At 39.3% G+C, this 431235-nt stretch overlaps 7 protein-coding genes across 14 annotated transcripts; 5 read left to right on the forward strand and 2 right to left on the reverse strand.

The window, feature by feature from the left end:
* Positions 1–14667: 14667 nt before the first annotated feature.
* Positions 14668–15574, forward strand: LOC140190722 (hydroxycarboxylic acid receptor 1-like). The gene is given in 2 exon segments (XM_072247536.1): positions 14668–14943; positions 14945–15574. Coding segments are annotated over 2 exon segments (906 nt in total).
* A 616-nt stretch (positions 15575–16190) lies between these two features.
* kntc1 (kinetochore associated 1) lies at positions 16191–145311 on the reverse strand. Of its 2 annotated transcripts, none has more exons than XM_072247626.1 (64): positions 145206–145311; positions 142754–142894; positions 141715–141835; positions 140228–140343; positions 139778–139850; positions 133944–134021; positions 132651–132685; positions 132451–132561; positions 130959–131049; positions 129662–129714; positions 129444–129556; positions 127982–128036; positions 127667–127765; positions 126992–127035; positions 126760–126834; positions 123618–123693; positions 122848–122970; positions 122665–122754; positions 122526–122591; positions 122375–122436; positions 118390–118501; positions 117656–117799; positions 117509–117565; positions 116452–116553; positions 114338–114457; positions 113707–113850; positions 112884–112982; positions 105763–105866; positions 104802–104904; positions 104280–104414; positions 103072–103188; positions 102224–102296; positions 102079–102146; positions 101096–101382; positions 98723–98895; positions 94772–94869; positions 93292–93436; positions 90129–90185; positions 86317–86480; positions 82160–82264; positions 79804–79932; positions 71910–72026; positions 69961–70070; positions 69251–69455; positions 66407–66496; positions 65842–66013; positions 59410–59468; positions 57337–57553; positions 56810–56883; positions 55366–55576; positions 54615–54724; positions 50510–50565; positions 47643–47721; positions 46834–46952; positions 45566–45701; positions 42490–42585; positions 39413–39469; positions 37188–37242; positions 36339–36402; positions 31145–31274; positions 30666–30755; positions 28807–28952; positions 18280–18367; positions 16191–17447 (listed from the first exon to the last, which is right to left on the reverse strand). In XM_072247626.1, the coding sequence occupies exons 2-64, from the start codon at positions 142883–142885 to the stop codon at positions 17424–17426; spliced, it is 6654 nt and encodes a 2217-aa protein (XP_072103727.1). In that variant the 5' UTR covers positions 142886–142894; positions 145206–145311; the 3' UTR covers positions 16191–17423. The 2 variants fall into 2 exon arrangements, with proteins under 2 accessions (XP_072103727.1, XP_072103726.1); XM_072247625.1 differs by having other exon boundaries at positions 142754–142897.
* A 2112-nt stretch (positions 145312–147423) lies between these two features.
* rsrc2 (arginine/serine-rich coiled-coil 2) lies at positions 147424–185690 on the forward strand. 2 transcript variants are annotated; one of them, XM_072247822.1, is made up of 11 exons: positions 147424–147530; positions 155186–155360; positions 157442–157488; positions 160281–160471; positions 160780–161403; positions 167126–167233; positions 170555–170637; positions 180082–180123; positions 181724–181947; positions 183316–183405; positions 183716–185690. In XM_072247822.1, the coding sequence occupies exons 1-11, from the start codon at positions 147525–147527 to the stop codon at positions 183896–183898; spliced, it is 1773 nt and encodes a 590-aa protein (XP_072103923.1). In that variant the 5' UTR covers positions 147424–147524; the 3' UTR covers positions 183899–185690. The 2 variants fall into 2 exon arrangements, with proteins under 2 accessions (XP_072103923.1, XP_072103924.1); XM_072247823.1 differs by lacking the exon at positions 180082–180123.
* Positions 185486–191534, reverse strand: LOC140190887 (uncharacterized). Its single transcript, XM_072247824.1, has 4 exons — positions 191056–191534; positions 187851–187980; positions 187352–187485; positions 185486–186976 (listed from the first exon to the last, which is right to left on the reverse strand). Exons 1-4 carry the CDS (start codon positions 191176–191178, stop codon positions 186101–186103), a joined length of 1263 nt encoding a protein of 420 aa, XP_072103925.1. The 5' UTR covers positions 191179–191534; the 3' UTR covers positions 185486–186100.
* Positions 191535–191580: 46 nt separating this feature from the next.
* On the forward strand, positions 191581–211074 carry zcchc8 (zinc finger, CCHC domain containing 8). 3 transcript variants are annotated; one of them, XM_072247937.1, is made up of 14 exons: positions 191581–191772; positions 195988–196030; positions 196434–196508; positions 196618–196723; positions 196812–196889; positions 199231–199334; positions 200199–200264; positions 200392–200452; positions 201646–201776; positions 202092–202234; positions 202801–202925; positions 203888–203974; positions 207084–207198; positions 207615–211074. In XM_072247937.1, the coding sequence occupies exons 1-14, from the start codon at positions 191598–191600 to the stop codon at positions 208481–208483; spliced, it is 2178 nt and encodes a 725-aa protein (XP_072104038.1). In that variant the 5' UTR covers positions 191581–191597; the 3' UTR covers positions 208484–211074. The 3 variants fall into 3 exon arrangements, with proteins under 3 accessions (XP_072104038.1, XP_072104039.1, XP_072104040.1); XM_072247938.1 differs by having other exon boundaries at positions 191750–191772; positions 195993–196030; XM_072247939.1 differs by lacking the exons at positions 191581–191772; positions 195988–196030 and adding an exon at positions 191833–192182.
* Positions 211075–219284: 8210 nt separating this feature from the next.
* Positions 219285–367737, forward strand: clip1a (CAP-GLY domain containing linker protein 1a). Of its 4 annotated transcripts, XM_072247818.1 has the most exons (26): positions 219285–219718; positions 253899–254090; positions 260828–261387; positions 281113–281237; positions 286811–287027; positions 288162–288359; positions 289811–289914; positions 291834–291894; positions 297588–297692; positions 301525–302466; positions 305886–306002; positions 306515–306572; positions 307651–307734; positions 309775–309931; positions 310803–310968; positions 313565–313780; positions 316877–319162; positions 320797–320934; positions 326726–326832; positions 338843–338963; positions 342436–342488; positions 352158–352275; positions 354220–354379; positions 359311–359363; positions 366245–366372; positions 366975–367737. In XM_072247818.1, the coding sequence occupies exons 2-26, from the start codon at positions 253997–253999 to the stop codon at positions 367201–367203; spliced, it is 6597 nt and encodes a 2198-aa protein (XP_072103919.1). In that variant the 5' UTR covers positions 219285–219718; positions 253899–253996; the 3' UTR covers positions 367204–367737. The 4 variants fall into 4 exon arrangements, with proteins under 4 accessions (XP_072103919.1, XP_072103921.1, XP_072103920.1 ...); XM_072247820.1 differs by lacking the exon at positions 305886–306002; XM_072247819.1 differs by lacking the exon at positions 297588–297692 and having other exon boundaries at positions 219286–219718.
* Positions 367738–383976: 16239 nt separating this feature from the next.
* Positions 383977–413570, forward strand: vps33a (VPS33A core subunit of CORVET and HOPS complexes). The gene is made up of 13 exons (XM_072247602.1): positions 383977–384101; positions 387139–387204; positions 389331–389458; positions 392596–392785; positions 394099–394215; positions 395088–395262; positions 398895–399088; positions 402748–402874; positions 403932–403999; positions 405339–405476; positions 407599–407736; positions 410056–410224; positions 411052–413570. The coding sequence occupies exons 1-13, from the start codon at positions 384000–384002 to the stop codon at positions 411243–411245; spliced, it is 1806 nt and encodes a 601-aa protein (XP_072103703.1). The 5' UTR covers positions 383977–383999; the 3' UTR covers positions 411246–413570.
* Positions 413571–431235: the final 17665 nt, after the last annotated feature.

Below are 431235 nucleotides of genomic sequence, written 5' to 3' on the forward strand. Positions count from 1 at the left end.
TGGCACATGCCTATCCTGCTCACTATCACCAATCATACCATCTGAATCATTAATGTGTATAAAGAACAGCAAGGATCCCAACACTGATCCCTGTGGTTCGGCACTAGTCAGAGGATTCCAAGAACAAAAATAACTCTCTGCCCATCCTCTGCCTCCCATCACCAAACCAACTTGTCCTCGATCACGCGTGCCTTCCCAAGTGCCGATTAGTCCTGCTTCACAGATAGTTTTCCACTGAGTTCCCTAAAAACTGATGTTTGACTCACTGGCCTCTTAATTACTTGGCGTATTCCTGTGGCCCGTTTTGAATATGTAATACCTGTGTTCGACAGAAAGAGCTGCAGTATCCCCAAGTCTCAGATTTCCTTCATTGATTACTTTATAACTGATGTGTTTGATGCCTGGGATGTGTTTGCTGACCTGCCCAATCTGATGCAACACCTGGGGACAAACTTCAAGTACTGGAAGTAACTGGATGAGCAGAACCTGTCTTCCATCCGTCCTCCCCCTGAGCAATGATTGGACTAAGCGCTACCACAGTTGTTGCTATTCTGCTCCGTGACGTGATGACATGACTAGACTGGGTCCTGCTAGTGGGATCGGGGGAGCAGTGCTGCCACTGTGTGAAGCTCTGAACAAGAACAGAAATGCGGTGCACCTTTACAAGGCTCAGCCCTCCCTGTGCTGGCTACTTCTGCATTTGCCTCGACCTTTTGGGTCTAAAGTTGTCTGCACAAGAGTTGCTCATAAAACAAGCCCATGCCACTGAGAAGTGCAACTTGTCATCAAAGAAATGGTAGGGAATGTATTGTGCTTGTTTTTCCAATCTGTAAGAAGAAGCACTCCCTCATCTCCTGAGCACTACTGATTACCAATTTATAGTTTGTAAAGGAAAGAGAAAATATATATATCTAAATGTTTAAAAATTTTTCTCAAATGTGATCATTATTATAATTTAGATAATCTGTTTATTTATTTTGTTAGATGTTTAATATTTTCTTTGAATTTATATAAATACTTAAAAACCAAAGCAAACTTTCAAATAATAACATAAATTGGCCTGAAAAAAAAGAATATCATATTTGTTATCCGCAAGTCATCTGGTGCTGCACTGTGTCATCTGTGATCAAAAGTCTCTGGACCCCAGCAATCTCCTCACTTGACCAGCAGCCTGGGATGCATCTCATCACACCCTTAACATTTATCCATCTTTAAGCCCATTAAGACATCCAGTGACTTCTCATAGAGTACAGCACCCGAACAGGTCCCTTGGCCCATAATGTTGCACCAAGCCAATTAAATTAGTAACCAAATGGCCAACTAAACTAACGTCTTCTGCTTTCACAATGTCCCTATCCATTCCCTTACATTCATGTGCCTATTTAAACCTTGAAATTTTCCAGTGTTTCTGCCTCTACTGCCAACCCAGGTAGTGTATTCCAGGCACCCACTACTCACCGTGTAAAAAAAACTCACCCCCCCCCCCACCACAGCTCCTTTAAAATTAACCCTGCTTACCTTAAATGTATGCCCTCTGATATTAGACATTTCAGTCCTGAGGAAAAGATGCTGTCTGACTACTCGACCTATATCTCTCATAATCATACAAACCTCCATCAGACCTCCGCTCAGACTCCGCCACTTCTGAAAAAACAACGCAAGTTATAGCACATGCCAACTAATCCATGCAGCATCCTGGTAAACCTCTTCTGCATCCTCTCTAAAGCCTCGACATCCTTTCCATAATGTGCCCACAAGAACTGTATGCAATACTCCAGATGTGGCCTAACCAGTTTTATCATTTTGTCTTTTATAATGATAGCATGTTCTAGATTTCACCCTCCCTGAATTCTCCAACTATTCTTCTTTGGTGCATACAGTTAAAAAGCATCTATTTCACACTTTGTTTTGACCCTCTGGCTTTATTGTATCATTATATAGTGCATGGGAGACATTGTCCAAGATGGCATGCAACTTGGACAGCATCCTCTTTTCAGACACCACCGTCAGAGAATCCAGTTCCGTCCCCACAACATCACTGGCCTTACGAATGAGTTTGCTGATTCTGTTGGTGTCTGCTACCCTCAGCCTGCTGCCCCAGCACACAACAGCAAACATGATCGCACTGGCCAGCACAGGCTCGTAGAACATCCTCAGCATCGTCCGGCAGACGTTAAAGGACCTCAGTCTCTTCAGGAAATAGAGACGGCTCTGACCCTTCTTGTAGACAGCTTCAGTGTTCTTTGACCAGTCCAGTTTATTGTCAATTTGTATCCCCAGGTATTTGTAATCCTCCACCATGTCCACACTGACCCCCTGGATGGAAATGGGTCACCGGTGCCTTAGCCCTCCTCAGGTCTACCACCAGCTCCTTAGTCTTTTTCACATTAAGCTGCAGATAATTCTGCTCACACCATGTGATAAAGTTTCCTACCGTAGCCCTGTAATCAGCCTCATCTCCCTTGCTGATGCCTCCAACTATGGCAGCATCATCAGAAAACTTCTGAAGATGACAAGACTCTGTGCAGTAGTTGAAGTCTGAGGCGTAAATGGCGAAGAGAAAGGGAGACAAGACAGTCCCCTGTGGAGCTTCAAACTGAAGAAAGCAAAGGCTCATGCTGCAACCCCATCGGATCAATCTTGTGAACTGTTACTGCTCTTCCTCTATTGCAAGTACTGGACAGGAAAACCAAATCTGTATTCATCATTCCAGATGCAGTCTCACCTGGACCCTGAATAATTGAAGAAAGACATTTCTACTATCGGACTCAAATCATTTTGCAATAAAGGCAAAAAAAAATTGTCTTCCCAATTGTTTGGTGTACCTGCCAGTTAATATTCAGTGATTCATGTACAAGGACACCTGACCCTTCTGAACAGTAATACCCTTCAGTCTCTCCCATTTAAGAAATACTTCACTTTTCTATGATGGATTCTATCTGCCAAGTCCTTACCTATTCCCTTTGCTTGTCTATCCTACATGAAACCTTTCCACAGCGCACTTCTGTGTTATCAGCAAACTTAGGTAGGTCGCACTTGACCCCCCTCAGAGTTCAAAGTAAATTTATTATCAAAGTACATCTATTTCAGCATATAATATCTATTTTCTTGCGGGCATTATCAATTTGCAATTTGCAAAAGAGGACAAATTTACAAATAATAAATAAAAAAGTAAATAAATAATACTGAAAACATGAGTTGTAGAGTCTTTGAAAATGAGTCTATAGGTTGTGGAGTCAGTTCAATGTGAGGTGAGTGAAGTTGTCCACATTGGTTCAGGAACTTGATGGTTTAGGATAATAACTGTCCCTGAATTTGGTGACGTGGGACATAAGGCTTCTGAACCTCCGGCCCAAAAGTAGTAGTGAGAAGGGAGCATGGCCTGGTTACTGGGTAACTTGATGGTGGATGCTGCTTTCTTGTGGCAGCGCTCCTTGTACATGTGCTCATTGATTGGGAGGTGTTTGCTTGTGATGGACCATATTGCGTCCACTACTGTTTGTATACTTTTCCGTACCAGAGCATGATGCAACCAGTCAAGATACTCTCCACCAAGCATCGATAGGAGTTTGACCAAGTTTAAGATGACATTTCGAATCTATGCAAACTTCTAAAACGGTGGAGGTGCTCCTTGGTAGTCTTATCCAACTCGTCAATAACTGGCTGAACAGCTGGGGCTCACTAGTCACAACTTCGAACCTGAAAATGACCCAATTCTTCCTACTCCCTGCTTTCTATCCATCAATCAATCCTCTATGCAGGGAAGCATATTATTCTGGGCTCCAATTCATTTGTTTTTTACAATCACTTATCTGGCATCCTATTAAAGACCATCTGAAGGTCCAAATACATCACATCAACTAGTGCTCCCTTATCTGTTCTGCTCATTACAACCTTAAAAATCTCTAACAGATATGTCAAGCCTGATTTTTCTTTCAGAAATCCACATTGATTCAGCCCGATATAATTATTTTTTCTAATCGCGCCCCCCCACCGAGAAGAGACACAAGCACTTTCAGCAGTACTCTTGCTCCCTCACCCCAGTCTTCACATTACCACAGAGGAATCAATTTGTTCTCTGTCAAATTAATCTCCCTTTGGAATACTGCCGTCTTATTCTTCTGTTGTTCTACCTTTCAGCAGACCTGTCCCATTCACTGTGGCCATGTCTATTTATTGTGGTGTGGAACATCTGCATTCAGGGCAGAATCAACTAATTCTCCAAATATTTTCACCTCTTCCACATTGTTCACAGTTGGTGCCAAAGCAACATTTGATGAACCATGCACTATGTTTAGCTTCCTGTTGGATTCCCAATCAATCTGCACAATCTTCTCCAGAACATATGCATTTAAGCAAAAGAAAGACACATGGAATAAAAAAAGCAAACCATCAACTCAAGTGCACCATGATCTTAATAACGCACCCGCTCTCACACATAACCCACATTCAATATTTTTCTATACCTTAGATTACTAATTTATTGACATTTGATATCAATGAGTGAATCAACAGTGGACATAATATTTCCTGATGCAGTAAGAAAAAAATAGACTTATCTGTTCCCTTTGTCCTTGCCTACCACCCACAAGCCTCCCTATCCAGTGCATCATCCTCCATAACTTCCTTCTTCTACAATGGGCTTCTGCCATTAAGCACATCTTCCTGCCCCTCACACCACCCTTTCTCTGTGCTTTCTGTAAAGATTACTCTCTATGTGACTCCCTTGTCTCACCATCCCTCCCCACTTCTCTCTCCCTAGAACTTATTCCTGCAAGGTGCCCCAACACCACCTCTCTCACCATCAGTCAGGATCCATAACTGTTCTTCCAGATGAGGCACACTTATCAACTTGTTTGCCATCCCTCCCCCCACGTTCTTATTCCAGCTTCTGCCACCTTCCTTTCCAATCCTAATGAAGGGTCATTGCCTTTCATAGATGCTGTCTGATTTGCTGAATTCCAGCACTTAGTGTGCGTTACTCAAGATTTCCAGCATCCGCAGAATCTCATGTTTATGACTGATTTGTTTATGTGGTAGTATAAACTTAACCATTTAATGTTATTTCAGACTATGGTTCACAGCTGCTTCAGATCTAAATTAACTTCCTTGTCAATTATTCAGCATTTATAACTAATGTTAAATGATTCTGCCTATTATTATTTTTAATCTGAAGGGGCTAAGGACTCTTTCTGGCTGAAAGATCTAATTGGGCTTGAATGGAAAATGCAGGATATAACAATCAGAATGGATAAAAGGGACCTGTAGATGCCGTGTTTTTGTGTTTCCTGAAACCATTCAATAAAGTAGCACATAAAAGCTTACAGCACTAAATAAAAGAGCTCTAGTTTGGCATAATCAAGGCAGGATGTGAAAATGGAACTGTCAGGATAAGTGGGCCATTTTCAGACTGTAATCAGTAACTTCTCGAGCCCCACACATATCAGTGATGGATGCTAGTATGTGAAACAAAATGTTAAGGTATAGGTACAGCAAGTAATTAGGAAAGTTAACAGATTGCTTTCTTTTATTGTGAGGAACAGGGAGCACAAAAATAGGGATATTTTGATGCAACTTTACAGTGGTACTGTAAACAATTTAGGTCTCTATGTTGAAGGATAGATGTGTCTGTTATGTATTGAGCGGAGTCCACTACTCTGCAAAACAGATATATTTACCTCAGAGACAGCGCAGAGAAGGCATACTTGATTAATTTCCCAGATAAAAAGATAGAGGTTGAGCAGGTTGGAGGTTAGAGAGATTTTCAGAACCTTTTCCCCAAATGGGGACATCTAGAACTAGGAACAGATTTAAAAATATAGGGACCAATTAGAAGGAATTCCTTCTCTGTGCATTGTGGTCTTTTAGTTTTATTATTATAGAGGCTTGCTTGTGGTTATGAAACAGTAAGAACATTAGCATGCAACATCAGCATTGAACAAAAGAGTCTAGCTTTATTTCCATTTGTAAGTTGCCATTCAATACACTGGAGATACACAACAAATCCTGTCTCCACAAATCCTTCCAATGCAGTGCTCAGGTCAGTGAATATTATTGCTGTTCCATATGAGTATCCACTCTTCTTAATCCGGCAGAAACGGTTGGGCCATTGGCAAGCGCCCAGTGAGGTTGCTCATTACAGCTTGAATCCTTTTAAATACTAGTTGCACCTCTTAAATACTTCCAACCACAAGCCATCTTATTACTAGTAGATAATAGTTCAGTGCAGGCCACATACACGTGAGTTTGAGGCAAAGTATCTTTGCCTTTACTGACGATCCCTTGTTTTCCAAAATTATATAATGTTCTGTTTGTACTCTGGTCTGTAGCCAAGAAAGTTAGCAATAAAAACTTTGGCAACTATCTTTCCATGTGCAATTGTGTACAAGTTTCAGTTTCCCTTACTGCCAGTTGCCTGAAGGACTGCTTGATACCTTCACCTGCATTCAGGGTGCCAAACAAAAAATGCCCACTTTTCCAAGCATCTTTGCTCCATCCACAAAAAGCAGGATTTCCCAGTGACCGACTATTTTAATTCCAATCCCTACTGCTATTCCAACATCACAGTCTATGACCTTTTCTTCTGTCACAATGAGGCCACTCACAGGTTGGAGGAGTAACACCTCATGTTCCGTCTAGATAGCCTCCAATCTGATGACATGATCATTGATTCCTCAAGCTTCTAGTAATTTCTTCCCCCTCCCCTTCCCTCTTCTTCAATTCCCTGTAATGTCCTAGTTAAGATTCCTGTTGCTATGCTGTGAAATATTACATTTTAGTAGTTTTCTGTGAAAGCAGCGTGTCCTGCTGGTAGAATGTTTTGGTTTTGGCAAAAGGTAAGGGGCATGTTGTTCAACTTAGGATTGTTAAGTCAGCCAATCAGGCTGGTGGGATCAGAAGGCTCTAGAGAGAGCTGGGTGGAGAGAGATTTGTGGCAGTGGTAGGGTTCTTGGTCTTTTGGCGGGAGATGCAATGAAGAGAAGATCGGGAGAGACGATGTTGGGTAATGAACTGGATTTGATAAGGGAACTCGAGGTAAAGGAGCCATTAGGAGGTAGTGACCATAATATGATAAGTTTTAAACTACAATTTGAGAGGAAGAAGGGAAAATCGGAAGCGTCAGTATTGCAGTTGAACAAAGGGGACTGTGGAGCCATGAGGGAGGAGCTGGCCAAAGTTGACTGGAAAGATACCCTAGTAGGGATGACAGTGGAACAAGAATGGCAGGTATTTCTGAGAATAATACAGAAGGTGCAGGATCAATTCATTCCAAGGAGGAAGAAAGATTCTAAGGGGAGAAAGGGGTGACCGTGGCTGACAAGGGAAGTCAAGGATAGTATAAAAATAAAAGAGAAGTATAACATAGCAAAGATGAGCAGGAAGCCAGAGGATTGGGAAACTTTTAAAGAGCAACAGAGGATAACTAAAAAGGCAATATGGGGAGAAAAGATGAGATACAAAGGCAAGCTAGCCAAGAATATAAAGGAGGCTAGTAAAAGCTTCTTTAGGTATGTGAAGAGGAAAAAATTAGTTACGACCAAAGTTGGACCCTTGAAGACAGAAACGGGTGAATTTATTATGGGGAACAAGGAAACTGGCAGATGAGTTGAACAGGTACTTTTGATCTGTCTTCACGAGGGAAGACACAAACAATCTCCCAGATGTAATAGTGGCTGGAGGACCTAGGGTAACGGAGGAACTGAAGGAGATTCGCATTAGACAGAAAATGGTGTTGGATAGACTGATGGGACTGAAGGCTGATAAATCCCCAGGGCCTGATGGTCTGCATCCCAGGTTACTTAAGGGGGTGGCTCTAGAAATCGTGGACGCATTGGTAATTATTTTCCAATGTTCTATAGATTCAGGATCAGTTTCTGAGGACTAGAGGATAGCTACTGTATCCCACTTTTTAAGAAAGGAGGGAGAGAGAAAACAGGGAATTAGAGACCAGTTAGCCTGACATCAGTGGTGGGGAAGATGCTGGAGTCAATTATAAAGGATGAAATAGCGGCACATTTGGATAGCAATAACAGGATCGGTCTGAGTCAGCATGGATTTACAAAGGGAAAATCATGCTTGACTAATCTTCTGTAATTTTTTGAGTATGTAACTATGAAAATGGACAAGGGAGAGCCAGTGGATGTAGTGTACCTGTTCTTTCAGAAAGCCTTTGATAAGGTCCCACATAGGAGATTAGTGGGCAAAATTAGAGCACATGGTATTGGGGGTAGGGTACTGACATGGATCGTAAATTGGTTCATAGTCATACTTTATTGATCCCGGGGGAAATTGGTCTTCGTTACAGTTGCACCATAAATAATAAATAGTAATAGAAATAGTAATAGTAATACTACTATTAGTAGTAGTAACAAAGAGTAGGGATTAACAGGTCCCTTTCAGAATGGCAGGCGGTGACTAGTGGGGTAACGCAAGGCTCGGTGTTGGGACCGCAGCTATTTACAATATACATTAATGATTTAGATGAAGGGATTAAAAGTAACATTAGCAAATTTACAGATGACACAAAGCTGGGTGGCAGTGTGAAATGTGCGGAGGATGTTGAGATAATGTAGGATGACTCGGACAGGTTGGGTGGGTGGGCAGATGCATGGCAGATGCAGTTTAATGTGGATAAATGTGAGGTTATCCACTTTGGTGGCAAGAACAGGAAGGCAGATTACTATTTGAATAGTGTCAAGTTAGGAAAAGGGGAAGTACAACAAGAGCTAGTTGTCCTTGTTCATCAGTCACTGAAAGTAAGCATGCAGGTACAGCAGGCAGTGAAGAAAGCTAATGGCATGTTGGCCTTCATAACAAGGGGAGTTGAGTATAGGAGCAAAGAGGTCCTTCTGCAGTTGTACAGGGCCCTGGTGAGACCACACCTGGAGTATTGTGTACAGTTTTAGTCTCCAAATTTGAGGAAGGACATTCTTGCTATTGAGGGAGTGCAGCATAGGTTCACAAGGTTAATTCCCGGGATGGCAGGACTGATATATGTTGAAAGATTGGAGTGACTGGGCTTGTATACACTGGAATTTAGAAGGATGAGAGGGGATCTGGTTGAAACATATAAGATTATTAAAGGATTGGACATGCTAGAGGCAGGAAACATGTTCCCGATGTTTGGGGAGTCCAGAACCAGAGGCCACAATTTGAGAATAAGGGGTAGGCCATTTAGAACGAAGTTGAGGAAAAACTTTTTCACCCAGAGTTGTGGATCTGTGGAATGCTCTGCCTCAGAAGGCAGTGGAGGCCAATTCTCTGGATGCTTTCAAGAAAGAGTTAGATAGAGCTCTTAATGATAGTGGAGTCAAGGGATATGGGGAGAAGGCAGGAACAGGGTACTGATTGTGGATGATCAGCCATGATCACAGTGAATGGCAGTGCTGGTTCAAAGGGCCGAATGGCCTACTCCTGCACCTATTGTCTATTGCCTGTAGGATTCGATCCAACGGGAAGACACAATTGCAAAGAGTGCTTCACAAGATGAAGGAGCTCAAGGTGAGCTCTACCAGTGATTGGTGAGAATTCAGCACTGTGAGTAATGGTTATACCCAGCTTTTGGAATAGATGAGCTCCAGCAATCACGTGCACACTTAGACTGGTCTAACTGTAATGGGCCCTTTTATTTTCTTTCTTTCTCTTAATAAAGAAAAGGTACGTCGCATCCAGAGTTTCTCTGGTTAGTAGACGATTTCCCTCCACGCCTCCCCGACGTAGTGGGGAACTGCGTACAAGGCAAGTTACAGCAGTGGTTTGCCATTGCCTTCTGCTGGGTGAGTTTCCAAAGAAATCACCAGCTCATAACCCAGCACGGATGGAAAGCATAAAGGGGAGCCGGCTGGCTGGCTGGATTTGAACTCAGGACCTTTCGTCCCAAAGTCCGGCGCTGATGCCACTATGCCACCAGCCGGGTCTTTCTCTTAATAACTGTTTGAAAAAACTGTAATTGGTAAATATATTTTCTTTATAATTTTATGCTGCTATATAATTTGTTATTTCTTGTCAACTGATAATTCTGTATGGGCAGTACTTAAACAGCATTTGCTCAAATCAAGGTTCTGTTAATCAGAACATCCCAACTTTCCTGTTTGGTTGAACCTCAAATCATACCGACCCTAGACATATATTGTTATAAAGGTGGCCTTCTCACCGCTGGGTCACGTAGCTATTAGCACAGTTAAATACTGAGCCAAGTTTGCCTACGAGCCTGGTGAGAGGGTTACATCCCCACTCTAGTCTCTTAAGTCTTTTCCTCACCTACCTGTCACTCCCCTAGGTGCCCCTCCTCCTTCCCTTTCACCAGTCTCCTCTCCTGATTCCTTTTTCTCCAGCCCTCTAACTTTTCCAATCACTTCCCAGCATCTTACTTCATCCCCCCCCCTCCCACCCGCCTGGTTTCACCTGTTACCTTCTAGCTTGTACTCCCTCCTCCCCCCCCAACCTTCTTATTCTGTCATCTTTCCCCTTCCTTTCCAGTGCTGATGAAGGGTCTCAGCCCAAAATGGCAACTGTTTATTCATTTCCATTGATGCTACCTGAAATGCTGAGTTCCATCAGCATAAACAGCTGGGTCAATACTACAAAGTCTTCTTCATGACTATCTGTGGTCTTGTACCTGAACGTGAAGATCTAAACCAGATAACAAAACAACAGCCTAACACCAACACAATTGTTTTGAAAAGAATCTATAGATTTTAAGATGCAGATCATTAAGTTCTAGAAATATATTGCCTTACATTTCCATTCTCCACCAATAGCCTTTAATTAAACTCTTTGAATCCCTCAATAGACTTTCATTCAATACTTCCAGATTTTGCAAGCCCATGAAGCCAGATCCAAGACACTTGTTTAATTTCCCATTTTCTCAGTTTAAGTTATCTCACTTCAATGCGTACATTTTCACATATGCACATAATAGCCTATTCTCTTATTCTGCCTTCTCTTTCCTTATTAATGCATTGATCTCCCTTTGCTGAATTCTGCCAATGTTATAAACCATCCCCTATATATGCTATGCAGTTTCTAGATTAGGTTACACAACATTGTGGGCTGAAGGGCCTGTAATGTGCTGTAGATTTCTATGTTCTATGAGCACAATATCACAGAAACAGACCCTTTGGCTTATCTAGTCCATGCCAAACTGTAATTGTCTAGACCCATTGATGCATACCCAGAACATGGACCTCCGTATCCATGTACTCATCCAAACTTCATCTAAATATTGCAATCAAGTACGCATCACTGGGAGCTCTTTCCACGCTCACACCATCCTGAGTAAAGAAGTCCACCCCACTGATTTATGAAAACCAATGTACCATAAGCTGTTTGGACCCTTATCAATTGTGACACCACTTTCAAGGAGCTATGGCTCTGTATTCTCAAATTCCTCTGTTCTACCAGATTCCACAGAGCCCTTTGGTTCACTTGGTTAGTCCTACTCTGGTTTGACCTCCCCAAAGTACGGCACCTCACACTCATCTGCATTAAATTCTACTTGTCATTTTTCAACCCATTTTTCCCCCAACAGGTCCAGATCCCGCTGCAAGCTCTGATGATCTTCCTTGTTGTTCACTAGGCCCCAATCTTGTTGTCATTCTCAAATTTGCTGATCTAGTTTACCACATTATTGTCCAGATTATTGATATACTGTAGATGACAAATAACAATGGGCCCAGAACTTAAAGTTAATATTAGCTCTAATAAATGATCTTTAACTTCAGTCAACTGCCAAGACTGTACCATTCTTCCTGTACGATATACATAACTTTTTAATGTTAATAACCTTTTATTTTTGCATTTTCCTAACCCATGTCTTTGTAGATCATGTCTATCATGGCAAAGAAGCCACAAAAAAGTCTTCTAATTTACTATTGATAATACCAAAAGAAATCCAACAGGTTCAAATAGCTGCAATCTTTTTGAGGTAAATAAATAAAACAAAGTTATGGATTTCATCATCACAGATATCCTATTACATAGCTGCATTCCCTTAACCCTTTCTGTTCTCCTTTCAATGCCCTTGTGATAAGATGTTTCCTTTTTCTTTGGACTATCAGCGAAATATATCATCTTTAACACATCTTGAAAATAGACCAGTTAGCTGTATTTAAGTGGTAAAGAAAAACAAATCATGACATTTCTAGTGGAAATTGCTTCCAGCCTCCTAGCCACAAGCTGATTACTGTGTTTCTCCTATTTTCTTGCTGAAAGGATACAATTCAAATCAGACTTCTCTGCTTCCAAAATTATCACTTTATTCTACATATTGTCACTGTTTCCAAAAGTGATGATACTTGGTCTAGGGTTACCAAAATCTCTTATCTGCTTAGGACTAATTAACCCAAATAAATACCTTTGTGGATAGCTTTTTCATGCACAATTTAGTGCCACATGATCCTTGCTGAAACATATAATTGGTTTGTTATTGTCATGAAATACTACAGCTGACGTCTGATGTACTTGGTATAAGTGATCCTAATTCAGAAGGAACATTGGAACCATACCAAATTTGATCCATGAGAAAGCAAATAAAAAATTGAGATTACAAATTAAGATAAACAATTTCAGCAAAAATTATCTCCATGCCCACAGTGGAAATGGCCATTATGAGAAGGTATAATTCTATGGCAATTGGAGGAGAGTATTGGGGGGGGGGGGGGGGGTGGAGAAGAGATGGGCGGAGGAGATGCCAGAGGTAGTTGTGTTTGTTAAAAGATGGTGCATGGAACGCAATACCAAGGGTGTTTGTAGAGGCAGATACATTACAGTTGGGACATTTATGAAATTCTTAGATAGGTACATGGATGAAATGGGCGAAATGAGTGGAGGGCTTTGTGAGAGAGCAACATTACATTGATCTTGGAGCAGGCTAAAAGTCAACACAACATGTCTACTTCCATTTAAAAGTTATGAAAATCTTTGAAAAGGTAAATAATGAATAATCAGTAAATAGGTCAAATGTATAGAAGTAACCTGCAACTAACATGTGGGCAGAATTACATGAATAAATAACTACAAAAATTTGCTTTCCCACGAGACTAGTTTAAACTAAGAACCATTACATCAGCATGAGAATGGAGTCAATTTACTCTTGCCATTGGTTTACTTCCCATTAAAGTCAAGTTTGTTATTTAACTATACTGTATACATATAAACTGTCAAATAAAACATCTCTCCATGCCAGAGTATAAAGCACACTAGTACACATCACATAACACAGGAAAGTAAGAATGAGTGCTACAAATGAATTATGCATAAATAAAGTACATAAATTAAATATTGTAACGCACAGAACAAATTAACCGGTGACACATCAAATGCAATAGGGAGTTTAGAAGTCAAATAGCCTGGGGGAAGACACTGTTTTCTACCCTGACTGTTCTTGTCTGAACACATTAGTTTTATGCCTGAGGATAGAAAGTCGAGGAGGATGCTGGATGGATGGGTGGGATCCTTGGTAGTACTAAAGACCCTGGGAATGCAGCACTCCTGACGAATGTCCCCCATGGATGGTAGTGAGATCCCTATAATCTTCTCAGCCATTCTCACAGTCCTTTGTAAGGACTTCTGGACTGATGCTCTGCTGCTTCCACACCAAATAGAAATGCAGCTCATCAGGACGCTCTCAATGGTACTCTTGTAAAATTCTGTTAAGATCGGGGGGGGGGGGGGGACTGAGAACCTCGCTTGCCTCAATCTCTTCAAGAAGTGGAGGCACTGCTATGCCTTCTTATTCAGGGAGGTGATATTGAGGGACCAGGTTGTCGTACTCGATCAGACCTGATGCAATAGCAATTGTACCACAAGTACACTAACGCACGTAATTCTTTTCAAACCTTTATTCTCTACCCATAGCATGCTATGGGGGAAGTTACAGACTGATCTCCCAAAAGAGCCAGTCCAGAAACTGCCCCCGAATTACACAGTTCTCCACAATTTATAGCATTGATCAGGTAGTAGGAAATCTTACGATTACAAGTTTAGACAATATTAGAGTCATTTCAAACACATGCTAAGATACAATTAGGTGTAAGATAATCATTGGTTAGTTAGTTATAATTATCTTAAGCCAAAGCTAGCTCATCAGTTCCTCATTTGGACCCTTCCCTTTTCTCCAGAACATTCTAGCCGTTACCTCATCCCTCACATATTTAGCTACACCTTGAGCTGCTTCTGCAAGATATAGTTCCTTATTTGAGCCTTTGCCAATCTTTAGAGAACAATGACTAGTACATCACCAGTTGCTGGGTAATGCTTCTTTCTGACTTGTCCAAAGCAGTAAGCTAAGGTGCTTACAAGGTGATTGATTATAAGCTAATCATTGTCTTCTGTTTTTCTCCCTATTTACCTATCCCTTCATTTCATCAAGGTGAGGTCATCCATGATGTGTACTCCTAGGAACTTAGCACACTTAACTCTCTTTATGGAGGAGCCATGTATGTGCAGAGGGTGATGGTTCATTTGCACCTGGCTTTAGTCCACAATTATTTCCCTGGTCTTCTCCACGTTCAGGTTTAGGTTGTTGTTCTCACAGCAGTCCACCAGCTGCTCCACTTCCTCTCTAAAGAGGAACTATTTGATTAGCGGGTTCAAATATAAACCAATCTTGTGCAAAATTCAGACTATTTCTTCCAGCAAGAACTGTGCGGCAAAGACTGGGCAACAATGAATGCCACTAATAAACCTGATGAAACAAAACTGTTGAAGATTGCAGTACCACTGCTGTTGGTGGAATTTATTCTGGGCTCAATTGGTAATGCAGTTGCTTTGTGGATCTTCTGCTTTCGGGTGAAACCTTCAAAACCAAGTATCATTTATTTGTTTAATCTGACTCTAGCTGATTTCCTTTTGATGTGTTGCTTACCATTTCGACTGGTTTACTATGTGAACAAAAAGAACTGGATTTTTGGGGATGATGCCTGTCGTGTGTTCTTATTGATGGGTGTCTTTGAATCGGGCAGGAAGCATTGCTTTTCTCACGCTTGTGGCGTTAGATCGCTATTTTAAAGTGGTTCATCCCCATCATAAAATAAACTCTGTACCACAAAAATATGCAGTTATGGGAGTAATCTTTACCTGGGCTATAACGATAGGAATGACCTCATACCTTCTCTTTGAAAGCCATGTCTTTGAACAAAATAACCTTCTATTCTGTGAAAGCTTCCATTTGTATAATCCTTCAAATGCGGGTGCAACATGGCATGATGTTCTATTTGTTGTTGAATTTGTAGCACCACTGTGTATTATTCTCTACTGTACTTATTCAATTATTTCAAGACTTCAGCAGAAGAAAAATGAAATCAGAAGAAAATTCATGAAGGCTAAACGTGTTGTGACAGCTGTTGCCATAGTGTTCATACTCAGCTTCTTGCCCAGCAATATTGGCAGATTTGTTGTGCTGATGTTGCAATCAAACACAACAAAAGCTAACAAGGCATACTGGGCAGCAGTTGAGGGATTTTACATTACACTTTGTCTAACTTACATTAGTAGCATGCTTGATCCAATTGTCTATTATTTCTCCAGTTCAAAATTTAAAATCATTTTACATCAAAAGTGTTCGAACAAGTGAGATGAAAAATTATCAAAACTCATCTGCAATCATTTTCCAGCAACAGCAACTAGCTTACTATTCAGTATGGATAACAAACTTGCATTTAAACCAAGCTCCACAGTTAAAAAAAGACATAATGCTAACCTCTGGAGGGCTTATTCTCGCAACAAGACGACAGCAGAGTGCCACGCACCAATGAGCCAATACTGGAAATGCAAATGAATATGCCAAACATTCAACAATAGGAGTGAATGGAGTACAACTGAACTGTATCAGAGAGTGAGAGTCATCTTTCAAAACCTACGATTCACCTGCTTCTCTTCAGCTTATTATTGATTACTATCTCTGTTTTACAGATTAATAGGTGCTCAGGGAGGTTCCAGAACCTTAACCTATTGTTCTTGTGACGTAATATGTCCCTCATCTTCTTTGGACATAACAAACTCCTCAAATGTTTGCATTTAAAAACATGTCAAATTTGTAGTACTGATTGATTTGTGATATGCTTTCATTCAAGTATATGTGCATATTTGGTTAATAAAGTAGAAAATGAAGATCCCAAACTAAAGTTAACAATCTTAAAGCTTTTATATACAAGTTTAATTTTTCACGATTCTGCTATGACATTTAAACAATATTAATAATTGATTGTTAACTTATTGCTACTGCAAAGTTCAAACAGTGTAAGCAGTAAAAGTGGATTTTAATTCCTGCATGTTAAACATTTTATGAAGCTTGACACCAAAAAGTTTATTTACAAAAATGCTTATCAAAAACAGTAACATATTCATTTTACTAATATGTGTAATCAGCTTTAACAATGCAAATAGCATGACTGCAACTCAGCAATAAATACAGTAAAGTTGAATATTTCTGTTGTTATGTCCTTAGTGTATGAAGGGGTACGAACGGGCTGCTAGAAATTATTTACGAGGATAACCATCTTTTAAATAATGTGCAGAGAAAAAAATGTTTTGTGTCTAATTATGACACTAGTTATTTTCCACATACCAAATAGTGTATTTGGCAAATATTACACATGGATAGTTACATAATTTGTCAAATTAACTGTTTTTTCCCCACATACTAGATAGTGTATCTGACAAATATTGCACATACTTTTGTCATTAGCTGCAATTATACATCAACAGAAATTCACATTACAAATTGCTTACTGAAAATATTGGTAGATATGAAAACATTAATTTATAATATAAATTCTGATCTAATGAAATACTTCAATCTGAGTTAATGAAATACAAGCACGTTAATCCAGATGCTTATTTGCTAAATCCCAAATTCTGGGAATCAATCCTGGCTCTGTGACCACATAAAGCAGGCAAACATTCCACATCCTTCAGGCAGTTTCTCTTGATTCTAATCAGAAATAAGAATCTTGTTTGATGTTCCTCTTCTTACTGTGGGAAAGAGGTTGTTACGTAGAAAAAAAAAAGTTATTCTCTAAAGGAACAAGTTGTAGGTCATCAGATAGTGCATAAAGTTATGCACTACTGGCACAAACGCCCAGCTAGAAATATTAAAATCCATAGAATAAGAGTACATTTCTGACCTACACATTCTGAATAACTCACCATCATATTAGTCAGTGCATTTAACTACCTATTGTCAGCATACTTCCTTGGATATCACTTGATAGCCCTCTTCATGTATGTTTTAATATCTTCTATCCTGAAATGAAGCTACTTCAGGAAACATATAATTGCCAAGCACAACATGTACAAAAACGACACTGTGTGCAAAAAACACTAGGTTAAAATTACTAGCAACGTGTGTTAGCCCCACATGAAAGTCATGCAAGCTATTCTTATTAGAAAATACCACCGGACTGTTGATGATGCTGGTTATTCTACTTCTGATCATCAAGAAACTCCTGGAGGAATGAAAAAAAAAATTAGAAGTTATAATTGCTCATTAAAAAAAGACATGATTGCTTCTTTTTAAGAGAGTTTCTGATACACAGGCAAATGATAGCCAGTGATCTAGTACCAGTGTGTAGATCTAACTAGGCCAGAGAAGGCATCACTAAGACATCTGATCCCATGCTGACATTTTGAACTTGCATGTACTCATGTACAGATAAAGTCACTCATTGATCTGAATTCAGAAATCAGGAATAAACTTTTGTACTAGCCCACCGTAACCCATTAATCTGCATTCGTCTACCCCCATACAGATCAGGACAACGCTTGGCCATGGTTCAACTGTGTATAACTCAATTAGTATACAGCACATTGGAAAAAAAAAGCTCTCCTAAACAATTTCCTATATCATGCTTTGTAATATCCAACACCCTATGCCAAGAAGTGATGTGTCCAAAACAAAACGCTGCAACTAACACACAGTTTTTTGAGGAAATGGCTTGTCTTCAATTAGTCCCTCTTATAATAAAGATAAGATCAAAAATCTTAACATATTTTCAATGAAAATGAAGGTACATTAGTTTTTTGCCACCACCTTGTTTTTATGTTCTGTTGACTCCTGCTGAATTACTCTCTTTCTTAAAACACTTAACTTCATGATTTAATTATTGCAAATTTTGCCACTGATTAATGTGGGCAATGTTTACATTACATGCTTCATGTGAGAAAGAACTTTGTTGTAATGGTACTTATTTCATAATTCAAGAATGGTATCATTGGAAGTGGCACATACATATTTAAGAAACAGTCATGAAACAGGCTTCTTTTGGGGAAAAAACATACCTTTAAAAAATCAAGAGAAATAGCTGATTTGATGGGTCTTCCTTCTTGCTTTAAGTAGTCAGTTACCACAGAGATGGCTTCATCAAGGCTGTAGGAATAAAACTGGATTAGTACAAGCATCTTGGAATAATCACTTTTAGAGTACATGAATACAGGTCGACCTTCACTAATCCGACTACCTGTAATCCGGTTCCTTCAATAATCTGTCACTGATTATGCTTAATGTGTAATTATCCTTCCTGTAATTCGGCATTTTCACTAATCCGGCACTCCTCAGGTCCCAGTGGTGCCGGATTAGTGAAGGTCGACTTGTATGGAAGTAAACTCATCATATCAGTTCTACTATAGGCAGGCACTGCACTTGCTCTATAATTCAATAATAAGGTCATGGCTGTTCTTTTATCATTGTGTCATATTTTAGTTATCCCCACATATATTGATTTCTGGCTTGAATATATTCAGAAAGTGAACCTCCACAGCCACCTAGGTATAGGATTCTAAAGATTCACTACATTTTGCAAGGTATTTCTTCTCATCCCAATTCTGAATGGCAGAACATTAATGCTGAGATTGTGTCTGGTTCAATGTCAGGGAAAGCATCATTCCTGCACATATTGCATCAAGCCTACAAAACTTTTGCCTGTCAATGAGGTCACCTTTCTTCTTCAAACATAAAAGACATCTAGGCCCAAACTGCTTAATCTTTTTCGAAGGATAATTTCTTACCACATGAACTAATCTGGCAAACCTTTGTTCAGCTTCCTATATTTAAAGAATATCATTGCTTAGGGAGGAAGACCAGACTTGCACACAATATTTCTGGTATGACTTCACCAGAACCAGTGATAATTTCAGTAAGACTCTTGTAATCAAAACTTCTTGCAATAAAAGCCAAAGGATCAATGGTTACATTAATTGCTTTCTATACTACACAGCAATACTGAGTGATTTGCATACAAAATACTTCCCCTTTTGAATTGAATTGTCTTTATTTCTTACATCCTTCATATACACGAGTAAAAATCTTTATGTTACATCTTCTAAATGTGCAATGTGCAATTTATAGTAACTTATAATAAATAGTATGTACAACAGGATAGTCAATATAACATAGAAATACAGTTGTGTCAGCTTGAAATAAGCAGTCTGATGGCCTGGTGGAACAAGCTGTTCTGGAGCCTGTTGGTCCTGACTTTTATGCTGTGGTACCATTTCCCTGATGGTAGCAGCTGGAATAGTTTGTGGTTGGGGTAACTTGGGTCCCCAATGATCCTTCAGGTCTTTTTTTAATACACCTGTCTTTGTAAATGTCCTGAATAGTGGGAAGTTCACAACTACAGATGCACTAGGCTGTCTGCACCACTCTCTGCAGAGTCCTGTGACTGAGGGAAGTACAGTTCCCATACCAGGCAGTGATGCAGCCAGTCAGGATGCTCTCAATTGTGCCGCTGTGGAAAGTTCTTAGGAATTGGGGTCCACACCAAACTTCTTCAATCATACGAGGTGAAAGAGGCGATGCTGTGTCTTTTTCACCACACAGCCGGTATGTACAGACCATGTGAGATCCTCAGTGATGATTATGCCAAGGAACTTAAAGCTGTTCATCCTCTCAACCCCAAACCGATGGATGTCAATAGGGGTTAGCCTGTATCCGTTCCTCCTGTAGTCCACAACCAGCTCCTTTGTTTTTGCGACATTCAGGGAGAGGTTGTTTTCTTGACAGCACTGTGTCAGGGTGATGACTTCTTCCCTGTAGGCTGCCTCATTATTATTTGAGATTAGGCCAATCAGTGTAGTGTCTTCAGCAAATTTAATTAGCAGATTGGAGCTCTGGGTGGTGACACAGTTATGGGTATACAGAAAGTAAAGGAGGGGGCTTAGTACAGAGCCCTGAGGATGAGAGGGGCAGAGGTGAGGGAGTCCACTCTTACCATCTGCTGGTGATTTGACAGGAAATCCAGGATCCAGCTACACAAGGCAGGGTGAAGGTCGAGGTCTCTGAGCTTCTTGTCGAGCCTGGAGGGAATTATGGCTGAACTGTAGTCCAAGAACAGCATTCGCACATAAGCATTCCTCTTCTCCAAATGTGCAAGTACAGTGTGTAGAGCTGTGGCTATTGCATCATCTGTCAATGGGTTGTGTCAGTAGCGAACTCTAAGGGGTCCAGAGTGGGTGGTAGCAAGCTGCAGATGTGGTCCTTGACCAGCCTCTCAAAGCATTTGCTTATTGAGGTGAGTGCGACAGGACACCAGTCATTCAGATATGTTACATAGAAAACATAGAAAATAGGTGCAGGAGTAGGCCATTCGGCCCTTCGAGCCTGCACCACCATTCAGTATGATCATGGCTGATCATCCAACTCAGAACCCTGTACCTGCCTTCTCTCCATACCCCCTGATCCCTTTAGCCACAAGGGAAATCCAGGATCCAGCTATCCAGTTACCTTGGTCTTTTTAGGTAGCGGAACAATGGTGGATGTTTTGAAGCAGGAGGGCACTCTACACTGGGAGAGGGAGATATTAAAAATCTCTCTCTATCTCTTCTATCAATGTGGATGCTTTCAGATATTTTTATATACCCTTCCTACAGTGCTCTAACTGCCAAAAATTCACCCATTTGTTTTTGCTGGAAATCTGGCCTCATCAACCTCACAACTTGTACTGCCTGAGTTTTGCATCATCATAAATCTTGGATATTATCCAGATTTTAAACAGCTGAACTTCAACACTGACCCTACAGTACACCATACTTGGTCTTCAAAACCAAAAATGACCCATTTATTTCTGTAAACACGAGGAATTCTGCAGATGCTGGAAATTCAAGCAACACACATCAAAGTTGCTGGTGAACGCAGCAGGCCAGACAGCATCTCTAGGAAGAGGTACAGTCGACGTTTCAGGCCGAGACCCTTCGTCAAGACTAACTGAAAGAAGAGCTAGTAAGAGATTTGAAAGTGGGAGGGGGAGGGTGAGATCCAAAATGATGGGAGAAGACAGGAGGGGGAGGGATGGAGCCAAGAGCTGGACAGTTGATTGGCAAAAGGGATATGAGAGGATCATGGGACAGGAGGCCCAGGAGAGAAAGGGGGAGGGGGGTAAAAAACCCATAGTGATAGGGACAGAGGGAGAAAAAGGAGAGAGAGAAAGAAAGAATGAATGTGTGTATGTATGTAAATAAATAAAAGATGAGGTACGAGGGGGAGGTGAGGCATTAGCGGAAGTTTGAGAAGTCAATGTTCATGCCATCAGGTTGGAGACTACCCAGACGGAATATAAGGTGTTGTTCCTCCAACCTGAGTGTGGCTTCATCTTTACAGTAGAGGAGGCCATGGATAGACATATCAGAATGGGAATGGGACGTGGAATTAAAATGTGTGGCCACTGGGAGATCCTGCTTTCTCTGGCGGACAGAGTGTAGGTGTTCAGCGAAACGACTTCCCAGTCTGCGTTGGGTCTCGCCAATATATAGAAGGCCACATCGGGAGCACCGGACACAGTATATCACCCGAGCCGACTCACAGGTGAAGTGTCGCCTCACCTGGAAGGACTGTCTGGGGCCCTGAATGGTGGTGAGGGAGGAAGTGTAAGGGCATGTGTAGCACTTGTTCCGCTTGCAAGGATAAGTGCCAGGAGGGAGATCAGTGGGGAGGGATGGGGGGGGGGACGAATGGACAAGGGAGTCACATAGGGAGCGATCCCTGCGAAATGCAGAGAGACGGGGGGAAGGGAAAGATGTGCTTAGTGGTGGGATCCCGTTGGAGGTGGCGGAAGTTACGGAGAATTATATGTTGTACCCGGAGGCTGATGGGGTGGTAGGTGAGGACAAGGGAAACCCTATTCCTAGTGGAGTGGCGGGAGGATGGAGTGACAGCAGATGTATGTGAAATGGGGGAGATGCGTTTGAGAGCAGAGTTGATGGTGGAGGAAGGGAAGCCCCTTTCTTTAAAAAAGGAGGATATCTCCCTCATCCTGGATTGAAAAGCCTCATCCTGAGAGCAGATGCAGCGGAGACGGAAGAATTGCGAGAAGGGGATGACATTTTTGCAAGAGACAGGGTGAGAAGAGGAATAGTCCAGATAGCTGTGAGAGTCAGTAGGCTTATAGTGGACATCAGTCGATAAGTTGTCTCCAGAGATAGAGACAGAAAGATCTAGAAAGGGGAGGGAGGTGTCGGAAATGGACCAGGTAAACTTGAGGGCAGGGTGAAAGTTGGAGGCAAAGTTAATGAAGTCAACGAGCTCAGCATGCGTGCAGGAAGCAGTACCAGTGCAGTCCTCGATGTAGCGAAGGAAAAGTGGGGGACAGATACCAGAATAGGTTTGGAACATAGATTTATTTCTGTTGTGTTTTCTATCCATTAACCAATTCTCAATATAACCTTCTATTATGTGATCTAATTTTGTTTACTCTCATTAGAATTTAAGGAAGACTTCCTAACTATTACACCATTACATTCACCCAGATACGTACTGGGTCTGCATTTAAAATCTACTTCCGGGGCGCCGTGGGAACAGCAATCTTTTGCAGCACGGCTCGATGGATACGACTAAATATTCCCACTTCAGCCTGATACAGCTGAGAATCACAACTGCTGCCAAGGTCTATACAGTTAATAAAGATGTCTTAATGCAATTGAATAAACTATCACTACTTAAAGCTGTGCTTCTCGTCATATTTTTTGTGGGAAACGTGGCTGCAGGTTAGGAATACAGGTGCGTTTAAGAAAAACGAGCTTTTGACTCCCAGCACCAACCATCTTGCTGGCAAATGTAGTCTCTAGTAAATAAAATCGAAGATCTCAGAGCTAGGGTGCTGTATCAGAAGGACATTAGGACCACATGCACCCTTCGTTTCACAGAATCCTGGTTAACCCCTTCAGTACCAGATGCAGCAATTCAGATTGACAGGTTCACTATACATCGTTAGGATAGGATCATCGAGTCTCTCCAAAGCAAAGGTGGAGGTGCCTCATGATCCACACCTCTTGTTACACTAATGTATCAGTGTTTTCCTAATTCTGTTCAGACCTGGAATATCTCGCAAGTAAAGGCTGTCCATTTCACCTGCCACGGGAGATTTCTGTGATCATTTTGATAGTGGTGCACATTCCATCTCAGGCTAATTTCAAGCAGGTTCTAAATGATCTGAACATGCACAGTGCAGCACACCCTGACACCTTCACCATTTTAGGTGATTTTAACCAGGCCAGCCTGAAAAAGTCACTGGATAATTACCATCAACAAATCACTTGTAGTACCAAAGGAATTCAACACAGTGGACTGCTGTTGCATCACCATGAAGAATGCCTGTTGTGCCATTCCATGCCCTCACTTCAGAAAGACTGATCACCTGGCTGTACTTTTACTCCGCGCATAGGCAGAGACTGAAGACTGCAGCACCAGTAGTGAGGATCAAGAAGGTATGGACAAGGGAAACACAGGAGCGCTTACAGAATTGCTTTGAATGGGTGGACTGGATCTTCGAATCTGGATGAGTGTGCTGCAGCTGTTACCGACTTCATTAAAACTGAATGAATGAGTGTGTGCCTACAAAACTTGCTGTACATTTCCAAACCAAAAGCTGTGGATGAACCAGCAGGTACATCGTCTGCTGAGGGTTAGATCTGTGGCATTTAATTCTGGTGACCCAGGTCTGTACAAGAAAACCAGGTATGACTTGCAGAGGGCTATTTCAAGAGTGAAGAGACAATTCCGAGCGAAGTTGGAGGTGACATCAGATGCACGTCAACCCTGGCAGGGTTTGCAAGACATTATTTTCTACTAAACAAAACCCGATAGCATGAATAGCAATGATGCTTCACTGCCAGATGAGCTCAACACCTTCTACGCCTGCTTTGAAAGGGAGAATATAACTACAGCTGTGAAGATCTCTGCTGACCCTGTGATTTTCGTCTAGGAGGCTGACGTCAGACTGTCTTTAAGGACGATATACCCTTGCAAGGCAGCAGGGCCCAATATACCTGGTAAGGCTCTGAAAACTTGTGCCAACCAACTGGTAGGTGTATTCAAGGTCATTTTCAACCTCTCAAATGCTACGGTCAGAAATTCCCACCCGTTTCAAGAAGGCCTAAGAAGAGTAGTGCAAACTGCCTTAATGACTATCGCCCAGTAGCATTCACATCTATGGTGATTAAGTGCTTTGAGAGGTTGGTCATTGCTAGAATCAACTCCTGCCTCAGCAAGGATCTGGACCACTGCAATTTGCCTATCACCACAATAGAGCTATGGCAGACACGATCTCAATTGCTCTTAACACTGCCTTAAATCATCTGGAGAATACAAACACCCATGTCAGGATGCTGTTCGTTGACTATAGCTCAGCATTTAACACCATAATTCCCACAGTTCTGATCATTAAGTTACTGAACCTGGGCCTCTGTACCTCCCTCTGCAATTGGATTGTTGACTTCCTAACTGGAAGAGTGTGTGGATTGATGATAATATCTCCTCCTTGCTGACAATTAACACTGGTGCACCTCAGGGGTGTGTGCTTCACCCGCTGCTCTACTCCCTCTATACCCATGAATGTGTAGCTAGGTATACTTCAAATACCATCTACAAGTTTGCTGATGATACAACCATTGTTGGTAGAATCTCAGATGGAAACAAGAGGGCATACAGGCGTGAGATATACCAGCAGGTTGAGTGTTGTTACGGCAACGACCATGCACTCAATGTCAGTAACATCAAAAAGCTGATTGTGGACTTCAGGAAGGTCAAGATGAGGGAACACGAACCAATCCTCAGAGGGTTCAGAAGTGGAGAGAGTGAACAATTTCACGTTCCTGGGTGTCACTATCTCTGAGGATCTAACCTGGTCCCAACATATCGATGCAGCCATAAAGAATGCAAGACAACAGCTATATTTCATTAGAAGTTTGCAGAGATTTGTTTTATCAACTAAAACACTCAAAAACTTCTATAGATGTACCATAGACAGCATTCTGACAGACTGCATCATTGTCTGGTATGGGAGCGGGGAGGGGAGAAGGGGCTACTGCACTGGACCGAAAGAAACCACAGAAAGCTGTAAAATTAGTCAGCTCCATCTTGGGTACTAGCCTCCATGTACCCAAGACACCTTCAAGGAGCAGTGCCTCAGAAAGGAGATGTCCGTCATAAGGACCCCCATCAGGCAGGGCATACTCTCCTCGTTACTATCAGAAAGGAGGGTACAGAAGCCTGAGGGCACACGCACAGTGATTCAGGAACAGCTTCTTCCCCTCTGCCATGATTCCTAAATGAACATTGAACCCATGAATGCTACCTTACTTTTTAAAATATAGGTATCTTATTTCTGTTTTTGCACTATTTTTAAATCTATTCTCTCTCATATGTATATTTTATTTTACTGTAATTGATTTATTTTTCTATATCATGTATTGCATCGTACTGCTACTAATATGTTAACAAATTTCGCAACACATGATAATAAACATGGTTCTGATATTGAATTTGCTAATTGTGGAATTTATCACCAGAAACATTTTCTAGAGTTGGTTTAGCAAGATGACTAATTAGATTTTTATTTTATTTTAATGTATGTAAATGTTCACTTATTTACAGATACAGAGCAGAATATGCCCTTCCACCCCATTGAGCCACACCATCCTGCATCACCTAATCATGGGACAATTTACAATGACCTATTAACCTACCAACCGGTATGTCTTTGGACTGTGGGAGGAAATTGGAGGAGGCCCTGGAGAAAACCCATGCATTCCACGGGGAGGACATACAGATGTCTCTGGAGTTGAACTCCAAACTCCGATGCTTTGCACTATGCTACTGTGATGCTTTGTTTAAAGGTTAGTGATAAAAGCAATTCACATTGCAAGGGCATGCCTCTATACAGCAAAAAACAAAGTAGGTAAATATTGATATGACACTATAGATGGGATAAATTAATATCAGGCTGGACTGGGTGCAGACCTTGCTACTGCTTACTACAGAAAGGTGTTAGGAGTCAGTGCGCGAAGGTGGTGTGCAGTCTAACAGTGAGTGTCTTGGACGTTTCTCTTGAAGATCCTATTGAACATTGATAATGTAAAATACTGCAAATCTGTTTCTCTTATTCATTGGCCAGACAGACAGAGGGGAGCTACATGGCCTCAGTTGTAGCAAAGAGTAGGCCTCAAGCCGTGGGCTTGCCTGTTGCAGCAGTTCAAGAGAGGGCATGCTGGAGGCAGTGTAGCATGGCGTTCATGCTGGCTTGGGTGCTAGCCCCTCCTGTTGGTGCTGTCCTCCAGGGTTCGCTTGGTGGAAGACAAGCTGGATCCCTGCATGTGTCCACCTGCAGACTGCTGAGAACTCAAACGACAAGAATTCTGCAGATGCTGGAAATTCAAGCAACACACATAAAAGTTGCTGGTGAACGCAGCAGGCCAGGCAGCATCTCTAGGAAGAGGTGCAGTCGACGTTTCAGGCCGAGATCCTGACGAAGGGTCTCGGCCTGAAACATCGACTGCACCTCTTCCTAGAGATGCTGCCTGGCCTGCTGCGTTCACCAGCAACTTTTATGTGTGTTGACTGCTGAGAACTGCTTGTTCTTACCTTTCACACCCATTCACCATCAATTTACAGAGCATGTCACTCAGGGACTTGAGCTCTATATATATTTTTGGCAGGACTATATGTTTATTGCTATCTTATATGTGCTATATGTGCCTAGTGCCATGTATGACTGTTGGTGCTGTGTTCTGCACCGTAGCCCCAGCAGAACACTGTTTTGCTTGGTTGCATCTAAGGTTAAATAATAATTAAGCTTGAACTTGAAAAAATGTATTACAGGGGAAAGGCTGATAAATATATTAGAAAGCAATCAAAGGTTATATTGACAGAGAAATGAAATAAGGTGGGAGACAGCCAAGTGGAAATGAAATGAAAAAACAGAATGGTTTGAAGTGTTCTTGCACAAAGCAAATTAGCCAACGCAAAAGCATTTTTAATTTAAGCTTAGAAGCAGATCACCAAGTTCCAGAAGATGCAAAATAGAGGTAATTTATTTTTGAAGTTCCCACAGAAAAGTCAAAAACTACTACAGGCTTATAGCAGTTTCAAAGTCATAGGAAGTGTATAGTACAGTAACAAACACCCTAGGATCATCACATCCATGCTGGCTATTACACCTTCTATACTAACCCTATTTATCTGCATTAGGTCCATAGTTTTTTATACCTTAGTCATTCTAGAATGTTCTGAGAGTATCTGCCTGAATTACTTCCTCAGAGAGTGTATACCAGATTCCAACCATTCTCTGTGGAAAAGGCCCATTCAGTTCCCTATAAATCCATACCCTCTCAACTTAAACCCATATCCTCTTTTGACACCTCTATCATGGGAAAAAGATTCTTACTGTTTATTCCCTTCATAATTTTTCTGTAGCTCTATCAGATCACACCTCAGCCTTTCTGCTCTCTCTTTATAACTGAAATGCTCAGTTCATTCTCATGAATCTCTATTCACCAGTGCAATATTCTTCCTATTGTGTGTTTTATAAAACATTTCTGACAAAAGCAAATACATGATACCAATTCTTTGCCTGCACATCACAGATTTCCATCTGTTAGAATACTTCCTCCAGTTTTGAATGCTCTACTTTATGAAAGTCGCAAAAATAAAAAAAGCTCAGATGGGAATCTTGGTCAATGTGGACCAGTTGCCCTGAAGGGCCTGTTTCCTTTCTACATGACCGTGACTTACAAGGGTTTTCTGTCATAAGCGTCAAGACATTCTAGTTACAAGAAATTATCTTTTAAAAAAACAGATTCTTCATTTTCACAGTGAAGATTAAGAGGCTATCAAACAAATACTCAAATTTACACAGACCTTTGATAAGACAACTACAGAATAACTGTTGGTGATTATTACTGAGATTTATAAAGTCAAGAATATTAACAAGTAACAAATGACATGGTTAAGAATATTCTTCAGCAACACACACAGAATGCTAGAGGAACTCAGAACATCAGGCACTATCTAGGGGATGGAATAAACCACCAGCATATTGGGCTGAGACTCTTTATTAGGACCAGAAGGGAAATGGGCAGAAGCCAAAATAAGGTGGTGGGGGGGGGAGGAAAGGAGGATTACAAGTGAAACCAGGTGAGAAAAGGGGGACGAAGTAAGAAGCTGGGAGGTGATAGGTGGAAGAATATTCTTGTATTTATGAATATTCTTTACTCCATTTTTACGGCACAAGACAGAGAATCCATAACGATTTTTAGAAAGGGGAGTTTTAATTTTTATGCATGGAGGAAAAGCAGGAGAACAGTATTACAGGCAGTTCTTCAAAGATGCAGATCTAAGTAAAATGGGGCAAATGATCTCTTCACTGGCTTTTTTTAAAATATAAAAACTCTGCCTGGTAACTGGGGTGACTTAATATAAATTTTACTTCAATCCTTTGACTTAGAATTTTCTCAGCGCTTAGGGGTATTTTGCAAGTGTTTTATGAATGATCTAACTATTAACATCTATTCATATACTCACACTTATTTTATACCTACCAACTCCTATTTACAAGGTAATTCACTAGCTCTTTCAGACGATTGTGTTCAATCATGTATTGCTTCAGAAAGGGAAAGAATTTTGATCCAATGAGCATCTCGTATTGTTTCTTGTCTGCAATGCTGCCCAGTGCCAACTCCTTAATCTTAAAACAAAGCAGAGGATTTATTAGGACTTGTTTTTAAAAAGAGAAGTGCTAACAGTTTTAATCAATGTTTTTCAGAGTACGTCAATACACTTCTTGCCCAGAGCCTGCAAACAATTAAACCAATACTTCTAAGGAATCAAATATGAAAATCAATTAGCATTAACAATTCTGAAGACTGATCAACTTAAAACCACAAAACTGCTTCCATCCCTGCAATGTTGTCTGACTCAGGTCTTTTTCAGCATTATTTTATTTATATTTTGTACTTCTGCCATCTGCACCATTTTATTTCTACAACAATGCTCTAGCCACAAAAGCAGATTGCAAAGAGCATGGTAACAGAACCTTGGAATGGAACAGAACCAGTTTTCAAATAGAAACCATATAAAATTGAAGGTTATACAAGCAATAATAAATGTAATATCATAAACAATATATAAAAATATGTACTTGTATCCACCAGACTAGACTTGTCCATTCAACATCCCTGATGAAGATGGCAGTTTGTCATCAAAATGTCAGTTAAAGTTGATACTTGTACCCAGCTGGAGGCCCAAGAAGAATTTATCCATCACAAACTATAATTTCCTTTACTACTAATCAATTTCCCATGTCAATGACATGAGTTAGGACCAAGAGCAGAACTCTACTCAAGTAGATTTCCAGACTGGCAGGATAACAGGACCAAGGAATAAAGAATGGAAAGCAATACTTGATACCTGGATAAGCTCTTAGTGAATACTTCAATATATTGCATTTTTGAATTGTATCAAGTAGCACTAGTGGGAAATGATGACAGAAAGAAAATACAGAGCTTGGGATCAAATCAGCAAATACAAATTGCACAGTGAGCTTGGCAGTAGCGACTTGATTTTAGATTGGCCAAAATCAGTACGATCTTAAAATCATTCCTATTATTAATATAATACTAAATTACTTTTCACCCATTAGTGCTTATTGATACAATTCAAAAATGCAATGGACTGAAGTATTCACTATGATCTTATCCCTGTATCAGGAATTGTCTTCTATCCTTTATTCTTTGCCTGTCTTTGTCCAGTCATCCTACCTATCTGGAAATCTATTTGAATAGCAAAAGTCCTTACATATCATTTACTCATATCTTTTGAGTTCCTTCAAAGTTTAAAATCAAAATCTTCCAGTGTTAATCATAGTATTGTTTTTTTTAAAGAACTAGCTGTTTTATTTAATTGACCCAAGGCTGATCCCTGCTTACTAAAGACACTGCAGCCTGGCATCTGAGGCAGCTGTGCCAAAGCCCAAGCTGCAATGGACACCCAGTTGCTGCCTGATACATGTAACCAGCAATTTTGTCCCAAATTCTATATTTTCCCAGCCCTATCAAATTGCTCCCGGTTTGTGATACTCGATTGTACTACTGGACCTGGACTTCTGAGATCAAGAGAGTGGAAATGCCCCAGTGCAATGGCTTTTCCACTTTAAAAACTCTTTTACACAGGTCTTCTGTCATTGTCAGACGCTATAGACAATCACCATACCTCCACCAGTTTAACATTAGGATTGTGACAACATACCTGTACTTCTCAAAAAGTGAAATACTGACTAAATATAGATTACTATTGCTCATCCAATTATTCATATTTTTCAGATAACACCCAAACTAATAACATTCTTTCATCTTTAGAGACAACACTTTGAATATCAGCACACTTTAATAGAATATTTTACCTTTGATGCGTATCCTGCAACCTCTCCAGTCATCATGTGATCAACAACTTGCTGCAAAAGGCTCACAGAATCAGTTGACAAAAGAAATCCCTACAACCACAATCAGACAAAAACAAAATTACTTGAACATCACAGGGAAATGTATGAAACTTTTATGTTCATTAATACTTCCAAAGTGGAAGTATGTCCATACACTGGTTCATACATAGATTCGTTTTCTTTTAGTCATCTGCTTGGCAGAAATAATATGACATCCCATTCTATAATATTATCTTACTTGATTACAAACTAAAATAAACTCAACAGCTCCAGTCTAAATTAAATTGCACAATGCACGAAGATACACATACAAAACGCTGGAGGAACTCAAGAGGTCAGCCAGTATCTATGGAAAGGAATAAACAGTTTGTTTCAGGCCAAGACCCTTCTTTGCTAAAAAATTTTAAGTTGCTAATGATTACTGTTTCAAAAGCACATACCTGTATTCGTTTTTTCTTTTCTTCAGAATAAGGGATAAGTAGCAGACAACCTAGAGCAAAGGCTGACAACTCCAGCTGAACGTATTGTTTTGCAATGCCAATCAGATCAAGATCAGTTACAACAGGACACCTTTAGGATCAGAAAATACACATATAAACAGTGTCACCAAACAAGTTATCATCTTAATATGAAAAATGAGTGAATCAAAGCAAAAAGCAAAATACCAAAGCAGAAATATTCTTCCATTTACTTAACCATTTGCCAATTTACATACAATAATAAGGACTTCGTGTAAATACACATTGCCCTGAACTTATTTACACAAAATACATTAACAAAAATTTGTCTGGAATGATAACATTCATGCTGTTAACAAAATACTGCTTCCAGTGGAGATTGCTCCATCGCCCACTCCTGTTTCCACCCCTTCTTTTCTTAACATAAAATAAGAGTTGATAAGCTTCCATTTTCCCACTCCTTCCATGCCAATATCTACATTCAACACATATTCCATAATTTCTATCTTTAAAATGATGTAGCACCATGTGACACATCTCTCTCTCTCTCTCTCTCTCTCTCACCTTCTCTAAAGCATTGCAAATGAAATGTTGCCACCGCTTTCTGACCGTACCAGTCAGGTATGGAGCAAGAGTTGCAAGAGGTTGCAGAGGGTTGTAGACTAGCAGTTCCATCATGGGTAGAACCCTCCCCACCATCAAGAGAGAGGCATCTATCATTAAACACCATCACCATCTGGTTCATGCCTGCTTCATGGTACTACCATTGAGGACGTGACACAGCCTGAAGATGTACACTCAACGTTCTAAGAACAGCTTTTTCCCCTCCACCATCAGATTTCTGAATGATCCACAAACTCATGAACACTACTTGGATATTCGTCTTCTGCACTAGTTATTTGTTTTGTAGCTTATAGCAATTAAGTTTTACACTAACACTGCCACAAAACAATAAACTTCATGACATAGGTAGTGATAATAAGCCTGATTCTTAAGATATACTAAGTGACAGATGACACTTACTGTATTCCACATACATTCTAAAGATGGAGCCAGCCCAACTGCAATTTATTAACATCAGGCTGGGGAAAATGCCGATTATTTCCTATGCCACGTAAACTTGGTGTAAAAAACAATACCCTGTTGAATTCAAGAGTGATTTTAGGCCTGTGGCAGGCAACGACAGCAAGTAATTGTTCCTTAAGAAATGAAACTTATCACGGTTTACAATTAATCTTGTTAATAAAAAATAATTCAAATAATTAAAATCCTTAACAGAAACTTAAAGGGTGTGGATTTTGAAGATATGAAGCTGATGGGCTGGAAAGCAGCAGAAATGAATGAGCACTTGCAAGCATTTTTGCATTTTGACGCTCAAAGTTAAGGTACAAAGAAGTGGAGTGCCAGTTAAGATTTGTCCTCTTTTTCTGCTTCCGGTTAGTGTAGGTATGCATGAACAATAAGTTGTAGACTGGGACCAGCACAATGTGATCCAATATTTGATCACAACAATGACATTTTTGATAATGTAGAACCACTTCAAGAACAGAGTGTAAAATAGGAACAGGAGTAGGCCATCTTGGGCATCAAAATCTTGCCCTACAATTGAATATGATCAGGGATGATCTACCCCAGATCTTAATCACTCAATTCCCAACCTTTCAAAGAAATATCTACTCTCTAAGTATGCCCCAGTAACCTCATCTCTACAACCCTCTGAAGTAGTGCAGATGCTCATCACCATCTATGAGAACTCCTTTGCATATTAATTTTAAGACACAGCCCCTTCATTTTGTAAACAAGAGAAAATCAGCAGATGCTGGAAATCCAAGCAACACACACAAAATGCTGGAGGAGCTCAGCAAGCCAGGAAGCATCTATGGAAAAAAGTACAGTGGATTTTCAGGCCGAGACCCTTGGTGCTCCATCTGTTGTACAAGAAATCATGTTCCTAATCAGAATACCTTTATGCTCAATAAACATTTTGAGCTAGTCATAGATTGATTCTCCGCTGATATTTGTTTTTAATTCTTTTACAAAAGAGAATTTCATTAATAAACTTGTCCATCTTTGAACAACTGTACATATGCCATTAGCAATGCCCCATTCTCTCGCGGTTGACTCATCCAGTTGTATCCCAAACTCTGTGCATAGTTGATATTCAGTGTTCTCACTCATTTCGTCAATATGACGAGCTACAGAATTATTACTCAGAAGAATTGATTTTAAAATACAGGTATCTACATTTCAAGGGCAGTAGTGAGCACTTCTGATACAGCAGGCATTATTAATCTTTCGCCAATTGTATGATATTTTCCTTACTTTGCTATCATTATGGAAAAGTTATAAGAAACAATGAGACCACTATCAAGGTCATTTTTAGCTTTCTTGGCAAATGACTTGAGTGTGCAACGCTTTTCAAATGCTTCTTTCGTCTTCTGAAACTGTAATAACATAAATAGCCTTTTCAGGGTGTCTTTTACAGAAGTGTTCCTGTAATCTTGATGGTTTCATGGCTTCATTAGACAGTACAGTATTACAAATAAGACATGTGGAGTGTCACTGATCTGATAGAAGCGGAATAAAACCATACTCCAGGTATGTAACATTGTATTGACTCACTTTCTGTGGTTACAGTTTCTCAGTGGGAGTAGAATTCATTGCTTCACTGCCTTCACTCAGAGATTGTGCCTTATGTATTTATCGATCATTAACAGGGCTAAATTAATTTTTTTTAAATTAACACAAACTGGGAATGCCTATCGGATGTTGACGACAGCAGCAAGTTGACACAGATGGAACAATGGTAGTGGCGGTCAAAGGAACAGCAAGGTGAAGATGAAGATGATCACAACAATGAAAATTGTGTTGACAAGGATTCAGATTGGAATCTGAATGTTAGTCGGGATAGAGCCGGTGTTCAGCAAGCTACCTTTATACTATTCCAATTAACATGATAGACCAATCACGCAAGATCTCATAATTCCCAAAGATGGTTCTTGACCGCACATTTGAAGCAGAAGCCTCTTTGAAATCCTCAAGAGGAATCCTTGGGGTCGGCGGTTTCACTGATTGGCTCTATTTTACTGTTTGATTCTGGCCAGCACTGTATTGTTCCTTGACCCGTTTTCTGTAGATCTGTAGAGCAAGCTGAGAGGGTGTACTTGACTTAACAACTGTTAAGTTGCATGAACTCATTCCATGCCGCAAGTCAAGGGGAACCATTGGGCACCCTGGTTGCTAATTTATGCATCCCTAACATCTGTTGGTAGGATTGGATCAGATTGCCGAGTTCCAGACATGTGACGATGAATGCTCACCGCCTGCAGAGTTATGGTTCTTCCTGTGCACCAATGCCTCATCCTTTTTTTTTTCCCTGTAAGTGCCTGCTCTACTAACAGTCAGTCCAGTCTCATGCCTCAAGTTAGAGTGCTGCTTACAGCCACCCTCTCCAAAATCCTGAATGCCCCTGGCGACGATCTCCATTTCCCCTAACGCCCCTTTAGGACACGCAACCACCCCTGTTGGGAAATCACTGGCATACCCTACTGCCAGGTCCAAATAATCTCAGTGAAACATGGTCTCCCACGTAGTTCTGCACCTTCATCACATTTGGTCATTTTAATAGCTTGCTCCAAGTCATTAACACAGACAGAAGATAACTGAGAGGCAAGAATTGATCCTGGTGCACACCATTGCAAAAGTTTATGTTAGTCTTTGTGGTATTCATTGTTCACTCCATATTAACATGCTTCTCCCTTTCATGTGGCACCTGATCAAGTGCCTTCTGGAAATCTAAATACACTAAATTTATAGATTCCTTTGCCTTTAGTGTCCTCAAACAATTTAAGGAAATATATCAAACATAAATTTCCCTTCATAAATTTATGTTGACTTGTTTTCAGTGTATTAAGTTTCTCTTAGGAAAGCTCTGTTTCTTCCAGATTCTAGCACCTTCTGAACAACAGTCTGGTCAAGATGGTGCCAGCGTACAACACTCCCTTGGTTGACATCCTCCAGATAACCCATGAAAATGTCTATTTTGCTTTTTTTACATCTGTTTTTCATCTTAAATCCATTTCTGGGACTGTTAGAGCCTGCGATTTACAGTCTGGAATCGATTGAGTGATCCAGCACTTCGCTTTCTCTAAGATGATTCTAGGAAGCGAGCTCATACTCAGATGGTCTTGATGCAAGGAAACTTAGAGACAGGACACAAGCCAACATTCAACTTTATTTTACCGATTAAAGTGTCCATTAATCAACAACTAAATTGTCAAGGAAGACTGAGACATCGTAGCGAATTCAGAATACGAGCAAGAGTTCAGCGCTGACTCCCTACCCTGTCTGTGAGCGGCCTATTGCTGAGTGGCTCATTGTGGCAATCAGGTAGGCCTCTGCGCATGTGTGGTGTCCCTCTTTCAATGAATGTCGGTGATGTCGGAGGATGGTATCGTGGTTCTGTATTTATGGATTATTACATTTATGGACTGTGGACTTTTTCAGACTTATGGTTTTCATCTTCATTTTTTATCCTCCCATTCCTTTGCCGTTTTGTTGTGCAAGGAGAGGGGATCTGTGGTGGATGTAATTGGATCACTTTATAGAGATCTGTTTTCACTTTGACAAAAAAAGTATCTTTTTCTGTTGATCGGTGTCAGAGGAAAAAAAATTAAATCCACTGTGATTCAATGTTGTAAAACAATAAAACATGAAAACTTTTGGGGGCGGGGATACTTTTTATAGGCACTGTAATTACCAACAGTGTACGAGTATCTTTGCTGAAATTCCCAAAAAAGGCAAGAGAGAAGATAGATGTTAATTTTAGATAGCTGACAAGCAAGAAAAAATGCTTCGAGAAAAAAATGTTAGTGAACATCTTTTCCAGGTTGTAATAATAACAAGCCTATCTGTAAATAAAGCCCTTGTTAACATCACTGTAATTAACTGCATCACTAATAGACCTAGAGATATTTGTTTTAAATCTGTTAATTCCAAATAGATTTTTCCCCACTGTATAAGAATGAGCAGGCTCCATAAATACCACATAAACTCCAAAATTTAGTCCAAATCTTTACTTTGATGACAACTTTTTTGCTTAGCCATTAAAATGGGGATCAAAAAAACTTAATTTGTAATGGGGCATAATATATGATTTTTATTTGGTAGCACTTACTTGATCAAGAGTACAAATGAATCATAACAAGCCTTCAGTTGTTTTGAGCTTGGTGGACACGAGGCTGGATAAAGAATTGAAAGTGTATATTTAATTTCAAAGCTGCATATTTTCAGAACAGGAAGTAATCTCAGTTTTAATGGTACTTCTAAAAATTTGAAGGCAAAGTACATTAAGAAAGCCTCTGAAAGATATTTTGTTTATTAAATAGTCATAACACATCATGCAAAGTGATAAACATGGCTGAGATAAGTACAAGTTTATCAGACCAGCCAAGCTGATTGGCTGCCTCGTTCAACTTCCGGATTCTCAGGCCACGCAAAGCATTGAGCCAAATTTAATATGGGACCACTCAGGGAAAGTGCATTCCTTTCTTGTTTTTGGTAATGTCTTACATATTTTTTAGTACAAAGTTACATTTCAGTGTACCATGGTCATGCAAGCTGTCAATATTGGATGCTACAGCATAAAACAAGTGATTTTTGAAAAAAAGTTTCTACCATGGCTTGTCACATTGCCTAAGTCAATAGGAAACACCCAACCCCAACCACCATGTCTACTCCAATGCCTTAAGAGTTTACATAAATCTAAAGAGCTCAGAACAGAGTCTTGTCTTTACCTTAGCTCACAAATGGAGATGAACACTTCTTCATGATTTTACTACACCACTCATAAATACAGCTTCATCTTCACTTACTCAATTTGATTTTGAGAACTAATATATTTTGTATTAAAATTAACACATTAACAACACATTAAAGCCCATGTTCGAGCACCTGTAAAATAACTTCAAAAGGCTGATTCTAACAATTGCATCTCCAATTGTATTTCAAAAGAAAATCTTCTTACCTGAAAGGAAAGGTGCAAGTATTACACTGCGCCATGCTCTGGTAAAATTGGAGATCTGTTCAAAATAAATTTACTTTTCAACAATGGCTGAAAAAAGCAGAACTTTTATTGCTAATCAGAACATTTAAGAGTTTGTAACATAAAGAAAGAAGCTTTCCTTTGAAACTGAAAATAGGAGGCATTGACATTGCCAAGATTCACTCAGAACTGAAAGAATTAACATTTGCCAACATTGCCTGGCAGATTTTCATTAGTAATTTATTGATTCTTCCTTTCACTTTGGATTTTGAGAGAAAACAAAGAGTAAGATGAGCACAAGGGTAAATAAAAGCAGAAAAATAATTGTGCTTGCAAGAGAAAAACCACAGGCTGTTCCAAAAACATGGACAGAAGATTTAACACTTACATGACCATCAGTTGGATAACACAAACAATTATGGTGAGTGAGAATAGATTGAGTTTATATTAGGTGGATGAATAAATGGAACAAATAGAAATAAGTGAGAACAATCTACTTATTGTAAGTGCTAAAGATAGGAACTAAATATGCTAAGATACACAACTTTTAGAAGAGACAGACAAAGTGGATAGAGGAGGAATAGCCACAATATCAGAGCTAGTAGAGAATAAGGATCTGAGCTCATTAAATCAAGAATTAGCCTGATGAGCATAAAAACAAGCATCCAAACAGCAAAGACAATGGTGGGAGGGTGCAGTCATTGTCAAAATACTGTTCACAATCAGTATCAATGATTCAGATGAGGGAACAAGTGTAATGCATCAAGATTTTACATGATACGAAGAACTTCAGGATAATAGATAAAGACAGATGGAATATTATGTGGAAAGTCAAGGAAGGTTGAGTTTTTTTTCTTAAAATGCTGAAAGATTGAATGGCGTTGGTATTTAGAAGTACATGGGTATCTTTGCAGAACTCAGGAGTGGAAGTTGCCCTTTACTACGAGAGGATCAGAATTCAAGAGTAGACACATCTTGATTCTAGAGAATCCTGGTGAATCCACATCTGGAATACTGTGTACAGGTTTGGTCTCTTACCCAAGGAAAGATATACAACAAAGGAAGGGCATGGATTGAAGTTCTTCTGATCAAATTGTAGGATGGCAGTTCTATCATTAGAGGAAAGGTCAAGCACACCAAGCCTATACCCTCAAGTTTAAATAAAAAGATGATCTCATGAAAATGTACAAAAGTCTAATGTGGCTTTACAGTGTGAATGCAGAGTTGAAGTTTCCCCTGACTGTTGAGAACCAGGGTTTATGGTTTCAAGCAGAGGTTAGCCATTCAGGACAAAGGTATGATAGAAATTACTTTACCTGCAAGGTAAGAAATCTTTGGAATTCTCTATCCAAAAGGTCAGTGGATACTGAACAGCTCACAGTACAAATCATGATAGAAATTGATTGATTCTAGGTATTTAAGGAATCAAGGAATATAATGCAAGAAAACTGACTGAAACAAAAGATCAGCGTGATCTTATTTAATGGTGAAGCAGGCACATGTGGCCAAAAGGCTCACTCTTGCTTCCATTTCAGGTGTTCTTAATTGAGCTCAAGTCCCTTTGCAAGCATTCTGTCTTTTCCTCACAGCTTACTTTCACCTTACTTTGCATCACAAGTAACCTTGAATGTGCCCAAAAGCTTATCATCCAGCCATTAATATAAAATCATGGACAGCCAAGATCCAGTGCTAATGTTGGTGGTGTCACCCCACTAGGACCTGTGCTTTAATCATTATTCTCTCATGCCCCAATCTCATATAATGTAACAGTCCTTTGAAGCACCTTATCAAATTTCCTCAGAAACCCAGATATGCCATTTTAGTACCCTTAAACTATACAGTAAAAGCTCTTTAATGAGAATTTTAGTTCGTACTGTCACTAACCCTCAGTTTTCTGCACAGCAGACAGATAAAGATTGTTTTAACATCACAGCCATTTCTTCATTGACCTTAAAAATTTCTCATAATTTTGTTTCTAGGAGTTTTAACAGAGCTAGAACAGAACACAAAAGATGATTGAAAAATTGAAGTCATGGCTTGTGAACATTTGCAACTGCATTACCTTCAATTTATTTTTTCACTTATACATAAATGAATGATCTCATCAGATGCCAGTGAAGAAATCAATTGGATTCTTATTGGTGTTTAATCTTAATGTGGCTAGAGATCATCAAAAATCCACAACGCAAAGCAAAATTCATACGTACCTGCCACAAAGAGTGTAATGCAGTGACTGCCAGTAAAACTTTGCTCAAGTAGTTAGTCTATAACAAACAAATATTGAATTTTAGAACAAAACCTTATATTTTGTTTAAACAAAAGTACATACTTAGTGTTGTAAAGTATATTGTGAAGAGTATGGAAGTAATATAATGACGGTGCCTGAAACCTCCGAACTCAAACTTATTAAAATGTTCCAGAACTTGCTTCAGTACTTTGAAAAAACAATAAATATCGACAACCATGACAGTGGTGGGGCTCATCACCAATAACAAGATGGCCCACAGAAGGGGTGGCAGAGCTTGAGGCCAGGTGCCAGGGAAATAACCTCTTCCTTAATGTCAACAAGACAAAAAAAAAAAAGGGTTATCAACTTCAGGAAGATTTGCGCCACTCACACTCCTCTTTACATTGATGGCACAGCAGTGAAAACTGCAAGCAGTTTCAACCCCTTGGAGTGCACATCTTGCGCAACCTCTCATAGTCCCAGAACACATCCTATACAATCAGGAAAGCTCACTAACACCTCTACTTTCTGAGGAGGCTGAAGAGAACTGTACTAGGCATATCTATACTCACATCCTTCCACAGATGCACAGCAGAGTGCATGCATCCTAACATGCTGCTTCAGGGAAAAAAACCGTAAGTCACTTTCAGGTAGCTGGGTATGAATGAATTTTTGAGGAATATGAAAAGTTTATGCCTGGCTTAAGAGAGAGATCAGGCAAGGAGAAGGTGCAAGGTGCATTTAGTAAGTAGGGTTAACGATAGTCCCAAGAGGTGATTCAGTTATATTAACAGTAAATGGATAACTTGGCAGAGATCAAGTCTTCTTAAAGACCATCAGGACTGCCTGTGTGTGGAACTGCAGGAGATGGCCGAATTTTTTTTTTTTTGTCTATTTCTCCTCAGTGTTTACTAAGGAGAACATGATGGATGCCAAACAAATGGGTTTTGAGGTCTTGAATCATATGCACATTTACAGCTTTGAAGCACATTAAAGTTGGCAAATCCCCAGGGCCTAGCTAAGTGCATCCCTGGGATGCAAAGGAAGAACTCACCGAAGTCCTTGTAGAGTTTTTGTTTCATTGCTAGCCACTAGTAAAGTTCCAGTCCACCAGATGTTGGCTAACGTTCTTCCATTGTTTAAAAAAAGGGTAGCAAGGACAGGCTAAGGAGCTACACACCAATGAGACCGACTCCAGTTTTAGGGAAGTTACTAAAGAAAATACTAGACACAAGATCTACCATCACTTGGATAGTTAAAGCCTGACTGGGAGTAGTCAGCATGGTTTTGTGTGTTGGAGACAGTGTTTGACAAACCATTTGGAGTTCTTTTTTTTGAAGGGGTTAACTAAGGGAATCAATGACTTTTGTAGCAGTGAATTTTGTTTAAAGGGACTTCAGTAAGGCCCATGATAAGGTGTCACATGACAGGCTGATCTGGAAGGTGAAGTTGCACAGGATTAAGGGAAAGTAGCAAAGTAGGTTCAGGACTGGTTTAATGATAAGAAACAGATAGCTGACGAATGATTCTCTGACTGGAGGTCAGTGACTAGTGGGGTGCCCCATCAATCATTGTTTAGATATCTATTATTCATTATTTACGTAAATGGGATGGATGTGAATGTACATGGCATGACTAGCAAATTTACTGATGTGCTAAATTAGTGGATCTTGTTAACAGTGAAGCAGGTTACAATGAATTTCAAAAATATCTTGATGAGTTACAGAGATAGGCTGACAAATGGCAAATGGGTTTCAATTGAGATAAATGTGAGGTGATGCATTCTGGACATTCAAACCAGCATAGAACTTGCACAGTAAATGGCAGGGCATTGATGAGTGTTATGGAACACAGATCTAGGATGACAAGTGCACAGTTTGCTGAAAGTTGTTGTGGAAGTAAATAGAGTGATGAAGGCGGCGGCTAGCATGCTGGCCTTTACCAGTCTGGGCATAAAGTGTAACAGTAGCAAAGTTACGTTGGAGTTTTACAAGTTTTTGTGAGGATGCATTTGGAGTGTTGTGTACAGCTTTAGTCACCCCATTGTAAGGAAACCACTGTAAAGCTGGAGATGGTGCAGGAGAGATTTATGAAGATGCTGCTTCCACTAGAGGGTCTGAGTTACAAGAAGAGGTTGGTCACTCCTGATCTTTATTCCTTGAAGCTTAGGAGAATGAGGGATGACCTCATAGAAGTTTATAACATCATAAGCTATATGGATAAGGTGGACTGTGATAGTCTCCCTCCCAGAGTTGGGGAGTGCAAAATGAAAGGGCACAGATACATGACGAGAGTGGACAGATTTAAAAGAGACCTGAGAGGTAACATTTTTTTTTTTTTTTTTTAAAAACAGTGAGTACCCGGATTGAGCTGCTTGAAGAAGTGGTTGAGACGGATACAATTGCAACATTTCAGAGGCATTTGGATTGATACATGGAGGAGTGGGGCTTAGAGGGTTATGGGCTGAATGCAGGAAACTGGGAGCAGCAAGTAGGATACTGTGGTTGGCTTGAACAGTTGGGCCAAAGGGACTGTTTCAGTGCTTTATTTCTGTATGATTCTATGACCTTTTCTTTGTAAACATTTTCTTCATCTTAATATGTATGTAAATACAAGCTGATATTGAATCCCAAATATTCCCTAAAGTATTTAGATGACCGTTTGAAAAAAGTGAATGTGGGAAATGGGATTAGTATAGACTTCCCACTGCTGTCTATAAGGAGTCTGTATGTTCTCCCTGTAACCGCATGGGTTTCCTCCAGGTGCTACGGTTTCCTCCCACAGTCCAAAGATGCACCGATTGATAGGTTAATTGGTTATTGTAAATTGTCCTGTGATTAGGCTAGGGTTAAATCCGAGGCTGCTGGGCGGTGCAGCTTGAAGGGCCTGAAGGGCCTATTCTGCACTATATCTCAATAAATAAAACAAGAAGGTTCTTAACAGCTAGCATAGACACAGTGGGCAAGAGAACCTATTTTCGTGCTGTGTGACTCCATAAATGCATTTTGCTTTTATTGGCTATGAATGCACACAGACTCAGCTGTATTAGTCACTCACCATATTAAAAGCCAGTAATTTCTGTAGTATTCCATTCCATAGCTGTGGGTCATACACCTTGTACTCCAAGCTCAATTCAGTAATCAATCTAACAGCCTTTGAATAACAAAAAAATGTTGTTTACTATTAGTTTCTGAAGAAGTCAATGCCTAAATATTATTATGATGCTCTTAAAATACCCGTCTAAATAACTAACATACCAACAAGCAAACTTTTATCATAAATAAATACGCATAATTTCCAGGAACTGGGAATTACAACCTCAGGATAAAGCAATGCCCATTTAAGACTAAGGAGGAGCTTCTTTTCTTAGGGATGAGAATCTTTGAAATTTGCCATTAGAGAGCTGAATGTTCAGACACATTGATATACACAGAGTTGAGAAAGACTCTTGAAATTCAGGGGAATCGTGAGGTTCATTGAGGAAGATAGATCGTCATGACTTTAATTAATATCAGAGCAGGTTCAAAAGAGTTCAAAGCTCTCAGTCTTGTTCATGTTTCCTTTACAATGGATTACAATAAAAACATTTTTTTTAAAGTAGTGCAAATATTTAAATAATTAAAAATAAAATCTGTACTTCTACCTAGTACTTTCAAAGGAACATTAAAATTGTCAATTTGGAGAGAAAAGGAGCAAAGCAATATTTTTGACAGATTATTGGGGCTCAGCCGTTGGGCCAGTACTGGTATAATGTCTAGGGAATGAACATAGGTAAGTGAAAAGTGTGGCAGTGGAGGAGTAATATGAAAGCAATTATCATAATTCAGTTGGATGTAATGGAACACTACAGATGCAAAAGTTTTCAATTTGGAAAAGCCCATTTTTACCAGCTTGAAAAAACTAGCAAAAGTGAACTGAAAACAGCTTTTTGAAAGAAAATCACTTTCAGAGAGGAAAGAGATTGAGAAAGTAGGTGCTCAGGCTAAATATGTATACAATAAAAGACAGAAATCCCGTATCTTTATACTGAGGAAGTTTATGGCAAATATTGAAAGTAAAACATTGAAAATGCAAACTATAAAATACATTCAAAAGCAACAAAAACACTTCAACAAGAAGTATTTAGAAAGTAAAAGGTAGCAAATAGAAAATATATTGAAAGGCATAATTAAGGAAAAAAATTAAAATGTGAAAGAAAAGCACAACAAGTCAGTCCTGCTTGAGATCAAAATGATGAAGACAAGATAGTCATTGTTCAAAATTAATACCTTGAATCTGTCTTCATGAAAGAGTGAGAATAACACATACATTTGAAGTACAATAACACATACAAAATGCTGGAGGAACCCAGCATGTCAAGCAGTATCTATACAGAGGAATAAAGAGCTGCCATTTCGTGCCAAGATCCTTCACCAGGACTGGAAAGAAGGGGGCAGAAGCCAGAAAAAGAAGATGGGGGAGTGCAGACTAGAAGATAATGAAACCGGGTGAGGGGTGAAGTAGCAGGTGGGAGAGGAAGGGATGAAGTGAGAAGCTGGGAGGTGAAAAGTGGAAAAGGTAAGGTGCTGGAGAAGGAATCTGATTGGAGAGAAGAATAGACCATGAGAGAAAGGGAAGGTAGAAGGGCACCAGAGGGAGGTGATAGGCAGGCAAGGAGAAGAGAAGACGCAAGAGTGGAGCCAGAATGGGGAATGGAAAAAAAGGAGGGAGAAGGGGAAGAAATTACTGCAAGTTAGAGAAATCGATGATCATGCCGTCAGGTTGGAGGCTACCCAGTCAGAATATGAGCTGTTCCTCCTCCAAGCTGAGAGGGGCCTCAGTAACACAGACATTGATATTAAAGTGGAAGAATGAGGTAATTCATATAATGCACAAGAGGATCTAGTATCTTCAAAAGTGGATAAATCACCAGTGCTAGATAAAATGAATGCCAGATACAAAAACTAAGACAGGAAATATAATAGGTCCATAATTTTTCGAAGGTCTTTGACCAACTTCAAGTACAGCATTGAGTATGCTGTATCCCTGGAAAAGAAAGTGATACAATGTCAGTTGATCTTAATGTTACTGGAAAGGATTCTGAGGAACAACATAAAACAGCATTCTGAGGGGCACATGTTAATCAAGATTCAGTTTTTTTGTTTTTTTGAAGTGAATGATGTGGGGAGAGCTTTCGATGGAGTCTTTGTGGATTTTACTAAGGTATTGACTAAGATTGACAAGGAGGATATTAAACGCCCATTGAAATCCAATGGTGTTCGGCAGACTGGATTAAAAAGTGGTTTAAGGGGAAATGATAATGATAAGTGGGAATTTTAGTGATTGGAAAGGTATGTGAAATTGGGTTCTGTGGTGTTCAATACTGGGCCCACACTTTCTTTGATTTATATGACCTGGACTTGAATTTAAGAGCAATGATTAAAAGGTTTGCCAATACCAAAGTCAGCAGTGTGGTTGATAGATAAAAATGTCTAAACACCATTGATCGGTCAAGTGGGGACAGAATTTGCGATTGAAATTCAATCTAGAAAAGTGCAGGGACGTTGTCCAGAACGGAGAATCATACCTAGCAGCTGACTAGATTTGATGCTTTCTTTACAACGAAGAAAGGGAGAGGTATTGAAATTCAATCTAGAAAAGTGCAGGGATGTTGTCCAGAACGGAGAATCATACCTAGCAGCTGACTAGATTTGATGCTTTCTTTACAACGAAGAAAGGGAGATGTAATTGAAGTACATATAGTCATGAGAGGCTTACCCATACTGCAGAGGTTTACCCATACTGCAGAGGACAGATCTATTTTTCCTGGCAGGGAGCTCAATAATTTGACACTAAGTTAACTGATAAAAAAATTCAGGGAAGTTTGGAAGCAAAATATTTCCACAGAAAGTGGGGGACTGTAATTCACAGCCTAAAAGATTTGAGAATGTACAGAAGGTTTTATGAAGCATCAATTCTTTCCATCATTTGTGCTGGTGCCTGACATGATGCTCTTAGAAAGATCAGGGAACTAAGTATAAATACATCATGTGACAGATAAATAATACAAACCAAAGATATATTTTCTAGGCAGAATATTAGGAGAGATGCTGTATTTTATGTTCATTAAACATGCACGAATATTTGTACTAACTCTTGGCTCGTGGTTGTGGTTCTTCCATAAACCTTTGATCATGCCTTCTTTGGGACTGCTGTGGAACGATTCAACAGTGTATGGTATATTCAAGATTTCAAATTCAGCCAAATAAATGCAATACTTCAAGTAAAGCCTAAAAGAATCAGAAACAGATTTATTCTAACTGACATATGTCATGGATTTTGTTGCTTTGCAGCAGCAGTTAAGTACAAAACAAACATTACTACAAGTTACTAAAATATATACTGTAAAAGACAAATGACGAGGTAGGATTCACGGATCATACAAATCTGATGGCAGAGGAGAAGAAGCTGTTCCTAAAATATTGAGTGAGGGGCTTCCACCCTTGAACCTTCTCCCCAGTGGTGGTAATGCAAGGAGAGCATATCTTAGATGTCGGCGGTCTTTAATAATGAGCAATTTCACACTATATTTATAATATTTAGCTATATGAGATTATTTATTCAACTTGAGAAGACAGTTCAGATGTGAAACATTCTGAATGTCTTAGGTAATATAAAGAATATTTATTTCATTATGATTCTTACTGTATTGCTGCAGATTAATAACATAATTCATTTTTGCTAGAATATTTCTGTACTGCACATGCTACATTAATTGTGATTAAAATCTGAAATTGTCCAAATTAACTTACATATAACCCAAACTATTACAACTATGCAATATTTTCTTTTGCTTAGTAATAAAATGCTGCTTTGCTAATCAACTGCACTCATTAGTTCACCCATGTGAATACCTTGATGTCTACTCCTCAATGTTGTGAACAGACAATTCCACAAGGACCATTACAATCAAGTCTGCTTAAACAGATTCCACACATAGCCCTGTGGTCTGTTTTCCTTTTTTTCCTCCATCTTCCAAACTCAAATGTTTAGGAAGTTTACTGCTTTAGTCCTACCATGGTATAAAACTAATTTCACAAAGATCCAAGCTAAAATATGGGAAGTTTCAAGCTGAAATATTCAAAACAAAAAAGAACATTTACCCATTAAGCCAAATACTTGGTTGCAAGAAGAGGAGGAGAAATTACTTTTCCATTTTCAAAAACAGTAATTTTTGCTTAACTGGCAGCAACAACTCAACATATTTTAGAATTGCAGGCTCTGAACCATACAAAAATGGAAAATGCAAAACATGTAACAACTTGGAAATACATTTTTCTACATTCTATGCAGAGGAATGCTAATTGCTTGAATTGTAAGTTTCATTAATAAGCATTTATCAAGTAGCTCATAGCAACTTACTTGATTTGTTGAATTGATTTCTGACTGACATTTAGTATGGTCTCACTGTCTGCAACATGAAGAAGACACTGCAAAGCACGGCCTCTATGGGCAAATGTTATTTGAGCGCCACTGAAAGGCTAGAAAAATAACAGAAACATGTCTATTCAACAATCATGACATTGAAAACAATATTAACGAAAAATTAGAGGTTATAAGTTAGCTTAAGCTCTTGTGTTTCAATGGACCAGACCATCAGTTGTCAGTAGCAAATCAGCGCCTGTGGATTCCCCATCAATAACATAGCACTACCAACTAGTTCCCAGGGAAAATAAAGAAAACATCAAGTTAAAATTAATATTAGTTCTTAATAAGAAAATATTCTTAGTAATACAATGTCCAGAATACATGCTTTACATTTTCTTTTTCATTTCATTCATTTTTGACTAAAAGAAAATCAACTTTAATATTTCTGTCTTGTGTGCTAATCTCCTGATAGCATTATGACAGGAAAGTCACTGTGCATAAAACTCGAAATAACCCTGAATCACGACCAAATCCTGCACTAAGAGACACTTATAATCTCTTAGTTGCTTTATCCTATAAACAGAACCATTAGTTATTTTTCTTTCAATATAAAGTATTCATAATCTGTTTGCAAAATCTTTTGAGACAATAACATTTACTCATACAAAATAAATGAATTTGTAGAGAAAGGCAACAGTATATGTTGGTTATTTTGATTTTCATTTAAACTCATTTTTAAATCAAGTAGCTCCAAACAACAATGTGATTCTAACTAAGATCCTAAATATTATGGAGACACGTACAGAAGATGGACCCGTAGCAACAGCAAACAGTAACTTTGCACCGTGGTCTACTGGGTATGCTTGAAGTAGGTAGATAGCTCTGCCAAGAAAAAGAAGAAAACACTATTAGAATATTAATGCTAGTAAAACAAATGTTATGAAAAATTTAAAAACTATTATGTCCAATTTAAGAAAATAGTTAATCTAATTTGGCTTGAGACATGAAATAAAGATGCAATGTTGTTCAATGTTAGCCATTGCTTAAATGTGGATAGGGAATCCAGATGCATCCAACTAGATTTTTGAATATGAATAACAGAGCAATTTATGAGCATGTAATCTCAATATATTTATGCAGAGTTTATTGGCGTGGTAAACATTTATAATATTATTGACCTAAGTACAAGTCCTCACCAGGTTATGAATACCTGACATATAAACACTCATATATTTGAATGAGTGTTTGGGTAACTGGTGGGATAGATCTGCCAGCTGCTGCAGAGCTGCAGACACCTTCTGTCAGGTGGGAATGGGAAATTTTACATGCTCATCTCCACACCCACACGCCATCTTGCCCTCACCATTGGGCTGGGCCAAACTGAGCTCAGCAGGCAGTGCCGAGCAGGTTCACTTACTCACTGGGTAAGGCTGGCTGGTGGCTGTTCTGCTTACTCACATGACACAGCTGTTTCTGTGATACTCTCCCACACTTTTTGTGTATTAATAATTCAGGTTACAAGCAGCTCTCAAGAACAGAACCCTGGCATAACCAGGGGACTGCCTTTGCAGGGAAACCCCTCATAACAGAGGGGCGAGGAAAGAGTGGTCACATTCCTAGAAAAATCTCCGTAACACCATTTTGTAAATCACAAAACTGTGTCATCTGTGCATGTTAAGAAACTAGAATTGAAAATAACATTGCTTATATATTTATTTTTTTCACATAAATTCCTCAACGCAAATTTTTGGGAGATGATTTGTAAATTCTGTAGGGCAGGTTTCCATTATGGAAATATGATGCAAGTTTCATTGGTATTTGAGGCTTTTATTCAAACATTAATTCATTAATTTTCTATACCAAGGTGAGACTCAAAAACTTTTAGAATTATAATTTTAAAATGATTTATTATAATCACTGTTGATATGAATTTACAGTTAAAAGCATCACAATTGATGAAATTATATAGCAACGTGCAATTTTTAATGTGTAAAACTGATCTCATCACCTATCTACCCTTGAAAACCATAAGTATTGGGATAAATCATTTGGGCTGAATGATACATTGTTGTGCTGTTAATTCTATTGAATTGAATTGACTTTATTTCTTACATCCTCCACATACATGAGTAAAAATCTTTACATTATGTTTCCATCTAAATGTGCAATGTGATCATAGTAATTTATAATAAATAAAACAGTCAATGTAATGTAGAGTACACACAAATCAGCGTGAGTTATTGAATCTGTTGGCCTGGTGGAAGAAGCTGTCCCAGAGCCTGTTGGTCCTGGCTTTTATACTGCTGTACCGTTTCCCAGAAGGTAGCAGCTGGAGTAGATCGTGGTTGGGGTGACTCAGGTCCCCAATGATCCTACAGGCCCTTTTTACACACCTGTCCTAGCAAACGTCCTGAATCATGGGAAGTTTATAGCTACAGACGCGCTGGGCTGTCCGCACCACTGTCTGCAGAGTCCTGCGATTAAGGGAAGTACAGTTCCCATACCAGGCAGTGATGCAGCCAGTCAGGATGCTCTCAACTGTGCCCCTGTAGAAAGTTCTTAGGATTTGGGGGCCCATACTAAATTTCCTCAACCGTTTGAGGTGAAAGAGGCGCCGTTGTGCCTTTTTCACCACACAGCTGGTGTTTACAGACCACACGAGGTCCTCGGTGATGTGGATGCTGAGGAACTTAAAGCTGTTTACCCTCTCAACCCCAGATCCATTGATGTCAATAGGAGTTAGCCCGTCTCCATTCCTCCTGTAGTCCACAACCAGCTCCTTTGTTTTTGCGACATTGAGGGAGAAGTTGTTTTCTTGACACCACTGTATCAGAGAGATGATTTCTTCCCTGTAGGCCACCTCGTTATCGTTTGAGGTAAGGCCAATCAATATAGTGTCGTTGGCAAATTTAATTAGCAGATTAGAGCTGTGGGTGGCGACATAGTCATGGGTATACAGAGAGTAAAGGAGGGGACTCAGTACACAGCCCTGAGGGGATCTTGTATTTAGAGTCAGAGGGGCGGACTCTTACCACCTGCTGGCGATCTGATACGAAGTTCAGGGTCCAGCTGCACAAGGTAGGGTCAATGCTGAGGTCTCTGAGGTTCTTGTCAAGCCTGGATAGAACTATGGCATTGAATGCTGAACTGTAGTCCAAGAACAGCATTCTCACATGTATTCTATGTAATACATATCTTAAGATCTCCAAGGTCAGTTCTGTCTTTTAATTTTTTTAATTTAAAAAAAAACATCCTAAGTCCCTTTTAAGATTTTCCAATCATGGAGAGGGAGTATGAAAATGTCTTATTAAAATGATCATTTAGCTCAGAGCAGATCATGTTGAATTCCTTTCTTACCCAATCCTTTTTAAAAAGTCAGGTCCTAATCAACTAAGGTCAACCTCAGTAGCATTACCATCAGGGAAAAATGCTTTACAAGAAGAATTTTACTGTAAAGAACGGACCATGCAAAAGTTAAATTGAGCTAAGATATTTTTATTCATTGGACCTGCCCCTAACATCATTTCTAATGGAAAACAACTGTATAAGTAGGATGGAAATATTATATCCCTACATTGCAAAGCTCTACCATTCTGGTTTGAACAAACATGGCCAAATAAAGTAAATTACTCTGTCTAAAGAAATATTAACAGAAGCAAAAGGAAATTACCTCATCAGTGCCAGATCATCTTGTATGTTATTAAATATCTCTTGTGACTTTTTGTCCTAAAATGAGAAAAAAGTCCAATTAACAAAATCTTAAATGTGTTTTACACTAAATAGACTTATGTCAATGATTAAAAATCACACTTCTACTGCAAATGCATTTTTAAAAGATCAAATATGAATGGTTTATATTAAAGATCTTATGATAAAATTCAAAGATAGAATCAAAGAGTCTTATCAAAACACTTCAAAACCACATAAATGTAATTTTATAGGAAAAAGAGAAAGTAGCCATCAATCAATTTTCTGGCAAAGTTAACTACTTTTATTCTTCTCAAAAATTATTGCATTCACTCCTATCTTACTTTGAATATTTTTAATAAGGGACAAAAGGCATTTAGTTTCATTTGAAGCTCCTTTTATCTCCATTATTTTGAAGCAATAAACCTATTGAATTCCATATCTCACTAATAGTGGAGAAGTGGGCAACAGGAACATGCATGGTTCATAACTGACTAGGGATTTTATTTTTCAGTTTTAACAATAAAAAGGGCATGCCTGGGGTTAAAATATGAGTTTTTTTTCCTCCACTATTACAATAACTGCTTGCAATAAATGTCAAGCATTCAAAATTTATATTTCCATTAATTTTGCTTTAAGAATACTGCAAATAGCTTTCTTAACACTTATATGAACCAATTCCATTTGTCTGTGGGATACACTGATCAGTGATGTAGTGGTTTGAGGGGTGAAAAGTGAAAGGAGCTATCGATTACATGAAAGAAAATGAAGATTTTTTTCAAAGAAATTATTAAATCTACAAATCTACACTAGTCTATTATTACTACAAATATAGAGCAGTGGTCCTCAACCAGTAGGCTGTGGACCGGTACCAGGCCGCAAAGCATGTGCTACTGGGCCGCGAGGAAACGATATGATTTGGCGATATGAAATGATATGAGTCAGCTGCACCTTTCCTCATTCCCTGTCACGCACTGTTGAACTTGAACTGTTCAAGTTGCCAACTATCCCGGATTAGCCGGGACATCCCGTATATTGGGCTAAATTGGTTTGTCGCATACAGGACCGCCCTTGTCCCGTATTTCCCCCGTTAAGGTAGAGCATTCCTATGAAACCTTTTGTGCCGAAATGGTGTAAAGCAAAAAAGAAATTACCAATAATTTATATGGGAAAATTTTTTGAACATTCCCAGACCCAAAAAATAACCTACCAAATCACACATAAAACCTAAAATAACACTAACATATAGTAAAAGCAGGAATGACATGATAAATGCACAGCCTATATAAAGTAGAAATAATGTATGTACAGTGTAATTTCACTTAACAAAATCAGGAAGATTAAGCCAAAACCGATTTGTAGGGGGAAAAAAAAAAATCGGCACGTACACGCATGCGCACACCGGTGCAAGGCTTCATGGTCATGGTAGTCTTTCTCAGGGTAAACACAAGTTTGGGAGTGAGAAAGTTGGCAACCCTACTTGAACAACCCCCGCCCCCACCCCCCACCGGTTCGGCCAGTCCGCAAGAATATTGTCAATATTAAACTGGTCTGTGGTGCAAAAAAGGTTGGGGACTCCTGAAATAGAGAATCCAAGTAGCTTCCTTTAAGTTACCAAAATGACAAAAATTTTGCCAAACACTAATAAAACCATAATTGCACTCAAACTGAGCCAAAAATAAAGACAAAAATTATGAAGTCTTATGAATAATTAAATAAGAACAGCATCTATATCTTCAGCAACTTATGAAATGCTACAAAATTTCACTTGAATTTAACATTGAACTTATAAGACTTTTACTAATTGTGGCTCCTGTTTACACCAACAAAGTGGGAATAGAAAAAAATTATAATATGTTTTATTTCAGAATGCATACAAGCATTTAGTATGTTCATACAAATTACTGTTGGGTAAGAATCAACAGCTTACTTGCTCTTATAATCCTATGTAAAACTCGGGGCCAGCATAAACAGGAATTTAAATACAAGAACTTAAAAGAATTTTACAACTTTCAACAGAAATCGGAATTCCTAAAATGTAACTACAGAAAGTGGAGAAAAGTTAAATTAACAATGGCTGGACCATTCAAGCAACTTTAAAATGGTTAAAAGATAAAGATGCCAAAGATTACTCCAAATTCTCTTCCACAATATAAAGCCACTGGTGAACAGCTCACATTTTTAGATAACAACTCTAATGCAAAGTGCATCTTACTGTTTTCTTTAAAGTATGAACTAAATGTATAGGGGAGCTAGAAATATACTGTATTCGTAGTAATGCAAGTCAAAGTGTCAAGTCAAGGCAACTTTTCCATAATCCAAGTGTCACACTCTGCTGGACAACTGGAGGGTTCTGGAATGGTTTCAGAGGACTGGAAAATTGCAAATTTCACTCCACTTTTTAAGAAGGAAAGGAGGCAGAAGAAAGGAAATAATACACCAGTGGTTGGGAAGATGTCGGAATCTATTACTAAAGATGAGGGTTTCAAGGTACGCGGAGGCACTTGATACAATAGGTGAATGTCAGCAGGGTTTCCTTAAGGAGAAATTTTGCTTGATAAATCCATTGTAATTCTTTGAGGAAATAACAGGCAGCATAGACAAAGACAAAATCAATGGAGGATGTTAACTTGGATTTTCAGAAGGCCTTTGAAGGTGCCACACATGAGGCTGTTTAGCAAGGTAAGTGCCCATGGTATCACAGGAAAGATACTAGCATGGATGAAGATTTGCAGACTGCAGGAGGCAAAGAGTGGTAATAAAAGGGTTCTATTCTGGTTGACAGCCGGACTGGAGGTGTTCCGTAGGTGTTGGTATTAGAACTGCTTCTTTTCATGTTAGATGTCAATGATTTGGATGGCGGGATTGATGGCCAAGCTTGCAGATGATACGAAGATATATGGAGGGGTAGGTAGTGTTGAAGAAGCAGGGAGTCTGAGAAAGTACTTACGATGGACTGAGAGAACAGACAATGAAGTGGCAGGTGGAATGCAGTGCAGGGAAGTGAAGTGTATGGTCATGCACATTGGTGTAAGGAATAAAGACAGATCTTTTTCTAAATGGAGAAAATTCAAAAATCAAAGGTGCAAAGGGACTTGTGAGTCCTTGTACAGGATACGCTAAAGGTTAACTTGCAGGTTGAGTCTGTGGCAAGGAAGGCAAATGCATGTTAGCATTCATTTCAACAGGACTAGAATATAAGAGCAAGGATGTAATGCTGAGGCTTTTATAAGGCATTGGTCAGACCACATTTGGAGTATTGTGAGCAGTTTTGGGCTCCTTATCCAAGAAGAGATGTGCCGGTATTGGAGAGGGTTCAGAGGAAGTTCACAAGAATGATTCTGAGAATGAAAGGGTTAACACATGAGGAGCATTTGATGGCTCTGGGCCTGTATTCACTGGAATTTAGAAGAATGGGGGGGGGGGAGAGAAGAGATCTCATTGAAATCTATCATCTATTGAAAGATCTAGATAGGGTAGATGTGGAGAGGATGTTTCCAAGAGTGGGTGCGTGTAGGACCAGAGGGGGCAGCCTCAGAATAGGACGTCCATTTAGAACACTGATGAGGAGGAATTTCTTCAGCCAGAGATTAGTGAATCTTCCAAATTCATTGCCCCAGACGGCTGCAGAGGCCAAGTCATTGGGTATTAGTAAGGGTGTCAAAGGTTACAGAGAGAAGGCAGGAGAATGGGTTGAGAGGGATAATGGATCAGCCATGGTGGAGCAGATCCATTGCGATGAATGGCTTATTCTCCTCCTGTGTCTTATGATTGAGCAGCATCTATGGAAGGAAAGCAATTGTATTTTCAACGCTTCAAGTCAAGAACCTACATCAGTACTGAGTATGGAAAAGTGAGATCAATTTTTCATATTCCCAGCTGTCTCCCCATATTTTTGAAAAACACGGGATTTTTCCCAGCAGATTATTGCCCAGATTCTAGCATCTACAGTCTCTTGTCTCTCTGTTTCTGATTTCATGGCACAACAAAGGATATTACTTCTTCTCACTTAGTTTTAAAAAAAAAAGCAGTACAAGCCAAAAATCTGTGAAGATTATGATTGCATCTTTACACTGATACACACTTACCAAATCTGGGTGAGTGGGAGAACATAAATATTCTTCCAGCAATGCATATCTGATTTTATTTATATCTCTGTTGTTTATTTCTGCCAGTTCACTAGCTGCAGAATGAATATCTGAAAAATAAAAAAATCCCCTCAGTAAACATGTCAAGTAAACTGTAAATAAAATGTTTCATTTTCAAATAGGATTAGCCGAATCAAGTCAAAACTGTATGGGTAATAACAGATATCAAGATGCATGGCTTGGATTTAATTTAACATATTTACATTCAGTAGGATTTTCTTATTCCCAATAAATTTTTTTTGTCTTCTATAAACTAGCATGCTGAACCTGCATGAACAATTCAAAGTCATGCACAGAGGAACTTAAAATATTATCTTTCGGTGGAACAGTCAAATGCCCGATTTAATAAAGTGCAAAAATACAAAGAAATCTCAAAATTTCTCCAGTACTGAGAAAGGAACTAAACTGGTAATAAATATAATATGATTGCTGTCATGCTAAAGGAATATGGGTGTGGCATGAATCTCTGTAACCAAAGTGACTCAAGTTATTTTAATTTATTGTCACTGTTATAAATTATGATATGTAATATGACCTGATGGTAAAGTTGGGTATAAGGAAAGTGAACAAAAGGAATTGGAATTAATCTAAACAAATCTATAGTTTGCATTGACAAGCTTTAAGACACAAGCCCAGCATGTGTTTGTGTATCACTTATTTTATAAAAATTTACTTCAGGAACAGAACTAACCTGGGTAATCTCTGGCAGTAGGGTGCTTTAACCGATCTTCAATGCTGCTGTGCTCATACAATGAGCATATCAGTTTAGCTGGCAGTTTAATTAATCTCAAGTATTCAGGGCAGTTTAAATTGTGGATTCTCAGTAGATTTGCTGTTGCTGAATTCTCATACTCTATTCGTAATTTATTTAGTGAGTCCTCTGCTTTTTGATGAGCATTATCCTAAGAAATGGATTTTAATTTGTTACTAAAATGAACAAAGCAAAAATGCCCTATTTGCTAGCCATCATTCTAAAAATACACAAATAATAATATACATATTAGAAGAATTAATTCTTCATAGCTACTAGAAAGCTAGTTTCATGCAAAACCAAGTTTGGAGAGAGGACTATAACGATGGTCATTCCAGACAGTATTTTCAGTGAGGAAACATGAAATTATCTCCATATTACAACATTACTTAGAGTTTTAACAGAATATGAGTGGAATAGTATTATCAACCCAAAGAAATTGTAAAGACAGAATCAGATCCAACCTCAATTTCTAGTTTTTCCAATCTGTTAACAAGTCAAAGAAAGCTACACACTGCTGAGGATAGGGCAATTGCTGTCAGAAATTATGTGGACTTTGTTATTTCTAATTTGCTTTGTTACTTAACCAAGCTGAGATTCAGAAAAATGAATTTGGTTGTAAACACACAAAAATAAAATGCAATCAAAATTAGTCACGTTTTGTGCTCTCCTGGAAAGTGCATTGGCAGCAGTCAAACACACATGCAGTGTGGGCAGGAAATTATAGTATAACAATGTAATAAACATCTATGCAATGAGATTAGAAAGGGAGAAAAAACGTTTAAAATGATATATCAAACAGAATTTCAACTGAAAATCACCACATAAATCATATAAAAGTGTGGTATGAATCAAATATTTATCTTGTAGAGATGTTTCTCAGCAATTAATCTCCTTTTCTATGTGACACCCTGATGCAATCAGATGCAATTTTTTAACCATGTTAATGCTGTTGAGTGACTGTTTAAGAGGAAACAAATCTGCACAGTACAGCTGAACAGTTGGCAAGTGGTGAAAGCTTGCTTAAATCTAGAAACACTTCAAAGTACCAGACTCCCTGCATACCTTAATCTTTACAAATAAAAAGGGCAGTAAAGGACCTTTAAAGAACACAATAATAAAACAGCTTTAGCTGCAGGCTATACACAACCTTAGTAAGATTACTGGGTTTATGTATTGCTTGCAACTCCTTCTGTTTCTTTGTTCTTGTGTTTATTCAATTTTCATGTTCAATTCTCATAACTCCCAACTCCCCAGTAGTTCAAAAACTTTGCAATCTAGAATATAACAGAACTGAATTGATGAGCCAAATGACTGCTTCCTGTCCAGGAATCTATATTTATGAATTATATAAATGACAAAGAAGTGTAAACTTTAACAATACCCCTGGTGCTGTAGTTTTTAACCAGTTTTCAGACATCTGTAGGCAAAATTTCAAGGCTTGGATTTTATCAGGTCCTATAAGAAGAGCATATAGAGTTTAACCAGGATACAGCTGGACACAGCTTTATGTGTATTGAGAAAGATTAAATCAAGAAATTAAGTTTGACTAACAAACAAGTTCTTTATAAACGTTAAAACTGTAAAAGCTATCATTAATCTGTTATTAAAAATAAACAGTTTATTAAACATACATTATTTTACCTATATGACAATCTGTCTGGGGAAACATGGTAGAATGGAAAGAATAGGAATAAAAAACAGCTTCTATAATGCTCTATATCACTATGCTAAGGGCAGCACTTTACATATCTTGACTAAATCAGCTGGTGATACAACATCAAAAGCATAGAGCCTGAGAACAGGTCCCAATCAATCTTGTTGATTATGACAAAATTAAACAAAACAGTAAATGTGCAACATTAATTCCATAACATATCTTTATAGCACAAAGTGTTTGGTACAATTTACCAGTTGGAAGTTCCTGAACAACTCGATGGGAACTGGCAGTAGCCCATTCAGGATTTGTAATTGCCAAGATGTAAGACTGTATGTTGTGCACTGTCTCAGATATTTCCTTTGATATCAGTGAAACACATCCCTCTTTTGCCAGCTTATGTACTTTAGGTTTCAGAGTTTTTGTCAGCACATGGTTAACAGCTTTCATATACAGTGTATCCAAAGAAACCTAAAGAAAAGCAAATCCTATTAATTGTAGACAGACAAATACAAGGATGAAACATGTGAAGCTTAAGGTCTTTATACCAAATTGTATAACTCAATGTTCACAACTATTTTTCATCTGCTGACTAGAAGAGCAAGACATTTTAATGAAATAAAAGTCTACAATTTGAATTGTCTTAACAATTTCAGATTGTAGTATCACTGAGGTGTGTATGGGGTTGGTTAGTACAGATCAGAATGCTCCAATTAAGTTGAAATTGTGCCTGCAATTTACTTAATGTGTTTTTCTTAGTTCATCATATAAAGTAGATTAATTTAGGACTCACACTACAATTTAACCTGAAATAAAAGCAAAAAACATTGAAACAATCTGAAATGTTTATCTTTCCAAAGGTGCTGCCTGTCTTTCAGCATTTTCTATTTTGATTAGATTTCCACCATCTGGAGAGAACAAAGGGAACATCTGTGATAGGGTAGAAACCAAGATAATTCAATAATAGTGGTGCCTACTAAGAAAGGATGCACAATACTTGTTAATCATAACTGATTTGTCTGGGAGATTTGAAATAAGGACAAGAGGGAGACAGAGAGAGACAGGGAGACATGAAAAAATGGTGGAATTGCAAGATCAAATAGACGGATTTTGGAAATCTGAAATAAAAAAGACTGGAAATTTCTAAAAGGTCAGATAGCATCTATGGGAGGAAAAGTATATTGAATTTACTATACAGACTAATTACCTTTCATCTGAACTTGCTGCTTTTGATACAAATATAAGTTAACTGAAACTGTTGAATTCAACATTGAGCCCAAAGGTCTATAATGAGCCTAGGTTGGAAGAGGAAAGGCTGTTCCACAAGTTTCCTTTGGACATCAAAATAGGATGCCACAGACAAATATGACAGAGTGGGAATGGGATGGAAAATTAAAGTGATAGGCAATTAGGAGCACAGGGTCATTCCTACAAATTGAACAGGTAAATATCAAATCTGTATTTTTTTCACCTCAATGCAGCAAGTCATATGTAAGCATTCAATGCAGTACATGAACCTGAAAGTACAATTGAATTCTTGCTTCACTGGCAGGGAGTTTTAGGATTTCTGCTTGGTAGAGAGGAAGGCCTAAGAAAGGGCAGGTGTTGCACTTCCAGTAATTTCAATTTCTATTTTGGATTTCCAGGATCAGTAGTTATTTGCTTTAATTCCTGCTTTAGTAATTATTTTGCATTTATCTTTTACCGTGAGTGCCCAATGCACAACTTATAGCTTTTGTTTGTTTTACAATTACTGTTTGTAATACGTTTTCCACCTGATCATTACAGCACGTAGGCACCCCTATCCCCTTTTACTTTAAAGTTGTTACGAAATTCCTGGCACAAGGATGTTTTGATTGTAGCAGTGCCCAATAGTGCAAGTACTGATTGAAATAGTTTTACAAAATCTATACACCAGCCTTTATAAAAGGAGAGTATAGAAGTAATTGATTCGTGATTAAGTTATTTCCTTGAAGCATCCCATGTTAACTTCCTCCAAAAACATCCCAACTAAATTATTATTCAAGAACAAGGAAATTATGCAATTGCTGCTGCTTTGATGAGAATATAGCAGGACTATTCTATTATGTTCTAGCTTAAGGCTGACTTTTAGTTAAAAGTTTACTAGACTGATCTCCGTGATGGGAAAACTTGACGTTAGGAATAGTGAACCCATTTACCATGGAGTTTAGAACGATGATATTGAAAAGCAAAGTAGGCTAGGGTAGCAACTTGACCTATTTTTGTTCCTTTCTTATTGTTTACCAATTACTTCTGAAACAACTGCTGTATATCCTGTACATAACTGCTGTATGTATGAAACTTACCTTCATCAGTTTAGATATCAACAGCAATGTCGAAAAAGTCTCCTCACTTAGCTCTGCAGCTGCAAAAAGAACAAAAACTCAAGTTTTCAATCTTTTTAGCTCAAAAAAAAAAGATTTCATTTAGCAAAACTTAAATAGGCATGGTGGAGAGTATATTGACTGGTTACATCACAGCCTGGTATGGAACCACTAATGTCCTTGAACAGTAAAATAAAAAGTAGTGGATACAGCCCAGTCCATCAGGTAAAGCCCTCCCCTCCACTGGGCACATCTACATGGAGCGTAGTCGCAGGAAAGCAGCATCAATCATCAGGGACCCCCACCATCCAGGTTATGCGCTCTTCTCACTGCTGCCATCACGAAGGTACAGGAGTCCCAGGACTCACACTACAATGTTCAGTAACAATTATTACCCCTCAGCAATCAGGCTTTTGAACCAGTGGCGATTATTTCATTCAACTTCAGTTGCCCCATCACTGAACTGCTCCCACAAGCTAGGGACTCACTTTCAAGGACTTTTCATTTCATTTTCTCAATATTTATCATTATTCTTTTCATTTGTATTTACACATTGCTGTCTTTTGCACATTGTTTGTTTGTCTGCCCTGTTGTGTACAATCTGTCATTGATTCTAATTTAGTTCTTGTATTTACTGACTATACCTGCAAGAAAATATATCTCAAGAGTTGTATCTGGTGATATGTATGTAATTTGCCGTCAAGTTCAAAGTAAATTTATTATCAATATAAAAACTTTTAAAATGGTTCATAAAGCCGAAAGCTTATTCTGTGCACGTAAACCTTCACCTGATTTTGGACATGGGACCAAGATGTTAATTTCCAGATAACTTGGTAACAGAGATAAATTGATATGGCAAACATTAAAAGGAAAAAAAAGTCACTAAACTTTTTTTTCCTTTTAATGATATGGATTCAGTATGCCACTTATTCTGTCATTTTCAAAAACAAACTCCTATGCTCCATATCTGAAGCTTTTGCTACTCTCTTTTAAAATGTACCTTTTCAATTCTTCATTCCAAAACTTGAAAAGGTACATTTTAGAAGAGAGTAGCAAAAGCTTCAGATATGGAGCATAGGAGTTTGTTTTTGAAAATGACAGAATAAGTGGCATACTGAATCCATATCTTTGTAAGTAGAGACAAGAACAGAGGTATGGAGTTATGTTAATCTCAACTGTGTTTCATTGTGGGCAGTGGTTCCTACAGGGAACTACCATCCATCCACTTTCCACACCAATTAATCATGGTGCTCGTGTAGTGGAGATCAGCGCGGAGCTAACCATCAAGTCCACTGCAGGGAATGAGCACTAGTCAAATAATGCACAAAAAGTTAGTTGAATAAGACGGAATGTCTTTCGTCAACGTTCAGGTCTTTGAGAGATTCCAAAGGAGCCGAATTACTAGAATGTCTTCAGGAATGAAATATTTCCATTTCCACAAGAGGGCTGAGTAGTGGAATTTTTGTTCTTGGAGCAAAGGAGGCCAATTTAATTGATACATTCAAAATTCTGATAGATTTTTACAAAACAGGAACTATTATCAAGGAACGGAAAGCTAACAACAAAGGACACAAACTTAAGATAACAGACAAAAAAGTGCAGGTAAAGAGGGCATTAATAAACCACCTTTCATTAAAGAAAGCTACACAAAAACAATCACCCGGAATGTCCAACCCAAAGGATAAAAAAAAAAGAGGATTAAACAGTATTTCCAAAGGAGAACCAGATAAGTGTTTGAATGCAACCATTTGCGAGGTTATTAAGTGATGTATAATAGGGTTAATTAAATAATTTTCAAAGAGCCAAAGCATGTACAATGGGGTAAAAGCTTCTTTCTATGTTGTGGAGATGTATGATTTAATGAAATTCAATGATATTTTCTGAAATTCCCTTGTCTAAAACTGCTGGTGATCTATGTGTATGTTTAAAGAGTTACACAGCTACTCTCTGAAATGCAACCATCATTTGAATCATTTTCTCAAGCCTATGATGCAGTATTCAACATTTGCCAATAGATGGAGCAGGGCAGAATTTAGTGCAATCTTACAGCCTCAAAACAAACTCAATTGGAATTAATTAATATAGCCAGCCTTAATCAGGAATTCACCGCTCTAAATGTCCAGATTCATAACCAATAAAGCAATTTTGGATACTTTATCAAGAAGGTAAACTAATCAAAACAAATTGTCTTAAATTTAAACATTACCCACTACTCTGATCCAAATGTTTAATTGGGACATATCACATTAAGTATTGGTGTGATTGACACTTCACTTATTCTTGTATATTATTTTCACAATTAACAATCAGATTTGGGCATTGAAGAGGAATGCTGCAATAAACTAGCAATACCATGGATTCCAGTTACATGGAATACATCAGGACCAATACACTTTGGCCCAATTAAGTGGCTGGTCTAATTAGCTGAAGATTCACAGAAATAGTTAAAAAGATCAAAAAGATAAACTACTGTTTAACAGAATAACAAATCATGCATTTAAATGAAATACAGAACAAATTAGAACACTACAAATACTACCACAGTACTATAAGACTGTATTAGTTCCTAGTAGTTATCGGAGGAATTCAGCATATAATGCCATGTTCTTTTGACTGACTGTAAATGAACAAAATCAGCGCAGACACCTAGTGCAGATATTGGACCACCTTCATCAATGCTATTGACAACTGCATCTCCAAATCTTCATTTACATTGCAATATTCAAGATGATCGTCGCTACCTTCAGATTCTTCATAGTTCCTAATTTGCTGTAGTAGTAAAATAATTTAATTTTCACTCCCGGCTGTTTCTGCCATCCCCAAGACAGAACGCTTGAAACCACAGTGAGCAAAACAATTCTGAATTGTCTTACTACTTATTTCTCACCAACTATCAGTGACAAAATCACTGCTTTTTGAACACAAATGCAAGCAATTGATGTAATTTAAAATCCATTTGCTCTAAGCATGATGTGGCACCCAATGGCTAGTTTGACACTAGTTACAAATTTTTGGCAATAGTCTCTTCTTCCAATTAAGTGGCATAACGCCCCAAGTAAATTGTGTGGCAGTGTGGGGATGCGTCTCTCCCAAAGGAGGTGCAAGGCTCTTCTTCCCTCCACTAGCCTGCAGGTCACCCTTGGAGCAACACACATCAAAGTTGCTGGTGAATGCAGCAGGCCAGGCAGCATCTCTATGAAGAGGTACAGTCGACGTTTCAGGCCGAGACCCTTCGTCAGGACTAACTGAAGGAAGAGTTAGTAAGAGATTTGAAAGTGGGAGGGGGAGGGGGAGATCCAAAATGATAGGAGAAGACAGGAGGGGGAGGGATGGAGCCAAGAGCTGGACAGGTGATTGGCAAAGGGGATATGAGAGGATCATGGGACAGGAGGTCGGGGGAGAAAGACAAGGGGGGGGGACCCAGAGGATGGGCAAGGGGAATGGTCAGAGGGACAGAGGAAGAAAAAGGAGAGTGAGAGAAAGAATGTGTGTATAAAAGTAAGTAATGATGGGGTACGAGGGGGAGGTGGGCATTAGCGGAAGTTAGAGAAGTCGATGTTCATGCCATCAGGTCGGAGGCTACCCAGACCGAATATAAGGTGTTGTTCCTCCAACCTGAGTGTGGCTTCATCTTTACAATAGAGGAGGCCGTGGATAGACATGTCAGAATGGGAATGGGATGTGGAATTAAAATGTGTGGCCACTGGGAGATCCTGCTTTCTCTGGCGGACAGAGCGTAGGTGTTCAGCAAAGCGGTCTCCCAGTCTGCGTCAGGTCTCACCAATATATAGAAGGCCACATCGGGAGCACCGGACGCAGTATATCACCCCAGCCGGCTCACAGGTGAAGTGTTGCCTCACCTGGAAGGACTGTCTGGGGCCCTGAATGATGGTAAGGAAGGAAGTGTAAGGGCATGTGTATCACTTGTTCCGCTTACAAGGATAAGTGCCGGGAGGGAGATCAGTGGGGAGGGATGGGGGGGGGACGAATGGACAAGGGAGTCGTGTAGGGAGCAATCCCTGCGGAATGCAGAGAGACGGGGGGAGGGAAAGATGTGCTTAGTGGTGGGATTCCGTTGGAGGTGGCGGAAGTTACAAAGAATAATATGTTGGACCCGGAGGCTGGTGGGGTGGTAGGTGAGCACCAGGAGGACCCTATTCCTAGTGGGGTGGCGGGAGGATGGAGTGAGAGCAGATGTACGTGAAATGGGGGAGATGCGTTTGAGAGCAGAGTTGATAGTGGAGGAAGGGAAGCCCCTTTAGTGAGAGCAGATGTACGTGAAATGGGGGAGATGCGTTTGAGAGCAGAGTTGATAGTGGAGGAAAGGAAGCCCCTTTCTTTAAAAAAGGAGGACATCTCCCTCGTCCTTCCTCCTGGGGGGGGGGGGTGTTAATTACGACCGGAATATAGGTGATAAGTCAACTATAAGTCACTTATCAGTCACTTATACAGTCAATTTTGTTTCTAAAAGGGTTTATTTAACAAATTTAATATTAAACACACAGCGCATATTTTCCTTCATGAATAGTGGTAAGTCAATTATAAATCATAAGGGGGTTCCTTATGTCCAGTCTATTCCGCAATTTAGTTTTCATTGCAGAAAACTCTGCTTCGCAGAGATATGGTGTTGGAAATGGAAGCAGAGTTTTCAGTGCTTTCGTGGCTATCTCAAGATATTCAGCCTTGACTTTGATCCAGAATGCCAACAGAGATGTTATGTCAAACATACTTTTCAGCCCACCGTTATTTGCAAGCTCGCGGAGTTGATCTTCTTCCCGCGCTGACATTGATGATTCAGCAGGGACATTCACAAATGGGTCATGGACCCATTCCTTTGCACGTCTTGGGTCATTTGCGGTTGGGAAGTAACACTCGAATTCTGTCAACAGTGAAGATAGGTGATCACGCACCAGCCGTGAGAAGGACGGTGCAGCCTCAGTCTCTCCCAAATTCCCAGCTAATGTTGGGAACATGTCAAATATGCCCCTGTCCACTTGCCGTTCCCACAGTTCCAGTTTGGCTGTGAAAGCAGACACTTTATCTGCCAACTTGAAGACAGTTGTCATTCTCCCCTGAAGTGACAAATTGAGTTCATTGAGCAGGTTGAAGATGTCACACAGATAAGCGAGTTTTGCTATCCACTCCTCGTCACTGAAGTGTGCTGCCAGTGGTGACCTTTTTCCTGAAAGAAATCTCTGTAGCGGCTCTCTTAACGCAAAAACCCTGGCCAGGGCTCTCCCCCTTGATAGCCACCTGACTTCAGTGTGTAAGAGAAGGCGTTTCTGCTCTGCATCCATTTCCTCGCAAAGCTGCTCAAATAGACGCAAGTTAAGGGCTTTTGCTTTGATGTGATTGATAACTTCAACAATGTCACTCAATATGCTGTTAAGATCAGGTAACATTTTTCGGCTAGCCAGCATTTCCCAGTGTGTGACACAGTGTGTAGACTGGCATTCAGGAGCAACCTCTTTGACCCGGGTAGTGAAACCAGACCCAAAAGCTGTGCTTCGATGTCCTCCGCTATGTCATCGATTCTCCTTGAAACTGTGGTAGCTGAAAGAGAAACCTGTGCCATCTTGTTAGCTGCAGCTTCTCCCAACAGTTCACGGCACATGTCCTTGGCAGCAGGCAGAATCAATTCTTCACCAACAGTGAAGGGCTTCTTAGCCTTAGCAATACGGGTAGCCACTAAGTACAATGCTCTCGGAGCAGCAGCATTTGTGGGGGTGGTGGCTCTCAGCACTTGCTTCTGTCCCCCTTACTCATGTTTTTTTCCGCTCAAAAAACTCAACGGGTTTGTCTTTAAGTGCAGGGTGCTTGAACTCAAGGTTCCGAAGCAGTTTTGAGGGCTTCATTTCCTCATTAGACAGCTTGTCTCCACCAGTCACAATAAAGCCATATTTTATGTACGACTCGTCGTATTTTCTATTGAAGGAAGCTTTCTTTTTTTTTTTTTTTGCAGTCTCGGCCTCAGCTGTCTCTGCATTATCATCATTAGGTCTTTTACGTCCCCTACCATCTCTTCCAAAGAAACTCTCAAGCGACATTTGTTTTTTTTTTACTCATCGAGTAGTTGTAGGTTAATGACCGACTGATGTCCTCGCGTGGGTAATGACCTTGCATGCGTTCAAGTTCGACAGTGGGCATGACAGGGAATGAGGAAAGGTGCAGTTGACTCATATTGTTTCCTCGCAGCCTGGTAGCAAATGCTTTGCTGACAGCCGATTAAACATTTTCAATCACCATTCTTTCAGTTCATTCACACACCTTACTTTCAGCTAAAAATCCTATTTCCCACTTAATTTATACATTTCCTGTTGTGTCAGCAATCCTTAAGTTAACAGAAGGTATTTCTAGAAAAAGTGTCATTTCTGCATCCCATCCATCATACTTGCCCCAAATTTAAGTACTTACATATCACATTCCAAAACCTTTGATTGTTTTCAAAGAAGAGTATGTGGAAGGGCAGCCTACTCTCCGCCATTGGTGAAAGATCAATTGAATATTTCCGGAGATACTGAAGCTCAAAATCCCCAGGTGGTGAAATTCGTTTGTAGGAGTACAAATGTTGCAAGAGACTTAAAGCCTATTAAAATAAGATTTTATTTCACAAATGAAACTTGTGATAATGAAATGCAATTGTTATTTTGACAATATTGTGTAAAATCTTCCTGAGCTGACAAGATTTTTCAAAATATTAGTTACTCAAAACCCCTAGAATAACTTTCAAATCCTTAGAACTAGCAAAAGACAAATATAAAAGCAATAAATATTCTTACTCAACTTATTCGCAAGCACTCCTATTTCCTTTTTTCTCAAATTCTGTCATTTCATTGAAAGTTCACCAAAATTCCCTCATTCTTCCCCCTCAAAATGTTATTTTTTAAGTTCAGAGCATTAAGCCATTTTTGTTACTATCCATTATACAAACCAGCAGAGTCAACATTTAGTTTTACCCTTTAGATCCATTGTTTCCTACCTGATCCAAGTTGAAATTGATGGTTGTTTCATTTGATAATTTTATAATTTTTAAGGCACTTTCAATGACTTCGTAGTCATATGGATCCATCTTAAAAATGAAGAAAAATACACTTCAGTATTCAGCAAATTATAAACTTTTCTCCTTTAAAAACATACTTCTGGTTATGAGTCCCAAAATGCACTACTGTCACCAACTTTAAGTGTACTGCATAATGATCTGACTTATTTTCATTTTAACCATTAGCATTCCTCAACTTGCTCCGAATGGACAAAAAGGAACCACTGGAGAAAGCGGACTCAGCAATATACAATTGGCTTAGAAATTTCTTCTCACAACTTCTTCTCTCAAAATGGCAGATGGTGTTTAATACTGACAAGTGTGAGGTATTGCACGTTGGAAGGGCAAACCGACGTAGAACATACAGGGTTAATGGTAAGGCACTGAGGAGTGCAGTGGAACAGAGGGATCTGGGAATACAGATACAAAATTCCCTAAAAGTGTCGTCACAGGTAGGTAGGGTCGTAAAGAGAGCTTTTGGTACATTGGCCTTTATTAATTGAAGTATTGAGTATAAGAGCTGGAATGTTATGATGAGGTTGTATAAGGCATTGGTAAGGCCGAATCTGGAGTATTGTGTTCAGTTTTGGTCACCAAATTACAGGAAGGATATAAATAAGGTTGAAAGAGTGCAGAGAAGGTTTACAAGGATGTTGCCGGGACTTGAGAAACTCAGTTACAGAGAAAGGTTGAATAGGTTAGGACTTTATTCCCTGGAGCGTAGAAGAATGAGGGGAGATTTGATAGAGGTATATAAAATTATGATGGGTATAGATAGAGTGAATGCAAGCAGGCTTTTTCCACTGAGGCAAGGGGAGAAAAAAAACAGAGGACATGGGTTAAGGGTGAGGGGGGAAAAAGTTTAAAGGGAACATTAGCGGGGGCTTCTTCACACAGAGTGGTGGGAGTATGGAATGAGCTGCCAGACGAGGTGGTAAATGCGGGTTCTTTTTTAACATTTAAGAATAAATTGGACAGATACATGGATGGGAGGTGTATGGAGGGATATGGTCCGTGTGCAGGTCAGTGGGACTAGGCAGAAAATGGTTCGGCACAGCCAAGAAGGGTCAAAGGGCCTGTTTCTGTGCTGTAGTTTCTATGGTTAACTCTGGGTGAAAATGTGAGCAGTTGAAAATAGGCTTAATCCAGAGTAAGGCAAAAGTCCATCCATTTCTATGCCTCTTCGTCCCGTTAGGGAACTCAACTTGACTTTCTAGTCGGACTTGTTTCACACTCAAAACATGGCTCCGTGCAAAACTCCCCAAAATGATGTTAACTGTGCGAGCTAAATGGTCCTTCTGTGCTATAATCATTCTTTATGGTGAAATGTCTAATTTTTGTTTCCTGTGTAATTTTTTATTTCTTTAGTCTAAAAAGATCAATGGCCTTGCTTAATATGGAATAACCAGCAATTTAAAGAGCCAAAACTCAAAATACATTCTGTTCCAGGAGTCTCAGTGCTCATTCTATACATACTCACATTTCAGACTGAAGCTAACTTGTACTCAAAAACTGATGTCCATTAGTTATTTGCCCACTTCAGGCATTTATTACATGGCATAAAAATGGACCAGGAAAAACATCTAAGGCTGCCAATCAGGACCACGAAAGTAGAGGCAAAGTGAGGCTCATCATCCTTGACCTTATCAACCAGTGCTTATTGGATGCAAGCGCAGCCTTTCAAAGAAGCAATGTCTATGCCAATTCAACAAAAACAGTCCTCAAAGATCTGAGGACATATATGTGTATTTAAGACTACTTTGTCAATGGAGTTAAGGACATGGTCATGTTTAGCTTCCTACTCTAATAACTATTCCATGTTATTGCTGCTCATCCCCTTTTTAACTCGCAAATTTCTCCTTCCAGCTGCATATTTCACTTTTCTTGCAACCCATAGATGCAAGCGGAGCAAGTATAATGCTCTGCATGCTTCTCCCAGACAAAGCATTCATAAACTACAATTATGTAGTATCACTCTTTGGAGACATCCCTGGCGGCTTTCTGCCAGGAGTCCTGAAGATCTCTGATAGCCTCATGCACAAATAAACTACAGGTAAATGTTCTCTGGCAACCTTTCCAACTCACTCTGAGACCTTGCAAGCACTTTTCCTTCTCTCTGCCATCAATTTTGCTTCTAAATGCTGCCCCCCCCCCCCAAGGTCTCAGTTACAACACCAGTTGTAGCAGATCTAAAATAGATCAATATTAAAGCGTGCACTTAAATGGACATAGGGAAACCATACAGTGCCTTCAAACTGGGCACATTAAAGTTAAAGAGTCTGCAATGCTCATTTATCATGATGATGCCTCGTGTTCTGGAGACAGACTTGAGCTACTGCGAATATTTTCATTGATAAAGTTTAGAAGAATTCAGCTGAAGTAATCTACTACTCAAAGATATGGCTAAATTGAAAATCCAGTTTCCCATTCAATCCCACAGCCCTCAGTTCCTTTAATATTTAAAAAAAAAATCAAGCACCATCAATCTTACATGTACACAATAATACAGCACATGCAGCCAATTGCAAGCAAAGAATTTCACAGAATCACAATCTGTTTTTGCAGTATCTGCATGTTTGATTTGATATTCATGTTATCTCCAGTTACTCTTATTCTAATACTTCAATGATTTCTCTCTCCTTTAAAAAAAAATCAACACTTTGCAGAGTAGCAACTGTCCCCACACTCAAACCTGGTGATACATCATCTACCTTTTCTCCTAATTGCTGTTTTTAAGGTATGAAAACTAACATGGTAGACTAGATTGAATTAACGAAGGATTACCTTGTATAAAGCACAACTCAAACTAATAACCAGGTCAGTTTTATTTTTCAATAAAGGCATTACTTCTATGGCTTTTTCCAAATCATTAGCTTGAAATTGCTTTATATCACATGGCTCTCCTTCACCATGATGGCCACTTGTACCACGTAAAAGCAATGTCTCTATATACAACTGCAGTGCAACATCACTGTTCAACCCAAAAGCCCTGAAAGAGAAAAAAATAGACATTCAGCAATCAATCATATTTCTGTTTATGTAGGCAAATAATTGTAATAATATTTTACACGATCCATATTTAAGGTATAACACAGTATCAAGAAGAAGAAGAAGAAGAAAGCCCTTAACTCCGAGTGGAGTCATCAGGACACCGTCATGACAGCGTTTTTTTTTTTTAGCAGGCTTTCTTATTTTTTACAAGGCCAAGTTGCTAGCTCGACGCTCAACCCAGCACGGATGGAAAGCGTGCAAGGGAGCCGGCTGGATTCGAACTCGGGAGCCTTTGCTCTGAAGTCCTGCGCTGATGCCACTATGCCACCAGCCGGCTACAGTACCAAGACTAAACACAAATATTAGTAAAAAGGTGATGAAATGCTTAGAAAGTACTATTTGATTACAGTATATCTAAACTTTTGTACAGATGTTAATTTTCATATTAACTATCTTTATTGTTTTAATTGGTATTTTGAACCGCTTTATGAAATCATTATTACTTGCAGTACTGCATTATTAGTGTGGAGTCCACATTCGGATTTTGCACCAAAATAAGAATACATTCCTTTTTCTTTCCTGGATTCTCCCTAAATGCTGATTGGAACAAGATCTGGAAAGAATAGAAATTAATGTTATTGAAAAATTGTTAATTCACAAAAAAGGCATTTGCATTAACTTTGAAAGGTAATGAAAATGCATGCAAATCCATAGCATGTAATTAAATATCAAAGACAAATTATACCACCATTGCAGCATCTCTGAAAAATTAAATAGCATAAATCTAGACTCACTACTTGTTGAGTAGTCAGCAACAATTAGACTGTTCTCATTAGGTTTCACGGACAATTAGCATTCATCAGTGGAAACTCTTATTCAACATGACAATGGTTTGTTATTTTGAAAAAAATGTTCTACTTTGTTTCCCGAGATAAGGACAAAGGCAATTGTACATAGCCCATTTCTAATTTTGCTGAGGTAGTAGTTTTAGGAAATTTGTTGCTGGGTTTGGAATTCCAGGATTTCAACAGCAACAATAATAAATGCCAAATCAGGATGGTGATTTCTCAACATGAGATGGAAGTAACATTCATAGAAACTGGGAAGTTACTGCCTTTTCCGAAAAGCGGGTGCTTGATTTTACTGTTTAAATGTCTGAATTCTAATTTCAAAAATAGGTTTCTTAGAACATAGAATACTACAGCACGGTTACAGGCCCCTTGGCCCACAATTTTGTGCCAACATTTTAACCTACTCCAAGATCAATCTAACCATTTCCTCTTACATAGCCCTCTATTTTTTCTTTTATCTATGTGCCTGTCCAAGTCTCCAAAATGTTCTTATTATATTTGCCTCTGCCTCTACCACCACCCCTGGCAGTGGGTTCCAAAATGGGTCTGAAATAAAATTTTAAAAAATCTTGTGGTAATTCTATTGCCCTTAAAGGTTAATGTTTTCGTAGGCTTTTTAATGATCTTCTGTCCCTCTCTATGAACAGCTACATCCTTTTTTTTCCCTTCTTTGTCTTTCACCTTTAACAAACTTTTCAAAATTATTTTTCTTAGCTCTGAAGTGGATGACTTCCCATTTCCCAATAAAGAACCTCAGATGCCAGTTTCATGAAGTTAGTTGATCTATATAGGCCCCCAAGTCCAGCTACCATGTGTCTTACAGGTCCTCTCCAGTTTGTGAGCACCTGACTTATGTACAGCAAGTACATATGAACAAGTCGCAGGCATTCTCTGCTATGTTAGAACTTCGATTAAAGTTGCATTTCTGACTTGCAAACTGTTCAAATTACAAATATTGCACAGGAATGGAACTTTGTCATAACCTGGGGTGGTTCTGCACTAATTCAATGTTCCATGTTCCCTTACAACAGGAGATCACTCAGACCATCCATGCCAGTTCTTGGGTCATTCTATCTTTCCCCTCTCCCATTTATTTTCCTGTAACCTATATTTTCTCACATGCCCATCAATTCCCAGTCCGCATGCAACACTCCGACATTAGAGGTAACTTATAGTAGCCAATCAACCTACTAGCCAGAATGTCTTTGGGGCACAAGATTAACAGGGACAATGTGTCAACATCACACAGATTAGCATTTTAGGCCAGGATCAAATCCAGATCATTGAAGCTGTGCAGAAGTTCTAACTTTTATGCTAATGTGTTGCTCGGTTAATTGGATGTTATCTGCAATAAATGTATTTCTTCATCTAAATCTGTAATATTTGACAAGAGGCTGAAAACCCAGTCCATATCCATTGAGAACACAATTTGTAACATTCTGTCAATCAGAAGATATTTTTTTGATCCATCAGCTACTTCTCAACCATATAATTTCTATACATTTTACTCATCTCTCATGGTAAAACATATAGCAGCAGTCACTGACTTAAAATTTCCTCAGTTCTAACTGAAATACTTGATATTTTAAAGAGATACTTACACCAAGCTTACTGAGCTTCAGACCCCACTCTGTATCAACAATCAAGGAATTGAACTTCTGTTTTTGTTCCTCTTCCTGAAGCAAATTAGCCATTTGAGCACCAACAACAGCAACTGCCTGAAATAGCAAGACTTAAAATTGATGAAAGAAGAACAAATTACACAGACATTAAATTATCAGTTCCCATGTGTTTTAACATTCATTCCTCCATCGACCAACTTCCCATAGGGTTCCTGGTGCTCCCTGAAAACCCATCTCAGTATTTCTAGATCTAAATCCAGACTGAGTGTTCTCAAAAGCCAAAACCTGACAAGTTCTTATCCCTATCAATAAACCACTTTTCCAACAAAATTCATAAGGGATCAGGAAGACTGAGCATAGATTTATGGAGGGAAATTTACATTGATAAAAAATATCGTAAGATCATTTTATTTTGAGTTTATGGCTAGCACAGTAAATAAGGAGGGACCAATGGAGGTAATCTATTTGGACTTCCAGAAAATAGAGAGATTATTAAATAAAAATTAAAGCAAGTGGTATTGGGGATAAATATTCCAGCATCAAGGATCTGTGTGTTGGTTAAACAACAGAAAATAGTAGGAATAAACAGGTCATTTCAAAAGTTCAAAGGTTAATTTATTATCATAGTGTGTATGCAGAATAAGGAAAGGTACGTCGCATCCGGAGTTTCTCCGGTTAGCAGACGATTTCCCTCTCTGACTTAGTGGGAACCACGTACGAGACAAGTTACAGCAGTGGTTTGCCATTGCCTTCTGCCAGGTGAGTTTCCAAAGAGATCACCAGCTCGTAACCCAGCACAGATGGAAAATGTGCAGGGGAGCGGCTGGAGCTGGATTCGAACTCGGGACCTTTCGTCCTGAAATCTGACGCTGATGCCACTACGCCATCAGCTGGGTTGTATGCTGAAATTTGTTTTCTCCAGATACCCAAAGAGTACAGAAAACCATGCAAGTAGTTGAAAGAAAAACATCAATCCCCCTGCACGAAAAGAAAAAGAAACAAAAACTCGCAAACCCCAAACACCCCCAACTAACAGATCACCAAACCCCCAACTCGACAATCGGCAACAAGAAGGAATGGGCGCCTCTGAGGGCAGCGACTTGAACCAGCTGCCCCTCCGAGAACCACTCACTCTTCTCCACATTTGCCTCAATGTTTCAATCTTCCTCGATGCTTTAAATCAGCAAGAAATGTAGTCGATCATGGCCCCTCGTCTCGTCTCTGAGTTTCTCCTCATGGTAGATAAAGCTCGTATTCTTCTTCTGGAATTTTCTCAAGGATAGCAGAACACTGGGTCATTTGACCGAACTATAGACTAGGTCACGGGCCCCAACAATTTCAAAAACAAAATTAAGATAAAAAGAATAAGTAGAAGACATAGAAAAGCTGAAATGACTGACTATCTGGAAGATGTTGCCCAAAGTATCATTTGCTGGCATCATCTTGACTGGAAATTAAGCAGTTTTGGTTTGGGATGCTGTAATAAATGAGGTGCTGCACCCCAGGACTCCATAATCTCTATCAAAAAGGAGAAGGAGGAGCAGAGGGATTTGGGGGCACATGTCCACAGATCCATGAAAGTTGCCTCACAGGTAGATAGGGTAGTTAAGAAAGCTTATGGGGTGTTAGCTTTCATACGTCGAGGGATAGAGTTTAAGAGTCGCAAGCTAATGATGCAGCTCTATAAAACTCTGGTTAGGCCACACTTGGAGCACTGTGTGCAGTTCTGGTCGCCCCACTATAGGAAGGATGTGGAAGCATTGAAAAGGGTACAGAGATTTACCAGGATGCTGCCTGGTTTAGAGAGTATGGATTATGACCAGACATTAAGGGAGCTTGGGCTTTACTCTTTGGAGAGAAGGAGGATGAGAGGAGACATGATAGAGGTGTACAAGATAATAAGAGGAATAGATAGAGTGGATAGCCAGCACCTCTTCCCCAGGGTATCACTGCTCAATACAAGGGGACATGGCTTTAAGGTAAGGGGTGGGAAGTTCAAGGGGGATATTAGAGGAAGCTTTTTTACTCAGAGAGCGGTTGGTGCGTGGAATGCACTGCCTGAGTCAGTGGTGGAAGCAAATACACTAGTGAAGTTTAAGAGACTACTAGACAGGCATATGGAGGAATTTAAGGTGGGGGGTGGGTATATAGGAGGCAGGGTTTGAGGGTCGGTACAACATTGTGGGCTGAAGGGCCTGTAATATGCTGTACTATTCTATGTTCTATGTTCTAAAAATTTGGATGACGTGAATAAGTGCATTATAATTGATATATATGAGAAGGATACATAAAGGATTCAGGGGATCCTCGAATCCATCAACAGCCCAATCAGCAACAGGAGCAGGATACAACGTGGAGGTTTCTCGCAGGTTGGTGACGCTTGCTTAAAGGTACAGAAGGGACAAGTGGGGCAGCTATTGTTGGGAGTAGGCCAGTAGTGAAAGGAGTGCCAGCCTTCAGCTTAAAAAGGGCGTAGGCTCTGGGTAAGCTTTCCTTAAGGTTCCCTCTTTTCCCCTCTCTTACTGTACCTAGTGTAGTAAATGGCTATTGTGTGTTCTCCATGTTAGATGTTCGTAGTCCTGGGACAGCGGTCCCCAACCACCGGGCTGCGGACCGGTACCGGGCTGCAAAGCATGTGCTACCGGGTCACGAGAAAACGATATGAGTCAGCTGCACCTTTCCTCATTCCCTGTCACACACTGTTGAACTTGAACATCGGGTTGCCAACTGTTCTGTATTTGCCGGGACATCCCGTATACAGGGCTAAATTGATTTGTCCCATACAGGAACACCCTTGTCTCGTATTTCCCCCGCTAGGGTAGAGTGTTCCTATGAAACCTTTCGTACCAAAATGGCGTAAAGCGAAGAAGCAATTACCATTAATTTATATGGGAAAATTTTTTGAGTGTTCCCAGACCCAAAAAATAACCTACCAAATCATACCAAATAACACATGAAACCTAAAATAACACTAACATATAGTAAAAGCAGGAATAATATGATAACTACACAGCCTATATAAAGTAGAAATAATGTATGTACAGTGTAGTCGGGAAGATTAAACCAAAACCGATCTGTGGAAAAAAAAAATCAGCACGTACGCACATGTGCATGTCACGCTTGCGCGCACAGGTGCCCACACAAGGCTTCATGGTCATGGTAGTCTTTCTCGGGGTAAACACAAGTGAGAATGTTGGCAACCCTAACTGTAAAAGACATGTTGAGGTGAGCTTAGCCCTACTTGAAGACCCCTCCCCCCCCTCGGTCAGCCAGTTCGCAAGAATATTGTCAATATTAAACCAGTCCATGGTGCAAAAAAGGTTGGGGACCCTTGTCCTAGGGGACCCAGAGCCTCCCAGGGAACTACATCTGCGAGAAATGCATCAAGCTCCAACTCCTTGAAGACCGTGTGAGGGATCTGGAGCAGCAGCTGGATGACCATCGGCTTGTATGGAAGAGTGAGGAAATAATCGATCAGAGTTACAGGGAAGTAGTCATCCAAAAGTTGCAGTAGGTGAGTAGCTAGGTGACTGTCAGGAGAAATAGAAATGTGAACAGGCAGTTAGCACAGAGCACCCCTGTGGCCATTCCCCTCAAAAATAAGTATACCGCTTTGGATACTGTTGAGGAATGACCTCTCAGGAGAATGCTATGGAGACCGAGTTACTGGCACTGAGCATAGGTCCGTGGTGCAGAAGGGAAAGGGAAAGAAGAGGGGAACGGTAGTGATAGGGGACTTAATAGTCAGGGGAAGTTCTGTGGTCGTGAATGGGACTCCCAGATGCTACGTTGCCTCCCAAGTGCCAGGATCAGGGATGTCTCGGATCACGTCCACAATATTTTGGAAAGGGAGGAAGAGCACCCAGATATCTTGGTACATATTGGAGCCAATGACATAGGAAGGAAAAGCAAAGAGGTCCTGAAAAGAGAATTGAGAGAGCCAGGTGGAAAGCTGAGAAGCAGGACCTCCCGGGTAGTAATTTCTGGACTGCTGCCTGTGCCATGCTCCAGTGAGGGTAGAAAGAGGGTAATCTGGCAAGTTAATGTGTGGCTGAGAAGCTGGTGGTGCAGGGGTCAGGGCTTCAGATTCTTGGATCACTGGGATCTCTTCTGGGGGAAGTATGACCTGTTCAAAAGTTATGGTTGCACCTGAACTGGAGGGGAACCAATATTCTCAAGAGCAGCTTTGTTAGAGCTGTTGGGGAGGGTTTAAACTAATTTGGCAGGGGGGTGGAAACCAGAGTGAAGGGACTCAGGACAGGACAGATGGTTTTAAAAAAAAAAAAAAAAGCAAAAATAGTGTGCAGACTGTCAGGAAGGGCAGGCAGGTGATAGGACATAATTGCAGCCAGCAGGGTGAGTATCAGTGTATTAGGGATGCAGAATCAAAAAAGGTAGCAAATACAGTACTCTTAAAGGGTTATATCTCAATGCATGGACTATAAGAAATAAGGTGAGTGATCTTGTTGCACTATTACAGATTGTCAGGTATGATGTTGTGGCCATCACTGAATCGTGGCTGAAGGATGGTTGCAGTTGGGAGCTAAATGTCCTAGGTTACACTTTGCATCGGAGGGATAGGAAGATAGGCAGAGGGGGTGGTGTGGTTCTGCTGGTAAAGAATGACATCAAATCAGTAGAAAGGTGTGACTAGGATCAGAAGATGTTGAATCCTTGTGGGTTAAGAAACTGCAAGGGTAAAGGATCCTGATGGTAGTTGTATACAGGCCTCCCAACAGTAGCTGGGATGTGGACCACAGATTACAACAGGAAATAGAAAAGGAGTGTCAAAGAACAATGTTACGATAGTCATGGGAGCTTTCAACATGCAGGTCAATTGGGAAAATCAAGAGAGTGAGTTTGTTGAATGCTTATGAGATCACTTTTTAGAGCAGTTTGTCGTTGAGCTTTCGAGGGGATCAGATTTACTGGACTGGGTGATTAGGGAGCTTAAGGTGAAAGAACCCATTGGAAGTAATGATCATAGTATGATTGGAAGGAGATGCTGGCAGGAATGACAGCAGAGCAGCAATGGTATAAGTTTCTAGGAAAAATTAGGAAGGTGCAGGATAGATGTATTCCAAAAACAAAGAAATACTCAAATGGCAAAATAGTACAACTGTGGCTGAGAAGGGAAGTTAAAGCTAATGTAAAAGCAGAAGAGAGGGCATACAACAAAGCAAAATTTAGTCGGAAGACAGAGGATTGGGAAGCTTTTAAAACCCTATAGAGAGCAACTAAAAGAATCGTTAGGAGGGAAAAGATGATTATGAAAGCAAGCTAGCAAACAATATCAAAGTGGATAGTAAAAGCTTTTTCAATTATGTAAAAAATAAAAGAGATGAGTGGATATAGGAACGCTAGAAAATGAGGCTGGAGAAATAACAACAGAGGCCAAGGTGATGGCAGATGAACTAAATGAGTATTTTGCATCAGTCTTCACTTTGGAAGACACCAGTAGTGTGCCAGATGTTGAAGGGTGTGAGGGAAGAGAAGTGAGTGCAGTTACAATCACAAGACAGAAGGTGCTCAAAAAGCTGAAAGATCCAAGGGTATACAAGTCACCCAGTCAAGATGACCAGCACCCTAGGGTTCTGAAAGAGGTAGTGGTAGAGATTTTGGAGGCATTAGTAATGATCTTTCAAAAATCATTGGACTCTGTCATGGTGCCAGAGGACTGGAAAATTGCAAATGTCACTCCACTCTTTAAGAAAGGAGGAAGGCAGCAGAAAGGTAATTATAAACCAGTTAGCCTGACCTCGGTGGTTGGGAAGATGTTGGAGTCAATTGTTAAGGATGAGGTTATAGAGCACTTGGAGACACAGGACAAGATAGGACAAAGCCAGCATAGTTTCCTCAAGGGAAGATCTTGCCTGATTAACCTATTGGAATACATGTAGGATAAAGGAGATGCAGTAGATTTTGTATATTTGGACTTTCAGAAGGCCTTTAACAAGGTGCCACACATGAGGCTGCTTACCAAGTTAAGAGCCCATGGCATTACAAGGCATGGTTAAAGCATTGGCTGATTGATAGGAGATGGCGAATGGGAATAAAAGGATCCTTTTCTGGTTGGTTGCCAGTGACAGTGTTCTGCAGGGGTTGGTGTTGGAACCACTTATTTTTATGCTGTATATAAATGATTTAGATGATGGAATAGATGGCTTTGTTGCCAAGTTTGCAGATGATATGAAAATTGGTGGAGAGGCAGGTAGTATTAAGGAAACAGGTAGGCTGCAGAAGGATTTAGGCAGATTTGGAGAATGGGCAAGGGAGTGGAAAATGAAAAACAATTTTGGAAAATGCTTGGTCATGCACTTTGATAGTAGAAATAAATGTGCACACTATTTCCTAAATGGGGAGAAAATCCAAAAATCTGAGATGCAAAGGGACTTGGCAGTCCTTGTGCAAAGCCTAAAGGTTAACTTGCAGGTAGAGTCAGTGGTGAGGAAGGCAAATGCAATGATAGCATTCATTTCAAGAGGTCTGCAGTGGTGAGGCCTCATCTTGAGTATTGTGAACAGTTTTGGGCTCCTCATCCAAGAAAAGATGTGATGGCATTGGAGAGGGTTCAGGGGAGGTTCACAAGGATGATTCCAAGAATGAAAGGGTTACCATACAAGGAAGTTTTGATAACTCTTAGTCTGTACTCACTGGAATTTAGAAGGATGAGGGGAGGAATTTCACTGAAACCTTAGGATACTTCCCATGGTGGGGAAGTTTAGGACAAGAGGGCAGAGCCTCAGGATAGAGAGGCATCCATTTAAAACAGAGAAGCGGAAAAATTTCTTTATCCAGGGGGTGGTGAATTTGTGGAGTTTATTACCACAGGCAACTTTGGAGGCCAGGTTGTTGGGTGTATTTAAGGTGGAGCTTGATAGGTTCTTGACTGGACACGGTATCAAAGTTTATGGAGAGAAGGCCAGGGAATGGGGCTAAGGAGGGGAAAAGAGGATCAGCCATGATTGAACAGCGGAGCAGACTCGACAGGCCAAATGGCCTAATTTTTCTCCTTTGTCTTATGGGATATAGACTGGTTAACAGAATGTGCAAAGATGGGGTGAATGGAATACGTAGTTAAAAAAAACCAAAAGAGCAACAAAATTCACTTTGGTAGAAATGAAGCAGAAGATTTTTGTAGAAAGGTGAGATATTATAGGCAGTGTTCAAAAGGAGAAAAGTGTCCTTGCACACAAATCATTGTGGGAAAACTTACAGATTCAATAAATAATTAGAAAGGCAAATGGTATATTGGCCTTCATTGCAAGAAGATTTGTGTGCAAAGCAGAGAGTTGTCTACATCTGGAATATTGTATACAGCTCTGATCTTCCTATCTAGGGAAGAATGTACCTACATTAGAGGCAGTGCAGTGAAGATTCACCACATTTATTTCTGGGCTTGTCACCCAAGGAGAGATTAAGCAGACTGGCCTTATGCTCTCTTGTGTTTAGAAGCATGAAAGGGGATTTCATTAAGGCATATGTAATTTTACAAGGCCTGACAAAGGACCAGAGATCACAGCATTAAAACAGTCATCCATTCAGAATAGAGATGATAAAGCTCCCAAAGAATAGTAATAAAGCTTTGGAATCGTTATACAAGGCAGCTATAGTATAATAATTCAGTTTATTCAAGGTGAGTATCAATAGATATTTATAAATTAGGAGAATCAAGGAATACAAGGTTATTTCAAGAAAGTAGTGCTGAAATAAGATTGGGACATGATCTTATTGAATAGCAAGGTTGATGTAAGGGGGCCAAATTGCTCATTTCTGCTTGTAGATCATACGTCTTTGGTTCTAAATGTTGGTGAGAAATGCTTAGATAGAAATAGAATGTGGTTTAAGATATTTGACAAACCATTGCACATACCAGAATTTTATTATAATTCTGCCACGAGTCGTTGATGATACTCCACAACTTCTCAAACACAATTTGTCTCGGCAATAATGTGCAGTAAGCCAATGCTAAATCAGTGTCAATCACACGGCAGTTAAATACCTAAGAAATGAAAAGATTCACAAGCTTTAGTGCAGAAACAATCTGAATGGAACTGTAAAAGGCAGGAAATTATCCAATGGGCTAAAGATGATAACAAATTGCAAAGGTGTTTATTATTGGTGCACAACTTATTGATCTTGCAAATGAAAATAACAGAATAACAGATTACATCAGTAAAGGAACAAACGTGTCAACAATCCCAGTTAATATGCACTTCTTTATTGGGGAACAATTTTATCAAGACCAGCTTCTTCTTTGAGCACAATAACATTGTTCTTTCAGTGATGATTGCTCTATATTCCTTAATTCATTATGAAAGAAGGTTGTAGAGGGTTGTAGACTCAGCCAATTCCATCATGAGCACAATCCTCACCATCACCATTTGGGCCATACCCTTTTGTGGATAGTAACATCTGAGGGAGAGAGGGAGGGAGGGAGAGGGAGGGAGAGGGAGGGGGAGGGAGGGGGAGGGAGGGGGAGGGAGGGGGAGGGAGGGGGAGGGAGGGGGAGGGAGGGGGAGGGAGGGGGAGGGGGGGGAGGGGGGGGAGGGGGGGGAGGGGGGGGAGGGGGGGGAGGGGGGGGGGGGGGGGAGGGGGGGGGAGGGGGGGAGGGGGGGGGAGGGGGGGAGGGGGAGAGGGGGAGAGGGGGAGAGGGGGAGAGGGGGAGAGGGGGAGAGGGGGAGAGGGGGAGAGGGGGAGAGGGGGAGAGAGGGAGAGAGGGAGAGAGGGAGAGAACGAACAAGAGCCTGAGGACCCACACCCAGCCGTTTAGAAACAGCATCTTCTCCTCCACCATCACATTTCTGAATGGTCCATCAACACTAACTTGTTATTTTTTTCCCGTGCATTAGTCATTTATTTTGTAATTAGAGTTATTTTTGTCTTTCTCCTGCAATGCTGTCGCAAAACAAATTTTGTGTCATATATTAGTGATAGTAAACCTGTTTCTGGAAGAAGTGAAGACACTGACACTCACCTTCAGATTATAGCTAAAAACTATGAATGCCACACAATGGTATCCAGTACTCTTCCAATTTTCTGTACAAGGCAGAAATCTCAACTATAAAGACCTCTAATAATCATCATCAAGATGAGGAACAACCTTCGACTTATTCACAATTAAGCTACAAAGTAGGTTTACAAATGGCTTTTGGGCAAGTGACGCCAGGAAAGTTCCCAATACAGTAGATTCAGTTTAAGTGATCCATTGGTTAATCAGAGGAGCTGTGTATTTGATGCAACTCTTAAAGAACAAAAACTAATCAAGAAAGTAGTCAAGATTGCCATCATTTATTTGGGACACTATGCCACTTAACTGGAACAGGAGACAGTTGCTGAACAGTTTCTAACTAGTGTCAGTCTTGTGAACTTGTGCCCATTACAAACTTCATTGTGGTTAGAGAGATTTTTTTGTTTAAAAAATAGCATCAGTTATGCATGTTTGTGTTTAAAAAAAAGTGATTTTTGTCACTGATAGTTGGTGAGAAATAAGCAGCAAGTCAAGTTAGAACTGTTTTGTTCACTGTAGTTTCAAGCATTCAAGCTTGGAGGTGCCAGAAATGACCCATGAGTGAAAATGGAATGATTTTCCTACTTCAAAGTTAGGAACTACAAAGATTTTGAAGGTATTGACAGACACCTTGAATGCTAGAATGAAATTAAAGATTTGGAGGATGCACTGTAAGAAGACAGACTCTTACCTGCACAAGGTGTCTGCACTGATCTTATTTACAGTCAACCAAAAGAACAGGACAGCATACACTGGATAAATTCTTCCGTCATTAATTATTGGGAACTAATAGTTTTATAGTACTGTAGTAGTAGTGTAAGTGTTCTAATTTGTTCTGTATTTTATTTAAATACATCATTTGTTACTCAGTTCAACAGTAGTTTGTCTCTTTTTTTAAATACACCTTTTTAACCATTTCCATGAAACTTCAACTAATTGAAGCAGATGCTTAGTTGGGCAAAAATATACTGGTCCAGGTAGGTCTCAATTAACCAGAATCCACTATACTTTAGTACCAATCACTGGAGGAAAGGGGAATTTGATATGGAGGGCATAAAAGAGCAAAAGTTGAGTATGAAAATGAGAGGACAAACTTTCTGTTTTAAATTGTCATCCAATTAATGTGCTGGAAATGCAAGGGCCAGTAGCAAGTTAAATTGCTGTCAGCATTTACAGTCCATTTTGACAAGTTATTGTAGAATATCTGGTGCAACTTTACCTTGTGCAGCAAAGCTTGAGAATTTTTCATGACAATCGAAAAAGCGGCATTTCCAATATCAACAACAAAATCCTTTACTTCTTTTGAGCATTGGTCCTCATGAAGCTGCATGATAACAAAGAAGGGGGAAAATACATTAATAATCTCATCTATCAGTTACTAGCTTTAGATTCTTATGAAGGAGGCAACTGTTCTGCCCAACGGATCTTTGACCGCTTCCAGGGGAACAATCCCTTTAGTTCAAATCCTCCTTTCAGCCTTTCTTTGCAGCTTCCTCGCTTCTTGTACATTCTAATCAAATTTCCTTTCATTTTTTTTTGTTCTTAACCTACAGTAAAGGGTAACCTACAGTATCCAATTTACCTACAGCATGTCATTGGGATGTGTGAGAAAACCCAGGTGGTTACAGAGAATATTAAGTCTTAGAGAAATATAGCATGAATGCAAATCCTGCAGCCCAGGTCCATGCTCACCACAGTGATAACCCAGCTAATCCCAAAGGTTCTAAAAGGTTCATCAAGCAAGGCTTCCCATGTACAAAACCCTGCTGAGTCCTCCTAATCAGACTCTGTCCTGCCAAATGCTGGTAGATCCTGTTCCTCTGAATTCCCTTCCTAACTTCTGCACTCCCAATATCAAGTAGACCGAGCTGTACTTTCCTGGTTTGTTCTTTCTACCCTTTTTAAACACGGAACAACTGAGGATGCACTCTGTCAGGCCCTGGGGATTTATCCATCTTTGTGTGCTGTCGGGCTGCAAATATCTTTTCCCTAGTAATATTAATGTCCTCCAAGACATCGCCACTTCAAAATTGTTTAATGTAATTTCCTGTACACAACTGTAAAGGAGAAAAAGTAATTGTTTCTCTGGATCTGAAACAGCTCAAAAAAAACATAAGATAAAGAACACAATAATAAAAAGCACAATAAATACATAAGATAGCTTCTACGCATTAATTGTTTGTATGCTCCTTAAGTGATGTTAGGCCGTACATAAGATGACTGAAAAGAAATAATAAAGCAGTGGTGGAGGAGTTGATCAGCCTTCCTTCTTGAGGAAAATAACTGTTTTTGAGTCTGGTGGTCCTGGTGTGGATGCTATGTAGCCTCCTTCCTGATGAGAGTAAGACAAGCAGTCCACAAGCAAGGTGGGGGGGATTCTTCATGACGTTACTGACCCTTTTCTGTATATACACATTGTCCTTGATGGTGGGTAGGCTGTTACCAGTGATGCATTGGGCAGTTTTGACTACCCACTGTAGAGCCTACCTGTCAGCTGCAGGGCAGTTTCCACACCATGTAGTGATGCAGCTTGTCAGGATGCTCTCTACTACACACCTGTAGAGAGACACGAGTAAAGTCCAACTCTCTTCCGCCTCCTCATAAAGTAGAGGTGATAATGAAACTTTTTGACTGTGTAGGATGTGCTCCAAGACATTGAGAGGATGTGCGTGATGTACACTCCCAGTAGTTTTAAGTTACTTGCGGTACTGCCAATGTAAAGTGGGGTGTGAATGGTGCGAGTTTTCCTGAAATTGATAGCCATCTCTTTTGTCTTGTTGACATTAAAGAGGTTATTTGCCTGACATCAGGCCTTGAGCTCTTCCACCACCTCTCAGTAGACTGCCTTATCATTGTTGGTGATGAGTCCCACCACTGTCCTGTCATCAGTGAACTTGACAATGTAATTGCTCCAGGGTATGTTCATTAGGAAATCCAACACCCAATTTCACAGTGGTGTATTTAGACCAGAGTAGGAATTTCTTCACCAGAGTCTGCGGGACAGTAGTGTTGAATGCCAAACTGAAATCTAGAAACAGGATTCTGACATCAGTGTCATTTTCTAGGTGTGTCAGGGTCAGGTGCACGACAGATGCTATGGCATTTGTCATAGAGCTGTTCTGTTAGTTAGCATGTTGGTGAGTGTCTAATGCGGCAAGAATGGAGTTTTTGATATGTGCCATTTTTAGCAATTCAAAGCACTTCGTGATGATTGGTGTCAGTGCCACTGGGCATAGTGTTTGAGTTCTGTTTCCCTTATCTCTTGAGCAAAGGTGAATTCTCTTCGGTTTATATTTGTTAAAAATTCTATTCATCTCCTGTAGCTCAAGACATAGGTTAGCCTACTCTCTCCGTAGCCACCTTTTTACTCTTAATATAACTATAGAGTCTCTTGGGAATTCCCTTAACTTACCTGCCAGATCCATCTCATACCCCCGTTTTGCCCTCGATTTCCCTTTTGAAAGTATTTTTAATCTTTTGATAGTCATCAACGGATTCACTCATTCCTGAAATCCTAAACTCAGTGTCTGCAAACATGCAAACTCTGAACACATTGTATCCAGGGTCATGACTGAAATTTGCTTCTGGACCTTTTAGGCAGTAATGATAATAGCTGCATGACTGAGCTACCTACCCGGTTATAAAGAGTACCAACTATTTTTGTTCCATAATTCCAGAGTGTAGTGTTCAAATGGGTTTTTAAAAAAATCTGACTTTGGAAAACTAGCACATGATTCTCAGAAAACTGTTCGGTAGTTTCCCCTGGTAACAATTCCCTATGAGTAATAATGATAACAGCAAGCTCTTGCCAGCAATAATAGATTTCCAGACTAGATACTACAATTGTGAAGTTAGCTGTTATACATGGTTATCATGTATAACCAGTCACTTTCTGTCAACCAGTTTGACCATAAACTTGAGCAACACACAGAAAATGCTGGAGGAACTCAGCATCTATGGAAGGAAGTAAACGGTTGATGATTTGGGCTGAGACTCGGACTGTCTCCTGCATTCAATGGTTCTGATGTAGACCCACCACATTAGTGAGGCCAAGCTCAGACTAGACAACTGATTTGCAAAGCACCTGCGCTCCATCTGCAATGGCTATTCCAGATTCCCAGTTGCGTGTCATTTCAATTCCACTTCCCCTTCCCATACCAACCTACCAATCTCAACCTTTTCCAATGCTAGGGTGAGGCTTAATGCACACTAGAGGAACAGCACCTCATATTCTGCCTAGATAGTCTGCATTCCAAAGGTATGAACACAGATGACTCTTACACCATCCTTCTCTCTTTTAGATCCTCCTCAGGTCCTGTCATTTTTGTCCCATTTTCCATAAACCTGTCCCAAAGCCCTCTTTCTCCTTCTGCTTCCACCTACTATCACACACCCATTTCCCCCCACCTGATTCTCTTTCATCTACCAATTACCTCTCCCCTGATAGCTCCATTATCACTTTCCTTACTTATCAGCCTCAGCCACTGGTAGTAGTTGTGTTCCCGCTCATCATCCTCTCCTTTCCAGGCTCCACCCGCTTTTTTTTAGTTTGCCATCAGTTTCCATCCAGCTGCCTGTCTCCAAGCTCTTACTCTATCCCTTCCCAAGCAGGCTCAATCTGCCTGTCATCCTTCACTCCTCCTGCATCACTAATTCCTTCTCACCAACTCCCACTCCTCTTTGTACTGACTGTCTTCCCTCTCCACCCTTAGTCTTGAACCAACTCAAAACATTGACAATTCCTTCCCCCTCCCCATAGATGCTATTCAACCAGCTAAGCCCCTCCAGCCAATTGTCTGTGAGAAAATATAATCTGAGTTGACACAATTACAAGCAAGTTCTGTGACTCGAAGAGGAGACAGCAAAATCATCTTCCTGAATTCTTTCAGACTTTCCAGCATCCACAAGGTAATGTCAGGAGTGTAACAGAATGTTTGCCTCTTGCCTGGATGAGTACCATTCCAGCAAAACTCAAGATGCTCATCCACACCCAAAACAAAACAGACTATTTGACCATACCCTAATCTTTCACTCCTTCTATAACCCAAATGTCATGGCAAAAGTGCCTATTACAATGTAATTATTTTATCTTCTAAACCAGTGAAGTCTATAATTCAAACAAAAGATAATAAGATCATTAAAATGTCACCACCATCTACATCCAAGTCCACTGCATTCTGCTTATTATTACTCTTTCATCATCACTGGCCCTGAAGACTGGAATATTGTTCAGGGAACAACTTCTCTAATGGTATTATTAGGATAACAAATGTCTGCCTTGCTAGCAATGTTCACATTATTTTATTGAATAAATAAGATTTAATTGAAATAATTATACACATTTGATAAAATAAACTGTCAATGCCCTACACCTACCTTTTTACTCAGCTCTGAATTCATATTGTTTGAAACAAAATGTTGATGGCAGCTTCCAAAAGAGTTGATGATCAACTGCAGAGCTAGTTGTAACTGGCTATACTCCAGCAAATTTGGTAGTAGGTTGGTCATGGGTGTATGAATCCGCTTCAAAGGGTTCTGGCCTGTATTTAAAAACAAAAATCAATTAAATTTTTTTTTAAAGAATCTTTTTATATTTTTTTTTTAAATACATGTACAGGGGATTCCAGTTAATTCGGCTATCAGTTAATCAGGGTAACTGCTTATTAAGGACAACTCTGAAAGAGCAAAAACAAGTCGGGAAAATAGCCAGGATTCCCTTAGTTAATTAGGGACATTACCTTGCTTAACTGGGACAGGGGATCATTGCTGAACAGTTTCTAACTAGAGTCAGTCGCATGTATTTGTGTGGCCACTAGACACTACACTGTGCTTTGAGCGAACAGTTTTTAAATAGGGTCAGTTTGTGTGCTTGTGTTCAAAAAGTAGTTATTTTTGTCACTGATAATTGACGAGAAAAAAATCAGTAAATGGTTTAGAAAAACATAATATTGTCCTATGCTTTGCAGTGGATTCCATGTTTTCAATACAGAAGTAAAATACTGTACTGCTGATAAGTCTGTTGCTTTCTCTATCATTGCAAGTTTTTTTAACATGGGAAAGCCAACTTAAAAATAGCTGTATCAAAATTAATTTATTTTAACTCAAACATTAAGTATAAATAATCATTAAACATCGTTAATTTTGGCCAAATGTTAAATCATATTCTGGGATCCCCAGAACTGATAAATTATTACAGAATCAGGTTTAGACCAATAGAGACTACAGATGCCTGAATCTTTTCCTCCCACAGAAGTCGCTCATCCCTCGTCCCTCTGAGTTCCTCCTGCATATTGTTTGTTGCTCCAGGTTTAGACTTGGCTGTTATGCAATAATAATAACTAGTTTTACAAGAGGAAACAAATTAGGCAGTGATTACTATGGGGGGAGGGGGAGAGAGCAGGTTCATTGTGATGTATGCCATATGAAAATCATTAGGGTCCTCAATCTCCTGATCATTCCAGTTGCCAAATTGCTCCATGAATTATGACAGAATTATGAAAGGTACTGTGAATATGATCTTTCTCACATGACAACACAAGGAGCAACAACCATTGTACATAGGCTTTTTTTCCAATCTCATTAAAGCTTTCTACACCATCGACAGACAGGGTCAGTGGAATGCCATCATCAGATACAACTGCCACAAATTTGTCACTGCTGTCATGAAGCAAACAAGCCATGACCCTAAGTTCATAATAGAATTTATCTCAATGAAGTCTGGTGTTAACTAAATTGTCACTTGTCTTAAAACTTTCCCCAATCGTTACTGCCACTATTCAGCACCTCACTTCCAACAAGCTTCTGATGGGTGCACTTACTTTCAGAATTTAAAACTGTTCAGCCAATGGTAACTACACATCAATAATCAAGCTGCACATGATGCTTGCATTTACACGCACCTGGAGTACAAGGTCTTAGCCATCAGTGATGCATTCATTGAAGTATGTAAGAGGTGGGACCTTGCCCTCTAAATCTGCATTACAAAGGACCATCACCAACACCTGTAAACAAACACTGCCCTCCAAAACAGAAGACATGGAACCCTTCTCGTATTAGAGTGCCATTTTTCAGTGAAGATAGACATCAATTCCAATACACCACTGACTTTATTTTCTGGGTGGAAACAACTTGCATTTGAGGATTAAAAAGTTTGAAGATCAAGAACTAATACTTAGCAAAACAACCATGGTATCAATGATCTCTGCCTGTCTACTGTATATGTTTCTCAGACCTGAACGACGAACTCAAGCCACTGGTAAGATACCATGAAAACAGTGTCTCTGCAAACTGAGACCAGTGTCTTCCTCCACTGCATCATCCCAACTTTGAAGCCCTAATTATAGTCAGGTGATGGGTTTAGACAAGCCACAACATTCAAGGGCCTGACACCAAGCTTCCAAAACAGACATGTTTTGCCAAGCTCTGTCACAGTAAAAAAATTCCCAAGTGAACAAAGACAGATTATTGATGGGCAGCAATATACTAAGAGCACAAGTGAAAAAAATGCAACTTGTCCACTTGGGATGAAGCATCTTTACCTCCATTTTAGAAATACCTGGCCCACATCTGCTCAAATTGGAAAATGTTTAGGATGATGTTTGGCTCTTTGAGACTCAGAATCAGGTTTATTATCACTGGCATGTGATGAGAAATTTGTTAACTTAGCAGCAGCAGTTCAGTGCAATAAATAATATAGAAGAAAAAATTTTTTAAAAAATTATAGTATACATACATTGAATAGATTTAAAACTGTGCATAAAGCAGAAATAATATATTAAAAAAGTGAGATAGTGTTCACAGTTTCAATGGCCATTTAGGAATCGGATGACAGAGGGGAAGAAGCTGTTCCTGAATCACTGAGTGTGTGCCTTCAGACTTCTGTACCTCCTACCTGATGGTAACAGTGAGAAAGGAGCATGCCCTGGGTGCTGGAGGTCCTTAATGACAGACGCTGCCTTTCTTAGACACCACCCCTTAAAGATGTCCTGGGTACCTTGTAGGCTAGTACCCAAAATGGAGCCGACTAAATTTAAAGCATCTTTTGGTCCTGTGCAGTAGTCCTCCCATACCAGACAGTGATGCAGTCTGTCAGAATGTTCTCCATGGTACAACTATAGAAGTTTTTGTGTGTATTTGTTGACATACCAAATCTCTTCAAAGTCCTAATAAAGTATTGACACTGTCTTGCCTTCTTTACAACTGCATCGATATGTTGGGACCAGGTTAGGTCCTCAGAGATCTTGAAACTGCTCATTCTCTCCACTTCTGATCCCTCTATGAGGATTGGTATGTGCTCCTTCACCTTACCCTTCCTGAAGTCACAATCATCTCTTTCACCTTACTGACATTGAGTGCAAGACTGCTGCTGCAACACCACTCCACTAGTTGGCATATCTCTCTCCTGTATGCCCTCTCGTCACCACCTGAGATTCTACCAACAATGGTTGTATCATCAGCAAATTTATAGATGGTATTTGAGCTATGCCTAGCCACACAGTCATGGGTATCGAGAGAGTAGAGGACTGGGCTAAGCACACACCCTTGAGGTGCACCAGTGTTGATCGTCACAGATTGTAGTCTTCCAGTTAGGAAGCCGAGGATCCAATTGCAGAGGGAGGTACAGAGGCCCAGGTTCTGTAACTTCTCAATCAGGATTGTGGGAATGATGGTGTTAAGTGTTGAGCCACTGATTGTCCAGCAAAAATGATAGAAGGGTACCCACCTACCCATCAGTGAGTTATTTCCTGCCCACCTATGGAAGAGCTTACAAGTCTCACATAAGGGACTGATTAAGACAAAATCTCAAAAGTAGTATGGAGGACCACCTACACACTCAGTGACTATGATCAAACGTGATTGACAGCAATTTGACAAGTGCCACACTCTAATAATACAGTATATCAATAGTTAATAACAATTCAGATGAAGGAAGAAAAATAAATTTAAAATCACTTATCAGAAGAATATTTACTTGTTCCATGAATTACTTTTGCATGACAAATTAATAAAATTTACAAGGTACATTTACCAGACTAATTTATTTACTGCAAACAGAGGAAGTTTCACCTTAATCTACAATGGATCTGAACTCAAGCTGAAACCACCCACTCTATTCTTTTTGTTGAAGTTTACACAATAATGGCATTGAACATCTGATATATGTACATTGACCTTAAGTACACAAATACCTTCCACATCTGGGCTCATCGGCAAGCATACACAATCCAACGGATGCAGTTTTACATCTACATAAAATTTTAAAAAAAGTTTCAGAAAGTGCAAACAAATTAATTAGCTGGACTGTAAATTAAATTTCCTTCACTTCATTTTCTTGACTACGAAAGGCAATCATGTATTATTTCATTTTGACCAAGTCTTAAGCGTCTTTTTATAAAACACAAAGTTGCTAGTCAGCAAGTTTTGCAAATGTATGATGCATAACAGTACTTCATTACACTTAAAGTGTATCAGATAACAATGCAGATATTGTTGCAAGTAGTAATAAGTGCCAAACACACATAAACAAATCTATCTGAAAGATTTAAGCGAGTAAGATCTAAATCTAAGCAGCAAGAATTTGTGTGCAAAAACAGAATAAATTTGCAGAATGTTTCATGCAAATATCATTAATTTGTTGGTCTAAATTTTAATGGAAGATCAAAAGTAGTTAATTCAGATCACTGCAAGAATTATTAATAAATAAGTTGACCAAGACTTAGGTTAATAATTGAATTTTCTCCATCACTTTTCCAACCCCAACAAAACTGAAACTGTCAAGCAGTTTTGGTCATGAAAAAAAAGGATACTTTGTGTAATTTCAAACTTTCCCATATACCCTTATAATTTATTTTTAAGAAATATGTAAATTTTTCAGCTTATATTGTAATGGAGCTTCTTTGTAAATAACTTAATTTCATGCTACTTTAAATTATTACCCTCAAACCCAGGGGAAAAATTTGCAAACAATAATCTGTGAAAGGCATCTGTCACAGACAGCAATTTTGGAATATCACGTTGTATTATACATGCACAGCAATCCCAAAGTTGATTCACACACCTTAATGCCTTGTCACCTTTGCTTCCCTAAAATCTGATTCGTTACCACATCTTAATGTAGTTCTTCAAAGTAATTAGGTAATTAGGAAGCATTCTGGTGTTAACTAGCCCTATTCTGTCAATAAGCCACTTGCATAATCTGTGCCTGATACAAGGAAAGTGAAATTATACAAATTCTATGCCCTGTTTTTCTAAATGAATCCTCACAGCAATGTAATGAATCAGATTTTCCTGCAGCTGAACAAATAATACTGTACACTAATAATTAACCTTGTCAGTAAACACTTCAGCTCAAAATAATTTTGGTCATTGTTGCAGGACATAGAAGATAATAGTGACATTACGGGGATAATTTAACATCCATAACACCAAGGAATCAACTGTGGAATTTCTTAACGAACCAGACTGAAGTATTGATAAATTGCAGAAGGAACTGTAAATCAAGATGTCAATTTAGATTGAAAGTCAAATCAGACCAGAACAAATGGACTGGAGCAAGGGGAAAATGTCACAATTTTTTAAAATATTTGCCATTTGAAAGTAATTTGCATCTAAAGAGTCAGCGGCAGAAAGGTCAAATGTCACTAATTCACAATTATTTCCTAGCATTGAATGCATGTTTCAAACGAGCATCAACTTTGTGACAAGTTTATTCCTGACTTACTACACAGATACAGGTATATGAACTACCTGATATTCAATGAGTGCTGTTTGTTAAGGCAGAATGTAAAAGGCTGCCTTTGTGTAACAGCGAACTAGCTTGGACACTTGTTTTTGGATACTGAGATATATCCAATCTGCTTTGGTTTGACAAGGAAGATATAGAATTGATGTTTTCACAAGATAGGGTGTCAACAACCAGGTGTCAAAGTCTCTAAATTTGGCATTATGTGTTGTCTATCTACACTTAATGTCTATGTTCAAACTTGATTAACAGCAATTTGATAACAACAAGAGACTCGTTCTCATGGTACAGTATGACAAAAATTAATATCAATTCAAAAAGAGGGAAGAAAAAAGATTATAAATCCCTTATCAGAAGTATAACATTTACCTGTCCCTTGAATTATCTTTGCATGAAAAAATAATAAAAATTACAAGGTACATTTATCAGATTTGTTATTTGTATGGCAAATAACAATGTTCACCGATAATTAACCTTGTTGCTTAGCACTTCAGCTCGAAGCAATTTTGTTCACTGTCATTGGACATGAGAGATAATAGTGACATGGAAAAGATCATTTAGCATCTGTAATCCCAAGGAATCAACTGTGGAATTTCTTCATGAATCAGATTGAAACATTGATAAACTGCAGGAAGTATTGTAAGTTAAGATGTAAATTAAGATGGGTAATTTGAAAGTTATATCAGAATAGCAAAAGTAGAGACTGGGACAAGGGGAAAAGCTAGAAAAAAATTATATTTGTAATTTAAAAGGCTTTTTTTTCCTTTAAAAGAGTCAGTGACAGAAGGGTCGATTGTCACAATAATGATTTCCTAGCAGAGAATGTGTGCTTAAAACAACTCTCAACTTTCTAACAACTTTATTCCTCATATACCTCACATATATAGCAACTACCTGATATTCAGTGTGTTCCAATTGTAAAGACAAAGCATGAAAGGCCAACTTCATGTAACAGAGGAATGGCACAACCCAAAGACCTGGTGTGGGTACTGAAATGTATCTACTATCTAGTAGAAACAAGATTGACGTTTCTGTAATGTAGCTTGTTGGGAAGCAGGGAGCAAAGTCTCAAAATTAGACAGGAAGGAGAAGACATTGAACGGTGTGATCTCTCACTAAGAAGGCGTGGAAAATCAGTTACTTAGTTTGTTTAGGACTGAGGTCAGTGTAGTTTTAGATATTAAGGCAATAAAGGATTGTGAGGCTAGTACAGGATGTGATCCGAAATTATCCTTTAAAACAGTGGAGTAGGCCACATGGAGCCAAATGGGGTCTTCGTGCTCATTCTCTTCATAAGAAGTTGCTATATCACTTCCAATGAAGTAATGAACCAACAAAATATATTACAGTAAAAAATAAGCTTACAATCACCCAAGTTATGTACTGTACATTCCTACATATGGACAAGCATTTGTGAGACAGGTGGTATGGATTTTCTGGCCGCTGATGGGCTGCAGGCAGCTGCTGTCATGTAGGAACACTGTTCCCAGAGAACTTTTCAAGTTACAAGCAATTCAAAAGATTGGAACCCTGCCATATTCTGGACAGGACCTATAGATAAATAAAACACCAAATCAGGCATGAAATGTAACCAGCTACAATTGATATACCTGGAGACAATGGTACCAAGGCAGTTGCAAGTTCATACATTACAGGCATTACTGATGCTCGATCGAGCACAATGCCGTCCTCATTGAAGAAATCTTCAAAAGTCCATTCATCATAAGGATCTTTGTTAGTTTCCAAAGATGACACCTTTAAAATTATAATTATTCAGGTTATAAACTTAACAATTTGCATTCAATTTAAACAAAAACTACTTATAATGACTTAAAAATCTTACATATAAAGATATATTTCATAATTCTGCCCCCCAATAAGTGCTGAAATGGTGAACAATTACTTTGTTGTACTGCAGATCACAGTCTCTCTTTTGGGGGCTTTGCTATTGCTTACTTGGTAGGTGGTGATGCTTTTTGCTGTTGTAAGTGGGGGAAGGTTGATGCTTGCTGCTGCTTGTGCATGGGAGGGAGGGGGGGCTTTGGGGTTCTAACGTTTTTACTGTCACACATTCTTTGGGGTACCCTTCTGTTTTGTGGACGTCTGCAAAGAGCAAGAATATCAGGTTGTATATTGTAAACATTCTCTGTTATTAAATGGAACTATTGAACAAACCTCCCCCAAAAAAAATCAAATCTTGAAATCTAAAATTAAACCAAATACTTGAAAAAAAAACTGAACAAATAACGATGTACAGTATCCTTGACAAGAGTTACACCAAGATCTGGCAAGTCTCTAAAACATTACTAGGAAAAGTACCACAGTTGTTATCAGAGGCATACCTGTATCACAAAATAGAAAGAGTAACCTACCAGTTATTTAGTTCCTTCTGCAGCTGTTTTACATATAGGTATTCATTCTCCAAGAGTTTTAAAATTAATTGACTTCAAATAACCATTAATAAAATGATATCATGCAGGTATTTGTACTTATAAGTAACACTGACCAGCACATTACAACTTTTCATACGAGTCAATCGGAAGAATTACAAATAATATTTTTAGAATCATACAGCATCTAAGTAACTACATTTTCTTCATACCCAAATAAGACTTCTATTTACATTAGATTATACAGCACTTATCCCATCTACACAAATTATTTTCAACGTCCGGTGAGCTGAAAGGTTCTTTAATCATTGCTCATCCTTACAGCACAATCCTCCCAAAGAAGCACATTAGGACAAGAGTATTACATCATGATATATGAAAGATTCTTCCTCTGACAAGGTGAAACCATATTGCCTCCAGACCACAGTATGCTACAAGTCAGCAATAGTTGACATCATAGTTTAGTGTTCTCAGTATTGCAGGTTAACCTATTTCATTAAAATGTATGCATGTTGGTCAGTGTTATAAATATTCTAGCATTACCCTAACTGAGCTGAGAGTGAGAGATTTTGGTTTTGCCACGTTTTTCTTTGTAAAATTATAAGTAAATGTGCACTGCAGCAGAAAGATAGGAAACGTGCACAGAAAACATTTTTGCAAATGTAAATAATCCCTTCATGTAAGCAAAGGTCAACCTTACTTTTGTTTCAAATCCATAATCATCAATTACGCATTGTTTGTACACATCCAGAGCAGCGCGTGTGCTTTTACACAACTCTTCACAGTCGAGTATAAGGTCTGTAAAACCAAATATAGAAACACTGCACTTTAATTTTTAATAACATTTCTATCAAAAAAATTACACAGAAGTTGAAGGTAGACTTATAATGCAAACTTTTTTTGTGTAGTAAACACAAGAGGGTTTGATCAAGTTTCATGCATATTATATTTTAAGATGGCTTTGAAATCCTAATTTTGAGCAAACATGAAGAAAAAGACAATTAGGGCTAACACCACTATACAATAGCATACGTTTGTTTAAACTCATATTAGTTACAACACAGGAGGTAGTTATTCAGCCCATCACATTCATGCCAGCTCTCTTCTACAATTCTTTAGCTTCAGCACAAACTTTATTACCATAAGACTATATAGGAGCAGTATTAGGCCATATGGCCCACGGAGTCTGCACTGCCATTTTCATCATGGCTGATCCATTTACCCTCTCAACCCTGTTCTCCTGCCTTCTCTCCATAACCTTTCACACACTAATCAAGAACCATTCAAGCTCTGCCTTATATACCCAAAGACATGGCTTCCACAGCAGCCTGTAGCAACAAATTCCACAGATTCACTAGCTCTGGGTAGAGAAATTCCTCATCTTTGTTCTAAATAGCCGTCTCTCTATTGAGGTTGTGTCCTCTAGTCCTAGGCTCCCCCACTCTAAGAAACACCCTCCGCATCCACTCTATCGAGGCCATTCAACATTTGATAGGTTTCAATGAGATACCCCTCGCTCATTCTTCTAAATTCCAATGAGGACAGGTCTAGAGCCAACAAACGCTCTTCATATGATAACCGTTTCATTCCCAGAATCATCATCATGAATCTCCTCTGAACCCTTTTGAATGTCAACACATCCTTTCATAGATAAGAGGCCCAAAACAGCTCATAATATTCCAAGTGAGGCCTCATTAGTGCCTGAAAAGACTTAGCATTACATCCTTGCTTTTATTTTCTAGTCCTCTTGAAAGGAATGCTAACATTGCATTTGCCTTCCTCATCACCAACTCAACCTGTAAGTCAACCTTTAGGGAATCCTGCACAAGGACTCCAAAGTCCCTTTGCAGCTTGGATTTTTGAATTTCCTGCCCACTTAGAAAATAGCACAGAAGAACATAAGAAATAGGAGCAGGAGTAGGCCATCCGGCCCAGTGAGCCTGTCCCGTCACTCAATAAGATCATGGCTGATCTGTCCGTAAACTCAGCTCCATTTACCTGCCTTTTCCCCATAACCCTTAATTCCCTTACTATGTAAAAACCAATCTGTTTCTTAAATATATTTAGTAAAGAAGCCTCAAAAGTCTACACTTTTGTTCCTTTTATCAAAGTGCCTGACCATACACTTCCCTACACTGTATTCTTTCTGCCACTTCTTTGCTCATTCTCCCTGCTTCCTCAACACTACCCATCCCTCCACCTATCTTTGTATTGTCCACAAACCTGGCCACAAAGCCATTAATTCCATCGTAAAGTGGAAACAGACTACCACAGAACACCACTAGTCACTAGCAGCCAACAAGGAAAGGCCCCCTTTATTCCCACTCTTTGATTCCTGGCATGCTAGTATCTTTCCTATAATACCAGGGATTCCTATCTTGTTAAGCAGCCTCATGAGCAGCACCTTGTCAAAGGCCTTCTGAAAATCCAAATACACAATATCCACCAATTCTCCGTTGTCTATCCTGCTTGTTATTTCCTCAACGAATTTCAATAGATTTGTCAGGCAAGATTTCCTCTTAAGGAAACAATGCTGACTTCAGCATATCTTATCATGTGCCATCAAGTACCCTGAGAACTCACCATGAACAATTGACTCCAACATCTTCCCAACCAATGAGGTTAGACTGACCTATAATTTCCTTTCACTCCTGTTTCAGGTTCCTTCGCACCATCCATATAAATGTGAGTATAATCACTATACTTTTCCATCACATGACAGTTAAATGCATTTACCAAATCTGTTTTATATCTTTCTTTCCTTTTTACCTCTAACAAATGCCAGTCTATGTCAGGCCATACGAAAGAGTGTTGCAGGTACTAGGGTAGGTAATGGAAACAGAAGAGAGGAAATTGTGTGGACTAGGTTAAGGCTGGGGCATTGTGCATTAAACAAAACATTGAAAATGATAGGGAAACACCAGACAGGATTGTGTGAGGAATGTCAGGAAGAGGAGTCAGTAGAACATGTAGTTTTGTGTTGCAGGAAGTATGGGAGACAGAGAGAGATGATGAGAATTAAACTAAGGGAGTTGGGGGTGCAGGAATTCACATTAAAAGGGTTGCTGGGCATGGGTGAGAGAGCACGTCCGGGTATTTTTAGCGTTTTTAAGGGGTACAGGAGTTTTTTATAGGATATGACGGATAAACAGGAATAGGGTACTAGGATGGTCAAAGATGGGAGGGTAAAGTAAGTGTGTGTGTGTGCGTGTGTGTGTGCGCGCGCGTGCGAGATTGGATGAAGGGATTTAGAATTTATGTCTAGTGCACGTTCCGGAGCAGAGGGTGGCGGTAATGCACCATTAAGCTGGATGCCAACCGCCATAAAACAAGATACAGACAGACAGACAGACAGAATTTCCTTTCTTCTGCCTCCCCCCCCCCCCTTTTGAAGAGGAAACTGACATTTGTAATTTTCCAGTCCATGCCAGAATCTAGTGATCCTTGAAAGATCATTACTACAATCTCCCCAACCCTCTTTTTCAGAACTTTGGGGTGCAGTCCATCTGGTCCATTTGTGTAGCCTTCCATTTTTTTCCCTCCTCCATTTTTTAAAATCTAAATCCCTCCTGAAGGTCACAACAGTGCCCATGAAGTCTGCATGCATTCTAGACTCCGATCTCACACTACATTTAAAGAAAATTCTTCATTTCACACTTAATTTTCCCTCCCTTTAATTTATAATTATGACTTCTTTAATCACCCCTCCAGAGAGAACAACTTCAGCCAACCACTGCATCCAGTAGTAAAGCTACCGACTCATTCAACTAGCTTTATTTACCAATTCATTTTTGCTAATGGTATCTTTCAAAGTACAGTCACAATTTGGGTAAAATAATCCCACACATGCTTAAAATAATCTATGTTGAGGTTCACTTTCTAAAGTAATACTGCAATATGAAATAATTCTTTGCTACTTAACAGGGGCAGGATTAATTTTTCTGATATGTCTGGGATAAAATACCACAGAACTTTGCTTGTTTTACATCACTTTACAATTACCCTTGGTGCCAAATAGACACTGAATCTCATTTTTATTTTCAACAGCAGAGGCAGGGAATTTTGTTTCTTCTTCACAATTTCTTAATTTATTTACAACTGGGAATGCTAAAAATATTTAACTAAATACAAAAAAAATACAAATTAAGATGTGGTGGAGATTCTTTGAAAAATGTCCTACCCAGATTAAAATGTCAAAATACATTGACATTAAGGATTGTTTGTACTAAATGGCAAAATATAGTCACTTACAAATGATAAGAAATACAAAATCTCCTCTATATCACAATCATTAAATTATTTCTCTTGTTTGCCTATTAAAATACAGAGGCAGTGGCTTTGAACATTACAAAAAATGAAATAAACTGATTTTTATATCCATAACATCTATTAATAATCCTCCAGTTTTAGTAACATTGTAAGTTTCCATTCCTCAAGTTACACAATAGCAGTATTTGCTACAAAATTTTTAAAAATATTTTCAGACAAAATCAGTTTCATAACTTTCTCTACTAAATCAGAAGAAAAACAATGTATTTAACCCTCATATACCCAGAAAATAAAGCAAAAGAAATTCAAAAGACAAATGCAACTTAAATATTAAAATTAGATCCCAATATAGGTGAAGCTCAACTTTTCAGTAAGAAACTACCTGTGCTGCAAATAGTGACGGCTTGGCAAGCTAATTCATAAATAACAGCAGGCAAGTTCATTCCAGTTGGAACTATCATCGGAACATTTGCTTCCAACATGTGACACATTTTCTGTGCCACATGAAATAATACTTGGCCAGTCTGAACAGATTTGTGCTCTTTATAAAGTTCACTAAAAATAGAAAAGGAAATAAGTGAGAAAATAAAATATTTGCACTGTTAATTACACTTTTCTAACAAAATCATACCTTCTACCAATTCTTCACAAATCCGCCTGACTAAAATTAATGCTTTTCAAAAGTCAACAGATTGTGCAAGCTATTTTTTCAATTCTGGAGGACTGAGAAATACTGATATTCAGAACAATTTTGGATAGTTCTATATATAAATCATAGAGTTAAATATGGCAACAGCATTAAGAAAACCAAAAGAATTGCAGAATAGAAAAATCAGTATTGGTATTCTAATCCAAGGAATAAAGCACTTGCCTGAAATGGAAATATACAAAGCTGATTCCTGGAATGGTGAGGAATCAACCAGCTGAGGAGAGATAGACCAGACTAGGCTATATTCCCAAAATACGCAAAGTATTATGGATGCTGGAAATGTGCAAACAGAGAATTTTGACCTGAAAATTTGTCATCAGAATCAGACTAGTTCTACTGAATGCTACTTGATCTGCTGAATATTTGCCAGTTTAACTTGATTTTCTATATTCCTCTAAATCCCCTAGTTTAGAAGAATGATAAGATGGCCTAATTAATACAAACCATCCTTTAAAGGTATGACAATGTGAATACTGGGATATTTCCCTTGGCTGGTAGGTCGAGAGGTTAATTGTGTTTTAATGAACTTCAGGAAGACTTTTGACAAGGTGCCACATGGTAGGCTGGTCCAAAGTTAGCTTAGTGATACAAGGCAAAGGGTAGAGGCAAAGTGCATATTCCTGGCTGGAAGTCTGTAACAAGTTGCATGCTGCTGGAATCTTGTTTATAATAAGACCAGGTTGGCAGATTACCAAGTCTACCGATGGAACAAAACCTGATGCTGTAGATAGTAGAGAAGGATGTCTAAGGATATAGAGGGATCAATTAGAAAGTTGGGCAGAACAGGCAGATAAAATTTAATCCAGATAAATGTGAACTAATGCAGTTTGGGAAGTTAAGTCCGAGTAGGGCACTGTAGGAGAGTTGATGTACAGAGCGTCAATGACAATGCAAATCCATAGCTTCTTGAAAGTGGTGACACAGGATAAAGACAGCAGCATTTGGCATGCTTTACAGGCTGAGGCACTGAGTGTAAGAATTGGGATGTCATGTTGCAGGCATGCAAAACATTGGTTAAACTGCATTGGTAGCACTGTACAGTATATAGTTACACTACAGTAAAGATGTGGCAGCAATGGAGAGAGTGCAGAAGAGATTGATCAAGATGCTGGTAGGAATAGAAAGTTGTAGCTAAAAGGATTGATCCCAGCCTTCACAGTTTTTCTCAATGGAATGCAGAAATCTGATTTGTGACCTTATAGACATAGGTTTATAAAACCTATATTTATATACCATGGACGTTAAGGTAGCATAGCCATTAAAATGATGCTATTACAGCTCAGGCTATTCTGGAGTTCAGAGTTGAATACCAGCACCATTCCTAAGGAATTTGTACTTTTTCCCAGGTTCCCTCCGAGTGCTTTGATATCCTCCCACAGTCCAAATACATTTCAGTTGATTGGTTAATTGGTCAATGTAAATTCTGTTGTAATTACACTAGTGAGTTGCTGGATTCTGCGACTCATTGGGCTAGAAAGGCCTGTTCTGCACTGTATCTCTAAATAAATATGTTGTGAGGGACATAGATAGGATAAACAGTCAGACTTTTTCCTAGGGCAAGGGAATCCTGAACTAGAGGGCACAGTTTAAGGTACGAGTAGAGACATTTAAAGGAGATCTGGGGGCTAGGTAGATATACACACACTCACGGTGATGGTTATCTTATATGAACTGCCAATGGTGGTAGAGGCAGATATAATTATAACAGGTAAAAGGTATTTGGCCAGGTACTTAAATAGGAAGAGCACAGAAGGATATGGCATAATGTAAAAAATTTGGATCAGCATTGATCGGTATATTTTTATGGATAAGGCAAGCTAAAAGGGCTTATTTCTCTGCTGTATAATTCTATCAAACTACATTTAGTATTTTGTGACTAGACCCAAGTGATTGATGGGAGCTTAATACTAAGATAAATGTACAAAGAGAAGATGAGATAAGCAGCAAACTAGTCAGAGCAGATGCCCAACACCACTCCTATTTCTCGGTAAAATCGATTAGACCAATAAATAAATACATTTTATGTCAAAATTTCCACATTCCTACCTGCAAATTTTTACAGCCTGATTTATATTCCCATCATCAAGAGACCTCAGTGCAAGCTCTGATACCACCTCTTGCTCTGAGCTTTGAAATAGGAGGGACAGTTTATGAAGCTTCATTTCTCTAGAAGTCTTTGTATTGATGCTTGAACTAGTGTCACGATCTACATCTTTTCTTGTATTTGAATTAGACCAAGTACTTGAATAAGCTTGAATTTGTCTATTGAACAACTGTAATAGCATTTTCGGATCTTCGTAATCCTTCAGTGAAATGAATCCCTCAAAATATTCCTGTAAAAAACAATATTCTTTAAAAAAAAATTTAAAGCACTAAAATACACATGTTGTAGCTTCAAGTATGAGTGCTAGACAGTGAGGAAACAACCCATGATACACTAATTCAAAACCTTTAAGAGTTTATAAAAATTGATACCTCAATGCAGCAGTAGAGAAAGCTGCACCATGAGAACTCCGATGATTTGAATAAAAGTACTATGCCAAAAGTCAAAACTCATTTGTTTGGGTGGATATAGCTGTGTTCCCAGCACGTTTCAGTGCTTTTCCCATTTCTTATCCAATAGACTATTCTGACAATTATTATGCTGTTGATAATTTCTTTATTCTTTACACTACACAATTCCCTTCCACTATTAAATATCCTGCTGACGTGAAAGGACATCCTCAGAAACACAATTCCCATCTTCTTTGTTTACTACTATGATTTAGGAACTACTAGAAAGACAAATTACCAATGTGCAAAATACAAGTTCCTGAGTTTGTTAAACAAATCAATTTTCAATATCATGTTTAAATTTCTTCCTGTAGAAGTCAACCAGTGTTTACTGAGTGATATTTGCTGAATTATGGACAGCTTTGTTTGAAAAGCCCATGTGGAATTTAGTAAAGAATTTCAAATACATTTTAATTCCAATATACAAAGTGACAAATATGTAACATATGCCTTCAATATTTTTACTTAATAATTACCTGAAAATTCACAATTGCTTCAAATTTATTTAAAAGGTTTTCAATTTCTTTCCTTTGTAAAGTGTTGTCTGTAAGAACAAAAACAGTATGTTAGCTTCAAGCAAAATGCAATCAGGAATGTCTAGAAATAATTCAAAAAATTTACCCTTTTGATTCCTTTGTAAAAATTTAATAATCTCCACAATTGATTTTGCAACCGACACCAGATGCTTTTTCGACTGAAATATAAATAACATCAACTTATCAACAGAAATTATGTATTATTTTACCCTTAAGTACCTGCTTACAAGAAAAAAGAAGTCAATTTCTTGGTTGTCTACAGTTAATTAAAATTACACATCTTTTCCTCCAATTACCAAAACTTTGATAATTACAACAGCTCCCACTTTTTTGCATTTAAAAAAAAAATTCTGAATGCTTAATTTGAAAAATATTTTAAATGCATTATGTCAGTAAAACGATTATTTCTATTTTACATTCTACAATGGATTTTACGAATACAGACACATTACACATGAAAGGGTGGATCAGAATCAGAGTTGGGGACGTTACAAGCAACTACAGCTTCAATAAAAATCAGCTGTGAGTTAGCCTCTTTATCATTAAATGGCAATCCTTTTCACAGTCATGAAAGTTAAGTGACATCTTCAAAAAGTTAAAATTGTAATCAATTGTTTCATGGTGAAAATTGTTGCTAATGTCTAGCATCAAGGTTCATATTGAAAAATGACCAACTGTGCATGGTTTCAAATGATGTCTATTGCTTAGAAAACTAGATTCCTAACAAGGAGCCAATATTCGCCGGGGGTGGGAGGAGGGGGAAGGGTGAGGGGAGGAGAAGAGGGGGTGAAAAGGGATGGAGGCAAAAGAAAATAAACTAATTTGATTCGGACTTTTTTTCATTACTGTTCTGGCTATAAATAAAATTCATTTAATTTCACCAAGTAAAATCACAAGGTGATGTTTCTGAAGTAAATGCATTCATAATCTTACCTCAGGATTATCAGGATAGTTTTCAATTTCCAACTGTGCCCAAATGCTTAAACGCATTACAGCAGTCTCAGCTTCCTTCAATGCAAGAGACTTCAGCAAATTGAGGCAGTCGTCTGCCTAGAGGAGAAAGAGGTTTTCATTTTTTTTTTAAACTTTAAATTTCAAAAATTAGACTATTGTAGATTAACCTTGTGAGATATAGTCATATAAAGCACAAATATCAAAGTAAACAGAGACAAATTAGATATGGATTTAAAATCTATTTGATACTTAAAAGTTTAAGTGTGCTTAGCCAAGTGAGATAAAGAAATACCTTCATTTAAAATATACACAACATTGCATTTTCTCATTTTTACAAATGGTTAAATCTTTATAGATCATAATATAACCTAAGAATGAACTGGTCAACACCTTACTGTAATAATTATGCCATTCTATCTGAGCCTGCTGCCAACCACCATCCTTGCTTCATGTTTTTCAACATTCATTTCAAACTTTTGTCATCAATCCTGTGTTCATATTTAAGATTCACTCTGGTATTTGGAGGATTTTTTTTTGTTTGTTTTCAAGAAGAACCAAATTTTAGTATCTGAGGCATATTCTTTTTCCATCTCAAAATAAGAAAAGCAGTAAAACTCCATTAATACGGCAAAACTGGGACCTCCAAGATATTGGATTGGATGATTTTCTGACGTATTTGATGTTATCTCCACTAATAACCCAAATGTTTAAACAGATATTACACAGTAAAATGATAACTTTTCAGTGACCTGACACATTAAAGAATACACGTGATCCAGGGCCCCAGCAAATGGATGATGCTTGTGGCAACCAGGATCCCAGTGAGTAGATGAGGAGAGCTGCAATTAACTACAACGATTTCTGAATAGCTGTTTAGCAGATTATTGGAATTTTACTGGACTGCCACGATCTGATAAGAATCAAATTGGCCAATATGTCAAATTAATTGGGAGTTAACAAGTTGTCTTCAGAGGGAATAATTACTCACAATACCCTTATGTAACACAAGATTTCTGAGACAAGTTGAACCATGGCCAAGGAAATTTTAAGTTTTTGTATGAAAACTTCTGTTATTGATTTAATATATCCTGGTAAGATTTAGGGAGAATACACAACTTGTAGATGTTTACAGAACACCCCAACACCTCTTTCAACCTCACTTTATGCAGGTGTTAACAAGTGCCTACCTTGTTGTTCAATATCAGATGCTTTGTGTGAAGGAAGTAAACTTCAACTGGGGTTAGTTTGTGTGCATGAACTACTTTCAATGCATCATCCAACGACGATGGCAAGTCTTGCTTCAAGATGAACTTTATCAACCACTGCTCAAAAAAAATGGTGATTAACACAAATTATATATAGTCAAGGTTATATTTCAAGTAATGTAAAACAAGTACCAAGAACACAACAGTGTGTGACAGCAATTTGTTGTTCTTTGAACAACACACAAGCTAGAACCACAAAAATGTAAGCAAGTTACATAAATAGGAACATACAGAAATTCCAACCGTTCAATATTTGAAGACTGAAGGACTGAAAAATGTTAAATCTTAAGTACATGTTAAGATTCTACAGTAATCTTTATATAAAAGCAGATTAATTGGTCCAGTTGATATTTGATCTTGGAATCCATAACACAATTATAACTTATTTACTGCTACTCTGTGTGCTAATAATATGTAAACAATGTATTAAACTTATTATCCTACCATTATTTTGTGGTTACTAAACATGTCAAAGTTCCGTATTCCATATCCTCTTAATAATTTCTTCATCTCCATAAGCCTGTAGCTTTCTTGCAGCAACTTCACCCTGGTAACAGTATCACAAGTCATTTATTAGCTTTCAAATTTTTCAACTGGAAACTATTTCATGAACTCAATGACTTGAACATGAACTTAAACATGGATTTAATGACAATTAGTTAATAATGAGAGACTGAAATGCCAAAGTTCAAATCAAGTTTGAATGCATACAGGCTTTGACTGAATGAAGTGATTTGAGATATTTCAAAATTATGCTGAAGATTGTTCCAGAATCATCACCGTCAAAACATTTCCTGTTTGCTACAACCATTTTTACTTTCCATAATTGGTTTACTAATAATAAACTCTGGGTTAGCAACATATCATTGTTCGCTTAGTTAAAATTTCCCCAAACTTGCCAAGTGTTTGGTCCTAAATAGAGTTAGCTGATTGCAGTGAAGAGTTCACTAAGACACCATAGATAGCATGGTCTACTTCGGAGTAAATTATTTAGATTCTTTACATTTAAAGTACTTAAAACTGGATAAAGGGAATTATTAGATTTAACATACACAGTTAAACCATACCATTCATAAAACTATATTCTATTCAGGATGGTGGTACAAGTTGAAAAAAAAAATTAGGAAGACATAAGCAAAAAGACAGTGATCAAATTTGAGCTCGCAGTTAAAATTGGGTTCTCCAGAGTAACTGTAGGTAGTGCATTTGGAAAAACATGGAGAGTCAAGATAACACTTATTATACACTCGGGAAGTATGGAAGTACAAGTGAATCATTGCTTTACCTGCAAATTTGAATGTCGGGAAACTAAAAGGTAAAAACATATTTTTCATATCTCGTAGCAAGGGAATTTTACAAGCAACTACTGACTTTAAATTCATTGTTTCATCAAAAGAGTACATACTTGGGATGATTCTTTTCCAAATATTGCTTGACAAGCTGTTCCACAGCATCGCTCCAGGGCACTACCGCTCCATACATTATCTGCAGTACTGCATCAAAAATCAACTAGGAAGGAATATCATTACCACAAAGATTGAAAAATGTGTTATATTTTTAACAAACAAGAATATTTAGCTTTATTCCAACATCCTATCCCTCTCAAAATATTCTGTCTGCTCCCTCCCTCAAAAAAATGCCACCAAGAAGATAGTGGGGCCCACCATTCCCAAGATTTACTGGGGTCACTAGAGGAGGCAGCAATATTAGATATTTAAATACACTAAGTATCCTACTCATCCAGTAAAAAATTTTCATATGGGCTCAAAATCTGACTATACTTTGTGGAGAGCCTCAGGCAAGGAAACTTTCACAAGTCAAAATACAGCATCAATTCACCAAACCCAAGAGTGTAACATAAACAATGAACTAGGGTTAAATTCACTTCTATCAGATCCTGCAGCTTTACACCAGCAGACATTTGTAGCACACCTACATTAATTTTAAATGGGTCACCAAACTGGGCTGAAAGGTGAAGGAGAGACACAGGAGCAGAATAAGGCTCATCGAGTCTACACCACCATTCGATAATGGCTGATTGATTTTCCCTTCTCAACCATATTCTCCTGCCTTCTCCTCCTAACCTTTGATATGGTTATTATACAAGAACCTGTCAACCTCGCTTAAAATATATCCAGTGACTAAAAAATTCCTCCCCATACGTTCTAGAGGGACTTCCTTCTATTCCAGGGGTTCCCAACCTGGGGTCCACAGACCACTCAGTTGATGGCAGAGGTCCATGGCATAAAAAAGGTTGGGATCCTGTTCTACTTGGGTGCTGTTCCCTCTGGTCCTAGACTCTCCCACCAATGGAAACATCCTCACTGCACCCACTCGAACTAGGCCTTTCAATATTCGGTACTTTCCAGAGATTCCATCTAACTCTTTTAAACTCCATCAAGTACAAGCCCAGAGCTATCAAATACTCCTATGTTAACCCTTTCATTCCCAGGATCATTCTCATTAACCTCCTCTGGACCCTCTTCAATGTCAGCACATCCTTTCCTAAAAAGGGGCCCCAAAATGTTCACAATACACAAAATGTAGTCTGACCAATGTCCAATGCCTTATAAAGTCTCAGCATTATATCCTTGCTTGTTAACATTACATATGCCTTCAGTATTATTGACTCAACCTGCAAGTTAACATTTGGGGAATCTTGCATGAGGACTCCCAAGTTCTTATGCACGTCTAATTTCTGAATTTACTCCCTGTTTAAAAATAGCCTACGCCTTTATTCCCTCTACCAAAGAGCATGACCATATACTGTATTCCATCTGCAACTTCTTTGCCCATTCTCTTGAGTCTGAGCCTCTCTACAGACTCCATTTTCTCATCACCATCTGCCCCTCCCCCTATCTTTATATCATCTGCAAAACTTGGCCACAAAGCCACCAATTCCATCATCCAGATTACTAATACACTATATAACATGAAAAGTAGCAGACCTAACACTTTGGGCTCTTATCTTATCATGGATCTTGTCAAAGGCCTTCTGAAAATCCAAATATGCAACATCTGTTGACTCTCCATTGTCTAGCCTGCCTGACATTTCCTTAAATAATTCCAACAGATTTGACAGGCAAGTTTTTCCTCTTAAGGAAATTATGCTGACTTTGGCCTGCTTTATCATGCACCTCCAGGTAAGCTGAAACCTCATCCTTAAAAATGGACTCCAACATCCTGCCAACCACTGAAGTCAGGCTAACTGGTCCAACATTTCCCTTCTTGTTTCCCTCCCTTCTTAAAGAGTGCACTGGCATTTGCAATTTTCCTCCTCCAAAGTCATTCTTGAATCTAGTGATTCTTCAAAGATCGTTACTAATGACTCCACAGTCTCTTCAGTTAGCTCTTTCAGAAAACTGGGATGTAGTCCATATGGTCCATATGACTTATCTACCTACAGACCTTTCAGCTTCCCAAGGACCTTCTACTTAGTAATAGTGGCAACACTTACTTCTGCCTCCTGACACTCTTGAATATTTTGCATGCTGCTTTTGTTTTTCACAGTGAAGATTGAGACAAAATGCATTCCATTCACCTGTTTTTTCTTTGTTCCCCATTACAACCTCTCCTGCATCAATTTCCAGCAGTCCAATGTCTGCTCTTGCCACTTTTACTCTTTACATATCTGAAAAAAACCTTTGGTATCTTCTTTTATATTATAGGCTAGCCTACCTTCATATTTCATCTTTTCTCTCCTCATTGCTTTTTAGTTTGCTTCTGTTGGTTTTTAAAAGCTTCCCCATCCTCTAGCTTCCAACTAACTTTTGCTATATTGTATGGCCCCTTCTTTGCTTTTATACTTTATTGTTGCCAAACAATTGATACTAGAGCGTACAATCATCACAGCGATATTTGATTCTGCGCTTCGCGCTCCCTGGAGTACAAATCGATAATAAATATTAAAAATTTAAATTATAAATCATATATAGAAAATAGAAAAGGAAAAGTAAGGTAGTGCAAAAGAAAATCCGAGAGGCAGGTCCGGATAGTTGGAGGGTACGGCCCAGATCTGGGTCAGAATCTGTTTAGCAGTCTTATCACAGTTGGAAAGAAGCTGTTCCCAAATCTGCCCGTACGAGTCTTCAAGCTCCTGAGCCTTCTCCCGGAGGGAAGAGGGATGAAAAGTGTGTTGGCTGGGTGGGTCGTGTCCCTGATTATCCTGGCAGCACTGCTCCGACAGCGTGCGGTGTAAAGTGAGTCCAAGGACGGAAGATTGGTTTGTGTGATGTGCTGGGCTGTGTTCACGATCTTCTGCAGCTTCTTCTGGTCTTGGACAGTACAACTTCCATACCAGGTTGTGATGCACCCTACGGTGCATCTATAAAAATTAGTGAGGGTTTTAGGGGACAGGCCAAATTTCTTTAGCTTTCTCAGGAAGTAAAGGCACCGGTGGGCCTTCTCGGACCAAGTCAGCTCATTTGTGATATTGACTCCGAGACACTTAAAGCTTCTGACCTGTTCCACTTGCACTCCACCGATGTAAATGGGGTCGTGCGGTCCGCTACTCCTTCTGAAGTCAACAACCAATTCCTTCGACTTGCTGACGTTGAGGGATAGGTTATTGTCTTCGCACCATGCCACCAGGTTCTTAATTTCCTCTCTGCACTCAAACTCATCATTACCCGAGATACTGCCTACAATTGTTGTGCCATCAGCAAACTTATATATTGAGTTCGATGGAAACTTGACTACACAATCATGGGTGTACAGTGAGTACAGCAGGGGGCTGAGTACACAGCCTTGTGGGGCACCAGTGCTCAGAGTAACTGTAGAGGAGAGCTTGTCCCCTATTTTTACAGCCTGGGTCCTGTCTGTGAGGAAGTTGAAGATCCAGCTGCAGATCTGAGTGCTAAGGCCCAGGTTCCGGAGCTTAGGAATCAGTTTATTTGGAATGATGGTAATAAAGGCAGAGCTGTAGTCAATGAAAAGGAGCCTTACGTATGCGTCTTTATTCTCCAGGAGTTCTAAGGAGGAATGTAGGGCCAGAGAGATGGCATCTGCCGTTGACCTGTTGCTCCAGTAGGCGAATTGCAAAGTGTCAAGGTTGACCGGTAGGCTGTGGTTGATGTGTGTCATAACCAATCGCTCGAAGAACTTCATAGCAATTGATGTCAGAGCCACAGGTCGATAGTCAATCAGGCATGCCACCTTGCTCTTCTTCGGCACTGGGATTATCGTTGCCTTCTTAAAACACGAGGGGATCTTAGACTGAAGCAAGGAGCAGTTGAAGATGTCAGCAAACACTCCAGCTAGTTCGCTTGCACAGGCCCGGAGAACTCGTCCCGGGACGCCATCTGGGCCTGTCGCCTTCCTTGGATTTATCTTCAGGAAGGCCCTTCTAACGTCCTCCTCGGTGACAATGAATCTCGATGGCATCAGGCCTGGTTCATCCTGAGGGAGTGGGATGCTCCTCTTCTGTTCAAATCTTGCATAGAATACGTTAAGTTCGTCAGGAAGAGCAGCACCACAGTTATTGATATTCCCAGCCTTTTCTTTGCGCCCAGTGATCTCATTTAGACCCTGCCATAGACTACCAGCATCCTTCTGGTTAGCCTGGGCTTCCAGCTTGGCTCAGTTTTGCCTCTTGGCGCCCTTAATGGCTTTCCGGAGTTCACACCTTGATTCAGTGTAGCGACTGGTATCCCCGGACCTAAAAGCCGCAGCTCTAGCCTTCAAAAGGGACTTGACCTCATAATTCATCCAAGGCTTCCGGTTAGAGAATACCCAGATCGTCTTGCGAGACACACAGTCCTCTGTGCATTTCCAGATAAAGTCCGTGACAGCTGAGGCATACTCATTGAGGTTAGCTGCCGAGTCCTTGAATACTAACCCGTCCACCGATTCAAAGCAGTCACGGAGGACCTCCTCCGTTTCCTCCGTCCAACGCGACACTACTTTTGACACCGTGACCTCCAGCTTCAGTTTCTGTTTGTAAGCCAGGAGGAGGAGTACGGCCCGATGGTCCGATTTTCCGAAGTGAGGTTGTGGGACGGAGCGGTCGGCATCCTTGACTGCTGTGTAGCAGTGGTCAAGTATATTCGGGCCTCTAGTGGGACAGGAGACATGTTGGTATAACTTTGGCACTACCTTTCTGAGGTTAGCCTGGTTAAAGTCCCTGGCTGTAATGAGCAAAGCCTCCGGATACCTGGTCTCAAGTTCACTGATGTTGGCATACAGTATGTTCAAAGCACACTCCACATCTGCCTGGGGGGGGGGGGGGGGCGGAGGGGCGGAATGTAGACCACTGTCAGTATGACCAAGATGAATTCCCGTGGCAGATTTTAGGGACGTCACTTCACCGACGGGTGTTCCAGATCCGGCTGCAGGAGCTTGTCAGTGCCACTGTGTCCGAGCACCACGCAGTGTTGATCAGTAGGCACACACCAGCTCCCCTCATCTTGCCCAAAAACGCCGTGCGGCCCATCCGATGGATCAAAAATCTCTCCGATCGGATGGCACAGTCGGGGGTGGCAGGGGAGAGCCAGGTCTCAGTGAAACAGAATACACAGCAGTTCTGCATCTCCCTGCAGTAGGTGAGTCTCCCTTTAAGATCATCCACCTTGTTCTCTATGGCTTGCACATTAGCTAGTAGGATGGTGGACATAGGGACCCCGAAGCCCCTCAGCTTCAATCTGACCAGCAGCCCAGCTCTTTTCCCACGCTTCCTCGGTAAATAATGCATCTTTCCAGGTTTCCATCGACGCAGTGTTGTTGTTGTCAGCTCTTTGAGGTTGGTGGACGCGTCGGGGATCGATCGGCGGGTCACGTCGTCGGGCACTCCAGGTCGGGCCAAGTGACGGGGGAGGATCCGCTGCCAATTCCAGCTGCCGGGGCCCCGGGTTGTCGATTGGGTCTGGCCCCGAAGCCGACAATTAATCCCGGTGGGCCGGGCTCGATTTCCAAGGTCGGCGGCGGAGGCCTCACTTCCGGCAGCTGTGGATGTCCACCAACTGGGCTTTACGGTGGTCACTCTGGGGAAGCGTCTGGGGCACCTTGAGGTCTCCGACAGCACTTCTTTTTGGTTGTCTGCTCTGGAGTGGTGCTGGTTGGAATGGGCTGCATCTCCAAGCGCTTCGGCACGGTAGCAGGCCGTGGGTCTCCAGGAACGTGGTGGGCCTCGGACCAGGCCTCGCTGGTCGGGTCCAGATGCGGTCCGGAGTTGAAGAAGCAATTCTAGCGTAGTGATCTCCAGCTGGGTCAGTAGCTTCGCCAAGGCGTTGTTGATCTTGCTAGATGCAGCAGATTGGAGGTTTAGAAGGGTTTCTCGAGTATAGGATAGTGTACAGGGCAGTTTGCTCGGGAAAGCACGCGCAATCGCCAGATACCGACGCCATCTTGAAAAAAAGATTTTTATGCTTTCTTTAATTTCTCTCAGCAGTCATTCTTCCTTTAAAATATTTCTATTTCCTTGGGGTGAACCAACCTTGCATTTTCTGAATCACTGCCAAAACCTCCAGCCATTGCTGCAATACCAATGTCCCCGTCTAATCAACTTTGGCCAGATCTTCTCTTGTCTTTACTCCACTAAGTACCGATACATCCAATTTTACCTTCTCTCAAACTGCAGAATGAATTCTATATTTGCCTCCTAAAGGCTCCTTTCCCATAAATTCCCTAATCGAATCTGAGTCATTGCACAATGCCCAATATAGAAATGCCTTTTCTCTAACTGGGCTCAACAACATACTGCTATAAAAAGCCATCTATAAGGCACTCTACAAATTCCTTCTCTGGGAATCTAGCACCAAAATGGTTTTCCCAATCTAACCACATATTGAAATCCACAATAACATTGTCCTATTTACATGCCTTTCTTAGCTCCCGTAGTAATTTGTACTCCACATCCTCTCTACTGTTCAGAGGTCTCTATACAACTCTCATCAGGGTCCTTGCACTTTCTTAACTCTACCCATAAGGAATCCACAATTTCTGATCCTATGTCACTTCTAAGGATTTGACTTCATTTTCATTTTACCAACAAAGCCACACCACCCCATTCTGCCCACCTGCCTGTCCTTTCGATACGATGTATATCCTTGGATGGTAAGCTTCCTTCTGTGATCTTCTTTTAACTACAGTGATGCCCAGACTTAGTTATTTTACTTAATGTCAATTAAAAATTATTTACACTTACTACATGTTAATGCATCATCTGTATTTAAAATATTTCAATCCTTTTTAGCTATTTTAAACAGATCTTATCAAACACCATCAAAATCAGTTAAAAGGGCATTTGACAACAGTGAGATATCAAAAGACCATCGTAGCACTTCAGTTAAGAGGTCCATGACCTATTCCCTACATGTGGACTTTCCTGATTTGTGAAATCTCCATGGCCATCAGGATAAGTTGGATCACACCAAGTAACTGCAGCCTTTGGATTAACAAAAGGGTGAACTTGATCTGGTCCACGAACATATCTCATTCCTTTTTTCTCCAATAGTCAAAAGGTGGTCAATAAATTTTACTCAAGAAAGATCATTATTGGATTTAACACAAGGATAGATATGTAATACTTACATCAGTGTCTGTCATACACCCAAGTACAGCTATAGCCTTGGCCTCCCACGCAGTTTCAAAAAGTGAAGCTGATCGTGAACTACATCGCTCCAGTAAATCCTATTCAAGCAAGAGAGAAAAATAATTATACACATTTAGTCATTAGTTTTAATGGAGTTTTTAGACTGTAGGATACTAGTTATAGATGGAAAAATATTACATAAACACACAAGGACATTTACCCCAACTGTGTACACTGATATTATAACTGTGTTGATGTGACCTGAGTGTGATTCTCACTTCCAGTGCAATCTGTGATAAGACTGTACCTTATCTGACTGTGCACGTCTTGTACTGCACTGTGAGTGTTTTGCAGGAGTGCTCCAGTTTCCTCCCATGTCCTAAAGATATGCTGCTGGTGGGTTTCTGATTACTTTTGGTAGATGGCAGAATAATCAGAAAGGGAATAGTGATCAAGTAGACGAGATCAAATAGCCTCCTTTTACATTAAATATGAAAATAAGATTTTAGGGTTTAAGAATTTATTTTTCCACCTTTAAACTTTCAATAAACATGTCACTTCTACTTTTGCTAATTTTCTATATTTTGTTTTAAGAATTTTGGCGAATGAAATACTATTACAGAATTAATATTTTTAAGAACTCAGAAATATATCGTATCCATCTTAGAATGACAGCTTAATTATTTTTTAAACAATACTATTTTTATACTTAAGTATATCTCTCAGGCTAAATGGTTTACAACATATCTCACCATTCAGCTCTTGTATTAACTACTGGGCGGAGATTGATTTTAGACAACACTTAAAATAGAGCAACACCACCTTTATGTAATGCAGCAGCAATTCTTCCTTCTGTAAATTATGCTTAGTTATGTAAGGCTGTATAATCTTTTCAAGAGTGAATGGAATGAGCTCTGGAGCCAGAACTCTATCCAACATCCGAAATACAATTGTTGCTGTAGTTTCCTGATAAATAAAGCAGAAATATAGAGTAATATGCAAGGGACAAATCCTCAAAACACATTTATCTAAATTAATTCAGATTACTGAAATCAGATTTTAAAATACAATTTTAAAGAAATGTTAAAAAAGATATTATACATCTCTTGACTGAATGGTTACCGGCTTTTGAATAACCAAATTACGAAATAAGATTTAAACATTTATGCAGAGGTAATGGCTCAGGTTCAATTCTATGCGATTTTGTAAACTGCTAATAAACAAAATGTTTCTGGATTTGGACTTCTGATTTAATAAGGCACATTCATTACACTATTAACCCATATATTGAAGATATCAGCGGCCACTCTACAATAATCGACAGCATTAATTCCACACAGCATGGAACATCTTTCGGTTTCCTTGTTATGTAATTGCTCTAAAGCACTAATCTAGATCTACAAAACTCACTCTCCATTTTCCTAGTCTATTATTGATATAAAATATTACCTACCTTTTCAAACTCTGAGAGCGCCAGTATACAGTTGTACTTTCTGTGGAGGTCAACTAGTTCTTGCAAATGATTGACCAATGTCTTTAATTGATGCACCTCCTCACAATCAATATTTTCCTTCTGCATTTAAGAAAAGTGTTTTAAAAAATTATAGATCCCCTTTAGAGAACTCAAAAATCCAGTAACATTGTTTTTTATTTTTTTTTTTTTGAAATGTTTAGTCATTAGCTTCACCCTCCTCACCCACTGAGGAAGTTGCTACATTACAGCATCCAATTTGACAACTGCTGTTCAGAATTAGTCCAATGGTTTATTGCCTGGAAGAGACCAGCTGTAATATATCTACAGCTACTTTACAAGATCTGCCAAATTCTAAGCAGAACAGTTGAATGAATCAGGACACTTCCTGGGCTTTAAGGCTAGCATGTTGAGTTCCCAATTAAAGCATTGTGTAATAAACTGTGCCTACCATCGCAAGGTTCTTCTCAACTTCCATCGAGCTTTAACTCATGAATCCCTGCACAATCTTTTTCCCATGAATCCAATCCTCAAATCTGTTCCTTTCCCTGAAATCCTCTCTTCCTGCAACCTTTCCAAATCTACAAGCCTTGCTTATCGGAGAAAAAGAACAAAGCAACACTGCACATTGATGCATCTGTTCATATGTCCTTGGACTGGAAGGGATACAGCCAATGAGGTATTCATTCACACGAGTCTTGGGAGGGGGAGGGAGAGAGAGGGGTGGACAAGTCTATTGTTAGCTGTTGGCAATCAGTTGTTAAATAATGGTGGTGAGTAACTTTGTCATCGCCAATAAAATGACTTCACAACCCCATCTATAATATGGAGAAGAGGGGGTTTCATTTCACAGAAAATCGTAATACGGCTGTTTTTCTACGAACAGAACTCCCCCCTAACGTAGGGAGTGGGGTCACCTGTAAACTGCATGTATTCAAGCTATGAGATGTATCCCTACTCAATCAATTTGCATTAGTTTTTCAAAAAAAAAATCATAATAGATAATTTTGTTGTTTCAACTACGATTGAGCTTCAACTAAGAAAATAACACTACCATGGGTGACATTCACCAGATGGTTCACAAAGCTGTTTCTTTCACTTCTTATACATCTCCTTTTTCTTTTAAATGTGGTTCTGGTACTTTTTGGAGCCTGTGATCTACAGTTTGATGTTAAGTTTTCAGGCTAATTGAGCAATCTGGTGCTTTGCTGTTTCTGAGAAGGTTCCGAGAGGCGAGCATTTCATGCTGATCTAAGCGTCGAGGAAGACTGAAAACATCATGGCGGAAGGTGAGTGAGTGTTCAGCACCGTCTACCAGCCTCTCGCTCGCTGCTGCCAGAGGAAGGTGTCTGCATGTGAAGATCTCCCTCACACTGCTGCCATGGGAAAGCCCCTGCATTCAAATGGTCTCCCTCGTCCTCAATGATGGTACCAAAATTCTCTGTCCGCAGTTTGTGGATTGGACCGTAGTTCCTGGGTGGCATAGGGTATTAATTGCTTTTTCTTTGAACTGGTTCCACAGTTTTCGTTGTTACGTGGCTGACTGTAGAGAAGACGAATCTGTATACTGCATACATACTTAAATAATAAATGTACTTTGAATCCTTTGAATTTTCATTTATTCCCTCTTCAACATTACCTACTTAAATCCCATAAATAAAACTCCTTTCTAATTCTTTCTCAAATGCAGTTTTAGATTAAAAAAAAAGTCTCCCATACATTAAGTAAACTGAAATTTAATTGCAATCAACATACTCAGTGCCTATCACTCATGGTCGCTATCCCATTTCTTAATTTTCCATTTACATTAATGTCATGTGTCACTACAAACTTCCTCACAGCTATCAGACACTAATACAACTGTAAACAATTCTTTTAAAATTGACAATACTTCCTTTCTATTTTCACCTGAACCATCAACATCTGGAACTTTGGTTCCCAATTCCTTCCTTGTTATGTTTTCAATTGCCCTTAAATACCATCCTATTTTCATCTGAACCATCAACATTTGGAAATCCACGCTCCCATTTCTTTCTTTGTCACGGTTCCAAATGTCCTCAAATTCAGATAAACTAAAGAAAAAGATGAAGCCATACTAAAGGAATCCAAAGTCCAGCTGTGACAAGTCCTACTTCATTTGGTTTCTTCACTTCAAAGTACAGCTCTGCCATTTGCAATCCATTTTCTGGCCAGTTTGCCTGTAAATATATGAAAATTTTAAAAACTTAATATACACAAATAATGAATATCACTATCTCTTAAAATTTGAAATAAAGAAAATACAGGCGTCTTTAACAAACAAATTCAAAGTTACTAAAAAAAATTTCTACATTTTATCCCTGCAGAATACCATGTTCATGATGGACATTAATACATTAAAATGTCAAAGAATGTTCACAAGAACATTAACAGATAAAACCCAGAATTCAAGCTACAGAAGTCGAGGTAATATCTGGCTTAAAGTTAACAGGAGGGGAAAACTAGAAACACAATGGGAGGGGATTGGTGGAGAAATAGCTTGTCAACTGAACAAAAGCTAGGGTGAACTCAAGTATGCAGATGGGAGCACTGAGTATAAAAATAGTTTACACAGGTAACAATGATAGGTTCAACATTTCAGTAGATGACCCAGGAAGAGAATGGGAAACCATACAGAGTAGGAAACAGACAATTCTGCTGAGAGGATTTGAGGTGAATAACTCAGGGCAAGTTAAGTAGAATCTTCAAGATTGTGAGCAATCTGGTTCAAGCTCAGATCTTGGTCAAGGGAAGGGATAGAGTCAATTATCTGGAAATCCAATATGGAATCTGTAAAGAACAGATCTTGCAAATTGAATTTCTAAGAAATTCCCTCCTATCCAATAGTGCATGATGAACAAATAAGACAAATCAATGGGAAGATTGAGCAGGATGGTAAATGGCTATGGATTTCTCCTTTCAACTTTTGGATAAAGTAGAATAGCCAGCCTTCATTTATTTCTTATTTTTGTTTAAGGTAAATAGCATTTTTTAATATTTCTTTTTTTACCAAACTTCTTTTAGCAGGTTGGAATAAGAACTTAACTTTTATAATTAGTCACCTGGACTTCTTAAAAGAACCTTAGAACCATCTAATTCTCAGAAGTACCACAATGTAATCGCTGTCCTCATTACCTTCTCAGTTAGCTCAAGACTGCGGGCTCTATGTTCCAACCATCTTACCAGAATTTTCTATAAAAGTTCAAACAAAAAAAAAAAATCATTTTGCATTGTCCAAAAGAAAAATCATATGCCTTTACATACTTCATCAAGCATCCTTACCTTGCCTTCAGGAACAATCCTTAAAACAAAGGGAATGATGATGTTACCCAGCCAGAGGCACAGCTCTTCTGAAGGGGCGCTTGCAGGAATAGAATCAAGCAAACTCTCCAGTCTTTTCAAATCAAACTTGTTTTCAAACTCCACCTGACAATGAAAAATTATGATCGTTAACAACCATGCACTATTCATTAGCAACAGAAAGTGCTAGAGAATTTCAGTGAATCAGGTAGCATCTATGGAGGGTAACAGATAATCAAAATTTTAGGTCAAGACCCTTCATTTGAACTGCTACCTCTTTTCATTAAATAACTGCAAAGCTCCAGAAAAAACCTCAGACTGCGCCTAGTAACAGACAATTACAATTTTTAACTAAAATCATGAGTATGGCTTGTTAACTGCTCATTAGTGATCTAAACATAATTTACGACATCAGCAGGAAACGGCTAAATGGAATTGCCAGAAAATTTGTACAATTTGCAGTCAGGTCTCCCTGGAGGTACAGACAATGTTCTTTATCAATAAGCAAATCAAATAACCTTGCAGCAGGAGGCAGTGGTCAGGACAATTGTGTAGCTGCACACAAGACATTAACGTTGTGAGTCACATGCATCAAGTTGTAGTATATTACTCCTCCGGGTTTGGCATTAACACTGATCTATTCACTATTCTTGAATGAGAAGGTGAAGAAACATTTCATGATATGCAACAAAGATAAAACATTCAGTTAATATCACCTGGTGTCTTAACCAAATATGCTCTGCACATTTCTGGTTTCCCTCTTGCAGCTGCAACAGTACATCATTAAAAAGATCTTCATTGTTTACAAACTTGTTCCAAGCAATGCCACTGCAAAAGAAATTAAATATTAGTCATGTTTCACATGCCTAAAAACTGAATACAGGGATTACACAAAGTTTTAAAACTTAAGTCTTATTACAACCCACATTTAGTGTTTAATACAGCCATAACACAGGAAAAGGCCCTCGGAGTAAATTCGGGTCTAAGTTCATCTCAGAACTGTCTTCACCCTTACCATACTACAAGAGGCCAAAAAGAAAATCTTTCTTCTTTTTTTTTTTATTTATTAAAGAAGTTTAAGGAATTTGGGGGGGGGGGTGTTGAGGTTGTCACTTTAATTTTAAAATCACATTCCTTTCACTGGCTTTTCATTATCACTATGTCAAGAAAATTTTCATGAAAACTGCAGGTGTTAAGGTATGTGAATTCCCACAGCAGTGACTATATAGGATTGACTGTGAAAGAATAGTGGTATACTTCAAAGTCAGCATGGTGAAACATGGAGGGGGAACTCATAGCCAGTGGCTTCACTTGCACAAGGTACCCCTCATCTTCTGGATAATACAAGTCATGGGTTTGGGGTGTCACCTTAAGGTGGCCTGGCAAGTTGCTGCAATGTGTTTTATATAATAGTAAAGAATGTGTAATGGCAAGGAGCAACTCTAGGATTGTCAGATTAGTGGCAATCAAGCAAATTGCTTTCTCCTGCGTGGCGTTCAATTTCTTGGGTGTTTGTGCAGCTTCAGTCATTCAAGAAAGTGGGAAGTATTTTTGTTTTCCTTACAGAAGAGAGCACAAAGTCATCTGATGCAGGAAATCCAGCCTCAAAGCAATTAGCAGGATTGGCACAGGTAAGTTTCTGATCAATTGTGAACACAAAAATATTGGTGATAGAAGCTTAGGAAATTTCTAGAGGATATCCATTGTTAGGTATGGTCTTTGTATCAATAAGGCCCAATTGTTTCCTATTGCATAACAACCCTCTTCTCAGTCCTGTATTTTTCACCTCTTCCCTACAATGGCTGTCATGCTGCCTACCTCAAAAGCCCTTTTGCATCGAATTCCATTCTCCAAAAAAATACTATATCTCACAGGTCCATTTTAACTTGACTGCCACATTTATTCGCAGATGAAAGACTTGCCTTTACCAACTCATTACAGCAAATTCTTTAATGTTTTGAGAAGCTTCAGCTGTTAACATCATAACATCCTCCGGCCAGGAAGAGGCTAGGGTCCCAGTATCTCAAATTTTCATCACTGCTTAATATCAAACTGGCAAATCTATGCTGCAGACACTCAATATCTTAATATCTTCTGTACTAGACAAACCCAAATTGACAATGCTAACAGAATAAAAAATCAATTATCAGTTCTTCTTTCTTACTTTCCATGCACACAAATCTTAATGAACATTTAGTAACTTTTCAATGGCCTTATCTAAAAATGATGTAAAAAGAATGATACCTATGTGCAAACATTGAAGTCTATTCCTACCAAGTCCCCAATGTTCTTCCATGCAGTGGAACCTACTCCTTGCTCTTCCTTCTCAACATTAATTTCAATTACATCTCTTCACATTAATTTCACACATCAGTTATTTAACTAATCTGCTAATCTATTTAATAATCAAACTTGATAATGCGAAATCAAAATCTGACAATGCAAATGTCTTCAAATAAACATATTCATTTGGAAAATAAAAAGTTGACCTTGGCCCTAGTGTACATTCAAGGCCAACTGAACAATGTTCATTAATAACATAATTTTGTTGCCAATCTACAAACTTTGTAAAATGCTGCCAAAATCCCTTTTGTACAGACACATTGACTGGTTGCAGCACCCCATTCAACCTATTTTTATTGAATGCAAAGTAAAACCATGTAAACGAAATATATTTGTGCTAAAAGGAATGGGTCTTCTTTACCCAGGTGGTGGTGAATCCATAGAACTCATTGCCACAGACAGCTATGGAGGCCAAGTCATTGGGTATATAGTACCTATAAAAAGTATTCTCCTCCCTTGGAAGTTTTCACATTTTGTTCTTTTACAACATTGAATCACAGTGGATTTAATTCGTTTTCTTTCTAGACACTGATCAAAAGAAAAAGACTCTTTCGTGTCAAAGTGAAAACAGATCTCCATGAAGTGATCTAAATTAATTACAAATATAAAACACAAAATAATTGATTGCACTAGTATTCACCCCCTTCAAGTCAGTATTTAGTAGATGCACCTTGGGCAGCAATCACAGCCTTGAGTCTGTGTGGGTAGATCTCTGCCAGCTTTGCACATTTGGACACTGCAATTTTTCCCCATTCTTTACAAAACTGCTCAGGCTCTGTCAGATTGCATGGGGATCATGAGTGAACAGCTCTTTTCAAGTCCAGCCACAAATTCTCAATTGGATTGAGATCTGGACTCTGACTTGGCCACTCCAGGACATTTAAACTACTCCTGTGTAACTTTGGCATTATGCTTGTGGTCATTGTCTTGCTGGAAAGTAAATCTTTTCCCAAGTCACAGGTTTTCCTCCAGGATTTCCCTGTATTTTGCTGCATTCATTTTACCCTCCACCTTTACAAGCCTTCCAGGACCTGCTGCAGTGAAGCATCCCCACAGCATGATGCAGCCACCACCATGCTTCACGGTAGGGAAGGTGTGTTTTTGATGATGTGTGGTGTTTGGCTTACACCAAACATAGCGTTTAGCCTGATAGCCAAAAAGCTCAATTTTGGTTCCATCAGACCATAGAACCTTCTGCCAGCTGACTTCAGAATCTCCCACATGCCTTCTGGCAAATTCTAGCTGGAATTTCATGCGCGTCTCTCCCCCCCCAACAGGGGCGTTCTCTTTTGCCATTCTCCCATAGTTACAACTGGTAAAGCACCCGGGCAACAGTTGTATGCGCAGTCTCTCCCATCTCAGCCACTGAAGCTTGTAACTCCTCCAGAGTTATCATAGGTCTCTTGGTGGCCTCCCTCCCTAGTCCCCTTCTTGCACAACTACTCAGTGTTTGAGGACTGCTTGCTCTAGGCAAATTTACAGTTGTACAATATTTTTTCTATTTCTTGCTGATTGACCTAACTGTACTCCAATGACTTTGAAATTTTCTTGTATCCATCTTGACTTGTGCTTTTCAATAACCTTTTCGCAGAGTTGCTTGGAGCGTTCTTTTGTCTTCATGGTATAGTTTTTGCTAGGAAACTGACTCACCAGCAGTTGGATCTTCCAGATACATGTGTATTTTCACTACAATCAACTGAAACACCTTGACTGCACACAGGTGAACTCCATTTAGCTAATTAAGTGGTTTCTAAAAACCAATTGACTGCACCAGTGATGATTTGGTGTGGCATATTAAATATAAATCAACTATTTTGTGTTTTATATATTAATTTAGATCACTTTGTTGAGATCTGTTTTCACATTGACACAAGAGACTTTTTCTGTTGATCAGTGTCAAAAAATGCCACACAAAATCTACTGTGATCCAATGTTGTAAAACAATAAAACATGAAAACCTCCACAGAGGGGAAATACTTCTTACAGGCACCGTAAAGCATAGATTGATAGGTTCTTGATAGTCAGGGCATGAAAGGTTATTGGGAGAAGACAAGATGAATGGGATTGGGGTGAATGAAGAATATCCAGAATACAACTTCCACACATTTTAGCTACTCTCAGCCCAACTCAATACGACCTGTACCGTGGACTCCATTGTCTCTCATCTACAGTAACCTCTCATTAGTTTTTAAAAGATTTCTCAAAATCTTCTTCAACCCAGATTTTGGTCATTTTTTCTAACTCCCGGTATTTGTTCATTCACACAATTCTAATTTTCTGTCATAAATGCCTTGAATATTTTTATTAATGCTGAAGAGAGAAAAGCAACACAGAAAAAAGGGTAAAAAAAAATCAAACCTGAACTTCTCAGGTCCAAATGCTGCATGAAAAGTAGTAAGCCTTGCTTCTGCTCTCAAAACCTAGAATTTTTAGTTAAATGGATAAAATTAATAATGACCAATTCATATTTTCAGTGACCAAAAAAATAAAAAAGTTGTTTTGTTATTACCTCCACCAGCCACATAGCTTGCTCCCCAGTCAAATGGACAGATTTGTTATCTTCTTTCTTTAGACTCTACAAAACATAGTTTGCGAGTTAATAATTTTTATACATTAAACCATATAAAACAAGACAATGCAAAACTTACCCGTTTTTTGGCATAATTTAACATTTCCAATGTGGTTTCGAAAGATGGCCAAGGAACATCCATACAATATTTCACAACAAATTGATCATCCTGGGGAGGCAAAAAAATTAAACACAGCCAATAAGAGGAAAAAAGAAATCACAAAATATAATCCAGCTTTACTTAGGTAGTTTAGCTTAGTACCTGTATTTTGTGTATATCTGCTTTTGCCTCTTCAACAATGTTCTGCCATAATGATGGATTGGGATCTTCTGAAGTCGATGCTAGGTTCTCCAGAGTTATATTAAGCCTGACTTTGTACACAAGCTGAAAAAACCCATATATTCACTGTATTTTTTTTCCACATTAGAACTTATAAGTTCACTAAAGTAGGACCTCTGCATAAATGTATTACTATCTACATTCCTTGCATTAATATATTCGGCTTACTCACAACAAAAAAATTCCAGCACTGGTTTTAGTTAGATAAATCTATCAGGTGCTCAGAAACAATAGTTTCACGACTTCAAATAAAAACGGAGTGAATTTCTCACTTATGTACTTGAAATTTCAAAAGTACAAGTCCTCCAATTTCTGAAGGCGCTTCCTGTATCCCTGAGAAAAATGTGTCTTGTCTTTCAATACATATGACACCATGGTTTAAATTTTAAGGCTGTGAAAGGCTTTCTAAAGTTAGCATACTAATCATCAAAATGACTTTTTCAATTTTCCGATCAATTTGGATTCTCTGGAGATCATTTTTGCTATTTGTCCTCAGGATAATCACACATATATGATCTGACATGCTATAACTTACAAGATATTACATACTAACCTTAAACCCTGCTTTCCTCTATAACCATCAATACTAATTCCACATTCAACTTCCCTTCTCAGTTGTTCTTCCTCTTTCCCAGCCAATTTATTCTTTTAAATGTACTTATGCAGCTCCAATTTCTAGCAGTTAGACTTACTTCGACATCCAAACCAAACTGTAGAGCAAATTTCTCCGCTTCCTCGAACTTATGCTTGTAAAGCAGGCGACTGAATCTAAAAACACAGATTATGAAAGACATTAAAACCACAACCACAGTCTAATTAACAAAAAAAAAGGGAAAGAAAAAGGTTGGTAGGATACAAAAGATGCTGATAGAATAGTGAGTTGAACTAAAAGGATACTCTGGATAAAGCTGGGATCATTCTCATTGGAATATATGAATCTAAGCGGTGACCTTATAGATATGTATAGGTTTATAAAATCTATGTTTATATACTGTGGCGCCAGAATAGCGTAGCAGATTAGTACAACACTTTTACAGCTCAGGGCATCAGAGGTCGAGGTTTAATCCTCTGTAATAAATTTGTATGTCCTTCCAAGGTTGTCAAGCCGAGGAGTGGTAGAGGGGACAAGCTCCCAATACCTAAAAGTGCTCCTCATGGCATGTGCCTCAAATAGCCTCTGACAAGCAAGTCCAACTCCTGGCCTTCTCGTGTGGCTTAGCCTCTAAGCCTGGTGGAACTGTTTCTACTGACAGGAGAAGGGGCTCCTTAAAACCAGTGCTTCGGGTAGATGGAGCTCGTCAGCCTGGGAAGGCAGTCCATCTAAGAGAGGGAAAACTCTGATTTCAAACCTCCGCTGCCTTGCGGCCATACCCACTTATGGGAAAGGCTTTGGCAGTAAACCCTGAGGACAAATCCGGAGCTGGAGTCCCTAAGGCAGTCCGACGTTGCTTTCAAACTCGCTCTGGCAACTCCTGCGACGTCACTGGTGCCAAGGTGTAACGGCCCTTGCCCTTCCCTTAGACAACATCGGTGTCATGGAGAGGAGAGACTTGCTGCTTGGGCAACTGCCGGTCTTCCATAAAACCTTGCCCAGGCCTGCGCCCTAGAGAGACTGAAGCAAGACTTTCCAGGCGCAGATCCATGGTCTCGCAAGACTAACAGATGCCATCCCTCCCAATGGAATGCATGGATTTATACCAGGTGCTCCAGTTTTCTCCCACAGTCCAAAAGTATACCAATTGGTGGGTTTATTGGTCATCGTAAATTGTCCTGTGACTAGGCTAGGGTTAATTCGGGATTTTGGCAGCAAGGCTCAAAAGGGCCAGAAGAGCTGAATGCTGTACCTCTAAATAAATAAATAAATAAATAAATAGATAAATAAATAAAATCAACAGAATCTAGTGCTTACACTGTATCATGTCACATCCAAAATAAAAATTGAAAACATAAATGCTAAGGATCAGATAAACATAGACAGCAGTGGACAAAAAACACCTAAAATCTCCACTGCATTGACAGCTGGAAGACACAAGAGAATCTATCAAATGATCAAAAGTACTGAAAAAAAATTAAGGAAGGGGGCAAGTTACTAGTTAAATTAGTGAAAGGCCTAAGAAAAATGGCAAGAAATTCAAACACTAGAGGCGGGTAAAATGCAAGTCAAGGCCAAACTGCAGACAAACAAGTGTTATGTAATAGAGTTCCAATGAATCCACCAAATACGAACACAACAAACGAGCAGGGGTAGGCTCCAACATGTGAACCAACAGCCAGATCACAACATCAACAATGTATTGTATCTTAAATTCTCATCTGTCACCTAGAATGGGCGATGTGAGCACATTACCCTTACCACCCCATCACATCAAATCCACTCATGACCATTACTGTTATTTTCACACCTGCTTCCAAAATGCACTCTTCTCAGTTGTCTTTCTTCTATTGATTTTATGCAATCATACTATGAAATACCAATCCAACTTGGCATCATCATCCTTTACTAGTTCCCTCCCCAGACTCCTCATTTATCCGGTAGTTTGAATATCTGTCATCTTAAATATATTCAATTTCTCCTCTACCGCTCGTTGAGATAAAAGAAAAATTCCAGAGACCCACAACTCTCAAAGAAGAAAATCTTCCTTGATTTCATTATGTGTTGAGTTCTTTTTGTACATATTCTTCCAACATGCCAAGGGTCACGGGTTAATTGCTAACAATAACTTGTCCCAAATGCAGGTTAGATAGGAGAGCAGGTTTATAGGAAAAATTAATACGAGTAACATATAAAATGCTGGAGGAACATGTAAGGTTAGGCAGCATCTATGGAGAGGAATAAAGAGCCAACGTTTCAGATCAAAACCCTTCAGCAGTATTGCTGTAGACTTGACAATTGAACTAGTCTTACTATGTTAAATGAAAATACATAGGAAAGCTAAAATTCTACTAGACTTTCTTGCTGTATCTTTATAAACTACTTGTTTTGTGCTTCATGCACACTCTCATCATTTTTTGTATCACATTTTGTGATGTTCTTCCTGGAAAGCCCGAGGGAGGATACAAATCCAGAGGGAGACAGACAAACTGTAAGCAACAGAAGAAATTTTGCTTTTACATTTTTCTTTAATGAGGAAATATGATGAGGGAAACTGTGGTAACCCCACAGTTCCCCTCATTACACTCCATCAGTCATCTCACTTAACCCATCTATATCATTTTGCAGGCTGTGTATCATGCTCATAATTTGTTAAGCTACCATCTTTGTATCATCACCCAAAATCCAATCACATATCCTATCAATGAAATACCCAAGCTGAACAGAAAATCTCATTGATTTCATAAAGTAATTCAGCATGCAAGTGAAACAAATAAATTCTATATTTCCTGTCATCACACAAAATATATCAGAGAAAGGGAAGATGGAGTGGTAGAACTAGTCAATGTAAAACAGTTATCCTAGCATGCTTTCACAATTAATTGAGGGTAGTAAGCCTACCCTCCAGTTGGTTCTAGAAGATGGTGGCGGGGGGGGGGGGGGTGAGTGCAGAGGCAGAGAAAGGTTAGAATGAGGGAAGGGGAGTAGATCAAGCACAGAGGAAAGGCAAGAGGTGATTTGGGCAATGATCAGAGCAAGACTTAATAGCAGCATAAGGTTAGTTACAAAAGTAATGAAGCGGTCAAAAGATAAGGGCCAAGTAGGACAGAGATAAAGGAGTGTTTAACACATCAAAAGCAAAAGACTAGCATGTTTTTTTTCTACTTTATATTGATGTTTTGATTATCAACGTAGTTTTTTTTAAGAAAACAATGATGCTTTGTACCATACTTTGTTCTTACCTGTTTTCTGGCAATGCTTCTGTTAAACATCTCATAGCAATTGTAGAAATGACTCCTTTGGGTGAACTACAGCTTCTGAAAGTATGAAATAACTATACATAAATGACTATTTTTCATTAGCTTTGACAGTTCTGTAAAATAGTTACATACAATAACAAAAAACGAATATAGCCTATTTATAAAATGCAAACATAAAAGAACTTCTGTATTTTACTGGTGAATATTTTCCTACCTTTTCTGATTTTCATGAAGTCCTTCCAAAATGTATATAGTGTCCTATATCAAAAACGGTACAAACAAATCAATTATCAGTGCTTCAGCTTATCCAGTTTTACCCAACAAATCATGTCAACTCTAATGCAGCAATGGAGTGGCAAGGTACAAATCAGATTTTCTAAATCCACTTGATCTTATATCTGTGTTGGCTCAAATAATTGGAACGTATGCATTTGGAAAAGTTAGTTGGGGAATGGTATTGCATAGATTTGACAGTTCAACTAGTTTCCAAATATGTCATAAGTAAATATAGAAAGGCCAAAATTGTACATTGAAATTAGAAAATCAAAAATAATAACTATGGTAGCATGACTTGGGGCTTATTATTTGAAAATAATGCAGTTATAAAAATATTGTTAATAAACAAATTACATTTGTATAATAAAGTAACTATTCATGCAATTGATTGTTGACTGCTTATGCAGTTTATTGCTGACTGCAGATATGCAAAATCAGTTCAAGTGTGTGATAATTTAATTGCAAACAAATTCATTATATAATCATTCATTTGTAGGCACAAAACTACAGTTTTCCCTTCAACATGTGTAATTTACAATCATTCTTTTGTGACTTATTTCAAAGTGAAAACATATTTCCAAATCACCTGGGATATATTATGATCAGCTCTTACCTGACCAATATCTGTTTGAACCAGAGCTGAAACATTTGCCACTTCCAAGGAGTACAGGAGTTTCATCGTAGGAAAAGAATATACCAAGAGATTTCTCATCTGCAAATAATCGTATACCCAAATTTGTTTTCAGTTTTGGGTACAAAACACAAGATCTTCGCCAAAATTAGCTCTAGTTTAAAACAATGACTTTCAGAATAGACTTTTTCTAGAAAACAATTCAAGAAGAGTAAAGTTGATGTTCAACAAAAATAAAATTTCACAAAAGCAACAAATATCCATTAATAACATTGGGAAAAATAAATAAAATGTTACCTCATTGTTCACTGGGACTGTCAAAGCCACAAGTTTCAAGTTAGCAATGCCTTGCCTATTAAAGATGAGACTAAATTAGAAATCATTCAGTAGCAATAGCTACTTGCATGTATAGCGCCACCTTTAACACTGAAGATTTGTCCCAATAAACACTAGGAGTACAAGGAAAAGTAATGAGCTCAAAGGAGGTATTGAGAGATATAACTAGTTGTTTGTTCAAGGTGTGGGATTTTAAAGGCAGAAGAAAGTAAAAGGATACAAGTAAGGAATTCCAGAGCTTGTGGCCTACATGGATAATGATGTATCTAATATTAAGATGATGAAAAGAGATAGAGTTTTACAAATGACCAGAGTCAGAACACAACAACTATAAACACACACACACAAAAAAAACAGCATACCCTTACAGAATTGCACAAAGTAAAGCAGTAGATATGCCATTTTGCCAAAAAAGTATGATGAAAATGGTCTGTAATTATGTTTACAGGATTTGTAAGCAATATGCATACTTCAATAGCATTGACAACCTACATCATCTATTCCTTAAAAAAAAAACCATGGGTAATGCTTTATGAATGCGATGTAATGATGCAACTCCATAAAACTCTGGTTAGGCCACTCTTGGGAGTATTGTGTCCAGTTCTGGTCACCTCACTATAGGAAGGATGTGGAAGCATCGGAAAGAGTACAGAGGAGATTTACCAGGATGCTGCCTGGTTTAGAAAGTATGCATTATGATCAGAGATTAAGGGAGCTAGGGCTTTACTCTTTGGAGAGAAGGAGGATGAGAGGAGACATGATAGAGGTGTACAAGATAATAAGAGGAATAGATAGAGTGGATAGCCAGCGCCTCTTCCCCAGGGCACCACTGCTCAAAACAAGAGGACATGGCTTTAAGGTAAGGGGTGGAAGTTCAAGGGGGATATCAGAGGAAGGTTTTTTGACTCAGAGTGGTTGGTGCGTGGAATGCACTGCCTGAGTCAGTGGTGGAGGCAGATACACTAGTGAAGTTTAAGAGACTACTAGACAGGTATATGGAGGAATCTAAGGTGGGGGCTTATATGAGAGGCAGGGTTTGAGGGTCGGCACAACATTGTGGGCCAAAGGGCCTGTACTGTGCTGTACTATTCCATGTTCTATGTAATACTTCATGAAGATATTACTTTATTTTAATCTGCTTGTCCTTTTCAACTCTCCTTTAAAATTTCCCAGCAAAACTTGCCAAATGAATTCTTTATAAAATAACTGGAGCAAATATTTTCTTACAATATCATAGCAAAATGGAGTATGATTTATGCCAGTAGAAGTAAACAAATCATGTTTATGATTCTACAAATAATTCAAATTATCTGCTACATTCTGGAGGAAAAGAAACATATTCCATGCAACAAAATTAATTAAACAATGGAAAAAAAAAATCACTAAAGGAAGCCCATATTACTACACAGCATATTTTTCTTACTTGGAAATGGAAGAAGAATCACCCTCTGCAGACACCAAAAAATCCTGAATTTCAACCAAGGGCCAGTACCAGACCATAACAAGAGCATAAGCATCCCATGTGCTGAGGAAATACTGAACCAAACAAACAGAAAATTAGAATTTAAAAGGAAAAGGTGGGGGGAGGGGGAAGATCAAATATTACCAAATAAAATGTAAAATACGTTGAATTAAACTTACAGTATCATCCAGGATAAATATTGTATTCCCAATAATTTGACACTTCTTAACACCTAAATTTATAAAATAGAATTTGTTACAAATTTTGTCTGAAAAAGTATGAAGGAGAATTATAAACCAGTATGAAATCTTCCTTCCTTTCCTGTTCCAACCAACAAAGCTACATAATAAGATAAATCATTTCAAAACTATCCTCCTGGTTATGGAAAATACTTTTCAATTTCCACCCATTTGATTTCAGTTCTTACAAACTTTGAAATCTTCCACCTGTGATAACTTCAATCTGAATTGGATTAGAAGCAAAATGTGCCAAGAAATTGATGCATTTTTGTTTAACAATTAGCACAGTACATACAGGACGAACATTCATAACCATTTTCTACAAATAAATCTCTAAGTCAGCCATGAATATTTTTCCAAATACTAAATGCACTAGGAGGTACGACCCAGTACTACACAGTAAAACAGGTCTGTGCCATTTTGCAAAGCACACAATCTGATATACAGTATTTGCACTCTTTGCTGCACAAAAATTCCACAAAGATGTTGGTCTTTAAAAGGCATATCCACTAGCAAGTACAGAGAGAAGTTGCATAGAATGACAACCAAGGAAGAGCCTGCAGGGTAGATGGAACGTTCCCAATTTGCTGTGCAGGACTTAGAATTGTTCATTAATGCAAAAGGTTTGAAGTGCGAGGTCTTGTATTGGGAGGGAAGGTGGGAGAAAACAGCAGGACAGTCTCAGGTGATATAGTTAAGAGAGCTTAGGAGGAAGTAATTGAGGTGGTGTCAGGCCACAGCAATAATGCCTATGCATTTGCAAAAGGTTTTTTCAAGTTAAGAAAACATGTCATGATGAAATGGGTACAATCATACTGTCAAAAAAGGAAAACACATACAAGCAAACACGCACCAACAAATTCTTATAGAGATTTATTCAAATGACAACACATGGCATGTACTGATGTCCTTAATCTTACCACTTAAGTGAAAGTTGACAGAAAACTAAAGAAGCATTGTGCACAGAACGATGGATACACTAATGGGGTATTGATTAGAAAACATCAATAAGTAGTTGACCAGATGAGTCACAGGGCAGCAGACTACCGTGAAAGCAGACAGGATAGGTAGGACACATCAGGTTTGTGCTCGAACGTTTCATTCTGATGGCAAAATATAATTAAGGTACCATTGGGAGTTATGCTAATAACACACATAAAAACAGTAAATATTTTAACAAAATGTTATTACAATAAACACTTTCTAGTGCTTCAAGATGTTCAAATTTTATGTTTACCTTTCACTATGGATGAATCAACTACATTACTGGCCTCCAGTTCCTTGATGTCATTCACATTCCATGTTGATAATACACTGTCACCTATACCCTAAAACACAATGCTATATTAACAAAGGAAAATAAATCCATAAAGTTTGCTTTTGTGAATAGGAAAGTAATGAAACTTCAGAGATTATTTGCACATTTTATGCAATTGCCTTTTGCATATCCTGATGCTGACACGTCAATGCCTTTGTAAACAGATGAGAGGAAGGTTTAGTCTAGGCAAGTAACTGTGGTGCATTTTGTAGTTTTTAATGCCAGTTGTGGGGGGGGAGGGGGGGGAATCAAACATTTTGCATAATGCATGGTTTGCCCATAGAACAGTCTGTTGGGTTTCAGAAGAGCAAATGAAATTTCTTTTTGGTAATGAATACCTTACTAACATAGCAGCTGGCTGCAAACTGAGGTATGCCAAACGAAAATCAGCAGGAACAGCCCAGAATGATCCCAATGCCAGAAATTTAAGAGTAACTGTAATCTTGATCATAGTTTTTAGCGAGGAAAAAGAATGCAGTTTAAGTTTTCGTCCCTTAAGTAGCAGGAGAATTGGGGATAGCAAAAAACGATTGATACCTCTAATCTCCTTGCACGGTAGGTTATTTTTGGGTTTTTTTTCTGGGTTTTTTTTTCCTCATTCTATTGATATATATGGAAAATTAGTAAACAACTATATTACCTCGTTATTTTATAACTAACTTACATTGTTTGCATTTTTTTGTATTAATATTACTTGTATATTTATATCTTAACAACCTATTCATTGTTATATCTTTTACCTTTTGTGTACTAATTCAATAAAAAGATTTAAAAAGAAAGGAAGATACCTCTAATCTCCAAGCACTTTTCAGACCACCAGTTGAAGTTTGCACCAATAATTAATTCTGCTTGTTGCAGTATTTTGATGTCATGTGAAACTGGTCATTATGCCAGAAAACAGAAATTTTTGCAAATAAAAATAACCCACCAAAAAGTTGGGTATCAAATTTCCTACCATTCTGACAAGGATTCCCACCAGATTAAACTGACATGCAACATTAAAGCACTCATTTCCCAAGGAAGATGCATGTAGGAATTTCTGGTTTACTGTCCCTAACTTTTCACAAGTTTTTTTTGTGTTTTGATTATTATTAAAAAACATATACTACTTTATACAAGACAATCTTCTCAGACACAAAAACCCACTCTTTATATTTGTGGAGGTTCGCCCTTCTGCAAATGGAACAAAAATGCTGAGGTACAAAGGAAAGAGCAAGTCAGACCTTCATCCCTGCCAAAATTCAAACTGCCATTGATTTCACACTGGGCTCAAATTTGAATTCTGAAGTGCTTAAGTGATCTCGATTTCTTCAAGAACTGGAGATTTTACATCGGAAACTGAGAATTTAGGTCACTGTTACAGATAAATGTCAAATGACTAATGCCCAATGTAAAGAAGGAATTCACTTACCCCAACAAGCAGTTTAGTGTTACTTTGCAAACCAGCGATCACTGCATGGTTACAGCCAGCTGTGTGTTTATCTTCAGTCTGCACAAATCTGATCTTCATCTGTTCTTTCAGCTAATAAAGAGAAAAACATATTTCAAAATTAACTGCAATATATTTCTGGAAGTATTATGAGATAACCATTAAAAATCTAGCAGTCTTACAGTTTTTATCGTATTGAAGTCCTTTGTTTCAATTGCTGTAAAATAAAATGAAAACCATCAGAAATAAATAGTACTGAAGTTTTAAAATCTCTATAAATTAATTTCTCTGTACCATTCTTCAAAGGTTAGTCCAAGAAGTTTGATGCCATTCAATAAGAAGATTGGAATCTAAAGATGGGTCTCAGCCACCAACAGTAATGAGAAGGAGGTGATATACAAGGGGTGATTGATAAGTTCGTGGCCTAAGGTAGAAGAACTAGCACATTTATTTTTCAACATAGTCCCCTCCTACATTTACACACTTAGTCCAGCGGTCGTGAAGCATACAGATCTTGAACCTCCAGAAAGTGTCCACAGCAGGGGTGATTGATAAGTTCGTGGCCTAAGGTAGGAGACTAGTTATTAACTTCAAACTTTCTGCATAATCACTCAAAGAGTTGAACTGCTTTTGCATGTAACGAGAGTTGTATAACTCATCTCCTTCTACTTTAGGCCATGAACTTATCAATCACCCCTGCTGTGGACATTTTCTGGAGGTCCAAGATCCGTATGCTCCATGACCACTGGACTAAGTGTGTAAATGTAGGAAGGGGCTATGTTGAAAATTAAATGTGCTAGGTTTTCTAAAATGGACTCCTCCTACTTTAGGCCACAAACTTATCAACCACCCCTCGTGCATAAAGGAAACAGCAACAAATAGAGCAGGAGAGTTCCTTTTGTCCTATTTGTCTGTGTTTGGCCCATTCCTATCTATGAACTTGTCCAAATGTCTTTTAAACATTTGTACCAGCCTCAACAACTTGCTCTGACAGCTCAACCTATATACCCTGTGACACTTAGGTCCTCTTTAAATCTTTCCCCTCTCAGTTTAAACCTAGCCCTCCAGCTTTAGACTCCCCTATAATGGGAAGAAAACTATGACCATCCACTTAACTATGCCCCTCATGAATTCTTTTATAAAAATTTCAGCCTCCTTCATTTCAGAGAAAACAGTCCTAGCATATCCAGTCGCTCCTTGTAACTTAAGCACTCCTATCCCAGAGATATCCTCATGAAACTTTTCTGCATGTCTCTAGCTTAATCACAAGCTTCTTATAACATAGCAATAGAACTGTGCGCAATATGCTAGGTGTGGGATCACCAATTTCTCATACAGCAGTAATATAGCATCCCAACTATTGTACTCAATGCTCATATGATGAAGACAAGATGCTATATGTTTACTTCATCACGTTGACTAAACTCTACCCTTACAGCCTTGTGCTTTACCATTAAAGGCAATACAAGTCTTACCTTTCTGAAGTCTAGCAAGCTGAAGACATGAAACCCAGAAGAAACCACTGTTGGTTAGCAGAACCACATAGTAGGTGCCTAAAAATGGGGGGAAAATAAAGTTTTAAAAGCACCATAACCTTACTGTAAAGGATGAGATTCCTATCACAAATTGATGATTAAAATGTTCAATTTATTCCAGGAGCTAACTATCAGTTACAGTTGAAAGGTGAGGTTGAATGCACAGAAGTAGCAATCTTAAGGGAAAAAAAACACAAAAGGAAAAGATTGAAGGTGTTATACTCTTCTCTCTGCCTGTGAAAAAGTAAAATGAAGCAAAACACACAAAAAGAAAAAAAAATACATTTACATTGCCACAAAACAAGCTGGAAAATTTTATCTAAATTGAACTTGAAAATTGCCATTAGGACAACTGCTTACAGATAGGCCTTGTCAAATAGGGAAACATCCTAATGAAGCACAGAGCAGATGTACCAAGCCAACAATTTACAAGTGACAACAAGATATTTAAGATGATTGCAAAGATCTTGATTAGCAACTTTATGGATTATGTTAAAAGATAGTGACAGACAGTAGAAACATGAAAAAAAGGACTTCCTGAGTTACAAATGAACTGACTAATGGAAATCTGACTTTACAAATGCATGAGAGAAGTTTTTTAAAAAAAAAGGTATTTCTGAAGCTAGTAAAAATAAATAGCTTCATGGCATACATTAATAGCTGGATATTGTATATATTCATATCATTAGTTTAATTATAGGAATTATTAGAATGAATATTCAATGAAATAAAATTATAGCATCTGAATATGGCTTATTATTGTGTCATGTCAGTCCATGTCACAATGAGGTCACACTCAGGTTGGAGGAGCAACACCTTATGTTCCGACTGGGTAGCGTCCAAGTTGATGGCATGAACATCGATTTCTCGAACTTCCAGTAATGCCCCCACCCCCCTTCACCATTCCCCATTCACTTTTCCTTCTCTTATCTCCTTACCTGCCCATCGCTGGTGCTCCTCCCCATTTTCTTTGTTCCATGGCCTTCTGTCCTCTCCCATCAGATTTCCCCTTGTCCAGCTGTGTACCTCTTTCGCCAATCAACTTCCCACTTTTTACTTCACCCCTGCTCCCCTTCCAGGTTTCACCTATCACCTTGCATTTCTTCCTCCTCTCCTCCCACCTTCCAACTCTGATTTTTTTTTCTACAGTCCTGATGAAGGGCTTGGTCCAAAACATCAACTGTTTACTCTTTTCTATGGAAGCTGCCTGGCCTGCTGAGTTCCTCCAGCATTTTGTGTGTGTTGCTTGGATTTCCAGCAACTGCAGATTTTCTCCTTTGTAAATGGCTTATTATCACTGTTTCATAATGTAAACTTCGTTGCTTTGCAGCAATACAGTTCAAACAAATAAAATTATTACAAATTTCAAAATAAATAATGCAAAATTTAAACAGTATTATGGACTGTTCAGAAACCTGATGACAGAGGGGAAGAAGCAGTTTCTGAATTGCTGAGTGAGGAACTTCAGACTCCTGTTCTGCCCTGATCGGAATAAAGAGAAGGGAGCATTTCCTGGATGATGAAGGCCTTTAATGATGATGTGATATTTTTGAGGCCCCACCTTTTGAAAATATCTTCAGTGGTGGGGAGGGTGCCATGATGGAGCAAGTGTATATAGTGATATCACATGGGTTAAACTTCTGTTCCTAGGAACAATCTAAGGCTCTTTACACAACCTGGGTACTGTCTGTATTAGAGATGTATACAACAAAAAAGAGAGAAAAAGATGTGAAGCCATAAATGGCTTTGATCTCTATGAAAATTGAATTTGAATCAATGTCAACACAATCCAGTGGCTGCTGAGTGAATAGGACTATATACAAGTTATGATATTGGCAGGACTTTGGATACGCTGATGTTCACAGCCTTGCAAGCCAGTTAACGTTCCAGGTATTAGCAGAGTACTGGCAGAAGTTTTCAAAGCACTTGAAGTAAAAGGGGTTACTCAAAATAACACATTACAGAGTTGTAAATGGAAGGTTGGGTTTGACCAATCTTGAATGTAAAATAGGTTAAATTAAAAAAAAATAGAAAAACTTGAGAGAAACCTCAGAAACTTAGCCAACATCTGTGGAGAAAAGAAAAACAGGGAGACAGCTTCAGTTTTCGTAGATGCTGGTCTGATTACTCACTATTATCAACAATCCCCATTTTCAGCTTTGTACAGGTAAATTGATGCATCTCATCTGGGAGCTGTAAAAGGACCTTTAAAGTACAGAGGCCCAAGCAAATTAACTGCAAGGGAATGTGGCCAAATGGATAGACATTTACAAGAATGAACAAGGTGATAGTAAAAGCCATTCTACAGATTGGAAAATGGAAGTTGGGGCATGGGATTTGACCAAAAGTATATCTCTTTCAACAGATGCTGCCTAACTTAAAATTTTGTAAACACTCTATGCTTGTGCTTCAGATGCCCAGCATCTGCAATTTTTATGATTTACGAATTATTCCTTGCCGTTTTAAAATGACCATTGTTACACTTACTGTATATTCAAATTACCTAGATTTAACTAACTGATCAGCAAAGGCAAAACTAAATCCGCAGATGATTCCAATTTAAGCATTACAATAAACCATAGAAAGATCAATACAATGAGAGTACAGAAAAGAATATGAAATAATATATTAAGTAACAATAGATAAGTAAATACACCTTTAATGTTAAGATTTTAAAGCTGTGAGTAAAGAAGTCTCGATGTGCAGACAGATATTTGCTATATTGGTTTATATCAAAATATATATAAAATACAAAACTAAAGCTGAACTTGCACATTGCTTCAATTAGTCTGCAGGTGGAGTAGTGTGTCCAGTTATGAGCACCAACTATGCCAAACAGCACAGAGCAATAATTCACCAGGTACTGAGGGAAGTAAATTACGACTGTACCTAATCAAAAGGCAACAGGCAGTAAAAGTAAATTCCTGTAGAATCCACATGGGAAAAACTAGTGACTTTGAACCTTAAATTTGTAGCTGAGGAAGAGGAAAGAATTGGCTGAACTCTACATCAACAACATAGCCAAAATCAGTTTAAATTAGAACTTTCTGCTTCAGTAAGGAAAAGTCCCAGTGTTTCAGACCACAAGACACAGGAGCAGAATTATTCCATTCGGCTCATCAAGTCTGCTCTGCCAGTCCATCGTGCCTGATTTATTATCACTCTCAATCCCATTCCTCCTGTCTTGCCCCCATAACCTTTAATGCCCTGATTAATCAAAAACCTATCAACCTCCGCTTTAAGCATACTCAATGCTCAATGACTTGGCTTCCACAGCAGATTCATCACCCTTTGGCGAAACAAATTCCTCCTCATCTCTGTTCTAAATTGTTGTCCCTCTGTTCTGAGGCTGTGCTCTCTGGTCCTAGACTCCCCCACTAAACATGCTCTCCACAGCCACTCTATCTGGCCTTTCAATATTCAATAGGTTTCAATGAGATTCCCCCTTATTCTTCTAAACTCCAGCAAGTATAGGCCCAGTCATCGAATGCTCATGTTAACCCTTTCATTCCTGGGATCATTGCCATGAACTTCCCCTGGCCAGCACATCTTTTCTTAATAAAGCCCAAACTGCTCACAATACTCCAACAGCAGTCTGACAAATGCCTTATAAAGCCTCAGCATGATATCCTCGTTTTTGTATTCTAGTCCTTTCAAAATGAATGCTAACATTGCATTTGCCTTCCTTACCACTGACTGAACCTGCAAGTTCAAAGATTCATTTTATTATCAAAGTATGTATGCAGAATACAACTTCTCCAGATAGCCATAAAATACAGAAAACCATAGTAGTTGAAAGAAAGACATCAGTTCCCCCCCTGCACAAAAAGAAACGAAAACGCACAAACCCTCAAACCTCCCAAACTCCTCCCTCACACAAAAACTAACAGATCATCCACATGGACAAACAGTAACAGAAACATCAAACCCCAAACCCACAGCCTGCCAATCGGCAACAAGTAAGAATGGACAAGAACACAAAAAAAAACAGAACTGAAAGGGGCCAATATGAACTACAGTCCGATCCATAAATCTCAGAATTTCGATAACATCTCCGAGAGCATCAGGACCCAGCAGGCCCTCCAAGGGCAGCAACATGCACCAGCAGAGCCTCAGAACTTCTCATTCACTTCCACATTTGCCTCAATGTTTCAATCTTTATCAATGCTTTAATCGGTGAGAAATGTAATCAATCATGGCCCCTCATCTCTGAGCTTCTCCTCATGGTAGCTCGTGCTCGCATTTCTCTCCTGGACTTTTCTCGGGAACAACAGAGTACTAGCTCATTCAATCGAACTACAGACTAAGTCACAGGCTCCAACAGTTTCAAAAACACATAAAAAGAATAAGTAGAAGATATAGAAAAACTGAAATGATTGACTATTGAGAAGATGCTGCCTGAGGAATCATTGTTCACTGGCGCCATCTTGACCGAAAGATAATCTTTAAGGAATCTTGCAGAGGGACTCCCAAGTCCCCATGTACCTCTCATTACTGAATAGTCTATGGCTTTATTCCTTCTACCAAAGTGCATGACCCTACACTCTATTCCATCTGCCCATTCTTTCTATCTGTCTAGATTCTTCTGCAGACTCTGTTTCCTCGACACAACCTGCCTCTCCACCTAACTTCATATTTTCTGCAAACTTGGCCACACTACTGTAAATTCTTTCATCAAGTCTCTGACATATAATATGAAAAGAAGTGGTCCCAATACCGACCCATGCAGAACATCACTTGTCATAGGCAGCCAACCAAAAAAGTCTCCCTTTATTCTGACTCCTTGGCTCCTGCCAGTCAATCGATTTTCTATCCATCCTAGTATCTTTCCTTTAATACCACTTATCTTGTTAAGCAACCTTATGTGGCACCTTGTCAAAGGCTGTTTGAAAATCCAAATAAACATCTATTGACTCTCTTTTGTCTATCCTGTCTTATTGCCTCAAAGAATTCTAACAGATTTATCAGGCAAAATTTCTCCACAAGGAAACCATGCTGACTTTGACCTATTTTGTCATGTGCCACCAAGTACATGGAAACCTCATCCTTAATAATAGACTCCAACACCTTCCCAAGTACTGAGGTTAGGCTAACTGGCCTATAATTTCCTTCCTTCTGCCTCCCGTCTTTCTTGAAGACTGGAGTGACATTTGCATTCTTCCAGTCCTCCAGAACCATTCCAGAATCTAGTGATTTTTAGAGGATCAGTGCTAATGCTTCCACAATCTCTTTACCGATCTCTTTCAGAACCCTAGGGTGTGGTCCACCTGTTAGCTACCTCAAGACTTTTTAGCTTCCTAAGCACCTTCTCCTTTGTAGTGGCAATGACACTCACTTTTATCCCCTGACTCTTGCTTTTCTGGCATTCTGCTAGTGTCTTTCACAGTGAAAGCTGATTCAAAATACTTAATCAAGTTTGTCCGCCTTTTCTTTGTTCCTGTTCCTGCCTCTCCAACGTCATTTTCCAGTGTTCCGATGTCTACACTCGTCTATCTTTTACTCTTTATATATCTGGAAAAAAACTTTTTGTATCCTCTTTTGTATTATTGGCTAACTTTTGTAAAACTGTAAAGTTAGTTAACCTTATAAAAATTCCTTAACACTAAGACACCTGGCTTGATAGGGAATTTAAGGAAAAAATATCAGCTACAATATCAGTAACAACATTCGGCTTCCAATGTCAAAATATGGTAAAAATAAACAAGGGAAAATGTTATTTCTTGAGCCTATTTTTTGATAAACAAAAACAATTGCTGAACCATAAAAAAGGGCACCTGCTTGAGAGACTTCCTCCTCCAAAGTAAGGCTTAGGTAAGTCTTCCCTTTTGAAGAATTCTTCATCAATGACTGCCAAGAAAGATAAGGAGCTATAAAAGAACATGTTATTTATGGCACAATTAAATACTAACTTCTAAAATAATTGATTACAGAACTCCAACAGCAGCAACAATGCTAATTAATAATATTAGCAGATGCAACAACATAGTATGTGGCTAATGTCACATTCCTCAAAAAGTAACAAATGCTTAGTCCTGGAAATAATTTACATTTGATATCAACTTGTCTGACCATTCAAATTCACAAAACAAAATTACCATGAAAGTTTAAAAGATCAGGAACCTTGGAAGTCACAAAGAATCACTGCTGAGAAAAGCACTTTTTGGAATGTTTTGATAACAAGATTGTTTAATTAATCCCATCTACCAAAATAAATGTCAACTTACATTAGTTAGTAAGGTTTGCCTGGACTTTACATGCAGTAGATGAAGATTTCCATTTCTTTCTCCAACCATCAGAAACTGTCCTTCCTGACAAAGTGCCACCACATCCACTTCAGTATCTACAGTTGACACAGCAGAAAATTAAAATATATTAGGACCACCCGAAGGCAGGCTTTCCTACAATTCATTACCTTAAAGTGCTCTGGAATGGAGGAAACACTTCAGATATAATCGGTATGCAGAAATTATCTTGTCCAATTACATTAATTTCCAAATGATTTAAAAATCACAATCAAATAATTTTAAAAACTCAACCATTTAGTTCCATGCAAGATCGGTTATTGAAATAAAACTGTATTCCAGCAACTTTCAAGGAACAAGAGGAGGAAAACTAGAACCAGTGTATTTGCCTCAATTTATCAACACACTTAGGAGGAGAGAGAAACTAATTATGTAAGAACCTTTCACCAATCGAATCACTATATTTGAAACCTGCTTAAGTATCTGGCACAATGCTTTATAAATATTTATATTTAAAGTAATGTTGCATATCAGCTGTTTCACATACTCTCATCTCAACTTAAATATTTAATGACAATTGAGCAATATTTCAAGCATATTACAGTTGCCCTGATGGTCTGCCAAATTGTCATTCCCATCACTTGCACACTTTACACTGCTGTTTGAATTGATACAAAAATCACAAAGTGTTCAGTTATTACTGGAACTGCTTTTTTTTTTTTTTTTTTTAAAAAGTACATAGTGATTTTCCTCTCAGTTGTGTTGCTGAGACTTTCGGTATCCCAAGTTAAATACAGTAAGTTTTATTCATGATAGATGCTGGATCTAAATCAGCTATTTTGTGTTTTGCTGTTGCAATCCACAGAAAATAGTTCATACTGCTACTACCAAACCATTTCTTAATTATCATTTAAACTAAACAGCAATAATGACTTTAAGGGAATGGCTTTTGAAATCAAATTATGTTTTCAGTATTCATCACATGTTGACATCTTTCAGATACTGAATTTGCTATTAAGCCCATTTACAGAGCTCTCTGTGGAAAAAGCTCAGAACAGACTTAGGACAGGCAAACTGCCTTGGTATAAAGGCATTTAAGATACCAATCCTGATTCACTAGTTGGAAAGGAAACTGAAAAATTTGCAATTCAATGGAAGCATAGATTACTCTTTCATACCAGGCAATGAAGATATTTCTAAGTAATTTATACAGACATAAAGCTTTAGGACATTCACAGCTTCAGTACAAGCGCAAGTTTGTACTTATTTTTGCATCAACAGGCACCCCCAGCCTGCATTACTATACTTCTTAGGAAGCCTGCCAAAAATTTGAGAACTTTATAATTGCATTGTTAACAATTATCTATTAACTGGTCTTCATAGGTGCAACTAGAAGCTGTTGTGATGGTCTTCTTCAACTCTCTGGAATATTTTGGATTAAAGTAAGCAAATAAGCTAATATTACTCACCAAATTGAAGCTGCAGTACCACTGACTGACAAATCTGGTCCATAATTAATACTGACTGGTCCACAACCACCACACAGCCATCAGAGTTGCTATAGGCATAGAGTTTAGGACTGACTGATACCTAAGTAACAAGTGAATATTATATTTTATATAACTATTAAACTTGTCAGTTAAAAACTAAATAGATGATATTGAAAGTGGAGTATCATATCTGATGTAGAAATAAATTTGGTTTCTCTTAATAAACCATTTGCAAATCTATACAGAATGAAAAATAAATTATCAATATGCATATTTTTAAAACCCAACTTGAAAGTTTGATTCATTCAGTCATGTTGAAACTGGATAGCTCTCCTATAAGCAATGGCCCTGGCTTAAAATAAATTACTGTATTCACTTGATTTTTGCATGACATGTCAATTACCAGATTTTGAGTATTAAAATATTTACTTTTTGCAGTGTGAATATAAAACATGCAGCAAACCAAAGGACCATTGACCAATCAACACATTGTCACGGAGTTGTACAGGCTTCTGACTACAATGTTTAATAAATGGAGATCCAACAGTGATGTACATTACTAAAGTGGTTTTGTGTCTTGAAAGTGACTTCAGATGTTATTTTAATGGCCAAATCATATTAATTATTTGAAGTACAACAATGGCTTACAAGCTATTTAAAATTACACCAAAAAACCTATTTTTTTAAAATTGTTTTTGAGGTGTATTTACACTTAGCAATATAATGCCGATTAGGCCCTTCAAGCCACACAACCCCGATTAACCCTAACCTAATCACGGGACAATTTACAATGAGCAATTAACCTACCTAGTACATATTTGGACTGTGGGAGGAAATCGAAGCACCCAGGGAAACCCCACGTATTCCATACTAAGAAGTACAGAGACTCCTCTCTGAACAGTGCCTGAATTGAACTCTGGTCTTAGGAACATCCCAAGCTGTAATAACACTGAGCGAAACGCTACGCGACCTGTTTTACTTCCTGGTGCCCCCCTGTACATATTTTACAGAAACTTACCGACACTGAAGAGGATATTTTAGCGATAGTATCAACTTGATAAAGAGCTGTACCACTCTCTTTTCTGGCCTCAAAATTTAGCCGACCACTACCCGTGTCGTCATTTGTGAGAAGTTCAACGTCATTCCACATCTTGAACAACTGCTATGATCAAAAATGCACTGGTATTAACAATCAATCAATATTTTTTATTTATATAACACCAAGGCCTTTTCAGAAGGCCTTTGACAAGGTGCCGCACATGAGGCTGCTTAGCAAGATAAGAGCCCATGGAATTACAGGGGAGTTACTAGTGTGGGTGGAGCATTGGCTGGTTGGCAGAAAACAGAGAGTGGGAATAAAGGGATCCTGTTCTGGCTGGCTGCCAATTACCAGTGGAGTTCCACAGGGGTCAGTGTTGGGACCGTTACTTTTTACTATATATGTCAATAATTTGGACTATAGGATTAATGGGTTTGTGGCTAAATTTGCCAACGATACAAAGACAGGTGGAGGAGCGGGTAGTGTTGAAGAAACAGAGAGCCTGAAGAGAGACTTAGATAGTTTAGGAGAATGGGCAAAGAAGTGGCAAATGAAATACAATGTTGGAAAGTGTATGGCCATGCACTTTGGTGGAAGAAATAAATGGGCAGACTATTATTTAGATGGGGAGAGAATTCAAAATGCAGGGATGCAAAGGGACTTGGGAACCCTTGTGTAAGATACCCTAAAAGTTAACCTCCAGGTTGAGTTGGTTGTGTAGAAGGTGAATGTAATGTTGGCATTCATTTCTAGAGGTACAGTATAGAATACAAGAGCTGGGATGTGATGGTGAGGCTCTATAAGGCACTCGTGAGACCACACTTAAAGAGTATCATTTGCAGTTTTGGGCTCCTTATTTTAGAAAGGATATACTGACATTGGAGAGGGTTCAGAGAAGATTTACAAGAATGATTCTGGGAATGAAAGGGTTACTGTATGAGGAACGTCTGTCAGCTCTTGGGCTGTATTCTCTGGAGTTCAGGAGAATGAGGAGGGAATCTCATAGAAACATTCCTAATGTTAAAAAACCCGAACAGATTAGATATGGCAAAGTTATTTCCCATGGTAGGGAATTCTAAGACAAGAGGGCATGACTTCAGGATTGAAGGACGTCCTTTTAGAACTGAGATGTGGAGAAATTACTTTAGTCAGAGGGTGGTAAATCTGTGGAATTTGTTGCCACAAGCTGCTGTGGAGGCCAAGTGATTAGGTGTATTTAAGACAGATATGTTCTTGATTAGCCAGGCTATCAACAGGTATGGGGTGAAAGCAGAGGAGAGGGGATGAATGAATGAAGTGGATCAGCCCATGACTGAATGGTGGAGCAGACTCAATGAGCCGAATGGCCTACGTCTGCTCCTAAATCTTATGGTCACTTTTAACATAGTGAATCACAAAATGCTTCAGACGAACATTATTAAACAAAAAGGTTTGATGTCATAACTAAAAGGCTGTCAAAAAGATTAATTTTAAACATAAAAATACATGGTAGGGAAGGTTATTGAGATGATTTCAGAATGCAGGATTTCAGCAGCTAAGTATATACTAAGGGAAATCAGGAGGCTAAAAAGGGAAAGGAGAATGCAAATATAAGTGTTATTGAGCCGAAGATTTCAGAAATATGCAACAGTGGAGCCCTAGGGAAATCTGCAAAACAAGATGAGAATCTGAAATTATTATGCTATCCAACTAGAAACCCATACTCGGCGGAGCGGTCTCCCAATCCACGTCGGGTCTCACCGATATACCATGAGCACTGAATACAGTAGATGACCCCAACAGACTGACTGGTGAAGTGTCGCCTCACCTGGAAGGACTGTTTGGGGCCCTGAATGGTAAGGAGGGAGGGAGGTGTAGCACTTGTTCCGCTTGCAAGGATAAGTGCCAGGAGGGAGATCGGTGGGGAGGGACGAATAGACAAGGGAGTCGCGTAGGGTGTGTGTGTGTGTAAAAAAGATGTGTTTGGTAGTTGAAGGTGGCGGAAGTTTCGGAGAATTATGCGCTGGACGCGGACGCTGGTGGGGTGGTAGGTGAGGACAGGAGGAACCCTATCCCTGGTAGGGTTGCGGGAGGATGAATGAGGGCAGATGTGCGCGAAATGGAAGAAGTGCGGTTGAGGGCAGAGTTGATAGTGGAGGAAGGGAAGCCCCTTTCTTTGAAAAAGGAGGGCATCTTCTTCGTTCTGGAATGAAAAGCCTCATCCTGAGAGCAGATGCGGCGGAGACAGAGGAATTGAGAGAAGGGGATGGCATTTTTTTTACAAGTAACAGGGTAGGAAGAGGTATAGTCCAGGTAGCTGTGAGAGTCCGGAGGTTTATAATAGACATCAGTCTATAATAATCAGTTTTTAACAGGCCCAAAAGGGCGGCTGCTCTTGGAAGCTGAAATAACGCAAAAAAATAACAAACATAGCGATTGAAAGGACACCTACCGTCAACAACGCAGACGCTGAGTTTTTTTTAAAAAGATATCTAGAACGTCATCCAAAACGATTGGAAAACAGATTTAAAAAACCTCTTGTCAGAAATTAATCTCTCCTCACAAATTTTATTTCAAATTGGCGGGATGGAGCAAACTCCCATCACGTCTCGCGCTTGGAAGCGGACGTGATGTAAGCCCCGCCCACCGGTCCCTGTGGCCACGTGATCTGCCCTATTGGAACGTGGCAAAGCGTCTCAACTAGGTGCCTTCAATAATATCAGCATAATAAACTGCTGGAGGTGTGAAGTATTGCTTTACGTCTGCAACATAGTTACTAATGCCTCTCCAATGCATAATTAATAAAAATAATAATAATACAGAAATGACGGCGAAATATTTTGTGATACTAGATGACAGGATTATACTAAAGAAATAAAATATCTTTTGTAAGCAACTCTCTCAACTTGCTGATGTCCGGGATGAGCAATTCATAATATCAAGCATTTCAAGTTTGTTACGTTAATGGTATTTTACTCTCAATGTTTCGATTTAATTTAATGATTAATTATAACTAAAGACATGAGTTGAGAGAAACATGTTTTTAAAGTCTACGTTGGAATTGTATTTGCATTTCAGGGGCACACACAAAATGCTGGGGGAACTCAGCAGGTCAGGTGGCATCTATGGAAAAAGTGTAAACAGTAAACGTTTCAGGCCGAGACTGGTCTTTTCTGCGGATGCTACCTGACCTGCTGAGTTCCTCCAGCATTTTGTGTGCGTTGCTTGGATTTCCACCAGCTGCAGATTTTCTCGTTTGTATTTCAATTTTGCAATTCCATATGGTGAACTATATACCAAAACTAACCAACATTGTTTTGCATTCGTGATCGTGAGCTTTTATCGTTTTCTTTAAATGTAATTATGTAGAAAAACTTTATTTGGAACGAGATAAAACAAAATCTTTAATGATTATTTTACTTTCTAGCTTTCAGAATTTGAAGCCACCAAGAAAAAAAATGATAATTCAGAAGCCCTTTTGACTGTAGCATATTTACTAATGGCTAGTGTTTGTCAAAGTTAAAATAAAGACAAAAATGCTGGAAATGTTCAGCAGTTCAAGCCACAACTGTGGGTGTTAACATTTCAGGTTGAAGATCCTTCATCAGAGTTGTGAAGGAGAGGAAAAGAATTTGTTCAGCTGAAGCAAAGGGTGAATGTAGGGTTGGGGAATGTCTGTGACCTAGGGATAAGCCTTTGAGCATGTCTTGCTGCTATTCATCTACAGCGGTGTAGTGGTTAGCTCTGGAGTTCAGAGTTCAATTCTGCCGCTATCTGTAAGTACTTTGTACGTTCTCCCTGTGACTGCGTGGGTTTCCTCCTGGTGCTCTAGTTTCCCTCCACAGTCCAAAGGTGTACTGGTTAGTGGGTTAATTGGCCATTGTAAATTGTCCTGTGATTAGGCTCAGGTGAAATCAGGAGTTGCTGGGCACCACAGGTCGAAGGGCCTGTTCTGTGCCGTAGCTTAATAAAAAAATAGAAAATTCATTTTCTTGCAGTCATTCACATCATAATTAATAAATACAATAGAATCAGTGAGTAACCACACACAAAGACTAACAACAATCAATGTGCAAATACGAATAATTAGTACTGAGAACACCTATTGTTGAGTCCATAGGTTGTGGGACCAGTTCACTCATCAACTTTACATGCAGTTTCCTTTAGCTAATATCTCAGTAGTTTGTAATGGCTCCAAAACACAGAACAGGCTTAGATTATGCTGATCAGTGGGAGAACCTTAATTCACCGGTATATGCCAGACCGTTTATTCCCACCCATAGATGCTACCTGACACGCTGCTTGTATTGCACGGTATTTAGCAGTCTCTTCTTAAATTTCTACACCCTTCTCCAAATATTTAACCGACCAACACAAGAGTGTTGGAAACACTCAGCGAGTCCGGCAGCACCAATGGTTCAAGAGCTTCCTCATCAGGACCGGGGAAAGTAGTTCATGGTTCACTGGCCAGTTTTGTTTGGGTCAACCGCGAAGTGCCGTGAGGAAATGTAAGGGGGGCGGGTGGTGTGGAATTTTAGGGGAGGAAAGGAAGATTCACCGTCAGACGGTTTCTGCCGGCGTTATGTTTCATCGGGTGGGTGTCTGCGGATGGGATCGACGCGATAGGCCGGCAGCGGGCCGGTGCGCGCGCACGGAAACGCCGCGCGGGGCGGGTCACGTTCGCCTCAGAGCGCATTGTCGGTCGGGCGCTGTCGAGTGGAGCTGGTTGGCGGCGGGGAGACGGTTCCTTCTCTCAGAAGCGCTTGAGAGGATGGCGGTACGTATTCATCTAAGTCGCGATTGTGTGTGTGTGTTTTTTTTTGCTTTTCAGGTTTTGCTTGGCGGTTCCGATCAATCGGATGGCCTCAAAAGGCTGCAGTTGGTATTGAAGCGGTGAAAGTGGCTCCAGAGAAAATGGCGGCAGGCGCCATGTTGGAAATACTTTGTTTTCTGGAACATTCCCTCAAACCTGATTATTATGAGCCTGCTTAGTTCGAATATGATAGTTATGCAGTTTTGTAAATACTAGCAGATTGATTATGCCTTTTGTTGTTTTGGTTGGTGGGGATTAATTTGGTGTACGAGGATGATCTATTGAGCTTTGTGAGTGGCCGCATTGGGTATTCCGCCAGATGATGGCTGCAGCCAGAAAACTCGCTTTCGTTTCTCGACAATCCTAGACCTATTTAATGAGTATAAATAAATATTTGCCCCTGCCAAATAACAGAGCTGTACAGTTCGCGTGTGAGGGTTTACGTGAACACTATTTTATGTGAAGAATTAGCGATTTGTCGCAGTTTAAAGCTTTACGGCCTGAAACAACGTTCGAATATGCAACCCATTTATTTTAATGACTCTGTAATCGCACTTGTGAAAGGAAACGTCTGGAAGAACAATGGTATAAAGGACTATCAAATTTGGGTTCGATTAACAAAGCCAGTCCAGAATCGCTTGTTTCGATTCCAGTGTAATTTTAAAAAATCCTCACTAATGGGAAGGGTTGAAGATCGCTTATATTTAAGATAATTGGTAAAGGAATCAAAAGTGACATGAAGGAAAACAATGGTTGGTGTTTGTGGTTAGCGTGCGAGTTGTCTTGCCTTACAAAGTGGAAGCTGATTTATTAGTGTCTTTCGATAAGCAATCAGATCAGTATTTTAAAGAGACAATATGGAGGGCTACAAGGAAAGCGTGCGGTTCTCTTGACACAAAATTGAAGGGCTGAATAACTATCTTCTGTGCTGTTGTGTTCTTTAAACGCAATTTTCTGCCAAGATTGATGTTCCCGAAGCCCTGTCAAAATACAGAAATTGTCTCTTAAAAAAAATAGAGTTTCAGGTGGATGTTGTGAATGTTGAATGACAAGAAAGTGTTGAAGCAACTAATGAGTTAAGAAAAAAACATACTCTACATCCAGTTGATTCTGCTGGTATTGTGACAAGTTAACATAGGAATTCCCTGGGACTTATAGTTAATGTTGCTTTCTTCTCTTGGTGGTTTGTGAGTTCATTGCCTCATTCCAAGATTTGTATACCAGAAAAATTATTAGTATTTTGTAGGATAAGTATCCTGTTGACTGAAAGTTAAGTTGAACCTCTATCTGTCTCTTGAGTGAACATGGATATTCCAAGGCACACTTTTTTCGAGCTAAGAGGATTTTCTGAGTTCCTTATCAATATTTTTTGTAATAATTAGGCTTGGTGAAGCCAGGTGGGAGGGAATGTAAAGGGCTGGAGATGAAGGAATCTGATGAGAGGAGAGTGGACTGTAGGAGAAAAGGAAGGAGGAGGGGCACTGGAGAAGGTGATAGGTAGAGAAGGGACAAGATGTCAGAGTGGGAACACTACTTGCTGCACCTTATTAGTACACTGAGAACCACTTCAATTAGAGCTACTTCCCCTTTCTCCTGAGGTGAAGGATTTTCTTTTGTGAATCTTCAAAATCTCATAACCCTGTGAATGAGTTGTTAATTCTGTGTGAGACTAAATGTGGTAAATCCTTTGAACCATAGGGGAAATCAGACAAATTACTAAAATCACTATGATCTTATTGAATGGCAGGACAATCTTGAAAGTGGCCAGCTGGTTTTTGTAAGTGAAAATACTTGCTTGCTATTGAATGTTTAATGTATGCATCTTTAAGAGGAAAAAGTAAACGAGGGCATTCAGCCCATTCCATCTGCTTCGCCTTTCAGATTGATTATAGCTGATGTTCAGCTTCACTTTCCTGTGCTAACTCAACATTCATTGATTCTCTTAATCAACAATATTTATCTAGAATTTGCTCAGCAATTGAGCCTCCACAATGCTTCTGATAGATGCTCCTGATGGGAAATTCCAGATATTTGAAACCTTTTGGGTGAAGAAATTTCTGTTCCTGTCAGTTCTGAATAGCTCTTTATTTTGCACCTTGCACTCCAATGACCTACTCATTCTCTTCTGTTTAGTCCATTAAAAATTTTGAGGTAATTGACATTCTTGACTTGAGAAGAATTAGAAATGTAAGCCTGGTCTGCATAATCTTTCTTTGTATGGCCAGCCTCCATCCTGAAAATCGATCCAATTAACCTTCATTGCACTTGTATATACAGTGAATTCCAGTTAATTGGGCGAGCCACTTATTTGGGACACGATGCTGCTTAATCGGGACAGGAGACTGTTGCCAAACATCTAACTGGCGCCAGTCATGTGCATTGGGTAGCTGATAGGCACTGCACTGTTCTTAAAGCAAACAGTTTTAAATAGCGTCTGTTGTATCTGCTTGTAGCAATTTGTCCATTTGGGCCAATGGACATCAATTCAAAAAAGTAGTAATTTTTGATGATTTTGACGTTTCAGTCTCTACGTATTCTGGTGGTAACAACATTTTTTTTAAAAAGTAAGACTTATCAAACTTGCACAAATCTAACCTTGACTTGACCCATATCTATTAGCATTTTCCAAGTACCCTGCTTCCACCATCTTGGTATGATTTTAAAATATCCCGTCCTATTTGTTGTTTCCGTCCTATTTATGTCAGGGTCATGGTTTGTAGTTCTGTTTTCTCTCTTCCTTCTTAAATAGAACATAGAATAGTATAGCACATTGCAGGCCCTGCGGCCCACAATGTTGTGCCAACCCTCAAACCCTGCCTCCCATATAACCCCCCACCTTAAATTCCTCCATTTACCTGTCTAGTAGTCTCTTAAACTTCACTAGTGTATCTGCCTCCACCACTGACTCAGGCAATGCATTCCACGCACCAACCACTCTCTGAGTAAAAAAGCTTCCTCTAATATCCCCCTTGAACTTCCCACCCCTTACCTTAAAGCCATGTCCCCTTCTATTGAGCAGTGGTGCCCTGGGGAAGAGGCGCTGGCTATCCACTCTATCTGTTCCTCTTAATATCTTGTATACCTCTATCATGTCTCCTCTCATCCTCCTCCTCTCCAAAGAGTAAAGCTCCAGCTCCCTTAATCTTTGATCATAATCCATACTCTAAACCAGGTACATCTCCTCTGTACCCTTTCCAATGCTTCCACATCCTTCCTATAGTGAGGCAACCAGAACTGGACACAGTACTCCAAGTGTGGCCTAACCAGAATTTTATAGAGCTGCATCATTGCATTGCGACTCTTAAACTCTATCCCTCGAGTTATGAAAGCTAACACCCTATAAGCTTTCTTAACTACCCTATCCACCTGTGAGGCAACTTTCAGTGATCTGTGGACATGTACCCCCAGATCCCTCTGCTCCTCCACACTACCAGGTATCCTGCCATTTACTTTATACTCTGCCTTGGAGTTGTCGTTCCAAAGTGTACCACTTCACACTTCTCGGGGTTGGACTGCACCTGCCACTTCTGCATCCTATCAATGTCTCTCTGCAATCTTCGACAATCCTCTACACTATCTACAACACCACCAACCTTTATGTCGTCCGCAAACTTGCCAACCCACCCCTCTACCCCCACATCCAGGTCGTTAATAAAAATCATGAGAAGTAGAGGTCCCAGAACAGATCCTCGTGGGACACCGCTAGTCACAACCCTCCAATCTGAATGTACTCCCTTGACCACGACCCTCTGCCTTCTGCAGGCAAGCCAATTCTGAATCCACCTGGCCAAACTTCCCTGGATCCCATGCCTTCTGACCTTCTGAATAAGCCTACTGTGTGGAACCTTGTCAGACGCCTTATTAAAATCGATGTAGATCGCATCCACTGCACTGCACTCATCTATATGCCTGGTCACCTCCTCAACTCTATCAGGCTTGTTAGACACAATCTGCCCTTCACAAAGCCATGCTGACTGTCCCTGATCATTCCATGATTCTCTAAATGCCCATGGATCTTATCTCTATGAATCTTCCAATAGCTTTCCCACCACAGATGCAAGGCTCACTGGTCTATAATTACCCGGACTATCTCTACTACCTTTTTTGAACAAGGGGACAACATTCGCCTCCCTCCAATCCTCCGGTACCACTCCCGTGGACAACGAGGACATAAACATCCTAGCCAGAGGCTCAGCAATCTTTTCCCTCACTTCGTGGAGCAGGCTGGGGAATATTCCGTCAGGCCCTGGGGACTTATCTGTCCTAATGTATTTTAACAACTCCAACACCTCCTCTCCCTTTATATCTACATGCTCCAGAACATCAGCCTCACTCACATTGTCCTCACCGTCATCAAGTTCCTTCTCATTGGTGAATACCGAAGAAAAGTATTCATTGAGGGCCTCGCTCACTTCCACAGCCTCCAAGCACATCTTCCCACCTTTATCTCTAATCGGTCCTACCTTCACTCCTGTCATCCTTTTGTTCTTCACATAATTGAAGAATACCTTGGGGTTTTCCTTTACCCTACTCACCAAGGCCTTCTCATGTCCCCTTCTTGCTCTTCTCAGCCCCTTCTAAAGCTCCTTTCTTGCTACCCTATATTCCTCAATAGACCCATCTGATCCTTGCTTCCTAAACCTCATGTATGCTGCCTTCTTTCACCTGACTAGATTTTCCACCTCACTTGTCACCCGTGGTTCCTTCGCCCTACCATTCTTTATCTTCCTCACCGGGACAAATTTATCCCTAACATCCTGTAAGAGATTCCTAAACATCGACTACATGTCCATAGTACATTTCCCTGCAAAAACATCATCCCAATTCACACCCGCAAGTTCTAGCCTTATGGCCTCATAATTTAACCTTCCCAAATAAAAATTTTCCTGTCCTTTCTGATACTATCCTTTTCCATGATAATGCTGAGGGCCAGGGAGCAGTGGTCACTGTCCCCCAGATGCTCACCCACTGAGAGATCTGTGACCTGACCTGGTTCATTACCTAATACTAGATCTAGTATGGCATTTCCCCTAGTCGGCCTGTCAACATACTGTGACAGGAATCCGTCCTGGACACACTTAAACTCTGCCCCATCTAAACCCTTGGAACTAATCAGGTGCCAATGAATATTAGGGAAGTTAAAGTCGCCCATGATAACAACCCTGTTATTTTTGCACCTTTCCAACATCTGCCTCCCAATCTGCTCTTCTGTATCTGCTGCTACCAAGGGACCTATAGAATACTCCCAATAGAGCAATATTAAAGGTTCAAATGTTCATTTTATTTTCAAAGTATGCATGTATAATATAACTCTGATATTTGGCTACTCTAGTTAGACATTAAATTCAGAAAGACCATGGGTGTCGATGAAGGAAAAAACATCAACTTTTCCCCAACTAGCACAAAAAAGAAAAAAAAACAAAACTCGCATACCCCAAAATCTCTCCTCACCTGCAGCAAGGAACAGACACAATAACGATTGACACCTACACATAACAATCCCTGGTCCCCTCACTTGTAGAAAAGAAAGGTGACAGTAGCACCAAACCCCGAACAACCCCCCCCCCCCACACACACACAAAGAATGAACAGACCCACCAATCATCCACAAGGAGGAAAACTCTGAAAAACTGAAGGAAACCAATATAAAGTACAGTTCAACAATCACACAAATCTCAGAACACGGTAAATGTCTTCGTCTGCATATGAGGAGGGCAGCCACATGAACTCAGTCCTGTAAAGAGTGAACACCAACCCAGGTTCGAATGGCACCGATCCAGCTGCTGACCGTCTCCTGGGCGCCATCGCTGACCGCTCCGCATTCACCTCGATGCTTCAGTCTTCGTCGCCACTTGGAGATGGAGGCAGTCATGACTCTGTGCCTTGTCTCTGGTTTTTACCGTGAGTCAGCTTGTGTTCGCGGACCTTTTTGGGCACCCCCCCCCCCCCCATCTCTGATCTCCATGAGCCAGCTGTCTGGACACCGCATAGCGCTGAGTCCTTCAATCAAGATTCAAACTATGTCACAGGCTCCAACAGTTTCCATAACACAAATCAAACCAAAAAAACTAGTAGAAAAAGTGAAATAATGGGAAAGATCTGCTATCTGGAAGATGTCTCCTGAGGAATTGTTCCCTGGCACCATCTTGACTGCAATCACCCACTCATAGTATTACATTTTCTTCCTTCCAGTTTGTGGGAACCATTCCAGGACCTAAAATTTTGGGTGTCCTTTTTTTTAGGTTTCCAGTGTCTTGTGACCTTAGACACATTGTATTTGTTTATTAACACTAAGCATTTTCATACTTCCCAATATTTCTTCACTGTAGGGGATGCTTGTTAACTTTAGCTAATCTTTTCCTTTTTAAATATCCATAAAATAGTATTGTCTGTTTTATATTTCTTGCTGCAATATTCATGAACTCTCCTTGTCTTTGGTCTCCTTTCTAAGTTCGAAATTAAATTTATTATCAAAGTACATATATATTGCCGTATACAACCCTGAGATTCACTTTCTTGCAGGCACACTAAGTCTGACAACCAGGATAGAATCAATGAAATACCGCAACCAACAGGGCAGATAAACTACAGATGTGTAAGAGACAACAAACTGAGCAAACACAAAAGAGAGAAAAGTAATAGATATATTTTGAGAACATGAGATGAAGAGTCCTTTGGAAAGTGAGTTCATGGGTTGTGGGACAATTGATGGGGTAAGTGAAGTGAGTGTGAATGATGTTATCCTTACTGGTTCAAGAGCCTGATGGTTGAGGAGTAATAACTGTTCCTGAACTTGATAGTGTGCGTCCTACGGTTCCTGTACCACCTCCATGATGGCAACAGCAAGAAGATATCATGACCTGGGTAGTGAGGTGCCTGATGATAAATGATGCTTTCCTGCAATAGTGCTCCATATAGATGTACTCAATGGAAGGGAGGGTTTTTCCCATGATGGACTGGGCCATAAACACTACTTTTTGTAGGATTTTCCATTCAAGAGCATTGGTTTTTTCATACCAGGCTGTGATGCAACCAGTCAATATATTCACAAATTTTCTAGTCTTCAGACTTGCTGCTCTGTTTTTTTCTGCAACATCATTAGCCCTTTCCTTTCTCTTGTTAGCTACTTTTGCTGCTGGGTTTTTGTGCCTTTAGTATATGTAATTGTTGTAAACCATGTCTTTAAGTATTGAAATGTTATCTATAACCAAGTCATGCCTTATACCTTCTGTAGTTTGTTTTTTCTAGATTTAATTCGCTTTGCTGTTCCGAAAACACTTCATGATAATCTTTCTATAAAAACCCCTAATTTACCCTTTTTTTTTTAAATAATCCTTCCTCATTGCACAGTGATACTTCCAGTATACCCTGTTCTTTTGTTAGGTCTTCACCATATTGGTCTGAAGCCCCATTTTGTCATTATTTCATTGCTAATTTAGTTTACACCATTTATACGTAGATTGAAGTTCCCTGGGTTTATTACTTTGTCTTTGTTTACTGATTTATATTTTCTCTACATTATCATATTGGAGTCCAATAGAAAAATCCCACCAGTGTTTTCTTAATCCTGCTGATTCTCAGTTCCATCTATACTGATTCTGCTTTTAAATCTGTTACAGGGAAGTGAAACTGAGCAGGATGATTCAGTTTTGAAAAAAAGTACTTCTGACACAGAAAAGCAAAGTGAGAGGTCAACATCATCTAAATCTCCCAAAAGCTACAAGCATCATTCATCACGATCCCAGTCTAGGTCAAGGTCGAGATCAAGATCTAGGGAAAAGAAACAAAAGTCTGGTATGTACATTATCTTTAAGGTTCTGTGTTTTACTGGTGAAACATTTTCAAGTTGTATATTGTAAATTAATGAACAGAGTTGTAAGTTTGCAATTTTCTCTCAACTAAATATTTTTGCCTTGAGTGGTTTTGTGGCAATAATTGAAATAACAAGTGATTTCTTATTTTGTAAATACCAGTGCATAATTTTCACACAAGTTTGCACAAAATAACAAATTATATGCATCAATTTGACCTTTTCCTTGGCTACCTGCAGGAATTGGTAGACCAGTGTGTGACCTTTAGTTTCTGGTTGTTATGAATTTTTTTCCCCCTTCATTTTTTGATGTGTAACACTTTTTCAAGAAATAATCAAAAAGCAAACACATTGATTTATGCTTATAAGAAGTCTACTTCTCATGTTCTTACATTCACAAATATGGACAACAATGATTTGCTAAAATGCTGCAACTGTATTAATCATTTTAATGTGCTAGTTTTAAATGTTTTGTGTTGGCGCGTGGCCAAGTGGTTAAAGCTGAAGATCGCTAGTTCGAGCCTTGGCTGAGGCAGCGTGTGTGTCCTTGAACAATGCACTTAACCACACATTGCTCTGTGATGACATCAGTGCCAAGCTGTATAGGTTCTAATGTCCTTCCCTTGGACAACATCGGTGGCATAGAGAGGGGACTTGCAGTATGGGCAACTGCCGTTCTTCCATGCCCAGGCCTGCGCCCTGGAAACTTTCCAAGGCACAAATCCATGGTCTCATGAGACTAATGGATGTGTGTGTGTGTGTGTTTATGTATATGTATGTATGTGTGTATATATATATATATATATATAAAATACGTGTGTGTGTGTGTGTGTACATGTGTATATATGTGTGTGTATAAAAAAAATTTATTTGCAACGGCAGTTAGTTTCTTGCATATGAAGAATCCCACGCGAACACGCCATTTGCTTGAGCTATTTGTTACTTGATGCTTTTTGTGAAAATTGAGGGAACAGCTGTGTCTTTTGTTGCAAGTTGTAATTTGCTCACCAGCCCAAAAGGTTTCTCAACAAAAATAAATAGTGACATTGGATCAGATTTTGTCTTCCCTGCTTTTTTTCCTTTGCTTTCTGTTGTCAAAGAACTTGAATTTTTTTTGCATTTGATGAGAGACCTTTAAAACAAATTTAAATAGATTTGTAGGAAATGTAAGAGAAAATAAGTTTGCAATAACATCTCACTAAAATTAATTAACAATAAATGAAGATAAACCATTTACCTGATACAGGGTTTCAACCCAAAATGTTGACAAGTCCTCCCACAGTGCTGAGTTCCTCCAGCAAAATATTTGTTGCTCCAGATTCCAGCATCTGCAATTTCTTGTTTTTCTAAACCACTTATCTTTTAAGTTGACAGCTATATTTGAATGAACTCCACATAGCCATTAGATACACTAAAATAGTGGTAAAGTACTTTTCTGGTTGATCCCTGGCACAGTGTATTGCGATATGAAGGTGCAAAAGTTAGTGACAAATGAGCCTATGATGGGTGCATTGTAGGTACTTTTACCGGATGGATATACTTTTAATGTGCACAGCTGTCCCCAACCAAATAGAGGGCAGACAGCAGTTCCCTTTGTATCCAGTGGGTGATGAAAAGCATTGCAAGACATAGTCAGTCCATCAACAGGACTGGAGCAAGCATTGCTGGCTTACAGCACTGGCACTCACCATGTTGGCTAGACTGGAACCTTAAACACCACACCTCAGCACAACACTGCTTGCCCCAGCCACTCAGTATTACCCTTCACAGACAACTGTTCTGTATCAGAATCTGGGTTGATTCTTCTATAGTCGTCAGTTGTGAATAAAGTTTGTAAGTCATTATTTTGCCTCTAAGCGTCCTCTTATAATGAAATGACGTTATATCTTGTTACCAGTCCCCCTATTTTTCATAAGTTTAATAGGATATCAGGATACTGGATATCATGTTGCACTAATTTTAAGGAATATATTCTCCCATGTATCTAAGGGTTTGATTGTCAGATTTTTCAATAATGCTTAGATTTTGTTTTACGCTTCTCAGTTGTCAGTTTTTAATTTTTCAGAAAATGAAAACCAGAAACGCAGACTAAGTCGCAGCAGAAGCAAAGAGGTAATTAACAATTTCTATAGCATATTGGTAATTTATGAACTTAATGTAGTTCTGCTCAGAATTATATTAATTGATTACTGACAGTTGGGATGGTAAGTATCAAAAGAAATGGAATATACAAGTAAAATTGTAACTGTCATGACAAAGTACAGTATTCTACCTTAGCATGTGAGTGATATAAATATTTTTCTTCCCTGTTCTAATTAAAACAATATGGTAACTAGGTTAAAATTGACCAGATATTACCAATTTTAATATTTAGTGGTTTGACAATTTAGGAGGCTATCAATGCAGATGTTTGGCATTTTTCTGTATTTGGAAAGTTTACTTTGTATACTTAGATCAAATGATAACATTTCTATAATGAATCGTACTCAGCGTGCTAATGCACGAAGAGACACAGTGAGCGGAAGACGCTGCAGAGTCAAATAGCAAAAAATATAAGCCTACCTCCTGAAAAGGTAAATATCAGCCATTTGCACTCGTATTTGCTTTATAACGTGAAAGAATCAACCCAGCAAATCTGCTTTATTTGTGTTACTCAACTATCAGTTCAATTTGGTTTTTGGGGGAGGGTTGCTTCCCCACAAACTACATTGAATTAGGAAATATCCAAATTTTTCACTGATTCTTTAAAATTAACTAAGAATAATTGGCCAGCCTGTGACAAATGTTGATTTCTAGATTATTTTTATTGTTGCTTATGTATTTTGCTGGGCTTTATCCAAGAACTACCTTTGTTTCATATTGCTGAATGAAATTGTTACAAAACATTCTTACCTTATATGCCAAAATATATTTTCTGGGATCAATGCTGCTAACAGGTTTCGTTCAGTCTTGTTATTATAATATTATCACAGGTCTTTTGTTTACAACAAATTTGTAGTCAATAAAGGAATTGAGATCTCAACAAGGTAAAATGTTCAGAAGTACACTTGCTCTTCTCCCCTTACTGGAGGCTTAGCGTGTAATTGCACAGCAGAATGCCACTCAGTCATTTGCTAGCTGATGATCATCTTATGGTAGGTATCTGTGTGCATGTGAAGTGGATTGATTTAATGCCTTTCTTATTATGAGGACCAGAGGCTTAATTTTTTGGGACTTGTGGAAGGAGTGAGATGATCACTTAAAATCAAATAATTCATTAAGATGTGGTATCACGGTAGTGCGCATGAGTGTCTACCAAATTTAAGATAATTATATTTTGAATTTTAAACAATGATAGGCATTTTATGCAGTGTTAGTGTCAGAAAATCATGTTCAATAATGCTATAAGGAAATGTAGGAACACGTTACATCACATTTCTGGTGCTACAGTAAACATTTGTATTACATTAAGTTAGATATACCTTTTAAAAACAAGCTGAGGCAGCAGATTCCAATTTCTTGTGAATTTCGCAGAATGGGACATAGTATTAGTGAAGTATTACCTAACCTCCGAGATGAATCCTGTATAGTCTTAATCACTGGTCACAACAAAATTTTTTTGTTTTTGAAAATGTTAGCTGCTTCACTTTATCATCAGCATTATTTTAAACGGTAACAGTTAAAGTACCTCTTAGTTTACTTTTACAGTACTCATTCAATTTCAGAATTTAAACATTTATGATTTTAATTTGTAGCTTAATTGAAGTATGTGAGCTTAGATGCAGATAAAACATAGGCATTCGAGTGAACTTTGGTATATTATTGCATTTTGGTACTCCTGTCTAAATGTCAGGTGATGCTTTACTTGGGCCCTTAGCTTCCAGTGGAGCATAGGCTATCGATGACCTCCTCTTTCCATCGTCGTCTGAAGTCGATGTTATGGTTGTTTGTCATCAATGCTCCTGCAATCTATTGTATCCACTGCACAGGGGATTGGCCTATACAGCAGGTGATGCAGTGTGTAAATATCTTTTTAATTGAAAAATATTGAACATGATCACAAGAAAATCATGTGGTTTTGTCATCAAACCTTATTGAATAACTTGGTGTAAAACTGCTTTGCAAACAAAGTTTTAATTTGGTGACATTTCAGTATTTGACCTAAATCAGAAAATTCACAATATCCCCACAGCATTAAAAGCTGTTTGATTAGAAATGGTTTGTGCAGTTCTACAGATTTCACAATTGGTGGGGGCGGGGGGGAAGAGAAGGACTGGTTATAAGTGAATAGTGATTCTGTAAAGACACAGTTTTTAAGTTTAGTAAGTCCAGATCAGATCTTAATGTAATATTCTTTTTGCTGTGTGGAAAATTTGGTTGTCATTTGTAGCTGATATTTTTCAGGGTGGTGTTGCTGGTCTTGTGGGACAATTGAGAAAGATCTGATGAATAGGCTGAGTCTGTGAACTGTATTTAAAGAGAATAGATTTTTTTTCAAGTATGTTGTACCTAATAAATCTTAAGCATAAGCTTATAATTGGAAATTTCATGAATGTGAAAAACAAGTGATATAAGATTGGATTAAGTCAGTTTTATTTGAAATTTGGTTGGAATGTTTTCACAGTGAGAGACAGAGATAGCATATCACATGCACTGAAAATAATTGATATTGCAAGAATAGAAGTTGATTATCAGTCCCTCAAACATGTATCAACATACAAACTTAGTTTTCTGGTTTCTGTTTCTTGGGTTTGGTGTGTTGTGAAAAGCATTGAATGTTAAGAGCACTTTGCTTCACTCCCTCTTAAGACATTCAAAGAATTTTTGCTTTTACAACCCACTATTAAATCTTTGTATTTTAGTATCCATACTAACTCTTTTTGTTGCACTATTTTCCTGAAAGAACCAACTTCTTCTTAAAACAGGAACGAAGACGGGATTTAAAAGAAAAATCTACCACCAAAAAAGCAAAGTCATCTGAGCAACAAAGTGACAAGGAGCAAAACAAATGCAGAGAGCGATTAAGTTCAGCAGAAAATGGAGAAGAGCGGCCAAAACGAAAAGAAAAGAAACCTTCAAAGGCTCATAGTTATTCTAGGTCCAGATCAAGAGAGAGGTAAGTAGAGTTAATGTATTTCTTTTTAACATATTTGAGGCTTGTTTGTCTTTTGCTTGGGATCCTAATTGAAATACTTTTGCCAAATTATGAAGACATTAATTTTCAACATCATAATTATTCGTCTGATTCAAAGCTAGCCTTTAATTTTCTTTAAAAACTTAATGATTTTAAAGGGACACTTTTTATCATTGGAATGTTGTAATTGTACAGTTGATCTAAAGGTTTTCTGTTAACTGATATGTACGTCATTGATATTCCTTTGTGTAAACACAAGTTTATCAATTTCTGTTTGTGTCATGACACAGACGACATCGCAGCCGTGAGAGGAGGAGATCACGTTCAAAGAGCAAAGAGAAAAGATCTCGGAGTCGGGATAGGCGGTCAGGGAGCAGAAACAAGCGCTCAAGGAGCTGGGACAGGCATTCAAGGAGCAAAGACAAGCGCTCCCGGAGTCGGGACAGACGCTTGAGCAAAGATAGGCGATCGCGGAGCAGAGACAAGCGGTCGAGAAGCAAGGACAAGCGATCCCGGAGCAGGGACAGGCATTCGCGGAGCAAGGATAAACGGTCAAGGAGCCGAGATAGATGCTCGAGGAGTAAGGATAAGCGATCTCGGAGCAGGGACAGGCGCTCAAAAAGTAAGGATAAGCGATCTTGCAGTCAGGACAGACGCTCAAGGAGCAAAGATAAGCGATCTCGGAGTCGGGACAGATGCTCAAGGAGTCGCGGGAGGCGCTCAAGGAGTCGCGGGAGGCGCTCAAGAAGTCGCGGGAGGCGTTCAAGGAGCAGGGACAGGCGTTCAAGGAGCAGAGACAGGCATTCAAGAAGCAGAGACAGGCGCTCAAGAACCAGAGAAAAAAAACGGCGACCAAAATCCCGTTCAAGATCACGATCAAGGCACAGGCCTCGCAGGAGTAGAAGTAGAAGCAAGTAAGTTCATTGGTCTGTAATTATAATTATATTTTATCTATAAAATAGCTCCCAAATTGTTTTTGGCCAATAACTCTTTGAAATATATTTGAATAATAACATTTTATCTGTGGGAACATTATTGAGTAAGATTTGGCACTGAGCCATCCAGGCAAGATTCAAAGACATGGTACCAAAAGCTTGGCTGTGTTTTAAGATACCACTTAAAGTGAGTAAAGAAAGGTTCAGAGAAGGAATTCCGGAAGTTGTGGCTTTATTGGATGAACGCACAACCATGAATGACGCATCAATTAAAACTGGAGATGCTGAGGAGATCAGATTTTACAAGAGTGTGGAGATCTTGGAAAGCTCTGTTATGGAGAAACTGAAAGATGAAGTTAGGGAAGTGGGGCGAAGTAACAAATTGATTAGGTTCTTTTCCTAAAATTTAAAATAATCTTTAACGATGAGGCAAAAGTGAATGAGAGCAAGATTGACAAATAAATGGGTAGCAGAGTTTTCTCCCCACAAGGGTGGGCATGCCTTTAATTAAGACCAGTCGGTAGCAGTTAGTTTGGCCAGGGTACTGACGAATAATTGCCCCAATTTCTTGTGCCAGCTGTGATTAATTGCCCAAAGTCCAGGAAATATATTAAAAATAATGTATCAGAGATTTGTGTCATTGCGTAGGTCCTCTGTGCTGCTTTTTTTTTCTATTTTAAATTCACTTCTCCACTTTCAAAATGGAACCTGCCTTTTGTAAGGACCTCTGTTCCATAGATTGTGAGAGATTGCTTCTTTGCCATGTGAATTATTGGCTGTTAGGCAGAAAACAAAGCATTGTACGGAATTAGTCCTTACTCTTAATAATTTCTCCTTTGACTCCTCCCACTTCCTCCAAACTAAAGGTGTAGCTATGGGCACCCATATGGGTCCTAGCTATGCCTGCCTTTTTGTTGGGTTTGTGGAACAATCTATGTTCCATGCCTATTCTGGTATCTGTCCCCCACTTTTCCTTTGCTACGTCGACGACTGCATTGGTGCTGCTTCCTGCACGCATGCAGAACTCGTTGACTTTATTAACTTTGCCTCCAACTTTCACCCTGCCCTCAAGTTTACCTGCTCCATTTCCGACACCTCCTTCCCCTTGCTAGATCCTTCTGTCTCTGTCTCTGGAGACAGCTTATTCACTGATGTCTACTATAAGCCTACTGACTCTCACAGCTATCTGGACTATTCCTCTTCTCACCCTGTCTCTTGCAAAAACGCCATCCCCTTCTCGCAATTCCTCCGTCTCCGCCGCATCTGCTCTCAGGATGAGGCTTTTCATTCTAGGACGAGGGAGATGTCTTCCTTTTTTAAAGAAAGGGGCTTCCCTTCCTCCACTATCAACTCTGCTCTTAAACGCATCTCCCCCATTTCACGTACATCTGCTCTCACTCCATCCTCCCGCCACCCCACTAGGAATAGGGTTCCCCTGGTCCTCACCTACCACCCCACCAGCCTCCGGGTCCAACACATTATTCTCCGTAACTTCCGCCACCTCCAACGGGATCCCACCACTAAGCACATCTCCCCCCCCCCCCCCCTGCATTCCGCAGGGATCGCTCCCTACGCAACTCCCTTGTTCGTTCGTCCCCCCCATCCCTCCCCACTGATCTCCCTCCTGGCACTTACCCGTGTAAGCAGAACAAGTGCTACACATGCCCTTACACTTCCTCCCTTACCACCATTCAGGGCCCCAAACAGTCCTTCCAGGTGAGGCAACACTTCACCTGTGAGTCGACTGGGGTGATATACTGCATCCGGTGCTCCCGATGTGGCCTTTTATATATTGGCGAGACCCGACGCAGACTGGGAGACCGCTTTGCTGAACATCTACGCTCTGTCCGCCAGAGAAAGCAGGATCTCCCAGTGGCCACACATTTTAATTCCGCATCCCATTCCCATTCTGACAGGTCTATCCACGGCCTCCTCTACTGTAAAGATGAAGCCACACTCAGGTTGGAGGAACAACACCTTATATTCCGTCTGGGTAGCCTCCAACCTGATGGCATGAACATCGACTTCTCTAACTTCCGCTAATGCCCCACCTCCCCCTCGTACCCCATCTGTTACTTATTTTTATGCACACATTCTTTCTCTCACTCTCCTTTTTCTCCCTCTGTCCCTCTGAATATACCTCTTGCCCATCCTCTGGGTCCCCCTCCGCCTTGTCTTTCTTCCCAGACCTCCTGTCCCATGATCCTCTTGTATCCCCTTTTGCCTATCACCTGTCCAGCTCTTGGCTCTATTCCTCCCCCTCCTGTCTTCTCCTATCATTTTGGATCTCCCCCTCCCCCTCCCCCTCCAACTTTCAAATCCCTTACTCACTCTTCCTTCAGTTAGTCCTGATGAAGGGTCTCGGCCTGAAATGTCGACTGCACCTCTTCCTACAGATGCTGCCTGGCCTGCTGCGTTCACCAGCAACTTTGATGTGTGTTGCTTGAATTTCCAGCATCTGCAGAATTCCTGTTGTTTGCATTGTACTGAAAGATTATTTTTTAGACAAAAGAAAGACTGCATTGCTTTTCATCAAGAGGTTTGCATTGGAAACTATTACTACTTTGTTGATGTGTACTGTTGATTTGGGAATTGGCGGGAGATTTTATTTCGATGTTTCCGCATGGGAAATTTAATAAACAGTGAATAGGACAGAAACACATACTGGGTTTAACATTTCACTGTTCTATTTAATGCCAAGAATATTGTAGAGAAGAATGGGAGGTATAATTCTGTGTACAAAAATAATCACGGTCACGATTTAAAATAAAGTGGAAATAATAAAGCGATCGGAAAGAGGTGAAACGCCATCGATCATTGGAAAAGCGTTAGGCTACAGTTGGTCAACGATAGGAACAATTTTAAAGGATAAAGTGAGAAAAGCCCTGCCCCGATTAAAACTACAATTATTACTAAGCAACGCAGTGGTTTAGTTTTTGGGTTTTTGATTCTCCACATCAACTCGGCAGCGATGGAGAGCACTGGGGAGTGGTCTGTCACTGGATCGAACTCGGGAATTTCCGTTCCCAAGCCTGGCGCTGAAACATATGTTTCTTAAGTGTTTTATTTGCATAGAAAGGTAAAATATACACTAAGACAAACATTTGACTAAATGACGCTAAATAATACCGGATGTACCTGTTCCGACTTACTTAGTAAGAGAACTTCCGTTTTTTTTCGATCCCGATCCACAATAACCTACGCACATCCTCCCGTATACTTTAAATCATCTCTAGATTACTTATAATACCTAATACAATGTAAATGCTATGTAAAATAGTTGTTATACTGCATTGTTTAGGGAATAATGACAAGGAAAAAAACTCCGTACATGTTCAAACAACAAGTGCTAGAAGAGCACTTACGGGTTTTCTGGATTTGCGGTTGGTTGAATTCGCGCATGCGGAACTCGCGGATAAGGAGGGCCGACTGTATAAATACACCCAATATATACAGAGACCTAAACTACCAAGAACAACAATTGTACACTGCCGGTACATAGCAGGATTGCTTTGGAATCTGATGGCTATCACTTCTGTTGATACTTGTAATATGAAATTTTTTAAGAAATGTAACACACATTTCTAGTCAATTGAAGGAAAGACAATAATTTCTCTCTTCCCACGATACAATTAAAATTATCGTCTGTAGTCTTTGTACCTTTTGGGGTCATTACTAATGAGAGAAAAAAACATCCTGTAGAAAATATATCTCTACGTATTTAATGTTCTTGTCAGGGAAAATCATGGTATGGACAGTTTTCGAGGAAAATAACTCCTTCATAATGCGGGAATGCGCTGTTTTATATCTATTTCTTGTCTATTTCTGGTGTCTGATTGATTCATCAGACTTTTAAGTGTTGCACTCAATTCCCCACATTAGAAATTTTAAATGATTAAAAATACATAATGAAGAAAGAAAGCAAAATTGTGCTGAGAAATTCTGCAAGAAACTCCAGAGTCACATTTCCAGTGTGCGAACCTGTTTTTCTAGTATATTCAAAATAAAACAGCACTAACCACAGCTATTAATACAAAAAAAAACTACTGGAGATCAGAATTAAAATCAGAATTAACCTATTGGAAGCAACCAGCAGGTCATGCAGCCTCTAGGTAAAGAGAAACGGTTATATTTCAACATGAAAAAGCTTGATCAGAGTAAATATATTCTTATTTGCATTACTCTGTGCCCTTAAGTAAGAAAAATACTTCAAATATCTACTTAATTGAGGATTGGAGAAGTAATGGATATTTCTGATGTTCATTTTATTCATAGCGTTGAGTTTAATTTCTTCCTATTCAGATTACGTATTTAAGTATTCTCAACTCTTTATTTTAACTCAATGGGAACCTGGAACTTGTAGTTATTTAAGAACTATGTTTTCTGTTCTATTGTTTCTAGTGATTATACATTCATTGGCCACTTAAATTAGGTACATCTGTATTCCTTGTTAATGCAAATACAGTGGATTCCAGTTAATTGAGCCACTGGTTGATCAGGCAGCCACTTATTTGGGACAACTCTTAATCGAAAATAGTCTGGATTTCCTTAGTTTATTTGGGACTCTATGCTGCTTAATTGGGGCAGGGATCAGTTTCCCTGAAGAATTTGAAGGTATCGACAATCGTCTTGAATGTTATGATGCAAATGAAGGTTTAGAGAATGTAATCACCAAAAATTATATAAAGGCAGTCCATTATCCACAGTAGGTGTCTGTGCTGATTTTGTTCATATATAATCTGTCGAAAGAATATGACAGCGTACTCTAGATCCGTCAATAACTATTAGGAACTAATACACATTTTTGTAGTGTTCTACTTTGTCCTGCATTTCATTTAAATGTATAATTTGTTACTCAGTTAAATGGTAGTTTGCCTATTTTTATATATGCCTTTTTTACTATTTTATGGAACTTCAGCAAATTGGGCTAAAGGTACTGGTCCAAGATGTGTCTCAATTAACTGGAATCCACTGTATCTACTCAGCCAATCATATGGCAGCAACTCAATACATAAAAGCATGCAAGAGCTTGAGAGGTTCAGTTCAGGCCAATCATAAAACTGGGGAATGAAATGTGATGTAAGTGACTTTGACAGTGGAATGATTGTTGGTGTTAGAGGAGGTGATTTGAGTATCTCAGAATCTGCTGCTCTCCTGGGATTTTCACACACATTCTCCAGAGCAGAGGTTCCAAACCTTTTTTAAGCCATGGACTCCTACCATTAACTGAGGGGTCTGTGGTCTCCAGATTGGAAATTCTTGAGTTCTAGAGGTTACAGAGAATGGTACGAAAATCGAAAGACATCCAATGAGTAGTAGTTCTTTGGACAAAAATGCCTTGTTCATGAGAGATATCCGAGAAGAATGGACAGACTGGTTCAAACTGGCAGGAAGGTGACAGTACTCAAATAACCACACGATATAGCAGTGGTGTGTGAAAGAGCATTTCTGAATGCACAACACGTCGAATCTTGAAGTGGATGGGCAACAACAGTAGAAGACTGCGAACATACACTTAGTGACCTCTTTATTAGATACTGGAGGATCCTAATAAAGTAGCCACTGTGTGTATATAAAAATAGTAATTCTATTTGTTGGTGTAGTTTAAATTTATTCATTCTTATTTTTTGTGACAGAAGAAGAAATTAGGAAATGAATTTTCACTATTATTTTTTTTGAATCGTTGAAATTTGTGTTGCAGAGAAAAAAGAAAACGCAAATTTAGCAGAAGCAGAAGCCACAGCCGAACTCCCCCAGCATTCAGGGGCCGCAATGCTGCCATGGATGCCCAAGAAGCATTGGCTCGCAGGTAATTTTTAATAGTTTCTGTTAGTATTCAGTTTTTGTTTGATTTGATGCAACCTTTTGTCATAATAGAGGTTGCTTGCTTTTAATCACTAGGAGCCATGTGTCTGTTTTCTGTCTGTATTGTATTTTGTGTTGCACATTTTATTTTTGGGTACGGTAATTTGTCAGGGTTTGGGTGTGGTAGAAGTAATTTTTTTTACTGCAAAGTTGGCTTATTACACTTGTATTACTAATTCCACAAACTGTTAATATCATTTATTTCATTAACGCTATTTTTGATAGTTTGTCTTTGCTAGTTTCATAATGAAGAATCAAATGTACCTTTTTCCAACTTGGAACTTGGTTATTTGGAAGCGTGCTATGCAATGTTAATTCCCTCACTCAGTCTCTGAGGATTTGGTTTGTTTTCCAATAGCTGCCACACAATAGTTCTACCACTTGATTTACATACTCAAGCTTTTTACAATGGGGCAAATCATCTTTCCACCAACCTCCCATCTCCTTTCCACTTCCTTTAGCTTTCCATCAGCTCATAACAGAGTAACACTAATGTTCCAAATATCTGTTCTTGGTTACCTTTTGGCCAGAGGAGGGGTAAGTAGCCAATCTTCTGAATTACAATCACACATCTGAACAATGATTAACGTTTAGATTTTGAATTTATACTTTTGGTTTTGATCCTGGACATTAACATTTACTGATTGAAGACAGAAGAATCTGGATCAATGTGTTTTCCTGTAAACTGATAATATTGAGTAGAGGTGGTCTCTTGAGTTTTCCACAAAATGTGCATATCAAGTCCTGTAGGCGGTGGTCCCCAAACACTGGGCCGCAAAACATGTGCTACTGGGCCAGGAGGAAACGATATGATTTGGCGATATGAAACGATATGAGTCAGCTGCACCTTCCCTCATTCCTTGTCACGCACTGTTGAACTTGAACCCCCACCCCCACCTCAGCCAGTCCGCGGTGCAAAAAAGGTTGGGGACCCCTGCTGTAGGCAACTGACCAAAAGAATAACTGCCATCCCAGAAAAATAACTGATTTTCTTTAATTCTAAAATTTAAGAAATAAATATTTTAGCATTTCCTAAACCTGGGTCCATGGACCCCTCAATTAATATTAGGTACCTTTGGCTTAAAAAATTCTATTCTCAAATGTCTAAGGGAAAAGTAGATTGATTATGAATTATGGACTTTGTTTCAAAGAATACTATAGTTGTCCTTGTGAGCCATTGCTTGAGGCACTGCGATGTTTCCATCAGTTTTCAGATCAATCTCCCTGGGCAAGCTCAAGGTTCCTTTGAGTTTGGGGATGATTCCACATACATTATTCTGGATTATATGTGACGGGGGTGGGGGGAACAAATGCAGAGGATTCCAGTTACTTGGGATACATCGGGACCAATACATTTTGACCCAATTAAGCGGCTGCCCCCATTGGCTGAAATTTCATGGAAATCATTAAAAGATGTATATAAAAAGACAATCATTTACTGATCAACAATTTGTGTATTTAAATAAAATGCAGATCAAATTAGAACACTACCAATAATTCTACAGTACTATAAAACTGTGTTAGTTCCTAGTAGTTAACAATGGAGGAATTTATCTGCCGTGTTCTTTAGATTGACTGACTGTAAACTAACAAAATCATCTAGTGCAGATAATGGACTGCCTTCAGACAATGCTTTAGATCGGGTTGACAACCTTTTTGCCTCTGTGGGCCGGATCACGTATTAATAAGTGGACTGTGCGCCAGATAAATGCCATAAAAAAAACTTGAAATATGGGAATTATCCATTTAAATACATTTAGTTATGTTTTGCCTCAAATTAATGAGTAACGTGTGCTAGAAAATCATTTGTGCTTAAGGTTGCCTACCCCTGCTTTAGATGATTGCATCCTCCATATCTTCATTTTCATTGTAACATTCAAGATGATTATCGATAGTTTGAGTTTCTTTGTAGTTCCTAACTTCTCGAAGTAGTGAAATCATTTCATTTTCCTTTCCAGCCAATTTTGGCACCTCCAAGCCTGAATGCAAAACAGTTCCGAATTGCCTTACTGCTTATTTCTCATCAACTATCAGTGACAAAAATTACTGCTTTTTGAACATAAACACAAACAACTGACACTACTTAAAATGATTGCTCTAAGCACAGTGCAGTGCCTCATGGCCACACAAGTGTACGCAACTGACACTAGTTAGAAATTGTTTGTCAATAGTCTCCTGTCCCAGTTAAGTGGTATAGAGTCCCAAATAAAGGGCTGCCCTGATGGCCCAATTAACTGGAATCCACTGTACAGTATACCCAAAGACCAAGGAAGTGCATCATACAAGTAGTTATGGCTCACTTGGAGTGGTGCAGCATCTGATCATCAAGGGAATTCAAAGCTAAATTGCATCTATTGTAATGTATCAAGTACTAACTAGTTAAGTTGATCAACGCAAAGCTTTAATTAACACTTTAGCCTATAATATAGTTGCCAAAACTGAGAAGTGGCTGAAGAATGGACAGCACAGGCAACTCAGTATAAGATAATTTTCAGGATTCCCAGGACCAGTCTTTTCCCAGGCTGCTACTAGGTCAAGGGAATAGATTGCCAGAGTTCTAGCTGAGATTTTTAAATCCTCACTTAACACAAGTGAAGTATGAGATGATTAGATGGCAGAAAATGCTGTTCCCCTATCCAAGAAAGTTGAATGGTAATTTAAAAATAACATTAGTTATTAAACCCAGCAACCATTAAACTTTCCCTAACTGAAATGTGAACAAAAGCATGTTGATTAAATTGTAACAGGTTTCAGAGAACATCCCCAATCTTCCAACTGTTCCTTCAAGACTTACAAATATTTAACCAAAATTATGATTCACGCAATAATTCAAGTAAATTGAGAGGCATTGATCGTGTGGATAGTCAGAGGCTTTTTCCCAGGGCTGAAATGGTTGCCACAAGAGGACACAGGTTTAAGGTGCTGGGGAGTAGGTACAGAGGAGATGTCAGGGGTAAGTTTTTTACGCAGAGAGTGGTGAGTGTGTGGAATGGGCTGACGGCAACAGTGGTGGAGGCGGATATAATAGGGTCTTTTAAGAGACTGTGGATAGGTACATGGAGCTTAGAAAAATAGAGGGCTATGGGTAAGCCTAGTAATTTCTAAGGTAGGGACATGTTCGGCACAACTCTGTGGGCCGAAGGGCCTATATTGTGCTGTAGGTTTTCTAGGTTTCTATTTTTTTTAAATAATCGTGTAAGTCCTAAGATATTAGTTATCAAAATTATGACCAAATATCTAATGATTTCCATTGTTTACAACACAGGCTTGAAAGAGCAAAGAAGCTTCAGGAACAAAAAGAAAAAGAACTTCTGGAAAAACAAAAAGTGGAACAAACAGATGTAACAGGTATTTTGTGATACACCCTATCCTCATTATGTGCAGGGGATACGTTCCTCGCGGTCGACACATAATGTGAAGAATTATTTAAATGGAGAAAATTGGGATGCGTTCCAGAGGTCTTCCTAAATATATTTTATCTGTAACTTATTCACATTTTCATACCAATATGACACAAAAGCAGTACCACAAGACAACATTTGTATTATATTTCATCAATTTAAGGTAATATTCAATGTAATAAATCATAGAAAGTTAACATCCAAGGGTGTACAGTACTCGCCAACAGTGGCAGGCGTGTTCGCTCTGGGAGATGAGTGGTTGTGGTGTCGGGCAGCTTTACATGGATAAGGTGGATGGTTGTGGTCATCAGGATCATCTCAAGCACATCAAGGGGTGAGGGAAGTCTCAGAACTCTTAAAACTGCTGGCAGCAGGAGATGACACCAATTTGAAGAAAGTGGTGAGGGTTGCTTGCTTGGCAGCATTTTGTTTTTCAGCATAAATTTGCTTGTAGGGAAGAAGGGTTGATGGCAGGGAACAACTGAAATGCTGACTCTGTTCTAAATTTGGGTCCATGTCCATCGCAATTTGTGCCAAGTGTTCCAACTTCCACCACCATTCCCCCACCATTGGTAAACTCCCGGGATTTTCAAAATCGTCTGTTGCTTGCAGCATCTGAGAGGTAGTTCGCCATATAAAAAAATACATACATCTTGAATGTGGATCACACCTTGATGGAGTGGTTGAATCAGTGATGTTATGTCAGGCGGCAGGAAACGCACTATTAATATTAGGATGAATGCTGTCCAAATATTTAGGATGGGCTAGCACATTGTCAAGCAACAAAAGAACTTTAACATCAGGATTCTGTTCCCGGCAGTAGCGTCCCAGAGCTGTGTTACCTTCAGCTGATGCCATGCTGTTTATAATTTCCAACATTTCTTCAAGTGTTAAAGCGGTTCTCTGCCGCCGGGCTGATGGCCCAGGACATGACATTGGATGCTTAGGAGGCATAGTTAAATATTTCAAGCACAAAATCACTGCACCGTAGGTAAAACCAACAAAAGTTTGAGCACAAGGTCGTGCATCCACACGTTGCCAAAACCAATGTGAGACTGACGGAAGTGAGATTGTGAGGCGCGCGCACCTGACTTGTATTGGCGGGAAAGCAGTGCTCCTCACATAACTGTCAGTTTTGGACGCATATAAGGAGATGTCGGTAGAAATAGGTTCCTCGCATAACTGTGAATCCGCATTGTCTGAAGATGCATATAGTGAGGATAGGGTGTGAATATATTATACAACTGGCAAAACTAATTCAAAGACGAGTGTGAAACACTTTTAATACTCCTGGAACATGCACATCACTGGCAAGAAAAGATTTATTTTGTGCTTGCCCCAAGTTTTCAAGTATTTGCCATGGTTATTTTTGAGAAGGTGGAAATCAGTGGCTTTTATTGAACTCCTAGAAGTCCCTACAGAGACGATGCATACATAGCAGTTACATACGAAGTTTGAGGATTTTGACCCGAGAAATGCTGAATAATTCTTAACTTATTTTCATGTCAAAATCTTGAATATAGCCTGATTACAAAAAAAAGGAACAAATTCAGTTTGGGTAAATATCACCCAGTACCAGCAAAATGATAGTAAGACCCGCCAAGGGCAGGTTTGAATTAGGCTAAGCACTTGGTTTAAGACATCATCATTACCTTGATCCAAATGTAGACCAGGGAGCTGATTCCAGAGTTATAATGAAAGTGACTGTCTTTGACATCAAGGCAGTAGTTGTAGAGCACTGATTAAGTTGACGTAAATGGGTAGCATGGGGAAAAACCCATTCTTATGGTTAATCATATCTTGAGTAAAGGAGACGATTTGTGTCCCAGCCTCAGCCTATTACTGCATGAGTTCTTAGGGGTTGTTCCTATGGCCAGCCATCTTTAGTTGACTCAACCATGATCTTATTTTCATCATACGGTAGGAAATGGAGATGTTCATAAATGATTGGAGAATATTAAATTCTTCCTGCTGCTGCACGATCCAGATAACATTACAAGACACAGAAGTAGAAAGTGCAGTCATCTAGTTTCGTATTCAATGGCGTTGCTGTTGCCTTTTACCTACCATCAACAGCCTGACATTCACCATTGGCACAGGTTAGAAGCTGTGACCCTGCAGCTTGGGGCCTTTCCGTTACGGTTTGTAACTTCAAAACATTAAGTTAATTTGAACGTAGACACAGGAGTCCAAAATGCAGGTCTAACTTTGAGTTTACTTTAAGCGAGGAGTGTGCATATCATGTGGTAATGTGATTATGTATGCAGTACACATATATTTATACATATAACAAATAATGATTTATTTAACTAGAATGATTATTCAATATATATACACACAGAAGATTACTTAAGTATTACTGAGATATTAAATACACAACAGTCCTCCCTTAGCTTTAAACTCCAGCACAATAGAGAATGAATCTCAACTATATACACAACATAATCACTGTGGAGGATTACGTACTCTTGTGGGATAATGTCTTTCCTGACAAGGGAGATCACTCTGCTTGGCATGTGAGACTTGTGGCTGTGAAACAGCACCAGGTTCTGGGGCCTCTGCGTTGAGTTGACTCTGCGACAGCAGGAAGTGGTTCTGACAGCTCTGGATACCTTTCTTCTCCTTTTCTCAGCTTCTCATGTGTGCATCTTGATCTTGAGAAGGTGCACTTAGTTCACTGGAATATTCTCTTACTAATCCTTCTATTGCTCCCTGTACAATCTGATCACAGCTCTTGGTTTCAGCATCCACATTATTTGATGAATCCTCTGTTTTCTTACCTCCCACTTTTACAAGCAGCCTTTTGTCTCCCACTTGTAATAACCTTAATGCACGCAGAGTAGATTCTGGTTCTTTATACTCACAAAAACCAAATGCTTTCAAATTTGTTTAAGCTCATTGATCTATCTTCCAGCTTAAAACTAAGCCATATTTTGCAAGTAACTGATTAATATAGCAGAAGCTTTCTCAGGTATGTTGCCTACAAAAACTGTTGTAGTCAGACCGCTGTTTTTGTCACTTCCACATTCCTCTGAGCAGCATGGTCCTTTCTTGGTCCAATATACTTTCCAATCAGAGGCACGGGTTGGCACCAACACCTGTTTGTCCTCTGTTGGGCAATGGTTCATGGTATGTGGCAAGGAGACAATTGTGGCATCATGTACTACATTTTTAAATTTGCTTTCAGTTGGCTCCATTATAGTGGACGTAGCATGCAAATTGTGGATGGATCGCAATCAAGTTGTACTTGTTTCAGCCACACACGTCCTCACAATGCTGGTCTTCCTGTTTTCACTGCATACAAGCCGAATGTGGCTTGTTGGTTATTGCATTTCACTGTTACAAATATTATTTCCACAGTAGTTTTCTTTTCTCCAGTATAATTTCTTAGTTGGATATCTGCAGGCTTCAGTTTAGAAAATTTGAAATCCTGTTCATACTCATGGAATGACTAAAACAGCCAAGCCAGTGTTCAATTTAATTTTAATTAATTTGCCATTCACTTCTGCTGTAAGCCATATTGCTTGTTTCACATTGTAAATCTCCAGGCCAGCAGTCCTGTATCACTCTCATCATCATCAGATTTTTCATCAACAGCATGCAGATTAGTGCTCTTTATGAAACTAATTTAATTTGGCTTTTTCTCTTCTCTGTGCAGTCAATTTATTTTTATCTGCCCAACATACTCTTGGTATGTGTCCTAGTGGTTCCATTTTCTATGTTTTGCCCTTAAACCTGCACTGGTCTGGTGTATGTGAGCCCCTACCACAACAGTAATGCAATTTGTTTGGCCTGGCTGGTTTCCGTTTAGAAGTTGTAATATTTTTCATGACTGCAACTCGATTGCATCTCTGAAGTTTCGTTGAAACATCAACTTTAGCTGCTCTTTTAAATGTAAGTTGTACTTCAGTTAGGATCTGTTTTTGAATGCCCTCTTGTTAGATTCCACAAACTAGACAATCTCAGTGCATCATTAAGCCCACTGAACTGACACTGCTCAGACAATTTTGTTAATTCAGCCACGTATGCTGCAATGGACCGCTTATGAAATCTGAAGCATTCTGAAATCAACAATAGTTTCAGTTTTAACTGTTCCTGCATCACTTTTACGATTACAGTAAAGCTCATATCTGCTGGTTTGGTTGGAGCAGTCAAACTTCAAAGCAAGCTATGCCTTTAAACCTATTGCTCTTAGCAAAATCAGTATTCATTTCTCATAGGATAATTTATTTGCTTCAAAATATTGTTGAATTAGCTCAGTATACCTACTCTGGTTATCTTTAGTGTAATGAAACATTAATTTTTCCAATGTAGCCAGCCATTTCTGTGTTTTAATTATTTTTATCACCCAGTAATCACTCTTTATGAACCTGTGTTCTAAACTTGATTATGTATTCCTTCCGAAGAATATGTGCTGCACTTTTTTTTTAACTTGTCCATTTCTGCACTTGTTGGGCTGCTTTTTTAAAATTTCAACCATTCCTCACTGCATTTTTTCTGGTTCGACAGTGTTTCAACAGGTGGATAGCTGTCTTGGGTTCATTTTAAAAATACCGCATTGCAAATATTATGTTCTGTGACTTCAAAACATTAAACTAATTCAGAGGAAGACACGGGAATCCCAAATGTGGGTCTAACTTTGGGTTTACTGTAAGTGAGGCGTGCACATATCACTGTATATTGACATATGCAGTTCGTCTATTTATGCATATAACCTGTAATGAATTATTTAAACAAATGAATGCTTAATCAAACATATATACACAAACACACACACGATTACTCAAATACTATTGAAATATTAAATATACGCTTTCCACCATTGGGAAGATAGCAGGCAGAGAGTGATTGAATGACTCCAATTCCTAGGAATGACTGCAGCCTGATAGTCTCCAGGTTCTTGGTATCTTCCAGGACAAAACCCTTCATTTAATTAGCACCCAGTCCACCATCCTGAACATTCATTTCCTCCACCAGTAGCGCACAGTGGCTGTGGTCTGTGCCAACTATCAGATAACTTGCAGTTACTCATTTGGGCTATTCTGAATTTCTGAAATGTAGACTAGCCATTAAAAGGACAAGGAAACCAGATCCTTGGAAATGCTATATCCTGCAGGTTCCCCTACAAGTGTGTGCCTTTGAGAACATACTGGACATACACAAACCAAAGGCATGGATGAACCAGGAGATTTGCAGCTGAGGACGAGGTCTGTGGCATTCAAGACTGGTGATCTAGAATCCTGAGTGTCCAGGTACAGCCTATGGAATGCTATCTTAGAGTGATAAAGCAATTCCAAGTGAAGTTAAAGATGTAAACTATGGCAGGGTCTGCAGGCCTTAACTTCCTACCAGGTGAAACCTAACATTATAAATGGCTGTCACGTCACTCCCCGATGAGCTGAACAGCTTTTATGAATGCTTTGAAAGGAAGAGTAAAACTGTGCAAATCCTGCAGCACCTGCTAACTTTGTGATATCTGTCTCAGATCATCTTTCAAGAGGGTGAACCCTCACAAGGCATCAGGACCAACCAACCACTAGAATGATCAAGGACATCTCTGCTGCAAGTGAAGGTTCACACCTGCTTCAAAAGGGCATTAATTATACCAATGCTTAAGACGAGCAGGGTGAGCTGCCTTAATGAATCACCCAGAAGCACTCATGCCTACTGTGATGAAGTGCTTTGAAAGATTGGTTGTGTCTAGAATTAATTTCTGTGAGCAACAACCTGGACTTGCTGCAATTTGCCTACTACGACAACAGGTCTACAGTGGATGCAATAGTGAATGTAATTTCACTGGCCCTCCTCTTGGCCTTGAACCACCTTGGCATTAACCATACCTATGGTAGTTAGATGAGATAATGAAAAGGCAACGTGACTTCATTGGACATGTGCTTAGGAAAGAGGAGTTAGAATGCACGGTAATTATGGGAAAGATTGAAGGAAAGAAAGCAAGAGGAAGGCAAAGACAAATGATGATGGAGACAGCAGCCAGAGAACTGGAAATGAATACCAATGAATTGATCCACTTGAGCCGAAACAGGAGTATGTGGGCCATGGCAGTCAAAGCTCAAACTGGGCATGGCACCTGATGATGATGGTGGCGGTAGTTGGGTTGCTGTTTATTGATTACAACTCAGATTTCAACACCATCTCTAACAAACTTCAAAACCTTGGCCTATGTTTCCGTTCACACTTCCTCATCAGGAGACCACAATCAGTGCCGATTGGAAGTAACATCTCCTCACTGACGGTCAACACGTGCACTTAAAGATGTGTCCTTAGCCCACAACTCTGCATTCTCTACTGTCATGACTGTGAGGCTCTGCACAGCTCAAGCACCACCTATAACCTCCCCAGTGACACAACTGTTGTTGGCAGAATCTTATAATAATGAGGAGGTGTACAGGAGTGAGATAGATCGGCTGGTTGAATGGTGTTTCAACAGCAACCTTACACTCAGTGTCAGTAAGATCAAGGAATTGATTGTGGAATTCAGGAAGAGGAGTTTCAAACTCCTGGGAATGCACAAGCTCTCATGGTCTCAGAACATATTATACACAAAGGCGGCTGTAAAGAGCTGGGTAGATGCACATCTATGTTCATCAATCTGCAGATGCGCAGTAGAGAGTATGCAAACAAGCCTCATCACTGCGTGATACGGAAAATGCACTGCAGCGGACAGTAAGGCTATAAAATGAGCTGTCAGAATTGCCCAATGCATCACTGGCACCATTCTACCAGCCATCAAGGACATGTATACAGAAAGATGCTGGAAAAGGCCAGTAACACATTGAAATTCCCACCCTCCTCATGGACTGTTTGTCCCATTCCCATCAAGAAGGAGGCTACATAGCTACCACGCCAGGACCACCAGGCTCACTACTTTATCATTTTCTCTCAGTCACCTAATATGCCCAGCGTCATTTTATGGACATACACTCAATCTATGTACATAACCTATCTTGTGTATTTATATGTTTTATGGGTTTTTAAATTGTTTTTGTATCTTTATCTTATTGGGTTTCTTTGTGCTGCATTGCATCTGGAGTAACAATTATTTTGTTCTCCTTTACACTTGTATACTGGAAATGACATTTAACAATCTTGAATCTTGAAATCGGAAGTCGTTGAGGTTTGAGTAGCTTCAAGTTCTTGGATGTCAGTAACTCTGAAGGTCTATCCTGGGCCCAGCATGTTGATGCAATTACAAAGAAGACATTAACCTCCCCACCATCGAGGACATCTTTAAAAGGTGATGCCTCAAGAAGGCAGCATCCATCATTAAGAACTTGCATCATCCAGGACATGCCCTCTTCTCTTCACCATCAGTGAGGAGGTACAGGAGTCTGACAATGCACACTCAACGTTTTGCGAACAGGTTCTTCACCTTCACTATCTGATTTCTGAACTGTCCATGAACCCAGGAATACTACTCCACTTTTGCTTTCATTTTGCACTATTTCTTTATTTTTCTATATATTCCTGTTATTTATAGTAATTTTTATGTATTGCACTGTACTGCTGCCACAAAACAATATATTTCATGGCATATGATAATAGACCTGATTCTAACAATAAAATGAAGGATAGGCAAGGCCATAAGAGTATAGATTGTAGTGAAGTATAATCCTACTGCTGTAGAAAGCCTAACACTTTTCACACTACTTAGTTTTCAACTGTTAAGATTTGTCCTGCATTGCTTGTGTTTATTCCTGTGGTAATGCCATTCAGCATGATAGAATTTTGCCTCCACAGGAATTGTATGGTAGTCATTCCTTGTACTCCCATCATGGGCTAAATATGTCTGCTATAGATTGGTGAGGTCAGATCAGTTTTTCTGCTTATACTGGTCACTCTTGCTAACAGCCTTGTCAGATAGTGATGTACTTTAGACCAATTATGTTGATGAATGTGCCTTCTTGCTAGTGACAGAATGTACTAAGTGATGGAAATATTGTATAGGGCATTGGAAAATCTATGGAACAGACCTTCATATTTTCTGGGAGTGGGGGTTTCTGTGGCATGAGGGCTCTTCTGACTTGACTAGCCTAATTCACTTTTGACATGTTTAGTGCCTGTATTGATACTGGTGTTGTTTTATTATTACTTTCATTGTCATTTGTGAATGTTAGCCTTCATGGCTAAGAAAACTACTCTGAAACCTGAGAATTAAATCCTGTATTGTTAAGGCTTCACATAACTCAGCTGTATGTTTGATTTCCTAGAAAATATGTACCTATCAAGATTTTTTGCACCAACAAACTGATGTATTTTGATTATACTTCCAAGTTACATGATTTTGGAGTTGGGAACATGGAATGTAAGGACAGATACTTTTCCAAAATATTCAAATCTGGCCCTGTTATTCCTACAAAGCTACTATCATTCATGCATTCTTTTAAAATAATGTTTTATGCTAATTGCAAGTATTGATCATTTTCAAAATAATACTTGGATAGAAAAATAGTAATTTTGTGGTAATGTATATTTCACTAGTTTTTCCCCAATCTTGTTAAGTCAGATTTGGAGTTGATTATATAAATTTTCTGAATTCATACGCAGTAGTTTGCTGTAATTTATGAAATATGTTTACCCTGTCCTCAATTTTAAAACTGAGGCATTTATTAAGGAGGTAAAAATCATAACTTTAATGTCTGATTTTTTCAGTTTTCTTCTCACACACACTTTCTGATTAACTCTAGATGTATCTGTTGACGTGGTTTTTTGAGCTGTATCTGTCCAGTACTTTTTAAAAGATTCGCATTTCTAATGAGATTGTGAAGTTTCTATTTTACATGTACAGTCTGCTCATGGATGAAGTATTATATCATTCATTGAATTCCCCAGAATGTAAACAGATGTTTTTCTCATTCAGATTTTCCTCAAAAGTAGATATTAACATTTATATTTATCATATTTTGCAAATTGGATAAAGTTGGTATTTGGTCACCCAGTTTAGAAAGAAACTGAAGTGCATGTAATAAACTTGTTACGAGACACTCTATGTTGTTATATTGGATTTTTTAACCAAGTAGTAGTAGGAAACATTAATCCTTGCCCTATCAACATATTAATATATCATCTTTGTATATTTCCATATCCTTTCTTTCCAAAATGATTTAAAAGTGGAGTGTCAAAGGTTATAACATTTTAAGCATTAAGAACAGTAGTATCAATTTTGAGGCAGTGATGTTCTTTGAGCACTGGGTCTTCAGTAAAAGTTCATGAACATCACCCCAATTTGAACTGATAGTTTGCATAAATGCAGATGTCAGAAACTGTAATGTGCATGGAAAACAGAAACTGCCAAAATGTTTAAGATCTGATTTTGAAATATCATAACTGGACAAATACTGCTTAAAAAGTAAGCACTATTTATTTTCAACAGATACAACTAATGGATCACTTGGGAATGTCAACCAGCCAACAGGTAGGAAAACTTAATATATATTTTTAGCAAACTATTCCTTTACAATCACATCTGTTATTTCATTTCAATCACTCCAAATGCCAACAGTTTGTGATTAGTTTTCACATAATGGAGTGTTTAATAGAATGTAAATCTTAAAATTAAGAGCACTTTCTATTTTTGCTGCTGTAGAAGACTGTTAAAGTAGTCTTTAACCTGTTGGACAAAACTGTTCGTTCAGCTACTCCCTACTGGTCCTATTTTGTGAGTGCTAGTAGTATCTCTGGTCAATGAATTTCTACCTACAGCATCTAGCAGAGTATATGTCCAGACCAAAGCAATAATTTTATTCAGTGGCTAGAGGCAAGTATGTTTATAGGTACTGCATCATGAACGGAGAGCCCGTGAGTATTTTGAAGCAGAAGGGTACTGAGTGATTTGTTAGGAGAAGGAACAAGCGTTCCATATCTGTGCATCAGTTATTTTATCACTGATGGCATCTTATTCCTTGGTAATGTTACTTGTTTAATGATCTCAGTCTTAATCATCATTTGATTCAAAAACACTCATTTTGAGGAATGAATTCCAGGTTTCTCCTCTTGTGGGAGAAAGGCTGCTGTCTAATTTTACTTAGTATTTAGATATTAATCCAAGTTTCCTGATTGAAGAAAATAACTCCTGGCTTGTATCTTGGCATATATTTATATCATTTTGAAAACATAGATTAGATTGCCCTTCAAATTTCTGGAGATATAAATGCAGTTGTCAGTTTATTTACTTTGTGTAATCCTTTGCGTGTTCATTGTATCTGCATCATTTCCTGTCCATGATTTCTTTGCTGCAATTTGGTATAACTGCTTCTTTGGTTTTGCATTCCAATTGTCTAGTTAGAAACTACCATTTCATTAGCCTTTGTGTGCCTGGTTATTAGATCAACATCTAAATCTCTTTTGTTTCTGCACACTACTTGGACATTCCCATTATTAAGAAAATACTAATCTTTTTGTTTGCATGGTAAAAAATCTTTTTTTGGGGGGGGGAGCAGAGTTCATGTTGGATTATTATGTTGGAACTATATAAAATCTATGTTTTTAAACTGAGAATGTTTGAATTTTCTGTGCTGTGCTGGAACTCTTGAACGCTAGTGGGCATGTGAATGCGATGAGATACTTAAATAGGTTATAATTATGAACATTTTTTTAAAAAATTGTGTCACAGGCAAAGTCAGCTGTATCTTCTCATATCATAGTACTCATCCAGTAAAGGTGTAGTTTGACCCTGATTCACAAGTAGCAGTATATGCCTGTCAGGTTGTTGTACTATATATCCTGGCTGTGTTCCATGGCCTCACCACGCTTATCCTTCTAAGTGATGTGTTTGCAAGGTGCCATGGTTGATACTGTGGCAAATAGCAGTCTATTCTGCAGGTAATTCTCACTGCTTTCAAAACTGAGGTCAAGGTTTAGATTTGACAACAGTAACAATCAAGTTGTTCTATTTTCATCTTTGGATGCAGGCGTCTTGAGCACAGTAAATACGTACACGGATATTAAGCAATTAAGAGTTGAATGTTTATTTAAAAAGAAGATGTGGGTGATTAAATCTCTTATGTTCTCAACAGTTAGTAGTGGATCTGTTCTTAATGTTGCTGCACTCCTGGCTTCTGGTACTCAAGTTACACCTCAGATTGCAATGGCTGCACAGATGGCAGCTCTCCAAGCCAAGGCTCTGGCTGAAACTGGCATAGCAGTACCTAGTTACTACAACCCAACTGCTGTTAACCCAATGAAGTTCGCAGAACAGGAGAAGAAACGCAAACTCCTCTGGCAGAACAAGAAGGAAGGGGTGAGTTCTGAGTACAATATATTAGTGTTTTATATATGTATGGCTTTGTCTATCGTAGAAAAAGCCTTCATACAAATATTTACACTTTTAAAAAATTGTTTTCAATCTTGTGTGGTGTAGAGTTTAAATCCTGGGAGATGGAAAATCATAGTAAGTAATGGGCAGGGAAAATAAGTATTTAAAATGAGGGATAGATTTAGGAGGAGGATCAAGATTGGAGTCAGCTGAACAATAAGACTTGACAGATGAAATATTTTTTGTGTGATGGTGTTGACAATAATGGCAGTAAGAAGGAGATGCTAATGAGAAGCAGAGAAGTTAAAGAAGAGTAGTGGATGAAATAGAATCCTTAGACCTTCTGGTAGAGGCCTTGATAACATCAGACACTTAAGCTAGAGTTATTTTCTGTTTAACACTTCTTTCAGTGTTCGGGACCTGTGCTATTGATCAACGTTAAATGCATGGTTGTAAGTTGTTTCATGATGTCAAATATTTGATAATCATTGGGCATGCACATTGTCATTAACAGCTATTTTGTGTTCCAAATTGAAAATAACCTTCCTAACATTTAGATTTTTCCCGTTACTGATATTGATGATTGGATTTGCATGTAGATAGTGTCACCTCAAAGTTACTTAATCACACAGCAAGACTATACACTACAGTATAATTAAACCAAGAAAATGGATAAGTCTGTGACTACCAAACCAAAAAAACTAACTTTATTTACTCCACTAAAATTATTTGCTGTTTTAAAATGAGATTATTGAAGCTCCTAGAAGTGTCTAGGATAATTAAACAAGCTACAGTATGTTTTAACAAAACGTAGTGTTTCATGAAAAGAACAAAGCAAGTTGCAGCAAAGTCGGATAGTAGCATTACAATCCTTTGGGAACCAATCATATTTGACCTGTCATTTATAATGACTTGTTCTAATTTAGCAAAATTACTTGGAGCAAATTGTTGTGGTATTTAAGCTACAATTGTGAAGAAGAAGAAAGCCCTTAACTCCGAGTGGAGTCAGCGGGACGCCGTCATGACGGCATTTTTTTTTAGCAGGCTTTCTTATTCTTACGAGGCCAGGTTGCTAGCTCGACGCTCAACCCAGCACGGATGGAAAGCGTGCAAGGGAGCCAGCTGAATTCGAACTCGGGAGCCTTCGCTCCAAGGAACGGCGCTGATGCCACTACGCCACTAGCCAGCAAGCTACAATTGTGTCACAGTAAATTTTGTGGACTATCTATGGTCACAAATTACTTACAAGCAGAAATAAAAAATTACTTATCTGTCTAATCCAATGTTTTTGTGGAATATTTTCTGTCAGTATGATGTTGTGAATGTTCATGTGCCTTTTATGCTCTGTTCAAGGATAAGTCACAGACTGCAGAATTATGGGAGAAGCTGAATTTTGGTAACAAAGACCAAAATGTAAAATTCCGGAAGTTAATGGGCATCAAGGTGAGTTGTAACAATAGCAAAGGAAGTGTTTCTACTGTAAATGTTTGAGACCTTTATCATAGGAAGACCAAGTCAAAATAGTAAGAGTTACATAATAATATGAATCCAATGGAACAAAATGATAAGATGATTTTTAGGCTGAAGCTATTTGAAAGTTTCATTTCTTTTCTAGTATATGTCATGGTTGTCAACCTGTGTGAAACAAATGCCTTGCTGGATGGAAAATAGCTTAGATAAAACTACGAATTTAAGTAGATTATCAAATGGTGTTGACCGGAATATAATATTTTGTATTTGTTCTATTTTGAAGGACGAGGAAGAGGTGGGAACACCAATCCCAAATCCTGATGAAAGTTTCAAAACTCTAAAGCAACAGGAAGAAGTATTCAGGAACTTGGATGCTCAATATGAGATGGCACGATCACAAACTCATACGCAGAGAGGCATGGGCCTAGGTTTCTCCTCTTCAATGAGAGGAATGGACACAATTTAAGAATGAGCATTGTACTTGTGCTTAAGTACATGATTTTTTTTAATATTGTCTTTGTCCATGTTGGAGGTTTAAAGCTTCATCTTGACTTTTACTTTCCTGTTTACTGAAAAAGCTAGCAATCTAGCTTGCATGGTTGTTGCAATGCAAAATAATTTATTAAAGGGGGTTTTGATTGTAAAGATAACTGGGTGTATCAACAATCATACTGTGATAGTTTTCTTCCTAAGCTTTGGGACTTCATTGAAGAAACATTTGAAAGCATTGTTTTGCAACCAGAGAATGGGGAAGTTCTATCCTTTTTTTCTTATGTATTTGGAGTGATGTATGCTAACGGATTCAAAGCTTAATCTCATTCATATTTTGTTGTACTACTTCATGTTGCTGTATTATGTGATTGCTTTTGTACTAAAACTTGTACAGTTATTTTCACCTTTTGAAATGCAAATGATTGTGTAGTTGTAAATTTGGATTTAGTTTGTTTGTAAGTACTTATTCCAGTCCTAAAAAGCGCTTTATAGTGCATTGTTCATTATCAAGCTTTCTAGACAATAAATTGATGATTTTCAATATGTCATTGTGTATCATAGACATTTGAGATACAGGAAGTAAACTATTAGCCTATCACGTCCAGGCTAGTTAATTGTTCTTACTGCACATCCTTCAAGTCCATTCCGAAGTAGAGGAAGAAACGCTCCGTGCATTTTTAAACTAACACCCCTTCAAAGAGTAACTCAAACTCTCCCGAATGGCTGAAAAACAAAAATTCTCAACTCTTTTCCATGAGAATCTGTTGATCCCTTACAAATTTGTGCATCTCATGTAAATATCTCTTCCTATTTACAAAAGAAAATTCTTCAATCCTGAAGTTATCCAGTCCTCACAATGGCCTTGTAAATCTCCTTTGCACCCTGTTTAGTGAAATAATCTTTCTGAAAAATAAGTCATCTGTGATTTAAGCAGCATTTTAAAGGAAGCATTCTCCTTGCCTTTCTGACAATAAATGCGAAACAAAAATCAGTTTCTCAGGATATGGATATTATTTTTAGCATTAGTGTTTATTGCTCTTGAGAATATGTTGAGCTCCTGGCTTGAAATGCAGCCTCCCACTGTACTTACAGATTTTGGGGGTTTTGAATCCAGGATTTTGACTATAAGGAATAGGTTAACTTTCCAAGAAAGTAGAGTTTACAACTTAGAGGGGAACATGCAGTTGATCATATAATTGGATTCCTTGTCTTTGGTGTTAGATTGAGGGATTGTTGTTGTTGTTGTACTGCAGGTCAGTAACATTTTACGTATCATGAAGAGAATGAACGTTGTGGTTGCTGGATGAGCAACAATCATACAGGCTGCTGTGTAATGTTGAGCTGCTTTAATGCTACTGAAGGTACTTTCATTCATTTAGGCATGTGTGGCTTGCAGATGGTGAAAGGGGATTGCTGCATGATTCCCAGCCTCTGACCTGCTCTTGAAGCTGTAGCACTTTTGGGCATGGTTTAATTGAAGTTATTGTCAATAGTGACCCTACAGCCCAGGATGTTGAAGGTCAGGGAGTCAGCAATGGTAATGTTACTGAATAGCAGGAGTATGTGATTACAAGCTCCAGCCATCCCATTCCCTTTGGGAATCTTTGGGCATACTTTTCAAAGTCCCTCTGTTCATTAGGATACCCTTCTTAATTAATGATTCAAGACTGTTTGTCATCCTTCAACAAAAGAATTTAAAGATTGTTATTCCAGATCCCATACAAAACAATAAGCATAAAGAACACTAACAAAAAAATAAAAACAATCCTATAACATTCTAATTTCTAGTTGTCATTATTTCTCAAACCCCGTGTTGACCAAGTTTGTAAGTCATAACCTGCCATTACCAAAGCATTTTTCCCCTTCACAAAACACTCATTCCAACTATGGTACATTGGTTCAAATGTATCTTACAATGCATAATAAACACTTAGAAGCTGATGCAGTTGAAAATATGACAATAAAGATCTTAACTGCTAAATTCAAGATTGCAGAAAAGCCAGGGAATGGGATGGAAAAGTATCTGCATTAGCCATTTTGGGTGAGTCCATTTCTGATTCACCCAAAGTTCCCATCAAGCAACCAACTGTTTATGATCAGAATAATCTCCATTGGTAAATTCAAAATTATTTTCACTCCAAAAATCCAGTTTAAATAGGCACATTCTTCCACAAATTTATTTACAGATTAAGCTAGAATATAAAACATGTGCAACACCAGTGATTAGATTATGATTAGCAAATTCTAATATGAGCAGCACTATTGGATATTCACTTTGCAGTTTCCACAAGGCAGAACTATCATCAAGCCCCATCCAGCATAACAGCAAAACCTTCATAGCTTCAGGAAATAGTTTATCCACCAGTTCTTCAGCAGGTGGTAAGTCTGTGATTTTATTTATGTGGGTTGTTTTAAACTCCTCTACTTGCCTGCTAATAGAGGCATTAGCAGAATAAAACTGATGTCCTAACCATTTACTTACAGAGTACAGCATGTGATTACAATAAATAGAATTAACCCCTGCTTCAGTGGTTTCTGTCTTGATAATGAAATTTTTAAGATTGGTCAAAAGTTGCAGTATCATGTCAGCCAACTTCTGTGCCGATATAGTTTTACTTATTAGGAGTTCGACAAAATCGAGTAACAGGATAATTGATTTCTCGTGTTCCTTTTGTATTTCCATTGGTAATAATTTAAAGTTCCGATATATTGATCTAAACTTCAGAGACAAAGGATCATTACTCAAAATCTCTGCACGTAGTGAGTTATCTATGCAAGTTTCTTCAGTTTGTTGTAAACTTCTTGCTCCTTGCACACAGTAGTTATGATCACACTCATTGGCAATGCTATTACAGGTACAATCCAAAATTGAAGTAGTTGTGCTACATAAAATATCAGGTTGAATGCTTGGGTGTAGTGCAGAGGAACTTTCGTGGCTCCATTTATCAGGAAGGCAATTTTCAAACTCTTCTTTGCCAAGGAAATTTTGTAGAACCTTAACATCGTATTTTTCATTCAGAACAGGGTCACCTATTCGTGCTTTCCATAAATCCTAACACGAGTGGGGGAAGGGAGATGAAATAACCAAAATATCAGTCATTTGATTAGATACATCTTTAAAAAAATGCCCTAATACTTTTGGCAACAATGCAGGTGAAGATGGACTCTGCAAGTTGGCAAGGCTGGTATCATTGGTCTAAACCCACAATCCTCTACTCTGGTCTCCATGTTTATACTATTCATTATAGTCTCCCAGCAAATGAACACATTCAAAACTAACAAGAGTCAAAATTAAACTACTTGCAAACAAATTACAGATCAATAATACAAACATTTATAAAACATACTGAAGGCTAGAATGTTCTAAATAATGATTTAAGAGTCATCAGCACTTAAATTATGATTGCCATCTTTCATTTAACTGTACCTGCAGGGCAACAAGAACTTCCAGCTGTTGTTCCTTACTGTACATCTCAAAAGCAATTCGAAAAAGCCCCTGAATGCTGTAAAACCACAAACTGTTCACCATGGTTGGCATCTTAAGTCCTTCAAATCGAAGTTCTGAGAACAAATATAAACAAAAATCATAAATATGAGGAGAAAATATAGTAGATAATTCAATCCTTCATGGTCAGTCTGAATGTCAAGGACTTAAAAAGCCCATTTCAATTCTGTACATTTCTAACATACCAAGATATTAAATCAGAGGTTACATGTAAATAGGCATGAGGAGGTCACTGACAAGACAGCAGGAGAAAGGATGATGAATAAGATACATGTGGTTGAAGAATAGTAGGTTACCCATCAGAGGAAGTCAAATCAAATTGCAAAGTAATCTGGCCAGTCTAAGTGTCATACCTTCTACAGAATTACATTTAGTCTGACAGATTCTAGCTTGTGGTTTCAAACAAGAGTTAATGTATTACCTGAACTAAAACTGAGCTTAGTTGCCAATCCTCTCCTTGCAAATTTTGCATGTATTCTTGGATGATTTTCAGTGCGAACACTAGTTTTAGCGATAACATCAGCGCCAAGAAAAAGAGGAGTTAAATTCTCCTAAAGATAAAACAGTTAATTGTAAGAATTTGTTTCCATATAAAAAAACTAAAGCTTAGTCAATATATTTTTTTCTGCAACATCTAATTTTTCTGACATTTAACACTTCAGTAAGGTAGATTGAGAGTTTTCTGACCAACCAAAAAAACCGACTCCAAGATGAGGCTTGGTGGTAGATCAGAAAAATCAGAGAAGTAAGTGGTGGAGTTGAAAAACCATGATTCACTTCTCTACAGACCAGCTCGACACATGCTACACCAAATCCTAAGTTCTGTATATGTAATTAAATACCCAAGGTTAAGATATTTGGCTCTATTCATGAAAGAGTGTGCCACATCAGAAAAATAAAATTTTACTTGTACAATTTTCAGTAATTTTGTTTATCTTAAATACAAACATTTTTTCTTACAGTTCCTACCCACATGACCAAAAAATATTTTCAAAGTAATACAAGCTAAGATCAGGCTAGCTATTCAATTTTCTTCTCCTCCCAAATAATAAATAATAACATTCAAAATTAAATGCCTTCTGATCATGTACATTTTCCTTGCCTGGCATGTTATAGAAAAATACACACAATGCCATATTAGACATCTAAAACAATCCAAAAATCACTACAAGATAAATTTATCCCCCCCAATACACTGGGATGACATTATTAATATAAAGTAACTCATTTGTAAAATGGACTATACAACAATGCAAACAATGGGAGATTTGAGTTTCCTGATAGCCCACAGAAATCTCAGTAACTAGAGAGACAACTATTTTTATTATGACATGACAGTCAGTACAGCAATGGTAAAGGTGACCAAAAATCACAACATGAAGGATTATTGCAGATTGTAAGTGTATTATGTAAATCAGTACATCTTCAATAATTCTCCAAAGGAATTATTTTATCCAAAGTACATTAATAGTGATGTCAGAAAGAAACTCCACAGAAAGGCAAAATTACCAATTGTCCAGACACGATATAGTAACTAGCAAGCTAGTGCATAAAGTATAGTTGAAATTTTACCTGTATCAGGATAATTTTAACACTAAAAGCAAATACAGTGGATTCTGGTTAATTGGGACACACATCGGGACAAGTCCATTTTGGACCAATTAAGTAACAAATTATGTACTTAAATAAAATACAGAACAAATTAGAACACTAACACAACTGCAGTACTATAAAACTGTGTTAGTTCCTAATACTTTTCAATGGAGGAATTCATCTGTGCTGCATTCTCTTAACTAAATTAACAAAATCAGCAGACACCCAATGCAGATAATGGACAGCCTTTGTACAATGCTGTCAACAATTGCATCCTTATTGTAATATGTAAGACAAATTTTGATACCTTCAAATTCTTAATAGTTTCTAACTTGAAGAAGTGAAATCATTTCATTTTCATTCCTGACAGTTCCTGGAATCTCCAAGCCTCAATGTTTAAAACCGCAGTGAACAAAATAGTTTTGAATTGATTTGGTGTTTATCTGTCGCCAACCATGTGTGACAAAATTCACTGCTTTTTGAATGCATGCACACACACACACAAAACGGATGCTATTTAAAAACTTTGCTCAAAGCACAGTGCAATATATAATGGCCACACAAGTGCACACTTAGGACACTAGTTAGAAACATTTTGGCAACAGTCTCCTGTCCCAATTAACCAGCATTGTGTCCCAGATAAAGGAAGGGAATCCCAGCTTTCTCAATTAGTTGTCTTTAAGGGTTGTCCCAAATAAGCAGCTGCCCTGAGTAAATGATGGCCCAATTGGCCAGAATCCACTCTACTTCAAAACAGGCATTTCCTTCTTCAGTTAATCATTAACAATTTTATATATAGCCATTAAATAGCAACAGGATATATTTGACAAAAGGAAAAAATATGAACTGATCAGTGAAGTTTTGTCATAAGCACAAGTACAGTGAAGTGCACGTACAATAATAAATTTGCATGTAGCAGCATTCCAGGCATATACATTCAGTTATTCATAAAATACACAAAATATGAAGAAAAACTGCAAAATATCTCTGACCAATGTATAATACATAAATTAATGCAAAATGGTATATATTTAGCTAGATACTCATAATAAACTTCACAAAATGACTTCTCCCACCATTATTTCCCTTTGAAAATAAACTCAACTATTGGCATTTAACAAATTGTTCTCTTCCAGTGAAACCAAGGTACCAATTTACAAACATACTGCTGTTTTTTTTTAAAATAAGCATGACCACATTTCCCTTCCAAACTACAACATGGAAATCCAGTCCCAATTCAAAGCCGCTCATGTGAAGGTATAGCTAATAATTAGGAAAACAAATGGGATGTCATCCTTTCTTGCAAGAGGGATTGGGCCAGAAATGATGGTAACCTGTAGCTACAACTGCACCGTAATTTGGTGGATGTAATAACACTATTGATTTATCTTAACTTTTTGTCTTTTTTCGAAAAGGAAGCAAAATTATTAAAATATAAGATTTAGGACTGCAATAAGAAAGTTCTTATAAAAGTGCAGAAACCTCTGTGAGAAGAGGTTTACATTTGCCAACATGCTTTCCAGCATACATTGCAAAACATTCTGCGGCATCGAGTACCTGTGAGGGTGATGATTACTTTAAATAACCAGAACAGGAACAAAAATAAACATTTTAAATTTATTAAAAATAAACAGAACGCTAAAGATGAGAATATACATGATTATAATAGAAGTTGAAACTTTAAAAAAGGTTTTTAAATCCTCTATTATGCTCCTAAATCTTCGAAAATGGGAGAATGGTTGGCTAATCAGTTGGTGAGTCTTTTTCCATTATACCCTGCCTTTAATTTGTTCCAGAAGTAACAATTTCCACGTGTTGGTGGTGTTAAATCTCAGGGTATAGAAGGTACTTCCGCCCTAATTTATCCATGCCAAGATAGATTCCGAAATCTGTATATTTCAATCTTTATTCATATAAAATAAGCTACAGTGCCTAAATGTTGCAAATTATATTTTACACTAGTTAGAAAAATACATTTTAGCATAAGAACTTTCACCTGATATAAATATAATAATATTACTTGAAATACCAACCTCTGCCTCAAAGTTCTGGCACAACGTAACTGAATTGGACGAGCTCAGGAAAACAAATCTAAATTTCCTGATACCCACATTCCATTCTGGTAAGCAAACAGGAACTCGTTCAACAGAAACCATGTTCGAATGTTGCACCTTCTATGAAAGGATCTCAGAACGGAAGGGCCACGGTGTCTATTCAGTAAGAAAATAAATCACCTAAGGCGCAACAACTAAATCAGCGGCTGATGCCTTCCCCGCTGAGAACTCCATCAGCATTTGCAGCAGTCCCATTCGCCGATTGGTTGTAAACCTCAATAAATTCGTTTCGATCATTTACTTCAGAATAGCGACAAATATACAACCATCCATCTGCATACGCCTCCAGAAGTTCACACAACAGCTTTACCGAAGCTGCAGAAGGACATTGTATACTGTGAAACCCCGACACTCAAACACCAGCTCCCGATCTCCGGTCTCGTTTGTCCGGGGAACAATCGCGTGAACCCTGAACTTCGCCCTTTGACAGGGCGGGCAACGTCACGCAGCCTGGTGACAAGATGGCTGCTGAGAGGTTGGAACTAGATTTCGGGGACCGTAAATTGTTCGAGGAGTTTGAGGATTCAAAACCTTCTCACATTCGTTTCAACAGTTTTGAGGACGTGGATGATGTGGCGGGTATGAGGAAGAAGCTTCAAGAATGTGAGGAGAGCGTGGACTACCTGAAGGCGGAGAATATCCTACTGTTTAAGGGAAATGTTTTTCGCAAAATCAAACGGGGCGCCTGAGGAGCGATTGGCTCGTGTTGGAGAAGCCGCGCAAAGCAGACGGTGCACAGTGGCCGTTTAACGGCATTCTCTTACCGCAGCCACTCGTTTCCTCGCCGCTCTTACCCTTTTCTCGTCGCCCTGATTGATTGCCATAACTGGCCTCTAACATTTTGATTATGGTTTCGTTTCCTTGTTCGGCTTCACCGGATAGGCCCAGAATGTAGGCCTACAGTGCGTCTCATGTGTGCAGCTTAAATTTTCTCGGGCATCCGACTGTTACACTTTCGTGGAGAATAGTGTTTTTTTTTGTCATCGCCCGTACAGTGGTGGCTGTTGTGTTAATTTATCTAGTGAGGCAAACAATCCATTTTAGGAGTAAGTACATCTGTGACAATGGATGTATCCATTCAGAGAATAGTTATAAATTCCGTGGCACATTTTGTTGAAATATTATAATTTAATTTTAAGATTCCTTATTAAAACTGCAGTATTGATATACTTGTTTTCTGAAATAACATTTGATGTACCTACCTAATACTAATCCATTGGATGTATAAAAGTTGCTTGAATTTCCAGCATCTGCAGAATTCCTGTTGTTTCCATAGAATGTATGACTGGAAATACTTTACCCCAAACTTCCTAACAGTTATTGTGGTGGAGTTTGTTACATTGTTGTTTTGGTATGCTATGGTGTTTGCAGTTACATTGCAAATGTGGCGTCAGTACGAGTGATTATAGATAATTTAAACTTGTACAGATCTTTAGTAGGGCAGAATCTCCCCAGACTTTTCTAAGGGATGTTCTCAAAGAAAACTTGACATGTAGATAATCTAAACCTTGGTCAAAGAGGTAAATCCTTTAGGAGGAAATGAGTGTGAGAGGTTTACAATAGGATTTCCAAAGCAAGGGAACTTGCCAGTTAAATGGTGAGATAATTGTAGAATTGGAGGAAGCCTGATGTCTACAAGGTAGCAAGGCGTGACAAAATGATTGAGAGATGGAGGAGTTAGACAATGGGGAGGGAGGAGATTTAAAAATCATTTTGAAATGTAAGTGATACTAACTGAACGGTGAATGAAAAGAATTTGAAATGAATTACAAAACAATAGATTTTAAATTATCTTGTATTTGCATGAAGTAGAAAAAACGTTGTGGCATCACAGGTACTGTATAGATTTTGGTTTCTGTAGCAGCCTAACCAAGCCTTCTGTGAAGTTTAGTGATATAAAGCAAATGTAGCTAAGCAGTCTTTGTGGTGGCATGAATATATGATTTGGAGATTCTCTGGGTCAGATATGACATCAGGATTGTAAACATACTGAACCAGAAATTGAAGGCTGGGGAATGGAGATTGCATTAGGAGTCAGTGGTGATAGTTTTACTTTAAATAATGTAGAAATAAATTTAGATTCTTTATTCAGTGGTGTATGACAAGACAGCTGTCTTGACAATTAAGAGAGATTGGAGGTGTTTGAAGGGCGAAGTTGATCACAGTTCTTCTACATATGGAAACCAACGTGCTACTCTCAAATGATGGCACATGAGTCTGCAAATCTGAAGCATTGTACAAAATGCCAAAAGAACTCAGCAAGTTGTGCAGCATATATGGAGAGAAATAGACGATTGTTGTTTCTGGTCATGATTCTTGATTGAGTCCAGATTGCCCTTTTTCCCTTTATAGCTGTTGCTCAACCTGCTGAGTTCTTCCAGCATTTTGTGTGTATCCCTCGAGTGATACTTGTAAGTAACAAGAAGAGGTGAAAAATACTGGAGCCAAGCATAGGTTTTTGAGTGATGTTGGACATTCCTACGACTGCCTGTAAGGGGTTTGTACGTTCTCCCAATATCCACGTGGGTTTCCTGTGCTCCAGTTTCCTTCCACAATCCAAAGATGTTCAGGTTGGTAGGTTAATTGGCTACTGTAAATTGTCCTGAGATTAGGTTAGCTTTAAATTGGGGGTTGCTGGGGAGTGTGGCTCAAAGAGCCGGAAGGACCCACTCCATGCTGTATATGAATATTTAAATACATAGATAATTTGGGTACGGGATGAGAAGGTGTCAGTCTGATAGCATTCATTTCAAAAGGACTAGAATATAAAAGCAAGGATGTAACGCTGAGGCTTTGTAAACCATTGGTCAGACTGCATTTGGAGTATTGTGTGTAGTTTTGGGCCCATGTCTAAGAAAGAATGTGCTGGCAGTGGAGCGGGTCCAGAGTAGATTTACGAGAATTATCCCAGGAATAAAAGGGTTCACAAATGAAGAGAAAGTGATGGCTCTGACCCTGTACTCACTGGCGTTGAGAAGAATGAAGAGAGATCTCATTGAAACCTTCTAAAAATTGAAAGGCCTCAGTAGAGTGGATATGGAAAGAATGTTTCCAATACTCAGAAAGTCTTAGACCAGAGGGCACAGCCTCAGAATAGAGGGCTGTCACTTTACAATAGAGATAAGGAGTAATTTCTTCAGCCAGAAGGTGGTGAATGTGTGGAATTCATTGCCACAGAATTCTGTAGAGGCCAAGTCACTGGGTATATCTAAAGCAGAGGTTGATAGGTTCTTGGTTAGTCAGGATGTCAAAGGTTACGTGGAGAAGGCAGGAGAGTGGAGTTGAAAGGGAAATAAATTAGCCATGGTAGAATGGTGGAGCAGACTCAATGGCCCAAATGCTCTTAATGTCTTGCGGTCTTGTTATAATGCACAAGAGTCTCCAATCATGAACAGAGACTTTCCACACCACACTGATGGCTCTGAAGTCACATACAGTCTAGACCTGGGTAAGGACAGCATGTTTTGTTCCCTGAAGAACATTAGTGAGCCAGACGTGTGTTTTTTTTTAAATTTGGGCAATTCAGTAGTTCTGTGATTAATATGAATTTTAATTTCAGATTTAATTAATTGGCAACCCCAGTGAGAATCAGAATTATCTCTGGATGATTTTTCCATTAACTACTAGGCCACTAAATTCTAAATGTTCAGTACATTATTCTGTGGACAGTTCAAAACGATTAGAAGTGATGTTCAGCAAGTTCTGAATTATTTTGATTTCTCGGTAGTGGGCACGGCATGCTAAGCTAAAGGAGTATGAGGTAACCTTGGGTTAATCCCTCATCCTTTACTAAAATATGAAAATTTATCAGTACATGCATTGGTGCTATATAAAGAATGAGTAGTTATGTCTTTTAACAGTGAAGGTTATTTTGCTTTGTTGCTATAATATTCTATGGGAATTTTATATTTCTCCATTGATAGATAAGGGTCACAGGCCCTCCTGTAGTTATTGGCACCTCATTAACAATGAGTATAGGTATCATTAAAATTAAACAAGAACCAGTCTTGAAAAGAATCCTGTTCACATGTAATTACCCTGCAGTGATCAGACACCATGGTTTCTTAAGAAGAGGCTGCTGATTTAACCGCAGGAAATCCCGTGAGAGAGTTGCTTTGGAAATTGCTTCAAATGATATTTGTGCTCTGATAGTTCAAGCCCATTGAAACTAGCAGAAATATGGGACGTTCTGATTCTGGACGATTGTAACATGATTTGAAGACAGTAAATAAATGTTGGTATGAATTAGCCCTATCAACACTGTACATTACTGTGGAGATGCAGTTACTGTATGAAATGATTTTGTTGTTTTCTGACTTGTGGACAAATCTGACTAATAAGTAACACACATCAAAGTTGCTGGTGAATGCAGCAGGCCAGGCAGCGTCTCTAGGAAGAGGTACAGTCAACGTTTCGGGCTGAAACCCTTCGTCAGGACTGGTTTATAAATCAGTTTGGCATGTATTGTAAATGCAAATATTGGCTGCAAACTTAAATTGTATTTTTATATGTTTGTGATTAATTTTGGGAAGGACAGTTGACTCATTGAGGCAGCTATTTGGCCCATCAAATCTGCTTTGGTTTAAATGCCAGTGTAGCTACTAGTGATAAAAGATTTAAAAGAGGTCTACTAACAAAGTAAAGATTTATACTATTATTTAGTAAATGGAATATTACAGCAATTACATATTGTGGCACGTGGCATAGTCACATTGAATACCAAACCACTAGCTATGGGTAAATTTTAACGTACTGCTGTTCCATGATATTCAAGTTTAGTGTAGAGAAAGCAAAATTTAATCTGGAAATCACATTGCCAATGTATTAAGTCTTTTCCTTAAGTCAATTAACATCAGGAACTTAAGAGGAAGTTGAACCTAATAACCCATCCAAGGTAAAATGTATATTGAGTGCACCTAAAATTTTGCTTGTAATGTTAGATAATGTGTTTATAATGTTTTCTGTAATTGTGTAGTAATCAATCATATTACACAAAGATCTTTTCAATTGCTGACAATGCTATCTCCATAAATGAATTAATTTCTTATAAATAATTGGCCAGCTTTATATTCTAAATTTATCTTTGCTATTTAAAGATTTTAGTTTTTTTTACCTTAACCTTTTTGCTTGCCATATTTGTGCAAAGTAATGTGTTACCCAGAATAAATTAAAATAAGTTTAATGACTTGTGTGACTGATGTAAAAAAAAAATTTACATTGTATTTTTGTAAAAGATTACATATTTTCCAAGAATTAAAAGATTTCATCATACTTCTAACTTTTCTCATCTGTGGCAGTAAAATAGTTATGAACGACTCGAAAACAGATGGCCCAATGGTTCAGATCTTATTTATGAATAACAATATTTCAAAGTAAGTTTGCATTTAAGCATCAAAGCTTCAAGTTTTTCTTCTTGCTTTCTATTACAGCATTTCCAGTTTGATACCAGCTGGTCTGATATGTACTCCACTTTAATTTTAGGCAGTTCCATCAAGAAATTGAAGACTTCATCACAGGTTTGGTAGAAAAGTATGAAAAAGAAATAAAAAGTGATCCTGAAAAAACATCATTTAATGTGAAGCCCCAGGTGAATAGACTGGAATAATTTGAGATAGGACAGGTTTTCTTAATTGTTTTTTCTTGAAATATGTATAAAAGAATATATTTCTCTACAGCCATCAAGTATCCTGTTGGAAGAGCAACTGAAGGTACAAAGTTTAAATACAGGAAAGAAAATAAAAGAGGCATTTCATGTAAGTGGCAAATCCCAATTTTATCTGCTTTATTCAGAACTTAAATCATGCTTTCTGAGTCATTTACATTGGAAAACTCAATTTTTGATCATTGGTGTGTCCTGAGTTAACTGATGTTGTCTAAGGTAGCTGTGTTGATATTGGCAACAGTATTTCTTAGTCATATATATTGGGACAAATTGTTTAGTTCCGGCACCTACTTTTCATTAGCAAATGTAAATTGATATTAATGAAGACAGATTATTTTTGGTCAGATGATTATGAAGTTGTTCATATTATTTCCATAATAATGGAGGAAATTCTTTGGCATTTCTTCAGTATAAATATAGTCAAACGTATCTCTGCAAAATCTGGACCTGCAACTTGCATGTTATTTAAAAGTAGTACATGGTTCTTTTAAGTTAGAAACATTTGCACCAATTGACACAAATCCAGTTTTATTCTCCACATACTACCATAACTCTCAACAGATTTTACCACTCACTTATATGTTCTTCCTTTTCAAAAATGGCAACACCCCTTTCACTCTTAACTGTTCCTCTGTCACACCTAAGGCATTGGTATCCCAGGACATTGAACTGCTAGTCCTGTCCTTCTCTCGGCTACATTTCTGTTATATCCCAGTCCCTAAAGGTTCATAGGTTCATTTATTATTATCAAAGCATGTATCCGTATGCATCTCTGAAATTTGTATTCCTCCAGATAGCCACAAAACAAAGAAAGAACATGCAAGTCATTCAGAGAGAAATATCAAACCCACCCATCCTTGTAATCAGCATTCTGATGATCAACTTCCCAAACCCCCCTCCCCTGCACAAAACAGAACAGGAACATTGACGCCCCATAAAATAGTCCTTCCTCCACACAAAAAACTAACAGAACATCAACCCCCAAACACCCTCCCTTCGCACAACAAAATGGAAAAGGAACGGGCAGTAAAAAACACAGAATATAAAAACCATAAGTCTGAAAGTGACCACAGTCCATAAGTGCAATAGTTCAATCCATAAACATAGAACCAGGATACCATCCTCCGATATCTCCAACATTCATCGAAAGAGAGACACCACATAAGGCAAAGAGACCCACCCGCCTGCCACGGGAAGCCACACAGCAATAGGCCGCTCACAGACTCCTTTTCCGGCAGCAATCAAGAGACAGGCAGTCGGTGCTGAAATACTCACTCGCCTTCTACATTTGCCTTAATGTCCCAGTCTTCCTTGACACTTTAATCAGTGATTAATGGACAATTTAAACAATGAAACAGAGTCAAACATCGGCTTGCGCCGTCTCGTAGATTCTTTGCATCGAAGCAGTCTGTGTACATGCTTGCTTCACGGAATCTTCTCGGAGCCAGTAAAGCGCTGGATCACTCAAATGATCTCTAGGTTGTAAATCACAAGCTCTAACAGTCCCAGAAACACATTTAAGGTGAAAAACAGACATAAAAGAAGTAAGAAAGCTATTATCATGAGCTATCTGGTTGGAAGGTGTTAACTGAGGGAGCATTGCACGCTGGCGCCATCTTGACCAGAAAGACAGTCCATTCTCAGTTCATTAAGCTACTGGAATTGAAATAGAGGCAATTTGAAGCAGTGGTCCTATCTATCTTTTTGCTGTGAACATTGCTATCTTGATTGTTAGGTGTGCGTTCTTTGGCTGCTGCATGTGCCAGTCTTCTCACCAACTTTACTCTCTTAAACCCTCCTTTGAGGCGAAAGCAGATTTTCCAGCAAGGGTATTGGTTCCCCTGTTTCAAGTGCAACCTGTCCCTTTTTTTACAGGTCACCTCTACCCCAGAGGAATTCCCAATGACCAAGAACCTGAATCCTTGTACCCTGTACTAGCTCCTTGGCCATGCATTTATCTAGCCTATCTTTCTACTCCTGCACTCACTAGCATGTAGCAGTGGAAGTAATTCAGAGATCACTACCCTTGAGTTTCTGCATTTTAATTTATTATACTATACTCATTATTGCAGGTCCTCATCTCTTGTTCTACCTATGTCGTTTGTACCACTGGTTGTTCGGCCTCCCCCTCAAGAATTTTCTGCAGCCACTCAGAGACCCCCAGAGCGACTTGGAGTTATATAGGTGTCCTTTTTGCAAGAGGAATTCGAGTTCTAAAATTTAATGAATTATAAGAGAAGAGCGATGTCTTTCTTAATGTCAGATCCAATTTGGTGTCTGCAGGTTTTCTGAATGCCTTTGTAGAATAATTGTATTAATATACCAAGTATTGCCATGGCAACTTTATTACTTTTCAACAACATTTTTTATGATGTTACATACACAATGCATGTAAGTATATGAAACTTTTATAAATCTTTGTTTTCACGTAGGTTGTGGGAAGTGTCCAGTACTTCACCAGCTTTTGCCTTGACAAACTTGGGCAGCCGTTGTTAAATGAGAATCCACAGCTGACAAATGGATGGGAAGTACCCAAGTATCCTAAATGTTAAATGAAAAGCTTTTACATAATTTGACTTGTTCAATGCCTATTTGAACATTATCTTCTGAATTGATTTTTAAACATAACCAAATAAGATATTACTAGACATATGGAATATATAAGTAATGTATGATAAGTTGTGCTGGCCAGTGGTGTAGTGGTATCAGCACCAGACTTTGAGGCGAGTGTTGCCGAGTTCAAATCCGGCTGGCGCGCTTTCCATCCGTGCTGGGTTGAGCATCAAGCTAGCAACTCAGCCTCACAAAAAACAGACAAATGCTAAAGAAACGGCAAGGTGGCCGCCTGATGTGCCACACGGCACGGAGAGGAGCCACTTCAAGATAACTCGTAGTAACACGTTTCTCACAGTTGGAAGTTAGATTTACAAAGCAACTATAGCTGTAATTTGAAGATGCAAGTCTCAGATATTTAACTATGTTCCTGATCTTCTGACTAGGTGCATGAAACAGAATTTAAGTGAACTTCATATAATTATATTGATTTTTTCCAAAATTTAAAATTATATCAGGTTGAGATTGATTTGTTTAATTAACATTTTCTTGTGTGTTTTGCAACATTAATGTTCTACAATAAGAATGATAGATTGAAGTGGAGAAATAAAATTGTGAGCAAGCAAATGAGGTAGCCATCAATCCAGATGTATAGGGCCATTTTTTTTTCACGGAAAATTACCAGATTAGGGCTAAGTATTGCAGTTATTTCAGTCTGTCCATACCTTTTATATAACTAATTGACTTCCTGTTCAGTTTGAAAATACCCTGTAATCTAATAACTATAAGTAAGTTTATTTGAAGTACATTTTTCTGGATGTGAATAATTCCTGACTGAATTGCAAAGATATCAGCAAGTTTTTGCTCAAGTTGTATCCTTGGAGGGACAGGAAGTGGAAATGAAAGCTAAGAGGTATGTATGAGTGTGAGGAGTTCATTGTGCTTGTTTTTAATTTGAAGTACAAACGTTTGTACAATAGATAGCAAAGGACCTTGAAACACACGATTAATGCAGCAAAAACATTTTGTGTATCAAATAGGCCAAAACCTTGTTGTTTCAACTGTGGTTCAACAGAACATCAGTTAAAAGATTGTCCAAAGGTAAGATCATTGTGACTTGTAATGAAATCTTGCTTAAAATGATTAGCAGTTACATAAATCAGGGTCATGTATTAGTCAAAATTCTAAATGCTGATTATTTTAATAGTGCTTAATTTACTCTAAGGAGTAATGCTTCTGTGTATCTGTCTAATTTATTTTTCTGTATTAACAATTTAGCTCAATTCCAGCTTACTTAAGCTGTTGTATTTGGTCATATTCGTATTAAGCTTAAGCTGGAAACTTGAGGGTTGAAGCCAATTCCAGAAGTAGAATGCGTAATTTGTAGACTGACAAATCAATGAGGAGATAAACACGAGATTCTGCAGATGCTGGAAATCCAGAGCAACACACACACACACACACACACACACACACACACGCAAAAACCGGAGGAACTCAGCGAGTCAGAAAACATCAATGGAAGGAAATAAACAGTCAACATTTTGGGCCGAGACATCAACTGTTTATTCCCCTCCATCAAAGGCCTGACCTGCTGAGTTCCTCCAGTATTTTTGTGTGTGTTGCTCAATGAGAAGATGCTGCTTGGTTAGACATAATGAGCTTTAGGGTGAAATGTTAAACTACAGCCTATTTACCGTCTTGGGTTGACTTAAAGGGCCTCAAGAACACTAAGAAAGGCAGGGAGTTTTTTCTAAATTCAATTCTCCCTCCACGCATTCTGTTTAATGTGCTTTGTGCAAGTTGGACGTAGAGTGATTTGGGACATTTTGACATGAAAGTATATACCATCTTTTTTTCTTTGTGCTTAAGTTATCGACATTTAAAGTAACACAAACCATGATTTTTCTCTGTGGCCTTCTTCACTAGTTTTTGTGATGAAAGAACTGTATGGTATGGAACAACAGATTGTGACCTTGATCACTAGTTTCAGTCAAGCCAGTGTTTGGCCACGTGTAGGCACCGTACTCTGTGCCAGGTTAATTTATCAGTTCACCCAAATGAAAAATACAGATGTTATTAAAGGGTTTAAGATGTGATCAGTTTGGTTTGAAAATTGTTTCTCATTTTCATCAATCATCCTGCACGTGAGGAATTGATTGTGAGCAAGTTAACCGAGACCTGTTATCATTTCCCAGCATTTGTCAGGACATAAAGGCGTTATAATATTTTGGGAAGAGTTCTTGCATAACAGCATAAAGTAACTCAATCATATCTTTTAATTAACTTTATAGCCACGTGATCTTGCTCGTATTAGTGAGAAAAGAAAAGAGTTCAATGCAATGGCCAGTGATTCACCTCATTCAGGATCTCAACAGCGGTATCACGCAGAGAGGTTTGAAAAGTTCAAACCAGGTATTATCAGGTAAAATGCTTGTAAGTTAGTTCGTAATAGGATCATGGTAGAGGAGGCCACTTGGTGAATTGTGCTTTAGTGGATTTTTTGGTTAAAACTCTCAAAGTAGTCTCATTCCTCTTCTCAATAAATAACTGGCTTTATGAAATGGATTGTCTAAAACCATTTTTTTACTAGCATATCTTGGCATTCTGCTATAATTATAGAAGTCATAAAATTAGCAGCTCAACAATGAACCATTTCTCCTGGAGTTGCTTGTTGCCATGGTACAGCTACTTTTTTATTTTGCATAGCATTGAATAATATGTAACTTACCTTCTGCAGTGCAGAACTCAGAGAAGCTCTTGGCATGTCAGATGAAACACTTCCACCATTTATCTATCGGATGCGTCAGTTGGGTTATCCACCAGGATGGCTGCTAGAGACTCAGCAAGAGAATTCAGGTCTTGCTTTATATGATGGAAAAGGTGAAGTATTGCAAATCTGAACTTTGTAAACAAGTTGATCAAGAGTGGTGTTTGTTGTCTTTGTAGCACTTCCTGATAAATGGCACCATTTCCTTTTCTCATTGCCATATGGTAAATTTATATTTTAAACTTACAATTGTTAAAAAAATTTGGGGGGCGGGGGGAGAAACCTTGGACTGTTTAATGTTCTAAGTCATTCTGTTGGGGGCGGGGGGGTAATGAATGGTATTACCATAGCTTGATTCTTCATTGTTCTATTAAATGTGTTAAATACATATTTGGTATCAGAATTATAATCTAGCATTCTTTATTTAATACATAAGATATGGACAGCAGTGAGGAATACTTATGAAATGAGTCAGCCAGAGAATTGCTTTGATATTATATTGTTGATCCAATTGTCAAACATAAAACCAATGTTTATTGCAGTATTTTGTAACAATAAAGAAAAAATTCTAGCTTCTTAAATCAAGTTTTAAATGGAAGGATCTGTATTGTTTTCTAAATTTAAGGATGGTGCACACAGTTTAGCTTTTTTTTAACTGTCATATTACTTTTATTTATAGATACAAGCGATGGTGAAATGGAACATGACAAACAACATCCAAAAGCTCACTTTCCTTCCTATGACACAAGTAAACTAATAGATTATGCAGGTTTCAACGCTATCATTCCAAAAGGGATCCAAGATGTAAGCATTGCACTTGCAATAGTCCGATTTATGTCCCTCCTTTCACCATATTTAGTCTACTCTGAACTATCCCATATATGCCGAGAAACTAGTTAGATTTAGATTTTTTCAGTATTTAACCAACTATTTTCAGTCAAGACGATGAGTACTGATAGTCATTTTGAATTTGGATTTTCACAATTTTGTCATTGCCTTGTTTTATTTGCAATAGGAAACACATGGATATTATGGAAAGCAAGTTCCTGGTCTGCAGGTCCTGGTTTATATTGTTCTCCGTGTTGCAGGCTTATTTTTGCTTTCTGGTCCCTGTAGCCAGAACCAAACTTAAATGATCTATCATCAACTAAGTTAGTACAGGCCCCTTGGATCAAGGTTTAAGTGGTAGCATCCTTCTACACCTCTCCCATTAACAGTGTTAGAATTAAAATTATTTTTTGTTTTTTATCCTTCGTACTATTTTTAAATTCTGATTTCGCTATTTGTTTCTTTTAATTATCATAATCATTTAGACCCAGAATGACCTACCGGATTGCTTCTGTGCATTAGCTGTCCTTCAGAACAAATTTTCTGCAAAATAACTTGCAGTATAATTTTCTCAGTATCTTCTCTCAACAAAGACACTGGTTTGTAGTCATATCCTTGAACACAGAAATATGAAACACAACCTTTGATGATTGACTGCAAGTGTGAGGGTATCAGCTGTGAAAGTTCTAATCATTTCTGACACTCAGTGAATAAAGTTTAATACAGCTTACAGAAGAAAGTGGTATAATTCAACAGTTTTGATAGCTATCCTCTGGTTGTTTTCCTTCTACTGCATAACTATTTTTCATCACTATTGCAATCCTCCAGTTATAACTGCAATAATAATTGCTTTGTCTCTGGTTAATCTGATTATATGAATGCCAACAAGATATTAGTGATAGTTATTCACTTATTGCTTATTATATCTTTGTCACCAGGAATGGAGACAATACGGTTCAATTCCAATGCAAACTCATCATCTTAAGGAACATTTTGCATATCAATTGAATGCTAATTATTTTGCAGTAAGTGTTAAGATTTCACGTTTTTTCCCTATTTTTTTTACTTTGTCAAACTATTGATGCAGATATTTTTAAGTTTAAAGCCAAAAATTTTAAATTCACAGTAACAAAATATGACCAAGTTGCCATGCAATTGGGATCAAGCTTAATAAAGTTCAGATCTCAGCAGCATCCTCGAAGAAAATTATCAAAAGTGTTAATTCTGGGGTGCCAGATAGTGTAATTTGCACATCTTTGTGGAAAGACGTGGATTAGAGTCCCAGCCAACTCCTAGAAACATTATCTTGATGTATACAGGATTCTATAGCCAGTTTCCTTATCTTCTTGATAAAGCAAATGTTGTACAACATTAGATTTTGTGAATTTGACATCACCATTACACAAGATTTAATATTTCTTCATGAGTGATAAAATTGCTTAGCACTAGTCATTGAAACAGCATTCACTGAATTGTATCAATAAACAATGTTGAATATATTGATAAATAATCTTGAGTAAATTGGGTAAAAATGTTTCATAGAATTTTATAAGTACAGAAGGACACTGTTCATCACAGCTGTGTCAGCACTTAAAGAAGTTTTAACTTAATCCTGTTCTATCCTTTTACCAAATCCTTTCAAATTTTCCTGTTATATACTATTAGGGCCATTATGGATTCTGTTTCCATAACCATTTGTGAGAGCATCCAATAAAAAATTCATAAGACCATAAGACACAGGAGTCTGCTCTGCCATGCCATCATGGCTGATATACTATCCCTTTCAACTCCATTCTCTTGCCTTCTTCCTGTAACCTTTGACACCCTAATTAAGAACCTGTCAATTTCTATTTTAAATATACTCAATGACTTGGCCTCCAGCCATCCATGGCAGTAAATTCCACAGATCCATCACCCTCTAGCTAGAGAAATTCCTCATCTCTGTTCTAAATGGATGTTCCTCTATTCTGTGGCTGGGTCCTCTGGTCCTAGACTCCCCCACTATAGGATACATCCTCTCCATGTCCTCTCCCACATAAATTGAGGTAAATTAAACAAAAATAATATAATAATGAGTGTCTCAAATACTGTCAAATGTTTCTACCTAGGGTAGTATTCTAATTAGTGTAGAATATTTTTCATTATTTCTATACTATAAATTGCAATATTTCTAAAATACTTCCATTTATACTACTGGAAGTGGATTTTCACAAATAAAGAGGTTTATTTCACTTTGACAGAAAACTAAATTGTGAGTGATGGAGAGAGACCAATGAAACTTTGGTTCTCTTCTGCAGGAAAAACTCCCTAATGGGAGTTTTATACAGGCATCCGAACAGTAGCCAGGATGTGGGATATAAATTACAATGAGAAATAGAAAATGCATGTAAAAAGGGCAATGTTATGATAGTCATGAGGGATTTTAATGTGCAGGGGAATTGGGAAAATCAAGTTAATACTGGATCCCAAGAGGGAATTTATAGAATGCGTCTGAGATGGCTTTTTAGAGTAGCTTGTGGCTGAGACAACTAGGGAAAAGGTCATTCTGGATTGGGTGTTGTGTATTGAACCAGATTTAATTAGGGAGCTTAAGGTAAGGAAACCTTTCAGTGATCATAATATGATAGAATTCACCCTGCAGTTTGAGAGGGAGAAGTTAAAGTCAGATATATACCATGGTGTAAAGGGAAGTAGAGGCATGAGGAGGAGCTGGCCAACGTTGATTGGAAGTGGACACTAGCTGGGATGACCGTAGAACAGCAATGGCTGGTGTTTCTAGTGGGAAATTTGGAAGATGCAGGATAGATACATTCTAAAGATGAAGCAGTATTCTAAAAGGAGGATGAGGCAACCACGCCTGACAAGGGAAGCAAAAACAAAATAGAGGGCATATAATATAGCAAATATCAGTAGAAAGAGTATTGGGAAGCTTTTAAAAACCAACTAAAGGCAAATAAAAAGGCCATGAGGAGGGAAAAGATGAAACATGAAGGTAAGATAGCTATAATATAAAAGAGGATACTAAATTTTCTTTTTCAGATATATAGAGGCAAGAGTAAATATTGGACTGCTGGGAAATGACGCTGGCATGGTAGTAACGGGGGACACAGAAATGGCAGACAAACTTAAAAACTATTTTGCATCAGTCTTCACTGTGGAAGACACGAACATGCTACAAATTCGAGTGTCGGGACGGAAGTGAGTGTAGTTGGTATTACCAAGGAGAAGGTGCTTGGGAAGCTGAAAGGTCTGAAGGTAGATAAGTTACTTGGACCAGGTGGAATACAGTCCAGGGTTCTGAAAGAGGTAGCTGAAGAGATTGTGGAGGTATTAGTCATGATCTTTAAAGAATCACTAGATCCTGGAATGGTTCCAGTGGACTGAAAAATTGCAAATGTCACTCAACTCTTTGAGAAGGGACAGAGGCTGAAGAAAGTAAATTAGCCTGGAAGGGAACTTTGGAGTCTTTGTTCAGGATTCCTTAAAGGTTAACTTGCAGGTTGTGTCAGTGGTAAGGGGGGCAAATGAAATGTCAGCATTCATTTCGAGAGAACTAGAATATAAAAGCAAGGATGTGATGCTGAAGCTTTATAGGGCATTGGTCAGGCCACACTTGGAGTATTGTGAGCAGTTCTGGGACCCTTATCTAAGAAAACATAAGGTAACATTGGAGCGGGTCCAGGGAAGGTTCACAAGCCTGATATTCCAGGAATGAAGGAGTTAATGTATAAGGAGTGTTTGATGGTGCTGGGCCTATACTCGCTGAAGTTTAGAAGAACGAGGGAGGATCTTATTGAATTTAAGGTGGGGGCTTGTATGGGAGGCAGGATTTGAGGGTCAGCACAACATTGTGAGCCGAAGGGCCTGTACTGTGCTGTACCATTCTATGTTCTATGAAATCTGTTGAATATTGACTGGGTAGAGTGGTCATAGAGAAGTTGTTTCCTATAGTGGGTGAGTCTAGGAGCAGAAGGCACAGCCTCAAAATAGAGGTACCACATGCTGAGGCGTTACAAACAAGGAGGAAATGTAGCATGGCACAGTGCATTTCTAAAGCTACCAATACATTGAACCATCAACATAAAGTAGAAGCATTTATTTTGTGTATGAACTGGCAATTTTTATTTCTCCTAGACTAACCACAGTTCAAACAAAAGGAGTTCAGATGTAGACACAAACCTTGATAGTATAAAGAAGCGCAAGTCTGAAAAAATAGATACCTATGCTTATGACATGGATATTGATTCAGGTACAGTACTTAAATAACTCACATTTTGTATTGTACTACAAAAACATGATAAAAATGTTTGTTCCTTTTGTTCCAGTTTCTTTCAAACATAACTGAGAAATATAGATTTTTTTTTAAAATTCTGTTCATATATTAGAAATACTTTATATGAAAGCAAAATTCTAGGAAGACTAGCAGTTTGAGCAACATCCATGTTTGGAGAAATAGCTTTATTTCACGTTAATGATCTTTTGTAATTGATCATTAACTGGAATAATCTGAAATCTTAATTTTTTTTGCTTTTCATTTAGAAAGGTATTGTCCATTAATACTGATTGCTTATATGATCTTTAGAATAAAATAGTTACTCTGAAGTATTGTACTGAAGTTGATAATTCAGTTTTTCATCTAAGTACTTTCACTTATTTCTCCCGCAGATTCAGAACCTTCAAAGCCATTATGTCATATTCCACCCATGCCTCCCGAATCCCCAAGTAATTTATCGTCTCCTCCCCAACCCAAAGGAACACCCCCTTCTACACCACCCACATTTGTCCCGCCTGTACCACCTACTCCAACCCGTCCCCCGCTTCCAAAGGACACCCCTCCGTCTACTCCTTCGACTTGTTCTCCAGCGGGACATTCACTACAAGATGGAAATACTCAGTCAGTAACTCCCCAGATTATAGACAAAACTTTGGATGAAGATATCTTGTCATTGGAAGAGCTGGAGGAACAGCAGCGGTTGATCTGGGCTGCACTGGCACAGACTGAAGGTACTGTTAGTGAGACAGAAGGTCCTTGTGATTCTCCTTTAACGAAAAGTTCTACCAGTTCCTCACCAGCAATAGTTCAACCAGACATCTGCATGGAAATTGAGTCGAGTGATAAAATGGGCTCAGTTGAAAATAACTTTGGGAGTCCAGTTGCTGAAGCATCTTCCATTGATTTAAGAGAAGAAAAAATCAATTCATTTAAAGACACTCAGCACAGGGAAGAGAGCATTCAGCCTGAGAACTCTGGAATAGAAACAGAGAGCAGTAGAGTCATTCAGGATTCTACCCCTACTTCTGTAGAATCTCTCAGAAGAAATGGAGTATGTTTAGAGAAAACAGATCAGGCCAGCACCAGTGCTAATGTGCCAGAAGTGCAGGGGAATAGAATTTCTGCAGTGCCTGACATGAGTAAATTTGCTACTGGAATTACTCCCTTTGAATATGACAATCTTTCCGAAGCAACCGGAACTTACCTCAAACTCAGGAACTTGTTGAAGAATACTCCAAGAAACAAAATGAAAAAGAAATAAATATTTTAGAGTACGGAAACTTTCAGATCCAAGGCTTCCTTGTCATGATGTCACCATTTACTGTGATGGAACTTTTTTTTTCCACACAGACCTCACTTCAACATTTTGCAGCAGAGCAGATGTTTTAGTGAACATGTCAAAATGTGGATGTCACTGCTCTTTTTATATTTAAGGCTGGCAGAGTGAAAACATGTCTGGTTTTGAAGAAGGATTTTTATGTGTAATACTCATTTTCAAAGAAGCACTATTGAAATTTGTCCTTTAGGCATGGTCTCAGAATTTCTCTTATGTGGAATTAAGTGTACAGTGAATTTTTCGTCATTTCTTGTACATCATTTTTTGTTTATATAACAATACGTTATATAAACATTACCTACGTAATTTTATATATTACTGCCAGGGATTTTAGTGTACAGTATTTTAAATCCTAATAATTGAATATTGAAATTGTCAGGGATTACTAGGGCTCTTTTCAGGTATTTTATGAATATCTACATATGCTTTAGTTTTTTAAAGCTGCTTCAACCTTTGTAATTCCATTCTTTGCAAGGAGTACATAGCCTTGGATTACAGGAATATAATGAACAATTCTACGATGATGTTTTAGTATTTTGTGACTGCATTAAATGGCATTGAAAGTTGCAGAAAGTATTGTGATTGTGGCCACTCATTTATCATTGTGGCAGAGGTTGTCTTTTGTGAAAATCTGGTAAGCCACGTTTGGGAAAAATTTGTGAAATCCTGGGCACAATATTTGAAACCTGTGGAGTTTTTTGTTTAGTCATGTAATAAACACCACATAAATAGTATTAATTGCCATTTTCCTACATTTCAGAGAAAAGTAAAATTACACAATTTAGAGTTGAAAGTGTTTAGCATTTGCTTGCTTAAGAGTAATGGAATGGATAATTCAGCAAGTGTCAGTGTTGGTGCCAAAACCAAATGGTTGTACTCAAACTCTGTCCTTTTGCAGTTTTATTACTGACTTTGTATTGTGTTGGACAGGACAATCACAACAAGATCTGGTCAAATTTTCCTTTTGCATTCAATGTTTTCATTTTCATAAGTTAAGATGTATAATACATAGCAAAACTTTAAGATTTTTAAATCAGAGCTGGACTTTTTGAGCTACAGTATGTAAATAGGGCATACCTTTCAGCAGATTGTACATTTTCCATGACATACAATGATTGCTCTCCAGGGTCCACACTTTTTTTTTGCAGTACAATATATTGGACCAAAAGTATCTCTTTTCAAAAGTTGTCACAGAAGGAAAAAAATGAATTGGGGTGATGGGGGAAAGGAATGCGAGGAATACTGCTTATTACGGTCTATGTATTGGAAGAAAGACATCAGTAACACTGTCTAAGTTATCCTCTTCCTTACTCCAAATGACGTAATGTACTGTATTGTGTTTACATCAGTTAATTTTAATTTTAATTTTCTCATTCAACGAAAAAGGAAATTGAATACAGATCAGGCCCAAACTCTAATATAGTACACTCCTGATTTCCTGATATAGTTGTGTGATACTGGGGCTTTGGAAAGCATGCTGGAAATGTCAATATATTATTTCTAAACATAAAATTTAGTTATTGTGACGGATAAGAAGAGCTTGTACTTTGTACTTCAGCTTATTCTTTAACAGAATATCTTAAACCAAGAAAAGAAGTTGCATCATTTTGTTTTGATTCAACAGGAGGAATGCAAGGTCACAACTTAGTATTGTGCACAGTCAAGTGTGGATTGAATAACAGCTCTTTTCCAAGAGATTTGTGGATTTTCTGTGAAGTCTGCTGTCCTGGCTATGCATACTAATAGAATTTCTTTAAGCAAGTATTACATCTAATCCTGGTTGTCAGAATTGCCTCTTATAAAATTTAAAGGTTAAAGAAATTGGAGGATTGAAGAGGAATTCTCTATCACTTCCACCCTAAAATAGTCTGGGTTGATTTTTTTTTCGTGCCTTTCCTCTGATCACATCACTGACTTCCACAGATTAAACCACAATAGGACATCTTGTGAGATTGGTCAATACAGAATGAGGCAAAGACCTGTGTGAAATTTCAATAATTGATCACAAACAGTAAACCACCCACCCTCCTCTGTGGAGTAAAAGTGGGGGGGGGGGGGTGGCACTCATTTCAAGGTCCTGGCAATCTAACCAAAAATCAATGTGTAAAGGTTTTTAACAAGCTATTCAAAAATACTCCTGAATCTTGTGCCTGATATTTGTCACAAGTTTAATTTGCTTTATTATATCGATTGACCAGTACATGAAAAACATCACATATGACATACAGTAGACACATTTTCAGCCTTCTGACTGGCTATTAAGAATATTCTTCAATCATTATTAATGCTAAAACCATTACAGATTCATTCAGAAGATTAACCTTTCACTGAAGCATGTAAATAGATCTCTACCGGTGACAATGAAATTAGAGGCCCTCAAAATGCTAACATTTTACTGTTTAAAATAAATAAATAAATAAATAAATTTTCATTGGTTTCTGGAAATGTATTCGACCATCAGCCATCCATTGTGTCTCCATACAAACTGGTTTAAATAAAGTCATTGTCTCAATAGTGATTTGTGCTTAAGAATTGTATTTCTCATAATATTTGCATAGAAATGGACAGTGTCCAGTAGGCTAATAGCTTGACTTGAGAGTCCACTGGAAAAATTTGGTAATTATCAAAGCTTGTGGCATCATGTATTGCTAAACAAAAGGGAGTGAAGAAGTCAAACAAGTCCAGCTGGGAAGGTAGGTGGGGGGTGAAATACAGGTGGAGTGGTATGCAATTGACCACAGGAACTAGTTGAGGTATCAAGGTAGGTGATCGGTAGTAAGTTGAGGCAAGTATCATCTGGGATTAATAGTTGGGTTATGATTAAGGGTAAGCAGAAAACACCAGTAGGCAGATTAGGCCAGTAGATCAGACAGCAAATTAGTGGTCAATAACACACAAAATGTTGGTGGAACACAGCAGGCCAGGCAGCATCCACAGGAAGGAGCACTGTCAACATTTCAGGCAGAAACCCTTTGTCAGGACTAACTGAAAGAAGAGATAGTAAGAGATCTCAGCCTGAAACGTCGACTGCTCCTTCCTGTGGATGCTACCTGGCCTGCTGCGTTCCACCAGCATTTTGTGTGTGTTTCTTGAATTTCCAGCATCTGCAGATTTCCTCGTGTTAATGATCAATAAAGTGTTTTGGCTGCAGATTGGGGGTAGAGTCATTCATCAGGGAACCAGCTAAACTTTGTAAATGAGTGGACTAGGTCAGGATCCAAGGGGGTACTATAGGGATAGTTAAGTATTCAACCTTTGTAGACCTATCTACATATAGAACATAGAATAGTACTGCATAGTACAGGCCCTTCCTACAATGTTGTGCTGACCCTTAAACCCTGCCTCCCATATAACCCCCCACCTTAAATTCCTCCATATACCTGTCTAGTAGTCTCTTAAATCTAACATGGATTTACAGTGCCAGACTTAATGGGTTGGCACAGGTCTCCTAAGTCATACAAAGGTCTGTTTCATTTGTGAGGACGATGCTGTCCATGGACCCCACTGTCATTGTAAATGAAGGAAATAGCACTCACATGCATTTTAGACCTCTGGACTCCCAACGTGTGTTGGGCATAAGGGATCTGGATAGAAAATTGCCAGCCATGCAACCTACAATAACTATGATTTTCACCTGAATATTTTTGAATTGTCCAATAGATTTTAAAAGATGGTACTTTGCAATCCCATTTCTATTCATTGAAATGTTGACTTCCTTTATATTTCTCTAACAGATTCATCGGCAAGGGAAATTACACTTACATTGTCCTCTTAAATTAGATAACTAATTCAATTAACTAAAATTGTGAGGAAAATGTATTCATTTTTTTTGTATCCCTGTTAGATGTGGGTTAGCTTGGACTCAATGTGATGTTTCCCACATTTCAAAAACCCATGCTAATGCCAGGAATGAGTGGTGAAATATGATGAATGACTGTAAAATTTTCAGTTTGTATTTCCTCCACCAATACCCACTCCCTCCAAGAGATGCAACAACTTTCATCTGCTTTCCTGCCAGTCAGGTCCCAATCATGCTTTCCATGTGAGTTCACAGTTCATTATACAAATTTCATTTTGTATTGTTTTTCTCTTACATTGTTGGATGCCAAACCCAAACTGGGCAGCTCTGTACAGATTATGGCAGGTGTGACCCCAACCAACTATCCTTTCATTTCTCCATTCGTTGATCTGCAGCTTCCTACATTTCTCACCAGGTTTAATTCAAGGGTCAACACCACTTGTACCGACCCTTCAGTTCTATAATTTATTTGAGTATATTCTTTCTCGATGTTGGACACTACAATTCAGATAATCTTTCTCTTTATCTCCGGTGATCTTGAATCACAACCTTTTGCTGTTTCGCTCAATTACAAGGTTGGCTCCTCCTCTTGTTTCTATGCGAATTTAAAAACCTGTATCTCCATTTATTTCCAGTTCTGCTGAAAGATAACCTGAACGTTAAGTATTTCTCTGTAGATACCATCTGACTTGCTGTGGTTTATTTTTATTTCAGATTTCCTACACAGCAATATTTTGTTTGATATACAAATGTACATTTCCTTGTAAAAATATTCAGCCCCCAACCCTTTATTCACATAAATGTGTATTACAACCAGGGATTTTGATCAATTTAACTGAGAATTTTTATTTGTGAGTCACATGCCCCCTTTTCACAATAGAGCCCAAAAAACAGGGAAAATTGTAAAGCATGAAAAATTCAAATTCAAAAACTGAAATGTGAATATCTCAAAATTATACATCCCCCTTTGCTCTGAGTTGAACCACAGCTTGCAGCTATTACAGTCAATAGTCTTTTTTGGATAAGTCTCAATTAGCTTTGCACAACATGGAGCAAGATTTGCCTATTCTTCCTTGTAAAATTGCTCAAACTATGCCAGATTAGTTGGGAAGGGGCAGTGGATGGCAATCTTGAGGTCTTGCCAGAAATATTCTATATCCATGGTTGCTCTAGTGGTGTGCTTTTAGGTCTTTGTCATGCTGAAAGACAGACTTCCTCCCCAGTTTAAGCTTTCTGGCAAAAGGCTAGTGGGTTTTTAAACCAGGATCTCTCTATTTAGCAGCATTCATTTTCCATTCAATCCTGACCAATCACATTTCCAGTCCCATTTGCTGAAAAGCATCCCCATAGCATGATACAACCTCCACCATACTTTACATGGATGATGTTATCTGGCTGATGCGCAGTTTTAGATTCACACCATGCGTATCACTTGGTATTGAGGCCAAAAAGTTCCACTTTAGTCTCATCTGACCACAAGACCTTCTTCCACGTCTTTACAGTATTTTCTAAATGACACTTTGTAAAGTCTTAACTTACAAGGATGTGCTTTTCTTTTAAGCCGGGTTTCTTCCTTGCCACTCTTCCATAAATGCCCCTTCTGTGCAAGGCCTTATGAGAATGTGGAGTCATTAATTTCATCTCCAGTTGCAGCCACAGACTTCAGCTCACTCAGAGTGACTGTTAGTATCACAGTAGACTCTTACAAGCGCCATTCTTCTCTGGTTACTCAGTTTAGAGGGGCAGCCTGACCGAGGCAGCATGGCTGTGGTTTCATATTTCCACGTATTCATGAGGGACTCCCCTGAGCTCCAACATATCTTCAATGCCTTTGAGATGGCTTTGTGCTTTTCTATTATCATTTCCCTGTCTTGTCTTGAATGATCTTTTATCTTCATTTTGGTTTGGTCTATTGAATCTACCATACTGCTGGAATCTACAGACAGAGTGGGTATTTATTCTTATGAATTAATTAAAAACAGGTGGTCCTCCAATTTTCAACATCAACAAATTGGATGAGTTGGTAAGATACGAGTACACTGCACCTGAGGAAAGTTAGTGTGGTAATTACAAAAGGGATGAATACTTGTTCACCCTCACAATAATGGTTTTTAATTTTTGGTAAATTGTTAACAGGTTTCAGAATTTTTTTCATTTGACATGATGCATGATAATTAGCTCAAAAATATCCCACTTCAATATTATTTTAAATTTAGAAAATGAGACAGTAAAATGTGAAAACAGGTGTGGGGGCTGAATACTTTTTCAAGGCACTGTATCGTAATTAAACATTATGCTTGGTTGAGGTAATTCAGAGGTTTTCATATGGGTAATAATTCTGAAATTTTCAATGAAAATAGCTATTATAGCTATTAACCAGAAAGAATTACGTACATTTATTTATAATCATAAAAAATTTCAGTTTTAAATTCCATTCAGTTATTATAAATATTGAATTCTTTTTAAAAAGGAAAATTTTGGAAACACTAAGCAGTGGAAAGCAAAACAATTAAGATTTCATGTCCTAGATCCTTTGTCTGAACTACTGAAGTGAGAAAACAAACCTTTTTTTAGTAGCAGGGAAGGTCGAACAAAGGCAATATCTCTGAAAGGGTGGGATCGTATGACTTTCTTCAAGTTAGTGTTTCTGGAATCCTTAACCTGTTGAGTCCTTCCAGCATCTGATATCTTTATTTCGATATTGCAATTTTTTGAATTTCAGTACAAGCATGTGATTTCTTTTTCAAATGTCAATTTCCAGCTTTCAGTAAAAGCGGGGATAGAAATTAATGAGTCATGTAATATCCTTTTGAAACATAATCCTTCATCCGTTGTGAATGTGACTGATTCTTCACTAGCTAACTAAGCAAGCCATTCAATTAAGGACAATAAATATGCCTTAAATCCATGGATTGAGAATTAAAATCTTTTAAAACATACCTATTTCAGCACCACCACCTGTCAAAACTTTAACAATGTGATTTCTTTTTAAAGGAGAAAATTTTTAAATAGATATTTTAAATAAAATTGAACTAAACTAATTTAGCTGTGTTTTTAAAAATTATAAATGATAGAAGCAGTTGTTCATTTGATGCAAAAGAGCCTGATTGTAGTGTGAAAAAGGACGTGTTCATTCTTTGTGGTAGTTAAAGATATTAATTCCTATAATTCTAATCAATAGGAGATGGTTATCTGAAATTCACTCTGGAAGGAATTCCTTCTTGATTAAAGTATGCAAGCTACTCCTAAATTTATAATTTTAAACCACTCACTGAGATTACTTAATACGTAGATATTTATTTTGGATTTTATATTAAAGACTCTTTATGTTTCTAATGAATGTATAAAGACTGAAACTGGCCTTATCATAATACTGAATAACACCTTTAATATTAACCCATTCATTTTTGTTTATGGAAGCCCATTGTAAGAGCAGCGACAATTCCATGGGGAGTTAGAGACACATTCAGATGCATGATAGGGTATATAATACAGCAAGAAATAGTGGGAAGCATTTAAAAACCAACAGAAGCTAGCTAAAAAAAAAATGAGAGAAAAGATAAAATATGAAGGAAAGCTAGTCAATAATATAGAAGAGAATACCAAAAGTTTTTTCAGATATAAAGAGTAAAAGGGAGGCAAGAGTGGACATCTCACTGCTGTACTCTGTACTCATCACTGTGGGGCTAGGCTCAAACACAATCTATAAAATATCGATGACATAACTGTTGTTAGCAAAATTTCAGATGGTGTCAAAAAGGTGTACAGGAGTGAGACAGATCAGATGATTGAGAGGTGGCACAAAAATAACCTTGCACTTAACGTTAGCAAGAGCATAGGGGAAGTTGGAGGAACACACATCAGTCTTCAATGGGTGGAAAGGGTAAGCAGGTTTAAATTCCTGGGTGTCAACATCTCAGATGATCTATCCCAGGCCTAACATGTTGATACAATCATGAAAAAGGCATGCTAGAAGTGAAACTTCATTAGGAGTTTGAGGCGATTTGAAATGTCACCAAAGACTAGCAAATTTCCATAGATGAGCCATAGAGTACATTCTGACTACTTTTTTAGAAGTTTGTAAAAAAAAAAAAAAAGCATGTCATCTAAAATTTTGACAAACAGTTTTAGGTGTGTGGTGGAAAACATTGACTGGTTACATCATGGCCTGGTATGGAAACACCAATGTCCTTGAATACAAAAAGTAGTGGATACAGCCTAGTACATCACAGCTGAAGCCCTGTGATGTACTAAGCTGTATTGAGCAAACTTACATAGACTGCTGTTGTGGGAAATCAGCATCAATCATCAAGGACCCCCATCAACTAGGTCGTGCTCTCTTCTCATAGCTGCCATCAAGGAGGTACAGGAGCTTCTGGACCCACACCACCAGGTTCAGAAACAGATAATAACCCTCAGCCATCAAGCTCTTGAACCAGATAACTTCACTCACCTCAACACAGAACTGTTCCCACAGCCTAAGGGTGGCCTTTCAAGGACACTTCATCTCATGTTCTCAATATTTATTGTTTTCCTTGTATTAACCGTGGATGCCGTAAAAATGAATCACAGAGTTGTTTATGGTGACATAAGTACTTTGATAATAAATGTATTATGAACTTTTGTCAGGTATGGAGGCTCTAATGCACAAGATCAAAAGAGGTTGCACAGGGTTGTAGACGTAACCAACTCCATCACAGGCACTAGCTTTCCCACCATTGAGGACATCTTCAAAAGGCAGTGCCCCATGAAGGTGGCATTCACTAATAAAGACCCCCTGCCATCTGGAACATGTCCTCTTCTTACCACTATCATCAGGGAGGAGATGCAGGAGCGCATGAGGATGCACTCTGAATATTTTAGGAACAGCTTCTTACCCTCTGTCATCAGATTTCTGAACGGTCCATGAACACTGCTTCACTACTCTTCTTTAGCATTATTTATTTATTGTATTTATCATATCTTTCTGTAATGTTTCTAATGCCTTGCACTGTAGGGCTGCCACAAAACAACAATTTTCATGACATATGCTAGTGATAATACTGTAAACCTAATTCTGACTCTGGTTCTCATTCTGAATTGATTTTGTATCTAGGCAGGATAATCTTCCACACCAGCCAGATCAATAATTGACTAATCAGTTTCAAAATCCATTAGAAGAGTTTATTCACAAAAATCATAATGACAGAACATCACAGATGATTAAAGGAGTCATTTCAAAATCATATTTAGATTTTTACTAACAGGTGCTGATCCAGGCCTGAAAAACAGGTTGCATTAGAATAACCAAAATGTTTGCAGCTGGAATGACTGGGCATGTTCTAGACCGTGAAGCATTTCCTTGCAATGAAAAGAGCCCAACATATTCTTGCTGATATTGAACCATGTTATGGATGCACTTGAGGTTAACAGTATATCATAACAGTGCATCCACTCTACATTATTAAACATCGTGGTTGGAGACTCGCTCACTGAGATCTTTCAAAGGACATATCAGTGGATATCAAGAATTATGGGGATAGTGCTGGAAAATTATCCCAAAGAAAATCCATCTCATTATCATGATCTTAATGAATGCCAGAGCAGCCTCAAAAAATAAGATTGCCCACACCTATTTCTTATGTTCAGCTTAGACATTTATTCCCTTGATGTACAGTTATTTGCCTAGGCTACTTTGACAGCACCTTACAAACCATTGAAATCTACTAACAAGAAGCTGAGAGAATCAGGCAAGAAAAGCACCACCACCCGCAAGTTCCTTCCAAATTACACACCACCATGATTTTATCTTGCTTTCTAACATCATTGTGGGAGGATGACAGAAGGACTGCAGTTGTTCAGGGTGGTCATGTGCCTTTACCTTCTCAGGGGCAATTCTATACAAGTAATGAATGCAGGCCTAGCCAAGTAATGGCCAAATCTTGAAAAGTGAATATATATTTTTAATTGCTTTGCTGCTATGCCTTCCTTTCTGTGTCATGCCTCTATTTTTGATAGAGTCTTTGTCAACATATTTTATCTTGTTCCATACACTGCCTTTTCCTCTACTATCATTCGTATGACATGAGCAACCATGGTCTTTCTATAGAAGTGGTTTGCCATTGCCACCTCCTGGGCAGTGTCTTTACAGGACTGGTGACCCCAGCCGTTATCAATACTCCAGAGATTGCCTGCCTGGGGTCAGTGGTCGCATAACCAGGACTTGTGATAAGCACCAGTTGCTCCCATGGCTTCTCGTGATACTAATCAGTGTGGCTAAGCAGGTGCTACACCTTGCCCGAGGGTGACCTGTAGGCTAGGAGGGAAGGAGTGCCTTACACCTCCTTTGGTAGTGACTTATCTCCACCCCGCCACCCAATTCCTCTATTATAGATTTTATACTGTACAGGAATATATATATACACACACACACTCCCCTTGGGTTTATGATCCAAGTCCATGGCATAAAAAAAGGTTGGGAACCTCTACCAGATACACACTGACTGTGTCCACACTGCAAATGACCTTAAACTCACTGTACTGAGAATCTAAGTTCTGTATCAAGTGTCTAATATATACACTATATGTTAGGTGCCTGTTCGACTTATTCACTAACCAGGGTGGACAGGACAATAGGGAACACTTGAGTGCACTAACTCTGAGGCTTTCCAGGACCAATGGATTCCAACGGGGCTGGCGGGGCAACGAAAGTTTTACTTTGAGAATTATGTAAATATCTAAATATTCCGGTAGAACTAATGTAAGTATATAAATATATTTCATTTAAAAATAAACCACGGACACGAAGTGAAGCCTCCTCTGTATTCCTCTGCCAATGGAAGTGAATCAGAATGGGATTGCGTCACTGTTATCCAGCGTAACTCCAAATCTGTTCGTCATCTTCCCACAAATTCTGCCTGACCCGCAGACTATTTCCAGCATTATTTAAATTACCACTGGCTTTTATCATTGCAGACTCACTACACCAGAGAGCTGCCCCGCAGACGAAGCAGTGCCCGGGTTAATTAAAAAAAAGGCAATAAAAAGGCGTTCTCTCGGTGTCATCACAAACCGTACCTGTGCGTATGCACTACGCTCAGTGAGTGTCTAGCCGCCTTGTGCCGGAGCCCAGCCGCGCTTGGCGTTGATCAGTCCAGAGTCCACCCGCTACCGCAGGCCGAGGCGGCCCAGCCCAGCCCGGCCCGGCCCGGCCCGGCCCGGCCCGGCCCCGCTCACCCGCCTCTCCCTCAGACGGCCGCCCGGCTGGAGGCGGGCTCTGACGTCAGTTCACTCACTCACTCACTCTCCCACTCGGTCGGGCCGGGGCTGCTCGCTGTTCGGCTCGGGGACGGGCGCCGGGGACCGAGTTGCTGCAGCCCGAGGTAAGTTTCCCCCTCCCCGAGCCGCGGGCGGCCGAGCCGGCGTGTGATCAGGGCGTCCTGGGTCCGCGGGGAACGAAGCGGGGCCTCGCCTCGCTGTTCGAGGCCTCTCGGGGGAGGGGGGTTGTGACTGGGACATCACGGTGTCGATGGCACCTGGTGCAGGGAGCGGAGTAAGGTGGCTATTGTTTGAATTTTCGACTAAAAAGTCAAAGCGAAATGATGGACGGAGCGGCTTTCTTCCCCACCCCACCCCCTCCACAAAACCCAGGCGCCCAGTCCCATCTGTAAAACGCTACACTGCCCTTAGTCATTTCAGCTTCCTCCGGTTACTTGTAGATAATTGATTCTTCCGATGGAGTTTTTTTTACGTCTATAGTTTTTTCTTTAATTTTCGCTGCTCTGCTTGTCAGATGACCCCATGTGTGCCACCTCACAGACACGCAGTCTGACTTTCGTTGCTGGCAGCTTCTGCTCCCGCACGTTGCCTTTAGAGCTTTGGAAATTCAAAGTATAGTTGTTGCATTTTGAATCCACTGCCGACTGTGTGTCAGAACTATATCGACAGAAAAAGCTATTAAAGTTACAGTATCTGAACCACAGAGATTCAAGCACAACGGCCTCCCGCTGTCCGCTGAATTCCCACACTCTTTTGAAAGTTTAACTTATTTTACTTCTGTTTGCTTTGATGTTTACTTTTGAGATGACATAATATGGAAAGTAAATGGATTAAGAATTTCAAGCATGTGGTCCATGTGATCTAGGCTTTCAATCGGTCTGTTCGCATCTGATTTTGGATTTTCTTTTCCAGTTGGTTACCATAAGAGTAAAATATCCCCTGGAAGCCTATCACTAACCGATTATTGTATTTTTTTCAAATATCTACTTGATTTGAGTTAATTAGATTCTACTCAGTTATTAGGATTCTTTTCTGAAGCAGGTTATCAATTTTTTAAAAAATAACTGCCAACAAAATATGATTTATTTGTCCATCTTAAACTTCAAAAATGAGTTTGAAGAAAAAAAACACTTGCAGTTAGAACAGGCAATTGAATTGTTACGGAATTCCTGAATTGGTGGGTGTATGCAAGCAATCTGCTAAAGGAGGAATGAGAGCTCCTTTTGACAGGAACCAGTTTAATTTGTAATGCCTTTGTACTTACTTGAGGAAGACTGAAAAAACGAATGAATGGCTGCCTTCTCTACTCAGAAGGGTGAAAGTGCAGTAAAGTACCGAAATGAGAAACTAAAGGGAATAGAGGAAATGTTGGAAAAAGAGTGCTTGTTTAGGGGGGGGGGGGGAAATCAGTTTTTTCCAGTAAGCTAAGGCCCTTCATCAGAATGAATGTATAACTTGAATTCGGACTTCGGAGTTAATAAGATGAAAGTTCCACATTAAACAGGAATATGGGTGACGATTTGAAACTTGAGGGCTAATGGTGATGATGTATAGTAAAAGTATTTAAATATAATTGAACCTTTGGACAGATGACCACTGATGGCCAAAGAAAATTAAAGGGAGACAAAACACCACAACCCAAGTGGACTTTTACATAAGGATAAAGAAGGAACACCTGAAATCGGTGACACACATAGGTAGTACCTTGAGAGAATTATTTGAAATGGGAATAATGACAAAGTACTGTACATGAATCAACAAAAGATTCATGGGAATCAGATTAAACCACAAACAAATGATTTTGTTTCGTGGATGTGACCATAAAATAGTTATGAAATATGTGATTATTGTTCATTTGCTTAAGGAAACTAGCCTTTCACTTTGGTGCTACTTTGTGATTATTAACTTAATAACCTGGGCTGTGTGAGAAAACTAGGGTATTCGGGGGAATCCCACCAGTGATTGTGAAAGCTCTGCACAGACAGCAACGGAGGTCAGGTTGCTGGAGCTGAGGCAAAGGCTCTACTATCCTACGGTAAGGAAGGGAGCTGATTAAAGATGGCTTGGAGCATATTGTATGTATTAACTCTAGGAAAGAAGATAACAAAGTGACTCGAGGGGCATGCAGTTAAGGGAACATAGCAGTAAGAAAGCGGAATTTGACTCACTGGCAGGAACCAGAGGGTGCGAGTGGATGGATGTTTTTGTTATATTGCTGGACGCAGTGTATTGGAGTTCCTCAAGGGTTAGATTAGCCACCACAAATATTTGTAATTTTTATCATCCTCATCATCAGGTGCCATGCCCAGTTTGAACTTTGACTGCCATGGCTCACACACTCCTGTTTCGGGTCAAGTGGATCAATTCATTGGTATTCATTTCCAATTCTCTGGCTGCTGTCTCCATCATCATTTGTCTTTGTCTTCCTCTTGCTTTCTTCCCTTCAATCTTTCCCATAATTACCATGCATTCTAACTTCTCTTTCCTAATCACATGTCCAATGAAGTTTTGTTGCCTTTTCATGATCTCATACATTACTTCTCTTCTTATAAATTTTTATAAATGACCTAAATTTGATGTAGAGCCATAGCAGGTTATGCCAGTGATTGGAAAGATAATTGTGGTGATGCAGATAATAAAGTTTTCAGAATGAGATGGACTGCATAGTGAAATGAGGAAAGTAAGTATATTGGTACAATGTAAACACTGCATGTTAACATGGAGACTTGAGTTCCCATTTCTACAAATCCTTAAAAGGTTGCAGGAAAGCTGATTAGTAAACCATATGGGCTACTTGGGCTTATAAATAGAAGTGAAGGGATCATGTTGAATTTTGTCAGCCTCTGGTTTGACTTCAGATGAATCATTGTGTCCTATTCCAGATACAGTACCACATTTCATTAAAAACCTCAAGGCACAAAGAAAGTTAATGATACAATAATGCATTGAACTTTGTGTGATGATAATTGGAAAAAATAGGATTTTTCTCCTTGAAACATAGAAGTTGAACTTCTAGCCATTTTCAAGATGAATGTGTTTTCCTTTTGAAGATAGAAAATCTGTTCATTTGGTGAGTGGGTCATTAACCAGTGGTCATGCCCATGGGTGAAAAATCGACCAGGTGATGAAGGGAAATTTGAACTTTTAGGATCTAAAACGATGCATCTGGGAAGTGGTGATAAATAGTTCCAATAATTTGAAAGAAAATTAGATAGATTCCTGAAGAGCTTGAGGATTATGAACTAGAAGCAGGATTTTAGGATCAAGCACCACTTCTCTTTCTCAGTGAGTCATCAAGAAGTACTGTGGGTTAAAGGTTATGTTTTGTGCTGCAGTTTTCTTTGAAGGCAAAAGAAATTGAATAGGTAGAAAAGTGAAATGAACATCATGATATTTCAAATTTAAAAATGCATGCTAATTAAAAAAGAAAAATAAAAGTATGGTCTAATGCAATTATATGTGCTTGTGCTGCTCTCTATTGCTTGTTCTCAGATATGTAATAACATTGTGATTATTTTAAATGCTAGCATAGTTTATTTGGAAAATAATTTAAGTACTTATCTAAATGAAAATTGTATCTAATGTTATGTTTTTCAAACCAATTTTACAACCAATAACTAGGATCCCTTATAGAAATTATATCATTAAGAAAGCCACCTTAAATATGATGCAAAGCCTAGCACTGATTGCAACATAAGTTCAATGAGTGTTAGTCATATCACATTATACTTCAGCTCTCATCATGAGTGTGGTTTAATTAAAATTTCCTGCAGGTAACTTCCATTAATAGTCTGATGTGCAAAATAATTTGAATGAAGAATGTGGAGCGTATCTTTAGAAAAGATACTGTAATATGAGTTTTTTTGTTTTCAACGTATTACAAGCTCTTCAGTGTTGTAATAGTAACCTTGTGCAACAAAGCAGCAGAAGAAGAGAAGTATGCTCTGGAACGAGATTATTCAGTTCAATTCATGATTACCATTCTTCTTCTGACGTGTGAAAAGTAACATTCCTACCATTATAGTGCCGGTAATGACCTTCTCCAGCAGGAGAGGATCGAGCTACCTACCCTTAAGTTGAGAGTTCATTGACATGTTGGAAATTCTGCCTTTTGGATGAAATGTTAATCCAGGTATATCAGCCTGCTTGGGTAGACATGTAAAAGGTCTTCAGCCACATTTCTTTTTTTGCATGTGCCTGCATGCATGCGAGCTTGTGCATGTGCGTTTGAGTGCGCACGTCCGTGATGATGTCTTTTTCATGGCTTTTACAAGGTGCAGAGCGAGAGAGAGACTGTGTGGCGTGCCACTCCTCACACAGACATTTTTGCAGTGTTTTTCCCTTTGTTTTATTTTACGAGGTTGAGTTGCGATCTCGACACTCAACCCAGCACGGATGGAAAGTGTACACGGGAGTGGACCTGACTGGTTTCGAACCCGGGAACCTCCGCTCCCGGGTCCACTGCCGATGTCATTGCGCCTCCAGCCGGCCCTTCAGCCACATTTCTAAGGTCACAAGAACCTAAGAGTTGGCCCTTCAAGCCTGTTGTGCCATTCAGTATAACCACACTTGATCTCAGTCCTGGACATTTCATTTAGTTATCAAATATCTATCTACCACTCCCTTAGAAGTAGTCAAACATTCTGCTTCGTCATTCTTTAAGGAAAGCGTTTCAAAGCTCCTCAATGCTGTAAGGGGCAGAGGCTGGAAATTGCCTCATTTCTGTTGTAAACTGGTGGCCCCTGATCTTTAAGCAGAGGTCCCCAATTCTACATTCATTTTTTTTTAAAAGGAAACGTTGTCAAGAACCTTCAAGATTGTGTGTGCTTCAATCAAGTTTCTTATAACTTTAGCATAAGCAAATAATCCTGCCCATTCCTCATGGGAACACCCATTCATGCGTATTTATTGTTGCTACTTTATTTTCATAATTAACTCTTGTGGCTTGTGTTGATTTCTACAATTGATAGCTTCCGGAGACGACTTCACAAATCTCTAGGCCAGCAGAAAGGGAGTTGCCTTCATCTTGTTGTATACATTTGCCTTTTTCTAATTTAATGATCCAGATCCAGTGAGACCCAGTGGATCTTGCAGCTGTGCGCTTTTATTTGGCTGACGCTTTTACTCTCCGACTGGAGAAAATTGAGTTTCTTGAGAATTGTATATTTATTAACTAAACCACATGAAGTCCTGCTTAATTTGAAAAGTTTACTTTTTTTTTAAAAAAAGGGTGGTGTGTATTTTTCTCCCATTTAATCTTTTTCCTGTTCGAAACTTGTATTTAGGTGTGGTTCTCCATTACCTCATCCAAATAGCTACAGGTGAGGTATGAACTAATTTTGAAACTGACCCAGAAAGTTATAACATAGGGTGTGTCATGAACAATAACCTTAAGTTGGTTTCCAAAAGTGTTCCACAGCTATACTTTAAATACAGTATAAAATGCGAATTTATTTAAGATATTTTAAAGTAGTTAATAATCAAAAACATTTTGCTTAACCTAAGGATTATATTAATGGGAATATGACAGTCACCACTAGTTTATTCACCAAAAATGAAGGGATGTAGTCAATTTCAAACGCCCTTAATTTTCATCAGTTTTATAAGTGACTTATTGTCATCTGAACTGAAGGTGCATGTTTGACTCCAAACTGCCTTCATCATGATTTAATGAACATATTATCTACAAAAGAGCAGCATAATATTCAGTACAGGATATACCCATCTGAGGCCCTTCAGAATTGTTAATCTGAAACACTGCACCTGTGTAGTTTAGAGATTTCCACTTACTGGAACAGTGAAGACTATGATAAGGAATCCATCACAATTTAACATTACGAATTCATCAACTTGTCTTTTCACTAAGGTATTAAAAATTAATGTGCCAGCTTTCATGCACTTTATAACCACCTAGATCTACATAAACCAAAGTTCACTCCAGCAAATTTTATTCATTTATTCTGTAATTGAATGAAAACTCGATTTAGTTTAAAGACTCATCATTTGGTATAAAACTGCAAAGAGCCCAGTCCCACTTTCTACATTATGAATGATATACTGCCCAAGGCATTTTCAAATTTACTTTGTTTAGAAATGTATTGTTCTAACCGGAATACAGAAAGTGGAAGGGAAGTCAAAGTATGACTGCTCATCACAACTGACAATATGTAATCTATCTAAAATGATAACATTTCCTCTTGAATTGTTGCTGACTTGCTGAGTATCTCCAATAACCTTGAGTTAGCAGCCGTGCTCAAAAATTCCAATAAGAGTCTGGTGTTGTGAAAAGGTAGATCATAGAAAGATCCTGCAACATGTGCAACACTTAATTTGTAAACACAGGTATCAAGCAGTTGGCATTAAACTTATTGTTATAGAAATCTCCATACATTGTCCACTTGTATACATAGTTATATGAAAGTAAACGCAGACATGAGCTTTCTCATTCGCAGTTCATGAAAAAGCTTATTCCCACTATGCTCTGTGATTAGCATGATTGTATTACTAGAATTTTATTGATAAATTTAAACCCTTTTATGAAAGTCAGTTTTAATTTGAATATAGTCTGGGAGAAACAAAACGTGTACTATGCGTAGCAAATTTATTAACATAATAAAATCCACTAAAACTTTAGAATCAAGGAATCTGAATAGTGGTGAATTATTGGGAAATTACAAACTCTAGGAGATATAGAAAGAAGCTTTTGTACAATGCAATGTCAACACAAAAGCATAAAGGGCAAAAGTTCTACTCATACAGCTAAGTAACCTTTGCCACAGAGATAAAAGGACAGCATTATGGAAAAATAAAGGAACTCTGGCAGTCTATAAAATTCTGCAAAACAATACAGAGAAAATGATGAGATTTGAGTTGAAGAGAATTAAGAGGTAAAATACTCTAATATAAAGATGCACATAGGTGGCACAATAAAAGTAAGTCAGTGCATTAAAGAATAAATAGTGGAGATTGTTAAATGTGTAGTGTATTACATAGAGAAGCATATTGACAAAAAGTCAATGTAACTAGGAAATCTAATATAGTTGGCTAAAGCTGCAGATTCTTGTGATTTCAGCGCCTGCATATTTAAGATGTGTGCGTTAGATACCATTTTTTTTCAAGGTGTTCCAAATTTAAGAATTTTGCATTTTCCAGTCCAAAAAGCATATTATTATTTAACAGATGAAAGAGGAAAGGAAAGGAAAAACTTGTCAGTTTAGTTGAGTTATTCAGCTGCTCACATTTAAATTTGGAAGAGAGTGACTGAGATCTTGAATAAATGTGATTAAATTAAAGAGAGTATCAATTTAGTATCTTAGTTATTTTGTTAAATTGAGGCTTGAATATACATCCAACCAGTGACTGTACAGTTATGATTCAATATTATACAAAGTAATCTACTGATTCACTTGATAATTAGGAAACAATTTATTTAACTCTTATACATGCAATAATCCATAGAAGGAAAGGACAGAAGTTAGATAATTTTATAAATCATTTGGATCTGTTGTTTGGTTTGCCAAATACTATAAGGAATTGTACAATTTGAGCAGGATAAATGAGCTATTTATTAAACATACAATTTTGCATAGATTTGGTAAAAAGATTTGAAAGTGGCCTGTTGCCATTTTTGTTTTTTATTGACAACATTTCTGTTTTCTCCCATTAATGCTTGAATTTTTAATTTCAATTCTAGCTTCAGTGTAAAAAATATCACCACTTATTTTAATAAAGTGGCTGCCAACTTTTGAAAAGTTTTTAGTCGGAATGCGTGGGAAGCTAGAAATGCTAATTGTAGTCCAATTTAATTTCCAGAAGGTGATTGATGGGCCATCTTGAATTGCCAAGTTTCCATTTTAGTTTGGATTAGGTTTTAGGTTGATGAGTGGTGAAGAGAATTTGGCATTTATCGAAATTACAGGTGTATTTGATTTGAAAGTATGCGATCTGGCATTGGAGGCACGTGGATCAGGTGAATTATTGTGAGTGATGTGGATCTGTCTCGTTCAACTGCTGGAAATTTTGGCACTTTTCTGTACAAGTACTGTAGGTGGTGGAGAGGTTTTTGGAGTCATGTATCTCATTATCACAGCTCTTGTTGCCAGTGTGTTCTTCTGCTCACAGTGTTTGGTCAGTGTGATCAGCCAGGATGTTGGAGCATCCGTCATTAATTGCAAGGCTAAAGATCAAATTAAGTGACGGTGCTGTGCTGTATTTGGAAGTTTTCATTGCATAAAATTTGTTATTGATGTTGTGCTGTCTCCAGTCCAAACCCGGGTGCTGTACGGATCTGCCTGCAAGGTTCGCTATTGGTGTTAATTTGGAATGCAGTGGATAATACTTTGACTTAATGTAATATCTTGAGGAATTTTTTTTGATATCCTGAGACGAAAAAGATTATCTGGTGCACTCAAGCCTACCCATTGGTGTGTCTAATATGACTGCACCCTCCCAGTAGCTATTTTGGCAAGGCTAATCATTGCCAATGTCAACACTGCTTGATATTGATACTGTTAGTGTTACTTCTCTTGCTGTCAGTATTCATGTTCTGTCAAGATCGTTCCTTGTCTCGGCGATTTAAGACAAACTATTTTCCAATAAAGACTTGGAGGAAGAAGGTAAATTTTGGACTTTTTTTCATGAAACTGGTATTATTGAGAAATTATACAAATTTCATACCATTTTTTTTGCCACGAAATACATATTGCAATCAGTTCAAAAAGATCAGGATGGACGTCAGCAAGATTGTGGGGGGAGGTGTAGTGGACAGCAATGAAGACTATTAGAGTTTGCGGGATCTGGACCAGCTGGAAAATGGCAGAAGAAATTTAATGCAGACAAGTGCGAGGTGTTGCACTCTGGTAGGACCAACCAGGATAGATCTTGCACAGTAAATGGGAGGGCACTGAGGAGTGGGATCTAGGAATACAAGTTCATATTTAATCGAAAGTGGTGTCACAGGTAGTTACGGTCATAAAGAAAGCTTTTGTCACATTGGCCTTCATAAATCAAGGTACTGAGTACAGGAGATCGAATGTTATGTTGAAGTTGTAAAGGACATTGGTGAGGCCTAATTTGGAGTATTGTGTACAGTTGTAGATGCAAGCAGACATTTTGTGTGTATTGCTCTTGATTTCCAGCATCTGTATACTTTCGCATGTTTGTGGTATTCTCCTTGTAGAGAGGTGCCTACAACAATCTAGTGATCTCTGTCTGTCCGCCAGAGAAAGCAGGATCTCCAGTGGCCACGCATTTTAATTCAACACCTCATTCCCATTCTGATATGTCTATCCATGGCCTCCTCTACTGTCAAGATGAAGCCACACTCAGGTTGGAGGAACAACACCTTATATTTTGTCTGGGTAGTCTCCAACCTGATAGCATGAACATTGACTTCTCTAGCTTCCATTAATGCCCCTCCTCCCTCTCGTACCCCATTCGTTATTTATTTATTGTTATATTTTTTTCCTCTCTCCTTTTTCTCCCTCTGTCCCTCTCACTGTACTCCTTGCCCATCCTCTGCGTTTTTCCCCCCTCCCCCTTTCTTTCTCCCTAGGCCTCCCGTCCCATGATCCTCTCATATCCCTTTTGCCAATCAACTGTCCAGCTCTTGGCTCCATCCCTCCCCCTCCTGTCTTCTCCTATCATTTTGGATCTCCCCATCCCCCTCCCACTTTCAAGTCTCTTACTAGCTCTTCTTTCAGGTAGTCCTAACAAAGGATCTCGGCCCAAAACGTCAACTGTACCTCTTCCTAGAGATGCTGCCTGGCCTGCTGTGTTCACCAGCAACTTTGATGTGTGTTACTAATCCTTCCTAGCTCCTTTTGTCGTCAGATGTCAGTTCACCCAGCAAATGAAATGTCATCCTGATAGAGCAATCAATTGCACCAACGATTTTCCTCAGCAGATCATAAAATAAAATTTGTACATGTGTTTTTAAAATATTAAATATTGGATCCTAAACATTATTAAGATACAAGTTATTTAAGTAATTTGAAATACTTAAGGAAGGGAAATATAAATTTCTTAGGCAGAATTTAGTTCAGCTATCTTGTAGCTTAGTAACCTAGCATGTAGGTTGTGCAACAATATTTTTCAGTATTTCATACCATAAGACTATTCACTAAGTACTTTAAATTTGTAACAATTTCGTTGAAATTTCCTTAATTTCATTGGTGACACCTTTACAGGGGGCTGAATTATTCACAGCAATTTAGGGAATTACTGTGTTAAATTAAGTCTATGTCGGAATCCCAAAGTTCCTATTAATTTTATGTTCTAATGATGGTGAACAGGCCCATAATCATATTCACAGTAAAATAAGAAATCTCTCACAGTTGGTACAAATCTTAAAACAAGGGAGCAGTCTAAGGATTATTTAACTGAGTGTGTTTGTTCTGTACCCAAGCAGCCAGACTACCTGAACAGTATTACTCCAAGAGTTGCCTTTAGACGTTTATCTCAGATCAGTGCTCTCTGGGTAACCTGATCAGTCTGTTGCATCCTATTGATGATGCATTTACAAATCCCACTTTGTCTGCTGAAGTTGGGTGCTCTGGATTTTGGAATCTATGTGCCATAGGTTGAGCATTGTGTATTTAGTCCTATAAATTGGTTCCACTCCAGCAGGAACTTTGGAGGTAAAGTGAGGTTTGCAGCAAGAAAAGACGGTCAATGGTGATTATTGTTGCTATCTATATTGGAGTTGTCATGGAGTCCTAAAGGGTCTTTGAGTTTGTGTGTGTGTGTATTGTCATAGAGTTGTCATGCTGTAAGGTCTTGTCCACTGTAGATGAGCAGGTTCTACACTGTTTCAGAGATGAGTTCTTTGACTACTTTGAGGAGGTAGTTGTGAAGACCCTGCCAGTGATTTGCCATTGCTTTCAATGCACCAGCACCACCGCAGTCCAGCTGATCCCAGTTTAAAGCTCGCAACCTTAAACCTGCAAAAAAAAAACAAGTGTTCTGCTGAGCAGCTGTGATCTACTGCCTTCCTATATGATTTCCTTTTTCACTTGTGATGTGTAGCAGACACATTCAAACATATGAGAAACACCATCAAATCTGTCTCTGCAAAATCCTCCAGATCCATGGGGACGGGGGTTGGGGGGGTGGTGGAGGATCCGTTTCATTACATCCTCTTCGGTCAATTTCCGTTCTGAATTGCCCTCAGTCAGCTCCATTGAGTTTGCCATATAATTTGCATGCCTACATCAATCTCCTGAAATACAGGAGCTCCAACATTACAGGCAGGAGGAAAAAAAATCAATAATTTTCTCAGTTTCCTTGAGAGAATTGCAGCATCCCTCACACCGCTGCTCAAAGTGGAGGAAGCACATCTGTTGACATCCAGGAGGTCATAGCAAACAGTGGAAGAAGTGCACCACCCTACAAACTAACCACCCAGCTGCTCCATCAGGGACCTATCCATCTATAGTGGGGTCTGCACCCATATTGGTCTCTTCATTTGGCTACGAATGCATGAAAAAAATACTTGTCAAAAACATCTTGTGTACTTACGCTATTCTAATGTGTTCCAAGTAGTGTTTACATTAAACACTAGCTGCTGGCTGTTGTTTAAATAGTTTATATGCCTTGCACTGAGATTTATTTAGTAGTAATCCATAACATAAGTAATATTACCACATTATATAAACAATCGTATGCAGCACATAAAATTTTTTGCCTGATATAATCACATAAGAATACTTCCATAAGACATAGGAGCAGAATAAGGCCATTTGGCCCATTGAGTCTGCTGCATCATTCACATTAGCTAATTTATTTTCCCTTTCAGCCCTATTCTCCTGCCTTCTCCCCATAACCTTTACTAATCAAGAACTTGTCAATCTCCACTTGAAATATACTCAATGACTTAGCTTCACGGCTGTCTGTGGCAATGAACTCCCCAGATTCCCTACTCTCTGGCTAAAGAAATTCCTTCTCATCGGTTTTCTAAAGGGACACCCTTCTATTCTGAAGCAGTGCTCTGTGATTCTTGACTCTTCTACTATTGGAAACATCCTCTCCACATCCACTCTATCTAGGCCATTAGCTGGTGTGTAGGGCTCTGTGCTGTGTAACTCTGATTAAATTTGTTGTGTTTGTTTAGAACACATTTGTCAGATGGCCAGAATCCTGATTAAAACTTTGTAGCTATGGACCACCTTATTGGTCACATGCTCACGTTACGTGTTTCTGGCACGTGCTGAAGAAATTGTCCTCCCAGTTTAGATAATCCTGAGTTATCAGCTGCAACACACACAAAATGCTGGCAGAACTCAGCAGCATCTATGGGGGAGAAAAAAGAACAGTCGACGTTTTGGGTCGAGACCCTTCGGCAGGACTATAGAAAAAAAGATGAAGAGTAGATTTAAAAGGTGGGGGAGGGAAGAGAGAAACACAAGGTGATCAGTGAAACTGGGACGGGGGCGGCGATGAAGTAAAGAGCTCGGAATTTGATTGGTGAAAGAGATACAGGGCTGGAGAAGTGGGAGGGGGGTCTGATAGAAGAGAACAGAGGCCATGGAAGAAAGAAAAGGGGAAGGAGCACCAGAGGGAGACGATGGACAGGCAAGGAGATTGGGTGAGAGAGAGTAAAGGGAATGGGGAAGGGAGGAGGGGGGGCATTACTGGAAGTTGGAGAAATCGATGTTCGTGCCATCTGGTTGGAGGCTACCCAGACAGAATACAAGGTGTTGTTCCTCCAACCCAGTGGTCCCCAACCACCGGGTCGCGATTGGCGATATGAAACGATATGGGGCAGCTGCACCTTTCCTCATTCCCTGTCACGCACTGTTGAACTTGAACCCCCCCCCCCCCCGCCGCCATCAACCGATCCATGGTGCAAAAAAGGTTGGGGACCCCTGCTCAAACCTGAATGTGGCCTCATCGCGACAGTAGTGGAGACCATGGATTGAGATATCAGAATGAGAAGTGGAATTAAAATGGATGGCCACCGGGAGATCTCGCTTCTTCTGGCGGATGGAGCATAGGTGCCTGGTGAAAGTCTCCCAATCTCGATCAGGTCTCACCAATATACGGGAGGCCACGTCAGGAGCACTGGACACAGTATATGACCCCAACAGACTCACAGGTGAAGTGTCGCCTCACCTGGAAGGACTGTTTGAGCCCTGAATGGTAGTGAGGGAGGAGGTATAGGGGCAGGTGTAGCACATCTTCTTCCCCCACTTTCTGCTTTCCACAGGAATCGCTCCCTATGCAACTTCCTTGTCCATTCATCCTTCCCCACTGATCTCCCTCCTGGCATTTATCCTTGCAAGTGGAACAAGTGCAACATCTATGGGGGAAAAAGTACAGTCGACGTTTCACACCGAGACCCTTTGAAGACCCGAAATGGCGACTGTATTCTATTCCATAGATGCTGCCTGACCTGCTGAGTTCCTCCAGCATTTTGTGTATGTGTTGCTTGGATTTCCCGCGTCTGCAGATTTTTTCTTGTCAGTTACCAGCTGCATTGGGCGTCATGATAGCATAGCAGTTGATGCAATCACTTTACAGCACCTTCCTGCCACTGTCTGCAGGGGACCCAAGCACAGATATGTAAATATAATTAATGTAGGGAATATTCTTACAATGTGTAAAATAGATGTGATTTTTGCAAACTGTAAAGTAACAAATGAAACAAATGCACAACAGAGGCAGAGATGTTAAGTCCTGTAGTCCACCATTTCCTTGCCTGTGGTACGTATCTATAAGGATGCCATTTGTCCACATGAGGCCCTTTATGCCTTTGTGAATCAAATACTTACTCAAAAGCTTCTTAAATGTTGGAATAGAGTCTGCCTCACCACCACCACCACAGACAGTGCATTCCATACTCCAACCGCCCTCAATAGAGAAAACTTCCCTTTAAGCCTCCTCCTTCTCATCTTAAATCTTTCCTCTCTTGTTTTGGATAACCCAACCATGGGGGGAAAAAGATTTTCCCATGTGTCCTATCTATCCCCTTCCATAACTTCATATACCTCTTAGCAGATCACCTCTGAGTCTTCCCTGTCCCAGGGACAACAAATCTGCTCTATTCAGTCTGTCCTTGTAACTGAAATTGTCCAACCCCAGCAACATCCTGTTGAATCTGCTCTGCAGCCTCTCCAGAACTGGGCATTTATGTGCTGAGCCCAGGACAGGTCCTTTGAAATCATAACACCAAGGAATTTAAAGTTGCTGGCCCTCTCCACCTCTGTGGCACCGATGAGGACTACATCATGAACTTCCAGTTTCCTCCTCCTCAGGTCAAAAATCAGCTCCTTGGTTTTGCTGACATTGAGTCAGAGGTTGTTGTTGTGGCACCACTCAGTCAGATTTTCAATCTCCCTCCTTGCTAGTTTGTTTCCACTTGATTCGGCCAATGACAAAGTGGTGTTGTCAGTAAACTTAAATATAGCATTGGAGCTGTGCCTAGCCACTCAGTCATCAGTGTAAAGCAAGTAGAGCAGAGGCTAAGCACACTGCCTTGTGGTACACGTGTGCCGATGGAGATCATGGAGGAGATGTTGCCAGTCTGAAATAACGGGTCTGCAGTGATGAAATCGAGGATCCAATTGTACAAGGAGGCATTGAGATGAAGGTCTTGAAGCTTATTGATTAATTTTGAGGGGGTGATTGTATTGAATGCTGCACTGTATTCAATAAAGAGCATCTCGATGTATTCATCTTTGCTGTCCGGAGGTTCCAGGGTTGACTGAAGAGCCAATGAAATGACACCTGCTGTGGGCCTGTTGTGCTTGTAGGCAAATTGGAACTCTTTTTCCTTCTACCTAATTTAAATATATGACCCTTGGTTTTGACCCCCTCCACTATGAGAGATGTCTTTCTAAGCTCTGTGTAAGTTCATATATATCAAATCTCTGCTTGGTCTCCTCTCTCCCAAAGAAATCAGTCTTGCCTTTTTTCAGTCATCCCTCATTGTTACTTTGTCCAAGACTAAGGGATGTTTTCTTGCATCATCCTTGCATCATTTTCAATGCAACTGCATCTATAAGTGTTGATAGTACTGTGCATGGAACTCAGGCTGTGGCCTAACTAGTTTCTCTACAGTTTTAGAAGAAACTCCTTGCTACTCCATGCTTTGTGAAATTAAAATAAAGCATTTCAACTATCTTTGACTTGCTCCTCTGTGGACTTGTCGAAGAATGGAAGAACTTTCTGTGTACATCTCTCAGTTCCTCCTGTTTATTTGAAATGCTGAAGGAACTCTGCAGGTTAGGCAGCATCTATGGAAAAGAGTAAATAGTCGATGTTTCGGGCTGAGACCCTTCATCGGGGCCGGGAAGAAAAGGTGAGAGGTCAGAGCAAGAAGGTGGGGGAAGGGAGAAGGAGGTACAAGGTGGTAGGTGAAAACAGTGGGGGGGGGTAAAGAGCTGGGAAGTTGATAGGTGAGAGAGATAAAGGGCGAGTGAAGGTGGAATCTGATAGTGTAGAAGACCATGGAAGAAAAGGAAGGGGGAGGTGCACCAGAGGGAGGTGATGGGCAGGTATGGAGATGAGGTGAGAGAGGGAAACAGGAATGGTGAGGGGGCGGTGCAACTACCGTAAGTTTGAGGAATCTTTGTTCATGCCATCAGGCTGGAGGCTAGGATGCTTGCAAGGATGTACCGGGAGAGAGATCAGTGGGGAAGGGCTAATTGACAAGGGAGTTGCGTAGGGAATGATCCCTGTGGAAAGTTGGGAGGAGAGAAAGATATGGTGGGACCCGTTGGAGATGGCAGAAGTTACAGAGAATTATGTGCTTGAAGCGGAGGGTAATGGGGTGGTAGGTGAGCACGAGAGAAATACTGTCCTGGTGGGGTGGCGGTCGTGCATGAAATGGAAGAGATGCGGGTGAGGAAAGTGTTGATAATGAAGGATGGAAAGCCCCCTTTTTTTTTTGAAGAAGGAGGAGAACATCTCATTAGTTCTGCAATGAAAATCCTCATCCTGAGTGCAGATGTGGCGGAGACAGAGGAACTGATAGAAGTGAGTGGCAATCTTTACAAGCAAGGTGGTAGGAAGAGGTGTAGTCCAGGTAGCTATGAGAGTCAGTCGATTTATAAAAGATATCAGTAGATAATCCGTCTCCAGAGTTAGAGACAGAAATCAAGAAAGGGAAGGAAGGTGTCAGAAATGGACCAGATAAATTTGAGGGCAGGGTGGAAGTTGAAGGCAAAGTTGATGAAATCAACATGCTCAGCCTGGGTGCAGGAAGCAGCACCAATGCAGTCATCAGTGTAGCGTAGGAGAAGTTGGGGAGTGATTCTGGTGTCGGCTTGGAACATAGACTGCTTCATGTAGCCAACAAAAAGGCAGGCAGAGCTGGGACCCATGCAAATGTCCATGGCTACAACTTTGGTTTGAAGGAAGTAGGAGTAGCTGAAAGAGAAATTATTAACAGTGAAGACTAGTTCTGCCAGATGGAGGAGAATGGTGTTGGGGGTGGAGGAGGAAACAGGTTGAACATGTTGTCTAGAAAGAAGTGAAGGGTTTTTAGGCCCTCCTGATTGGGGGTGGGGGGGGGATGGAGGCAGGAATGGACTGGACGTTCATAGTGAAAATGAGACAATCGGGGCCAGGGAACTTGAAATAATTGAAAAAGATCCAGAGCAAGTGAATTGTCATAGATGTAGGTAGGAAGGACTGAATGCGGGGGGGCGGGGGGGGGAGATAAAAGAGTTGAGGTATGCAGACCCATTGTTTCTGTTTCTTCTTGCCCCACCAAACTTGTATCTACATACCTCGACTCTGTTTTATTCCCCCAGTTCAGTCACTTCCTACCAGCATCTGTGACTGCAGATTGACCAGGCCAGGGAAAGATGGTAGTGGACCAGTGGATGGGTGGGATCCTTAATAATACTAAGGGCCTTGCGTATGCAGCACTCCTGATAAATGGCCCTGATGGACGGTAGGGACATCCCTATGATCCTTTCAGCTGTTCTCAGTCCTTTGTAGGGACTTCTGGTCGGATGCTCGACAACTTCCGTACCAGATGGAGATGCAACTTGTCAGGACGCTGTCAAGGGTGCTCCTGTAAAACGCAGTTAAGATGGAGGTTGGAGCCTTGCTTGCCTCAATCTTCTTAGGAAGTGGAGGTGCTGCTGTGCTGCCTTGTTTAAGGAGGTGATATTAAGGGACAAAGTAAGGTCGTCTGTGATGTGAACTCCCAGGAACTTGGGGCAGGTAACTCTGTCTGTGGAGGAGCCATGTATTTGCAGAGGGGATGGTTTGTCTGCACCTTCCTGAAGTCCACAATGATTCTCTTTGTCTTCTCCACGTTCAGGCTTAGGTTGTTCTTCTCACACCAATCCACCAGTCACTCCACTTCATATCTATACTCTTGTTTTATCACCGTTCCTGATAAGGTCAACCACTGTTGCATCATCTGCAAAATTAATGACACGGTTTGAGCTGGATCCTGCGACACAGTCATACATCAGCAGTGTGAACAGAAACTAGCTGAGCACACAACCTTGGGATATGCCACTGCTCAGCATAATGGGATGAGAGATGTTGCTGCCCACACGGACTGACTGTGACCTTACCGTTAAGTCCAATATCCAACTGCCGAGGGAAGTGTTGAGACCCAGCCAGGGCAGTTTTCCTGCTAGTTTCTGGGGTATGGTGGTATTGAATGCTGAACCGGTCTCTAAGCAGCACCCCTATGGGGATACGAGACCCCTTTGTCCAAGTGGGACAGGACAGAGGCTACTCCATCTCTGGATCCATATCCTGGCTTATTGCTCAGAAAGGCTTTAATGTGCTCCATGACCAGCACTGAAAGCCCGGCTGGTATATTATCAGGCCCAGCAGCTTTGCGTGGGTTGACTATGGCCAGGGTCTCCCTCACCTCAGCTTCAGCCAGACAGTGTGTCTGCTCCCTTTGGGGGGAGGGGTGCCTTCCTCGCCAGCACACTCAGCCTCTCAGAGTGAAGCATCCTGGTCACTGACTTGTAGTCTGTAATCGTCTGAATTCCCTGCCACACGGACCTCGTGTGTCTGGTATCACAGAAGTGACTGTAAGTTATCTGAAAATGCTCCCATTTCTCCTTCCTGATGGAGTGGGAAAGCACAGTTCTTGCCTCCCTGAGAGCTGTCGCATCTCCCGAGCTAAAAGCAGCATCACAACCCTTTGGCCTGACGCGACCTCTGTAGTAAGCCATGGCTTCTGATTTGCCCTCACCCGGATGTGTTTTGTGATGGTAACATCGACAGTGCACTTCTCTATTTAGCTGATCACAGAATTCACAGATTCCTCAATGTTAGCGTGGTTGCCATAGGTAGCCGCCTCCCCGAACATTCTCCAGTTCACATTTTCAAAGCAGTCCTGCAGTGCAAGGATTGCATTGTCCTGCTAGGTTTTCACCACGTTTAGAACAGGTTTGACCCATTTGATCACTGGTTTGTATGCTGGAATTAACACTGACAGTCCACTGTGGGGTCACGGGACCTTTGTAGGCACCTGATATGTTAATGTAAGCCAGGTCGAGTGTATTTTCACCTCTGGTAGCAAAATCAACGTGCTGGTTGAATTTAGGCAGGACTGTCTTTAGGTTTATATGGTTAAAATTGCCTGCAGTAATGAAAGTCATTGATGGCACTGTCGTTCATGCAGTGCCTCACTGGCACTAGCGGAGGTGGGGGGTGGCGGGTGGCGGGGTATACACAGCTACCAACACAATTGTAGTGAACTCCCTTGGTAGAGAAAGCAGTCTGCACTTCACAAAAATAAACTCAATCATTGGTGAACAATGAGATGCTACTGTTAAAGTACACCAGTCCTTATTTATGGAAATGTATATATACTTGCCTGAGATTGCTGGATTCCTGTCAGCTTGAAACACACACAAACCCTCCAGCAAGATAGCTACATCTAGGATGGATTCATGAAGTCATGATTCCTTGAGAATGAGTGCACAAATGTTTTTCTCTCGCTAGTTCAGTCTCAGGCGCAGGTAGCCCAGTTTATTTTCAAGTGAACTTGCCTTCTCCCTCCTGCCATTTGGCCAAAGGTACAGAAGCATTTGGGCTCTCACGACAAGACTGTGTAATATTTCTTCCCCCAAGCCATTAGACTCCTCAATTCCCAGAGTCTAGTCTGACACCAACACACCAACACACACTGAACACCACTCCACTCCCTTTGCAATTTTTGACATTGTTTACATTTACATCATTTATTATTATATTGTAATTTGTCCTTTACTGTGCCTATTGTTTTATTAATTATTGTACTGTCTTGCACTGTTTTGTGCACTTTATGTAGTCCCGTGTAGGTCTGAAGTCTAATGTAGTTTTGTGTTGTTTCATGTAGCACCATGGTCCTGGAGGAATGTTTTTTTTACTGTACTATACCAGCAGTTATGATTGAAATGACAATAAAAGTGACTTGACTATGCCAGTAGGAACGAGGGGAGAGCCAACCTGAAGGGATTTGACCTGCGTCGTTCCTGGATTCCAGCGAGTTTTCTTTTTTTTTTGTTTCCTTGCGCACGGCTTCCTTCGCCGTCACTTATGGAGTCTGCAGCAGGCAGTACTGTGCACAGTAAGCCCAAGCTGCGGAGCTCCTTGGCAGTCCAACAGTTTACTGGCATGGTGAAATTGCTGTGCACAGTATATTTAATATCTAGCAGTGTTTTCTGATCATAACAAAGACACACAGGGCACAGACAAACTATTACACCCAAAGTCAAAGCGGCCACTGCGTCTGAACGTGCCACCATCTTGGATCAGTTTATAAAGCAAAGGATTTACAACCTGAAGAAAATATTACTAAGTTTTACTTGAATTATTGAAAGGACTGTGTTTGTGCAGTAAGATTTGACTTTAAAACAGTAAATGCCGATGATATATGTGGTTAAGGTAGCCTTTGAGATATGAGTGATGTGTTGGGTTAGAAATAGATTTATCCTAGGATTGAGTTTGTAAGCTTGTATGCCAGGGTCTAAGCAACAGCTCTCTGTTTCTTCAAACCAATCGTATTTGACTATAAGAGTTTCCCAATCTTTCCTGGTCACTTACTGCGATTCAGATTAGTTTGTGAGAGCTATGAATGGAAATCTCCTTTGCATTGTAGGTCAGCAAGGAACATGATTTAAAAAAAATACTGGGTTATGAAATAACTTTAAAAAGGAAAAGAAATATAATTAAACCAATTTTGAAATGCAGCTAAGTTATCTTAGTGATAACATTGAGGGTTTTAAATGTGCATCAAGCTCTTCTATTCTCTGCTCAGCATTTGATAAGTCTGTGGCCATAGTCTGGCCTCCAGTTGATGTGGATATCCTGCTCCCAGAGTTTTGACAGCTTTTTCAGCCAAGCAAGAAAAATATTTCTGTTGGAGATACGAATTGCTGAACTCTGTGTTTGTTCCATGAATATGCATAGGCACCAATCAATGACGAGCTATCTATGATGCTTGCATCTCAGCAAGACTTATCCTAAACAATTTGCAACATCTTGGGTTTGTTGCTGCCATCAAGGCTAACTTAGTCCATTAATTCTTTTTCTGAAGTTTTTGGAAAAGTAATTCCTTAAATTTTCCTACAGCCTGGCCACGTGGTTCAATATGTCAAGTTGTAAAGCTTCTACAGTATAATTACCATTCCCTTTAAGAAAGCCAGAAAGTACAGGGTCAGTCTCCAGGACAGATGTCTGTATGGATAAAGAAATACTCTTGGGCTGTTGCCATCCATACAAACACTAATGAGGAACAAGAGAAGGCTACCTGGTTCCTAATCTTCCACACAATACGATGATGTGGAATCTCTGTTTGTAACCTCAACTCAATGTTCTTGAATAGTTCCAGCAATTTATCTTGCTGCTTATCAAGCATCAATCAATGTTTGCCCGAAAGATAATCGAAGTCTTTTTAATGCACTGGTAGCAAAGGCCCTCAGACTTGCCTCCTGAAGAGAGCATGGACCAGTTGGCTAATATTAGAAGTCTCTTAATGAAATTCATGATTTTATGAAGCATATCCCTCACTGCACCTGTTAAACTGCAATGATTTGAATATCAGACCCTTGCTGCACAAGATGCAGAGATCACTTTTACATCAGGTGCAAGATTTTCAACACAAATGATAAAGCTGACTTGCTACCCATTTTATCCCTAGCACTATCTGTGCAGCCGGCTGGTGGCGTAGTGGCATCAGCACCGGACTTTGGAGTGAAGGCTCCTGAGTTCGAATCCAGCCGGCTCCCTTGCATGCTTTCCATCTGAGCTGGGTTGAGCTTTGAGCTAGCAATTCGGCCTAGTAAAAATAAGAAAGCCTGCTTAAAAAAATGCTGTCATGACGGCGTCCCAATGGCTCCACTCGGAGTTAAGGGCTTTCTTCTTTCTTCTACTGTCTATGCAGCTATTCCTGCACATCAGTCCATTCCAAAGCTAATTGTTCAGGCTTTGAATCCACTTCTATGGAAAATGGCCTTTCTTTTTGTAATGGTTTCCAAGTTGCTCTTGAACATTGAATTGACTTTATTACTTACATTCCTCAGATCCATGAGGAGTAAACCTCCTATATCCTTTAGAAAACCTGCAATACCTAAGGACTTTCCAAACCAGTTTCTCACTTTGCAAGTGCGAGCTTACCTCAAAAGTGTAGCTGAAGGCTACAGTAGAATCTCCTGAAATTATGGAAGCCATTTAAAAAATGCAGGAGCAACACATAAAATGGAGGATCTCAGTGAGCCAGGCATCATCCATGGAGGGAAGTACATAGTTGACGTTTCGGGTCATGGCCCTTCTAAACAGTCCAGATGAAGGATCTCAACCCAAAATGTTGACTGTCTATTTTCCTCCAAAGGTGCTGCTTATGACTAGCTGAGTTCCTACATCACCTTAAAAAGAAAATCTGCAGATGCTGGAAATCCAGGCAACACTCATAAAATGCTGCAGGCCTGAAACATCGACTGTACTTTTTTTCCATAGATGTCTCCTGGCCTGTTGAGTTCCTCCAGCATTTTGTGTGTGTTGCTCCTCCATCTCCTTTGTGCGTTGCTGCATTCCAGCATTTGCAGTTTCTTGTATCTCTATAAATACAGTTTGTTCTTTTTTCTAGGTTTATCAAAGAATTGAATTGACTTTATTTCTTACATCCCTCATATACATGAGGAGTAAAAATCTTTACATCATGTCTCCGTCTAAGTGTGCAATTTGTAGTAAATTATAAATAGTATGTACTACAAGACAATCAATATAACATAGAAATACGGTTGTGTCAGCATGAATTAATCAGTCTGATGGCCTGGTGAAGAAGCTGTCCCAGAGGCTGTTGTGCTGGCTTTTATGCTGCGGTACCGTTTCCCTGATGGTAACAGCTGGAACACTTTGTGGTTGGGATGACTCGGGTCCCCAGTGATTCTTCTGGCCCTTTTTACACACCTGTCTTTGTAAATGGCCTGAATAGTGGAAAGTTCACATCTGCAGATGAGCTGGGCTGTCCACACCACTCCCTGCAGAGTCCTGTGATTGAGTGAAGTACAGTTCCCATACCAGACAGTGATGCAGCCAGTCAGGATGCTCTCAATTGTTTCCCTATAGAAAGTTCTTAGGATATTGGGGGCTCATACCAAACTTCTTCAACCGTACAAGGTGCAAGAGGCACTGTTGTGCCTTTTTCATCACACAGCCATTATGTACAGACCACGTGAGATCCTCGGTGGATGTTTATGTTGAGGAGCTTTGTAAACGTAACTTTGCTGGATCAAATAACGACAGCACAAAAAGATTGTTACTTATCTTTTCACCCATTTATTTCTTCGAGCTCAGCCGGCAAGTGAACTTGGACCTGACATCAGGGAGAGACCCTTTCTCATTTCCCCAGCGGTTCTACAAGTTCACTGCCAGATGTCAGAGTTGTCAGAAGTTATAAGGCCACCGATACAAAAGAACAAATCAGTTTGATAACCATTCCGGTCAAGTCAATGGACTATTGATACAGAGAACCATCAGTTGATAACTATTCGGGTCAAGTCAATGGACTATTGATACAGAAGTACAATCAATTTGTTGGACACTCCAGCCACCTTAATTAAAGAAAAGAATGTCCTACCTGGTTTGCTGGAGCCACAACTTAATTACAAAGAGAGAACATCCGTCAAATATATGCTTTAAGAAAGGAATGTTCTTTCTAATTTCCATCAGGTACAGCTTTTTGCCAAAATCAAAAGGTGTGAAAAGCCCAAAGACATCTTATGTGGATCTGGGTGAATTTTAATCATCTTGCTCCAAAGAAAGCAGCTGTGAGACACTCTTCAAACACACTGCAGTCACGGACATAGTCAGTACTGAATCCATTGTTTACAGGAATCTTGAGCATCACCCATTCCCTTAAACTTTATCGCCTTCACCCTCTCAACCCCAGATCCATTGATGTCAACAGGAGCTAGCCTGTCTCCATTCTTCTTGTAACCCACAATCAGCTCCCTTGTTTTTGCGACGTAGAGACAGAGGTTGTTTTTTTGACACCACTGTCAGGGTGATGACTTATTCCCTGTAGGCAGCCTCATTATTATTTGAGATTAAGCCAATCAGTGTAGTGCCATCAGCAAATTTAATTAGCATATTGGAGCTGTGGGTGATGACACAGCCATAGGTAAACAGGGAGTAAAGGAGGGGCTCAGTACACAGCCCTGTGTTGAGGGGCAGAGGTGAGGGAACCCATTCTTACCACCTGCCGGCAATCTGATGGGAAGTCTAGGATCCAGCTACACAAGGCAGGGTAAAGGCTGAGGTCTCTGAGCTTCATGGCAAGCCTGGAGGGAGTTATGGTGTTGAAGCTGAACTGTAGTTCAAGAACAAGATTCTTAGATAAGCATCCTTCTTCTCCAGATGTGTAAGGGCGGTGTATAGAGCTATGGCTATTGCGTCATCTGTTGATCGATTGTGTCAGTTGGCGAATTGTAGGGGGTCCAGTGTGGGTGGTAGCAAGCTGCAGATGTAGTCCTTGACCAGCCTCTTAAAGCATTTGCTTATTATTGAGGTGAGTGTGACAGGACGCCAGTCATTCAGACATATTACCTCGGTCTTTTTAGGTACCAGAACAATGGTGTATGTTTTGAAGCGGAAAGGCACTCTACACTGGGAGAGGGAGAGATTAAAGATGTCTGTAAGCATACCTGCCAGTTGTGCCGCACACCCCGAGTATCCACCCTGGGATGCTGTCCAGTCCTGCACCCTTGCGACTATCCACTCATTGGAAGCACCTGCGGTACTTTGGCCTCAGAGATGACCAAGCTGCCAGTTGCATCAGCGGCTGTCTTCAGGGGATCAATATTGGTGACATCGAATCGAGCGTAAATAAATAAATAAAGTTTAGCTCATCTGGGAGAGAGGCAGCGATGTTGGAAACTCCACTGCGTTTAGCTTTTAAGTCTGCGATGATGTGCAGAACTTGTCATAAGCTGCGTGTGTTGGTGGAGAGTTGAGTCTGAATCTTGTTCCTGTATTGTTGTTTCACTGCCTTGATGACTTTGCACGGATTGTAGCTGCATTTCTTGAGTTCCTGTTGGTCACCGGCAACGTAAGCTCTGTCTCGTGCGGTAAAAGTGCTGCTTGCACAAAACGGTTGATCCACGGTTTCTGGTTTGGATAGATTCTGGCCAATTTCTGGAGGACAACGTCCTCGATGCACTTCTGGATGAAACTCGTGACCTCACCTGTGAACTCAGAGGCATCCTGATCATGGAACATATTCCAGTGGACGTCATCAAAGCAGTCCTATGGCATGGAGGCCGATTGGTCGGACCAACTGTGGACAGTTTTAACTATGGCCGCCTCTTATTTCAGCTTCTGCCTGTCCCTCAGCAGCAGCAAAATGGAGGAGTGATCTGATTTTCCAAATGGTGGGCAAAGGCGTGCTTTGCATCTCCTTATAAATTTCTAGCACTTACAAATTCCACAGATGTCTGTTGATTAATCCAATAAACAGAAAATACTTTGTATTTCCTCTGTAGCGAGCTTTCAGAATGTCACAACATATTCTGAATCCTTTTTCCAACAGTATCATTTTAGAGGGGCCAGAACCTTACTGCTGCTTTATCTGGAAGAGATTCACAGATGACTTTTACATAAAAGTTGATGAGATCTTTTCCCACAGTATCTTAGTAAGATGCTTTTAGGTCTGGCCTGATCTAGTTGAATGCATGAGATGATAATTTAAGAAATCACAGTATCTTGAGTAATAAAAATGTTATCTTCAGTCCAACATTCAACATGGCTGGTGTTTGGATTGTTAAGAATGAGTCAGTTTAGTTTTACAATTACTGGAAAAACCTTTTGGACTTTTGGATACCAACACAAAATAAAAAGAAACATGGAAATTTATATGAACTTGCGTTTCTGATGTTGAAACATTGCTCCTGGAAGTCTGCTACTGCTCTTGGAGGGGGATGGGTGGATATCACCTAGTTTCCTTCATGTTGTAATGCCTCTTGATGTAACCTCAATTTTTTTTTAGTTTCGAGCTTTTATTTGACAGCAAAGCATATTGCAAAAGTTGATTTAAATAACTTTTTTTTGTGAATCCTCAAGTTCAGAAACTTCTATGATAGTTATGCTTTGTTTTCAGTTCTATGGTGTGAGAGGCTTAAAGAATGATTTGTTTGACTAAGTCCATATATTAATGTTTGACTGGAATCTCCATTTTAAATGGCATGCCAAATTCAGACAGATCAAGGCAAATATCGAGCCTTACAATCCCAATTATTCAATATTATAAGCAGCAGGCTGAGGGTAACAGACACCAACTGAATCAACAAACTCATTCGTACGGCCAGTGATGTTGTGGGGATGGAACTGGACTCTCTGACGGTGGTGTCGGAAAAGAGGATGCTGTCCAAGTTGCATGCCATCTTGGATAATGTCTCCCATCCACTACATAATGTACTGGGTGGGCACAGGAGTACATTCAGCCAGAGACTCATTCCACCGAGATGCAACACTGAGTGTCATAGGAAGTCATTCCTGCCTGTGGCCATCAAACTTTACAACTCCTCCCTTGGAGGGTCAGACACCCTGAGCCAATAGGCTGGTCCTGGACTTATTTCCATCTGGCATAATTTACATATTATCATTTAATTATTTATGGTTTTATATTGCTATATTTATACTCTATTCTTGGTTGGTGCAACTGTAACGAAACCCAATTTCCCTCAGGATCAATAAAGTATGACTATGACTATTATAAATTGAGAATTAATCTGAAATGCAGATTAGCCAATATTAAATATAATTGATGGGGAGAAAGCCCACCAAGCTCTGGGAAAGAGGTGGTTAGAGTTTTGACAGGTAGCATAGAGATCATGGACAGTCTGCTTTATATTGGAAGAAGCTGACAATTTGGTTTGGAAGAGCTGCAGGCGTCTATCAAAAACTGCATGGAGAATAAAGCCAAAATGAAGCAGAAACGGGAATTGTGCCAATTGGATTACGGTAGATGACCTCACCGGGCTAACAGGTTTTAGACCATAAGACATAGAAGCAGAATTAGGCCATTCCACCCATTCAACCTGCTCCACCCTTCCATCATGGCTGATTTATTTCCCTCTCATCCCATGCTTCTGTGTCCTCCCCGTAACCTTTGATAGGCTGACTAATCAGGAACTATCAACCTCAGTTCTGCCCCCTACACTCTTGAATTTCTGGCATTTTGCTAAGGTGAAGACCAATGCATAATACTTATGAGGTTCATCTAACATTTCTTTGACCCCCCCCCCCCCCCCCAATCACTACCTCTCCAGTGCAACCAGTGTCACTTTCCAGCAGTCCGATATCCACTCTATGGAAAAGAATACAGGCAACGTTTTGGGCCAAGACCCAAAACAGTGACTGTATTTTCCATAGACGCTACCTGGCCTGCTGAATTTATCTTGCATTTTGTGTGTATTGCTTGAATTTTCTCTTTGCGATATCCACTCTCACCTCTTTTACTCTTTACATATCGGAAAAAACCGTTGGTATCCTCTTTTATATTACTGGCTAGCTTATCTTTCATATGTTATCCTTTCTCTCCTTGTGGCCTTTTCCGTTGCCTTCTGTTGGTGGTTAGAAGCTTCCCAAGCCTCTGACTTTCCTCTCATTTTTGCTGTATTGCATGCCATTTATTTTGCTTTTATACTGTCTCTGACTTCCCTTGTTATCTATCGTTGTCTCATCCTCCCTTTAGAATACTTCGTCTTTGGGATGTATCTTTCTTGTGCCTTCAGAATTGCTCCTAGAAACTCCAGCCACTGCTGTTCTGCAGTCATTCCTGTCAGTGTTCCCTTTTTAATCAACTTTGGCTAGCTCCTTTCTCATGTCTCTGTAATTCCCATTGCTACACTGCAATACTGATACATCTGACTTTATCTTCATTCCCTCAAAATGCAGGGTGAATTCTATCATTATGATCACTGCCTCCTAAGGGTTCCTTTGTCTTAAAGCTCCTTAATCAAATCTGGTTCAGTTACACAACACCCAATCCAGAATTGCCTTTCCCCTAGTGGGCTCAACCAGAAACTGCTCTAAAAACCCATCTCAAAGGCATTCTACAAGTTCCCTCTCTTGGCATTCAGCACCAATAGTTTTTTCCCAGTCTACCTGCATATTGAATTTGTATTAGTATCCAAAAATTGGTCATGTTTTACCATAACTGTAAAACAAATGCAGAGTAGATGTGGCCCATTCCTTGTACATACAATGGAGAAGCCACTTGAGTGACCTCCATACTTTTTATGAGATGTGGCCACAGTTTAAAATCTTTCCTGATTGATCAGACCCAAACTATTTGCCTGTTCAGGAGATGTGGTAACAAACATGTAAGCACACAAACTTGATCCTAATTTATTATCATAATTAGAAAACATAAACAAACCATGCAAAATACTACATAGCAAGTCACATAGATTTACACAAAGTTTTCAGCGCTCAGGATTCTTTGTCACCATTTGATTGCCATTGTGTTCGGGGGAATTCCAAATTCTGACTCCCTTGTGAAACCACCCCTGGATTAGATTAGATTAGATTATGAGGCCATGCAGTCCTCTTTTATTGTCATTTAGTAATGCATGCATTAAGAAATAATACAATGTTCCTTAAAATGCCAATTATGATTTCCAGCCGTCAGTTGAAGTCCAACAAAACCAGGGAAGGCAGTTTGATATTTATAAGCTTCTGAAGGCAGAGAGACTGCAGAACAGACAAACTCTTTGACCTATTCTCATGCCATTAACTCCACATGGATTCTTTCATTCAAACAAGTGTTCAGCATACCCTCATAAATCTATTAGACACTTTAATGGTCACTCTTATCTATTCGTCCACCAATGTTTTGGACACAATGTTCCTAGGATTTACAAAAGATCATTAATATTGCATATAAGTGATAAACCCAAATCCGAAAAGAATCCATCAAGCCAACTTGACAGACATCTGCATTTTAATACTGTCTGAATCCAACTGCTATCAGCAAACATTCTATAGATATTAACAGTGTTTGCCTTGTACAGAGACTCTGCAAACATTACTCACGAACAGACATGTAGACTGCACATGCTCCAAGGTGTGTTCAGGGTCAACAGCAACCTCTCACTGCTGCATGGAGGTTCCCACCTATTTCAAAAGGGCTTCATTAGCAAGCAGAGAAGGGTGAGGTGCTTCAACTGTGTGGCTGTCCAGAATGTCAGGCTGCTGTTTATTGATTACAGTTGAGTGTTAAACAGCATCATCCCCTCAGTACTAATCAATAAGTTGCAAAACCTGGGCCCTTGTACCTCCCTCTGCAACTGAATACTTGACTTCCTCATCTGGAGACCAGTGAGTGAGGATCGAAAATAACATCTCCCCCTCGCTGATAGTCAACACAGGCACACCTCAAGAATGAGTGCTTAGTCCACTCCTCTACTCTCTCTCTCTACACTCATGACTGTGGGTATGCACAGGTGAAACACCTTCATAAATTCGCCAATGACACAACTGTCATTGGCAGAATCTCAGATGGTGATAAGGCATACAGGAGTGGGATAGATCGACTGGTTGAACAATATATCATGACAAATGTCAGTGATAATAAACCTGATTTTGATCTTGTAGAAGGGCATAGATAGTCTTTTATTTCCCAGGGTTGGGGAATCAGGAACTAGAGAGTATAGGTTAAAGGTGAGAGGGCAGAGATTTAATAGGAACCTGTGGGTCGGCTTTTTCGCCCAGAGAATAGTCTGTATATAAGAGGAAGTGTTTGATGCATGTACTTCAACATCATGTAAAAGACACTTGGACAGACACATGGATATGAATGGTTTAGGGATAAGAGACAAACACAGACAAATTAGACTTGCTTAGATGGACATCTTGTTTGGCATGGATCACATGCACAGAAAGGTTCTTTTTCTGTACCTCATAGTCATAGACTATGACTCTAAATATGAGTAATGCAGTTAGTAATTTCCATTAAATTCATGATGGCATAAAATAAAACCACATTGATATATTTAGATGGCAGCCTTTTTACTTTTCCTCTAGAGCAGAGATTGATGTGTGCGAACACCTTTCTGGTAGGTCACAGATTCATGTGCAGGTGCCTCTGGCTTTACTTGACCACCATCACCTTAACTGAATTACTGTGAGCTCTGCTGCCTATTGCCTGTCGTAAACAATTCAGGTCACAGAAGCATTCTTTAACCATGTTGAATGAAATTCTCCCCCTCTAAATCTCTTTCTTTCTGCTTGTCTCTTGTTCTGGCTCAAAGTTGAAGAACTGCTGCTTCAAAACCTGTGTAACGTCATATGAGAGTTATCAAAGCATATGACTTGAAAGCTTAAGCTTAATGTGATTTTGTTTTGCCCCAGTAATTGAATGAATGTATTGTCTGGAATTTCTTTCTCACACTTGTTGATAATTTTAGATATATTTAGCCATTAAGTGAGCGAGCAGTAAGAACATATAGCTAGCAATGTGGTTAAAAAATAAGTAACTGTAAGGATCAGGATGTGAAACATTTGAAATTGTACTTGCACTTTAGAATGTGTCAGTTCCATAAGCACAGATGCCTTATCATTGTAAATAAGATTTGTAAGTGCCATAGTAGGGCCTTAGTTATAAGTAAGCAAAGGCTTGTTTCTCATCTTTGATGGGACTATATTTGTATCTACAGACTCTCAGTATGGTGGGTGACTCTTAAAATCTTTCTGAAATTTCCTATTAAGAAACTCAGTCTAATGTCATAAGATGCTCAGTTTTGGGATAATTATGATTGACCAATGAGTGCTAGTCTTACTGACAATGTCCAAGCTCTATTAATACATTAAAGCAAGTATGTTTCTTATGGGGCAGATTAGGATGCATTGAATTTACACTGTTTCTTTGAGCTGAGTAATGGTGCAAAGAGTTTTAAAACTGAAATTCATAAATTAACGGTTCGCTCCAGTCATCTTGATTGAAATAATTAAACAGTTTTGCTCTTTTAGAGAGTGGAAACCCCATTATGAAAGTGATCGGTAAAATTTGTGGGGATCAGTTGAAGATTTGCATTCATTTCTAATGCTTGGTGGTTTGCTTTGGAATCTAAATTTTCTCTTGGTAATTTGTAGTTTGTTTATCTTTTGCTCATTGTGGAGTACATTCATCAAATCTTGAATGCAGTACATGAGCAACCCTCTCACTGGACTCATATATAAACCTGGCATGTTAGCCAACTCTGCTAATAGCCACGTGACTCAGCGGTGAGAAGGCCACCTTTCATAAGCTACATACATCTAGGGTCACACATAAAAGTTGCTAGTGAACGCAGCAGGCCAGGCAGCATCTCTAGGAAGAGGTGCAGTCGACGTTTCAGGCCCGTCAGGACTAACGTTAGTCCTGACGAAGGGTCTCGGCCTGAAACGTCGACTGCACCTCTTCCTAGAGATGCTGCCTGGCCTGCTGTGTTCACCAGCAACTTTTATGTGTGTTGCTTGAATTTCCAGCATCTGCAGAATTCCTGTTGTATATATCTAGGGTCGGTATGATTTGGGGTTCAACCAAGCAGGAAAGTTAGGATGTTCCCATCAAGAAACATTAATTGTAGTGAATGCTGTGTAAACACTGCGCTTCTTGCAAAGTTATCATTTGCCAGAAATTTAACAGGTCATACACCAGCATAAAATTACAAAAAAAATATATTTTCAACTTTGACAGTTACAGAAAAGGAAAAAATTAAAGTTTGAGCCCTTTACAGTTAAATCAGTCCAATATGCACATAAACATTGGAGCTTATTTCTGGAGTAATTGGGGGTATCACTTTGCTCACACTGAAACCACATTCTGCGTGAAGGACACCAGCCACAGTTCAAACTTTCCTCGAAGACATTCTCAAACAAACTGGCTCTCTCAGGAGCTTTGGCAATTCCCCCATGCAGCCATTCATCTGCACAAATCACTTCTAACAAAGGGGCCTCTCCTTCGAGCGGCATTCTGCGGCATCTTCCTTTGTGCCCCGCTCAGCAGCTCCCCTTCAAAACCCCAAACCAGGCTACTGTCCTTCAGAAATCTGACCTCGCCCAACTCTCCTGAATCTTCCCCTGGGCAGAAAGTGACAACACATACCAAGACAAGACAATCCTGGTTGGCTGACACAACATTCCTATGTTGGACAACATGGCTCCTTATCTTTAGCTGAAGCCAAAACACTGTTACTAACACGACACACTGCTTTAGCAGAAAACTTCTGAAATAAAACTACCTCAGAGCATAGCTGTAGAAATCTTAACCAGAGCATTACACATAAAACATTGAACAATATATCCAGGAATAGGCCCGTCAGGTCATGATGTCTGTTCTAAACACGATACCATATTGAAATCAATCTCTTGTGCCTGATTTGTATCCTTCCATTCCCTGCATGTTCATGTGTTCATCTAGAAAACTCTTACAACACCACTATTGTATCTGCTTTAGCTTGTAACCATTTGAAAACAAAATCTATATCAACAATGTACTTGGTAATCTGACAAAATCAATGAGATTTTGTGAAAATAAAACTTACTTATTGATGTTATTTAAAGAAGTGATGTGTTGTCAAGAAAGGTGAACCAGTGGAAGCACTATATTTGAATTTCCAAAAGGCATTTGAACATTGCAGCATTAAAAGTTATTGTGAAAAATAAAAAAACTCATAACGTAGGAGGTAACATGGTGAAATTATTTTTTGTGGTGAGAATAAGAGAACCATCATCTAAATGATAGGTGGCTGAAAAATGAAGAGGATCTGAATGACCAAGTGCATGATTTGCAGACTGTTTGTACTTAGTTACAGCAAGTAATTAGGAAAGCTAACAGTGTTACTGTTTATTGCTGGGAGAATGCAAATACCGGGAGTTTATACATCAATTACACCAGGCTAGGACTACATAATACAATACTGTGTACAGTATTGTTCTCTGTAATTAAGGAAGGATAGAAATGCATAGGAAGCAGATTGGAGAAAATTTATTAGGCCCCTACCTAGAATGGCTCACAAGACAGAAGACAAGGTAGACTTGTATCCTGGAGTTTTAAAGAATTATAACACATGGTGTTCAAGGTTCTTAATACAGTACAAAGCAGAGTAAACTTTTACTTGTGGGCGGTATTGTTCAAAAATGAATTGCCTTTTTAAGATAAGAATTGAGGCTTCTTTTTCTCTGAGACTTGTGTCCACTTATCTTGAGGAGTTGATTTGAATGCTTGTAACAATTTTTTTTTCTGTTTGGAACACATTAAGGAATGCAATACAGGAGGAGTTATAATTCTGTAAAAAATGGAAGAAGATTTTTTTTACTATTGTTGACAGATCATTTCAAGGGGGCAGTGATGCAAGAATAACCATGTATCAAAATAATTTAGAAGATATTAGAAGATGAATTTCACTCAGATTTCAGGTGAAAGAATTTGCTTTTGGAAGTTGGAGTTGAGAGAAAATACTAAGCATTCAGAATTCAAGGATATTGCCAGGATTTTTACAAGGATGTTGCCAGAACTTGAGGACCTGAGTTATAGGGAGAGGCTGAACAGGTGTGGACTTTATTCCCTGGAGCGTATGAGAATGAGAGGAGATTTGATAGTTATATAAAATTATGTGCGGTATAGATGAGATAAACGCAAGCAGTTTTTTAATTCCACTGTGCATGGATGAGATTAGAACTAGAGGTCATTTGTTAATGGTGAATGGTGAAATGTTTAAGGGGAACATGTGGGGCAACTTCACTCAGACGGTAGTGAGCTTGTGGGACCAGTTACCAGCAGAAGTGGTGGATGCAGGTTTGATTTTGACATCTAAGAGAAATTTGGAAAAATACATGGATGGGAGGGGTATGGACGGCTATGGTCTGGGTGCAGGTTGATGGGCCAGGTGGCCTGTTTCTGTGCTCTAATGTTCTATGATTTTATGATTCTAAATTAATTGTAAAAGTTAATGAAGGAAAAAAAAAAGACCAGGGAAGAGTTACAGGAACTAGGTTATTTGATGAGGGTGGAAGAAGGCTGTAAACAATGAAATGAATTTGGTTGTTTAGCTTGTTCCTAATAACTGAAATCTAAGGAAGGCATTCCTAATAGTGGATGCAGTAATTGTTAAAGCATTTTAGGAATGTGTTGAATTCATCTACCTGCATGTTGTTAGCTCCCTCCTGTGTTTAGATAATATTTAGTTAGTTCCATTTTGAAAGTGAACACTATTCCATGGTGAGTTGCAAGGGACCTTGTAAAAAATGTGTTGATACACTGAGCAAGAAACACCAACACGTTATTTTCTTTTTTTTGGATGGAATTAATCACTGGCTTCTGTGGTGTATGGTCATTAATAATGCATGAGATTTATAGTTTAATTATATGTTATTGCCTTTGATGTTTAAAAATGTATAATTACATATTGGTAACTGCTTTGTGTTTTAATATAACCATGTCCTTGCATGGTGAGGTAATGTGTAACTGGGAATATAATCAAAGGTCATGTATTTATTTAATAAATAAAAGGACAAAATATTACAAGTGATTATCAAAAATAATTCAGATAGGAAGTGTTCTGTTACAAAACATTGAAACCTTGTTTGACAAATGAGTAAAAATCTTTAAATTGCATGTTTGGGTTCTAAAACAGGAAAAATTATTATTGTTCAAAAAAATACAAGCATAGCATCGGGAAGAACCTCATTGAAGTCATTCATAGGAGCTCAGGCATGTGGAAAAGAGCATTGTGCTTTGTCAGGAGGAAGCTGTTTTATGTACTGCTTCCTGCAACACTTTAAATCCATTTGATGGAGGCTGAAATATATTTTCACTCTCTAATGTTCTGTCTGCAGGTTTTAAATGAGCTTATCTAAAAACAGTGCAGATGATTCGATGATTTGGAAACACTTTAATTGAAACAAAGGCTGGAATAAGGAAGCAGAGAAGAAGGATGAGTCTGCTAAAACCTAGTGGGTTGAAAGCTCCCAGCAAGATTGCCAAGCCAGCAAGTACTGCAGTGAAGCAAGCGGCTACACAATCTGCAAGTAAGTCATTAGAATCTCCTGTCTAGACTTTATGTATGTTGTAAATGAAGTCTAGGTTAACCATTGTGGAAGATTTTGCTTTGCTTTACGTCTTGGAGCAGTGCTTTGTTAAATCTGTTCGATGGAGATGTATATAATGAGATTCATTGCACAATTCTACTGCTGTCTTCTTAAGGTCTGTTGGGCTTTAAGCTTCAACTGAGGTAGCTAAATAGTAAGGTATTGTTTTAGGCTGCATTATTAGTATGAATACTTGCACAGCTTAGGTAGTCAAATTTCAACCTTTTTAATTGCCTTATGATTCAGTTGCTTTCTAGTTAGTTGCATGCTGATTATTTCACACAATGACGAATAGAGGAATATCCAGTTTTATGAGATATAAGCCAACAATATATTTCTGATTTGGCAATTCGTGAGTAGTAAGTTGAAATTTTCAATGCTGTCCCTTTGTACTTCCCATTTACCTTTGTATTCATCTTTTAAATACTGGCACAATTCCAATATAGAACAGACTTTAATACTTAATGTGGCTTTCTGTGGGCTGTTCAACATTTAGTTCATTAATTGAAATTAGATTTAAATGTAACCTTTATGTAGTATGATGGGTGTGGTGAGAGGAAAGAAAAGGAAATAGTAATTCTGTTGTAGGGAAATGACAGTATGCGGTTTTGAGGCTGTAATGAAAGATTAACGACATTGAATCTACAGTGATAAAGCACTAGATATCATTAAATTTGGTGAGTGAGATGGATCCATAATTAACTGCAATAATGTGAGTTAACACTTAAACATGTTTTTTTTCTTTATGGTTTCAGTGTCTCTGCTTTAAATAATTCTGTGTCATAGTTATCCTTAAATGAAATCTTAAATTATTTACAACATTTTAATGATTCTAATTTGTATACCTGTTGCTTCAGTACTATTTCCAAAAGATGTACCTGAAAATAACCTTTAGGGAATCCTGTAAGTTTTAACTTGCAAGTTGAGTCAATGGTGACGATGGCAAATCCAATGTCAGCATTCATTTCAAGGGGTCTAGAATATATGAGCGAAGATGTACTTCATAATACTGAGGCTTTATAAGGCATTGGTCAGACTGCATTTGGAGTATTGTCAGCAGTTTTGGGTCTCTTTTTAAGAAAAGATGCGCTGGAGGGAGTTCAGAGGAGGTCACTGGAATGATTGGGTTAATGTACAATGAGTGTTTGATAGCTCTGGGCCTGAACTCACTGGAGTTCAGAAGAATGGTGGGGGGGGGGGTGGAAATCTCATTGAAACCTATTGAATATTGAAAGCTGAGGTGGAGAGGTTGTATCCTATATTGAAGGAATCTAGCACTAGAAGATAGCCTCAGAATAGAGGGACATCCATTTAAAACAGAGATGAGAAGGGATTTCTTTAGCCGAAGTGCAGTGCATCGGTAGAATTCATTGCCACAGACAGCTGTGGAGGCCAAGTCAATGAGTATATTTAAAGCTGAGTTTGATAGGTTCTTGGTTTGCCGGGGTGTCCAAGGTTATGGAGAGAAGGGAGGAGAATGGGGTTGAGAGGGATAATGAATCATTCATTATGAAATGGTGAAGCAGACTTGATGGGCCAAGTGGCCTAATTCTGCTCCTATGTCTTATAATCTTACTTCACTGCTAAAGCTAAAACTTGATCATGGAAGAAAAGGTAATACTGCAACATTTGTTCATCTGCAATGACAGATAAATTACGTAAGAGATTGCAAAAACTTAAGTAAATGCAAGGAGAATGGTAAAAAGTACATGATATATCCCCTTCATTTTAGGAGACAATGTATGTATTGATTGTAACTGGCATCAATACCTGAAGCTCTTTCCTGTAGTTGTGTATCTCCTATGTAGTAGAGAGCAAAAGCAGACCAAATATTGTAAGATTTTGGATGTTGGAAATCAAAAACATTTTCATGATTATGGGTGTTGTCATCATCCCCATTTGCGCTTGAAAAAGATCTTTTGCCCAAGCAATGAGGAACAATGGCAGGCATCCCTGTCATGATAGTATGTTACATGGAGACAACTCTGAGTTTCACAGCGGATGTCCAACCTTTGACCATTCTTTGGCAATAAATTGCAATTTCATTAACAAAAGTAACAATGTGAAGAAGAGAGAACAATGTAATTTCATTACCAGGAAAATCCAGAACTCTTAATGACAGTGATGTGGAACTGAGTAACAGAGGACCCTGGTTTATAAGTTAGCAGGTCAGATCTAAATTGTGCATGGGGATACCTGAATTGGTCATTTTCAGCTGGTGAATAGGGAAAAATTGATGAAGATTCACATCCTGTTTGAAAATCCAAATGACAAAATCATAGGTAACACAAAATAAGTCCAGCTTGAGATGTCCCAACATTTCAAAAGTTTGCGGATAGTCAATACTTAAAACAAGTGAATATCCTCTTGAATAGGGGACTAGTGGGATTCCTTAGAAAGTTAGGATGAGTAAGCCACCACTTCGAGGAAAATAAAATGGATAAAGAACAAAAACTGAAGCCATTTAGATCCAGCGAATCCAGTATCGTCAATAGAGGAATTTTGAGTATGAAATTATTGGTTTGAGGAAGTTTTCCAAGATGATTATAATTGCATTACATGATTTATGTATAGTAGGGTTCTAGACGTTGATAACTTTGTGTATTGTACGACAGGTTCCAGGCAGTACTGGAAAATGATACAGATGTAGAGGCTGGTTTTATTTAAACCCTCTATAATATAATAACTGATGCCAGTGGGAACTATGCAGGTAATAGCTGTGTGACATTGACAATTATTTTGAAGAATTCTTAATGAGATGCTCAGAATCAAAAGTAGAAAATAACAGTTAAAATTGAAGTAAGGAGAAGAAATAACTGAAGCAAGGGAAGGAAAATAGAGTGAAAGAATGAAAGATGTTGTAATAAACAAGTTATTTTCAAATCTCCCATGATTGAGATTTGAGGAACTGAGACCACTGTTTACAAAGAAAAATTAAGATTTGGAGATTATTTGGGAACAATTAAGCCTTAATTTTTTTTTATTAAATTCAATTACATTTGAACAGACAATCTGTAACTTTGAGTATGCTTATTTGGTATATTGTGGGGAAGAATGCTATTTTAGCAGAGCATCAGAAAAAGCAATGAAATGTAGACATATTCTGAATTTCATTTTTAACTGCAGAAATTGCTGTCATATTTAATGTTTGTGAGCACTAACTCACTGAATTTTTTTACTGCAATGTTTGGGCTACTAAATCAGCTTCTGCAGGATGAATATTTGTACAGTACAGCGCAGAAGTCTTAAAGGACGTGTAATAAATCTGTAAAGTGAAGGTGCTTCCAAAAATAATGAAATAAAAAGTTTCTAAATAAAAAAAAATTACTGTAAAGAGCAGTAAATAGTTTTCTTCATATTCTTCAAATTCCTGAAGAAGGTTAGAAGCATAAAAATGTCATTTTGCCTTCATGGGCAAACCTTGGCTTTGAGTACTAGGTTCAAACCTTGAGTTAGACTTCTGACTTTGAGAAGGTTGCACGTGCTTTGGATTTGAATTCAGGCAGCATGTTCATCTTCTGCTTGTTGGAAATCATAGTCTTCTTTAAAGAGTGGGGGATACTCCCCTGTGCAAAAATTCTCTTCAATGTGAAAGTCAGAATAATATCCTCAACTAAATCAAGTGGCTTTTCCGCTTTGGATTGCTTATGTGATAGAATTGCATCATGATATTTGTTTACATCATATAAAGTAATTTTGTGGAGCTTTTGAAGTATTCTGAAATGTTTGAAAAGTTCTCCCAAGTTAAAATGAGAGTGATCAAACTTAGTTTTGTATTCATCATCAAGTCAAATTTGAAATACAGAACTTAAATCGGGCAAAAATTATTGTTGGCCTAGATAGTCTGAGGAAATGTCAGCAGGTTTGCCTGGAAAGTCCCAAACTTGCTGGTAGTTTTGTTTTAAATTATTTCCCAGCTGTCCTTCGATGTTAGAGACTTTGCCACCCGGAAAGTAAAGTTGTGGAAGTTTTTGGAAAATCCGCCCACAAGTTTAGACCTGGTGCAGGACTGACAATCTCCTTCTGATTCAAATTTCTGATCATCTGGAATATTCAGAAACTTTTGCAACATTTTGAAGGGTTGACAGCTGACTAAATTCGTCAGGCTGGCTAAGCCAGTAGTGATGCTCTCTCTTTTCGTCGCAGCATTTCCTGAATAGAGCTTGTTAGGATAGGGAAGTGACTCCTTGCTGTCTGCATCATTTAGACATATAAGCTGTCCCCAGGTAATGAGCAGGTTTTTTTTATATAGAGGTCTTAAAGTCAACTTGACACTTGTCAGGAAATATATAATCATCACTTGATATGGTAGACATACCTCCACAGTATTGTATCAAAATAATATCAAAAACACATAAAGCTGATTAAAAGTAGAGAGAGTAGATTTACTCCTCTGCTTTTTTTTCTCCAGTCCTGCCGAAGAGTCTCGGCCCGAAATGTCGACTGTACCTTTTTCCATAGATGCTGCCTGGCCTGCTGAGTTCCTCCAGTATTTTGTGTGTGTTGCTCAGATTTCCAGCATTTTCAGGTTTTCTCTTGTTAAAAGTAGAGGGGAAATTTGTTCTGACATTCAGAGAAATGAACGTACACATTTGTTGGACTTTTTAAAATAAAGCAATGGAAGCTTACATGTATGTAAGGATGGGTATCCATACATATCCAGGAATTATGAATGCCTGACTGATGTGTACAGGTCACATAACATGACAGCAAAAGATTGTTAAGAAGCTGAATATGTCAGAAGTGGAAATCTGAAATAAGAACAAAATCTGCTGGAGTTACTCAGCAGGTCAGGTATCACCTCTGCAGAGGGGCAGAATTAATTTTTCAGGTCATTGGCCTTTAACAAATAATTGTAGGGAAATTGTTTATAACATAGTTAAATGCTTTTCAGAAACAGTGAATCAAGCAATTACTTTTTGTTGATTCAGAATGGGTGTTTATTGCCTTTCCAATCTTTAAGAAGCACTGAAGGATTTCAGAATGATGGCACAAATTATGCTTAACAAAATCTTGCAAACAACAGATGAAGTTAATAATTAATTTACGTGGCGTTGGTGCAGGGATAAATCGTACTGAGGAATTGCTGGCTGTTCACAAATTAATTTGCATCTGAATAGATGGATTAAAACTCTATTTAGGATTTGAGAGACTTTGGAATATGTTGCATTTTCTTTACACAGATTTCAGCTTTCTACATTCCATTTTCTAGAATTCTTTGGTGAAACCCAAGTCTAATGCTGCCCAACTGAAAGTGTGCTTTGCTCAGACATTTAGTCATTGCCCCTAACATCACTGTCATTGTCTCTTGTAGCAAATTCTGATTGTCTTCACTGATGCAAAGCAGCTTACCTGTTTTTTTATATGAAGCACGATATAAAAGTAATTTATTGTGAAGCTAAGATCTTAATCTGATCGAGATAATATGATGAAATTTTGTATGTGAAGTTTGAAGCATTAACTTTCTGACTGCAAGCCTGCTGTATTATCAATTGATCAAAGTTGGTGAGGTTGTTGTACAGCAGTCATGATGGAATCTGCTTTTTTAAAAATCTATTGAAAATCCTGTGGAAACTATTGAGCATTGACCTTTCCAGTTGGTTTTCACATCTAGAGAGTCTGCTAAACTCAATGCAATTGCTTTCTCTCCTTTTCCAACTAAATAAATATGATAACCTTAAATCCAGTGAAGATTTTTGATGTGAAAAGATGGTATTTTCTTATGAATGTATGGTGCAACTTTAAATCGGAAAATACATTTATTGTAGTCAGAATCATGGTGCAAACTTTATTTCATCTCAATAGCTCTCGGTTACAAGATAGTTACAACTAAAGGGCACTTTAGTTAAAACAAGTGCATAGAAATTTCTTTTTGCATATGGTGATGAAGCTTTGGGATTCTCTATCCCAGATGATTGTCGAGACTAGCTTTATTGGAAGTATTTAGATGGAGGTAGATAATTTATTGAAAGATTGAAGAATTGAGGACATGAGTAACTGGCACAGAAGAAGAGTTGAAACCAGTGCAGATCAGCCATGATTATGGAGTTGTACAGCATGAAAACAGCTCATCATGCTCATGCCAGCCTTTGTCCATCTACTCAATTCCCGTTTTCCCATACAAGATCCATATGCTTCTATGCCTTGCCTGAGTAAATCTCTCAAAGTGAAGTGATTGTATCTGACTACACCACATCCTCTGACAATAAATTCCAGAAATCAACCATTCGAGTGAAAACAAAACTTTCCCCTCAATTCCCTTTTAAAAATACTCCTCACCTTTAAGGTTTGCTCTTTTTTTTATTGAATAATATCGAACTATAGGCAGTCTTGAGGGACCAGGTAGATTACTCTTGCTCCTATTTTATTGTGTTCCAGTGCCTAAGAACAGGAATATTAGCCAAAATTTCTGGTGCACATCAGTTAAACTCAGGTTTGATCTGCCTGTAATGTCTGTTGGTGTAATAATTTCATTATGCTTACTGTCAACAATCACAAATGAATAACGATATGCATGATTCTGTACAGACATTAATGTTCATGGAGCTGTACTCTGACAAGAAATCATTGTCAGTTAGACTTGAGGGGACATTATCAAAAGGATAAGTAACTTTTCAAAAGAAAATGGCAAGTATGATTTCAAGTAATTGCTATTTTTTTTTTCCTCTGGTATATAGCATCTGTTGCTACCACACAAAAAGCATCATCTGGAGAGAAATCTTCAAGCACATCCACCACGGAGGCTCAGGAAGAACAAGTGTCTGACTTCAGAATTGGAGAACGCATCTGGGTAAATGGCAGTAAACCTGGTTACATCCAGTTCCTTGGGGAGAGTCAGTTTGCCCCTGGCCAGTGGGCTGGAATTGTTTTGGATGAACCAATCGGTAAAAATGATGGTTCAGTTGCTGGCGTTCGATACTTCCAATGTGAACCGTTGCGTGGAATATTTACAAGACCTTCAAAGTTGTCGCGAAGCCCGGTGGTAGATGGTGAAGCCAGTGGTTCACAGACTCGGGCAACATCTGCTTCCAGAGCAACATCACCCACATCTACGTCAGCCAGTGCTGCAGCAGCTCCATCTACATCAACTGCACAAAAAGCTGCGCCAGGTGCAGCTCAGGATTCTGCAGCTATGTCCAATCTCTTAAAAACGGGAAGTGAATCTGTGTCGAATCTCTCGGAAGCTGGTTCTGTTAAGAAAGGGGAACGTGAATTAAAAATTGGAGACAGAGTCTTGGTAAGTTTGCTGTGTATTTAATGTTACTCAAGTAATTTTCATACAACTTGGACAAAGCACAATTTATTGGAATGTTATGCTAATCTCTGCCTCACCACCTAACATTACAAAAAGCATTCCAGAATCTTGCCCCTTCCAACCCCTGGTGCTCACAAACTTCAAACTGCATCCTTGACCCAAAGTAACACTTGCTGAGAAAAATAGAAGCAGAGAATGTTGGAATCATCTAGCGGGTATGGCAGTTCATGTTTCAGGTCAAAGACTGTTCATTTGATACTGCATGAACCTGGTAAATGTTCCCAGCATTTCCTGTTTTTATTTCCGATTTCCAGCTTCTGTTTTTCACCTTGTGGGGACAAAGCTGGATATAGATTTGGGAATCATTTCAAAGTAAGTAAATATATAGAACAAGAGTTATCAAATTACTTTTAATATTCACAACCTAATTTTTTGTCATGATAATAAAGAAACCAGATCTATGTTTCTTCATTGTCCTGATCATATTGAAAAAGCTATCTCCAAACTATCTTCCAACGCATTTACCAACTATTAAAGGCATCTGTTAGTCTTGCGAGACCATGGATCTGCGCCTGGAAAGTCTTCATTCTCCAGGGCGCAGACCTGGGCAAGGTTGTATGGAAGACCAGCAGTTGCCCATGCTGCAAGTCTCCCCTCTCCACGACACCAATGTTGTCCAAGGGAAGGGCATTAGGACCCATACAGCTTGGCACTAGTGTCGTCGCAGAGCAATATGTGATTAAGTGCCTTGCTCAAGGACACAACACGTTGCCTCAGCTGGGGCTCGAGCTCACAACCTTCAAGTCGCTAGTCCAATGCCTTAACCACTTGGCCACGTGATCTATTTACTAACTGCTTGTTAACCTAAGCCTGTAATACACACAAAATGCGAGAGAAACTCAATAAGTTGGTCAGTATCTATGGTGGGGAATAAACAGTCGACATTTGGGGCTGAGGTCCTTCATCAGAACTGGAAAGGAAGGGGCAAAACCCAGAATAAGGAGGGGGGAGGGGAAGGAATACAAGCTGGTAGGTGATAGGTAAGATGGGTTGTGGGGAGGGAGGATGAAGTAAGAAACAGGTGATGGGTGGAAGGTAAAAGAACTAAAGAAGGAGGAATCTAACTGGAGAGAGCAGTGGACCTTGGAAGAAAGAGGAGGAGGAGGAGAATGCCAGGAAAGTGAAGTGTTACCTCAATTGGAAGGACTGTTTTGTGCCTCAAATGGTGGTGAGGGAGGAGTTGTAGGGGCAGGTGTAGCACTTGTCACGCTTGCAGTGATGTGCCAGGAAGGAGATCAGTGGGGAGGGATGACAGGATATGGGAGTCATCTGGAGAGCGGACCCTACAGAAAGTGGAGAGGGAGGGAAAGTGGTAGGATCCTGTTGAAAGTTACAGAAATTATGGAGAATGATATGTTGGATATGGAGGCTAATGGGGTGGTAGGTAAGGACAAGGGGAACCATGTCCCTGTTCTGACACTGGGAGGATGAGGTGAATGCAGATGTGCAGGAAATGGAGGAGATGCAGGTGAGGGCAGCATTGATGGTGGTGGAAGTTCTTGGAAAAGGAGATCATTTCAGGTGTTATGGAATTGAAAGCCTTATCCTGAGAAGGATATGATGGACATAGAGGAACAGAGAGAAAGTTATAGCATTTTTACAAGTGAGAGGGTGGTAAGAGGTGTAGTCAAGATAACTGAGAGTCAGTAGATTTGTAAGAGATGTCAGTGGATAGTCTGTTTCCAGGGATTAAGACTGAGATCAAGAAGGAAGAAGCGAGGTGTCAGCCAGCGATAGACCAACCAAATACGGTGGCAGGGTGGAAGTTGGGGACAAGTTTGAAATTGAAGAGCTCAGCCCTGACTGTCTTTGTCTTTCTGTTAAATTTTCTCCAATGCCTTTGTGTTTATCCTTACCTCTATTTTCACCAGTATTAAAGGATGTTACAGGAATCCAGGCATGAGTTTGTGCTGGAGTATTGTCGTACAATGCTTGGTGTCTAATTGAAATCTCAGTGTCAGTTTTGTCTCAATGCCATGCAGTGATCATTCACCCAAATGCAACACTGGAGTGTTGCCATCTAATGAGTATTGGAGTAAAACATCAACTCTGAACCATACATTTTAAATGTCAAAGTGCTTCCCATTTTGTACCGATCTGACATATTTTGATATCTTGGATACAAACATGAAAACACTGTTAATTTACCTGATTTTGTACGCCATTTTCAAAAAAGGATTCTGATGACAGGTCAAGTTTTTTTTTGAATGGTAGGGTTACTGCTTTTGAAAATTTAACATATTACAGTCAAAAATGATTGTTCTTTCCATTGAAAGAATATTAGCCTGCACAGATGATCTGTGCCCTATTGAATCATTGGCATTTTCTTCTTTGTTTTTCAGTTTATGATATGGTTTTCTCATATGGGTATTTATACTTGTAATGTACTTGTCACTTGCCTTCTGTAACTTTCGTCATTCTTGGCAGTCACCCAACTTTTCACTTCCCTATAATTTTAATCTTGATTTACTTTTTTGTTGGATCTGTGCTTTGTAATTCAACAATTTCTTTCACAGCTGAAGTGAGTTCATTTGCCCTGTCATTTTCCAGTGTCAGACAACGATAGTTGGTAACAGTGCACAGAAGTGATTTTCCTGATTCTGGCCACTATCATGCCTTTTCTGCATGGATATTCCTACACTACACTTGGCTCCTCTGATTAATGGAGACAAGAAATCTTAATATGGCAAGTCCATGGTAAAGTGAGTGTAAATTGCAATTATAGAAATCCTTATCTCAGAAAGAAGCCATCCAGTCCATGCCTGAAGTCACAATTTTTTACCAAGAACCCAGGGAGTGTTGTTTTTCAGTTCACAGCATGAAACTGGATCAAGGGGTTTGTACACACAGTAATTTATACTGCCTTTATCAGCTATGGTCCTAAAATTTAAACTATCGTTGCTCAGCATATTTTCTTTACCAAATATCAGAGGGCACTCTATAATATGCATAACATTATAATGGAATGCAGACCTTTTCTAAAATAAACTATATATTTTTAAATAATTTTGCTTAAAGCATATACCTACATTCCATTGAATTTATATATGTAGTGAAGGCTCCAGAGTCACATTGGTAAAGACAATATGCTGCAAGATGAATGTATAACTTACTCCTTTCATATTTCAGTTAGGAATCATCTATTGATAGAACAGTGTTCTTGGATCCAATTCACTGTATTCAACAATCCATATTGGGTCTTTTGGCAGCAACTTTGGAAGTGTGTGCTGAAGGCTAATAGTGTCTTTATGAGTCAGCCTACTTGACTTTCAGTCATCACTTCTTCATTTGCAGGGCCATCAAAATGGAAAACATTTTTTTTCTCTTTCAAATAAGCATGAAACATTGAATACTAATTGTGATATTAGCAATATTATATTTCGTAGCCAAGGGGGATAAAAGCAGTTTGTTTGTTACTATGTTACAGTAGTAACTGTTGTTTAACATAAAGTAGACTGGCTTGGCTGTGAGATGGCCTGGGGTATCTGGAGGACAAAAAGGCACTACATAAATCCAAACCTTCCTTCCATTTTCTCAAAACTTTCACCTTCCTGATATCCACCCCACCCACACCAATCAATCTACAGGCACAGAATTTGTTAATACTGTGTCCTTAACATTGTGAAAAGTTGTCAAGTTATTCTGAATGCTCTATGTAATTCAGAACTGGACCTTGTAAATTTGAACTGCAAGGTCTGATATAGCAACACATTTCTCTATCTTTGCCAATCTTTAAAATGAATGTAATAGCCTGAGACAAATCTAATCTGTTTTGTGTTGAGAAAATAGTCTCTTTATATTGCCTTGTATTTATTTCAGCTATCACACAGGCTGTTTAATATAGATTCGGCTTGCAGTTAGAAGTTGGAAAGTTAATTGATTTTGCTTTGACTTGGTTAGGGAAACTGATATTGCATTGCAACACCTCTCAGTTTACCTGGGATTTGCAGAGCATAGCAAAAATGAGGAACTGGCATTTCTTACTTGTATACTTTATTACTTTCAGCAATGAGCTATTGAGGGTAATAGTCATACAGCATAGAAATGGCCATTCGGCTAGTCCTATATGTCTGTATTTAACCAATACTCTTCTCCATGTACCAGTCCAAATACAGTACCTTTAAGTGTTGTTAATGTACCTGCTTCAACTACTTCCCCTGGCAGCTCATTCCATATACTGACCACCTTCTGAGTGAAAAAGGTTGCCCATCGGACCCCTATTAAAATCTTTTCCTTCTTATCTTAAACCTATGTTTCTCGTTCTTGATTCAACACCACTGGGAGGATGGGGGAAAAGACTGTGCACATTGAAATCGCACTAATCCTTGGGGTGCACCACTAGTCACAGGCCTCTAGTGCGTTTTTTTAAAAAAAAACTTCCATTGTCACGCTCTGCTTCATGCCATCAAGTCAACTATGTATCTAATTAGCTCAGTCTCCCTAGATTCCATACAATCTAACATTCTATTGCAGCCCACAGTACAGAACCTTATCAAAGGTCTTATTGGTCCATATAGACTACATCTACTGCTCTGCCCTTGTTGATGCACTTGCTAATGAGGTTAGTGAGAAGGATCTAACCTCACTACTTTTCACTGACAAGGTGTGAATATAGCTCTTGCAGATGTCTTGAAATTCCTAATTCCTTGGGGTGTACTTGGCATAAGTTACCATCAGTGCTTCATATAGTAATGCAAATTATGTTGCATGGTGGAGTTATATATGCAATTATATATAATATGAAATCTCTAAAACTGCAAATACTTTTGGGATTTTGCTTTAAAAGTTTTTTTTGCATGAAAGGAAATATAGTTGTATTTGTTTGATGAACTCCATTTCAAGTATTTCAACTGTAAGCCTTAAAAGATGAGGAATATTGTTGGTCATCCATAGCTTATTTTACTATGTGTGTGTGTGTATATATAATGATATCAAAGTAGTGTAGTATTCCAGCAGTTGTCTGGGTAGAATTTGCATAAATGTGCAGAGACTGGGCAAGTTGTTCGGTTTCTCTGGAGTGAAGTTTGATTGCTACTGAATGAGTAAGTGTTCTTAAAATCAATTTGTCATCTATGATCTATTGTATCTAAGAAATTTGTGTTCAGTGGTGAAAAGGAAGTGGTGATATTATAGTAAGATGTGTATTTGTGCAATCAGGCTGTAATATAAACATGAATTAGGGTTCATGTTCATGTGATACTGACTTTTTTGTACTAATGTGCTTGGAACAGTATTATCATAACCTGCAACCTGGAATTATAAGACTGGGTTAACTTGCTGCAAGGCAATATCCTCTATTTAATGAAAATGCAATTCTGTAGCAGTACTTGCTTGTTCTAGACAGATTTGATTCCAAACTGGTCTGAGACCAAATGCCAGGGAGTTAGGATATAGAGAGAATGTACTTGGGTTTCCAGGGTGTGATTAGTGGTGTCCTCCAAGAATCCAGACTGGGATCACAAGTATCCTTTAATTTATTATAACCTGGATCAAGCAATAAGGGGAACCCATTTAAGAACAACTTGCAAACACAAGGAAATCTGCAGATGCTGGAAATTCAAGCAACACATTAAAAAATGCTGGTGAACACAGCAGGCCAGGCAGCATCTATAGGAAGCGGTACAGCTGACATTTCGGGCTGAGACCCTTCGTCAGGACTAACTGAAAGAAGAGATTGTAAGAGATTTGAAAGGGGGAGGGGGAGATCCGAAATGATGGGAGAAGACAGGAGGGGGAGAGTTGGAGCTAAGAGCTGGAAAGTTGATTGGCAAAAGGGATACGAGGCTGGAGAAGGGAGAGGATCATGGGACGGGAGGCCTAGGGAGAAAGAAAGGGGGGGGGGGAGGAGCCCAGAGGATGGGCAAGGAGTTATAATGAGAGGGACAGAGGGAGAAAAAAGAGAGAAGAAAAAGGGAAAGAAAAAAATATATATAATAATAAATAAATAAGGGATGGGGTACAAAGTGGGGGTGGGGTATTAACGAAAGTTTGAGAAGTAGTGTTCATGCCATCAGGTTGGAGGTTACCCAGATGGAATACCAGAACAACTTGCAAGTGTTGAAGCCACTGGATCATCTGGTTTATCTCATCAAACCGGCCCTGGCATTATCCAACCAAGACATATTAATTATAATGGTCTTCAAGGCAATCCAAGTGCTATACATCCTGTTATTCAGGGTTTAAAGTTTGAAGTTACTGTCTACCTTAGGCCACAAACTTATCAATCACCCCTGATGAGTTATTAACTTCAAACTTTCTGCATAATCAATCAGAGTTGAACTGCATGTGCATATAAGGAGAGCTGTATAACTCATCTCCTTCTTCCTTAGGCCACGAACTTATCAGTCACCCCTGCTGTGGACACTTTCTGGAGGTCCAAGATCTGTATGCTCCACGACTGCTGGACTAAGTGTGTAAATGTAGGAGGGGACTATGTTGAAAAATGTATGTGCTAGGTTTTCTAGAATTGACTCCTTCTACCTTGCGCCACGAACTTATCAATCATCCTTCATAGTTGTGCAAAATCTTTGGTTTTGCTTACTGTAACGTTAAAAAAATGCAAAGAATGCAATGCATATTCACCAAAATGTGACCAATACCTTAAACATTGAACAATAAATTGAGATTACATTTGCTAAATTTGTATTCAGTAAAATATTAATATTTAGGGATTGATATGATTGAGATTCTTAGTACCTTGAATGGAATGAAATGAATAGAGAGATTCTTTCTGCTCATTGGAAGATTGGGACAAAAGTATGAAATCAAGAGCTGGCCTTTTAAGGGTGAAGTTTAGAAACACTTCTTCATACAAAGGGTAGTAGAAAGTTTTTTAAAAAAAAAACCACACTGGCCAAAAGAACTCAATCATCTAAATGCCAAAAGTATTAAAAAGTTTACAGAGCTAAAGAGTATACTGTTCATGAAGGTAGTGTGCTTTATTAGGCAGAGTTTGGTGGAATAGCAGAATATTTTAGAGGAGGTGAGTGGCTTACACCTTTCTCTGTATTATAATCTGCTTCAGGTCCCTTATTTTATAATGTTTATTCAGCAACCCAGAATAGAGAAGTTGTCTGATTCTGCACATGACTGAGCCATGATGCAAACAGTTGAGGGAAGCACATAAAATTATGGTTGGGACCCACTGGTTTTGGAAGTGAAGTAAGTGCTCCCTGACAGCTTGGCAGTAAACCAATAAGTCAGCTGAGTGTACACTAATAGTCCAAAATTAACAGGAATGGGTTATGTTATCCTTGCCTTTCAATTTCAAGCCCTTGTGTTCTTCAGATTGCTGAAAATACATGCTGATAATGGTGCAAGTCTGGGACTACGGTGACTGAGCAAATTAGTAGTCTAGCCCAGTAGTTCCAAACTTTTTTGCATTATCGCCCCCTTGGGTCCCAGACCACATCCCCAGAGCCCACCTTTCCCTTTCCAACCATTACATAAAAACTATAAAAGAATTTTAATTTAGCTTGTCCAGTGAAAGAAAATAGGAACTGCAAATTTAAAGCAGTGACAAATAATAGCAAGATTCATTGAAAACTATTTAAAGCTATAAATAAAATCATTTTATTTAATTACAGGAAAAACAATTTTCATCAACAATTTTACAACGTACATTATTGGTCCAACTATTCACTATTTCATTGCTTTTTCACCTTTCAACGTGATGCATGGGCTTGGTGCAGTGATACCAGCTTCTCAACATCAGGTTGAATGTCTCTCAGAAGGAGTCTCAGATTCCTACGTTCAGTAATTTGCAGTTTGTTTCATTGCTTTGAATAAAGTTGGGCGACTGCACTGAAACCACGCTCCACTAAATTAGGTGTTGAAAAGGTAACAAAGAACATCCTTTTTCCCCAATGCAGAAGAGCGTTCAGAAATTTCTTTCTGTAACCAAAAGTCTTGATATGATTTTTTTTTTATGAACCTCTGCTTCAACTCAGAGTCATTTTGCAGCAAAATCAGTTCTTCCTTCATCCTTCCTTGTTAATCCCTTATTCAGGAGAGTTCAGGAATGGATTTATTACCCAATCTGGAACTTGGATTGAGAAGATCCTGAAATCTCTCTGACGTGTCTTTATGCAGCTCACAGGATGGGTACAGGATACTTGAAGATCATCATCTAGTGTTCTTTCTTTCTCTTCCAACTCAGAGAGGCTCAGAAATTGGGGGGAAAAATGCTACATCCAATGTTGTGCTAAAATAGGGCTATCTTGGATAAAATGTGGAGATTGCTGATTTGATTTTGATAAGGTTCACATCATTTTCTTACAATTGAAGATTGATTTCAAAACTTAGTTGTCAGAATTACTCGCAATGTCATGGCTAATATTCTTGAGTTGATTACTGAATAAAGCATTTGAATCTTAAAGGAATTTTATCACAGTTTCAAAAAGCATCTAAAGCAGTTCCCTTTTGAGAGCCATTTGACTTCAGCATACGAACGGTTCTTCATGCTCAATACAAAATAGTCTCACAAAACAATTTCTCAAAATAGTCAAATTGAGAACAATTCATTGGAAGGGACATGATTTTATTTACTGCTGTGATAACAGTATTTAATGATTTATGTAGCTGATCACTTAAGTTTTTTGCGACAAAATGTTGCCTGTGAATTACACCATGAATGTAATTATGTCAGGTACAGCTTTCCACAGTGATGCCCTGTCATTGATGATGCCCCAACTGTTGTACAAGCAAGAATGTTGATGAGCGTAATGGTCTCTTTGTAAAATTACTCAACAACCCAAAATATTGACTTCTTTTCGTATCTGTTTCTAGTCTCCCTTGCAAATGACAACTCTTGAACCATGCTTTCATCTTTCATGAAGCCAACATAGCCAAGAAACAAAGATTCTTTTCCGTTCATTTCAGTTCTGGTCAACTCATTACAGGAAGGATGTGGATACTACAGAGAAAGAGATTTACAAGGATGTTGCCTGGATTGGAGAGCATGCATTATGAGAATAGGTTGAGTGAACTTGGCCTTTTCTCCTTGGAGTGAAGAAGGATGAGAGGTGACCTGATAGATGTGTATAAGATGATGAGAGGCATTGATCACGTGGATAGCCAGAGGCTTTTACCCCTGGGCTGAAGTAGCTAACATGAGGGGGCATAGTTTTGAGGTGCTTGGAAGTAGGTGCAAGAGGGATGTCGGAGGTGAGTTTTTCACACAGAGAGTGGTGGGTGGATGGAATGCACTGCCAGTGAAGGTGGTAGAGGCGGATACAATGGGGTCTTTTACTAGACTCCTAGATAGGTACACAGAGCTTAGAAAAATAGAGGGCTATGCAGTAGGGAAATTCTAGGCAGTTTCTCGAGTAGGTTATTGATCGGCACAAGATTGTAGGCCAAAGGGCTGTAAATGTGCTGTAGATTTCTATGTTCTTTATTCTATTCATTTCCTGGCAAATTTGACTCATCCAACTGCTGAGCAAATCCTGTTGTCCTAAGTATGTTGCACAGTGTGTCTTCCGCATTCTCAAACATTTCATCTATTTGTCTTTTGAACAGAGTTGTTGCAGAGCAGAATCACTTTAATTATTTAGTCTGGTGATTTACACCAAACCATACTCAGAACCTCCCTTACTGGTGGCAAAATCAGTTTTTCTCCAATTGTATTGGGCTTTCCAGATTTAGCAAATGAGCAGTGAAATGTTGTATGAAGCACGCAAGCCATCATTGTTTTGGTGTAAAGTGAAGGTAAGCATGGTTTAAAGTGTTTTCGGTTTCTGAAAATGTTCACAAAGTGACTGAAAATAAGCCAAGTTCTCATTTGCTTTATCAGAGTATATTCTCTCCAAATATTTAAGGAGCCAGGACAGTTTCATTGTCTCATTTGAAAAAATAAATCACGCAGCAGATGCATTGGCTCTTGTTGGTTGCTTGGTGCTGGTATAAATCCATATTTTGGATACTCCACACTGTACTGTCTACACTTTTTCATTTGGTCTGCTTCTACCATTTTCATTATGGATTAACGACCATGGTTGTTACCTATTGTGTAAGTCCAATCTCAAGCACTGCGATCAATAAAGGGAAACGTTATTATACCATCATAGCTCAAGCAAAACCGATATGAAGGTACCTAAAGTGGGGCAGCAATATTTCTGTTTGGTTGTGGGCCTGAGAAATGCTGTCAAGACCATTTGAAAGAGTAGATTCTGAACTTTACCCCATTGAAAGCCATACGTAAAATCACAGGAATTATGTTACTGCATTATCTCCTTCTGCCTGAGAAGTGACTTGGATCCACTCTTAATTTGCCTACCAGAGCATCAGGTGCACAACAGATGCCATCTCACTGGCTTTTCACTCAATTCTGGAACTTCTGGACAGCAATGATTCATATATCAGGATGTTCTTTATCAACTACAGCTCAGCATTCAGTACCATCATCCCCTCAAAAATAACCAATAAGCTTCAAGACCTTCGCCTTAATACCTCCTTGTGCAATTGGATGCTTAATTTCCTGGACATCAGTCAGTTCAGATTGGTAGCAACATCTGCTCCATGATCTCCACCAGCACAGGTGCACCACAAGGCTGTGTACTTAGCCCCCTGCTCTACTCACTTTATACTTAATGACTGTGTAGCCAAGCACAACTCGAATGTCATATTCAAGTTCCTTGACAACATCACTGTCGTAGGCTGAATCAAAGCTGATGCTGAATCAGCATACAGGAGGGAGATTGAAAGTCTGGTTGTGTGATGCCATAACAACAACCTCTTATTGTTATGCAAGACCAAGAAACTGATTATTGACTTCATTAAGAGGCAACCAGAAGTCCATGAACCAGTCCTGATTGGAAGATCAGAGGTAGGAAGGGTTAGCAATTTTAAATTCCTCAGTGTTATAATTTCAGAGGACTCAGCAGGCAAGTACAATAATGAAGAAACATGGCAGTGCCTCCACTTCCTTGGGAGTTTGTGAAGATTTGGCGTGACATCTAAAACTTCGACAAATTTTGTAGAACTGTAGTGGAGAGTATATTGACTACCTGCATCACAGCCTGGTATGGAACGCAAACACCCTTGAAGAAAATCCTACAAAACATAGTAGATACAGCCCAGTCCATCTTGTGTGAAGTACACCCTACCATTGAACATATCTACACAAAGCATTATCGCAAGAAAGCAACGTCCATCATCAGGGACCCCAACCACCTAGAACATGCTTTCTTCTCACTAGGAAGAAGGTACAGGAGCCTCAGGACTCAGACCACCGGGTTCAGGATTGGATATTACTCCTCAACCACTGGGCTCTTGAACTAAAAGGGGATAACTTCATTCAATTTCACTTGCCCCATCATTGATGTGTTCCCAGAAACCTATGGACTCACTTTCAAGGACCCTTCATCTCATGTTTTCTATATTTATTGCTTATTTATTTATTATTATTTCTTTCTTTTTATATTTGCATAGTTTGTTGTCTTTTGCCCAACTGGTTACTATTCTATTATGGATTTATCGAGTAAGCCCACAGGAAAATGAATGTCTTGTGTTCTATATGGTGACATATATGTACTTTGATAATTTACTTTGAACTTTGATTAGAGTATGGGAATCGTACAAGCCAACAAGTAGTGAACAGCAATAATGTGCAGGCTGAGCCAGAGGTAACACAATTTCTTCAGGCCAGATTTCTCATGATATGCCAAATACAGAAGTGTCACATTGCTTTTCAACAACTATAGCACACTTAGAGCAAAGTCTAGGAGAATGGTGGGTTAGCAAGAGATGAGGTGATTACGTGATCATTGTAATCAACTATGAGGCACTGAGGTTCAAATGCTTATAATCAGTAATTCATTTCTTCAATTATGCCTGTTATTTCTCAGCTGCCCAATTTGCTATGAAGCACCCCCTTTAACTTTATCACCCCCCACCCCAGGGGGCTGATATCACCCACTTTGGGAGCCACTGGTCTAGCCTAACTTGTACAATAGAATAAGGATAAATTAAAGTAATACAGAGAAGTTCATGGGGAAAGAAAAATTGGATTAAAAGATACATAAAGGAAATATACAAGAAGCTTTTAAAAATAGAACTTTCTATTTTAAAAGAAACTAAGGACTCATTGCATGCCATTGACTGCTTTCCTCTTCTTGCTCAGAGAAAATGAGTGATATTGCCAGTGTGTAAATGTCATCCTTAAAATGGTCCTTCTGTGTCAAGGTAAGTCGTTTTAATGTTTATGTATTGCTGGCAAATCTATCAATTATTCATCATCCTTAAGTTCCCCTTGAGAAAGTGGTGGTGGTAAGCTGCTTGTTTAAATTACTGCAGTGAAAATCTTCTGTCAATGTGTTGGCAGGTAGTTGCAGGAACTTGATCCAATGAAGATGGAGGAACTAGTTTGGTTACATATGACTCAGTAGTTGCGGCTTGGGGGAGTGGGGTTCAGTGACTTGCTTATAATTATGTTACTGTTCTTGTCCTTTTTGGTGGTAGGAGTCATGGATTTGGGAACTGCTATTTGAAGAATTGCTTCAGTGTATTTTGTTGATGGTACTAAGGATTGCCAGCGTCATTCATGGGGAGTGAATACATAAGCTAGTGGACAGGTTGTCAAATATGAGGGCTTCTTTGTCCAGGATGGCACTCTGCATTGAAGTTTCCTATTTTTGATCTGGTGATGGTTTTGTGGAATGGAAGATATTGATGAAAATGTTTGGTCTAGCATTCTGTCCTTGGGAATCCCAACAGCCTCCATGTGTGATTGACCTTCCTTTTTATGGTTGCTATGAACCCAGCAATTGAAGTGTGTTTCTCATCAACCACATTGACTTCAGCTATGCTCATGTTCCCTGGTTCAATGCTTGTCAGTTGTGGCCTTGATATCAGGGGTAGTCATCCTTGCCACATCTCTGTACTTCAGCTCCATGGTCTATATTGGGACACCAATTCTCTGTTCTGCAAATCACTGACCCAGTCATTACTGATAGCATGGTCAATGTCTTTTTTCATTACACTCAATCAACAAGTTAGACTGACTGGACAGTAATTATCCTGATTGACTTGGGCCTGGTTTATGTGACTGGGACCAGTGTGATATAACCACTAGATGCGTGTGTTATAGCTGTAGTGGAGCAGCTTTGTAAGGGTCATGTTTTGTTCACTTGCTTATCACAATATAACTAAATCGAAATTAATATTAGAGAGGCTTTTGTTTAGTCATTATTTCATGGTATTTGTTCTAAAGTCCACTGGGGAGACCATAGTTTATGGCTTGCTTTAGTTTTCATTTGGCATTGAGGCACATACTAACCATTTGATGTCATCTAGTTCTATCTCAGGATTCTGTTTTGAGCTCATGGTTCCCAGTGCAATAAAACTACATCCATTTTTGTTTTCCCTTTCTTATGGGATGTGGCTTTTGCTGGCAAGACCCTCATTCGTTATTTATCCCTGATTGCCCATGAACCAGTGGTGAGCTATAGTTTAGAGTCATTGCATTCTTTTTGATGAAGTTTCTGCCATTGTCATTGGGAAGGGATTGAGGATTTGTACACAGTGACGATGAGGAATGGGTGATTTATTTCTTAAGCCAGGAGATAATTTTGTGGCATCAACTTCATCTTGTATGTGATGTTGTCCCATGCACCTGCTACGTTTGTCTTTAATTATAGAATTTTCAAGTTTGTGATGTAATCCTAGGGGACTGTGCTGTGCATTGTTTTTATTGTTCTCTAACGTTACCTCTCTCCCCCCCCACCCCGGCTTTTATTGGTACGTTTGCTTAACAACTTCCTGTGCCAGGCACTCTCAGGAATCCCTTTTTCTCAATGCTTGTATGCTTGTACATAGGGGGGTTTACAACATGCAAAACTTGTTGCGAGTGAGGGATAACCAAGAAAAGGCAATAACTTTCCATTTACCTATGGCACTGGGTGTACCCTATCCTTCAGAGCTACAAGTTTAAGGAATCCCCTTCCTCTTGCTACTGTCACGTTTGTAGGTTTTCTGACATCGTGCAAATCTTGAAGATCCATTCTTACAGAAATAACACAGCAATTTGTCAGTAACAACCCTGCCATATTACATTCCCATGAGACTTCCCAACAAAACCATTTTTTATTGCAACATTTATTCATAGAAATAGTCACTAGATTTAATTACACATAAAGATGCTTACAAATATGCAACCAGCTCATAGTAACATGTTTAAGTCTGGCAATATTGAGAGAGATCAGGTAAACCATTTGAGCAAAGCGTTAAAGTGAACATACATCTTCTGCCTCTTTAGTTGCTTGGTGTTTACAGGGACATAATCCTTGGGTTGAAATGAGTTGTTGCAGGAAATTGCTCTGAAGTGCCAGTTTTTGCCCTTGTGGAAATTGCTAACTTATTGGCTAACTTCCACTGGCATTTTTACAGCTGCACTTCACTAATGGGCTCTGTGTAGAGTTTAGAAATGGATGATCAAGGGGCTGTGTTCACAGCTTTGAACTTGGGTTTGTCAGCTGTTTTCTTAGCAGTTTTGAGTCAGCGTTACTGTACTATAGATGTGTATGTAGGCCCCACTGCTGAGTTAGAATTTGGTTGAGTTCAGTTTTCTGAATAATAATCTGGGAAGTGGATGACTACAGCATACTTTCTATGGCAAGTTGCCCTAGAATGTACTGTACTGGAAAATTGTGGAACAGAGTGGATTTTAGCAGCAGTACAAAGGTTATCCTGAGGTTAGAGAGACAATGAAATTGGATAAGCTGCTTGTTTTGCTTGGGCTGCAGTCAGTCACTGAAGAGACCGAGCGTTTCCCACACTGGTGAAGACATTATATTCTGGCAAGATTGAAGGCAGTATATGTTCTGGGATATTCGAGGCACTGTTCCTAAGGAGGAACAGTATTCAAGGTGCAAGATATTACAGACCTGGAGATAGTACAAATAACTAAATAATGGCTGATTTTTATTCTACAGAATGAGGACTTTGGGGCACTTTGTTCTATCAATATAATGCTGAGCTCAGTTCAATTAGCAATTTATATTTTTAGTTATTCACTCTGTCAGAAGGCTTGAAGCTATATTATTGTGTACTCCAATCACAAACAAGAGAAAATCTGCAGATGCTGGATGAAATCAGATGAAATCTGAGCAACACACACACACACACACACACACACACACACACACACACACACACACACACACACACACACACACACACACACACACACACACAAAAAAGGCTGGAGGAACTCAGCAGGCCAGGCAGCATCTAGGAAAAGAGTACAGTCGTAGTTTAGGGCTGAAACCCTTTGACAGGACTTATGGTGTACTGACACTTTTAAGACCACAAGGTTTCATTAATACGTAGATTGAGGTTGCTATGAAACCAGTTGTTTGAAGTCGTCGTTAGGTCGCATCTGGAATTTCCACTTGGCGGACGATTTCCCTCCATGCCGCTCTGACATGTTGGGAAATCATGTTCGTGGCAGGTTACAGCAGTGATTTGCCTTTGCCTTCTGCTGGGTGAGAAAGAGATTACCACCTCTTGTAGTGGATGACCAGGACATCTAAGTGCCTTGTCGTGCTCCTAGCGCTCCACAACGCCTGCTGGCCTGCCTTCTTGACTGTTGGACCATTAATTAGTCTCTTCCGCTCAATCTGCCATGGCCAGACTTAACACGCTGGGATAGGCAGATCCCCTACCTCACCGAGGGTCGAAGACCCATCGACTACCCTCACCTAGTTTGGCCCGTCTGCCGAGACAGTTTACCGGGGTGTGGCCGCTGCGAGTGAACTTTATTTGGCAGTTTCAGACTACAGTGCAACAATTTAGATTTAAAGGTTGTGTTATAACTGTGCCAAACATGATATCGATGCATGGCAGGCATGCAATTACAGACAGCCCTCAGTTTACCAACGCCCAACTTCTAGGCAGCAATGTCTACCAATGAGCTGGCATGATATTATTAATTTCAAAAATCTGACACATATTTGTTCTTACAAATGACAACTCATCCCTCTCTCTTCACTTTTAATAGTTAGTCTTTCTTATTAGCCTAATTTTTTTTGATGGCACTTATTACAATAATGTGGAACTTTTGTTTATTTTCTAACTTGTGTTATTTGGCCCAGTTGTCTATGCCACATTTAAGTTATATGTGAGCTAAAATTTAAGCAGAGCAACACACACACAGTGTTGGAGGAACTTAGCAGGCCAGGCAGCACCTAGGAAAAGCGTATAGTCAAAGTTTCAGGCTGAAACCCTTCGGCAGGATTTCCAGCATCTGCAGACTTTCTCTTGTTTCAAATTTAAGCAGCCTGGTTTTCAGAGCACATTTGAAGCAAACTTTTGGTGAACTTGTTTACAGAAGCACACGTGCACTTTATCATGTACAGTAATACAAAATGGAATATTTAGCTTGGCACCGGGTTAAGAAAGACAGAGGGCAGCTTTATATTTTTTGTACTGTAATTCATCTTTGCTTACTAATGAATTAATCTTTGATCTAATTGTCCATCCTGTCTCATTCAACGTTTGGAATCAATGTAAACTAATGTTAATTATGGACCACACGGATTCAGTCTCTTTAAAGTTCAAAGATCAAAGTAAATTTACTATCAAAGTACGTAAGTGTCACCATTTACAACCCTGAGATTCATTTTCTTTCAGGCATATTCAATGAACCTCTGGAATAATAACAATGAAAGAATCAATGAAAGACCACCTAAGTTGGGTGTTCAGTCAGAATGCAGAAGACAACAAACTCTGCAAATACAAAAAGAAGTAAATAATAAATAAGCAGTAAATATCTAGAGCATGAGATGAAGAGTCCTTGAAAGTGAGTCCATTGGTTCTGGGAACATTTCAATGATGGGACAAGTGAGGTTATCCCGTTTGGTTCAAGAACCTGGTGGTGTGAGTTCTGAGGCTTCTTTACCACCTTCCTGATGGTAGCAATGCGAAGAGAGCATGTCCTGGGTGGTGGGGTTCCCTGATGATGGATGTTGTTTTCCTGCCATAGTGTTTCAAGTAGATGTGCTCACTGGTGGGAAGGGTGTTACTGTGATCAACGAGCCGTATCCACTATGCTTTGCAAAATTTTCCATTCAAGGGCATTGGTGTTTCCATACCAGGCTGTAATGCAGGCAGTCAATGTACTCACCATGTAACAGCTTTAGAAGTTTGTCAAAGTTTTAGATGTCGGGCCATATCTCCGCAAACTCCTCAGGAAGTAGTGTCGCTGCTGTGCTTTCTTCATAATTGCACTTGCGTGCTGGGCCCAGGTCCTCCAAAGTAATAACGCAGAGGAAATTAAAGTCAAATTACTGTTGATTTTTTTTAAACCAAAATTTAACAAGGTTCAATGTGTATGAGCAGGAAATATCTGGGTAGTTCTTATTCTGGGGATCTAGAGAGCTAGACTGAACTTTATAGCTGAACTGGAAGAAAGAAATGGTCCATTTTCACACTGGTATTTTCAACTAATATGTCAGTGAATCTTGTTAATGAGGGAATTTCCAAAAGATACAATTGAAGTGTGCTGATAATTAAATAAGTGTGATTGATGAGAGCTATAGGATAGCCATCTGCTTATTGGTCTTCATTTTGTTTCTTTTTAATACTTGGAGTGCAAAACTTTTCATTACTTGTGATATTTTTGTTCACTCTTGGTCAATTTTATAATTATCTTGGTCTGCATCGTGTTCATTGTCACTTCAGAAATTCAGGGCCTCCTACCTTCTCAACAGCCTTGTATGGCTAAGAGAATAGCATAAATTAGGTAGTCTTTATACATAAACAATTTTCAATCTGCAGGATTTTGGCAGCTGCTGAGAATCAAACAAAACTAACCGTAAAATTCATCATTGTTTAACATCCTTCATTTTATGATCTCTCGACATCTCCAGTTAAGCAGCGTAACCCCTCACTTAGCTTTTGTTTTCTGTTCCTGATCTCTGAGTGTTTTTCTCTCTGTCAAGGAATTTTCAATTGTAAAGGAAATTGATAGCTTGGGGGTAGTGTTGAGCGATGGCAGGCAGATTTTTAATTCTTGTCAGCAGCATCTTTTCTGGAACTCTGGTGTCATTTCAAGTTCTCGTTAATAATATAACAGCCTGAGGCTGTGACAATATATTATAAATAAACATGACTTGCTTTAAGCATCGTGTTTCCTTTTGACACTTCTGTGCCTAAATTTATTTTAGAACATTTATTACAACTGGATTTACATTATTAAGCAATGCATTTTTATTGATTTGGTCATTTAATTTTGATATTGATTACTCTTTGACTTTAAACTTGATCAATTGCCTACACAATATATACCCAACATCCTACCAAAGCAAAATAACATGAAGGCACTCTAACAACTACTGTAGGAAAACTTGCTGTCAAGCATCATTAACTTGACTTTCTGGTCCTGTTGTCTTTCATCTTTCTGTTTTTTTTTAAAATATATATATCAACAACCAAATTGCTTTTCTTTCAGGTTACTGATAAATCATCAACATGGGTCCCAATAAATAAGAATATGCTATTCCATTCCAACATTACCGGCTTTAAAGTTTAATGATGGAACTGGCAAATTATAAATCTTTACTTGATTATTGCTGATCCATTAGACTTGTAACAATGATCAGGGAGGCACAGAGAGAATCTGTATTTGCTAGCAAATAACCTTTATTGTCTCAACTAAAAAGCACGTGGGTTCTCAAACTTAACTACCTGTGTGCACACCCACTGTAATTCCCTGATCCTCCATGAACAGTCAATGAAGAGAAGAGGTATCACCCGGAAAAGGAGTCTATGCTGGCCCAGCGTTCCTCATGGTCCCAAACTCCACGTGTCTATGGGGTCCTCCTCATCTGCAATGGTTGGTCTCTGGTTGCTGGAGAGTTATCGCCATTGTGCACTTGGAGCTCCTGACTCTTATAGCGTTCCTCATCAGGTGAAATGAGAGATCTCCAGCCCATTGGCTTATGGTCACCTGAACCTCCTGGGTCACCTTCTTACTGGCTCTAGTCCAGGGCTACAACCAACATTGTTCTATATTTCAGACCCCAGCCTTGTGTATTTGTTCCTTTCAACTCTGGCTGTCCAAACCAGCAAACTAGGCAATCCAGACACTGAGTCTAATGAGATTATAGATAGCTCCTTTGATAGTCCTGGCACTTTACATAATAAATGGCTACTCATCTAAGAATAGTTTTAGGTTTAGCGGTTAATTACATGAAGCTACTTGTGTCCACATTTAATTGCTCTGATTAGATTAACCCAGAGCAAGAATTAGCCTAGAGTTCACAGAATGGTTGCGGGGAGGGGGCAAAGTCAGTTGGTTTGTCTGCTTCCCCTAGTGGTTTTGCTGGTTAGTCTTAAAATAAAGTTTTAATTTCTGTTAAAGTGACTCCAGTGATGTGCAAATATATGCATGGTTACATATTGGGGTTTTGTCACGTAGAAGGGGAGAATACATCATTACAAAATTTCAAGGAGGCCCTTTTATTTGTAATTCTATTGCAGTAACTTTAGGTCTGAAGTTGAGCTTTAATATTAATAATTTTGGTAGTTATTGCAAATAGTAAAAAGTGCAGATGCTGTATATAACACGGATCTGATCCATCATTAGATTTAACCAAAGGTTTTCCTTGAAAAATACTAACTCTTGATGTTTGTTTGGCATTTCTGTAGGTTGGTGGTACTAAAGCAGGAGTGGTGCGCTTCTTAGGAGAAACTGATTTTGCTAAGGGGGAGTGGTGTGGAGTGGAACTGGATGAACCCCTCGGAAAGAATGATGGAGCTGTGGCTGGAACAAGGTTTGCTTTGTTTAAGACTGAGCTCTTTGAAACCATGTCATTTGTGAAGCATCACACAATTTTCACAATGGAGATTAATAGTTGACAATCTTGAAGGTTATAAATTGAGATGTAGCTACAAGTTTGTTTCGAACTGTATGTTGAAAGAGTAATTCATATCACAGGATATGTTTGCATGTTATGCTTTATTTTCACAATCGATCATATAACAAAAGTATCTCAGATGAGTAAAAATAATGATTCTTGGTTATATAAGCGCTGATGTCAAATAACAGCATGTAAATGAACCATTAAAAGCAAGAGTTTTAATTTCTTGTGCAAATTGAATGAAATCATTGCACAAATGGTATTAGGAGGAATTAGTTCTTATTGGCAAAATGCCAGATGTTTATTCCAAGGCCAGAAAGGGAATACAGTAAAAGTCACTTTATCTGGCGTACCTGGGGCTTTGGAGTTGACAAACTGTTTTTTTTTTTTTTTTGGACTAATAAATGGTATTCCTATCAATGTCGCAGCACTCTTTTAATTCACCTTTTTTTTTAAGAAGTCACATGCTGTATAATAAAATTTCCAGTGAACCTGATGAGTTTTTTGGGAGCCTAGGAACTGGGGCCCCAATTAGTTTCAAGGAATCAGCATCTGGTGAGCTAGATGCCACACTATTATGATTTCCAAATACAGTGGATTCCGGTTAATTGGGACACATCGGGAGTACATTTTGGTCCTGTTAAGCAGCTGCCTCAGTTAGCTGAAGTTTTTAATGGAAGTGGTTGAAAAGGTATAATGAAGACAAACTTCTGTTTAACTGAGTAACAAATTATGTAACAAATGAAATATAGAACAAATTAGAATATTACCAGTGCTACTACAATACTATAAAACTGTATTAGTTCCTAATAGTTATCAACAGAGCAATTCATCCAGGGTGTGCTGTTGTGTATGGGATGTCCAGGGAGGGGTAACATCTCTGGCAGAGGAGCTTGTCGTGACCATTCTGGGGCAGTTCACTCACGTTTGGTCCCCATCGGACACTCAGCTTTCATCCATGGCTGCAAGCAACAGCAGCCACACCCCAGTACCAGGTAGGCCAAACCAGGTGAGGGTAGCCAGTGGGCCTCATATCCTGATGAAATAGGAACTAGCATGTCCTAGCATGTGAAGCCAGATCTGGCGAACTGGGCGGATGAGATCAACAGCAAGATCCAACTGCAAAGAAGGTGTTTCTGCAGCTAGTCGTGAAGACCAAAGGGTCTGATAAGGCACAGATTTTTTTTTTTTACAAAACTGGAAAAGTTTATTTACAACATTTATAGACAAGGTACAGACATTCAATATTTACAAGACAGTAAGTATACGCAGAATAACATATGATTACTACCATCTATAAAACAGTCAATACCCCTGGAGGCCCACCACTCCTGGAAGTCCCCCGCTGTACCCATTGCAACAGCATGCTCCCTCTCCAAGGACGGCCGGGTATGAATGTATCCTCAGAAAAGGGGCAGGCCATTGGCCTGGGCAGCACCCTCCACTTTCCACCGCATTGATCCATGAATGGCCATCTTGGCTAGGCCCAGGAGTAAGCCCACTAGGAGATTCTCTTCACGCCCCATCCCCTTCTAAACTGGATATTTGTATATTAGGAGTGTGGGACTAAAGGGCCGCCAGAACCTCAGCAGCAGCTCCTTGAGAAACTCAGAGGGGGATGAAAATCATGGTTATCCACTGCAACCAACGAGGACCCCAGTTAGTGATGACTACTCATACCACTGGACCCAGACTTCCAAGGACAAGAGTGGAACTGTCCCATTGCAGTGGCTTTTCCACTTTTTAAAAACTCTCCTGCACAGGTTTCACTGTCATCATTGGATACAAAAGACAACCAACATGCAGCCGTCTTCTTTTGATAGGCTGTCAATGAACAAAATCAGCACAGACACCTAGTGTCTAAAATGGACTCTCTTCGTAAAATGCTTTCAGCGATTGCATCCTCCAAGTCTTCAGTTTCGATGTAATGTTCAAGAAGGTTGTCGATACCTTCAAATTCGTCATAGTTTCTAACTTGAAGGAGTGAAATATAGTTTCATTTTCACTCCTAGTCTTTTCTGGCATCTTCAAGCCTAAATGCTTCAAACCACAATGAGCAAAACAGTTCTGAATTGTCTTGCTGCTTATTTCTTACCTATTATCAGTGACAAAAAACACTTTTTTGAATACAAGTGCATGCAAATGACACTATTTTAAAAACTGATCGCTCTAAGCATGGTGGAGTATCTAACGGCCACACAAGTGTATGCGGCTGACACTAGTTAGAAACTGTTTGGCAACAGTTCCCATCCCAATTAAGTAGTGTAGTGTTCCAAATAAATTAAGGGAATCCTGTTTATTTTCTCAGTTAGATTTTATTTTTCAAGAATTGTCCCAAATAAGCAGCTGCCCTGATTATCTGATGGCCCAATTAACAGAAATCCACTGTAATTGAATAGCAGATTGTATTGTATTTTGAATTCTTAATATTAATTTTAGACATTGCTCGTCAGCTAGCTCCAAAGGCCATGCATTCAGGAGCTAAGTGGTCCATGACTTTAGTCTGACCATGTTAATGATAAGTAGTTCGACAAGAGCTGCAGAAGCACAATGGAAACAAGAAGGAAGTACAGAAAACTTACGATATAGAAGAAAGATAGTCAGCTTAGTGTATCCATGCCAGTGGATACACTAATCTGCATTGAGATTTTCCACTTGTTCCTCTTCCAGACCTCCTGCATCCTTTGAGTGCAAACAAAATACTTCTTCATCCCTTCTTTAATCTTTCTACTATTTATCCTAGTTTTGACCATGTCCTGTTTACTGTCTCCTCATGATTTTCTGTGCCTTCCTCTTTTCCAAAGGGTGCAACATAAGCTTATTCCATCTTTCTTCTTGCCAAAATTTTCCCACCTTGGTGGCATACTCTTAAATTTCCTCTGCATCTTGTATCATGGAAGTAAAAAGTGTGCCTATTACCTCAGGCTGTGGTCAGATTAGCATTGTACACAAATCAGCACCTATCTCCCTGTTCTTGTTTTCTGGGCCTCCGCTAATAAAGGAAAAACCTCATAGTCTTTTAACTGTTCTGTTGTATGTAAGGATCTGTGGACATGCACTTGAAGAAGAACACCTTTCTGTTCTTTTTCACCTTTGAATGTTCTCCTGTTTATTGTGTGTTCTTTTGCCTTGTTTTACCTCCCCAAATGCATTACTTCACGTTTCTCTAAATAAAATTCCTTTGGCACTCCTTAACTAAGCCATCTACATCTTACTGCAGACCACAGACTTTGTCCTCAATGTACACCAGATCATCAGTTTGTGGATTAAATGCAAGCTTTATCATGCTCCCTATTTCTATGCAGAGTAAGTTTGGCCTTAAACTAACCTATCAAAAAGAATAACTAAAATTGGTTCTTACTATGTTAAATATAATTGAGCTAAGATTTCTGCCATAAGTTCTTAAGTCTATTAATAATCATTTCACTTGCCTAACCTCTTTCTGTAAAACTAAATCCTCAATTATGTTAGGCTGGTTAGGTAATGGCTTAAAATAAAGTTATCACAAATTCTCTTCATATTGTTAACACTGTCCCACTTAATATTAGGATGGTTAAAATCCCTCATTGTTATTCTCCTAGTATTTTTGCACTTGTCATAAAATTGTTCTTCGATCTGTCTCAGATAGTTTAGGTGTCCACCATAGCCACCTATGAGTGTAGTTGCCCCTTTCCTTGTTCTTTGACTTCATATTAGCCTCATTTGATGATCCTTCAAATATATCATCCTTCCCAATGCTATAATCGTTTCTTCAACCGATTTTTATTTCCTCTGTTGTCTGAAGACCCCATAAACAGGAGTGTTAAGATACCATAAGCCATGCTTCAGAAATAGCTGGAATATCATTTGCCACATTCGCTGCACACCTTACATTTAAATATAAAGCTTTAAACACATTCAGTTTGCTTTTTATATTACTTTCTAAAATTATCTAAATATGACAAGTAACTAGGATTAAGACATTTGGAGAGGAAAGATTTATTTAAATAAGTTTTATCAAGTGGTAAAATACAACTTTAACTGTGTGACTTGCATCCTTCATCATCAGCAAGAGTCTTAAATTTATTTTGAACCAGTTTTCTGGAACATTATGGTAAATTTGCTGCATTATCATGATGGGTTTAGAAAGTCTGTTTGATTTCCATATCCTGAGAACCTCTGAGATGAGAGAAATAAACACTGGGGCTGAATATGCCATAAATGTAAAGGTATCAGCAATTCCTAACCCAAAAGTTTTTAAATCTTTGAATGGACTGAATCCTGATGCTGTTGTGAGTTATAAGTTTTGGATATTTCTCTGGTGAATTAGTGAAGCAATTGAATGAACTACTGAACAGCCAAAAAAAAATCAGAGTTCATTAGTAAACTCTGAAAAGAAAGCTAAGCATTTACAGTATATCATGTATTTTCACAACTGGACCCAAACTACTTCCCACTCATTAAGTTCTTGAAATGTAGTCATTTTGTGTTAGATGATCAATTAAATAATTTTAATTATATTTGTTTGGGAACAGATAATGTCCAGCAGGCATGAGTGGTCTCAACTCTTTCCCAGCAGCATTACATCTTTGTTTTAAATCAAAGATACTGGCATGTTACCTCACATGGGGGGGAAGGGGTGGTAACATTATCTCACTGTATAACACTCCTTTGGTACTGCATTTAAGCCTTGGTCATGTACACTGCTAAATGCTTGGAGAAGGCTTGAACTAATAAGAGAGACCAGTGTGCTACAGCTGAGGAAAGACGTTCTACTTGTTGCTGCATCATTGCCCTAGTGGCCTGGGTTCAGTCTTGGTTATGTTCTTTGTAGAGCATGTAACTTCTCCCATTGGCCATATAGGTTTTCCTCGGGTGCCTCACTTTCTTTCCATTTCCCAATACATGCTGATAGTTCAACTGGCTGCTATAAGTTGCCTTCATGTAGGTTGTTGACTCTAGAACTGGGAGTTAATGGGTTTGTAGAAGGTGGAGGACACAGGAAAATAAGTGGGAATGAGAGCAATGGGAGTGATGTGAGAGCTAGTGTGGAGGCTGTGGTTAAGTATTTTTCTTTGATGTCATAAGAAAAGTGTAATATTTAAAAGTATATTTGTGAATTGCTGATTTTGACCAGAAGGGTTCATCCAGGTTGGTTTTTGAATAAAATGTTCATAAACAAAGAGAATAAGTAATGCAAGTTGCCACTGAATGAAATCTTAAAGCTATAAATATAAATGAGCATAAAAGATGTTATTATGGCAGTAAATATTTGTGTATTTTGTGGCAGAAGTGTTAGGTCATTATACCACTATATAGTGTGAACACTCAGTATCGATGGCTAATTTTACTACTCCATATTTCAACAATACAAATTTTAGAATGGTTTAAAGATTTTATACATTTATTACTAACCCCTCCTCTACTGGCTAACATTAGGTAAGTTTCAAAGTACTGTATACAAATATAAGAAAAAAATAAAAGTATCTGTTTTATTTTTGCTTTAGGTACTTTCAGTGCCAGGCAAAGTATGGTCTTTTTGCACCAGTTCATAAAGTTACCAAAATTGGATTTCCCTCAACGACACCAGCTAAAGCCAAGACAACTGTACGGAAAGTAGTAGCTACCCCATCGAATCTCAAGCGGAGTCCCAGTGCATCATCCATCAGCTCTTTAAGCTCTGTAGCATCTTCCATCGGTGGCAGACCTAGTCGATCAGGATTGGTAAGAAATTCAACTGATGCCAAAAGTTGTTTAATCTATCCTGGGGTGCTTTGCAAGATGTTTAAAGTAAAAATTTCAGAGAAGTGTACAAATTCTTCCTGATCCTCTCATTTTGAAGAATTATTTCTAAGGTGTTTAAAGAGTAGAGAAGAATGAGATGGGAATGCCTTATGCCTTACAAGGCACGGAACGAAGACTGTGTGGCGTGCCACTACTCACGCAGACAGTAGGTGGCCGTTGACTCACAAGGAGTTCATCGGCCCTTTGACAGGTTTTGTTATTAGTCCTGCTGGGTGCCTACACATCCTCCTCCCTGGTTAACCGAAGTGCACCGGGGGTGTGCTGGTTGAGTACCCAGCCCGAGACAGGTAGTACTGGGCTATGTGGTACCAGTAGCAAGGCAAGGCCCTGACCTGACGCCGGCCCCCTAGGCCTGAGTCGACATAGTAGTAGTAGATGGGAAAATTAGCAACAAAAAAGGGGAGAGAGGAGAGAATCAGCGCAAGGCCCTTGGGATGGATAAACAAGAAAGAAAAGGATGGGGATGCAGAAAGATGTGAAAGAGGAGGTGAGAATGTAAAATATGAGGGCAGGAATCGGGAAAGGTGGAAGAGGTGGGAGATTCAGAAAAATGGGTAAAGGTGTGAGAAGAACTGGGGAGTATGGTGCAAAATGGAGGGAAAGAATAAAAAAGGAATGGAATTGGAAGAGAAAAAAGGATACATTGGAAGGGAGCAGGGGAAACTGGAGTTTACAGCAGGAAGGTTGAGGAAGTACATTGATTATCCTCAAGTGTTGGGTTGCAAAACTATTTTAGATTTGACGCTAGGGAACCAATCAATGATTTGAAGAGCAAGGGACATTATTTAGGTGACTAAGGGACATTGGCACATCAGAAATCCATTTTTCTTATCATACCAGTAGATTTTTTCAACTAACTAAATAAGTTATGAGACATTTTAAGTGAGTATTTTTCATTACTGTACTGTGGTAGAGAAAATCACTTTATAGGAGAGAAGACCATTTAAGTGCACAAGGGGGAAATTAAATTTTGCAATCAAAAATAAGTCTGCGGTAATAAATGAACTTAACTATTGTTCTAACAAATGGGGTGCCAATTTTTTTTTCCTTCAGCTAACAGAAACCTCTTCACGTTATGCAAGAAAAATATCAGGCACCACTGCATTACAGGAGGCTTTGAAGGAGAAGCAGCAGCACATTGAGCAGCTGCTGGCTGAACGAGACCTGGAAAGAGCAGAGGTTGCCAAGGCAACGAGCCACGTGGGAGAAATCGAACAGGAGCTCACGTTACTTCGGACAGGTCACGAACAGGTAAAAGCTTAATGAAACCGTAAGCTTAATTGACAAGTAATAATTTCTTGAAGGTACAATAGAAACTGGATTAAAAAGATCTGTAACTACTGTAAAACAGCTAGCATTAAAGACAGAGGCGAGAATAGATTTGAGGTGCAATATGCTATTAGACGAGATTTACCCATGATTTATTTCATTGAGAGTTTACATGTATTTTCCTAGAGTATGTCTGTTTTATTTGGAGGAAAATAATGGCTTCACGTGAGCTAACAGTGTTGGTGTCCAATTCAGTGTAATGGATCTTTGCCCAAATTTATCGAACACTTCCCTCACCTCCAAACCCACCAACCAATTTTCCTTGTCGATTGCCAGAGTGGGAAGATTCGCTCTAGGTAGATGTAGCCACAAGAAGCTGCGGATGCTGGAATTAAGAGCAAAAAAGAAAGGTGTAATTGATAAGGAAGCAATGAAAGAAGTCAAAGCTGTCTTCCTTCTGACGAAATAATTGGAACACAAACATAACTTAACCAACCTATAATTCATCAGAGAAACAATTGGAAGAACTATTGACGACACTCCTGTCCCAAGCACTGATGCCAGCTAATACAGTATGTTCTGGTATCAACAGGAGATTGCAAGTAAATAAGCAGCATTCATCTCAAGGTTGGTGAGGCAATAGTGAATTAACCACCATGTCAATCAATCCAGTGTCTGCTCTCCATCATTCTTGCCCCTTAATATAATGGCAACACAAATGCTAGTGCTGCAAGGAAATTAACACCAAAGGACTCAAAGACCCCACAAATAAAATTTTCAATCAACGGCTCCTGAACAAACAGCTGACTCAATTGCAAGGAACGGCAAAAATTTTCATATTCCCTAAACTACCCTGACATCTACTCTAACTGATACTTGGGAAGAGATTTTTGGCTTTTCTACTGCTGAGAACCAAACCTGGTGTGATGAAATGGACCTGGATATCATTGTGCTCTCCAATCATAATTTAAAAACATTCTTTGACTAGAACTGCTGTCACGCCACAAGGTGGAAGAAAGCAGACTTATGGACATCTGAAGGCAGAGTACCAACAAAAGAACAGACTGTGAATGAAGTTACAGGTGACCCATCAACTAACTGTTAACGCTAGCGTGTATAGATCTTTTAGTTTAGTGAAGATTGTTTTTGCGGCTAAATATTCAAGGATACCTTTTGCTGAGAGCCAAGAATAGAAGTAAGCTTATCAAGAACATTGTAGCACTTAATTGCCTGCTGGAGGGAGGACTTGAATGAGGCATTCGAGTGCTCCCTCAATAGAGGCATTTTCCTGATGCAGGTGTCTTGGACTGGATTCTACAACAGTATTATGCATTTGAAAATCATTTTTTGTCTAGAGTGATGGAAAATATAAGAGCCACTTAATCAATCTTCTGAGCTTTCCTGTAGTGTTAACATTCAATTTCTTAATGCAGAATGTATTGGAGATGGAGGCGAAGATGGACCAGTTACGAGCATTAGTGGAGGCTGCTGACAGAGAGAAGGTGGAGCTTTTAAACCAACTGGAGGAAGAAAAAAGGTACAAAGTGCTAAGATAATGTCTGAAATAAGTTACTGTGTAATATAGATGAAAAATTGTAAAATGAAACCTATGGAGTCACATTGTTATTTTGTAGAAAAGCACAACGTAGTGTCTGCAGACTCAGAAATCAAGTTATTTTTGAGTTGGAATTGGCTTATCATTGTCACATGTACCTGGTGCAATAAAAAGCTTGTCTTGCATTCTGTTCATACAGATTAATTCATTGTACGGTACATTTAAGTAGTACAAGGTAAAACAATAACAAAGAATAACTTTCTCTATAGAGAATGTTTATCTGCATTGCACTATCAGGTGCAAGGTCATAGTGAAATAGAATATGAAGTTACCGGTCCATCTTATTGTACTAGAGATCCATTCAATAGCCTTATAACAGCAGAGTTGAAGCTATCCTCAAGCCTGATAGTACTTGCTTCAAGCTTTTATAGCTTCTACCCAATGGGAGAGGGGAGGAGAAGAAGAGATTGTCTGGGTGGATAGAATATTTGATTATGCCAGTTGCTTTACTGTGGCAGTGAGAATTATAGACTGGTTTCCACGATGTACTGAGGTGAGCCCACAACTCTCATGATTGTTTAATGTCATTTCCAATACACAAGTGTAAAGGAGATCAAAATAATTGTTACTGCATATCCATTGCAGCACAAAGAAAGCACAATGAGATAAAGAACACAATAAATAAATAAATATATATACCTAAGATAGCTTGTAAATATTGATTGTGTCCATAAAATGACTCTAAGCACAAGGTATCAGTATGTAAAGTGACTCTGACAGGAAATGATAAAGTAGTTGTGGTAGGGTGTGTGGAGAGGTGGAGATGTTGATCAGTCTCACTGCTTGGAGAAAGTAACTGTTTTTGAGTCTGGTGTTCTGGTGTGTATTCAATGTAGCGTTCTCCCTGACGGGAGTGCGACAAACAGTCCATGAGCAGGTTGGGTGGGATCCTTCATGATGTTACTGGCACTTTTTTCTGTATATATGTTCTCGATGACAGGTAGGCTGGTGCCAGTGATGCGTTGGACAGTTTTCACTACCCGTTGTAGAGCCTTCCTATCTGCCGCAGTGCAGTTTCCATTCCATGTAATGATGCAGCATGTTAGGGTGCTCTCCACTGCGCATGTCTAGTAGAATGTGAATATAGATTGCATTGTCCAACTGCCTTCAGCCTCTCTGCAGTTTCAGACAGAGGAGTTGCCATACCAAGACATGATGGATACAAATAGGATGCTTTCTATGCTGCGTCGATTAAAAATTGGTAAGGGTTGACAGGAAAATGTCAAAGTTCCTTAACCTCTGGAAGAAGTAAAGGTATTGTTGAGCTTTGTTGGCCGTGGTATCTACATGGTTGGATCAGGGCAAGTTGAATGGTATCTGCCATAGATCTGTTTCAGCAATAGGTGAACTGGAATGGATTGAGGTTGTCTGTGAGGCTGGAATTAATGTGAGCCATGACCAGCTTCTTGAAACACTTCATGGTCGTAATGTCAGAGCCATTAGGTGATAGTCATTAAGGTCTTAGATAGATAGATATACTTTATTGATCCAGAGGGAAATTTGGTTTTGTTACAGCCGCAGCAACCAAGAATAGAGCGTAAATATAGCAATACAAAAAACCCCAACAATCAAACACCAAAATGCAAACTATGCCAGATGGAAAATAAGTCCAGGACCAGTCTATTGGCTCAGGGTATCTGACCCTCTTGAACTTAACCTTATAGTTTTACCGCAGTACCTATGTAATATATTCCATATATAAAATGAGAAAAGTTTGTATTTTAAGCAGAGTTTCTTTTTGCTGTAAATTCTTCCTTTTATTAAAGGCCATCAGCCAGTGACAATTTTCCTGCCTGATAGTATTTCATTTTTCTCAAGAATTGCTTCTATTTTACCAACAGAAAAGTGGAAGATCTTCAGTTCCGTGTAGAGGAAGAGTCCATTACCAAAGGTGACTTAGAGGTAATAATTCCCTGGATTTTCAGAGACCACAAGCAAAAAAAACCATTACCATTCTGTCTGGTAACTTGCATGTAACAAAACATGTTTGCATCTAAATACTTAAAAACCAGGGAATAAGGATACTGAATAAGTTTTTCAACACCTTTTGGTATAAAAGGGATGAGAGGCTGTGAACAGTTCACACTAGTGGCTGAAGGCTGCTGATCAATGGAGAATCTGGGCTTACATCTCTAAGCATTCCAAATTATGATTGGGTGATTTGGTTATTTGGCATGGTGCTTTGGCTATGTGGTTGCAGTGGTGGCAAAAATTTCTTGATTAATTAACAGTTATGACCTTATGCCCACAAATATTTCAATTTTAAATTATTAACATCATTGTGTTCAATTATGGATGAAAGTTTATTCTGTATGTGTTTAACAAGTTCTATTGCTGCTTCAAAATTGCTTTACATTTAATTTGGATATATTCAAATATTTGAGAATCCCATAAATAAGTGAACTATGCATATAAAACTGGCAGTTCTTGGTCTATTGAATCAAAATTAATTCAACTTTAAGTTTTTTAAGTAGTTGTAGCATTTTTTAATCTCACAGTTATTCATTTTGTAATAACCAGTTCATGAAAAAATCACAAATATGAGGGAAGAAGTAAGAGCTTTAGGAAGCCTTTGATCGGAACTTTTACCAAATACTGAAAGACCATTGGAGTTCAAGTTGAGTGCAGCAACTTTCAGGAGTGGATTTAGGTAATAAATTAAGACACATACACAAATAGTCTTGCTTCTTATTCTTTAACTCTTCAAAGCAATAACTATTTAACCAATGAGAGCTACCTAATCGATTTACTTAGATTTAAGGTGTAATATAGTTTTGGTTGCAAATTTCTAAATGTGCAGTACTACACTAGGATGGAGTATTTATAATCAGTTTGAAGAAAACCTTAGTGAGTTAAATGGTATATAGACAAACAAAAGATTTGGTGTTTAAAGATCTATAAGTGTCTGAATCAAAATTTTATTATTTGTTTGCAGTTTAAATTATTTTCCATGTGGTTTAAAGAAAACAAAAATAATATTTGCATGAAGAGGAGACCTGACGTTTAACATTAGACACTTTATTGTATTCAGCATGTCAGCACAAGTCCAGAATGTTTACCAGTTCATTGGAATTTATAGTAGAATGTAAGATTCAGTTCACAGTGCCCTTGTCAGGCAACAGGAAGAGAGTTCTTTAAGCCTGCCCCTACACCATTTCTTCTGGTCTGTAGCCCTGTAGATGGTGGTATTTCAAGTGCTCATTCATTTACTGTTAAATGAGAGAGGTTTTGCCTCCACCTCCTTTTCACATGGAATTCCTTTTTCCTTCACTCTTTAGAAGATTTTTCCACAACCCCCTCTAATCTTCCTATCAGCCCTCTTAAATCTATAGCTCTTGGTTAATGACCTCTCTGTTGTGGAAAATAGATCCTACCTATTCACTGTGTTTCAATTTAAAGTCTCAGCTTTCTCGGCTGAAGAAAACTTTGAACCTGGTAATCCCCTTGTCAATCCGCTGTATATCCTCTCCAGTGTTATCTTCTTATGTGATATACGAAACAATAAAATACTCCTGCTGTGGCCCAACACGGATTTTTCATTGCTCCTGCTCTTAAGTTCTATATCTCGCACAATAATGAATAATATCCATTCTTTCAGGCACCCTCAACACAGATTACCATTTTTGGATTCTAACAGGGCCTATTCTTTCCTTTGTTATCCTTCTGTCTTCTGTATATTTCAGAAACTAATTGGAATGTTTCTTGATTTAACTTGCTAATATTTTTCATGGACATTCTTTACCTCCCTAATTTTGTTTTTAATTTTATCATAGCACACTCTAGCCCTGCTGCAAACCTGAGCTGATGAACTTGTGAAGTGTTTTTTTTTGTTTTTTCCTCCTTTTGTACAATATGCAATTTAACATCCAGGGAAACTTGAATTTAGGCATCTCACTCTTTTCCTTAGTAAGACATATTTACACAAGTTCCTTCCAGCTGACCAGCTGCATTCCTATATAACCCAAGACCAAAGTATACCCTTTAAACCAGCAGTGTGCTAAATGAAACTGAATTTAGTAAGTTCAAATCAAATAACTATCATAGAATTGTTACAAGAAACAGAAATGGGCAAAATGAATCTGAGGAACTCTTTAACCAAATCCTGCCAGTTTTATCTGAAACTTTGGATGTCTTCAAAAATAGTGCTGTTTAAATGCAGTAATTCTAATATAAGGATGCTTCTGCCATTCGGTAGAAATGTGGTGATAGTGATAGTACCTACAAGGTAATGGTCAGAATTTAATTATAAAATATAGAATATATTTGGCAAGCTATGTTAAAGCATAACTAACATATTGCTAATCTAGTACAGGAATTTGGGCAATCCCTGGGGTCTCAAATTCAAATGCAAATGAATTTCATAATTTAGAAACTAATGCATTCCTGTATCATGCAGAAACATGCATTTTACCTCTTCCAATGTCTCTGCTGATTAATCCTACAAGTCCCTGGACAACAACAACCAGTAAAATTCTTGTTTTGATTCACAAACAACGCAGCAATAACTTATCACAGCAGAAGAATAAATTAGTTGCAGCTAACATTTTGCACTTGGCGGATTCACATTTTGGTCTGGTTATCCTCCTAAAATAGACAAAGCGTAAATGATGAGGACTGATACAGGGGTTGAAGTGCTTTTCCCAGTCAGGTTGCAGCTGATGCACATTCTTGTAGGAATCTGAACAATGGAAAACAAATTAGGCACTGGGAATATGCTTCTGGATCCATGTTCTTTAAGGAGGAAATTACTGCAGGAAAGGAAAGAATAAAATCATCAAGAAAACAGTGTGTATTTGTGGGTTACAGTCTTTCTTGAAATGTAGATTAAAGCAAAATGGTTGGTATAGGGGTGATTTCTTTTTAGGCTGGTAGTGTAATCTTCAGAGTGATGCTAAGTGGGGTCAATGTATGCAAGGATTATAGCGACTTTCCTACTGTTTCCTCATTAAAAGGAAGTGGCATGTAGAAGACAGGTGAAGACATCCAATGTTTAAAGTTTCTAATTTGAGTAACCCAAAATTCTGCTTAAAACCAAATACCAGAACTAACTGCAGTAACTGTTTTCTCAGCATTGACTATGCATGTTGCTTTCACAGCTGCGAAGAATGAAATGCATTATCTATGATGACGAGTAACTGCTGTAAACCCCTCTTATTGGTTTATAACTAGTTTTGTTATTACTGTTTGACTGTACTTAAAACGACAGTCTTCCTGAGCAGCAATTGATGAAGGCAGGTTACTCAGTTTCTTGCTTATTTTTAAAAGATAGGTTTCATAGGCATCAAAGGAAAATTATCCATGGCAGTTTAAGTTTTATGCGACACCTTGATTTGACAGATTTTGATTTGTTTACTCACAGTGAAACTTCAAAACACCTTCATGCATTTCATGAGGCCCATCTACATAGTTAATTCTGACACCTGTGAGATTTGATTTAGTGGTCAACAAGTCTTTTCCTGCTAAACCTGCCACTCCACATTTTTGCTATGTTCTAGAAACTGGACAACTGTGGAGAAAGATTATAGCAAAGAGAAAATATTCTGCTGTTTAATCTGAATTTCCTGCATGCATCTATATTTGACCAAATTATTTCATGTAAACAGAGGCTAAAATATCTCTTAAACACCATATTTACTCACCAAATTAACATCACATTTACACAGAAATGTGAATGTTGACTAAGGTCAAATATTATTTAAAGGTTGCAAAATGTTTTATGATTCCCCCATTGTTATTCAAGGTTTTCTTCAAATGTGGGTCTTTTCCCCCTTTATTTGCAGCCAGTAGCTTTCCATTAGGAATTATTCAGAACCCAGATTTTTGTTATATTTATTTAAATTATATAATGTTGATTTTGAAATTAAACTGATAAATTTAATCACTTGTTTGGATTGAGGCCACCATCATTTCAAAATTTGAAATTTTTCCTTAAGCACTTTCTTATACTTCTCAAAATTCACCTGAAGCAGATGTTAATTGTGCTGATTGAATCTACATTGTTTCATTGGCCATTGCTAGTGCTGACTACCTTTTTAGTCTAGTGTTCTGAATTCCTGTTCATATCCAGCAATATCAGGCATCAGCAGACCTTGCATTTTCCCTTTGAGAAAAGCCTAGCATGAAATGATGAATATTTGAATAGCATTCTAAGTGATTGAACATCCTTGAAATTCATTTGCGTTACTTTGTGCTGCCAAAATATATTTAATTAATCAAATTCTCTTGAACCATTTATTTCTTTCATTAACATGCCAATTTAATCTGAACCATCATTTTGATATATCAGATTTTGTAAATACAATAAAGAAAAGTGTGTACAGTGTTTCATTTTGTATGTACATCAGATTATATGGAAAGCTAATGGATTTAAATGTAATGACTCAAAGATTGCTAGACGTAGAACTGATTAAAAGTGAAAAATAATTTCAGACTATTCTGTGAGATTCATTGCACTTTCATGTTGAAAGTGAAGGAGCTGCCACTGTTCTTTTAAAAATCTTGTCACTTGCTCTTGTTCCTTTTGTATTATCATAACCATTGTGGAATTAAGCTACAGTCAAATTATCCTTTTCTCACTAAAAATTAAACTAGCCATCAGCTGTTCATATTGACTTAAGGCCTTTGGATGGGTCCAAGCAAGCCCTTTAAAGATCTAAATATTCAATTTTATCACAGGTACTGTAATTTAGTTCCTTCATAATTGTGCAAAGTAGCCTTGCGTAGTAATCCTTGTATTGATGCTGAAGCATCATTTGAAAGGATGGCTGAAGTAGTTGCTGTTCAAGCCCATCTTGTTTGGTCACTATTGGAATTTTAGTTGTGTATCTTTCAGGCAGTCCCCTTGTGTGCATCTAGACTAAAAGTACAATCATAAATCCCTTTTTCAAAATCTCCCAAAACTAGCTATTTAAAACAAACTAATATGATTTTGTAATGACCCCACAAGTTATGAAAGATTAACGTTTCTCAGTAATACGCATGGAAAATCAACTCCAAACCCAAGTGCAATGAAGACCTATTGCATTTTTTTGAATGCATGATGAGAAATTCACTTTAGTTTATGATACAAGTGAAGTCACAATCAAATTACTTAAAATATACATCAGTACAGGAAACTCCAAGGAAAAAAATATTTTGAGGGATTTTGTGTTTTTCTCTTGATTTACTCTTAGGATATTTTACTGTTTTAAGGTGTAAATCCTGTTTCTGAATAGTTAGACCGATGTTTCAAATACAGAAGTACAAGGGGTTTACAGTAGTAAACTAAAATTTAAATATTAACTGTTCTGATTTGAACAATACTGATATTAAACTGTGCACTGACTGCATGAAACTTTTGAATCTGCCTTTTTAAAACTGTGTTTCTTTTAATTGTTTCTCATTTATCCTTGCCAGTATATACTTCTGATACCATTTTCCATTAAGCATTTCTGTTTGCTTCCAATTTATTTCTCTGTCCATTTGCCCTTTGCTTTCCTAACTATTATAAAAGGCAGAAGGTGCTGGTGCATAAGCCTGCATGTGGCTCCCTCCTGTCGTGCTGGCATGTGATGGTGGCACTGGTGTGTTCTCTTCCTCTCCCTTTTTACTAACAGACGCAGACCAAACTGGAGCATGCCCGCATTAAGGAGCTTGAACAGAGCCTGCTCTTTGAAAAGACCAAAGCTGAAAAACTCCAGAGGGAGTTAGAAGACACTAGGGTAATGGATTTCACAGTTTCAATGAGCTCCATTCAATTATCAGCATGTACCCAAAATGGATATAAGTTGCTAACATTAACATTGTTGTATCACTTTATCCCTGCAAGAGACATTTACCACTTAGCTAAGGACATTTTAAAAATTATTTATATGTATTGTAGAATGAGATTTTGCTATGTGTATCTTTAAAGAATTTTTTGCTTTTCTGGTATGTTACTTGTTGATATCTGCTTACTCCAAGCCCTGCCTTAAATGAGGAGGCTAACTGACTGTCTGCTCACAAACTATCAACAAAGGGAACTTTTTGTGGGAGATCTTCCAGGTTAATATCCTTCAATTTTCTGACTCTTTCTCAGAAAAATGCTTCCACACTGCAACTTCCAGAAGACATAGCTGAACGCAATTGTTAATGGATGCAGTCCCACATTCTACCACAGAGTGGTGCATTATGTCAGAGTATCACTGTGATAAGTGTCATCTTTATAGTTGGTTACATTTGGACAATGATAAATACATATTTTAATTCAGTTCAGGAAATAAAATATATTTTAAAGATTAAGATGACTCTATAAGTCAATACTTTTTTGGAAGATGAGTATCATCTCCAAAGAAATGTGAAGAACTGTTTCCTTGAATTGTGATCTAGTTCCAACAGTTAGTTTCATGTGGTGCACCTACTACCTTATGCTGCACTATTTTCAAACCAGATTGATCTGGCGATGCATTTTTATTTTGTCATGTTTCTTTTTTTTTTAAACCTTCGTCACCTGTTTAACTGGTCACGCCAGGCATTTCACAGTAATAGTAAAAAGCTGACTGATGCCCTGTGGTTTTCTGCAGTTTCGTTCCTCTCCCTGGCCAGTGCTATTAAGCTGAATTAGATTGCTCAAAGGTTCTATAACCTTTCTATTTACATGATCATATCACTTAACTCCATAAACTCAACTTTCTCTGCTCCTGCAAAAGCCTATCTTGTGCTGAAACACTGCACTATACTTCAATAACTCCTACTTCTACTCAGAATCAATTTGGACACCCCAGTAACCCATTACCATAACATAATTCAGGCAAGTCTTGTTACCATCACACTGTGGTTGTTTGCCTATACTTACTTCCATTGCATTGACGCCATGAATAGAAAGTTCTTATCCTTGTTTACATGGTCTTATCTAACCCTATGTAGCCTCAAGCAGTACAACTGTGCTTTGAGAATTTAAGATCTCCCTACTTTGGCGGTTTTTACATTGACCGCTACTTTCCCCCTCGTTATTGGCAGCAATGCCTTCAACTGTCTAGATTGTAAGCTGTGGAAATCTGTTCCAATCACTCCTGTCTGTGTCTCACTCCTCCTTTAATAACCTCTTAAAATCTAGCTCTTTGATTAAAGCCTTCAGTCCAGCCAGCAAAAATCTCTTACTTCAGCTACAATATATTGCAGCTGATAAATGCATTTCTGCTTGGCATTGACACTGCACCAAAACATGGAAAAAAAAAGTTTGAGGGAAAAGGTTTCGGATTTGGTAGAGATTGGCGCACAATTCATCTTGGGTGGAATTTGAATGTGTACAGCTATACAAAATAATATTGTATGAGTTTCATCCATGTTTTGCAATTACTTGACAATATAATCTATAACACTTCGAAGCAGAATTAGCTATCGAAAATGATTAAGTACACAGTTAAGATTTTAAATGTTAGCAGCAATTTCCTTCTCATCCTAATTTTTTTTTACTTTATCAAAGCTGTTTGTTTTCATGGATCCTATTCAAGATGGAAACTCCTGCTTGCAGTTCAACATAAACACTTTCATGCACAAAATGGCTGATTTTGCCTTTTGTGACTTCAGATACGGTGTTTAGCCATTGGTCAAATTGAATTCTCTTTCAAAAGCTACATTATTTAATCCTTTCTGTTTCCATAATTGTTGAGTTGGTGAGTGTTTGCTATTACTGACTTATAATGTACTCCAGGCTGCAAGGAGCTCATCAAAGGAGAGAAATAAAAGTAAGAGTGAACAGGATGTCCAAATTATGAAATGTTTCCAACAGTTTTAAATTTTAAACTGAATTTTGGTGCAGTAGAGTATAAACTCAACATGCTTCTCATAAATCTTGAAATAGATTTGGTATAGGAATTTTCTTCCAACCATGTTAAATGCAAGGAAGCAGTCTTTTTAAGGAGATAAGTAATACTCTGTCACCTGAGTGATCATCAGATATGGAGTGAGTTTGATGATTAAGTGGTTCTGGAGTCATGGCATAGCATACACTGATGAGTTGCAAGTGGGGATGGGGAGTGGATTTGGGTGAAAGTAGTAAGTATGGAGCATTTGAAAGAGCAGCAAAAGGCCATTTCCCCCAAACTGCAAGAAATGTTCAGGCTGTCAACAAAGCCCAGCCACCTTCAGTTGCATTATCAATGATCCTGCTTCTATCATAAGGTCAGGAGTTGCAATCTTCGCTGGTTTTACAATGTTCAATTCAACTTACAATTCAGCAAATGAAGCAGCAACCTATGTCTCCATTTAGCGAAACTTGTTAACATTGATGCATGTGCTATTAAGAGGTTCATAACATTCATGCCAGACATTGACATCCCCCACAAGTAAGAGTCCCGGCTCCCTATATTTGATCTGAGAATACAACACCATTCCTTCATTGTTGCCCCATCACCATGAACAACACGCTTTCAAGATGATGGTTCACACTACCACCTCACAGCACTTAGGGATGAGCTATAAATGCTGGCTTTACACCTGAGGGGAAAAAATAGTAAGAATATACTGCATCGTAATTTGCCTTTATTTCCTCCACCCCCCCCCCGTTCCTCCTGAAAGCACTTTAGATAGGATATAATGGTACTTTATCCAAGTAACAATTTCTCGTCCACATTCTCATGGTGATAATATGTAATCTGGCATACACAAGTTTGCACATATTTCAGCTTTAGCAAAAAAAAAAGCAGGAATACACAGAGCAGCAATTTTGGATTTCTTTATTTTTAATTAACCCCCCTCAAAATTCTGAGGAACAATGGCATGTTCATCTTTACTGCTAGGATCAGTTCGTTCAGCAAAGACTGGGAATATTTTTTTTATTAGTTTAATATGTTTATAGAAAAAATCTTATCATCCCAGTAGAGTAACAAGCTGAGTAAGTTTTTCCATACTGTATATATGGATCTTGTTTTGTTATTTTATGCATTTTAATGTAACCCACACTAGGGCAAATATAGCAAGGGTACCAAAGGGTATCAGTGGCCATGGAATTTCATGGAAACATGAAACACACCACCCACAGCCTCAAACACTCTCCTTTCTCCTGGGGATTGTGAAGCTTGGTTTAATGCAATTCTATAACCATCAATCGCCCTCTGGTACTTTTCCCACATTCCCATTTTTCATGTGTCCCAACTGTGAAGCCCAGATGCCTTTTGGGTATTACATCCAACCCGTTTGTGTTGGCAATCAGATTTTGTATTAGTTTTCACTGCAGAGTGCTCAAAGTGAGGGCCTATCTGAATTTTTGGTCCCAATCAAGCTGCATGCTGTTTGAATTGATATACGGTAGTTCCACATTATTCTTTTTCCACACAACTACTAATTTATGTTCTACATAAAACTTTAAAATGTATTTGTTAAAGCTTATTGAGCCTACTGGCCAATATGAACCTTTGATTATATGGTAAGGCTATTGAATAATGTAGTAATTTGTATAATGAAAATGAATAATATTAAAATGGTTTTAGCTTTTATAATATTGTAAGGGAATTAGGGAATGTATATTTCATTTTGTTAAATTTGTGTTTCATGGTGGGGGGGATTGTACTTCAGGTGGCTACTGTGTCTGAGAAGTCACGGATTATGGAGTTAGAAAGGGATCTAGCATCGCGCACAAAAGAAGTCTCAGAGCTTCAACAAAGACTTGTGAGCATTGATGTTTCTGGTAATGTGGAGAGTGCTCCTTTGTTGGAAGAAATATCTTGTTTGCGAGATAAGCTTGCAACATTGAACAAAGAACATCAAAGTGAACTTAAGACATTGAAAGAAAAACTTGAAAGCTCAGAGGAAGATCACGAAAAGGTACTTCAACAACTGCAGGCTGCAACTGAAAAGGTATCCAAGGAGAACGTGACTCTCAAGTCCAAATTGGATCAAGCCGCTAATGAAAACTCAGAGGTGGTTAGTCTGTGGAAAAGTAAGCTAGAGTCTGCAATAGAGTCTCATCAGCAAGCCATGCAGGAACTCAAGTCTTCTTTCAGTAAAGGAGCAGATTCCCAAACTACAGAGCTTCTGGAGCTGAAGAGTAACTTCGAAAAGCTGAAAGCCGACCATCGATTGGAACTTGAGAATATTAAAATTCAGCAAGATAATGAAAAGTCAACCTACCTAAAAGAAACTGAAGATTTAAAATCTCGGCTATCAGAAATCACTTCAGAAAAGGAAAAAGATATAGATAATCTCAAGTCACAACTGGAATATGCTACAAATCAGCACTTGGTAGAAATGGAAGAAACTTTGACAAAGCTACAGGAAACCAAAGACAAGTTACAAGAATTGCAAATTTTGCAGTCTAAGAGCAATGAACAGGCACAAATTGTTGAGGAATTAACAGCAAAAGTGGCAGCAGCAGAACAAAAGGTGATGGGTTATGAATTGCTACAAGAAGTTGAAGCACAAGAAAGAGAAGAGATCAAAAGACTTGAAGAGAAGCTTGCAGCTGTCGAGTCAGAGTTGAAAATCCGTGAAGCTTTAAAGCTTTCTGAAGAGAGCAAGGTTAGTATATGCTTTTTCCATCTTTTATTCAAAAGTCATCTATGAAATAGAGGGTTAGAATGATTGAAACTTGTAATTTTTTGTTGTATATTTTGTCCATTTAGTGTAGTTGGAAAGACGTTTCCTTAAACATAACAGTTTAAGTGCATATTTTCTTCAAAAGTAAAGACATAATCCAAAAGCTAAGCTTTTGTTCAGTTTGATTTGGGTTTAAAAATTGATGAATCAGGAAAAAACCTAATCTATGATGTTAATGAGCTCTAACTGATATAAAGACTAATTATTCAGGCTTTTGCATGTATACTTATGCTAAATATAAGCAAGTTTAAATTCTGAACTATATTGCATTAATATGGTTTCATTATGCACACATCTGAAGATTTGCTTCCTTTAGTTAATATAATTTTGAGTAATTTGTGTATATTGATTTAGTACAGTTGTTATCAAAAAGAAGATTATGTTAATCAAAGTTCTTATAATAAAAGTAGTAAATGCAGGAAATGCTTGAGCAAATCAGGCAGTATAACAAAATTACCATTTGTTATTGATCTTTTGTTAGAACAAGTTAGAGATTTAAAATACTTCAATGAAGTACAGATGAAAGAAAGAATGGTCTTTGGAAGGCAGGAGAAATTAAAATTAGAACATAGAAACAAGGAGCTGTCGGCCGCTTAGCCCTTCAGACCTGCTCCATGCGTCATTAAGATTGTGATTTTCCTTCCACAATGCCATTTTGTGCCACTTTCCCGACATCCTTCAATTCCCATAATTCCAGAAATGTATTGATTTCTACTCTGAATTAACTCAATTATTTGGCATCCACAGTAATCCAGGTAGGGAATTCCAAAAATTCAGCACTGCTTGCGTGACAAAATTGTTCCTCATTTCAATCCTAAGGACAGTTCCTTATTTGGAGATCATGACCCTGATTCTAGACTCCTTGGCCAGGGGAAAAGTCCACTCTGCATTCACTATACTGAGCCATGCCAGAATGTAATAGGTTTCAATAAGAAAATCCCCTCTTGGAAGCAGGCTAGTGAATCTTTGATGCACTCCCTTTACACGTGGTATATAATTTTTAAATAAAGAAATCAAAAAGTGCAATTTTAAAGTCCCCATATAATTGCAATGAGACGATGTTATTCCTGTATTCAAACCTCTTGTAATAAAGGCCAAAATCCCTTTGCTCTTCCCTAATCACTGATGGATGTAGAGGTCCCTTTGAACATCAACATTCTCTCACCACTTAAAATAAATTGTCTTTGTTTCGTGCACCAAAATGACAAAAAGGAAAGGTACGTCACATCCGGAGTTTTTCTGGTTAGCGGACGATTTCCCTCCACGCTTCTCTGACGTAGTGGGGAATTGCGTACGAGGCAAGTTACAGCAAAATGGAGAAGTGTCAAGAGAGAGGCAACATTGAAATAGACACTTTTGCCTATCCAGTCTATGTTGTTCATCAGCCACCTATTTATACTGATCCTATTGTATTCTCCCTGGGTTTTAATCAACATCCACTCACATTCTGTCACTCGCCGACACACTGGGGGCGGTTCACAGTGACTGATTCATCAGTGTGCAATGTGACAGAAAGCCAGGAGCACCCACAGGAAACAAGCAGTCATGGGGGGAATGTGCAAACTCCACAAAGACATCGCCCAGAGTCAGGATTCAACCTGGTTCTCTGGCAGTATACTAGCTGCATACTAGTGATGTAGACAGTAAAATCTATTTAAAAAAAAAAATACCAGACAGATCAACACTTACAACCTATCTCAATATGATCTGTTTCTGGCTTAAGTTGATTAGGCTGACCTGGTTACTTGTATTGAGTTTTGATCTTGTAACCTCTCATGTTGTACTCCAAGGTTCGGTTCATGCTATTAAACCATCTCTGGATCCCTCTTCATACTCACTTGCTGGTTCTTTGTTCAATTATAATTGTAGGCTCTGTGCTCACATGCACGGACACAGTATTGTTCAATACATAATAACTTTAATCTGTTTTCTTGTGATATTCTGAGTGTTTTCAATGTCCGATCTCAGTCACACATCTCGTCCATAGTTCACACACTACTGATTTGTAATCACTTGTCTAATCAAAGCTGGGGTTTCCACTTGTACTGCCGTCCCTGCCTGTTTCTTGTTTATCGTATTCAGCCCAATGTCCCTCCTATTTGGAGCTGCCTTTGTTCATTCTATTTGTCCCTGTCTGGCCTCAATAACTTGTTCTGCTGTCTCTTGCTACATTTCTTTTGTAATTGTCCCTAATTTGTAATAACAGCATTAGGGAAATATTCATTTCTCATCCTGCTTGATTAACAAAGTTTGCATTCAGGTGACAGCTGAATTCCTATAGACCCCACACGGAAGCAACCTTACTATACGTACTGCAAGGTAATGGGAAACCACACTGGGACAAGACAAAAAAAATGGGTTAAAATTCAGCAGGGAAATGCATCTTTATTGGAGAAATCTTGCCAATTTGAAATTTATGTCTCCACGGATTGTACTTCATCTTCTGCTGATTTGCTGTGCTTTCTGTTTTAGATTTTCAGGGCCAGTTGTATTTTGGTTTTGTATTTGTTCTGGTTAACTCCTTTCTTGTTAGGCGCCAGTCTGTTTGAGAGATAAATGGTTACGGTACTTAGAATGGGTAAACTATTCTAAAGTTATTATGTTTTCTGTAGCTATTTCATATGGGATGGGTAGGGCTGTAGGATGGTAAAATCCAGACCTTTGATCATTTCTGTATTAGCTGTTTATTCACTGGCTCTCCATTATCAAATTGTTTCATGCCACATATTTGCTTGTAATTTATTGATTTATTCAGACTTCTTATTTGCATATGTTCCATTTTTGTAAATTAAAGTTGCAGTATTCAAGATAAAATTTTTGATCTATATTAAGGAAACCGTTTATATAATGTGAAGAATTTTTAAATGAGATTTGGTGAAAATTTTCTTGGATTTTTAGTCAACAATATCGATGTTGACCAGCTTAAAGCATTAACAAATTACATATAATTTAATGTAATAAGGCATTGAATTTTTAAAAATATTATATTTATGTCTGATGCATAAATCTATGGAAAAAGTTGTAATGTTAAAAAGATCAAAAAATTGAGCTGATGGAGGAATTCAGCAGGTCAGGTAGCATTTGTGGATTCCAGCATCTGCAGTCTCTTGTGTCTCAGTTATATAGATCTTTTTCTGCCTGCCATAGGTTCAGTCTCTTCAATGACTCTGACTGGCTTAAAAATTTCAATCTGTTCTTTTGCATATTGCAGCTTTAAATGTTCTTTTGCGTATTACAGTTTTTTTTTGAGAGTTGTTTTCTTTACCTAATGTTTCAATACATTTATTCCTTTTGCTTTTGTTTTTTTTTTTGTTGCAATGAATTTGCGTGCTTGTTACTAGGTTATTGATTTGGCCAAACTGCTGGAGGAACAACATCAGTCAGTTGTTAATCTGAACCAAAGTTTGACTGTAGTGAGCCAGGATAAACAAACTTTAGAGCAACAACTGCAGACCATGGTAAGTGGTTCACTGCACCTCAAGTTATGTAATACAACGTCTGTTTGAGGCAGGATTGAGATACTTTGCATAAGGTCGGTGTAATCTCAATTGTTAACATAATGAAATATGAATAGTTTGCTGCTGACAAATTTTTCTGTTAGTTTAATTTGAACAATGTAGTGTACAACTATATTAAGTTTATTCTGGTATTAGCTCCTAAAATGCTTTTTGTCTGTAGTTTTAAAAAAAGTTAGCAATATGTGCATTTTGACCGTGGAGTATTGGTGAAAATGTTGTACCTAGTTGCTCAAAGCAAAATTGGATCAGGAGTAAAATTTTCCATCTATTTTCAGTGGTTAGAAATAATCAAATCATAAGATCATAGCAGTGTGATTAGATTAAGCATTACTATATAAAGTAACTTTAAAACCTTTGCAATTTGTTTTTCTTTTTAATTTCCTATGATCTTGAACAGTAAAGATTAATTGACTTTTGAAATCTGTTTAAAATGATTTTTCATGCACTTTCAGAAAGAAAAGTTTGATGGAGTATCAGAAGCGCAGTACAAATTGCAGCAAACGTTAGAAGGTAACTTGAAAGTTTAGTAAAGTGAGCCTGTGCAGTAATGAACTTGCTGTGTACCAAATACATAGCATTAGTAAAGGTGCCTGGAATTAATTCAAATGAATATGGCATATGGAGGAAAGCAATAAGATAAAAGTAGCTTTTTCTATATATTTTGGATAGATGTGATAAATGAAGTTCTAGGTGGGATGAGGCTAAATATGAGAGATGAAAGAACACTATACAAGTACCCAGTCTAACAAATCTGGTAGAATTTTAATGTGTAAATGGAGGGACTCTGATAAGCATTCATATGGTATTTAAGTGATGTCAGCATGACAAACAAGGTAACTAAAATGGGGGGGGGGGAGTTTAATATTTAGAACTTATAAATTAATTGTAAAGACAAACTGTCTAAGATTTGCAGGTGACATTGTCATTTTAAAACTCTTTTACAAAAGATCTCAATCTCTAGAGATGGTCCAGACAAAAATCACTGAAATATTAGTGCAGAAAACTATTGACACTTGCCAAATGGGAGATGAGAAAGTAGAGCTTTTTAATAAGGGGGGGGGAAGCACTTTTAAAAGGGATTAGTGATAATTTGGGATTCTGGGCCACAACTTCTGTATTTTTTTTAAACAAAAGATTTAGTTTGGTTTTTAAAAGATGACTATTTTATGGATTTCATAAGCAAGAAGAAAGTAAAATTGGATTTTTCAGTTTTTGCTATATTTATTGTGGTTGTATGCTTCTGTGATCCTACGCTGGGAAGCATTGTTTATTCAGTGATTGCATCCTAAAATGTCCAGCCACTATGGGAAGTTTTGACTCTAATTTTGCAATATAGGATTTGTTGTGGGATAGCATGCTCAACATCATTGTACTTGCTCTCAGATTGAGAAAGTTAGGTTCCGGAAAGTAGAACATCATCCAGTATCACAAATCACCATAATAAGTGTAATATTGGTGTGGCTAAATTGTACTGATTTTGCTCGAAACTTTGAGAAGGGTAATGATTAACCCCCAAATGTTTGGTCTAAAGTAGTATTCTAAAATGTTAATCTGTCATCTTATACATTTAAAATATTTTCTTGATTAGAAACACTCACAAAGCTCCTTACAAAAGAAGAGCAGAACACTTCACTTTCATCTGAGGTAGCAGAGCTCAAATCTCAGCTTTCTGGTAAGTTATTTTCTGAGATGCACTGAGGATTAATTTCTGATGTGTTTATTTTCTTGCAGGTAGTTTGCATCTTTGCTCTGGATTGGGTATTCAACCATGTAGAAAATAGGCAGCCATTTAGAAAGTGGTTTAACCAGTGCCTGGTTAAGATGTGTATGCACTGTAGAAGCACTAGTGGAGCAGGTTCAATTGTTTCTGAAAAGGTGTTAGGACAAGTGGAGTTGTTCTTGGAAGTGGTACAGACTTGATGGGCTATAGCATTCTTCGATTTTCTAAATGAACCAAGGAAAGAATGGTGAATGTTGTTCACATACTATAGTATGATCCCGTATCATTTTAGCAGCTAGAACTTTGAATAGCAAATTAGGTTTCAATTTCCTCTGAACAAAGCTGGAGATATTCTCCTTATGGATTGGTGAAACTTAACCTAGATTGGATATTCTGGTGTAAGAATGAAGAGTTCAGGTGGCAATCAGTTCATAAGTCTTTGAACTTTCCACTGTGTATCAGCTGGATGAACTTGACATCTTCATGGTACTTCTGACCTTTCATCTTTGTTTTCTTTGACTAGTGAAACAAACAGACCTTTGCAACTTTATACTTGATTTTTAAAAATAAAAGACAAATTAGCCTGTGTGATATGCATTGATCACTGGTAAGGTTTTACTAATGTCTAACAATTCTTAATAGGTATAGTGAGCAACCTATTTAAACTGTTGTAGTGAGGGTGCTGCCACCATGCTATTTGAATACGATGTCTAAATGTTTAGAGCCAGTGAGAATCAAGGACCATTTGTATATTTTCAAGTCAGAATTGAAGATGATCATGCAGTTAGTCATGTTCCCTTGTAAGTGATGTACTTACCTTTTTGATTGGAGGAGATCATGGATTTGAATGAAACGCTGAGGAAGAGAGTGGGGAGAGATTCAGAGGCATATTGGATGCTTTTGAAAGGGGTAGATTGGGAGGAGAGAGAAAAAGGACAGAGAGGAGCAATGTGCAAGTAATTGGAGAATTCAGTGATTGTTCCATTTGGCATTATGGTTAGATGTTATTGTAGATGAAGGTGAACTGCTGCTTCACATTGCAAGTAGGTGAATTTACAAATTCTTAAAGGCAAATGGAAATAAATTAAAGAGCTGAGTTATTGGATATGTTGTCACCAGTAATAAAATAACTGGGCCCAGAACACATGCACTCATACGTCTCAAGCACTCTCTTTTATTTTACCTGTGCACGAGGAGAACAGCGTGGGCCTCTGTCACCCACACATTTCTTAAGTCTGAACAGAAACCTGCTATTTTTATGCAAAATAGGCTTATCAGTTATGGATATTGACCATTTGGTAAATTATGTTTGAATTCCTTACTTGCAAGAACAATCGCCACTCATAGTAGAGCTTTTAAAAGTCAAAAGAAACTTCAAGCTGACAACCGATGTTGTTTTGACATTAGTAAAAGCAATTGTCACTAGGTTGTTGGGTATATTTAATATCCTTCCGTTACTCCTGTCCCGTCGGCCTCCAGCATCCCCTATTGTGTAAAGGGACTTTATGTTTTAGGATGACCTTTCTAGAAAAGTCTCACTCGTCTGGCTTGAGTACACACAGCCACAGTCACCCCCTGCCTATCTTGTCTGTAACAAGCAGAGGTGTTCCCAGAGATCTCACTTGACAACAACTGTCCCAGGCTATTCTTGCCCAGATGTTGTCCTACACCCTTGCCCTACTACAGCTTCCAAAGATAGAATATTAAATTTAAAGCACAGTAGATGAATATTCACTCGAATATTGTAGAAACACCTTGTGTTATTGATAGGTGTTTACAATCGTTTAAGAATTGTTCGTTTCTGTGGTGCCATTGAAGAATAAGTATAACTGTTTTTTGGAAGTTTTAATCTCCTAAAATATTTGCAAATTTGGTTGGGTTCTAAAAGTATTTTGATTCTATATATTTGTATATCTTTTTGAATAAACTCAGTTCAAATCAAGTTTATTATTGTTTGCACTTTTGTCCGTGAATGGATTTTTCTTTTGTTAGCTACGGAAAGAAGAATTAAAGCTGAGAAGGAAAAGGCTGAACAGCTAACTGAGGATAAAACCAAACTTGAGAACACCATCTCTGAGATGATGAAATCTTCAGGGGACAACTCTGCCCAGCTTACAAAAATGAATGAAGAGCTGAAACTCAAAGAAAGGTACCTTGAGTGGATGTGATTTCTGTAATATTAATGTCCAACAGAGAATTGTTCTTGACTTGAAAATGCCTTTTAATGTTAAAATGTTTAGGTGTTAATTCATCTCAAAACAAAACTCGTCTGTTTTTTTAATGTATTGAACAGTGGAGAATACAGATTTATATGTGGGTTGTAGTAAATATAAATTTTATATTCTGGTTTGTACATATACAGTACTGTGCAAAAGTGTTAGGTACATGTATATCGGGTGCCTAAGACTTTTGCATAGTATTCTAGTAACTTTATATATTGCACGGAACTGCTGCTGACATATGTGAGTAATAAACCTGATTCTGATATGGGTCTCTATTGTGGACTCAGAGTAAGAAAGGAGCACAGGGAGGGTAATCATGATTAAGGATAGGACAAGGGGTGGGGGGAGCAGGAAGCACCAGAGAAATATTCTGTAATAATCAATAAACCAATTGTTTGGAATCAATTGACTTTGCCTGCTCTCTCAGGCCTGGATCTGCGCACCCCTCCCACCTGACCCTGGCCCTCCTCCTCTGCCACCTGTCTCACATTCCTCCACACCCCAGCACTCCACCCAGCCATTCCCAACACCCTTTGCTTCCACCAGATTTACAAACTCACTCTTCACTCCAAAAACAGTACTGTGCAAAAGTCTTAGGCATCCAATCTGCATATATGTGCTTCCGACTTGTGCACAGTACTGTAGTTAGAACGACAATTAGAGGGGTTAAATTGGCATGTGGATGATCATGATGCCGATGGTACTATTCTGTTTTCAGTAATTTTGTGGATTATCAGTCTTCAGGTATTCTTACTTGATAGTCGTGTTTAATCCACTGAAACTTTTTCCCCATACTAGGAAGCAGAATGAGCTACAGGAACTACTTCGTCAATCCAATGAAAAGGTTGCTTATTTGCAAGAGAATTTGGAGCAAGTCAAAAATAAAACGGAGCAGATGCAGGAAGAGCAGCAACTGAAGCATCAGAATGAGCTTCAATCAATAATGGAGAAAATGACAGGCCTGGTAAATGCTGCTACTTGGGCATTCTTCCAGTACCAGTGTGCCTCCAAAGACTACAATATCCTCTGTAAAGGAATAAAATATGTTACCGCATGAAAAAACACCTCAATTGCTTCATTGGTTGTAATGCTTAACAAGCATCTCAAGCTGTTATACATTTACAATTTACAGTAGATAAGTTAAGGGGTAATACAGTTCTTTTCATGTTGGATATTTTGTTCTGGTTCATATTCCACCTCAAATACACAGCATTATACAGTGTCTATAAAAAGTATTCACCCCCACTTGAAAGATTTCATGTTTTATTGTTTTACAACATTGAATCACAGTGGATTTAATCTGGCTTTTTTCGACACTGATTAACAGAAGGAAGTTTCTCAGGTCAAAGTGAAAGCAGATCTCTACAAAGTGATCTAAACTAATTACAAATATAAAACAAACAAAATAATTGATTGCCTTTCGCCCGCTTTAATATGATAAACCAAATCACCACTGGTGCAGCCAATTGGTTTTGGTGGCATCCGTTAGTCTCACGAGACCATGGATCTGCGCCTGGAAAGTTCTAGGGCACAGGCCTGGGCAAGGTTGCATGGAAGACCGGTAGTTGCCCATGCAGCAAGTCTCCCCTCTCCACGACACCGATGTTGTCCAGGGGAAGGGCAAAGGCCGATACAACTTGGTACCAGTGTTGTTGCAGGAGTTGTCAGAACAAGGTTGAAGGCAACGTCAGACTGCCTTGGGGACCCCAGCTCCAGATTTGTCTTCAGGGTTTACTCCCGAAGCCTTTCCCATGAGTGGGTATGGCCGCAAGGCAGCGGAGGTTTGAAATCAGAGTTTTCCCTCTCTTAAATGGACTGCCTTCCCAGGCTGACGAGCTCCATCTACCCGAAGCACTGGTTTTAAGGCGCCAGGACCTGCCTTCCCACCTTCGCCCCTTCTCCTGTCAGTAGAAACAGTTACACCGGGCTTAGAGGCGAAGCCACACAAGAAGGCCAGGAGTTGGACTTGGTTGTCAGAGGCTATTTAAGGCCAATTGGTTTTAGAAGTCACATAATTAGTTAAATGGAGATCACCTGTGTGCAGTCAAGGTATTTCAATTGATTGTAGTAAAATATACCTGTATCTGGATGGTCCAACTGCTGGTGAGTCAGTATCCTGGCAAAAACTACACCATGAAGGCAAAAGAATGCATCAAGCAACTCCGCGAAATGGTTATTGAAAAGCACAAGTCGGGAGATGGATACAAGAAAATTTCCAAGTCACTGAATATCTCTTGGAGTACAGTTAAGTCAATCATCAAGAAATGGAAAGAATATGGCATGGCTGTAAATCTGCCTAGAGCAGGCAGTCCTCAAAAACTGAATGACCATGCAAGAAGAGGACTAGTGAGGGAGGCCACCAACTTGACAACTTGAAAGAGTTACAAGCTTTGGTGGCTGAGATGGGAGAAATTGCGCATACAACAGCCATTGCCCGGGTGCTTCACAAATTGTAGCTATGTGGGAGAGTGGCAAAGAGAAAGCCTATATTGGGGGGGGGAACTCCCATGAAATCTTGGCTAGAATTTGCCAAAAGGCATGTGGGAGATTCTGAAGTTATCTGGAAGAAGGCTCTATGGTCTGATGAAACCAACACTTAAGTTTTTTAGCTATGAGACTAAATGCTATATTTGGCATAAGCCAAACACTGCACATCATCAAAAACACACCAACCCTATCCTGAAGCATGGTGGTGGCTGCATCATGCTGTGGGGATGCTTCACTGCAGCAGGCCCTGGAAGGCTTGTAAAGGTAGAGGGTAAAATGAATGAAGCAAAATGCAGGGAAATCCTGGAGGAAAACATGTTGCAGCCTGCAAGAGAACTGCAACTTGGGAGAAGATTTGTTTTCCAGCAGGACAACGACCCCAAGCTTGACGTTAAAGCTACATAGGAATGGCTTAAGCACAACAAAGTTAATGTCCTGGAGTAGTTTGGAGAGTCCAGACCTCAACCCAATTGAGAATCTTTGGCTGGACTTGAAAAGGGCTGTTCACTCATGATCCCCATGCAATCTGACAGAGTTTGAGCAGGTTTGTAAAGAAGAATGGGAAAAATTGCAGTGTCCAGACATGCGAAGCTGATAGAGACCTATCCACACAGACTCAATGCTGTAATTGCTGCTAAAGGTGCAATCAATTAATTTATTTAATAATTGTAAAAAAAATTAGACCAATTTGTAGAAATATGTTTTCACTTTGACACGAAAGAGTCTTTTCTGTTGATCAGTATCAAGGCCAAATTAAATCCACGGTGATTCAATGTTGTAATCCAATAAAACATGAAATCTTGCGGGCGGGGGGGGGGAATACCTTTTATTAGCACTGTATATGGCAGAAATTATTTCAGCTGCAAATAATTAGACAAAATTATTCAATAACAATCTAATTATAAAGTAACAAAAATATTCTGAATTGAAATTTTACTTTTAAATCAATAAAAAAGCTTTTAGTTGCATACTATTTAGAGAAGTTATGTTGGATGTCTAGGAAACATAACAAGAAATGTGACAGCTTCTTGAAAATGGAAGTTTCAAAAATTATTCTTTGTTTATTCCCACAGCAAGAGCAGGTGGAAATGCACAGCATGCACACTAAGGAGCTGCAAAGCAACCATGAGAAAGTGGTTTCAGAAATAAATAGGAACAATGATACTTTAGTGAAGGAGCTCAAGACAAATTTACAGGAAACCAAAGAGGCACTGAAGAGCTCTCAGGAGAAAAATAATCAAAGAGAAGAACTCATAGAAGAACTGAAGAGACAGGTGGAACAGGTCCAGGTATTCCTGCACTTATTATATTTGAGTGGTTAATAAAGTGTATTATATTTTTATTGCGGTAGTAGTTGGGGATTGAAATGGTGAAATGAAAAGCCTTTTGTTGCATACTGGGTGTGCTGGGCTCTTTATTGTGGGGGCAGGGTGCTTTCAGTTTAAGGTTTCTTTTCTGATTTGAGACTGCCTGTAGAATGCTATGTATTTTTATATAAAACATATTAATTAAATGTTAAATACATAGAATGAGTTCCATATTCCTTAGTTGGCTTTTTAGGGCAATTTCGATTGTACATTCTAAACTTTAAATCAGTAACAAGTTACTATTATGATGAAGAAAGTTTTGTATCAACTCAAGTGATATTATTTCCTTTTTTGTAATTACCTTAATCATGCAAGTTGGGGAGCCCCATAGGATAGATGATTTCTGAGAATTGGAGTAATGTAACAGGCCACAGTTAATAAATATTTTTGATCATCTCTGTTTTGCCTTTTGTAAATCATGCATTTACATTTGGTATGTTAAGGAAAGTCATAAGTATTTTAATTGTTTTTTTAGTAAGTATAGGTAGATAATGTTAGCTACTTTTTATTGGGTTTAATCTGCTAATTTATGTATAGTTTTAATTTTTGGTAGATTTGCATTTATAACAGCAAAAGCAAGACAGTTCTTATTGGTTAGCTGTTCATCTGCATCCTGTGGTTTTATTTCTTACTTTCATTTTCCATTCATTGTGTTTTATAATAATCCTTGGTGTTTGCTGTGCTCTTGCAGAAAATGAGAAAAACTGTCATTTGACATGAGTAAAGTGTTTGGGTTTCTCAGATGATTTATCAGAAACAATTTCTTTTTGGTAGACTTGCTGTTCTTCATAATGGTATTTTCATAACTTAGAGACACAAAATTACATGGGCTTCAAGCATTTTGAATACAGCAACATGTCAAGAAGTAAAGTCATATTCTAGCCTGATCTGTGTTATTATACCCGTCTTGAATTTTGCAGTTTAGTTCATTTTTTAAAAAAAATACTCAAAGCCCTCTCCTCCCTGCCCCTCACATACACACCCTATAAAACTCTGTTAGCAATAACTGCAAGTACATTTAAAACTTCAATAATTTCACAAGGATGTGCTGTTCAGTGGCCTGCTAAACAATAGTAAATTTAATACATTAATTTGATTTGGAATATTATCATAATCAATTTAAATTTAATTGCTTTGAACAGAGAAAACACAAGATTGCTTTGAGGTTCGTAATGACTCAACCCTGCTGTACCTTACCATCTTTGGCCATTTTGAGCACCTCCAGTTCCTTTAAATTAAGTTCAACGTACACATATGTCACCATATATTCATTTTCCTGTGGGCATTCACAGTAGATGAAAAGAAACACAATAGAATTAATGAAAAACTACACACAAAGACAAACAACCAATGTGCAAAAGATAACAAGTTATGCAAAAAGAGAAACAAAATGATTATAATCAATGAGTAATGAATATGTTATTGAGTCCTTGAAAGTGTGTCCAATAGTTGGAGTGAGTGGAGTTATCCACTCTGTTTCAGGAGCCTGCTGGTTGAGGGATAATAATTGTTCCTCATCCTGGTGGTGTGGCACTTAAGGCTCCTGTACCTTCCTCCCTGATGGCAATAGTGAGAAGAAAGTCCAATGTCCTGGATAGCATTGCCTGCTTGCCTGACATATGTACTGGTTGAACGGAGCTTGCTTTCCACTGAAAATAAGCATGGCTGAAGCTACAGTCTGCAGGTGCTACCACAAGCTATGTTCCATGCTCACTTCAACTCCTTCCCTACCACAGTCTGAACCAGATTGTTCAGACAACATCTGAACCAGATTGGGTGAAACTTGACACATGTACAAAGTAGATTTTGAATAACATATACATCATCCAATAAAACGGTCTATTTTACCTGCTAATTACCCCTTCCTGTAACTCACCTACTTCTAAAGCCTTTATGGCTTTGTTATCTCCAAAATTGACCATACCAGTCACTCGAGCCATGGTAAATCAAAAACCTTCCTAACTCAGCTACCATGTTTGCGTTTTATCAGCACCTGGGTGTTAAGATCATCTCTATTTTAAATTGCCTTTCCCTACACCTGCAATTTCCTCCAGCTTCACATTATTCTGAGATGTCTGCATTTATCCTTTTCAGGCCTCTTGAGCATCTTAAAAAAATTATTTATTAATGGACGTTCCTTTAACTGTCAAGGCCCTACCTGGAAATATCCTCCCAAACTTCCTTGCCTCTCTTTTGTTCCCATTGGAGCATCGTTTAAATCTCTCTGATCAAGCTGGTCATTGTTCCAAGATCCTCATATCATATACCATTGGGTAATACTCATGAAGCCTCTTGTAAGTTCTTGTCACCTCAGAGGTGTTTTGTAACTGTAAATGACTGTTATATAGTTTAACAAGTGATGCATGATATCAGGTATTTTTAGTCCAGAAAAGATTCAAAATATAAGCTTAAATTTTTTTTTAAATAGTGTGTCTATTCTCACACTCATGGCTTGCAAGTACATTGCAAATAAATGCAGTTTTTGGTTTCTGCACTTTTTCCTAGTTTTAAAAACTCCTTATTAAGAGCATTCAAGCTAGTCTTTCCTCCTTTGTGGTGTAATCAGTGATTAACATGCTTAACACTCTTCACAATCTCACTTACATTTTTAAAAAAAACTTTTATACTGGCTGACATTTATAAATCAATAATATCTTAGATTGAAGGATAAACCTCATAAATATTCAAAGCAGAATTAGTGTAAAGTCTGACCTTATTCATTTGGTGTCTTGCATCTGACCTACTTTATTTCAAGTGACAACATTTGGCATAGTTATTAAATAATTTATGATTTTGAAGTACTTAGAAGTTTAGTAGATATATTTAGTTTTACATTAATTACTATGGGTTTATATCCTTCCACAGATCTGAAAAATCCAAACACTGCTCTGTTATGTTTTTCTTTTTTAATGTTTGAGCAGCACACTTTACCTTTGTATTGTCTTTAATCCATGCTGTTTCCATTTGTCTGCTTGACTATGTTTTGTTTTTACCTTTCTCCCCATTTAAATTCTGTAGTCTTTAACCAATGAGCTAGCAACAACCAAATCTCAGTATGAGCAAATAGCAGAGGATGTGAGAGCTTTGAAGGGAGATAAAGAACAGATGATCCAGCAAAATGATGCACTAAAGTCCGAGAAAGAGTCCTTATTTTATGAACTTTCAGAGCTGAAATTACAGTGTACCTCCCTCCAGAAAGAGCAGCAAGTGTTAGAATCAAAGAATGAGAAACTTCAGTTGGAAAGAACAGCATTTTTACAAGAGAGGCAGGATTTTGAGAGTACTCAGCAACAACTCTGTTTGGAAAAAGATGCTTTACTGACTGAAAAGGACCACATCTTCCTGGAAACTAAACATTTGCAGCAGCTCCTTGATAAGTTGACAAAAGAAAATGAGGATCTCCAAGCCTCACAGTCAGCGCTGAGCAACCAGCTGGATAATGTTCAGACAAAAAGCAAAGTGGTTGAACATGAACAAGCCCAGTTGCTTCAAGAAAAGGAAGAGTTATTATTGGGCCACAGGAAAATGATTACAGAAAGAGAGGAACTTACAAAAGAAAAAGATAAAATTACTGAAAATTTTAACAAGCTGCGTGAAGAGACAGCAGTTACTCTTGAGAAGCTGAGGAAAGAAAGAGATGTGCTGGTGGTGGAAAAAGGTTCGTTTCTATCGAAGTGCTCAGAGCTTGAAGCTCAAAATGAGCTTTTAGCAAAGGAGAAAAATCTGCTAAACTCAGTACATGATGAGCTAATATCTAAAAATGAAGCTGTAAATAAGGAGAAGGACCATCTTAGTTCAAGTTTAGAGAAGACTATCCTTGAAAATCAGTCTTTCATTATCTCAAAAGATCAACTACAATGTAGTCATGATCATTTAAAGAATGAGCTAGAAAAATGCTTGAAAGAAAATGCAGAACTTCAGGCCTCAAAATCCAGCCAGGCCAAACTCTTGGATGAGATTAAGAACAGCAGGGAGGTAACAGATTCTGAACGTATTCAGCTGCTCCAGGAGAAAGAAGAGCTAACAACATCTCAGAGACAACTGACCATAGAGAGAGATGAACTAGCTAAAGAAAAAATGGAGCTGACCGCAAAGCTGCAGCAATCCATTGAGGAGGCAGCTATCGTCGCAAGGCAGCTGAATGAAGAAAAAGATGGTCTGCAAACTGAGAAAGATGCACTTTGTCTGAGGTACTCACAGCTGGAAACCCAGTGTGATTTTCTGCAAAAGGAGAAGGAGACCTTGGAATCAAAAAGCAACATGCAAATAGCAGAAAATGAATCTCTCTCGGCTGAGATAGCCGAATTTAAATTGAAGCAAAGGCAGCTAGTCTCTGAAAATGCTGCCATTGTTGCAGAAAGGAATCAGCTCCTCAGCAACACTGAGCTTTTACAGCGAAAGCTTGACGAATTGGCAAAAGCAAATGAGGAGCTCCAAGCCTCGAAATCAAGTTTCTCTACACTTTTGGATGAAATTCAGAATAGCAAAAACATTGTGGATTTAGAAAGGCATTCCCTGTTACAAGCGAAAGAAAGGCTGGTCGCTGAACTTCAGGAGCAGTGCACTGAAAAAGAACATCTTACTTGTCAGAGGGTGGAATTGGAGGAAAAATACAGTAAGCAGAATGAACAAATAAGAGTACTTGAGAACCAACTAACACAGGAAAGAGATGCTGCAAAAATGGAAAGAGAGGCTCTCAGTGTGGCTCATGCAGAACTTGAAAACCATTTCCAGTTATTAACAAATGAAATGGGCGTTCTTAAAGCTAAGCATAATGAAGTGCTTTCAGAAAACTGTGTGCTAATAAAGGAAAATGAGGCATTACATGCTGAACAAAAGAAGTCTGCCTGTGAGAGGGAAAACCTCGCAGCTGAGAAAAATTGGCTGGCATCCACTACAGAAGAGCTGAAGAAGGAGATTGAAATATTAACCAAAGAAAATGTAGAATCCCAGGCTTCAAAATCAAATCTTTTGAAACTCTTAGATGAACTTCGCGGTAGCCAGGAGATATCTGCCCTGGATCGAGTCAAGCTGCAGGAGGAGAAAGATAATTTGCTGGCAACAGTGCTAAACCTTAAGGCAGAAAAAGAAGAGCTGGTAAGAGAGAATAGCAAGCTGGCAAAGTCCCTCTGCCAGTTAGACAAAGAGGCTGCTCTTTCTGCTCAAGACAAGGGAGAAACTGAAGCAAGACTGCAGCAACTGACATGTGACAAGGAAGTATTGCTGAAACGTGAAGAGGACCTTTCTTCCAAATTAAAAGATCTTCAGGTTCATCAGAATATTACTTTATCAGAGAAGATTGAGGTACTAATTATAAGAATTTAGATTAAATTCAGAAAGTTATGGCACATTTGTTTATTAATGAGCGTGTTAGCAGGTTTGGTATTATATCCCTTTAAATCACTATTTTAACAGTGTTGACTATATATATTAGAATACATTAATTCTGGGAAATGATATTTGTGGTTTGTGTCTCTGAAAATTAGTGTGGGAATTATGCATGAGTAATTATATTCTTCTTTAAAAACCCTGTATATTATTTTACCTGAAACAATTAACATTACATGCAGAAAAGGTATTCAAGTTTGTGGATAAAATGGAGGTTTAATTTAACATGTTTTAATCAAATATCTGTTTAATCTTGTTTTGTTTTACCAGTAGGACTATCTTGCAAGTCCCCAAATGAATATTCTCATCTTTTTGTCTGTTTATTCATAACGATAATAGCTTGTGCTTAATATAGTGTATCATTATTTCTAAGATCTTCAAATTTAAAAGAGAAACCATAGTTTACTGCCAACATCTAATATTAACAAAAGCAGCGCAATTTGAATTTTTTGGGCAGCAGTATATGCAAACTGTTGCATGTGTGCCTGTATTATACTTGCAAAGAGAGGAATTTTGATAGTTATGACTAATTTGCTAACCATGGCTGGGTTATGAATAGTGTTGTCTTAATTAGGTAAGGGATGGGAAGAAAACAAAGATTTCATTTACAGAACAGTTAAGAAATAGTTCAGTCTTTCATTCATAAGGAACTGCTGCTGTTCAAAGTAGGGGCATGAGACTTATTTTATTCTTCCTTAAGACACATTGGAATGTTTTGTTATATCCAAAATGCTCCCCGTCAATTAGGTTTTCGAACAACAGAAGGTAAAGATTAGAGGAATATAAGCCCCTTCTCACTTCTAGCTCCTGTTCACTCTTCAGTGACTTCTGCTTCAAGGTGAATGTATTGGAGTGAGTATGAAGAGCAGGATTAGAGACAGGTGTGATCTCTCCTTGTGCCTGTGGTTGGATAGATGTGATGCTTGGCATCTCAGTTCCTAACTGAAAGCTAGCATTTAACAACACACCAGATTGATGCCAGGACCCATGGACAAATGCTACAGCTTGAGTCCCTGTGGTTCTGAAGAAAGCTGATAGATAAGGGATTAAATCCAATCCATTAAAATTTAATAAGTAAAATTACCAGTAAAGTTCTAGATTATATTTTGTATCTAATTTAGGCAGTTATTTTTCTTATTTCACATGAGTTTGCCTGTTGGCAGTTTTTTATGTCTGATTATTATGGTTTCCCTCATATTATTAAAAATCAGTGGCATGTTTAGCATGAAACTGGATCTGGCACATTAGAAATTTGCTAATTTAGCTGTACACATTTCCTGCAGAATTCTAATCAGTACCTAACAGTAAGATCAAATAATATTCAACGTGATCCAATGGAATGTGAAAGCATCATATCGCAAAAAAATTAAATTTCTTAAAATTTTGCATGAAACATTTCCACCTTCTATTTTCTGAAAATGAACATTGTTATGTGCACAATAGAAATTAACTTCACCTGTCCATTTATATTAATTCTAAGAATTTTCCTGGAACATGTTTCACTGAAACTTTAAGCCATTCATTTATAGAGGATAAATTTATATTTTTAGGCTACGAGACAGGCTGAAGAGGCTAAGCAGTCATTAGAGCAAGTAATGAAGGAGAAAAATATATTGGACCAACAGAAGTCTGAAACTTTGGCAGAATTGAAGGAATCCAGACTAAAGAACCAAAAGCTTGAAAATGAGGTAAGAACAAACTCATGGCTGTGTTATCTTGATGGACCCAGAAAGTTAGACTATATCGTTTATAATATATTCCTTTGAAACAGTAAAAGGATGACAAAGGATGGATGAAAATTAGCATAGATGACATTACAGTTATGTGGCTGTAGTCTACTTAGCCTACTCTGCGTGTTCTGCCATTAAATCATGTGTAACCTAACTGTACATCATTTACCTTTTTGCAATTTCCCCTGTATTTTGGATAATCAAAGGAGTTATCAGTCTCAAAATTAAGTTTCCACCTCTTCCCCTGCCTGTTTTAAGAAGTATGTTAAAGGAGAGTAGGGCTGCAAACTAAGGTGGTGGGTAGGTCGTCAGGGTGGGGGAGGGTAAGAGGAGGGGTATGGCATCTTAAGAATAAGAGAAAGCAAAAGTGGTAGGAGGGAGGAAAACAGAGGAGTGATCACCAGGGATTAGAGAAATCAATATTAATGCCGTCAGGATGGAGACTATCCGAGATGAAATACGAGATGTTACTCCTCCAGCCTGCATCTGGCATAAATGTGGTAGACACCTCAGTGTGGGAATGGGAAGTGGAGCTGAACTAGGTGGGCACCTCTTTTATAAACGTACTGACTCCCACAGTTACCTTGACTACACCTCTTCACACCCTGTCACTCGTAAAAATGCTATTCCTTCTCTCAGTTCTTCCTGAATGAGGCTTTCCATTCCAGGACGTCCATTTTTTTTTTCAGAAAACAATGTTTCCCTTCAATTGGCAACTGCATTGGCACTGCTTCCTGCACGCATGCTGAGCTCGTTGGCTGCATTGGCGCTGCTTCCTGCACACATGCTGAGCTCGTTGACTTTATTAACTTTGCCTCCAACTGTCACCCTGCCCTCAAGTTTACCTGGTCCATTTCCAACACCTCCCTCCCCTTTCTAGATCTTTCTGTCTCTGTCTCGGAGACAGTTTATCCACTGATGTCTACTATAAGCCTACTGACTCTCACAGCTATCTGGACTGTTCCTCTTCTCACCCTGTCTTTTGCAAAAACGCCATCCCCTTCTCGCAATTCCTCCGTCTCCACCACATCTGCTCTCAGGATGAGGCTTTTCATTCTAGGATGAGGGAGATGTCCTTTTTTTTAAAGAAAGGGGCTTCCCTTCCTCCACTATCAACTCTGCTCTCAAACGCATCTCCCCCATTTCACGTACATCTGCTCTCACTCCATCCTCCCGCCACCCCACTAGGAATAGGGTTCCCCTGGTCCTCACCTACCACCCCACCAGCCTCCGGGTCCAACATATTATTCTCCGTAACTTCCGCCACCTCCAACGGGATTCCACCACTAAGCATATCTTTCCCTCCCCCCCCCCCGCTTTCCGCAGGGATCGCTCCCTACGCGACTCCCTTGTCCATTCGTCCCCCCCATCCCTCCCCACTGATCTCCCTCCTGGCACTTATCCCTGTAAGCGGAACAAGTGCTACACATGCCCTTACACTTCCTCCCTTACCGCCATTGAGGGCCCCAAACAGTCCTTCCAGGTGAGGCGACACTTCACCTGTGAGTCGGCTGGGGTGATATACTGTGTCCGGTGCTCCCGATGTGGCCTTCTATATATTGGCGAGACCCGACGCAGACTGGGAGACCGCTTTGCTGAACACCTACGCTCTGTCCTCCAGAGAAAGCAGGATCTCCCAGTGGCCACACATTTTAATTCCACATCCCATTCCCATTCTGACATGTCTATCCACGGCCTCCTCTACTGTAAAGATGAAGCCACACTCAGGTTGGAGGAACAACACCTTATATTCCGTCTGGGTAGCCTCCAACCTGATGGCATGAACATCGACTTCTCTAACTTCCGCTAATGCCCCACCTCCCCCTCGTACCCCATCTGTTATTTATTTTTATACACACATTCTTTCTCTCACCCTCCTTTTTCTCCCTCTGTCCCTCTGACTATACCCCTTGCCCATCCTCTGGGCTTTTTTCCCCCCTCCTCCTTTTCCTTCTCCCTGGGCCTCCTGTCCTATGATCCTCTCATATCCCTTTTGCCAATCACCTGTCCAGCGCTTGGCTCCATTCCTCCCCCTCCTGTCTTCTCCTATCATTTTGGATCTCCCCCTCCCCCTCCCACTTTCAAATCTCTTACTAACTCTTCCTTCAGTTAGTCCTGACAAAGGGTCTCGGCCTGAAACGTCGACTGTACCTCTTCCTGGAGATGCTGCCTGGCCTGCTGCGTTCACCAGCAACTTTGATGTGTGTTGCTTGAATTTCCAGCATCTGCAGAATTCCTGTTGTTTTCCTTCAATTATTATCAATGCTCCCCGTCCACCCCTCAAAATAACAGGGATAAGGTTCCTTAAATATTTGTCCTCAAATATATTCCACAAGTTTCCACATCCAACATATCATTCTCTACAACTTCCACTATCTCATAAGATCCCCATAAGGGGGGCGATTGCTTTCTCCATGGCTCCCTTATCTGCTCGACCCTCTCCACCATCACCTTCCAGACACTTATCTGACAATCATGCTAAGTGCTTCATCGGCCCCTGTACCTCTTCCCTCACAGCCGTTCGGGGCCCTAAGCAGTCCTTTCAGGTCAAGCAGCACTTTCCCTGCAAATCTGTCAGGGTCACTTATTGCATCAAATGCTCCCCCCTGTATGGCATTCTTTTCGTCACTAACACTTGACTCAAAATGTGGGGGTGGGGGGGAAACTGCTTTATCAGGCACCACAACAGCCAGGATCTAGCATTCTCCGCCTGTGTCAGCACTGACATGTCTGTCTTTAGCTTCCTCTGCTGCCAGGTTGGAGTGCAACACCTTGGATAGTCTCCAACCTGAGAGCATCAACATCAGTTTCTCTAGGCTGCTGTAACCACTCCCCTCTGTTTTTGTTCCCTATGTCCCACGTTGTTTTACTTAATTCCTGCCCCCTCTTTTCAATCCTACCTATCACAACCCTCTGGTTCCCTGCCTCCATCCCTTCGTTCCACGATCTGCTATCCTCCTTCGGGTCTCTGGCTTTCCCACCCATCATCTCCTAGCTACTCACATCATTCGCTTTTGTTCCCTCTTTGCCACCTATCTGCCTTCCCCCTTTCACCTGGTGTCACCAATTAGCTGCTTGCTTGCGCTCCTCCCCCTGATGTTCTGGCTTCTGCCCAAAATGGAAGAAAAATATTACCAGAAGGAGAAACAAGAGAAAATCTGCAGATGCTGGAAATCCAGAGCAATACACACAAAATGCTGGAGGAACTCAGCAGACCAGGCAGTATCTACGGGGAAAAAAAAAAGCACAGTCGATGTTTTAGGCCGAGACCCTTCGATAGGACTAGAGGAAAAAAAGCTGCAGAGTAGATTTGAAAGGTGGGGGGAGAGGAGAGAGAAGCACCAGGTGATAGGTGAAACTTGGAGGGGGAGCGATGAAGAGAAGAGCTGGGAAGTTGATTGGTGAAAGTCACAGAGGCCATGGAAGAAAGAAAAAGTGGGGGTGGTAGGGCACCAGAGGGAGGCAATGGGTGGGCAAGGAGATGACATGAAAGAGGGAAAAGGGGATGGGGAGTGGTGAAGGGGGGGCAGTACTTTAAGTTCAAAATCGACATTCATGCCATCAGGTTGGAGGCTACCCAAATGGAATATAAGGTGTTGTTCTTCCAACCTAAGTGTGGCCTTATCACAGCAGTTGGGTAGGCCATGGATGGACAAATCAGAATGAGAATTGGATTTAAAATGGGTGGCTTCTGGGGTATTCGGCTTGTTCTGGTGGACAGAACTCGACGAAGCAGTCTCCCAATCTACGTCGGGTCTCACCGATATACAGGAGACTACAGGGGGTATATGACCCCAGTAGACTGACGGGTGAAGTGTCGCCTCACCTGGAAGGACTGGGGCCCTGAATAGTAGTGAGGGAGGAGATGTAGCACTTGTGCTGCTTGCTGTGATAAATGCCAGGAGGGAGTTCAGTGGGGAGGGACAAGTGGACAAAGGAGTCACCTAGGGAGTGATCCCTGTGGAAAGCAGAAAGTTGGGGGGGGGGGAGGGAAAGGTATGTTTGGTGGGATCCAGTTGGTGGTGGCGGAAGTTTCGGAGAATTATGTGCTGGAGGCAGTGGCTGCTGGGGTGGTAGGTGTGGACAGGAGAAACCCTAGCTCCTCTGCTATAGAATGAAAAGCCTCATCCTGAGAGCAGATGTGGTGATGGAGGAATTGAGAGAAGGGGATGGCATTTTTACAAGTAGCAGGGTGCGACGAGGTATTGTCCAGGTAGCTGTGAGAGTCCATTGGTTTATAATCGACATTGGTGGATAAGCTGTCTCTAGAGATGGAGACAGAAGGAGAAATCTTGCTCTTTTATTCCCTGCTCTAACCTTTTACCTTTTTACGTCATCTGCCTACCACCTTTCCCGGTGCTATTCCTTCTTTCCTTTCTCCTATAGTCCACTCTCCTCTCCTATCAGATTCCTTCTTCTCCAGCCTTTACCTTTCCCACCCACCTGGCTTCACCTGTCACCTTCTAGCTCGTACTCTTTACCCTCCCCCATCTTCTTATTCTGGTGTCTTCCCCCTTCCTTACCTGTCCTGATGAAGAGTCTCTGCCTGAAACGTCGACTGTTTATTCATTACCATTGATACTGCCTGACCTGAGTTCTTCCAGAATTTTATGTGTATTACTGTCATTCATAATTTTGGTAATATTGTCACACAGTTCGTAGGCATTTAAAAATGAAACATTGATAATAGACATTTCATTTAAAAATGTCTAATATCAGTTGCTAATGTTGTTTACAGTACAAGAAAGGCAAATTTAATTTGTTAATAAAATACCTGTAATGTCACACCAAAATAAACCATACATGGATAAAACCTAGATGGAGTCTTTAAGTTGTTCAGACAAGCCTTTAAGGGATGTTTGCAGAAACATGCGTTAAGTATTTAGAAATGGTGATGAGAAGTGGAGTCCATGGAGCTTTAGGTGATGTCATTTGTGCATTAAAGCTGATTTGTTGGGAGTGTTGTAGCTGAAGATGCAGGAACCTGTAGCAGTGGGACAGCTGGTGGGAGGCAGTACACCAAAATCTTTGTGTTATGCAACTGAGCACATGACAGATGATGGCAGTGAGCATTCAGGTTCATTATCTAAGAAGGCATATAGTTTATCATACCTTCACAATAATTTTTCGAGGAAGAAATTATTTTAATATCATCAATAATGGATATCAGAGCTTTGCAAGATAATTATTCCCCATATTACTTCTCCGTACAGCTGAAGGTATGATTTTTAAAGAACAGATGATGCTCAGTTTCATTGTTATATAAATAGCCCAGTGAACAGTTAACGTCTACATTGAATGATTTTATTGCAATTAAGAAAAACTGTATATTTACTTGAAGATTTTTATTGGGTTTCTTACATTTGAATGATCCCAAGTTGGGTAGCTTTTGGAATTTTATTTTTAAATAAGTGGGGATACATTTTAAAATTTTGCTGCATTTAGTTTCGGTAACAAGACAACCACTAATTGAGCCTGCATTTAAAGAGGTGTTTATGCAAGGATTCTTGATAAGGATGATTTTGTTTCTTTTCAGTGAGATTCAGTTTTGCAGTTTTGAGGCACAGAATAAATGATTGTCTTCCTCACAGCCTTCTGTTTTTTTTTCTCCCTCGAGTGTTAGAGCGAAACCCATTTCTAACATTCAATGCAGTGTGAGATGTCAGCTATTTTCTATTTATTTTTATTCTGGAAGATTTTTTTAATTTTCCAAAGCAAAAGACATTTATTTTCCCTCTTTTTTTTTCAGCTGGAAGCTCTTAAGGAACAGAACAATAAATGCCAAGAAGACTTGAACCACTCAAAACAGCAGCTGAGCTCAGAGAATAACAGAATAGGAAACCTTTGCAAAGAAATGTAAGTAACTATTTATTGTTTAAAATGACAGTGACATGCTGGCAAAGAGATTTTTATGTGGAAAGGTTGCCATCCTTTAACACTAAAATTAATTTCACTAATAATTAGATTTTTTATCTTCTAATGTCACAGTAGAGAAGAACTAAGGATTTTTTTCTAAATACCTGTACATGAAAAGCTTCCTGTAATAATAGCTAAATGGAGCATTTGCTTTTTCTGCTCTGGTGGTATTCCCCATGTTTAATTTTTCCTCTTGTTAGGTACAGCTTTGCTACTGAATTGTATCCCCCTTTACTAAAATTTGATGTGATTTGGAGTCATTCACCTGTATTGAAGCTAAAAGACATAAAGGCAACATTATCAGAATTGCAGTGTCACTCACTGTGTGAACAGTGGGTTACTATTTTTTCTTCTCCCACCACTTACACCATTTGCACTTTTCCTCCTGCCCCTTCCTTCTATGAAGGCATTAATTTCGTGCTCAGCTACAGTGATTCATTCTGGCCATTCATCGGGAGGTTTCTTCTTTAACTCAATGAATACCTTGTACAGTCATGTTAACGTCACCTAACCTAAGCAGAATTTTCATGACAGTAGTTCCTATCACTAGAAGGGAATTAATAGTACTTAATTTTTCAGCATTCCTTTTGAATACAGGAGAAATAGTGAATAGAGATGCGACAGGGAAGTGGGTCATTTGGCCCACACCTAGTAAGACTAGCAGACATGGGAGCAGAATTGGACCTTTCACCCCATCAAATCTGTTCTGCTATTCAATCATGGCTAATTTGTTTTTTCTCCCAACCCCATTCTCCTGCCTTCTCTCCATAACATTTGGCACCCAATGTAAGAGATTTTTATTTTCTTTGAAGCTTTGATTTGTTCTGTCAAATTTTGAGAATTGAACCCTGGTTCTTTTATGCATAACTCTCCCTGCACAGAATTTCCTTTAAGAAATAGTGATGACGCTTTGTCGTTATATTGTGCTTTTAGCAGAGCTAAACATCCCAATGCTTTTAACAAAACCATTACCGTTAAAAATGCATATGTTTTTGAACCTGAGCCTCAGAAGGATCTACAGCCACAGATGATCAAACGCTTGGGTTTTAAGAAGCATTTTAAGAAAGAGAAAAGAGGTGGAGAAATTTAAAAAGTGAGTTACAGAGCTTAGAAAAAGCAGATGAGATCATCATATCTGGTTGTGTAAGGTACAACGTTTGGAATTAAGCAGAGATCATAGAGGATTTGGAGTTAAACAGTCTTGACTTTTTTCTTAAGGTTTGCTTTCCATCCTGGAAAGTAATAATTGTGTGTTGCTGAGGTTCGATCGTATCCTGAATTCTAAGCTTCCCTTGCTATTAAGAGTCAAATGTGAAATAAGTCTGGACGTTCAGAATTTTGCTCCTTGTAATTGTAAAATTCTTAATAATTCAATCCTAAAGCACCAACATGTAACTATGCTAAAGGATTTTTAATTGGAACAACAAGGTAAAAAATGTAAACAGATTAAACGTTGCTAAAGTTGAGTACAATGGGACTTCTCCCCTGCAGCTGCCGGTGTTATGTTCCCCTAGGAATTGTTTAACGCTAGCACTAAATTTCAGAAATGGAAAATGTTATGTTCCTAACTACAAACAACTTGCAATTAACTAACAATAAAAATTTGCATTTCTGGCACAGATTGAGATCTTTGACAAGTAATTATTAAATCAATTGTTAGTGTTAGCAGATATTTTTGGTGGAAAAAGAGAATTCCTAGTTTTGAAATAAATACATCACTTTTTGTAAAAATAAATGTCAAATAATCAGATTTTTTTTTTTAAGCAGTCTATTTTATAATATTTCATGTTTAAAGAAAAAAATGCATAAATCTTTTGCTGTTTGTTCCAATTACCATTTGTATCTTGGTTATTGGCTGCTCATGAAAGGAGCATGAAGGAATAGGGTGAGGCTCAGGCTTATTTGCAAAGGACAGCTTGAACACACTCCAAATGAGTGTAACATCCTCGTTTGTCTCCTTTGTAAGCAGGGTTTGTATTCTGGGCTCTAAGGATTTTATTCTCAAATTTTCGAAAAGTAAAAAATACAAGAGAGACATCTCAGTATGAAAATCAGTAGAATATTTAGCAGAAACACAATCATGCAGTTGCTTTTGTAGTAGCTCATATCTAATATCACAGTACTTGGTTTTATAAATTTCTTTGTTGGAAATAATTACAGGATATAATTTATTCTGGGTGCAAGAAAAATCCTCTGTTTATAGTCTTGATAAACTGTACTGCTGGGTAATATTTTAGTACATGTATGGTCACACTCTGCTTGATTTCTATTACATCACCTTTCACTGCAACAAAAGTATTTTGCATATTTTAATACTAAATTTTTTCCTACATTATAACATTAACAAACTAAGTGCTGATTTTTGCAGAAAATGCTGCAGATTGTCTGCTTCACTGTTCTGTCACAGCTGAAGATGCTGATTAGTTAGTGGAGGACATTATGTTGTTTGCACTTCCTGTTTAAGTCGTCTTACTGAATTAACCTCATTGTTAAGCCATCAGTTATTTCAAAACTTTTATCATCAAAATGATAAAAGTGAGGGCAATTGCTTTTCTACCTGAAGGGATAATGGGAAACAAATGGGAACATATCCCAGGCCACATTCATTGCACCAGGAATGCAGAGTAATAATAAACAGAGCCAGATGCCAAACAGTTTTCTCTTCTTTAACTGAGCAAGTAAAATAATAGACACGGTGAGATAAGAAGTAAAGGTGTAGAGCTATAAAATGCTTTGTGTAATTTATGAATGAAGCATGATTCAGCAGTGATATACTAAATGATATTATGCAATCCCTCCATCACTCATTTTCTGAGAGATATAAAGTCAGTGTACTGATTTGTTTTTTTGATGAAGATGCTGCAATTTAGGAGTAGAAGTTGGTTTTAGTAAATTTCAAATGGAATACTGTATAAGTGCATAATTTACAACTGTTTTATTGATTATCTTGGTTCTATGTTGGCTGAGATTTCACTAGAACTGGATATCAATTACTATATCTTTTGATTTTTAATTTTTACCCAATGCTGCAGAAGTATGGTGTTTCCTGGTATGGTAAAGTCTGTCCGTCATCATCTGGACAATTTCTGCTCATCAGGATGTGTTTAAAGCACTGCATTAAGAATTAAACACAATTCTTCAGGTTTAAACTGCACTTCTTGAGCGTATTTAAATGAAGCACTTTTTCTCAACTCTGAGCATGCTGGCACTTGTATGTTCATTTGTACACAAAACTGTGTTCATAAACACCAGATGAGGCATCTCGGCTTCATAGGCAGGCGGTGCCAGCAGATTTGCATGTTTGTGTTCATGTAGCTATGTGTTATGAGTTATCGCTAATTTATCAGGCTGAATGTTTTTTTTAAAAAATGAAATAAGCTATATATCTTGTATCAGTTGTTTAAGAATTTAGAAATTGTAGTTTTAATCTTCTTGTGCAGTTTGGATTGTTAAGGCAGCATGGTAGTATAGTTAACTACTGCAGTGTCAGCAACACAAGGTTCTATTACGCCGCCGTCTGTACATTCTCCCCGGGTCCAGGTGCCCTGGTTTCCTCCCACGTTCCAACAACGCACTGGTTAGTAGGTTTAATTGGTTACATCGGTGTAATTAGTTGGCACAGTCTCGTTGGGCCAGAAGGGTCTGTTATCGTACTGTATCTCTAAATCAGGGTTTCCCAACTTTTAATATGCCATGAACCCTTACCATTAACAGGGGTTCGTTTTAAATAATAATAATAAAATTAACATATATTAGATGTGTTACTTAGTAACTAAGTGGCAAGCTTATGGTCAGTTTATACATTAACTATTTGATAGAAAGACATCCATCTTCATCCTCTCTTTATTTGCCCTTGAAACAGCAATATCTTTTGAAAAGTAAGATCTCATTTTAAAAACCCTAAAGGCAGCTTTCGTCTCAGGTTAATTTTTGAAAAAGTGTTTAACTCACTGCACAGCTGTGTACAGATGCACTGAAAAGATGGCAAGTCTTCAAAGGAATTGCCCACGGACAGGAGGTGCGTCTGATTGCCAAAGACAACAATGTCAGCTTATAATCCGAGCAGCGTCAATCGCCATGACGTGGAAGTGAGGTCAGAATGTGGCACATCTTTCGCAGCTTCATGACACTCAAACAAATCCACGAACAGCATAGCTGAAGCAAAACCACGTGCCAGAGATGGAGCGGCAAAATGAAAATGGCTTATACAAAGCACAAAGTTAGATACAGATGAAGAAAATTCGTATAGATGTGAACAGATCACGTGTAGGGGCTACATTAAGTGCACTCAGGGAACAGTGTGAAGCTGAGGCTGCCTCGGTAGAGTCGAAGGTGTATGAAGCAGCAGCAGATTTGGACAGTGGTGAGTCTATGATAGAGTCAATCATGCTTTGCAGTCAACACCCAACGCATCTCACTAAAGAAAATGTCCAAAAGCATTTTGGCTGTAAAAAAAGGAGAAGCTGTTCACACCACACAGCCAACATGCCTTTCACATAGTCTGAGTATCGACAGACAAGGTCTACAGCAGCAAAGACCCACAACTCCCCTTCTGCAATTCCATTACAGCAGAAGTATCAGTCAAGAGTTACAACTGATGTCAATCCCATCTGCGCAGACATGGATAGGCTGAACGTTCATCCATCCTAGGACATATTTGGCAAACCAGCCTCCATTATGCTTTCATTCAGGAGCCTTAGGGCATTAAATTTGGCTTGTTATCTGAGTTGAGACCTAGTCACAGCAGGACTTAAACGTTCGACAAGCAGTCTACCAGTGACCTGAACTGTAAGTAAAACTTTTGCAATGCTGTGGAAGGACTAAGTCTCAAATCTAGCAAAGGGCTAGACCTTCTCCATTAGTGCCTTGGTGGGGAATCAATACAACATTCAAACAGAGATGAAGTAATGTACATTAATAATCCAGCTAAGGGTTTACAAATGCTGTGGCAGAGGCTGGACAAATGCTATAGCTCTCCAGAGGCAATTAAAGAATCTTTCTCCAGTAGACCTGATAATTTTCCAAAGTTCTCACACAAAGAACCATAGAATCTACAAGAACTTGCAGGTCTGCTATTGGAACTGCAAGCCTCAAGGTCACCTAATAGGACTAAGTTTCTTGGCTATAGCAAGAGGGATAAACCTCTAATGATCAATAAGCCAATTGTTTGGAATCAAATGACCGTACCTCGTGAGTCAGGGCTCTGTGTGTCTGCATTCGCACCGACCCCCACCCCTGGCACTCTTCTGTCACCTGTCCTACACCCCTCCCGCAGCACTCCAACATCCTTTGTTCCCGCCAGATTTACAAACTCTTATGTGCCTAAGACTTTTGAATGTACTGTAGTTGCGACCATGTAGCCACTCATGGGCTATTCTGTTTCAAAGAAGTGCCACAACAGCAAAGCCTTTGGAGCCAGGGGGACAATAAGAAGGATGGAGGGCATGGTCAGAGGATAATAGTGGCTCCAGAGCAATCCAGCCCACGGATTCCACTGGCCATCGGGTTGGAGGAATAGGATTTATGCAACCTTGAAGCATGTATCACACTCCGTATTTACACTGCTACAGGAAGTGTATGGGACCATTTCCTTGAGATGTACTACGTCTGATCCCAGGCTCCATTTTACATAATCTTTTTGTTCGTTCAAATTTTCCTTGTGGGCTAGTTACTCTGTACTTTGTATTTTAGCAATTTGTTGTTTTTTATTGCGTTTTTAAAAATATTTCTGAGGAAGGTTTCTTAAACTAGTATTTAGTAGATTTTTCATCCTGTTTTGAGAGAGAGGCCTTTAAAAATAAATTACAAGTTTAGCAAGCTGTGAGAAAAATCATCACTATTTTTGTTTCGCAATTTGACAAGCTAGTATCCTGCATCCTACAATAAATTCACAACACAGGATTCATACTGAGGCAAGATTCTCTATTACCAAAGTAAATTCTTTCTATTTGACAAGTGATAATTCTCACATATTGAAGACAAAATTGATATCATATGTGAATCTACTGCAGCTCTGTCTCAATTTAAATGCAAGTCATGTTTCTGAAATTGCATGTACAGAACCTTATGACTTTCAAACTCTTCATCATGGAGGCCAGATCGTTGTCATTTTAATTGTCTCTTTATATTTAAGATGTGAGAAAATGTGTGAAATCCGTCTGTGCAATCAATAAGCCAAAAGCATTTATGTATTAGAATATATTTCTGTACAGTTTTCATGACTATTCCCTAATTTACCTGAGTACTATATTAGATTGCTCCCACAACTATAAACTTCACATTGAGAGCATTCGTAATAAAGCCTCTACACAATTAACTGCTATCCAACATGATATGGCATACGGATATCAAACCTCTCAGAATAACCATGTTTCCCCAGCATACTTTTGCCTGGTTCAGAATCTATTCCATTATAGAACAGTGCCAACGGTCCAACGAGATTCAGCAAGTTCCATACAGGCCTCTGAACAGTAGCCAGGATGTACAATATGAATTTCAACAGGAAATAGAAAAGCCAAGTAATAAGGGCAATGTTACAATAGTCATGGGGGAATCTCAATATGTAGGTAGATTGGAACAAATGAAGTTATTGCTGGATCCCAAGAGGGGGAGCTTGTAGAATGCCTATGAGGTGGCTTTGTAGAGCAGCTTGTGGTTGAGCCCACTAGGGGAAAGGCAATTCTGGAATGGATGTTGTGTAATGAACCAAATTTGATGAGGGAGCTTGTGCTAAAGGAACCCTTAGGAGATGGTGATCATATTATGATAGAATTCGCCCTGCAGTTTGAGGAGAGAAGATAACGTCAAATGTATCAATATTACGGTGGGGTCAAGGAAATTAGAGACACGAGAGAAGAGCTGGCCAAGGTTGATTGGTAGGAGACCATAGCAAGGATGATGGCAGAACAGCAATGGCTGGAGTTTCTGGGGGCAACTTGGAAGGTGCAGGATAGATACACCTCAGAGATGAGGAAGTATCCTCAAGGAAGGATGAGGCAACTATGGCTGACAAGGAAAGTAAGGGAACATAAAAGGAAAAGGAGGGAGCATATAATATAGCAAAAGTTAGTTGGAAGTTAGGGGATTAGGAAGCTTTTTAAAAAACCAACAGAAGGCAACTAAAAAAGCCATGAGAAGAGAAAAGATGAAATGAAGATAAGCTAGCCAATAATATGAGGATATCAAAAAATGGTTTCATATACTGTATATAAAGAGTAAAAGAGAGGTGAGGGTGGATATTAGACCGCTGGAAAATGATGCTGGAGAGGTAGTAATGGGGGGACACAGAAATGGCAGCCAAACTTAAATATTTTATGAACGAGAAAATCTGCAGATGCTGGAGATCAATAAATAATTTTGCATCAGTCTTCTCAATGGAAGACACTGGCAGTACGCCAGAAATGTGAATGTCGGGGGCAGAAGTGAGTGTAATTGCTATTACTAAGGAGAAGGTGCTTGGGAAGCTAAAAGGTCTGAAGGTAGTTAAGTCACATGGACGAGATGGACTACATCCCATGGATCCAAAGGAGTTAGCTGAAGAGATTGTGGAGGTATTGGTATTAATCTTTCAAGAATCACTAGATGCTGGAATGGTTCAGGAAGAATGGAAAATTACAAATATCACTTCACTCTTTAAGAAGGGAGGAAGGCTAAGAAAGGGAATTATAGCTCAAGTTAGCCTGACTTTGATGGTTGCCAAGATGTTGGAGTTTATTATTAAGGAAGTGGTTTCGGGGTACTGCAAGGCACATAATAAAGTAGGCTAAAGCCAGCATTATTTCCTTGAGAGGAAATCTTGCTTGACAAATCTGTTGGAATTCTTTAAGGAAATAATAGGCAGGATAGACAAAGGTGAGTCAGTTGATGTTGTTTACTTGGATTTTCAGAAGGCCTTTGACAAGGTGCCACAAATGAGGTCAATTAACAAGGTAAGTGCCCATGGTATTACAGGAACAATACTAGAATGGATAGAAGATTGGCTGACTGGCAGGAAACAGAATGGGAATAACGGGGGCCTATTCTGGCTGGCTGCTGGTGATGTGGTGTTCTGCAGGGGAACATTTAGGGACTGCTTTTCATGTTATATGTCAATGATTTGGATGATGGAATTGATGGGTTTGTGATTGGTAAAGGGGCAGGTGTGTTGAGGAAGCAGGGAGGCTGCAGAAGGATTTGGACAGATTAGGGGAATGGGCAAGTAAGTGGCAGATGGGAAAAAAGGTATAGAGAAGTGTATGGTCATGCACTTTGCTAGAAGGAATAAAGGCATAGACTATTTTGTAAACGTGGATAAAATTCAAAAATCAAAGATGCAAAGGGGCTTGAGTCCTAGTGCAGGATTCCCTAAAGTTGAACTTACAGGTTGAGGCAGTGGTAAGGAAGCAGATGTTGTGTTAGCATTCATTTTGAGAGGACTGGAATACAAAAGCAAGGATGTAATGCTGAGGCTTTATAAGGCATTGGTCAGACTGCAGTTTGATTGCTGTGAGCAGTTTTGGGCACTCTATCTCAGAAAAGATGTGCTAGCATTGGAGAGGTTCCAGAGGAAGTTCGTGAGAATGATGGGAATAAAAGGGTTAACATGAGTGTTTGGCTCTGGGCTTCTGGAGTTTAGAAAAATGGGAGAGGAGGGATCTCAGTAAAACCTATTGAATATTGAAAGGTTAGGTAAAGTGGATGTGGAGAGGACGTTTCCCATAGTGGGAGAGTCTAGGACCAGAGGGCGCAACCTCAGAATAGATTTAGAACTGAAATGAGAAAGAACTTTTTTTTTTTTTAGCCAGAAGTAGTGAACCTGTGGAATTCATTACCACAACTGTAGAGGTCAAGTCAATGAGTGTATTTAAAGCAGAGTTTGATAGGTTCCAGGTTAGTCAGGGCGTCAAAGGTTATGGTGAGAAGGCAGGAGAATGGGGTTGGCCTATTTCTGCTTCTATGTCTTGTGGTCTATCTCTCGGGCATCATTTTGAGTAATGTTTGATCACAAATGCAAGGACTGATGGAAGTCACTTCACTATCAACTGATAACTGAAATCTCAAGCATACAGAGAGCTAAGAGTATCAAAGGTTGTGGTTAATAACTTTGGAAGCCTGAACAAAACCCAAGGGTGGTAAATGAGTGGACTGACCCAGTGGGAAAGTTCTGATCTGATGCTGCAGCATTTTGCACTAAATGTTTCTTCAGAGCATCACATAGCCCTATGTAAATGCACTGTCCACCAAGCAGTACAGTGTTTGATTTTTGGATGAGATTAAAAACGCTGATGAGATAGATAATCTTAGATTTAAAATTGATATCTAATGCCAAATAAAACAAAAAGCCATCTCCAGGTAAATGCCCAGTCAGAGTAACCTCTTTGTCATTTAAGGGTTAAATTTCACATCTGTCTTTTTTTTAAAAAGCTCTTTGGGTACTTCTCCCTAGAATCGTCACCTTTGGCTCAGCTGTTGTGCATGGTTTAGAACAATGCAAGTTGATTGTACATAAATAATTTGACAGAATGTTTCTCCCATGTTGAAACTCAGCACAACAAATCTTATCGGAAGATTCAGGTGGTTCTGGAAATGGAACCAGTTTTAACGCCTTGTGTGAATTCAGACTTGTAAGTCCACCTTTCCAGCCAGCAAACCTCTTTGTACTTCGGGCAGCGATCAACTGAGATTCCTTAGTATTTTTCTGAATAAATTTGTTTGCAATTTTTTTAAATTATTTAGAATATATTAGTTTACATAATTTTAATTATTTCATTTCAGTTTTTTTTTCATTGCTTCTAGATGTCAGAAGTATTTCAAACAGCCTGCAAAGCTGGTGTCAGGCCTTAGCCTAATGTAGGAGATTTTCTCAGCAGCTTTCTGACTTGCTCTGTAAACCTATTTGACCAACTTACGTTTCATGAGATGGTAAACTTTGCTATTTCAGTGTAGACACGCTTGGCCAGCAAATTACCTGTTTGAATTTGAATCTGGTGAATACAAAGCAATGAAGAAACTGAGCAACAAGTTCAGCCTATTTGCCTTATTCAGCAAAATTAGGACCATTTTCTTAAACCACATCAGTGAATGTGGTTCATGTTCCTGTATTCATGTTCGAGGTTTTCCTTACACATTGCAAGTGTCGTCCACAATTCCCCTATAATTTCTCTGCCTTTGTACGTGCTGCTCAGGCATACATAAACCCACAAGAAACTTTTCCTCTTCCCATTTTGATGCTTTGCCTCTGCTTGATGACATACAAAGCTTGGGAGTTCTCCATATGCAGAATGAAGATTGTAAATTTCTACCTCTCCTCAGGTTTTTATCTAAGATCAGTTCCCAAACTGGTGTAAGTTGAGCAGGACCATGTTCCCACCTCAGAAGATATAATTGTGTTCCTTTTCACTTCATTCAATGATGGTAATTTAATTTGGTTTCTTGCTTAAAAATTTCTATCTTTTTAATAATGGATTAAAAGCCACCTCAATCTTTCAGTAGAACATTGTTCTTTGCCCATGCCTATACCCTTGCCATGAAATTATCCTTTCTGAGGGCTTTCTGCTCTTTTGTGAACTATCATCTCCTTCTCTGTTGATTATGCTTTCAACTGACTTATTAATTTCCCATTATTACCTGGTTTCTGCTTTTCATTGAGGCTATAAGAAGCACCCACCTTCTTCCTCGGGTTGTATTCATTGGTTTGTCTCAGTATTCCGCACTGAGGTATCTTCCTTTTCCTGAGCTGACATTTTGACATGTGAGTCAGTCTTTTGGTGAAAATTTTGTGTCTCTGTCTCTGCTTCTTAGTTTCAGATTTGCGACCAGTGCGGTTGACTTTTTATTTTCTTACTATTATTTTCATGTTTCTACACTGCTTCCTACCCACACCCCTCCCCCAATGCCCAGCAAATCATGGGTGTCTGCATATTCAAGTGTACGTGTCTGTCTCTGCATCACCTTACAGATCTGGATTTCTATTGAGCATATTGAGGTCACTAAGACTGCTCTATTTGTGGGGTTGTACTGCCCTCTCCACCTTGTTTGCCAAATTCCGGTCTAAGATCACTTATCTGACGCATTCTTTGTTTTACAGTTTTGAACTGTGTGTATTTTTGTATCTGATTTCAGATTTGATTTTTTTCCCCTTTGTATTTTATTCACTATTCGTTCACAGGTAAAATTTAATACTGCCTTTACCATTTTATTTTAACTTTTTTTTTCAGTCTCTGCTCTTTATCATTGCCAAGCAGTGTCAGGCTTTTTGCCAGTGCTCTAAAATGACTGGTCCTCATGCTTTACCATTTCCCACGTCCTTCCTAACTATCTCCCTGCGAAAGCTTTTACTCTCCTCCCACATCTTCTGTCTGAGGTCAGTAAATTACCACATGACGAGCAGTGGGACATGGTACATTATACTTCACCATTTTGTGTCCTGGTGATTCAGTACACATATCTGCTTCTACTACAGGGAGAAAACTGTATCTTTTTAATGGTTTAGTACATTGGAATCATTTTAAAACATAGGTTATGAACTGTGAGATGAATTATTCAAACATGCAGCTTCTCAAAAATATTCTCATTATATTAATGTTAGACAAAATAAATATGCATGTTTTACATGAAAATTGAAATTTATATCAAACGTGCTTTTTTTAAGATGTAATTTGCAGGAATCAGTTACTAATAATGATGAATAAGTAAAGCTTCCAAAATAATTCTAAAAATATTTCTGCTCCTGTTATCATTAATGAGCTGGTAACTCCCTGGACATTTGAGTTTTATGATTCCTAAACTCATGGTTTATTTTTGCATAATTTGGATCCTTAACAATGAAAGCTTATTTTGCACATCTCACGTTAGATTAGCATGTGACCTAGAAACATTTTAAAGATATGATGCTGATCCTCTCCCACTGTTTCTTTGCTTCACTCTCATCAGTGGTTACTATAGTAACCCTGTACTCACTTTGCCTTTGCAGAGAGGAGCTGAAGCTGGCAGCAGCCCAGAAGTCCCAGCAGCTGGCAGCACTACATGAGGAAAACAGCAAACTGGCAAGTGAGCTGGGTAAGAGCAAGGACGAAGTCACCAGCCATCAAAAGGTAAGGAACTTTTATTTCTCTTCCTCACAGCAATTTTTGGAATTTCAAAATTTGTAGTTTTGATACATGTTAAACTCTGATTTATCATTTTTTTTGCATTCTTATTTACCTCAGCAAACCTTTTAAATGTAATAAAGGGAAGCAGTTTTACTAAATACAGAGTGTCAGTTTATACATTTAAATAGTTAATCTAGTCAAAAACTTTATTTTTTGGTAACCTAAGCGCTTTGGAATTAGGATATCCATAACCACAGCCCATACAGGTTGTTGCCCCTAGCAACGTGTATGCATGTGCATCGATTTACATAATTCAGTTTCTACTTTACTGTGTTTACTAATTTCTTGATATTGTAATATCTCCACTGAGAAATATGTTTGTTTTTTTTCCTCTAGTTTTGACCTAGATTAGCTCCTTAAGCAATATCTTGACTTAAATTCTCATCTTCGTTTTTATCTCTCTCCAAGGCCATCATCCTTCTCATTTCTATAATCCCCTATGGCCCTACTACCCTCTAAGATACTTGGCTGCTATTGGCCTCTTGACCAACTATGAACTTAAGACCTTAAGACATGGGAGCAGAATTAGGCCATTCATCCCATCAAATTTGTTGGGCTTAATTGCTACATCTTCAGCAGCCAAGCCCCGAGCTGTGGATTTCTGTTTTGATTTGTTCTGCCCCTTCAATTATTTCAAAGTTTAGAACTCCTTTTTCTAAAAAAAAAAAAAAACCTGTTTGACCAAGCTGAACTAACTACTGAGGCTGGGTTCTCAGATTTGGAAAAATAAAGCTTATGTGAAGTGCATTGAGACAATTTGCTATATTACAAGTTCTATATAAATGCATGTTGTTATTTTCAATTTAGGTTATTAGTACACATTGTTTACATTGACCTACAGAAATATGATTGGTTATGTGTAGGCACATGGTAACTTGCAGCTATCATTGAAGTCCATTTTTTAAAATTTCTACGTTAAAAAATTTTTAACTTTTAAAATAGAAATAAAAGTGCTAATTTTGTTTTATTTCATTGATTTAGGAAACTTTGTAAACTAATGGAATAGAGTCATGTATTTTTGAAGCCAACTTTTAAAATTAGCCATAAATTTATGAGAAACCTCAATATAATAAATAGGAAGCATACATTTCCCTAAATAGCAGGAATAAAAACTGGGGCATAAGGTAAAAAGGAATTGGGAGAGAGAGAAGACGAAGAGCATTCCACTCAGAGGGTGGTGGGGTCTATAACTCACTGCCTGAAATGGTAATGGAGACAGAAATACTCATCATATTTAAACAATATTTGGATGTATACCTGAAGAGCTGAGACCTATAGAGCTACTAACCTCATACTGAAAGAGCTCCTTTTTTTTTTGACTAACACAGATATGGTGAATTGAATGCCCTACTTTTTGGAAGCTGTGAATTTTCTGTGATTCCATGATTTAAGATTCAAGTACATTCACTACCAAAGAATGTATAAACTATAAAATCTTCAGATTTGCTTATCAGCATTTCTCTTGGGCAAAATTTAAGTTGTAGCAAAACATCAGATGAGTCAGGTTAGCACATTGTGTACCATTAGCATAACCCAACTAAGTTACGAATCAAAGTAAAACTCTTATGGGTTTTACCTTGTTAAAGTTAACCATGACGATAGTTATAAAAGTATACCCTGAGTTCCAAATATTTTCTATATCCCAATTGGTGTCACAAGAATGAACATTAAAATATTCAACCATCTTTCATTATTTGGACTTGTTTGCACTAAAATTGATAACAGAAAACCAAAGATAAGTGATTTAAAAATCATGTTTCATTATCTAACCTCAGAATTGCTATGGTTAACTGTCATAATCCAGCATAGAATAGCAGGCAGTGAGTTATTGAAAAATTCAAGCAGTGCAGTTCTCTCCAAGGTTTTGTTTCAATGTTTTTGAGTACCATTAAATTGTACATCACCCTATCATTGCCTGTTTTATTGAAGTCTCTAAGTAGACTTGAACTGTCAAAAGCTTTATTCTTTTGTGGCATGATTACATGAAAAAAATAGAGTACTTTAGAATCTTAAGATGAAAGGTTTATATTTTTGATTCATTGCAATATCTTGTACTTACTCACTGGTTTGATTCAGGTACAGATTTCTCCTGAATGTCACAGCCAATTCTAAAAATTAACAAATTCCCTTTTTTATCACGTGATAGAATTAATATTTTAAGATAGCATTGTATCCTAACTTACTAAAACAATTCTAGTTAAATTGTTCACTTGCAGTGTAACTTGTTATGCTCCTAAGAAAAGGTCCCTTATTTTGTTATCCTGTGTGACCTGTGTATTTATTAGCTGTCCATGCCCCTATCAAAATATATTGTACTTTACCCTGTTAAATTCCAATTACAATTTGACCAACAATTTACCCTAATCATTTGCTAGAGCCTCACCCTGATAATCTCCCCAAATCCTCTGAGCGTCCCTAACCCACCATTATGTAATTTCACTCTAGTCTCGTGCTGTTGTTCCATTACCCAAGATATTGCTTGGGAACCCCTTTATAGTTTCAATTATAGTTACAGAAACCTAGAAAATAGAATCAGAAGTAGTTTACCAACCAGCTTGGGCCTATCAGTTTGAGCATGGAGACCATCCACTTCATTGCCTTGTTTCCATCTTCAGGCTGTGAGCCACCTTATTCTGTTATCAAGTTGTTTTGTTGGCCAACGTTTTCCCTTCAACAAAACGGATCAGTTGATTATCCACGTTATCGTTACTTCATAGATTCTATTCTTTAAATGTTGATTACTACCCTCCAAATATATGAAATGTTTTGAGAAAAGTTGATTTCATAAAATATTACATAATCGTCTTGATTAGTATATTAAATGTAATTGTTTTTGCAATATTATTCAGTTTGTCAGTAACTTGTATCCATTGCCTTATGATATTTGCCATGTGAGCACAGTTTTAATTTCTTGTAGACTTGGCTGAATTCTAGGAAAACTGCATTTGTTGTAGAAATGGTGTACCACTGGGAATCAACCTGACACATTTAGCATATATGCCACTTTATTTGCATCTTTGCGGTTTCATAGGAAGCTAAAGTGCAAGTTATATTTGAACTCGGATTTTTAAAAAAATTATATTTTGGCTTGATATTAGTGCTACTTTCTTTGCTTAACATAAATGTGCCTACTTTGTTCTTTTGCATTTCTCTTACAAGCCTAAATAGCTATATGCAGGAATGAAAACAATATTGTATATGTGTTCCTACTCTTCTGTCTTGTACTTTGCTATTGAAGTACTGCATTTAAGAATTAAGTGATTACTAAGATTATAAACATTATTAAATTACTGGTTTTGGATTTATAATTTTATGTACTCTCCAGAGTTTAGATAATTCAAAACTCTGTGTAGGCTGCTCCCCTTAAAGCTTTGGCAATAAAGTTTCCAGCAATGTTTTTTTTTCCCAATTTCAGCTCGAAGAGGAGCGGTCTGCACTTAATAATCAACTGCTAGAAATGAAAAAGAGGTAAGCTCTCCAAATTCTGTAATACAAAGTATTTCTTTTCTGGTGAAATCGCAGGCTAATCAGATAGGCTGCTGACTAGGGCGGAAGCATTTTAACTGTCAAATCAGCGTGAATGGCTGTCAGCGGAGTAAATTACATTTACAACTCCCCACTAGGTGCATAGTACTTTTTACTTAATAATTTCACATAATTTTATAAATTGGTTAATAAAAAACATTCAATTTTAACTAGAATGAGCTACTTCAGCATTTTTATTTTGAATAAAGGCAGTTAATGGGGCTTTTGGAGTCACTATATGAAGTATGATTTCAAATTGCAGAAATATTAATCAAAAGTTGGTTTTCATTTGCAAGCCTCTGCCTTCATGGGAGGTCTGTTATTACTATTATTAGAATCAGGATGGGCTTGTTGAATTAATGCTTTGGGAGCAGAAAGGATATTACTATTTCCTTGGCGACTGGGCTATTAGGTTTAGCATGATTAAACTATTCACATAGTGTTACTGAAATTAGAGCATCATCACTGCACAGCTTGTATTTTTATGGAAAACAAATTTTCAGTTTTTTCCTGGAGACAGTGTCTGTTAAAGAACCCTATTTTAAATCTAATGTGTGACCTCTTTACCCTTCACGATCTTTCAGTAATTAAGATCATTGTTTAGTTGTTCTTTGCTAAGAAACTGTGAAATAGTTTTTAAAATCTTTATCATGTAAATTGTAGTTGAACTTCCTGATTTTAATATAATTTCCATTTTTCAAATAGCTCATTGTAAAAGTAAATATATGAATTAATTTAGCAAAATAAAATTAAGTTAAACATTCTAATAATTTTAAGCTGAATCACCACTACCAAATGCACATAAACTTTTATAAGATGTTGCCAAGTTGAGGAGACCCAAGCAATTTGATTGTTAACAATTAACTATTAAATGTGGGAAGGATTAGAGAACGTTAGCATCTTTCCAGTAAATTAATTGAAATTACTAGTAAATTTCAAATTTATTGTTAAGTTATTACTTACTGAATAAAATAAGCAGACATATTTGACTGCACACAGCTGTCTTTTGTACTGTATTTGATTATAGAATTGACTTGTTTAAAACAAATCCAAAAACAATTCCTTATGCCATGACCCAGATCTTGCATGAACTGAAATTCAAATTAAAACCTTACTGTAAAAAGAATGCAGGTGCTCCTCAATAATGCAGGTAGTATGAGCTTACATGGCATGTGAATAGTGGATATGTTGAATAATTTCCTTCAATTTTTTAAGGACATAATCTTATAGTAGCTACTTAATTTGGACCTGGACTACATGCAAGTTGCTAATCATAGAAAAGTAGAACAGTCTTATGAGGCTGTTATTGTTTTATCCAGGGTGCATTTTTTGAAGAAGATGGGGGATAAGTGGAGTTCAGTGACAATCTTAGCAAAGCAAGGTCAAATACTAAAGTGTGAATTCTGTTTCCAAAGATTTTTGAGACTGGGTTCAGTCCTATTTTAAAATTGCAGCTGGGTAAATATTGATGACTACTGAAAGCCCTTACAGACTTCTTTTTTCTCTTTGTTGTTGCATTGAAAAGGTCAGCAACAACATTCTTCAGAACAATTTTTTGTCCTAAAATTATACTTTGCATTGAGTCATGCAGTATTGTTTCAGAGCCCAATTAGAAGTAACCCAGAGCAGTAAGACTGTATATGTTCATGGTACTGTCATGAAAAATACAAATTCTACGCCTTTTTATGTTTGCTGAGGAAATGATACACAACCACTCAACTCACATTGTTAAAAGAGAACTTATAAATGTTTAGAAGCACAACGCTTATAGCCTCTGACAGTCAAGAATAAACTTGTAAATGAAAATGTGCCTTTTAAATGAAATTATTTGAATGTTAATCTTTGAAAGCTAAATATTATTTTATTGAACATTGACCTTTGTTTTTGTGCTAACGCAAGCTTGTCAAACAAGTCGCTGTGGCTTGCAAAGTTTCATTGTCTCTTTGCATTACTTACAAAGCCTCATCTCACTCCTCTCTCTCTCCTCCTAATTTTGCTGTCCTTGCTAAATCTGTCTGTCTTTGATGGTAAGACTGAAAAAAGTCTATCCACGTTACAATAAGTAGCCAAAATCAATCAACCCATAATTTTTGTACATACTATGGCTGCAACCTTCCTTTACCATGTCTTGCTTCTGTGTGAATTATTTCAAGCAATTTTTTAACGAAATAAACCATTTAATGCGGAATTATGTAACTTCCTGGATTGTAATTTGCATTTTTTTCTTCCATGTTTCTAACTTGTGCTTCTTGTTATCTTGCATTTTAAAGCTTGCCCAATAACACTTTAAGGTATTTGCTTCATGACTAGACTTTTTTCTTACTTTAACAGTAAGAGGAGAATCTGGGTGATGCAAGGAACCTTTTGAAACAATTTACACAAACAAAAACACTCTGAAATTAGTTTTTAGCTAAGTTTCAAAAGCTAGCCTAAATGTAGCCATTGTTTGGGATTCCTGTGTAGTTGCCATCTTAAGCCATCTAATCAGATCTACATAGCCACAATCATAGAAACCCGTTTAAATTGGTCTAGTATAAAAACTATGCATCATAGCAACATACTTTAACAATAATTTACTATTAGAAGCTTTTAGTGTTTTTTTACATATTGACCTTTGTTAATATAACTTCAGTACATGCTAGTGAAAATTTTCAAAAAGATAGAAATATTCTATTTAATGTAAATATCAAATACCAAAATTATGTAGCTTATCAGATTTCCCTCTTGTAGACAATATAAAGCCAACCTAAGACAGACTCCATCTACCTTTTTAATCATTTGACAGCGAGTCTGGTGAAGCTCTGCTGTAACCAGCAGAGTAAACGAAGCTGCACAGTTTTTTCATGTAAAGTTCATTTTTGAAACATGCCCTGTTATTTTCATATTTTGTCATTGGTATAAAAACCCATCTTGTTTTTGCTCACCCTACGTCAACTGGCCTGTGAGACTCCAAACCCACCAATATGGCTGAGTGTTAACAGTCCTCTGAAATAGTCTATCAAACCACTCTGTTCAGAAGAGAATTATGAATGCCAGTGAACCTGTCTGTAAATATATTTTAAAAAAATACATTCAGCCTTGACTGGGGAGCAGAATCACTGATGAATGCTCAAGGAGTCCTTGAGCAAGCGTGTTTAGACCATCTGTTTAGTTTTGAGGGTGCACAACATAAAATATCAGTGTAATAATAACTTAAGAGACAAATAGTATCATTTGTAAGCTATTTAACCCTTGATTTGCTTGGCAAGTCAGCAAAAAAACTTTGCTTCTGTTGACATTTCTTAGCCCCACATCGAGATTCTGACTTTGCACTATTGACCAGAGCAATTTCTGTTTGGTGTCATCAATCCCAGATAGATCTGATGGAATTGCACCCCATTACCATTAGGAAGTTTAGAATTCCACATATAAGCCTGTGTGCAGATAAAGATCCTGACCTTTCAGGGAAACGTCTTAGTGATTTTCCAGTTGTGCACCAACTTCAGGCTCTTCATAGAGTCCAGTGGCAGTGGACCAACTCGCCCTGTGTCAGATTAGAAATGGTTCAAGTACACAAACTCCATTCATTTCAATAAAGAGGAATGGCTATGGGAGAGAGGGCAAGTTTCAGATAATTTATTATTTTTAATTGAGTTAAATAATTCTTGGGGGTTTTCTAATGCTCTGAAGTGTTAATGTTTATTTTTCTTGCTAATTTTTAACATTGTTAGCCTTGCAACTAATTCTTGAGTTTGACTGTCTGAGCTAGCTCGCAAAATGAAATTTTAGCGCTGTAACAGGAAAGGACGGTTCCTACTGAATATACAGTACTGCTTTCATTGGGTGGTTCTCTTTACAGATAGCCATGAGGTGAGATGCTCAGGTAATGAATCAGCTGCTTTAGGGTTAGTAAATGTTTTTGGGCAGGAATGGTCAAAAGAAAGTAAAGTTAAATCTGTCTTATTCACATTTTCATCTGTAGTTATTCAAGGTGGTATTCTCATACAAATATACTGTTTTTCGTTGATCCATTTTATCAACCATGATTGTAAACCAATGGATGTTAGTTTCTATATAATCTTTTGATCTTTAACACTTTTAAAATATGTTAAATGCCCATGCCAGGATTCCTGTTTTAAAAAAGAATCATTGCTAAAGTTGTACCTGTATGTTCAGTTTTATTTGTTGCTCTGCTTCATTGCTTTCTTAATGATTAAATAATCTCATTAACCAAAGTTATTTATATAAAACACGGTAGCGTAGCAGTTAGTGCAATGCTATTGCAGCTCGGGTTGTCGGAGTTCAGTTCCAACGTCCTCTGTAAGAAAGTTTGTATGTTCTTCACATGTGCGCATGGGTTTCCTCCGGGTGCTCTGATTTCCTCCCACGATCCAAACACTTACTGGTCAGTAGGTTAATTGGTCATTGTAAATTGTCCGGGATTGGGGTCAGGTTAAATCAGTGGGTTGCTGGGCAGTATGTCTCATTGGGCCGGAAAGGCCTGTTCTATACTCTATCTATAAATAATAAAATCTATTAAAATATATTCAGAACATTTCTCCAAACATACAAATCTGTAGCAAACTAGCAGGTATAAAATGCACTACTTGTTTACTTGTGCAGCAATACTAATTCTATTGATAACAATTGACTATCTATAAAATGGCAGCTATAGTTCAGAAAGGATTGACATCTTTGTGAATTAAAACAACAGAACCAAATTATTGATTTACACTAAGTCGTTCCCTGCTTCAACTCATCTGCTTTTGACACCTTTGTTGCACATGAATGCAACCATTCCAAAGCATTTTCGTATCTTCCCCTTACTGAACTTCAGGTCATCAAGAACTCTGGTAGCAATTTCCTAATCCGTGTCAAATTCCTGTTTACCCAGCATTACCATAATTGGATGACCACTGTTAGTTCATTTAAGCAATTCCATTATCAACCTTGTTTTCAAATTCCTCGTAACTTTAACAATTCAGTATTCGCCCCAACTCGTTTAGTTGTGTAACTCTCCAAAATGTCTGGCCTCTCTGAACTAAATTACTTCATTGTCATTAGCCAAATCCCTCCCAGAACTTTTCCATATCTCCATTCCTCTTTCATTTAAGATACTCCAAAAATATATATATATATACTTTAACTACGCTTTTGGTCTTCTACACTAAGTTCTTCTCAGATGGTTTGTCATCAGACTTGGATTTAATACCGTCCCTGATATTTGGACAGATTTGGAAACTTAAAGAACAAACTGTTTTGTTCTTTATTTATAAAAATAAAGGGGGGTTGTAATCCATCAATCTTCCCTTTCTGTATTGTCAATGTTAGATCAGGAAATACTTTGGATCTAAAAAGATACATGGGCAACTTGACCGATTGACTAGACTTATTCCAAGCCTGCGAGGTTTGAGCTTTGAAGAAAGATTGAAAGGATTAAATCTTTTTAGCCTAAGTAGACGTAGAATGAGAGGAGACATGATAGAGGTGTTCAAAACCATCACAGTTATAAGTAAAGTGGATGCCAGCTGCTACTTCAAAATTAATCCATCATCAAGGACACGGGGCCATAGGTGGAGTCTGGTTAAAGGGAGATTTCAGACTAACATCAGGAAGCATTTCTTTACACAGTGAATTGTGGACACATGGAACAAACTGCCGAGTTGTGTAGTTGAGAATAGTACCTTTAGATACTTTCAAATCTAAACTCGATGGTTATTTCAGCACACTATGTGAATAGGAATTTGGCAAGCTTTGTTGGGCCGAATGGCCTGTTCCCGTCAAACGTTTTCTAAAGTTCTTATGATTGAAGATGGGCATGCTGAGGTATTTATTACAAATTAGGGCATTTTAATTTTCACTGAAGCTCTCTCAAAATGCTGTATGAGCTCAACAGGCCAAGCAGCATCTATAGAAAAAAGTAACTGTCGATGTTTCGTGCTGAGACCCTTCATTCTCGGCCCGAAACAGCGACTGTTTACTCTTTTCCATTGAAGCTGCCTGGTCTGCTGAATTCCACTGCTGAATTTTGTGTGTATTGCTATGGATGTCCAGCATCTGCAGATTTTATTGTGCTTGTTAATCTACATTGAGTTTTGTTGCAAGTGTCCTGTTAATCATATTTAAACTCAGCTATGATTATTTTTTCATTAACTTCATCCAGTTGTTTTTGGAATAATATTCTGAAGAAAATCTTTGCTTTTATTTGCATAAATATTCTGACTTTGAGCTGACTTGCCCAGCATGCAGATAATTACATTTTAATTTGGTACCTTATAAGAAGAATGAGTTCAATTTTTGCCATCTTAAAATTAAAACTAACTTTCAGATTTTTAGGAATGCTCTGATATTTTGGCAGTCAGGACTTCAATCTTTCAGCCTTTTTTTCTTTTCCAAGGATTCTATTCTTTAGCAAAGATAAAAATAAACCATCAGCATGTGTGGATTCATTTAATTATAAATGTACTTTGGAATTTTAATACAATTATAGAAAACAAGTATGAGATCAGACAGCAGTCCCAGTACCCCAACAGCAAGTGCTAAACTGGCATAGCTTCAAATGGAATTAAGCTTCCCCACTACATCGTACTGTGAAATTGGTAATTCTTCAAGTTTGCAGAAGGAATTTGCAATCGTATTACCTATTGATATATAAACGTAATACTATAATTTTGTTAAATGCATCCTCCTTTCCTCCCTTGAGTTTATTTCATCCATTCACCAATTCCCTGAAATAAATTGGACAGGCAGACTACAACAGTGAGGTTTTGCTAAAATTATTGGAAGTCAATAATCCCAGCCCCAGGAGTCCCGGAGAGCAGTATGTTAGATCCTACTAACTTCAGCTGCTGCATCCATGTTGTGCCTGCTGAACAAATGTTGAAAGTGGGATTGCATGCTGGTGATTGAAAAATGTTCAGTCCTGTTTGGCATTAGACATTTGTGAGCAGCTAGACATGGTCGATGTTCAGGAATGGACTGATCACAAAAGTACCAGGCAACATCCATCTCCAGCAAGCAAGAGTCTGACCACCTATACTTGATATCCATCACCTAGTCCCCATCTTCCACACTGAGTAAAGACTCTGTTAGAATAGGTATGTGAACTCTTGGCTTTGAGCTAGAAGATGTGTATTCTGCATCAACTCACCAGCCTTTCCACTGTCTACGTGGCAGAAATTAGGAGAAAAGTCAAGTCAAGTCAAATTTATTTATAAAGCACATTTAAAAACAACCCATGTTGACCAAAGTGCTGTACAATCCATAACAGGTAGCTATAATCACAAATACAAGAAACACTGATCTAAACAACAAGGCACACAGCTTATAGGCACAAAATAAACAACACATGAGCCTAAGCACAAGCCAAAAATCAGCCACATCAGGAAGATTCAACACTAGTGAATGAAGGTAAGTTTTGAGCCTGGACTTAAGAGTCAGTGGAGGGGGCAGATCTGATAGGGAGGGGAATGCTGGGGAACAGGGAGAGGAATAATGACATGCACTCCAATTGCCTGGCAGAATGCAGCCCCAACAACACTTGAGAAACTAATTAATGCTTGATTGGCACTCCTTTCCTTTATTGCCTTTATCATCTGCAAAATGCCCTGCCTTTATTTGATGACACTACTCTGACAGCACCTCGTAAACAAGAAGGCAGCAAGCTCGAGGAAACACTGACACTCTCAGGCTCTCAACCTGTCCAAAAAACAGCATTTAGGCTTTTAAATACTTCACTGTGCCTCCTCCATTACTGGATCCAAATCCTGGAATTCCCTGCTCAGTAGCACAGAAGGAATACATTCTCAAGAAGAACTATTGGAGCTCCAAACAGTAGTTCAACACCATGTTCTGGAGGTATATAGGGATAAAAGAGGCCTTTCTAATAATATCCACTTCCAAAGAAAATCAATAAATGACAAAATAATATAAAGCATTACCGCAAGTTGAAGACTGAGATTATGTTAATTCACATCCCATATTTATTTTCATGGGAGAAAACAGTTACTGCTTCCAGAGAACAAACCTGGGAATGAATGAAAAAATTCAAACCATGACTCGAACCCAGTTCAATCTGATCACTGCTTAATGTAGTGAATGGCTCCTCTTGCCACTGAACTTGAACGGTATCAAGCTAATTCCTTGAATGTTGGCTGCACTAGACATTGTGATGTGTAATACAAAATTTGAAACTCAGTGCCTCGTGCTGTACCTGGAACTAACGAGTGGTCAAAGTGGAAAAATATATTCTTCCCCAATATTGATAGTCCTTGCCCTCGAGGATATAAAATGCCAAACATGTCAGCATTTTGTCTGGTTGCATTACCATGTATAATTTTGAAATGCAGTAGTTGAGGAAGGTGGCTCATTTCATTCTCAAGGGCTTCAGAGATGCTCAATAAGTTTTTTTTCCTCTCATTTAATTCACATCCTACATATTATTTTCTAAATTACACTAGTAAAGCATTATTCAATTGATGTAAAAAGAAGCAAATGCTGTAGCCTATCACTACATTGGGACAGTGATTTCACCCACTCTGCATTTCAGACATTGCCAACGATTTTTTCAGTTCCCCCATGAGAAAACTACTTTCTTTTGTTTAACCCCAAGTGCTATAAACATATTTTTATTTTCAAAAGTCGCACTCTTGTAATTCTGCCAGAGTCAGGAGAGAGAGATTGCCATAGGAGCTGGTGTTCTAAAACAGCTTGCCAAATCGCAGGTGATTAACCAGCTTTGCACTGGGGGATAAAAAGAAATGGCAATATAGGCCACTTACAACAAGCATTGTGTTCTTTTTGCTGTAAAACCCAGGTTCTCCACTTAATTTTCTCATTCCTGATAGCATGAAAATCAATTTAGCAGTTTATATTGCCATCTCCGCTCAAAGAATTGGTTTCATTTCGTTTAGCATGTTATGTGTCTCAATGATCCTTCACTTTACCTGCTGAATCTGAATGTTTCCCCTACCAAGCTAAAATTGTGTAAATGTAATTATTCATAGTCCTTGTTGTTTGCAATCCACTGTCGGTGTCATTTGCAAAGAGGGAGCACGCAGATATGAGCTGGATTCACAACGGATACTCATTTGCATGCCCCAATAATTGCAATTGCAGCACTATGCATGCAATCATTGTTGCTTGGCATCATGTCTGTGCCTTTCATGGATGACAGATTATGACATTAAATAAGTGTGCAGTCTGGTGTTAAATTAGCATCTTAACTGTAAGATACACAAACTTTGTTGAATTGAGCAGTGTTGTGCTTCACGAATATTGTGTATATAATCATTGGTATGCAAAACCATGCATGTTCATTTACCTATAAATGGAGTTTGGTGTCAGTGTGGCCAGAACCACTGTGGAATAGTTTTTGTGTCTTGCTGCAGTTCATAAAATGTCACATTATTGACACAACAATCTGAAGATGTAAGTATAAGATTTCCTATTTCTAAAACAAAAAGCACCAAAATATAGTAGTAAATAAAATCTGCATTTTAAATATTAATAGTAATTTGTTCTGCTCAATTTTGGATACTTCCATGATGGTGAATACAAGTGAAAATGAAATCTGAATTTAGTGTTTTTAAATTGTGGTACGATTAGTATTCTGAGATTTTCATTTTTCTGCAGAGAATCCTTATTAAAGAAAGAGTTTGAAGAAGACAAAAACTCTTTACAGAAATCCATTGCAACTACCAGTGCCTTAATCACAGATAAAGACAAAGAGCTGGAGAAACTCAAGAATGAGGTAACCATATCTTTATGCAAATTGGTGGCAAAAGTTGGGAATATGCTAATTGAAAAGCTCTTCCAACACTTAGTTTCATTACAAATAAAAGTAACATTTGTTAACAGAATATTTTTTATAGGTCACCATCAGTATTCACAACCAGAAATCTTAGTAAAAGTCTTCATGGAAACGGGTTGCAATTCAATTGTCTAAATCTTGGTCTGTAATGTTGCTATCTTGGTGTGACAGAGTAGGTCTGCCACATGTGAAAAAGAGGGCTTGCACATGTGTTGTGATAAAGGAAGAGACTATACCTCTCAAAGCCCCCATAGTTGATGGAAATACATTTTATACAATCCAATGTGGTAGTACTATATCTTTTCCTATTACCCATGCAGGCACTGAGGTGTCCATGCCCCCTATTGCCCTTGAACAGTGGTGATGAGTTAGCTTTGTGAATTGCTGTAATCCCCTGCCTCAGATTGTTGCTGCGTACAGAGTTTGTAAGCAACAGCAATATTTTCTAATTTTGATGTGTGATTTGGGCATGGCGGTGGTGCTACCTTGCACCTGCTGACTTTGACCTTCATGTAAATGTTTAAGATTCTGTCAGGAAAGCCTGGGCAGACAACTGTAGTGTATCTTGTAGATGTAGCAAGGTTGCAGTGATGGAGGGAGTGAGCGATTAGGCAGACTTTGGGGTGGCTATCAAACAGGCTGTTTAGTCCAGAACAATGTCTACCTTTTCTTAGTGTCATTGTGAGTATTCCACTACGCTCCTGATTTTTGTCTTATAAATGGTGAGAAAGTTGGTGACAGGAGTCATAAAGTAAGTCATGGCGAGGAACAGTCCTCTCCCCACCAGGTCAGCAGGTCCTCTGTCCATCAACTCTGCAGTGATCATCAACCATCCATTTACATTAGTGCATTTATTTTATTCTTCTCTCATTTTCACTAACTGTCCCACAAATTCTATTAGTCCCCTACACTCCTGGGTCAATTTACAACGACCAATTAACCTGAAAACCTGTACATCTTTGGGATGTGGGAAAAATCCGGAGCAACTGGAGGAAATCACATAGTTAAATGGAGAACATGAGAAGTCTATGCAGATAGCACCCGGTGTTAGGATTGAACCTGGGTCTCTGGAGCCACAAGGCAGTGTCTCTAGCTGCAACATTGTGCCACCCCAAAGAAATAACAACTGACAACTGACCACCCCAAGGCAGTCAGTTGTCCGTGATACTTAGTGGCTTTCCTTGTGCATCCAAAAATGCCCAAGAAACTGAGAAGACCACAATGTTCTCCATCTTTCATTTTGGTCGATATTCAGCTTTTGCTGCAAAGCAGACATCTTTGATATAACTGCCTTGGGAAATTCAGCCTAATTTCAATTTGACATTAAAGTGCAGTTTTTGAGTTCATGATGTTTGATTCCTCCATTGTTACAATGAATCTCAGGGCTGATATCCTACCACAGGCTACCAAATATCCCACAATATCATCAACAAACAATGTCAATTAAGTGAAAGTTCAAATTAATGCTACTGATTATCCAAATATGTTAATAATTTTAACAGTTTGAACTTCTACTTCATTGTTACTAATACAAAGATACTGAATTGTAAGGTTAATGGGTATAATTTAACATGGCCAAGTAAACAAACTGAAATGGATCATAAGAAGCTCATAAGATTAACTGAAATGGATCATAAGAAGCTCATAAGATAATAAGAAACTAATCATAATGAATCAGTGAAGAATTCCTGAGATTTAAAAATTTGCCACAGCATTATCAGACCATTGGTTTTTAAATTTGTTGTAGTTCGATACAGGAAGTTCAATGTATAGTGTGGTGTGTGAGATGCAAACATTTTTTTTAAGGCTTGAAACTAATTACAGATATTCTTAGCGTCCTGCTAAAATGTTGACTGGTAACATGTAATATTGCTTGATTTGCAGATTGCAGTGCTACGGAGTGAGAATGCCATGGCAAAAAATTTACAGTCGGTAGTTCAGTCATTGGAATCTGATAAATCAAAACTTGAACAAAAGGTACAGAGTTTGGAGAAGAAAATCAATGATAACCAAAGGCAGCTTGACAACATCACATCCTCTCCAGGTAATTAGACCTAATATCCAAATCTGTTATATTACTCAGTGCTAGTTTGCAAAATTATTGTCAGATACACTACACCTTTCCAACTACTTTGTAAAATTAGGATTGGATTTGCTGTGAATCTGGTAATTCTGAGATGAGTCTCCTGTAATATTCTTGCAAGCTTTTGTTAGCACTGCTAAATGAATCTTTAAAATCTGCAGTGACTGGTATGTGGCATTCTTCCCTGGTTTTCTCGCCCTGATGTTAAAAATAACTGTATCATACATAATAGGTGGTGACCAATCTATTCTTAGTTTGGTAATTATGCCTGAAATTACTACAGTATTCTTTTAGTAAGAGTGGAGAGTTGTTTGTGGAAATTTTATCTACCAGTGGGGAACCATTCATTTTGCTTAGTTTGCTAACCATGAAGCCAAGGGATTAAGAAATTTGTCAGCATTTGTGCACATTCAAGAAATGTTATAGCGGAGGGTTCCAATGTAGAGTGTGCCATGGTCAGGGAGCTGCTCCTTGAAAGAGCAGAATATACTTTCTTCTGTTGACTCCACCAAGTGCAGGTTTCGAAATACTTGGAGATGTTTGAGTATAAAACACTAGTTTGTCCCATATCTGTGGTGTATTGTGTAGTTGTACTTGCTACTTTACAGAACAGATGTGTGCCACTAACAGTTAAGAGGAGGTTTGCAAGCACGGTAATAGGACTGTAGAATTGGAGGTACATTTGACATGCCATAATCTAGAAAGCTATAAGCTGAAAGTTTAGTATTTTATTTGGCAATAAACCATAGTAACAGACCCTCCAGCTTAACAAGCCCACACTGCCCAATTACACCCATTTGACCAATTAACCTGCTATCTTGTACATCTTTGGAATGTGGGATGAAACTGGAGCACTCAGAGGAAACTCGTGTGGTCACGGAGAGAGCATACAAACTTCTTACAGACAGCGGCAGAATTGAACCTGGGTTGCTGGCACTGTAATAGTGTTACTACACTGCTGTGCTGCCCCTTGAATTGGGTCGTGGGATTTAACTGTATGCCAGTTATTGCCCAGGATTTATCTGAGTCTGTCTAAGAGAGAAGCTGTTCCATAATGGTCATTATGGTATTCTGGTATCTGTCCCCCACTTTTCCTTCGCTACATTGACGACTGCATTGGTGCTGCTTCCTGCACGCATGCAGAGCTTGTTGACTTTATTAACTTTGCCTCCAACTTTCACCCTGCCCTCAAGTTTACCTGCTCCATTTCCGACACCTCCCTCCCCTCTCTAGATCTTCCTGTCTCTGTCTCTGGAGACAGCTTATCCACTGATGTCTACTGTAAGCCTACTGACTCTCATAGCTATCTGGACTATTCCTCTTCTCACCCTGTCTCTTGCAAAAACGCCATCCCCTTCTCGCAATTCCTCTGTCTCCGCTGCATCTGCTCTCAGGATGAGGCTTTTCATTCTAGGATGAGGGAGATGTCTTCTTTTTTTAAAGAAAGGGGCTTCCCTTCCTCCACTATCAACTCTGCTCTTAAACGCATCTCCCCCATTTCACGTACATCTGCTCTCACTCCATCCTCTCGCCACCCCACTAGGAATAGGGTTCCCCTGGTCCTCACCTACCACCCCACCAGCCTCCGGGTCCAACATATTATTCTCCGTAACTTCCGCCACCTCCAACGGGATCCCACCACTAAGCACATTTTTCCCTCCCCCCGTCTCTCTGCATTACGCAGGGATCGCTCCCTACGTGACTCCCTTGTCCATTCATCCCCCCCCATCCCTCCCCACTGATCTCCCTCCTGGCACTTATCCGTGTAAGCGGAACAAGTGCTACACATGCCCTTACACTTCCTCCCTTACCACCATTCAGGGCCCCAAACAGTCCTTCCAGGTGAGGCAACACTTCACCTGTGAGTTGTCTGGGGTGATATACTGCGTCCGGTGCTCCCGATGTGGCCTTTTATATATTGGCGAGACCCGACGCAGACTGGGAGACCGCTTTGCTGAACACCTACGCTCTGTCCGCCAGAGAAAGCAGGATCTCCCAGTGGCCACACATTTTAATTCCACATCCCATTCCCATTCTGACATGTCCATCCACGGCCTCCTCTACTGTAAAGATGAAACCACACTCAGGTTGGAGGAACAACACCTTATATTCCGTCTGGGTAGCCTCCAACCTGATGGCATGAACATCGACTTCTCCAACTTCCGCTAATGCCCCACCTCCCCCTCGTACCCCATCTGTTACTTATTTTTATACACACATTCTTTCTCTCACTCTCCTTTTTCTCCCTCTGTCCCTCTGAATATACCTCTTGCCCATCCTCTGGGTCCCCCCCCCCTTGTCTTTCTTCCCAGACCTCCTGTCCCATGATCCTCTCGTATCCCCTTTTGCCTATCACCTGTCCAGCTCTTGGCTCCATCCCTCCCCCTCCTGTCTTCTCCTATCATTTTGGATCTCCCCCTCCCCCTCCAACTTTCAAATCCCTTACTCACTCTTCCTTCAGTTAGTCCTGACGAAGGGTCTCGGCCTGAAACGTCGACTGCACCTCTTCCTAGAGATGCTGCCTGGCCTGCTGCGTTCACCAGCAACTTTGATGTGTGTTCCATAATGGTCATAAATTATTCAGCAAAGCTGATAGTTATTTGGAGACGTTAATTCCATTTCGCAGGAAATAAAGGGGGGAAAAAAGCAGTGTTGACTTGCACTTAGAAGTGCAAAGTAAAATTTATCAGAGTACAGCTTGTCGCCACGTACAGCTCTGAGATTCTTTTTCCTGCGGGCATACTTAGCTGAGCTAAGAACAACTGTGCAAATGCAAATATAAATAAATAACAAGTATAAAATAACATGAAATGAAAGAGCATGAAATAACGCCCTTGAAGCGAGTCCATCAGTTGTGAGAACACCAGAAATAGAATGAGTGTAGTCACCCCATTTTGTTCAAGACCCTGGAGGTTGAGGAGTAGTAACTGTTCTTGAACTTGGCGCAAGTCCTGAGGCACTTGTACCTTCTACCTGATGGCAGCAGTGAGAAAAGAGCATGGCCTGGGTGGTGAGGATCTTTGATGGATGCTGCTGCTTTCCTGTGGCAATGTTTCATGTGGATGTGCCCGATGTTTGGGAGGTCTTTACCAATAATGTACTGGGCCGAGTCCATTACCTTTTGTAGGATTTCCTGCTCAAAGGCATTGATGTTCCCATACCAGGCCATGATGTGGTCATTCAGCACACTTTCCACCACACATCTGTAGAAATGTTTTTAATGACATGCTGAATCTCCACAAACCCCTGAGGAAATGGAGGCACTGTCGTGTTCTCTTCGCAGTTATATTTATCTGATGGGTCCAGGACAGGTCCTCTGAGACAATGACACCCAAGAATTTAAAGTTACGACCCTCTCCAACTCTGATCCTCTGATGATTACTGGCCCTTGGACCTCTGGTTTCCCTCTTCCTGAGGTCTACAATCAGTTCTCTGGTCTTATGGACATTGAGTGAGAGGTTGTTGTTATTACACCACTTAGCCAAGTTTTCAATCTCCCTCCTGTATGCTGATTCATACAGCCCTTTGATTCAGCCCATAAAAGTGGGGTCATCAGCAAATTTGTATGTGGTGGTGGAGCTGTGCTTGGCCACACAGTCACAGGTGTAAAGCGAGTAGAGCAGGGGGGCTAAGCACACATCCCTATGTGCTCCTGTGCTGATGGAGATTGTGGAGGAGATATTTTTGCCAATCCAAACTGACAGGGGACTGGGTTACTTACAGTGAGTAGTAGTGCCTGTTTTGACCTTGCAATGTCCTTAAAGTGGTTCTTGGCTTTTAAAAAAGAGCCAAGAAGTACTGAGACGTGAGAGACTGCAGATTCTTGAAATCTGGGTCAGCACACACAGAAAGCTGGAGGAATTCAGCATGTCACCCCGCAGCTAAAGAGGGAAATGAACAACCCATGATTCAGACCATTTTGAGTGTGCTTTGAGCCTTGAAGTTCTTGTGAGGGGTAATTGACCTGCAGCATTAGATGTCTTTCACTGTCCACAGATGTTGCCTTATCTGCTGAGTATTCTCAGTTGTTTCTGCTTTTAAATCACTTTTCCAGTATCTGCAGTTTCTTACACTTTTTGGAAAAGCTTTGAACTGCAGGTTATAAATTTGTTTCCATTTTGTTGACTTGTACACTCCTACCGTTCAAAACTTGCCCTGGGATCTTTGCATCTATCTGAGAAAGTGTGGGGGCTGAAAGTAGAATCTCATCTGCACCAGTTAGCATAGATCATGTTTTATCAATCGACTGGAATTTAAAGTGTGAATTGTTGGCTTGTGTGGAAGAATGGAGCTACAGAGCACGGGCTGTAATGTTACTGAATAGATATTACGTGACTACAAAGCAGAGGCACTTTAACGTATGTGCTAACTAGCAAAGGCAACACATGGTAAATGGCCTTTCTAATAAGGTTAGCTTAGTTTGTCACGTGTACATTGAAATGCGTCATTTGCATCCTATCAAATCGGCAAGGACTGCTCGCAAGTATTGCCACGCTTCCAGCACCAGCATAGTATGCACACAACTTAATGACCCTAACTGGTACTTCATCAGATGTGCGAGGATACCGGAGCACCCGTGCATTCACGGGGAGACCATACAAACTCCTTACAGACAGCGATGGGATTTGAATCTGGTCTTGCAGCTGACACTGTTCTAGCATCGTGCTAACCACTATGGTACTGCGCCCTAGTAGTTCTGCAGTTTTTGCAGATATAGTAAATGACTTGCAAATGATGCTGATAATGCCATTTGTTTCTGATGCTTTGAAAGAGAAAAACTGACTCAGTAGTTCATAAAAATATGAATGTGCAATTGTGTTCTCATAAAGGTAGATATTCTTTGTGGTTTTACTCAAAGAATAAGGTTTTTTAATCTTTCGCTTTATTTTTAGGTGAACAAGTTATCGAAGAACAAAGGGAAGAAAATGATTCTGCTGAGAGTCAAGTAAGTCGATTGTTTTACTAATTTCTCAGTATTGATTTAATTAAAATAGATATTTAACCAAAAGGGCAGTAGATTGAAGATATGATAAAGTTAAACTAAATACATGTACATTAAACAACTTGCTTTAGGTAACACAAAATTGACAATATGCATATGGTTAGATTTTTGGGTTGTTAATTAATTTTTAATTAGCTTTGCTTTATCTGTTATTTCTTGATGACTATTTTTCCCCCTGACATCCTGTTTCAATGGTGAGATTAACAACCTCAAAGAGAACTACAAATGAGATGTAGCAAAAGATTGCTGTCATTCTACACTAGTGGAAAAGAGTGACTCTGGTCCCTGCTTCTGCTGGTATAACTTTTTTAAACAGAGTGTAATTGGATAGAACTTTTTGATAAAAGTTGGAATGATGCTTGAAATCTAAATTTCTTATGTTAAAGCTCCAGATACTTGACAGAGTTGTATTGAAAACTATTGGTTCTGATTCAGGGAATAAGAGTAAGTCAGCACAGAATTTGGCCATTTGACCCAATTTGTCCATGCTGTCCAAGGTGCCCACCTCTGCTAGTCCCACTTCCCACATTTGACATGTATCTCTTAAATTTTCCTATCCATACAGAAATAAAATTATCTCCTAAATGCCATTATTGTCCCTGCCTCACTACTTTCCCTGGCAGCTCATTCTATGGTGGCACCAGCCTCTGTGTGAAGTTGTCCCTCAGGTCCCTTTTTAAATCCTTCCACTCTCATTTAAACTATGCTGTCTGGTTTTTGAATCTCTTTCCCTTGGGGGGGGGGGGAAGAGGGGGAAAGACTAAGCATTCACCCTATCTCTGCTCCTAATGGATTTATGCACCACTTTGAGATCACCTCTCAGTCTCCTAGGCATCAAGGTTATCTAGCCTCTCCCTATAAATCAACCAGTCTGAAATGATATGGGAATTGAACAAAGAAAATGTTAAGATACAAGTAATGAAACTGAAATATAATAGGAAGCCAAGTGCTGGCAGAAAGAGACAGGAGCAGAAACCAGAATAATCATGAGCACTTCTAATTGGGTCTCCAAACCAAACAGAATCCAAATTAGGTTTATTATCTCTGACCTATATGGCATGATAGATGTTATGTGGCAACTGCAAACTTCCCAAAGTATAGTGTGTTCTCCAAACATTGACAGTGGATCCAAATCAGCGACAGTGGTGCAGGCTTCAAATTACTTGTATGTGTTTTTGGAAGAAAGTAGTTTACATTTTCAACAGTTATCCACACTCATGTTTAAAGTTTAAACAGGTTGCTAATCAGGATCACTGTGTCCCTTGTGCAATTATGTGTTTGTTTGTTCATGGGGTATGGATGTCACTGACAACCTATCTCTAAAATGCCCCTAAATTAAGGAGGTAGTTCAGTCTTGAGATAAGCTTTTTTAAAAAAAGACATGTATATTGTATATGACTTCTATTATTTAGTCTTGTTTTGGTGAATGAGCCATTTCCATATTATTTACTGTCCCAAACAATTAAATCAGTTTTCCACCTTACTACAATTTATGGCAAAATGGTTCTAATCCCCGGGGAACTCTAACTTTCTCTGCATTAGAATTAATTATTATGAAGCCCAGAACCATCTGCAGATTTTGACTTGGTTTAGTTGTAGCTTTCAACTTCCAGAAGAAATGCAGTTTTTTTTTTCAGATTTTTCCAAATCTGAGAACCGCTTACAATGGTAATGGCTGTCTTTTTATTTTGGATATTGTGGGAAGTTTTAAAACCACTTCAGAGTAGGCAACAGTTTTGTGATATCTCTAAAGGAAACTGGAGACTTTTTTACATATATAAGCTTTTTCCAAAATAAGCTTTTTCCAAAATCCCTGTAGTTTTTACAATGCCTTTTAATTGATAGACTTGATCAGGGGTGGCAAACCTTTTTGAGAATGTGTGCCCTTGGTGATAATTTTCCAAAAAGGTACTCATGTGTCATGGTAATTTTGAGCAAAGATTATCATTAATAAATGAATTATTATCAATAATTGACTTTTTTGAGAAAAAGGATAGATTCTGTTGCATATATGTATTCCTTATTTTACTATTAACAAAAGTATAACAGACAATGAAATAAATGAAGCATTTTTAAAAATGTGTTCAAAGTTAATATTAAACACAATTGAAAACTAACAGTTTCTAAATGGTATTGTTATTGTACCTCATAACATCAGAAATATGAACACGAAATTCTAAACTTTGCATAGAAACAGAAAATAGGTGCAGGAGTAGGCCATTTGGCCCTTCGAGCCTGCACCGCCATTCAGTATGATCATGGCTGATTATCCAACTCAGAACCCTGTACCTGCCTTCTCTCCATACCCCCTGATCCCTTTAGCCACAAGGGCCATATCTAACTCCCTCTTAGCCAGTGAACTGGCCTCAACTGTTTCCTGTGGCAGAGAATTCCACAGATTCACCACTCTTTGTGTGAAGAAGTTTTTCCTCATCTCGGTCCTAAGAGACTTCCTCTTTATCCTCAAACTGTGACCCCTCGTTCTGGACTTCCCCAACATCGGGAACAATCTTCCTGCATCTAGCCTGTCCAATCCCTTTAGAATTTTATACGTATTCATAAAAGATCAATTAAAGGAAAATAAACACACTTTACTCTCAGTGAGACTTCTTTTGTTGCACTACTGATGACAAGTATTTTATATCTGACTTGTATTTGGTTGTTTCGAGAGCTGTGCACACCGCTAGTTTCATCAGTAAGTCGACTATAATTAGAATTCACCAAGTACATCACTGAAAACAATAAATTACAATATATTGATGACAATGACAATAACAATACATTGATGAAAATACTGCTAGTATTGTCATTGTAAGATTTTTCAGACAGTTAAAAGTTTCAGGAATGGAATTCCAGAGTTTCAGAACCTCATTGTCTCGATTTTTATGCTTTGATCCAGTCACAAATCAATCTATTTCAATATTTTATAGTTCAGCTTTCAAGTCGCCAAATTTTTACTTCTATATTGAGCAACACACACAAAATGCTGGAGGAACTCAGCAGGCTAGGCAGCATCTATGGAAAAGAGTAAACAGTCTATATTTCAGACCTCCACATTGAGCTGCTTTGTAAATCAACCAATTGCATTTCAAAATTATCCAAATCAATTCTCAGCATTCCTGTAGCTCTGCGTTATTACAGGATGGAATTGCTAACCCCATGTCCAATCCTCCTTTCACACACAGGCTTGGGACCATCCTTGGTGGAGTTAGTAGTATTGGTGGTGTTCTAATGTGTTCTCTGTTTTATTTAAATACATAATTTGTTGTTCAGTTAAATGTTAGTTTGTCTTTTTTATACTCTAACTATTTCCATGAAACTTTGGCTAATTGGGGTAGCCATTTAATTGGGCTGAAATGTAATGCTCTTGAAATGGCCTAATCTTTGAAACCTCAAAACTAGCAGCAACTAAGTTGGAATTACCTGAAATAAATGTCATCAGAATACTTGACTGCTTTTTTTTTTTGTTGCTGATTTCTTGAGAAATGTGTTCTTTTTGTTCTTGCTCACTTTTATGACCAAGAACAGTTTCATAATGCTGCTTTATGGAGGAAGTCTTGCACACCACTGCTTTGAAACATGAGATGCATAGTGCATTAACTCCTTTTGTTTTAATCATGGCAAATATTTCAGTCTACTACCCTTGAAAATCCCTGCTGCTTCTCCCATCATTTCAATGTTTTTGTTTCTTTGCTGGTATATCTGATATTCTGCAGAAATTTAAAAAGGTAAGCACAACTTTAAACTGTCTCACTGATAAATGAAATAGCATAGTTTTACAAATATAAATAATATACAATTTATTGCAAAAATATTTATGGCACTAAACTACATACAGTATTTACCATTTATTATTGACTGTCCAGTGCTCACTGACAAGTGGCAGAAGGCATAATATAAGCAGAGCAAAGTTGATGCCCAACTGCTTAACTGTTTTGCTATCTGTACACCAGGTCTGAGAGGATTTCCAAACATACCATCCAGTGTCATGTGTTCTTGCAACTGTAAGCTGGCACCAAGCTGGCATAAGACGCTTCCTGTGAAAACATTCCACTGCTCTCATGTTGTAAAAAATCATTTGCTGCTTCATTTGGCAATAAAAATACTCATTATAGGTCTTTTTTCTGATGGGTGGGATTTAAAGAGTTGAGTGGTGGCACTACTTGCCACATGCCAACAATATTTTTGCATGTGCACCTTGGGCACATGTGCTGTGGGTTTGCCACCCTTGGATTTGATGTTAAATATTTCAGCACTATACTAATTGCTTTTCCATTTCCTTTCTTTCCTTGATGCTGACAATACCACTGTCCAAACAGCAAATGGTTTGTTATTGCTTGTTATTTTCTTTTTGTCTGTGTGCTCTGGCTTTCTTCTATCATTTTACAACATTGCTAAGATCATCCTGTTATTTGAATGCACAGACTGATTGCTCAGACAGAAGTCTGCATTTTAAAAAATGGTATTGAATGAGACTCATACCGGATGATCTAAGTACTTTTGAATAACCATCAAATTGTTAGACTGCGACATGTTTATGAATCAATTGCATCTATGTTGAATGCTCTGTTCCTATTTGACACATTTTGCTTTTTGTTGACTGCTATCATATAATAATGATTTTAAAAAACACCTACAAATGTCTATAATGCTTTTCACAGCCTCAAGTGGGCTCAGATGCTTCATACCCCACAAAGTACTTTAGGAGAGCAGTCACTGATGTAATCAGTAATTTGCACACTGCAGGCCACCACAAATAATGTGATAACCAAATAATCAACTGTAGCAGTGCTGTTTAGTGAGGAATACCAGTTCGGAGATTGGAGTAATTTCTTCTACTCTTAGACAAAATGGTACCACTGGATACGGAGAACCAACAAAGTGTTAAACTTTATGCTAAAGATTCTAGACTGAGATTTCAGGAAACCCTACAGTTCAAGAAGTGCTAAATAAATGCAACTTTTTATTTTAAATTGTGCTTTTGAAAATAATTTGAATGAAATGCATTTATCATGACAGTGAAAATTCTTAATTAGCATTAACACAGTAAAATGGTGAAAATATGCAGTCTTTAAAATCTTCTGTCTTTGAAGTGAAACATTAGCACTTTCTCTATCCAAAGGAGACACTGAGTGTTTCTGGCATTTTCTATTTTTATTTTAGATTTTCAGCAACCGCAGTTTCAGCCTTAATTGCTTACAGCAGTAAAACAGTTTCATCCGAAACTCATAAACTTAAACGCATAGGCCAACGGTCAGATTTAAGATGCAGAGATCTATTTCCAGGAACTAATTATACAGTTTTGAATACAATTTTAAAATAAAAACTTGAGAGTAACAAAAATCAGTTTAATTTCTACGCCTGCTATTCCTTCTTTTCACCACTGTCCAAAATGCTCCTTCAATTTGAACTCACTAGCAAGTCACTAATGAGTTAAATCTCACCCCGAATGTTTGGAACTATAGGTTCTCCTCCTTTGCAGTCTCAGACCTGTGCTAATGTTATCCTGAAACCTTCTCGCAGTACAATAAAACCCCAGAGGCTACTACTAACTAACAGCCTGTATGTTTTAAGCTTTTAAAATGAGAAATAAAAATGAGATCACTCATTTTCACTGAGAATAACTTGCTTTAAAGTCATGAAAGTTAATCCCTTGTGCACAGAATTTTAGAATAATATGCACTGAGACGGTTTTGAATTTAAGAGCAATGAACTAGTAATCTTGATTTTCTGCCTTAGGTGATAAAAGTACCTCAATTAATAAGTTTCCTATGATTCCTGTCATGATAAACTTGTTAATATGTTGTAAATATGCTTAAAAACTATTTCTGCCTCACCAATGTTGAGCCTATGTGTTAGTGTACAGTTTTACAGGGTTTCCAGCAAAATGAACACCATCTAAAGCCACAAAAGATGTATTCCAGTAGACACCAACAATTGATGTTAAGCATATTTGTGTTTAGATGAGGTAACTGTACACACATTAGTACAGATGCCTTCATTCAGATTATTTTCACAAATGTGGAAATTTTGTGCTTAAAAACATTTCCTAGAGGCATCTTGTTGGACTGTCCCATGAAAACCCTGCCTGTTGGCCTTTATTAATCACAATAAAATGGATCTTCCTATCCATCATTCCATAAAATATAAATGTACTACAGTGTTGTAAAGAAAACAACAGCTTTGACTTAATTATTATTTTACCTGCATCTAATCAAGTTTGCATGTTGAAATAATTGCATGATTCAATTCTCAACTGAAAAAAAAATGCTATTAATATGTATGTTTAAAACTTGATTATGTTTCTGATATTTAAGGGAATCTAGGTATATGGGCTGGTAAAAGGTTAGCAGTTGTCTTATTGAATGGTGGAGCAGGCACAAGGACCTGAATGGTCTGTTCCTGCTTCTGCTTAATTTCTTAATTTCTATATGTTTGTAACAAACTTGTAAGTTCACCTGCAAACCTTTTTAAAGGCCAATAATTATTTTGTAAATTATTAGTTTTGTTACTTTTTTTACAACATGTACTGTACTGCAATGCAAGCACTAATCATATTTGATGCATGTTTTAGTGTTCATACTTTTTTGTAAGTCTATGAAGTCTGTCTGACCTTTATTGACAGAAAGAGTATAAACTGACAAACCCCAAATGATTAAGTTTAGTATTCTCGGATATTTCTATTCTTGATTCTTGAATACTTTTCTCCTTTAGTTTTGGGGTCCCCTTTTCTAAATTAAGCCTGCACATTCCTGTACTGGCAATAATAATTATCGGAAGTGCATATTCCTTTTTATTCATGCTTTAATTTATTTCATTTCCAGATTGATTTCCTGAACTCTGTGATTGTGGATTTGCAAAGAAAGAATGAACAACTGAAAGTGCAGCTAGAAAAACTAGCTGAGGCATCCCTCAATGGCAATGTTGCTGATGATGTAAACAACTTTGACACGTAAGTTCAAATACTCATTAAATGTCTTATAACTTTAATGGGCACAATACATATTTCACTGGGTGACCCTGATATTAAGCTATTGAAAGATAGAGAGTCAAGAGGTCTGGATAGCTGGATATACCATTACCTGACATATGCTTCAAGAATGGCACATATTTGTGAGAGGTACTTTTCTTTGGAATAGTCTGTGAAGCAGGAACGTAGACCTAAGGGTATGGAAATAAAAGAAAAAGCAGATTTGAGAAGCTTCACAATCAATTATTTGTAAAGCTATCTGCCTGAAAATGCAGTGTGTTGAAGATCCACCTCCACTTTGGTAGGTGCTCAATTTATAATAACTAATTAAAATGGTATAACTTAATTGTACAATTGTGCAGATAGTTTATTAAAATAATAATTAGCATAACTTTAAAGTACCAAGGAAGGTGGGGAGAAAATAAGTACACACTTGTCAAAACAAAAAGATCAAGTCAGCCTTTCATACTTTCGCCATCAACTTGATATTTCCAACTTCAAGCAAGGGGCATGGAGACCTTATTTATGGATTTTCTGAAGAATTAAGGACTGCTTTGATTACCCTGCAAAATATTTTCTTGCAGCTTGGATGGGACACAAACAAAGAAGAAGCCACCACCGCGTCTATTTTGTGACATATGCGATTGCTTTGACCTCCATGAGACTGAGGATTGTCCCAAACAAGCACAGATGTCTGAATTCCCTCCACATTCTACTTACCATGGCAGTAGAAAAGACGAACGCCCTTATTGTGACATCTGTGAGGTATTTGGGCATTGGACGAACAACTGCAATGATGATGAAACCTTCTAATACACCACTCCACCCTAGATATGGTGTATATTTTGTTTGTGTAGAGTTCCAGTTTTTATTTTTCATTTCTGCTTACATACCATCTTTCGCCTTTCGTTATCCTGCACTGCACATCATTCTAACACCATCTGTTACTTTACCACTATAAACTAACTTTAGCTTCTACAGAACGACTAACTTGAATTATGATTCAGTGTACAAAACTGTAGCATTTGAAATTTTCTGCTCCTGACCATCAGAGTTTGTATAAAGAGTGTGAACATTATATTGATTTCTTACTGAATGTAAAATATGTCTGGAGAATTAGGCTTATGAACTTGTATATATCTTTGATTTATTTTTGGCCAAAGTAATTTACTCAGAAATCAACATATGGATATGTTGAATATTTTTCTTTCCTTTCTAAATTTGGGTATTGAAATGAATGTATAGTGTTATAAATTGTCGCAGGGAGAAGGTTATATGTAAAGACAGTATTAACCCAAACACTGTGTGTACTGTGTCAACTTTAATAAATTATTACCTTTCATGTTTTGATTGCCTATATACAATGCAGTTTGTTTAATTCCATATTTCCTTACTATTATATTTGTCACCATCTATAAGAATTTTATTGCTGACTTCTGTATAGTTGGTATGGCTTTCTCCAGAACCTCGTGGCTGCAGATGTCATAACAGCATTCATCCAGAAATAAACCAAAGAGCTTAAAAGCTAACTGCTGTTGACCAAATCTGATATAAAGGGACTCTGGTAAAGCGAAGTCAGTGCCAGCTAATGGTACTTGTGCTTGACACCAAACAGGCAAAGCACCCTAAGTATGCAGACTCACCGCTCCTGTGTGTTCCATCTATAAAAGGTTCTGTCCATACGTGCAGCATAGCTGGTAGAATCACTGTCTCACATTGTCAGAGACCCAGGTTCAATCCCGACCTCGGGTGCTGTTCTTGTGAAGTCTGCCCATCGACCCTGTGACTGTGTTGGTGTCCTCATTTGCTCCGCATGCTCTATATTATCACCATTTACTCCCGGTTCGTATCCTGGAATTTCATATTCAACAGCATTGTTCCTCAAAAAACGCAGCATTCAAAACCTGGAAAATTGGTTTGCCATTATCACATTACCAAGGCACAGCGGAAAAACTTTGCATGCCATCTATAGAAATCATTTCATCACATCAGAACATCAAGGTGGTACGAGTTAAGACAATAACGGAATGCAGAATATTACAGAAGAGGTGCAATGCAGGTAGAAAATAAGGTACGTGGCCATCGTGAGGTAGATTGTGAATCTGAGTCCATTTTATTGTACCAGTGGATTGTCCAACAGCCTTAAAACAATGGGATACAAACTGTCTTTGAGCTGGTGGTACGTGCTTTCTGGCTTTTGAACCTTTGGCCTGATTGGAGGGGGTGAAGTGAGGATGTTTGAGTGGGTGGGCTCTAGGTTATACTGTACTAGCTGCTTTACTGACCAAGTATGAAGTCCATGGAAGGAAGTCTGGTTTCTGTGATGTGCTGAGCTACATGCACAACTCAGCGGTTCCTGACAGTCTCAGTCAGGGCAGCTGACATACCAAGCTGTGATGCATCTGAATAGCAGCACACACAAGATGCTGAAGGAACTCAGCAGGCCAGGCAGCATCCGTGGGGAGTGCGGGGGGGGGGGGAATAAAAAAGTACAGTCCACCTTTGCCTGCCAAAGAGTCTTGGCCTGAAACATCAGCTGTACTTTTTTTGCCTCCAGCATTTTGTGTGTGTTGCTTAGATTTCCAGCATCTGCAAATTTTCTCTTGTTTATGTATCTGAATAGGATGCCTTCCATGGTGCCACTGTTTATTTAAAAAAAAGGTTCAAAATACATTTATTATCAAAGCTTGTATACATTTTACAACCTTAAGATTTGTCTCCTTACAGGGAGCTGCAAAACAGGAAACCCAAAAGAACCCATTTAAAAAAAGACAACACCCAATGTGCAAAGATGATGGGCGGGGGGGGGGAGTTGTGCACACAATAAAAGTAAGCAAACAGCATTTAGAATGCAACCGAGTCCTCAGACACAAAGCCCGGAGCAGGCCCACAGCCGCAGCCTTAGTTCAGCGCAGAGCGGAGTAAACATCGTGAAGTAACAAGCAAAACCAGCCCAAACCTCGCCTCTGGTTCTGACACCCTGCCTTTTTGATCAATCTGGCCTGGTGTTTAAATCGTCCTCTGTCTAAGCCCAGACCCAATGCACTCCAGGCCTGGACCCAACACCACGTTTTGGCCCATACCTGACCTTTCCTAATTGGCCCGGCGCTTGGATCAATCAAATCTCACTCTCAGTTTTGGTGGATGGACCCTGACCCTTGATTCAGCCTCACCTTTGCCTCTTCATTGTTTGCGGTCATTGTTTACCATGATTGTTTTTTTATTATGGAGAAAATGTTATTAATAAAGTATTTAGTTATAGTTCTCGTTTTGGGAACTGCCAGTAAGTTGGTATTCGCCTTCAGCAGTGCCATCTAAAATGGGAATATGAGGTGAGGGTCAAGAAGCAGAGGCACTGGTACACTTTCTTGATCTTGGCATCTACATGGTTGGACTAGGACAAGTTAATTGGTGATGTTCACTCCTGGGAACTTGGAGCTCTCAGCCCTCCTGTGCTCAGTGCTGTTGATGTAAGTAGGAACATGTCCATTGACACCACCCCCCGCCCCTTCCCTATAGTCAATGACCAGCTTTTTGGTTTTGCTAACATTGAGGGAATGTTTGTTGTCATGACAGTACATCACTTGGCTTGCTATCTCCTTCCTAAGGAGGTAGATGTTCTCAAGTGGTATTAAAGATGTGTCCTTGTTAATTATACCTATATTCAACTAAACAAGTAATGTTTGAAGTGTTGTTTAAATTCACAAATATCCATCTCCTCTGGAGACATTAATTTTTTTTTTAATCCCCAATTTCTCTTCAATATTCAGAAGAAATAGTTTATCTGTTGTACATTTCTAAACAGACCACAAACATCCCATCATCCATGTGTTCTAAGTCTATAATATTAATCACAAATGGGGAGTTGCAAATTCTCAAAATTGATCTGTGATTTAGCATAGCTAGTTGGGATTTTAACACCTAATATCCTGAACAAGTTAATTCAGATGAACATTTGTCTTTTTTTTTAATATATACCAACTGGTCCACTTTGAGGGATCAGCTGTGGAAAGGGTGAGCTGTTTCAAGTTCCTGGATGTCAACATCTCTGAGGATTATCCTGGGTCCAACATGTTGATGTAGTTACAAAGAAGACACAACAGTAGCTATATGTCATTAGGAGTTTTAGGAGAATTGGTATGTCACCAACGACACTCAAGTCTCTACATGTTTAACTTGGAGAGCATTCTAACTGGTTACATCACCATCTGGTATGGAGGGGTCACTGAACAGGATCTGGAAAAGCTGCAGAAAGTTGTAAACTCAGCCAGCTCCATCATGGCACTAACCTTCCCAGCATCCACGACAACTTCAAAAGGCAATGCCTCTAAAAGGTGGCAACCATCATTAAGGACCCCCATCAACCAGGACATACACTTCTCATTGTTGACGTCAAGGAGGAGGTACAGGAGCCTGAGGAGACACGCTCAACATTTCAGGAACAACTTCTTCCCTTCTGCCTTCAGATTTCTGAATGGACAATGAACCTATGAAACCTACTCAGTATTATTCCCTCTTGTTGCACTAGTTTAATTTAATTTTGTATATACTTATTATAATTTATAATTTTATTACTATGTATTGCAAAGTTCTGCTGCAAAACAACAAATGTCATGATACATCCATGTGATGTTAAACCTGATTCTGATTATAACTATTTTAATTGGTCTCAATCCACTGTTTATGAGTAACCTTAAATTGCTGAATCTGTCTTGCTTGTTATTTAATATTCAAAAGCTATATTGTCAAACTTTAAAACAAAACTCAATAGCTTTTAAATATCATCCTACACCAAAGACAGCAAACTCTTTAGAGCTGTAAATAAAGCATTTGGCATAAACACTCAAAGGTAATGCATTCATTCTAGAGATGTGAGCTGTTTCATAGGCAAAGCCAACAAGCACATGTTTCTTTTAAGGCTATAGTTATTGCAGAAAATTAAATGATACTGGAATCAGTTTGCACTTGAATCTTGCAGTCTTTTTACAACTACTTTGGCTCAAAAATACCAAAGTACCAGTGCAGCCAAATAGAAATCTTGTCCTGAAAGGTGCTGTGCTTTCTTAATGTTGGATCTGCGTTATGAATGGCAAATATGCTGTAGGTCCGGCAAATATGCTGTAGGTCCAGCAAATGATAAACGTGAATTGTGCTGAATAGTCAGCACATCTGTAGTCTAAATATCCACCGTCTGTGAAGTGTGGAGAGCTTATCAAGGAGAGACTGCTGTGCCCCCGGAGCATCTCAAAAAAAAACTTCTCAACTGTGACTGTGTTCTTAACAGGACTCTACTCCCTATCAAATTATCCAACTGTGCTGCCAACCCAGTCCAGTGAGTTTAAAAAGGCTGTATGCCAATTGAAAAATAACAAGGCCTGTGAGCAAGTGCCATCTTTGTTGAATTTCTAAAGTTCAGTGTAGAGCAGGGGTTCCCATCTCTTTTTATGCCATGGACCCCTACCATTAACAAGGAGTCTGTGGACCCCAGGTTGGGAACCCCTGGTGTAGAGGAATCCTTGCTGCTTCTTATAGGGGAAAATAGAATATAGAAGAGTACAACTCAGTACTGGCCCTTCAGCCCATGAGGTGCCCATCGATATAAATCTACTCCAAGATCAATTTAACCCTTCCCTCCTACCCAGCCCATAACCCTCTTGTAGTGTTCTCGTGCAGTGTGTTGAAACTCTGACTAAACACCAAGTTAAACCGGAGCCAATGAAGACAGAGTCATAGTAAGGTTAACCATTTACTGTTCACTCTTCCACATTAACATCGTATGGTGAAAAGGCGATGCTTCTATAATGTTTCTTTGTGGGTAGACACGGAGCTCTTCACGATCATGCTGCACGCATGGCACCCACCTTTACACCTCCCCGCACTGGAGGTTACACATAAGATGCGGCAAAACCGGAGGTGATGTCATCACATGCCGAGATATACCATAGACAATGAATTTACCTTTGTTATACTGTATCTTAATTATCAACCTTTAACTTTAACTAGAAAATAGTTACAAACAAATCATTTAAAACGCGGACCCAACAAAGTCAAATAAATGCTTTAAGGGCAACACACCTCCACTTTCCCAATATCCACATGTCCACCTAGGAGTAAGAACATGCCATGACCATAACCATCATCAAGGATGGAAACCAATGTGATTGCAATAGCTGTGTGGGACCACCGTGTCCTCTGCTAAAGGGAGTAATATCACTGGGCTTCTTCCCAGTTGCCTCCTCCCAATGGCCAAAGAGCCATTGCAAAGGTATAATGAAAATGTTCTTCACAGTACCAACTCTATGAGAAATACTTCATACGGGGAGCAATAGAAACCACAACACATGGCTGCTTTTTACCACATGAAAGCCTTTGATTCCATCAGTCAGGAGGGACGTTGAAGCATCCTTCTCAAACATACAGTAGCTGCCCACAGCAATCTTCTCACATCTGCTGTGCCACAGCATACAAGCCAGGGTCTTAAACAGACCCATTCTCAATGCAAGGCTGCAATATTATCCAGCTTCCTCGCTTCAATGTCACATTGCACTTCCATCAGGCTACTCAGCAAATGGGGAATTGTTCAGTCTACTCTCCGCTGCACCAGAAGCAAAGTGCAATCTCAGTCACTGAGCTGTAGTGTGCAGATAACATTTCCATATGCACGTCTGGAGTCTGAGCTCCAAGTCACCTCTGACTCCTTTACTGAAGCACTTGAAAGAATGGGCCTTACAGTTAACATCCATGAAACAAAGGCTGCAAATCAACTGCCCACCACTGTAAAATTTCAGCCTCTGAATACAGTGTTTCAAAGTAAAACTATTTCTTATCAGAAGCCATTGCTCAGTGAAATTTTCCAACAACGCTAGTTGGCATCCAAGGAAAAGCATATTCAAAGATTAAGCCCGACTCAAAGCTTATGGTCTACCAGGCCTCAGTAGTATCTGACATCTTGTACATGTCTGAGACATGGGCCACCTGTGCAGGGACTTTAAAGCACTTAATATGTATTAACAATAATGTCTGTAAAATTCTCTGACTTGGTAAGGGGCCCAACTTCAGCTCCAGTGGTCAACCTTAAAACATTCACATGCCCGATACCAGACTTCCAAACAGTCACTTTATTATAGTAAGGCATACAGAGGAAACAATTCAAGGAAACCCTCAAAACCTCATTGAAATTTCCTCTTTTGACCTAGGGAGAAAACCATGGGCCATGGCCATTTGAAATGAAGAAGGAGCCTTTGAGACAGCATTGAGAAACTCACATGTTAGGTAGAGTACACAGGAGACCAGTGTAAACAGTGGAGGAAATACACTACTTCTCAAACTGTGCTTGCACCCAGCTTAGAGTCACAGAACTCTACAGTACAGAAACTCATACCTCAGCTCATCTACTCCATGCCCAGGACGTGAAGCTGCTCACCCTTTCCACTGGTGATCTGCTGATAAGGAATGGCTTGTGTTCCCTCAATTTCCCCTTCCTGAAGTCCACTACCAATTCTTTGATCATACTGACGTTGAGTGCAAGGTGGTTGTTTCGACCCCACAATCTGTGCGGATTGGTAATAACATCTCCTCCTCGCTGATGATCAACACTGGTGCACCTCAGGGGTGTGTGCTTAACCCACTGCTCTACTCTCTCTATACCCATGACTGTGTGGCTAGGCATAGCACAAGTGTCACCTATAAATTTTCTGATGATACAACCATTGTTGGCAGAATATGGGATGAAGATGAGAGGGTGTACGGGAGCGAGACATGCCGGCTAGTGGAGTGGTGTCACAGCAACAACCTTGCACACAGCATCAGTAAGACTGAAGAGCTGATTGTGGACTTCAGAAAGGGTGGGGTGAGGGAACATAAACAAATTCTCATAGAGGATCAGAAGTGGAGAGAGTAAGCAATTTCATGTTTCAGGGAGTCAATATCTCTGAGGTCATAATCTGGTCGCAACATATTGGTGGAGCTACGAATAAGGCAAGACAGCAGCTATATCTTATTAGGAGTTTGAGGAGAGTAGGTATGTCACCTAAAACACTCGAAAACACCTACAGATGTACTGTGGAGATCATTCTGACAGGTTGCATCACTCTCTGGTGGGGGGTGAGGGCTACAACACAGGATCAAAAGAAGGTGCAGAAAGTTGTAAAATTAGTCAGCTCTATCTTGGGTTCTAGCCTCAGTAGTGTCCAAGACATCTTCAAGGAGCAGTGCCTCAGAAAGGTGGCATCCATCATTAAGAACCCCCCACCACCAAGGACATGCCCTCTTCTCATTGTTACCATCAGGAAGGAGGTACAATAGCCTAAAGACACACACTCAACAATTCAGGAACAGCTTCTTCCCCTCTGCCATCCAATTCCTAAATGGACATTGAACCTATGAATACTACCTCACTTTTTCTATTATTTCTGTTTTTGTACACATTTTAATTTAACTATTTAAATGCATATATATACTTACTGTAATTGATTTACTTTTTTTTTCTATATTATTATTGTACTGCTGCCACTAAGTTAAATTTCACGATATATGCCGGTGATATTAAACCTGATTCTGATTCTTGACCAACCTTCTCATCACCTCATGCAATTCTGCCAACAACTGTTGTGTCATTGGCAAATTCATAGTTGGTGTTTGAGCTGTGCCTAGCCACACAGTGGTGGACGTAGAGAGCGTAGAGCAGTGGGCTAAGCACGCATCCTGAGGTGTGCCAGTGATGCTTGTGAGCAATGAGGAGATGCTATTTCTGATCCACACAGACTGTGGTCTCTCAATGAGGAAGGCAAGCATCCAGTTGCAGAGGAAAGTACAAAGGCCCAGGTTTTGGAATTTGTTGATTAGTACTGAGGGAATGATGTGTTGAACACGGAGCTGTAATCAATAAACAGCAGCCTAATGTAGGTATTGCCTCTGCTAATATCCCTGCAACTTCTGCACTAGCCTCTGACAGGTTCCAAGGGAACAGCTTGTCAGACCCTAGGTATTTATCCACCCTGCTTTTCCTCAAGCAAGCAACTCCTCCTCTGTAATCTATATAGGGTCCATAACTTCACTGCTGCTTTTCCTCATTTCTACAGACTCTTGTGCCCATCGTCCGAGTAAACAGATATAAGATTCCATTTAAGATCTCCCCCATCTCTTTCAGCTCCATGCATAGATAACCCCTCTGAACTACCAGTGCACCAGTTGTGTCCCTTGCTATCCTTTTGTTCTTAATACATCTGTAGAAGCCTTGAGGAATCTCCTCCACCCTGTCTGCTGGAGCAATCTCATGCCTTCTTTTAGCCTTCCTGATTTCCATCTTATTAGTTTTCTTGCATTTCATATACTCTTCAAGTACCACATATGCTCCTTTCGACCTACACCCCTCCTTCCTCTTCTTAATCAGAACTTCAATATCTCTTGAAAACCAAGGTTCCCTAAACCTGTCAGCCTTGCTTTTTATTCTGACAGGAACACGCAAACGCTGAATCTCAAAATTTTACTTTTGAAGGCCTATCACTTACCAAGTGCACATTTGCCAGTCTTAATCCAACTTTACAGATGCTTTTTGATACCATCAACGTTGGCCTTTCTCCAACTTAGAATCTCAACCCTATCCTTCTCCACAATTATCTTGAAACTAATGGCATTCTGATCATTAGAAGCAAAGTGTTCCCTATAAAAAATTTCTGCCACCTGCCCCATCTTATTCCCTAATAGGTGATCTAGTATCACACTCTCTCTAGTTGGGACCTCTATGTATTGATGAAGAAAACTTTTCTGAACACATTTGACAAACTCTGCCCCATCCAGCCCTTTTGCAAATTAGGAGTCCCAGTCAATATGTGGAAAATTAAAATCACTTGCTATCACAATCTTATGTTTCTTGCAACACTCTGTGGTCTCTCTATAAAATTGCTCCTCTAAATCTCGGGTTGGGTTGTCTATAGTATAATCCCATTAACATGGTGGCCCCTTTCTTATTCTTCTGTTCCACCCATACGCCCTCAGTAGACGAGCTCTCCAGTCTGTCCTGACTGAGATCTGCCATGACATTTTCCCTGACTAGAAATGCCTTTTAATCCTTCCCACTCTATCATGTCTAAAACAACGGAAAACCAGAATATTCAGCTGCCAGTCCCATCCTCCTGCAACCAAGTCTCAGTAATGGCTACAATGTCAAAATTCCACATGCTGATCCATGCCCTAATCTCATCCATCTTTCCTACAATATTCCTTGCACTGAAATATACACACCTCAGAACATTAGTCCCACCATGATCAACCTTTCGATTTCTGACTTTGTATGTAGGCTTAACAACAGCTTTCCCCACAACAACTCAGGTGCTCTGTTTCCCCAACCCCCTGCAACTGTAGTTTAACCCCACTCCCCTCCTCCCTTTCCCATAAGGATATTGGCCCCCCTCCAGCTCAGCTGAAAACCATCTCTTCTGTACGGGTCCCACCTTCCCTGGAAGAGAGCCCAATGATCTAAAATCTGAAGCTCTCTCCCTCCTGCAGCATCTCCTTAGCCATGTGTTAAACTGTATGGGCTTCCTATTTCTGGCCTCAAAAGCACATGAGATGGGTAGTACTCCTGAGATCACAACCTGGAATTCTTATCCTTTAACTTAGCACCCAACTCCCTGAACTCCCTTTGCAGGACCTTGTCAACCATCATACCACTGACGTGCACCACGATCTCTAGCTGTTCACCCTCTCATTTAAGGATGTTGTGGATTTGATCCAAGAAGTCCCTGACACTGGCACCTTGAAGACAACATACCATCCTGGAATCCCCTTCTCATCCACAGAACAACCCATCTGGTCCCCTAACCGATGAATCTCCTGGAGCTCGCCTCTTCACTTCCCCTCCCGCTTCCCTTCTGAGTCACCGAGCCAGACTGAGCGCTTGAGCCTTGACCACTGTGACATTCCTCTGCTATGCCATCCCTCCCAATACTATCCAAAACGGTATACCTGTTGTTGTGGGGGAACGGCCACAGGGGTACTCTGCTCTGGCTGCCTATTCCCTTTCCCCCTCCTCACGGTCACCCAGTTATCTGGGTCCTACACCTTGGGTGTAACTACCTCCCTGTTTGTCCTGTTGATCAACCCCTCAGCTTCCCAAATGATCCGGAGTATATCCAGTTCTCGTTCCAATTCCTTAACACTGCCTGAAATAAGCTGCATCTGGATGCATCTCTTGTAGGTATAGTCATCAGGGACACTGAATGTCTACCACAAGAGGAGCAATCCACTATCCTGCCTGGTACCCCCATTGCTCTAAACATGCAACAACAAAGGAAGAAGTTTTTAAAGATTAAAAAAAATCTACCTACAACCTCCACCTCTCCTCACTAAAGCCTCTAGGAGTCTGATCTCCCACTTTAACACTGGTCCACTCATACAAAAGCCACTCCTGCAGTGGCTGCTCTGCTTAAATCTAGCTTCTTTTTATTGCCCCTGCCAAGTGCCCGATTTTGTAAAATCCAATGTCTCCCCAGGAACTGTGGCATGCAGAATGTCCCACCCACCCTCGTACTCTTCTTTTGAAACTTCTCTCCTGCTATGCAATCTAACTCCTCCTCGGGAATAGAATGGGAACTATGGTGCACAGGAAAGGAGCTTATGAAACTTCACTTGCCCCTTTCTGTGGTAGAATCTGCATGACCAGTATCGAGTTAATCAGCCTCCTCCCAATGCACAGACCCGGAGTGGAATCTTGACTGCCTGAGGAGGAGGAGGAAGAGAACTTCTCCAAGTGAATGGATGATGTTCCAACATGCTCCTGAACTGCGTCTTCATCAGTTGATCCTTTTCACATGGGCCATGTCCTCTTTTTAGGACACTGACATGAAGTGGCAGCTGTCCGTTTCCCTCCGTGGATACAGTCTGACCTGTTGGCGTCCCCCAGTAGCTCATATTTTTTGCTGGATTTTCCATCATCTGGAGTCTATTCTGCCTCCCATCCACAACATAAGCCTGAACAATAGTGTGGACTAAATTTATAGTTATTGATCATCTAGTGCTTGTGTAGATACCTTACCTGTACTTCACTGTGGCTTTAAAGGGACAGTATAAGATATAAGACACAGGAGCAAAGCTGGCCATTCAGTCCATCGTCTGCTCCACCATTCCATCACGGCTGACTTACTATCCCTCTCAACCCTCTTCTCCTGGCTTTGTTGGCTTTACTAATCAAGAACTTATCAATCATCCTCGGCTTTAGATCTACCCAACGACTTGACCTCCTCAATGACTTGGTCTGTGGCAACAAATACCACAGATTCACCACCGTCTGCCTTAAAAAAATATCTTCCTCATCCCTGTTCTAAAGCGACATTCTTGTATTCTGGGGCTATGCCCCCTTGTCCTAGACTCTCCCACTATAGGAAACATCCTCTCCACATCCACTCAATCTCAGCCTTTCGATATTCAATAGGTTTCAATGAAAGGCCCTCCCCCTCATTTTCTATGCTGACTTTAGCCTACTTATCATGTGCCCCCAAGTACCCCAAAACCTCCTCCTTAATGATGAATCCAACATCTTCCCACCCATTAAAGTCAGGGTCACTAGCCTATAACTTCAAAGAAGAGAAAATCTCCGATGCTGGAAATCCAAACAACACACACAAAATGCTGGAGGAACTCAGCAAGCCAGGCAACATCTGTGGAAAAGAGTAAACAGTCAACGTTTCGGGCCAAGACCCTTCGGCAGGACTGGAGAAAAAAAGCTGAGGAGTAGGTTTAAAAGGTAGGGGGGAGGGGGAGGGAGGGAGAAACACAAGGTGACAGCTGAAACCTGAAGGGGGAGGGGTGAAGTAAAGAGCTGGGAAGTTGATCGGTGAAAGAGATAAAGGGCTGGAGAAGGGGGAATCTGATAGAAGAGGACAGAAAGCCATGGAAGAAAGAAAATGGGGAGGAGCACCAGAGGGAGGCAATGGGCGGGCAAGGAGGTAAGGTGAGAGAGGGACCATAAGGTGAGATTTACAAGGATGTTGCCTGGATTGGAGAGCATGCCTTAAGAGCATAGGTTGAGTGAACTTGGCCTTTTCTCCTTGGACCAACGGAGGATGAAAAGTGACCTGATAGAGGTGTATAAGATGATGAGAGGCATTGATCGTGTGGATAGCCAGAAGCTTGTTCCCAGGGCTGATGTGGCTAACACGAGAGGACATAGTTTAAAGGTGCTTGGAAGTAGGTACAATGGGAATGTCAGGGGTAAGTTTTTCACACAGAGAGTGGTGGATGGGTGGAATGCACTGCCAGCGACGGTGGTGGAGGTGAATACAATAGGGTCTTTTAAGAAACTCTTAGATAGGTACATGGAGCTTAGAAAAATAGAGGGCTATGCGGTAGGGAAATTCTAGGCAGTCTCTAGAGTAGGTTACATGGTCGGCACAACATTGTGGGCCGAAGGGCCTGTGATGAGCTGTAGATTTCTATGTTCTATGAATGAGGTAGTGAGCAAGTGAGTAGGGGAGGGTCTGAATATGAGAGAGATGGGGAAAAGGGGATGGGGAGTGGTGAAGGCCGGGCAGTACTGGAAGTTTGAGAAATCGATGTTCAATGGGTGATTTCAATCTACATGTAGATTGGGTGAACCAAATAGGGAAGGGTGCTGAGGAAAAGGATTTCTTGGAATGTATGCGGGATGGTTTTTTGAACCAACATGTCGAGGAACCAACTAGAGAGCAGGCTATTCTAGACTGGGTATTGAGCAATGAGGAAGGGTTAATTAGCAATCTTGTCGTGAGAGGCCCCTTGGGTAAGAGTGACCATAATATGGTGGAATTCTTCATTAAGATGGAGAGTGACATAGTTAATCCAGAAACAAAGGTTCTGAACTTAAAGAAGGGTAACTTTGAAGGTATGAGACGTGAATTAGCTAAGATAGACTGGCAAATGACACTTAAAGGGTTGACGGTGGATATGCAACGGCAAGCATTTAAAGGTTGCATGGATGAACTACAACAATTGTTCATCCCAGTTTGGCAAAAGAATAAATCAAGGAAGGTAGTGCACCCGTAGCTGACAAGGGAAATTAGGGATAGTATCAATTCCAAAGAAGAAACATACAAATTAGACAGAAAAAGTGGCTCACCTGAGGACTGGGAGAAATTCAGAGTTCAGCAGAGGAGGACAAAGGGCTTAATTAGGAAGGGGAGAAAAGATTATGAGAGAAAACTGGCAGGGAACATAAAAACTGACTGTAAAAGCTTTTATAGATATGTGAAAAGAAAAAGATTGGTTAAGACAAATGTAGGTCCCCTACAGACAGAAACAGGTGAATTGATTATGGGGAGCAAGGACATGGCAGACCAATTGAATAATTACTTTGGTTCTGTCTTCACTAAGGAGGACATAAATAATCTTCCGGAAATAGTAGGGGACAGAGGGTCCAGTGAGATTGAGGAACTGAGGGAAATACATGTTAGTAGGGAAGTGGTGTTAGGTAAATTGAAGGGGTTAAAGGCAGATAAATCCCCAGGGCCAGATGGTCTGCATCCCAGAGTGCTTAAGGAAGTAGCCCAAGAAATAGTGGATGCATTAGTGATAATTTTTCAAAACTCTTTAGATTCTGGACTAGTTCCTGAGGATTGGAGGGTGGCTAATGTAACCCCACTTTTTAAAAAAGGAGGAAGAGAGAAACCAGGGAATTATAGACCGGTTAGCCTAACATTGTGGGGAAACTGCTAGAGTCAGTTATCAAAGATGTGATAACAGCACATTTGGAAAGCGGTGAAATCATCAGACAAAGTCAGCATGGATTTGCGAAAGGAAAAACATGTCTGACGAATCTCATAGAATTTTTTGAGGATGTAACTAGTAGAGTGGATAGGGGAGAACCAGTGGATGTGGTATATTTGGATTTTCAAAAGGCTTTTGACAAGGTCCCACACAGGAGATTAGTGTGCAAACTTAAAGCACACAGTATTGGGGGTAAGGTATTGATGTGGATAGGGAATCGGTTGGCAGACAGGAAGCAAAGAGTGGGAATAAACGGGACCTTTTCAGAATGGCAGGCAGTGACTAGTGGGGTACCGCAAGGCTCAGTGCTGGGACCTCAGTTGTTTACAATATATATTAATGACTTGGATGAGGGAATTAAATGCAGCATCTCCAAGTTTGCGGATGACACGAAGCTGGGCGGCAGTGTTAGCTGTGAGGAGGATGCTAAGAGGATGCAGGGTGACTTGGATAGGTTAGGTGAGTGGGCAAATTCATGGCAGATGCAATTTAATGTGGATAAATGTGAAGTTATCCACTTTGGTGGCAAAAACAGGAAAACAGATTATTATCTGAATGGTGGCCAATTAGGAAAAGGGAAGGTGCAACGAGACCTGGGTGTCATTATACACCAGTCATTGAAAGTGGGCATGCAGGTACAGCAGGCGGTGAAAAAGGCGAATGGTATGCTGGCATTCATAGCGAGAGGATTTGAGTACAGGAGCAGGGAGGTACTACTGCAGTTGTACAAGGCCTTGGTGAGACCACACCTGGAGTATTGTGTACAGTTTTGGTCCCCTAATCTGAGGAAAGACATCCTTGCCATAGAGGGGGTACAAAGAAGGTTCACCAGATTGATTCCTGGGATGGCAGGACTTTCATATGAAGAAAGACTGGATGAACTGGGCTTGTACTCGTTGGAATTTAGAAGATTGAGGGGGGATCTGATTGAAACATATAAAATCCTAAAGGGATTGGACAGGCTAGATGCAGGAAGATTGTTCCTGATGTTGGGGAAGTCCAGAACGAGGGGTCACAGTTTGAGGATAAAGGGGAAGCCTTTTAGGACCGAGATTAGGAAAAACTTCTTCACACAGAGAGTGGTGAATCTGTGGAATTCTCTGCCACAGGAAACAGTTGAGGCCAGTTCATTGGCTATATTTAAGAGGGAGTTAGATATGGCCCTTGTGGCTAAAGGGATCAGGGGGTATGGAGGGAAGGCTGGTGCAGGGTTCTGAGTTGGATGATCAGCCATGGTCATACTGAATGGCGGTGCAGGCTCGAAGGGCCGAATGGCCTACTCCTGCACCTATTTTCTATGTTTCTATGTTTCATGCCATCAGGTTGGAGGCTACCCAGATGGAATATAAGGTGTTGTTCCTCCAACCTGAGTGTGACCTCATCACAACAGTGGAGGAGGCCATGGATAGGTATATCAGAATGGAAACGGGAAATGGAATTAAAATGGGTGGCCACTGGGAGATCCTGCTTCTTCTGGCAGACGAAGTGTAGGTGCTTGGCGAAGTGGTCTCCCAATCTACATCGGGTCTCACCAATATACAGGAGGCCACACCAGGAGCACCAGATACAGTAGATGACCCCAACAGACCACAGTGAAGAGCTGCATCAGCTGGAAGGGCTGTTTGGGCCCCGAATGATAGTGAGAGAGGAGGTGTAGCACTTGTTTAGCTTCTAAGGATAAGTACCAGGAGGAAGAGCAGTGGGGAGTGGCCTATAATTTCCTGTCTTTTGCCTTCCTCCCTTCTTAAAAAGTGGTGTGACATTTGGAACTTTCCTGTCCTCTAGAACTATTTCAGAATCTAGTGATTCTTGAAAGATTACTACTCATGCCTCCACAGTCTCTTCAACAACCTGGTGTGTAGTCCATCTGGTCCAGGTGACTTATCTACCTGCAAACCTTTCAGTTTCCCAAGCACCTTCTCCTTAGTAATAGCAACTACACTCATTTCTGTCCCCTGACACTTTTGAATTTCTGGCATACTGCTGGTGTCTTCCAAAGTGAAGACTGATACAAAATACTTCTTCAGTACGTCTGGCATTTCTTTGTCCCCCATTATAATCACCCCAGGGTCATTTTCCAGCGGTCCAATATCCTCTCTTTCACTCTTTTATATTATTGGTTAGCTTACTTTCATATTTCATCTTTCCTCTCCTTATTGCCTTTTAGTTGTCTTCTATTGGTTTTTAAAAGCTTCCCAATCCTCTAACTTCCCACCATTTTTTGCTATATTATATGCCCTGTCTTTTGCTTTTATGCTGTTTTTGACTTCCCTTGTCAGCCATGATCACCTCATCCTCCCTTTAGAATACTTTTTTTGTTCTTTGGGATGTATCCATCCTAAACCTTCCGAATTTCCCCCAGAAGCTCCAGCCGTTGCTACTCTGCCGTCATCCCTGCAAGTGTCCCATTCCAATCAACTTTGGCCAGCTCCTCTCTCACGCCTCTGCAAGTCCCCTTATTCCCCTGTAATACTGGCACATCTTATTTTAGCTTCTCCCTCTCAAACTTCAAGGTGAATTCTTTCATAATCCCTCTTAAGTATGGAACTTGTTTTCTATGTGTTAATAATGTGATTCTGTTGGACTGTATTTTTGCGCTAATGAGTCTTCAGAAGCATTCCTGCAATTTAGTTCTAAACTGGCCTCGGTCAGTTCATTTTGTTAATATTTTTTCATTGTTGTGCTTACATTTATTAAATTACTCAGAAAGCATGTTCTATAACAATGCCTTCAGTGTGTGCACCAATTGCTTCCAGTATAAAGACAACCACGTTCAGCTCCGGCTCCGAGCGGCTCTCCAGCGTCCCCTAATGGCCAGTTGCAGGTGTCACGTGGGCTGGCGCCCTCCGCGTCATGTGACCGCGTTAAAGATGGCTACCCACCTGAGCTACGGCAGGGTGGTTCTTAACAACCTGCGAGAGGCAGCCCGCAAGGAGCTGCGCGAATTCCTGGACAAGTGTGAAGGCAGCAAGGTCCGCGATGCTACCCAGAGCGGTTTGGTGGAGCAGTGCCCTAGGCAGAGCGGTGCTTCCCGAGAGGCGGAAGAGGGAGAGGAGGGGTTATAGTCCGTAGTAAATAGGGCTGTGCCGGGCTGGAGGGAGGATCGGGCGGGCATTAGCATTAATCTTGGGGCTGAGAGGGAGAGGGCAACTTTAGCAGAAATGTGAGTGGCGAGAGGGAGGGGGATGGTGTTGGAGGGATAGGCGAGAGGGAAATGGGGCTGGTCTGGGAGGTGTGGGAAGAAGGGTGGCAGACTTCAGAGATCGTGAATGAAATCGGGTTTAGTTCCCACCCCCAGTTGCATTAGAATAGTGTTTACAGTATGAATGTGTTATCTGATAAATGCACCTGCAGTTAGTTATGTCTTGGTGATATTGAAATAAGAAACTGACACCCCCTCCATCCCTGCAAAGAATAAGAGATGTGTTTTTTGTGGTATTTGTTATGTCAGTATGCAGTTTAATTAATCCTTGGCATTTATATGTTTCAGACTAATATGTCATTTGGCAAAACTGCTAATTTTGACCTTACAATAACACACTTGTTCCCTTTTCTCCAAAAGACATTGCAAAGTTAGAATGTATAAATATGACAACACTTATTGTTCTGAATCTGTGAATTGCTACAAAATTTGTTACAAAGTTTTACAAGTGGAGGGGAGGGCAAATGATGCTTATAAGTTTGGAGGCAGGAGTGATTTTAGTGATGAGAGGTGAAGAAACAAAATAAAAGTCTGAAACTGCTGGTAATAATCAGCTGATCAAGAACATCTGTGGTTCAAAGAAAGATGGTTATGGAGGACCTGTATCTGGCAGGGTTATGAACTGTGTGTTGATTTTAGTGTTAAAAGTAGATACACCCTGTTTTTGAACCGTAAAATTTATTGCAAGCTCCTGATGTGGGGAAAATTTGAGAAATTAACAAGGAGAAAATTTGTATAATGGTTAATAAAGGCTTCCCTTGCAATTCCATTATTGTGTATGAGGTCAGAATGAATTAGATAGAGAATGTAGAGTAAGAAGCATCTAGAAATCCAGGATGACTCTCAATGAGATGTTCACCAAGTCACTAACCAAATTGCGGGAAGGTCACATTACTGTGCTAAAAGAAAGGAAGAACTGGGCCATAGCATGAATGTATTCTTGGGATCTAAGCACTTGGGAATCTTTTAGATGCAGGGGATGTTGTATATTTGGATTTTCAGAAGGCCTTTGACAAGGTGCCACACGTGAGGCTGCTTACCAAGTTAAGAGCCCGTGCTATTACAGGAAAGTTACCAAAATGATTAGAGCATTGGCTGATTGGAAGAAGGCAGCGAGTGGGAATTTTTCTGGTTGGCTGCCAGTGACTAGTGGTGTTCCACTGAGGTCAGTGTTGGGACTGCTCTTTATGCTGTATATAAATGATTTAGATGATGAAATAGATGGCTTTTTTGCCAAGTTTGCAGATGGGTGGAAGGGCAGGTAGTGTTGAGGAAACAGGGAGGATGCAGAAGAACTTAGACAGATTAGGAGAATGGGCAGGAAAGTGGCAAATGAAATACAATGTTGGAAAATGCATGATCATGCACTTTAGTAGTAGAAATAAATGTGTGAACTATTTTCTAGACAAGAGAAAATCCAAAAATCTGAGATGCAAAGGGACTTGGGAGTCCTTGTGCAGAACACCCTGAAGGTTAACTTGCAGGTTGAGTCGGTGGTGAGGAAGGCAAATGTCATGTTAGCATTTGTTTCAACAGGTCTAGAATACAAGAGCAAAGATATGTTGCTGAGGCTTTATAAGGTACTGGTGAGGCCTCACCTTGAGTATTGTGAACAGTTTTGGGCCCCTCATCTTAGAAATGATGTGCTGGCATTGGAGAGGGTCCCGAGGAGGTTCACAAGGCTGATTCCAGGAATGAAAGCGTTATCATATGAGGTACTTTTGATGGCTCTGGGTCTGTTCTCACTGGAATTTAGAAGGATGGGGGAGGAGGATTTCATTGAAACCTTTCGAATGTTGAAAGGCCTAGACAGAGTAGATGTGGAAAGGATGCTTCCCATGGTGGGAGTATCGAGGACAAGAGGACACAGCCTCGGGATAGAGGGGCGTTCATTCAAAACAGATGCAGATAGCCAGAGGGTGATGAATTTGTGGAGTCTGTTGCCACATGCAGCTGTGGAGGCCAGGCCATTGGGCGTTTTTAAGGCAGAGATTGATAGGTTCTTCATTGGACGTGGCATCAAAGGTTACGGGGAGAAGGCTGGGAACTGGGGTTGAGGAGGAGTTTTAAAAAAAAAAAGATCGGCCATGATTGAATGGTGGAACAGACTCGATGGGCCAAATGGCCTAATTCTGCTCCTACGTCTCGTGGTCTTTTATTGTGTTACAAATGCAGTGTAAATGTGAGATGCCTTCCTCTTAATATTAAGACTGTTTGAATACACTTATTAAGATTAGTTTTGCCAGAGTTTGTATAATGTCAGTTACGCATAAATGGTTGCCTTAATCTGGGTATCAATTTTTCATTTATGCTTTTATCTATCCTTGGCTGTATTTGAAAGAAACAATAGTCCTTTTTGAATTCTCTACATGAGCATAAGATAATATGAAAGCTGAATTTGTTTGCAGTTGGAAATGTACAAAAGCATTCTTTTATCTTGCTTTTTGGTAGTGTACTTTGTAAATGTTCTTCAGCTCTATCTGATATTAAACCTACTGGGTAAGGAACTGTACTGGTTTGAAACCTATCAGTCTGTTCACACCAATGTCACTGATCTTTGAAGGAGTTTTAAAATTACTTTAGGGGTGGTTGGAAAGTACTGGCTATGGTCATGTCATCTCATTTCAAAGGCGAGTTGAGGTTGTGTACTTAACTTTGCTTATAACTTTTTGTTTGAAATTTCATTTGTGTATTCTCAATTGCTGTTGGCTGACTTACTGTTAGTAGTTTTTTTTCTTCCACAAATGTACACTGAAAAGGCATGCCACTGTATTATGACACAATAACTGTCTGGTTTTGTTGCACAGGCGATTGTTTGGGATGAGTACCTTACTGGACCATTTGGATTAATTGCCCAGTATTCCCTGCTAAAGGTAAATAACGATATCTTCAGCCTTGACACTAAAGCAATCACTGTTTCCACGTTGTAGGAAATGTTAGTTCTAATGCTCTCGGTACTGAAGTTATTTATGAGATAGTTGAAGAAATTTAGACATTTCTACTCCATTAATCAAAATTACCATTCTTTGTGCATGTAGGTGGTGTTCTTCAAAAGTTCAACATAAATTTATTAAGTGTATGTGCCATGTTGTACTACCCTGAGATTCACTTTCTTGCAGGCATTCACAGTAACTACAAAGAAACACAATAGAACGATGAAAAGCCACTCACAACAAAGACAGCAAACAGTACAAATAAAAAGAGGGGGAAAATACCGAGAATTTAAGTTATGGAGTCCTTAAAAGTGAGTCCATAGACTGTGGAATCAGTTCAGTGTAGGGGTGAATGAAATTATCCCCTCTGGTTCAACAGCCTGATGATTGAGGAGTAATAACTGTTCCTGAACCTGGTGGTGCGAGTCCTGAGGCTCCTGTACCACCTCCCTGATGGCAGCAGCGAGAAGAGAGCCCGGTGAAAGTCATTGATGATGGATGCTGCTTTCCTGCGACCGTGCTCCTCATCACTGTACTCAGTGGTGGCGAGGGCTTTACCTGTGATGAATTGGGCTGTATCCACAGCTTTTGGTAGTTTATTCGGTTCAAGGGCACTGGTGTTTCCATATCAGGCCGCAATGCCACCAGTTAGTAGAGACTCCACCGTGTATCTAAAGAAGTTTGTCAAAGTTTTCAATGACATGTCAAATGAGTTCAGACTTCTAAGAAAGTAGAGGCATGGCTGTGCTTTCTTCGTAATGGCACTTGCGTGCTGGGCCCAGAACAGGTCCTCTGAAATGTTAACGCCAAGGAATTTGAAGCTGCCAGCACTCTCCACCTCTATCCCCTCATGGACCTCCTGTAGTCAATAATAAGCTCCTTGGTCTTCCTGACATTGCGTGAAAGGATGGTGTTCTGGCACCACTCAGCCAGGTTTTCAACCTCCCTCCTATATGCTGATTCATCACCAACTTTCATTTGGCCTACTATGGTGGTGTCCTCAGCGAACCTTAAATATAGCATTAGACCTGTGCTTAGACTTGAGTGTAAAGTGAGTAGAGTGGTGTGGGGTGGGGAGCTGAGTGCACAGCCTTGTGGTGCACCTATGCTGATGGAGATCATGGAGGAGAAGTTACCAATCCGAACTGACTGGGGTCTGCAAGTGAGGAAATTGAGGATTCAGTTGCACAAGGAAGCATTAAGGCCCAGCTCTTTGAGCTTATTGATTAGCTTTGAGGGGATGATGGTGTTGAATGCAGAGCCGCAGTCAATTGCCTGAACTTAATACTAAAGTAGAATTTGAAGATCTGTAAAACATTATAAACAAGTTTTTTTTTAAATTCAGCAACAATTTGTTAGGCATTTTCTGTTAAAGGAGAGCATGCCTGCGTCTAGTTATAGTCCCAACATGAATTATAAAAAACGCTGGAATTCATTTGTAGTGAGGCTTTGTGTGTCATTGTGTCGGGCCAGGGTAAAGTGAAAGCCATCATAAGGGGCACTGAAACCACGAACAATATATAACATCAGGTTACGTTAGACCCTCAAACTTGCCTGCAGCTTTTACAGACATCTAAAAGTTTTAAGGTGTCTTAAGTACCAGTTGTGTGAGTATCTTGCAGTCAGCCCTTCCATTAAATTTAACGGGAAGCTCTCGTTGTGCCATCCCAGACCGGGCGCAAGATCTTTCATATATGCTTCTTCCTGCAAACTAACCCAACTTGTTCCCTTGTTAAACTCTTGCGTTCAGTACTCCTGAAGCACATCACTGCCTGCAAGTTCCAGATTTGTACATTCGAGCAAACCTGCAGGGAAATGTCAAGGCAGCGGGTAGTTTGGTAAGGAGTTGATTGGTGGGTGGGGAGAGATCTTCATGGAAAGTAATTAGTGATTATGTGTATTTAATATTTTGTCAAGTGTTGGTAAATATTTGTAATTAGGTGTTTAAATTCAATGTTTGATCAAAATGTTTTCAAATAATTTCAAAAACTGCTTATCAAAAGTATTGATAGATTTTCCTGGATGACCATAATACATTCATATGATGTTGTCTTACAATCCTACAGGAGCATGAAGTTGATAAGATGTTTACTCTGAAGGAAGGAAGTTTGCCTGAAGCTGATGTGAAAAACATCATTTTCTTTGTGAGGCCCAAGTTGGAATTGATGGATATCATTGCTGATAATGTTCGGTGGTAAGTACATTTAGTTTTAAACAAGATTGACAGTTTATTTTACACAAAACATCTTTTTATTTATATATTATATATAATATTTTTTCCATATCACTCCATGTGGTTGCTCTAAAGGGCAAGAATTGGGGCCAGAGTTTGATCCTCATCTTGGGTGCTCTCTGTGTGGAGTTTGTACTCTGGCCTTGTGTAGGGTTTCTGCTGGGCGCTCCAATTTCCTTCCACGTCCCGAGAATGTGCTCGTAAATTAATTGAGCTCTGCAATTTACCAGATCGTATAGATGAGTGTCAGGAGAAGCAGAAGTGGGAATGCACAAGATGAAACATTATTGGAGAAATAAAACAAAGGGGTTAGGACTGATGTAGGTGCTCTGCTGGGAGCTGGCAGGGTTCTGATGGGCCGAATGGGTTCCTACTATGCTGTGAAAAGTGCACGAAAAATAACATTGTAATTATAAAATTGATACTGTCCTGCACTCACTGGGCTTTGGACCACCCAGACAACAGCAATATTCCCATTCCCATTCCAACGTGTCAGTCCTCCTTTTGCCAAGACAAGGCCACCTTTAGGGTAGAGGAGCAACACCCTATATTCTATCTGGGTAGTCTCTGACCTAATGGCATGAAAATCCATTTCTCCTTCTGGTTTTTAAAATTTAAAAAAATCACTCTTTTTTCCCCCCCCCCCCCCATTCCCCAACTCTGGTCTCTTCTCACCTGTCTTCTCACCTCCCCTTGGGTCTCTTCCTCCTTCCCTTTCTCCTATGGTCCACTGCCCTCTCCTATTAGATGCCTTCCCTTCCAATTCTTTGTTTCCTATCCACCTGACTTTACCTATTGCCTTCTATCTATCCTCTTTCCCCTCCCCACATTTTAATTCTGGTGCCTTTTCCCCTTTTCAGTCCCGAAGAAGGGTCTCAGCCCAAAATGCAGACTGTTTATTCATTTCCATAGATGCTGTCGGATCTGAGTTCTTCCGGCATTTTGTGTGTGTTTGTTGCCTACTTAGTGATTGCAGCTCGGCATTCAGTGCCCATCCTCTCAGTACTAATCAACAAGCTTCAAAGCCTGGGACTCGATACCGCATTGAGAAATCGCAGTCGGTACAGATTGGAGATGACATCTCCTTGCTGACAGTGAACACAACTGTGCCTCAAGGATATGTGCTTAGCCCACTGCTCTAGCCTCATGACTGTGGTTAGAGAAACTCAAACACCATCTATAAATTCACTGAAGCTATTGTTGGCATAATCTCAGATAGTGATGAGGAGGTGTACAGGAGCGAGAGAGATCAGCTGGTCAAGTGGTGTCACAACGACCACCTTACACTCGGTGTCAATGAAACCAAGGAATTGATTGTGGACTTCGGGAATGGAAAGTCGAGGGAACACACAGCAGTCCTCGTTGAGAGGTCATTGGTGAAAAGGGTGAGCATTGTGAAGTTCCTGGGCATCAGCATCTCAGAGGATATATTGTAGACCCGTCATATCAATTCCATCGCGATAAAAGCGCACTAGCAGCTTTCTTCGCTAGTTAATGAGGATATTTCTCACGTTACCGATTCTTACCAACTTTTTACCAGTGTACACTAGAGAGCATTCTGATTGGTTGCGTCCTGGTCTTGTATGGAGACACCAACGCACAGGATCGAAAGGGGTTTTGAAGGGCTGTAGATTCAACCAGATCCATCACAGGTACAATCCTCCCAGCCATCAATGACAACTTCGAAGGAAGGCGGCATCCCTCATTAAGGACCCTCACTATCCAGGGCATGCCGGCTTCTCATTACCACCAGCAGGGAGGAGGTACAGGATCCGGAAGACCCAAACTCAACATTTCAGGAACAACTGTTTTCCTTCTGCTGTCAGATTTCTGAACAGTCGATGAACGCTACCTTACCGTCCCTCCGTTGAACAATTTAAGTCAATAACAATAAATCTGATTCTGCATTTGTTCTAATTGGCTTACAACCAAATATGATTGTGACAGGTTTTCCGTGTCAGCTGGAGAGAGTTTGTGGCAGACCAAAGAGCTACCAGAGCTTCCTTGTTGATTCCCACCTTCCTTTGTGAATTGCAGGCACAACTTCCTGAAGAGTAACATGCACACAAAGTGCTGGAGGAACTCAGCAGCTCAAGCTGAATAAAGAGTCGAATTTTTGGGTTGAAACCCGTTCTAGCCTTGGTGAAGTGCCTCAGCCTGGAACATACACTCTATTGCTTTCCATAGACGCTGTCTGACTTTGAGTTCCTCCAGCAGTGTGTGTTCGTCTGGATTTCCAGCATCTGCAGAATCTCTTGTGTTCCCGAGGGACAGCCAGCTTCCAGCTGACTGGTGAAGTGCCCCTCTCTGTAATTAGAGGAAGGGATTTCATTGCCCCATCTCCCCTACCCCCCAACTCCTTTATTGCAAACGTTCATGAGCTCCAAGGTGTAATGCTTGTGGGTGACAGTCCTTGCATTTAATTGTGTAAGGGTACCCACTTCCTGGTTAAATTGGACTTCTTGCCTGCATTGTATATTTCCCATAAACATTACCAAATCAACATTAGTTGATTTTTCATATTCCTCATCCTTAAAGGTTGCTGGTACATGTGTCTTCTGTGTAGGTAGGTGCAATGCTATCCGTCACAGCTTGTTATTCACCTCAGGCTGAGTCACAGAGTCAGTCATCAGCAGAGCTCAAATATTCTTGTGAGCTTCAAGTATTTGTAATGGCGATGGAATTGCTTACAGTGGCTAATCCATTGTTATACATAGAGTTTGGGTGTGAAGGTGGTGACAAGAAGGCTGGTTTTTGTTTGTTTTTACACAACTCTCCACATGTAACAAAACTTCCAAGAAACAGTATTTTGTGCATTTGCATGTACCCTAGTAATATACGTCCAGCTGTCATGGATTTATGCTAACACACACAAAATGCTGGAGGAGCTCAGCGGGCCAGACAGCATCTATGGGGGAGAGAAAAAGTACAGTCGACGTTTTAGGGCAAAACCCAATGTTGACTATACTCTTTTCCATAGATGCTGCCTGGCCTGCTGAGTCCCTCCAGCATTTTTGTGTGCGTATGTGTTGCTTGGATTAAAAGCATCTGCAGATTTTCTCTTGGTTATGGGTTTACACTATTTCATTTTCTTGTAGTGAAAGCAGGCGTCATGGTCATCCCAGAGACTTCCATATCCTGTTTCTGCCGCGTCGAAGTCTCCTTTGTGAGCAGCGACTTAAGGAACAAGGGACACTGATCAGCATCACCTACATCGAGGAGTATAATCTGGATTTGATTCCATTTGATAATGATCTGCTATCCATGGAAGCTGAAAATGCATTTAGGGTAACTACTTATTTCCATTCAAAACAAAACTTTCATTTTACTGTCCTGGATTAATTGGGCACATTTTCCAAACAGTATCCTGAAAGCTTTCAGCTGTATTAGCTATGTTCATTTTTGTCATGACTTGTTTTTTTTTTAAGTTGAAATCTTCACCACACACTTGCAATATTCCAGATGCTGGAAATCTGGAGTAATACACACAATATGCTGGAGGAGCTTAGCAGGTCAGGTAGCATCTATGCATTGGAATAAACAGCCGATGTTTCGGGCCAAGACCCTTCATCAGGACTGGGAAGGAAGGGGGAAGAAGTCAGAGTAAGAAGGTGGGGGGAGGGGAGGAAGAAGTACAAGGCGGTAGGTGATTGGTGAAATCAGGAGGGGTGAGCTAAAGAGCTGGGAAGCTGATTGATGAAAGTGACGAAGGGCTGGAGAAGGGGGAATCTGATAGGAGAGGACAGAAGACCATGGAAGAGAGGGAAGGCGGAGGAGCACCAGAGGGAGGTGATGGGCAGGTAAGGACTTAGGTGTGAGAGGGAAACGTGGAGGGGGGAGCTTGCTACATGGGCTTGCCTTCCATATCGTACGCGAGCCAGTACGCAAGCCTGGGCAGTATTGACTGGCAGCATGGCGCCAACAACGTAGACAGCTGGGACACAACATCCACGGTTGACCCTGGCCAATAGAGGGCTTCTTTGTTTGCTATCGTGACCAGTCATGGATTGTAATTGTAGAAGAATTGCAAAACTCTGATTATTCCTGTACATTTAGTAACAAAGCCATTATTTTAAAATATTTATTTTATAAAAGTTTGTGACAGCAACTGCAGATGATGGTCTTGGTCTCTCCTATATTTAATTCAAGGAAATTTCTGCTCCACTGTGGAATGGGAAGGGTAAATTAATTACAGTTAATCTTGTGAAAACTAAGTGGCTCTGGGGCAGGGGGTGGGAAAGAAAGAAACCTCTGGTAAATTTTTGGTCATAACTGAATAGCTGAAAATGGAGTCTTGAGTAGGCTTCTCCAGCAGGATGATAATAGCAAGGCATTTGAGGAGGGTGGGCTGTTCAACTCAGTCAAAGGCTGCAGTTGGGTCATTTGCACACACTTATAACATCACACTGCCTTGGATCTGTTTCACGAATGTATATACATTTTTAGTAAGTTATTGTGCATATAATGCCTGCATTTGCTAGTGGGGGCCATCTTTGCCCTTGTACAAGTTTAAATAAGTTTTGAACTTTTGTCAGGAAACCAGGTGGCTTGGATTTTCGTTCACAAATAATTAACACATTGTGTTGTACATTCGCAAATAGGAATGCTACCTTGAGAATGATCAGACTGTCTTATTCCATGTGGCCAAAGGATTGATGACTCTTCAGGCTTTATACGGAACTATTCCACAAATATTTGGGAAAGGTGAATGTGCTCGGGTAAGTTCATTCTTCCACCACCTTGCTTGTGAGTTTTGTCTTTAATGTCAATAAGATTTTCAAGACACTTTTTATGAACAAAACAAAGGTAATAAATGCAGTTTAATTGGAGCATACACATTTGAACCACTGAACTTGCCAGTTTTTCTTTGGACAGACAGCATTTTGTTTGTATTAGGAGCTCGTAAAGCAGTGTATTTTTAAAATAAGAATTTCATTCTTGCACACTAAGCAAAGACAACCTGATTCTTGTTTGTTATGGGAAGTACTGAAGGTGAATTTTGTTTGCACTGGTCCCAGTAGGTAAGCTGCAGGCTTGGAGCACAGAATCGGGAGTAGGCCTTTCAGCTCTTTGTGCTGAGACTGGCAATCTGTACAATTGTGGCTGATCAATTACCTTGGCACCATTTCCCTTGTGTCCAAAAGTGTATCAGTTTGTCTAGAACATAGTCATGCTTCATTGCAAAGATTTGTCTTGTTCATTTCGTTTTACTTTCCCACATGTAAAAATTTGTTAAAAAAAATACTCTAACAAAGTTCAATGCAAATTTATTATCTACATGAATTTCAAGGTCATTTATGTATTTCCCTGCAGCCATTCACAGTAGAACAGAGATATATGATAGAATCAAAAGTAATCGTCTCTCAGAAGCATTGCCACCTGACAGGGCACTGTGGCAAGTGTATCATCCTGACATTTATTTCCCCTTCTCACCCCCTTGTCCTTCCCAGCTTAAGCTTCCTATTTATCCCTAAACTCTTTTTGTCAGTTGGTGCCTTATCTAACTTTCTGTGGTCCTTCTAAGAAGTGAATCTGAATTTTTTTTTAAACCTCTGGTTGATAATTTTAACCCTGACTATTATCTCCACAGCTTGTGGCAAATATGATGCTAAGAATGAAACGTGAATTTGCTGGAAGTGCGAACCAGATTTTGCCTGTATTTGATAAACTTCTGTTGCTTGATCGTAACGTGGATCTGTTAACGCCTCTGGCAACACAGCTGTCATATGAAGGACTGATTGATGAAATATACGGAATTCAAAACAGTAAGTTCTGACATCTCGCATTTGCTAATGCAAACTACCTGCTGCAAAAAGTTGCAACTAAGATGTAAAGTATTTGAGTTTTGTGGCTCGCTAAATTCCTGGAGTGAAGTGGAATGGTGGAATCGTGTCACTGTGTATTTAATCCAGTCTTCAATTAGGCTGACTTTCCCAGCATGAAAACAATTCAGCTCAACTTTGGAATTTTAGAAGTCTGCATCCTGCTCTTCATTTCCTGGCTCCTGTCTAAATGCTCCTGTGATGTTACAAGTGCTGACATGTACTAACAGATTGGGGATGCCTCCCGCACTCAGTTCTCGTTTGTTCCGAGTTAGCTCATCTCGCCCAGGGTGTAAAGTGTTACCGTGACTCTTGGTGCCCTGAATTGGGGAGGGAAATTAAGTCATGTTTCTATTCCTGACGGTGATAATTGTTCAGAAATTTTCATGAGTGATGCTTGGGCTAGTCTGAGCTGCACTGCTCGCTCCAGTAAATGAAATACTTGCTGACATGCATTCTTTAGGAGACTGTGCTAATGCCTGCAGAACTTTATGATAACATGAAGATCACAACATGAATCAGTTGTGTTTTTTTTTAATTCCCCTTCAATTCCCACCTAGTAAGAATGTTTTTGACCTTGTGCTTGGCTAGGAATAGTTTCAATTCAAATAGTTTGAGGAAAAAATGCTGAATATTTGTGGACAGTAGGGACTTTGGGTGATCCAAAATGAGTTGATTCTTTAATCATCTTGCAAGCACTTTAATTATGTGGCATCAGATTTCTCATCCCATAACCATTGTCCATGTTTGCAGTTTGTTCATATGTTTGCTGACTCCATTGAATACGACATGGAAATCACCTTGCGTTCAATTATGTGAGATTAAATCCAAGTGTTAACTATCCCAGAGCTCAGATGAGAATTTCCAGTAATTTAGCATTGTTAGGTATAATTTAGTTTGTTTTATTAATAACTTGTGCAGATTTCTGCAATTTTTATCCAGTTCAAAGAACCAGAATGTAACATTCTTTTCTGAAATTGTCAAAACAAAATGTGCAAGAAATGCTACTAATTTTAATCTATCGAATGTTGAAAGGCCTTGATAGAGTGGATGTGGAGAGGATGTTTCCTTTGGTGGGAGAGTCTTGGATCAAAGGATACAGCCTCAGGATGGAGGGGTGTCCTTCTGGAACAGAGATGAGGAGGAAATTCCTTGGCCAGAACGGTGACTCTGTGGAGTTCCTTGCCGCAGGAGGCTGTGGAGGCCAAGTCATTGCGCATATTTAAGGCGAAGGTTGATGGACTCTTGATTGGTCAGAGCATGAAGGGATACAGAGGGAAGGCAGGAGACTGGGGCTGAGAGGGAAATGGATGAGACGCAATGGGACAAATGGCCTAATTGTGCTGCTATATCTTGCTCTTATCGTCTTACTTTGATTGAATTGCGCTTAAATCCTCATGGGTGCATTTGGTTGTAAAGTTGGTTGGTACACAATCTTTTTTTATTTCCAAAGCAACAGTAAGGTTTCTTTGAAATTTTTACCATTGGCTCTATCCACTTGAGAGAGGAAACAGACCAAACTGGTTTAACGTTCCATGTGGAGGCTGGCTTCACTCTCAGTATTCCCATCTGTGTCCGCCTGTTTAGTGCAGCAGTCTTTCCTACCAAGAGAGTTGTGACTCGCAGTAAAGTGGAATTTCTTCAGCCTTCTACTGCTATTCAAAGGTCTAATTTACTGTCAGAGAAATGTTTACTATATACATCCTGAAATCCTCTTTCTTCGCAAACATCCATAAAAACAGAGGAGCGCCCCAATAAATGAACAACAGTTAAACGCAAGAACCCCACCAAGTCCCCCCCCAGCTCCCCTCCTTCCCGCACGTAAGCAGCAGCAAGCAACACTCCCCCCCACCTTAATATTTAAAGATATTAAAAATGGAAATGGAGTTGCTTCTGAAGATGTAAGCAAAGTTGCTGTTTAGCGCCATCTTAACTTCACTACGCCTTCCAAAAGTGTACTTGATATTCAATCTTGACATTCTAGAGAACTCTAAACATTTTATTAAAGTTGCCATGCTTTTGGCTGAAACAAAATTCACATTTGTAACAAAAATACGCATGGGAAATTAATACTTTAATCTCCCTAATTGAATTCATTAATTTTGATTTCAAAATTGAGGGTGTGCATGTAATATTTCTTTGAGGATTGTAATAGAGCCTTTCTAAATTGAACAAGATATTAGAGATATGGATGAAAGTAATGCTTCCTTAACTAATCAGAGCTGAAATTCTTTGCAGTATTTTGTTAGAATGATTATTTGAAAGTATCCAGTCTTTAGTAACACAAGAAGAAACCCAATTTATAAGTGCCACTTTGATCAGATTTGAGATTTTCTAGAAATAGCCCATTGCTGTGTGATGTGGAAGTAAGTTTAAGTCTGTTTTCAATTATAATTGCTTCCAATGTTGTTTGCCTTGTATATCAGAAGAAGGTATTGGCAATTCAGATTGGTTATTATACACTAAGAAATCTGGCATGTCCCAATTTTTGACACCCTTCAAAAAGCATCCTACCCAGATGCATCACAGCTTAGCATGGAAATTCCTCTGCCTAAGAATGCAGGAAACCACAAGGTTGTGGACTTCACAGAAACCCTCTCTCCTCCACGGACTCCTGTCTACACTTCTCGCTACCTTGGTACATCCTAGACACACTCTGTCCTTCCTCCACCTATCAGGCATAAGACCCTAAGATATAGAAGCAGAAGTAGGCCATTCAGCCCATTGAGTCTGCTCTGCCATTCAATCATCGGCTGATCCAATTCTTCCAGTCATCCCCACTCCCCTGTTTTCACCCTATACCCTTTGATGTCCTGGCCAATCAAGAACATATCTATTTCTGCTTTAAGTATAAGACCAGAAAATAGAAAAGGTCTGAAAGCACCAAGCTCAAGGGCAGCTTCTGTGTTGCTGTAATATGACCATTGAAAGGCCCCCTAATACAAGATGGACGCTTATCTTCATATTCTAACTTGTTATGACCTCGCACCTTGTTGTCCACCTTCATTCTTCTTTCCCTAAACTGTGACATTATTCTGCACTCTGTTATTGTTTTCCTTTGTAGTATCTCAATACACGGTTTGAATTAATCTATAGAAATGGTATGCAAGATGATTTTCTTTTTCTTCCTCAGTATGTGTGACAGTTTATCAATTTACCAATTTTAATTCTCTTCCACTTAATAAAACTTTCCTTAATTTTCCATATAAATTATTAAAAATTTATGTAGATGGGTAGGTGTAACAATTTTTTTTCAGTCATGTGTCTAAATGTCAATGATATAAAATGCTTATTTTAGATATAGCTCTGTCAGCCTTTGAGGTGCTACTTTTTAAAATTTCATAATGCGCAAAAATACTATCAGGTTAAATTGTATTGTTTTTCTGTTATCTTCTAAGACTGGTAAAGTTTTAAATGGTGGTATGTACTTAATTAAATTAATTGAGTATCTTATTTTCCCTCCTTTTCACTTATCACTTCACACAAAGTAATTGAAAGCACAAAAAAATCATTGAGAAATGTGCTTGATGGGGCTTGCAGCTTAAATTTGTATTTTTCTTGTTTTTTTTCCCCAGCATTTGTAAAGCTACCTCCTGAGAAATTTACACCAAGAAAACAAAATGAAAGTGGTCAAGATCTTCCTACTAAACCGAAAAAACTACAGTTAAATTCTGCAGAGGAGTTGTATGCAGAAATTAGAGATAAAAATTTCAATGCAGTTGGCTCAGTCCTTAGCAAAAAGGCAAAGATCATCTCTGCTGCATTTGAGGTAATGCATCTGGTATTACCAGGTATTTACAGCCCCATAGTCGTACAGGTTGAGTACCCTTTATCTGAAATGAATGGGGCTGGAGGCTTTTCCAAATCTCAGATGTTCTCAGATTTTGGAATATAGAATGAGATAGCTTGACACCACTATCATTTCTGATTCTGAATTTATGTGCTACAGTTAAGCAGTCTTGGTCTTGCATTTCATCATGTGTATACTGATGCAGTTTCACGCGTTTGATTTTCATCAGTGATCTTGGTAAACTAATCAATGAAATATTATAAAGCAGTACACACAAAATGCTGGAGGAACTCAGCAGGTCAGGCAGCATGTATAGAAATGAGTAAACAGTCGACGTTTCAGGCCGAGACCCTTCTTCGGGTCTGCAAAGGAAGGGGGAAGATGCCAGAATAAAAAGGTGGGGGGAGGGGAAGGAAGCGGTTGGGTAGGAAAGGTAAAGGGTTGGAGAGGAAGGAATCTGATGGGAGAGGAAAGTGGACCATAGGAGAAAGAGGAGAGGACCTAGGGTGATGTGATGGGCAGGTGAGAAGAGGCCAGAGAGGGGAATAGAAGGTGGGGGTGGGGGGGGATTTTTTTTTTAAACTGGAAGGAGAAGTTGATATTTGTACCATCAGGTTGGAGGCTACCCAAATGGACTATGAGGTGTTGCTCCTCCACTCTGAGGGTGGCCTCATCTTGACACAAGAGGAGGCCATGGACTGGCATGTCAAAATAGGAATGGGAATTGGAATTAAAACATGTGGCCACTTGGAAGGTCCGCTTTCAGCAGATGGAGCGGAGGTGCTCAATGAAGCGGTCCCAACTTGTGACAGGTCTCAATAGTGTAAAGGAGGCAGCATCTGGAGCACTGGTCACAATAGACAACCCCAGCAGGTTCGCAGGTGAAATGTTGCCTCACCTGGAAGGTCTGTTTGGGGTCCTGAATGGGGGTGAGGGAGGAGGTGTAGGGGCAGGTGTAGCACTTGTTCCGCTTGCAGGGATAAATGCCTGGAGGGAGAATGGACAGGGGGATCACAGACAGAGCAATCCCTGTGGAAAGTGGAGAGAGTGGTGGGGGGGGGGGGAAGAAATATATGGTGTTAGGATCCATTTGGAGATGTTGGAAGTTGTGGTTAATTGTGTGTGGAGACTCCTGGGGTGGTAAGTAAGGACAAGAGGTACTCTATCACTGTTAAAGGTGACGGAAAGATGGGGTGAGTGCAGGATGTTCGGGAAATGGAGGAGATCCGGGTAAGGGCAGCATCAATAGTGGAGGAATGGAAACATTATTCTTTGAAGAAGATCATCTTTGATGTTCTGGAAAGGAAAGTCACATCTTGGGAATAGATGCAGCAGAGATGAAGGAACTGAGAAAGGGGACTAGTGTTTTTTTTTAACAGGAGTCTGGGTGGGAAGAGCTATAGTCAAGATAACCATAGGAATTGGTAGGTTTTCTCTGCTGCTTTGTGATCAACAGGTGCATTATCACCACAAATCTTTAAAAATTTAATGTTGTGCCTTTTATATTTCTGCAATCAGCCTATTAAATATTCACAATTACCTTCAATTTTCAGTTCACGGTGATAGATCTTTGCTTTTTTTATGACCAGCATACCTTAAGGCATATGTTTACCCCGACACTGAATCCACTCTTTCAATACACGATCGAAATCTTCATTGTTTGCTTTATGCAGTGTTTTTCTATTTTTGTTAACTTTTCAATACATGTGGGGTTACCTCTCAGAACTGTGTGGTGTGCAGAGACCTGTGATTCACCTGGGAGCCTTCACTGAGCCTTGTGGTCGTGTATGATGTCCTGTCAGCACTCAAAATACTCTCGGACTTCAGAGGGTTTTGGATAAGGAGCACTCAACCTGTACTAATTATTCCTGATACATGTAGTAGGTAAAGTGTATTAGTCGTGTGAAAGAAAAGTTTCTAACAGTAGCTTCTATGGACACTACTTGTGCTGTATTTTCCAGTAATTTAACAATAATTCCAGTTGTAGTTCAAGAATTTTGTTTGATTGTGAAGGAAGAGATTTTATTTCCTTGTGTGCAAGGGAAGAGACAATATAAAGATTAGCTTTTTGTCACCTGTACATTGAAACAACATGCAACGAAATACAACAAACAAGAAAAAGCCTGCAGATGCTGCAAATCCAAAGACAGACAGACAGATGGAGGAACTCAGCAGGTCAGGCGGCATCCATGGAAACGAGTCGTATAACATTTGTGTCAATGACCAGCACACTCCGAGAATGTGCTGGGGGCATCCTACAAGTGTCACCATACTTCTGGCACGTCCACAACGCACTAACCCTAATCTGTAAATCTTTGAAATGTGGGAGGAAACCCACATGATCATGGGGACTACGTACAAAACTCCTTACAGTGATGGGGAGTGAACCTTAATTTCTCCTGCTATAAAGCGTTGTGCTAACCACCATGCAACCTTGCTGCCTACTTGACTGCATGTCTTGTAGTTGAAACGTACTTCTCCATGATTTCTATCAGCGTTCAAATTGTCTCATTTGCCAATAAATAGGAGATATATTAAGTATCACTTACATATTTTCCATTGTGCACCATTATAACATGACGGTGGTATGAGGAAGTGAAGAAAAATTGTATTTCTAACATTGGGGGTTTGGCATCCTCAATTCCAAAGGTTCATTAGCACTTCTCTTGTTCAGACATGCCCAGTGGCTGCAGTATTCTAACAGGAAAACACCCTGCTACATGTGTATTACTTGAAGTGAAGAACCTTTGTCTTCATTTTATCTTCCTTCTACAATCCTTCACTCCTGACTGCTCAGTTGTAGTAAAGTTATGCTTGATATGTTTTGTTAAATATGTCAAGGTGCTCATACAACAAGGAATTTTAGTTTGGAAATTTAATTTTTTTTAAAATGCCATGGGCCCCTACCATTAACCAAGGGGTCAGTGGTTCCCCAAGATGGGAACTCCTGTTTTAGATAAATGTCCTCCAAATTGACTCAATTAATTTGTTGAAAATACTAGAAATTTGCCAAATTAGGATGTAATTAATACAAAATGTATAAATTTGCATAACCTATCTGTTCATTGGAAACTACAGTCATTGAGTGCTAAAGTTGAGTTCATGTTTGACAAAAGCCTTTAATCCTAGAACAGGATCTTTTGGTGGGATGTAATTCCATTCTGGAATTCTGTGGTACTATTTTCTGGCCACATGAATTTCACTTCTGCGCATATTGTTGAAAGAGGGTGGGAGGAGGAGCTCTTGTTGGGGTTCCTGTAGACAGGTTCTGTACACTGCTTGTCACTTTAGGAGAAGTCTGAATGTATATTTATTGTGAATGACATTTTAGTGTGAGGAGAATTATAAGATCATGGTCTCTTTTGGGGGAAGGGCTTTGCTATTGCTTGTGTGGTGGGAGTTGATGCTTTTGCTGGGTCAAGTGTGTGGGAGGGGGCTTTGGGGTCTTAATGTTTTATGTCATTCCATCGTTTGGGTTTTTTCTATTTTGTGGATGTCTGCAAAGAGCAAGGATTTCAGGTTATCTGCTGTATGCAGTACATTATTAAATTAACCCATATGTTCTTGAATATTTAAAATAGTTTTATTTGAAATAGTTGATTTAAACGTGCTATTATAACAAAAACTGCTTCTTGCAGGGAAGGCATAACGCAAAGACGGTGGGTGAAATCAAACAATTTGTCTCGCAACTTCCACACATGCAGGCAGCAAGAACCTCTCTCGCTAATCATACATCTATTGCTGAACTCATCAAAGACATTACAGGTAAACTTTTTACAAATGGGATGATGTACTTCTCCCATTCTCAGTTTGAATAGAGTAAGTTTTAGAGCAAAATCATGCAGATTAGAGGTACAATATTCATTTGTTATATTTAGTAATCTAGCAATCAGAACTATTGATCTGGGCTCCAATCCTACCAGGAAATTTTCAGTGCTAGAATTTATGGATTATACACTCAGTGGACACTTTAAATACAGGAGTGGAACCCAGGGAGGTTGTCTGCTGCTGTAGCCCATCCACTTCAAGGTTTGACGTGTTGTGCATTTAGAGATGCTCTTCTGCACATCACTGTTGTAATGTGTGGTTACTGGCATCTTTCTGTCAGATTAAACCAGTCTGGCCATTCTCTTCTGCCCTCCTCTCATTAACAAGGTGTGTTTTCACCCTCAGAACTGCCGTTCACTGGAAGTTTTTTGTTATTCTTACCTTTTTCTGTAATCCATAGATCATTGCACGTGGAAATCACAGGAGATCAGCAGTTTCTGAAATACTCAAACCACCTTGCCTGGCACCAACAACCATTCCACGGTCAAAGTCACTTGAATCACATTACTTTCCCATTCTGATGTTGCTCTGAACAACTGAATCTCTTGACCATGCCTGCGTGCTTTTATACATTGAGTTGCTGCCACACGATTGGCTGATTAGATATTTGCATTACCGTGCAGGTAGACAGATGTACCTAATAATGAAGTGGCTGCCGAGTGTATCAGTAATAACGGTCGTGGAATTAAAGTCGGGGTTGGGTTATAGGAAACTTCCTGACTGACAGTTGTCTCCATTCTATTGCCTATGTTACTCCACACCAATAGCAGCATAGTTGGCTCTTTGAAATGCTCTGTTAAAACTGTTAGTACTCCCTGATTTGGCAGTTTGCTTCCTTGCTACTAAGGGCAATTACCGATAACCAGTACATGTAGCCCTAATGGCAGAAATACATCTCATGAATGATTTTGATTTTTCAGTTCTGATCAAGTTATCAAAATTTTTAAATTGGTCTTATTGTAAAGAAAGCCTCTAATGCCTGTTTTTCTTTTAGCGTCTGACACCTTTTTTGACAATCTGACCGTGGAACAAGAGTTCATGTCTGGGATTGACACGGATAAGGTAGTAACAGTATGTCCTTTATAAATGTCTTAATACCATAACTTTAAAGTAACTGTGTAACCTGGTTAATACAAATAGAAAATTGTCAAACACTCAAAACAGGCAGTATCTTTGAGCTGAAACATCTGAGTTTCTCTTTCCACAGATGCCGCCTGCTCTGCTATGCTATTTTCTGTTTCTATTTTAGATTCCCAACATTTACAGTTTTTTTAAGTATGAAGAGCTTAAAATGAATGATGTTCTGGAATACTGATAATGGAATTGTACAAAGGGCATTCTGAGTTGCACACGGTGATGGGCCAAGTGTTGACCTCCCCAAACAGTCCTCCCAGATGACACAACACTTCCCCTGCAATTGTATTGGGGTTGTCTACTGTATCTGGCACTCCAGATGCGGCCTCCACATTAGTGTGACCTGATGTAAATTGGGGGACCGTTTTGTTAAGAGCCTGAGCTCCATCTGCAGAAAGTATTCCCTTGTGACCAACCATTTCCAGTCCTATCCCCATTCTGACATGTCGGTCTATGGCCGCCTCTTTTGCCATGAGGCTACTCTCAGGTTTGAGGAGCAACATCTCAATTTCCATCGAGGTAGCCTTCAATCTGATGGCATGAATATTTGCGTTCTCCAACTTCTAGTAATTTTCTCCCTCACACTTCTCCCCCCTCCTTGCTTCCCTCGTCATTTTCCCCACTCTGACCTCATGCCTCTTCTCACCAGTCAATTACATGCCCCTTCTTTGTTCCCTTTCTCCCGTAGTCCACTCTCCTCTGTCAGATTCATCCTTGTCCAACCCTTTGGTTTTCCCACTTGCTGCCTCCCAGCTTCTTCATCTTCTCTCCCCCCCCCCCCCCCCCCCAGCTACACAGCTGGCTTCACCCATCACCTTTGAGGCTGCCGTCCTCTTCCCCACCATCCTATTCTAGCCACCTTCCTTTTCAGTCCTGATGAAGAGTCTCGGCCTGAAATGTCGACTGTTTATTTATTTCCATAGACGCTGCCTGACCTGCTGAGTTCCTCGCACATTTTGTGTGTGTGTTGGTTTGTATAATTTGGACTGTGACTGTAGGATAATGTGCGGCTCTTCAGTTCTGAAATGAATTTTGTTTTATAGGCTGGTACAGTCGACCTTCACTAATCCGACTACCTGTAATCTGGTTCCTTCGATAATCCAGCACTGATTATGCTTAATGTGATCCTTCTGTAATTCAGCATTTTCACTAATCCAGCACTCCTCAGGTCCCAGTGGTGCCGGATGAGTGAAGGTCGACCTGTATCTAATAGTGACTTTCTTTAAATGGAGCAGCCTAGAGTTCAAATTGCTACCTCTACCTGCAGGTCAACAACTATATTGAAGAAGCTATTGCACAAAAGGAAAAGTTGACAAAGGTTCTGCGACTTGTTTGTATGCAGTCTGTGTGCAACAATGGCCTGAAGCCAAAGGTACTAGACCACTACAAGAGAGAAATTTTGCAGGTTAGACAAATTAATACATTTCTTTCTACAAGTTATCAGCAGTTTATTTGAAAAACGTACAGAATAACGATCAGAAAGACACTTACAATAACTTAAATGAATTGCTGTTTCCTTTTAAGGCACATTGACTCATGTTGAATTAATTTATTAGAGTTGAAAGTTCAGGTTGTCAAAATGTAGGTTTTGAATTGCCATAGTTTGGATAAAAATTATACGGTATAAGACCATAAGAAATGGGAGCAGAATTACGCTATTTGGCCCATCAAGTCCACTCTGCCAATTCATCAGGGCTGATCCATATTCCCTCTCAGCCCCAATCTACTGCCTTTTTCCCCATAGCCCTTCGTGTTCTGACTAATCAAAAATCTATCAACCTCTGCCTTAAGTATATCTAATGTCTTGGCCTCCACAGCTGCCTGAATGCCACAGATTCACCACTATCTTTAAGTTACTAAATTTGATAAATTTAACTTTTACACCAAGCTACAGCATAAGTTAACCCATGCATTTTAATTTGGAAAGATCTCCCATTCTTCAAGCACCTCTCAGCATATCCTTTGCCTTACTATTGACATTGATCCAGGGGCCAACTTTGAGTGAAGACTTAATGATATCTGATGAATCTGAAGAGATATCGGCTTGGTGAAGCTAAAACATAGAAGCAAGAGTGTAAATTTGAAGTGGGACTGCTTTCCTAAACCACATTGGTCCTTTTCTAGTGCGGAGTACAAGTACATCATTTTTGTGTCACAAGCAGATTTCAACGGAACCATTTTTTTCACAATTTGCTTCAGTTTCCCTTTAACACCCTTTTTGTGCCAATATTTAGAGGTGATCGTGAGTTTACAGTTTATGTGAAAGACTATGTGGTGAAGGTTACTGGAATCAATTGAAATCTGTAATACCAACCCTCGCCATACCTGTACTTCCTCCTGATTGATGACAGGATGCTTCCTTTCCTTTGCACGAACTCTTGCTTGCCAGCATTGAGGGAGATTTGCAGTACGGGAGGCAACAAAGGATAGTGCACTGGCTTTTCAGAAACTTTTCCCAGCACCCTTCTGAGTTTCAAGTTGAGAATGACATTCGTCATTTTACGGTGCCGGTTCAGCCCTGGTTTATGGCCTGTGTTTGTGTATCAGAGGGAGATGTATAACATGGAAACAGGTCACTTTGGCTGAACGTTTCCATGCTGTCCAGGTAGTCTGTCCAAGCCAGTTCCGTTGGCCTGCATTTGCCCCATATCCTTCCAAACCTCTTCTGCTGATGAGCCTGTCAAAATGTCTTGCACATCTTAATTCTGCCCACCTGTACAGCTTCCTCTGTCAGCTTGTTTCATTTACTACCACCCTCTGTGTAGGGAGAAAAAGTTCCTCTTGTGTCCCTTCCACTCTCGGCTTACGTGTATGTCCCATTCTCTTAGACTCTATCCTAGGGGGAAAAGGGCAGTGGACATCTTCCTTATCTACCCCCTCATGATTCTGTGTAACTCCATAAGCTCACTTGTCTGCTTCCTGCACTCTGGGGGAGGACGGGTTAGAGAGAGGTCCCTGTCTTTCCTTAATTCAAGCCTGTCAGTCCTGTTAAAAGATCTCTGGAATCATTTCTGCACACTAATTGCATCCTTCCTATAGCTGGGCAACCAGAACTCTGCACACAGCTCCCAAGTGTGGCCTCACCAACAACAGTTGCACCATGATTTCCCAACTCCTGTATTCTATCTATCTAGGCTGTGTAATGATCTTGTGTTTACAAGCTGATCACAAAATCTCAAGAAAATGTTTTATTGCCACCCTGAAGAAAATGTTTTCAGGTGGGCTAATCAATTGATATTTTGCTTCAATTTTCCTTTCAATAATGTGTGGAAGACTGGTTTGCCTTTTAAGATGATGGTGGATATTTCTTCTGGTTGGTGTTGTACTTATAAGTAATTTTTTTGTAATGGAGCAAATGGTGTAGGATTGTGAGCCAGAGCACATCTGTGGCACAAACCTTTGCAGGGGGACTCTGCTGCTATTAAATGACTGACAGATAGATGTTAAGATCTGAACTTGTATTTTAAGGGGCTTGTACAGGACTGGATTTAAACAAGGGTTTATTTTTCATAACTAATATATTTCAGACTTATGGTTACAAACACATTTTAACTCTGAATAATCTAGAGAAGGCTGGATTATTAAAACCTCAGACAAGCACAAGAAATAATTATCCAACAATAAGGAAAACTCTGCGCCTTTGGATGGATGATATCAACGAACAGGTTTGTTGGTTCAAAGATCTTAATTTCTGATGTCATTTTAATAGGTTTAAAACCATGAACATTGACATTTTTGTGGAAAGTATTTTCAGAATTAAAAAATAACTTCATTTTAACACAATGTAAAAATGTTACAGATTTTTAATTTTCACATTCTAAAATGGTTTTGGTCTTCCAAGTCTCAAAATCAGATGGTTAATTCCATTCAGTTAGAAGTTGCCTAATACATCCCTGAAGATCTGGGGAAAAGACACACTTTCAACTGAGGCTTGACACACAACAGTAGAACATTCTTTAGGAATTCAGTCATTGCAACAATGAAAGGATTGTTATTTTTCGCCAAGAAAATGTCTCACTAATCTGCTTGGTATCCCAACTGAAGCATTCAGTGGTTACTTGTTTTGGTGTTAATAAAGAGATCTGTATAACCCCTCATTCATTTGAAGATATAGAATGCATAGATTTTCAATTAAAAATTTCTAGCAGTAGATCAGATGGAAGAGGTGAATTGTAACATTGTTTTCTATTATGTCTCTCTCTGCACTAGATGTCTTTTGCTTGTTCACCAATTAGACTTGTTAAAATGTAAGTGAAGGTTGTTGGTATTTGCCTGGAGGTGACTGGTATAAAATTGCCATATGTTAACAGGTAGCCTAGTCACATTTAATGCTGGTCATGCTTGAGGTAGATACAGAAACAAAGGCATTGATCTGGAGCGTATAGCAAGGTTTAAGAGGTAGGTATCCAGGGTATCTAGAGAAGGAAGGTGTGCAAGCTTCTGACCATAATTGATGGTCTATAGTGACTGTAATTTTATTTTGATGTCTTCAATCATATCTCTTGGGTGTGAAGTAGCTTAAGGCCAGTTAAGGAGAATGGTTCCGGGCTAGGCGACCGAAATGTATCGTGGTGTTAGGATCTGGGTCCTAGATAGAGGCACTACCTGGTGCTTGGACAATTTAAACACCGGCACAGATAGTCTGGAAGCCCAAGTGTCGGGAACAGGGGCAAAAGTCGGACTGATTTTGCTCACTCTTCATTCCTTTCACCGTGGCACCGAGTCTGTGAACTGATCTGGCTGCTCAGCATACTTTCCCCCCTACTCTGAGCTGGAACCAAGTCCTGGGCTTAGCCCAGCTGCTCCGGGAGTGAATCTGGTTCAGAATGCTGTTGGCTTGCTTCTATTATTTGCATAATTTGTTTTTTTTTCTCTTTGTGCAGTGGTTTTTGGTCTGTCTTTTTAAAAATTGGGTTATTTGGGTTTCTTGCATTGTAGCTGCCTGTAAGCAGACAAATCTCAAGGTGTACAATTTGTACATTCTTTGATAATGTGCTTTGAATCCTTAAACATGGGTGTGATCAATAGATCAGAATTGGAGGTGTGCAGAGATTAGAAACCAGTCTACTGTTCTCTGTAGAAATGATGGATGCTGTTGGTATGGGAATGCAGTAGCTGTAACCCAGTGGAGTGGAACATCACTTTAGGTCTCTCACTAACAAGAGAACATCTGCAGATGCTGGAAATCCAGGTGACTGTCTCACTTCTATGGAAAAGGGTACAGTTGACGTTTTGGGCTGAGACCCTTTATGGAGGAAAAAACATGAGTCAGTAAGAAGATGGGGTAGAGGAGGAGGAAACACAAGGAGATGGGTGAAACTGGCAGGGGTGAATTAAAGAGCGAAGAAGTTGATTGGCAAGAGGTACGGGGCTAGAGAAAGGGGAATCTACAGGAGGCCATGTAAGAAAGAAAAGGGGGGAGGAGCACTAGAGGGAGGTGATGGGCAGGTAAGGAGATGAGGTGAGAAGAGGAATGGGATTGATGAGGGAGGGTGGTGGGGCTTCTGTCCTCTCCTGTCAGATTTCCCCACCCTCTTCTCTAGCCCCGTATCTCTTTCACCAGTCAACTTCCCGGCTCTTTACTTCACTGCCCCCCCCCCCCATCCCCAATTTCACCTCTTGCCTTGTGTTTCTTCCTCTCCTCCTCTCCCACCCCCCACCTTCTTACTCTAACCTTTTTTTTCCCCTCCGGTTCTGATTGGAAGGGTCTTGGCCCAAAACGTCGACTGTACTTTTCTCCATAGATGCTGGCTGGCCTGCTGAGTTCCTCCTGCGTTTTGTGTGTTGCTTTGGTCTCTCACTTCCCACTATTGGCTAACTGATTGAGCAAACACTAGTTCAGATTTGATTAGCATCATTTAATTTACCAAAATAGTTGCATCGGGTCCAAGTTCTCAACCAGTGGAATATCAAGTGTATTTTCAAAACTGATTTTGATTGCTTCAATAAGTAATTAAAAGATTTTTATTTTTCTCTAATTACAGAATCCCAATGATATCTCATATGTGTACAGTGGTTATGCTCCTCTGAGTGTTCGATTAACGCAGGTGCTGGCTCGTCCAGGCTGGCGTAGCATAGAGGAGGTATTAAAAATGTTGCCAGGACCTCATTTTGAAGAGCGACAACAACTGCCTTCTGGATTACATAAAAAACGTAAGCATTTGAGAAAGGCTTCTTCATCATAGAACTAGATTAACAAAATTGTGGTTAACCATCTTGTGTGGATGTTTTTTGCTTTTCCACTACACCGTACGGTACCATAGGGTTAGCCTACTGCTTTACAGTGCCAGTGACCTGGGTTCAATTCCTGCAGTTTGTACACTCACCCCCCCCCTCCCCCCGGCACATGACCGCATGGGTTTCCTCCAAGTGCTCCAGTTTCCTCCATGTTCCAAAGACCTGTGGGTTAGTAGGTTAATTGCTTAGTTGGCTATAGGTGGATAGCATGGGTTCATTGGGCTGGAAGGGCCCATTACCATGCTATATCTCTAAATAAAAAAAAAAAAAAAAAAAATGGCATCAATGGTAAAGAAAAACCAGGCCATTTAGCAGTTTAATTTCTTGCACTGCAATTAACAAGTTTTTTTTTTAAATTAATACAACTAATTTCAAAAGGAACAGAAATCTCCTTGCACCAAAGTTGTTCATTTGTTTTTGTGCAGAAAGCAGTCTTCTAGAACAGCGGAGTCATTTCTCGTGCTTCCATTTCACTTCCTGTGCCAAATATTGTTGTAGGAACCAAACAAATTCATTGCAGCAGTATTCGCTGTCGTCTTAAAGTATGTAATAAAAGGAAGAAATTCACTAACATATTTTGCCACATGCCACTTATTCCCATTGAAGTTATCCTATGCTGTTTCAAGTACATTTTTGGATGGTGGGAAGAGATATTGAAAATTATCTGGAATTGCAGAAGTAGACAAAAAGCCATTTAGTAAGCTCGGAACTTAAAATCTGTCTTTTTCTCTCTTGCTTTGTAGGCCAGCAGGGAGAGAACAGAGTCACTTTGGTGTTCTTTCTTGGAGGTGTGACGTACGCTGAAATTGCTGCACTTAGATTCTTGTCCCAGATGGAAGAAGGAGGGACAGAATACGTTATCGCCACCACAAAGTTGATAAATGGAACCACCTGGATTACATCTATGACGGACAAATTGAAGGCATCTCTATTCTGAAAGGACAATGCCTTGGACACTTTTAATCCGGATAAACTTGTTTGGTCCTGATGAAATGGTGATTGATCCCAGTTGCATTTGGGAATGTGATTTATTTCAACCGAGAGGACGGAAATGAGCAAAGTCAGTCATGCAGCAGGTTTCTTTTAGTCTGCATCACTTCTTGTGAGTGCTTAGCTAGTTGGATGTGGGATTTTGTGTTGACTGCAATATACCATAAGGAGCTGGCTCTTGGAAAATGGTATAAAAATTGCCATTAACCTACTTCTTGGTGTAGGTTCATGCTGCCGGTAGAAATTCGAAGCACTAATGCTCATACGATGCATGGTATCATATTGGAGATGTACATGTACTCATGATTTGCTTTTGTAACTCTTCAGCCTGGGTAATGTGTTGTATTTTAACATTGTAAGGAATTTTGCATAATATCCTATATACAGTATGTTAAATGACTATTTGTATTTTGTCCTTTCTTGTATATAAATCTCCACAATGTCACAAAACTACTTTCTTCTGCTGTTGCACTGAGTTCTTGGTAACAGAAGTGCTATTTGCAAAGGTGTGGAGGAAATGTGCATAGTTCCCATATATGCCCAATATGAATTTGTGACAGTGTTTTCTTGTAAAAAGCTTTAAAGTTTTCATTTTATTCTGGTTGAATTTAATCTTGCCTCCTTTTGTGCTTCCTCCAAGCAAGAGTTCAGAAGCTTCTTATCCCCGTAGTTAAACTCCTTAAGTATTTAAAAATACATACTACAGAGGTATCTTGGGCCAGTTACATGCTCATCACAGTGCCGACCCAGATAATCCAAGTTTCCTGTGTTTGACCCATATCCCTGGTGACAAAATTAATCACCCAGATCATGAATGTAATGTGAAAATAACCCTGCAGCGTACCACTAGTCACCGGTAGCCAATCAGAAACAGCCCCCTTTATTCCTATTCTTTGCCTTCTGCTGATCAGCCAATCTCTCATCCATGCTGGTATCTTTCCTGTAATACCATGTGCTCAGTTTCAAGTCAGAGTTCATGAGTGTGTTTTAGGACATGAGAAGGTAACACTGGAACTGCAGCCAATGCACCCAGTAGTTGCAGTGTGCACCATCTGCACAACCCACTGCCTGGATTACTCTGCCCTCTACCAGCAAGCAGGACCAGAGCAGTAAGCACAGTGGAACACGACCTCTCATGTTTCCTGATTTGAAAATGTCACCAATCCTCCTTCATAACTGGGTCAAAATCTGCCCAACCAGCTCTCTGGAAGTTCCTTTGGCAGAAGGCCTACAGCCATTGAAGAAGACAGGTGCTCCAGGGCAAAAGGTGGTGGGCAGCAGCTACTGGCCTTGCCAGCACTGTCTAGGCCAGGGGTGGCCAACCTTTTACATTCCATGCAACAATTTTTTCACTCGAGTTCAGGTGTGCCATACAACTCTTTTACCCCCATTCAGTTCTTGTAAAAATATGTTAATGTAGAATGTGTGTGTGTCACATCTGAACTCATGCGTGAAAAAATTGACGCATGGAATGTAAAAGGTTGGCCACCCCTGGTCGAGGCCCTAGGGCAGTAATAAATGTTTTTTAGTCATTACTGCAGTGGAAGTGAATAGGTTAATCCTATCCCATTCAGTTACACGTTCACATACTGTACATGCAGCATTATCAATGAAGTTCAGTAGAATATCCTACACATGCTACCATCCTGGTGTACCTCAATAGTGAACATAACCATTACCGTCTTAGGTTGCTGTTTTTGCCATATTTTACATTTTAATATTTGTAAATCTCCAGCCTAAGCCTGTAACTCTGATCTTTAATCCCTGGATATCTCGTATTTCAAAGCTTCGTGCTCTTCCTGAAAATAGTAACCAGTCTGGAATGATGCATTATCAATCGACCAACCTTAGTTACCCAGGAGAATCTCATCTCTGGCATTTCAGTTAAAATTTTCATTTTAACTAACCATATTTATTAACACAGTCTTGCAATGTCATGGTTGGATTTTAATATTTAACCTCCTAACTTGCTCCATTATAGTAAGAAACCGTTATAGATTAATCTAAGCTAATCAAGCCACAATCATGAAGGGTTATGTCAACTATCACCTATTCCTAAAAAACATTGTAAGTGCTTAATAGGAGATGATTTACCAACAACAGAATTAAAACAGACAAGCCTGCAATGTTCAAAGTAAAACTTATCAGAGATTATACAGCCCAGAGATTCTTTTTCTACAGGCATACTTAGCAAATCTATAGAACAGCATCTGTAAACATCAGGAACTGTTAACTGTTGCAAATGCTGATGTAAATAAATAGCAATAAATAACGAACATGAAATAACAATGTCAGAATCCTCCAATGAGTGTTCCAGAGCCTGATGGTTGAGGGGTGGTAACTGTTCTTGAACCTGGTAGTGCAAGTCCTGAAGCACTTGTACCTTCTACCTGATGGCAGCAGTGAGAAAAGAGCATGGCCTTGGGTGGTGAGGATCTTTGATGGTGGATGCTGCTTTTCTACAGCAATGTTTCATGTAGATGTGCTCAAAGGTTGGGAGGGTACTGGACCAAATCCGCTACCTTGTAGGATTTTCTGCTCAAAGGGATTAGTGTTCTCATAGCAGACTGTAATGCAGCCAGTCAGTACACTTTCCACCACACGTCCACAGAAGTTTGCCAAGGTTTTCAGTGACGTGCTGAGCCACTGCAGACCCCTGAGGAAGTAGAGGCACTGTCGTGCTTTCTTCGAAAAAAATATTTATGTGATGGGTCCAGGACAGGTCCTCTGAGATAGTGACACCCAGGAATTTAAAGTTACTGACTCTCTCCATCTCTGATCCTCCAATGATTACTGGCTCATGGACCTTTGGTTCCTGTCTCCTGAAGTCTACAAGCAGTTTCTTGGTCTTATTGAGTGAGAGCTTGTTGTTATTACACCACTCAGCCAAGTTTTCAATCTCCCTCCTATATGCTGATTCATCACCACCTTTGATACAGCCCACAACAGTGGTGTCGTCAGCAAACTTGTATATGGTGTCAGAGCTGTACTTGGCCACACAGTCCCAGGTGTAAAGCGAGTAGAGCAGGGGGCTAAGCACACATCCCTGCAGTGCTCCTGTGCTGATGGAGATCGTGGAGGAGATGTTTTCACATTTTTGCTAATCCGAACTGACTGGGGTCTACAAGTGAGGAAATCCAGGATCCAATTGCACAAGGGGGTATTGAGGCCCACCCAGGTCTTGCAGTTTACGGATTAATTTTGAGAGGATGATGGTATTGAATGCTGAGTTGTAATTGATAAAGAGCATGCTGATGTGTGCATCTTTGCTGTCCAGATGCTCCAGGGTTGTGTGAGCAGCCAACGAGATGGCATCTGTTGTAGACCTGTTGATTCGTAGGCAAACTGAAGTGGATCCAAGTCACTAGTCAGACAGTTTCAACACCAGCCTCTCAAAACACTTCATCACTGTGGATGTAAGTGCCACTGGGTGATAGTCATTTAGACAGATTACCATGCTCTTCTTGGGCACCGGTACGATTGAAACCTGCTTGAAGCAGATGGGTTCCACACACTGCCAGAGTGAGAGGTTGCAGATATCTGTGAATACACCAGCCAGTTGGTCGGCACAGGTCTTCAGTACTTGGCCAAGTACTCCCTCCGCAACGAGATGCTTTCCCTGCCTTCACTCTCTCTTGCACATCATCTTCAGATACTGAGACCAAAGGTTCATCAGGAGACATAGGGAAGAACCATCATGCACCCCCGTTCTGGTGATCAGAGTGAGCATAGAAGGCATTGAGCTCATCTGGAAGTGAAACTCTGCTGTCCCCTATGTCACAAGGTTTAGCTTTGTAGGAGGTTATGGCATTCAAACCCTATCACAGCTGTCAAGCATCCCCCACTGATTCCAGTCTAGTCCAGAATCTCCACTTTCTTGAGATGTTCTGGCTTGTCAGTAATAAGAATAATAATATTCATTTGTGGTATGGTTTACCTTTTCATAGAATTTCCTAGATAACTTGTATCTTTTCTTCAAATAATAAACTAATATGCAACACCATTTAAAAATCATGCTTAGTTAGTATCTCTGCTGATGCCCTTGATTATTTTATTCCCTGCTTTAAAATTGTTGTTTAACACTGCAACACTAAAGTTGGCTGCATTTGGGGATTTTATTGCACCACAAAGTATGTAATTGAGACCACGAGATGATTAAGAATACTATTAGGAAGGAAATTGGAGGCAAAGGGAAAGTAAGAGCTGGATCTGGCAGATAAATTCAAAGAAAAGCTCAGGAGGTTCTTTAGCTACCTCTGGAGTAAAAGGGTTGCTAAGGAGAGAGGAGGTGCCCTTTTGAGATCAGCAGGGCTGCCTATACCTTGAGCCATAGGAGATGGGTAGGATTTTTAATGAATATCTCTCCCGTGTTTACTGAGGAGAAAATCATGTTTGCTCAAAAAGATAAGGAAGCTAGTGGAGATGCTTAAGAGGACATTCATGTTTGCAAGGAGGAGCTGTTTACAGTCTTACAGTACACTAATAAATCCTCAGGGCTTCCTTACACTTTGTAGGAGGCTAGGGAGGTAGTTGAGGAGACCCTTGCAGAGATATTTACTTCACCACTCACAACTGGTGAAGTTCACAAAGACTGAGAGGTGACTAATATTGTTCTGTTTTTAACAAAAGGGCACAGGTAAAGGCAGGGAATTGCAGGCTGGCCAGCTGCCTTCAGTAGTGGGGAATTTACTGGAGGGAATTCTGAGGGATCTACCAGTATCTGTATAGGCAAGGTCTGATTATAAGAAGTCTGCATGGTCTTATGTATGTTTAAGTTATTTTTCAAAGAGGTAACCAAAAAAGGGTAGACAAGGATAGGGTGTTGTCTATTTGGACTTGCAGCTAGTCCTTTGACAAAATCTCACGTGATAGGCTGGTCTGGAAAGTTAGGTTGCGTGGAATCCAGAAGAGATGATCTTAGGGAAATATTCAAAACTGATAGGCATAGATAAGGAGGATGGTAAAAGTCATTTCCTCAGGGTAGACGAGACCAAAGCTAAATTTAAGGTGAGAGGGGGAAGATCTAAAAGACCCAAGGGGCAACTTCTTCACACAGAGGGTGGCGAGTATATGGAATGAGCTGCCAGAAGGAGATTTTGAGGCAGGTACAGTGGTTTCATTTGAGAAGCACCTGGACAGGTACAGGGAGGGATGGGGATTGCAGGACATGGGTCAAACACAGGAAACTGGAATTATCTAGGTTGGCACTCTGGTTAGCATAGTCCCATTGGCCCTAGATGCCTCTATATATGCCCTATTGCTCTATGACTTTGTATCAACAATTATAATAGTTACATCTTGTAATAGTTGCATTTAAATGTACAATATAAAATATCCTAAAAAAATTCCACAGAAATGATTATGAAACAAAATCTACCAATGACTGACTTCTGGAAATCAGAAAGACAACCAAAAGCTTGGACAGAGAGGGATTGTCTTGGAAGAGATAAACTTCTGGGAAGAGAATTTGGAGCTTGGGGGAAAAAATTAATTTCCAGTGGTGGGGGGATTAAGGTTTGAGATGTACAGGAGGAGTGCAGAGATCAGACAGCCTAGAGAGATTCGACACAAAGATACTGTATAAATAAATTTGGATACGGGCAATGAAGTTTTGGTTGGGTGCACACTTAGTAGGTGTAAGATGGACTGCAGTCCCAAGGATCTCTGCATAATGGAGACTTAAAATAATTGAGTTGGGTGAAGATTTTAACAGCATATGAGTTGAGACTGTTGTTGTTAATGTTGCATTGTTGGTGATGGAGAGGATATGTAATCAGAAGGGAACAATCACAGTGGATCTAATTCAAGGAAAGAGAGAGAACTACAAGTCAGATGGCTCATTCACAATGGTTGGAGAAAATGCTGGAATCCGTTATTGAGACAATTTAAATGCTGGTCCAGATAGACTGAATAGCCCAAGTGTGGGGACTGGAGGCGAGGGTCAAGCTGATTTCACATGCTTTCCCATGATGTTCAATCCTGCCCACCTCTGTGAGTTTTGCCCCACTATTACGATGAACTGAGATCGAGGCTTGGGACTACTACAGCTTCTCCAGGGAGTGGATCTAAGGACTCAATCTGGTTCGGAATGTTGTTGTTTACTTCTATTGTTTGCGCAATGCGTGTGTGTGTGTGTGTGTGTGTGTGTGTGTGTGTGTGTGTGTGTGTTCTTTTTCACTCTTTCTCAGCACAGTCGTTATAGGTTTTCTTTTTTTAATTGGGTTCTTTGGGTTTCTTGCTTTGTGGCTGCCTGTAAGCGGATGAATCTCAAGGTTGTATAATTTATACATTCTTTGATAATAGATGTACTTTGAATATTTGAGGAAATGGTGACACAAGAGAGTTTGCACGTGTTGGAAATTTGGAGCAACACATTCAAAATGCTGGAGGTTCTCAGCAGGTCAGGCAGCACCTATGGCGTGAAATGAACAGTGGAAGTCTCTGGCTGAGACCCTTTATCAGGACTGGAAAGAAAGAGGGCAGATGCCAGAGTAAAAGGGGCATGAGCTGATGTGTGAGGAGTGAGTCCAGGTGAGATGGGGAAGTGGGAATGATGTGAGAAGCTGGAAGGTGCTAGGTGCAACAGGCGAAGGTCTGAAGAAGATGGAATGTGATCAGAAACGACAATAGACTATAAAAGGAACGGAGCTTCATTTTATGTGTTCCTTCATCCCCATTATTATATGACAAAAGACTATAAAGAGGGAGGGAGGGGGAAGGAAGGGTAATGGAGCCAGAGAAATAAGGGAACTGTTGGCGACAGGACCATGTTTTGTACCATAAATATTATCCATTATATACTCATTATCTTACGTGAACATTGCTAAGAGTTCAAATTGCATTTAGACGCTAAATGATATGAGATATCGGAGAAATTGTCTCATATGTTGGGAAGATGCCAAAGCGAACAAGTCGCCCATTTCACCACCCCACCCCCACACAAACATAAATAATAGAGCAGATTTACTCGTCTATATTAAGGTTTGTATACTGAATACATATTTTGATAATAAATGTACTTTGAAGATGACGGGGGAACAATGGGGGTCGGTGTCTGTAATACAAATAGGTAATCGCACTCAGAACTGCTGCAATTCTGAAGTAAGCGGGATGAGAAGACATTAAACTATGGCAAGCCCTCGGTGAAATCTGGTGGAACGGCGCAAAATTTGGGTGATTTCAGTGGTAATTAATCTGTTCCGTTATCTGGGACAATTCCGTAAAGCGCACTTTCTTTCTGCCTTTTTATCCCATAAAAGAAAGAATGACTTGTTTTTACTAAACAGCAAGAGAGCAGTGAGCCTCGAGTGGACTTTGTCTCCAGAGTAGCAATTACTGCTAATAGCTTTCCTGATCAGCTCGTTAATGGCCTGTTTGCTCTGAAGACAGCAGAGGACGAGGCAATGATTTGATAGCAGGAAATCCTGATTGGATTAGAGGCCCATTTGCTCCTGGTTGGTGGGGGATAATGTGCCTGTTGCCAGAGCAGTTTGATCCAGGATTGATGAAATCGCAATTCGTGCCTGACTACTGTGTTGGCTTGATTTTTTTTCCTTTGCTCTCAAGTTCTCTCTTGTACACAGATAACCGAGAGCTTCCGTGCCACGTAGACTGGTAATTGGCCATCAATGAAAAGACGTTAATTGCCTTGGTTAATAGTGAATCCGGTATTCAAACGATATCGCTGTTTGAGAGTAAATCAGTAATGTGTTCTACAGTAAAATAAAACGACGTGTGCCGATTTGGGAATTTAGTGTAAGCAATTGCGAAAAATATCATTTGAGAGAATACTACATTCTGTTCATGCTGTAACATCGTTTTACTAACTAAACTCGTTTGATCCTGGTGTCCACTTTGCACTTGGAACCAGTGTCATGTCCTGGGCGGGTGTCTGTGGGGAGCTCTGCGCCCTTTGCACGCTACAAATAAATGATTTAGTTCAATGTAACACTAATCCCTTTTGTCAATACAACAACAATCATTTCCAACTTTGTCTTCGTCTCTGGGCACAATTTCCCATTTCACCTGAGATATTGCGGGAGTTTTCTGTTTTATTTTCCCCTCCCCCTTTTTTTTTAATTGACTTGAGCTGGGGGGGGCGGATCTTTCTGATAAATCGACACCTGCACTGGAGAATAATTCGAGAGTGGTGGTTTACGCGACCTATTCTGGCTGTATTTCGTGGTTTTCAGACAGAATGCAATCTTTGTTCCGTGCAGTTACTTCGAAGCCTCGGCCACACCTATTCCCGCAGCTTTGCACAACAAGACTGCGAGTACGAGGCCTCGTCATTTGACTGGCAACTATTAGTTTTCGGAGCCAGATACACTTATTTGTTACATTGAACAGACGATACTGCGCTTAGTTTGACCTTTCCGTTTGGGGGTAAAATAACACAACTTCCTCAGGAGGCGCTGAGAAAGGTAAGGACTTCCAAGCATTTGTTTACACGACAATTTATAAAGTTCTTCATTTACTTGGCAGTGATTTAGAAGGTGTAGCAGAAAATGATAAATCCGTGCATTCACGTGGACTTCATTTAATTCATTAAAAATTTCATGGGCAACAACCAGGGCCTGAATAAATTACTCAGTAACCAGGAGTCTGGTTCGCACCGGAGAAAGGTAACGTGGTAGGCGAGGGAGAAAAGTATCTATAGGCCAAACTATCGTGGCCATTTCAACCTTATCAAAACTCGGCAACGTCGGGGACAAATTACAGCTGAGACGAAGTAAATCGAGTGGTTTGGCGCCATGATATTGATGGGAAACTTAACTTAACCAAACCCTTTTTTTAAACCAACACCTGGTAGTTAGTAAAAAATACACTGTCAAACAGCTAACAGATGTTAACCTTTACTCCTCCAGAAAATTACAATTGTTACAATCACTCACAGGGAATGCTTTTTTTTAAAAGTAAGGTGTTTTATTTGAAAGCCGTCTTTCTAAATGGTAATGGAATTCTCATTTTACCTTGATTTCAATTTCTCTGATCGTTTGTGAATTGCAAGACGGTAATGTGTATTGATATCGTCTCCGTGTCCCATCCAAGAAACTACAGTGTATCTTCCAAATGCAGTGACCAAAGCCGATTTAAATTAGACCGCTGCTCCCCTCAATTTCTAGCCCTGGTTCGGCCGCTTTGCACTTTATTTGTAAAGCCCGAGACTAAAACACGGACCCGAGTTGAAAGCTAACGTGAAGGTAACCTCCACGGTATCAAATGATTATGGTAAAACATCCCGCACCATTTAGAGACAATCTTAATATACATCTGCGAAAGAAGGAATCGCATGCCGTTTCAGTGCCATTAAACTAAAGTCAGTTTGAATATGACTGGGGAGATCTCCTTAAAGTACCATGTGATTTTCTACTTTTTAAAAAAAACCTAGAGATTTGAGGTTTTGTTTTAAATGAGATCAGCTTCTGTTTCCTTCTGTCGTAACATATAATATGTAATGGACAGGTTATTTCACCTCGCATTATGCTTTGGGTTGTTTCCGTACAGCGGGGTGGCCGACTGAAGGTGGGAGAAACGAATACTGGACCCTCTTTACCTCCAGTAACCCACATCTCGAGATCTACGTCCAGCCATGGCTGGCAGAAGGCGGCGGGTAGAGCCGTTCGCTGTCCACTACCTGCGAGTGCTGAAAGAGCTTCTCACTTTCATCCTCTTCAGTTACACGGTTTTACTGGGAGCGTTGGTGGTAGCTGGATGGACAACTTACCTGCTTGTGGTTAAGTAACCTGCATGTCGTCCATAAGAGAGAACCAGTGTTTGGAATGAGCTGTATGCAAACCTTTGTAACAAATGATAAACTCCGTATAATGCCCATGAAATAGAAGATGTGTTTGCAGTGTCCCCAGCTCACGTAATACAGCCAGGAATAAAATTGTGCGTGTATGTAATTATCCACATGGCATATTTATTCAAGTTGATCTTAATTTTTGCTACTGTATCCAGTATTGTAACCATATTCACGTGAAATATGTAACACTGAATAAAAAAAATCGCCAAAGTAAACACACGGCTCTCCGATATGATGTTTACTTGTAAAGATAAGTGCACATTAAGAAAAAGAAGGCAGCTGGGTTCAGTGTCCAAGCTACACATTTTAACATGGGAAATATGAACATTAAATTCTCAAGTATAAACAACAAGTATAGGCCAAAGCCCAAAACATCAAGGAAAGGTAATGAATAAAGTGGATTCTGGAAACAAGTTTAACGCACAAGCGACAGCTGTACTGTAAGAGTCTAATTACTTAAAATAACAAATTCCACGATAATTATTGAAAATTCGTTTGATATATTTTAACAATTCTCTCAACATTCGTATATCCTGATTAAACTTTAAAGATCAATTAATTATAATCACTGCCGTCGGAATTCTGGGATTAATTACTACCATTTTCTCCTAAACGGTAATATTTTCGTGGCAGAAGCCAGGAACTTGATCGTGGATTTTCGATATGAAATCCAGCAAATCGTACAGTAGGCTGCAATTTTAACGAAAAATAGGAAAGTACAAATGTTAGGGTCTCGCGCTAACGATTATGAGGGGAGAAGCAGGCGTCTCTCGCTTTATGGGGATCCATAGTGCCTGTCTACCTAACCACAGCCAGAGAACTGCCCGCCAGCACATGTCTCCCTCCTGCACCATTACGCCGGTGCCCTTCCCACAAGTACTTGGATCCCATCCTGCTTTCTTTTTAATCAATGTGGTGCACATGATCTGAAAACATTGCGTCAACTTTCACTTGCACATTCACGACAGCCGTTTGCACCTCATCGCCGTCCTTATTAAAGCTTCTGCTCTCACTCAGTTGTCAGATTGCTTGTCTGATCTAGCACTGGATGAGAGGCGAAGCATCTATTTATTTGTTTACTTAATTTAGAGATTCCGGCCCAAAGGATTAACTACCTCTAACCCGATTCTGCAGATGCGGGAAATCCAGAGCAACACACACAAAATTCTGAAGGAACTCATCAGGTCAGGCATGTCTGTGGAAATGAATAAACGGTCGTCTCGGGTCAAGATCCCAGTCCTGATGAAGTGTCTCGGCCCGAAACGTCGACTGTTGAGTTTTCCCAGCACTTTGTGTGCCTCCCGAACCTGCACGTCTTCGGGACGTGGGAGGAAACCGAAGCACCCACAGAGTCACCGGGAGAAGCTACAAACTGCTTACAGACAGCGCCGAAATAATGTTCCCATTTTTGTCTCTTTCCCCCCACGTTCACTATCCACTACCCAAGGCTGAACGTAATTCTTCGCATCCTTTGATGATCCTAAAACAATATTGACACTGCTCTTGGGGCTTATTCCCACCTCTGTCACTACTTCTGCTTATCAACTCTGTACATCTACTGTGCAATGCAATCAGACACTAACATATAATGTAGAGAAGAAAATGTTTTTAATGGTAAACAGTTTTTACAAAGTAAATGCAGGGTGTATTTTTGGAAGCTGTATTATGATTTTACACAATAGTTCATTTTTAAGAAAAGCTGAGCCCGGAGTTCAGTCTAGTCACGACCACCTTTTTAACCTGGTACCTTATTCTGCAATATATTTTATTTGCAATAATTAGGGACATTTTACTTTGCATGTGATAGATTTGTCTTTTATTTTGTAAAAAAAACATCAAAATAAACAATGTCATATATAAAGGTTAGTGGCTTTTGATAAGCTCACATTCACTTTAGCTACTGTTATTTTCAGGTATCTCCATTGTTTGCAAGTAGGTCTTTGCTTAGTTAGTCTCCCTGTATGCATTTTATCTTTGTCTTGCTCTGGAGTTGTGTTTTAAAATGTGTACAGTTTCTCTGCACTGCTTCAAGTGACATTTAAATAATGTAAGATAAAGATGCAAACACTTGATAATATAATAATGTGAGCTGCCTTAATGACTATCGCCCAGTAGCATTCACATCTACAGTGATTAAATGCTTTCAGAGGTTGGTCATGACTAGACTGAACTCCGGGCTCAGCAAGGACCCGGACCCTTTGCCATTTGCCTATCGCCACAATAGGTCAATGGCAGATGCAATCTCAATGGCTCTCCACACGGCTTTAGACCACCTGGACAACACGAACACCTACGTCAGGATGCTGTTCATTGACTATAGCTCAGCAGTTAATACCATCATTCCCATAATCTTGATTGAGAAGTTGTGGAACCTGGGCCTCTGTAACTCCCTCTGCAATTGGATCCTTGACTTCCTAACTGAAAGACTACAATCTGTGCAGATTGGTGATAACATCTCCTTGCTGACAATCAACACTGGTACACTGGTACACCTCAGCTCTACTCTCTATATGCCCATGACTGTGTGGCTAGGCATAACTCAAATACCATCTATAAATTTGCTGATGATACAACCATTGTTGGTAGAATCTCAGGTGGTGACGAGAGGGGGTATGGAGTGAGATATGCCAACTAGTGAAGTGGTGCCACAGCAACAAGCTGGCACTCAACGTCAGTAAAACAAAAGAGCTGATTGTGGACTTCAGGAAGGGTAAGACAAAGGAACACATACCAATCCTCATAGAGGGATCAGAAGTAGAGAGAGTGAGCAGTTTCAAGTTCCTGGGTGTCAAGCTCTCTGAAGATCTAACCCGGTCTCAACATATCGATGTAGTTATAAATAAGGCAAGACAGTGGCTATACTTTATTAGGAGTTTGAAGAGATTTGGTATGTCAACAAATACGCTCAAAAAATTCTATAGTTGTACCATGGAGAGCATTCTGACAGGCTGCGTCACTGTCTGGTATGGAGGGGCTACTGCACAGGACTGAAAGAAACTACAGAAGGTTGTAAATCTAGTCAGCTCCATCTTGGGCACTAGCCTACAAAGTACCCAGATCATCTTTAGAAAGCGGTGTCTCAGAAAGGTAGCGTCCATTATTAAAGACCTCCAGCACCCAGGGCATGCACTTTTCTCACTGTTACAATAGACAATAGACAATAGACAATAGGTGCAGGAGTAGGCCATTCAGCCCTTTGAGCCAGCACCACCATTCACTGTGATCATGGCTGATCATCCACAATCAGTACCCTTTTCCTGCCTTCTCCCCATATCCCTTCACTCCGCTATCTTTAAGAGCTCTATCTAACTCTTTCTTGAAAGAATCCAGAGAATTGGCCTCCACTGCCTTCTGAGGCAGAGCATTCCACAGATCCACAACCCTCTGTGTGAAAAAGTTTTTCCTCAACTCCGTTCTAAATTGTCTACCCCTTATTCTTAAACTGTGGCCTCTGGTTCTGGATCCCCCAACATCGGGAACAAGTTTACCATCAGGTTGGAGGTACAGAAGCCTGAAAGCACACACTCAGTGATTCAGGAATGGCTTTTTCTCCTCTGCCATCCAATTCCTAAATGGACTTCGAAGCTTTGGACACTGCCTCACTTTTTTAATATACAGTATTTCTGTTTTTGCACATTTTTAAATAATCTATTCAATATACATAATTGATTTACTTGTTTATTTATTATGTTTTATTTTATTTATTATTTTCTCTCTCTCTCTCTGCTAGATTATGTATTGCATTGAACTGCTGCTGCTAAATTAACAAATCTCACATCACACACCGGTGATTCTGACTGAAAACCTAGGTCAGAGTTCAAAGAACTCAGTTTTAGCCTCATTGATGTCATTCTGCAGGCTGTTTCACTGCGTTGCAACCTATTGATGAATTCCTCTGGTTCAGAGGAAAGCCCCTCTCCAATCACTTCGGAGAATTTCTGTAGGAAGGAATTTCTTCTGTAGATGCTGCAGATGTTGCAATTGCCTAACTGGTGGATATATCTTATGTTTTAAGGCCAAGATATATAGGAACATGTCAAGTGTGCAAACTCTGGATCTTCTGGGTATTGCAGAATATCTGGGCCACAAGGGAGAGAACTTGAACCAAGTGATTATAAGTCCTCTCATGATTTTGGCTAAACACCTTTGGAAATGAGGGGTATTAAAGCGAAACCTGGTTTGTGATTCTCAGCTAATGTGCACTGAATGTTTGACATCAGCATCTATTGAGCAAGGTAATTGACAAAGATATTAAACCTCTTACAGAAAACAGCAATTCAGCATAAAGATCTATAGAACCTTTTAAGTATTGGCAGAAGATTGTTAATGGTTTGACCCTAAAAGTCAGAACAAAATGATATCTGTTTGTCTTTGTTCAGGAAGTTCTGAATAATTCAGATAGCCTTCGAATAGCTTCAATGCTGTAATGCTCAATTAAAGAACAATCAACAATAAATATCAGTAAAAACTTGAAACTACGTTGCATATTTGATGTGAAAATGTAGAGTAATCTTACTAATTATTAACAAACCTGAGGTAATTGCTTATTCCTTTCCATTAATCTTCTGATATTTTGGGCCCACCTTGGAGTTGTGAACACACTGAAAAAAATAGCTCTGTGTAGAAAGCTTTTTGATTATGCAAGTGAAAGATTAAGGGGAAAATACCAATACCACAGAGAAGAACTAAAAACATAATCAAATGTCTTTGTTACATCAAAATCCGCTGTTTTCCAACGTTCTGTCTGCATTAAACTCCAGTGTATCCAGAACGTTGTGATTTGCTGGTTACCCTACATGAATATCATCAATCAGTTCATTGACCTCAATAATTCCTGGTGACACTGAGTTGAAGATAGTCAACTATGTTTTAAGAACCGACCCCCAAACTGAAATTCAAACATAGAACAGTACAGCACAATACAGGCCCTTCAGACCATGATGTTGTGCCAACCCTCTAACCTACTCTAAGATCAACCTAACCCTTTCCTCCCACATAGCCCTCAATTTTTTTCTCATTCATGTGCCTATCTAGGAATTGCCGTACTCTTTGCCTCTGCATTCCCTCCATTCCTCCTGCTGTAACTCCTCATACACTTTGGCGTGTTATGCCCCACCTGCAGTGGCACCCAATTCAGTCATTGGATTCTGGGGCAAGGCATTCCACTTTTATTCTGATGGCCTTAGTTCATTTCTTCAAGTTCCACTTTTTTTCTTACCCTCCCTAGCTTGTCTGCTGCTTAATGGTTCCAACCTTCTTGAAAAGTACTTTGGAATTTTCCCAACGGAAATGATGCTTTTTGTGAAACTATTTCTTCTCCAGTAAATACAAGGCTATTTTTGAGATAATATTAGTTGGTTATCATTTAGTTTTCCTTAGCAAAGCTCTTCTTTTAAAGTCATAGAGCTATACAACACAGTCACAGGCCCACTGTGTCCATGCTGACTATCATGCCTACCTGTCGAAGAAAAATGACTCTAGAGACCAGACTTCAAGCAGTGATAATTTTATTCAGCATGATATCACGGGGAGCTGACAGAAATTTGCAAAGCTCTGAAATTTACTGAGCAATTTTGGCATATACTTATACTGATGAACAAGCAAATATACGTGACTATTGGCATGCAAGTGGATCTGTTGCACAAGCAGATGTACATAACCAGGAACAAGTAAGTACATTTGTAGCACAAGATACTTTTAATCATGGAACTGACAAGTGACTAAATTATACAAGTGTGTGTTCCTCTTTTCAGCTATCTGCACTCTGTGCTGCATCCTGATTGTGAAAGACTGTCTATTGTCTGCGGGTCTCAGCTTAGAACATTGGGTTAGAAAAGTTCAAGTAGTAAAACGCTAGCTACTGAGTTCATCACCTCTTTTGCAGACCCTTCTTCCACGCTATCTTTACTAATCTGACTTGCCTGCCTTCATTCCGTATTCCTCTATGCCCTGCTCATTCAACCACCTGTCCAGAAGCTTGTTAACAGTTGCTACTGTTCCTGACTCACTATATTCTCTGGTAGCTCATCTCAGATACCAATCACCATAGAAACATAGAAAACCTACAGCACAATACAGGCCTTTCGGCCCACAAAGCTGTGCCGAACATGTCCTTACCTTAGAAATTACCTAGGGTTACCCATAGCCCTCTATTTTTCTGAACTCCATGTACCTATCCAGGAGTCTCTTAAAAGACCCCATTGTATCTGCCCCCAACACCATCGCCAGCAGCCCATTCCATGCACTCATCACTCTCTGCATAAAAATCTTACCCCTGACATCTCCTCTGTACCTACAGTACTTCTAAGCACCTTAAAACTGTGCCCCTTGTGTTAGCCATTTCAACCCTGGGAAAAAACCTCTGACTATCCACATGATCAATGCCTGTCATCATCTTATACACCTCTATCAGGTCACCTCTCATCCTCCATAAGTCTAAGGAGAAAAGGCCAATTTCACTCAACCTATTCTCATAGGCATGCTCCCCAATCCAGACAACATCCTTGTAAACCTCCTCTGCATCCTTTCTATGGTTTCCACATCCTTCCTATAGTGAGGCGACCAGAACTGAGCACAGTACTCCAAGTGGGGTCTGACCAGGGTCCTATATAGCTGCAACATTACCTCTGGGCTCCTAAACTCAATCCCATGATTGACGAAGGCCAACACACCGTATGCTTTCTTAACCACAGAGTCAACCTGCGTAGCAGCTTTGAGTGTCCTATGGACTTGGACCCCAAGATCCCTTTGATCCTCCACAGTGCCAAGAGTCTTAACATTAATACTATATTTTGCCATCATATTTGACCTACCAAAATGAACCACTTCACACTTATCTGGGTTGAACTCCATCTGCCACTTCTCAGCCCAGTTTTGCATCCTATCAATGTCCCGCTGTAACCTCTGACAGCCCTCCACGCAATCCACAACACCTCCAACCATGTGGAAAAAAATCCCTTAGATCCTATTTAAACCTCCTTTCCAGCACCTAAAACCTATAGCCTCTATTTTAGACATCCCACCTTGGGAAACAGAGACTGTCTACCCTATCGATGCCTTTCAGCGTTTTATGAATATACCTCCGTCATGTCTCCTCTCGGCTTTCTTTACTCCACACAAAACAGATCAGCTGATCCAGTCTTTCCTTATTACTCCAGCCCTTCAATCAGGCAGCATCCTGGTGACTCTTTCCTGCACCCTCTCCAGCTTAACCATGCCCTTCCTGTTAGGTGGCGAACAGAACTACACATATTTCTATTATTCTGCTTTTTGTTACGTTAATTCAAACTGAGATTATTAGAATTTCGACAGCCTCCATCTAACTAAACCTAAATCCATCATTGTTTACTTCCTTCTCACTGGCTGATGAGCAGCAGAAATTAAAAAATTATTATTTGTAAACAGTCAATTACAGAAGTCAGCTAAAATTGAAATACCAGCCTGGTTTCTTGTCCAATTTATCAGTTATCTGTGGAAAGTTTCCACAGCTCTGTTAGGCAAACAGCAAAATTTCTGACTGATGTTCAACGTACAACAGATTTCCCTATTATCAACGGAAGTGTCACTACACTGATGAGGCTATCCTATGGGTCAGCAACTAGTGGGAAGAAACAAAACTGCAGGGACAATGGGGAGGTGTAAAAAGCACGTAGAGCAGAGGGGCTCATGATAGCTCAACAGGTAGTGCTGATGGCTCATGGCTCCAGTGACCTGGGTTTGTTCTTGGCCTCCAGTGCTGCCTTTGTAAAGCAGGGGTTCCCAGCCTGGGGTTGACTGACCCCTCAGTTAATGGTAAGGCTCCACGGAATAAAAAAGTTGGTAGAGTTTGCACAACTGTGTGTGTTTCCCTGGGTGCTCCTTTCCCCACCACTTCTCAAAAAGGTGCAGATTGATACGTTAATTGGTTACTATAAATTGTAGGTAGGAGCATCGGGTTGGATGTGTGAGAGACAATAGAGGTGTCAGTGGGATTGATGGAACTGTCTGTGAGCAGGTTCAAGCTCAATGGGAGAAATAGCCCATACCATAGAATATGAAATATAATATGAGTGCGCTGTTGGAGCAGTGCTGCCAAGATAATCAAGGACACGACCCACCCAGCCAACACACTTTTCGTCCCTCTTCCCTCCGGTTGAAGGCTCAGGAGCTTGAAGACTCCTATGGCCAGATTTGGAAACAACTTCTTCCCAAATGTGATAAGACTGCTGAACGGATCCTGACACAGGTCTGGGCTGTACCCTCCAAATATCCGGACCTGCCTCTCGGTTTTTTTTGCACTACCTTACTTTCCATTTTCTATTTATGATTTATAACTTAAATTTTTAATATTTACTATTGATTTGTACTCCAGGGAGCAGGAAGTGCAGAATCAAATATCGCTGTGATAATTGTACGTTCTAGTATCAATTGTTTGGTGACAATAAAGTATAAAGTATAAAATGGGGATTTTGAGGGACCTCAGCTTTCCAAATATTGACTGGGCTAACTATAACATAAAGGACATAGACAAGCAAAAGATTCTGAAGTGTAAAAGCACTAGATCCTTTTTCTGAATTATGTTCAGCGTTCTTGGTACTTCCCTGGTCCAATAATAATGCTGGGCTTGTTTCTGGGAAATAAACCAGGCCCAGGAAAAATATCTAAGAAGAATTAATCATAATAACATAAAGTTTAGGATAAGCTACGAGAAATAATGTAGAGTGCACTGAAGTAAAGTTTATCAACTGGAGGAGGACCAGGTGTAGTGGGATGAGAAGAGATTTGACCCAGGTATGCCAGAATCAGGTGTTGTAATTGAATGATGGTGGAGATATTTCAGCATGTCATGAGCAGGGAAAAGTAGGACATTTAAAAATGGAGTTTCATGAATGACTGAAGTAGATGAGTAAAAGAGCAGAGCAGTGAAACAGACGCTTTGACATGCCAGACAGATTTTAGAAAGTTTACAGTGGGAGTAAGAGGAAATAGGAGAGACAATGTGAGAGTGCGGGAAAAAGGCTGCAGCAATGTTAAAGTTAATCATTGTTACATTGGATCAAACAATAAATGTAGTAAATGGCAAATAGATTATTTCTTGCACAGACATACAGCTACGGACAAATCCGAAACAAAATTTGTGCTGAGCTGATGGAGAAGACAATGGTCATCTTTCAGAAATCAAGTGACTATAGGTCTCTGTGTCAGCAGGCTGAGCAGGACTGGCGGGGGGTTCAAGGGGAACCTGGCATTGCCAGTCCTATCTCCAAATTGCCAGACACAGAGAAGGAACGACATGGGAGGAGACATGTCAGAACTGCTTAGTGAAACCATATCACAGAAAACACGCCAGAATTTCCAGGATACCATCTCCAAACCCTAGGTAAAGCTTTCCTTCCAGTCCCAAGGAAGGGTCTGGGCCCGAAACGTCGACTGTACTCTTTTCCATAGATGCTGCCTGGCCTGCTGAGTTCCTCCAGCGTTTTGAATGCATTGCTTTGGATTTCCTGCATCTACAGATCTTCTCGTGTTTGTTTTTAGTTGATGTCCGTAAATTTGGTGCAGCCAACTACTTAACTTCTGATAAGTACATTAAATTCTACACATTGATCATACTAATCTTACATTTCCATCTGTTCTCTCACTGTGATTTTGTGTTGTGTCTCTGTTAACAAGACTTCTGTGTTAATTATTAATTAAAATATTGTGTTGAATATTCTCAGTCTTATTAGTTGTGAAGCATAGACTTGAACAAGCCCGTTCGTGTCTGGTTTATCAAGGGATTCATTCTCTTGAAATGTCCAGGTTACTCACTGGTGTTTCCAGAGAACATTACACTAGTATCAATTAGCACATAATCAGTCAGAGTCCCCACTGGTTAAGGGAGGAAGTTAGAATATAAAGAGCAGCATGCTTCTAAACAACATCAATTAAAGCAACATTAATTAACTTTTGTGTTTATTTTCCGACTTTCTTTAAATTTCTAAATGCTTCTTTATTATAAATAGCGTGCCCGATCATTTATTCAAATCTTGATGGAGGACACTGTTTAACTTACATTTTGAAATACTGTATCTATGCCCATCCCTCCTCCAGTTTTTAAATCTGGATACAGTGCTGCGATGTTTTAATTGTGAAAGGAGCAGAACTGCTG

The sequence above is a fragment of the Mobula birostris genome, chromosome 31 (genome assembly GCF_030028105.1).
Source record: "Mobula birostris isolate sMobBir1 chromosome 31, sMobBir1.hap1, whole genome shotgun sequence".
In the NCBI taxonomy this organism is placed as follows: Eukaryota; Metazoa; Chordata; class Chondrichthyes; order Myliobatiformes; family Myliobatidae; genus Mobula; species Mobula birostris.

Coding starts and splice junctions, on each gene's coding strand:
- clip1a (XM_072247818.1), top strand. CDS start 253,997: ATGAGTCTGCTAAAACCTAGTGGGTTGAAAGCTCCCAGCAAGATTGCC. Junction 291,895..297,587: donor TTACCAAAGGTGACTTAGAG/GTAATAATTCCC, acceptor TTTTACTAACAG/ACGCAGACCAAACTGGAGCA. Junction 306,573..307,650: donor ATTGCAGCAAACGTTAGAAG/GTAACTTGAAAG, acceptor TTTCTTGATTAG/AAACACTCACAAAGCTCCTT.
- vps33a (XM_072247602.1), top strand. CDS start 384,000: ATGGCTACCCACCTGAGCTACGGCAGGGTGGTTCTTAACAACCTGCGA. Junction 395,263..398,894: donor AATATACGGAATTCAAAACA/GTAAGTTCTGAC, acceptor TTTTTTCCCCAG/CATTTGTAAAGCTACCTCCT. Junction 405,477..407,598: donor ACAAGAGAGAAATTTTGCAG/GTTAGACAAATT, acceptor AATATATTTCAG/ACTTATGGTTACAAACACAT.
- kntc1 (XM_072247626.1), bottom strand. CDS start 142,885: ATGTGGAATGACGTTGAACTTCTCACAAATGACGACACGGGTAGTGGT. Junction 36,403..37,187: donor ACTTGCACCTTTCCTTTCAG/GTAAGAAGATTT, acceptor TTCTTTATCCAG/CCTCGTGTCCACCAAGCTCA. Junction 18,368..28,806: donor TACCTTGTAAATAGGAGTTG/GTAGGTATAAAA, acceptor TTATTCCTACAG/CCTTGATGAAGCCATCTCTG.
- LOC140190887 (XM_072247824.1), bottom strand. CDS start 191,178: ATGGTTTCTGTTGAACGAGTTCCTGTTTGCTTACCAGAATGGAATGTG. Junction 187,981..191,055: donor GCCAGAACTTTGAGGCAGAG/GTTGGTATTTCA, acceptor TTTTATCTTTAG/GAGAATTTAACTCCTCTTTT. Junction 187,486..187,850: donor TAAGCTCAGTTTTAGTTCAG/GTAATACATTAA, acceptor ATTTGTTCTCAG/AACTTCGATTTGAAGGACTT.
- rsrc2 (XM_072247822.1), top strand. Junction 161,404..167,125: donor AGGAGTAGAAGTAGAAGCAA/GTAAGTTCATTG, acceptor TTTGTGTTGCAG/AGAAAAAAGAAAACGCAAAT. Junction 183,406..183,715: donor GGAAGTTAATGGGCATCAAG/GTGAGTTGTAAC, acceptor TCTATTTTGAAG/GACGAGGAAGAGGTGGGAAC.
- zcchc8 (XM_072247937.1), top strand. CDS start 191,598: ATGGCTGCTGAGAGGTTGGAACTAGATTTCGGGGACCGTAAATTGTTC. Junction 200,265..200,391: donor GTGGAAATGAAAGCTAAGAG/GTATGTATGAGT, acceptor TGTATCAAATAG/GCCAAAACCTTGTTGTTTCA. Junction 200,453..201,645: donor AGTTAAAAGATTGTCCAAAG/GTAAGATCATTG, acceptor TTAACTTTATAG/CCACGTGATCTTGCTCGTAT.